The 576716-nt window shown below is 40.9% G+C and overlaps 2 protein-coding genes and 2 long non-coding RNA genes across 8 annotated transcripts; 2 read left to right on the forward strand and 2 right to left on the reverse strand.

The window, feature by feature from the left end:
- Positions 1–56094: 56094 nt before the first annotated feature.
- Positions 56095–127105, forward strand: DTNBP1 (dystrobrevin binding protein 1). Of its 2 annotated transcripts, XM_032674703.1 has the most exons (10): positions 56095–56226; positions 59496–59543; positions 62588–62638; positions 63481–63541; positions 65639–65771; positions 73575–73707; positions 85783–85805; positions 118729–118884; positions 120754–120897; positions 124222–127105. In XM_032674703.1, exons 1-10 carry the CDS (start codon positions 56171–56173, stop codon positions 124467–124469), a joined length of 1053 nt encoding a protein of 350 aa, XP_032530594.1. In that variant the 5' UTR covers positions 56095–56170; the 3' UTR covers positions 124470–127105. The 2 variants fall into 2 exon arrangements, with proteins under 2 accessions (XP_032530594.1, XP_032530602.1); XM_032674711.1 differs by lacking the exons at positions 73575–73707; positions 85783–85805 and having other exon boundaries at positions 56125–56226; positions 124222–125181.
- JARID2 (jumonji and AT-rich interaction domain containing 2) lies at positions 126740–341672 on the reverse strand. Of its 4 annotated transcripts, none has more exons than XM_032674683.1 (18): positions 341566–341672; positions 248410–248545; positions 220429–220570; positions 186629–186798; positions 172582–172758; positions 162893–163122; positions 154963–155980; positions 150300–150799; positions 145103–145195; positions 144546–144664; positions 144315–144385; positions 143357–143471; positions 139409–139514; positions 138414–138596; positions 132383–132513; positions 130167–130350; positions 128530–128637; positions 126740–127735 (listed from the first exon to the last, which is right to left on the reverse strand). In XM_032674683.1, the coding sequence occupies exons 5-18, from the start codon at positions 172733–172735 to the stop codon at positions 127559–127561; spliced, it is 3189 nt and encodes a 1062-aa protein (XP_032530574.1). In that variant the 5' UTR covers positions 172736–172758; positions 186629–186798; positions 220429–220570; positions 248410–248545; positions 341566–341672; the 3' UTR covers positions 126740–127558. The 4 variants fall into 4 exon arrangements, with proteins under 4 accessions (XP_032530574.1, XP_032530553.1, XP_032530564.1 ...); XM_032674662.1 differs by lacking the exon at positions 341566–341672 and adding an exon at positions 340407–341011; XM_032674673.1 differs by lacking the exon at positions 341566–341672 and adding an exon at positions 250655–250755.
- LOC116780166 lies at positions 336129–337647 on the reverse strand. Its single transcript, XR_004354361.1, has 3 exons — positions 337308–337647; positions 336492–336567; positions 336129–336407 (listed from the first exon to the last, which is right to left on the reverse strand). It is a non-coding gene; the product is annotated as an uncharacterized LOC116780166 (long non-coding RNA).
- Positions 341626–345507, forward strand: LOC116780162. Its single transcript, XR_004354359.1, has 4 exons — positions 341626–342819; positions 343082–343183; positions 344525–344579; positions 345349–345507. It is a non-coding gene; the product is annotated as an uncharacterized LOC116780162 (long non-coding RNA).
- The last annotated feature ends 231209 nt before the right edge of the window (positions 345508–576716 follow it).

Consider the following 576716-nt stretch of genomic DNA (forward strand, 5'->3'; position numbering starts at 1 on the left):
GGGGTTTTTTTGCTTTACAAATACAAAATGGATTTATGTGCATGGGTTAGTGATGACTGGATATTGCTGAAATTGTGTTTGCTTTCCATTTTGTTTGAAGCAGCTCCACTGGAATCAGGTTCATTTATCTACCTGGTATTTGACAAGCAGTGTCTGACACTCAGTTATCGGGGGTTCATGCTCATTGTTTCTTACTGGAAACTCCATTCTCCTAATTGTTGCTGTAAGCAGGACAACACAAGAGATGGTTTTGCCTCCAGGCTATTTCAGCTGGGTCTGGTATCAGCCATGTTTTATTATAACCTGTAAGACTGAAATCTCTTTGATTGTCTTAAGTTTTCTTTTTCTTTTTTCTTGTTTTTCCACTTTCACATACACTCATACAGAGAAGATACATTTAAAGGAATATATTGATCTTAACGACCTCTCAAAATTTATCCTGGGGCTAATCAGAGGCGTGCTGTGTTGTGCTGGCTAAATCTATCATGGTATTGAATAATTCACAGCCTGCCTTAAAGGCTCCAGACTAGGTGATTTACTCCATATTAATGTGATGCTTTTGCATTTTAATAGGCTTATGTTAATGTTTTACAAAATGATAAAGCATTCTTCTGAACTCTCCAGTGACAAGGGATGATGGTATGAACCACATAATTCTAGCAAAGGACAGCCAATAACATGAGATTTATGAGTTGCTACAGCATCTGTGGTGAGCTTGGGCCAGATCAAACCATTTTGTTGAGAGTTACCCCTATTCTGACTGCACAAGTGGCCTTTCCCAACCTGCCTGACACTTTAATGAAAGAAGTCAGGCATAGGAGAAAAGGCATTCTGAAAGCGGAACTAAGGTTTCCAAAACTGTTTTAGTGCAGAGGCTTTAATATCCCTTTGAGAAAAGTCCTAGAAGAGAACAAAAGGGATTTCATCACTCTGAGGTTGGAATTTCAGAGAGCAGTGCTCATGAGTGGGGTCATATTTTTCCATTTGAAAGGGAGACAGCCTGACAGCAGAGCTCAACGTGTTAGGCATATGTTGGGTGTTGAGAATCATAAAATGCAGGTCGGGTGACAAGAACAGTCACACCACTTCCCTCCAGCTGTACTGCACCTTTATATCTCAGCTACTCAACAGATCACACAAGTGCTTTTCCTAGCCTCTCACGAGAACAAACAGATGAATTTATCTCTTAAAACCTGCTTATGTGCTTATTGTGAGAAGGGAGTTGAGGATGGGGGGGGAAGCTACCACATCTCTTCAATATCTGCTAGTAATGGTATCCTTGTACCTACGCAGGATGGAAACAAAAGTCAAAAGCACTCCAGCCTGGGCCTTCCGGTAGATGGCAAGGTGGCAAACAAACTTCAGTTCTGCTAAATGCAAACTAATACATATGGGAGGGTGGGGAGAAGTGACCTACTTACCCTCCTGACACTGGTAAACTCAAGCCTTTGAGGAGGGGACTTGCTGACGGGTTGCATGGAAGATTGTGGCTTCCCATCTTCATACAAGGAAAGGCCAGAGAAGAGAAAGGAAAAAACACAAAGAAATGGGAATAGGGAATGAACAACAGTACAGAAACTTATCATAAAACAGAGTCTGCCATATTCTCTGGATTGGCATACCTTTTCCTACCACTGACAGGCAAAACAATTGCATTTATTGATTTCAAAAACAATTTTTTGTTCCAAAAGGAGAAAACAAAAACAAAAACAAAAAACCCAAAACCTGTACTTGAATTTTCTCACATGATTTTGTATTTCATAATTCTTTTGACAGGGAAAAGAGGGCAAGATTTAACAGAGTAAGCCATCTAGAAATGCTAAGATTTTGAATGCTCAGGTGCTCATCTAGGAAATAGAAAATTCATTTTTAGCTTGTGGCTTGCAGCAAAGAACCAAGCTTTCACTTCACATACTCCAACCCAGTTCCTCAGATGCCAAGGTATAGAAGCTACCTCTAGCATAATGAGGATGCAATGCACTATGGAACATCTGCTGTTGGTTTTTAAATGGACTGCAAGCAATTATGAAACACATCTGGGAATTAAAAATCCATGTTTTCACTCAGTGTTAATTTAGATAACCATGTTAACCTCTGGCTTACTGGCTGTTCTAGGGTGGGGCTGCTTGTTTCCAGAAAATTCAGTCTGCACCTGAGAGATTTTCATGACGGTTGGAATATTTTAAGACACGTTGATGTTAACAACAGCAGCAAAAATGTCCACCAGTTCTTCTGGACACTTCTAAAAAGATATTACAGAATTATTTTTCACACCACATGCAATTGAACTGGAGAGACAGCAGCTACAGTTCAAAAAACAATATAAAAAATGATTGAACATTTAAAAGGACAACAATACCATCTGGAATTTAAATTATTGCTATTAATACAGAAGCTGGAAGAAACACTAAACTGCATATTTTGGAGTTCAAGCCAACCTTAGCTACTGGGTATTAGAAGATCTCTTTCCGATTATCCTATCACTGCCTAATTTAGAGACCCAGGAATCTGCACTGGTGCATGAAGCCATGTTGATATTTATGTTCTTCTATACCTATAGCATATGCAAAACTTAAAAACAGGCTGTGCACCTTCAGAACTTCAGAGAATTAAGTCATACATGTGAGTGATGAGAATGTCACTACATATATGCCTAAGATTAAATACCTACATTTGAAAATGTTTGCCATAATATAAATCCATCGCTGCAATGAAGAGCCTATAGGACCATTCAGGTACAATGACATCCTGAATCATAGAAAAGAAACAAAACCAGCCTCAGTAGAGTCCTACTCCATCTCCCAAACCCTGAGTAGGATCCATTCTGTGTACAAGACTCCTGATGGATGTTGTCTAACAATTCTTTAAAACTTCCAAAAGAAGCAATTCCATGATAAGATTAGGTAGTTGATTTACAGTGCTTCATACCCTTTAGTGCTGGAAACTTTTTCCAATGCCTAGTTTATATCCCCTCCCCTCTCCTTTCCCCTCCCCTCCGCTCCCCTCTCCTCCCCTATCCAAAACATATCCCCCTGTGTTTTCAAACTTATTATTATCCTTACTGTTCTTCACTGGACTGACTTCAACTTGTCCATCTTTCAGAATAGTTGTGCTTAGATTTGGCACACTACTCCATTTTTGAACTACTGAATGTTGAGTAGATCAGAAAGAGTGGCTGATGTGCCTTCCAAGGTTGGCTCCTTGTACACTGCACTAGAGCATCTTCCTTTTTTTTTTGCAACTGTTGCCTTATGTTCAGTGTGCGATCTACTAGATCTGCCAGGCCCTTTTTTAGCTAACCAGATTTTCTGTGCTTATGGAGGTAATTCTTCTTGTGTAAGAGTAGAACCTTTCCTCATTCTTATTCCACTTTTTCATGGGAACTTGTGTTTTGTCATGATCTTTCCAAATTCTTATCTTCTCTCTAATTTTTTTGTGGTCTCTCTTAGTGGAGAGAAATGGAATGAATAGTTTCTATCCTGGTATGAAGGCCCATGACAAACTCTTCTATGTCAATATGGATACCTTATAAAGGCAAGGACAAAACAAAAATCTTTGGAGTTGAGTCAGCACTTTCATAGCAACTGCAGTCAAACTAGCACAAAATCGAAATCTAGAAGCATACATATATATATACACATATATATATATATATATATGGTTTTTTACTCATTAAGTACTTCTCTGTTGCAGCTAACAAACTAAAAAAATCAAGTATTCACCCCATTCTAAAATCAAACTGAGTTAATACCAGGAGTAAATGACATGTATTTCTGTTTTAATACTAGTTAATTTCAACATCAGTCATACAAAAACAGATTTACTGCTAAAATGAGCTGCCTTCAAAGAATAAATGAAGTGAGAAGCCTGTTATTTCCTCACTAAATCTTTTGCATACAGCATATGTACTGTAAGTATAGCCCATGTATTTCAAGGTCTGCAGAATTTAAATGCATCCATATTTGGCAAAAGGAGCCTTAAAACTTATTCTTAAGACATTGATTATTCTGGACCAGCAGACATTTGGGAGTGTATTAGATAATAACAACCAGAAGTGGGGAAAAAAAATTATTCCATATTCCAAAGACTTTTTTATCTTTTCCAATATGAAACTTCGTACAAGTAGCACTTATCCTCATGGTAAATACATTTTTATGCTGCTACCTAACAAATCTCTTTGACTTTGGAAAAAAATTCATTTATTTCCTACATTTATATAGGAAATTACAAATCCTCTCCACCAAGTTGGATAGAAAGTGTGTTACATGTTTCATATAGAGTTTCATACATTAGTAGAACAGCAACCATATTTCAGAAAGAAAAATCAGAACAATGGGAGTTAAGAATACAAGCAAAAAGGGTTCTTATTGGATCTTGTGTTACTTCGCTTCTCCATGAGTGTTCCTCACTCCTTCAACATGAGTAAGAAATTCTGTGTGTCTTTACAAGATCTCTTCAAGTCTAAGAATATATTTGCTGTCTCTGTTGTATGGGAGACATACTCTTGCAGGGCTTCTTGAATATTTTTCAAGATTTAAATGAGAGATGCTGTAAAAGTGGAAAGCTTGATGATGATATCTGAACAATGATGACTTAATATTACTCTTCACTCAGTTTCTTACTAAAACACTTCGTAATCTTGTTCAATCATGTATATAGTATATTTCCTTATTTACAAAAATAAAAGACTTATCTTGATTGTTTCCCTTTAAACAAATGAACAATTTTCGCTGTGGGTCTTCAACACTTAGCTGAAATATAACAAAACAGATTCCAAGAAATGGTAAGAAGTATCTTCAGAAGCTACTTAAATTATGAGTGACTTTGTGTAGTTTTATATTTTGCATCTTTTCCCTTCTGAGTGGCAACAGAGTGAAAACTTATTCTTTTTCCATGGATATGTTGTAACCAAATTATTTTTCACAGGGCCCTCCAAAGTAAAAGTGAAAAATTAATTAATTTAAAGCTTTATGGAAAACAGAGACTAAAATAGGATCACCAATTATTGCAAGTACATTGCTCCCTATCATGGGCAATGGTTGCTTGAGAACCTAAAAAGACCTTATTCTATATCATTGCAGAGCAGGTGGCCTTTTAGCTATAACACTCTTGGATAGCTGTGTTATGGTATGTATGGTCAGGTATGTATACTCTGTCTCGCACAGAGGAGTTAAAGCCATGCCTGGCATTTTTTAAGTCCTACTGCAAAGCAAAAAATCAATGATAATGACATTTAAATGTTCACTTTTTTTCTTGAAGTGCAACACTATCTTCTTGACCTAGCAGAAATATTGAGGCATGTTGTTAGGTATAAAAGGTTTCCAGAGAGCTGAAAAAATATATCCTGTTAAGAAGCTGAGCAGCAAATAAAAAAGCTAGAGAAATGGTAGCATAGTGATGCCTAGAGTATTGTTAGGTAATGTTAACACAGTAATGAGTGCACAGAACCATAAAATTGCTAAGGTTGGAAAATATCTAAGTTCATTGAGTCCGACCCTTAACCCAGCACTGCCAAATCCATCACTAAACCATGTTCTCAAGTGCCACATCTACACATCTTTTACAAACCTCCAGGTTTGGTGACTCAACCACTTCCCTGGGCAGCCTGTTCCAATGCTTGACAACCCTTTATGTGAAGATATGTTTCCTAATATCAAATCTAAACATCCCCTGGCACAACTTGAGGCCATTTGCTCTTGTTCTGTCACTAGCTGCCTGCTAGAAGAGGCTGACCTCCACCCGGCTACAACCTCCTTTCGGGGAGTTGTAGAGAGTAATGAGGTCCTCCCTTTTCTCTGGGCTAAATACCTCCACCTCCCTTGGCTGCTCCTCAAATGACTTGTGCTCCAGACCCTTCACCAGCTCTGCTGCCCTTCTCTGGACATGCTCCAGCAGCTCCATGTCTTGTAGTGAGGGGCCAGAACTGAACACGGTACTTGATGTGCAGTCTCATCAGTGTCAAGTCCAGGGGGACAGTCACTGCCCTCGTCCTGGTGGCCACACAGTTGCTGATACAGGGCCAGGATGCCATTGGCCTTCTTGGCCACCTGGACACACTGCTGGCTCATGTTCTGCCTGCTTCTAATGCTGTCAGCAAATTGCAACAGCTTACATAGCTCAGGAAAGTCTCTTTCTGCTCTTTCCTAAACTTAGAATCCCTGTGTTATGGAAAAAGAGTACAAACTGAAGGCTTCCTAGCAATATTTCAGTGAATAAAAGAGGGAATTACTGTTATTTCCAAAAGAAGAAAACATGATACAACAAGGTAAAATGAGTCTGGAGATAAAATAAAAAGCTGCTCCAGAGAGGCTACAAGTGAGTTTATAAAGAATATTGTTAATTGCATGCCTACCAGACAAGTTAATACAGTGAAAGATGTCCGAGGAGAGGAAATTAACTGAAGAATGAGATTGATTGGTACACATTTGAAAAAAATTCACAGTGTCACAGCGAAAAACTAGTGAGCCAGTCTGCTTTCAAATATGTAATCAGCGCATTTTGGTTTGTTGATGATAGCAAGGTAAATGGATAGCCAAGCTCACGTTAGCACAAGTGACTGTGAAGTGATTAATACTTAAGATACCTGAGGCAGAGTAACTACAAGAGCAAGACATAATTAAAATAAAGAACATGAATAGTCATGCTTTTTGCACCTGGTGAGAAAGTGTGCATTGTTGACATAGAGTGATAGCTACAGATAGTACTTGAAGTAGGAATGTGTGAGACGTAGTGACAAAACAGAAGGATTTGTAGGACTCCTGTGAAGAAGACCTGATTTTCAATGGTGCTTTCAAGTCAACTCTGTAAGACAATTGGAGAAGGTGGGAGATGAAATTTTGTTCATTAATTACAAATATGTTAATGGTAGCAAGTGGGAACTCACTAGTTATTTAATTAGAGTGCCACTGCACTTGTCTCGTACTTTACTTCACAATTTAGGTAGATGTTTGTTAAGTATAGCTAAATAAATTGGAATAATGAGCACATTTATTTAGGAACTTAAATTTTCTGCAAAATTATATCCTAAGCTGCACAGAACATGAGCCAAACACAAGGGAACAATTCATGTGTAAGTCCTATCAATGCATGCAATAATGCAATGTATCAGTATGAAATAGCATTCAGGGTTCCATGTCTCTACGATCTAACTTCAGTTTTGTTTGCCTTGCAGTTAACAAATTATTATTAAATAACAAACTCAAAAGCAAAACTTGCATAAATGCCTTCTCAGACTGTTATGCTAGAAGAAAGGGCTGTGATTTTTTTTTTTTTTTGCCATTTAAAAAGAATTAAGCAACAACCTTGACAAAGTAGTAGCTGATGCTTTCATGTTTGAGACTGGTGGCATTTAGTAAAGTCTGTAGACAGTAAACTAAAAAAAAATTTGCTGGTATAATCCAGTCACCTTCAGCAATGCTTCCATGACCATCTCAATTAGACACCATCCCAATTATCTCCTTCATGTATTCTAGAACCTGACAAGCAAGCAGCCTTGAAACACACATCACAGTCCATGCTTCCTCTTTAATTTTCTAAATAACCTTTAGATCTAGGTATGATCTAATGGGATGTTGTGGATGTTGCATTCTTGGGGAAGGGATTACGTTCCTCAGAGGAGTAAAAATATCCATGAGAAATCATTAAACTTGAATCCATTTATTCCTGAAAACTGAATATTTTGCTATTTTCATGGACCACCAGCTTCTAACCACAGGATCATTCTTAATACGTCTCTCAGCCTTGATAATATAGCAAATCAAGCTCCCATTTGCTCCTGGCTGCAGAATACCCTTTGTCCATGTAATGGGTGCTCTATTCCCACAGCACTTCTAACCACCTATGAGAGATGAAGGTCCTGCATTTGTACCAACAAGATCTTATCTACAACATATGCTCTACTGGGGAGACAGAAACTAACCTGTTAGGCTCTAACTCTCTTCTCAATAAATCAAAATGGTATTATTCAGTTCTTTTCCTTTTACAACTCAGGATGAAATAAGTTATCCTGCAACAAAACCAAGTGAAGTCGTTGGAGTAAGAAAATTGTGTATGACTTTATGATCTCAAGAACTGCTATATTACATGACTGGGGAAAGAAAAGGAGATTTTCAGAAAACAAAGGCTAAGTAAATATAAATATAAATATAAATCAGAGAGCAAGTGAATGTCAGTATTTGTTGGTTTATTTCAATACAGGAATTTAAATTGATGACTTCCTGGGCTGTAGATTAAAAGGTTACAGAGGATGCAGATAATCTTTCATGCAGAGCATGTTGGAGGCTTGGAATTCACTCTGCAGTATTTGACATACCAGTGTTAATCCTCATGTTAGCTCTTGGGAACTATTTGACCAAAGGTAAACAGCCTGCTTGTCTCTTAATGAGTATCTGGATAAAAATTTACAGTAACCTCAGGTTTGTGTAGAAGGGATGCTGCTTAAAGTATGTGTGCTGTTTTTTGGATGGGACACTGGAAGAGATTTAAATAAGTTTTACTGAATTTTAACAAACCATAAAATAGTTAAGCAAGTTCAGCATAATCAGATAATTTCCTAATTGATCATATACTAGAAATTATTTTTATGTTTAGCCAAATCTGCATTTATACATTCCAGGTACCAGTCTCAGAAGTAAATAGTTACTATATTCCTACTACATAAATGATCATTTTGATTTTGCGTGTATCAAACTTTCTCCAATATTTTTAGAATAATCTAGTGTAGTTTTTTCTTAACAGATACTTATTTCACACAAGAAACGTAACTTATGTGAGCACAATTTATCCTATAAATTCTGTAGACTAATATGAACATCCTAAAAATATTTAGTCCCCACTTCTTCAAAATTAGCTTTTAAAATGACACTGTTCACAAAGGCCTTCAATATTGGATTTGGGTATACGGGTTAGAAAGGAAAGATCTTTGTTTTTCCCCTTTCCTAATGGATATATAGATCCTTACCCTGACACTGCCTAGCTGGTATGCATTGGATTCTAGTGGTCTCCAAACATTTTATCTGGACAGTAGTGTTCCCGAGACCTAACACACTCATGAACTCTCTGTTATTATACCACTAGTTTTTTAAGCAGGACTTGAAATCATTTTGGTTTTGAAATACAAAGGTATAGAGTAACTATTATTTAGCTGAAACCAGAAGATCTTTTATCACAGTACATTCTGAGTTGGAAGGCACCCACAAGGATCATTGAGTCCAGCCCTTAAGTGAATGGCCCATAGTGATCAAACCCACAACCTTGGTGATATTAGCACCATGCTCTGACCAACTAAGCTAATCCAAGCAGAACCCATAGCAGAATCCCCACTTACTTCAGGAAGATGAAATTCACCAAGGACGAGTAAGAGTTATCAGAAATATGTATTTACAGCCAAACCCACTGAAATTACATTCTTGTTGCCTTGATAGGAAGCAAATAAACACAGAGAGAAGCTGTAGATAAAAGTATTCCTATGAATCCAAAAGTTGGTGACTGGGATTCATAATTACTAATCACTTCTTTAACATATGCCTGCAATTGTTTTAAGGACTAGCATTACCAACAGTTGCTAATGTTTCTTGGTTCCTGTTCTTTTTAATTGGCCAAAAAAGGAAACCATGAAGATTGATCACCAAATATTTTTTCCAGAGCAAAAGATAAGTAAGGTTAAGAAACAGGAGGAAAATTAAATAACAGGAGGAGTGGTATGAGGCAATGTTTCGTGCCTTTGGCATTATTTCTTTTAGGAGCGAATGTTAATAAATGCTTCAAACTGAGACCACAATTGAGCAGACAGAAAAGGAAAATATCATTTTGCCTGTGAAGTTCTCAGAGGGATGAACCTGTCATGAGATAGAAAAATAGGTCACGTGAAAGTCAATGGAAAGTAATAAATGGAATACATTGTGCCACAATGCTTCATCTCAATTAAAAGTTCACATGCTGAATGCCATTTAAATTGACAGATACCCAGCTCTTATCAACTTGCTTATTTATTGTCTTTGCATTTATACAGGCTGTTGTTTATTCCACTGGGTAGCCGCTGGAATCCTCCTGTTGCATTTCTTAGTCAAGAATAATTGAAGTGTAGAGAAGTAAAATGCCAGGATTCATAGGAAAATGTTTCATGGGAAAATATTTCTGTATTACAGATGTTCATGTGCTTCAGAATAAACTGACATTAGAGAAAGGCTGGATTTTAACTTTTAGCAGTGCCTGGCATCATGCTGACATGAACTAATAATTGCTCTTTGACCACAGCAAAGTCATCACTTCAAGAGGCATCTTTAGCATCTGTTTTTAGTAGTTCAAGATAAAAAAAGAGCGGTTTGGAAGGCAAGACAGGAAACATGTCATATCTGCACGACATTCCACACTGCTGTACCCCAGCTTCCCACAGAGAGGTGTGACGAGAATAATGAATTTGCTGAAAGGGCTATGATATGCTTACAGCTTCATCCTTGGGTTATTCTGTTGAAAGAGGTGGATAATAGTTTATAGAGATGAATTGAGCCACTTGTAGATGAGACAAGGTTTTGTAGCTTTTATATGGGAGAGATGTCTTAAGGCTGAAGGTAAGACACAGAAGAATACCACAGGTACTACTAAAGTTGGAAACACAACTGCAGCATGCTGAGGAGAAAAGTGTTAGGCGTCAGAAGGATACACTTTTTGAGCTGCATGTGAACTCTCATTCTCTCCACGTCAGATGTCTGTCTTAGAGCTCCATGTTTAAGTACTTCATGTTTAACTTCTTCTTAGGTTAAGCACTTCACAAAACTCACTTGTCTCAGAGTGATAGTGGGAGCCACTGTCTACATAATTGCTGCTAGTCCTTGACCTTGCTTAGGAAATGATGTCTCTGGTCTGTAGCTCTCCTTCAGTGCCTTCTACTGCATTTCCTTCTACTCCACAGTAAATGCCTGCATTTACTGGTATAAGAGTGGTGGAGCACCTTTCATTTCCCATGTTAGAGCTGTGCCAGTGAGCTGCCTAGACTGCCAGAGGCAGTTAGCAAGAGGAAGTCTGACATTGCTTGAATGGTCCACCACTACAGGGTAGGAGGGACAATTACGGATCTCTGTTTTGTGATGAATGGATAGATGCCAGAGTGCCACAAGTACACTGAATACAACAGAAACACATGGGGGGTTTGTGAGTTTTACTGACTAGGAGCAGAACTGAGGCAGATATTGGTCACTTCCTTGCTCAGGTTGTGAAACTAGCATGCATGTGCAGAAGTCTAAACATGGATACCTAACGCTTCCACTGCCAAAATGTTAATGGGATGCTTGATTTTATGCAAAGATGTCTCTTAGGTAAACTGATTTTTTGGGCTTTTTTTATTTTTTATAATCACAACCTTGGCAGAGTAGTGACTTGGAACAAAGACTGCATCAAATTTACAAGTGTGCAGGTGTTTCAGACACAGTGGGAGGCTGACTACATGGGAGACTTTCAATGTAGCCTTAACTGGTGGAACACAGTGCATCTCAGCGGCTAAGAACAAAACATAACCCAAGAGATTAATCCATGAAAGAAAAACAAACTCATAGCTCTGTGGCTCCAGTTTACAGCAGATCCAAGATCTGTACTGCTCTGACAGTCAGGCTGGTAAATATCAAAGCCAAGAATACCTCTTACAACTTGTATATTTGCACGAGTATGCAGACATCTTTTCAGATAGGTTATAAATGAAAAGGAAGAGAACTATTCATCCTTATCTTACAAACACATACATGTGCTACCATGCGAATCAAAATATATGTGTTTGGGGTTCAAAAAAAAATCATACCTGTATCTGAAGGTCTGATCCTGAATTAGCTGATTACATTTAACTTTCTCAAGCTTGTTAACAGTTTTTAACGGTCCCAAGGACTTAGCACAAAGGATTTTGCATTGAATTCTTGCTGATTCTTAATTGTTCAGCATAGTTGAAAAATTGAGCACTTCGGGTAGCTGTCTCCTCTCCTCACCCAAAGCCTCAGGCTTATTCTGCTGTTAAAAGTGTGAAAAAGAATGTATCAACGGTTATTTTTAAAATGCTTCTACGTGGAATTTGTACTCAGTTAATATTTAAGTACGGCCTACAATGCACATAATAAAATGGGAGCATGCTTTGGAAAGCCTTGATTGGATGTGCATGTCTGCTGGTGCTCTGCTAGCCTGATGCAATTTGATTTTGACATAATGTAATGGAGCACAGTGATGAAAAACAACAATTCTAATAAGGCCCCCCTTTTCACAGCTTATTTATTTTTGGCCACTGAAGCACTGTGTCTCTCTAAACCTCTCTCTATTTCAGAGCACGTAATCTCAAAATAATTAGCTAAGACAACTTTTCTTTGTGTCATAATTAAATGAAATTTAAGTAACAGACTGTTACATTTATATTGCAAAACCACAGGGCCACATTTTCAACAAGTATATACTAGCAGCACAGAAGTAAGCTGAACAAAGGGAAAACCTACAACAGCAACAACTTTACCCATGGGAAAGCATTGGACCAATGGATCCTGACTGCCTTGTAGGTGCTCAGAAGAGAGCTGGATGTGTTCCATGCTGATTCAGTTGCCTGCTCTTTAGAAGCTAGGCAGATCAGACTGTGCTGTGACTTGTATAAGGTGTGTTAATGTTCAAAAGAAAATTGTATCAAGTTACCAAATTAATTTCTGCATGATTCCAGTTTTGAACACAGGTTTCTAGGGTGAAAGGCTAATACATTAATTCATCACATCAAGCACATCTCATTATGCAGAAGTTAATGTTAATCCACTCAATTTCCTACATTTTTAAGGATCTGATGCTTTCGGGAACATTTTTTCTCTTCATGCTAATTGTACAATCTGCATCTTTTATCCAACATGTAGTTTGTGTCAAAAAATTCCTTTCAACAAAACGACCATTAGGCATTCATGAAATTACAGATCATCTGGGAAGCAGGGAAAGTAAGTTGTGGCAGAATAGAGGAGGATGCTATTCTCAGTCCCAGTGGGCAGCACAGCTAAGCAAATGAGAGTTACCCACTGAATTGAGTGCATTTACTCTTGGAAGTAAAATGCTTTTTCACTTTAGATGTGGATGCAATTACCCTCTTTCTCTCCCAGCCACATGCGTACACGTCTGGCGATAATCCTGGCCTTTACGGGATGTTTTTATGTCACTGTGGGGAAAAAAAAAGTAAAGAAAAAAAGCTGTAAATGTTCTGAAAAGGCACTACTGGCATAAAAATGCAAAGCCACCAGCATAGTGAGTAGCCTGTGACACTCTAGCCTCAAAGATTTTAAAGGATGTGTCCAAGGCCACTTCTGAATTATATTGTGCTGAATCAACTAAGACGGCTGGCAGCAATAACTTCACATCCTTCACAGGCATGTAGGATGAAGTGTTGGGAGCCTTGATGAAATCTGTTACTGATATTTAAATAAATTAATTATGTACTCTGTATACAAACAAGAGAAGCTGATGTTTCAGCAGTGATGGGCCTGATTAGTTTTTAATTATGATGAAGCCAGCACTTTAATGGTTTGTGTTGAGATTTTTAAGTCAAACTTCCAGTAAGCCTGTTCATGTGGAAGCATATTGCTTTTACCAATATGTTCAGCTATGTGAAAGTATGTAGATACTGGTTAAATCTAAATTGTTTATCAAACACATGCTCCTAATTGTCCCAACAGCAGACTTCATGCAGTTAATCTAGACATAGCCAATGCTATTTTCCTGTCTGCTGCACTTGCAGTGAAGAGTAGTTCCTGTTCTTCTGTGATGGTAGCTACGAGGCAACTGCTATTTTATTAGAGCAATTGTTGCAACATATTAAGAGAGCAAATTTAAGATGGATATATTACTGTCATTCTTTTTGATTTATTGCTTTTATAGGTCTTAATATTGTCAATCTGAAAAAGAGCGGATACTTTTTGTGTATAGAAAAAAAACTATTTCCATATAATAAAGGGAAAGTGGGAATGTTCAACTCTGTCTGTAGATTCAAGAAACTCATTGAAATTCATATTATTTTATGATGCTGTGAAGATATGGTATTAGGAAAGCATTAGTCTTGATCAAGACTACAGAGAATTGATTCACATGTAATTCCTAAGTGACTATTAAAATGCAGATAATTTGTCTGAGCTGCTGAAGTAATCTCAAGTGCTCAAAGGGAAGATGTTATGCCAAATAAGGGGACAGGTATTAAGTTGCTCAAAAGCCAACAAAAATAGTAATGTTCTTTCACTTCCCTTGCCTTTCAAGTGTTGCTTGCAGCCCCTCAGAGCTGGCATAGATACAAATAAATGATGGTCTATCATTAATCAGACAATCAGAAAGTCCTAGAATGGCTGGAAGGGACCTTAAAGATCATCTAGTTCCAAAACCTTGCCATAGGCCAGGGCATCTTCCACTAGACCAGGTTGCTCAGGGCCCCATCCAACTTGGCCTTGAATGGGGTATCCACAACTTCTCTGGGCAACCTGTTCCAGTGCCTCACAGTAAATAATTTCTTCCTAACATCTAATGTAAATCTCTCCACTTTTAGTTTAAAACCATTCCACCTTGTCCTATCACTATCTGCCTGTGTAAAAAGTCGCTCTCCCTATTTTGTTTAAGCCTCCTTTATGTACTGAAAGACTGCAGTGATGTCTCCCTGCAGCCTTCTTGTCTTCATGCTGAACAACCCCAGCTCACTCTGCCTGACAAATAATATTAATATACTATTTGTGTTTATTTTTATTAAACTGTAGGAGATAATGTGGGATTTTAGGGTGTTATTTCTATATTACAGAAAATAAAGGTTCTGTACCAGCAAAATTGCCAATTCACTTTCCTGTCTGGAGGTAGGTCATAAATAATTTTTCTCTCCTACTTGAATAACAAAAATCACAAAATTCTTCCCATATCCTCAAAAATACATCTAAACACTCACATTAACACATGGTGATAGGGCAGAGACATGTTACAAGTCCACTGCGATCCACTTTAACTAAAAAGGTATCTATACTTTTAACATACCTGTTTTCTTAAGCATAACATCCATGAATGCTGATGTAAGTTAAGGATGTGTGTCATACTTGGAGGCCACTCCCATAGGGCATTTTGGTTAGAACCTGAGACAATATGTGTTTTGCATCTTGTGGGTAGTGAAATGTCCCCCTATTTTAAAGGCTGTGATAACACATGCCACCTTTAGAATCAGGAACTTGCGTTTTGTCCAGCTCAGCCATGGATAGTTTTGTTTTACAAAACTCTAAAGTAGCAAGAGGTATGAAACCTGACTTCCTAAAGCTGTCTCTTGTGGCTGAATTTGCTGACACATAGTGTCAGTTCCAGCTGATGCTCTTTCCATTTGGAGTACTTATAACATATAGACTCCCCTGAGCCTCATAAGGGTAGAGTTCCTGTTACAGTGGGCACTTCTTTTACAGGCTGCTCAAGTGGCCTCTTCTCTGCTGCCTGGAAACTGTGTAGGAGCATAAAACACTAGAGTCAACTGCCTCTTCCAAATTTTGAATTGTTCAGACAGCTTCTGCTAAAATCATCAGGCACAGATCATATAAACACAGAGAGGAAAAGCTGCTGCCATGCATGGCCCAGTAGGATTCTGACTTGACAGACCCAGTTCCATGTCCCTCTGATCAGCTGCAGTGCACCTCTGGTGCACTGGCACTGACAGTGGTTTCTGACACTACAGCAATGCCATGAGACAGTTAATTACAGGAAGAGCAAGGCAAAAATGAAAAAAAAAAAAAAAAGGAGAAAAAGAAGTATTGCTTTATTTGTTTAGTACTCTTCTCCTTTTCCCCATCTCTACCAGCAGAAGTGTTCACTGCTAGCTGACACTCACTCGGTCTTGCTCTCAAACCCTGCAGGAGAAAACACTGGTGTTTTGACTGGTGTTAGCACCTTCTGTTCTTTCCCAGCGTATCATGCTACCTACACAGCCAAAAGAAGGATCCCTTTACTTCTAGCATTAAGATACTAGGGCATATTAATTTTTAAAATTAATATTACATTTAATATTGTAAATATTACAATATATGTCACTGTGGGGCAGTACATTTAGTACATGGAGAGAATAGTACCTGCGCAAGTAAATCACAGATGTGGTGACAGATACTTTTTAAGAGTACCAGGTAATAGTGTATCGAAGTATTCTTCTTTTACAGTGCATTAAAAGAAATCTTACCCTAGAACTGCTGAGAAAATAATTTATCATGTTTTTTTTAAAGCCTGATTCACTCCTCTTAGCATAATTTCCTGAGCTTTGAACTCATTGAGTCTTCTAATAAAGTCCTTAAATGAGGGAAGGAGGTAATTTTCTCTCTCATTGCCTTTAGGGGATCATCAATCATGCATCACTCATAAGTGTTAGCATTGCACCATTCTGCCTTCTTTTTTTTTTTTTAAAGAAGCCTAATCATGCATGGAGAAAGTGTTGTAGTGTAAAAGTTTCCATTTATAAATTGCACAGTCTTTGTGCAGAATTGCTGTACCTCCTGCAAGGCAATTTTAGTATAAACCCTGACAGTGATTCAAATCCCTAGTTACAATAATTTTTTTTATAACCTTTCCTTCACCTGCTGCCACAACACGTTTCTATAACAAGCAAATTTCATGGATGTTATCATGACAGATTTATAAATCAGTAGTACTGTGATAGTGTCACAGAAGAGGTGGTTATTAAGCCCAGGGATGATGCAAGTATTGAGCTATTTGAAAAGCCAAGCTACTTCTATTTAAATCCCAAGAAATAGGCACCAAGATATTAAGAACTGGTTTGACTGAGCACTTTTCCTCAAACATTTGCATATTCAGTTAATTTCAGTATTAAAACACTGTCAAATTAATATACTAGTCTTTTCCACTCAAAAAGTGGATTAGATTGCATAAAATGTTATGGTTTTCATCTGAGCCCTCAAGTGACTTTTCCCACATTACAAAAGTCAGTATTTGCTTGTCCAAAAAGAATTGCATTTGGCAATATAGGTGATTAGGAGAATTGAAGTCTGAATACTAACTGTACCCAGTAGCAGTAAGTGTAAAGGAGGAAAACATGAAATAACTTCTGAATCTCACTGTTCTTTGAAAATGAAAAGCATTTCCATACTAGAAATTAGTTATTTCAGGAAAATAAATCAGAGATGGAACAAAATATTCCTGGTTCATTTCTGCTTATTTACAAAGTTCTGTTTCCTGAAAACACTGTTGCACAGCAAGAGACATCTCTGTTCACCATTCCAAGGCCCCATAGCACAATGTGCTTGTTCAGGATCACCCTCCCAAGGACTCTCCTCTTTCTTCTTCAATTACTTCCACATACCTTTCCATTCAAACAACACCCTCTGAACTCCATTCATTACTGCCATAATACACATTTCTAAATGGCCTTACATGAACCTTTGCTGTGGGCAGTTGCATGTCCATCTTTAATCACAGGAGACTTTATTGTTTCAAAAAGATACTTATTTGTTTCCAAGTGCTTGTGGAAAAGGGATACATCTTTTCCCACTATGGTTTCATTACACTTTAAACCAGTCTTTCATGGGGTGTATATATAGTAGCAGCAGCAGGGAGCAGCCTACACTTGAAGCTAGCAGTCTCATAGAATTACTGTGCAACAAATACTTACTGCTTTCTCCTCTTTTGTGCAAGACTTGAGTAACTGGCACTGCCTCATGCCTGTCAAAAGACTGCTCTGTGAATCCATTCTGAGCAAAAAAAGGAAAAGTAAAATGCACATGTTCACCAAATCTGTTTTTTCACCTTTTGAACTCTAGAGCAGCTTTTTTAAGTAATCAGCTCTAAGAGGAAAAAATACCCTACTGCCACTTAGCCTCCTTTCCCAAGAAACCCATTTGCAAAGTATTATTTGTTTGTTTCTCTCATGACAGAAATAAGCATTAAACATGGGAACGTTAATACACTTCATAATGATAAACCAAGGGGTTAAATGAGCACAAAAACTTGCTTAGGCAAAGCAAATAATTTTAAAACTCTAATAGGATTCCTTGCACGAATTTGAAACATATATGCACACAAAGCACCGACCAAGGACATTGTCACTGCTGTTTCTATTGTCGTTAGGACTTTGCAAGTTGTCTCATTAATGAGCACTCAGTGCAGTGCTTTACCTATTGCTGTATCTTCAACATCATCCCCTTTTTCTGAGAATCATCCCCTAATTAGTATAAAACCACTGTGAAATAAGGTAATATTACACATAACAGAAAAAACCCAAAGATCTGCATATTGACAAGACAGTCCATCATAACACAGAGACACTCTGAGCTACCTGAATGGTCAGCAGCAATACAGCATGGTGACACTAAGCTGGGGGGTAGTGTCGATCAGCTGGAAGGCAGGAGGGCTCTGCAGAGGGACCTGGATAGGCTGGAGAGTTGGGCTGATTCCAACAGGATGAGGTTCAACAAGGCCAAGTGCCGGGTCCTGCACTTTGGCCACAACAACCCACTGCATCGCTACAGGCTGGGGACAGAGTGGCTGGAGAGCAGCCAGACAGAGAGGGACCTGGGAGTTTGGATTGACAGGAAGCTGAACATGAGCCAGCAGTGTGCCCAGGTGGCCAAGAAGGCCAATGGCATCCTGGCCTGGATCAGGAACAGTGTGGTCAACAAGTCCAAGGAAGTGATTCTTCCCCTGTACTCAGCACTGGTGAGGCCTCACCTGGAGTACTGTGTCCAGTTCTGGGCCCCTCAGTTCAGGAAGGATATTGAGGTGCTGGAGCAGGTCCAGAGGAGGGTAACAAGGCTGGTGAAGGGACTCGAGCACAAGTCCTGTGAGGAGAGGCTGAGGGAGCTGGGGCTGTTCAGCCTGGAGAAGAGGAGGCTCAGGGGAGACCTCATCACTCTCTACAACTCCCTGAAAGGAGGTTGTAGCCAAGTGGTGGTTGGTCTCTTTTCCCAGGCAACTATCAGCAAGACAAGAGGGCATGGTCTCAAGTTGTGCCCAGGGGAGGTTTAGGTTAGATATTAGAAATAATTTCTTTACAGAGAGGGTAATTAGATATTGGAATGGGCTACCCAGGGAAGTGGTGGATTCTCCGTCCCTGAAGGTTTTTAAGAAGAGACTGGATGTGGCACTTAGTGCCATGGTCTAGTAACTGCAGCGGTAGTGGATCAAGGGTTGGACTTGATGATCTCGGAGGTCCCTTCCAACCCAGCTGATTCTATGATTCTGTGATTCTATGGGCCAGGCATGGTACCTCCCCAGGCAAAGAAGGGAGAAATTGAATTACCCCTGCCAGGGTTACATAAAAAGACTCACTCCAGAGAGACAGAAAACAAAAGAAGTGAAGAATTACTGGTTTTAAGCATGCAAATATTTGGTGTTCTTTTCCTTTGCAGTCAGCCACCCAAATATGCACATGGAGAGCACACATAAAATTTTTTCTCCTTGCAGGAGGGAATGGAGAAGATACATCAGTCACTTTACCAGACTAGTGCTGTGAAAGCACTTAGCCTGTCCAAGAGAGGAATTAAAGAGGAGTCAGCAAACACTTTTTGTTTCTGTAAACAGATGCCACAAAATTAAGTGTACACAGAATAAACCTAATTTAAAGATTAGATGAAGAAGTGCTGCCGCAGATTTTGCTTCCCACTTAATTCTTGATGATTCAACTTAATTCCTAGGGTCCCTGAGGACAGTACAATTCCCATAGCTGTGTCTTTTCTCATCCCAGAGGCATGTATTACGCAAAGCAGTATGCATGAACAGTCAGGGTTGGACTGTGCTTTCAGAGGTCTTTTTATCTCCTGCAGTGCTGTCAACCTCCCACAGGGTGTTCCGTGCCACTGGCACTATTAATGCACTCCCTTGCCCAACTATGTGTCACTTCCATCTGAGACCACAAGTTAGAGAGCTTTCCTGAAAATGCTGGTGCATCTCAAGGAGACTTGTATGCCTGATCCCATAGAGGGAAGCAACCTACTGCAGCACACAGACACGATGGGCTCATTATCATGTATGCCTTCTTAGGCCCACATGATTTTTTCATGGAACTTTCTCAGTACTTCAGATCAAGACACTGTAATTGACCCCACCAGTCAGAACTGTGATACTTCAGGTTTCTTTCTTGTATCTTCAGCTTTTGTTTGGCTCCAAATTTATCTGTCATGCAAACGAGGATGAAAAGAAAAATAATCTGAGCTGCTTAGCAGGAAACTTTATCCATTTAAATCAAATCTTCAGACAGTTATTAAAATGCAAGCCTAGCTTTTCTTTCCTTCTGTTGCAGAGGAGCAGCCTCAGTGAGACAGTCATTACTGCCTATTTACAGAGCAGGTTTTTTCATTCTAATGTTTGTTTGCTGTTTCAAATGCAGCATATAATCACTGAGCAGTCACATTTTGTGCCCTCTGATAGAGCTCTTAAGTGTTGAAATCCCACAGCATGTTCACTGCTAAGCAGTATACAGTTTCCAGCCTCTACTCCAACTCTGATAATCTTTGTTTTCCACATCCATATTCTTCATCATACACCTCTTTGAAGTTGTCTATACATATAAATGCTGCCTCACCCAAAACTCATGCACAATGTCAATGCAAGGCTTCCACTGACCAAACAGATCAGAACTTTGACGTACAGAAAAGTTCTCATTCACCTGAAGAGAAAAACTCTCCCTGTTTAAGTTAAATGAACCCACTAGCTAATTTTACTGAAAAGCTCAAAATGTGAAGGATGATAGGTTTATGGATCTATTTTTTAGCCACTAGTTTAACAAAGTGTCAGGCTGAGAGAGGCCATAACTACTCATCTGCCAATCTACAAACCAATTCTCCTAAGAAAATAAAACAAATAAAAAAGGCTGACTGCATACCTAACCAGGTTTTGCAGATAAAGGAACCCATAAAAGCATGAATATTTATTATGGGAACCTGAACAATGGGGTGCTTTTACCATTGAGTAATGTGATAGAAGAACTATTTTTGCTCCATCTACTAGTTTACAGGCAAACAGAGACTGCTGGCAATAGTAGGAACTATGAAACAGATTTGATTTATTAGTTTTTTGCTTCTGGGAGTTAGGAAAAGTTTGCAAATAGAAGTTGTTTTTCTACCTTCCTTCTTGCCATGAGGTCCTAGCATAGGGGAAACCTGCAGTTCTCAGAAACAACACGTGCCAATGGTACAGTTTTATTCTGATTTTTGCAGGTGAATTTCCTTTTATTGGAATCAGGAAGACCACTGCTGAAAAATATTCTAATTAATATATGTTACAATAACCCTTCTCTTTTTTATGTGTTCACTGCAATTTAGGAAAAAATACTCAGAAATTCAGTAATAAACGTTTTCAAAATATAAAATTTCAATAATTGTTGAAAAAAAAAAAGGTTGAAAAAAGTGCTCCAAATGAGATCTTTAAGGACAAAAAAGACAAATTAGGATCAATCTAGGAGTTGTGCTCATGTAGAGCCTCATTCCATTATGGATCAAGGGGTTTTGACTTCCAGAGAGAACATGGCGTAAATGACTTTTTCTCACATGTCTACTTTTGTTTACTGGCAATTGACTGACTGGCTGACTGGTTCTGCTTGACCTCCCTTACTCCATTAAAATTTTAACTACTTATTATTTGAGCTCATTTGGTTTTAACTAGCGGTATCTTTCTGGAAATGTACACAAGTAGCATACACATACTATATTTCAACATTTTATTCAAAGACAGAGTACTAACATCCAGAAATAACACACTTCTACAGAAATCTGTTCCAGTCCACATGGCTATGCTAGCAAGAATTTTCTGTTCACTTTTTTTTCTTTTTAACACAGATCAAGTAATTCTTTTTGAAAAGAATCATAACCTTCTGAGCTAAAGTTTCATAAATACAAAGATAGGTACAAACAGAACATTTTCAGGCAACATTAATTCCTTTACTGCCCTGCAGAAGTCAACCTTTGCAAGTATATTAACTGCCTAAAAACACAGTGAATCTCTGCCTTGTTGAATTTGGGGGTGCTGGTGGATGAGAAGCTGGACATGAGTTAGCAATGTGCATTTCCAGCCCAGAAAGCCAATTGTTTCCTGGGCTGCATCAAGAGCAGTGTGACCAGCAGGTTGAGGGAGGCGGTTGAGGGAGGTGATTCTGCCCCTCTACTCCGCTCTCATGAGACCCACCTGGAGTACTGCATCCATCTCTGTGATTTCCAGCACAGGAAGGACATTGACCTCTTGGAGTGAGTTCAGAGAAGGAACACCAAATTGTTTAGAGGGATGGAGCATCTCTCCTACGAGGAAAGGTGAAGAGAGCTGGGGTTGATCAGCCTGGAGAAGAGAAAGCTTCAGGTTGACTTAATTGCAGCCTTCCGGTACCTGAAGGGAGCCTACAAGAAAGATGGTGAGATTTACAAAAGCATGTAGTGACACGACATACAAGGAGGAATGGCTTCAAACTGAAAGAGAGCAGGTTTATATTAGATATAAGGAAGAAATTATTCACTGCAAGAACGATGAGGCACTGGAACAGGCTGCCCAGAGAAATTGCGGATACCCCATCCCTGGAAGTATCCAAGGCCAGGCTTGATGGGGCATTGAGCAACCTGGTCTAGTGGAAGGTGTCCCTGCTCATGACAGGGGGTTTGGAACTACATGATCTCTAAGGTCTCTTCCAATCCAAACCATTCTAAAATTCTATGATCATGGTATGACTCGGTGTGGTGTATAACTACCATGCTAACTTGTTGAAGAGAGCTTTCGCTTCCTTAGTGAACGAGCCTGAATCTTGCAATCTACCACCTTCTTCTTCCAGATATCCTGCCTCTGAACTCTAGTCATTTCCTGGGTGACATTCTAAGAGACAAAAAATATATCACTTCACCCATCCAGATGTTCATTCAGGCACTTCACTGCATCAGTGGAGAAGGAGTGTTCCACCACATGCTACAAGTGCAGCATGAAATGCAAGGAAGGACAGAGCACAATGGGAGAGCAGGGCTCTGCCTACAGCATGGCTGCAAGCTACCTACAGCCTGGTTACTACTGACAGAAAATTTCACTTTAGATACAGTGAAAAAGTTCTGACTAAGTGAATATGCTGGTCAACTTCCCCTGCCAGGATGTTTCTCAGCAATAAGAATATATTCTACTCAGTTCTTTTTGTGGTTAAAAAGATATTTGAGAGGACAGACTGTGTAGCCTTTTGCTGTTGATAAGCAATAGCAAAGCACATGACAGAATTCAATTTCCAGTGAACAAACGTGTGTATCATTGCCCCACAAGCACACTTTTGAATGACAGCTCTTCTGCAATAGCCCCTTTACAGTCTTATCCCCATCTTCTCTTGTTGTCTTCACTACTACTTTGATTCTTCAAGTCTGGCTCAGCTCAGCTTTCAATGCAGTACATGATCCAGCCAGACACTTTCTCTTGCTCTTGCTTTCCAAACCCATGGACTTTCTCTCATTCAACACATTTCTCTTCCCTCTTCTGTTTCTTTTGCAGCTTAGAGCCAGGCTTCTTTCTGTGCCTTCACACTTACTGCGCTTGCTGTAAACACCTTCTCATCTGTAACCTGCCATCTGAAACAGATTGCCTCTTTCTCTCTGCTTCATCAATTCATTCTCTCTTTTCAAATCTCAATCAAAAGCATAGATTTTCTCCTTGCGCTATATCTTTTAATTTTTTTCTTTGTGTTAGTGGCTTTATGCCTGAATGCCTTAATTAGCTCACTGTAGAACGTCTTTACACAAAGACTTCCTGTAATTCATAGTCTTCTGTATCTGTGAGGGGCATTTCAGGGTGTATTATTTATGACATTTTCTATAAAACAGAGCACAGTAGTAATCCTGTGGTCTGCCAATAAATCACTTACCTACGACACAGTTATGACCCAGAAAGAAAGACTGTATATCATGACTGTCCAATAGAATTAATGAATCAGTTGCTTTAAAGCACATGAAACTAGCTTTTCTTTTTTCAAATATTTGGATCATCTGAAGGGTAGAACTAAATTCAGGTAAAAGTGAGGTATTCTGACCAAGTTAAATCAGTAAAACTTGCTTAAGTTATGAGGAGAGCTACTGGTATGCATTGGCAACTGTATGCACCTGCCCCAGTATTTTAAATTTACTGCAGGTGAAACTCCAATTCCTACTGAACACTGACAGCCTCACAAGTGGTGTCTTTGCAGAGACAATCAAAGGACGAAAAGCAAATGACAACCCAATACTAATATGGAAAAGATCAGTTGTGTCCTTTGGGGACCCACTGGTTCTTGCTGCACACTGACAATTGCATGGTCAGCCCCATTACATCCCTAAGCTGCACAGACTATGAAAGTATCATCCCAGAAAAAGTATTGTTAACAGATGAGGGATATAGAGACGTTCACACTGCTTTTGCCCACACTCATCTTGACATGGGAATAGAATTTTACTCACTAGTTTCTGAATTAATTAATCCAATTTAATTTTTTCATAGAAAGCTTCAGAATTACAAAAATTTTGGACAATTGCATTTATATTTTACTGGATTTAATTATGCCTGTAGCATAGTAACTGACAAACTAAGTACTATTCTAGGTCATACTCCCTGGCAATAATCTTCCAAGAACATATTCTCAGGAAGAGAAGCAGGAGAGAGAAGATAAGAAAATCAGAGCAGTAAAAAAAAAAGAAACCAGGCCACAGCATTCTTAATGGAGACAATAAGGTCAGGTGGCTGGGAAAAAAATGCAGGGGAAAGAAAAAGTAGACATCAGTGTATGTGCAGTGTGGAGAAAAGATAGTATAGCATATAGCAGGAGAATAAAACCTATTAGGTCCTGAAGACTACTGTTAATGTTTCTCAAATGGAAAAAAAAATAATCCCTACTCATCTTGCTTTAGATAAATGAGATAGATATGTTTTAGATAACTCTTTTAGACAAGCTTTTAAGAAATGCTTTAAATAAAAGAGACAAATGTATTTATGTTCTAGGTCTTAGTTTACCACCTCACCCATTTACGTGCTTGACATATGGTTGACATGAGTCTGCGACAGAAAATATCTTCTCTATGAGCACGTGATTGATAACCTGAAAATGTGAGAGGCCCTGCTTTATGAATACACTCCTACACACCTCCTTTCTGTTTACTGGAAAACAATGATGTCTTTCTTATAATGCAAAGATTTTAAAAGAATTTTTAAAAAGTGGTCTGCTCCCCAGTTTACTCAGGTAACAGAGAGTCATAGAATCACAGAATGGGTTGGGCTGGAAGGGACCTTAAAGACCATCTAGTTCCAACTCCCTGCCATGGGCAGGTACACCTTCCACTAGACCAAGCTGCTCAGCAATACATACAATGTTTGAGTTTCTATGAAATATATAACGCATATTGCCAGCATGTAAAGTCTGTCTTTACATGTTATGTTCTTTCCAGGTAGACAATAACTAAGCATTTAGCAGTGTTTTGTAATACGTAACTCAAAGCATACAGCAAAGACACCCACAGTGGTGTCTGGGCTGTCAGAAAGTGTGCCTATGACTCTGGGGAAAATCTCTTTGGCAACTGACAAAAACTTGTCTTAACTTGTTTTGCTCATTTTATTTTAAAGACAATATTTATTGTCATAGAAACACAGAAGAATTATGTTTCTACAAGCTGCAAGCGAACAAGCCTTGGGGAAAGAGGGAGAGGAGCATGGCTTGCGCAGCATGACAAGGCAGCTCCCTGTCTTCAGGAGCTCACAGGAGGAGAGCAAGGCAAGTTTGAAGGCTCCCAAAGAACAGGAGCTGTTCCAGTCAGTGCCTTGCAAGGCAACTGACCTGCTTAGTTAGGAACCACAGCCCTGTCCTTCTCATGAAATTTGAGTACGCTTTTTCCTGCTCATTAGAGAAAAGAACGATGTCCACAGGCATGAATCACTGAACAGTGGTAAATACATAAAAGTGGGGAAACTCTGTTCAGCAAAAAGTGAAACTCTGTCTCTCCATTGTCTTCCTGAGCAGTTAGTTATTCATCAGGATCCAATATCTTCTCTAAAAGGCCTTTTAATTCCTACATTTTCTGTCCTTAAATCGGGTAGCTTCCCTGACCCTTCCTCACAGCTTTCTGTCATGGTGATTCTTGGCCATAAACCTACCTAAAATATGAACTTCAAAAACTGTTTTCCCTGTAGCAATAGCTTGTATTTTGTCTACTCTTGTCCAAATAATTAATCTTCAAGGCTTAACAAACAGCCACTGATGGCTTTCTGCAAGGCACAAAAATTTATCCTGGCATTCCCAGCCTACTTCAGTAAAGGTGAAGCTGTAATATACTCAATTAATGCTTAGAATACAAAATGGAGTTTGTAATTTAATACAGATTCAAATAGCAAAGAAAATTCACATTTGCAGGTTGGGAGTTTCTGAGATGTCACAGAAACTTTGAGGCAAATTTATACAGCTTTGCCACAAAGTCCATATAAAAAATGTACGTAGAATCTAAATCATGTGATTTCACTTTCATTTTTTTATTTTCATAGGAATTATGTATATTCACCAGGACTATCTTTACTCTGAAGTCTTCTCTTTTATGCAATAATGACTAAGATACTGATAAGAGTTTAACAAGGATCTGTGCATGTTTGCATACATAATTACATTAAGAAAAAGTCTTCTAGATGAGGATTCTGTATTAGCACTTGCAAAATGTCCACACCATGTTTCAGTGCTTGTGTTTGGTTCTAGTTTAGAGCTGTCTTAATTCAGTCACATCAATTAACATTTCCAGTGACATAATTTTTCATTCATGTGTTCAAAATAATAATTTTTGCTTGCCATTTCCATTCTATGTTCCCATCTACTGCCACCCCCTCTCCCAGAGACACATCCCCGCTGGAAGAGGTGTGGCTCATGCAGAGCATCGACCAGCATGTCATTGTGGACACTGACAAATGAACTGTTTGGAGGCTGGAAGAGCTCAACAGAGAGACAGACATATCACTGTGTAGGATAATATCTACTGCAGACCCAGTAGGCTCACTTTTTATCATTCACACTATCATGTGATTTTCCTCTGCTTGCAATTCTGTCATATCATAACACAGTACATCATATGCCAGCAGGCAATTCAGGGTAGCTTGGTTTATTCAGATGAAATACATGTTTATGAAAAGAGCTGGAATTCTTTAGAAAGGAACTTGTTTTTCCTGGCTGTGTTTCCAGGAGACAAAACAATTAAGTGATTGTTGAATTTTTTGCAGGCAGCCAGCTATGTATTGTTGACTTTCCCAGCCTTTGGTACCATAAAAATCCAATGGCCAGAGAGGTTGAAAAATGATGAGACACTTTTCTCTCACTTTTCACACTTCAGAATGGTTTCAAATATATTTTAGATTAGGGAAAGTTGTTGGTTATGGACTGCTTTTGAAAACACTCTCTTCACCTTGTCTAATGACCCTTCTGACTTCTATGTTGTGAATGGCAAGTGAGATGTAAGCTTTCTCTTCATCTCCTTATGGCAAGCACTAGAACAGGATATAAGAATAGGAAAGCAAGCATATGAACAGAGATGGTAGGGATTTTCCACGTGGGAAAACAAAACATGCTAGAGGACATCAGCCCTTGGTCCTCCAAATAACCACCCATCAACACAATCAGGAAGTCAAAAACAGTGAATGCAAACAGTCTCATAATATTTAGACCAGAAGGCACTTTTGAAAAGTCGTTGCACTTCCTCAGATCTTTTATTGGCTGAGAATTTTCTACTTCATTATTTTTAACTATTCATACTTGGGTCACGGGAATGAGTGAGTGCAGAACAGATGGATGCATTAAACCACACTCCTAAAAGAATGGGGAAGAAAGCGATGAAACAACAGCAAGCAGAAGCAAGAATACCATGATCTTAGTCCTATAACAAGGGGTCATACCAAGTGAATGTATCTATGCATGTTATACAATCACAAGTTCCTAGACATTGGAGAACATTTTGGAGATTCCTTAATACTCTTTCAAAATGGTACAGTATCCCATCTTTTTAGTGCAGACCTTCAGGCTATCCATCTCAGCATGACCATTCCTCAGAAACAGAGAGGAGGGATGGAAACAGTCTGCAGCACAAAAGCTAAATTCTGGAAGTAGTACTATTACTGAGATGAAGGGATGGAAATATAACATAAACAAACAATTTGTAAGAGTTTTTAAAGCAAGTTCCCATCTGTTCTGGGCACATGAAAATGCTACAGAAGGGACTATAATTTACAGCATAAATGGTAGTACTGTTAACCTCAATTTAACAAGATAAGGAAAGCTGCTATACATGCCAAACACCATAGCATTATATAAATAATCCTCACAGAGCAGAAAAATCGAGACAGAGAAATAAGCTGGTATGAGTTCTTCCACAAGGAAGCCAGGGGCAGAAGCCCATACACACAGGTATTCCAGATACATTTTGTCAGACTCTGCTGTAAATAAACAATAATAATTCCCCAAATTCTTCACATATTCTAGGGGAAAAAAAATAAGACCTTTCAAATATCCAAAAATGATTCTGTCAATAATCCATAATCACTCCATAGCAGCTGCTGTGATTCACTGAGTTTCACTCACACAGAATGGCAAATACGGCTGTTTGGGAACACAGAGTCCTCCTCAAAGTCATGGCACAGACAAAAGAATTTAATCCACCATCACAGATGCAGGATTCCTGTTCTAAGTGGATTGGTGATGACAGTGGCTGGAATTATAGACATCAGAAAGAATTAGTCTGTTCTACTAGTTGACAGGAAAGAACATTTTCCAGTTCTTCAGCAGAAACATACTTGCTGAAGTCAGGATGAAATAGGTCTTACCCTTAGGAAACTACACTGACTACAAGGATGTGCATTTGACCTGTCTCATAGAGGCCTATTTTCCTGCAATTACCTGGGAAGGGGAAAGAAAGGGAGGCTTTGATGCACTAGATAGAACTATAAATATTATAGACTGATTTGCTGAATAAAGATTCATATTATACCTAAGAAAAGAAAAAATTATTTCTTTATAAAACAATTATTTTTGTCTTAATGCAATTGTTGCAATTTTCCTGTTCCTTGTGTTACTGTTAAATTTAACAGGTTTGCCCAAAGAATATTCCTTGGCAGGCTACACAAAAACCTTCAGAAAGCATAAAAGGCATTTGTACATTTGCAGAAGGGGAAAAATTGGAAACACACTGCAGCTAGAATACAATACTTGCCCATCAATGACAAGCAAAGGTTTTGCAGCAATATGGCTCATCTGGTAGGACTGAGGTTTAATGTGGTACCCTCTCCACACTACCAAAAATTACAAGTTAAAGCTACTTTAAAAAGAGAAATTTTCTCCTGTTTCAGGCAAGCATTTGGAAGTGTTTCCACAGAGCTGGGGATGCTTTTGTGTTTAAAAGATTTTTTTTTTCTTACATGATATCCTTCTTGTGACAGTCTCCACCATGTGCTAGAATCTGGCAATACTGTTGACCTGCATCAGCATACAGGGCTCTGCAGCCTGCCTGAGACAGTCCCAAATACATTTTAGATGCCATGAAGAATCATGTAGAAATTGGTTGGGATACTTTCATCTAAAAATTGGGAGCAACATGTTTGGAGAAAAAAAGATTAATTTACAAATCAGTTTCTTATGTTTGGAGTGTATGTTATGAAACAACACAGTTGCTCAGGTCTCCTTTTCCACCATATCCCTGACCTTACAGGAACATCTTTCTAGCAATGAGAGATCCTGCTCCAAGAGGGTGCTAATCAGTGGAACAAAATACTGCTAGAGGCCACTAATTAGCAGTGTACCCCAGAGGTCGATAGTGGGTTCAGCCCTCTTTAACACCATTCATTCATAATCTGGATGATGGGGCAGAGTGTACCCACAGCAAGACTGCCGATGACACCAAACTCGAGAAGTGGGTCATAACAACAGAGGGTCGTGCTGCCATCCAGAGGGACCTCTACAGGCTAGAGGAATGAGCTAACAGCAATCTCGTGAAGTTCAACAAGGGGAAGCGACAAGACCTGCACCTAGGAAGGAACAACTTTGTGCACCAGCATCTACTGGAGGACAATCAGCTGGCGAGCAGCTTGGCAGAAAAAGATCTGGGGGCCCAAGTTGGACACCAAGTTGGATGTGAGGCAGCAACATGCCCTTATGGCAAAGAAGGCTGATGGTATCCTGGGATGCATTAGGCAAAGTATGGCCAGCAAGTCAAGAAAGGTGATCTTTTCCCTCTCTTTAGCACTAGGGAGGCCACATCTGGAGTGCTGTGTCAGGTTTCTGGCTCAGCCGTAGAAGATGTGGGAAAAAGTTGAACGAAGGGCCACAAAGACGATTAAGGAACTGGAGCATTTCTCCTATGAGAAAAGGCTGAGAGAGCTGGGACTGTTCAGACTGGAAAAGAGAAGGCTCAGTGGGTATCTTATAAAGACATGGTACTGAACTGAAGGGAGGGTGTGAAGAATAGAACCAGGCTCTTTTCAGTGGTGTTCAGTGACAGGACCAGATGTGATGGGCACAAACAGAACTACAGGAGGTTCCCTCTAAACATCAGGAAACACTTTTTCACTGTGAGGGTGAACGAGCACTGGCACAGGTTGCCAAGGAAGTTGTGAACTCTCCCTCCTTGGAGATATTCAAAAGCCGCATGGACACGGTCCTCTGCAAGCAGCTTTATGTGGCCCTGGTTGAGTGGAGGTGTGGGACCAGATGGACTCCAGATTCCCCTAATCTTAACCATTCTGTGATTCTGTATTTATTGCTTGCCAGAAAAGGTTGGTACTAGCTTTGTTTTCACAGATGATTTTCACTCACACCAGAAGACTCTTACTCTTACTATGACAGTGCCATATACAAGACTTCCAACTTCTAAATTATTTCAGTTTCCATGTTTACTGTCAGTACAGAAGAGCACACATAAATCTTTGGCTTTATCAGTAAATTGACAATGTACTTTCAGAACCTTACATATTTGAACACGTGCTGCTTCTAATCCTAATGTACAAGAATTTTTTGAAAAACAAATGCTGCTAGAGTTTCATCTTAAATTTTGTTGCTTTACAGAGACACCTAGTATCCCAATGAACAATAAAAGACATGGCTGTTTTGGCTAAGTACCAGTCATCGATAAATACAAATTCCTAGAGGATGTTTTCACCATAACAAACCTTTTGTTGTTTAACAGTAGATTATCACTGACAGTAACAGGCTGCTGATAGCTCCCCATTAAATCTTTTGACATACAGGATATAGGCACAGGTGCTGAACGCTGAACAACTTCAAGTGTGACATCTAATTCCTGGAAGTTATTGAAGGAGATGTTTCTGCCACAACATATATACATGCAGACTGTGCTGAGGATAGGAAGATGCCTGAGATAACTCACTATACAAGACCAAACATAACGTCAGGCTTAAAAAGATGCATGCAAAAGCTTACTGGATGTTTTGTTTCATGGTTTACAGGGGTCAGAGAAAACAGGTGGGGAAACTGGCTTATGAAAACTGGTGATGCATAGGGGAAAGCATTGGGAATGACCAAGGGGTGGTAGTACTGTGGAAGCCAGCTGACTCCTGTTCTGAACAAGGAGGGTGGGGAAGGGTCCTGGATTAGCCTCCGTTCACAGGACAGATACAGGATGTTGGGAAGAAGAGGTATGAAAAGACATGGCTTCAAGCTCCAACAGAGGTGTCAGCAAAGGAGCCAAAAGCTGCCCAAAGTAACCAATGGCAGCCTTGCAAATGGAAACTGGTGCATTCACAAGGTGCAGCACTTGTCCTAAAGACTATTCCATATTACCAAGAAATGTAGGAGTTTCTGAAAGATATTCCTGTGCTGCAGAAGCTGTATCAAGTAATGCAGACCAGATACTCTTTTCCATACAAGATGCCACTTCTGCCAAACATCTTGACAGTGATAAATAATCACCTGGCTGTGAAATAGCCAGTGCTGTCCTAGTGCTTTCTCATCAGCACTGGGAATCAGCTAGACAAGAAAAAAACTAATTTAGAGAGACAGTGATATCAAGGAGTCTAAACAGTAGTTAGAGAAAAGACCAGTGAAAATTAGGTGCAGATATTTCTCTAACATTCTTTTAAGAACAAAACAAGCTAAGTTCTTTAGTAGAAGACATGTAAGGCTTTATTTTAATAGGCCACAGTGATGACATCAACAAAGTGTATTACTACAGCTATTTTATGTGTATAAGAGTCACTACACCTGCACAGACCAGAATTTGAGTCCTCCAATATTTATATACATCTACATAAACAAAGGCTGAGCCCACTACCATTCAATCCACTTACGGGAGGGAGACAGGCTCACAGATCCTGTCGATGCAATTAAGAAGAGCAATACACATTTTGGTCAAGACAGAGATGTTTTAGATCATTCTCACTGAAAATGTAAAAATTGTTTTATCACAAACAAAAAGTAGAGGCAAAATAAAAACACGTGGACATAATTACTCTGCATTGCAGTTCTATCCTAAAACTTCAGCACTTTAGTGCATGATTTACTATGTCTTTTATGGTTTATGCAACATAAAGCCACAGTATTTGAAAGCAGTGCCTAGCTTCAAGACCTGATTCTCTGCTCTGTGAAATTAGGAGTACCTCAGTTGAAAGAAAAATTAGTCTCATAAAACCTAAATCTAAATTACATTGAAACCTTGGAGCTATGCTCTTGGCTCCCCTAAAGTGAACATAGAAATGCATGCTCAGATTCCTGAAAGCATATCAGGAATACTATTTAGGTTACATGGCAAACAAATTACACTGAAGATAAGACCCACAAGATCCTGGAAATTTTATTGCTGCAGAGATTAGCATTTCAGGGAAAAAAAGAAGAACTCTACTAGCACATACTTAAAAAAATAAACACAATATTTTATGCTGGGTGTGTGGAAAAGGAAGTAAAGCTGATAGTGTGAAAAAAATAAGTACAATATCTCATAGCAAGGGAGTTTCTTATTATTACAGCCAGCAGGAATAGGCTACTATGTGTGGATATTTAGGATACAGGCAAGCACAGCATTAGAGGGAGATCATATGGCAAGATTATTGTGATATTACCCTCAAGGAACTTCACAACGCAATCTGCCACCATAACAAAAGGGTTCAATAAATTGCTTGATCACAGAAAATAATAGAAGAACCCGCATCTGGACAAAATAATCCGTGTCATAATTCAGAAAAACAGCAGCTAGGAATAAATGAAGCAAATTGGAAAAAAAAATGCAATTAGGTTTTTGCATTCCCTTCAGCCAGTTCATGTTTTTTTTTTGATACAGTTCCACTGGCAATGTAATACTGGGAAGCTCCAGAGTGTGGTATGAAGTGGCTAAACCCCGACATATTAGCAAATAGTGAGGTGCAGAAGGAGCAAATGGTGGGTGCTGAGACCTGACACCCTGCAGTATGGGTATCTGGGGGCTACTGCTCTGCTTTCTCTGTAATCTGGTTCCAAGGACCGATGCTCATTGGTGGCTGGAAGGTACTAGGTGCATTCCTAGAGTTTATCTTTGGGCTTCCCTACTTACCATTTATTTCTGGAGTTTCTTCACATAACTGAAATCCTGAACTCCCCATAGAGATACAATTCATCCTTAACAATAAGGGTACCTTCATAAAGTGCAACTTGCTGCCATGGATACTCAAGCTATTTCTGAATTAACTAGCTCAGGTACCAGATACTCAGGCCCTTGTCTGGATATGCAACGAGTAAATATGAAGGTGTCTTCCATTATCTGATTAATTCTTGCACAGAGTCCAAGGGAAATCTCTTGTCTTAAGAGTGCTGGAAGGATGACAGCTTCTTCCCTCACAACCCACCAAAGCTGTTTACCTTCCTTGATGGGAGAGAGAGCAGGAGAGTGGAAAGGTAAGATTAAGGAAAGTTTGGCATTCAGAAGACACAGGCTAAGGTGCAAAGCTGTCTTCTGTTCTGTTTGACTTCACTATAACTATGGGGAATTATTTTTCTACATTATTTTGTTGTAAAGTATATCATTGGAGCTATTTTTGACATCAGATAAGTACATATCACTAATAATTGGGAAACCTGAAGGAAGTAAGATTCAAAAAGGGGTCTGTTTGGTGGTTTTGGGCAGCTTTTCTGTACCCATGATGAGAATGTTTGAAGTCTGAATAGTGACTTCAGTAATTTGAAAATGAGGTTCTACAGGAAAAGTTGGAGTTGTTCAACTTAGTTCCATTCCATTGAAATTATAATAAATAGATTTTTAAGTTAAATAATCCCATTACTAAGAGACCAGTCAGCTAGCAGGATCTACAGTGTGGAACACCTAAAAGTATAAGAACCATAGGCATTCTGAGAACTTGTGATGCCAACACATAATAGTGGTTAATAAAGCTGAAAGAGAAATCTGTGCTGCTCTACTATCACACAGCCTATATTGCTGCAAAACAGCTCCCTGCCCACCTATAAGTAGCTTGCAATCTTTATGTAGGATCTCAAATTTGACCCAGAAAGCATAGATAGGATTTGGGTTTCATCTCCATTAATCCCAGTCAATATGGAAAAGCTCTGTAGTTCTGCTTCTTTCTTGATAAGGTCAGAAAATGATCAGAGCAAAAGGAACGTCCAAACCACCACAGAGATAATGAAGGAATTATTGTGCATTGTGATATATCTTTGTTCCCAGAGTTTTACCAAACAAATTTCTTTACAGAAACAAACATAAACAATTATTGCATTGTTTGACCTCTCAGTCAAACAGTCCAATTTAATGCCATTATCCTCTCTGGAATGAAGAGTGATACTGTGTTATGCCTCTTAGTTTAGGAAAATATATACTTAATATCCTTCAGGAAGGCATACAACCTTGTGATGTTTGATCGCGGTAATATGGTGATACTTTGTGATGCTACCAAGATTTTTACTTATGCATTTATGAGATCTCTCTGTTCCTGTCAGCAAGCAGATACCAAATACCTGACTTAAAAATTTATTTTCTAGTTGGTGAACGTGCCTCGAGTTGGCCTAATTATCCTTAATTAATTCTTGTCTTGGTTATGCTGTTAAAGAGAGTGGATATTTGCAGAAACTTTATTTTGTGCTGATTTTAAGGAGAGAGAACAAAAAAACATTAGAAAGACTTTAAAATAAGTGTTCCAGCATAGATACATAATTTCTGGTTATTCTGGGAATTCTTCATTTTAGCATCTAATGTTTGATGTTTCACTAAGTAAAGAAGATCTTGTTCAGTCTTTAGGCAAAACTCTACTCTTGTCATTGACACCTAAAGAGAACTTCAGAACTGGGTCATTAATACAGTTCCACAACTGTGGGGAAACCACATACACATCTTCCTCTGCAGCACAAAGCCAAACTTGGAAAAAGCTGCCCTAGCAGGCACTTTGGTAAAGGCCTCTATGTGACACTTTTCTTTTCCTTCTTTTTTGGTGGCTCAGATGGACTGTCTGAGACAGACATACAGTGTCTGAAGATGATTATACACCAGGTGGGAAGCATTTTCTAGAACTCAAAGCCAGCTTATCGATTTAAAGATATAATTCTTAGATACTGAGATTTGTTTGTGTTTTCCAATTATAATGGGCAGAATAAAAAATCATTCTATCTATAAAATATTAACCACATTAAAGTTCTTCAGGCAAGAACACTGTAATAACTGGGATTTCATTTTTGTAGATTGTTATATTACTAATGTCTTCCAGTTATTTTGCTCTAAGTTGAGACCATCCCCTTGTTATTAACTCACAGCTAGCATTCAAATTACCATTTGCATAAACTTTGCCTGCCTCTGGCAAGAAGACAGGAGAAATGACTTTTATGAAATCATCAAACAAGTACTTTTCCAAAAATAAATTGAAGATTGCAGACATTTTTTAGTTTCTGAAATAAATGAAGCTTTCAGCCAATGTATCAAATCAGTGTATGTAGGGAAAACCTCAAAGAGAGCAAACTGCATTATAAATACAGTACTTGTTAAATTGTTGTTAAAGGGCATTTGAATTGGCATGTTAAACTGAATTAAAATGCAACAGCATCCGGACACAGGAATAATTCTTGTAAAGGTATTCTCTAAGAACTGATGTAGGAAGTAAGCCAATGAAATTGCTGATCATGATATTGCATTTTATTCTATCTCAATTTTTTGCTTCTTGGTAAATATGTTTTATTACCAGATGGATCTCATTCTTAAAATGATGGCTTTCACTGAGGAAAAAGGAAAGTAAAATTACATTAAAACACTGCTTTGGTGTACACACACTGATAAAAGAGCTTTGCAAAATAAATACATAGTTGTGACCTCATAATTTCTTCCCCATACTACCCCTGTATAATACTTTGTACAGTATTTTACACCTCTAAAAAACCAATGACATTTCTTTCCATTTCTCTTCTTGTTTACCTACTACTTTTTAACAACAAGAAGTGCCCTCCACATAGTAATAATAGTAAAAGCCCTTACTACTGAACTAAAATTAAACATTACAGAGCCTCTAGATTATGGAATATTTTCATAGGCAAGTGTCTAAACTGAAAAAAATATACATTTCTCTGGATTTACACTGATATAATTAAGATAGGAATCAGATGCTGTTCTGCAACTAAAAGCCCAATTATGTCAATCAAATGTATCTTCAGGAAGCTAGAAAGTTACATAAAACTTGATCATCCTGCTACTATTGATATATAATTAGTTAATAAGCCCCTACAGAGGGGAAGTAATTTAAAAAATTGTAGTGCTCACTGTATTGCATTTTAAAGACTAGCGTAACTTACAAAAAGGTGCACCTAACTGGGGTTTTTTGAATTTACATTTCACTACCACTTTATTTTGTAGCAAACTTAGTAATTAATTTAGGATCTCTAAAAAGACAAATTCAGAGAGAGAAATCACAAGCCCATTATGTATATGAAGTCATTTGTCATCATGGATATTTTATGAGAATTTTATGAAGCTGTAACAGACGGTGAAACTTTTACTTGGGCTAAAAAGAATTTATGTTTCAAAAAGTATCTCTATTTGATTTCATCAAATACATTTTCCTCACATGAAGAGATTACAAAACATCTTTAGTCTCTTGACTTTTGAAAGCTCTTTGAAATGTAATATTTTGTCAGAAAATTTTGACACAGAGTCAAAGCCAGCTAAGTAGAATCAGCTTATGCAGAAAATGATGCATGGAATCTTAATCTATAAGGAAATCTTGATGATTTTGTAAATTGTAATAAAATAAAAGATGGGAAAAAACCATGGAAATTAGGATTTGTATCTTATTACAAAAGAAATTTATTTTTCTTGTAAGAAAGAGAATAACCAGTTCTCGGTGAACACTTTCAAGCTTCAGATGTAGTACAGTATCCCTGGTAATATGGATATTAACATAACATGATTTAGCTCAATCAGTGTAGCTGATATTCTGCAGCATATTCTTTAAAGATGGCTCTGTGCATTCACGAGCTTCCACCAATAAAAATTCTCTTCTCTAAAGAATCGTTTCAGGAGGTTTGAACCATTTTTTCCTGTGATGCTGTGTTTGTTTGAAGAACTTTGCCCATACTTTCTCCAGCTCTAATCTCATCACTCTCTACAACTACCGGAAAGGAGGTTGTAGTCAGGTGGGGGTCGGTCTCTTCTCCCAGGCAACCAGCAGTAGGACAAAAGGGCATGGTCTTAAGCTGTGGCAGGGGAGGTTTAGGTTGGATATTAGGAAGAAATTCTTTCCAGAGAAAGTAATCAGACATTGGAATGGGCTGCCCAGGGAGGTTGTGGATTCACCATCCCTGGAGGTGTTTAAGATGAGACTGGATGTGGCACTGAGTGTCATGGTCTAGTAACCATGGCAGGGGTTGGATCAAGGGTTGGACTTGATGATCTTGGAGGTCTTTTCCAACCCGGTTGATTCTATGGTTCTATGATTCTAATAGTTGATAAAATGGCTAAACGGGAGACTAAGAAGTACCAAAATCATCCAATATAATTTCCCAAACTGGTTCTACCATGGGTAGACTTCTTCACATTTACTGCTCTCTAAAAGATGTGCTATGATTTTCCTCCTCCTTTTATGCCAAACACCTTGCAGTTTTGAAGACACACAGAATTTTTCATGTTAAAGGCTTCAGCATTAGGTTTAACAACTGCTCCTAGTGATGAAACTGGGATAAATAAATGCACCTTCTAGAAAGAAATTAATTAAAACCAGGTCAAAATAATTGAAGGAAAAAACTGGATTCAAAACTGAAGTAGGGAGGAAGAGGTAGATAAAACAAAAGGAAAAAACCCCTAATACACTAGCAACAGCTACTTCTCCTCCTCCAAAGCAGCTATAATATTGATTTGTGGCACAAATAGTCCACTGGTGTGAAGCTACTCAAGGGTCATTTCTTTGGTGCATGACCTACAGAAAAGGTAAAACCTGACCTAGCTCAAAATACTGTTATATATACAAAGCAACCCTGAAACTTCTGAACTTTGCAAACGGGAGAATAATTTTTTGACTATCAACTTCTAGAAACTTTAGCATGCATATTTTTAGCAGAATGAGAAGAAGATGGTTTTTTTTTCCCTAAAACAAGCCTTTGTCCTCACTGTTTTAGCTTCTCGGAATGCAACTTAGCAATTAAATCAAAACACAAACATTGACCTGGAAAACATGAAGTAAAATCAACCTGATTGCACACGTTCTTACTACTTGCCCCAATAGAAAAAGCAGTATAGAAAAAGTACTTTCCTTAGGATTTGTGTACACACAATATAATGTTATGGCAGAGAGAGATAACCAATTTAGAGGTGAAAGTAGCCACACTACAGCCTTTTGAATGCCCAGCTCCATCCAGGCCAATGCACAGTAGGAATATTCCCACTGTTCTCTGCCTGTATTCTGAGGGAACACAGCAGTTGCTCAGAGCCAGGTCAGGTACTTCTGCCTCATGTTGTGCTGTGCAGGATAGGTCTTTCACTATCTAAGAATTTTGTTTAAAGCTCTTCTTCCTGATTGTTATTGTCACAGCCTCTTTGCAATGGAATTCAGCAGGACATCATATTTCTAATCTCTTTGTGAAAAAGTTCAGCATGACGTCATATTTCTAGTCTTTCTGTTTTGCAGGGCTAAAAGATCCAAAGAATTATATTCAGCTCAGCTCAGTTCTCTTAAAGCCATGTAAACCTACACAGCTTGGAATTCTGCATTGCAGCTCACTTTCCAGTGAAACACCACAAGCATTGAAGCATTTCCATGAACTTTACTTCCTGTTCCCTTTCCAGTAAAAATTGGTAAGAGATAGTGAAAACTTGCAAGAGAAAGAGACCTGATTCCCACCCTGGCAGATTAAAATGCATCCAGATGTCATTTCAAAACTTCTAAAATCACACTTTTTTCAGATATTTTAATTTTTTTTTTGCTTTTTTCTATTGTTATTAAATAATAGTGTCCAGTTAACAATAGTCTTTTAAAACTGTTTTCCTTTACAACTGCTCTAGGGTAGAGCAAAACATTAGTAGCCTAGATTAAACAAGTGGATGGTATCCATGTCTCCACAAACATTTGAAAAATTATTATTGGTCATTGGGAATTGGGAAAATTGAGGAAACTATGAGTTAGAAAAAAATCCCTATTAAAAGGCTAGCACAGAAAAAAAAGAATGCATCATTGTCTTGCCTATTCTTGCAAAAACAGATTCTTCGAACTTTCTAAAAGAACGTACATGTGGGTAAAATTACTCACCCTGTAAAGTGTTCACAGCTTCTAGGACTTTTTATTTTATGAAATCTGGAGTGTTAAAGGTAAGGTTGTGTTTTCTGTTTATCCTTGGTAGCAGCTCTCTTTCTGTGACTCCAACAAAGCAAGGAGAGAAAAAATACATGATAAAGAACACGAGTCTAAAGAGCACTATTTACAGGGAGATTTGAAGAAAAGTGAACTAGCCAGACCTGCACACTTTCTTGCAATGCCTAAATTTCAAGTTGGCAAACTTCCTGTGAAGTTTACTCTCTAAGTATAATGGCCAAGATTTTGGAATACTGCCATACTTGCCCTTAAATCATGCTTATAAATGAGTTCAGAAAGGATGCCTCCTGCAAAGAAAAACTAAACATCTATTTAGATGCTCTTCCAATCCCCACACGATGTTCTTTTTCCGATCTTCTCCTAGTTTAGCAGCGTTTATTTTGTCTGTGCCTAGTATTTACTTTATATCTGCGGATTTTCAAGTGTGTCATCCAGGAGTTGGACTTTGATGATCCTTGTGGGTCTCTTCCAACTCAGGATATTCTTTGATTCTAATCAGAGATGCAATCATACTGCAGCCTTTGCCTCTGCATGGTACTAACAGAAAACCATGATAATAACCTTGTGAAATCTTTATGCCTTTGTTAATCTTATCTGAAATAGAAAGTTTTATATTATTTTGATTCTTATTCCTCTAATTGTTTATGGGACTGAGCCTTTCCTTTTGTTTTGTTTTATGAATGTATTAATGCTTCTGGATCATGCTCATGTTCTCTTTTCTGATCTTATCCTCTCTCACACTCAGCTGTACAAACTCCTCCTCATATACAAATAGGAAACACCCTCAGGAGATGTTGAGGTAAGGAATTCCAAAAGCCATGTTCTTCACTAGAGTTTCTGTTCTGGATATTGTTATTCCTGTATACTGCTGAATGGTTTGAAGAAGATCTTTTATTTTTAAGATCCTTAATTCACATACTTTATCTTCCCCTCCCCCCCCAACTCCTAATCCTGGTCTCACTCTTCACTCTCATCTTCCTTCTTACAATGCTCCTAGGATAATCTAACCTGAATGTTTAATTTAAAAATCCCCTCTGTATTTCAAAAATATCATGTCATCTGCAGCCACACCTTGGCTTGTAATAAATGTACTACTTCCTTCTCATCTTTTCTGGTTTCTGTTTACAGTGTAAAATCATCAGTTAAAAAGTCTACTATGTCACCTTTGTACAATGTCTGACACAGTGTGGCCCTGCTGTAACTGTCCACACTAATTGATCCTTCAGTATCTACCTGCTAAGCCCATAGGAATAAACAGCCATATTGTTAACATACTTGAAACAGGAAAGTACTTTATCTTGTGCCTTTAGAATGGAGAGAGGCAATGTTCCAGATATTTTCTTTTCTTTTTCACCAATTCCTGAGTTTGCTCAGTTTGAGGCTGCTTTCTTGAAAATACCTAAGCAATCTTAACTTTAACAGATAGTCGCAGATAAAACATGGAAGTGCTTTATATTTCTGTTCTCTCTGATCTGCTACCCTGAGACACAATCTTATCTAGTGGGGTCTGGTGTCATTAGCCTTTCCTCAACCTGGGGCTGACAATCTTTCAAAATTCTGCCTATTGAGAAGTCCACTGATTGTGGAGTTTCACATGCTGTGTACTTGGCATCTTCTACTACGTAAGTACAGCCATCTGTTTTAGTTCGTCATCATACCAGTCAGCCCTTCAAAACTCCATGGACAACTTTTTTTAACATTAAAATGCAAAGACCTCCACACAGCAATAAGGAGGAAGAGGCAATGTTCAGAATAGGAAAGACAGCAACCCTCAGCTAAGCTATAGATACTACATTCTCATTTGAATGTTAGCATGTTGCTGAGGAGATGGGCAGGAAGAGAATTTGCAAGGGGTATTTACCTTAAGGAGCAGAGTGAGAGAAGCAGGTTGTCAGCTTCCCATCAGTTAGACTTCAGTGCAGAACTGAGGACAACTCCTACTATACAAGATGTTGCTCTTTATCCCAATCCTCAGCTCAAAGCATCTGGGACACATTCTGGGAATCCTAAGTGAGAGAGGCTGAAGATCTGTAACAATCTCAATTTTACACATCAAGAAATTAATTCAGATAGAAATGAAAAATTTGTTTCAGGTCACTCACTCAACCAGGAGATGGAGCAATGCTTCTCTTTTCAGAACAAGCCACTATATTGAAACAGTTGCAGTATTAAATACATGCAGGATTTCGCCCACAGGTTGCAGCCATGGAAGCAGAGTTGTTCCACAGATATTCCACAGAGAGTCTCTTTTACTAGATTGTGATACTTCTGCTAGAGACAGAAATTAATACCAAAAATAAGGCAAATAGCAGCTACAATAAAAGCTGCTGAGCATTCCAAACTAATTTAATCTCTCGAAACACAATTCCTTCCAAATAAAGATGTTTAGAAACAACAGTTTAGCAGTTCTAAGTATGCTAGTGCCATCACCAGAGAACTCCATCCTCTGTTGAATTAGAAATACTTATCTATGCTCCCCCCATCATAATCAGCCAACCTTGTTATGCCTTCCTGCTTTATAATTATAGATCTTATTAACAAAGATGAATTTCATGAAAAATAGGCATTACAAATTGCACAGTTTTCAAAAGAAGAGGAAATCACTCAGTTTTAGATGCCAATGAGAATGTTTCTTCATTTAGTTGGAAAGTTTAGGTATAGTTAATCACCACCTGCCTAGCCTTAAATTCCTTTTCAACTGTTCTTTTTGCGTTAAGCAGGACAAGCAAGATGTCAATTATGACATGAGGATGCCTGGATGGTCAGAGCATGTGGCCTATTGGGTGCCACCAGTGCAATGGTACATCAAACAGCTCATTTGTGCCCAGAAAGCCCACAGCATTTTCCTGCAACCTGGGAAATTTGGAAGTACATAAACTCCCACTGCATGTACAAAACCAGGATATGATTAGCGTCCAACAGCAAGGTGGGTGGAGGGAACAAGTACAGTTTATCAAGTCTATGAGAAGGAGGTGTTGGTCTGATGTTTTTTTGTTGTCATAGTTCTCGTTGAAGATAGTGACAGCTGTGACTGTGACTGTGAAAGTATAATCTCCCTCAACTCCTTAAAGAATTCTACATTTGAATATGTGGGATGGAAAGGGATCATTTACATAGTGACAAATCAGTTGGTTTTGAACTTCATAAGGAAATGAACTGGTAGAGCTGGGAACTGACCACAGCTTGTGGTTGGTTTCCATATTTTAATAGGAATCTCATACAAAGTCTTTATCCACAGTGAAAGAGAGAACAGAAACTGGGAATTCTCTTTATGTCAGTTCTGAGTGACTACTTTTAATGGTAAAAATTGAGTCTTGGCAATACCTCGTACAATACTGAGATTATTCTGATACACCGTTACTATGCTTACATACTGTTACAACTATTGGTATTTTAGTATTAGAGGGAGGAAAACAATAAGAAACTGTATTTGGTGTAAATGCAGGGCTTTGGTAGCATGGGGAGTTGCAGGGGTTGTCTCTGTTGGGAGTCAGAGGCTGCCCTGTGCTCGATGCAGCAAGATGGTTCAATAACAGATTCACAACAAGTCAAAGCTGCACCCACCAGCAAAGTTGTTTGTGGTGCCTCTGTGAAAACATACTAAAGAAAGTGCAAAAAAAAACCCCAAAAAATCTGGATAGACACAGGAAGGGGGAACAGAAAGAGTGAGAAACAGCAGAAGAAACGCCAAGGTCAGAGAAGGAGGAAGAAGAGGTGTTCCATGGTGCTGGAGCAAATATTCCCAGCAGCCTGGGGAAAAGCCCGTGTCAGAGATTTCCCTGGCAAAAAGTGCAGTCTGTGAAGAACTCATAGCAGGTCAGAAAAAAGAGCAGAAGGAAGGAATTAAGGGGTGTGGCTCTGAGAAGGTGACGTGGCCAACAGTCCAGCTGAAGTACCTCTACACAAATGCACAGAGCATGGGCAACAAACAGGAGGAGCTGGAAGCTGCCATGCTGCTAGCAAGCTACGACCTAGTTGCCATTACCAAAACTTGGTGGGATGAATGGTACACATCTGGTGGAGTGTGGCTATCAATGGCTACAGGTTGTTCAGAAGGGACAGGCAGAAAACGAGGGATGGAGCAGTCGCCCTCTATATGAAGCAATGGATAGTGTGTGAAGAACTGTCTATGAAGAGCAGCCCTGTGCAGGTTGAAAGCTTATGGGTAAGAATCAGAGACTGAGGCAACGAAGGGAGTCGTGGTTGGTGTCGACTACAGGCCACCTGATCAAAGGGAGCTTTACTGACAAAGCCTTCTTGCTCCATCTAGGAGAAGCATCACGCTCCAGGCTCTCATCCTAGTGGGGGGCTTCGACCACCCTGACATCTGCTGGAAAAGCAGCATGGCAAGCTAGGCAGTCCAAGAGACTCCTGGAATGTATGGACAATAAGTTCATAAGTCAGATACTAGACAGCCCTACCAGAGGGGATGTGATACTGGACCTGATGGTCACCAACATAAGGGAACTAATCAGTGATGTCAAGACTGGAGGCAGCCTGAGCAGACTGGTGGAGTTCACAGTCCTGAGGGATACGGGCCAGGCAAAGAGTAAAATCAGGCCCCTGAATTTCAGGAAAGTAAACTTCCAGTTGTTCAAGGACTATTAGTCAATAGGACCCCCTGGGGAACTGCCCTCTGGGACAAGGGAGCACAACAGAGCTGTAAGATCTTTAAGGATGCTTTCCATAGAGCACACAAGAGCCCAGTTGTAAGAAATTGGGTATGGAAGGCAAGAACTGGTACAGCTGAGTCAATACCTGCTGGTCAAAATAAAGGGCAAGAAAGAAATGCACAGGCAGTGGAAGTAGGCACAGATATCCTGTGAAGAGCATAGGGATGCAATTTGGTAGTGTAGGGATGGGGTCAGGAAGGTGTGGATGAAGTTGAACTTGGAAATGGATGCAAGAAATAACAAGAGGGGCTTCTACACATATATCAGCCAAAAAGAAAAGTCAAAGAAAGTGAGCACACACACACCCTCACCAGTGCCCCTCCAGGACAAGGCAGAGGAGTTGGGTATAAAGGACTGAAAGTGAGCATGGAAAACCAGGGAGGAAAGATGTTGTAACATTTATCTTTGTTTCTCAATGCCCAAATATATTTTAATTGGCAATAAATTAAATCAATTTTCACCAAGCTGAGTCTATTTTGTCCACACCAGTAACTGGTAAGTAAACTTCCTGTCTTTATCTTGACCCATGAACTTTCCTGTGCCTGTTGCTCTTCCTATTTTCTTCTTCTGTCCTGCTGAGGAGTGGGGAGTAAGAGAGTGGCTAGGTAGGAGTTTGATCCTTAGCTACAGTTAATTCACCACAGAAACACATGATTAAACCTCTTTAATCCCAGAAATCAGCAGGCATCTGTTACTTCAGCTCCAATGTGTCTCTGAAAAGCTTTTGTAATAGTTAGTGCACCTTAAACTCAAGATTGCTTTGATGAAAGCAGTCTTTAGGTAAGACAAAGCATAATTTTCCTACTATCAACAGGGAGTCCTGTTTCAGTATACCACAGATAACTGCTACAGTTTATAGTCAATAAAGTGATTTTGTTGATTTATGAATACTGTTTCTTATATCAAATAACTTTAACAAATGATAAATGGAATTAACCAAGCTGTAAGCTGCATGAGAAGGAGAAAATGAAAAATTCATTTCTTAAAAGAAGGCACCACAACAAATAAGCAAACCAAGGAATATTAATATTCAACTCCACTCTTTTCCTTGTTTGCAAGAGCTGGCTGGAAAAATTCTTGAAAAGCACATTTCAAACGATAAATGCCAATTTGAAAGAATATAATTGATGGAAGAATGCACCTATTCACTGAAATTGCTCAGCAGGAACCTTGTTCACCTGTCAGACTATACTGGCTGATGAATTTCTGTTTGACGGCTCCCATGCTCCAGAGAACATGAGGAGGGTTTCCATGTCTGAAGCCTTCGAGCTTTGGACTTCCAAGTCACTGAGGCAGTGAGAAATCCTTCTGCAATGTCTGGAATGTAGCGCCTTGAAATCACTTAACACAGATGCTGCACTGTGAAAATAATAATCATGCCTTACGGGCACAAAGGCATTTTAGATGCAAGCCGGCCTTGTGTACTGCTTTGACATTTCAGGTCTAAATGGTGTCCTTAACGAAAAGAATTCTGTTAAGAAAAATGGGAGGATCTGCCTTTTGCCTTTATATCAGCAGATCTGACCATCCACCACCTATGTTTTTAACCTCATGAAACTCCTTGAAGAGATATAGCTGCCATTTTATAGTTTAAGCATTTTGCTTTGCTGTATCAAGATTCATCTTTCACTTGATCTGCAAAAGACAGCATAATAGTATTTTAAAATTGTAAAGTATTCCATTAAGTTGCACTCATGTGACCTCACTAACTTTAATAGGTACCAAAACTAGTGGTTCTCCCATTTCTCTAATGACACTACAAAATTAAAAGACATTCTGTTGCCCTGAGTAATTTAAGTTAGACCTAATAGTTCTGATTTTATTAACTTTGAGATCCCTTTTTTCTGAGATGTGAGTATTATATAACAGTAACTTTGAACCTGTTTTTCCAAGGAAGTGAAGAAGGAAGCTCACAAGGAGCTATACTGCAAACTTCCAAAAGATACACAGCTCTCAAAGACAGCAAATTCCCATGTATTTTTTGAAAACTGATTGCTAGAGATGGATCAAAATTAGTGCTACCACTAAGGAAAAACCAGCTGCAGTTCAGCCAGTTGGCCAATCACCATGGATATAATGAACAAGCAATCGGCACACGCTTATTTCAGCAATGGCATATGTTGCCAGATTCTCAGCCAAACTGGCAAAAGACATGAGAAGGAGCTGGAAGCACTTGAGCACTGAGAATGGGAAAGACTGAGGAATGTGGGAGACAAAAAAATAATTTTAAAAACTTAATCAGTTCCACTGTTCACAGAACAACTTACTTTGGTATTTTAAAACTGCAGATTTTGCCTTGAATAAAGGAATGTATGAATTCTCTTATGGAGAAGATGTATATGTACTTTAACACAAATGATTTCTGTTTTTCAGTCTATATTTCTATAAGCAATGATTTATTTATAATAAGATGCATTTTACTGGAGTCTACATTTCATTTGTGAATAGAATTAAAATCAAGTTGTTCTTTATAGTACAAGGAAATGTAAAGTGAGAGCTGTTGAAAAGGATTTTCAAACAAGAGAATGAATGGAAGTAGGTGATGCATTCTTATTCTGATAATGACAGAATGGACTAAAGGTATCATAAATACATGTATGTAAAACCAATTCATATGAACTCAGTAAATCATTAAATTTTAGTAAATAAAGCTAGATTGTTTTTCATTTTTCAATGTCTGTTCTTCAGCCTATCAGACAATTTGAAGAAACTGAATGGCCTATTTAAAATCATATAACTTTCTGTTATAAATCTGATACAACTCAGATATCTAAGATTTTCCTGTGCTACTGCAAAAATTCAAGTATTACAGCCATTACATTAATTCATACATGCACACACATATACCTACATACATAAATTATTATATATATTACATTATTCTTTTTTCTTAGTCATATTTAGGCTTGTCATAGTAAAAAAAAAGCATGGAGTCTTGTGATGAAATAAATCTCTGGACTAACATAAATATTTAAGGCTGAGAATCTTGATGAGACCTGATTTCTAGTTATACAACAATTACATCAGTAACTGCTGAATATTTAAAACCTTGTATGTTTGTATGTATCTGAATCTTCATTTACTGATATTCAGAAAGCATTTTCAGAACTCTCAGTATCAAACGAGCTAATTTCAGATTACTGAATTACTCCTAGAGACTGATGATTAATTGGAAGCAAAAAACCAGCACTGTCTGATTAAAGCAATACAGTAAAGGTATTACAGCAAGAACCATTTTAGCTCAGTCTTCCACATAAAATCTAGGGCAATCTCTAGTTTTAAAGATCTATGTCTTCAGTATACAGGCTACTTCTAAAAGCTGTATGTATGAGTAAAAAGGAAGTACGAATGAAGCAATAAATGGTCATAAGCTGAGAACTTAATATGTTATTCCAAGAAAATAAGATTATACAGACATCAGTGGATCATAGAAGGGTTGATTTTGGCAGGTACCTTTGGAGTCCATCTGGCCCAACCCCTCTGCCCAAGCAGAGTCACCCAGAGCCAGCTGCCAGGACCAAGGATGGCTCTTGAATATCTCCAAGGAGGGAGAGCTCAACACCTCTTTGGGCAACCTGTGCCAGTTTTTGGTCACTCTCACAGTGAAAAAGTGTCTCTGGACATTCAGAGGTAGCCTTCTGTGTTTCAGCTTGTGCCTGTTGTCTGGTCCTGTCACCAGGCACCACTGAAAAGAGCCTGCCTCTTTTCACTTTCCCCTCAGGTATTTGAGACCTGATACGATCTTGAAAAGATCTCTCATGAACCCTACCTTCTCTAGGTGAAACAGTTCCAGCTCTCCCAGCCTTTTTTTCACTGGAAAGATTCCCTATTTCCTTTACCATCTTTCTGGCCCTTCACTGGACTCTCTCCACTATGTCCATATCTTCCTCGTACTAGAGAGCCCAGAACTGGACACAGTACTCCAGGGACTATCTTAGAAAAGTATACATACTAGGAAAGTTTTCTAGCTGTGAATAGTATTTAGAACTCTTCGGAGAACACAAATAATATTCTCAAGTGTTACCTAATTCCCTTACTCTGCCACAAATGTTGTTTATCTCTGCTACTGGGAAAAAACAAGGTTTCAGATGCATCTCTAAAGGCAATGTATTTCCTCCGTTTACTACACATATTTCCTTTCTCAGTTTACTACACATATTTTGCCGAAGGCTCTTTAATGCTCCTCCCATGCCTTCCCCTCCATGTCAGAGCTTTGGTCTGAAGAACAGTAACTGCACATCTTCATCCTAGAAAATCCATACCATGAAGACTTTCTACAGAAGCAAATACTACATCTTACAGGAGTATACCATCAACAGACAGGTCTAATCCAGTTTTTTCATTTTGTGTGCCAGGATACAGGTCAGAATGATAAAACAGTATCTTAAATTTGGGACTTTTCAGATGTTGCAGAATGGGCACATCCCACTTTTAGGGATCTCAAAAGCCCATGCCATAACTTCAGGCACCTAAATATTAGCTTTTTACCTCTCTGTCTCAGTCTTTTTCATATGAACAATATTTGTCTATGCAATGGACCTTGACATTCAGCAATGATAGCTACTTTTCAAATGAAAAACATTTTTCAAATGAAAAAAAAAAAAAAAACCAAGAAAAAGAAAACTGAAAGAGAGCCAGCAGACAACACTTTAAATCAAAACTCACTTGTGCAATTCTCAGGTCCAGCCTGAAGCTATGTAATTTGAAATATGGAGTACTTTCCAGAAGGATGAGATACTTTTACTGTAGCTAGTAAAGCAACTCCGGGTTGTCACAACAACTGTAAATAGACAGATAAAATAAATCAAACTGACAAAATGTACTGTGATAAAGTTCTGCAGAAGTACAAGAACCATTATGACTTTCATTTCATTCAAACTGAATTATGCTCAATAAATAAAATACATGAAGATAAGAAAAAAAAAAGCTCTGTCTCCAGACTACTTACAGCATAAATGGATTAGATTTGATGCATAATGGACTAGTAAATAGCAGACCCATATAAACTGAGGAAATAGAATTTGATTTCAAATGCTGAAACAGTAAAAAGTTAACAACTGCACAGAGTTATTAGCCAAATGCTAGGCAGTCAGCCAGAAGGCTTCAACAAAAATTGCCTTAAGCAAGAGCAGCAACCAAGGGGAGGAGTTAATGGGAATAAAGAAAAAGAAAAGGAAAAAAATCCATTAAATTCACTCATGGGGTGATATTTGTCACCAGGAAGGCCAGAATGACAGACGATTAAGATCTTGTTGATGGAAAAAAAATCCAAAAATCAAAAGCAGATTTAATGTAAGAGGAGGTTAGTGAAATCAGCAGTACATTACCAAATAAAAATCTAGAAAACTCCTCCATTAACAGCAAAGGGACAGCCATTTTATTCTGTTAATCTGTTGTAATTCCCTTTAGAGTTCACTTGGATAATGAGTGATTAATGTCTGTGTGCCTAAAACTAAAACTGTGTCCTAATTGGGTTTGGCCGAGCTAATTGCCTCTGATCAATAAAACTGACACATAGCATGCTTGTCCTTCAAGAATCTCACCCTGGGTACCATTCCACTTTCCTCAAACCATGCTTCTGACATCCAGGGGAGCAGAAATTGATCACGTTAATAGAAAATTGGAAGTAACACGGAACTTAAACAAAGCAGTAAGCACTGGGGAAATGTGTATTTTATTCGACTAAAAGCCCCTTGTGCTTCATCCCACCCACTCGCAGCAGCTTCCTATATGTCTGCAGTCCCTTCTCTGCAAACAGCACTTCTGTGCTTCTCTTACACCAGCACAGAGACTCCAATAGAGCCTCCTAGTGCAGACACAGCACACGGCAATAGAAGGCAGGGCCCCTTCCGGAACACCTCCACGGCTGTGCTAAAGTTCTCCCACACCCCCGCACTCCTATAAGTGTAGCTCCAGTCACAGCAGCATTTTCTGGCACTGCAGTGGGAAACACACGAGTTTTTCTTCAAACCAACCAATTACACTTTATAGCCCAGGGGAACATCTAATCATGTGATATAATGCCTACTCTAGTAAAATTACACACAAGTACAACAAAAATAGCAGATGCAGACACAACATAACCACTCCAAATATGTATGGCATTCATCCATACATAATACATCTTTTTTAATTTCCTTGAGATCAAGGTTAGTTATGCAAGCTATGCAATCTATACAAGTATGTTTTCTAATTAACAGGCTAATCCTGCCTGGTACCAGCAGCTGCTCTCTGTAAGGCCGTGGGATACTCCTACGGCTTCTTTTGGAACAAGTTGTTAAAAAAGTGCATCTCCTCAGATCATTTAAACAGAGGTAACAAGGTAAGAGTCATTGGAAATGGCGTAACCTAGTATTCATGCCAGGTGGGGACATGACTCTCTTGCTCCTGTTTTTTTCCTGATGATCATCTACATTGTCCATAAAATTACAAATGAAACAGTGTAACACAGATCTCCCCACCCTGCTTAAGTAGCAGAAAGGAGCTTATGAAAGCAACACTGACTATTTCAAATACCAGGTGGCCACCACGCACTGAGCTTGATGCCATTCAAACCAGTAAGGGTTTTTAAGGTGTCCTTCTGAGATGAAATAAGCCATGAATTGTACTTAATACATTATCAGCAATATTTTGCTCATTTAAGATACATGCACTTCCAGAGAAACGCATACGAGCACATCTCTTATTTCGTTTTTCTATACACAGTCGTGCCCTCTAGTGGAACCGGCTGATTCACTGCGGTTTTTGTCCTTTACTCAAAATCGACACACTCGGAACTACACTCAGTAGCTGGAGTCATGATCCTCACTTTCTTTTAGGAAGCTGATGTAGAAGAATTTAATTGCACAGAAGTTTCAAGATACTGAGAGAATCCAAATTATAAAGTTCTAAATAATGTCCTCATTTTTGAGGTATCCTTCCTATTAGCTGTTATTTTGATAGGAAAACAAAACAAAACAACACAAAAACACCCCAACCCAAATCCAACTTTCTCTATTGAGATAAAACGATATTCTATATTCATATAACATAAAAGCTTTGTGTCAGCTGCAGAGACTAAATTCCCAAGAGTTAGTACAGGTAAGAGCACAAATTAACTCTTATTAGAAAGCTATAAAGGCTAATTTGGAAAAGGAAGCTCCTAAAACCTGCTAGAAATGGTAATGGGGCCTCAGGATAAGTGAGACTATGACAAATAGTACTTATGATGTAATGCTTAAATTTAGTTTCCACTTATGTCACCTAACCCTGCTGAACTTTTATAACTCTTTGATAGAGTTATTTTCAGCATGGAATACATTTCCTTCAAGAAATACTGAATCAGACCTTAATGCACACTTTCATGTTAGCCTTTATCAATTAAAATGGTAGTAGCAGATTTCTAGAATTAAAGTTTATCTCAGGTATTTCTAACAACATTTAGGCTTTATATCAGTACAGAACTAGCTAGATAAACAAGATATATATAGAATCGAAGAGTGATAATGCCCACTAGTCAACCTTTAATCACATTATTAAAAATAAAAATCTTAAATTTTCACCCAAAATATAAAGATCGTCAAATCATGTTTATCATTTAACCATAAGCCATCCCTCCTATATTTTCAGTTCTCCCCATCTGTCCCACTGCATGTGTGACAACGATGTTACAAGACTGAAGCAAGTACTGGATCTTTTGACACAAATTGTTTCTAGGGAACACCATTGACCAACACTTCAGTAAACTTCCCCTGCCCTGTGTCAGAGCCCCGGGGTCATCTAATGGCCCTCTCTAACCTCATTTCAGGCTTCCATCCACAGCTTCTAATTATGGGCCCAGGAACCCACTCCTAGGCTTAGACCTGGGCCTCCAGTCTCTGCTTGAGCTTTGTTCTAGACGTGCTTCAGCAGTGTGCTCACCTGACACCTGAAGCCATTTGCAATTGCAAAACATTGTCATGAGCTTTTGATGTAGGAAGTGAAACTTGGATTCAAATTCCTGACACATATTTTTGAAAAAGAAGCAGTTTCTTTTTTCTGACACAGAAAATCCAAGAGCTTTGCTGCCTGCTTTAACTGAATGGCTATTATGTGTATTTTTTCCACCACTTGCATTATTTTGAAAGAAACTGAAAACTGGAGCAAGAATGAGAGTAAAACATTTAATGAGCACAGAAATCTGTTTCACTGGACTTTGGTTTATCTTCCAAGTTAAAGGAGGCATGATATAGCACTTCCACTTCAAGCATTCCAAAATTATACGAAGGCCAAAACAGTTTCTACCAGCAAGGGCCCCGAGGAGAAGAGGACAAAATTCCTTCCATAAACCTGAGAAATTTTGAAGGGTTGAGAGTTTTGGTTACTATTTCTAGTCTGTTTGAGAATGTCATATTGCACTCTTAAGCAAAAATCAAGACACAAAACAGACAGATACCTAAACAAACTATATTTCACGTCAGATCATCAGAATGGGAAAGTATTTAAAACCGTCTTTCACTGAAGAGCTAAAAGGGAATGAGCCTGGCCTCTTTGCAGTATTACTCTCTCAGAGCAGTCTTAACATAAAGTCAATCTAATTACAGGTCACTAAAGCCTAGGAAAAGGTGGAATCATGCAAAGTAAGGACAAGGGATGACTTGGATCAGCTTAAGCTGTTTCAGAAATGTAGCCTAACATGCTTTTAAGGGGTTCTGATCTAGAAAAGAAATCTTCATTTGCCACTAGGGTTATGCAGTCAAGTACATTTCTGTGCTTTTTGCTTTAAATATTGATCGCTACTGACTGATGTCACTGTTCTTTGCAGATGTGCAAAGCACAGAATGTTTGTGCATTTGTTGCAGAGACCAGTATAGCCACTTACAGAACACTTGCACAAGATTTTGTGTGTGCTAGTATCAGAGAAGCAGAAGAATAAACTAGGAGGTCCTGACTCAAATTCAGGTCATAATTAATATCAAATAACCAGCTGTGAACTACTTAATTACTAAATGAGCAGAACAGGTCATTGATATTAAAAAGGTATTCTGCATTAATTTTATCTCTAGAAAATTTGACCCAAAGCCCCTGGCAGAATTTTACACATCACTCTGTTGAATTAACACCTGAAGGATCTGTTCCTGTCTCAGTGCTGTTTGTTAAATTAATTGCTGTTGTACATGAATATTAATTAATTAGTATAAACACATAACTTGTGTAGGGCTCAACAGGAAGCCATGTAATTCAGCTTCAGTGATTGAAATGCTATGGCTCTGCATTTTCTGGACAAACTGGAGAATGTCTAGATCAGAACAACAAGTATAAGAAGTAAGAAGTTTGGAAAATGACTACAAGGAAAAAAAGAAACTGGGCTTACTCTAGAAACAAAAAGAGAAGATCAAGCTAAACATGCAAACTGATAACTTAAGCAGCTTGGAGAATCTCCTTAATTTCACGTTGCTAAGAACCAGTTAAACAAAACTCTACATCATGTATTTATAATGGCCCTAAAGCATAGCATGTGCTTTTAGAAGTCTCTTCCACTCTGGTATTTCTAGAATTACTGTGACTGTTAATACTATCTCAACACATTTCTTTTCCCAAATTCTACACAGAGATGGAAATGAAATTCAAACACAGCAGTCTTTGAGTAGTTTCTTTTTAACTGCAAAAGCTGAAATGGAGTATAACAGTGTTTATTCTCTAGGAATTATTAGAGCCAGCACTGATAAGAACCATTCATAAGAAAATTGAAAATATGTAACACAGGAGAAAGTCATATGACTTCTCAAAGAAAGGGCAAAAATTTAAGGTTACAAAACAGCTGCCTTATTTTCTGAAAACTTTAATTCCCATAACATATATATTACCTAAGGCCAGATTGCACAGCTTTTGTCAGCATTTGTAATGTATTCCTGTGAATACTGCAGAAAAAACTTGATTCAAGGCACTCCTAGTTTGGAGTGCTAACTATCCAGGGAAGTGGGAAGTCTTTTCAGATATTGTTGTTAGATAAGCAAGAGAAAAATATGGTCTAAATGTCATACATCCTTTTACAGAACTTCATATGCAGTCTGCCATGAAAATTGTCTTTCTGACATCAAGACAAAGTGAGCCACATCAGTTTCAATTCTTGGAAGAATCAACCCCAATCACTATTATTCTTTCAGCAGGAATTTAGCTTTTAACTTGCATTAAGGCCACAGAGCAATACTGGTTTTTTAAGCCACATCAGAAGCAACCTATAGCTCCCATGCTCTTCTAAAAGCACACAAGCTGTGTTGGGATTATGGTATCAGTTTTCCAGTTTATTGAATGTACCTCAAACACTCTTGAGTATAGTTCTGCAGTATTAAATGACACACCCAAGAGACACCCTCTGCATATATTCTCTTTGTAACAAAGTATTTTATGCTCTTGACTTTTTTTTTGAACTTTCAACCAAAATTAAATTGGTTAACAAATAAAATGCTTTGACTTGAAAATTTCAGCTGCTTTTTGTAAAAATTGAAGTCTCAATTAAATGTAAGTCTAAGATTTCCCAGATCCATCTAAATCCTTAGTCCATATTCCTCAGATATTAACTGAAAATGCACACGGTGTGAGACTGTCTTCCTGTTATTGTGACTGTAAAATACAGCCATCCAGAAAGACTGGCCAATTGTTCTGAAAAGGACTGATTCCCCTTAGAACTGTTTAAAGATTTCCTGACTGACTTATGACAGTTATGATTGGAACAGATTGTACCTAGAAGCTTAATTAAAACTTTTCACTGCATTATTTACTACTTGTAAGAATAGCCTTTTTTTTTTTTTTTTTTTTTTTTTTTTAGTTCATTAAGAATCATTAGTATCTCTACAAGTCCAGCAGCCTCCAATGAAAACAGTGGTGGGCCACACAGACAAATAAGTCAACTACCTGCTTTGCAAGGATTTTGAAAGGTTGTCATCTATCCCTTACCCCAAGAACCCGGCAACCACAGGGAGTGGTTTCGCTTTCCATACTTTTAAGATTTTATTGCAAAGCCCAATTCCCTGAGTTCACAGAATCACAGAATGGGTCAGGTTGGAAGATACCACAGTGGGTTGTCTGGTCCAAGCTCCCTGCTCGAACAGGGTCATCCTAGAGCACATGGCACAGGATTGCATCCAGATGTTTCTTGAATATCCCAAGTGAGGACTGCCTCTCTGGACAATCGGTTCCACTGCACTGTCACCTGTACAGTAAAGAAGTTCTTCCTCATATTCAGATGGAACATCCTGTGCATCAGTTTCTGTCCATTGCCACTTGTCCTATCACCACTGAAAAGAGCCTGGCTCCATCCCCTTGACACCCTCCCTTCAGACACATATATATTGATGAGGTCCCCTCTCAGTTGCCTCGAGGCTGAACAGGCCCTGCTCCCTCAGCTGTTCCTCGTAAGAGAGATGCTCCAGTCCCTGGATCAACTTCGTAGCTCTAAGGAGTTCACTCCTACGCTGCTATAGCTGATGTCAAAATCATTCAGGTCAAGGTCCCAACCTGTCAAGGGACTTTGCTGCGGTCTTTAAAAAAAACCTCTAAAAAGCTGCAACTTCAGGGATCCATACGCTTCTCAAGGTCAAACCTTGAAACCGTCCGGTTCTGCCCTCGCACAACGGGGGACGCAGAACACGGGGGCTCAGCTCTCCTCAGCAATAACCACCCCCGCTCACAACTTCGCGAGGAAACACACGAAGTCGGAAAAGGCGGAAGAGAGGGGGCGGCCTGGAGAGGAGGCGGGCTCGGAGCCGAGCCCCGCCCTCGCTCCTCCCTCCCGGCGCTGGCCTCCGCAGCCGGGGAAGGCCGGGACGATGCTGGAGACGCTGCGGGAGCGGCTGCTGAGCGTCCAGCAGGACCTCACCGCCGGGTGAGTATCGCCCCTGGCCCCCAGCACCGGGGGGCTGGAGGGGGGAACGGGAGAGGGACCCGCGTCCCGCAGCCGGGCGGGGAGGGGGAAGCAGGTGACCGGGGGTCGGGGGAGGCGGGGACTGGCCCGGGGAGGGAGGAAGAGGAGGAGATTGCGCAGGCGGGACCCTCGGCCTGGGCTGGTGTGTCAGCCGGGGTACCCTCTGCGGTGCGGGGACGGGCTGGAAACGCGGCTCCAGGGTCTCACTGCGGGCCGTGTTCCCGCCTGTGTTGAGCGGCTGATGGCGGGCTGGCGAGCCCTGCAGCTGCGGTGGGGAGAGGAGGGGAGGAGGTGCCTCTGTGCTCGGGAGGCAGCTGCGGTCAGGGGAAGGAGAGAGAGACAGACAGAGCCTACTGTTCTGAGAGGAGATGTGGCTGGAGTCAATTAACGCGCTTGCATTTTTCATGAAGTGACTGACCTTCAAGGTTTTATGGATCATCGTAATTGTTTAAAGAGCATCGCTGCGCGCCGCTGGGCGTATGGGGAAGCTTGTCTTTCCTTGGAGGATGAGTTACTGTCACTTGGGGGGAAAGAAGCGCAGGATAAGTGGATGGAGCAGCCCCTCGCTTGTGTTAAAAAGTAGAAAGATATTCCTCCTACGTTGCCTCGCAGGGTTTATTTAGATAGGCCCTGTGTCGATGTTATTTTTAATACAAGCAGGTGGCCCAAATGAGTGTTACTGGAAGTCAGTGAGATCAAGGTCATGTCTGTGCTGCAGAACTGCTGGCTTGTAATGAGTCACAGGAGAATATCATGTTGTAATCAATTGCTTTTAAAAACTGTGTGATCTTTGGCAAACTTACGGCTGCCTTATGATACCCCTATGGTAAATATTTTCATATAGTGGTGAATGTCTGTATACTCCAGAAACTTATATACTTTATGGTGACATATTTACACCAGTATATGATGGTCAAGAGAAATTGATAGAATAGGCTTCAAATCAACCAGATAAATTGCTTACATGTTATCTCTCATCTTACCTGACACTAATAGAATATTAAATCGTCTTAAGAATACAGACAATGGCATGGTATTGCTTTATTGCTGTCTGCCTCTCTGTTTTGCTGTTATTTTTACCTTCTCAGAGGGGTTAATACCTTAGTACAGTGTAAGGTTCCTTTGAAAAAGGTGCTTTTCACATAATGAAAGTGGACAACAGAAAGGTCATAACATGCTGGATCCAATGATCCAATTGTGTATTTCCATGTATTGTGGCAGTTGAGTCAGTATGTTTCTATGTAGTTTCTAATTTGCCTTCTTCCTTGTGTTGCAGTGTTCTGTTTTGAGAACAGTCCCCGATTTCATCATTTCCATCTTTGTGTTTTGGCAGCTCCATTAATGTGCCCTTATTCCAGAGTCCCATGTCTAAGTGGTATTTTCATCTGTTGTGTAATCTCTTTTGCAATTGGAGACTTGTATCTCAGAGCCACGGAGGCTTTTTTTTTTTTTCTTTAGTGTCCCCACAGAGGCCAGAACGCAGTTTGTCCTGTTTTGCCCCCTTTCCCTTCCTGGACAATGCAACCTCAACGCCTTAGTGTTCTAGATTAGCCCATTCTGTACCCCACCGGAGTGATAATAGAAGTCATTTTGAGCTGTTAAGACTTGACCTTAAAATTGTCAAAACCCAAAGAAAGTATTAGAAAGTATTTCTGGTGTAAAGTTGTTGCAACTTCTTAACTGCGCCTGAATGCTTTCAAAGTGGAACAGTTGGATTTCTTGAAGCGTCACGAGGGGGGAGCTTTTCAGGGCTTCTAACAAAATAGTACACTTCCAAAGGAATTGTTTATGTATGACTGAAAAAGATTAAATCTGGGATGTGTGGTCTAAAGAGAGCAGTTTAGAGTTACTAGCCATCTCTGTGCACAAAGAAATGGAGTTACTGAAGTTTAAAGTTATTAGCCATTTCTGTGCCCTCTTCCCCTGCTCAGCTGTGTTTACTTTACTATCTACTTCTGTGTATCCCGTGAGCAAGGTATCTAAATTTTGACCCATTTAGCTGTTAACAATCTTTTGCAGGAGGAAGAAAAACAACCAAAATGGAACAGTGAGCTGCGTTCGTCTGGGCTCAGGCAGTAATTGTGCTTCTGCCAGCTTGAGTGAAGTGGCTCACACTGCCTTACACTTTGTACAGGGAATGCTGCTGAAAGGAATTCAGTACTTTGTAGTCTAGTGATAAATCCTTTAACCTTTACTTCCAACTGCCTGGCAGATATTCTAGTATGAGAACTGATAGTGGTAACCCAGCATTTCCTTCTATCCCTGTATTCAGAGGAGTGCTGCTGTTCCAGGCTGGGGTGCATACTGGGGAATATGGCAGAGGAGGAGGACAGAGATGTTCTTCCTCAGTGTGCTGTGGTTGTTTCTACTTGACTTGGCTATTATAAGTAGCTCTCTAACAGGGAGTGGAGGCATGCCTTAACATGTCTTTTCTCAAATTGTCAACTGCCTATTTTGCTGTAAACTTTGAAGTTTCTTTGAGTTTCTAGAAAATTGGTGGTGGTTAACAGTGGGGGAGTGATTTGACTCACCCTTGAAGCAGCTCAAATATCTGTATATTAGGTTGTTTCTCAATCCCTGGGTCACTCAGGATTACATATCTCTGTCATGTCTGGAGGATATCTTTGGTACTCAAAACTCATTTCCATCTTGCTCATGTCTGTGTCCTATATTTCTTCCTAACTCTCACTGTCCTGGACAGCTGTGACTCCAAAGGGCCTAGTAGAGACTGTGGACAGCCATCATCTTGGTGATCAGAGAATAGCCAGAGGTTTCGGTTCTCACTCTACTTTGTCAACTTTATCATATACAGGTTGACTGAAAAAGAGGAAGGAGTGGAAAGAGTTGGCGAGGTCTGGAGAGGGGGAAGGGGAATTGTTTGTTGTTGGTTGGGGTTTTGGTTGTTTGGTTGGTTTAGGGGTTTTTGTGCTTTTTAAGAACAAGGTACCGGTCAGTTTGAAATTGAGCATGGGTGAAACAAGCCTCAGATATGCTCAGTAGCAGGGCACTGTGGTGATGCTGCTGGAGATTCTCATAATTTAGAAGCGCTGTTGGTGGAAATAAATGAAATTTCACTTAGTTTTGTGGAGACCATCATATGAATTTATTTGTGAAATAAGCTGAAAGAAAATTACTGTAATAAACTGGAATTAACACGTTATGTACTCAAACAGTTTATTCTCTGGTTTTGGTTTTGGAAATGTCTGATGATTCTGTGTTTTGATTTATAGGTTGAAGACTTTGGGCGACAAATCAAGAGATGCAAAAAAAAGGCAGAGGTACTTCAGAATGTCTTAATGTATAGCATTGATCTAGGATGCTCTTGTTAAAGAAAAATTTGAAATGGCTCATATATATGAGCCATTTACAAGAACATTTGCATGTAATTTTACAAAATACTGTTCTGACAACAGAAAAGCTTAGCTCTACTATTGAGCAAATGCTTTGCTCCATAGAACATTCATTGATAGGCCTAAATAATTTCTGATGGCTGTTGATCATTTAAATTAAACGAATATTCAGTGTTATTGTAGTACTAAATAGAAACTTCAGGCTGTACTACACTGAAATGTAATTGATTACAATCTTTGTGAATTTAATGTATTAAAATTATAATTCGGGGGGGTTTTAACTGTAAAACAGAAATAGGAGCCTTTTTATTGTGGAAAATATATTTGTGATGAATTACTTCAATTATCTGTTTCAAGAAGTTTTGAGATTTGTGGTGGTTTGTGGTTTTGTTTGTTTTGTTGTTTGTTTTTTAATCGCCTGCATTTTAGTACATTGCTCATTCTTTCAACCTGTATAAGCTATAAGGAAAGACTACTTTATGTCTGTAAATGATGTCTGTGATTGTTGCTTCTTCAGATAAGCTCAGATATGGTTTTTTTAAGTATCTTCTTACTAAAACACAGTATGTAGACATAAATTAATTTAAAAACAAGCCCTGCACTAAAAATAAAGCATCTGAAATAAACTGTCTTAAGTTCTGAATCTTGATGTTTTGGATATAAAGTTTTTTTCAGAGAAGACTGGCTGTATTGACAAGGCACAGAGACTAAACTAAGAATGGGTAAAGGCTTGAATGAAACTGTTTTAGGCAACTGCCTTCTCTGCATGTTTCCAGTCCATAATATTTTGGTTCTTCTAATGTACTGTAAATATCCATCGCTTTGAGAAAATACTGGGTGAACCAATTGAATCGTCAGAAACAGGGGAATTCCAGGGTGACTTCAGCTTTACTAGTAAAGTTCTGGGACAAACATAGCTTACCTTGACTGTAAGGATGGCTGAGGGCATATGGGTGAGGAGCAGAGAAGAGACCGGTAAGGGCGGTGTCGCAGTGGGAGTTTTTCACTGACCGTCTGATCAGGGAGAGAATGATGTCTTCTCTAAACAACTCGAGGAATTCGCTGTGTCATTAAAACCCCATTATTATAAGGGCCATTAGCTTCCACCTGCTGAAAGGACAACACATCAGTATGCATTCAAGAAGTGTTCTGGAGGGTGTCGGGATAACTCCTTGATGCCTCTTCATAACCTCTTTGGCATGCTGGAATAGACTTAGGAAAGCCAGAGCTCACCTGAAATTGATATTTACAAGAGATATCAAGGACAAGAAGAAGAGCTGCTAGCCCTGCATTGATAATAAAAGGTTGAACAAAGAAAACATGGGATTGTTGATGAATGGAATGAATGACAGCAAATGTAGATGTTGTTGAGGTATTTAATGCCTTTATTGCTTCAGTCCCTTGTGCTTTGTGAAATAAAGTAGTGAATGAAGATAAATTGGGTGAACTCAATCCATAAAAGGCCGTAGGAATGTATATGCCAAGAGGTACTTCATGAAATTTAAGAGGTACAAATCCAGTGTTTCACTAGAAAGGTAGTATCCTCCACAATACAGACTGGGGCTGACAGACCAGCTGGGAAGTAGGTTTGCTGAAAAGACCCTGGGGGCCTTGACAGACAACAGGCTGAATGTGAGCCTGTGAAATTTCTGTCCTCAGAGGTTTTCAAGTTGCAACTGAACAAAGACCTGAGGAAGTTGCTCTGAGTTCCTAGCTGGTCCTGGTTTTAACAGGAGGTTGCAATAGAAACTACCTGAGGTCCCTTTCCACCTCACTGATTCTGCCACTTTTCCCTTGGCTTAAGGAAAAAGGGTTTCATTTGTGGTGTTTTTCCGTTCAAATCGTGTGGATGACAGTGCAAAACAGTTTATTCTTGTCGTCTTCCAGGAGACAACTGATATCAAAATCTTCACATTCCTTAAAATGGTGCATTGTTAATTTTCTGTAACTTATAACTTAGATGGGCTCCTCAATTCAGGAGGGACGTTGAGGTGCTGCAATAAGTCCAGAGAAGGGCAATGAAGCTGGTGAAGGGTCTGGAGCACAAGTCTGAGGAAGAGCAGCTGAGGGAGCTGGGGTTGTTTAGCCTAGAAAAAAGGAGGCTCAGAGGGGACCTTATCACTCTCCACAACTACCTGAAAGGAGGTTGTAGCCAGGTAGGATCAGCCTCTTCTCCCAGGAAACTAGCAACAGGATGAGAGGGCATAATCTTAAGTTGCACTAGGGAAGGTTTGGACATGAGAAGGAATTTCTTCACAGAAAGGGTGATTAATTACTGGAATGGGCTGCCCAGGGAGGTGGTGGACTCACTGTCTCTGCAGGTTTTTAAAGAAAGACTGGACCTGACGCTCAGTGCCATGGTCTAGTTGACAAGGTGCTGTTAGGTCATAGATTGGACTCTGTGATCTCAGAGGTCTTTTGCAACCTAATTGGTTACTTGATTCTGTTATAATAAGTTTTCTCTATATTTCAAGTTGTTACTAATGGAAATGTACGCATCCAATATGAAATCATTAGAGCATTAAATTGGCAAAGATTCTTTAGCTTAGTGTTTCTTTTCGATGCAGAATATATTAAGCGCAACATCTCTATTGAGGGGCATAAAGAACTTGTGTAGTAGTCCTATTTTCAGGATGTTTCTGTGCCTTGTTATAAGTTAAAACAATGTCCTTGTCTCTTACAGTACTAAGAAATTATTTCATAAAAATTGTTTTCAATGGACATAGTCAAAAAGAAGAAAGAATGGGCTGTCATAAAATAACAAAAGAAAAAAAAGCAATCTTAGCTTTGAAATATTCTTGTAAGATCACTACGTAATAAATCTTAAACCAGAGTTGGCAAAATGTTTGTGAAAATGAACAGTAGGGAACATTTCTGCTCAGCATCTGTCAAGTGCAGGTGTGTGTACACTCATTTTTTATAATAGACTTCTATTCTTTAAAAATTGTGTATATTTACAATTTGTTTTATAGAACTATTCAGTGTTTGCCAGAGTTTTCTGCTGGACTGGAATTACTCAGCAGGTATGACCTTCCTGTTCTTTCTTAGTGTCTGCTTCCTACAGTTTCAGAAATAACTTCATTAGATTAAGATAATTAGAAGAAAACCGAAGTGTTGGTAATAGGTTTTTGAATATTCTGCCGTTAGGAGTGTGAGACTGGTTACCAAATGACAATTATGTTTAAAGCTTGCCCCGTACTCAAGTGCTGTCGTGCTAATACAACAGAGGTTCTGGAGGAAAAGCCACGTTTGAGAGGTGACTTTAGTTCATGTTCTAATGCACAGATATGAAGACCAGCACTGAGTCCTAGTCTGTGGTTTCGATTTGATGTTTCATAACTTAGACGTATTTGATATAATTTCCCTCTGTAACAATAGAGACAATATGCCTGTCATTGCCCTGAAAAGACAGTGTGTTCCATATGTATTTAATCACATCTTTTCTGAATAACAGAAGCTATCTGCATTATAAGTTTTCTTTATATCTTAAAAAATCTATTCTCTTTTTTTTGGGGGGGGGGGGCGGTGTATGTGTGATTACGATATTGTTGTTTTTTTTTTTTCATTTTCTTAATGAAATTGGGTTCCAAGTAATGCTTAAGACAGTGTATAGTCTTGATATTGCTGGGTCCATTTCACTTTTAATGTAAGCTATCAGGTTAAAAAACATGAATCACTATTTCTTTAAAAGATATTATTTCTTACTGTATATTTGTCTCAATAGAACAGTAAATACTGAAAAGAATTGTACAGCTTTTTAAGCTGCAATTTCTGGTAGTGCCTGTAAATGTAAGCACAGTAATATCTATAAAATCTTCCTCTGTAAGGGGAGCACAGTAAGAATAGTAATTTATTTTCTCTTCAGATATGAAGATGCATGGGCTGCCCTTCACAAAGGAGCCAAAGATTGTGCAAAAGCTGGAGAGGTGAGAAAAAATAACAATGCCATACTTGAAATATTTTAAAATGTGTAAATAATTTTAAACTAAAATTTTTGGTACCAGGTAAGCACCCAAGCAGCCTTGTTCACTCACACAGTAATGGAAACAAGAGTGTAATGCAAACATGAAATAATCTGATGCAATGTAAACAGTTGCAAAAATGATGTTGCATGTTACTGCTATAGCTCTTTAAAAGCAGTGGGGGGACTGGGAAAGTATGGAATATATTTGAGGTTGAGACATGTTGATGGTTACTATCAGGGTAGGGCTGCTGCACTGATAATGTTTGCTGCCCACTCCTAGCGGACAAGAAATGGCAAGATGTGATTGTCTGACTGAAAAAATTAGGGAAGTGTCTGCTTTCTCCTAATTTTGTTCAGTGTTCCTGCCCTGCAAGCAAAGTGACAAGTTGTGCGGTTTATTTGTGGAATAAGGGAAAGGAAACTTCCAGTGAGTGTTACCAATGCATTACTCTGCACCAGACTTTCCATTTTGAGCCATGTTTAAGGGGCAGACAGTGTAGGCTGAGCGGGACTGAGCTGTAGGGTTCTCTGTCCTGGCTGAAACCTTCACTTTGGCTGGGTGCATCCTCCCTGGCTCTTCTGTTTTATTTACGAGACTTCTGTGTATCTTTGTCCGATGGAAAAATAACTCACTGTGTATTTACGGTAATAAGGAAGATATCTTGTGTTCTTTCTCTTGCCTATTAGTATGGCCCACCTTTTCCACAAGTTCCAGTGAAAACTTCCAGTTATTGAAGACGAAGTTCTCTCTGTCGGTTTTGCATGGTTTACTGCTCACAAGGATCTTTTGTAGATCTCTTAAATGACTTGATCACAATTTTGTAATACTTGCTGCTTGCTATAGTTTTGCTTTAAAAATTGTAGTTCTGGAAATGATGTGAGGTTTCATATGTACTAAACCAATATAACCTTAATCTCACATGTTATAGCTGCTTGGGAAAATGAGAATGAAAAACTTCCAAAAAGACTGAAATTTGCAATGAAATTCAGATATTCGCTTTTGGGACAATCATATATATGTGTATATATATATATATATATATATATATATATTGCTCGTGGGATTTTGTTTGTTTCTTTTTATATAAAAGTAGAAAATAAAATAAAAATTGTGTAAGCACACAAGGTTGACTGTACTGTATAACACCTAAAGATCCACTTGTCCAGTATCCCATTTCTTGTACTGACCAATGGCAGATAAACTGCTCTGCTGTCTTATTTATAAATGTTGAATAGAGAAAGGAAAGTGACCATTTTAGGCTTTAATTGCAGCCTACAGTCTTAACAGTGTTACCATGTGAAATGGTTGATGTTAACTACCAATTCCACGTACAAAATTTTTCTAAAGGTACTGCTTTTAGACGATTGTAGTTTAAGCTGCATTGTTATCTCTGGGCTGAAATGTTTGTCTGCTGTTTGACCCCATCTCATGGTGGCTTGTTTGGGTTTTTTTTTTGTTTGTTTGTTTGATTTACTGTTTAACTGATATAAATCCTACCTAATTCTCAAAAATAGACTTGGCTTTATTTCAATAAGGATGTTGGTATTCTAAGGTGTTCCATTACTTGCTGGGCTTTGGAATAAGTTTTCAAAACTTTTCTAGTAAAAGAGGATGTCTTTTTGACAGGGATAGGTAGCTAGAGGAATTTGAAAATGGGAGAAGTTATTCTTTTAATAGAATCAGTCTGAAGTGGGTAGAATTATAAATCTGAGCACTCATTTGCTCATTGCTTAGATTTTTTCAGTTTCTGCAACTAAATACTATAAAAACTGAGGAATTCAGAATGCAGATACAGGCACAAGCTGCAGTTGTGTGCAAGAGGAAGGATGGATAATGGAATTAAGAGCAGGAAAACGATAATTGAATCATCTCAATTATATATAAAGGAAACATTTATTATGTAAGATCTCTTGCTCTTGTTGTTTTTCATAGAATATGACCCATCTAAGTACATTATACTATTATATAATAAAATGAAGATGCATTAATTCTAAAAATAAGCCAAGATGCTCATAAATACATAAATTTGCAAGTAAATTAAATACCTGTTTTTTTCAGCTGGTCGATAGTGAAGTTGTGATGCTTTCTGCACACTGGGAGAAGAAAAGGAACAGTCTGCTGGAACTACAGGATCAGCTCCAACAAATACCTGGGTTTTTAACAGATCTGGAATGCCTCACAGCAAGCCTAGGTAAGGTTTTATAGATATAATAAGCATTCAAGTCAGTACAGAGGATTAGACTGAAGTTCAGGTGTTGTGAATGTTGTGATTATAAAATTTAATTTTACTTTCCAAATACATCCTTTCTGTTGTAAAACAGTAGTTCATATGCTGTTGGAGATTTTTGGTTTTTTTTAAAGATCAGCAGTTGTACTGGTTGCTCTCTCAGCAGTTAAAATTTTGTATGTGTTGTTATTTGGAAAATGAAATTGTGATAACTGCATATCTTGTATGAACAGCAGAAAAATACTATTCTTGAAGTCTTATGAAATTTTTAAGATTTGTGAGTAGTGTGAACACTCGTATATAAGTTGCTTCTCTGTGATTGAGTCTATGTCATTTTATATAATAATGTTTTAACTCATCATTTGGGTGGGACAGGGGAGAAATTTACCTGGCTAGGGACACTTTCAAGGCAGAAAACTTTGGGTTTGAGTAATTCCAAGGCTGGCTTCAATAGTTTGCATTAATGTACAGGGTTAAGGTATTCTGAACCAGCTTTTTTTGTGGGTGAAACTAGCAATGCTACATATTAAGATTACCAAATACTTTATATTTGTTAGCTGAGTTTCAGTTTTTATAACTTTACCAAATGCTAGCCTGTTGATTTAATTTAAAAGATGATAAATGCTTTAGTGGTCTACTTCTGGAAACCTCTCATACAAAGCAGTTGATACACTGTTCAGAATTAAATTAGGAAAAAAGTGTTCTGGCCTCTTACTCTCTGAAAATCTCCAATATTGCTGAGTGAGCCTTGGAATGAGAATGCAGCATTTGACAAGTAGCAAGCCTGTCTTTCCACAGTAACCCTCCTGCTGGCTCAGTGGAAATCTATACAAGGTGCATGAAATTAAAGTTTTGAAAAACTGCCGTCTGCACATGATTTTAGTAGCTACGTTCCCCAGGGACTCAGTCTGCATTCCTCTTTCTTACAGCAGCTGGGAAGGAGGCAGAAATTCCTCATGTAATTGCAGCTCTTGTTTTTTTGTGGGGTGGGCTGGATTTATATGCTGACATCTGATGTGAAGAAAAGGAGGGTTCGTTTCTGTCTTCAAAGCCTAATTTCTCATTTCTCCTTTGGTCAGTGGACATGCACAAATCAACTTTTGTTCCTAGGTAGGCTGGTAATAACTTTGCTATTTATTTCTGAACCAAAGAATGTATTTCATTTTTTATTACCATTTTCTTATGCCACCTTATTTAATAAGGCTTTGTCATGTGTGCTAAGCCTTTAATATTGGCTTTTGAAAAAAAATTTTCTAAGGAAATATAAATTCAAATAATGATTTATTAAAATATTGGGTTTAATATCATCATGCACAAAGTGATGCAGCCCGCTGGTAGACCAAAGATAAACAATATATTAAAAAACTAATGGAATTTTCTTCATAGTTCATAACAGCAAATGCTATAAATCCTGATGAATTGGGGTTACTTTCCAATTCCTAATGTAGTTTTATGAACCAGAATTAACCTCACTCTGACTGTAGAATAACTAGGAGAAGGTTTGTCTCTAGAATATTTTTGATTCTGCACAAGTAGGATTTAAGGAAGCATTAAGCGGTCTGTTTGGGGAAGCTAATGAATTTTAAAGTATACTGCTAAGATTGTGAGATGTGAACCAAATGTTCTAGCTTCACCTTGTGTGTCAGATTTCAAGTAGTTTATCTAGAGTTATTTATTAGTTCCTCTTAACGACTGAGTTTTTTGGAATTTTTTTTTATGGTAAGTTTTAGGGAGTCTATTTGAAGAGGTAGGTATAATTTATGGCAAATTCAACATCTACCCTTCTAGAAGGGATTTAACAGAAATTTACTATGATATTCTGCTCACTGTTTTTAGTTTTTATAACTCTGAACTATCTGCTTCTTAGAAATATAAACTGTATTCAATTTTCCAAGAGATGACTATTACTCTGACTGTGAATTTTAAATATAAGTGAAACATTCTGTAAAAAAATATGAAAATAGAATTACAGTGCTGTGTCCTGGGTTGTGCATTCAAGATATAATTTGGCTAGTCTTCATCATTTGAACATAGTTCTGACTTGTAATATGATGTGCTTCTAATAAGTCTATTAATGCTTTCATTTTGAAAGTGGACCCTGGCTGCTCGTGGTAAAAGAAATTTCGAATAATGGAAATGAACCTTTTTACTGACCTATTAAGGCTGGTATGAGTCACGTACAGATTCCTCAGCCTTTGCTCTGTATTGCAACACACATTTTCATTAGCAATTTTATAAAGTCCTTTAACTTAGGTGTTCATGTTATTAGTCATCCCTCACTTGAAGTAAAAAGTCTGTCTTCATTTGATAAATTTATTGTATTATGCAATGTCTTGTAACTGCCACTGAGAACTTTGAAGAAAAAATTACTCTCACGTAAAAGTGAAAAGGACAGTTATTGGCCTTTCAAAGTTCGAAATTGGAATCATCACTTAAGCTGGTTTTTGTTTGAGATGTTGTAGAAAATATCTGCTTGTTGATATCTGTCATACTTGTCTTAATATGAAATATGCTTCATGTTTGAGCAGTGGCATTTTGCTCAGACATCTGTTTTGATTTCAGTAAATCAATACACACAAATCTTGATCCAAATCCAATTTTCTCTCCCCTCTCTCTTTTTTTTTTTTAAGATCAAGTGTTAAGCATTAACTTGATACTGGTTTCAGAAAGGCTATTCGTGTACATAAGTGACAGATCCAACATAGGTTGAAAATACTTAGACTGGGACTGAGAATAAAATAAGGCTGGGAATATAGTCAGAGATAAAAGCCATTGCCTCCTAATCTTTAATATTTTTTCCTGAAGTATGAGTTAGCTGGATGTGAAAATCCATTAGGGCAACAAAACTTTTTGCACTGTTTAGGGGGATTATCATTGTTTATATCCTCAGCAGAAGGTCATGCTTTATTTTCAGATTGTGTATCAAGTTTGAAAGTTGCCATTTGCTAGCTTTGCAAAATTCAATCCAATTTGTTCAGAATTTGCATTTTTAAAGAAATTAATGGCCATGCTCACTTTCTTTAAGGTGTAGGATAATTAATGACTTCTTATGGCTTCTTCAGACATTAAGGAAATATACTCAAGCTGAACTAAAAGGTTACAGTAATTATAGTATCTCTTTCATTGAATGCAATATTTTGGGTTTGGTAATATTGGAGCTACTTTAAGAACGTAATACCCCATATTTTGGGTATTGTTTTGCACCAAAAGAAAGGGTGTGTTTTAATGAAATATATTTTTTTTTTAATTTCTTGATAAAAATGGCAAAGGTTTTTCCAGTTTGAAAAGTGCAGTATACTTCCAGCAACATCTTGTATTTTAAGGTTATAGAATTTTATTTTTGTTCATTTCATCAGTTTGTAGACTACCTCTGCAGCAATACTTTTAGGAGGAAAAGGTGTAGTGAATAATAGCCCATAGATTAGTCTCTTTCAGGAAGACATGAGTGTCTTTGGGGAAGACAAGTCATTAGTTTACTATTACCTATTTATTAATTGTGGCTTACATAGGGATTTAGATATTAGCAGGTATTGGTCGAGTAAAAGTGAATTTAAGACTAGACAATTTATTAATCAAGATTTTTCATAGAGCTGGTATTTAAACTTCTGATTTGTGTTTGGTTACTTAAATGACAGTTTCCTTTTAGTTTAGCATTTAGCGGCAGATAACTCTTGAAAAAGAGCTGGATAAAGGTTTTGTGATGCAGAAATTTAGAATATATTTCATTAGTACACTCCAGTTTTTAGTGATTTCTTTATGATTTTAAAATTGTTTTGAAAGTTGGGAGAGCTGTGAAAACTTTTACTGAAAATGAGCAACAATTTGCGGTTGGGAAAATGTCTAAAGAAAATAATAATTTATTATTAATTAAACCAGTCTATCTAGTTCTTTAAAAACTGCTGTTACTCTTCTTGCTTACATGAGTTGCATTGTCTGAAATAAAACTGTATTTATCTTTTACTGAGAAACTCAGGGAAAATATTGGGAAGATATATGTAAAACCAGGCAATTTGAATAATACAGTCTAAAGATATCTGTGTTCAACAGGGTGTTTTTCTCTTTCATAAGCTCCAGGGCACAATGCTTCAGCAGAGAGGGTTATTGTGTTAGGTAGAGATATATATGTATAAAAGACATACAGTTTGGTGCTGTAAACTTGGAAGTGTCTGGGGATTGAATACAGAAGGAAAAGTTTCTAGTGTACTTGATATGTAGTTTCTGTGAAGAAGCTGCTTTACCTGCATGTAAATGGTATGATATTAACTGGGTTTAAGATACTTTCTTTTAAAAAAGATGAAAATTGAGCACTAGTAGAACTGTAATTATGTAAAGTTTTTTCTTTTCTTTTCTTTTTTTTTTTTTCGGTGAATGGAGCTCTTCCTGTTTATGTATGTCTTTCACTGCTTTTAGTAATCACTGTCCCTGAATGGCCTAGAGATAGAGAATATCTTTGATGTAATTGCTTTCATCCATTCTGTTTTCTGGGTGTTTTGCCTTTTATTCAGAAAATGAATGAACTTTATAGAAATGTCTTTAATACTCCTTTGTGGTTTCTGTTGTTTCAGTGGCTGGGAGAGTGCAGGAAAGTGACACTTTAAAGTTAGGGTAGGAAAAATGGAAAACTAGTATTTTCTGATATACAGCTGCGATTTAGCTTTTCTGACAATTTTTGTACTCGCATGGAACTACAGGTAACATAGGTTTCAATTTAAAAAATTATGTGGTAAATTTAAATTAGGTAAACTAATTGAAATAAAGTGTTTTCAGGTAAAAAATTTTATTTTGTGGTTGTTGAGTTCTAAGTAAATACTTTAATACCTGCTTATCTGGTAAACTAAGAAAAACAGTGTATGATGATGGAAGATAATTCAATCTAATGTCATCTGATCAAACATTAACATACTTTAAAAAAATTAAAACTAAGAACTAAAACTTCAAATAGTGTTGTTATACCTGTGGTAGTGTAAGATATATGGACCAAACTGATAAAACTGGAATGATGTGACCTAAAGAACAAGTTATTTTTTCAGCTATCTAATAAAAAGTATTATTTCTGCCAAGTGTGGCATATTTACTATACAGGAAAATTCGTAATCTAAAGGTAGACTGTATTCTTTAAATCTTAAAAAAATTTTAAAGGAGGTGTTTTTCACCTTCATAGCAATGCCCGTTTAGAGTGAGATGGTGATTGTTGGATGACGCCTTGGTTGTGGGATTTCTTTGAGCTGAACAAGAAGTAGTAATCTTGCAGATGTTCTTTAGAACATAAGCTGGCTTTCTGGGGCATATTTGTTCCAAGTGCCATGTGAACTGTAAACTGGAAAGGAATTTCTAGATTTCATATTTTTGCTAAATAACATCTTTAAATTATGAGCTTATTATCTGTGAATATAGATAAGAGCTGATCATAGACTTATGGCTTAAGTTTCAAATTGATTAAATACGTAGTTTTGTTTGGAATCCTCTTTGTCTGCACAGTGCATATATTCTCATTTGGATAAGAGAGAGGTTAATTCACAACTGTAGCCGGTGCTATTGCAATGGAGCTAGTTTTCAGCTTTTTTTGTGAAAATTAAGTTTTCTTTCACTTTAGAAAGAAAACTTCTGAAACCTGTGTTGCAGTAAAGCAGGATTGTTTCCTCCTGAGGAGTTCATTCCTGTTCTTCAGGAGCACAGTGTTTTCTGCAATTCCCACTAGAGGCCGCTCAAATGCTAGTGCTAGGAATCAGTTGCTCTCTAGAATTCACTTCATTCTTTTTTTTTTTTTCCCTGTTCTTTGTTAGTCTTTTAATATTATTTCAATAGCTAATACAGCAAAGCGGGTGGGGGATGGTATCTGGAAAAAACAGAGGTTGATAAGTACCTTACTAAATTATCTTCAGCCCTACTGTGTTTGTGAATTTTGCAAATTAATAAGCAAGCAATCATTCTGAAAAGCAAGTTAGCATAATACAGACATTTGGATTTCAATGCACTCAAGAAAATCCTTTTCTTAAGCAAAAAGGGACTAACAATCATAATTGCAATAAATGATATTACTCTTTGAATACATCTGAATTTTGTGAGAGAAAATTGAGTATGTGGTAAACAACAAATTTCCACATCACAATATGTAGAACTGAAAACATTTTTTTTCCTCAGAATTGTACCTGCATTAATTGTCAACTGCCTGTTTTTTTATTTTTTTTTTTTTTTGCCATCTCCCTCTCCCCTCAGAGATTTGTATACAGATAAATAATTCAAGGAAATATTAACTGATTATATAATCCATGTTTCCCTTGCTGACTGTTGTGGAGCTTACTTGTTAGGGACTAAAAAAATCGTTTTAAGTAATTGAAGCTGAACATATGAATATGCATCCTAGGAAATTTGTTTGAGGTCTTAACTTTTGCTTTTCTAGGGCGACCACAAGGATGGCTATAATTGAGTAATGGCTAAGAAAGTTGAAATTATGTATACTGCAAGATAGGCTCCAAGTAGAATGGTCAAACCAAAACTGAAGATTTAACTGATGCATCCAGCTTACTATTTCCTTCTTTTGAGCATCCAAAACACATTAACTTTAAATCACTTTTTTCTACCTTGAACTTAATAATTATTCTCTTGCTTTTTGAAGGTTGCTTCTGTCTGTTACAGGCAAAGGTGAAACACAGCTATTTGCCAAAACTCAGAGTTGCTTTACATTTTTTGCTTTCATTCCATCATCTGTGTAGTTCTTTGCATCAACAGTCAGGTTCATATCCTGCAGCAGATCAGTGTATATGTCTCTGGACCGCAAACTCCCTTCTATTCTTTGGCTGCTATTTTGTTTGCAAAAAAACAAAATTTATCTTTCCTCCTGCAGTTTACCTTCCCTCTGGTTATAGGAAAAGTCCTGGCACAAGGATGAATAATAGTCCTGTAGTTCACACAGTTCCATCCCAGAGCGGCTCGCTGGTTAGAGTCTGGGAAAATAGTTTTTCCACTTTGGGATCCTGAGGAGAGACATGGAGTTTAGCATTAATCACTGGCAGGGAGAGTGATCCTTTGATACAAGATTAACATGGGATAATTGAGGTCAGAAGGGACCTCAGGAATTCTTTGGTCCCGATTTCTAGTCAAAACAGTGTGAACTATGAGATGCTTTTGGAGGACTTTTCATAGGATTGATCTATTTTATGTTGAGACAGAGCAACTGTGGTTAAAGAGGAGATTAAGACATTTCACATGTTTTTAAGTGCATGCGTATGTAAAATAGCTAAATCTAGAGATTCACCTATCAGTAAAGGATCTGTCCTCAGAGACAAAAATATGTGTTCTTTTATATTACCATGAGATCATGTGAAAGTTAAAATTCTCCTAGTATGCTTTGCTTTTGCTTCATTTGAATAAATTAAGATCAGTGCTGGTTTTGGTCAGAGCTTTATACCTCACATTGGTACCATATAGGAAGGGCTAAACTGAGAGTCTACATAAGAAGTAAAATTATGAGTCCTGAATCTTCTTTTCCTGATGTACACACACAAGCCTCTGAGACCAAGATGCTGGGGCAAATAGAGTGGTTCAACATCTTACTACAGGGGAACCTCAGATAGATCTACCTTAACATGGCTCTACTGCCACTCTTCACTGTGTGATATGGGCTGAGATTTGTTTATCTTTCTGAGCCATTTATATATATGTAATGATTACTATGTTAATTGTGTACCTTTAAAAAATCCTATTTCTGTTCAGGTGAGTTGTCCATCTGTTGATGCAATTTGATATTCATGTAAGTATTTCTTATAGCCCAGCTAGAGGCAAACTTTGAGGAAATGGAGAATCATCTGTTGTGTCTTGAGGACCTATGTGAACAGTGTGAGTTGGAAAGATACAAGTGTATGCAGACATTGCAACTGGAAAACTACAAGAAAACAAAAAGGTAAATAAAACAATAATTATAAATTAGCATAAAAGATACACCTTTTGTAATTACCCCCCATATGTAATATAATCCCTTTTATTATCATCTTTTTAAGAAACAATAATCTTTGACAGGATGTTGCATATTGGTAGTAGATTCACTGAATGTCTTAGTGATAAATAAAAAGTGTGTGTATTCGGAAAATTGTCACTACATAGTTGTTAAGATGAAACCATGCTTATTATTTTCTGCAAACAGCTGGATTAAGGGCTGTCATTATCAAGCACTGATATATGGTTGTTTCTTTTAACCCCTTGCCCTGGATTTTTGATTTCTTCTTTTTCTCCCATGTACCTGTCAAATTAGGAACAGTATTTTCCTCAATCTTCCTTTCTGTTCTGTGATATCCTATCCTATAAGTACCTTTCACTCTGTATGAAAGGTATTAATCTCCTGCCATTCTCTTACTTGCAAAAATGGGGCATTAGTTCTTGGAATCAAAGTTCAACTTAGACCAAGCAGTATGTGTGAAAATTCAGAACTTCCAAATTATGAGCTTCATGTTTACCTAAGAGATAAAGTAGCAAGAGAAAAATATTGAGCTTAAATAAACTCTTAACTGTCTTGATTTTGTTACTGACAGTGCCAAAAATAACCCAACAGAAGAAGATAAGAAAAACAGTATTATGTCCATTATATAAATGAGGAAATGAGTTGAAGCAATTTGTCAAAGACAGTGTCTGACAACCTATTTTAGGGAGTGGTGGGTAGATGCAGATGTTGACTAACATGGGGATAACCAAGTTCCTTGATCTGTCCAGCCAGGTGACCTCCTGTTAGCCAGGGAAAGCACCTTGGCACCCTCCTTGCTTCTCTTGGTTGTGGAAGCAAGTTTGATTGATGTGATATGGTCAGAACAACTGGTTTGGTTTACAGTTCTAATGGGGCTGTGATGATCAAGGGCAGGACTGCTCCAGACAGCATTGGTCGTATTGTGTACAGCTTATCTGGTTTCCTCTTTCTTGACCCTCCTTTTGCCATTCTTGTAGGTTGTCTGTTTTTTGTGGGGTTTTTTTGTTTTCTTTTTAATCTCTGTTTCTTCCCAAATAATCAATTCACTCCTGATTACTTTTTTCCCTCTTGGTCCTCATTTATTATCTAGGGAATCTTAGCCTTCTATGGCATTACAGATCCAGTTACTGAAGTAGTGCTGGTGTTGCAAGTTCTGCATCCCAAAAAGTCTCAGAAACCTGAAAGTTCCCTCTTCAGTTTTCTGTGGAATTTGGCTGTTTCTCACCCAACTCTCCTTTAAACACCTGTGAAATCCAGTCGTCTCTCATGGTGCTATTTGTAGCTTTTGTCAGCATCTTATTATGTTATCTGTCACATCTAACAACTTCTCATGTCATGTCCTTTAGTTTTTCACATCCTGTTCAGTTAGCTTAACCTAGACTAGGGCCTTGGCAGTGGTCTGTAATTTTCCTGAAGCCTGGATTTTCCCTTTCCCAAGTCAGGGCAACACCATATTCTCTCTCCAGGAAGAGCCTCACGAGCAGTTAATATGTCTGAATATTCATATTCACTTGTTCAAACCTACTTAAGTAATTAAATATTTAATATTAATAACTTCAAAATATAAATATATTCTATATAAGTTATATATGTGTGTTTCTATAGATATGTATCTATATAAATATTTAAATATTTAATCAAATGACACAAATTTTAAATGCGTGTAAAGCAACAGCTTTGTATCTCTAAAATAATGTTTCTAAAGTTTTCTGAGGGTTTTTTGTTTTCTCTACCATCTTTGCTCCCTCTCCCCCAGCCTCTGCTTTCAACATCAAAATAAAGTGTTAAACTATTGCCTGCTCTGCTTAGCAGCGTCTAATCAGTTTTATAAATAGAATGCTAAGCAAGCTACTTAGTGTAATTATAAGCTGATTACATTTGGTCAGATCTAGACAAAACAGGAAAAATACAGGTAATTTCTGGTTGATCATTACCCCTGTATTTATTTAGGTAAGAAATTAACTGCTAGCTCATTACTAGAAGGACACTTGCTAATGTAGATACTTGAAGAACCAACAGCCAGTTAACGTGAGTGTGATGTGTTATTGTGTGTTTGGAACTCATATCCTGTCTTCCTCTCCTTGATGCTTGGGTTTTTACTATGATACCAGCTGAAATAATCAACGAGGTGGGTTCAGGAGTCTATGCTCTTTCTTTAGCACAAGAGTTATTTTGAGGGAGTGAGTGGTTTTGTGCTTAAAAAAAAGTATTTAATGTGTTTTGACAATATAGGGATGAAAACTATGATGAATATGAACTCTAGAACCTGTGGTTATTTTAAGCATGTAATAGAAAGTAATTTTATTATGAAGTCACTGTAGAGCTTAGACTAAAAGCTTGTGTATTTTAAGTCTTTTGAAAAAATTCTATGTGAAAGGTTTAGAAAAAGGTGCTTTAGGTCAACATTAAACCTATGAAACACGGCTTATGGTAACTATGGGAACTTATTTTCAGAAACAGGTCTCCCTGTAAAACAGAGCAACTTTATTTCAGTTCACAGAGATCATTTTTTTCCCTTTGTCATGGTGTTGAGTATGAGTTTCAAAGTACATTCATCAATCCAAGGTGTTTTCCAATTTATATTAAAGCCTGGTGTTTGGGGGGATTAGTTGTTTCTTGTGTGCTTATCTCTGGATTTTTAATATTCTCTTTTTTGTGTGTTTAAATCCATTGATCAGGGTACTAGTATTGTTGTATGAAGTCTATATTCCACTCCTGTTTTCTCTAGTTTGTCTTGCTGCAATTGTTTACATGCATGGTAGCATTAAACCATGTTGTTTTGTTTCCTGTCTTAATCAAGCACAATTCTTCTTCCTTTTCCTTCATTCTCTTACTGAGGATATTCTGTTTCTGGTTGCAGAAAACTCTCTATATCCCTTCAGTCCGCTGTGGCAATTCTTGCTTTCTCAAGTGCACTATTGGAAGCTCACTTCTGTGTCATTTTTTCATGTGCACCTATAATGTGCACCTGTAATGCAGCCCATAATGGCAGGCTTATGGTGTAAGATGAAATGTTTCTGTCCTGAAGCTCTTATTAACATTGGTATCCATTTCAGAGGGATCACAGTTTTTTTGAAAAGTAGAAACTCCAACTGCAACATTTTGTAGGACTACTTTGGGAATAGCAAAAAGTCCTTGTCACTGGAAATGAGTGAATAAATTTTACTGTGTGTCATTTGGCTTAAAACATAGTTGTCTGAATGTTAATTTCTTTAAGATGTCTTGTTTAAGAAACCGTTCTTTTCAGTATTTGTCAGCTTTGAGAACTGACATAGAAGGAAAATAAATGTAGAAATCTAAAATCCAGAGTCTGAAATATACCCTGATACTAGAGCATACTTCAAGAGATGAATGTTTAGTAATATTGCAAACCCTACTGGGACTATTATTTTTTCTTTCTGGTGAGATCTAAAGAAATGCTTTACTTGAAGAGAAAATGTGTTCTTAAAACATATATTTATTTCTAATTTTTTTATTTTAAAGGCTTATTTGTTGTCAAATAATGTATAACCCCACGCTTTGGTAATTAATGCAGTAGGTGAGGAGTTGGACAGATTGTCATAATTTTTGTAAGGTACCATCATTGCCATGCCATGACAGTGCTTTAATGCTTCAGGGGAGAAGAATGTTTGATTTACTTTCTCATTCAGAAGGGTATAAAATTTATGGCACATTAGAGATGTGTGTGAGAAAATGTCTTAGTTACTGTTGTTTTCTTCTATAGATTTTATCCCTCTTTTTAATTGCTTTATAAATAAAAGGGAAAGTAAAGGTTGTTGGACTGAGATATGATGCCTTGTCTTAGACCTAACCAAAATAAATTTGAAAAATAAATACAAAAAACTTCCTCAGACAGTTTAGACTGCTCTACTTCCTGAAAAAGTTCCTTCTAGCTTGGGACAATTAATAGTTATTTACTCACTAACACACCAAAATAATTTTGAGGGGTTTTTTTTGGTTTTTTAAGAGGGAGTTTTTGCTTTCAGATATTATCTTTACCTCTGTACCTCTGCACAAAGCTATCTTCTGACATTAAATATACTGTGAATTATTTCTAAGACCCCAGCTACATGCTTCATAGTTCTCATGAAAATTTTCATCCAAGTAAGGTTTCATGCCGTATTCTTTTTGATCAGTCTTGCACTGGTATAGATTTTCAGCTACAATATCTCTGTGTACCTTGGTACCTAAATAATAATTTTTGCAAGATTGGGTGCAGAACTTTCATTATCTTCAGGACAGTTAGTTGTGCATTGGATGACTGGCTTTGAGTTTTCATTAGGTGTGCTATAAGTTTCTGTGCTCGAAGCAGAGTTCACATTGCAGAGACCTTTTCCATTCTTCTGTTCATGAGTTTGCTTACGGCACAACCAGTAGCAAGTGTTTTCATGGTGATAACTGGCTGGAATTAATTTTATATCCATCAGTTGTTGCATTTATTTAGGCAAACACATGGAATGAGAGTTCTTATTGGTCCTGAAGAGATAGGCTTGCACAAGCTTTAGAAAACTTTCCTGGATAATTTTGCTCCCTTTGAGTAGTTTTAGGACCGTGAACTTTCTTTTGCTTGGAAGAACTCTTGCATTACAGTATTCTGCATACATCAAATCCAAAGGAGTATGCTGTTTCATTATGTAGTGAAATTTACTCCCATCAGTGCTTCAAGTATTTGAAAACATTGGCCAAGACTGAACACGTAGCAGATTTGAAGATTGTTGGGGTTTTGTCAGTTTTTTTATCTTATTTGCAAAGTGTGAATGTACAGTATAATTTCTGTTGCTTTGAAGTTATTTTAATTTTACCCTTCTTCTTTGTTGGTCTTTTCTTGATGCTGAGAGACAATGACATTGTTGCAAAGAGATTTGATGCATAACTTCTCCTTACAGTTTTCTTTTCTTTTGAATAGGAAGGAACATAAAAGATTTTTTCTTCGGCTTTTGTGACCTGTGATTAAAGACTGAATGTTTGTGTTGGATCCTCTGTATCTTACAGCACCTTTTAATAATGTTATCTAGAAACAGTTAAAACATTATGTCAGTCCTGCATAATTTATCTCTACCTTTATGTAGTGCTTGTTAGTGAGCATAATCTGCAAATCCTGTCAAGCTGTTAATACCAGGCATTCTTTGTCCAGACTTAGTGTACCAATAATAGGAACAGATGTTTTAGGACTGCCTTAATCATCATTTTATACCCTCCCTCACCTCAAAACTGCATTATTTACTCAAGTAATTAATTAATTGTGGCTAGAGGCAGAAGAACAGGGCGTAGGTGCTTGTCATTACCACACTAAAATTCATCCTCTGCTTTTAAGCACAGTGTTGTGCCTCCTGATAAATTCTTTCTTTGCTAAGAATTATTTCCTGAGATCTTTAATAATTCCTTTCCACTTACATCAAGAAACAATTTATTTAAAAATTGTTTAAAAATATATTAAATGCATTTATTGACTACGCTTCTGTGAGGGAGATTTTAAATTCCCATGTCAAAGGGATGTGTTGAGGATGTCTGAAGAGGTACAAGTTGTAACTTCTTTCTGGAACAGTTGCATTTGTGCTGTGTGGAATCACATCCAGCATTTTAAGTAAAGAGTGCATATGGGGTTACAGACTCTTTTTAGTTATTTGTTTTTGTGGACTTTTGTATGATATGTCACTTAGTGAATAAAGCTTGACCAGTTTTTAAATACTGTAATTTTTCTCTTTTTTAATGCTTGGAAATTGATGGCCAAGTTAAGAGGTGGTCTGCATTTTCTTGTGTGGATGTTTACCAAAAACAGGTTTTCAGGAACCCTTTTTCTTTCTAGGAAAGATAGGTGGAGTTGATGGCAGAGGTAGCTTTTGATGGTGGAATTGTTTGTACCTTCTCTTAAACTTCAGCTTCTCCTACATTCTTTGTAGTGTCTCAAATTTTTTTGTAGCTTGTAGTTGTTTATAGTTTGTCCCAGATTTCTTTTCTCAAATTTCAGCTTAAACTTTGATTCCTAAAATTTTGGTTGTATGATAAAAATAAATAAACTGTGTTGATACATTTATCTTTTAGTGATCCAGTGACATTGCACACTAAAACATTAAAAAAATTAAATTTAAAAACTGTCCTTTTTTTTGATAGCAAGAGAATGAAAGCAAAAACATAAAAACTGGGTCCTGTGCAAAATCTTAGATCTGAAGGTATAAGCTTTTAGAGGGAGCTAAGCATTAATTCCACATTTCAGATTCCAGTTTGGAGTGGTTCCAATGCTAGATGGCCTGTATCAGTCTCTTAGCAGAGGATGGAACTTGCATTTAATGATTTCACTTCTACCATTTTCTTCTGGTTTTAATAACATCTCCCTCATTTTTACTGTTCTTTTGAATGATAGTGCCTGAAAGATGACCCCCAATGTTCTTCATCAATATAAATATTTGTTTCTTTTTTCATGAAACATCCAAAGAAAAATGCTTTCAATCTACCCTGAAACTGCTGAGTATATTAGAGTACTATTTGGTTTTAGTTGTATTTATTAGCTCGCTTGCCAGCTGCTAATGGTTGCAATTTCTGTTACTAAAATTTGCTGTGATCCATTCTATCTTCTGGATTGAAGTTGATGTGGAAGTTTTGCTGGAAGACCTGGAAAGACTTCAACTACATTTGTATCTGTGCAGGGCCAAGAGTTGGACTTGATGCATGTGGGTCCCTTCCAGCTCAGCATGTTCTGAATTCTGTGATTCTGTATCTGTATGAATATGGAAGCAAAACAATCTCCACTGCAACATCATTTAAAGCTCTTTGCTCTTTTTTACTGGATAAAATTTCACAATCGATGGTTAAGAATCCTGACCTGTCTTCAGTGTTTCTTCAGATTAATAGAAACCTTTGCCTACTGCTTAATTCCAACAGTCTTTTAGTAGTAGTTTTAGTTTTTATTGATTTTTCAATACTTAAAGGCTTTCCATTACTTCAATCTCAAATGTATTTCAAAGTAGTAGTTGGCCTCAATATCTGAAAAGGGTGCTTGAGGAATCTTGTGTGGAAGGAAAACAGTATCATTGTATCATTGTCATGAGTGCTAATACTAAGTACAAAAAAACCCAGTACTTGAATTATTTCTGTGTACCATGCAAGTCACGTTAAGTTTTGAGTTCTGAGGTTTTTGACTTTTACCTTTGCTGACATCCAGAGGAAAGTCCCAGAGGAAAGATCTCATGGCTTTTTAGCTTACTAAAGCTTGAGTCAGGCAATGGAAGGAATTTATTTTTCTTTGTTGCATCATTTTGAAGGCTTAACTGTACCAGACAAGCAGGTGAAATGCAGCATTTCTCATGTTTTATTTTGGATCTTGTTAGGTGCCATAAATACTTTTCAATTAATTTGTACATGAACATCTATACTTTCTTTAAATGTATTTTTTGTAAATAGTATTTACAACTCAACATTTATTAACATGTTTTATTGCAAAATCTTTCAAATTTAGTCCTCAATTTTTACCATTCATATTGAGATTGTCTTTTGTTTATGTATGAGTCTAGTAGTTAGAATTTATTGACTGTTACTTTTAGAGGCAGTGTTATAAAATTGTTCCTGACATTCATTTATGACTTCGTTGCTTTCTTATCTGCCTACTCTCTTCTTGAATATAAAATACAAAACTGTCAATTCTGGCTGCTGGCATCTGTGTAAAGAATGTGGTGTTTCTGTGGTCTTCTAGATATTTAATTGAAAACCCTGATGTTTTGTTACATTTAGGAAATTGATCTTAGTGTTACAGCAAGATACAGTAGAACCTGAGAATGTGTTCTTACTTTTGTTGAACAAACTAAATTCCTATTGATTTCAGTAACTAAAAGCAGGATGGTTTTGCCTCTTCTCCTCCCATATTCTTCTTGCTGGATTTGTTTTTGTACATCAATGATAACCAGTATAGTCTTCCTAGTGTCCATTTCTTCTGCTCAGGATGAGCAAAGTTGTTCCAACACTGCAATGAAAAGCCTGAGGGGAATGGGAGGGTAACTGGAAATTTGTATTTCCCTTCTAACTTTTCTAACTGGTCATGCCAGTTGCTCTGTGGGACTACTTATATATTGTAAACAGTTTGTTTTACCTGTTGTCTCCAAAGTTATATTTTCTCACCACAAACCCTGAATCTCAACTTTTTTATAAATGAAGAAGTTGAGACCACTGTCAGCATGATCATCAGAACATTCCAGGTAACTTAAAAACTGGTAACTGAGTTTGAGGTGTATAGAATTTCACAGAGTATATATGCTCCCCTCCCCCCTTTATTTTATGAAAACAAGCAGCTGGAAAGGCAGAAGATTAAAATTATTGCCTATATGTGTAACCATAGGGTTTTCATGGACAAAACTTCAGTGTCAGTGGAACCTGTATGGCCTCTTGCCTCACAGGAAAGAAGCTGGGATTTGTAAGTTGCGCTGCATACAGAGCAAGATTATTTTTGAAGTACCTTCATGCCTTTATAGTCTGATTATTTTAGATTTCAGCCAGTTATTTTAGCCTTTTTTCTTGTTCAGAGATACTGAATTTAATCTTTCAATGACAAGAACTACTTAAATTATAATGTGACTATTAATTCAATCCTGTCTTCTCAAAGCTTACTGTTAACTGTAAAAAAGTAAAGTATATTCTTATTTGTGTAACTATCCGGATTTGTTGTCACTAACCTAAAATTTAGTAGCTGAAGTAAAAGAGCATATAGTCAGATGCCAAGTAGTAGGTTGTATTGATTAGTTTTAGACTCAGCATGGGAACTCCTTTAATCCTGGACAGATGCTGAGAAGCCCATACTGGGCTTCAAGAGTCTTCATGTGTAGCCAGGCCAGGGGCAAGGCAGGCATGTGTCTTTAATAATAATGCAAAGAATTATCTCATCTGTCTCTGAAGTGCCTGAATTTTTTTTTTTTTTTTGATGAAAACTCTGTAAAATCCAGGAGCATTTCTCTATGGAAAGTTTTCAATTGCCTTAATCTAGTTGACCAGTGGGGTGGAGGGAAAAAGTAGCCTTTTACAGTCGAAAGAATGTGTAGGGTAATGCACCTGTGAGCTGAAGCAGTTGACAGAAGTCTTCTGCTGTGATGATTCATTGTTCTGCAGTTTTGTCTTCTGGTACAATGTTGTTAGTAAGCTATCCATCAAAGGCTGAGCTCTGCTGATGTAACTCTTGTATGAAGCTGATGTGAAAAATTATCTCAAAGAATGAACAATTTAAAGTAAAAGAACAGCAAATACAAAAAAAAAAATGTGCAGTATATAGCATCAAAGCTGGTGATTTAATGTGGCAAGATCTAAAATACTAAGAGACAGCAGTCCTAGCTAATCATCCAGGCTACTTCCAATGCAAATTTTCCCTCCTGCTTGCCTTTTAACCTCACTTTGAAGGTGACTTTTCCAAAACTCTTTTCAGTTTAATCTTTTTCGTTTTAATTACTCAGACTAACTGCTGTTTCTTTACATTGTCTGTGTTCCAAATATGTAGTTTGCTTCTTAATGTGTTTGATGTATTCTGCAAATGATTTTTTGTCTCTAGACTCTTAGAGAAGACATAGAAAGTATCTTTTCTGACAGTTTATCAATAAATTAAAAAAAAAATGATTTACTTATAATGGGGAGAAGTATAATACTTTGTAATACATTTTTTCTGTACGTCTGTCTAGAACTTCTTACACGTCTAGAAAATGTACTGATATACTGTTAAACCATTTGTTTTTTCCAATGTCATTATGAGTCATAGTTTCCTTTGCACTTTTGAATTTAGTGTCATGTTCTTACCCAAGGTGATGATAAATAAGATTTTAGGATTAAAATTTTAAAACTTCAAGCTTTGGGTAACTCGACTTAATAAATTTAAAAAAAAAAATCCTCCATGTTGCTGATGCAGAGTATATTTTCAATAAACATGTATTTTAGTATATATTTCTAAACATATGTTTTATTAAAAATGTTATGAGAAACTGCAAGATGTGATTGAGTCCATTCATGCTGCCCAAAATATAGACTTATCAGTCTTTGGGTCTGAATTGGTATGAGGATACTAGGAAACACAGATCCTTAAATTTCAAATCTGTGTTTTTACTGCATGCTAATCATAGATATTTTAAATTTTTCAGGGGTATGTGTTGGAAAAAAAAAAATTGCCAGATATTCATTTCCAACTTTCTTAACGAATGGCAATTATGTATATGGATATAGGGACAGCATCTTAATGCATCAACCCTAAAAATATTGATGGATTTTGAAAAGGAAAGTTCTAGGGGTTTAGGCAGAATCAGTGACTGTCACTTGGTTACTGTGCTACCATCTTGTTTGCTAACTTATTTGAACACACAGTAATTGTTTTGTCTTCCCTTTTGTAGACAAATGACATAAGACCTCCTGATTTTAAGTGCAAGTAGTGTAGTTTTTTTCCCCTCTTACTTTTACAAGATGTTTCCTCAGTATGGTTTTGTTTCAGTCTGTGGAAAACAACCATTTCCTATGATTATTGTTTTCTCAACTACTATACCATTACTGAAAAATAAGGAATGCAACTTGTGAGAATATATAGGAATTTTGTAATTGAAATATACAGGGTAGGAAAAATTCATTAGGGTAATGAATTCACAGTGTTAATTGTGAATTCATGTTAATTCATTCAGTGTTAATTCACCTGCAAATCACTAAGTATTGTGAAGTAGGTTTTCTTTTTCTGGTAAAAAAAGGAAAAACTAGCTTGGGAAAGGGATGCAGGAGAAGCAGGAAAGGAAATAGATACTCACAGGAAGTTGCAACTAATAGACTTCTCTACAGTGAATCACACTAACTTATTTCCTGGTAGAACATGCATTCTCTCAAAAACCTGTGTTTAACATTTGGTGACAAAAGTGGGATGTTCACTGAAAATGTGGAGGTAAATGCATTCTCTTACTTCTTTTAGAATACTTTGTCCTGCTTAGAAAATAAATTGTTTCAGGTTTGAAACAGTTTTGTCTGTTCTTGATGCAAGAATAAATGCAGAATTGAATCATCTGTTAGGGAGGGGAAGTTATGGTATAGCATATGTATTGTCAAATAGTGTCTCTGGTAGGTGACTCAGTAATAACTGAAGCATGCTTTAGTCTTTGGATAGTGAATAGAATCATTTATCAGGGCAACTGTTAGTTCAGTCTTTAATTTATTTTTCTTACAGTCACTTTTGCTTCCAAATTCCGAATTTAACTGGACATTCTACAAGGCACAGACTGAAAAGGTGTTTGATGTAAATTAGTGTTTTGTAAGGGAAAGACCAGCATTCTGCCTTAGCTAAGCTATTACGTTGATTCTTCTTCAGCCTCTAGATTCATGATAAACCACTACCTTTTAGCTATGGCAAATGGAGCATTTTGCAATTTCTTGAAAGTAAGAGAAAATATTTCTCTTAGTTTTACAGTTTTTGCATTCACAATTGCATAACTACTAAAAGTAATATGAAGGCAAAAAAGATAGTTATTGTTGACTTCATTTTTTAGCTTTCTGGTATGTGAGTACTGTAGGTTTTCTGTCATATTCTGTACTTTAAAATCCTCTCCTCTGAGGAATATCACTGTATGTCTCTCTTGCCTTTAAAGTGTGTTGTAACTGAGTGATATTGTCAAATTTTTCTCCTTCAGTGTTGCCAAAACGTTTTTGAATAGCATTGATGAAAATGGGACACTAATCATTATTCACTGTGCTTTAAATTGGCAAAGCTCTGCTAAGCAAAGGATGTTTTAGTGCCTAAAGCCTTGAAAAGTCTTTGTTATTTTGGAAGCAGTGTATCTAGAAATTATGTGGCTAGATATAAATGTGCAATATTTCTATAATTGTGCATGCTTTTAATAGGTGGTAGCCTAATTTCTGAACGGGTTGATTTTATTTGCTTTAGATAAACTCATGTAGTAATAGAACCCTTATATGTAATGATAATCAAATTCTTTGGGTTTCATCTTTTAATGAGTATTAAAGATTGTAAAATAAATTCTGTAGTAGTTCTAATTTTTTAATTACTATTATTCTGCTCTTCTCCATCAGGAAGGAACTGGAGACCTTCAAAGGTAAATTCTATTTTTATTTTCTACTTCAATGTTTGCAAGTAATTACAGTAATTCTTGTATTAAGTGAAACTAGTAAGGAACTGTTGCACTTCTACATCTTACAGTGTTAATTTTATGTGAACCCAACAAGCTGTTTATTTTTCAGTTTATCTGTTCTTGCTGCTAATTTCTTTGGAAGAGTCATAAGTGTGGGAAGAACACAGATAGTTTGTTGCCTTATCTAGGTTTCAGAGATTGTCTGCCTAATTCAAGCCTTTCCTATGGTGTTCAGTTTTGGAAGCTAAGGGCCTTGTCTTCAACTAGTTGATGTCTTTTCTACCATGAATATATTTTTGACACATGCCACAGCCTGTTACTTTTTTGATTTTTATCTGGCTATTTCTAGGGCATTTTCACAGTATTATGTTAGCAGACAAATATAATTTTTGTAGTTCAACATGATGATGTATACAAATATTTGTCCAAAATATGATGTAATCGCTGGCAACTGTCATGTATTATTGCTTTGTCTGTGGTGCATAGATGGAACATATTACCATTTGCAGTAAATACTAAATTCAGGTTTACTCTACCTACTCATGTTAATGTTTGATCAGCTTGAGAATTGCCCTCATCTTTTACTTTGGTTAGGATGTGACTAGCTTTGTGACTAATCTTTATGCGAATGAAGTCAGGTACATTGATGTATGTCAATTACTTGCCTTTTGAAATTGAAAGAAGGAGTGGAAATTTCTTCCAGCTACATCTTTGCCTTTTCAGTTCATTACTGTCTCATCTTTGTGATGCTAAAAAAGGAAAATAATAAAGCTACATTAACAGATAAGCAACACAGATTATGAAATATGTCACTTTATCTGTAGCTTACCATAACAACACTTTTCTTGATTGATTTGACAACTTTCAACGCAGATTAGCTCAATGTAAAACCAAAGATAATGTGAAGCTCATTCTGTTCCAAAGCAAGACAACTACTTTGTAGTACCTGATGCTTGTGAGAATAGTGAATCCTGGGAGTTTTGTTTGTATTGATTAGGTGTTCTAAGTGATTTTTTTTTTTTTTTGGAAGCCAGGAGAACAGTTTCCAATGTTATTTGTCTCTTGGCTTCTTGTTATTTTAGTAGAGATTTTAACTTTATTTGACAGTAAGTATTTTACAAAGATAATTCTTTTGATGGAAGAGGAAGGTGTTAGTTATATGCCGACCTTGAAATTTATACCAAACTAAACAGCTGGTTCTGTAATGGGTACAGAAGCATACAGATTTCCAATGCTATTATGGAAGACTTGTCTTGGTAGCCAAGGGAAGGCTAGAAAAGCACAGACAGAGTGACAGATGTTTGAAAAGGGGTATTAAACATCTGTAAGCATATTTTCTGTGGGTTTTTGTACAATGGACAAGCTTGTATCTGACAGAAGAGAGAGGAGTAATAGCTAAGAAAATTTGAAGAATGGTCTTGTCGAGCAAGTCTAAATTCTTTCTGTAAGATGACAACAAGAAGATTTAAAATAAACAATAGATTCGGTGTTTTGACTTTGGCAACAACTTTCACTGTCTTGCCTGACATTTCCCACAAAATTGAGATTAGACTACTAAAAACCAGGTGCGTGGTTGATTGAAGATGCATACTTGCAGGAGATGGTTTTGTGTTTCTGGCTTACTAAGTTGTTCCTTCTCAGATCTGATGCTACTTGGAATTTTTGTTAACCTCGATTGAACTAGAAGTGTTCATTAGATTGTTTTCAGTCAGGTTTTTTTGGCCTTTTGGACCTTACATCAATGTCTGAGTATCTAGCGTCAGCTCATTGGAAACAGAGAGAGTAGGAGATTCTTAATCATGAAGGATTCATGATTACATAGTGACAGATGTTTGGGTTCTACAGCAGCTTTGCCTAATCTAACTGGTGGCTTCTTCTTGTGTTTTCTGTTTTGAGCTTGGGCACTCGATTTGCTTTAGTTTTGGTTGATGAAGCACACTAGAATAACTTGGTATATGTCTGTAGAAGTCCTGTCACAGAGGAAGGAAAAGACAGCAGCAAGGTCAGGCAGTGTGTCTAAGTTTAAAATTTAACACAGTAATCTAAAAAGCAAAAGCTTCTGGGGGTATATTACCTAACTCATTTGAAGGTTGTGGTGAGGAAGTATTAGTGCCATTATATGAAGCTTTTATGGTAAGAACTTATCTTGCTCATAACTCTGGTTTGTTGTATACAGGAAAAGTTGGTTCCAACTGAAATATGTTAAATAGTTGAGTAGTAGATGGTTCTTTACATTTTTATATTGCAAGTATAGACTACATCCTCAACTCATTTATCTTTGCACAACTGTCCATAGTGTTGTCTTCATCAACATTCCATTCATTAAATACCGAGCTAGGGGTCTAGGAAAGAAGAACTGTTTAAAATACCTTTATATACACTTGCATCTTTCAATGCATGTGCACTTGGAAGCACTGTACATTAAATTATGTTCTAATGGAAAAAACCAGAAATGCCATTTTTTATAATAGTAACTTGCTATTTGGAAATCTGAATACCATATGCTAAAAAGTAATGGCATCCATATTAAGGGTGGTAAATGTCTTGAATAAAAATATACTTCATAAAGATACAAGTTCATTCTATCTGAATATGCAGAAATTAAAATACCACAAAAACATTCCTTAAATATGTTTGCTCTAGAGGTTAAAAGAGGGTTGTATGCACACTTTTCAGTGTCCAGATATAGCTCTCACATTCACCAATGCTGAGTTCTTATGCCTTGCTCGGGGTAGAAAGTGAGTTTTACTGGAATGAAGAAATTGAATGGTCTAGTCTAAGGTTCAAAATAGCACAGCACTAAAAACTTGAATTCAGTGATACATCCCATCAATTGCACAATGAATACAGAAAAAGTGCTAATTAGATGTCGCGACTGACAATGAAAATACAGATCTGACTCACAAGACAGGTGGGCAGCTTCACAGGCCTCTCAGATCTGCTTTAAAATTTTATTTCCCTGGAGTTTTGTGTATGTATAAATATAAATAGCTATAGATACAGAGGTGTAGTCTGTAAACTTGTGAAATCTTCAAATGTCTGTAACCTTATAAACATTTTCATTGCCTTGTATATGCCTAGTATTTACTTATCTTAATATTGAAATAAAATCACCTTTCACGTAACCAAGAAACAGAATTATTTCTGGTTTCATTTAGAACTTCCCACTCTGTGTGCTAAGGTACAAAGTGGTAATTCATTGACCTTACGAGTATATTCTTTGGGGATACCAGGTGTCATCAAGGAAGGGCTCTAACAAAGAATGTATATACCTGTTTGCAACACTGAAAAGTATTGGGAATCCTCTAACATGTGTTGGTGTTACTACCTTTAAGGAGCATGAAATAAGTATATAATACTGTTCTACGAAATGATTAATTATTTTTGTATTTGTCAGTGGAGATATTCTTTTAGAATTTGTTCATGTCATTTTCATGTTGGTATTGTAGATACCAATTGGCTTTCATTGTGAGAAGTAAATTTTACTTTTCTTCCTCTTACCTTAAGACTTATTTTTTGCAGATATTCTCCTTTGTTGTTTGCTGTACCCACATTATATAGGGGCAGGACAGACCTCTCCAGTCACTCTTCTTTCAACTGCAGTGGTTTTCTGTTACAATGTAATTGCAATTGATTATTACTTAGTAATCTGTGATGCTGAGAAAGTGAAGGTCCTTTCTTCTATTTTACTTTCTTTTCCTTTCTTTCTATTGAACATCTCTCTCTTACGAAGGCGGGGAATGAGAATGTCATGTTATTGTTGATGCTGCTTCACCACTGGCATTTGTGTACCTGAAGTGTGAGTGTGCACTAGGACAGAACATCTCAAAGTTTGTGCAGTCCATTTATTATTTTTTTTTAGTACTTTATCTTTCAGAGATCTTTGCTGTAAAAGATGATGGGTTTATGAATGGGAACATTGGTATGCCAAATGGAGTAGCCTGCAAGTCTCTTCCTAGTGCGTATCAGTTTCAGTCTTTGGAGAACTGTTTGCAAGAGCAGGCTTATGCTCTGTGCTGTCCTGTCCCGTCTGAGACTTACAGAGTTGCTAAAAAAAGGGGTTCTATTGTGGATCTTGTTCTTGCAATATTAATTTTAATTGATGTTTGTGTAAGTATGTGTTTGACTTTAGTATTTGATAAATTGTACTCTCGCATGGTTTAGAAAGGCTGTGTATCGCTTTCATTTTACAGCTGAGAAACTAGAAATTAGTCAGTGAATATGTGGTTATTTTCTCCTGATACTTGAAACCTCATGCATTTATGACTGCACTGAGATTTGAAATCATTCCACCATCTTTCTAGACACATGGTACCATTTTTTAATTTTTTATTTTTCTTTTTGAGTTAACCTTACTTTTGTTCCAGCGCAGCCAGGATTGTTTAGGAAATAGTTACATGATACTGTTAATCTCATTAGAAGATGGAAGGGTGAAGCAGATAATGAGATAGGTAATCAGCAGTGAGACTGTGAGGGGAAAAAAATAAAAGTTATAAAACTAGTAGAATTATACAATGTTAATAACATATACTCTTGAGTTTACTTCAGAAATAGAAGTTTACTTCTAGTTTCTCTAAATGGGAACTGTATACACGATAGATTTAAAAATTGCTTCTAAAAGTCCCTTTTTATTAAAAGTTTAGGATGCAGTGTTTGAATTAATTTCTAGAAAGAAAACTAAAGCACTGGAGGCCATTTAGAAATCATCAGCACAGCACTTTTGAACAATGAAAGGTGGCAGAAACTTTGTAAGGGCAAATATGCACATGGCTTTGGCTACTGAGTCATGCATATTTCTAAGCTTTAACAGGATTAGTTTCATTCAAGCTCAGGGAAACAGGTCATATGACCATTTTCAGCAATTCTGTTTACAATACAACAGAATATGTTCTCAGCCTTTTGAATCAGAGATCTCTCCCAAACAAGTCCTGATAAGTTTTAAGAGCTTTATCAAAATACTCTTTGAAAAGGTGACCACTGAAGTAAAGAGATGTTTTTTCTTGCTTTTCCCTTCAAGGTTAAGTCATTGGGTCATATTTGATATACAGAACTTTTGTCATCCCTGTTCATGCATCTAAGAAGCTTCTGTTGAAATTGCAATTTTCTAGTCCTTTTATCAGGAGCTTAAATATGTTCATATCTAGACTTTAATTTCCTGACTTTCACTGTTCCCTTTAAGAGCACGCAGTATTTGGAGCAGTCTGTTGGCTCTGTTTCTTTGTTCTCCATTTTTTGAAACGTATTCGCTTCAACAAATGGTATGTCAAACTGATTTATTTTTTTCTTCCAGTGTAGGGATCCTCTTTATTGTGCTGTATTCTGATGGCTGTCAAAATAAAAAACTTCTTTCTGCTTTTCATATTGCCTTCCAGATGCGTGGGTAATATGCAACGGAGATCTTTACAGCTCATGGTTGACAAAGCTCATACGTTCAGTGATGGAGCTGTTCTTAAAGCTGAGGTGTAATTTTGAGCACAAAATCCTCTATGTTTGTTCTGAGCAAGAGTAAGATGACATTGTGGTAGAAATTTGTAACAGCTACATGGAGTTTGTTTACTTTAACATTTCTAAATATACTACCCTAGAGCCTGTAACTTAGGAACATCCAAGGAGTTTCGTTACTTAGTTGTTTAACAATTCTAATTTAATTGTCGTATTTTGTGATTTTTACATTTCAATGGCTCATTTGAATAGGGGAGGGAGGGTGTCTTTGGTTGTTTGGGTGCGTCTTCCAAAACATGCTGTTGGGAGATAGGCAGTGTTTTTGCAAGGAGTGTTTCCTGATAGTTTTAGAATTTATTTAGGTGACCGTGTTCCAAAACTTCAGTGTTTAAACCTATAGCACAAACAACTCTTATTTTGGCATACCAGAAAAAAGTTGGGAAACAATTACTTATTTGTATTGTAATAAAACTAAGATGGAATTAAAATTTCAGGTTTATATTCTGATTTCAGGGATTTTCATAATTATTTTGCTATGAGCTGCAAATATTCTGATAGATTTTTATTTAATAATGTGTTTTACTAGCTTCTTTCCCATTCAGGCTATGGGAGGAGAACAGCTTTGGATGTTCTGTATTGTCTGTGTCAAGAATTGACCAAGACTCCATGATAACCATTCTCTTGAGAATGGAAAGATTTGAAACTTGGGCACTTCTAGTCAAACTTTGAGTGAAATGCAAATAAGTTTAACTGCTTAAGTCTTCCATTATAGTGTAATAGGATGAGACAGACGAGAAGGAAACCAAAGTGTCCTTATAGCTACCTTGCTTTTGATTTTGCTTTTTGTATTTTCAAGTTTGTAGACTCTTGCATCTGTTTAACTCTCAGGACACGTTTTTGAAGTTTCTAGATTTATATCTAGCTATTTATAACTTCTCTTTTTCCTCGAAGTAGATATGGCCTTCAAGTCAAGCCTTTAAAAAAAAAATTTTTTTTTAAATCCTTGAAATAGAGTAATTTAAGAAACGTCTTGGCCTTGCTGGTTTCAGCCTTCCACAGTAGTTATTGAATCTTTGTAAATCTGGGTGGATATTACCAGCACTGAGATGTATAAGCTTTCAAATTTACATTTCTGTAGCCCACAGGTAGATGGTGCTGATTTGAACACATCTGGTTCTATTTGGCAGAGTTATCAGACTTAATTGCGAACTTTCAGAACTTGTTCCATGTGTGAATACACACCCAAGAACAGTGTAAGTTTTCAGTTTTCTGTGTAGGTAGAGACTGCATGGGATAAGGCACAAAAGCAATTGCTTGCCTCTTGCTGACCCTGTAAAGAGGACTTCTTTCTCAATTGGCAACACTATTGCATTGAGCGCTAGGTGTTGTTGAAAATTTATTAGCTACCTTTGACAAGACAACAAAACATTTGCTGGATTAAGTATTATTATGACTGGGAGTGAAACAAACTACAATGGATAGCATCTTGTGTATGCATTTATTTTGCAGATGACTTAAATTTGTTACCTAACTGGTTAATGTTGACAAGCATCAACTCTTCAGGACAGGCTATTTTTTATACAAGAAGTAGAATGTACATTTCAATGGAAGAAGAAAAAAAGGGGGTTTTAAGTGTATCTCAGCTGTAGAAATAAAATTATCTACAATTCTGTCTTCAATCACTTCATCAGAAAGGCATTTTCCATTATGCTTTGCCAAAACGAGGGCTGCATTGTCAACTAACTTAATCATAGAATGGTTTAGGTTGGAAGAGATGTTAAAAATCATCTAGTTCCAAACCCCCTGCCATGGTCGGAATGCCACTCACTAGATCAGGTTGCTCAGGGCCGCATCCAACCTGGCCTTGAGCACTTCGAGCAATGGGGCATCCACAACTTCTCTAGGTGGCCTGTTCCAGTGCCTCACCACCCTCAGAGTGAAAAATATCTTCCTAACATCTAATCTAAACCTACTCTCTTGCAGTGTAAAGCCATGCCCTCTTGTTCTGTCACTATCTGCCTGTATAAAAAGTCACTCTCCCTCCATTTTGTAAACCCCTTTAAGGTACTGGAATGCTGCAATGAGGTCTCCCTGTAGCCTTTTCTTCCCCATGCTGAACAACCCCAGCTCTTAATAATCTGATATGATGGAGAATTATTTTCCCTTTGCTCATTTTTTATTAGTTTTCAACTGGTGAGGGAAAACCAGCTTTTGTGGTAGTGGCTGTACAGGCTTGGGTGGATCTTAGTGATAAAATGGCATCTGTTACTAAGGTGGTTATATATTGGAAGCAGGTCTGAATTTTCAAAGCTGTAAATAAAGGAAATCTGAAGTTTAGAAAAGGATGCTATAGAGATACTGGATTATTTATGGACAAAGTAGATAATCAGATTTTCTTGGAATAAATATTGTGTGCCCTTGTAACTCGGCTGATCAAAGATAGGTTTGGGTTTTGTAACATCTCCTACCCCAAACTACTTCTGGTTTAATTATTTAAATGTACTTTTTTATTATTTTTGTTTGTTGGCTATATGTTACCGTGGCTATAATGTTACTTTGGCTATAATGTTTCTTTATATGTTACAGATTCAATAGTGCTGTTTGTAATCTCTTTGCTCAACTAGATTTCAGGATATTTTTATGATGGTTATCACCTGAAAGTGCTATTCAGACAATGAGTTGTTATAACCCATAGAATGCTGATGTTACTGATACTTCTGAAACCTTGTGTTTATCAGGTTTTTGTAATACTAGGTCTGACTGTAAAAGTAGAAGGTAGGAACACTTTTTTTAATTCTGATTTATCTACATGTATTTTTAGAGAATCTTGTGTTTTTTTAGTGTGGCACCGTTATAGTGTTTCATCTTGTCTTATGCTGCTTTGCATTTTGAGGAAGCTAGTTTATCCTCCCAACAAATTTTAATATTCATGCATTTATGTAGTTTTATCTTTTTTTCCTTTAGTCCTACTCTTTCTGCATTCTAGTATGGCACTAAGTCAAAAGACCTTTCAGAGGTCAGATGTATTTAAAATAAGATGCCTGGATATATATCTTAAAATAAGATACATGGATGTGCAGGTACAGCTCCTGTTGGCTGTGATGGAAGTTTGCCCTGTACTGGAGTCAGCCTTGCAGAATCCTGATTTTGTAAGGCGTGGAGGAGGCCAGGGTAACAACAGAGGTTTTCTCTGGCCAGGGTGAATAGCAAACTGTGGAGATAATAGGAAACAATTTCATGGGAACATAAGTCCTGTCATACTTAGTTTGTGTAGAAAAGAAAACATTTAAAGGTGTAATATTTTAATTGTCTCTAATGCTTGAGTGAATGATGTGGAAAAAAATAGAAGCATATTTTGTCTGCAGCTCTAACTTGAATTCATCCTTTAATTACTGAAGTCCAGACTGAAGGCGGGATTATCTCGTGATTATTATTATTCTTTTAATCTTTCACGTGGATATTTTTGGTGTTATTTTCACCAGTTAAATAAAACCAAGTTTTGTAGGCCCATATATTCTTTGTATTTTTACTTTTAATTATGTCGATTGGAGAAGTATTTGTTATATAATTGCCTTTTGTCTGCACTCTCTATTTTGATAACTGTCACAGAGAAGCTTTTTAAAATGTGATTTTTTTTTTTAAGTAAAAGAAAGGAATTGCTGTGGCTTCTGGCAGCACTACGCACCCTCCTAAGCTGAAGAGGCAATGTGTGCCAGTGTTCCCAATTCTGAGGAACGCCTTACAGTTTTTGAAACATAAATACACTGTTGTGTAACTGCAGCATCACCATAACCAAAGATTCTCAGTCATATACCCTTTCTGTATTTTTTTTTTGGCTGCATAACAGGGTTTTTTTAAGTTTTTGATGAAAATGCAGCCTGGATGTGTAATACAAAAAATTCAGCTTTCAGTAGAGAATAGTGTTCCTAATTTATTTAAAAACCACATCTAAGGCTTTTAATATTTTATGTGTGAAGTAAGAATAATATGTAATCTGGTTTATGGGGTATCTGAGCTAAGCCATGTTAAGGAAAAGCACTTTGAGGGGAGAACCTTGTGAATATCACCTGATAAAAAAGAAGAATTCAGAACCCTTCTGTACGTTTTCCTTTGCTCCTAAATCATTTTCAGACGCTGCCAGCTCTCAGCCAAATAAACACATGCTGTAACTGCATGTCATCCGATTATATCCTGCTGGGAAGATTTCTCTCTCTCCAGCACCCCTTGATTCAGCAGCATGTGGTACCTTCCTAAATACATGCATGCATTTCTGGTGTAGCCCAGCTGCTGGTAGCTTGTGCTCAGGTTCTGGAAAGGCGCTGAGTTGAAGTATCCATGTGTATTCATCTGCGTGCGAGTGACCCATCGAAAACTGCTTTGAAAAAGCAGCCTTCTGGCATCGGTCTTTGTTCTACATCAGTGAAGATGCACATCAGTGGAGCTGCTTGGTAACTGGAGCTTTCACTTGACCAGTGCTGGGTTTCTTTTTACTTGCTCATTTCTTACTGCCATGTCATCTCCGGGAGGCACTGAGAATACTCAGAAGAATTCATGTAGGTGTAACTTTATTATCATCTTTATTATTTTTCAGCTTAATTTGCTGAGCTCATGTAAAATGCAAAATGCAATTAAAGTTGTCTTAATTAATTTCCTCAGTTACCTACATTGCCTGATTTGCGAAGGGTGTGCTATAAATTGAGAGGTTAATTATCAACTTGATTTAGCAAATTTGAAAGAAATAGCGACTTAATGTCTTTTTCGTCAGGGCTTTTGTTTATTGCTTTGCTTTTGTACGTTGCTTTACATAATTGTCAAGGTAATATTAGTCGGAATTAGTAAAAGAATACAAATACACAGATATCTTGTTAGCTAAAATTCAAGCAAGCTTGTCAAAGGGTGGGGTGATAGCACAGGATGAGAGGAGACAGAGAATTATTATCTGAAGATGAAACCAAGAATAAAAAAAGAGAGCTGTGAATATATTAGTGTAGATGCAGTCATGCTAATTCTCAGTATCCTTTAGATAAATAAAATAATAAGTAAATTATAAAGTTATATTTTTAACTGAAGCAGTCAATGCTATTTACATCCATATGAGCCACCTGTATCATATAAAACAATGTTCTTAATGCAATCAATAACAGTTTTATGCTGTTAATTTGTAACTAATGATGTTTAGAACTGTGCATTACTTGAAGCAGAAATAAAGTCTGGATTTCTACTCTGCATCTTTTTATGTTCTTTTATATAACCACTGGAAGAGGTTTTTTTTCTGTTACCATTCACGTGGATTTTTTTTCAGTTGATGTCCAGGACCAAAAGATAAGAGTAGATTGAACAATTTGTTATTTTAATAACCTGTTGGAGCATACCTTTATCAAGGTTCTACCTATGAACTATAATTCTGACCACTAAATTAGGTATTCATATTACAGACTAATGTAAAGGTGAACATTTTGTTTTAAACAATTCATCTGATATGGGAGAACTCCTTACATTTGTGTTGATTAGGAATACTTCATTTGTAAATACAGTTGTTTTCAATAAATCTAGTCAGATCAATTGACTGTTTACTTAAAGATGGCAAAATTTATCCTCTGTTATGCTAAATGTGGTGTGACCACTTATCGCTCAAAATTGTCAGTGTTGTAAGCAATATATATACTACTGGTATAATCCATTTTGTATCCTTAACTACTTTATACATATTGTCAGAAGTTGTCCTTTACTTGTTCTTGTTTCCTGATATTGAAATGGAAGTATGGAGAATTCAGGGTGCAGCTGCAAATATTTTTTTTTCCTTATTTACAATCATATCTTGGACAGTAGAACAGCTCTTTTGTGTGTGGGGTGGGAGACAACCTTGAAATTATACTTGTGTAAGGATTAGAATATGAAATTGGAGAATAGTTCTGAAATATGAGCCTTAGCAATATCACTCCAGCTACTGCTGGGAAGAGGTAACAGTAAGTAGAAGCTTTAGTATGAACATTAATATTGGAAAGATTAACATGTCTATGGTAACCAGAATTACTCTAATGTGATTAAAAAAAATTATCTTCTATAGCTTGGTGACAGAAAAAAAAGTAATGAAAAACTTATGCAAAGAGATTATATATATATATATATATTATATATATATATACCACCAATGTAAGATGAGGTTAATGACAAATTAAGAAATACTCATACATATACTTTTAAAAAGATTGCTTCTTTCTAGCAAGATCAGTTCTAGTAGTACTTTTTGGGGTGCTGAAAGACCAAATGGTATAGACTCTTACTGCCTGTGATTTTATCTTGGTGCAAATGAATTTTTGAACAGTTTTATAATGACAGTATTCTTGTTGTTGTTGTTGTTGTTGCATGCTGCTTCTATTTTATGTTAAAAATGTAACTATAAGTGCAGACATTTCATCAGTTTGATTTGTAACCAAATAAATGTACAGTAATGGATTGTACACTTTTTATATTTCTCCACATGGCACTGTTTCTTTCTGTTATGGGACTCTAGATAATGATGTTATTCTGTTCAGTGTTCAAAAATAGTGGAATTTTTTTAAAAGCTGCAGTAGAAATAATTTATTCCTTCCTTATAGCATGTCCTTACATAAATCTCAGCCCCACCTTTCACAGCAGTGAAAGCAGTTATTAAACTGCTTTCACTACTCAGGTTTTAATGATGTGCATGGCCAAGGTGTGCACGTGAGCATATAAGAATTCTGAATGCTTCTCTACTCCTTGTCACTAAATGGAACAAAAATGTGGATACTCTGGTAAACAATTCTGCCCATTTTATTTAGGAGTGTTACATATGCCATGTGAAATTGTATCAAGGCATTGGAGCTGAAAGTGTAGAAACATAAGTCTTCAGTATTTTAGCTAGTGTGGCGTCCTTTTTGTGAAATTATATTCCTTTGGAAAATGGCATTGAATAATAATGAAATACTTAAAAAGTGAACTATTTTAAAAAATCAGTAAAACACTTTTGTATGTATGTAATGTTTCTAAATTGCATATTTCTAATAGAGTATGTGAGTTAAGGCCGAAAGAGGTTAAGAGGCAGTTCTGACTAACTGAATGCATTGTTTCATTTTTAATCACTTGGGTTACTCTGTGGATTAGGGTGAAATAAGAATCTTGTGGAGATGTCATTCAGCTCTTTTTTCTCTTTTATGCAGAAGGCAGCTAGTGCTATTTTGCTGTTGCATAAATGAGACTTGATCAAAACGTAGTTGGCTGTGTCTCATTTTAAATCAAACAGGAATGGTGCCATTTATAGGAATAAGTTTCTGGCTTAATTAGACGATTATGTAATCACTCCGGACCCTGCACACCAGCATTTCCACTGGCTCAGGAGGGTTTTCCCTTGATCATAATCTTAAATCCTCATAGATTTATTCTCTCTTCTGTGGTTATTGTACATTAAACTGAAAATCCACGCTTTGTGGAGAAAACACACTGAAAACCATCTGATGTGTTTTCAGTTATCTTGTGCATTCACATGGGTAGGAAATAAAACTGGTGGTACTTGATAAGCTCGGGTTTTGTGGCTCACCAGTGATGTGGGAATTGCTGTTTTGCAGACAAAACTGTCCTAAGCCTTAATCATAGGTGTAATGTAATTTTTTTTTTCCAAAGTCTGTTTAACCACATAATGGAGTTAGAACGGTGGGGTTCTTGCCTTTGTCTTAAAGAGCACCAGTTACTTGTCCATGCAGTTATTCTCAGGTGCCAGGGTAGTTTCTGGCCCTTGCTGGAGAGCAGGGTCCTCAGGAGGGGCCTGCAGGTTCAACTTCTGTCTCCACAAACCTGTGTGACTGGAGGAAGTCTATCCACATTGCAGGTTTGGATGACATATGCATTTTCCCTTTTTGCTTGTTGGAAACAAGGTCAAGTGACATGGGAAGAATTCAGAGATGCTGCTTGCTCCTATAGGGAGAAAATCTGTGTGGCCAAAGCTCAACTAGAGTTGAAATAAGGGGGACAATAGGAAGAGTTTTTTCAAATACATTAATGGCAATAGGCAACATAGAAATATCATTGACCTGTTACAGGATGGGAATGGTAACATCACAACCAGAGGCAGAGACAAGGCAGAGGTGTTTAACACTTTCTTTGCCTCTGTTTTCAACACGGATGACCCACCGAGGGTGTCTCAGTGCCCTGAGCTGCAGGACCATGACTGCCAGAATGATCAACTCCCAGGCAACCCTGAAATTGTACGGGATCTGCTGCTCCGGCTGGATCCCTACAAATCTATGGGGCCTGATGGGATTCATCCAGAATCCTCAAAGAGCTGGCTGATGTCGTCGCAAAACCTCTCCTGATGATTTTTGAGCGGTCTTGAGAATCTGGAGAGGTCCCAGCTGACTGGAAGATAGAGAATGTTGTCCTGATTTTCAAGAAGGGCAAAAAGGAGGACCCAGGAAACTACAGGCCTGTCAGACTCACTTCAGTGCCTGTTAAAGTAACAGGGAAGATTATTCTGGGAGGTATTGAAAAACACCTGAAAGACAATGCAGACAGTGTACAGTTTCATGAGGGGAAAGTCCTGCTTATCAAACCTGATTTCCTTTTATGACAAGGTAACCCACCAAGTTGATCAAGAGAAGCCAGTTGATGTAATCTTCTTGGATTTCGGTAAAGCTTTCAACACAGTAAAGTCTCTCACAGGAGCCTTCTGGACAAAATGTCCAGCACACAACTGGATAAACACATCATGTGGTGGGTGAGCAATTGGCTCACGGATTGAGCACAGAGGGTAACAGTGAATGGGGTAACATCAAACAGGCGATCTGTCGCTAGTGGGGTTCTGCAGGCCTCCATCTTAGGCGCCGTGCTCTTCAACATCTTCATAAAGATTACAAGATGCTAGGAGAACTTGGCTTGCTTGATGGAGCAGGGGACATGGAGACTTCTACTTCTAAGCATATTGAAGGAATGAGTGTCAAGAAAAAAATTCCTGAAAGGCCAGTGTGTGTTGGGCTGGGGTGGCTTGGGGGGGTTGTTTTGTAGTAATTAATATACCTCCAGCTAAGTGTTAATTGTGTTAAACTGTCTTAGTATTAATTCAGCAAAGAGGCTTTCTTAAATCCTGTAAGCACAGAAAATACTGGCTGCCTATGTTGTGATAGTGCTCAATTTTTTGTTTTGTCTAGCATCAGTTGTCTTCTGCCCTATCGTAGTCATCAAATTACTTGGGAAGAGGAACATAGGAGTATTTGAACAACGCATCTGGCGTGCTGGGTCCAGTTCTGGGCTCCTCAGTACAAAAAAGACAAGGAGCTACTTGAGAGGGTTCAGCGGAGGTCACAAAGATGATGAGGGGTCCGAAGCATCTCTCTTACGAGGAGACACTGCAGGAGCTGGGCCTGTTTAGTCTGGAGAAGAGAGGACTGAGAGGAGATCTCATCAATACATATAAATACCTCCAAGTCAGGTGCCAAGAGGATAGTGCCAGACTCTTTTCAGTGGTGCCCAGCGACAGGACGAAAAGCAATGACCATAAACTAAAACACAAGAAGTTTGGCTTCAATGGGAGGAAGAACTTCCTTACATTGAGGGTGACAGAGCACTGGAACAGGCTGCCCAGGGGGGTCATGGAGTCTTCCTATCTGGAGACATTCCAAACCCATCTGGTTGCATTCCTGCTCTAGGTGACCCTGCCCTGGCAGTGGAGTTGGACTGGATAATCTCCAGAGGTCTCTTCCAACTGTAACAATTCTGTGATTCTACTGAAGTCTGTTGGGCAGAAAAGTTTCTTTCATAAGCTGTTGGTTTTCTGATTCTTGGAATCTGCTGCTCTTCTGTCTACAGAGGGTGAGATTTAATAGCTCTGTGGTATAAATGTAGTCATCGATGACTAACCTACAACTTCGTTATATAAATGTCAATTTTGCCATATTCCGTTAATTGAATCCCTGTTCCAGTGATGTCCTCACTCATCATTCTTGGTTGCTATTTTGATATAGAAGGCAATATGGCATCTGTCTGCTAGCAAAGGCTTCTGTAAAGAGTTCTGTATAAAGCCACAAGATTGTATGTAATTGTTAACTTTGTTAAAAAGGACAAGTGTGAGAAAAGTGTGGGAAAGGTTTTGATTTTATCATTGCCAGAAGACTTAACCACATCTCAAGTACTAAACCCAATTTAGATTCCTTCACAGAAGACAAAAGCTCCACATACCACTTACTAACTTTAAAATGCACTGACCTCAAACTTATCTGGTCATTTCTGTGATGAAGATGCATGATGCCCTTTCATGTTCTAAGCATAGGGAACAGGATAAAATTTAATAAAAATGTGTTTGATTTTTTCTTTTCCTGTAAAACTTCCATTTAAAACATCATTGCTTGCTAGGATTGCCTATTTGCCATGGACAAAAATATGCTGGTTTACCCTTGGTTTTCAATTCCATGTTGTACATGATACTTTCTCAGTTTTCTGTTTTACTGAGCTCTTTGGAAAGTGGTAGATAACTTGTGTAAACATGAAGTTTCTGTACAATGCAGCATTGTTTTTAGAAGCACCTTATTTTTTCTTTAAGTACAAGTTGCTGACTTCCCTCTGCATTTGTAAATGGAGCATTAGTGGCCATCAGTGTGATCTCTTATGTCATGACCTAAAAAGAAAATTTCAAAAGCTGCATTCCCTCCCTTCCGAAGTCCTGGATGATCGCCAGAACTTTGCATTAAAGCCCACAAGCAGTGGTACTAGGACAGTTTTTGCCTTAAAAGATAGGTGGAGTTACATGCGGATCACCGAGCTAGCATCTCTAGTGGGATGGAGACAGATTTGCTCTGACAATATAATGCGCTTTGCAAGCTTCTATTTTAAGAATTCTTTGCTCTGTGACTTTTTAAAGACTATATTGAACAAGTATTTTGTTTCTCTTAAGAGTCTTAGACTTCAGGAGGCTCCAAGTTCATACCGACGTTGTTAAATTCTGCAAGTCAAAAAGTGCGTACACCTAGAGAAGTATTTTTGAGTACTCCTAAACATAGTTCTTCCATATTTTATTGCTCAGCTACTTCACAGTATTCTTTTGCACTGTTACCACTTGGCTAAGTGTAATCCAGTCTCCAAAACCTCTGAGAACTGATTTATGGAAGAACTTCCTATTTTATCATGCTACAAAAGTCTTGGAGTGATCTGTGAAGTCTTGAGTTCTGCATTCACCTTCAGGATGAGTGCAGGAGGGGCAGTGCAAGTGCAAGTGGCATGTCTCTGTGCTGCCTTACTTGATAAGCCTCGGATCTGACCTCGAGACTTCTTCTTGAATGAGAAGGTAGCTCAGTTTCTGGGCTCTGACAGTTATTCTCCAAGCACTGAAACAAAGATATCATTTGTAATGACTGAGCAGTTGAGCAGTTTGTATTTTGGGAGGCAGGGAAGGAGTGGCATTAATGTGCTGTGTCAGTTTATATAACCTTGGTGACTCAGTGGATGCACATTATGCTTCCAGTATTGCTGATTTAACTAGTTGACTGCTGCCTTTCTCTCAAATCTGTTAAGTCTGTTCCTACGGGTTAACAGAGGTGAAGGCTAAAATCTGTTTAACTATCTCAGACTTTTAAAGAATATTTAAAACGAAAGTAAATGTGCAATTTAAATGAAATATTGAAGTCTCACTTGAAATGTGAGCAAAACTCACTATCTCCTGATCTGATCATGAGTGGATTTCCAAATAGAACATCATCAGATGTGACCTATATTATTATAGGCTTCACTGTAAATATATGTTCTTTTTAGCTTGTGGGTTTAAGAAGAACATAGCTTGTTTTAATGTCTATATACATTACTATACATGCCTATAAAATGAAATCTCTTTCAGGCTTCTTTATTATATTTTTCCCCCTAGGCTGAGTATCATCATTCAATTTACTATTTAGAAAGCATTAGACTGATATTAGAAAAAGCCAACCATCAGTCTTTAATAGCTGCTGATGTGATTACAGTTTTCACTTTAAAAAATGGATTATGATAGCAGTATGCAAATATATAATTTCTGACCTATTTTGAATGGTAAATGGAAACTGCTACCTTGCAAACTTCTTCAACAAAATGCAATTCATGCTGGCCCTCTAATACTTATGGTGTTCATATGTGAAATTATTTTGTAATACAACAAGTACAGTGTATTTGTAATGAACTGTGCACTTATGCATTTATCTTTATTAAAATTTAATTGAGGAGTTGCATGTCTATAAAGGTTTTAATATCTCAAATTAATACCTAGTAATAAGCTAATGATATGTATATACGTGTATATTTAGGTTAAACCAGATAAATGCTGTAAAAAATCCTTTGTTTTGAATTTATACAGACAAATGAGCATTTTACAGGGAACCTGATAGTTTGAATTTTTGATTGAAAGACCAGAATTAATTCATGTTTCATGAAAATCTATAACCTTATATATATTTTATGATTGGTTGTGAAGAACTTATTACTTTCCTGAATAATGCACCATGTTCACAAGCAGTGCTTATAACACACTATCAGAAATAAAGGACCAGAGAAGTGATTGTCCTTTGGCACTGGTAAGGCTGCACCTTGAATACTGTGTTCAGTTCTGAGCCTCTCACTACAGCAAAGACAACAAGGTGCTGGAGCGTGTCCAGAGAAGGGAAACAGCTGGTGAAGGATCTGGAGTAAAAGTCCTGTAAGGAGCAGCTGAGGAAGCTGGGAGTGTTTAGTCTAGAGAAAAGGAAGCTCACAGGAGACCTTATTGCTCTCTACAACTACCTGAAAGGAGGTTGTGGTGAGTTGGGGGTCAGTCTCTACTCTCAGGTAACAAGTGACAGGACAAGAGGAAATGGCCTCAAGTTACCCCAGAGATGGTTTAGGTTGGTTATTAGGAAAAATTTCTTCATGGAAAGGGTTGCCAAGCATTGGGACAGATAGCCCAGGCAAGTGGTGGAGTCATCATCCACGCATTTATGAATGAATCCCTCAAAGTGTTCAAAAATGTGTGGACAAGGATGGGTTTTAGTGGTGAACATGGTGGTGGTGCTGGGTTGATGACTGGGCTTGATGACCTTAGAGGTCTTTTTCAACTTTAATGATTTTATGATTCTATATTTACCAATTTTATTTTGAAAATACAGTATTGATATATTATCAAGTCTCAGTGTTTTTTTTCCTTCCTTCTTGACGAAGATTTTAGGTACTTTGTGGTTAGATCTGTCTTGGTCTGATGCAGCCACTGTTTGATGTTGATACTCTATTTACTGCATATATAAACACATGTATTGTCAAGGGAACTTGTTTAATAAATAAGGCACAGATGAAAAGTAGTTTAAAAGGAATAATATCAGCAAGCATGTTTCAAAATAGGAGGCTTGTTGACCAAATGTCTACAGTTTTCTAGAGCATGAAATTATAATAATGATGTTACTTTGATTCCTTATGCATGCTTCAGTTCTCATTAGCCTTGGATAGTCACTATTATAAACAGATTTAATAGTTTATAAGCGAATCACAATAGGTTGAAGTTCAGCACTTGCCGAACACCTTGGTATAGCATTCACTTGAACCTGGAGAGAAAATACTTGCACCAACAGAACAGGAACATTCCCACAGTTTCTTAGTTGATTCCCACCCCCACCTCAAGCTTTGTTCATAATTTCATGTACATTCAGGAACTGATATTGAGGATGATGCATTTACCAGATGCTGTCCCTGGTATGTTTGTCTTGGAAGACCTTATGTCATAATGTTTGTCATATTCCACAGGTTGTGTTGTTGCCCAAGCCCCAGGATAGATTAGATTGTTTGTGTTAGTCTTGCGAGGACTTTTTTGCTTAAATGCTCTTCGCTTATTCCACTTTGCCTGTCTCCTTTCTGTTTTGAAAGGCATCACGAAGTCTGAACATCAAATGTTTAGATCCTTTAATATCGTTTGTAACCCACTTCCATTAAATTTAATCTTTTATTTAAAAACAAATTTTGGTCTTCATGATTATGAACGATATTTTCCCTTGCATGAAACCAGTGAAATCAAATGGGTATCCTCTGTTAGAGTCTACAGCAGCCGCAAAGAGATGAGAAATATTCTGCCTAAATATCTGTTGAAAGCTTAAATCTTAAACATCATAATTTTATTTCTGTGTTAGTAACAAATAAAAATACTTTTGGTTGCTCTAAAAGGAGGCAACAAATCTCTTTGCCCACAGAAACTGGATGCTGTTGGAGCTGACAAAGCAGATGTATGATGATGGGAAGAAAGAGAAGGAAACAGGGCAGATATAATGGTGGCCTGAAGGCAATGTTTTCCCACTGTCATGCCAAATGTGTTGTGAACAAATAATTCATATTTAATAAAGGTCATATTGTATTCTAATGATATTTTCCTCTAAAATTAGTTGATGCTCAGATTTTGAGAGGCACGTTATTCAAGTTTAGATATGACAGAAGAAAAATGGCACACTGAGTAGGATCAGTACACTTCTGCTTATAGTTTATCTTAATGATTCAAAAATTAGCAGTTCCACTTTCTTTTTCAGAATCACTATGCAGTTCTGTAGGGCTCTTTGAATTGGTCCAAGTGCAGGTGGCTATACCTGTTCTAGAGATACAGTACATGATTTTCATTGCTATAGTAAGTAATACCTAGTACAGAGAGGTGCTATTTCAGGAAATAGAGTAATAGTTAGGAAATTTAATTTTTTCAGAGATTAACCATGTGTTTACCCTATTCAGGCAATGTGCATGCATTTTATGAGGTTTAAACAACTCATTACTAATTACTGCTAAAATATTCTGAGGAATAAAATTAAAAATTAGGTTAACAAGGCCTTATACATATTCAGGAGTTAAGGACAATACTATAAATTAAGTATTCTATATTTTTAGTTGACCTAAAGGTGAATGTTTTTTAAAGTGCATACAAATGGCAGAAGTTGATTGATACAGATGTTGGGGGAATTAATTCCTCATTTTATACTGTGTTGCAGCACAGGCACAAATAAGTACTTGCTGTCCTAAGATGCGTCAGGAGATGTTGAAGATTTGCGTGGCATCCGTGCACTGAATAAAAGAAGGTGGGGGGAAAGGGTGAGAGAGGCATTTCATATAGCTCTGTATGTTGAAAGGAATGATCTCATAGGAAGTGTTTTTTATGGGTTTCATAGTCCTAATTATAGTGACTTCCCTCTGCAGCCAGCCCCCTTCTTTTTTCTCTTCCCCCTTGTAAATGCTTTTATCAGCTTCCTGAATTTCTGCTTCTTATTCACTCCTCACTGTCACTTTGATGTCTGTGCATCCTTTAGGTGGATTTCCTTTGTTTGCTGGAATAAGATACTGTATCCTAGGTGTCATCTGTCAGTTTGTTTTTACGGTAGGCATAGAGTTTAGTCATTGATGGTCACGCAGTATGTGCTTTCTCACTCAAATGCAATTGTTCCTTCAGGCTCTTGGGGTTTTGTCTGTCAGAGTAGCTTCAGTAGGGCCTATTTCTTTTGTAACAGACAATTTTATTGTTGTGGCTTTGTTCTTGGAGTTTGGTTCCAATATTGCAATGCATTCTCTGCCTCTCTTTTAAATTTCTTTCTCCTGATTGGTATTATTTTTCTCCCCACAACTTGTTTAATCTCTACCAGACTGGAGAAATCCAGAATGAAGGGTCATATCTCATTTATTATTTCTTTTTGGCACTCTGAGTGTCAGTTGCCCTTCCCCTCTGCCCCTGCCCCATATTCATTTCTCTTCCTTTGTATCTCCTTTCCTTTCATATTTCTCTCTTGTTTAGTATTCCTCTGATGCATTAGTAACATCACACATCTGCTCCACCCTCTCCCTAGTTTGCTGCATGGGTGAGATGTTGGATTAAGCAACTGATAGACCCAGTAAATTTTGTACTGTTTTACTGATAATGATTCCTCTCAATAAAAAGCAGGTGTAAAACTGTGAACATCAAATAAGGTAAACGTCTTAGCTATTAATTACACTCTTTTTATAAAGACATAGGTGAACTCGTTAGTTACGTTAACCAGTGAAACTTGTCTAGTTGTATTTAATCCCAATAAATTAATCTATTAATATCAACTGTTTAAAGTAATCTATTAATCTAAAGATATTAGGATCTTAGATCTTGCACGCATGAGAAGGCCTGCTAGTTTTTATACAATATCTTTAAACCAGGCTACTGCAGTATTTGAAATTAATTAATTTGAAATTAATGGCTAAATAGCAAAAATAGTTTTGAGTGAACACAGTTGCCGTTATGACTTTAGCTGGACCTGACAGTATGGTGGCTGTTGGTTTTACACCTGATGTCAATTCTGTGCCAGCTTCAGGAGGACAGGTGATGGCTGATCCTCTGTAAAAATAAAAAAACAAACAGAAACCTTCAGAAGCGGTTCTTCTTCAGAACTGTTTGGTCTAGAAAAATTATTTTTCTTCCCAGCCACCAGTGCTTCTTTGGTGTGGCAATGCCAGTTTGATCTAGTACGATAATATCAGGTTTATTATTGCATTGAGTGAGTTGGCTTTACCAACAGTGATGCATAGTTTATTCTGGTTGTCTTTAAAGACAAAGCATGGTAAAACTTGCATGTCAGAGGAAAAATTGGCAAACTACTGATATGTTGTGACCTGTTAGCTTCCCTTCTTATTAGTAGCAAATATTGCCTACTGTATGAAAACCTCAAAAATGTAAAGCATGAGACTTCCCTCAGGGTTGAACTAAACAAGAAAGTGAACTCAGCCACACACACTCCTGTCATAGTTTACAGACTGTAAGGAAGGTAGGGGTTTGGTTTTCTTCCCATCTGCCTGTGCTGTATGGATTGCTCCTCAAGGTCTGCCCTTAAATCCTTTAAAAACCAGACATGTCAAAGGTGCAAAAACTGTTCTGAATTAGCAGTAAAATTATGGACACTATATGTAAAGATGACCTTTATTCTACCTTCAGTGTTGCATGTTTGAACAGTTCAGAACAATTCTGCTAGAAGACAGCATGCAAATAAGTCAGCAAACCAGTGGGAGCAGATCATCTTTCAAGGCTCTTTTTTTCTTCAAGAAGATTTATCTCAAATATTTTTCTAGTTTATCAAAAGAATTTTATTCTTACAATTGAGCTATTGAAAGACAGCTAGTATTTTGCAAATTGGAAGTTCTGTCAGGGCTGCTTTTTTTGTTATGGTCTGTTATTTCTGAGCTATAGAGCATTTAATATTCTATTGAAATATAAAGAAGCAAGTGGAATGGCATTGGGCATATGAAAACTAGATGCATGGAAGAAAGCTTAAAAGGTTTCATTAAAAATTTAAAACTGAATATCCTTTCATTAAAACTGACATACTGAATATTGCCCTACCTCTGAATCACAATCCGTGTCCTAACGCAACTGTTTTTCACATAAGCCATTTTATTTTTAAAAATAAAAATGTTCAGTGGAAAAAACACACTGTTTTATATTTCTGCACTTTTCAGATGTCCTGTTTCTTGCTGTGCAATGCCTTTCCATAATAAAAAATGAGGAATTTTAACTGTAAAAGTATAATCATGTATTCTGAAAATATTGCTTTAGTTCAGCTACATTGTTCTGTTTGAAATGTAGTAGAATTTTTATTTTGGTTGTCTTCCTTTTATTGTGTCTGTACAGTTGTTACTGTCCAATTGGCCGAATTTAAAAGCAACTCATTAATTGAAAACCACTATTTTATAAGAGACTATTATAATGTAACTTGAAAAGATCTGTCTTATGGTATTGTAGAAAGTATGGGAAAAGCATGCTATTGCTAGTGTTGCAAATTAGCTTTACTAGCAAATAGCAGTGGTACACGTTCCTTTTTTAAAAAAGAATGATAACATCTTCATTTTGCATTTGAGAATAAATATGGATTTTAAAAATAGGCTGGTCTGTCATAACTGATACTCCACGTGTAATGAATGTGCAGGGCTGCATGTATTTTAAAATTCCTCAGCTGATAACACATCTCTAATAGCTGTCTGTTAGCAAATCAGTCCCCTCATGTTTGGATGCTCCTGGAGGCTGGTTTGTTAGAGTGAATGGTATTTCAGATCTTGTCTCGCTAATCATATCAAACAAAAGTGTTTACTCACCACTAGGATTTCTAAAGATTGTCTGTAGAGTGATTCATCTGGGACATTAACTGAGCAGTGTTAAACTGGACTAGATTTGTAATTTAATGGTTCTTTTTCTTAAATTCTAAGAAATAAACCCAGCAGTAATAGAATGAATGAAAAGCAATTTTTTTTTGCTTGCATCAGAGAAGTTGTTTTGACAGAAATGAAAGAGGAAATAGACTAAGTTGTCAAAAAAAAAGAAATACTTCAAGTCTTCTGTGTGTACTACTGATATAATGATTTGCTTATGGTCTTTTTAAAATATTGCTATGTATGAAATTTTGATGTTGTAGATGAAGAAAGCTTCCACTTGAGGAGGAGTTATTTCACTGGCAGTCCTGCAGTTCTGACTATGTGAATATTAAGTTTTCATTTGTACAATTTCTCATGTGTTATAATTAGCTAAAAATAGAAAGAAATTGCAAGTTGCAAGACCTCTTGGAGCAAGTCCAGAGGAGGGCCACCAAGATTAGAGGCATGGAACACCTCCCCTATGATGGAAGGCAGAGAAAATTGTGCTTGTTCAGCCTGGACAAGGGAAGGCTTTGGTGTAACCTAATTGCAGTCTTCCAGTACCTGAAGGTAGCCTACAAGAAAGATGAGAGGGCACATAGTGACAGGACAAGGGAGAATGGCTTCAAACTGAGAGTAGGTTTAGATTAGATATTAGGAAGAAATTCTTTACTGTGAGAATGGTGAGGCACTGGAACGGGTTGCCCAGGGAAGTTGTGGAATCCCCATTCCTGGAAGTGTTCAAGGCCAGGTTGGATGGGACTCTGAGCAACCTGGTCTAGTAGAAAGTCATGGGCAGGGGGTTAGAATTAGATGATTTTTAAGGTCTTCTCTGGCTCAATCATTCTATCTAAAATCATTCTGTGATTCTGTGATACGATTCTATGATCTGTTACCAAATATAGTTTGCATAATAAATACTGAATGCGTTACCAAGCATGTGAAAAAATCAAATTCTCTTTTAACTGGTTGCACGATTGTTCTGTGAAATGTAGGGTTTTTTCTTTCTTTCTTTCTTTCTTTCTTTTGTGTGTGTGTGTGTGTGTTCTGAGCAATCACAGGTTATGTTAACCCAAGATTTGTATTAAAGTATGTCTTCCAAAAAAACCAAAACCCTCCTCAGGTCTAAAATATGTCACTGTCAATGTAAAGTAAGTCAGATTAGACTGAACTGTACTGAGACTGTGAATCTGTGGCTCATTCCTTTTGGCTCTGAAACCTGTAGGACTGTTTGACAGGCTCTACCCCTCCCTCCCTCTGAAGAGAGAGGTGTAAACTGCATGTTCAGTCAGAAAACTGATTATTCTGAAAACATGTATATGGAGTAAACCTCTCATTTTGTTTTAATTATTAGGTAAGAAGACAATAATTTGTTCACCTTTGTTTTTGGAGGCAAGATGTAGTTAAGCATTCAGTGGTATTGTTCTATGTATCTGGAGATGGTTATACTATGGGTGAAGAATAGTTTCACTGCAGCAAGAGTTCAAAGCTTAGTGTTATTCTTAGGGACAAGTAAAAGCTGATACCTGCCAACTGATTTGCCGTGTTGCGGAACCCATGTTTTCAACATGTGCAGAATGCGTTGTGACAGCAAAACTGTATCTCATAATTAATTTACATGTTTACACATGCACATAATTTGATCTAGAAGGCAAATAGCTCAGAGTTGTGCAAAGATTAGCACTATTCTTGTAGTAACAGAAGCCATTTGCCTGTTTTTGAAAGCCTTCTAATTCCAAAGCAAAAGTGGTTATCTTTTTGGAATGGAAAATAGTCATTAAATTGTTCGATAGACCGATTTGTACTCAGATGATGGGATGTTATTAATCTTATTTGGGACAGTTTCGTGGACCTTTGGAGACCTGAATAGAATACTGCAGTGCTGTGGTTTCTATTTTAAGTACTTCGGATTTAGATTTGCTATCGAGTAGTTTTTCCATTTGAAAATTAGTATTTTTGAGGTAAGGCAGAAAAAACAGTAGTTGGAGCACTTATGCACCAAGTACTGCATTTCATGAGAGTAGAATCGTGCTGAGTCATTTGAACTGTTTTCAGGTACAATTTTTGTAACAGTGGGGTTTTTCAATAGTGTGTGGCTAAATTTTAAAGCCAGATTTTCTTCAAAAATGGACTTATATGTACTGAAGGTTATATGTGACATTGTCAGGTTTATTTATAGTGGAAATACATACTTTGCATCTCACTAACTGAATTATTGTTCTTACATACTGTAAGTGGTGGATTTATAGGGAGACGGGAAACAAGCATGTGAGCAAGGTGCTTGACATTTTGGGTTTGACTTTCTATGCTAGGGAGGTTCAGCTTAATGTTACCCTTCCGTTGTCACCTTTTATTCCATTTCAGTTGGATAGAAATCTGACTAAATGAGGAATTGAGGAGTTAGAAGACCCTTTTCCTAAGAGCCTGTCCTGGTGCAAGTCAAGGACAGCTTGTGATATTCACATCCAACTGAAGTCACGTTGCTAAATCCTGTCTTCTAGAAAGATAGATATTGTCATTAGTGGTTTTGGGACCATAAATGAAATTGAACCAGAGAAATGTAAAATGGTGGATTGTAGATTTGTTAAACCAGAAGGTATGGACCTGAAGGAGATAATTCACCCCCAAAGTTTTTGCTGTAATGTTACCATGATTTACAAGGCATGCATTTGCACAGCTGAAGGTAGGGAAATAGTGAAGCAAGTATGGAAAAAACCCCACCCCTAAAGTGCTGTAGAACAGTATCTCCATGGTGATTTTGATAATAGCTAAAACCAGCTAAAATTATTCTAAAGTTGTTCCTGTTTCCCCCATTTGCAGGCATGAAAATGTCTGCTCTTAATTTAAAAAGAATTGAGAAATGGGCAAATACACTCAGTTTTCGGTAAGTTTTTAATGAGAAATAAAGCGGCCCAAAGTGTTGTTACTGTTTCTGAACCACAAGTATATGTAGTTCTAAAACAGAAGTCCATTATGGTGCTGTGGACCACCTTGCAGAGCTGTCCCTCAGCCTAGTGATTTTAAGCTTGCAGCGAATAGAGAAAGGCGAAAGCAATCTGAAGATTATAATGTGCTGTAGAGCTGCTATGCAGGATGCTTGCTTTGTTTTCTTGCAAGAAAGTGCAGTTGGGCAAGGCAGGGTTTAAGCCTTTATATGTAACTTTGGATGCTCTGGGCTTGTCTGAACTCCTAAATTAGTTACAATGTGGGCTGTACTAAACTGTTAAAAAATTCAAATAAACCCAAACTGGGTCCAGTCTGTCTGTAGCTCAGGTGTATTTTCATCTGCAGTGGCAAGCCAGTGATCTGCCTTAGAATGGTCGTCATACTTTACAGGGCTTTAAAAAGTAGAAGATAGCTGAAGAAAACTGTGAAAGTAAAATCAATGTAAACACAGTAACCTTCTGTTACCCAACCTATAAGATCCTAATTCTGTCAGGCTCTACCAGTTTTTTCATACACTGTGAGGCATATGATTAATTGTGTAATTTTTTTTTTTTTTTTTTTTTTTAATTCTAGATATATTTACATTTTTAGAACTCAATTTGTGCATTTACTCTTTGGTGGAGCGTATTTTTAGTATCTCTTAATTATGATGATTTCCTGGTAGCCAGATAAAGTTTGGAGTTATGTAGAAACCTTTTCCCAAGCTATGTTTCCTGTCACATTGGTCGGAAGCTGCCTCTTCCTCCAGGTGCTGCTTTAGTAACTGGAATCTTGGAGTACACAGGCAGCTATTGTCTGTGGTTTATTCTGATATTTATTTAAGCTTATTCTTTATTTTCCAAGGATCTCAAGTAAGCAATTTGTTTGTTTAGAGAGAATTTCCAAGGTAAGCCAACTTGTTGAAACTGCTTATTGGGCAACTTTAAAAATAATTTCTCTCCATTGGTGAAATCTCTGCTTTTCCTCTTGACTAGATTATTTGTGGGCTAATTAAAGTTTTCATATTCTGATAAAATCTATAAAAACACTAGTTAGATATAAAGAAATACATAAAGTAATTTTTAATGACTGTTAATTTTAATAAAATATACCTTCATGAAAATGCAGGCTTTTGAGAGTTGTCAGGCAGTAAATCTCATTTGGAACAGTGTATATTTTTTTACAACAAAGGTGATCCTTCTGTCACTGAGTGAAATCCTGACTTTCCATTCTAGTGAATCAGGGCTTAATTTTATTGTTTGTAATTATTTGAATATACCTTTAGTAAAAACAAATTCCTTTGTAAAGAAACTCTTATTTAAGAGTTTAAAAACAGCTAGGTCTTGTGGCTCTTACTTGTTTTCTTTTCACTCTAATGTGGAAGAAAGACTGTGTACACCTAGGTTGCTTATTCTACTTCTTGTTTTCACGTTTTGCCAACACTCTCTCACGACTGTAGTGCAGGAGTGCTCTGAACTTCATCCCTCATCATATGAAAATGTCCTCTAAATTCTGTCAAGTACAATTTAAACGTTTTTGAGGAAAACTACATTCTTTGAAACACTCTCTGGTGTCTTGTCTTGCTTTGATATTTTTGCTTGAAAGGGTCTATAATGAGGCAGTTGCAAGTATAAGTTGCTAAGTCATAATGCACTTGAAAAACTGTCTTCCGTTGCCTGTTTTTATGATATTGTTTTTCTGATTTTGAAGGGTTTTGGTTGTTTAGTGAATAGCCATGTTACTGATACGTTTTGCCAACCTCACACAGTATTGTTGTAGCCAAGTTATGATGGTACAGTCTGGATGGATGGGCAACAGGATGGATAAATAACCAGTTGTGTTGGAGAGTGGTAGTTTGTGGGTCATGCCCTGTGTAGAGGCTGGTGACAAGCAAACACGCTGCTCTGTCCTGGAGGAAGTGATGGACACCTGGCAGCAGGGAAGGCCACAGCACCCTGGGCTGTGTGAATGGGAACAGGGCCAGGAGATGAAGGGAAGGGATTATCCTCCCCTGCTCAGCATGTCTTTGTGTCTTGTCCGGTTTCAAGTCCCTCAGCACAGAAGGAACATCAAAAACCAGGAGTGAGTTCAGTGAAGGGCTGCTTGAAACTTTGATATCTGTAGCAAAAGCAAAAAAAGGCCGCAAAGAATGCTTGCGTGCATTTTATGGTCTGGTCGGATGAGTCTACAAAAAGCAAATGAACTACAGAGGGAGGGAGACAAAGGGCATTTTTTGCATTACTCTGTGTCTTTCTCTCTTTAGAACAGATCAGATATAGGTTCTACTTCACATGAGAACTATAAAGTTACATAATAAGTTAATTGAAGGGAAGTAAACTGATTGCGTAACAGTATGGAAGCACTAAAAAGCAATCCATTTGGACAACTTGACATCTTTCATATTAGACCTAAAGGTTGTGTTAGCCATGTAAACAACCAATGTTTTCAGTTGCCGATTTTTTTTTTTTTTTGGTAGTCATTCTTCTAATTTGTTTTATTTGTAGCCACACTTTTCTCAGGAAATCTGTTGTGCATAGCTGGAAAATTTTTTATATTAAAGTATAAAATGGTAACTTTGTTGGTTGGATAGAAACTTTATTTACTGTGGCAGAATTTTAATTTGTAAAAAGTGTCAGCCAGGCCTAGGAATGATATCAGAAAATGGTGTTCCCTGTACTTGATTTATATGGTTATAAGCTATTTTAATTTGTTCCTTTGGAGTTTGGATTTTTCTGGTGTCTAGTTCAAACATTTCAGATACAAGGCGGGGGAGTTTTACCCAGAAATAGAGTTAACTTATAAATCACAATATTTTATAAAGTCATTAAGAAATAATGACTGTCCTGAGGTCCTGGCTTGAATAAATTAATCTTGTCAAAGGAATACAGCGTCTGCTTAGCACAGCTCCTGTCTGCAGAAAGATATCAAAAATGGAAATTGAGATGTGGAAACATGGACCAAATAATATTGTGCTTACAGTCTTGCCTTGATTCCTAAGTCTTTGGCCTATTTGTACATCTGTATGGTGATTTTTTTTTTTCCCAGGAAGAAAGCTGAGGGGAGGAAGCACCTATAGGGAAAATCAGTGCTTTAAGGACTACACTCTAGACTCTGTTTTTGGTTTGGTGTTTTTTTTTTTTTCATTGACCTCTGAGAGTACAGGGCAGTCCTTTTAATGGCTGGAATTAACTAGTACAGCTTTCCAGCCTCATTAGGTGGTACTAGGCACGATCCAGAGGGACAGAAGCAGATGATGACTATAACTTTTTCTCGTGCTGAGATGTTTGGAGAAGTAGGGTCATCCCCTGACACTTCTGATAAATCCTCACCTGGCCAGAGGAGGCGAGGGCAGTGCAGCATCTCAGTAGGGGTGCACACGCCCAGGGGCTCCTTCAGGCTGGGGTGACTCATCCCAGGGTCAAGAGACTTCTGTGCTCCAGCACCTGCACAGGGAGGGTGAGGAAGAGCTGTGTTGGAGGAAATGAGGTTTTGTAGCTCTGTGGGCGAGTGCTGCCTCTGCATGGGGGAGTTGGGCTGTGGGTTGTACCTTGACTGCAAGGGAGAGGAGCCAGGGATTGGCCATGGGGCTGTTCCTGAGGATAGTACAGAAGGCTGTATGTCAGCCTTGAGTTTTCAATTTTTAAGAAATGTTTTGCCTGCTTTTAGTTTCTGTTCTGTTAAAGATCATCTGGTGGAGAATTAAAGTCATCTTTTATTTGGGTTATCGTGACAATTCCTGCATGTCTGCATCTAATTGTGCATTTTCTGTGTAGTTTGTCTTTTTTTTTTTCTGTGCACAACAGTGTGAATTGAGACATAGGTGCAGTTAGTAATTGAAAGGTACAATTTTATAGCAAAAGGAAAAATACAATAGTATTTTAAGTGTGACAGGTCTCAGTTTGCATCCTGGGAAGAATTCATATGAGCAGGGTGTGATGGTATATGGATGATTCTCTTTCTTAGAACTCCTTTGGTACTGTCTCTATTCAATGTTTTATAAACTACACTTGGCTTATGGAAAACGTAATTCTGAATAGCTTTGTAAAAGAAGCAATACGTCCGTTTCCCATGGTTTCACGTTTGACTGTTGGCTTTGTCTAGCCATCCTTAGCATTTCTGATAACAAACAGAAACTCCGAATGTAGCAGTTGGATTCTGCTTAGCCAAGCAACTTTTATTACACCCGGCAGAGCATGAAATCGTGCAGCAAGGTTCTTGATGTTAACTCTGTAACAGACTTTGGAGAACAAACCTGTGACGACTCTTCAAGATTGTGTATCTAGTGTTTCTGCGGAACACATCAGCACTGCAGGCAGCTGTTGCCATTTAGCTTTGGCTAGGGACAACTTCAGTTTAACAGAACATTTTAGGCAGAAGTTAAAAACAGAGTGCTCAATGTTAAGAAAGAGATTGCATTAGTCTCATATCTTACTTGGATGCCATCTCTGTTTTGGGGTTAAAAATATCCTGAACTACCAATATAGAGTGCAAAACTGTCAGAATGTATCATGAGAAAGACAGGAAATTTCTGTTGTCAGTGAGAGCCTCTGGCTTTTATTATTACAATTGAATAGCATTTCTGCATCATAGACAATGTTATTAATAATTGCTCATCATTCAGGCCTGTATTAAAGGAATTGCTCCAGGGGACACAGAGTCATCATACACCACAGTGTAATTGATAATAAAGACATGTTGCCTTCAGGGAAAATGCTTTCCTTTTTATACACTGATGTTTTACTTCTGAAATCTGCTTTAAGAAAAAGGTTTCAGCTTATTTACTGATGTTTTAATGAATATTTGGTGTGTCAGACAGCCCAGTTTTCTGGCTTCTTTTGGAATCTCTCACAGCTCAGTTGCTTCTGTGTATGATCTGTGACCTTGATGCAGGCAACAGAGTGAATTACTGCTCTCTGATGCTTTTGCCTGGTTTAATAAAACATGCTCTGAATTTGGGTAATAATCTCTATAATGGTAAATGCATTTAATGAGTGTCCGTGTTGTAAAATATTATTAACATAACATTTTTCCTGGAAGACTGACACAATGTTTGTCCTAAAAAGCCTTAACACTCTTCCAGCATTTGTCCATATGGATGCCATATTCTAACTGTGTCTCTCTGGTGTGTGAAAGCTTGGACATTTTTCACCCAGTGGTATTTGTTGGACCTTCTTCTAATGGGTAGAACAGAACAGACCAGCAGCTCTTCATGCCGCCTCCATCCCTTCCATCAGCAGCTCAGCTGTAGAAAAGTCTTGTTTTATTGTAAGCAGAGTGCTCATGAGACTGGTTCAGGAAAGTGAGCAGAGAACTCTGGGAGGAAGAGTTCCAGTTTACATATTCCTCCTAATAAGCATTTTTTCTGAAGCATAGTCTAATAGTGGTCTGGCTAGTTGGTATTTCAATAGCAGCCACATCTTTTTATTTTGAAGATGTTATTCTTCACTAAACAGCACGATTCTTTTCTTTGTATATCCTCTGGCCAGTCAGTGACTCCTGTAGAGCAAAACAGGGGAAGGAGTTCTAATGATATTCCACCTAATGCTTCCTTTGCTGTAGGAGAAAAGAGGAGCTGCCAGAGACCCGGCATAGCTACGTCTAAGCAAATTCAGTTGTCACTGTGTGTCTGTACAAGCTATACGAGCTGGCCCTTTCTGTTTGGTGTCACATTAGTAATTCATGGTAGTTGGCTTTGCGTTTATGGTGTTGGTATCATCATGGTCTTCTCTGCTGCTGTATATTTATTAATGCCTGTGTGGTGGTGTTTTTAAAAACAGCGCTGTTTACCTACCTCCTGTCAACTCAGGCTGCCTTCACAGTTTCTGTGAATACATACCTGTGCTACATGTAGGATATCCTTTAAAGGATTTTTCCATTGTGTCTGAAGGCTGACAAAGCCAGAATCTCAGACACATGTGCACACACACACACATATGTATGTATGTGTATTTATGTGTATGTACACATAGGTATATATGTATCTTTCCAGTTGCTTTGTGGTGGAAATGTCCTGCGATGTTCAAATTAAAGGCATTACTTCTGTGTGCATGAGGTACATATGACTGCAGAAGCATCATTATCTGAGCTTTTTTTGGCGGGCTTCTAAAATCCCTGTTGTTGATGGACAGGGGTTTTCAGGTATCCTGTTTATACAGCTGAGGAAATTTGCATCTTGCCTCAAGATAAATAGTTATGACATCACTTTAATGTGAAGGTTATACTCCCTAATATAGTATTCTTATCCTGTTCTAAAATGTAGTTGCAAAGCCCAGAAGCCTTCTTTCATAACAGCCTGTGTTAACAGTCTGTAGAAACAATCTGTCAGTATTGAACTGGTTCCGTAGCTTTTAAATTCTGAAAGTCAGGGGGATATACATGCAATATTTTATTTATTTGTTTGTTTTATGCTCAGCTGAACTAGATGCTGAACATGCACAGAAGGTTTTGGACATGGAACACACCCAGCAGATGAAGCTAAAGGAACGTCAGAAGTTCTTTGAAGAAGCCTTCCAGCAGGACATGGAGCAATACCTTTCCACAGGATACCTGCAGATAGCAGAGAGGCGAGGCAAGTTTTAAAATACATTCCGTGTAATACACAAACAACTTGGAGAACACTGTTGAGGGGTCAGAGTCAGCAGCGGTTTTAACACACTGCAGTGTCCAAATTCTTCCTCAGAGGAACTGGAACTTCAGATAGGCCAATGAAACAAACTTCATGTCCCAGGGGAACTAGATACCTTAGAAGATTAGTCAGACTCTGTTCCTTGTCTGAGGAAATGCAAAGCACTGAAGTGCATCTGGAACAGCACTTTTCTCTGCAGCTGAAGAGTGCATCTATGTCTGTAAAGACATGGATGGAGGCAGCTGCTTCTGTCCACTGGAGTTCCAAAGCCTGGGATTGTCACCTGGCAAGAAGGTGCCTCAGAAAAAATTGCAAAGTGCAGAGGAAAGCTCAGGGTTGCGTTTCAAAACACTTCCCAGGTGGTAGCTATTTCCATTGCGTGTGTAACATGCAGGGTGTGTGATTAGCACAGGGGAGGTCAGATAAAGTGCTCTCCTTATTATGAGATGATGCAAGTCTGGCATCTCTGGACTAGTTAAAGCACGAGAATGCCATAGACTACAGGCACTTCTGTGTGGGAGGTTTCCATCTGTTGGGCCAAAATGCAGGGATTGCTGGACCAGTAAGGAAGCAAGTGGGAAATTATGCATTCGTGCACCAGGAAAAAACGTAGAGATTCTGTCCCTGTTCCAAGGCCAGTTCTGCTATCATTTGTAATGTCAGAGCAGGGAATGCAATCCAAGATTTCCATTTCTCTGCTTCAGTGCTATAAATACTCATCTGCAAGATGCTCTAGATGGGTAGCTAGGGAGAGGTGGGATATGTAAGTCTAAATTTGTGGTCCAGTAAGGAACTGACTTTGGGTCTTCTGCTTTCTGTAATATACAGTCCATTAGACTAAAAGTGGATGTTGTCATGGGCTAGTACTGGACACGCAGCTAGGTTTGAGTGTTAGGCTACCTAACATTTGAAACTACAGCTTTTTAGTATAATGTGGAACACGTGTATCAAAGAAACTGTTTTAATGAAAGATTTGGTCTTGCAGTATATGTAAAACTACAGAGCTGTAGTATATTTGGAAAAAAACCAATCAAATAGAAGGATTTCATCTCAGTTCACATATGAATGCTTTTAAGAGTGTAATTTTAAGTTTACATAAACCAATAAACTGCTCATTTTAATATTTGATGTTACACATGCAGCAACTAGACTTAAATCTGGGCACCCCTGAACTTAGTTGTTTTGTGTTTGCATGTTTTGTTGTTCAAGGAAGAAGATGCTTATCCAAGTATTTAATTCCCTTGCAAATTGACAGTAATAAGTGATTTGCTTGAGTAATTAATAATGTGCAATCCCCATGCTGGGCATGAGCCTAGGTTTTGCATACTACTGCCATTTCTTAGATTAGCTGAGAGGAAGAATGGCTGCTCTCTCTTAACATTAATCCTTATTTCTGAATTTCCACATCCCTTGTATATTGACATTTAGCGACTGTGTGCTTAAATGTGTTTGTTTTTCCCTAAAAAGCCTTTCGGTTGAGAGAATTGGAGTGCTCCAAAATGGAAAGTTTCAATCTTCGCCCCTGAGCCCCATCCTATCGTATTTCTGACAATGCTATTGCTATAAATACTGTTTCTAAAAATGTTCGGTTTTACAAAAACAGTAATGGATGTTAGTTTCACAACTAAGTTCCACAGAGTGCTCTTGGATTTGGGCTGAAATTGCTGCTGAGCAGCTTCTCTGGGTGTGTTCCTCCCTTTCCTAGTTTAATTATTGCTAATGCACACAATAACAGCAGCTATTGAAGCCTTGGTATGTGATAACATCATGTAACTGATTGTCCGTTTGCTCATTGCACTGTTTTTACTGCAGAACCGATTGGAAGTATGTCTTCCATGGAAGTGAATGTGGACATGCTGGAACAGATGGACCTAATGGACATGTCTGACCAAGAAGCACTTGATGTCTTTTTAAACTCAGGAGGCGAAGACAATAATATGCTTTCTCCCATGCTGGGTATGGTATTAGTAATGACAGCGTGCTTTGAGACACAGTGATAAATCACCAGAATTGCTCTCATTTGTAATGGATGATGTTATCTCATAAAACATTACGCTTTATGTAGATGGAATATTCTTTATCAGTGCTTTTCAAAACATTAACATTTAGTTCCTGTACAAGGGAGCTTGATGCAAAACTACGTGATATTTCTGGACTGTCTGTTTTTTCATCTAGTTACTTCAGCTTCCTGCTGTATTCATCACAGTATGGATGGGTGATATGTTACACACAGTTTTAAGGTGCATTTTTCTCAGTATAGGATTAACAAAGGACTTTTTAACAAACATCAACGGAAAGTCCAGAATGTTGCTTAGTAAATTTGGACCAGTTGTATACTGTAAGATCTTCAGTGAGAGATACTCAGAGAAGTGGCTCAACCCAGCAGTTCACACACACACACACACACACATATAAAACATAACAGTGTACTAGAAGCTTCTGAATAGTGATTCTGATAGCGCAGCTCCTTCATGTAACCTTCCTTCTGCTAGTAATGTCAGTTAAATTGGATTATGTTAATCCAAAATTTTGTTTATATGTTCTGATGAACAAAACCATATTTGAGTTCTGCCAAGCTGCAGCACGATGAGGGATCTGCATAAAGGTAGGGAATTAGTGTCTGGGTACTGGGTCTTTTAACTACCAGGGAAGTATGTTTTCTCAATTAAAAACTTCTGTACTAAAATGCCTTTTCTCAGAAGAGCTGAAACGATTTTTTTTGGGGGAGATGATGAAGCTCCTTTAAAGGTACTTTTGATTTCTTCTGAAAATACAGATTGAAATATTTTTATAAAAGTACTTATAGTACTCCCTATGTACAGGTGATTAACACCTGCTGTGAATGTGAAAAGCTTACAATAAGTAGTCAAGGCACTATTGACTACTGAAGGTTTTTGTGTTTCATTGCAAAAACTGAATTCAGGTTGCTGGTTTTGGATAGGCATCCAATTCATGCATTATTAAAGTTGATCATCCTTTGAGCATGCCAGTAATTACACAGAATCTAGGACTGTTTTCTGTTTGCTGGGTCTTTGGCAGATGCTGGACCAAGAAGCTTTATGTCTTAACAGCAAACAATCTAACTGGATGATCTAAGGAAGTGCAGAAACTACTAGGTGGGTTTGGTTGTGGAGGTTTTTTTTTCTCCTAAATAGATGTAAAATTTATTAGCCTTTGAAAAAAACTTGTGTGATTTATTTTGTGCTGTAATGTGTTACAGCCTGTATGTATAGATAGCATATATATATGCACATACATTAATATAACCTACCCATGCTGTGATGTTCCAGCACTGCAGCTTTACTGCAGAGGTTGGCTGGACTTGCAGCAACACTTACTCCTTGACAGCTATTCCTACTGCAGTGTAACAGTCTTGTGAACCTTGCTGTTGTGGTTCCAGATGATTCATTTCCCTCTGAATAAGGGATTTTTGTCCCTGGACAAAAAGCCTGGTCCCCTAGTATGAAACTAAACATGCAATAGTCTTAATTGAAAAATGAGATGACTTAAAGGTAGCTCTTCATTTTGCTGTCAGTGGAGAAATGGGTGGTCAGGGCAAGCAATATATTTCACAATTGTGCTGAACACCACAGAATGCAGGTAAGTTATTTCAGTAACAGGTAAAAATGAGAATCAGCTCAAGACATTAAAATGTTTTCAAGTTTTTCTTGCTATAAACATTGCCAGCTTATGGGCATTGGTTTTGCAACATTTCATGATAGTAAATTGAACTGAAAAATTTACTTAGCTCTGTCCCTTCTGAAAACTCCTCCTCATGCTGGTGTACACAACATAAAAGCAGGTGTCTCTAAAATTTCTAGTGTTGCCTCATGATTCCTAATATCACTTGCATGAATATAAATTCATGTACTGCCTCAAGAAGCAACTCAGTGGAGACCTACCAGACATCCTGGGGTGACACAGCCAGGATGTTCTCTGCCCAGGCAGGTTGGTCAGCTGTCAAAATTGTGAATGTACCAGTTGTTTATCAACTTGTGTTGGAATTGGAGTCCTGCCAAGGACACGTTTCCCCATAGAGTTCCTGGGTCCCAGAGAAGCTACTACAATGTCACATAAAGTTGTTGTCCGAGTTTAGGACCAGAATTTAAGATTGCAGCTAGTTAGGGAAAGAAATGTGCCAGAGCAACAGTATTTAGTACGAGAAGCTTCTCTTACCTCCAGATGCTGTTGTGACTTTTTCCTTGTTAAAATTTAACTTGGTACTTGGTAAGACTGTGGGGACCAGTCATAGGGCAGTGTAGTTTGAACTGCTCTGCCAATAGCCTGAGCAGAGCTAAGGTGTAGCGATCAGCTCATATCCATCTGACCCTTCTGAAACAATTTTAAAACAAAATCCCACAGGATTTTTAAGAGTATTTTCTCACTAAAGTTACTCAGTGCTGAAGGCAGGTGAGCTGACTGTGGAGAAACACTTGTATAGTAGAGAAGGAAAAAAGGGCTTTATTTGGCAGAGCACATAGACAGTGTTTACGTGTCGCCTCGTTTTAACTTCTGACTGTCAGGAACTGTCCAGGGAAGAGGATCTAATTTTGAAACTTGAACTCTGAAACTGCAAGCAAACACTGTTAAACTGAACTTGCTTAGAAGTCTTTTTTGCACAGGATATCGAGGAAGCATAGTCTTAAAATCCCATTCCTGTGGACTTGAGCTATGGTACAGCTGCACCAGAGGAATGTTTTTGTGCCGAGGGCAAGAATTTGTTTTGCTTTTGCATCTTCATTTTTAGTCAAAACTGGAGATGACTATTAGTGCCTGTCTTCTAGTTGGTTTGGTTTGGGTTTTTTATTTCCTCAGGGTTTGTGTTGGACAGTTTGTTGGGAGGATTTTCCTCTTGGTGACGATTCTCAGCACATGCTGACGTCTGAGTGGACGTTTATTAAAGTCAGTTAGGAGGATTTAGTGGTCTTTGCTAACAGGCAAACAGGGCATCAGCTATGTCTCTTAACAGTCAGGACTTAATGCTCCTGCCATCTTACCTTATTTACCTCAAGCATTAGCGATTCTAGAATGAGCGAGAGCCATATGCACCATCAGAAACAGATTAAAACCAGCCTGTGGCTCGTATGAGAGATCTGTTTCAGAAAAGCCAAAAGCAGCTTTGTGTTTTGTAGGGATTTTTAATGGTGTTTTGTAAAAGGAGGAAAAAAGCCTGAATGTGACTCACTAACCAATGCTAAGCTAATGTTAATGTACTGACTTACCAATTCCCTTGACAAGTCAAAGCTTGATTTTTTTTGTTGTCCTTTTTCCAACTATAAGGGCCTGACACCAACACCTATGTGAATGAGATAAGTCTTCAGGTCCCGAGCCAGTCTGAGTTACGACAAAAACTGTCTTCACTGTCATCAACCTGCACTGATTCTGCCAGCCAAGATGCAAGTGAAGGAGAGTCTCCAGTTGTTCAGTCTGATGAAGAGGAAGTTCAAGTGGACACTGCCCTTGCTGCTGTAACCGAAAGAAAGTGTGCTTCAGATGCTAGTGATGAAAGTGACTCTCAAACTATTTGAATCTTAAAACCATATCCTTTAAGAATGACTTCTGAATGAATGAACAAGTGAATGAAGAGCTTGCCTGTGTAACAATTTGCTAACCAAGCATAACAGCCAGATCTTTTTACTTAGTAATACTGCCTTTTTACAAATTGCCAGTCATATGGAGGTTGGTTTTTAAAGAAAAAAAATATGCCTAAAGCACACACACTTTAACAGTAGTCTTGGGGCTCAGGGGAGCAGTAAAACTGTTGTATATACTATGTATAAGAGAATTAAAGGGGAAAGATAGAAGTTACTTTGACCACTAACCTTTAAATGGCTGATTGGAAATACTTAAGAGTTGATGTGTAATACTGAACCCAAATTGTTCCTTGCATGTTTTCAGCTGCTGCAACTGAAGATTTAGGATCCAAACCAAAATGAAAAGTTATTTTCTACTCTTTACTACCTACTGTCTGCCTCCTGCCTTTGTCTACGAATGCAGCAGTGTTTACTGTTCTCACACTTCCTATTCAGGACCAACTTAGTTATTGTAGGTGTTAAGGAAAAAATAAGAACCTGAAAAGGAGGAGAGATGCGTATTGAAATGTTACACTCCTTGTGGAGCAGGTATCTTAGCATTGTGTAAACTCCTCTTTCGAGATAAAATAAAGTATTTCTATCCCAACCCTGTCTTTTACTTGACTACCCAAGTATTTTATCCATGACAGTGAACAGAGGAGCCTAATTCAGAAAAAAAAATGGTTATTAGGAGCACCAGTGTAATGTGCTTTTCCATGGTAACATCTGTTTGACTACACTGATGCAGGCCAGCAGTGCAAGGGAAATAAACCTGAATTAATTATAAATTAAGTGCATATATTTTATAAACCTTAGGACCTATAGGCATCATCTAATTGCCATTTTTTCTGCAGTCATTTTTCTCTCTAAACTCGAGGTCTGAACATGTCTAACACCTGTTGCTTGTCAAGTCTCATGCTCTATTTGCAGGGATCTGCTCTCCTTTGAGAAGGCTCCTGGCTCCTGCTCTTCATGCATGGAGGGAAGGAATGTAATCAGAAACAGCGTAAGTAAAAGGATGAGCTGTGATGTAGATCCCTTCCAAAGACTTGCCCTGACAAACCGAGGGAATGAGGCATCTCCTGCTGCTTGCCAGCTGGGAAGTGGCCAGTTTCCTTAAGGATTCACTGTTAGCTGACAAAGTGTTTCCTGACTCCTGCCTGGGAAATGAAGGCTAGAAGCTCAGTCCCTACAATAAGAGATTTACTATTCAACAAGGCATCTGTTGAAAGAAACTTTTCTTGAAGGAGCTTCCTTTACTCTCTCGCTTTCCAGAAGACAGACAAAATGTCCAAAAAAGTTTTGTTTTTTTTATTAAACCTTGTAGTACAAACCTGGAAAGTAAACAAAAAACTGGCAATAAACAACATGAAGTCTTTCCTTACAAGGAAAGAGAGCAGAGCAGCGCTAATAAATTAAATGTCAAACTGTAAGCCATAGTCAGAAGTTTACTGTCAAGAGGGAAAAGTACACAGCAAGGCCATAAAAACCAGACAACCACATTTGAAAACACTTGACTCTGTTTATGTTATTGTTAAATATTCCAAAACAGTTCAGTCTTCTGCAACAACAACCAACAAATTGTATTATAGGACTTTCCTGACAGTCACCACTGGCAAGCTCAGTGCAATATGGGTAGCTACGGTATTGTTGAATTCAATTACGAAACAAAACAGTTTGTGAAAACATTTTCCCTTTTTTATTCCACACATACTGTACACACAACCAGAAAAGGGCAACAGCTACTCCATTATTATTTTTTGTTGTTGTTCAGTGATGTAAGCAGCACTTATAAATGTTACAAGAAAAACCCTGTAAGCATCCAATCCAACCGATGAAGAAAGTGAAACGTAAGGCTTTTCTTCATCTTGTCTCTTTGCCATCCCTCCCCCCACCCCAAGAAAAGGCTCAAGTATTTAAAAAAATTTACAGGCATATGTACAAAAGGTGTGATTTTTTTTTTGTTACAACATGAAGAGAAAAAATAGACAAGATGAAAGCAAATGCATTTTCACATTCAAAAGAAATATGCAGACCTGCTAGTGGCTCTAAATGTGAATCATATAATGAAACAAATTCAAAACAAAAATTAATGCTTGACTGTGTAAAGGTGTGAAAAACAGCAGTGGAATGGAAATGGAATGTTAGAAAGATTGCACGTCTATGACAAAAGAAGCACTTATGGCTTCAATCACTTTTTTTCTTTTTTTTTTCTTTTTTTTTTCTTTTTAAAGGATGCTATTGAAGGGTTTTTGATAAAGTAGCCAACAGCACCAAAAAATAACAGAATGGATTTCCTAATGAAATCAGGCACAGTTTTCCCTCACATGACTCCTCAAGGCAGGCAGTCTTTTTTTCCTCTTTATTTTATTTTTTTTTTTAATTTTTTATTTTTTCCCCTCAAAACAGATGCATAGTGATGTGCTGGTAAAAGAGAACATACTCCAAATCTCCTCCTTTTGCCTACAGTTAGGAAACAAAGTCCATCTTCAGCTGCCATAACCTCCCAAAGAAAGTGTGTATTCACCAATTTAAAAAATTACAAAACTCATCTTGCTGTGACAGAATAAAAGACAGCCAAAGTAAAGCAATTTCTTTCAAGTTTTTGTCTCCTATCCCTTTCTCTCTAGAAAAATCTGCTCACATGACTGGAGAACAAATTATAAAACACATCAAACTTTAACCTATCCAAAAAATGGGTTAAAAGCCTTTTTTCACAGTTACCAAAAAGGCTTTTTATTTTTTTCAGCCATAGGGACAATACAAATTAATATTTTATCAGCCCCTTGCCGGTTTTAAAACAGTGAACATACGGCAGTTTAAAAAAATCAGACTGCTGTATCTATCTATTCTAAGTACAAAAAAAAAAAAAATTCAACAGTTTAATGCTAAAACAAAATTAGTTCTCTAAAACCAGAAGAAAATCTTCTTTAGAGCTAGTGCAAAGACAGCTTGTATTCTACAGCAAGTACTCCAAACTATGGTATAATAATTACAAAAAATATATATAAATTGACAAAATGAGAGTGTTGGCATCTTCAGGATTAACTTGAAGCACTTTTGGATGAACTGGAGGATGAAAGCCTAGATGATGGCACGTCAACTGTCGCTCTCTTACGAGGTCCTCTTTTTGGTGTAGGCTTGCTGATACAGTTCTCAATGCTGCCATTTTTACCAGATACTTTTCCACAGATTTGATTGACAAGACTGATTATTTGTTCCTGTTCAGGAAGCAGGAAAAACAAAACACAAATTAGCAACTGCTCTTCAGTCACTTAAAAAGAACAGAGATACAGTGCTCAAAAAGTGCTGAGAAGCCTATCTCAAAAAGCTGCTTGTACGAAGTGCTGCTCCCCAAAAGCTGATTTTGTAATTTTTCCCACTGCTTCACTATTTACCTTTCAGGCTAATGGTAAATTGCGCCCCACTCTCTATTCCGCCCCCACCCTCTCACACCCAAGGGAGAAATGGAGCCAGCTGGACAGGTGGAGACATGTAGCATTAGCCCAGAACCCAGGCACAGACCTAAATCACCAACTTGAGTTCTGTGATTATCCATCATCACATGTGCTTGGAGCAATTAACTGGACCTTTCATCTACATGTGCTCTGCAAATCTACCTTAAAGAATGTTCAGGCTGGACTGGAGTAAGTCAGCTGAACTTTCAGTTACCAGCAGAGAGAAGGTATCCTAAAGTACAGAAGTTACCAGTTAAAGCAAAGAAGCAAAGCCTCAGGTTTGACAGCATACCAAAGCATTAAATGGCTCCTCTCTTCTGTAACACATATTCATGCAGTTTATGCTTCAGGCTTCCTTTTGGTCATTGTGTTTCCCTCTTTTTCTTTTACTTAGATCATAATAAAGTGCCTTCTTTGCACACCGAAAAAAACCCAAAATAACAACAAACCCAAGACCAGTTTCCTGAGGTCTTGGTAGGACAAAGGCAGAGTTAAGCCTACCCCTAAGTTTTGGGTATCAAAGCCCCCCAGCATCACACAGCTGTGTCAGTACAGACCTCATCATAACGGTACATCATTTTCAGTCCCCGACAAGACTTCTGTTTTTCCACGTGCCGCAGGGCACACTCCAAGCAGAAGACAACATTTTCATTCTCCTGTACAACCTATATAAAAGAGCAGAGGTGGGGGTAAGAAGTGCAGTAAATTGTAGCCGTGTTATGCACACAGTATTGAACTACTGTCTGAATGACTAAACCTGGATTTTACTGCAAGCTAGTGGAAGGAGCCGTAAACATTACACATTGTGAAATGATTCAGAATGTGTAGTAAGAAGAAAGAACATATCCCTTTTTAAGTGCTAATGTTGGCAAGTAGATGTAATTTGGAAAAAACCAAAACAAAACACCAACAGTAATGAAGGCTAAATCCAAATGGTATATGCATTTATTGGCATTTTCTATATCGTCTAAAGATCTGAAAGGAGTAGTTTCCCATTACTTAAAATGCTGTATTGAATAAGGATAAAATCAGCTTAACCACAGGATTCCTCAGCTACTGTCTTGTTCGGCAGAGGTCATATTTGCTTGGCTGCCTGCCTGCCAAGCCTGCACACTCAGCTTGGAATTTAACAACCAACTTGATTTTTTGTCCCCAGCTACTGTTAAAGAGTGACAAAGAAAAATCCCTCCCACGATTACACTTAATCCAGAGCAAATGGACCAGAATTAAGAGGTTCTGGTTGGTGCTTTGTTTTGTTTGTTTGTTTTTTTTTAACGAACTCATTTTAAAGTTGCTTCAAACTAGTGCTGCTTCAACAGTGGTATAAAGGCATGTATAAAGACAGCATATTCTATCCTAGGGAGGGAAATGGCTACATCTGATCATTTACAGTTATATTTCATTTCCATTAAAAGCCTAACATCTATAACCAAAAAAACTGCCGAAAGATGGGAGGGGAGGGGAAGGGCCTAAATATGGGCTCCAATGCACTGTATTATGTTTATTTAAATATCTGTTCTTGGAATTAAATGGTACATAAGGTTGTGGGAGGGGCTTTTGGTATTTTTAATGAAAGTGCTGTATTTGTAGGTGTTCTGCATACAGCTAAAAACATTGAAATGTCACCATAGTGGTTAGCACACCTTCAAAAGCCAGTAGGCAATTACTTCTAAAAAGAGAGAGAAAGTTTATGGGCGTGACTGCTGGTTTTGAACAGACAGTTTGGCAAACAGCTTGACAGATGGGATACATCTACCCTGCAATTTGGCTTGCAGGGAAATTGTCGCAGCATGGGCTGTAGCTGCATGCCTGAGACTCGGGGCATGTATTTGAGCTGCCAGCTCATCCTGAGACCTGTTCTGCCATGACTTACTACTACTGGCAACCTGCAGGTATCTATGTTACCCCCTCCTAGTGCAATGCAAAGACGCTCACAGGTGTCCCAAGAGTGGCTGAGTGACTGGTTTATCCCTTCCTGACAGGGGAGAAAAGTTAGCCGACACTAACTCTTGTCTTCTGTCACCATTGGCCAAGGTGATAAATGTTCTGGCACAACTAAATCAACATCTCTGTGTCTTGCAAGGAGTGCATGAGATGACTCTGTGGTCATGTGCTGCCTCTCAAATGCTTTTAGTTCAACAGAATTTTAGAACAGGGGGACAGGACCCCAGCGGCAGCAGAGGACTTTACCCACCATGGAAAGATAGCACAGGTGCTGACAAATCTGGCATCTCCTCTCTGACGTTTCTAACTGCAACCACTTTCGAGGCTTTTTCTTTCCATCCATCCCTGTGCTGCTGCTGTCATGGCTGCCGTAGCGTGCTGAAGAGTGGAGACCCGCCTCGTACAGCTGCCGCCGCTGCCTCAGCTCCGTGTCCCTGTGAATGGTGTGTGAATTAGACGCTGGCATCACCTCATGCCACCAACAAAGCCACATACGATCACTCTTTTACCACCATCATCACTGAAACCTTAGCTCCACACAGCACAGCCCTGAGTGTTGTCGGAAGTTGGTGCCATTCCCTAAGCATGGCGAGAGACAGCCAGCACCACAGAAGCGCTGCCTGATTTTAACAGCGACCACCGTATCAAGCCAATGGTTCTCAAACTGCTCCACAGAGAACTGGGGACTGCCGAGTACTTCCTGGAGGTTGATGGTTGCTCAGGGCCATGTGGAGAGTCGGGAGCTGTGGCTAACATGACTGTCATTCCTGAAGTTGCCAAAAGCCACCTTGAGGAAGAGGAGCCGTTGCTGTCAGGAGTAACAGCCACGTTCATCAGGAGGCAGAGATGAACCAAGGACCTGCTGCCATGAGGTGCTTCAGGCAGGAAAGGGGGAGCAGGGCAAGTGATTGTGCCAAAAGACGAAGATCTTGCTGTACACCCAGGGGAAAAAGAAGGAGATGTCAATCAAGAATAACAACCAAGCCCTCCAGCCGCCCTTCACCCACAGCGTCTGTAAGGCGGACAGTATCTCCTATGCTGAACTCTAAAGCAGTAGGAGAGCAGGTTGGGTTGGAGCTGACTGGAAGACAGCAAGTGTGGAGTGAGCTGAGCAGATGGAGGGGGAGAATAAAAAAGCGCACCACCAGACACAGCTGAATATGGGTGGAGAGCCAAGCTAAGCAAATGGCACGGGCAAACTGAGCAACCAAGGCAGATCAGGAGAGGAGGCAGCAAAAGACACATAACAAACAAGCAAAACAAAGTAAAGGAAAAAAATATGGTACAGTGTTCCACTTAGTATGGGGTTGGTTTTTTTCAGATTTTGTTTGGGATTTTGTTTCATATAAGGAGCCACAGGAAAGACTGATATCCTCCAGTAAATTCCAACCTATGCATTAGAACAAGTTTGAGAACCACTCTGATAGAGGTCGATGTGATGGTCTAGGAGCAAGCACCAACATTTCTCTTTCGCCTTTTGCACTTGCAGACTTTTTCTCTTCAAGGGGGAAAAAAGAAAGGCACTTGAGCGTGATTATTCCCACAGGGGAACCAGCTGAAGGTAAAGCAGTCAGCACACCTCTTTGCATTTCTTTCTGAACACTAAAACAACACATGTGCTGTTTTCCCCTTCAATATGTCACTGGAAATTTTCCAAATGAACATGCTATTTAGTTAAATACAGTTTGTAGACTCCATTCATCAAAACTTTCTTGACATCTCGAGTATCAGTTGTCACAAACTTGAAAGATAGGTAGCAACTACATGGTAGGGAACAAAAGAGAAGATCATTACACAGGAAACCAGGCAACATTATATTTTCTTTTCTCGCCTATCTTAAGAGAAACCCTAAACATGTTTCCTTAATACTGGAGAGAAAAAGGAGCGTGATTTTTTTATTTAAAACGTTCAAGTTCTAATGCAAGATGCGTTAGCTTGCATGCATAAGCTGCTCATTTATTCAATTTTAAATCAAGACAACTTTCTGTATACAAAGTACCTTCTACAACTGTAATATAACAATCTTGATGCTGAAGACAAGGGTTCCTGGTGCAAAACCCACTACAGACATGGATTGACAGTGGCTACTGATGCCAAGAGGTTGAAAAACTCAAGAAAGATGTTTAACCACCTGGCACCAAGTAGTTCACATAATGCATCGGGAAATCTTGACTCTCAGCACCAAGAATTAGCAAAATAAAAATCTAATGTAAACTGTAGCTTTAATTCTTTGATGGTGCCCGAAGTAGGGAATTCTTAGAGTAAGACATCGTAACCACGGGCAATCTCACGTCAGCTACAGCCAAGGAAACTGCTTCTTCCATGTGTGGCTGTCTTCAAATATGTTTGCTGGGCTTCTGCTTGGTTAAGTAGGGGCAAGACATGTCTGAAAGGGTTACTTACGTCATCCACCTCTGGAGTCTGTCAAGGAAAACAAATAGGTACAATAGGCCCCCAATTCGTTACCTGAGCTCTCCAAGAAGTGATGATATTGTACTCAGAGTCGGTCCATTTTCTTTTTTTGCTTCTGCCGTTGCAATCTGATAAAGCAACTTTTCCATTGAAAATGGTTTGGCTATACGTCGTCTCTTCATTTCCTGGGACAGGAAATGAAAGAAATTGACAGATGAGTTCCTGAGCAAATCTGAAAGTAAAATCTTATCAAGAATTTAATTCAAAATTAATTAATATTATTAATATTTAAAAGACAATAATTAAAGCAAAAAGTAGCCTTTTAAAACAACCAAGAGTTAAATTTTTCCATAGTCCCAGTTAAAGTATTTATGTTCCAGCTTACATCCAGCACTAAGTACACACTGAAATGAATGCTAGCTAGAAATCGGTCCTTTGAGTGGAAATGCTTTGCTGAATTGGGTCTTCCTGTTGCAAGATCTTCTGCACATGCTTTACGTGAACCAGTGCCACACAAAAACACGTCAAAACCCCAAACAAAACACGTGCTACCCACTCATAATCAACTGCTTCCTCAGAGAACAAACACTCTAGTGCCAGTTACATCTAACACAGAGTCACCAATAGAGAGCAAAAAAGCATGTGTCTGCAATGCATGACGCCATATATGCTAAGAAATCAATCAGTATGCTGGGTTTTTTTAATATGCTTTACTGTAAAATTTAATGCAAAGATAGGCAAATTCTGCATATACAAAGAGAATGAAGTAAAATGCAATACACTGGTGTCACCACATTTCAGGTGTACCTTTTTTTTTTAAAGAAGAAATTTAAACTTCATTAGTGGAAAAGACAAGAATAGGAGAGATGTCACGAAAAGGAGAAAAATAGAAAGAAGGATGCCCAGGCATAGACTCATGCAGTTCACTGAAGTGGAGGAACCAACAAACACCTCAAAATTCTCTCCCTAAACATTAATTTTTCCTGTGGAGGCCAAGAGGAGCAATGCAATCACGCTGAATAATATTGGATGGCTCAGACTGCAAATAGTGTAAGATCTACACATATGACCTGCTTGAAGGCCAGGACTGGTGTTATTTTGCATCTTTTAAAACCTAAAAAAGGACAAACTAGCAAAACTAGCAAAAACAGGCAGATGCCAGGGAAAGAGACAAGAGGCAAAAGAAGGAGGGTTCAGTTCTGCTCAGTTCTGCGTCTTGCTGGTTCCTGTCTGTGAAAGCTTTTGAAGTTACATCTTTCCGGTCAATACAAACTGAGTGATTTTGGTAGCTGAAACCCTTTCAAGAATTTTTGTGTAGGCAAATTCCTTATTTACTATGCAGTTGGAAAAAGTGTAGTGTTTTCTCAGTATCTGAAGAGGTTTATGTTTTTGTTTATGTAGAGTCAGAGCATTCAAATGATGCTAACACTGGAGTGTAATGTGAAGGAGACATTTTTATTAGTGGTTAAGCCTGCCAAATACCTACTCAGCACACACAAATCCAAGGATTAATTTTTAATCTTAATTTTTTTCACCCTCTTTTGTAACCCTAATTATATGCTCTGGTTATTTCTTTTATCAGAACCAATTATATGCACCAGTTGCATGTGTTAACTAATATATCTATCACATAAAATGGAATTTGCGGAGCAAAAAGAGTTCAAAAGATGTTCACAGGTAAAAAGAGTGTTCTTCAGAAGCTATTTGCTCTGCTAGCCCCTGCATGGTGTTGGAAGAGCTGCACTGTTAAGAGTGTTATGGGAAGGCTTTTCCATGTTAGAGTGTCTGTTCTTATGCAGCCTCAGACAATATGTCAAGCAAATCTGAGTCCTGACAAAAGCCCACATGGGCAATACACACAGCCAGGATAAAAGCCCACAGTGAGTGGCTGGAGAAAAAAAAGCAAGGTCTGCTCCTGCTGGGTGATAGCTCAGGGAAATTCCGAGCCCAAGTCTGTACTGGGCTTAGCACAACTTGCTCGATCTCTGCATTTATCTGAATTTCTGAATCTATGTGCGTTTTTCTCTTCCATACTGTACTGAAATACACAGGCAGCAGTACGAAAGCAGACAAAAGTCTGTTTTAAAATACTTACCTATTTCTTTTAATGACACATTTTTCAATGTCATAGAAGTTACCCAACATTCATAATTATCATCACCCTGGCACTTGTGATTTGGTCTTGCTATCATATACATCTCTCGGTCATTCATTTTCCAGGCTGAGTAGTTCTCTAATACAGAGGATAACTCATAACTTTAACCATATATCTCTGCTGTGCCTTTTCTAGTTCCTCTTTAATCCTTTTGCAATTAGGGACTCAGAATTGCACAAGCCACCAGAACCCTGCACAGTGCCACACAGTGGTGTTTCTGCTTTGCTATCTATTGTGTATTCTGTCTATTTGGTATCTATTGTAATTCTTAACATTCAATATATTTTTGTTAAGCCTCTCCAAAGCACTTGGCTGACAGCTCCACAGGAATCCAAAGACCTCTTTTCTCAGCAGCAAGAGCTCATCAGAGCCTATTCCTCTGTCAAATTAGGATTATTTTTTAAAATTTAAATTTAGCATTTATCAACACTGAATTTCATCTAACATTTACTCACTTGGATCACTCAGTACCATGAAATCTTTCTGTAACACCTCATAGGTTTAATTTTTGCTGTTGTTACCATTAACATCCTCAGTGTAAAGGATTAGTTTTGCTATTCACTTCCCTTTCTAGGTTATTTATGGATACATTAAACTGTACTGGTCTTAGCACAAATTCCTGAGGAATGCACAAAGAGACCTCTGCCCCTCAATGATAAAAACTGACCATTTGTTCCCATCCTCTGCTTCTCTTTAAATCAGTTATTTTTTTGGTGTGTGAAGTTCACCTCTCAGTCCATGGCAGATTAATTTCTTTAAGAGCCTTTTCTGAGGAACCTTGCCAAAAGTCTTCCAGAAATATTCACAGACTCTGTCAACTGCAACTCTTGTCCATACATACTTCCAAAAGTTTTGAGGTCTGGAGACCATGACCTTGCTGCAAAAGCCCTGTTCTCATTCTTTTGTACATTAATTTTTTTCCTTTTGGCCTTGAGGAAGTTGTTCTTAGAAATCTCTTTTTGGTCTTCATTTTTGTGTATTGACATGTCTTGCTACAGAGGTTATTTTACTTGCGTTTTCATCTTCTGGACACCAAAGGAGTTTTTTCGTCTCATTTCAAACAGACTCCTTTCTCCTGGTGTTTAGCCATGCTATATTTAGTGGAGGTTTGCCTTCTGAAATTGTTCTCTTTTTTTGCTAGGCAATGTGCACGTGTTGTGAGCCTCTAACACATCTTTAAGTAATTTCTATGTTGCATGCAAACACTTAACCCTTCTTTTTGCATTCTGAATTTAACAAGCTTCCCTGGTTTTATGCGAGGCTTTTGAAATGAAACACCACAGTAGTGGATATTTTGCATTTTACTGTGTTCCAAGGTTCTTGATCTCTGCTCTCCATCACAGCACAGCTCTTTGCTAGTGGGGACATCAGGTGCACTTCTGGAGGGCCTCCTCCCCTTTGGTTTCATCTGAAAGCAACCCAGTGGGCTCAGGCTAGGACAGCTCTGTGACAGGAACCAAGGAGTGTGTGTGGCGTTTTAAAGGCACATTCCTCACCCAAAATAAAACCAGGGGTTGAAGGGAAAACGTGTACAGCCCCTGCCAGCATCTTGGCTAGACAGTCAGGAATACAGTACTAATGCCATGCTTTTCCTATTTAGGGCAAGAAGATCAGCACATAGGGATTCTGTCACTGGTGACAGAGTTAAACCTGGCTTATTGGACCGTAAGCTCTCTTCTGTGTGCAGCAATGGTGCTCCAACCAGAAGACTAACTCTGTCTTTCCTATGTACTTCTTCCTCTTGTATTACATTACCAGCTGAGTCTCTTTCCACCAAATTTCTGGTAGGCCCTATACCACCAAAGGCCCTCCTTCAAAACCAGACATTCCTTCTCATTTCCAAATCTCTAGCCCAGAGTGCATTAATTTCATTCAGTATTCTGTATTCCTAAATTTCTGTTTCCTAAATGAGTTTTACTGACTTTTCCCAATGCTTTATTGTCACTCCAAACACATGTTCTTCCACCACAACTCTAAACTTTCTTTTCATCCTTAGTTTAAAATTTCAAGAGCTCTTAGGGTATTTTTTAAAAGCCACCAATCTGATTCCATGTGTGGTCTAGGTGAACCTGACTGTCCCTTTACACAGGCTTTATACAAATTCTTTTATTCCAACCATTATCCCCAACTCCTTGTAAACTGAAATCAATGCAATTTCAGATGCAGAATTTCATTTTTCTGTGTATTAAAGGAGGTTGAGCAGTTATTCAATACAGAAATGAAACAACATTATTTAGTAATATAAAGAGAGTCACTATAAAAAAAATCAGGTCACAGTATCACAGAATGAAAACAAAGTTAATGTATCAAAGGGCTAAAAACTGTCAGTATTGCTGTGGAGAACAGACAGGTGGGAAGTTACAGTTGTTTATCGAGAGTTCATTTAACAGTCCAAAAGGGGAATCTTGCTCATCACACAGAACATCTCACCACCTCTGAAAAGCACAATCCCGGTCAGCCTTTGAAGATGGCAAAGTGCCTTGTCAAAGTGAAGGAACCATAGAATAATTTTCAAAATTTAAGGAAGTTAAGAACATAAGACAGCTTGAGGAGAGAAGGAGAAAGGGGGGGGGGGGAATGAAGAGAAGGAAAAGAACAATGCAGTAGGTGTTTCCAGAGGTTTTTTGATATAAACATGTTATCTGTGGTTCTTGTAAAGTTTGTGAGAGCTGTGACTTCAATATCCAAGGTAGGTTATCATAGACTGGAATCTGCTGGATTTTCAGTCAGCTTATATTTACCCAGTGCAAAGCTCTTAAAAATTAATCAAAAGAAACTGTTCTTCAAAATTTGAGGCACCAAGAGCTTTTTAATTGCTGCATAGTGATTTCTGTCTCTTACAGGAGTAGCATTTCCACGATATCAAACAAGTGTTCAGTAGAGCAATGAATACAGCATATGGAATTAATATAATTGTGTATGTTCAGACAGAAAAGGTTAGCTCAGGATTCTTATGCCTTACTTTATATATATACACAATTCCCACCTTCCCCCAAAATAAATATGTACTAAAATAACCTTTTATTTCAAACTAAGTTAATATACAATTAATATAACCAGGCTGGAAGAATTCCATTAACCCTAAAGAACCAAACCTTACTGTGGACATATCACCTTTAATTACTTAGTAACCACTTGGTCTGCAGCTGTAAATGATCATTAACTAGTGACTTAGCTATAAAACACTACCAAAATAGTATCTGTAACCCATAGTGTATTGAGTAGGATGGGAACCCAATTAGTGACATATATTCTTTGTCCAAGAACACAGAAATATTGTCAGAATCAGGATGACTGGACAATTCACCTGTTTCTGCAGGCATCTTGCCCCTGTTAGTTATGTGAAAAGGGAATGGGAAGGTTATTTATTTACATCTAGTATTGGATGGGCTGGTCAGTGAACCTAAGGATTTTCAAGTTGATTAAAACTGAAATTGCCCTGATCAACAGCTTTTCCTGAATGAAGGGGCAGAGAAACACAAGCAATAAAGCTGCGAGTATTAACTGACTCTGCCTATCATAGGAGCTAACAAGCACAGTTATTCAGATATTTGCACCTGAGATTCTAAAGGTTCTAGAAAACATCATGTAAAAAAAATTAGTAAGCATATTACAGTGTAACATCATTAGCTCTGAAGGGATTTTTGAAAAGCTTGCTTGCAAACTGGTCTGCAGGCATAACAATCTTCTGAATTTTTTCATACATACGGAAGTCTGTAGCTGTCAGTTAACAACTCACTTTTTTGAAAACATTGGATCGTCTTATGCCTTGCAGAATTTTTTTTTTTCATTTTTTTATTTACTTAATAGTCCAGAAAAATAGACGTAGTTGTACTAGTCTCACAATGCTATCGATCCTGGAATGTCTGCTTTGCTGTCCTTTTAGATGGCAGGGCCGTGAATCCATTTTAACTCCTTTGCTCAACTTACCTTGGCTGTTTTAAAGCCCATACTTGTCCACTGGGTGGTAGCAAAGTGCACCGATTCGGAAACACTATAGCCACAACACACTTTGGACACAAAGGATCCAGGAAAACAGACAACAAACTGCCCGCTCTGCTGTACAGTACGGTGCACCCTGATCCCCTCTTTACACAAGATTTCCGGGGAGATCTAGAAAGACATTTAAAAAAAAAGAAAGAAAGAAAAACAATCAATCAGAACTTTATTTTGTAGTTAGATCCCCTTCCTTTCTGGGTACTGCCACATGCTACTGCTTGTGGAGCAAACTGCTCTGTTCACTTTCTCTCATCCATCCCTTCTGCACATACCAAAGCTCAGCAGTGAGGATGGAGGATTACAGAAGTGGCTCTTCTGGAACTAACATTTTAAACTTATACTTGCCAAATGATCTCAAACACAAAGCCTCAAAAGAACACTGTCTACTACTACAGAAAGTAATGCAGGCCATTCAGTTTTCCATCTAGGCCTTTTCCAACTTGGCACTGAATCCACCTTGCTACAACACTTCTGTTAGATGTTAACACAGATAGCTGAGGGAGGGGGTTTTTTTTCTTATGGGCTCCCAAATTTATACTTAAATACGCTAAATGGAAATCGTTATCCACAAAATAAAGAAAGGAGTTAAAAATACTTGAAGTATTAGGCTTCTCCTATCCATGCTGGCATCATAAAATGTCAATCACAGAAGACTGATTGATTAAAAACCACTCCCTTTGTGAGGTCAAATACATTATGGATAGTATTAAAAATGGATATTTTGCACTGTCACATTTATTTTTATGTGAACCTTGCTAGAAAAATGCCATGTTGGTAAACATTGCAAATAGGAAGTAGCCAAATTTTAACAACACCCTCTGCATCACCGTAGTGTAATAAAAACCCCAAAATAAATCCCCAACCAACCAGCTTCATGATTAGCCTTGGGTTCTTAAGTGGGAACACCTCTCCCAGTATTAACTTACCATTACATTACTTTCAAGCATTTCCAGCCCTGGAGTGCCATTGGCTTGCAGCAGGGTATGTACCACATCATCAAGTTTGTTCTCCTCCGCAGCAGGAATGCAATACCTGTTGTTTTGTCAGAGGAAAAGAGAAAGATTTACTGTGGAGTAAATAATGGTCCACAGCTACACAGTAACAGGCAATTCAGACCAGGACATTGATTAAAAAAAAGAAATTAAACAGAGGCTTTCCCACACAGTTCTTTTTGGTAAAACACTGAGGACTGAAGGAAAGCTGTTTATTTAGACTCAGTCTGATGGTGTTCACTAGGTATCAAAGGACACAAAATCCCCAAAACAGAAATGTGAAAACTCAGTGCTCTGTAGAATCAGAGGAGAGAAACCAACGAGAAACCGACATTCATCTTGACAGCAACAAACCAGGTAATTACAGGCAGAATTTTGCATCTCATGAGCATCAATATATGTTCTGCTATCTTTACAATAAATGGTTGTATTTATTACCTGTGCATCAAGCAAAAAGATCTTCACATTTAATAACGTTTTCTGTTTGTAACAGTCAAGAAATCGCAAATCCTTTCTACTCTTAGGACACAAAGTTGCCTAAGACCTTCTTGCCTTGCCTACTAGACAAATCTCACATCTCTCCTCTCCCTTGCAACAAAAGACCTGACTATGAGCAGCCAAAGCAGCAAGAGAGATTTAAAACTCTGCTGGGTATATGCCAAGTTGCACATCCTCCTCTCCTTCAGAAGCCAAGGAAGCAGCTGTCCTCTCTCTGCTCACTGCCAGCAGTGCTCCCTAAGCAGAAGTGACAAGAAATAACATAGGAGTCGTGGGTCTTGGCTTCATCACATCCAGAGAACTGCTATTTTTCTGGCTGCAGGGAGGTGATATGGTGACAATTAGTCACTGCTCTTGTCTGCACCCTGTCAGAGTGGTAATGGTTTATGTCCACCCTGAAGATACCTGTTTCCAAGATCTGGTAGTTGGTACTTGATGACTGTGAACTGCGTAGCACAGCTTGGTGGGAAACGGTGCAAATCCTGGGGTTCCCAAACCTGCCTTGAGTTGCTGCCATGCTATGTTTTATCTGTGACGTTATTTTATTTGGGTTTGTTATGCTCAGGCAAGTAAAAGGCATCTCCAGCTTTATCATGACTTATGAGTTCACTTTAAGGAACAAGACCTCAACCTGGAGTCCATTTCCCGCATACCAGATATACACACAGAGCCATTTTTCCAAACTTGAAACAAGAGAATAAAAGTGGAAAGATTTGGAGGAAAGCGTGCAGTTTTCATGCCATTCATCTGGTCTCTCCAGCAACTTCATAAAGTGTTCTGCTGGCCTTACAGACTTTATTAGGATATTTGCTTATAACAAGCACTAACATTAACTCCATGTGTGCCATACAGAATTATCCTGATTGATAAGTGTGTAGGAGGCTACACTTCCTATGATTTGAACTTCTTGTTACTGTTCACTGTACTGATGATGACTTTGATTTGTCCCTGTTGATTTTCAAGCCAAGAGCCAGAAGATATGACATTATCTACTCCTACAGTTAATTGTAACCACAGTAAGAGCTCAAATGAGCTGTACACAGATTGCCCAGCTGTACACAGATTGACTCCTTATATATATTTTGAAAATGATCAGGACCTTGCTAAGAAATCCTAGGGTTAGAGAGAGGTGAAGTGGAAGAACATCTTAATAAGGATCAAGTTCCAACAGCAATTTTAAATGCATGCCATGTATCAAGTACCATGCAGTACCTGTGTTGCTAACACTACAGCTTTAGAACAGCTCCACACATGTAGTGTATTACTCTAGTTACACTACAGTAACAGATTTGAACCACTGATGAAAATATTTTAAATTTGAGCCCAGAATGTGGCAGAATGCAATCCTTTCTTTTAGAGTCAGAAAACATGGCTGGAATAGACAAAAGATTCAAGCATGCAGTCCCTCATAATGTGGGGCAAGAAAAAGGCATGGAAAGGATGTGTGAAGAGGAGGGGCAGTACACAAGTGCATGGAACTAGCTGAGTACTAGGGCAGGACTGAGAGGAACGAAGATCCTTTGCAACTGGTCTATGCTGCAATTTCACTCATTTACAATTCCTGATGTACCTATAAAAATGGGAAGTGAGCCACCGGTATAGACTTTGGAATGTCTTAAGCAGAAAAAGATTTTCTTCTCTCTTTTAATGGGCACTGAGGATCCCTCCAGAATAAAAAGCTTAGGTCACTGACCTCTGCCCTGCATGCAAATTGAGTTCTCCCCCGTTTACTCTCCAGGAGGTAAAACCTGAGAGATTAGGGTGAGGTGAGCAATCTGAAGGTAAATGAAGCACCACAGGTTTTAGTACCACAGGGGTCTGTCCTTAGAAGGTAAGATTCCTAGATGGTGGGTGGACTTTGCAAGACAGAGGAGAGCTTTGGTGCCCAGTGGCCTGCTTTGTTATCCCTGAAGCAGCCATTGAAAGCAATGCTGTCAGGATACTCCAAATATTATGCCAGACCTAGAGTTATTAAATTAATCTTTTCCTCAATAAAGCTGGGTACTTTATTGCACTGTTAAAAGTTGTAATGAGCTAATGAATATCAGCCTGACACTTCAATCTGGCAGCCTTGCTGAAGAATAGCCTTTACAAAGGAGTTTCTCTTCCTTCTTATGAGTTATTTGTGCTTGCTATCCCTGTTTCATCAAGACAATCATCATAAACACACCTTAAAGTATGTACTTGTGTATAAATAAGTCCACCAAGAGAAAGCAAATGGCTTCTTTACTTCTAATCCTCCTGGCTTGGAAAACCAGAAAAAGTAGCCTTTCCTAAAATTTGGACTGTCTGCATTCAAGTCTGTTCAATCCCAAAAGGCACATGTTTTGACACACACAGTATGAAGCGTGGCCTCAGAACTCAATTAGGGGATTCTTGAATGCCTTCTGTTTGGAATTCGCTGTCATTTAATACTAGATTAATGTTACAGAGAGAAACAGACTCACCTAAGGTTCAGGACAACATAGCTTGTTCAGCAATTTGTCCTGATAGTATATTATTATAAAAGATTACAGATTCATGATTCACAGAAGAGGGAGAGGAGCCATGAAATGCTGTGACAGAAAGTGACGAACTCCCCAAGTCTGCAGCATAATCCAGCATTTACCTTTACCCTTTCCTATGATTGCATACAGAACATTTATTCAACTTAAAATATTTAGAGAGAGGAGATTCCCGCCTTAATAGTTTTCTCCAGATTTCAAATCCTTTTTTCTGGGCCATATGCTGTCCCCGTGACAGCTGGATCAGCACATCAGCAGCATCTGAGAAACGTGGGAGTTCACACTTTGCAGGTGAATAAATAGCAGTTGACAGTGATGCCACTGCCACTATGGGGACTTCTGGATGCAAAGGAGACCCTGTAGACCTCCTTCTGTCACACCACATGAGGAGTCAAAGGCTCCCAGAGTTCCAAGTTCCAGAGGGGAACCACTGGAACTGCTGAAATGGAACCAGCTTCTCACCTTTGCAAGGAGGCACCACTGAAATAACTTTTCTTCTCCGTTTATTGCATTTTCTCTACTTAAGTCACATAACTTATCATTCATTGTTTTCACTGATGATGCTCTTGGGTAATAACACCAATATCACAGAAGCCTGGCTGAAAGGCACATGACATGACAGCAAGCACCTGCTTTCTCCATCATGCCTCCATCATCTTTCATTGCAAACTAAATCATCATGATCTGCAGTACTACACATGCACTGAATTCAGGAAGGGATGTTTCATCTCATTAAGTTTATACCACATTTTCCCATTAAAACTGGACCTTCTAGGTGAGATTCACTCATGCAAAAGATACTACACAAACTCCTGTTAATACAAGCCTACAGAGAGTGACTGCAATCAATATGAAGAAAACAAAACACAGGAATACCTACCAAATGCAATCAGCACCAGTGTGTAAGTAGTCAATGTATGGAAGGTGATTTTGGTCTCGAGACCAGCATGAGGTAGAAAAGACCATGCCAATATTTAGCCAAGGAATTGTCACTCCTAAAACAGAGAGATTGAAAAATAAGTTTTGAGTAACTGCAGTTTGTAATTAAAAGACAGTCTGAGGGGGCATTTAAGTTGAAAATCTTATTCTACCTGTGAGCTGATCCTTTAAGTTTTAAGAGTTCCTATCAGAGTGAATAATTCACAGGGAATAATTTAACAAACTCAGGATTTTCCACTAAGAAAATATCTACTGACCAATTACAGTGCCCTTGAACATACTTGTTTTCTAACAGCTGTATAAAATTTTTATTTTTTTGAGAATTTACAAATACCCATAATTCAAGCTCAATGCCATTGATCAGAGGAGGTTGCTTCATGTTGTCAAGCATCCATGTAACTGTTAAACAGGTATCATGTTTCCCAAGTGATTTATTCAGGCTCAACACCTGCACAAGAGATTCTATTATACTCTCAGCTAATGTTTCTACCAGTAAATTACAATGGTGTATATGCAGCTGGAGCACTCATGACAATTCATTTAGAAAATGTGTGTGCTGCTTTGCCCAGTGCTACAGACTGCATTTTGCAAGCCAGGAAGTTGCATGGCTCTGTCCTTCATCACCCTGACACAAAAGAAGAACACTGATACACTGGCAACAAGGGATACTGCAAGTACAACAGGTTCCTCCCAGGAATGCGGTCTCAACTATTCATCAATTCTTTATCTGCATGCCTGCCTTCATTCCTTTACATACCACCTGCTACATACAACTGGATGTCTACTCAACCAGCTGGTGAACAGAGGGGCCAGAAAGAGGGAGAAGCCTTTGGTGACTATATCACCACATTCAGAGGACAGTTCCACCAGCTGAAAACATAAGAAAGAAACTTGCTTACCAGGCACAGCACCAAGATGTCGCAGGATGGATCCTGTATTATTAGGAAGGACTGTGAGGTTCCACCCATGCCTGTTTGAGGGGTGATACAGAGGCAGACATGTCAGTACACATTCCCAGTGCCAACACCCCCAGTGCCAAGCTGCCCTGCTGGCCTTGTGCCCCCACTTCCGCTCAGCACTACAGGGCAACTGGAATAAGTGGACAAAACAGATGGATTTGGTGATCATACCTTGAAAATGGTTCAGACTTTCCCACGGGAAAACCACTCCCATGGGTGTTGGTATCTACTTTTCCACAATGCACTGCTACATGGCAATCTTTCTGTTCCACTATCCGCCAGTATTCTTGCTGTGGTAAGAGAAAGCAGTAATGCATTTTTAATTCACTGAACAAGATATCTCTCATTAAAATATAAGCCCCAGAAATTTACAGGGCTTTCGTGACCTCAATGTAATTCAACATAAAACACTGCTTAAAAATAAGAATATAAATTATTAAAAGTAACGATGAATTGAGAAGACAGAATTTATATCCTCTTGGCTCCTGTGCTTCAGTACATGTCAGATTAAGAATTCTTTCTCTTCCTCAGTTCATCAACACCTTTATTAAAAATGTTCAAAAAATTAAAAAGGAAGAATCAGCACCATGTCTATCTAACCACTTCTTTTTCTCCCAAACTAGACAGCCTTACACTGATTATGGTAATGCTTGATGGTCAACTATACTGAATTCCCATACTCAATGCCCTGAAATAAAAACTTTTACCACCCCTTGAGTTGGCCTCACCTCTACTTCAGCTACTGTAGGCTCCTTCGTGAAGCACATGTTCATGATGTTTCTTGCTGTTCGGTAGAAGGTTGTTAAAGAAACAGACCTACCCTGTGGAAAAATAAAATTAAAAGTGAAAATAAAAAAAAGTCTCCATTCCCCCTGTCCTCATTCTTTTCCTTACAGGCTCAATCCCAAGTGACAACAAAGGGAAAAAGGACAATGTCTCCAGAAGAGGTGTAGGTCTAAAGCTCATTTTATATCTGAGGGAAAATACATCAGAAGATAGAGAAATTTAATGACATCAACTCACCAAACCAATCACTCAAAAGGCCAACTGAATGTTCCCAGAAGGAACACTGCTTTGTCCAGCACAACGTTCAGTATTCGATAATACAGAAGATGGACACAGCCCAGTTTCCTATGACAGGTTGCAAAAGACCCAATAGGCAGTCAACCTGCACTTTACAATCAAATTAAATACGTGATCCAAGGACCATGTGGCTACACACTTTATATAGAGAAACAGTTGAAAAAGACTTTGAAAATTCACAGAAATGTTCAGCATTAAACTAGTATTGTATCTAGTGGAAAGTGGTCACAAAAAGTAGAGTTTACCAAGATGATTGTAATCACCTGCTTAAAAACCTAGTTATGCTTAATTCAATAAAAGCAGTTCCAATGCAAGGAACCAGGACCTGCTATTACAAGGCCGAGAAAAGGAAAACACAGTAAAATTGCTGAATGAGTGCACTCTTTGTTGGCACTGCTGCTCTATGAGAAGAGGATCCGATTTGGTTTTCTGCTTGAGCTATACCAAAGTTTCCAGACACCTGCTTTCATGCATACCTACAACACCAGACTCTCTGGGAAGCATTGTCTGACAGCTTTGAAGGCAAGAGCACCAGAAGCCACTTGCTCCTTTCAGCCCAGACATACGGGTGTGCCCAGACAGTAACACCTCTATTGTCTTCTCTGCCCCAGGGCAGAAGAAATACCCTGGGAAGCCATGAGAGGTGGCAAGCACCACAATAGGTGCTGTGGCCATACTGGTTTGAGGGCATCCCTGCAGGCAGAGACCAGAATTGCTCTGCAAATGTGGAGTAGAATATATCTTTGCCAGATCTACTGCTCCTTCCTCTAACTCCCATTGTACCCACCGGCTGCCCATCTGAGCAACCACAGACTTAAAAACTCTGCATAAATGAACACTTTATTACTCGGACTATTACCTTTCTAGGTTTTCAATTATGAAACAGATCTGCCAAACCACCTCATTCTTTTCTTGTGTTTAATTTATTTAATAACTATATCCAAGAGTAAACTAGAAAGAACTATACAAGCAGCTTTTCCCCCAGGGGCCAAGTCTATCACTCTGCCATACTCATATGGTTGTAACATTGTCATTTTTTTAATTGAATGCAGCATAATTAGCTTTAACAAAAAAGTCTGTGAAATGCCCAGGGCCTGGGGCACTCTGATTCCCATAAACTTCAGAGCTGGATTCTCTGTGATCCAATAAGCAATTTCCTTCTTCTTTTAATGCCCTCATGAATCGTTTATTGAGGCAGCCTTTTACAACAAAACTGCTTGTAAAATGCAGGGCCCGCACCAAGTCATCACACGTGGACACAGACTTCACCACTCGCAAACCAATACACGCTCTGCAGCAGCTTCCTCATTTCATTAACTTGCCCTTCTCTCATCTTATACAGAAAAACAAACAAACAAAAACACTGATCTTCCAAGACTAACCATGTTCATTTTTTTAGATATACAGCAAGCAAGAAAAAAGAAAGTGGAAAAACTAAACACTTCAAATGTTTAAAATTGCATATATTGATTTCTTCCCTATCAAGAATTTGATATCTTTTTAGTCTCCTAAAAACTGTAACATAAATTAAATGGTTGAGGGGGTTTTGTTGTCTGTTTATGTTGCTTGGTTGTTTTTTTTTAATCTGAGGGATCTTGTAAAATTTTCTAATGCCAATTCAGAAAATAATTTAAAATGCAGTACTGGAGCATTTTAACCAGAACAGGAAATGAATTGCTGAAAATACCCTTTCCAACACCTGAAAGATATCTCAGCAGTTCAACAACTGTCCTGGAAGCTTCAAGCTACAGAGCAGAGTCTCTGTTGCTGTGACAATAAGACAGAGGAAGAAACTCCTGTTTCCCCTCCTGATTCTTCTCATGTCTGTTGCAGAGGCCGTGAGAGCCAACCCAGGGAGAGCATCACCACCACCAAGCCTGGAGCCTGGAGGCACAGAGAAGGACACTGCAACGCTATGAATATTAAAGACATTAAAGCAAGCATAAATACGAGCAGAAACCAGAGATTTCACGACAGTCACAGGTGGAAAGGAATGACTCCTGTTAAGTGGAGTCTGAAAATGCTGAGTCCCTGTTGAAGAGACCTCAGCATAGGATTTCCAGGACAGTTTCATGTGAGGGGTGGCAAAACTTGTGCTGGTGATTTCTTCTGTGTGTCCCTCTAATGGGTCTGCTAATAAGCCTTCATATTGCTCTGTATGGAAACAAATGCTGCTTTCAGTCAGCTCCAGTAGAGATTTTTAAAATATTTTCAGAGCTAAAATTGGGGAAAGAAGAGAAGAGTGAAAATCTGGCATCATATCCTTCTTTGATGTTGGCTTACTTCACACACTTAGAAATTACGGCATTTTATTAGTCAGGTAGAAAAGCCATATATTTAGGAGTAAAGCGAGCAAGTGCAGCAGCCTGCAGCACACACTTAAAAGCACAGCAGGTCTTATAGCCTGGAAAGGAGAGACACTGAAAATAATTTGGAAGCCCTGGCAGAAAGTCAGCCAAACACAGAGATTTACTCTAACCTTGACATGTGATATGGTGGTAACTGCTCCTGGAAGACTGGATGTCTGTTTCTAAAAACAGCTCAAGCACGTGCTGAGTGCAGAAATCACTGTGTGAAATCTCTTCATAGTCTGAAGCATAGACTTTATGGCCTAAACTGGACTACAGCCATATGATTATGACGTTCTCCTCCAGCCCTCAAACTATTGGCCTAGGTATTTATCAAAGGCATGGGATTTATTTTTTGGTTTTGTGTGTGGTTTTCACTTTTAAATAGAATTAGCAATATGCTTTAGAAAGGAACCATTACAATCCCATCATTTCTGGAAACTGTAACATGAGGGCATGGTCTGTTAATCAAATTTCAAATTTTCTCAGAAACATGTTAATAGGTAAAGAACACTCTCCCCCTCACAGATTTAATAGGTAAAGAACACTCTCCCCCTCACAGATGCAGGATTAAAAGGCTTGTTTCATTAAATGCTATGAAACATCCTCTGTTTACATCTGGTGCCAGCACCACCTTTCCTCAGTCTTACTAAAAAGCCTAGTAGTGAACTATAGTAATTTTACGTCTTGTGGGTTACTCTGGTACATCAAGACTTCTGCATAATTTCTATGTCTTAAGGCTTGTTTTAAGTGACATAACCAATCCTTCCACAGTGCTTTCCCCTGAGTGCTGTTAAAATGAAAATAGATTCCTCTCTCTGCACTGAGGCTGACCAGGGTCCCACAGGGTGCTTCACAGCAGGGCTCTCCCCAGAAACCCACCTGCTTCCTCCTGTTTTCTCCCCAGTCCATCATCTGTGACAGCAGTACCCAGCCTCTGCACTGCAGATGAACATGGGATAGGATCAAAACGGGGAAGCCTCAGTGTCTGGGAAGCTGCTGGTACCACAGTGGATAACTCAAGGTGTTTTCCGAGCGTGCGGCAGCTGCTTTGGTGGGTGGGGAGAGCGCTGACCCACAGGCACAGCGATGTTCTTCTCCAACAGCTTCTATACTCAGAACAAAAGTATTTCTATCGGGTATTGTCAGACTTATACAGTGTCTGCTGCCTGTGCTTTTTGGGTGGCAGCAGCAATTCTGGGAGCTCTCAGCCTTTTGGGATAAATGCCTGGTGCTCAGCAGACTCAGGCTGCTTATACTAGCTGCATTTTGCTTGCTTGCTTTCTTTTTATGTTCTAAGTCCGATCAGGGCGCTTCTCAGAAATCCCAATCTTGCTTTTTGATTGACTTTGTATCTTCTAAACTTTAAAATGGGACTTGCACTGGAAACGAAGAAGGAGGCATTTCCCTAGGAAGTTTGAGGTTGTTCATACAGCAGTCAGGGTAAGTTGTATCACATTTTTCATTTAACTGTCATTAAGCACAGGATATTAAGCACAGAAATGCCACTTCATTATTCACAAAAGCTGCTGTCATTAGATAAGCTTCTCTCCAAGGGCAGCATGGGCAAAGAGATTGCTTTTTAAAGGTGGGATTGAGACCAGAGTCCCCAAGTAAAATAATTTTTGTGCTGACAAATCGTAACAGGCTGCAAAAGAAACCCAAAGCAAGCTCTTAAAGCTCAAGTCATGAGCTCATGCAGTCCCTAAATAGCTTAACAATAAGTCATTTTGGGCTATCTGGCTTCATTTCCTGGTGATGGAAGCAAGATTGGAAGGGGAAGAACAGCGTATTCCTTTACTGGGCACAGACACTCAATGCTATATTTCTCTCAGAGCACGGCTACACAATTCAACTTAACTCAAAATTGCACTGCGAGTTGCAGCGCCAAGTCCTGCTCCAGAGTAGCAGACTGCCAAATAAAATACAGTGAAAGAGTCAGCATTCCTTTTTAAATGGATGTACTTGATATGTGGAGGACTAAGTGTCCATGTGACTGTTAGTGTTGAGCAAAATCTGGCACTGTGGATGAAAATATTGTTTGTATTTCAATTTGCCCTTTCTAAATGTAGCAGTATTTCTAGTGATGTTAGTTTTGATGTGGAGCACTACTTCACTCAACAAGAGATTTGCAAGAAGCAGGAATGAGAAAGCAGAACGTTACTTTAAATGTCACTAGAAAATGAAAATAAAATCTGTGTTTGGAAGGGTAATTGGGCAGAGATATTCAGGGAACCTCTTACAAGGACATGAAGGGGGGCAGAGCCCAGTGTATCTTATTATGACAATAATGCCTCTGAGCTTTCCCAGACATCCTGGAAGAGCCAGGCAGACCAGGATAAAGCCACCAGACCACCTGGTCGTGATAACCGTGGTAACTACTGCCTTTGAGGTGGCGCTGCAACCCATTAGCTCCTCTGAGCCAGCAGGTTTGCGCCCAGATGACAGCACCATGGGTTCTACAAAACAAAACAGGCAGAGCCTGCCCCATTACCTTGTATATACACTTGTGTAAGTCGCTAAGAACTCCCTCCTCATCCTCCTCGTCCTCCTTCGTGGTCTCCTTTTCCTGAGCGAAGAGCCGCCGCCTGCCCGTCTTCAGTGGGACGTCGACCTCTTTTAACTTGTTGCGGAAGCCATTTTTGTGAACCACGCCATTGATGAGTCCGTTTTTGGGCTCAAACCGGGGCAAGGAATGGAACTTGTAGGCATTCTCCGAATGTCCCTCCAAAGGTCCTTTCCTCTTCTCCAGGATTTCCTTTTCCAGCAAGACCTCCTTCTCCAGTTTCTTGTGCTCCTCAGGGGAGAGGGAGTCATAGGAGAGCAAGTACTGGCAGTAGGCTTCTTGCAGCTTGGCCAGCCTGTCCTGTGCAGTTTTGGGGATGCGCAGCATGTCTGCCAGCTTGTTCCATTTCTTGAGGTCAGTCACTTGCTGCATCCCCCCCATCTCATTGATCAGCTGGACAAAGCAGGCCAGGTCGAGCTCGCAGCCTCCTGGGGTCCACATGTGCCAGGCAGCAGAGGAAGGGAAAGGGAAACACAGGAGTAGATTAGAAAAGCTGTGGGCAGCTCGCTTCATGTGTGCTACCAGGCTGGGCATATGTGGGACACGCCCCCCATACAGCTCCAGTCACCTAGGCACCGGAGCAGAATTGTCCCTATCCTGCTAAATCCAGGCATATACTCCTGTTGTGCTAAATTAATTCATTTGGCAGGCCATATTTTTCTATTTGCAACAGCCTTGCCTATGATTAAATTTGCATTTCTCCTTGATTTTCCTTCCCTTCTCTTCTCAGAGAACCCCAAGCTATTTCCTGACTTGCATCTTTCCCCTGGTCATTACCCAGCAGCAGGGGAGATAAGAGTTGCCTAGCTCTTTAAAAGCCCACACGCCCACCATACCACCACCCACCACCAGTCCCACATCTGGTTTATACCAGGAAGAAACAAAACAAGTAAGCTGGGTACTGGCCATCAAAAAAGACAGTGCCTACCCTTTCTGGAAGCAGAACATCAATTATCTAATGTTTGCATCACACCTTGAATAAAATTATTATTTAAAAGGAGTACAGTAACATCATTAATTTCAGTATGGGTAGAAAATTCCTTATAAAAACCCAAGGGAGGCAGCAGGTTGTTTGGGGTTGGAGCCTGCAACTGCTTAAAAAAGTTCCAGACACATTATTCTTCCAGTCTGAGGCCATCCATATTTTATAGTCCATTCTGGTTTTGTATGTTTTAAGATGACTAGCACATTTCACACTCCAGTCAAAAAATAAAAATGGAGGATTATACAAACTGCAGCAAAAAAAGCAGCCAAATAGACAAAGAACAATAAAAGAAACATCATAAATACTCTCAAAGCACAGAAATAAATCATCAGTGGAAAGAGTGAAGAAACAGACCACCTACAATTCAGCAAGGAAAAAAGAGAATTAATACAAAATTCATGTCAACACTTCTGCTGCCACATTGTCTCTCCTTTGCCTTTTTCTTCCAGAAAAGTAAAAAAACCATTATGCCATAGCCTTTTCAGAGCACTCAGAAATGCTATTGCACAATAGAGAAGGGCAAGAAGCAGCATTATGGTAAATATTTACCGATGGATGCACAGCTACAACATCTTCAGGGCCAGTCATATCATCTTACTTGCTAGTGCAAGCAGCACTACTTTTTTCAAACTACCTTGAGCTGCACCACAGATGCTTCATTGCTGATTCCAGTTTTCCTTCTTCCCTCTGCTTTCCCCTCTTCCACCACTTGTGCCAATCCAGTGAGAAAGGAGGCTCAGCAGTGGAAATCTGCATGCAATGCTCTGGGATGGCAATGTTTGAGATGGAGGCAGAGCAGCACCAGAAGGCTGCTCACATTAATGCTGCCCACACAGCACTAGGCAAAGGTGTGAAGAGGGAGAAAAGGATTTTGGCTGTAGCCAAAACCAAGGATAAGGCTTTGAGTAGCACATGATAAAGGTGGAGGCAGGGCCATGAGGCAGCAGATTTATCCTATTCAGTAAATTTGGGGGTGGTGCTAAAGAGGTTTAAGTCTTGAAGCTGAGAAAAGGTAAACACCATTGTGGAAAACAAAACAAAAACAAGGGGGTTTGAAAAGTTTTCTTTGTTTCCTCTTTAATCTTCCAAACATAACATAACATCAGCATAACTTTCAAGATGGCCTCTATTACTTTTTTGGTCTAGTGTTTTATATGTGCAGGTCACAAATAAGATGAAGGCATAATTTAAGAGAGCTTTCCATCCCAAAAGATTCAGCAACATACATAAAGTTGAATAACATATTCCTAACTCGGAAAGAAGTGTGGTCCAGATTTAACATTATATGCACTCTCCAGTGGGACAAACAGCACACACCCATCTTAAGGTCCTAGTTTCAACACTGTTTATGACCTATTTAAGAAATTCGATTTTCTCCTGCATCATGGAACGATCACTCATAATCACTCTGCAATATTAGAGCTCGAGTAGCACATTATTCAACCAGAGCCTACAGCTAAGGTTTACAAAATGGTCTCAATTATAATTCCATTTCACATAGTCATAACTTTTGGAAGCATTTATATCTCACACTGATGTTTTCCAGGACTGACCTAAGCATGCTGCTTAAACTTTCCTTGAAAGACTGAAGGGGGGAAAAAAAAAGAAGGGAAAAAATCCCAACAACAACAAAAAAGGAGGTCTAACTTCATTTGCACCTATAGCAAAATGGCTTAAATAGGAGATCTGGCATATGTTATGCAGAAATAGTGTCTGACATTATTTTGTTTTTAATGACCTTAATTTATTTAAGTTAGGACTATTTTTAAATTGCTTAGTGAGCAAGCTCATTTTAAAAATCTTAGATCTTCAGGTATGCATTTAATACCAAATGCTGGCGCCAAACAAGCCGTTGGCAAAACTCCCACTTACTTCAAGGGAAATGTGATTTGGCCCTACAAGAATGGATATGTATGCGTGTCTACTTAAGTAAGAGTGCATTTATCACCACAGATTATTTTATATGTTTCCTGCTGGAACCAACACATTTTTTCCTCTGCACACTGATGCTCTCCAGCTTCTTTTCTCCATTTTGCTTTTGATTTTAAACACAGGATAGGTAGAAAATTAACTACAGAAAGGATACACAGAATGAAAATTTTATAAGACACCACTGTTTGCTGTGGCTATATGGCACCCAGCAGAATAGAATCCTTGCCTATTCATTAGGCTCTTAGGTGCTTAAATAATACAAATAATTAACAGTAATGCCATGTTAATGCCAAGTTAAGGTATTTCATTAAAAAGTTAACATTGTTCCAGGAGCGTTAATCGAGCTGTCTTGCACATTTTCTTCTCTCTCTTGCCAATGTAAATTTAATTCATTATTCTTTGCTATTAGCATACAACTATTGCATACATTAGGCATATAAAATGTTCACTTATTGCTGCTTGAGTGATTTTAATTTTCAGATTTCTGTGAATGTTTTTGCACGGCTATTGCAACAAAGTGCTAACTGTTGTTCCTCCCTCTTAAATTCTGTTATTTCTCTGTTGTTCCTTGTCTTGGTTCCCATAAGGTCTGCGATCTCTTTGTGTGCTTTCATGCATTTTCACTCACTTACCATATGTGATATCAAATAAAGTTTGAAAACCGGGGCAGGGGGAGGAAGTGTTGTGAATAGTTTAAACAGAAAAGTGTGTTCTTTAACTCAACTAGTGTTGATAGCTGCCTCTGATCAGATAATGCCTCAAAGGCAAAACTCTAGCCTCAAATTGCAACATGCAGGTCCTGTGAGCTCTGACTCAAAACACTTCAAAAACAAAGGGAAGAGCTAACAAAAATTGAAAACACAAGTTTCTTACTATGTCATGGCTGCAAAGGCATAAGAGATGGAGGTAGCTCATTCAATAGTTCATTTGTATGCTGCTGTTGTCATGTTTTTACAAACTATTGTCACATTTTTGTCACGTGTCATATCTGACAGCAGACCATAAACCAAGAATTCTGTTAAATAAGTGATTCTCACTCAGGCATTAGCCCTGGCAGACACCTGCTGGGAGAAATAATGAAACCTCCATTTTGCAATCAACTACATTTTACTGCCTATTCTTGACACTTAATGGTTGTTAAATGTCAGCAGGTCACTGCAAATTTGTGATTTTAAGTGTCTGAGTACCCAAACAGAAGTCAGTTCTGAGATATTTTCTTTCCCCTTTGGTTAAATGCTTTTAAAGGAGGAGGGGGAGAAAAATGTATTAGAGCTTGGCAGCACTGCAACCTGTTTGGAAAACATGTTTGGAAAGGTCCAAAAAATATTCTGAGGCAATGTTTAAAACAAAGCTATCAATATCCATAGTTGTACTATCTATAAAAATAAACAGCAGGGAAAGGAAAGATCCTGAAATCTGGAGAACAAAATAATACCACACAGCATTTTTTTTCCCCGGGTTAGACAGGAGGAAAATGGCAATATAAAGTCTCCCTAGAAAGCTCTCCGACAACCTACCTGCATCGTGCCTGACCAACGGATAAAGCGAGAGATCTAGAGCTCTGCAGTGTTAATTGAACAGAGGTTTGGTTAAGCATAAAGGCAAACAGAGCATAAAGCTGCATACGGACATTAACAAGCAGCGGGAAAAGGCCAAGGAAACCACAGCCCTTACCTATGAGTGGGAGTTCATCCATGGTAATGCCCTGAGATTTGAGGTGCTTCTTGATACAGGCCAGCCGCTGCACGTTGGGTCCCCAGCGCCTGCCTAGCTTGTGTATGTGCTGAATCTGTGTCACAAACCGCATTTCATCGTTTAGCTTGCACTCAGGTCTCCAGTCTGGAGGAGGAATCACCCTGCACATCCCATACTTCTCTACCTGAGCTCGGACTGACTCAATGTATATCAGTGGGTCATGAAATTCCTTGGTGGAGGGCCTAAGGATGGGAATCTCCCCCAGCATCCCCCACCCAGACTTACTACTACCCTTTTCGTGCTTTCCCATTGAGTCTTGTGGCTTGTGCAAGGACTCCGCTTGAGAGGTAGAACGATTTTCACAGGAGGCATTTTCAGTTTTGCCATGTGCTTGTTTCCCTGGCGTACTCTTTCCAGCAGTGGCTCTTTTCGGCCTATTTCTTTCCAAACTCTTCTCTGGCACTTCCTTTTTAAGGTGTCCATTCAGCAAAGGCTTTTCTGCTGCTGCCTTTTTGCTGGCAGCTTCTGCCAAGTTGACGGCCCCTTTCATTCTCTTGGTGGGCGACTGTATCTTGTCTATGTGATTCGTCTCTTCCAGCCTCCTCTTTGAATTGCGCAGCCCCTCCCTTAACTGTCTCCCCACCTCCTTAGTGCATGTCTTTTGGTTCAACTTGCCATTGACTTTTACACCATTAACAGCGGTATTGTTAGACTTGGATGCTCCAAGGGATAGCACCTGTTTGCGGGTTTTTGCATTGCTACTTTCTATTTTCCCTGAGATTGTGTGGTTGACAGGTGAACTGGGTTTGTGGTGATTTAGTTTGGTTTCCTTGACCAGTTCTTTCTTGGCTTTGGTGTATGTGACAGTTCCCTTTGTCACTGTTGCAGTGTACTTCACAGTTTTGGACGGTGAAGGTCTGACTTCTCTCATCTTTTTGGCACTGGCTGCATTTGCACTCGGAGATGACATTCGAGTGATCCCATTGACTTTAGAAACCTGCAATACCAGATGTGTTGCAGGAGGAGCAGAAGGAAGGAAACAGAAAACAGAAAAGTAAATTAATAATGTTTCCACTCAACCCCAGTGTCCCATTCGCTGGACAGCCATATTCTGCAGTCCTGACTCCTGGCCCTTTCGTACAATCTTCATATAATGGTTTTCATGCAGGCAAGACAGGGCACTAGGCATTTATAATAACTAAATAAAATAGAATCCTTTCTTTAAAATTAACAAAAAAGCCTTTGGCAGTAATAAGGGTGAGGTCCCTTGCTTGCACTACTCTCTTTCTTGCCTACCAGAATGCCTATTATCATATTATAAAACACAGTCAGCATGATCTACAAACTAACACCATCATTATCTCCTTTTCTGGCCCTCAGACACCCTCTCTCTCCCTCTCCCACCCAACTTCCTTTAAGTGCACACACATTTCACTGCTTCTTAGCAGACAAAGCAGCCACTGTATACTCTCTACTCTAACTGGAATGCGCACATTTTGCAAAAAACACACACTGAGATTCAAACCAACCTCCCGTCTATACATGCATACATATAAAAAGAGATATGGAACACATTATTGCATCCAACAGATCAGGATGGCCATGAAGGATCCAGTCTGTCATACATATTAAATCTTGACAGGCATGTCATTGCTGAAGTTGATAATTTGAAATGAAAATGTATATAGCAGTCCAATTAAATTTTTTTATTTTTAAGTTTGATATCCGGGCAGTTTTGATGATACACATTCTATTAGATCATATTGTGTCAATGCAACTTAAAATTGCTGGACTCCACTGTTTTCTGTTAGACAGTTAAGCCCAGTTATGAAACTAAAATTTATATTTTAAGTATAAGATGTGTTAAGCACCGAAAGCAACCCTCAACTACGAAGGGAATTGAGACAGCTCAACACTGCCAAAGCTAAACCCCACTACTAAGACAACGAAGTTCAAGTTCAAACCTCAAACAAATTTTGGCATTTAAACAACTTTAAACATTGTCTTCTCACCTCCTAAAACAACTGTTAGCACAGAAAAACACATCCAAAAATCAGGAACAACTGACAAAACTGCTCAAAGTGAAAGCAAAGAATACAATCACCACTCATCAGCACTGAGGTGAGTAACACCATTCCTGCAGAGTTATAATACTTTCTCTTGCAGGATTTCAAAATCCTTGCCAAATCAGTAAGCATGGCAGCTTCTCTCAAATAAACGCAAGAACTGTAGTCACTTACAAAAAGTAGGGATGCTATAAAATAGGGATCAGATAGAGACAAAGTACTGTGCTATGTGACTTATGAAAAAGGAACTGGAACCTGGAGATTCTGCACACACAGACACACGTCTCTGTGTGTGTGTATTTACTGTGTGTATTTTATCCTCTGCGTTCCAGAAGCTGCAGCAGGAGTAATGCCCTTTTAAAAACCATCCATATTCTTGTCCTTCCGGTGCTTGTGAGGTAGAAACACTTAAGGAAAATCCAGTTAACTGATGACACACATTTTTACCTTGAGTTTTTCAAAGATATATGAGATATCATCTGGAAAGCAAACACTTGCAAACAGAAAGGCATTTACCCATCTCCCTTGAAATTTAGGCAGTACACTGTATTTGAAATGGAAGCCTGGGTTTAACTTTCACAGCACTTTTTCATGCTGCAGAACACTCATGGGTAGAGAGCTGCTGAGAGACTGCAAGACTGCCTTTTGCCTGCAGCAGTCACAACAGGCGTTGAACACCTCTGGCTTTATAAACAGCCAGGAACATTGATTACAGATTTCATCTAGACTAATAGAGAAGAATTGATTGAGAACTAGAAGGGGAAGGTAATCTGGGTGACAGTGATCATGAAATGAGTTTTTATTTCTAAGATGTAACAACAGTAAAGAAAGGACAACAGAGTTAAAAAGAATCCACACAAAACCAAACCAAAACAAAAGAAAAATCCACCTGCAAAAAATCCAAACCAAACAAAGCACAGGCCATTATGGTAGTTCACAAGTTCTCTAACGACTGGAAAATCAGAAAATTATCACAGTCAAAAGTGGAAACACAATTATGTTACTAAGGGCAATTATATAGAAACAGCAAAAGCATGCATTAAAATCAGAAAGGCCACAGAGCTAAAGAAACTTTACTTAGCAAGAGATATAAAACAAAACAGAAAACAAAATTAAAAATACTTTAAAAACAGAAGACAACAAACAATGGAAGAGATCAAGTACCACAAAACAAGTGGAAATAAGTTGGTGGCAAACAGAGAGTCTCCCTAACTTCAAATCCTAAAATAATTCAGGAACAAATCATCAAACAGCTACTTTGTAAACACACAAATGATAACAAAATAATGTTAAACTCAAAACAAAATGACTAGCACACAACAACAAAACCAAACCCAGACCTACCCATAGTTTTGCCAAAATAGCACATCAAGCAAATATAATCATCTTCTGACAGACACCTGCCTGAGCAGGTAAAGACACACCTCTGCTTCAGCAGGACTCCAGTCACTGTCCCATGGGACATTCCATCAAACAAACTCCTGAGATTCATCCTAGACATAATTACTGTAACGCAGCTTCACAAGGGATTAAAGTCATTCTTAAGAGAAGCTTTTGTTGCTACAGTTCACTCCTTCAGTGGGAGAGCATTTCATGTGTCATTCTGCAGGGACTTGCAGCCTTGGTTCTATCAAGTATTTCCAGTATCGTAAAATTTGACAGTGAAACACACCTGAAAGGGGCTGTAATCACTCTGGAGACAAGATCAAAATCAAAGGCAATCTTGAAGAACTTTTTTCAGAACATTTCTACAATAAGAGGAAGTGGTTTTTTTAGGAACAACGTGTAGGGTAAGAATAACATTTGGAGACCACAGTGAGCCCCAAAATGCAATGGTAGAACAAAGCATGCAAATCACTTTGAGACAGGGATGGGAGCACAGGCTTCCTTCAGTAGAGCTGGACCCAGAATTGGACTCACACCGTGAGAAAAATTCAGACAGAGGAGCAAATCTGTAAGAGCACAAAGTGCTCGGGTATTTGGAAAACAAGATTGTTGCTGAAAAGCCAAGGGAGCTGGGCTTAATTACTCTGGACTATGGGACAACTCTGTAACAGTCTTCTGACGCATAAGGAGCCCCTCTGAAAAGAGACAGTAAATGCTCTTTCCATGTTCACTGAGAGAAGTGAGAGGTCAAAAAAGCCCTTTAACAGCAATGATCTGAGGCACAAGTAGAAAAGCTTGTTCATTAGTAGAAAAGGAAAACACGGGAAGAAGCTGTCAGTGGATGTTGTGGAGCCTCCTCTACAGGAGGTTTTCAGAAGGTTTCAGGAGGCTATAGCTGTATTATTGTGCTGTCAGGTACATTCAAGACAACACCCCAAGAGTGACCACTCAGACTGTGTGGAGGCACCTTGTCACTCCAGCCTACCTATGATCTTTCCTGAAGAAGTCTGAAGGGCCACCCAGGGCACCCCTTCAGCAAAGGATGGTGACACAGGGGCTGAGAACAAAACAAGTGTTCATGGAGAAAGGCAAGATTCTCACAGCTTCTCCTATTCAAAGGAAAACATGCCGTCAGCATCATAAGCTTTAGGCAAGAACTAAAACTGCCAAGTTACAAACTGAATTCAACAAAAAATCAGCAACTGTTTAGTGGTTAGAATATCTCCACACATCAAACGTTTAGATCTCTCAAGGCCAAATCTTGAACTGAACAGGTACATAAGCTTCAGCTATCTAACCTCCAATCCCAGATGGTAAGCTCAATATTTTGAGTTTTTATTCAAACTTGGTGAAGTTATCAATGATGAGCAGGTCCTGAAATAGAGAACACTTGGTTTTGAGAGTACCATATGGAATGCACTTATTCCTTTCTCGTTGCTAATCAAGGAGACCCCACAAGGATGAAACACTGCTGGAAACTTCCTCAGAACTATAATCTTTCTACAGCAGACACAACACGATGGTTTTCAAACACTTCTCCCTCCTCCCTCACCAAACGCCCAGAGGCATTTTTGACTTTTTTTTCAGAGAGGAAGACATAATGCTTAAGATACAGTCGTACCGTATAGAGCAGAACAGAAAACACTTCAAAGTGGAACCGGCTACAACAAATGTCCTCCAGTTGGAAAAAAAAAAGTGGAAAAAACAACATGGCCATAGCCAGTCATTGAAGCAACAGGTGGATTTAGGATTTCACATTGACCAGTATGAAATTCTGGCTGGTCAGTTATTACCTTCTACACATTCCTGGTATGCTGTGGGAGATGGTGTCAATGGCTTTGCTGAAGTTCAGGTAGACACCATCCACAGCCTTTCCTTCACCCACTAGCTGTGTCACCTTGTAGTAATAAAGTGACTGACGTTAGGCTCACATGACTCAAAGTCTTGAGCTAAAGGTGAAATTAGGGATATGAATAATCTTTGCTTTCAGCTGTATTCTCAGTTTTGATGACATATATTTGTCTTCAGACCACTCTTTTCTCTGCTTTACTGAACACTTGCCCTGCAGTAAAACATGGATTTTAAATTTTGTTGTCTTTTAAAAGACAAAGGGGACCAGCACAGTCTTGCAGCAATTGGTTTGTTGGGTTTGAACTGGTCTACGTACACACCTCTGCACTGCACCTAGGATCCAGCCTCCAAAAGCATACACAAAAAAATAAAACCAACAAACAATCTGCTAGATAAAAACCACAGTGATAAGAGCAACTTTAGCAACACTAACAACAGTTTTGGTCCCAAAGAAATTCAAGTTATGCAACCAATCTCAAATTCATTCATAAAAATAGTTCTGTGCTGATGAGTTTTGCAGAGCTAAATTACCATATTAGGCCAAGAGAGGGCCCCATTGAACTACATTTCCTTTGCCCACAACCCTTTTGAAGTACAGGATTTGGAAAGATGGCAAAGGACGAAGAAAGAGAGATAAGGAACACGTGACAACTGCAAGGGTTCACCAGGAAAGGAAAGGTAGAAAAACAGAAAAAGAGAGGGGTCAATAAATAAAATCTGGTAATTTCCACTATTCTGCCTTTATTTTCTATAAGACCAAACACACACAAAACAAACACACACACAGATAAACCATGTAAAAGCAGCCATCAAAGAGCAAAAGCATAGTGGAAAAAGGAGGAACATGTGGCTGGCACCCCAGGCAAACAAGTCTCCTTTGGGAAAATACTGAAAAAGTCAAAGTTTCAGGACAACAGCAGGAAATTTACCAACATCACATAACTGATAAATCTAAGGTTTTGGACAAAGCTAAGTCTTTCCGTCAGGCAAAATGTATAATCCACCTTTAATTAGTTAGAGCCACATTTTCATTTAAATTGGTAAGAAAGTACTTATGCTACTGTGGGTTACAGAAGAAAATTTAGCTGCCTAACCTTCTTTTATGAAAAAAAAGAAAAAAAGTCATCATCTCAACTTACAACCTCCTTATTTTCTGAAGCTTGAGGACTGCCTTTTGCGAGGTGTGTGTGTGTGGTGTGACTGTTGGTTGTACTGCATTGCTTTAAAATTTTTCTCTGTTTTGCGTAGCACAATTGAAAACATCTAATACTCTACAAAGCAAAACTACTTGGATGGTGGACAAATTGTTCTACATCTGTCTTTTTCCTTTCAGAACTACCTTCACAAGTGACAGCAGTTGACTTTCACAACAATTTTAACCATTCAGACTTTGATGATACAACTTTAAAGTATTTCACACAAGTGTTCCAGTAAGTTAAAAGAATTAAGATGTGCATCCTTACATTTTGGGAAACTTGTTCAACACAAAGAGCTCATGACAGAGCATGTCACAGCAAGGACTATACGATGCTGGCAAATACAAAAAAGAAATCCAAAAGGATGCAAAAGAAGACAGACATTCAAGCTGATGACTAGATAAGGGAAAATTGCCATGGTGCATAAAGAACCAGGCAAGATCAGCCTACTTAGAAGAAAAACCTTTAGATGCCAGCAAATAAAGACTGTCTCTAATTGGCCCACTGAGAATTAACCAAATAAACAAAAAAAACTTAAAAGGAGTAAGAGCAACAAGCTTTCTGTACTGCATTGCAGTAGAGCAGGTATTCTGCTAACCCAGCCCCAGACTGAATAAGGACACTAACTGGGGATTTTGAAAGTCTTTTGTAAAACCTTATTTGACAGCTGCTATTTTAGGAGCCCTTTGACCCAATCATCAAAAATAGATGAAGACAAATCCTGTCCAAATGCCAGTCACAAGCGCTGAAAGACTGGTCTGCTTAACTTCCACACCAGAATTCAAGTTGGGCTGAAACAAATCTCTTGCTGATTTTTTTTGCTAGCTTTCAACCTAGGAACATGAATCAAAAAATTTCTCCCACCTGGTATATCCACTGTGAAAGAGGCAATATTCTGGAGCAACTTCTTTATGCATTGGGCAAAATGTTTTTTCCCAGACTCCAACGTTTGTGCTGCCCGTATGCAAGACAAAGCACCCAAGTGCAATATGAGGTTCTCTTACAATGCCGGTGAGCCACCGAGATAACCCAAGCAGACCAGCTGCACACAAAACCAATTTGCTCTTCCACGTGCTGCCAGCCTTGGCACTGTCAGCATGGAGGCCAGCAAGAGTACCAGTCAGAGAGGTTTCATAAATAGTGATGTGAACTCTACTCTTTCATATGTATATAGCAGATAACATAAATACAGGCTTGTAAAGCATGCTTTATAATACTGACTTCCCACATACGTATACTTTTCTTTTTTCCTTCTTTCTCTCTCTTGCACTGAAAATTAACTCCCTGATGTCTCCAGAGCATGCTTTTAAGGATTCCCATGCTCAATCTAGACAAAGCAGTGGAAAAAGGAGTTTAGAACCTTAAAAGTCTGTGTTTCCCATGTGTTCACAGTAGAGTACAATTCATTACCTGTTTCCTTAAGTCCTGAGCCGATCTATGAAGAGTGTGGTGGTTGTTAGCAGTGAGCCCTTTCGTAGAGGAGCCAGTGTTTGTAGTAGGATGGTGATTAGCAGCAGCCTGGTCTTTTCGACTCTCAGCCTTATGTTCACTGTTCCTCTCCTTCCCTGGTGTGGCCTCTTTGCTTTTGTGTTTCTGAGCAGGTTCTTTCTCCTTCGATGATTTGCTGGACCCATTGAAAACTGAGAAGAGAGAAAATCAGGTTACTGAGGAAAAAAAAGAAAACAAAAAAATATACAAGACCAAACACTTCATTCAAAACATCCCAACTTTCTCTGCTCTCAGTGTTGGATATTTAGTAAATGTCTTCTTATATTTAAAATTAAATCAGTAATCTAAGCACTATTTTGCATATTTCTTTGCATGAACAGATTTACTAAAATATTTCCCTTGCTTGTTAACACATATTATCTTCAATAGCCAAATTAAAACATACAACGTATATTATTGTTTTGATTGACCTAAATTTAGAATTATGAGTTTTATTTTTATTTATGACAGTTTTATCTTTTTTTGCTATCGCAGTGAGTGAATTCTAAATATAACCTAAACAGAAAAAAGATTTATTTTTATTTTATACACCAGTGTAGAGGAAAGGAAACATTCCATGAAAAAGCATGTTTTGTTTTTATCAATATCCAAACTGCTGAATCAAACTGACAGCAGTTTGCCTATAGCAGAAAACTGCAAATAGAAAAAGGTACTTCTGCAAAGAAAGGAGAATACTAAAACCATTTTGGAATGTGTCATACAAAGTAATGCTGGGACCTAAGCTGAGCACTGTAGCCTTCTAATGAAGTGAAGAGAGAAGAAAGCATGGAACAGAAACCATTATTTTTTGTACAATAAATATTATGCGAATGTATACAAGCAAGTTTTTTTCCTGTCCCTCTGCAGAATTTATTTAAGAATAGTCACTGCTCTTTTGTTGTCAGGGAAGATGAAAAACTGAGGTTAAAAGAACCCCACATCACATTTATCTGTTTGTTAATCAAAAATGTGAGAAATTCATGTGAGTGATGCCCCCTCTTCAGTGAAGCACTTGACAGACGTCCACAAGGCTTATGATCCAACACCCACAATGGTAGGTGCCCTCCTGTCTTCTACTCATCTACTCTTGATTTCTACCTCTGCTTTTTTTTTTGCCATGGTTTAGGAAAGGATGTAAATAAGAAACTTCATAAATACTTAACAGCACAAGTATGTAAAAATCTTTTTTATTACACACAACACGCACCATCTGTTTGGGAATAGTAAATAAATGAATTAAGTTACTGTTTTCCTGTGAAACAAAAGTCTTCTTTTGTCACTAAACATGACAATAACATACCTTCTTATCTCATTTTGTAAATGAGTAGTAGCAGCAGTAACAGTAGTAATAAAACAACTGTCCTACTGGACAGAAGAGGGGCAGATAAGCTGCTTCTAAGTAGACACCTACCTCCAAATCCTCCCAACCAGCTATCTAGCTTCCCACAGCACCTCCAACAGCTGAAACTCCAGCAAACTATTGACAAATTTGATTTTCAGGTCACTTACTCAGTCAGTCACAAGTGTTGAAGCAGATTATGTAAAAAAGAAAAAATTGCAATTGCTTTTCTTCCTCTCTTCCTTCCCCACTGCATAAACAGAGTAAGAATGAGAAAAAAGCTGTCGGCAGTGAAGTCACTATAAATTTCCCCATGGCTCTGTCACTCATGAGCTCAGGAACAACTGGCGCTGCCCCAGCCAGCCAAGGATTTCTCGGGGATTTCAATGAAAGTCACATAACCCTTCGTGTCTCATTTCTAGTGATGGAACTGATAATAATTGCCAACTCCTATCAGGAAGTACATGACAATACATTTATCCTCCTTTGTAAGGAGTTCTCACATCAGATGGAAGGCACGACAGATGCACAAAGCACAACTATTTATTTTTAATAAGACATAGCACAAACAACCAATGGCAGCTTTGTTAATATGTATTTTATCATTGCGAGTGATATCTTCCTTTGGAGGGAACACATTGTATATACTGATCTGCTCCTACGGAAACATTAAGTCAGAGAGATTAGTTTTCTGTAATCAGTTGCCACTTTATAAACCTGAGATTACTAAAACAGAAAACACAGCCAAAAAGCCAAATTACGCACTTCTATGGTTCACACACACACAAAAAAGTGAACATGAGACAAGGTATATTTTATATGCAACAGCTCATTAATTTTAAGTGTCGTGGGAACCCTGCCAGTTTTACCCTCTGAGTAATTATCTTTTGTCTTAATTTGTAAGATTCTTGAAAGGGAGAAGAGAGAAACAGGAGAGAAAAAATGTTCAGTCTCACAAGAAAAGCTCAAAAAGCTTAAAGTCTGAAAACACAATAAAAGGAGATGTAGATGCAAAACAGTTCTAGCCCAGCTGTCTCTAGTCAAACAGTAGATGGTATCAGTTTCTATAAAAATCAGTGTTTGTTTCTTCCAACACCTAGATAACCGCTATATCCAGATAGATGGGTATAAAACCTTTCTGCAATAGTAAGTTCTGAAAAATTCACAAACATATTATGTGAACAAGTATCGAAATGTTCACTTGGGTAATTACAAAATACTACCACAAGCCAAGCATTTAAGGGAGGGGGAATCCCCAAGACTATGACTTTGTTCTCATCTGACTAAAAATGCTGAAGCAAGTTATTTAGACGATAAGATATTTAGTACAATACAGAAAGTAAGATGTTTCAGTGAAAAGATGAAACCATCACGAAAGCCCAAAAATCCCCCCCAAGAAATCTCATTGTTGAAGAGTAACTGATGATAAAACAAACACCCACTTCTCACGAGAAACAGTAAACCCCCAAACCTCTGCAATAAATAAAATAAAACTCTGAGACCAAATCTGATTAAACAATGAAATTATTACTAATTCTTTTGTGTCTTCTTATGCAGCAAATTGCATTCTCCTTCACATCTGACAGCTTTTAAATATTTCTGAAGCACTCTGAAAATTAGAAAATATGTAACCTTATGCTTTACTAACCCCAGATGCACGTATGTCCCAGCTACAATCTCCCATGTTAGTGATAACTCTGACAGGCGCAATATCCAATGTTCTGCTCCCTTTATTTCCTTGCTAGAGTGTAGTTGACAAAGGTTTCATCCTTGAAGCAATAATTTCATTAAAAAATAGACAGAAAAAAAAGTCTAACCCACATGAGTGGTGAAACTAACATTCCTGAAGCAGAAATCCTTTGTCCTCTTGAATTACGATTATTTTATGCTACCTTAACCAACTCTATATTTCCAGAACAGCTTTTAGTTAAAGGTAAGAGCATTACTAACACATAATTAAAAGTGCAAGTAAATTATTAGTGTTCAGACACTCCAAATAGAATAAATCCATCTGAAAGCTTATTCTCAAAATGCTCCTCCTCCAAAGCAATTACTATTATTATTAAGCTGAAACAATAAGAGTCCCGGAGTGAAATACTTGTGGACCTTTTGGTTAGCAGTGATGATCAAACGCAAAGAAACTGAACCACTACATTCACAACTCACAAGCACTGGGGGTTTTTAAACCACTGATATAATTTATGGCAGCAGAGGAAAACCTTATGGCAGGCGTGATCCCCATGGATGCATCACAGTGCTCTCTGCATCAGGGGAACTAGACCCCTGGCACCAATATTCACGCAGGATCCTATACAGGGACTTGGGGGTATCTCATTTAAAACCGTGATAAAGAATCTCTACAAAAACCAATGCAAACTGCAAATCTTGTGTGGATTAGGTGCAGCTATAACAATGTCTAAATAAATTTTTGGTCAAGGAAAGCCACAGATGTGCTCAATTACTACAGATTAAATAAGCATTTACTACAGGAATTGACACTGTAGCGAGCGATAAACATAACATGTTTTCAGCAATTTTCAGAAGTATTCCTACAAATTAATTTGCACACAAACATTTTACAGGATACAGCCAGCCAGCCTTTCAGAAGCTAATTTATAATACGTGCAGTAATCAGGCTTTCACTGTGTAAGCAGCAGAATTACTTACTGGACTAGGTTCAGACAACTGTTGACTCCATGGGTAAAGCTTTCTTTCCCAAGCCCTCCTGGAGATTATTCCTGCGCTTGATATGCTTTACACTTACAATAACTGGGGAAGTTTAACATGGACAGAAGAGTACTGAACCTTTCTGCCGTACGCCAGTGTCTGGAAGATGAAAGCATGTGAACCATACATGTACACATACGCTGCATGTTGCAGATCTTGTGCTCCATAAAGCAAGTGATTGTGCATTCATAAAACCATCCAAAACAGAGAGGGAAGATAAGAGTGAAAGGGAGAAGTTTTGTTTTTAGAAGGCGAAAAGGGAGCCTTGCCAATATTGTGAATCCGAGCCAGCTATTCCAATGCAAACCTCATGTTGTTACATAGATCGTGTTTGGCAAAGAGATGTAATATTAATCAACTTTCTGGCATTAAGTATCCGTTACTGTACAAAAACATTCTTGCTCTGGCTTTAATTCAGTTTTAAGTCACTGTGAAAACATTTATGTGGCTCTCAAACTGAGTTAAAGGACCCAGGCAATAATTCTTTTCCCCTCCCAAAGGAACTAAAACAATCATCTACTTCCATAAAACACAGTATTTTAATACTGCCAACTGTTTTCCTTAAATGTTGGGTATGTTCGGACTTATATACACCATTTCCAGAGAAAGAAGCTGTCTTCTGGAGCCCCTCAACATGATCTACCCACTCAAGAGTCAGGAGCAAAGGCATACTTCAGAAGAAAAGGCCAACACAACATCATATGAAAACATGTGGTACTGCTCTTTCTGCACTTCTCCGGAAGTCCTAATGCAACACAATGCAATTTCTCAGCGGACAACATCACAACAAAATTTCCATAGCTGCATGCTAACAGAAGGCAAACAGGAGAACCATGGCAGATAGGTAACACTGAATTTCTTTTTGACACCATCAATAACACAGTTGAAACCCTACAGTCACAGGAATACATTAGGCCAGTGGGAGCAGAGCTATTGGTATGAGACACCATGCCACTGTTTGCAAAAATTCAATACCAAGTGTCTCGTCTCAGCACAAATTCATTACTCTCACCTAACCATTACGACACAAACAACATCAAAAGGGTCACTCACTAAGCAGCAAGTCCATACAAGAAGTGTCTGTCTGTTACCACGAGTCTCGCACCAGGATAACAATTCAATTTTTTTCTGAGCAACTTCCAGCTCCCCTATTCTTCTCCACAGGTCATACATCTAGCTACTGAAAATCCACAAATCCCCAAATGTGTTGTGCCTGATTTGCATATTTAAATATGTAAATTACTGCAAACCGGGTAATTTTCGTGTTACATATTTTTGCAGAAAAATTAAATGTGAAAAAATGTTTATTGCAACAATTACTGGTTCCATGGTATTTCAACAAAAGGCTGTAAATCATCAAAATAATTGCCTACCCATTAACTATTGTAGCATTCTGCCTGAAATTTTCTCATTCTGCATTTTAGCTGGATGCAAAAAATATTTTTCTTATAAATGTTTACCTCTCCAGGATTTATTTCACTAAAAAATATGTGTAAGCCTAAGCCTCTGTCTTATGTACCCACCCACAAATACCAAATTTAGTTAAAAACAAAACTAAATAAAGAATTGCAACCACAAATTAAAATTTTCTCACAACACACTCAAACAGTAATGTATGTAAAATATATGCCATTTAAGCCCAAAATATACAAACACTGCATTGAACTCTATCTTGAAATAAGAAAAAAGCTATCTACGATCATTTCCTGCATCTTCTTTGTACTACTACACACGTAAGGAAATTACTCTGCTAAATTATCCATTGCAAATTGAGAAGTGAAACATTCTTTTGTGTTTCTAGTGAGTAAGACAGCACTAAAGCAGAGTATAGTATTTCTAGCAATGCCTGCTTACTATGTGCTACTGCCAGATCTTGTTTTGAAATTTGAGCCCCAAGAGGGAAAATAAAAAAGGCCTATACAATTTTCTCCCCTGCTCATTTCAGCCAAAAGTCATGCAGAGAAGTTTTTATCTCACCATGTTCACAAAACACAGCATGAACCAGTAACCATTTCTGACCCATAGGTTTTCTGGCACACTGGAGCTGGTTTGTTCCAGTTAAGGAGACCAGATTTCCCCTCATGCAAAAGTCCGGTTACAAATGACGATGGCTAATTGTGTTTTCCTAGATGTAAATTAGAACTTAATTGTCAGTGTCAGGCATCCAAAGACAAACAGGACTTTCCCAGGTATGCTGGCCCAGAAGCGCCTTCTCTCCACCTTTGAGCGGCTGTGCTGGTGTGAGAAACATCTAATTCTGCAATCATTCCTCTTGAGAGAATTAGCCAACCATTATTAGAGGAACTGTAGTCTCCTGCATGCAATTTCAAAGTTGTCTATGCAACTGTATCTGTGTACACTGCTCCTCCTGAGGCACTTTTCCAATCCACAAGCCCTTTCAAGTAGAGCAATGCCCATCCTCTTTTGCTCTTGTGATGGGACCGGTAACTCAACAATTCCCTAACTGCATCTTCCAGCTCTCTAACACAGCCTGCCTAGAAAAACATTTGGCACCTGCAAATATTTTTCTTCAGGACCCTGAAGAGAAAACCTTCCATTGTGCCACAGAATGAAATCAAACTAGGATTTATTTAGTTGTGAGGAATTCAAAGAATTAATTTTAAAGGAACAGAGATCTAAGCCTACCCTCTTACCTACAACTTGGAATTTCCTCTGAGCAGCAGGGATATGTAATTTAGACTCAGTACCTCCCTGGAAAGATTTGCACATTGTTACATATCCTTTTACACACTCCCATGAATGCAGGGGAAAACACTTCTCCTGCCAAACATTTTACTTTGCTCTTTAACAGCTGGATACGTGTGCAGCAAATCAGAAGTACTATGAAAAGAGGATGAAAAGGCACAGGTAACAATTCAGTGCTTTAAATATATCTATGTAAGCAGTAAGGTTGGAAGGCAACACGTCAGTTGAGCTAATTACATCTTGTGCAGCAAGCTATGCCACGTGTTATTATATGTTCTTCCCATTCATACTTGGGCATTCTCGATTGAGTTAGCTGCCCAAAAGGTGTCTCAACAGGCTTGGTTATAACAAACAGTTTGGTGTGCAACCTTAATAATGCCCTATATTGGGATCAGAAGAGGATATTGACAAATGACTTCGCCCAGAAAAGTTGTTCTGGCCCCCATTTAGTAGAAAGCAATCATTTGACACTGTCTAATAACATTAATCAAGCTCTGGACCTTTGTTGTTGTATGTCATAGCAAATGCTTAGCATTTTCAGGTCCAAAGTGCTTGACTACACATTGTATATTAAAAACAAAAGACTTTAATTCATTAAAAATAGACTCTCACGCTAGATTAAGTTCATTTGCTGCACCCGTCCCTGGTCTGCCTTTGTGTGTGGTCTCATTTAAAACAGACACACATGAACCAGAACCTACTTTATTCACATGAAACAAAAAATACTATTGGCTGTCAACCAACATAACAGACACTGAAAAATGGGAACACCCCTGGGTAAGGAAATTTTAATTAAAAAAAAAAGAGAGAGAAGAAGAAAAAAAGAAATTACAATGATGAAGAAGCAGCAGCTGCCTTCTCTGGGAATTCCTGTTTCGTCACCTTTGTCAAAACATCTCACATTGTCTCCTATGTATTTTATAAAGGTCTTTTGCAGCTCTATTAAAGTAGCAGCTTCATTCACTCTCACTCTGATCTATATTGATAAAGATTATGAAGCCATTAGATGGCTCATTATGTTTGCCTTTACTTACCCCCAATTAAGATTTCAGGTGTCTCTGGTTTTGAGCTAATTTCAAAGTGTCTGCCATCTGGGACATTCTCAAGGAACATGATGAGCTCCTTTTGTAATGATATATCACATTTAAAACTCTAAGGGAGCAGTTCTGTTACATGCAATCTCATTTTCCATATGTAGAGTTTCGTGCCTGTTATTCTGGGGGGCTTATTTAGAAATCAATCCTAAGTGCTAAGTTTTGATCTATGGCTAGTACAGCACTAAAGCTCCTGGTCACAGCTGACAGCTGAAATGCTATTAGACATAACATCTGCACGCAATTCTCCACAAATTGTTCGCAAAAAGTGAGTTTTTGAGCTTGGGTGTGCAATAAAACCAGATTCAGACACAGTCATGAAAAAAAAATTCTGCCGTATGCAACAAAGGCACCCTTTTATAGAAAACTCCCTTTTGAAAAGTGGAGATGAGGATTAGCACAGTGAAGTAATTGGGATCTACTAATCTCTTCTTCAGAGCAGAGTAGCATGAACGAACAAAAAAAAAGCAAGCACAGGTCACAATCATCCCTCAAAAAGTTCACTGTAGAGAGACCTTCCTCTCAGTCCTCCTACTAAAAGGGGAAGAGCTGAAGGGGCGATCACTAGAAAGAAAGATTTTCATGGTAAACTAATACCAAAAAAGGGAACAGAGAGAGCAGGCTACATTTTGAAATTATGTCAAGCAGAGATGGCAAAGAGTTATTATAATACAAGACCTCTTGATGGAGAGAGAACCACAACACACAGGACATTGGCATTACAGTGGAGCATTACAGCAGGCTTAAAATTTTCAGCATGGTTTTTAGGTCTTCCATTCTATACTAGGTGATGTTGCAATACACACAGATCCATTTTTCAAGATATGGCACAAGGACATGACCCAAGGACATGACACACTGTGTAATGAATGCAGCTTTTACTGATTTGCAAAGAAATAACTGATTTGAAAAAGTTTTTTCCATAAAATCTTTCAATCAAGAACATGAATGTAATAACTTTGTGGTTAAGATACTGTGGTCTCAATACTGCATGTGAAAAATTAAGTGTTGCCCATGACATGCATTTTGATATCACTTATGGAGGCTTGTATTTTATTTAGCTTTGATAAAATAAAATTATTTGAAATTAAATGTTAGTCACAAAAAAGCCAGAGAGAGTGACTGGTTGTCTATACATATATGTGGATGTGTGTATAACTCCAGTATATGTCTGTGTATGCATATATCTGTCTATCTAACTATCTCACAGAATCACAGGATTGCTTAGGCTGGAAAAGACCTCTAAGATCCTCGAGTCCAACTGTAAACCTAACACAGCCAAGTTCATCACTAAACCATGTCCCCAAGTGTCATGTCTACATGACTTTTAAATACCTCCAGGGACAGTGACTCAACCACTTCCTTGGGCAGCCTTGACAACCCTTTCAGTGAAGAAATTCTTCCTAATATCCAGTCTAAACCCTGCCTGGCACAACTTGAGGCCATTTCCTCTGGTCCTATCGCTTGTTACATGGAGAAAGAGACCCCCACATTTATATATATGTGTGTGTGTGTGTGTGTGTGTGTGTGTGTGTGTGTGTGTGTATAATTCCAGCCCTGCAGTTATAGTTCTGCCATAGAGTTCAGACTGTCAGAAGAAACAGGTTAAGGCACACAATGCTAACACTACCTCTCACTCCATCACTTTTTCACTCAGATACAGAAGAACAGAGAAGGATTGAGCACATTCAGCTCATGTATGTCTTTACTAGGGGTGTAGGAGAACAGCACTATTTAGGACCTACCTTGCCCATTTGGTACTTGTTTATGCGTTTTTCCTTTCCTAGGGGTTGACTGGCATGATGATGAAGCATTGTTTGTGGCTGTTTTTGTGTCTTCTGTCTCCTCCTCCTCCTCTTCTTCATCCTCATCATCCTGAGAGCTTCCAAAATATACCATGTTGCTGGGCAGGGCTGGAGAACCTGATCATTATAAAGAAATGGCCCATCAGCATCATTACATTCACTTACTGATCTAACCATATTGATCATAACCTACTTTAGTGTCATGCACAGCAAGGGAAGAGAGGGACTCAGAGATGGAAGGTCACACTAGTGCATGACTAACTAGAGGGTTTTTATTTATTAGTTTTTACCAACAGGATACGCATGTGAAAAGCGGGGTTCTCCCCCCCTCAAGCACATTCTATTCATACTTCAGACAATCAAACAGTCTTGCTATAAGCCCTAATTAATAGCTTTGTGTATTCAGGAAAAGGACTAATGCACATGCTTAATTTCAAATGCGTGCTCAAGTGCCTTACTGAAGTCTTAACACACAACTAGAAGCTTACAGCTTTTCCAAACAGAAGAAAAAAGAACAAAAAAAACCAATCTGCACCATGGCAATATTTTTAGGTTATCATTACAATAAAGCATTAGCATTTAAACTTCACAATGCTTTGAAGACCTCTACAGTACTGCACACAATATTTTGCAGCATTCTGCAGTGTGAAACAAAGAGAAAAACCGAGACACTGAGATGCCTATTTGCCTAGCAGATTCCTGGCAAAGGAGAAAAAAGAGCAAAGGGCTCCTGATTCCCTGTGTGCTCCTCTTGAGGATGTTGCTTCTCTTGATTACTTCCCATGATACTCCCATGATTTTTAAATGTACAAATACTGCTGACAACTAACGGACACCTTGTGCCCAATATCATTCTATTGAAAATGAGTCTCTGTCTATCCCCTGGAGGGACACGTGCCCTAGGAGCCTTCTACTTACTCCCAAGGAAAGAATTTTTGGTAAAGAAAGGGAAAAAATAGAGTCAACAGATGTGGATAATGGCAACTCATCGCTTCAGTTAGTTATTTTCCTGTAGCTAAATAAAACAAAAAGACAAAGAGAACTGAGCTACAGACCAACAACACAAGGTAGTGGCTATTTGGCTGGTGCTTCCTTAGGAAGCACTTCTGGCTTCAAGCTCTTCAGAACTGCAATTCTGTGTTTTGTTGGTTTTGAGCTGTTGGTGTTGCCATTGCCAACAACTAACTAAAGCTTTTTTGGAGATTGTGTACTTTCTGCTCCCATCAGCTTTGTACAAAATATATGTAACTATAAAAATTACATTTTAATGAATGGATACCTAAATATGGCACAAAAACTGGGATGGGTTGTTTCTGCGATGAATCATCCTTTCCTAACTATACTGGTTTTGATAGGGATGGAGTTAATTTTCCTCATAGTAGCTGGAATGGGGCTATGTTTTGGATTTGTGCTCTAAACAGGGTTGATAACAATGGGATGTTTTTGCCCATTGCTGAGCAGTGCTTGCACAGCGTCGAGGCATTTTTTGCCCCTATTTTTCATGCTGCTCTGCCAGCAAGCAGCTGGGGTGTGCAAGAATTTGGGAGGGGACACAGCCAGGACATCTGAGCCCAACTGGCCAAACAGATATTCCAGAGCATATGACATCACTCTCAGCAATACAAGCTAGGGAAAGAAGGATGAAGGAGGGGGGGACATTCAGAGTTACAGCGTTTGTCTTTCCAAGCAACCATTAATATGTGATGGAGCTCTACTTTCCTGGGCATGGTTGAACACCTGCCTGCCAATGGTACGTAGCGAATTCCTTGTTGGGCTTTGTTTGCAGCTTTTGCTTTATGTATTAAACTGTTTTTATCTCAACCCATGAGTTTTCTTAGATTGATCCTTCCAACTCTCTCCTCCATCCCACTGAGGGGGAAGTGAATGAGTGGCTCTGTGGGGCTTAACCCCCACCTGTAAAGACCTTTGCTCTTGGCCTCTATAAGAGCCCCTTTGGAACTGTGGCTGCCTTTGGGAAACACAGAGAGAAACTCCTCACCAGCATCCTGTGCTGTGCATGAGTGGTGGCCCTTGGACAGCTACAAGAAACACTACAGCAGCACCGAGGGCATGATGATTCTTCCCCCCAAAACAGTGTACATATTAATCCATCCAACCTAGTCATAAACGTATGGACACATATGGCTATCCTAGGGGGAAAGGCTTTTGCATGCCACAACCTTCATATTTATATAGACTAATGACCAAATTAAGACTGCTGACATATTTCATGGCATGGAAGCTGTAGCAACTTACAGAAACAAAAAATCTTCACATTTGTATGCAAGCCTAGAACTTTTTGGCATGCTCAGAGCAATTAACCATAGCAGGTAAAAGGTGGTGAAAGGCACAGGCACATTAATTCTTCTGCTCAGAGGGGAGTTTTAAGTCTCAATAGCAACTAACTAGAAGACTCTAAAACAGTTACTCTAAGATAGTGCTGCCTAAAAAATAAATTGTTTTTTTCTTCCATCTAGGTACCCTATGTGTAGTATGGATTCAGAAGCTGGACACAAGAGCATCAGTTCTTAGCAGAATCTGAAGTCTGACATCATCAGTGCATTGACAAATGATGGCATAAAAGAAACTCACTGTTAGGAACCCTCAAAATCAGATTCAAACACAGACTGAAATCTCCCTATTATAATTAGAGAAACAGTCAGAAAATTTATCCTTCTGAGACACTAAAATACGAGACTAGATACAGTGTCTGATCTCTAAGCTTCATCTTCCCTACAATCGAAAGCTTTTTTGGCAGTAGCTTTCAACAGCTACCAGCAAAAAAAGCATCATCTGCAATGCAAATGTTGTTATTACAATAGCAATCTTTTTTTTCCTTCCTTTTTATTAAAGCACAGAATAAAATACAGTGCTCTGTCATTCTGCTTAGAAAGGAGGGAAAGTCCTACCAAGTCTGAGAGCAGGCACAAAGTTCACCTAACTCCTGGTATTCAACTGTTGTAATCTCAGTGCATAAATCTTCTGTCAGAATGACATTTTTTAATTCTTTCCCATCAAGAACTATGAACAACAATGGTTAAACTGAATTCCTGGGACAGCTGGGACTGCTTGGGAAGTATATTTCCAGAGAAATTAGACTAGCAACATCCAATAACACAGGAGAGTCCTGCTAACCCTCTTTTTATTGATCTAAGTGCTCTGCAATATGAGACCTTGGAGAAAAGCTGGCGTTCAGTCTGGGTCTCCTCCCCTCCTTCTCATCAGCTTTTCCTACATATTTATTAAACTTGACTTGCCAAACAGAAGGAAAGAAGAAAAGTCTGGACTTGCACATTTTTGTTCTATTTAAGCATTGTTATGGATGGAAGACGCTGAAAGAAATCTAAAAGCTCTGAGTTTTCTTGCTTATATTTTATATTAAAACTATTTTTATCATTATCTTTTATAATATGATTTCAGTTCTGGAACAGCCTCAAATAATTTGTTCACAACTATGCGTTAAACTGGTTAAAACCATTTTCACTTTAAGGCTATGTATCTAAACATGTCCAAAAGGCTGAGAAAACACTGATTTAAAATATTGAAACAGGCTGTTCAAGCTCAAGATACTACAAATTCCCTTTATGAGCAAACTGAAGGGAAGACAAGGCTGTAAGTATACTGTGATTTCATTCAAACTAAAAGAAAGACAATTATGTTTATTAGACAACACCTAACTTGTGAGTGGTTTATGTGCATTGCTGCTTTACACCAAGATAAGAGCTAAGAACCCTCACTCAAAACTCCTCTTATGGAAATAATACTCTGACCTCATGACTGAAGAACTAATGAAACTCATACGAGCAAAGCTGCACTGTAAAGAACGTAAGCTACGTGATCACTCACCTTCTTTATTATTATAATGATTCCTGTCCTAAATATGCGTCATCCTCTCTGAGACCAGACAGGATGTGCATATGATGCCACAGCCTATCTCTACAGGGGACCCCATTTGCTACTCAAAGCTAATATAAACAATACTAAGTACTGTTACTGTAGTCATGAATGGTCAAGACCACTGGAGATGCGAAGAATGTGCGCTCAAGAGCTGGTTTGTTTTTTCCAACTGTATCAGCTGGTCAAATAAAATATATTGCCTTTCCTTGTAAATCTGGCCTATCTTCATCACAAGTTAAGAACATGGTGGTTTTCCTTACAGTTCAGAGTTGTTGCTCTCAGGTTTCTCCATGTATAACAGATATTTATCATGAAAATGATGTACGTTTTACAATGAAAATTATGTATGACGGCCCTCCAAAATGGCATGAGAATAAGGAAAAATGCAGGTTCGCCAGATGCATACATACACACACATGATATTTTAACTTTACAGAACACTATTCTGCATGTTTTTGTCTTTGTCTGGATGCACTCAGCAATAGAAACCCACAGGGCAGCTACGCTGGGTCCTTCTTGCATATATTTGCCAGCCAGGCAGCAAGAGTCAAGTATTATTCCTCCTCTTCTTCTTGCCCTCACTAGCATCAGAGTATGATTCTCAAAGCCTACCGAGGGCAACCTAAAGAGTGACATTAGAATTTAATCAATAACCAACAGCAAAAGAGAAGAGCTGCAGTGCTCCAGATAGAGGGCAACATCTGGGCCTGGGAGGTGGTGCCTGCCAGGTCTCAGTACTCTAGGTATGTAATTCCCCATTTCCTTGCTCTCCATCCCCAAGAAAACAGCAGAAATATATGTGAAAGGGTTATGAGAGCCTGTGGCTGTATTGAATTTTACAAGTCTCCTTCTGTGCTGGGAGCCCCCAAGTTGTGCAGGCAGCTGCTACCACGGGCATTGATTGCAGTGGATGAAGGGGAGAGCAGAGGAGGAGCCCTGCAGCACTTAGGGAAAGCACACGAGCAACCTTCCACATAGAGGAATCCACCCTGCCATGTACCCGATCAGCAGGTGCCTGAAAAGCCTGCTCACTCAGCAAATCTGATGGCAACTAGAAATTATATTTGACTTCTCACCACTTATTTAGAAGACATTTCATACAAGGAACCATCTAGACTGTTAGTAGCCGTGTGGACATTTTTCTTGGCATCAGAAACAGTCTACAGAACATCTACCTCCATCTGGCCTCTTGTTCTTATTCCGGTGCCACCACCTCAACTGTGGCAGTATAATTTTTTTGTGAGGCCATGTGGTGAATTGGATCAGGGAACTGATTCAGATTAAAATCCCAGACTAAGGAAATTAAAGTCCATTAATAAAGCTGTAACTGTAATGTAATGTTACAAGCTCTCAAGAAGAGATTTGGAAAATTTCTATGCACACTTTTTCTTATTGAATGTGTAGCATAATATATCACTTTATGTTATGAAACAAAACATTAAATGCAGTATGTTTCCACTCGTGTAGAAGCTGCACATTTTACATTCTGTCCTGATGATGTCTAGGCACACAATTCCTAAATGCTTTTCTTTTCCCCTCAAGACAGCTGATTTGTTTTGCATCAGTATTTGCACAAAAGCATGTGCCATCAGCAAAGATCTGGATGAGGCACTTGAAAAATGTTGGGAAGGAAGGAGAAGCCATGGCAGAAGCAGTAAGCTGTGAGAAAGAGCATGCAGCAACAGCAGCAGAGCAGAAGAAGGGAGGGGCTAGATGTGCTGGGGCTGCAGAAAGAGGCAAGTGGCGAGAAGTACATTAGCAGATGGACACAAGATGCAGGAGCAATGGGAGAAGGAAGATACTGAAAGAATTACTGACATTCAATAGTAACAAATACAGCAAAGCAGGAAGGACACTCCTGTTAAAGCTGCTCAATACAAGGTATCTGTCTGACAGTGCTGTCGACCTGCTGCCCTCATCTGGACATGTGCCACTCACCCTTTCTTGTTCAACAAGTCTCACAGTAGAGAGCAGAAAAGCTACGCCAAAGCCAGGTAGAAACCTGGAGGGAATTTCCCAGCCCTCTTCCCCTCCTCCCAGTCACTGGGGAAAGGCCAAATTACCAAAGCTGGCCCTCATAGTGTTATTTTGAACAATTTTTTATGGCTTTTTGAACAATTTTTAAACAAAGTTCCATGGCTGACTAAGGGATTGCAAGCCATACAGAAAACCTGGACAGTTGACAGAACCCCAGCTACCCTCTCCTCACTAGAGAGCAGGAATTACTGCTCCTATGATAAGATACCACTGTGTGTGGCAAATATTGAGAAAATCATTAATGGTGAGTTGTCCTTTCTAGAATCACTCATCATGGTTACAGTGAGCTATGAATTATTACAAAAAGGGAGAACACTCAGCTCTTTAAAAAAATTAGATTTTAAGTATGTTTGGCAACTGTTTCCATCAGAATCTACAGTGTCATTATTGAAATTCTCTCTTGAGTATTTTTGTCTTCCCTCCTATTGTGAGACCACACAAAAGAAAACCTAACTATGTAGGAAAAATGATTACCACAACTACACACAAAGTGTGGTGTAATGCATATGAAAGGATGACAAATGTATTTCATGCCCTCCGTTATAATAATTTGATGCTTATACAACAGTAAGTACAAAGTAAAATTCCTTTTTTTTAAGTCATGGTGCTGCTTTTAGCAGTTTTCCTGGGAAGACACTACCCTTTGCATATGAAAAATTAAGGCTTTCTACTACCAGTAGGCAGAACTGATGCTTACACAGCCTGTACACACAGATGCATTGACCTCAGCAGCAAGTGCCTGATTAATAGAATAAACTATACTCTTTTTCAGCCATTTTATTTGACTAATGAGGTTATTAAGGGATTTTTTTATTATTGTTTGATGAATGTGTAGTTTTCCCTCCTAAATTACGATATGTTTTGTTTCTCATTAAATTACATTAACTTTTGTCTTGGACTAGTTAAACACATTAAAAAACCCTCTGAATTTGGATCTGAAGAGTGGAATCAGAAGTATGGAAAGTGCATGTGCTTTGCCAAAAATACTATTTCATTACTCTTCAGAATTAGCTGGCAGTGTTTCTGCAATATTTACTGAAGTACAAACCAAATGTTTTCATCTGGACAGGATTCAAGCCCTGGTATGTTACAACCACAACAAAAATCATCTCAATCCAAGAGTCTTCTCTGTAATTTGGGCTGTGGTTTCTGCAAAATTGGAGGATTCTTCTGCATGAATTATTTACACCAACTCCCCCTCTAGCTCCTCTCTTTTTTTTTCCTCCTAACAATTAAACATAACCCAGATGGGCTTTGGAAAAATCCTAAAACAATTTAAGACATCAGAATGATTTAAGCACAAGGCAGGTCAAGGTATGTGGGACTTAAGCCTGCCCCAATAAACACATGGCATGCCAAGCCCTACAACAAGCCACGTCCAGAGGTTTGGCTTCTCCAACACGCAGCCTCATTTTGCGGCTGTATGCAGGTGGAAAAACCTTGCCTCTCAAATGCTCCTGATGTGCTGGCATCTCAATGCTTAAAATTTAGGGCCTGCTTCTCATTTGTTGTATGTCCTACTTATTACATTTTGGCAGGACAACACCAAGTCCCTGAAGTGCAAACAAATGTCATTTATGCCCACACTTTGTGGTTGTTTTACCAAGCAAGGCTAAAGGAGAACAAACTGCATAAACTCTAAAGGAAAGAGCAATTGTACTTCACTTGTGAGGAACAACCCCAGAGGGAGCTCCCTGGTGCCTGAGCGAGAGGGAGGAAAAGGCCATCCCAAATACAGAAACAAAACAGAGCTCAAACACAGTGATGCCCAAACTCTTCCCTCCCCTGTCATTGCACGAATCACAAGGTGCCTAGTGTTATGGCTAACTTATCAACTAGTGTAGCAACATAAAGCCCATTTTCTTCTTGGTCTGTTCTTCGAAGTAGTAGAGCTAAAACCAAAAAGCCAAAGAAAATTTTTCCTTTTCAAGGGAAATGGAGTAAGGGTGGGGAAATGCGTGAAACTCTGGCAGAAAGAAAAAAAAGGTTCACTTTCCAAACTTAACAAAACACACACCAGACTAATAGAGTACTCAATATTAAAAAAATCAGGAGTGCTTCTCAAATCTACAATTCATATCCAACAATCTCAAGGCCATTTACCTCCACTAACCTGACTAGATTTTACAGTGTACCTCAAAACCAACCCCTTCCACATACACTTCAATCCCCAACTTTACATTTCCCTCCACCATTCCCAAAAAGCTACTGTTTTATATCTAAGAGATTCTGGGCCCCATTCCTAGCACAAAATAAGTCTTTTGGAGAAACACTGAACCTATGGAATATTCACAGGTTACAGAAGGAGGCTCACAGTTTTCTGGTTGGCATGAAGAGCAGGAATTGCCTTTGCCAGAATACTTTACACTGCCTACCTGGGCAGCGAGGTTTTGAACTGCTGCTGCCATTGCCTCACTCAGATTTTATGCCAGTAGTTCATCCATAATCACCATCCCGCTAGGTTGATTTTATACAGACTTAAATATTTATCCTCATTTTACAAAAAACTAAGCAGCTTGCTGAGGGACTCAGAGTGAGTCTGTGGCAAATACAAAGGCTAAACCTCAAGATTAGTCTCCCATTTCAGTCAGTTAACTTCATCCTGTGGCTTTTTGCAGAGGTAGATATTGGAATCATTAACATCAGAAAGGCACTCAAAAACTGGAAGAGCAAGAAAAAATTTTGATTCAGCTGTAGTACTCCACACAGGATACTCTATCTTGCTTCAGCACCTCTTAAATCTCCCAGTGGACACACAGTGCTATGAAGTAACATTTTCATGTGCCTGGAGGTCTGGCCCTCCAGCAGCACTCTATTCCCCTGGGAAGGAACAATGCCGTGGTGGTGGTCACTAGGCTCTCTCTGCGTACTTTACACATCTTGCTCACTGTGAACCTACATAATCACTTCTTCCTGCCAACAGTGATTAAATTACTCTTGTCCTAAACCACCATGAGAGTTACTTACTGGTTCAGAGTAGGATATTCCACAGGTGGCCTAAATGGTTGCACATGAGAAATATCCTATATTCTATACTTTGATATTACTCCTAACTTTAAAAAAGAACTTAAAAATTGTGAGATTACAGTTACAAAATGCAAAGTTATTTTTATTAAATGGTTTGTGCAATTCAGATTTAACACCTCTTTTCAATCCATTCTAAAATTTTAGTTTCAAATACTAAATTATTGAACAGCAAATCAATAAAAACTCTTCTTCCAACAAATTATTGTACATCTGCGTGTTGTAATACTATTTTTGAGTTACAGAAACTAACCCAGACTGCAAAAAAGCTCTTTTTTTTTTGTTTGGACAGCATCAGCATTTCACTGCTTTGCTTCCAGCCTAATCAACTTGTTGTACTATTGAATCTGCTTACTCTGATGTGGTGAGCATGTCTCCACGGTGGCAATGTGCTCCCTGGGAAGGCTGGTGCTTCAAGAACGTGATTGATGCAGTCAGCAGCTCTCAAAGTACAGTGTACCTACTGACACTGAACTAGCAGGCAAACATATCTTCTGCCTTGTTAAAAGATACAGTTGTTTTCTAACATGCCCAAACTCAAGAGCCCGCAAGTTTTGGTTTTGGGGTCTCTCCGGTTGTAAAGGAAAATCTTTGCAGGTATCAACTGACACCTATTCAACCTCTCCTATCAAGACTCCAAGGAGAAGACTGGGATCAAAGCTCCTTGAGCCTACCACCCAAACACAGGTGTTTAAAAGAATAAAATGTCTATTTAAAAGCAAACTGTGAGAGGACTGGAGCACTGGGAGTTAAAAGTTACTGAAGTTCAGACAAACATGCTATAGTGAAATTTTTTATTTTGATTTTGCCCCATTGTAATAAATCATCAGATCATTAACTCAGCACAGTACTCAAATAAAAAGAACAATCACACATTTTGCAGAATAGAAGAACCTGAAAACTCAATTTGTGAGATCTCAATTAAACCATCTTTATTTAGGAATCCCTGAAATTCTCTAGCACGTAAGTCCCAGAGGCTCAGCTTAATTAGAAAATTGATCATGGGAAAACTTCTTAAAATGTAGTCTCCTAATCATAGCCTTCCTGTTATCAACTTTTGCCAAAGATCTATTGCTCCCAGGGAGTTGTTTCTCCTTCCTCCTTTAACCTGTTATTATTTGACTCGCGATATTTTAACCCGTAAATAATTACAGAGAGCAAAGGTAGCTTAAATGCACTGTAACAGAAGCTATTAAGAAAAATATGATCAGAGGCAGAAAATACAGTAAAAGTGAAAGCTGTTGTACAACCACACAGAGATGACACACTTGTATCTACACGCTGCTGAAAGATACTAATTATGCCTCTGGCAAAGGGCATACAGGCTCCTTCAAAGAAGCTATTTAAAGATAAGAACACTGCAGACAAACACTTCAGAGATATCTGTGCTATTCCCTTCCTTCTTCTGGAAATTCTAGGTCACAATTTAATAAAATAAAAAACCCCCACACTTTTTAAAAAGAAGGATTTAAAAATAATAGAAGGCAGGGCAGCCTTGCCAAGTCTGGTCAATTAGATGTATTCCAGGGTGCTCAGGTATCCATCAACTGTTACAGCTTTTTCACTCTGCTCCAATTACCTTTCAAGAAGTAATTAGTACATTGTATTATCGAATCAAGAGTTTAAAAAACAAACTAATTAAAAATATGTCTACAGCCTTAGTATTCTGAATAATGAAACCAAGCTGGTCATCTTGGTTAAATTATTTCCCTTTGAAATTAGGGGGGTAGGTACATAAAAATTATTTGAATCACTAGATTTTCTTACATGTAGCAGGACAGCTAAATGGGACTTCTTCTCCTTAGTATGGGACCTTACACATGTCAAGGGCCTTTCTTCCACACTGTTGCATGATAATATTGCTCCATCACTGATCGAATGCAGCCGCTCCCACTTAAAATAAACCCCACAAGAGCAATGAAGACTGAATTTGTAGTGGTGATGGGATTTTTAAATTTCTCTATTTAAAAATAGAAAATGAAAGTACATGCTGACATGGTGGTATTTGGTCAAAGGCTGGACTTGGCTATCGTGAGGGTCTTTTCTAACTTTAAGGATTCATGATTCTGTGAATCAGTGTAAATTCTGACAAATTTACACTGTGCTTCTGACACTGCTGCTGGGTGTGACGGGACAAGGAGAGAGACATGACCACAGAGCTGCTCTACCACCAGTCTTGGAGAAGACCCCCCTGCTGAAAAAAAAGCTTTCATTGTGAATGCAGTGACTATATCACCCGAACATTTTGAAGGACTAGGACCTAAGATAGTTCTAACTTAATGGGTTTTTTCTTTAAATTAAGCAAATACAGGGATTTACTGTCCTGGATCTTATCACTACTACACTTAAAATTTTTGAAGTGTTGAACTTCAACCCTGTCAGTGAGCTCATATTTCCATGCAATTGCATGTCACATTCCATTGTGAAAGTGCCAGGGCTGGACAGATGCATCTGGACAGAAGTCAAAACAACCACATGTCCCACCATGCAAAGAATTCTGAATCCCTCGACAGTTCAATAAATAATAGCACAGAGGTTCCATATCAAAACAAACCCCTTCCAAAAATATCACAAGTCTTCCCCATGCAGGGTTTAAATAAGCTGCTGTCTCTTCCCTCTCCAAGCTCACTAGGTACCATCAGAAGAACAGCACCAAACTAAGCCTGCCAGTGCCCTGGAAAACCATTTGTGGGACCTTTATGGAGCTGGATGTACCATCTTCCACTTCCTTTTTTTTTCCACAGGGCACATCAAAAGAGAGAACCACCTGGAGCTAAACCTCTCAAGAGGCCAAATGGGCACAACCTCAGACAACCAGGACCTTCTGAAGGACACAGCATTCCAGGCACAGAAGCCAGAACCATGTTAATACCAGTTGGAACAACCCCACTCCTACTTCCTCCAAGCCACAGCACTCTCCTGCTCCTCCACAGAGGAGCATCTATGTAGCAGATGTCCAAGAAGGTTCCCCCATCTCTTTTTAGGCTTTTTACAGGGGTGATGGAGCAATAAGCTTGTGGAGGTGCTGAAACAAAGCCAACAGCTTCCCCTTTCTGCTTTTCTTCAGGCTGTTTAAGCAGACCATGTACATGCCATGTGTGGTACTCAGAGCAGATTTTCTTTTGTGGCTTTTAATATAATAGTAATTGTGATCTTGCTGTCTGAATGCATGTGCTGTCTGAAACATGCGAGTACTCCTGCATACTGAAGAAATTAGGAATGAATTGTAAGTTCTTAATTGACAGTACAAAACATCAATTATGCCACAGATGAATAACAAAGAAGAAAATTACAGGTGCAAGAGCCAAACAGCCATTGATTAAAATAAAAAAAAACAAAAACAAAAACAACAACATGAAGCATTGGAATAGGACAAAAGTACTCGTGCTTCCCATTTGCGTTGTTAAACCAGAATGCTAAGAGACTAGGAAATAAAAATGGAGATAAGTGACACCCCCATACAGGTTTCCTTTCTATAAGTGTAAGTGCCTTCAGAGCTATAAATAACTCATGCTTAGTTAGCAAGCAGTAGAAACAAGTGTGTGAATGCAGCCATGTGTGCTCACACACACACACACACACACAACCCCCATCTGAATCTTCCCACCAACAACTGTGGCAGTTGGCCCAGATCACAGCAGTGACATGCTGCCAACAGAATGATCAACCTCACCACACACTAAATTAGAAATACATTTACACAGATTAAATTTCAGAGGACCGTGATGCCACTTTAAACTCCATTAGATTCTGCTCCTTACAATCCTTTAAAAAACCACAAAAGCTAGCAAATCACCCCCCTCTATCCCCTCCACCAACCCGCTTTACCAGAAGTCTCAACAGAATGGAGGCTCCGTAATAGATGTGACTCAAGATGGATAAATTAGCAACCAGTCCAAAGGTACCACTAGCCTAAAATCTCACAGAAGAGAAGTAAAAAGAAATCAAACTGCACTTCATTAAGGTAAGAAAGCCTCAGCAGGAAGCTATGGGTTGTGTTGATCACTGCTGCTCACAGATGAGACAGAGACCTCAGCACCAGAAAGGGGAAGTCAAACACAAGCTTTGAAAGATTCAACCCACTAGGTAAGACTTTTGCAGACAAACCCTATTTGGAACAAATTCACACCCTTTCAGCAGGTAAGGGGACAAAACAACAGCAAGAGGCATCATTCCAGCACATCAAGGATGGAGCAGTGACTAAAAGGAGGGAGTGCACCTGCCAGAAAACAAACATACCACAAGAGCTAATATGACAACTGGGAAATTAAACTGAAAGATGCTATATTCAGTAGATGACCTGGCACACAGGGCCATGGACAGTACTAACTCAGGTAAGGTCTCCTTCTTTAGCTTAATCCAGACAGTCCGCTGTAGCTCACACTTGGGTCCCCAGGTCTGACATGCAGGCTTGCAGACATGCACCAGCCAGGCTCAAACACCTGTTACTATGAGCTAATTCAGGCATCTCTCTCTACAATTTCAGATGCCTCGTTTGTACTTGGGTTGCAGTGTGGAGGAGCTCACCTGTTTTAATTATCACCACAGGAACAATCTGGCTCCTGAGGCAGTCAAGAACAATGGCAACCCCTCTACCCACATCACATGAAAAGCCTCGTTCAGAGTGAACAACAAAGGACAGTGAGTAGGTAGAGAAGGGGAATTTCCAACCAGATTTCTCCTCTTGCAGGAAGGAACAAGTACTCAGGCAAGTTAAGCAGTCCTTCAGTTTATAGTCAGACAAAACAAGGAGGATGGGGAGGACTTAACAGAGCTAGACAATAATCCATTCAGGATAACAGAGAGCCAAGCATAAAAGAAATTTCTTTTTGCACTGTTACCAGCCTCATTTTACGATCTTTAGAACCATGAACTCAAATGCTCCTGCTGCAGATACAGTCAAATTGCTGAGAGTTGAAATACACGCAGTGTATTCAAGTGTACATTTGTCGAGCTGCTGGTCAGTGTGTGGTGCCACGGCCGGTTCTGTGAATGAGACTGTCCCCCAAGGCTGCTGCGAGACACCTACCTCGAAGACAGAGGAAAGTGAGAAAATCTTCTGTCTTGGGCTTCCTTTTGGAGAGGTCAGAAATCTGAGTGGCAGGAGGGGGTAACAACGGCTCCACTACCTTTATTGGAGTTGTGCTGGGACTGTTTGGCTGGGACTGAGCAAACTTCCTTTGTGCTTGCAGCCTTGGCCTGTGGAAATAAGAGCACATCAAAAGCTTGTTAGGTAGAACTCACAGGATGAGTGAGAACATAAAAATTCACCATTAAAAAAAAAAGAGAGAGAGAGATCTGGATCCATCTCCCACCAATATATCCCTAGCTGAGTCAATTATGAAGACAGTATTTTATTTGTTTTACTCTTTGGTATCTTCTGCTACAATTTGGAAAACCAGAAAGGGAACATCTTGACTGTAAAATCTGTGACTACTGTTTCATATGTTCTGAGTGGTTTTTTGCACATGATACAATTACAGTTTACCATTCACTTATTTGGAAATTAAATCTGTATTTTACACCATGGAAATTTCTTTTTTTTTTGTTAAGTGTTAGGGTTCATTGCTTCCTGTTTTTAATTATTTTACAAACAAGGGTTTATTTTGGCCCCATTAAGGTTTTAGTTTATCCCAATCTGCTCCAATATTATTTCCATGGTAAAAATATATATTAATAGATAAGGTATATATGTTAGCATTCAGTTCTACAAAAACAAATCAAAACCTTTAGGAAAAAGTATTTTTGACAAGGAAAACATCCAGTCAGAGCCATTAGATTTTTGTTTGCTTGGCCACAGCCTAGAAGGACAGTAAGCAAGAAGGTCTGGAGTGGGGTTAAGTAAATTTTTAAGAATGAAAGACATGCATGGAGTGAATTTCTTCAGTCCTGACTGACACCCTCTGATTAGTTTTAGAGCATGCCTGGGTATGGCTGCAGGAAATGAATGGCTGCAGGTGGTTTTGGCACCCAGGCTACAAATCATTTCAAGCCTTTCTGAAGGCTCTGATTAACTGCTAGGTAGCAATGAATGTGATTTTCTTTAATATGTCTAGAATGCAAATTGGTATGAGGGAAAGCAGTTTGGGGCAGGACAGATACCTGGAGGGGGTCTCGCTGGGAACCTGGCTCAGCTCAGCATTTAAGAACATGCTAATTTCTCACTTAAGCAAGTGGGATTCTAATTATAATCTTTATTACAGCTTCAAAAAAGAGAGAAGCTACAGAAAGAACTTAAAACCTTGTTGAGAAAGGATGCAATTTTATGTCATTTTCTTCCCTAATAGCAGAGTATTTACATAATGTCAATCTGAAACATATCAAATAATGCTGAAGGAAAACCCAGGTCTTGTCACTCCACCGCAGGCTTGACTGTTGTGACTTAAGGAAAGCCACAGTTATTGTTCAGTACGGATGAAACACATAATTGTCAAACCTTTTCTTTTTCATGGCTATTAACCTTGAATAGCTGGGTAAGAAGAGGTTTGTTACTGTAGTTTTAAACTTTCGCAATTTTGTGGCTAAAGTAGTAAAAAAAATTGAAAATCCCAGCAGTGTAGGTATGTATATACACACAACCTTTAATGACAACAGAGAAAAAAAGTAACATTCAGCAATTTTCTCCCTGAATTCTGCATAAAATTGTCCACGTTCTCATTATCCAACCCCCACCTCCCAAAACAACAGAACACACCAGCCATTCTTACTGCTTGTTTTCATTTCTTTGATGGCAAAAATAACATACTTTTTATAATTTTTTTTTATCACGGTGCTTATAAATTGTGAACTGGAACTAAAAGACTATTGAACACATATATTTCCTCGTATTCAGGAACAATTATCTTTCCAGAATGAAGGTCTTGTATAGATCTGCTTGTATCTTCTCAAAATTATTCAGACTGCTTTTCAAAGCCCCATTCTTTCACGCAGACTGAGGAGTCCCGTGCAGGATGAATGGGATTTTAATTTCAGTCATATACATTTCTATCACCGAAACTATACATGCAGCCAGAGAAAGACGCTTTGTGTTGTCTTCTGTTCTGCACAAAACATATGCTCTCTCAGCAAGAAACAGACTATAAAGGTTAGCAAGCAACCCTGCTTTCTGCACAGCAACTTTTCCCCATTGGTGTACTTCATGAGCTGGGCTGTTAAAAACATACACCCATACACTCTCTGCATCTCTGTACTTACTCAAATCTCATGTGATTAATGATAAGCAGCAAGGAGGACCACTACCCCAAAAAGTAAAGCTTAAGCCTGTTTCACAGTTCAAAATTAACCCTTTGCAGCAAGAGTCACCCATGCCGTTTTGCAGTATCCCTATTATCAGTCCCCAGAGCACTGAAAATGGATTAGGAAATGACTTGTAAGTTTCACATAGATGTGAAATGAATGAGTGAACTGAAAGTACTTTTGGTCTATCTGTACTTCGAAAGTACACTCTGCTAGTATTCTTCTCTGGTACAAATAAAAGCCTATGGGGCACAGAGCCTGGCTTGGCAGCATCACCAGCTCTTCATTACTCACCCAGCTCTTCACTACCACTACTCTTCGTTACCCATGGGGGCCCTTCATTTCACCAAGGACAGTGAAAATGCCAGGTCCTTCCTCCACACACCTTCAAGCTATGACCATGAACTTTTGCCACTTCCCCCGAGAGGCTACAGAGACTTGTTGCTATAGGGTCAGATGTGTCCGAGATGCTTCTCCTCTCAAACCAATGATGAAGGTTGCTGTACTTCCACCTGCTTGGTTTGAGCTCACCAGTGCCACAAAAACTGGACTCCTTATGAAATATCCATCTTTTATTAAAACCTTGAGCAGTTACAGGGTGTAGGAACCACTAGTGATTACTGGTTCAATTTATGAACACTAGTAAATGAAGGTGTTCTTTTGTGACTGCAGCATCCTCTAGATTTCTGCACCAACTACTGTTCTTCACATGGATAGGCATGTGCTCCACAGGCTTCTAGTATAATGTCTGAGGGTGTACAGAGAGTGAGCTGTGAGCAAGAAACAAGCTATTCTGTAGCTACAACATATTGAGATGAAGAATCAAGGTTAGTAAACAAAAGACAAGCTCTTAAGCAGCCTTTGCTCCACCTTTGTTTCAAAGGTGTGCCAGCAAAGGAAAAACACACATATTTCAAAACATGGGCAAAAAAATCTGTTTCCTTGTGAGGGCATGTGTACCTCTTAATAAACTCGTATATCCCCATGAAAAGCTCTAGCAGCATAAAACCAATTATTTCGGGTATGGTTTCACATTACACTTAATCCAATCTAAGTGTGAAGCTGCTGCCAAAGAAGGATTGTACCCTTCCTCTTCACTACAGTTACATCAGATGAAGGACAGTAACTTGTTGTACTCACACACCACTTCTGATTAGGGAAGAATAGCTAAGTAATAAAAGTGCTCAGAAAGGCAGTTTGTGAGCAGGTTGTTGCCAACCTAAAATTTAGAGAGAAGCAGTGTGGTCTGCAGGAGTAGGGAAATGATCGTCCTCCTGTACTCAGCACTGATGAGGCCACACTCCAAATCCTGCGTTCAGTTTTGGGCCCTCAACACAAGAAAGACATTGAGGTGCTGAAGCATGTCCAGAGAAGGGAAACAGAGCTGGGGAAGGGTCTGGAGCAGAAGTCTGATGAGGAGTAGTTGAGGGAGCTCGGTTGTTTAGCCTGGAGAAAAAGAGGCTCAGGGGGACCTTATTGCTCTCTACAACTACCTGAAAGGAGGTGTAGCCAGGTGGGGGTCAGTCTCTTCTCCCAGGTAACAAGCAACAGGATAGGGGGAAACAGCCTGAAGTTGCGCCAGGGGAGGTTTAGATTGGATATTAGGAAAACTTTCTTCACTGAAAGGGTTGTCAAGCATTGAAACAGGCTGCCCAGCGAAGTGGCTGAGTCACCACCCCTGAAGGTATTCAAAAGATGTATGGATGTGGCACTTAAGGACATGGTTAACAGTGGACTTGGCAGTGCCGGGTTCATGGTTGGACTTAAAGGTCTTTTCCAAACTAAACAATTTCGTGATTGTTTAAGCACATACCACCAGCAGCATGGCTTTGCTCTTTGCTTCTTAACGCAATTTCTGCTGGAATGACCTATTTAGCGTCCATTTGGCAAGAGGAGACAGATTGGCACGAGTGGCAGAAAGAACAACAAAAATCCTGTTTCCGTCCTCAAAACAAATTGCTCACTCTGTCCTCATTGAAAGGGTATACACTACGTAAGGCTTGCAAATACGCAAACAGAAAAAACTTTTCAAGAAGGAAAAGGATGAGGAAAGAACTCAATACCACATCTAAACGTCATGCGAACACCCAACATGCAGCCAGAAATATCTAGACTATTTAAAAATAAATAGTAAACCACCTCCTCTCACCAGAATATTATTTTCCTTCCACTGCTTTTGAGAGACTTTAAACACTTACCTCTCACACGGAGTTAAAAAAAGCTTCAGCCCGAGGAAGTCTCACCTCCTTTTGATTCACTTCTCTTCTACCGCTTTTAGGTCTAAGCAAATTACAGCCAGAGACTCCACAACAAGAACACCCCCATTGTAAAAACCCAGACTAGGCTACAAAACATTTCTCTCCCATCACAAAATATACTTTTTGAAGCTTTTCTAGACTAGAATTTATTTTTAGTTGAATATTTTAAGGAAATTGCATTCTTAAATCAAAACACTACAGTTTGCATGGGCTAAAAATACTTCAGAATGTCTTTTAAATATCCTAGCACCATTAGAATATCCTTTAGCTTGTAAAAAAGTTCACATTTAGGAAAAAAAGACTTACTGTACAAAGGCCATCCTTTCCTTGCAAAGCAAAGCTCAGGCTAGTAGTACCAGTCTGTGTTAAATTTGGTAAACATTAATACTCTAGATAACAGAATCAAGTATTAAACTATCACTATGTAAGATTTAGTTATACAACAGTACAAAACCCTGACTCTTTTCAGTTTATTACTCCCTAACTCCTAAGCAAAAGCAAAGCATAAGGACTACAAAACATACACAAAACCCAATATGCACAATCAGATTTGTAATACATGTGTATTCATACTAACCTATTTACAGAAAATTCTGATGAGAGGCTGTTCTCATTCCTAAGTATCTCAACCGGAAGGAGATTTGCAAAAAAAACTACCTTTTTCAAACATTCTCTAAACTCCAGCAATCTGCAGGTTTTCACAAAACTTCCTGCTTAATATGCACTACAATATGTCCTTGCTGCTTGGTCTCATTACCTTCCACTTACTACTTGAACTCCACTGTTGCTTTTGTCTTTTCCTGCTTCTCTGTAGACTGATGTTTATGTCCTTTTTCTTTATAACAGCACCACTAGAGTTAGATTTCCAATTGCTACAGGAACCATAGCTTAAGTAGGTGCTTGAGTGGTAGAGTTTTGTGGCTAATTCCCATTTCACTTTCTGAGCTGCTGGTGAGCAGCTGGCAAGCTAAAAAGAAGGAATCTACACTTCTTGTCTTTCCAAAAGCAGCGTCATATTTGGGTATTGTGTTTTTGCTGTTTCTCCTCCTGAGAAACTGCAGGGGAAGTATTTGTGGATATTTACTTTTACTACTAATGAGCTGAGATGAGCTGATATTAATTGACACCAAACACTGCATAGCTAGTTAGGAATACAGACTCGCTTACTGCCTGATCCAAGGCTAGCTGTTGAGGGAGCATCCTCTATCAAAACACATCTTTGAACAGGGGAAATTTTGGGTTCTTGTTATTGCTCAGGCTTTGCAGTTCCCAGATCTCCTTCAGTATTACACCCCACAATCTGAACAGCAGAAATTCAGCACACCATGTATCTACTTTTTTCCATTCGAGGGTTTATCCTCGCATGGACACAGCTGAGCTTACGTTCTGTGGGACTATTCCCATACTGCTGTCTCAGCCTGATTGTCCCATACAGCTACACACAGTCACAGTCAAGCATTACAGCTGTCTTTCCATCAGTCACTAGTAACCATTAAGGGTTACTGGTACAGACAAGCACTCTTCCTCACAGGTTTTGTCCTGACCATTCTTTGCTAGTATCATTATAGTTCCTTCTCTGCTGTGTACCTGGGTTATTTATTTCCTTGCTGGCTCAGTGAAATACTTATCTCTGATGTTTAGTTGGCCCTACACCCCTGATCTAGATCAGGTTTGAAGCACACCATCTTTTGGGCTCATCAGAGCTGACAGAACAAACATGTAAATTGTATAACTGTGCTGTACAACATGATGCTGTCTAAAGCGCACAACATGCCTGTATGCAAAGATTCATTTGTGTGCAGCTTTGTTTATTAAGGTAAGCTCACCTGAAAATGAGCTGTAGATGTGTTCTGACTTCATTTAAACTAAAAAAAAATTAAAAAAGTAATTTAGGCTTTAATAGCCAGGTGTCTGCTGGAAATCAGATAATTATCAAGTGTGTAATTTCCACCTCAAACAAAATCTACCATGTGATGGGCACTGCTAGGCAAGCCAAGATGAGCATGCAAAACTTGCTGCTGGACATCTCATTCTTCATGGGACAAACAGGAAATATTTATCACTATCACACGTGCCAGTAGGAAGCGTGGCTAAGCTACGTTTCACCATTTCAATCCTAAGAACAAGTCCAAGACATTCCCTCCAACAGCAACCTTCTAGGGGATCACCAGTTCACGTAAAACAGGGCTGCAGACTTCAAACCAACAAGTTGTCTACATAAACACCGCCAAAACTTATATGAAACATGTTTTTTCTCCCCCAGCTGCGAGGGTAAACATTACTTGGGAAAGCAAAAAAATGGGGTGGAAAAAAAAAATTCCCTCACAACACAAGACTTTGTTGACTCTCCCTGGAGCACACCTGAGTGCAAGTGTTGGCTCAGGTAGTACCGCGCACTGCTTCTATCTGTATGCATTCACATACCACTGCAACCACTGTGTCCCGCATCATGTTGTCAGGTGGATAAACAGCATCACACCAAGAGCAAAAAAGCAGGCATCTGAAGGAGTCCTTTGAACTGCATTCCCTCTCCCACATGCCCATAGGCTACTGGGATAGTATTTTCTGCTTGCATCAGTGGTATCTGTTGCCCATTTAATAACACACCACTTCTGTCGCTACTGCCAGCAGGTTTGAGGCAGTGGAAACTGAGATTCAGCATCTGTGTCTCCACACCTGTTTGAACCAGGAAAGAATCTGAAGTTAAGAGACCTTGTTGCTCCCACCCATGCAGTATCAAGTTCAGGTCTCTGGTACAAAGCATGTGGTCACTCTAAGATGTGGTTCCTTCACAATAATTTGCAAGGTTATGTAATCCAAGACACAATCCAGACCTGTATTACCAGGTTGGAGTATAATTCTTAATCCTGTCATATGATTAAAATAATCTGGGCTACTTTTCAGTAAATTAACAATTCCAGTAAGGTTGAATGCAACAATTTTCAGAAGTTATTTTTACTAAGACCTTTATTCACTCAATCTTCTTTACCTTCTGCAGTCCAATAAATCAAAATTGGGCCTAAATTAACAACAGGATTTTAAACCAGCTTTGAATTCTCAAGTGAACAAATGGAAGTAAAATAGTAAGCCCATCTTCATTCAGTCCTTGATTGTTGAACCTAACAGGGCACGTTTTCATAAATAACACTTCTTGCTTTAAAACTTTAGCCACAATGAATGGATGCACATTTTCCTTTGGATTTTTCTTTGGTTGTATTTGTTTCAAATGGTAAACAGTTGGTTTCTGAGACCTCCTCTCCTGCTAACAATGGAAAGGTGCATGGAAATGGCATTTAACGAATGGTAATTGAGCTAACCCATCTGCTTATAGACTAGTTCAAAGTACAGCTGGACACAAAGTTTTTTTGCTAAAATCTGCTCAAATTATCATTAATTCTGGAATCGCCTGTTCTTCCTAACCATTCTCACTGATCACAAGAAGATACTTACAGTCTCCAAACCCACCTCATTTCATGCAGTTCAGCAGAGCCTCTTAGACCTACTAAATTAAATATGTGGTTGTTCAAACTACATACAAGATCACGTTGGGCAAAGTGGGAGTTCTTAAAAGCCGCTGGACACTGTTTACCACCCACCACCACAGTAACTATGAAGGAACTGTACAGCTTCAGCCACCATTCATGAGCCTCATACGTATCTCCACATGGCATACACAAGCAGCCACAATAACATAGGTATGGAGACTTTGCCTGCTAGACTAACCCATACTACACAGTTCATGGAAGAAGTTGTAGAAAATTAACACTGTGTTCAGATGTCAGCTATGTATCTTGGAAGTTTGGGTGTCTCAGTGGTCTAGATAACCTTGAGAGGGACGTATCACACTGGGTACTAAATGCTCTGGCTTTTTGTCCTGAAATATCCATGGCAGCCAGGGAATTTTGACACTTTCAGCAGTAGGGTTTCCCAGTGTGAACTTGAGTACCCTCCCCAGACTTCAGGACACACAGAAGCAAAGATGAACATGAACCAATCCAAAAAACCAAAAGCATAAATAGTCAAACTTGCAGCCCTTCTCCAGGAGTATGAGTCTTCTCTTATCCTGCTGCTGCAACTGGTTTTAATTGGACTTGATGCAAGAGCAGTCCATGCTTATCGACCTTCAAGTATCCCAACAATGGGATGCTTCCAGCTCAGACTCCAGTAGCTGAAGAAAGATTGATTTAAATTACATTAATGACCATCAAATACTCAAGCACTTCCACCCATCTCACTTGCCAGTGGCTGTGGCAAGTGTAGGAAGGTTTATCAGCTGCTGCCCAGGGAGAAGCAGTAGCAGGAGCGTGACTCAAATGACGATGTGGCATCTGAACGAAGCTCCCAAGAAGCTGTTTTCTTACAGTTGGCTGCTTTTGTCATCAGATCAATCACAACTGTCCTACAGACTGCCCATAAATCCAGGACCAAAGCCTTATTCCTCTATAAGTAAGAGTAGGATCTGGACAATCAGGAAGACAATGAGTCTTTCAAAACTACTTTCTCCAGGGCTGCACCACCTGAAATTGGATAAGAATTTTTCCTCCTCCGTGCAGGCATGTGGTGAGCTGTACATGGCAATAGATGGCAGAAGAGATCCTTCTGAAGACAGGTGGTGCCACCCTTCCTTTGTCCTGCAACAGTTCTTTAAAATTCCCAGTTTTGGAGCAGCTTCATTTCTAGTCTAAGAACATAAGCACTGGTACTTCAACCTTTCACTGCTAAGAGCTCTACTCCAGCTGTGTCTACATTGCAACTACACTGCATGTTGCATAAAGCCACCCAGGCTAAGCCTTCAAATTCATCAGTCCACATGGAAATCTAACAGCAATGCTGCAAGACACTTCACTGTGAGTCCTACAAACCCTCCTCCCAAGGTCCTGGTTATTTCTGACACCCTCACTACCACAGCCAACACTATTCAGCTGGGTTAGCTCAGATATGCTCACACAAGCTATAAAGGTACATAGTGATGCAAAAGCAGCTTCACTGAGAAGGAACAACAAACAGGAATGCATTGCAGCAGTCCGTTTTGGAGGGAGTTGTGTCTTGGATATATCTCTTTCCTCGCTGTTCTTTGGGCTATGCATGCTGCAGGGACTGTTCACTAGAGATGGCTTATGATACTAGAAAAGACAAGTTGACTCTTTGGGACAAAGTTACAGTGGGAGTCATTGCAGTTGTGTGAATCAGTACCAAGTATTTCAGCAGTACCGTAAAAGGTACAACAGCTTCTGACTCCTCCTCAATGCTCCCCCCTGTGCACAGCTTCATTCTGCTCCTGCAGCCATTCTCTGGAGCCATGCTTCTTCTGCAGCTTTTCTCATCTCTGGCTGATACTTGCTTCTCTTCACCAGAGAGCTCCACAAGCTCCTTTCCAAGTACAGCTGAGCACAGTTACCTACAAAAGCACTTGGCAAATCAACACTTGAGTTACCAGTTCCTGCTTCCAGAAACAAGGGCTCCCTCACTTTTATAGCAGCATGACCCAAGACTCCTGAATTTCAGCTTGAGCCAAACCCACCACCCCATACCAGCAAGTATGAAGTAAGGAATCACATCACCAAGGAGTGACTTTAGGCCAGGCCTGCCATTTTATTCCGTGCTGCTGCACAGAGAAGAGCATCACCACATGCCAGAAAGCTAAAGTGCAAAACCACGGCAGCAGAAAAAAGAATTAAGGAACTCATTTACATTTGCTTGTTTTTTAATAATCACTAGCAGATGTCTGAGTGTGTGCTATGTCCACAAACTCTTCTTCAAGGAGAAAACCACAAGAACAAAGTTAGTTTTTCACATTAAACCCTGTCCTGTGTGCTGGAAGGAAATAAGGTTGAACTCTGCACTAACAGACACCTTCCCCACTGGAAGGAGGATGCAATTTCCAGTTCACTTGCATGGTCTCCATCTACTGGCAAGGACTTGTCAAGGTCCTGCTGCCAGCACTCGCTGTAAGTGGAAGAACTATGCAACCCTCACAGTTTTCTGTTATTCAGGTAAAGTCAGTGTGGGGAAGCCTGTGGACACAAAATGGTCTCCCCTTCCACTTCACTGCTGTGCAACACCATTCTTCTGTCTGTGCTGAATTACAGGTAACTTTGGTAACTTTGTAATCTACTTTTTTTTTTTTTCAAAAATCTTTTTGGTCCTACAAAAATACTTCCTACCCTGTGGAAGAGAGCCTATAGAATATTAAAACCTGCCCATTTTCAGAAAACTTGAGCACTGGCCCCTATTAATTACACAGAGGTCAAACCTACTTCTAGCACAACACACTGTGCAGCTTCAATATTCTTATTTTCAGTGTTCTCAGACATCTGCAAAACCTGTTTGCTTCCCAGTTCCCAACTACGAGACATTAAACAAAACCAGCACGGTCCAGATGACAGAGCTTCCTACTTCCTTACTCATGCGATGCCCTCTGGCACTACCCAAAACCCCAGTCTCTGATAAATTCAGTGCTGTTCTTTGTTCCCTATTCCTCTTCAAAACAGTTGCAGATTCAGACTGAATGGTTGAATGATATGCCAAATAATACCAAACATAGCAGCAGCTCCCTCCCTAGTCAACTGACCAACTGCTAAAAGATGATGCAAGATCAGAACCATACAACTGAAGGAAAATTCTCTTTTCACTTTGAGTGGCCTTTACTCTGCAATTGTGCTTTAAAAAGAAAAAAAAAAACCCAGACCATTTCATTCTTGTTTTCCAATCTCAGAAAGCCATGTGTACCTCGACTCTTGCAATTGTTCATTTTTGCCCTAAAAGCAACTTGCACTAGCCAGAAAGCCAGAGATTACTTCTGGCAAAAATGTCGGAAGTAGCAGTGTATGGATCACTTTAGCCATCATCTGAATGCCTAAAAAACTTCCTGTTCAATTAAGTCCTGCATTAATCCCTATCATTTGAATAAAATTTTCCATCTGCTAGCAGGAAGTGATAAAAGTCACACGGTCATTAGGTTGTGGGCATTTTAACCTCTTGCAGAGGTTGCAGCTTGCGATTTAACCACACCTGAAATGAGATATCTGCACTTCCCATGGGGACAGCCTTTTGAAGGCTCCTCTACCATCTGGCTATTACCAGGGACTCAACATTTCTCTTGTAAAACTACAACATTTAGACACACAATGAGGGAGGGAAGAAATAAAGAAGAGTCACAAGGCATCCTGTATCTGCTGCACAGACTTTACTCTGATAAGCAGCAAAGTGGTCACTTTTGCATAAAACACCTATCAATCACATTCACCGTCTTGCCAAAAAGGATTACTAAACAGAAACACACCTATGAGCTGACAAGGGAAGAAAATAAAATAAAAATCAATATATTCCATTATGTTAAACCTATGCTATTCTTATATAATTCTGAAGGCAAAATACAAACTTTAGCAGGTGCTATTTCTATTTTTTAGTCTCTTTTCCTACATCATTGTAATTTTTTGCACTCAGTGTCTCTTGGAAGCAAACCACGACCCTCTCCAGGCTTCCTCCCCAGGAGTCAAACAGCCCATTCTTGCAAGTCAATCAGGCAGATGCAGTCAATTGTCCCAGTAACGCTGTTCATGCCTTCTTTCAAGCCATGCCACATCCTGCTACCAGTCAAACTGGCCTGAAAAGGAAAGGGGCCATTCACCTCAAACCTCTTCTTTACAAGCAACACTAAATCCTATGAGAGGGGGCTGGCTGGACTGCCAGAGCACACTGTCTTTCTCTTCCTCCTGAATGCCAAAAAAAGTAGTTGGGAACTAATGATATGAATGGAAACTATGGCAACAATTCCTGTGCCACTGCAATCTATAGCTTTCCCTGCAGACTTTCTTTCTTTACCTGTAGTAAAGAAAGTAAAGTAGTAATTATTCAATACTCTCTTGCTTCTTGTCACATGTGTTGCGTCCCCCTGCCCCTGGAGACTCTTACTAGTGAAAGATATGGTGCATATCTAACTCCTTTTGGTACCAGGTAATCATAGTTAAAAACTCACACAGACCCACACTAACTGTGTGTACACACCACAGATTTGTCCGGGAAGTGAAAAATACCATCCCTCTGAGAAGACTTTGAGAAGAGTGAGATTTATCAGTGCTTCACCTTCCCTAACGCCCTCCTTAATTTTACTTTTAGGATATATGGTGGTATGTGAGCAGCAGGACACCTGATATTTAATGGTACAGCCCAGATAAACTGAGAGCTTGCTAACGGCGGAAGAAGAAAGTCCTGTTCCTTTTAGTTCAGCATCCCATTGTGGACTCTGACCAGGAAGGGATGGGAAGGCACCGTCCAAGCAGAAGTAGAACAAAGGGAGTGGAACCACACCTTTCTGGAGCAGCAACTGCTGCATTGCCTCACCCTCGTCTTTCTACTCTAAATGAGTGAGTTCACTTTGGTTTAAACCAATCCCAGCAAGGGCTGATGCAGGAAAAAGGCATGGTATATGTTCTTCCCTTCACCTCCAGCCACACATTCCTGCTTATGCCAGCACTAGAGCTCCTGAGACACCATAATCAGTTGGCTAAGGAAGTCAGTCTAGCTGAAAATTAATTTATAAGTCGGGGTTTTTTCTTTGTCGGGTTGGGTTTCATAAGCACAGAAGTGCTGGTGTTGGCACAAAAGAGGTGGCAAGAACTCACAAGAGGGAAGAACAGGCCTGCCTTTTCCAGCAGCAACTCACATTAAGATCAACCTAAGCTGACTGAGAAACACATTAGTCACTGAACTGTAAAATTTTAAAGGAAGAAGTGCCCGGCAGCAATGCCAGCGTAGTCCCCTTCGCTGTCAACCCTTTTGCAACAAACAAGGAGCCTAGTCTCCATGAAGACAAGCAAGGAAGACAAAATTGGGTGGGTTGGGTTGAGGGTTTTTTGCTTGATAACCTTAGGGTAATGAAAAGATCTGACTTCCTGCACTTCTGCCCCCACAAGCAGATTACCCACTACTTTTCCCTGTACCATGTCAAGCAAAGCCCCAGCTTACAAACGTTTGAAACAGAACAGAGAGGATGGCACTCCAGATGCTGTCTACACTGACAGTGACACTGCATAAAAGCTGAGCACTTTCTAGGTGCCCCATGGGCGAAGCATCCTACTTGGCAATGGCCAGCCTGCTGACTGGCACTGGGCTCCTCTGAAAGTGTCCCCTGAGGTATGGCTGCAAGGCCGTGCCACTGATCAGCTGTGTCTAGTCAGTACCTCATGCCAGTGCCCAGCCTGAGGAGACATCTAACAGCAAGAGTACAGGAACGGCCCTGAGAGCAGACCACTCGTAATTTCAAGGAACACATGCTTGCAGCAACCCTAGGGTCATGTTCAGTAGATGTTTCTGTTAGTCTAAACAAGCTCTAATAATTAATTTCACAGTTCAAGACGAGACCAGCTTCAGCCATTTTAACCTGCTGGTAACGTGCTCTGTGACGGGCAGCAAAGTGCCTTCCTCTTACTGCATTATGTTATAAACCCAACCTGTCACTGAAGTACTTTCTGCTGTATATGTAGATACACATCAGCCTGCTCTACACCTTTGACATCCAGTCTCAAATGTGAAACACAACAATGAGCCTCAAATGTGATAGTCCCAGCACACATCTTGCTCCTCGCTGCACTTTTAGTTTAGTTGCAACCTGATCCTCCATAATAGACTGAATGCCTACGCTTAAACTTCTTTCCAGATCTACATTTTTCACAGCGTCTCCGTGCAAGAGAGAGGTTCCTGTCCATCACTACAGCTGGCTGTATCCATCCCTCAAACCTCCACACTGAAGTCAAAAAGGCCTCTGTCACAGCCCATCAGTAGCATCCACTCAGTCGTGTCACCTGTGGCTCTGGCTCTGGGGGACAGGAGACCAAGGAAACCTCACATCACTAAGCACAGTCTTGTAAATCTGTAAAAAAAAATCCCAAACTCTGGGATGCTTCTTGACGGCGCCTCTCTTCCTCAAAAGCACTAAGCCAACATTTGGTCACAGATTTACTGGCAGTCCTCGGGCAAATCACTTGTCTGTCACTTTTCCAGGCTGAAATTAGACACTGACCAAAAGAAGGCTGGGTATAAGGATTAAAATCCTATGAAAAACAGTGTGTGCATGCTTGTTTAAATGAGATGAGGACCTGAGGTCAGTTTGTCACATGGCCATACAATAGGTCATGGCAGAGTGCTCCCACACAGGAGCGGCAAGAAATTGGCAATTACTTCAGCTGCGACCACCGGTGGACATTTGATGAACCTGAAACTGGTTCATTTAGTTCTCAAAAGCCGTGCATTTGAAAGGCAATTGGTGAAAATGCCAAGCTACCTCCCCAGAAAGAATGAAAGAAATGATATTGAAAAGAACACTTGAGCAGTAAGAGAAAGCAGGCAATAAGGCCAGGAGCAATAAAGGAAGTAAAACATTGTGAGGGAATGCAAAGAGCTGTTGGTATGTTCAGGAAAGTGGAAGTTACCTGAAAATAAAATGGAAAACTTGTGAGGACCAGATGACTAAGGAGAGAATGGCAATGTAGCTGACATGCCTGATTAGAAAACTGCAGAAATCTGACAAAATACGCAATCCTTTTCATACCCAGCCAACCACTGAGCCACAGGTAAAGAAATATGTGGAGGATTTCACAAAGCCCTCGAGTATTTTCTTTGTTTAAAATTGTATTAAATATGGGTTCAAGTAGCTATGGATACTGTTCAAAATAACAAACAAATGCAATCACAACAGGTTGTGTGAGTGACTGCCCTTAGCGCTAAAGGAAATCTAAATAGCTTGAAGGTGAGAATTAAGTCAACAAAGTCAACAAATAAAATAAATGCATCTTTTATCACACCATTACCAAGGGAAGACAATGCCAAAAGGCAGAACTAGAGACGCTTCTCCTGAGGCCTTGCTGGCAACACAAGACTGCCCCAATTTAATTTAAGTTTTTTTAAATCAGTTCAAATCCATGTGGACTTTTATGGGTTAAGAGTAGGTTAAACCAGAGCCTTGTCGACAGATAAATCAAAAAGACAGCCTGTCCATACACCCCCTTGTGCCAGTTTAACTTCATTAATTTAAAAGCCACATCTTAATTTAACTTAACATAAGCCATCTCGAAATCTCAGCAAAGCACCACCACTAAGACTTGAATGATTTTGGATCAGTAAATCCAAAATCCCCTCTAAAGGTATAGCAGACTCCAGCCCACCTACCCCACGACCTGCTACTTTCTGTTATGATTTTCTACTGCAGACAGAGGCAGATTTTGTCTTGTCTTTAGAAGAAATTTAAGCTGCAATTTGATCTCTAAATATTCAAATTCTATTCTTTGGAAAAAGGTACTGATTCCAACTTCCCATTTTGAATCTATATGGGCAATATGAAAAACACACCAAATGGAGACATCCCTGGTTTCATATACAGGGTTCAAAATCCTGGTAGGAGTTTTGCTGAATGTGGTAATCTATATTTTTGTGCATTCACCAGGGCTCTCCGTACCCACAAGGACTCCTCACAGCCAGGCAGCTTTAAAAGTGTTCCAGCTTTTCCATGCATCACTGTTATATAATTCTGCAAGATCAGAAGCTACACTAGAAATAACTGGGTCACTAACAATGTCCCTCTTCACAGCCATTGTGTGACCTTAGCCAGCCTGACATGACTGATGTGGTTCACAATGCTTTAAGCTGAATAAAATTAAACTACATAGGTAAGTTTTATTTATTCAGTGTTTCATACATGCATATACATGCGCACACACATGCGCATATACATATGTATATTATCTGCAATGAAAAGGAATGATTGCAGACAAGGATCAGAAATATGAATAGTTGATTTTTAGATTACTGTAATAAGCTTTGCAGAAGGTATTTCATAATTTAATAAGATAATCAACCATCATAATTAACTGCATTTTACATACCTTTCCCCTTCCCCAGGGGGAAAGAAAAGCTTTTAAAACAATCAAAACCCAAAACTCAACACTCTTTCAGACTTAGTAAGGAACCCATCCTACCAAAACTGGTAATCCAGACACCTTAATACCTGCAAAACATGCCTCTGAGGGAACTGAGAGCTTATGAACATTTCCAGCTCTAGCCCTTTAAAGGTTTTCTAAATCCAAATGAAACCAATGGAGTGCAAACACCCTCGAAGTGCAGATGCAAAGCAAAGCAGCTGTTGTCGCTCACATCTTCACCCAGCACTGTAGTGTCAAATTAATCACTACTCAGTTTTACTGATTAGTTCCTTCAGAAGGATTTAGCAGCCAATTATTACATACCATCATTTCCCTGAAGAAAGGAGGTTTTAAGGTGAAAACCTGAAGTGGGGAAAAACCCAAAAGGATAGTGAGCTATGTCATCTTCTACAAGCCAAAAGAAACTGAGAAGGAGATCTGTGGTGTGAATCCCCATCACAGTGGCTGAGGTTCCCTGCGTCATAGGGGACAAGCAATATGTCAGGGCAGCTCTTCCTCTACACCCCTCTCTCAGCACATAGCAGGGAACTCTCTACAAGTATTTCTTGGCAAGGTTTCAATGTTCCACATTCAATTTAGCGAAGGAAAATCATGCTCAAAGCAGAGTCTTTGGATCAGCTATAGCTGACCCAGAACATCAATCTCCCCCATCTAGACAGACACCATGAAAAGTGAGACACGTCAAAAGTTAGGGTTCATCATTATTTAAATGAATCATTTGAACACTACTATAGAGCAATGTGGTACTCTCCCCTTCCTCAAGTTGTACACTTCTAGACAAGGAATAGAAATAAAAACTATGGCACCCATATACAGAATCTCAGAAACAACTCCCAGGGGGAAAAAAGCCCTATCAATCTACAAATACTGTATAAGTAGCAGTATAAATAGGAAAATTTAAGTAATCAGCTTCATAACACAGCAGGGTTACAGCAGCTACAGGAAAAACATGTGCTAAACCCAAGTTTCCTCATGCTAAGTAAGAGCAATTCGATACAGAAGCACAGATACTGAAGTGAATCTGCTCATGAAGCAGAGGACGTTCACAGCCTGGGGAAATAAGTCATTACTGCTTGAGGTGGTGGGATGCAGGCACAGAACAGGGACTCTTCAGAAGCAGAGAGAGTCTACAGAATGTGAAATGCTATTCCAGAGCAGTACAGATAAGACTGTAGTTGTTATCAATGAGGACTTTAGAAGGCTAAAATTATCAGCTGTCTGAAAGAAATACCTATGGTTTTTGATACCATCTCCAAGGAAACAGCACCAATTCCCTAATTCTTATTTATATTTTTATCATATTTATCTTATTTATATTTCTTATTACATAAGAAATATAAATCTTCAAGGAAAAAATAAAGCCCCTTACAGAGGGTTTACAAATAAATCAAAACCGTTCAAAACCTGAAACTGTCACAATGGGAACTTCAGCAATTTTGCCTAACACATGGCATGGGAGGGCTCTGGGATGCCACCAGTCAAGGGCTGGCTCCTGCAGATGTCAGCAAGCAGTTTGTTTTCATCAATAACACAAGATGCCTGTAGCATCACCAGTTTTACTGTGTTCATTGTTTATTAGAAAACACAACTGTCTTATCTTTTTATTAGCTGGTATTTCTCAAGGTTCCCCGTCTTTATTTTTCTCTCCCTAGTATAAATGAGTACATTGGCCAATAATACAAATAATACAGTCTAAGGAGAAAATGATGCTCACACTGTGGGATGTTCATTGTGTGAGGTCAGAATATTTAAGGCAATGATAAATGTGTTAAGTTATGTTTCACGTATCATTAAGTAATGCCAAGTTCTATCCTTAAAACACCCTACTTGATAACGCAGTCCTCCTAACAGAGGGGTGATCTCCCAGCAGACATGGCAAAGTGCCATGCTGCATTATATAACAACATTTTCCAGAGGAATGAGCAGAGCACTTTCTCTGATGCACAGGGAGCATACAAGCTGTCACTGTGCACTCAGCAGCCTCTTCTACAGGGACTGCGTAGCAGAACCAAGTCACTTGTGGGTGCATTAAAAGGAAGAATAAATGATATTCAAGTAACATCCATGTTTTGAAATGCAAATAGTGCCTAGCATCAGCGCATCACCTAATTAAAAGCCACAGGAACTCAGAGCAACACCCATCCAGAGGTAAAGGACTCTCACATATGCACCACAGATACTACCTTTGCCTACCTATTGAGCTGGTAGAGTGCAGCTCTGCACTGCGACACCCGTTTCCTGCACCAGCTAAACACCACTGGATTCATATGTGCTACCGTACACACAGGGAGAGAAGAGGAGAGGAGAGGAGAGCAGAGGGGGAAAAACAAAAGAACACAAAAAACCGTCTTATATCTCATCCCACTGAAGAACTTTCAAGGGCTTGTCAGCTGATGAGGTGTGCTGCTGGCACTGAGTATTGCCAGGGCTCAGACCTTCTTGCTCTCTGTTTCATATACCCCAGCAAAGTAGCTGAAAATCTTCATAAATCCTCCCTCTTATATTCAACCTGGAAAATAACCACTGTGACACAATGCTTTGGAGCTTTTCATTTCTACACTCATTAAAATAATTAAGGAACTGAGACTGACATTATTTTTTTTTGTGGGGTTTTCCACGTCCTCATTAAGAGGTTCCATGGCCGACATGACTCAGAAATTTAGAGCTCATTATACAGAACCACTGAAATTAGCATTCCGTTCATGGGCTTAATAGGTATTTAAGCAATGTAAGAGACAGGTTTTGTTTTGTTCTTTTTTAATTGATAGAATAAACTGTATTCAAATGTTCAGAAAGTCTCACTTGTCTGTGAAGAAGAGAGAGCTGAATGAGCCAAGCACAAACAGTCCTAGAGCCCTTTGTTGCCAGTAAGTGGGCTTCCTCCTCCATCTCCAAGCTCTTCATAATTAAAGATAGCAGCTCACCTAATGCTCAGGAAATGCCGTAAACATTTGTTTTCATTAAGGCGTGTATTGGGAAACCACGAGGATTCTGTTGAATAAAACCTAGTAGAAAAACACTTCAGTAGAAAAGGTTGGAATGGTCCAAAGAAACAGCAGAGTAAGGAGCAGACAAGGAAGAAAATAAAGCAGAAAAGTCAACAACTAATTCATGCATCCTAGTCTGACTAACAATCACTACAAAATACAGAGAGAAGCACAAACAGAAGATGGATTTCTGTTTTAAGGACTACAGGATTCAGTGCTCTTCATATAAAATTACAGAAAACCCCCAGAGGAGCAAAATATTCTTTATACCATGTTAAAAAAAAAAAAGAACCTGAGTGGAAAAAGCAAAAGAGATTCTGCTACCCTTATTAATTACTGGGGGGGGGGGGGGGGAGGTGTCCAGGAAAGCGAAAGATGACTTTTTTCTTCCTATATTTTATTTGGGCTCATGAATAACACTATCTTTAACACCTGCCTTCTTGATCTACTTCCTCAAAGCATGTTACTAGAATGCTTCCCGTAATTCCCACTCCCCTCTGCCCAAAAAAAGATGTCTAACTCAACAAGATATTCTTAGAAAAAAAATATTCCTGAATGTGTGTGCATCCTCCACACTCCACTAAGGAAGTTTTTGTCAGTTTGCTTTTTAAGTTGGGAACATCAAGCTCTAAAAGACATGTCTCCTGAGCAAGTCTTGGAGAAAAAGAACACCCAGACCAAAGGACAGATCAGAACAAGTGCAGAGTATCAGGGTTGGGAAATCAGCCTAGATACTGAAATACTGTTGTCTGTCCTCATGCCAAACACTACTTCAGACCAAAGGGCTTGTAAAAACTGTTATATGAATAAAAGGTATATGAAGATTATACTCACTTCCTTTTAGAAGACAGAGTAACAAAATCTTGTTACAAATTCCCTTTCAACTTGCCTTTTTCATGTTAAAAATTAGAAATAATGATGTGACAGGGTTGCATTTCCAACATCAGAGGTTCGTCTCAGGAAAAGGATCTTCATCTTCAAGAGACGAGAAGAAACAAGAAATGGCAACAGGCCCAGATCCTGCCTTTCTCACTCCATCCCAGCCCAGAAACTTCCTTCCTCCATGGCAAGTAGAACATGTATTTGGGCAGTGACCTGTCAGTATTTTGTAGAAACTGGGAAATTAGCATACAGCTGCATCCCCAGGCTGACAGAGGGCTTTGAATGGCATGTAAAAACCTGATGGAGAAGCAAATCAATCTGAAGCCTTGAACTGAAGACAGCAGGTAACAACACAGAACGAGACAGATGCAACAAACAGCTAAAGCAGTTAAGTTTCCTGAAACTTGACAGTTTCTAAGTAGGGGGCAGAGAACCAGTGCTCAAGAAGATGCCGCTAAGAAGCTGAAAATAATAACCATAATTTGGAGTAAAGTTCCATATTGGGAAGTTTCTATGACTGAAATAAAAAGGAACACAGTATGGGTTAGAATATATGTGGTACTTTCATTATCTGAGCTATTTTCATTGAATTACCACATAACACTGAAAAAAATGTAAAGGAGTAATTAGTCCATTTTTACTTTGAATGGCATACACTCTTTGTAGTCCCACTGGATTAGTAACCCTGCAGATAAACTACAGCTTCAGGGCAAATGATGCAACGCAGAACCTCCAACACATACTCTGCGCAAAAGGCTTTGAACGAAGAATCCTGTGGGTGAAAAGGACATCTTTCTCTGCCACTAAAATAATCAAGTACCCAGCAAGTATGAAACTCAGACCAGCAGCCATCCAGTCAATAAACAATTTCTCAGAGTTCACACTGCTCACCTTCAACGGAGGCAGCAACCTGACACAAACCAGGTATGAGCCTGGGGAAATACATGGCATCACTTTCTGATGGCTCATTCTGTGGTGTAAAACTCCAGCAGGCATACACAGATTAAGATAATTGAAAAGGAAAATAAACAAGATTCTTTGAAGGGCTACTCCAAGCACAGTCAAAACCAGGGGCACTTAATTTACAGCACTCTTCAGTTTGTAGACATCTTAGGAAAATGTCCAATCCACTGAAATCAATAATAAATAAGCACTGTATTTCAGTGGATTCAGGAATTAACTCTTGCTATTTAAAAATGGATTTGAATGCAGTTGTGCTGATAAAGCACTCTCAAAATCCTCCTTCAGGGAGATGATTTGTTTTTTTGTTTATTTATGAATATTTATGTTGATTTAATATCAGAAAAGGGAAGAGATAAAAATAGATAAAGCCAAAAATAGACACATATATAAAAATAAAACAGATATAAATAAATTGTATAATTTACTTATACTTTACCCTTGAAAACAATAAACAACTACCAGTCCAATTTTCAATTGTTCAAATCTCTGGCAAATAATTTTGAAGATGGAAGAGACATACAATGATTAAGTGCCGTGGAAGGCCACACAGTATGGCAAGAATCTGAATACTAGGCTACCTTGTACCTACAATACTAGGCTACTAGGAGATACTGTTTGTTGTATTGCCTGAAGAGGAACAAATGTTTGAATTCATGTTTTGGTAGGGTCCTGCAACTGTAAGCTACAAGGAAAAAAAATAAACTTTTTTCATGTTTTTTTTTTCTGAATTACTCCAATTGATTCTTCTGATAAGAATAGCATGACCTTTACTCTAATGCTGTCTCCCCTCTTTTTGCATTTCTCATCTGATTCACCTTTAAAGTTTATTTTGCAGTCTATCTGGAAACTGGAAGCAACCAAATACTCCTAAACTGGTATGACATATAGCACATGTATCAACATCGAATTTAAAAACAAGGTTTCTATGTAATAGAAATGAAATAAAACTGGTAACAATCCAACCTTCATTGCACGGTAACATTTGCCTAGGTATTGCTCAATACGTAAAATCTAATTTTCAGGTAATGAGAGGATTTCATAGACCTAAAGACATAAAAGCAAGGTTCTCAGATATTGTGCCACATGTAGTTTGCCCTCTTGTTCTGTTACAAATTCACCAGGTGGGATGATCTAGATTTCAAGAAAAATCAATATCAGTCAATTTTTCTAGTGTAAGACAAATACAAAAAGTCCAAGATACTGCAATTAGTGGGCCAGCTTGGTTTCAGGCTTCTGACCTGGATTGGAGGGCTGAAAGATTTCTAAACCTCTGCTAAGAAAAATTTCATGACTTTCAATGTGCAGGTGTAAACAAGATGACACTAAAAATAGAAGTAATCAAAAAAGTCCCAGCTGCTCACTTTAACAGCAAACTAGACATATGCAAAAGAAAAAGACTCTCTTCTAAAAAAAGAATTGATTAAAATTTTAGAGCTATTTATTTTTAAATGCACATTTTCCTTGACAACTTGCAGAACCAATTGTCACAGGGCCAGGAATAATCTAAAGCATAACAGAAGAGCACAGAAGACAAACAGTAAAGGTCTTTGGAGTCTCTTCCTCACCTCACTAGGAAGAGAAACCACCAGAAGAGATGGTGTCATTTGCTTGCTTAGAATAAAAATGAGAGCAATGGTATCCTGGAAGGCTGAGTTAATCAGGGAAAGCTGCCACCACCTAGAGGGACTGATGTTGCCCCTCTTCATCTTTCTCCCCATGGCCACCTCTGCTGAACCCACTGTGGTGCCCAGGGGATCTGTGTGAGATCAGTTCCACTAACCCAGCAGAAAAACATCCACCTTTGCTTTGACAAGGTGATAAACCATGCCAGAGCCAGCACAAATGGGGTCAGAGGAAGCACACGCCTCCTTATCATGCATCACCTCACTCCATAGTGAGCTATAAGGCTGTAAGTTCAACCCAACACTCTCAACAGGAGGCAAAATGATTTGCATTATCTGACCAACAGCCCAAAGTAGGGTATTTATGCAGTTGTAGAACAGAGGGCCTTCTCAGTAGGCTCCTGCTTGTGGAAATCCACAGATGACAGTGCACAGTGCTCAGCAGGCCAAAGGAGAACAGTGTAATCCATAATCACCTAGGGCAAGATCTCTCTAAAGAAAGAGGGAAAACCTCTCAAGATACAGCTACCATAAGAAGCATATGTTCATCAAAACACCAGTGCAGCTACACTGTCTTTCTGTGTGGGATGTCTCCTCAAACAGGTAGTTGTGGTAGAACTTCTTGGTTGGAGAGCCCATTTCAAATCTCTTTCTAAGCAGTGACATCAAACCACTGGCACCAAGTGAAACAACACTTCCTCAAGACAAGGGGTTTAGAAATACAGCAGCACACATGCAAAGAAAAATATCCTGTCTGTTGCAGAATAGCTGACTACCCAAACATCCATGTTTCTCTATTAAAGCTGGAATAGACAAAGCTGTATATAAAGAGCTATCAAAATTAGAATGAGGTGCAAAGAAAAGTCTCTCAGACTTAAAAGGCTAATGATGTGTTGTCTCAAGTTTTCATTTCTTCATCCGAGAAATTTTAACTTGCACCAGAATATGTTTATATTGAATTCCAAAAGCTGTCATTTAAAATAAATAAATTCTAAAAGCTGTCTTTGACACTCAGCATACATACACACACGTTACCAGTTAATTAATTTTGCAGAATTATTACTTTAATGAACCCCTCTTCAACTGTGAAGACCGATCAAATCAGATAATAGCTCCAGCAGTGAGCCTTTCAACTAGGAATCTCCTCACCCTTTCCCCATACCCCAAATTTTTCATTCAGAAAAATTAATATCTATAGGATTTTATGAAAGTGAAAGCATTACAGGCAAATGACGTGTTGCAATAGAAGAGATATTAGAAACGAGGTCTGTACAAAATCTACTTACTTTATTGAAAAGATAAATAACAGCTGTAAGAGCTCCAGGAAAGGAGGAAGGCAAGGGAGGAGAAGAGGAAGAGTGGACAGTCATCTCCATAGTAACTACAACTATGAAACTCAGGGGAGAACTTGCCTGAAAGCTGAAAGAAGAATGCTACCAGAGGAAATAACTGCAATATAACTGGAAAAAAGAAGAAACTTGCAAATAATTTGCCACATGGTCGAGGATCCCTTAAGCTTTAGTTTATTTAATCAGAGCCAAGAACAAATACCGAGAGAAAAGCAAAGGGAAAAAAGGCATAAAATCAAAACATAATGATGACATGGCCATTACTGTACAAATTATTTAACAATAAACATACTGTTAAAATAGTAAAAATACAAATATTCAGGTTAAGAAGAAAAAAAACAACTATCTTCCCTCAGGAAATTCTGTGCTACTGGATTTAACAACGGAAGAAGAAAAAGGAAAAGCACTATATCAGCATAAGGTAGGCCATATATCTAAAATTCCTGTGAATTTTAAACCCCAAATTTAGCATCAACACAAGCGATCTGAGAAAATTCTAGAGAACACATTGACAGTACAGAGATCTATATTTTCAAATTCAGCTCAGAGCTAGAAAACTCTTAAAATCCCAAACTTTGATGCTGGTGACATAGATTGACCTATTTCTGACTAGTGCTCACATCATCCCAAGCCTCTCTCATCCATCCGAGAGTCTTAAGACCCACACCCTACTTGGGACAATATCTGCTTTGAGTTGACCCATAACAACACCAGCACCCGCACTGTGGTCAGTTTTGGTGAATCAGCAGCAGCCCACGTTCACACTGCCATTTGCAAGAAACATGTCAAAAATATATTCCCACCACTCACACATTGTCCAGATCAGCCACAGGAATAAATACAGAATAGGATTTTATATAGTTCGGTGTATGTTAAACCAGCATACAATGTGAATACCATCTTCAAACACTTATAAAAATACCAAAAAACAAACCCAAACCCACAATAAAACCCAAATCAAAATAAATAAATAAATAAATAAATAAATAAATAAATAAATAAATAAATAAATAAATGCGAACAAAAAACCCCTCTAACACTCAATGTTAGGACACACTGACACCCTTCCACTTTAAAATATTGAAATGGCACTCTCTTTTTTTTAATATAATTATCTTTGCACAGCACACAGGACAACCCCGGCTGGCTTTTAATTCAGCACACATACAAAACACTCGGGTCAGAATTATAGCAGAAATTATGTTCTATGCAAACAGTCCATGGCAAATCTCCTCTAAATGTCCATACAAAAGAAACTGGATGCTTCCATCACTGCTTCAGTTAAATAATAGTTAAAACACAAACTAGGTCTTACAGCACTTAGCAGCAAGACCTTCGGCGTCTTGTATGGAGACTGGAGAAGCTACAGGAAGTAATGCAGCCTAATAAATCACGTCCACCCTACCACAACAAAATGAAAAATTTCCTCTGGCCAATCAGCCTTACATTACAAATGTTAGACTGAAAAGATTAGGACTCCACTACTACTACAAAGCAGAAAACACCAAGAATCTACAGACTGTACATCTTTTCCCATGTCCTTTGTTTCATAATCCTTTGAAAGACCACTAAAAAGTGGCCATACTTTATGAAACTGTTACTAAGTTTAGTCTCAGCAAAGTGCATACTGCCAAATATCACAGCATTTTATATCTTTATTTCAGGAACAGGTTTCTGCTTTTCCATTCTTGGCCTTTTATTCTTGCTACAAATATTTTTATCTGTTGACATCTTTTTAAGCTCACATTTTAATTTTATGCAAGAAACGTAAGCTGTTCATTCAATTCTGAAAGCTTACCCATACTTGACTGTGCTGAATATTTTCTCATTATGTAATCTTTTCCAAAAGAGTGAGACCACTGCAAAATGCTAGGATGGCTAACATCTAGGACTCAAAATTTTAAACTAGAATCCCTTCTTTAAAACAACCTAACAGAAAAAAAAAAGTCATGGATTGCCATGATCTTCAAAAGACAATTATATGCCTTTTTTTCCCTCCATGCCTTTGATTTTAAATTCATTTAGGGGGAATTATGAATGGAGGAATAAGTGTAAAGACACTCATTTGTAGTACATGTGAATGTTTGGGTTGTTTCCCTTTTTCCCCCACTTCTATTGCTGTGGGTCATGTAAATTGATTAACACAGGGAGAGCAGACAAAGCTGTGGGATATCTAACGTGCCTCAATGTTTGTTTGGTGAGGATGGTTGCATATTTAACCTACAGAGTAATACAACCCAAAGGAAAAACATACCTATTTCAAATTTTCCATGTTTCCACTATTCAGGATGAGCTGGCCTGCTTTTGAAATAGCAGCAACAGCCAGGAATACCTAAGGGCACAGCATCAAGTCCACCTCTGCTGACATGACAAAAATCTGGGAATGTCAGCCACATGTAACATTTCTTCTGATACAGCATGGGGCTTTGGGAGGAAAAAAATCCTGGACTACCTGGCTGTCCAGACACAGTCCTTGATGAAAAACGTTTTTAATACCAACCTGCCTTTTTGAAATGTCACCTAAGTAGATTGCCCATAAATGTCTTACTCTCTGGACAAGGGAGTAATAGAAAGATAATTTTCAGAGAAGAACAAAGCCAAGAAGGTTCTAAAAAAGGATCAAATCAGGATCAGACAGGTAGTGCCTCTCCCTTGATCCCAGAGGCAGCAGCCTGGGCACTGGGCTGAGCCATCAGTCAGTAGCTGAACTGTAATATAAGGGTATTAGATGATTGAGCATAGATACACATGGAAAGTTACAGAATAAACCAGAAGTAGCATAGGGCTATGTTAACACAACATCAGGCTAGAGTATTATACAGACAATGGCTTGTATGCATTAAAAAAGCCTCTTTCACACTGACAAACACATTTGCTTGAAAAAAAAAGTCTTTCAATATAGAATCAACTATTTCCTACATGAGTTTAGGGCAACTGCTCCCTGGTATCAAAGCAGTCAACATTTGGCCTTTCATAAACAGGAGTGAGACATGAATGATGTGAATGACAGTAGGGATGGGTTATCAAGCAGCCGAAAGAGTGTTTGCCATACACAGGACCACAGAAACAACTGCACTCATCCCATCTGGCTTTAGAAACATCCTTAGTCCTTCAGATGATGAGCCCAAACTCAAGGTCATGAAGACCCTTCACTGCAACTCTGACTTCCTTGAAGAGAGAGTGGCAGAAGAGAGCAAGTGAGTTTGAATCGGACACTGCTTAACAATTCTCAGCTTGCTGTACATCATACCTTCAGAGTTATTAAACCACTACTCAAACAAGTTGTTTACATAGCTGTCTATCCACAAAGTTCAAGTGTTCCCAGATTATTGTATGTTATTATATCTTTGCATGTCGGATAGAAGAATCCGTGTCACAACTTCTGTTTGTTCCTTATGAAAATACTGAAAGAACATTAATCACCTGATTTCTTCCTTTTCAAACTACATACAATAATCTTCTTGACTTGCATTACAAAGCAGGTAATCTGTCTTTTTACTATTCCTGTGCAAATCCACTCCAATGGACTGTTATTGCTTTGTTTATAAGGCTTGTTATTTAAATATAAATGTGTGGCACCAAAAATATATTCCACTCATATCAGCATTTCCAGAAAGGGGGGGACTGGGGGCAGAGGGGGCAGGGAGTAAAAAGAAAAAAAAAATCAAAATTATTACACATAAATCTTATTGCCATTTTGGTTTTATTGTGGATTAATGTAGTTCTTCATAAGCAAACAACTAGTGCAGATTTGCACAGCCTACTGAAATAAGAAAAAAATAATAGAAGCACCTGGTTGATAAGTGAGCTTACATTGTGTTGTAGTAGGCAACAGCTGAACACAAATACATTATATAGTGTTCCAATTAGTGAAAAGACTATTCACTGAAAAGGTCCTGGAAAAACACTTTGATATTGCGAGCAGTCTCTTGCTTTCACACCCGAGCCATAATACACTGCTCTCTCCATCACCTACAATACCAACTAGAAATCCCTCACAAATTTACATATGTGGGAACAGGATTGACCTTGTTTTACATCTTGCATGGAAGGTGCTAAGTCTAGTGCTAAATAGACTGTTCATTATTAGCTATAAAAACAATGTGACAAAAAGAGAAGAAAAAAAAGAAACCAACCCCAAGTCCCCTCAACCTTTTGACAGCTCTACTGCAAGAAAGTCTTTTGCAGCTCAAGTTGAAAAGGATATATCACTAAAAGAAACCACTTAAATTAGCAGCTTGACTAATATGCAAAAGCTTGCCTACCCTTGACTGGCTTTTTTTTGTGCTGAGGGTGCAAAACAGCTCTGCCAGCCTAGCAGCTGTGCAGTCACCAGCCAAAGGAGATCAGCATGCTTATCTCCCTCCCCTTGGCCATATATTCCCACCTTTTCATTTGACAAATCTTAACACTCATCTTAACCCACAATAAGCCAGTTCAGGGAAATAAACTGGCATCTAAAAATAAAACTAAAAAAAAGAGAAACAGGAAAATGGAGCAGGCAGCAGGGAGCCAGCACAAGGCAAGGAGCAGGAGTACATCCCCTGGGTTGGCCTTGCTGTATCACACAATCACACTTCTGATTGTCACATGCTTGAGACTGTTAGCAGAAAGCTGCTGTATTAATTAAAGGCCCCAGAAGGTTCCTAATAAGCAATTTCTGGCCAGTCTAGCTGTGGCAGCTTAAAACGCTACTGCTCCCCAGTGGGTTGCTCCTTTCTCCTGCAGCCAACAACTTTCCCTGTAGCAGAACTGGACAAAGTGTCCTCTCCAAGGAGCTATGCACACCCTTGACCCAGGGGACAATGTCCATCCACTCTGCTGCTCCTGCAAGGGGGGAAATTCCTCCAACCTTATTTTGCTCCTAAACTAAACCAATGTCTTTTTTCTCCCTTAGTGGAGAGAATATTCTAACATTAAATTAAAACCCCACAAATTTAAAGCTTAACAGTTACTAAAATCAATCAGCCTCCTTCCACTTCTCACAGCCTTCTACTAACACAACTTTACATTAAAAATTGTGCATTTGGCAATTCCCTGTATGCCACCTGATCAGTAACAGGAAGCAAGTAATAGCCTATTATCACCAAAGATCAACATACTGTCACACCAAGTCTGCTCTGCACATGTCCCTTCTTGCATAACGTGAGCAACTTGTAGCTAGAAAACATATATCTGTCTCTGTACACTGTTATTAATTGCCAGTGGTTGTAGTTTAAAGAGTTGCCCATAAAAATGCACAAGCATGCAGCAGAGTGACCAAACACAACTGGCCAGTTACCTACTGATCTTCTCAACTGCAAATCACAGCTGGAAACTGGAGATTCGCAACAAAAACATGTAGCTACACGGAAGTTACACTTCTCCTTCAGCAAGAAATGTAAGGAAATACCTTTTTTTATAGGTTTTGAAAATGTACTATCTATACATGATGAAGACCACCCAACCTGACAGTTTACCAAGCCTATATACCAACACTTTTGTTCTTCTCTCCCCAAAGCATTGAAAAAACTAGTGATGGCTCTCACTTACATGGCAACCAGACAGCAACCCATTGCACAACAGATTCAGTGTAAGATCTGAATGCTTAGCTTTTGCCAAATGTTAGAATATATGCCAACACCTTTCACCTTTACTGGTTGAAAGCTGTACAACTCAGGATTAACCCACTGCTTCCCCTCAGACCTGATCACTAGTAATACACACAGCTCAGATCAAAGCAAGTATTTTTCATCCTTCAAGTGTGAACTCAAACAAATCTGAGTATTTTGAAGTACTGAGCTTGCCACTACTGCCACTGCCAATCCTCCCCAAATCCCACTTACTCTGTAAGTAGGGCTTACAATTCTTGGATTTATCTGGAGACTGTGCAGAGGCAAAGCTATACACATGCTCCTTTTCCTCCTTACCACCACCAACAGCTGAAACCTGCAGCACCTCAGAAGGCAGGCTGCATACCTTTAAAACTGTTCCAGATTACTACTGCAATATAAAACAATACACTTCAGAAAATGGAGATGGAACTTTTCACATGAGCTGCAAAACTGACTGTGTAGGAAACTTCCTCCAATCCCCAGAGAGCAAAGGTGTTAATTCCTGACTACCCACGAACTAGGTGAAACCACTTGAAGCCTAACAGTGTCAGGCCACTGCATTCAAAAGCCTAGTCCATCAAATAAAGTATCTAAGTGAGATTCTGAACAAAACCTGCAGTATATATTAAATCTGTATATTTTCACCAGAACAGCAATCTCTTTCCTTCCACCATGATGCCTTCTTTATGGCATGTGTAGCTCTTCAGTCAAGTTATGTTACTACAAAAGGCATTGAAACTGGAAAAAAATAGATGTGATAAACCTTAAGCTGTGCTTGGTTGGGGGTTCTACTGTTGTGTTATTCTGTTTGGCATACATATGTGAAATAAGGAATACCTGTCAGTAATCTCTTCACTGGTCAACAGGCGGGCTGGAAGGGATTTACCTCCCCCCACAGATGCCTGTCAGCATCTACCTACCTACAGCTAAGTTCTCTGACCAGTAACTCACTGGGAGCGTCCACTGCCTAGTTTTGACCCAAGGAAAATCTACACCAGAGATGGCTGGCACAGTGACACCACAAGGCCATGCTAACTGCTAGCAAATTCACTCTCCACTCAGTTTGCTCCAAGAATTGGCACTTGCTGGTCATGCAGGCTCTCATGCAAATTGTCTCTGAAACTGGAGGAGTTTGGATCAACTATAAATGGAAATTAAAAACACACACATGCTGCACACATGCATGAATCTATCTCCCTATTCCCTTTGTATAATGTGACCTGCTCTAGGCAGGGGGAGGAAATGCTGCCAGATCAGTCCACTGAACTGACGGACCTGGGCCAAAAGACTTCCAGACACAACAAATGGGAAGAGGTGGGAAGAAGAAACTGGGAAGAGACTGTTTGCCTCCACGGTACCAGCCCTCCATTACACTGAAGAACTGAAAGGTCAAACCAGAGCCTTAACTACTAAACAAAATGGAGTCCCTTAAAACAGGCTCCCATATTTACTGTGCTTAGTTTCTTAGTTTCTTTCTCTTCTTGTTTCCATCACTAGTGTGAAATGTAGGCGACCCATTCCTCTAGATGACGACATATTCAAGCATCCAAAAGACTGCCCCTGCCATGCACCAAAAACCCCCACAAGCCATAAAGAACTAAACAGTAACTTATATATAATGGTCGGTTCAGAGTACATGCTAAAGCTACAATCTTTAAATGTGTAGAGTGTCATTACTTGTACACACAGCTGAACAGGCAATTGAAAAGTCTGATTTTGAGAAAGCCTGGGGAAAAGAGAAGGAGGGCACACTTCTCAAAACTTCAAAAGCTGAGACAGTGAACCCATATATTCCATTTCAGTCCTGTTCAGCCCTCCCCCCCCCCCCCAGTCTTCCTGCATGTCCTTTGTTCACCCAATATTCCTGACACAACTCTTTGTGGGATCCCAAAATGACATGGACTGAAGAAACATTACATATTCAGATAAACAAAACAAAAAGTCTAAAAGGAAACAAGAAGACAGTATCAAAACACTCAGCATGCTTCAGTACAGCTTAAGAGAAGGAGCCCAGAAAAGGTCTGTCTGCAAAGAGGAAGCTGAAGGAGGAAAAAAGTAGATAAAAGTCTGTGTTGGGTGTAAATGGAAACAAAACAAGAACATTCTCCTTCACAGCAACTGCAGTAACAACCGTAATATTACTTCAACAGATCACAGTGCATGAAGTAGTAGTAAAATGATACCTTGCCTTCCACAAAAGCCAGAAAAATAGTTTTCATCTTGGGTTCTCTGTTGGGGCTGATTTTTTCTGTTTTTTTGTTTTCAAGGTGAAAAGTACCAAAGGCACTGACTTTCCTATTATTATATGCCTGAACCGCCGGGTTGTTTCTCAAGAGTATGAATTCCCTCAGCCCAAACCTAGCAAATACTCCTCCAAAAATATTTCATCCAGAATACTCAAATGCAGTTTCTGGAGACTGGTGAAGTAGCAATACCACTCATTTCTGAAGCTGGACTGTGCAGCGCACCAGAAGCAGGCACAGCATAAGGGACAAGCCCTCGTGCCCCTTGCCAGTCCCAAGAGAGGAAGGGGATGTTCCCCTGGTTGCACTGGCAGCTGCTCCTACAACCATAACGTCAACAAGAGATAAAAGCCTCATGCAGGTTAACAATAAAGAACCCTGGCAAAAAGCCTCAATTCATCTCCTCTTGCTATTATTTTTAATCCTAACCAGCTCCTTGAACCTACTCATGGTATGACCCTGCATGCCATTCTGTCAGCACAGCTGAGGAACAAGGGGACAAAGCAAGTGTAGAGGGCACCAAAAGTTCCCGAAGATAATGTGCAAGCAACAAACAGTGGTCATGAAATAATGACCACTCTCTCCTAGGATCACACCTACAGTCAATGTCACCTAAATAGCTCAGCAGAAATAATTTTCAATCCTCCATTGTATCTCATAAAGCCCAAAATAAACACACAAAATCTTCTGACCTGAGCAGCAGTAGCATGCAATAAGCCTTACAAAATTTCTACTGGTGTGGAAGACAACACAAATTTTACTCTGATACACCAAAAGAGCTAAGATAAGGTGGGCATATTAACTAGATTTTGAGTTTGTTGCTTGGACAGATAGAAAAGGTTGTGTGGACCAGAGGTGGGGAACACTGGAAGAGGAACATGAAAGTGTCCACGAAAATACCAGTGTCCTCACCCCCTTGGGCTTTTCAGTGGAATCATAAGGTCATACACGAAGCAGGAATACTTCTTTTTTTTGAAATAGAACTTTATTTGATTACTTGGGCCTAGGATGTGAGGAATGTGGAGAAAAAAGGTTGAGAAAGCATTTCTGTTTCTCTCTTTTAAATGGCATTTTTCAGACAGCCTGTTTTCATTCTTACTTCATCCAGAGGACAACTCTCAGCCTCCTGCATTCTCAGCATATTTTCTATAATAAATTGGCATGAGTCCTATGATTTTAACCCATATTTTACACATTCAGTCACTTCTAGGAAAGAGGAGGCAGTTTGCTGCAGCAGTATCTCAAAGTAGTCCTTTGTAACTGATACCCACCACACCACCTTACTACATAGTTTCTCTTCTCAGAAGCATCTCTTTTATTCTTTTCTTCTTTCTTAACTTCACATGGTTTCATTCACCGAAAATTAAAAATAACAACAGTAACACTTACTACTTTAGCGATGCTTTCCTTGAAATTATACACACATATGTACTGACATGACCCGAGAGGTCAAAGCAAGGGGAGGAGGAGTGAGGGCGGGAGGGGAGAGAGTCCTAAGACATTTAAATTAGCACTCATCTATTCCAAAATAACAACTGCTTTTCCATGCTTTTCAAAACTACAACAAGAACCATCTATACCACTGGGTGAAGTAAAGTTTGCTACATCCTCACCGTTACTAGAAGGCATCCACACTGGAAAATCTGTTTATGGTAGGGCAGTATGTGCAACCATACCCTATTAATAACATAATCACAACACTGTAAGACAAAACAGACAAGGCAGAAAAGCTGTACTTTAATCATAATGCACTACTAACCTTTTCCTCGAGGGCCCTTCCTCAAAATCTGAAGAACTAACATCGTTGCTCGTTGAGGACACTTGCGATGCATCGTCCTTCTCATTCTCCAGCTGTTCTGATCCTGGTCCTAATCCTTTAGATTGGCCATTAGTGAGAAGTCCTGCAAATGTGACAAAGTAGTACACAATATTAAAAGCTTGTGCTACCAGTGCCAAATGGATTTTATAAAAATTCAGGCGTGACACTAACAATAAAGAGCTGATGCCCAAAGCAACCGTCTTGCAAAGATATATACAGGTAACATTGACTTTGCACAGAGGTAGTTCAGTAAAAACCTGCCTGATTGCTTGTTTCTGATTTGATTAACTGTAAGATCCCAATCTCAAATAACCATACTATGGGTGCAGTGGTATTTATAATCTTGTCACATTCAAAAAAAGGGACACAGCTTAGTCAAACTTATCCTTGTTTTCCAGAACTCCTATTGATTGGCATAGACAAGAGTCTTTTGCATTTATCTGTGGATTTATATAAAATTTAACCATTTGGTCCAACTTGTCATCATCTTGCTCTTCATTCTGCTGATTCCAACTACTGCAATTTATGATTCTTTAAAAAAAATCCTAAATCCAAAAGGGAGAACATCAAACATCTGTTTCTTGACTCCAATTCTTCTGGCCAAGTGTCACTCATCTACAAGAACTCCAGACTGCCAGAAAAAGTACACAGGGCAGCAAAGGTACACAAGCCACAGCTGCCTCCCCTTTTGCACCTTTTCTCTCCTAAAGCAATATAGATCGAAGACAGTATTGGACCTATACAAGCATAATGTCTAACAAATTTTGAGTATTTTACTCAACCAGGTAATTACAATATAATATGACTCTTACAAATAACAGAAGACAGAAATGAAACCCCTTATACTTCGGGAAGAATTAAAATAGCAACATATTCTTCAGCAGGCTTTGGGTTGAGAGGGAGGAAACAATTTTATCAGTTCACTATCTACTAGATGTTTTAAGAGCTTATTACCAGAGGAGCTGCAATTTTATCCAGGAGAATGCTTTCCCATCTCTCCACCCAAATAGTTTTGCAAATGGCATAACAAAGCTTTGTTTCGCAGCTTTATTTCCTCAGAGAAATGCTGGTAAGACCTCCCTCCCTCCCTCCCTTAGCCATTTCAGTCTCCCTTTCTGTAATTGCACCTTAGAAAAGAAAACGGAGGGGGGGGGGGGCGCGGGCTACCCCTTCCAAGATGAGCCAGGTAGTAAAGCCTTCAATAGTACTAAACTGAAAATGCTTACTAAGTAGTTCAAGAATTTACACCAGCACTACATCAGTGCTATACAGTTTCAGACCTCTGTTTTCAGGAAAATCACTGTTCAGCACCATCAGTGCACTTACTCATTGCATAACCAAGCATCCAACCAAGCTCAGCTCCCCAGAGACACTGAGCAAGACACCTCCAGTGAGCTGTTGTACCAGAACCTCAGGCACAGCCACAGCCAAATGCTCCTTTCCAGCAAGGCTATTTATTCCCTGTTCACTTGGGCACTACAATTGCAAGTGGTACATCCCTGACAGCAGGCTCCAAACCTTTCAGCACTTACCCATTCCAACCCAACAGCTCTGATGACCCATCTTTAAACAGCCTAATTGCAAAGTCTGCATCATATCACCACATCATATCTCTCTTTTCTTTTTCTAATCAAAGTTTGTTCATATTCATTCTTGGACTACACCAAATTTATCTTGATTTGGAGTCAGAAGCAGCTATATGGTGACCACATGCTGTAGATTTTGTATGCTGTTTTAAAAATATCACCTATAAAGCAGAAACATGGCTTACTTTTTTTGTGGGGAAGAGTTGGTGAACTAGTAACTCAATTTTTTTTCCTAATATGGAGCCCACAGAGCAAAAGTTGAAACTATGCTCCAATTTTTGGATTAAAATGTCTCTTCTAGCCAGCCTAAGACCTTCAGTTAGAAGTTAAATGACCCAATTTACATTTTCTCTCCTCTTTTGTTAAATTCCTTGTGATACTTCATTTCCATTAAAGGGATCTCTAACTGTGACCCTACAAATAATACAAATTTCAGTATCAGCACATGACACTACAACAGGGCTTGTAATGTACCAACACAATTATACGACACGGGGTGACAGCATCCCTTCAAACCATTCCTGAGGAAATGAAGGTGACCTTTTAAAAAACACAGAATAGATTATATTTCTATGCTGAATTCACTCTGTCAAGAAGCCCTAGTGCCCAAGTTTGTTCTTAAGAAAGTTTCAACTTTTGATTTGCATTTTTCCATGAAACCACTGCTGATAAAATTTACAATTTTTGAACTCCAGAGAAGGCTAAATCAAGCATATCATTTGAGGTCTGACACTCAGTAACTTAACTCTTATGGCAGAATTTGATTAGGTTTTCCAAAAGCAATATTTGTTCTGGAGACTTGCCATATGTAAAACCCAGCAACCTGAAGTATATGAGTCAAGAAAATCACCTTCCGGGCTGTCAACTTGCACGCACTTGGAAAGCAATTTTTATTCATCCTTTCACCCTGCCAAACCATCAGCTCACTTGGGAGACAAGCATGATCTGTGTCCCTTAAGGAAAAAAATATCGGTTTGCCTAATATTATTCATCATAACCAGCACCGTTCCAAAACACAGTAATATTGCTGATAACTGATGTTCGCTATCATCCACTGGAACAGACTAAAACAAGAGCCCTAAAAGAGAGGCATAAAACTACAAATGAGAGATACTGATAAATACTGGGAATGGGTATCATGTTCTACAGGTTTTCAGGGCTAGCATAATTGCAAAATCTACTCTGAAGTGATGAAAGACACAGACAGCCACACTCCAAAGCCTCCTTTCAAGCACTGGAGAGAAAGCACATGCTGAAGCAGGCTGTTATAAAGTTTATTGCCACTCAATCATTTTTATATCAAATGTGTTCAGTTTGCCCCCAGATATCTTTTCCTTCAAATGCCATTCCCACTCTCTCTAACTGCAATAAAACCATGCTCTTTTCTGCTGTGCCTCAGCTGGGAGATAGAAAAGGTCTGAAGGCCCCAGGATGGGATGAGAACCCCACAGTTTTGCCAACTGACACTCAGGTACTCCCATCACCATTGGTTGGCACCAGTGTAGTTGACAGGACATACAGGTCTGCTGGTGCACTGCAGGAATAGAGTCTGGTGCACACCCATGTGGGTTTGACTCTCTAAGGTCAACCAAGCTACAAAGAGAAAAGCAACTGAGCAAGAAAACACTCTCTTGCATAGTCCAGAAAGCTGAACCACTCTAATCAGCAAAAGTCAAGGAATCAGGAAGCCCTCAAGAGCCAAATCAAATCAAAGGGACAAACAGTTCCTCTACTGTTTTTCCATGGCTGTGCCCTTCAACCTCTAAATCATGACGCCAGCAAGCCCTGGCTCACGTCGAAGCCCATGACACTCTCAGCTGCCAGAGAGCTGGCAGAGGCTGCCTGCCCCTTGCCCACTAGGCTCATCTCAGCCCTAGCTCTCACTGCCTTCTCCCCTGGTAGCTGGACTCATGATCAACCACAAGACATGGATAACTAGGCAGAATAAATCAGGGTTGATAAAAATAAGACTTTATTCCTCTAATAAAAAGTATTTGTTTGGAAAGTTAAATTAGATTTTTTTAAAAAACTAAACCTCATTAAAATTAAATTTGGAAGTATAGCAACTTGCATTGTAAGTCAGTGTAGGATTTCATATATTAAAATTACTTACATGAAATCATAATTTATATATACAGAGAAGCAGTGTATATTTGCTGCCAAAGTTTAAATGGAACTGAAACACTGAACGGCTCAAAGTCACTGAATAAACACTGCTTTAATTAAGTCAGTAATAATGAATTATTTAATTAAGTCACAATACAGGAACTTGCATATCAAATGACATCTGTGATCCCTTAAATACACTGTTCTTGCTCTAACTGATCGAGACTAGACACTTTAAGAGAAAGGCCAATTACTAATTCATAATAATTACAAAGAGTAGCTTAAAACTGAACCACGGAGACCTTAACATACTCACTAAAATGTATATCAACCACATAAATGTCAACTTTCACAGTTTTGCTGAATTCTTTTTTAAACTTCCATGAACACTGCAATACCTGCCTGCAGTTTTAGATACATGCTGCTTAAAAAGGCACACACACACAAAATCCACTTATCAGCATTGAGAAAAAGCAGCAAATGTCACTACTACATCCCCTCTGTTACAAGCAAGAGAAAGCATAAAAGCCATTTCTGCACCCTAGTCATTATTAAAGAGACTTCTATCACCTCCTATTTATTTGTCTTCCACACGGAATGTTTTCAAATCTGTCTGTGGCTACAAATTTGTTTGTTTTTTCACATGCAGGAAGGGCTCTGGTATGAGAGCTGAACTGTACCCTTTAGGACAGAATACTATATTATGGCTTTACAGCCCTCGCAGAGCATGCTCCCTCTTGTCCCACTGCATCTATCCCCTTTGCTCCTTGGCTGTAGTTGTTAACAGAGCAGAGATCTTGCTGAGCCTACTCCAGCAATGGGAATGTCCCTCTCACCAATAAGAGTGTGTGTAAAAACAGTTAAATCTGGTTAAATGAGCTTGCTACAGGGGGCTTGTGCTGACTCAAGTGGATCACTTCTCATAGGAGCCTGGTAAGTAAGACTTAACTATTTCAGTGCAGGCAGGGCTTAATTTATGCTGGTACACATTTGCTAGCCTTACTGGTTTTGGTGATACACACCCACTTTTAGCAACAATCTACAGTTCTGTTCTCAAGTCATCTTCTGTTCTCAAGACCTAATTTATTTTTGGACATCTGGATAGATGACTGACAGGCACACACAAAGGACAGGTCTTGGGAGCAGCTAAAGATGTGATGTAAAATCGCAGTATCTGCGAATGCACCATACAATAAAACACGGTGTAACTATAAACACATAGAAAGAAAACTGAGGAGGAAGAGAGAAGAAGAAAGCAGCAACACATGAGAAGACAGAAAAAATGCAAGGGAGGGTTTGGGGTTAGCTGTTTTTAAAAATAGATGCGATTACAATCACTGGTATGTTCTTCATTATTAAACTTACTGAATAATCAGGAAACCAAAGGGGAGCATCTGAAAAAATCTCAGTGTCATGTGGTTAGTTAACTAAGTGGTTGGGTGAAGGGACTTTCACAATGTTTCCAAAACACTGTTTCTACATCACTTACTCCAATGCCAACAAGGCATCTGAGCACAAACATTTCCATGTTCTTACAATAAAGCAACACCTATTTTAGCTCACTGTTTCCCAGTCCTGAGGCAGCCTAGGGAGAAAATACATTCAATTGTATTTCCAGTCAGTTCTCACAGTCAGAGGCAACCCGCAAAGCCATTATGTTAGAAAAATCAGCAGTCAACACCACACAGACACAAGCCAAAGATATCAAAAGCATTAACTGACCTAAACAAGGACAATTTCAACATGACCACATTCACGGCCTTCTATACAGTATGAACAAATAATGTCAGCAGGTCCACAGTGCAGGGGAGCAATACTGCACATCTCTACAACAGGTGAAATGTATAACTCTGCTCCTGAGTGCCTTTTGACTACACAGGGACACTCTCTTCCTACTGCCAAGAGATACTGGGTTTGTCTCTCCCCTGGCAGCCCTCTCACTTCATTCCTGCTCAATTCCTGCAAGCTGAACTGCTCTGGACTGGTTGAAAAGACCAGTTTCCAGGGCAATCAGCAAAACAAACACAAGTTACAAGAAGTTAAAAAAAGGGATTTACTCAAGGCAGCATTCTCATCATGCTAGGATGACAATGTTCCTTATGAGAGCATGTCGTAAACAGCACAGACTGTTGTTACATAGGCATGGAGCTAAAGCTTTGTTCAATTACAGAGGGAGTAACATGTCTGTCCAAACTTCAGCTATGCAGTTTTGGGAGTTGTACAGGAAAGCTTTGTTCAAAAATATTAATGATTTTCTTCTTTTTGCATCATCCCACTTAGGATAGCTGATACAAATGTTAGAAAGCAAAGGATTTTATTGCAGTGTTAGAAAGTCAGAGGTTAGCCATCCCACACCATGGTCTGAAAGGTTTGTACCACCTGAACATGGACAAACTCCTGGACATAACCACACTGTGGAAGACCACCAACATGAGTTCTATGCCTAAAATATAGTGGGAAAAATCTGCTACTCTCCGCTCTTTAAATATTTACTCTGGCCCTTAGTAAGTTCGCAGGCGACACCAAGTTGGGCAGGAGCACTGATCTACCTGAGCATAGGAAGGCTCCACAGAGGTACCTGGGCAGGCTGGAAAACTGCCCAGTGGAAAAGGACCTGGGGGTGCCGGTCAACACCTGGCCGAACAGGAGTCAGCCGTGTGACCAGGTGGCCAAGGTGGCCAATGGCATCCAGGCCTGCATCAGCAATACTGTGGCCAGCGGGACCAGGGAAGTGACATTCTCCCTGTACTCAGCACTGGTGAGGCTGCACCTCGAATCCTGCGTTCAGTTTTAGGCACCTCACTACAACAAAGACATCAAGGGGCTGGAGTGTGTCCAGAGAAGGGAAACAAAGCTAAGGAAGGGTCTGGAGCACAAGTCTGACGAGGACTAGTTGAGGGAACTGGGGTTGTTTAGCCTGGAGAAAAGGAAGCTCAGTGGGGACCATATGACTCTCTACAACTACCTGAAAGGAGGCTGCAGTGAGGCGGGAGTCAGTCTCTTCTCCAAAGTAACAAGTAATATGACAAGAGGAAATGGACTCAAGTTGCGCCAGGGGAGGTTTAATTGGATATTAGGAAAATTTTTTCATGGAAAGGGTGGTGAAGTACTAGAACAGGCTGCCCAGGGAGTGGTTGAGTCACCAGTCTGTAGGTCTTTAAAATATGTGTAGAAGTAGCATTTTGGGACATGGTTTAGCAGTAGACTTGGTTGTTCTGGGTTAACAGTTCGACTTGATTATCTTAGAGGTCATTTCCAACCTAAACAATTCTATGATTCTTAACTACAGGACTTTACAGTTTATTATGAGCTATACAGCTTTATATACAAGTTTACTTGCATAGTATCATTAATGAACAGTCCTCATCCATTTTTCATAAGTAATAGACAAACATCTGCAATGCAATACAAATCTACTTTGTGTTGTCTGTAATCCTAAATTTGTCTTCTACCAAAAATGCCCTTTACATGCTAGACTACATGCTGAAACACTACCAGAATCTTGGTAGGCATGTTTAATAAAACCATTAATCATTTGATGCGAAGTTTAAACACATCGGTATCTCTAAAACATCTGCAGTCTACATTAATCAGCATACTGTACAGAGCTACTGTATTTAGCTGTTGTATAGCTATGCACAAAAGATAATTTAGTTTTATAGTGCAAATGCCATCTGTCACATTGTCACAGCATGACAAGGTATCACATTACATATTAAATAGACAACATGCTTCGAAAATAAGGCCTATTTTCATGCCCTGGTTGTCTTAGAGATTAAAGAACTGGGGTTTCATGATAGTAACATAATTTAAAAACAAAACAAACCACAACCATTTTCTCTGGGATAAGAGATATAAACTCCCTGTCCACTTTTTTAACTATAGTTGTCATAAAGGCTATTTTCATCTCATTTGGTAATGCAAAACCACACAGTTTTCTGTTTCTAAATAAAAAAATCACAGCATGAAACCATCATCATTTATACCACATGATGCTCTGTGTTGCCACCATGATGGTAATTAACAGTACGTGGGCTTTTCAGATGACAAGCCACTGGACATTAGGTTGATTGTGGTACATAACGGAGCATATGCATAAAGCAGTACCATTATGCCAAAAACTGTTAGTGAATAGCTTGTACAATCTTCATAAATTACTAGAAGAGTGCTTTTATATGTAGATATACATCATTATTATGAAAGCCAAGCACGAATGACATTACAGCATAAGATGTGTTTGTCAGCCTGTCAAGAGACAAGATCACCAAAGAGAACTGATTAAATTATATAGGTTGAAAGAAGCTCCTTACTTCCATTACATCTCCATCCAAAACCACTATTAAGCAACCAAAGACATTTTGTGACTTGGTTTCCTGCGTTAGTCCATTACCCAAAAGCAGTGTCAATTAAAATTAGATTGTTCTGGTGTTTCAACACAACACTTTCAAGGCTGTTCTATTTTCATTTGGGGGAGTTGAGATGGGGTTAAGGTGGGGTATTAAACTCATAGAAACGAGACTATAACACTCAAAAATGAACCTAATGTAATTTTACCCCAGGCCATATGACATACTTTAAGCCTCAGTTTGACTTATGAAATATGCATCTGAAAGAAATTTAAAACAAAAGAAACCAAAAAAGCCCCCCAGAAATGTCTACCAATGCCTGTAGCATATATACACACAGGAAAACCTCACCTGAAGCCAGTTCATACTTCTATTATTTTAGGTTCATTTTTTTTAAAAAAAGTATTCAGCGACACACCCCTCTGCTTAAAGACATTCCTCTGCTTCTAAGGACACAATGAAAACTCCAAACCCCTGACTGCCCCAGGGAATCATATGGAACCTTATTCTTCATCAGGCAGAATGGAGGCCATTGGCCAGGCTTCACAATGGTGTGGCCTCGATGAGGCAGGCAACAGGAGTACCCAACAGGATGAGCAGCAAAAGGTAGGTGTTCATCCACAGGTGAAGGAGAGAGTAGCAGTAATACTGACTCAAAAAAAGCTAAGGAAACAAACAGATATCTCTTAAATCCCCTCCCTATAAATGCAGAGAGCTAAGTAGCAGCTTAAAATCATAATTACAAACTCTTCAATTTTTCCAACTTTTTTTCTTGATTTTGGGGGGTAGGGGGAGGAAACCTGAAGAATGAGTGCCCCAAAATCTAAAAAAATCTAAAAACTAGGGTTGTCCTGAATGAAGCAACACAGAGAGAAGGAAAGAGAGCTGAGGTACACCATCCAACCAGCTGCTCATTATCTGCTGTACTGTATCATCATGCTATCGAGCTCCTACCAATTGCCCCTGGAGCTGTATGACAAGGGAAGAGCAGTAGCTTTTCCAGTAAGTAGGTACCAGGCTGTGTAAAGATCATTAAGTTTTCACAAACACAGTCAATTTTATGGTACCATAAGCTTTCCCTTTTAACACCAGGGAATACAACAACTTGCATCCACCTCTGTCCCCCAGCCTCCTTTGACCGCAGTCAGAAAGCTTCAAAGGAACAAGAGGACTCCAAATGCAAGCTATAGAGCTTTGCTGATCAGAGAGATGTGGGGGAAGAGGGCACGGAGCCTTTACCACAAGCATGGGAACACCAACACCAGGAAGAGAACCTAGTTAGGATGCAGGGACCTGGACTCTGTCCAGATGCAGCCACTGCCAAGCAGGTGCCCCCTCCAGGCTCCTCAGCTCACCCACTTATAAAATAAAGGTAGCAAGATCAGTCTCCACAGTGAGGAGTGGGTAGAGGTACAGACAGTAAGTATGACATGAGACAGAGGGTTGTTACTATTAAAATCCCTCAGTGGTGTGTGCCTTGTGTTGATTTTGGCATTGGACAGGGTGGCTTTATTTTCTTCCTGAGGAGAAAAGTGCCCTTTGATTTGCAGCTATGTCAGGAACATCTGTCCTACAGGACACCTTCTCTGATTTGATAGTAACGTATGCAATCTGGAAACAAGAGTTAAACATGCATTTTATTTGAAATTACAGACACAAGCAGGTCCACAAACGCGTAATTTGTCTCCATTTACTTCAAGGCTATCAGTAAATGAAATATCAGCATAACTACTGTAAGAGAGAAAAGTTTAAGTTCTCGGATATTAACAAAATTATCGGTGACATACAAATAAATTGTTCTTCTATGCCGAAACCATCATGCCTTGTTTATCCTGCCTTTCCTGGGGAATTTTACAGCTGAATGGAAAACCAGTGGGGTAACATCTCACGGGAGGAGAGAGTAAAGAAAACCTGCAATATGCCTATGAAACACATAATTTAATTTTAAAATGCGCTGTTCTTTTTCTTTTTGTTCTACCTCTTTTTTTCTTTTATCTCTTTGATAAGTGAAAAGTTACCGACTCTTTGTCACCTATATGCTACCAAGTGAGGGCAATTCCTCCATCTCCTGACGCACTTTTACAGAGGCATCCTAACTGTAACACAACAATTTTTCAGTCAGTTATTTCCCCCACCTCAGCATCACATACCTCATATCCATGACATACCTCACTCACCCTGTTTCAGAGTTAAGCTTCCACTAGGTACAGATGGACAAAGGAACAATAAATCCACACTTGAAAAATACCCATACCTCAGCACCGAGGGACCAGGCAGATCAGTAAAAATGGAAAAAGAAAATTAAAAAAAGACATTCTGGTATTTTAAGTAACGTGAGAAAGAAAGCTATGCCAAGAGCATTTCTCTAGACAACAGCTATTCTACACTAGAAAGTAAAAATTAGCAATTGCGTCTCCACAGAGTATAAACTAAGGAGGAAAAAAGAAGGTGAAGGCAAACAGTCAAGCAAGGAAGAGCCTGCTAATTGGAAGAAAATACAACATATGAATGTGCAAATAAAACAACAAGGGAAATAAAAAGGCCTGCAATGTCTCACGGTTTACAATGAATACTTGTGAGCCTGAAAAGAGAGAAATGTGCAGCTAAAACCCAGAGGCTTAACAAGGCTTGGCCATATTTGTTATGATTTCTAGGAAACCCTTACAGACTGTATGATTTGAAAACGGCCTATCTGCATGAAACCAGATACGATAGCAAAACAGCATCTTGACAAACACTTGCTACATGCTTTTCCTCTAATGCAGCACAGTTCCAACCGATCTGTGGTGAGGGATCACGCAAACAGGCTGGGTTTATGATCTTGTCAGACAGAGGTGAAGAAAGGCCCATTTCTGGAACCAGTGTCCTGGACAGCCAGCATCAGGAAGCCTGAGTTATTTCTTTCTCAAATAAACCAAATTAAACAAAATTATCAGAGACATAAATGCAGGACTTGCCTTCTACATACACCTCAAAAGTAAGCAAAGCAGTGGACTCAAAGAGAAGGAGTGTTCTAGCACACCAATGTGCTCTAGGAAAAAAGATGGGGAAAACACAAGACAAGTGCCAGAAAGCCCTTTTGGGGAGGTTATCCTCTGCTTAATTGTCTCTAATTCTGCCCCTCTGTGACAAAAGCTATGAAAAGCAAATGCTGAATGACATTCTTCTAATTGCATAGTCCCATTTGATATTTCAATGCATGTCATTGAGGATTTGCCTTTCATGACTTTTGCCAGGAGCATGGGCAGCCCTCCAGACAGATAGCACAAATTTCCCTCCCCACCCCCTCCCCGATGTGACACAAGCGATAAAGATCCTGTTTGCTGCAACAGTGACTGTCCCATGCAGCCAGCAGATATGGGTATGGATTCAGCCCTCTCTTCACTGGAGACACTCTGAGCTTTCTATCAAAGAAAAGGAGGGGAAAAGTCCTTGTCCTGTCCTGGGAAAAATTAACTGAGCTAAATGCTAGGTGTTCTACAAGAACTCAAGTTACATATGACAGATATTTGAATTAAATCACTTTAATTACTTTCGCTCCACTTTTTCAATAACTTTTTAGTGAACATGCCCTCCCTAACTCTGAGATCATCCATCAGCCAGCTCTAGGAGTCAAGCTGTCAACCTCTTTTGCTGACAAGGATTCTTTTTTTTCTCCGGCATGTCACCTCCTTCTACTAAGCACTTGAATTATGATCTCTGAGTTTAGAGCAATTAAATATCCATTGATTTAAAAAAAAAAAATAGGTCCCAGTCACTTCTAACTTAACACCCTAGCCTCTTCAGCAACATGCCAAACAGGCCTCCCCTGCCTGGGAGGTCAAGGCAGTCCGGATGGACTGCAGGCAGGGAGGCAGGCTGCCTCCTGCAACACCAGGGATGCGCCAGCACTGCCTGAAGCCAGACCTCAAATTCCCTGCCAGCCTGAGCACTCACATATCTGTTGAGAGCCTTAATGCAGGCTTGAAAATCAGGCCAGCATTAAGGCCCTGTGACATCCCAAGAAGAGAGAGGGAAGAGAGCTGTCTGAGCAATTCTCAAACACCTCTTTTTAAGCCATTGGTTTCACCAGCTTTTGTCCGTAACCCTAAATTTCATCCATGAAGCTCAGTGCCTCACTGCTAGCTGGGAAAGGCAACTCTCCTCAGGGCAAAACCAGAGCTGCTTTTCCTTGGGGACAGCCCTTCTCCCTGACACCATCTACCCAGCATACTGTTTATTTCCTCTCTTTCAGAGAAAGCATCTACAAAGGTATCATAAAACAACACAAAAATTCAACCACCTGGAAAGCTCCCAAAATTCAGCCTTTGATCTTTTGGGATGCCTTCCTCCTTGTCACTGGTTTTTCATCTAGCTTGCTAAATTGATTATAAAGACATATTCTTTAAAATACTTGACATGGTTTGAATGCATGAAACAGCAATGTGGCCATAAAAAGATTTTTTTACCATACAGTAAGTAAACGCATTTCAAACATATTTTCAGAAACAGATTGCTTAAAAAAGCCAATACAAATAAAAAAAAAAAATCCACCTGTCTTTCTGTGAAATCTGTTGCAGAATTGTATTCTCCCCTTCTCAGGGAACAGACCTTTTTTGGATGCTTTGAATTTGTTTGTTTGGTTTGTGGTTGTTTTTTTTTTGTAGGGGCAGACAAGTGAGTAGTGTCATATCCTCACTTAAATTAAAGGTCAGAGGAGTACACTCTATGCTCAGGATGAAGAACTGCTCTGTTGTTGCGACTCAGCTCCCTCTAATCTGTTTGCAGAGTTACAGTCAGAGGAGAGGAGGCTCGTGACAGTAAAATGTTTAGGCCACGTGCTGCGAACTGAAATCCCAAGTGCAATATGAAAGCCCGAGGTGAATGAACAATCTGTTCACAAAGGTGTGCACAGGAGCTATGACATTTCACCTCTATTCGAGCACTAAGCCTTTGCCTAAGGTAAGGATTCTAGCTCACCTCCTATGTCACACTGATAGCAGTGACAGAGGTTGGTGGATGTCTCTCAGCCGTCTTCCTGCTGTGCATGTGCAAGGGGAAAATAAATCGGTAGCTGGAAGACACTTAGGAGAAATCTCTGCCCTCCCAGACCAGCTCCAGCACTGCAGCAACTGGAGAGCAGGTGAGGGGGTAAAGCAGGAGGATCCTATGCTCATCCATCAGCTGACCTCTGAGGATCTCGCTGCAGGAATGGTGCACAGGCCAAAGCAAGAGTGACACAACCTCAAAAGCACTGGATAACGTAAACTTCAGCCACCTGCCAGACTGTATGCAGTATCTGGCAAGATTCAGTTGTCCCATTTCAACTGAAGGGACAACGGATTCTTGCCAGCATTAATGCAATCCTCTGAAGCATCGACATATGAAATGTCAGTGCTGTAGCAGCCTTTAAAAGGAAACGCTCCTCATAAGCCAAGCAATTTCCATCTCTATTTCTAGCTCTTGAGACCAGCAGCTTAACCTTACTTTCACCTCCCTTTTGTGAGCTCTACAGGCGAACCACAGGGGGAAGAGATGAGAGCTGGGGTAGGGGGCCAGCCACTTGAAAACCTGATGCTGGAGAGAGGGCTTCTGAAATGTTAAGGAGACTTCCTGACACACCACTCCCCGGAGGAGTTAAAGAAATTCCACCACCATGAAACGTTCTGCTGCTATTAAACAGCTTTTTTTGCTCACATTTCAGGTCATCAGAAGAGGAAGTGAAACAACATTAGCTGCTTCCTGACTTAATAGAAACCTCGGAACAACCATCCACACACACACAATCAAGACTATACTCTGATGTGCATTTAATGATTTTATCTTTCCGAAGAAGCAAATGAGATAAAGTATTATCCTGCAATTTTTAAAGAATACTGGGTTTTACCCCCCCCCGAAAACAAGAAGTCGTTACACAGAATTTTCCATTCATGCATTCATGTAATTGAAGGCAAACACCCATTAGCATACTTCTTGTTTTAAGTACAGCATCAAAGAAATGGGAGCAAGGGGGTGGGAGGTATATGCAATGGAACAGCACAGAAATATGGTAAAGAAGTAAGTGAGCTTTCAAAATATACCCAAGAGGCTGTGTGTATGCTGAAGTTCACCATTGTATTACTACAGTCAACACCCCCCCCCCCGATTTAGGGCCAAAAGTATGCAATGTTTTGACTTTCAATAATAGAACTCTATTTCAATATGAGGTGACAATACCAGAGGTGGAGGGGAAAGGACAACTGGAATCCCTCTGTACATTCACAGTACCCTATAAAAAGCTGAAGAGACATATTAAACTGAAACAGTTCAGACAACAAAGTCTTCCTGGAGTTGGAACATTCCCTCCCTACACTGCTTCTCAAGCTACAAAGACTATTAAGTAGTACTAATGTTTAGCACGCATTTAGCACTTTATGTGTTTAGAGTGCTGACAGAGACACATACACCAGTCCCCCAAAAAAACACCAAAACACCCCACACTCAACAAATGGTAGAACAATTCTACCTGTTCCCACACAGGGCAAGGCTATATTTTCCAGTGGGAGAAGACAGGACATCCCATGTGGTGGGATGAAGCAGAGAGGATGGCATCAAGCATACCTCCCAACAGGAGAGGATGAACTAATCTAATGGTAAAGCAGCACTGACAAACTTCGCATGTTCAGGCCACCCACATTAAAGTTCAGTTCCCATGTACAACTATTTATTAGTAACACCAAACAGCTACATAGTAAAGGCCAGAATTAATGTAAAAAACCCAGAATTTTAAACATAACACAACCAACACCCCCCCCCAAAAAAACCCCAAAACACAAAAACAAAAAAACACAACAACAAATCATCCCATTTAATCATTCAAAAAAAAAGCATATGACTAGTTGCAAGTGGTGAGCAGGATGGAAGAAGGAATCAAAGTCCAATTTTTTTTTCCTACTGCCATGTAAAATGAGGAAAGGCTTTGGCAGAACCTAGACTGATAAAAGTGGGCCACTTGTAAAAGAACAGGTTGGACTTTTTACATTTAATTTCTTCCTGAAGCTAAAATCGGCCTCAAAGATATTATGAAAAACACTTTAAAGTATTTAAAACAAAAAGAAGTCATTGAGGACATGAAGGCCTCATTGTTTTCCCCAAACTTTATATGTCAACACATACACATGCACTAAAAAAAAACCTTACCTCCCTTCTGAGACATTAAATCCACACAATGTTTCTTGGAGAGGGTAAAAAGAAAATGTAGGTCAAGATGTTGAGATAGGGATTGCTTCTGAAAGATGAAAGCATAAGAGGACTAAGCTTTCATTCCTTATGTTTCTTTGAGATTTCAAACAGAGTGTTATTTGATAATGGTTCCTTTCAGAAAATTGGAATTTAATATAGCTAATTATAAGTTAGAGAATTAATGTACAGTCAGTACTCCAACAGAGCTGGTATACCATGCTGATGCTTTTTACCAGCATGTCCCCAGTGCTTATTATAGATCTTTTCTCCAAATACTAAGGCCAATCTGTTCTCACATTAGGCTGGATGGCCCAGGAGTTGGGGCGGGGGGAAAGGAAAAAAAGAAATCTATGATCTCTATGGCTGTAACACTGAGCCTGCAGCAAGCAGCCTGGAGTTGTCCTCGCGGCATGGCATGGCACAGGAAAAGACTCTGCCGCTTCAAAGAGAACACATAAAATAAGAGGACAAAGAATAAAAAACCACAAGTAGCTGGAGAGGAAAAGTACACTGAGAAACAGGAAAACACATTTTCCTCCTTCCTATTAAAAGTGAGGAAAAAGGACAACAACAAAGGATGAAGAGCTCACAGGCAAACGGAAAGAGGGGGAATACTCCTAATTGCTCAGTATTGTTAGTACTGGAATTATCCGAGAATTATTTGCCCTATGAGCAATCATAAGCTAAAAATCCTGACCTACATTTCACAGAGAGCAAGCAGTACACACAGGAATATCCCTCACGACAGGAATCAGCAGCAGACGCTGCTAGATTTGGACCAGGAACACTTTCTCTGCAATTCCTAAGGAAGCCACCCATCAGTGTTTCAGGGACCTATGTAGGCTTGTGATGCTCTGTTTCTAGAGATGGCATAAAATGTGTTCAGCAACATCTGCTGCAAATCGCTGGTCAGTAACTAAAGTAAAACTGTGGCTAGTGTAGTCTTAAACATAGATCGTACTTGAGTGAATTTTGAGGGGAAAATGTGCATCGTGGGAGGCTCTTGCAATCTGAGAGGTTCCAGGAGCTTTCCCTTTGTTTTACACTGTAGTTTCTGACTAAATACTAAGACAGCCTATTTCTTTTAGGTTCTCAGATGTGTGAACTCATTGGTCATTGACCAAGCCACAAGCTCTGTTTTGAGGTCTCAATCAGAAGGGCCATATCCCATTTTTTCCTCAAAACAGTACCTACAGTCAGTTGAGCTGTAAGCTTCAGGGTTGGGGGACAGTGGGAATTAGGCATGTTTTTGAAATAAGCAGAAGTTTCTTACATGTTAGCAAATTAATTCCTCTGAAGTCGTATTTTCATTTGGCATGTCCCCGCCTGGGTTAGAGTAGGACCTGTGTAAATACTCTTCTGCTCTTGAAAGGCCATGTCAGGACAAAATCTGCCCCCTATAAAAGGCACCTCCCGCCTCTTCATACTGTAAGAATTCCCCAAATCCTGCTAAATTGCCACTGCCACCTGCTCCCAAACCTTGGGGCTGAGAACTTCTTCCTTCCAGCTGCAGAACAGCATTCAATTTTAAAGCAAACAAACACATCAAACAGTTTAGTGAGGTCCTTCCTATGGTGCTTAGCACTTGAGGGAACTGAAGTCTTATGGTGACAAGAGGACACCAAACTAGTACTTTTTTTTTTCCATTGGCTTCAACCTGAGTAAAGGGAAACAGATGGCATGAAAAACATCATCACCTTTAGTCTACTCTCTCGTCAACAAAGGCTAGGAGGGACAGCAGTCACGAAACAAAAGCTGAAAGCTATTTTCCTAAAACCTTGGTAAAATTTCTGAGTCCTTTGTATGTACTGGCAGAATCTCTCCTGGAAGTAGGAAAGCACAGACTGAAGAGCAGACTCTCTTTCTCTCAAGAGTGTCCCTTTCTAAGTTTCCCTGCAAATTTAGTTTTCATGAGACTATAACCACTGAGTCCAAAATTATTTGAGAGTCTTTAAATTACCTAGCAGTTACAATTTTGATCCAGCCAGATGGTAATTCAGCAGCATCGCGATATCCAACTATGCCAGGGAAATTGAAAGACTGCAAAACTACCCTCCCCATAAACCCCAACATTCAAGTTCGCAGAAAGCCTTTTAAACTCATTTTTCCAATCAGTCAACTATTTCTAAAAATTCTGCTTTCCAGGCTATTAATGGCAGAAGCCTGGATCCACAACAGAAAGAAAAGTGGTTTTCTGTGCTAAGCAATGCCTTAACTAACGGCCCATTTATTCTATTTTATGAGCAGAGTACTTGTATATAACCCTGTGTTATGCTGTGAACGTTAATCAACCTTCATGACTTTGCATGCCAGTTTTATTGGAGCGCCTTCCACGCTGGCATAAAGGGGACTTTGTACCAGTCTTCCTGCAGCCTAGGAGAGATCAACATCAGCTTGCAGCTCTAAAACCTCTTTTTCACAAAGAACATTTACTCTTCAATTCTGGTCTGTTGTTAATGAGACTTTGAATATTCAAGGATGGAGCCATACTGTGAAAAGGTAATCTATGAAAGAGTGCATTTAAATCTACAATTGTAAATGGGCTGTGTTTATCTACTTAGATAAGACAGCCTTGTTCATTTCAATTAGAGAAGGTCATTTCCAGGCAAATGTAAACTGGCATTTGAAGCTCATCCCCGCAGGACAATGAGATGAGGTAAAGCTTCTGGGACAGGTTTCCATCTAAATAAAACCTGACAACTACTCCCTAACCACAGACCTCATTGTTGCACAAAAGGCCATCTTCAATTGATTTTGGGGAGGGGGAGAACTAGCAAAAACTATGTTTCAAGAAGATTTGGAATTCAAGCCACATTCTGGTAACTTCTATCCCTTATTCATGACTTCCATCTAAAGGTAATTGCTGCTGACCTCCTGAGATGTAAAGAGGCAGAACAACTACTCTAGAAAGCGCCAGATTACCTTGGCAAAACAAAGTTATTTGCTTACTGCCCAGTCGAGTATATTGTCACATTAAAGAGCATAGTTGAGACTCTTCTCCTTCGCACAGAAACAGCATGTTTCTAGACAGACGCACCACAGGAACCAAGAGAAGCGAAAGCAAATCAAGCCCTGCATGCAGACTGTAACAGGAAGATGCCTCTCACCAACCCCAGCCCACTCCTGTATGATGCCTCACGTTTGTGGCTCTGTGCAACCTTATCACTTCCTTCTGGCATGTGGAGCCAGAGAGGGAGCCTGGGGCTCTGAAACAAGATCTCAACATTGCAGCAAGGGAGCAGGGATCAGGAAAAAACAGAAGGGGATGAAATTCTTCTTCCACCCTCTCCATCCAACACACCCACATCTGTATTGCGCCAGTACAATCCAGATGCCTTTTCTCAATGTTTTATATGAGACTGCATGCTTCTATCATGGCTGTAGCACCCCCTTGCTAACACTGTGACAGCATTTTCACCCAGAATAGAAAGAAAATTCCCATGTTGTGAAGAAGGGAAAAAACTGTACTCCCTCTGTGCCATTTTCACCACTTTTAAGCTTTTCTCAATCTCTCCACATACACAGTAGGCATAACATGAAAACACTGAGATGCTCTGCAGAGCAGCTTTAAAAATACTTCCACCTTCCACAGCACTAGAGATGGCAACCACTGTCTGAGGGAGGTATTTTACAAAGAACCTGCTTTTGAGACAACCTAGCTGAAACAGAGCATGTCAAGGTGTGATTTACCTCTAACATGTCTGTTCACACACACACACACACACACACAGAGACTAGGGAGAGGCTGAACTGAAATATTTTTTAAGGTCAACCACTACTGAAGCTAAGTGAGGGATGAGAGGAGGAGAAAAATAAAATTAAATGATAGTGTGGTCATGGTCTTTGGGCATTACTCGGAAGGGCTGGCTGAGGCTGCCAAACCTTTTGCAGGAAAAGTGGCTTATCTCCTGGCTTCCCAAACTGTACCAGAGGTCAGCTGATGAGGTTTCAGGAGTCTGCCAGCTCTATCCCTCTGTGGGATCTTTGGCAGGTTGCTCCAGCTGGGCTCCTTCCAGCTCTTCCCTTTTTTCCATTTTAGCATATAGCTTGAATAAAGAAAACAAGATGAAGGCTTTCAAAGATAACGCAGTCTTTCACAAACAGATGCAGAACAAAGCACAGGAAATTCTGAGCAAAGTAAAAAATGAATGTTGTCTGCTGAAGGCTTATCTGGAATGAGTTAGCCTCTTTGTGGACACATCTGAAACATCACACGGTCCTGACTGCAATTTCAACGCTCACTAACAGTCTCATAAGGGGAGAAAACAGGATGGATAAGGGTGGAAATTCAGCAATTTTTAGCTCTCAGAAAGGGAAACTCCTTCAGATGTACCAGAAACAGTATCTGTGAGGTAAATTTGTCAATGTCATCCCTTGTCACCCCGAGCACAAGGCTTCTATATCTACACCTTAGACTGGACCTTGCCCCTTAACAGCATTAAATTCATTTAAATTAGGAAATAAAGGGCATCAAAGGCAGGTTATTGAAAACATGTATTCAACTGATTCTGAATACAATATCACATTAACTGCATGTAATAAATCTGTGCTGGTCAGACACACAAACAGAAAAGATTAAAAAACGCATGCACATTTATTACTATGCAGAGCAATCTGCTATGACTTAACAGTATACGTGTTAAGCTATATTTATTTTTTACAAAACATACACCCACAAGCTCTGGAAAGTATCTACTATGCAATGAATCTATCATCATCATCAGTAACTTAAAGAATGAAGTTATTTCAGAATGGTTCCTTGGAGATTTTAAATCAAAAATATCCCAATGAAACCAAACTGAAATGTGGAGGCACGAGCCCAGAGCACAGACCAATCTCCCAGACCGTTACAAGCCATGAATGAATGTGACTAATTCCTGAAGAGTTTTCATTGCTCAAAAAGGTGACTGCCTTCCTTGCTTTTCACATCAGAAATTCTACATTCAAATGGGGTCGATGACACCTAAAATAATGTGATACCAATCTCCTGAAATTTTCAGTTTACTCCACATCACTATGAGGATCCCCTAATCCATGTCATTTGGCAGCCCATATTCTTAACAAGTCAAAGCCTAAAATCACAGATAATGTAGGGTATTTGAGGTGAAGAGCACAGTAGGTTGGCAGCTGTGTCAGGCAACTTGCTGAAGTTGCCACTGTGCCCATCAGCAGTTTCAGAATCTCTGCTTTTTCTTTTAAAACCACTTTACTGCCAGGGTTGACACAATAAGGCTTACAGCACGCATGACACCTGCCCCAATTAAACACAGCCTAATGGCCTCAGAAATGCCCTGTTGGACTAAATAGTTCTCAAACTCTTTCACATAGCAATTTGTTTCTAAAATGTCCCCATGCCAAGGAAAAACTGCTGTGCAGGTTCTAAGACACAAGACAGCCCCTTGAAGACCAAAAACATATTCTAATATTCTGAAAGTACTCTACAAATGGGGCCCTCTGGTGGTCTAGTGGTTAGGATGCGGCGCTTTCACCGCCGCGGCCCGGGTTCGGGTCCCGGTCAGAGGAGTCCCCCGGGTAGATGGAGCTCGTTAGCCCTGTAAGGCCATCCATCTAAGAGAAGGTCACTCTAAACAAACCTACGTCCTGAGGACCTCACTGCCACCGTCCGAGCTTGCTCGGCCCCGGCAGATGAACCTTAGGATTAAAGGGTGGGCTCAGCTCAGCGCACACTGTGTCTCACCTAAAAAATCCACTGCGCAGGCTCGAAGGGCAAAGACCCTTCCCAAATCTTCGTTCGCGAAGACTGGCCATACACTCTACAAATGCAGTCTTGCACTAAGAGCTCAAAGCTGTAAAAATAATTAGCAAAAGCCTTATTCAAAGCCAAGTAGAGACAGTTTCAGAAAATACAGTTCCCTAGGACTGACTACAGTAAACTATTACATAGTCTGTGTGTATGACTGAAACTTCTCTCTTCATTTACTTGTGATACTGATTTTATTTCCCATTACATTCCTATTTTCCCAATAAAACAGAATATGCTATTTCAATGACTGATTTAGGGGTATGTCTTACTCTCATTTCTAAAGTAAGCAAACTAGAATTGCCAAAACGTACAATTTTTGACAGAACTGGCAATCCTCTGAGGTAAAACCACCACCATTCTTTCGGCTGTACATACCATGCCCCTCCGCTTCCCCTCGTGAGGATATTTTAAGACTGCAATGAGGTCTTCCCTCAGTCTCCTCCAGGTTGAAGAAGTCAAGTGACCTCAGCCACTCCTCCTATGGCTTCCTCTCCAGACCCTTCATCATCTTCATAGCCCTCCTCTGGATTCTCTCTAATAGATTTATATATTTCTTACATTGTGGAGCCCAAAACTACACCCAGGGCTCGAGGTGAGGGTGCAGCAGCGCAGAGTGGAGCGGGACAATCACCTTCCTTGACCAGCTGGCAATGGGTTGATTTTTGGTTTGTTTGTTTTTAAGAGAAACGTAAGTCTAAAACCTACAGTTGTGACGTACTTTTTCAGTGAACTTTTAAGCTGCATCTTTTTCTGCTCCTATTCCTGGCAACTGTTGTCCCTTCTAGCACCTGAGGCTGTGGTTAGACAAGATGACTGCGCCAATCCTAAGACTGTGGTTAGACAAGATGACTGTGCCAAACCAAGCAGCTTGCTACTATCAAAAAGGATGAGTCCGGTCTCCTCCTCTTCCAGCTTTCAGTCAAGGTACTCCGGTCCCCCATTTCCACCAAAAGAGCACAAGGTGCTCATTTGACCTCTTTATTGACCTTCATTGAACTAGAAGAAAATTATCTCCTTTTTTTTAAATTATTTTCTTTCTGGGCTAGTTTTCTGTCACATTAGTACACTGAACTGGCTGCACTGCATAGGCAGACAAATGGCAGAGCTAGCGCACAAGACATGAGGTGAAAGGTTGCTGCCAAAGTCTTTCCCACCTTTCCTCCTCTTATTTATTTTAGACTTACAATAACTCAGTCTGCTACAGATTGTGCAGAGCCTCTGCAGACTCTTCATTGCCGTTTTCATTTTCCATTACCTACAATTAGCAATATGCAGGGAAGCAGGAGGCAAGATTATTTTTAGAATTAGTTTGACTACAAATGCACTCAGGAGCAACAGAAACTCTTTTTAGATAGTCATGAAGTAAGTTTTAAGAAAATTAATTATATAATTCCTCTGTTTCACAGGTTAAAAAAATATCCATCTCTCTTATACTTGAGAGAAAAAGGAATATGGGTGAGAGAAAATTTTCTGGCAGTCTTGCCAAACACTGAAATTTTATTAAGACAGAAGCACCGTTTGGACATAATCAAACTGGGTAACATCAGTGAGGGTGTAATTTGACCTGCAAATTTTATTATAAATGGTGATGATGGAAAATGCAAAAAAGAACCTGTGCCAGTCGATGAACAAGCAAGTCCCTGGCAGGCTCAAAAATTAATTCTACTCTAGCAAACAAAGAAAGGAAAAGAGATTTGGAAATTTTCAATGGAGCCCAACCCCAACATCCTGTTATTTATTTGTTAATCTTTAAATTCACTTGACAGCAAGCACCGAAGTGAAAGTGATGTTGAGTGCCATGACAAATCTGCTCAAATGCATATTTTCTGAACCTTTTAGTTGAAAACATCTATATTTAATCACAGTTCAAAAACTAGCCAAAAAGGCTGTTTACTCTGAATGTAAAGGGAAAATATTACAAAGTTGAAAGAGCTATTTCTGTTTCTGTAAATGCAATTTTAAAATCCACTTACAGACAAGGGTCCCTGGCACACTTACAATCTTCTACTAAAGCTTAGGAGACTGACAGACATTACCCACTGTCAACAAACGCAATCTAACATCACTGATGGAGTGAAAAGCTCCCTAGACAAATGTTAGCATAAAACCTTCTTGCAGTATTTAATTGCAGCCTTCAGAAATAAGAGAGATGAAGTTATCAGTATATCTGAACCACCACAGCGAATGAAGAGGGCTGCTTTCTTGTTCAGAATAAAGCCTGAGTAGTGGTCCAGCCTATGTGTCTGCACCAGGAAGGAAGGAGACGCACGTTGCTCTGGGCACAGAGAGGCACAGTTGAAACAACAGCACTTCCCCAAGGGCTGCTGTGTTTTCATCTTAGTGAGTGGGAAGAGAAAAGACATGGTCTAAGTCCAGAGAAGACATGGCTGCCCCACTGGCAGCTGCTGCCACCCCCTGCCTTTTGGCAGATAACGCATGGGCACTGAGCTGAAACACCCGGCTTAGGGGTCTTTAGGCATTTCTAGCACATCTGTTGCTATTTTCATGCCATGTCTGGAGTACCATCTACATGGCCAGGGGAAAGTTTAAGTCAGATGAAGCCAGCTCCATGCCACCCTATCACTGGGCACCTTCATTTCAATATACCTCAGTGGGGAGCATCAACAGAAAACCTCATGCAGTGAGCAGAAAATACTTGAAAATCTGTGCATCAATGACAAACCCAGCTATTTTCAGATAGCACTGCTGCCTGCCCCAGCTTGCCTGAACAGCCAGCGTGGAAGCCAAGGGATGGGCAGATCCAGGCATCAGAGGAGGCTGCTGCCACTAGGTCTGGCATCATGGTCCCACCAGGAGCTCTCAGAGGCTCCTGCCTCTCACTCAGTGCAGAGTTATTTAATCTGTGGAAAAAGCAACTCTCCAACAAAAGTCACATTAGCTTTTGTGTGGGAATGGCTGAGGGCAGAAGCAGAAGCAGACCAGCACAAGGGTGGAGTCATCATCCCTGAAGGTGTTCAAGGAACAACTGGACATGTCATTTAGTGTCATGGTCTAACTGACAAGGTGGTGCTTGGTCATAGGTTGAACTCAATGATCTTGGAGGTCTTTTCCAATTGAAACAATTCTGTGAAGGGGGGGAAGGGGCACCACAGTCATGTACGGTCCAACCACCACCTCCATCAAAGTGCTGACACCGTTCCTTCTCTGTTTAAACAATATACATAATGACTTCAACAAGCCTAAATGTAAGGTGAAATCTCTCAGGACAGCAAAATTACGTATTTTTACTCATCTCTTTATTTACTTAATGAACAAGACTTCCAACTTCTGCCTTGAACCAAAGCATTCCCTCATGCACATTTGATTTCTCAACCAGAAAGCCTGCCATGAGCTTAACCAGGCTGACATGTTTGGAAACTGCCATGACACCTTTCTAGGACAAAGTATAGCTGGTGAAAATACACTATCTGCTTGAATAATTCTAACGTCTGCTTTGTCATCTCTGTAGATTACCCAACCACCTCAAACAAATAAGCCAACTTAGTCACTTTTTCCATTTAAGAAACGTACTTCCATATAACAAATTTCTTCTTTAGCGCAAGTTTTGAAAAACAGAATTTAAAATCTTAGGTCATAAAAGTTTGCTTCATGATACACTCTTTTGAGGGTACTGGATATACTCTCATCAACAGAATGCAAGCAATAATTACATCTTTCATTGCCTTTTTAATAGCCTTATCTCACATTCTAAGCTACACAAGAAGAAAACAATTTCCTAAGAGAATTAGTTTTCCTTTTAGACGAGGATCTCTGAAAATTGGTATCACTATTCCAAACACCAATCCCTATTCTGCAAATCCTAATGCAAATGACAGGCAGCAGTAATCAAAGTCACTAAAGGGATCCCTCTGGGTTTTTCCAGCACACGACCTTGTTTCCATAATCAGAGTTCCAGTATCCCATTTAGGGCTGCAGAGGGTTTCTTGACAACCAGCAGAAGCACCTCCTTCAAATTTTATATTCCCACATAATGGAGAGGAACATGTAGGAAACAAAGGCATACTGTAGGGTGTCATTCTATACTCTGCAAATACCCAGAGTCAACATAAACACCCGTGCAATATAACCACTGATACGACAACCATAATATACCCACTTGCCTTTCTCTTTAATTGCAACCACTTAAGTAACACGGTTTCAGACACAAATTGAAAATGGCAGGATTATTGTCAGGATAACAAGTATCTTTAATAGTGAGGCAGAGACAGCCAAGGTATTATAACACATATAATCACCAAAACTAATTTGAATTTTTATTTATTTTAAATTTTATTTTTATTATTCAGAGAGGCATCGAAGTTAATTGTCTCTGTGCCACGATCAGCACATCTCAGAGCTTGCAGAAACTTTAGTACTGAAAAGACTCCGGTTAATAGGTTCATCTCTCACATTTAAAATTAATTTGCTTTTTGCACTATCAGTCAAAGAGGCACCATTATTCCAGCTACCAAATCATTAATGATAGTATTGTACTCACCAGATGAAACACCACTGACAATCATTTTCATACAAGTTTAGTTGTAGCTTCACAAACACTGGCAAAGCAACTTTTGTAGTGTGTCTGTCTATGAAACTTCAACCACTGTAAATCCCTACAAGTTTCTTAAAGACACCTTCACCTTCTTGCAAGGCACTGGTGCATCTTTTACCTTCCTCTATTGCTACAAATAAGTACTTTCTACTAAAACAAATTACAGGTTGCAAGTCTATGAATAAATAAATTTAAGGGATGACAGTTATAAAACCAGAACAAATAAATTCTCTCTGCATGACAGATGGTGGCACCAAGATCAAATCCTGCTACCTAGTTGCTTGTGGTCCCTTCGGCTATGAGAAGGACACAGGACCAAAAAACAAGGGTGGTGGCCTGAATGTTGGAATGACGGACACATACAAGGAAACATTTTTTATTCCCAAAAGTATGAAATCATGGATCTAAGACTCACCCTTAAAATATTCGATTTCCCTGAATTCATAATAGTTCAGTAGTTTCTTAGGATGACCTGCTTTTTTTCTCAGTCCATAGAGACACATGGATTTGAAAATACATGACTACATTTTTTTTAATGAAATGAGCAAATTACATGTTTAAATTGATTTCCTTGATGTCACAGCACAATATCAACCCTCCTCCCTTTTGCAAATCTTTCTTCTCTGCATAACGAAACATTCTTTCAAATATCAATGGCTAAAAAAAAAAAGCTTTTGGACAGTGGTATTGACATAGAGTAGTGCTGAGACAGGACATTTTAATAATCATTTAGCAAATAGAAAGAGCAACATGGACTATCATTCTGGCTCAGTTAAAAAAACTGAAGCCCCAAATAACTGATCATCTACTTCTAAAAGGGAAAAGCTCTGAAGGTGCAAGCTGTGCTGCTGCCGGAGGAAGCCAATGGCATATTCCACATCTGGTACCTGCATTGACACAGCATTCCCAGCCAACTCAGTTCTTATCTAAGCTGCCTTTGGAGAAACTAGACACCATAAAAACCTCAGTCATCCTGTAACCTGGCACATCATCAAAGCCTCCTAACACACAATTACTGTGCTTCATGCCTTTAGACTTTTTTCCTTTGATTAAACAAAACCCCCACAACAGAATAAGAAACTTTCCAAGAGAAATTGTGTTTGACAGAAGATCAATGATGCAGAGGTGTTGGAGGGAAAAAAGCCAGCACTGTTTTGTGTACACCTCCAAGCTTATTAATGGATTGCTCTTAAAGCTAGATGCCCCTTCCCATCAGATCAGTATTTGATATTATTACTGAACTCGGAAGTCTGAGGTCTTCTTTAATCACATTAAGGAGTTTGCAATTGCTTATGCAATACAGTAACTCTATCATGCTGCCTGTAGTCATCTAGCCATTCCTCTAGGTTTTTGCCTTGTCGGCAGTAACACTCAGTGAAATCTGACTCACCACATCAACAACACAAGCTACATATAAATATGAATAACCTACCAAGTAAGCACCCAGCTGCTGCTTTAATGCATTAGCACATGTATAGTTATGCACATGCCTAAAAGGAACTGCCATAAACCTCCATAAAGAAACAAATAAGCTCTTGTGAGTGAAGAGAAAACTGTAAGCTTGCCCAGAAATCTGAATCCTGCTAGTCATCACTTTCAAGACTCAAGCCAGCATGACAAAGCCTTTTCAAGTAAGGGTCTAAGTGAATCTGAAAGAGACACACTTTATATTCACCTCTCAGGACACCACCACTTTTTTCAGCAAACTGTAAGGGAAAGGGAAGCAACAGACAATAACTGGGTAAAGCATTTAAGAAATAAAATTAAACTCCTTTCTAGCTCCTGTCATCTAAGCTTGTCTGCATCTCCTTTTAATACCTTTAAACAATTGCTCTGTGAACTGCTAAACCAGGAGAGTCCAACATCAAAGCGTTTGTGTTGTTTCAGTCCTTTAAATCTTGATGTAGATCATATGCTACTTCACCTAAGGACTTAGATTTAGATGACTCCAGAGACAGACGCTAGTAAGCCAGTTTCTTGCACCTAAATGAGAGTACATCAATTCTGTCCAAGAGTACTTCCCCAAGGTAACTGGAGTCAATCACCTTTAAATGCTTACCTCCTCTGGGGACATACGTGACATATCAGGGAGCAGGCTGATCTGAGGGGCCTCCTTTTCTACTGTCCTCCCACCTGGCACCTACCCTCCACCTTGATCCCCATCTCAATTAATTAGCCAGGAAACAAAACATATGGATTGTTCAAACTGAGCATTTCAAGCAATTCAGAAACAAGTTCTTCTGTGCAGATCAAAAGGGCACAGTGTACCTGCCAAAAGACCAGGTACACTGGTCTCCTTCCCTGCTACAGAAGAACCCCATGGAAAAAGGACTGAGCCCTTCCAGCAGTACCACAGAGGCATCTCACCATTCACTGCCTTGAGGCTCCCGCTAATGCCATCGCCGTGCTGCCGCTTCTGCGCGTTCTTGAACTCCTTCAGAGATAAATAAAGGACCTTCCGCACCACCCTCTCCTCTGACCAGGGAATCCCATCGCTGTCATCCTAAAGAAGATGGAAACAGAAAGGAGACATTAGTTGCATGTTTCTGAAACAAAAACAAAACCCCAAAGGCTAGGGCTACACAGCTTATTTATAATTTAAAAAAAAAAAAGAGAGAGAAACTTAAGAAAAATACTCTGTAAGAAAAGGCAACCTGACCACCTCCAACAGAGAACAGAAACATAACTATTATCATCAAATCAGAGCATTAGTCTCTCTAATCCTTCATCCTACAAACAGCAGTAGCCATGTACTAGGTGTTAGACAAGAAGTGAAACTTAATTGTTAAAATCCTTATAATGAATCCCTCACAGAGAAATTTATCACAGCCAGGAAGTGCTCCCAGATAATTAGGAGGAGAGGGAAAAAAAAAACCAACTAAAACAAATGTTGCAGAAATTTAAGAGGCAAGTTTCGTGAACTAACTTCTCTTGTTGCCATTTTGGCCTTGGTTTGTGCCTCCTGGCTCAGGTTATTTTTCCCTCTGGTTTTGTGATTTGCATTTATTGCAGTGTTACAATGAAGTTGTACATTGATAACAATGAAGTTATTCTGAATTAATATCAGCGTAAAGCCAAGTGGAATTTGGTTCACAGGGCAGATGTTTTCTACTTTATTTTGAGGAGACAAATGTTACATTGTCAAAAGGAATACTAGTGTATGTCATATTTAGAACTCACTTTAGTTACAAGATTAATTCCTTGGAAAAGCAACTCCCTAAAGTCTTTAGCATTCAAATAAATTAAGTCAGTGAACTGATATAAAGACATGAGATAGGTAAGTCATCATATTTTCATAAGCCCTATAATTGTCTCAGGGTCTTTGGAAATCACTCTTTGAGCATTCTCGCCCTTGAACTCCTCAAGGGCTACATCACTGCCACACAAAACATTAATATTTCTAGGCAGACCTTAAGTGGTAAGTGTAAGTGTACAGCAGCATATTGTCACATTACACTGGAAATCCCTAAAGCCCCATCGGTGATCCCCACCAGGAGGCAGGAGAGTTTAGACCATCCCATGTGCCAAAGTAATGCTGGGCACCACTAACTCAAAAAAAAAAAAAAAAAAGCATAGTTTAGGGTGGCCAGTGATAGCTTTTTCTTTGCTCCTCTAGTGACATATTGGCATTCAGCCAATTCAGTGATCAAAACCATTTCCAACTCCCACCCCTAAAAAAAATTTCTATGACAAATTACTTGGCGGGGGTTAAAAGACAAACAAACAAACAAAAAAAGGCAACAAAATGAGTGCAGTGAAAGCAGCCAGCGCTTTGGCAGCAGGATGTGCATTTTGCACGAGGGACAAGCTCCTACATTTTGAAGAAGGCTGAGCCATACCCAAGGAGCTTTAGAGCACAGGCAGCTCTGGGCCAAGAAAGCAAACTTTGTAACGCAACACCCAGAGCAACCAAAAAAAAAGGAAAAAAAACTCCAGGCAAGCACTTTAAAAGGACTAGTACATCCAGTTATTTTGTCAACAAAGGTTTATACCAACAGCTATGGCTTACCCTTTTGCTGCCAAACACAACATCAGGCATACTCAGAGACGTGCCACTTTCCTTAGCCCTCATCCGCCCAAGGCCTCTCTCCCATCAGACACCATGCCCGGCCTGAGGCCCGAACAAACTCCTTCCTCCACCAGACCACACAGCTCCCATGGAGCTTGAAGCTGCACAAAAATACCCATCATTTCCTGATCCCACTGGCCCACTTAATCCTGACAAAACCACAGAAAAATAATTTAAACAAACAAACAAACAAAAATATATTCCCTATTAAATCCGCTTTGTCAAGACCGCTCACTGCAAGGAGCACATGGTGGCATTTGCTGCTTCAGTAGTGACAGGGTGAAACCTGCTGACAGGATTGATCTTTAAATCAGCATGTGCTGACCACGTGGCCACTGTAGCAGGTAAGCGACTGGTGGTAGGTACAGCCCATGCCCTGGCCCATGCCAGCGATAGTCCCACCTGTGGGAGGGAAGGAACTCATCACCACACACCAGAGGCCTCTGGTCTAGGCCACCATCCCCAAGTACTCCTGTGAACAGTCTGAAGTCATCTCCCTCTCCCCAGACAATGTGCTGGACATGCGAAAGGATGGTTTGCAACCTGGCACCCAATTTTCCAAGGGACAAGGCAGCCAAGATGTCTTCCTGGTGCCAGCTGGAGGCTCCAGCACCACTGCAGGAGACACTCCCGCCTTCCCACCAGCCTGAGGGTTGCGTGGGCATTAGTGCCACCAGCAAAGAGATGGGTCCCAGAAGACAGGAACAGAGACCTCTCTCAGCAACCTCTGAAGCAACACAGTAACATTTCACATCACACTCAACTCCTGGAGCTGTAAAACTTGAGATGAACCATATTGGCTTCATCTGACCTTTGAAACACCAGCACTGCCAATAGAAATGCACATGGGAGAGTCTCTCCACACCAGAGCTCCCATCAGCCCAGTGGTGTTGAGACTGCAGCCACTGTCCTGCCTACACTATTCTGCTGTGGGCTTTCCCCACACCCTCTGTGTGTCTTGAAAAAAGGTCCTCAAGTTCCCCAACACCGTGTGTACCCAAGGTCAGCAAAATAAGGGGCTAAAGCCACTGCCAACACCTGCATTCACATGGCTCCATATGCAGGGGCAATAAAAAGGTTTCACAATGGTCGAACACATCTTCCCCAGAGCCTACAGCACAAAAAGCAGCCGCAAGCCAGAGAGCAGCTGACTCAGAGACCAGCTGAGCTGCTGCTCCACCGGCTGCAGCTCCAGCTCCCAACACATTTAACCATAATTACATGGGTCAGATCGCCTCTGCCTCATCACCCCAGCGTAGGGAGAGCCGTCGTGTGCCCAGTCTGCACTCACACTGCTAACAACTGGAGGAGTTATCTCACTTTAGCAAAACAATGTACACATGCCCAGAACAGTTTAGAAGTATGGTCAAGTGAAAGCCTTGAGGAATTTAATCTATGTAACTTCTCAACACCACCCCACCCCCCAAAAACCCAACCTCAAAGGGACTGACTCAACTGCTGCCTTTAAATACTTCCACAGGGAGTAGAGATTTGTTAATAGATGGCTCTTGAGGCTGGCAGAGAGGGGTATAATAACATCCAACAGCTGGAACTCGATTCAGAAAAATGCAAGACAGAATTAAAAAACAGTTTCTGCAACTGTGCAAGTAATTAGCCATTGAAACGACTTGTGGGGAACTAATGGATTGTCCATTATTGACTCAAACCCAAAAAAGGACTGAATAACATCTTAAACTGTAGGTTCATCACCACAAGCCCTTAACCTTCACTGTGCAGGTCAGCTAAGATGATTTCTGCCTCCTAATCTGACAATAAGATTATTTTTAAACTCAGTATAAAAGGAGCAGATACAAACAACTTGGGAAGCCCCAGGGCAGAATAAGGAAACATAACTGCATCATTTACTTCAAACTGCTAAAAAAAATAATCATGCCACCTTCTTTGTTGTGCCATTTTAGGGAACCTCATATCATACATTTATATCTGAACATCTATCAGGACAGCCAAGCAACAGTTTGGCAAGTTCAGCCCAAGGGGATAGGGAAGAGGAGCATAACCTCCATTTTCTTACACGGTACATTACTACACAGGATGCTACCTCATAGATTGGAGAGCAGCTTTCTCTCATGCTGTATGGCTGGCAGCTTGCTTTCAGCTTTACAGTTCTGGAGGTGATGTTCACAGGCTGCACACAGCCTTCCTATTTCAAAAATTATATTCAAATCCTTATTAAAACAAAGGCAAAGCGAGCAGAAGTGAAGGGCAAGCTTTACACCACCTCCTGGGCAGGTGAAATGTCAGCCTGAAGTCGTGGGAGCTGCTGCACTCCTCGAGCAGCAGCAGAAACATGACTGAAGCTTCTGCATTCATTCATCACAGACGCAACATTTTTCAGCCTGGCCCTGGCCTTGCCTTAAGCAAACAGGAGTCATAGTTCATAGGGTAAAAGAAAGCTGGAACAAGGGAGAATCCATGAGGCACTCCATGCTATTTGTTTTACTTTTATGTAAATACTTTAACAGCAGTGATGGTTTTATTTAAAAAGTCAGGACTTCGTAAGGTACAAAGATCCCTATAAGCATGTGTGTTATGACTCAGTGAGGCTGGCGTGTTTCCAGCTCTCTCTTTGGGTCTTTCCCAAGCACGCATCTCCTGACCTCATTCTTCATGCCAGGTTGCAAAAAGCAAAACAACAAAACACAAACTCCCTCTTTTTTCTTTTTCCAGTGCTGCAGCCAACACTCGGTTAAAATCACTGTGGCACCCAATGCCCTAAATGAATATGCTTTCATGGTTCAACAGCCCCCAGAGAGTCTTTCCCACAGATGCAAGAAGGTCATTTTGAAGCAATGGGAAAACTAAACCACAAGTTTCTACTCTTTCCTCAAGGATATTTTTGAAGGAGAACTATTTCAAAGGGTGGTTTTTACTGTGTTTAGTTAGAAACATAACAAAAATCTGTCTTTTGCATGAAAAACACATTTTCAGAGATCATATAAATTACTTTTCAGTTGAAGGACCAAGATGGAAACATTTGTTTACTGGACTCAAGACCTTCAACAGAGTTTTGCCTTTTGGCTGTATATTATCAATGGAAGACAGTTATACCTGTTTTTCTCTAGAAGTCAGAGAAATTGGAGGAAAACCTAGATATGCCATCCGAGGCTGAGAGTGATCCTTCTGTGCAAGCTTGGGCGAGTTAGCACTCTACTAAGTGCAATTAGCAGGCTTATTCATTTACACAGCCCACTTTTTCAGTATAAGTATGGCACGGCAGGAACCTCATGAGAAAGCACGAAGTGTTACTGCTGTTATCAACACGTGTACTTCCCCTGCTGCATTAGCAGAGGTCTCCATTGGATTACACAGTCCCACCAACCTTCTAACCACATTGTCCTCACAGGGGGAAACCCTGCTATTGGCCCATCGGTGTAAACTCCGCCTCTACATAACTTGCAGGAGCACATGGGCTGTTCCTCGACCAGACAGCAGAGGCTCTTCTCAGCAGATACTCTTAGTAAAAGTCTGAGCTCCCAGGGTACTGATATGAAACTCTAATATATTCAACCGAAGCTCTATAAATAAAGATTTTTGGCTCCTTCTGTCAGCTATCATGCTGCTTGGACTTCTTACAGCCAAGCAGAGCATGGTGAAAACTAGTTATACCCATATATATACCCACAGTAATATCCTTGTAGTCTTTCGCTTACTATCAAGGTCCCTCTATTCCCTTCTCCTCACAGAATAAAGTTCACACTTATTTAATATTTAACCTTTTAATCAAGTTTAACTATCCAGAGAGGATGTAGCAGTTTCTCATTTAAAACAAACTGCTTATATTCAGTGAGAAAAAATAAAATCTCATGAATGGCTTAAGTTGATGAAGATTGATACAGCTTGGAGACTTAATAGTACAGTGACTCATGCCTTCTGGAAAATGTAATCTGTTCTGTCTAGTTTAGGAAAATAGGTCATGTTTTTAAAATGTGCTAACTAACATGAAGAAAGGGGAAATTTCCTTTATTAATGGTTCTGTTTTAGCATTTTAAGCGTATCTGGTAATTATAGCGACTTTTTCCCTTCGTACTTGCAGAAAACTTCCCCAAAGAACTCACATTACATTACAGCTCCTGACTAGCAGAACCAATGTTAACACAGAAAAGAAACAGTGGAGGAAAATAAAAATCTCTCCCTGCTTTAGCACTTCTCCCACAGCTTTCATTGCCTGCAATTTCCCTTTGGTTTGCACTCTTTCACCGCCTCCTACTGCACCAGGGATTGCATTTCCTCCTTTCAGATGAATTCTGAAGAGCAGCACGGGAGAGAAATGCTGCGTTTTTTGGGTCACTAAAGGCCTCAGGCACTTTTGAGCCCAGTGAGCTTTAACCTGCTCTTGCAAAAATACATTAGGGTAGAAGAGTTCCACTCAAAATCTTCAAATACACGTGTCTTCATACAGGCTCCCAGAACTGAGGTGTAAAAAATAGTTCCTAAATTTATCTTCGGCCTCATAATGAAATATTGAAAAATTGTCAGTTCATGTGTTGTTTCTTTTACATAAACTCAGAGGCCTCGTTGATGGTTCTGCACCTCTAGAAAACTACTACTCAATATGAAACTAGTGAAAGCTTACAAGACATCAACTGTTTCCCGTGTTGGTCCGCCAAGATAAACACCAAAAAAAAAAAAACAAAGAAAAGAAAAAAGAAAAAAAGGCTAAGACAAAACAAATTCAGAGTAAAGAGTAAATTTTCCTAATTTATCAGCTTGCAGCAGGACTTCAACTTAAACCAACTCTCACGAATAGCCATGACTTCACAGTTACGACTTTCTTAGGCCAGACCAGAAATATAATCAACCATTTTGTAACGAGAGTGTCTGAGTTTTGGGCTCTGACAAGAGCCTGCAGCAGAGAGAAGCCAAGGGTGGTGGAGTGCTGCCATAAAGAGGTGTAAAGGTATAAGATAATTACTCAGACTGGGGGAGAGGTTTTCATAACCAGATTAATTCACCTGACACCACCTGGGATGCACCTGCTCCAAGCCCAATGCCAGCACCAGCCCCTATGTGGCCACTTGACCAGCTTTATTGGGGAAAAGAATCAAAATCTCCCCCCCAAGACAAGAAAAATTACTGTCTTCATCCAGATCAGCTCCCTCATTACTAACCACATAACCAGATGGCAGCCACTGCTGGGGCAGAGAGAAAAGTGGGATTGTCCCTTTGAGCAGCAACTCACACTTAGAGGGATGCAAGCCCACCTCAGCACCAAACCATGACAATGACCGTGAGGAAGGGAGGGCACCACAGACAGTATTCAGGAAATGAAAACCACTTTGCTGTAATGTCAATACTGTAAAACCCAAACATCTCACTGCATTCAGATGAACCATACCCACTTTTTCCAAAATTATTTACTTTAGAGGAGTGAAAGGGAAATATAAGGGGGTGAGGAGTGTATCTGTTACAGGGACAGGGCCTGCAACGATTTGGATAGGTGACAGCCTGACAAGGTAGAATTTTCTGTTTGACCATCACCTGTAGCCAATTTATGCCTGAGCAAAAGCTCTGACTTGATAAATAGGTTCCTTACCTGGTGCTCTGTTCAAAACAAGGGAACATCTCCTAAAATGCACACTGAGTTATCTTTGAAAGGGTATGCTGTATACAAATACATACCTCCCGAGCAGAAACCAAAATAATCTAAGCATCATTTCCTGTGTAGGTGAACAGGTCTAAATCTTTCTTAAAAGAAAAACAAACCAACCAACCTGATGGGGGATGCTTACACTGCATGTCTTCACTTCTCTGAAACCCATGAAATGATATATATTTATCTTTGATTACACAGTACTAAAAAACTACAGCTGAAATTGGATTAGAAACTTCTGCTGAAAAACAATTTATTGCATAACACAACTCTGACAGCCAGGGTTTCTGACCACCAACTGAGCTTTTATAAAAATCTGCTGGGTAGCTGCCAAATCATTTCTTTGAGTCTTGGCATGTCCGACATCTGAGACAGTAGTCAAGGCAGCCACATGTCCTGTGCCATCCACAGCCCTGCACTTTTACATTTAAATGTTACTGTCAAAGAACAGAGTAGTATGAGCCATTAAACACACAAAGGTAAAAAAAATCTCCTGCAGCTGCAGATCTGACAACTCTGATCATGCTGCAGAAGCCCAAGAGCCACAACAGGATTTTTTTTCTTTTTCAGGATCTGGTATTAATTTGAACATAAAAGTAGCTTATTAAGAAGAGGGGAAAAAAGAGAAGTGAGAAATGGTAGCAACCTCCAAAAAAGGTCTATACTCCTAGCTGAAAATCGCTGCCATTTATAAATTTCATTCAAATATTCTTACTCTGTCTCCAGTTCTAATTAAAACTCTCCACCAAGTACACTTCAGATAGACACATAAAACCCAGTATGCACAAAGAGTATTCAGCGGCTCAAGTTAATTAAATCCAAATATATTCTTTCTAATTAATTTCATTTTGATCCAGTTCATATTTTTATAAGGTGTTCAAGCTCCAGTATGCAGCCATACAAATACAGTCCACTAAAAAAATATTTTCTGCAGTTTAAATGTCTGCTAACAAGACCTACAGACATGTATGGCTAATCCAATCCTTCTGTATATTAGCCTGATCCTCAACTTGAAAAACACTAACAACTTTTACATGCCAAAATAGTGCCAAGGTAGTAGAGAAAAGAGAAAGATAAAACTGGTGTGTTATAAATTTGCCTTCAGTATTTCTATGAGAACTTAAAGAGATCTGATTTTTTGCATTTCACAGTGTCTGAATGGTTGGTCAGTGGTGTCAATACTTTAGAGAAGCCGGAGAACTGTTGATGTGTTTAGCATCTATCCTCACAAGTACAACAGGAAGTCAGTGTTTTTCTTTGGTAGGACTTTGGTACCAGGATGCTGAAGCCTGTAATAAGAAAAGATCTGCTCATCTATCTGCTTTCTAGGAATACAGTTGTATGTGTATATATTTATATACATTATATCTATGTACATATATATGGAAAAATATGCATCTGCCAATATAAAACTTCCATTGCTCTCCCAGTGAAATAAATACATTAGCCCAAAGCCTACATAGTTTAGCTGTGTAGTTCAATATAGCTGTGCCCATCAGTAACTCTGAGGCATGAACCTGGGAAGGTCACCATATCCCTGCTGGATAACTCTCGACCAAGCAGAGATGCTGTACTCACCCTCATTTAAACCTTTCCAGTACAAACGGGTTGCGCTGGTTTAAAGTCATCAGAGAGGAGGTTTTGGCTCACCTGACTCACTTCGATGGCACTGCAGTAGCTCATGATTGCATGACTAGCTCCATCACCAAAGCCCTGCAGGAGGACCATGGCCAGCAGTGAGGAGAGCAGCACTGTCAAAGCTGGGGCACAGTAAACTCTACCCACAGAGTAACTCACACAGTGACGGACCTGCAAGTTTGCGTAAATCTGACCCAGAGCAGGTCTGGGTGATGCAAGGAGTCCCCTGCCCTAGTTTGGAAATGTTTAACTTGGTTTCCTCCTCTTTCACATCCGTCTATGGGATGTCTCTTGTTCAGACAATCATCAGATTAAAAAAAGATTTAAAGAGAAAAAACAATCTGGTCAGTCTTTAAACTCAGGGAGGAGTAATGACAGCCAAATGTGCCGAACCTATTGCTGGGAAACCTCAGGATACTGGGGCCTGAATCAATTTTACTGAGCTGGATGGGGAACTAAATCAGTTGTATTGACACAGGCTCCTGGGATGGACACACTGATACTGCGCTAAAAGCAAGATGTTGATTTGTCTCGATGTACTACCGAAAAAAGGGAGATTTCTATCAGAATTTTTTGTCCTTGTTTACATTCCCAACTGACAGAATACTCTTTAAAGCTGGGAGGGAAGCATCCATTGAAGCTGGGAGACATAAACAAAATCTGTACTCCTCGCTTGTAAGTCAATTAAACCAAACATATGAGGTGACTCTAAAGCTACTCTAAATGTATTTTCAGGTCAGTTTAGTTATACCAGTAAATTTTCTGCACGAAGACAAGATATATAAGCAGTGAAAACCTATACTCTAAAGCTTTACCAAGCTCACTCTTCAGTATGAAATACATTTGACTTCCAAAATACTACTCAGCAAACAAATGATGGTTTTGTAGTAGCACGGGGAAGCAAATAATAAAATCAGCATTTGCTCTGTGAGGCAATTGCTCAGTAATAAATCAGATGAATGCATCTAAGTAACTTCCCAGAAAGCCTGCAAAATATTTTTTCAAATAATCAGTGCCAGAGGAGAGTAAAGACCATAACTTGGAACTGAAGCTGTGGCAGATCGCTAAGGTACCCAGGTCAAGAATTTCAGACCAAGTTAGGCTGAAGTGCTGCTCTGCCACATACAGGCTTCACTTCTTACCACAATTTAAAACACAAGGGAGGAGAACAGCTAATGGTCACTGGCAACTCTAATATCTGGGCTGATTTGTGAAGACACTGTATCTCTCCTGAGTAGATAAATTCAGAAGATGACAAGCAGCTGGGAGGTTTTGTGGGGAAAAGGTGTTTTAAAAAAAAAAAAAAGCTCTTTCTTATGGAGATAGTAGGCTTTCCTAATTACACAGAATGATTTTTAACAGGCAGGTGTTTCACAACAACCAGATCTGTGTCAAACCAATAAAGAAAAAACATAATCAAGTTTTGAACTTTTCACAATTTTTTCCTTTTTCTTTTTTTTTTAAACCAACAAGTCTGTGTTCAAAATAATGCTACAATGATTTTTCCTTTGCTTTTGCAGGTTTTTCAGCAGGCAGTGCTGGGTTGGTGCCAGGTGGCTCAGCACTAGGGCAGGGGTGATGCACAGTTACCCCTGACTCTGTGGGGGCACAGCTCATGCAACGGGGGTCTGCAGAGGATACGCCTCCCCCACCATCCAGAGATCTGTTTGGGTTGGCATTCAATTCCCTTATCCCTCCTCCACTTCCTGATCAATGGCAACATTCAAACTTTACTGATGATATTAGAAGCACATCAAAGACAACCATTAAGCTTTTAAGTGCACTAATTGACATTTTAGCACTTACAAATCCATCTGTGTGTTCTATCACTCAATTTAAAAGACCTGCTTCCCTGCCTGGTCAGAGTTCCCCATGTTTATAGCGGGTAGAGGGGGATTTTCAAAGCTTTTTTTTTTCTCAGACAGGATTTTAGAGAATTCAAATTACAAATATAATGCACTTCAAAAAGTAACACATTTCACAAATTTAAGAGCTCTTCCATAAAAGCTGTAAATGGCATCACAGCTATAACTCACAGGCTTCTAAGCTCCAATGAATTCTGCAGCTGTTGCAGCACGTCAAAGCCAAATCATTGTTACCTTCACACCACCACAACTGAAAACCCCAGCTATGATATTACTAACTGCATGGTGCTACATGAAAAAGAGGAGGGAAAAAAGGAACCCCTGTGTGATTTTGCAGTTCCTTCTTTCTTCCTTTGCAAAGCCAGCATAAAACAGATGCTAAAACTGTGAGGGACTGCTTCAGGTTTTCCTAGAGTGGCTATCCCACAAGAGGATCCAGGGAACCATTTCAGAACAACCGCTTCCATGGATGCTGTAGCATCAGAGGATATAGCACTCCCCTCCGCAAGTACAATGACTTAAAGAAGACAAGCCGCTACCCAATGGCCAAGCCCAGCCTCTGATTGCAGAAGAGCATCTCAATGACAGCAGGTCTGGACCCTTCTATTACTGTCACATACCAACATGTTCACCTTCTGTTCTGTTAGAGAAATCCTCATTCAGTCCCAATATTTAAGGCAACAAGAAAGATCAAATTAAATTCTCAGCATTTTAAGCCGTTCAGTTCATTGCCATATCTATTTTAGGGTCTGAGGCCACCAGCCACCCCCACAGAATCTGCGCCGTAAACAAGGCTTTTGACAGGCTTGGTTATACCTTCTGCAGCAATCAAAGGCAAAACATTACAAATCAAAGAACCGGGAGACAAATACAGTACTGTGCATAGCAGAAACCTCAAAAAGCTAGCCAGCAGCAAACCTGCGGCTCACCGAGCCCCGTAGAGCAATGCAAGATAACACAGGAAAACAGAAATGGATAGTTAAGTAAGAACAGGCTTGTGCTGTACATATGCAAACATCTGCAGGCAGGACCTCTGAAGCACTTATCTCTCAAAATAAGCGGATGCAGAATCAGAAGACAGGGGGCAGGAAAAAAAGTATTATTTTTTCCAAAAGGACTATGGGGAAAGGTCATAATTTAAGAATTCCAGTTTAAAGATTGCAGGGAACCTTAGATTTTTACAGATACCAGAAAAACAACCAAAAAAATACCAAGCAGACATGGGCAATATACCATATTTCTGAGCCTGGGATTTAAATGGAAACACAAAGGCTGCATTTTGGGGCCTAGGTGGCTACACCACACAAGGCAGTTACCTCCAGTCCATGTCCATCCTTAGAAAAGCAAAAATCACATTTTCTGTTCAATTCTTCCCTCTGTGGAACACTCGATACGGATGGAGTCAGTTTTACTCAGTGACACGTGCACTGTGAACTGCATCATCCATACTTCAGCAAACCCACCACATCAGGGAAGCATCTAAGCCATACGTTAAAATTACACCCAGAAGAAATTCAGTGGTACACCTTTGCTACTGTGTTCCTTTAAACCTTTCACCTCTTAAACTGCAAGTTCAATGTCAGATTATAAACATCATAAAAGCTCATAAAACCCAATCATAAACCTGCCAGCTCATTTCAAGATTATTTGCTCTTAGCCTTGCAAAAACATCATGAACAGTATGAGAATTGCATCATTTCTCTGCAAACTCCAACCCCTCTTCATCTGCAAGCTAAGGTCATCACTGCAATCATCCTGTTCCTATTACTCGGATGGGCAGGTGTTACAGCCTTACCACAGAGACAGATTTTTGCAGGCAAGCTTCACACCACACCCACCTGCTAAACTATCCTCAGCAACATCCCCAACATCAGCTTCTGATGGCATCATCTGCTACTTCACCTTTCTCTTGCAAAATCTAGCTTTGCATGTTACCACCATAACTGACTGAGACATGAAAACCTCCCGCAACTGCAGCAGGAGTGAATGCCAAGTTAGGATTCTGTGGCATCTCCGTGGGCCCCATACAGCGATGCCCACCTCCAGCCCTTCCAAAAGCTGAGCCAGGCAGCATGGCAGCTGCCTACAGAGTGGGCAGAAGCATAGGCTGCTAGATACCTCCCCATACACCATCAGCATCAGGTGCTGGTTGTTTCCATTAGCCTGCAGTAGGAAAAGAGGTGGTACTTCATTATGTGGGCTGGGTTTCCTGCATGACCAGCCACATCATAGGGAAAAGACTGTAGGCTGGACAGAAGCTGTCTGTTAGCTTCTCTGTGGAAAACAATGACTTTAGTGAAATGAAATTGTCACAGGGGTGTAGAGAGAGCAGAGCTTATCAACAACAGGTTTATGGCAAAACATTTCAGGAACTGGTTAAATCATATCTAGCAACATCACAGTGAAGTGATGGTTTTGAAGGCAGACTGTGATCGAGTCTGTGATTTTTAGGATAGATCATATCCACACCACCTACAATAAACTCAACCTGACCTTCACACTTCAAGCACAGAACTAACCACTCTGGTTTTCAGCTTTGTTGTATGCTTGCAGAAGGCAAAACAGAGTAGCCAGAAGAGGGGGGGGGGGAAGACTGTACAGCAGCAGTACATTTTTAGGCATGGATCAGCTCTTGCAGTCTGTTGGCAAATGAGGTGGCAGCAGAGAATCATCCAAGCAAGTTTAGGAGCTGTGTTTCTGTTTATTTTAATTTGCAGTCTATTGATTCTACTGTTTTGTGAGCTCATTCATGAGTAATACTGGAACTGGAGGCTGAATGTAGTGATGGACTAGGCAAGGCAGAAATATCCACCCAAAGAGAGCATCTCCCCTGCCACCAGCCTCTGCTCCCAACAAAACAAGCAGACCAGTTAGAGTCCAGCACCATTCCTTTGATGCTGCAGGCAGACAAAAGATTTACAATCCATCATTTCAGTCCATTGCAACTCCTTATAAAAAGGCCATGACAGATACAAGGAGGAGGGACAGACTAGTAAGGATTACACGCCATGTTGTGGGCAGGCACAAACTCGGTATCTCAGTTTTGCTACTGGAGCACTCTTAAGATGCACTGGGCACGTGATCACATCCAGTCACGTCACATGAATGCAACAGCTTCTGAGAGCAGCAGCTCCAACAGGATGCAGGGATGGAGCTATATGTACCTTGGGAGAGCAGATCGTGCTGAATCCTAATTAAACTGGGGGGGAAAGAAAGGGTGACTTGTTAAAATGCCTTTGTATTGCTGGGTGACCTACTCCTCCCCGTGATTCCTGCATCCCAGCCATTGCAAGTTGCTGCATACAGATGTAGCAGCAATGGTACGGCTTAATCAGTCAATGTTTTCACAACACATATTTCAAATATTAAGCACTTATTGAAGACTTAGAAGTTACTGTGTAAATATTTGTATTATATTACACTGCTAACGCTTCCTTGCCAACTGTGGAATTTTAAATCTATCTCTGATAAAGCTTTATTTACATATCACACTGCTCTTGATACTCAACAAAGTGAACTGACTAAATTTACACCAACTCCATTCAAGGAGTACATGTCAGGAAAGAGCAATTCAATGATTTTTCGTCTCTGGTATGTGACCAAACGAAACCTCAGGCAGTCACAAGGCTTGTTTTGGGTTGACGTTAACTGTTTTCACTAGGTGTCAATGTTCACAGGGAAAGCATTGCGCAAATGCACCTTGCTCTTAGAATACCACGCAACCGGCACGGTTTACACTGAGAGCTATGTACTCTCAACACTGAGTCTCTGCTCAAAATCTGGCAAGCTGGTAGTGCCCACAGACCTTACATCCACAGTTGCTGCTGCAGTCTGCTTTAGTCCTCTGAAGTGCTCCCAGGATGCTGCAATGCTCTCAGGCACCGAAACAGCCCCAGGGGTACAGAGCTATTTCCAGAGGGGAGAGGCAGGACTCTAACCACCAGTTAGACACGGAGGCAAGTAGAGTTTGTTACTTACTTATTTAGGTCAGATTATCACCTCTCGCTGTTTTACAGGAGGGGAAGGCTGTGAGAAGCTGCTAATGTTCACACAAGCAGTTAATACCTGGCAAAACATGATCAAGACACGACCAGCAGAAAACGAAAACACCTTTGTTAGTCCCTAAGTACCTTATGTGGAAAAAATAAAAGCCACCAAAATGTGGTGAAGTTTTTTCCTATTTCTGAAAAAGATGACAGATTTAAATGGGCTTTAGAAAATAACTCACTGTGCAAACCCCTTATCCTGTCCCTACCCTTCCCCTCCACAAAAAACTCTGAAAAGCAAAAGAAGACTTATGGGACTTCGTATTGACTCCAACAGTTGACACCGAGTTGATCATCATATCTTTTAAAAAAATGTGTGTAAAGCACCTGCACTATTGAAGAAAACTCTCTAGTATGATAAAAATCTGTTTACTCACTGAATCCAGCTCGTAGATCTATTCTTTATTTTACATACTGAAGGAATATTTACTCTCTGATGAATTTGGTGAGACTTGCACAATCATATGTTGAAAAGGGAAAAAAATGGAGTTGAAGTCGCATGCTACCTTTCGACAGCTCTGCCAGCTGGAAATATGCCATCAATTGTCTGTTCCGAACGTGACTTGAAAGCAGAGGAGTCTGCTTAATAGAAATTCACTCAATTTCACCATGTTTACTTCAGGTTTAAGGAAATGGCCATGAAGAAGATAGATTAAATATTTTTCCTTTTATGAATATCCTCTTGTCTTACTTCGTAACAAGCTTTTAGCTTCATACCAAATTTATGACATTTCTAATTTAAAATGCTGTGGAAATTGGAACAGAGTAGAAATGGATATATTAGAAGAATTTTCCTTAGTTTCAAAATCTGAACAGTAAGAAAAAAGTACCTCCAAGCATTCTGCATGTGTTACTACCAAGCCATGCATTCATTCAATATTATATGCTTTCCTGTTCCAGAGAAATATGTTTTGCTTCCACAGGCACATACAAACAAAAAGCAGAAAGCAACAGTTTTTTTTGTCAACCAATTTATTCAAGAAAAACTGAATTCAGTATGTGGCACTTATGCACAAGTCTTTCCCCTACCTTTTGCTATGCCCAGGAAAGGACAGACAGACATACACACAAAGAAATACGTTGCACATACTGCCCATGAGTCGCAGCGTTTCAAGCTTCAGGCAGCTGAGCTCAAGCTGACTATCACTCACAGCCCCCTGACAGTGGGCCAATTTAGCCCCAGCCTACTACAGATAAATAAACAAGGAGCACATTGTACACAGACATCTGTCTTATTTTTTTTCCACATTACCACTCAAGAAATGCTACTAATACAACAATTACTTAACCATATAAATCTGAGGTTAATAAAAAGACTGTGCTTTGAGTGACAATATCTACTTTGCCATCGCAGAACTAAGTCTTTTTTCCCTATAAATAAATGTTATTATCCGGAAATTGAACCCTAAGTGGTGAACTAGTAGCTTGCTTTCTTAGAGGCTTCAATACATTAAGTGCTTTGCATTATGGACAGATCAACTGCCCATTCACTAAGAAAGGTTACCAAAGTGATGCTGTAATCTCATTCAGCTCCCCCAGTGTTTACCTTCTACAGCCAGTCTTGGATAGCAAGGGGGAGAAAAACAACACGCAAGAATAAACCTGGGACATTCAAATTTGGAAAGAGAACAGAAAATATTTATTTCTCAGGCTAGATATCCTTTTGTTCCAGCTACCTCACCAAAAAGGTATAGTGTCAGAACTATGAGAAGGAAGACATTTATAGACTGTAAATGTTTTGAAACGTAGATCAAAACAAAAGGCAAATCAAAGTGCTGTGAAAGTTACTTAACTGTTAAACAATCTAGTGCATTTAACAGAAAATTTCATTGGGTAAAAATCTGGATTCATGACCAAAAATACACACATAAGACCAAGGCAATGAAAAGGACGATAAAAAGGCATAAATCACAAAGTTTGAAAGCCTTTTTTCTCTGTTTCTGCCCTGTAACATTTGCCAGGGATGGCAATCTGGCAAGATTCTCACCAAAAAAACCTACTTCTTGTAATAATAAAACCCCTCATTCCTGTTGCAGAATGGGTTCTGACCGGAAAACTGCTGGAACTTGGAATATGGACAGAAAAAACAAAACCCTCAAAATTCATCTCCAGGACTGAGAAGGAGAGGGCAATAAAAAGAAAACAAACAAACAAACAAACCAGACTACTGAGGCAAAAGGAATGTATTTTGCCTCAGCCAGGTAAGAAATATAAAATATTAATTAAAAATGTGAAGTTAAGAGAAATAGGACAAAAAAAACTGGCAGTGAGAGAAGGCCGAGCCTTCACTTTAGGCAAAACACCAACCTGAGGAACAATTTTCACCTCTTGACAATAACCAGCCTTTGGTGCACTGTGTGCTGTAAGTGGAGACCCACGTAGAGGGGAATAGAGGGAGAGCGGCACTGGCGGAAAGTTGAAGAGTTCAGGATACAGACTGGCAAAGCCAGAGGCAGTTGGCCTGGGTGCTCATGCTCATACTGTAGAGCTGGCATGGCCATGGAAGGAAGGAAGGAAGGAAGGAAGGAAGGAAGAGACACCAAAATGAGAATACAGAAAAGGGGGCTACCAAACTGTCCCCAGGACTGGGTACAGAGGGTGGTGAGGCTGTAGCCAGAGTAGTGGTTCTGGACCAGAATCAGGGAGACATCAAGAACGGAGGGATTTTGAGAAGAAAGAGACCTCTGTAGTTGCAGAGGTTTTCACTATTTCCCCACAGAGCGCATCTCAAACACGTCAAACGGGTTAATTCCCTCAAATTTATTCTGTGACATTTCTCTGACATGAAAGAGACAAAAAGGCAAAACGTATTTTTGCTGGAACAGAAACTCAAGGTGCCAAACCACCTTGGGACCAGGTCAGTGAAATTTCACTTCTCAGGAACAGAGACTTGCTCATCCCCTCACACAAATGTGCGCCTTCACACAAATTTCACAGCATGCCACAAGGTCCAAGGGCCACCAAAGGTCACTGCGCCTGAGCTCTAGAAACCAATCCCAGTACCCAATCCCAATACTGCTCCGCTCTCGAGGCCAGTCGCATGGGGCAAGGAAGAGACAGGAGGCAGGGCACCCATCCTACTGAGGCACATGTTACCTGGGAGGGAGGCTAGCACAAACCTGCCCTACAAACAGATAAGCCTGCCTGCAGGGAAGTCCAAACTGGCACAAAGGGAATCAGTCTGGAAAGGAGGAGACAAAATGCCTTCACTTGATTTTTGTTTTGTTTTCCCCCCTATCCCTCTTACGTCTATTGCTATAGCTGAAAATAAAGGAAGTCCAAAAGTAAAATCAATTAGTAAATGGAATGAACATCTCTCCATTTTAGCCAAGCATCTTATGAGGTCCAGCTGCTGCATTTGAGCAATAAAGGCGGGGCTGTTTATTTAGTTACTTGTTTATCAGAATCGGGTTTGGGCGCTGCTCTGGAAACATGGGCACTCTCCCATCCACTAGCAGTGAAGAGGCAGGATGACGATCTCAGAGCAGGTTCCCCAGCTCTGCCACACCAAGTGAAACACAAGTAAAGAATTTATCCTACACACCATGTTCACAGACATAAATTTGAGTTAATCAAAACAAGTTGCTTTATGAGCTGCTGAATTAATGAGATCTGACTGTGTGTGGACCCATGTGCTCAGCTTCCCCAGCACTCTGCTCCCTGCTGGTCAGAATGCAGCACCTGGTGGCCAGGAAGGGCCTTCAGCTTTCCTCCTGCTCCTCAGTTCAGCCATGCCACTTGCAGGAATTACCTTCGAGAATCCTACCCCTCTTTGCAATTTCCTTGAGATCTGCCAATAGATTATGAACCTCCTGGTGATGGGAAGGATTATGGAAGCATACTAGTCTACTCTTCATGCTTGATGCCCTCTTCCCTTTACTGTATCCTTGCCTTGCTCCTCCATGCACTCACATGGCCCAAAATCTCACACTGGCCATCAGCTCCCAGTCCCCTCCACCAGCTTTCCTCTCGTTAACAGAGGACACTGGATTTCTGCTCATGCACTTCCAGTCTCCACTAACATTCAAGATGTCTGTGAAGCAGTTTACACTTCACTGTATTTTTCCCAAATTTTCTTCCAACAGCTTGGCAGGCATCTATCAGTACTACACTCCCAGGAAGAAGGAGGAAACAGAGGAAGAGGGGAAGAGCATACAATTGTCAGAAAACTCACAAAAGCTGTGAAATTACATCAGCTCATCTAGTTCATACTTGGCATTATCTCATCCCTACAGCACATACTCTTGGTCCAGCTCAAAATACTCCAATAGCACAAGCACAAACAAAACCTGCAGCTGTGCACCCTTGCAAATATTTGCAAACTAAATCAGAGATGTTATAACTTTATGTATAGAGCCCACAAATTTCCAATAAATTTACCTCCTTTTTGGTGTATATTTCTCTAAATGCAATATATGGATATCGCTTTTTCACTTTCAGATTATCTAGGGTCCAGTATTCTTTTCCTTCTCAATGGAAAGGGAGAATACAATGTTTGAAATACTACACCATGTTTATAAGCAAGGTGAGCAAATCTTACAAATCGAGCACTTAAAAGCAGGTGCTCCTTTATCATATGTTTCCTGCATATTCTGATATTGTCTGCCTCCCCTTTAGGGACAAAGTGGAAGCGCTACGGACATCTTAGTCCATCTAAGATGTCTTAGTCCATCTAAGATGGCATTTGCTTAGGTCTATCCTTAATAAACTGAACACGTGAAAAATCCATCACAACGATGATATCCACCTTAAAATGCGTCATGGTTCTGAGGTCAAAGAAACAGGTCAATTGTAAAGAAGGGGCTCTGCAGTTTATTCTAGGAACTGGGTAGAACTGAAAATTAAATCAAAATACCATAACATCGCGGGGTTCATAAATACTATACATAAGGGGAATGGTGTCCATTATGTCTTGCAACCACTATCACAGTCAAATTATTTCTCATATACTTTTGTTTAAGGTTTCAAAGCTGTTGTGACAAGACAGTTTCTGAATAGGATTACCTAAGAAAGTCAACTAACGCAAAACTGAGCAATGTGTGTGTGGCACACATGAAAAAAATGTATGGAAGAAAATATAAAATAAATGGTTTTCAAAATGTGGTCTCCAAAAGGGAAGCTACATGAGGTTGCTTTCAGCACACTGATCAGAAGAGTGACAAGTGATATCAGAACTGGTGTGCAGAGCTGATTACCTGCTTTCCAGCACCTACCACAATTCAACTGCATATACAGGAAGTTTCACTTCCCATATGCACTATGGAAATTCTGAAGGCCTTTGTAACAAACCCAGGATTCATCTTTCAGTTATGACAGGTCTAAACAGACTTCATTTCTGCAACATTGGAACCATAAGAGAGGCACATCTCAAGCAGTCATACTAGCAATTTGACATTCAACAACAAACACTGCAAATTCACCAAAAATGATTTACTAAAAACTCAAGGAAACAAACAGCTAGCTACCAAAAAAATAAGTATTTTCCATTCTGTTAAAATTTTGTTGTTTTCAAAGGTACACCTTAAGTATATGAAAAAGATCTTTAAAATTACTGCATGAGAATTTAAATCAAGAACCACCATGTCTAGTGTCATTCACTGAAGTGTAAGGTTTTATTTCTGTAAATCAGAAGTCTTTTCCCAATCCTTTTACCAAGAATAAATTATTCAAATAGTCTTAAAAATGGGGATTTTTTGCAACTCAGCTTTACAGGTAAACAGCACAGCTTAAGCATTAACAGTCTTGAGCCACATTAATAGCTGGATAGCAAGATCAGGAATCAACTGGGTAGTGTGACTGGGGAGAGAAGTCAAAAGTCTGGGGAAATGGGGCATCTGTCAAGGCCAGAGAGAAGACTTTAACTATAACTTATTTCAAGTTTCCTTTTCTTCTGTCCCCAGTTCCCAACACTGCTTCAGCGCTCCTAAACAGCCAACTGTGGGATTTTTCTTGTTTTTGTTTTTGGTTTTTTTTTTTCAAATAAGGAAGTACTAAAATCCATTTCATGCTGCTTCTCCTGGAGCTCAGAAAAGTTCAAGGCAACTTTTTTTTCCTTCCATGTTGGAAAGGACTTGTAAGAAAATGCAGACCATCATTCCAATCTAACCTGAGGACTGAGCCCTGCATTGACACAGATGCCAAGGCACTTGAGGGGCTGAAAGCTGAGCAGATTTCTCCTTTACACACAGAACAAGCTCCCTTCAGATCCAGACCCCGTTGTATGGAAAATGTCTTCTCTTACTCACTGCAAGCAACCAGCAACTAGTCTCTCATGCTCTTAGCTAAAGGAACCTTTCAGACAAATCTTCACATATGTCTGTCTGATTTTGTAAAGGCTTTTAACTAATTTAAGTAAAAGTGGCAATAAGGCTGTGGAAGCACAGGCTTCAGCCTCAGCTACCAAACCACCACCACATGTTTTGGGCGTACCCAGAAGGCTCATATTCCAGTTGTTCACCCAGGCTTAAACCCTTGCTACTGCATCCTCACACATTTTATTTTCTTTCATTTATTTACACCTCTGCTTCGAGGCTGAAGCCAGCCAGAGCAGGCGACACCTACCTGTGTTGAAATCACACCTTCTCGTTATTACACAGAAACACGTCATTACAAATGCAATCAAATCAGGAAATGCAGGTATAACAGCCCAACCTCTCAGGTAAGAGAACTGTAAATCAGCCTTATGGTTCCAGCCCTGGCATGATGGCTTCAGCATGGAGGTTGCTTCTTGCAAGTGGGTGAAAACCAGACAGGCTATGGAGCTGCTCAGGATGGGCCAAGGTACACAAGAGAGGAGCTGGAGCCACAAGAGTGGCAAGAAGAATGAAGGTGGGTAGGCACACATCCACAAATTATGATTAATGTTCCTGCTCCAGTGAATAGCAATGCAAAGAGATTTCTCTTTGTGGAAACAACTTCGTTAAAAACAAAGGAGGAGCCTGGGAAGTTTATAACCAATTTAGCGACTCTGCAGTGTGGTTTTGACAGTCCTCTCCTACCTTACTGCTGAATGCTCATCGGTACTGCTAGAATAGACAAACAGATAAAACCAGAAGTCTGTAAGTAGAGTGCAATGAATTCTGCGTTGTTACACTTCAAATCACCTGCAAATCCTTACACATGGTATAAAATTAAAAAACTCACAGACATGCCAAATACCACACACATGTTAATCACTTTAACAGCTGGGGGGAAAAGGGGAAAGATGTTTTCCACTTCTCTAAAATCCTAAAATCGAAGGTATACACATCCAAAAAGATGCATAGTATCAAATTATAGACTCTTTGCAAGTCAAAGGCAGATGTCAAAGAGATTTTCATCTGTTGGGGATTTCACTGGGAAGTATAAATAATACTGCCACGATGTCAGGGAAAACAGATACAGTGGTTACATTTAAGTAGTTCAGCAGCAAGTCAGGCTGAAAAGAAGCAAGGAAAGTTAAAAATTATACTCCTCTTACTATCCACTTGCTACTCAGAAGTAATAAAGCTGAATATAAAAAAAAAAGGTAATAACGAATTAAGAGGATATCAAACGCATTTTATCTGCCCAGTAACCAAACTGGGCAGGAAACAGCCTGTTACAAATGCTGCATTCAGAAAAAGCTGTTGCAGAAAGAAGACCGCCTGGCCAGCCCTTTCCTCAGCCAGGCTGCTCCAAGGGATCTGCACACCTGCATAAGTCCAGGACGGCCCAGTGATTGCTCCACACTGCACCACAATGACCCCTGAGGCTGTCCATCACATGGCTGTACAGCGCTCACATCCCAGAGCAGCACTTCCTTAGGTCTGCAGGGGAATTGAGAGGGGCACAGGGGAGTTCAGCTCAGGCAAAGCTGTTAAAGCTTTTTTTTGTCCTGGTGAGTATGACTTCATCAAGCCAACTTTGTTACATATGATTATTGCCACTGGAAATCCCGTGTGCTTTAGCACTTGTAAGGCCTCTAGTTGTTGGCAGGGAAACACAGAAGGATGCACAAGATTAAAACCAGAGGTGGAAGTTGAATATTGCTTTTTAAGTCCCTTGCATATTTTTTCCCCTTTTGTTTAGCTGATCCAGAGCTGCATTCTGCATGGGGGAAAAAAAAAAAGTGTTGGCATTTTCTTCTCAGGCCTAATTTCCCTTTATGGTATCTTTCCTTTCATTCAGATGTTCCACAAGAGTTACTCTTAGGTCTGACAAGCCAAGACCTATAAACTTGGTCCAAAACTACACTTCTAAAGCCTATTGGTGCCAGAATCCAGCTTTATTTCTATGACAACTTTACTCTTCTTCCGCCCATCCCTCTCCCCCCCCCCCCCCCGCCCAAGTCTAGCCTTTACATCAGACTACTTGCTGGAAATAAAAAGTATTTCCAAAAATGATACATTTCATCTCAAGGCCTTTCTTCACCAATCCACCAAATTAGGTAATTTATTATGAGGAATTAACCAGAAAAGCATGGTCAGCTAGAGGTCTGGGTTAAAAGGAAAGACATCTGGAATCCATCTGATTCTTCCAGAAATATTCTGAATTTCCCCTTAGGCTCCAGTACCTCCAGACACTGCTTTATTAAAAATAGTACAAATCAATCCTTAAATATCTTTACCTTCCGCAGGAGTTTTCTGCAATGGCATAATGCCACAAGAAGGTTCCCAGGAAGTTCCACTCAAAATGCTTCTGTCAGCAAATCAGAGGGGCCAGTAACTGTGTAGGACATATGCATCAGAGATCCCAACAGGCAGGATGGGAAGCAGTGGCACTACTACACGTTACAGCAAGGAGGCTGAAACTCATAAATTGACGGTGTAGCTGTCCCCCAAGCCAGACTACAACATGTAATGGGGAAAATCCCATTAAAGATCGTATTTCCTCTGTAAAGATTGGCTAGTCTTGATTTTTACAAATACTTTCATAACTTATCTGTGAAATAGAAAATATAGAAAAAAGATTCTTTTTTTGTAGAAGAATATTTAGCTGTGTATGGGAGCATTTAAAAAAATCCTGCAGTATTTGCAAACAACACATTGTATTTTTGACACGAGAAAGAACAAAATAATCTACCTAACATCACTGCCTAAATTAGCTGGAAAGAGAAAAGGTGATAAATAGATCTTAATTACAATCTAATTATTCACAGCTTACAGCCCCCAGCCAGATCCAGCCAACCAGAAAGGTTACTCATCTGGGGCACCATAGTATGTACCCTCTTTGACAAGGTTAGCTTTACTTAGCAGTCCATGAAACAAGTAGGACAAATACAATCAATTTATTGCTAGAAAAACCTTGGGGATCACAGAATTGTAAGAATATATCCAGTTGAAGGGAACCCAGAAAGATCATCAAACCTTAGGATCACACATGGTTTTTACGTTTTTAATTTTTTTGTTGTTTTTTTTTACAAAAACTTGTTTCAAACATTCACAACATTTTATCTGTCCATGACACATATATTTGAGATTATTTTTCCATTACCAAAGAGATAAACTCTGTAGATGACTACTTTTCACTCAACCTGAAAGTGGTCAACTGTGTCTTTAAGTCCAAAAAAGCCCTTTCACCCCAAATAATGAAGCTAAACCTTTCCACTCAATTTTCCTTTCAGCACAGCTGCTTCTCTTATCACTGCAGCTTAATTTTCCTCTGAGCTGCAACATGATGCTCAGGTCTGGAAGAGCTTAGAAATATTTATTTTTTAACACAGGGGCTTGGTTTTTTTTCCAGTAGACATAAAAATACCAGACTGGAATGATCCTTTACATCTTTCTTCCAAAACGTTAGTTCTAGATGAAATGCTGGTTGCTGAATAGTTCTTCGTAGAAGTTTATAAATTTTCAAGATAAAAATTTCTGCTTGAAGGGGTTAAAAGACTGCAGAACTTTGTCATGCAATTTTCATAGTCACCAAATAACAGTGAGCAGCTACAGGTAATTTTTTAAATTATTATCAATTTTATCAATTCTCAGTAAGCTTCTGTGATGGAAAATTCAGTACACAGTTAATGTTGCTAAAATGTACTTAGATTAAATACAGTCAAAAAACGACTGCAGCTGAAAGAAATGCCTGAAAAAGTTGGGAAAACAGTCACAATTTCTAGTAGACTTCAGAAGCTATGGGGTTCTTAGCATTTAAGTTGAGACAAATGTTTCAAGAATCCTAAGGAATACAGAACATAATGGCAGCAATTTACATCTTGGAATTAAAAGAAAGAAGGCATGCATGTTACACAGAGGGAAAACGCAAAGAAAGAATTACTTCAATAGCTATGAAAATCCCTTGGGAAAATAGTATTTCAGTTTGAATGTGTTTCTTCCTATTTCTTTCCCTTCTGGAAAGCATTACTACTTTTTTTTTTTTCTTTTTAACAAGTATACACATATACATGTATGAACTGCATTTAAAATTGTTCAATAAAATTACTACATTAAAGAAACCACACACATTTCTAAGAGAATCAAGAAAGACAGACAGACCCTGTTCTCACAAACCAGAAATACTGCCAGATACACAGGACTGCCCAACGTCACAGAACAAAGAAAACTCACGCAGATGAGCAACATGTGGCAAACCTTTAATCAGTCTTTTTTTTTTTTTTCTATGCGTGCTAACACCAGCAAAAGCCCGGACCGAGAATGTCAATATTTCACAGGGCAGAACAAAACCAGCCCTGACAGCACAGGGGCATCTCAACAGTGCTGGCAAACCACAGCACTGCACAAGCCAAAGAAGAAACACCTTTGAAAATCAAAAACGTAAAGCATCTTGGATGATGTGTTCAGATGATTTGGGATCTCAAAGAAAAAAAATCAGTTCTATCATAATTCAAATAAGAGAATGGCAGGCAGCCATCCCAGAGTGCCTACAGAAGATATTTAATGAGACACACAGAGAGAGGTGGCTCACCAAAAGAAATTTTTTTGTTCTCCTTCTCCCAAAGGAGGGGGACACCAGGAGGTCCCTCAAGCACGAAGAAGTGACAGGCTACATACAGGTAATTCATCCTCTTTCCCAAGGGTCTTGCCATCCCTCATCTGGGACGGGATGGCACACACAACCACAGTATGTGGAAGCCTGCATTTCCAGGCTAAGATCTGGAGACAAGTAAGGAGCAAGTGGGCAGCAGGGTCTCTTCTCCCAGACTGTAGAGAGCCAGCCCAGCTCACAGCCCAATGACATGCTGGTCCTCCTCACTGGGGTCACTCTGCGTACCCCCTCGGCACTTCAGTCATCTACACAACAGAGAGTAAGACACATGCTTCTAATTCAGGTTATGCAGAGCAGTGGCTTTGGGAAGGACAAAATTTTCCTGCCCCCACAAAGCTGATAGAAAAAGCAGGGGGTGGGGAAAGTACTTCGTAGATTTTAAAAGAAAATTACAGTGCAAGGGAGGGAGGTATTCGTAGCCAAACATGAGTCAAACTGGTCATGATGATAGAGAGAAATATTTCATAAAGCTGCTGCTGGAACTTTTATTGTACTTTAAAAAATTCTCCTAAGGGCAAGGCTTTGTTCAGTTTTTGCTCATTAGATTTCTACATTTTCTACCCTATACTGGTCTATCTGACATTACAGGTTGCTGTAACCCACACAAGACACATCAGCCCCACATAAGAAACCTGAAAAGAGCTGCAAGATCAACAGCCTAAATCATTTCTTGTGCTGCAGCTTTGTTCTCTTCTTTTACCTCTGATCCAATAAATAAAATTCTGTTTAACTTAAGAGTCGATACTGTCACTGATTTGCATGTACTTATTACAGACGCATATCTGGATTGCCTGAGATGAACATTTCTCAGAGTGATCTGATGAAGATTAAGGTAATTTACTTGATAAATGCATAAACATAAACTTTAAAAAATATTTTAAAGCATATTTCACTGTCAAAGCCTTCATATTATTTAGATTCTAATCTATGTATTTAAGCATTAAGTAGATCTGCATTTTCAGACTCTTAACATTTTCATCTTCCTCCTTTCCTATGCACACTCTCGGCCATACTGAATTTCTCGGTGAGAGCTTCTGCTGCCCATTACCAGCTCAGCACGTAAGATCTTGGAGTTATCACAGCCATTTTAGATGGCCCAAAACCCAAAAACAGAGCTTAAAAAAGACATAAAATTCCAACAAAACAGGGAAGCTGATTAAGAAAAAATGGCTTAACATGCATTATGAGCTTTTGTTTGTCTATTTTAATGAACAGTGCATTGCAGGGGATGAAGGCTGATCTATAAAGAGCCCTGGATGTTCCTGAATAGAAGGCAATCAGTTCCCAGTTTAATTATTCACCATGAAAACAGAATTCCCTTTAACAATTTTGAACATGGTCATTTCATTCGACTCAAATGCCTCCGTGCATTGCTTTTGCCCCTGCCCTGGTTAAAGGATCATGTTAGAAGTCTTGCTGGAGCCACAAGAGAAGCAGGATGACCTATTGCACAGCAAGGTTAAAGACAGCAGCACTCCATTAACTTCTCTACAGCTTATTATGGTGCACACTTCTGCCATTTAATTTCTATCCATACGTAAGTGGCTTACGCATTCCTTCATTAAATCCACCTGCCTACACTTCGCAAGCATTTTACCTTTTCATCTCAATCGCTTCAATTCCACCTCCCCAACTACTTTAAAAAAAAATAAAATTTCTGTCCCTCTATTCATTGCATGATTCATTTCCGGCCAGCTTTTTATTCCGTCAGTATTCTGAGATGAGAAAAATTAAACAGTTTTACAGCTGACGTCAGATCACCAAATTCTGTGAGAACAACAGAGGAGTTTCATAATTATACTTCATTCTGTTCTGCACCATTTTATCTTATTTCTGCCTGACTATCGTCACGCTGTAACAGAACATGAAAAGGTTTGTGAGAGCCAGGCTGGGTGATGCCTGTGTCTTTTTTCCTCAGTAGTTACGGTTAATTTATAACCCAGTAACGTTCATGTCTCATTCAGATTATTCCTTCCAACGTGCATTACTCAAAAATTAATTTTATCTTCCAGCAAGCTGCCCACGGAGCCTACCGGGGCTGTATATCACATACGAGAGGAAGGAAGACACTTATTTGGTCTCTGGGCTACAGACTGTAACTGCATGACCAAGGAATACAGCAATGGCACAGGCTGCCTGCAGATAAGAAGAAGAGCGGGGCGAGCTCCAAAGCCGCTCTGAAACAAGCGTGCTGTATGGCAGACAGTCCCTCCACGCCCTTTCGGTGCAACCAGGGATGGAGGAAGGCAGACTGCATAGATGGGGCCACAGGCTGGCAGGAAATGCACAGATGAAGGAAGAGCCTCTGGCCAAAGGGGCCACAAGCTGTCAGGGGCTTGTCAATGTGATGCGATCCAAGCCCTGTTTATAACCTTAATCCCAAACAACTCTAAAGCAGGCGAGTTTGGTGTGCTGCTTTTTTTTTTTTAAAGTAAATCTCTGTGTATGCACTTGCAAACCTCTATAAATAAAAAACATGTGCATTTATCTCCAATTAAACCCCTATGTAAATTTATATGCAAATTAAGTGCAACTCTCAGGCTGCTGGCAAGCTGCCAGTTCAGTTCAGTCCGTGGTATGGCAAAAGTTCCGCACCATGGATGGGTTGAGACCTGCCACTTCAGAGTTTAGCCAGGAGAAAGCATGGATGGTCCCATTCAGGGGAGAATGAAATCAGGAGGGGGTTGCAAGTTTCAGTATCTCTGAACAGGTTGTATTCACACTATCAGAAAAAGCACTCACGTCACTCAAATGCAAGGGAAAACGCCAATGAATGTGTCATTTTGTGAAGAGCAGATTTCTTTCAAGCTCTTCTCCTCCCCTCCCCCTAGCTCTTCAACATTTCACCCAAGACTGCACAGTAGGAGCCAAAACCTTTTTGTAGGGCCTGTATACAGGTGCAGTAGCAACACTCCCCTCCCAAATAAAACCCCAGGAAGACAAGCAGGCAATATAGGGGAAGAAAAAAAAAAACAACCCAGATTTGAAAAGCACATTAATCTGCTTGACAAGCCATGAACCACATCGCCGGTTTAATTAGAAGCAGAATCTGTGGAAGCAGAGGGAACACAGAGGTGCAAGCATTTATAACAAAAAAGGGACTTGTGATTTAATGACCTCCTCTGCTAGTTTAAAAATTAATGGGGCCAAATCAGATTAAAGCATTTTTAATACAAACCAGTCTGACATTTATCACTGGTGTTAACTGTAAGGTGGTTCCCCCATCATTTGAGCAGAATAAGAAATTCTATACTTTTTCAACCAGGCTGGCTCCAAAATTAATTCTTAAAGCTGCCTTGTATTTAAGATGTTTCTGCTGTGGTTCAATGTGTACTGTTGACTTTCAGTCTCAAACCCCAGCTATTTAGGATGACTCTTTCCTGCCTCGCTGCTCCAGGCACAGCCTGTGAAAGGAGATTGGGAAACCCCAGCCTACCTTCAGACTGTGCAAGCAGTGGAGCTAGCTCTCTGTAAACCTGCAGGGCAGGAGGTTTTTTTCCTCCTCCTCGCCCCAATGACCACCATGACTACTTCTTGTTCTGCGGGGCTTTTTTTTTTTTTTTTTTTTAATACTTATTTTTAACCAAGGCCAATGCAATGTTCCATTTCACAGAGTGGCCCAAGAAGTAACTGTGCAGACACAAGCAGCGGACTCCGGGCTGCATGGACATGGATGGATGGACGGATGTCGCCAATCCAGCCTCAGGGAGATACCAAAGCCCCTTGCACACCACTGGGCACTTCCTTGCATCAAAACCTGCCTTTGATTTAGAGTTTGCGATTTACCACTAGGGAGAAAGGGAGGAAGCATAGCAAGCAATATCCTCCCAACAGAAAAAAAAAGTCTTTTTGAACGTGGCATTTCTGCAGTGCTTTGAAGGCAGAGTCAGCCTAGAGAAATGCACGTGCCGAGAGTGTGGGTTTCCACATTTAACCTTCCGGTTAAATGTGGGGGGGTTGAGGGGGGAACCCAACAACAAACCCATCTTGCAAACACCAGTGGATGACAAGGTGATGGAAGAGCCACAGTGGCAGCCCACTGGTGCTCTTACTCTTCCTCCTCCTGCCCTGTCGCTTTGGTTTGGTTTCAGGGAGAAAAGATATGAAAGCTATCATCTGAACCTCATCTCTTCATGGCAAAAAATTATATCTTATTCCTCAGAAAAGCAAGTGACTAAATTGGGTGCACAAAATTCTGGGACAGTCAGTTAAAACACTGAAGAAGTCAGCCAAGTGCAAACAAAAGTTAATTTCCTTTGGACAGGTATATAAAACCCCTATGTTTTAAAGGCTTATGTCACAACTAAAATAAGTTACCAAAATTGTAGAAAGAAACCTCATTTATAAACTCAGGTGATTTATTTCTCCAGTGCATGAGATCTACATTTGCTCACTTAACGCTGAGGATCAAATTTTCTTGAGGCATACGAGCCATTTACAGAGAAATATTCCTAATTTTAAGTGTAGCACAACTGGAGCTTTGCTTCTTACAGATGCACAGTGCCCATCAAAAAACAAGTAGCACAGAGGAGGTTTGAGCCACTGAATGAAAAACAGATTAGATCAATCCAGCACATTCCTGGGGTGTACAAAGTCACTGATGAGAAACATGAATGAACTCAACCCCAAATCTGGTATTTTGCTCTCTCTCCCCCTCAAGTATTGCTATGTGTCAAGCCAGGAAAGAACCTCCTCTTCCTGCTGTGGCACAGTGTGGGGGGGAACTCTGCTTCTGGCAACTGACCTAAACCCACCCACTCCCAGCACACCTGGACACCTCTGTGCAACTGCCTGGGCTTCATCTGTAAAGCACCAAAATTAAACCTACAAAAGCCTATTAAACAGCAGCAAGTAGTTAAGCTGCAGAGAAACAGCCCATTACACCACTTCACTTAGCAGGTAAACAGTCTTATCTCTTCCATTGCTTCCTTGGAAAAACATGCAAAGCTGGGAGAGGAGAAAAAAGCACAGGGAGAGCAATTTTTGGCAGTGACAACTGTCAGAGGGAACTCAGTCTGAAAAGAAATATGAAAAGCTTTTCCTCACTTGGACCTTAACGGCAAGGAGGGTGTTTCATGTTATGTATTAAAGCAACATCTATTTTTAAAAACCTAAGAATATAGTATCACTGCACAGTGCCTCAGGGTTTACAACAATTTCCTGCTTATTAATTAATTGGCTTGTTAATACAACAATTTGCAGGCCTGTACAGCCTAGCGAGCTCAAGGAGCCTGTGTTCTCCCTGCCAAGATCAATGTGCATTAGTCTAAACTCTCTGATGTTGAGCAGACTCTGCTTCTGTCAGAGATAACTGAGAAGCGACATTAACTCTTAGAAACATCTGCTCAATATTGGAGGGACAAACAAAAAACTAGGCATAAAGTTTAACTCCCAAATGCCATCGTTTAAAGGGTAGGATAAAACATCCCTTGCAAGACCAGTAAAAAAAATAAAAGAAAAAAAACCAACAAACCCCAAAACAACTTACTTTGCCAGCAATGCTATCAATGAAATGTAAAAACGAGAGATCTATAACCATCTTGCAGGCCATGAAAATACAAAAACCCCTATAGCCCCTGCATCTTCTACAGTCTGGACCTCTAGATAACATGAATCTCACTTTACTGAAGTGTATCAGTAGAAAACACTCACCTGCCTGCAATGTGAATACAAATAAACCATCTTTGAGGCTCTTCCCCAACACACCAGCTTTGTTCTTTGGGTCGTATTAACATTAGCCCAGTTAAGTCCTTTCACTGAGCACATATCAATTCCCAAATACTCCTGGATAAATGTAAGAGGCGTCAGGATGCAGCATATTTATGCACTGTTTGCCTCTCTGTTTTACAAGGCCTCAGGAAATGAAGACTAAAAGGAAAAATTTAACTCTGAAGCCTTATCTAGTATAAAATGGAACTGCCTGCTAAGAGAGTAAGGTGCTCTGGCAGCATGTGGACCTCATGGTCCTTGCATTTCACCAGCTTCCACTTTATCCCTCCATTCAAATTTCAGTGCTGGGCCAATGCTGAGGCTTCGTGCTTCAAGCCCTGAACACACGCTGGAAATTTCCCACCTCCTTCCTTAACTCACCCATTGGGCTTGACTCCAAAAAAACCCCCAGCTCTGCACTCACAAGCACAGCGCCCAGTATCCTCCACACAACAGCCTCGTGGTTGCCACAAAGCCGAGGCACAGCATTTTCAGAAGGCTTCTGCTTTCCAAGCAATTTTCAAAACTGAATGGGTGGTCTGAAGAGACATGTATCTGAATATGATCCTTCCTACATATACAAAAGTATGATCACAGGGGTAATGGGCAGAGTATCAACACTGCCCTGTTTCTACTTGCATCATTTTTCCAGCTTATTCCAGTAATGTACAATTAGCATAACTTTCACTACATTGTGATATCGTATATGTTGTCTGAAAGTAAAACCATTATCACTTCCCTATCTCCTTCAAAAGATACAAACATTTAAATCAGCGCTTATGTCATTTAAATGAAAGGAAATATTTTACTAAAGTGAAGCAAGATGTTAACGAAAAGGTCTCTATTTAATACAAACAGGATGCAATCAACTCTCATGCTAAAGCAACTCTTCTTTGGGTGTTTGTTGGGGGTTTTTTTGGGGGGGGGTGTTGGGTTGGGTTGAGTTTTTTTGTTTGAGGGTTTTTTTTTCCCTTTGAATTTGAGCTCCAGAGATGGCTCCCACATGGCATGGCTAAAAAGTTGAGTGTCCTTAGCTCTTATCAAGTCCTCTCTATCGATTCAAACTAGCCACCCCTACTGGTGAATAAAACAAAAATACCCAATAGCCTTCCAGAAATCAATATGCTTAAACTTCACTTGTGTCCAATTATTGCTTGCAGCTGTTTTTTTCCCACTAATTCATTCCTTTACATAAACACCTTTTGAAGGAAAGCTTCCAATGATGATAAGACTTACGGGTATGGTTTCATGCTTTGCTTAAACTGACCTAAAAGGAGGCTGCTGCTGACAGGGCCACTCCTGCACTCTGCTGAATTATTCCTACATTTATCTGTAGCCAAATGCTGACTGTAACACAGGAAGGAGAGACAAGCTGCCAGTGAGGAAAGGAAAAGCAGATCTAAGGCTCGCTTATATCAATTGGGATGTCGCATCCCAAATCCTGCAACACAATCCTTGCACCTTTTCCCTTTGGTCCCCCCCAATCTGTGCACCAATCAGCATGAAACTCCTAAAAACTCATACAGCACCTCTGTGCTGCCTCTGCTTATTTTATCTCCAGCATTAGCCAGATGTTTTCTAGGTCAAATCCCCAATACCAAACTGCCGAAAAGGTAACAGTATTTTTCTCAAGGCCTTGGTTTCCATAATCTGCAAATGTGCAGGGAAAGAAGCTTGCAGGTAAATGCAGAGCTGGAGTATGTAAGGCAGGTGGCCTTCCTTTGTCTGACCCATCCTGTGGCAGCACCCTGTCAAGAGGAACAAATTTGGGAGGCTGGATATGGGTTGCAGGACCACGTAACTATCGAGAGAAAGCTGGCAAACAAGAAGCATGTGCATGTATGTCTTTAAACATTCTCTACAGACACCTATATATACACACAGTTATCTGCTCAACAGGCTCATTTTCAGATTATGGGGAAAAATAACAACTGCAGCCTGCTATCAACATTTTCATCAACATCAGAGCAGGAATTAAAGTATCAGTTATCTACCAGTCATCCAGATTTTAACCCCAAACTTCTACTCTGGACACACACAAAAAAAGCAGAGTTCTTTGCCATGAGAATCAAAATGGTAACTCCTAATTTTGAAATGACTCAGTGGTGAATAAATATCTTCTGTGTTTCAAACTTTGGTTTCCAAACGGTAATTTTATGGATGAGGCCAAAAATAATTTCTAATAAGAATTTCAAAGGATATCACTGCAAAAATCAATTATGAAGTCAATGCACAGAAGCAGACATGTTATTTTTATAATATTTCCGTTACCTTCCTCTATATTAAAACACAGCACACTTGAAAAACTGTGTAGATTGTCCTGGCTTTCATTCTCTCTAGGCCACTGCTCCACTAGAAAGTGCAGGAACCAAACAGAGTAGTTGTTTTACTTTTGTAGTACAAGAAGATGAGATGCAGGAGCTCTTTCACTACCTAACTGGAAGAAGGCATGGCACAAGCCACCTGCCCTGCAACACAAACTTCATGTGATGACTCCTTGGAGAAGGACAGCAAAATGAAGGGGCATTGCAGCCCATCTAAAATAAAACACTTGAGGGAAACTGAGCTGTATGAACTGGGTACTGACCCCCAAAGACTTTACTCTTCAGCATGGACTTGTTGCACTCAGAGGAATGAAGCTCCTTGGGTTTTACCCAGTTGGGGGGAGTAAAGCACCATGCCTGGCCAGCTCCTCTTCCCCATCCATCACCACCTCTGATCGGAGCAGTTAACACCACCGCTTATTAACCGATAAAACCCAGACCTCTAACACAAAAACTGTATCCTGAACAGGACATGGTAATGCAACTGGAGACAAATGCTAAACTCCAAGTCACAAAAAAGATGGGAAGAAAAACCATGCGAGCAGATGCAGCTCCTGCAGAGGTAGGTGAGAAAGGGACAGAAGAAAGAAGCCACATCATTTTGCAGTCAGAAGTAATATACCTGCAGGTAAATACTAAGATGTGAACTGATGCAGGGATTGCTTCAAGAATGTAAAACCTACCAAAAGTCACCTGGGTTTCTACAGTAAGGATTACTAGTAAGGTAAACTGCTTGGCTAAGTAAGAAGGTAAAATAAAGGAAAGTGAAAAATAGGAAACACTGACATGTCAAATGGTAGATATTACCAAATGCTCTGCCAAACTGACTTCTGCAATCAGTTGGAGACAGTTCTTGCACGACCTGCCCTCTCCAGCACGTACCACCTTGCAATTCCTTTTCCCCCACACTATAAACTAGGAGGGGAAAAAAAATCACTGTAGTTGACTATTGTATCTCAAACAGGGAAACCCAGTGGATTTGTGAAGGAAGCCAAGCTATCCTTCAAGCATGAAGCGAAGTTTTAATCAAATACAACGCGTGCCAGCTTAGTGGAAGCCACTCTTCAGAGAGATTACGTAAACTTTTTAAAACTCGCATAGGAAAACACCTCAGAAGATTTAGAGGATTTGTAAGTTGAATGCCTGATGATACTCGGAAGGGAAGGAGGACTTAAAGATAAGATGTGGGTTTGACCTTACACAAAGGCATCCTCCAGTAGTACAAAAAGCACCATATTAGAGGGACAGCAAAGGCAACAGTACCCCCAACATTCTGCCATCAACTGTGATGAGTATCATCAATAATTCATTTTCCTTGTGTATTTATAGCACAGAGAAATACAGGCATGTTAATTCACTCACATCCAATAAAGAGTGAAAGACATCACCTTAGCTGTCCTGGGAATGAGCCCTTATTAAACTTTTGCTCTTAATTAAGCAAATTGCCCTACCCATGCCTCCACACTTTGCGATGCAGGAGCTGCCAGAGGAAGTGCAGGAGTCCCTTCAGTGGAGACTGCCACAGCCAAACCATCTCTCAACCTGCCTCCCAGACACACATTTATAACCAGAACACAGCATCTTAATGAAACGCTTTACCTTTCAAAACATGTAATATTTTCTCAACAGAGATGAACTCAAGTGTCAGGTGTTTTAGTGTCTAGTCTCCTGCCAAGACTAATTTGCAAATGCTCTCCCTACTTATTGAAGAGGCTCCAAAAAAAAAAAAAACAACAACTCTTTCAGGGCTGTCTTACTATTCATCCAAATTCTCTTTAAACAAGGCAAAACCAACAGTCCTCATCTCAAATCTTAGACAATGTCCCCACGTTTTCCTTAAAAGAAAGCCTCAGTAAAAGTAGAAGTGTGCACAGATCCAAGAGTCACAAAGGGTCAACCTTCAAGCAAGCTAAGCAAAGCTGTATTTACAAAGTTACATGGAAGCCAGAGATTTTAAACACTAGAGCAGATTGACCACAAGTATTAATAAAGTTTATGTCGTGCCAACATTCCCCTTATAAAACTTGTATTTTCGGGGCTATGTTCCATGTTGAGCACATCGTTCACAATTTCAGACTGCAACAACACATTCAGCTTCAGGGTAGCAAGAAATAAATATTTCCCAGTCTAAAAAATAATTAATAATCCTTAATTACTTTGTCTAAATCCCAAAGTAACTTTAGCTACAGTTGTTACAATATTTTCAGAACTGGTTCAAGGCAAAGTTGACCTCAAAATTAAGGTTTAAGAAAAACAAAATGTTTACTTTTGAAATGTAAAGATTTTCACTGGAGTATAAACCTGCAGATCAGCTGTTGTGATACTAAACTACTGGGCCAGCAGTGAACTGTTGAAAAGGCAAAATAATGTTTTTAGTCTATCTGGAAAGATATGTGAGAAGAAATCAGCAACATTCCAAGAAATAATAAATGTCTTCCAGTATAATATGATGAGATAATTCTTGCTGTTTTCATAATTTTCTTTTTAAATACCTTAAAAGTGAAAACATTTGCCATGTTCTGGCAAACCAGCACACAGGATTATATTGTCAGATGTATCAAACAGATTAATTTTTAAAGAGGTATTTAGCAAGGACACAAAATTTTCCCATTTAACATCTTATCTAGCACCATACATAAAAACATTTCTGAACTACTCAAAGGTATTCTTTCCAAGTACTTCTCTTTTCAGTCAGCAAACACTTACAGCTATTGAAATCAGAGAGCTGGAGCCTACATACAAAGACATTAACAAGTTGTAGTAGTCCTTTCAAACTGAGACATCCCAGTACTTTTAAACCTGGCCTATGCTTTTTCTAAATAACTTATATATTTTGCAGTCTCTTCAAAGAAAAAAGGAAAAGTTAAAAACTAAGTTGATGAGAGAAATTGGAGAAATAATGGCCGATGATAAAATGGCTTTGAAGGGAAATGGCTGGAAGTAGCTTCTGCTGAATTCAGTGAAACATTTCAGAGCAGGAAGCACTCATTCAAGATGCAATATTTAAATACACCCAAAAAGCCAAAACAACTAAAAAAAACCCTAAAACAAACCCCAAACAAAAGAATGTACCAACAAACAAAACCACACTTGAGGACCCTTAACATAAGCATATGTACATGACCTATACCAACTCAAGAAATGCCAGGATAAACCTTTTTATCCAAAACCATGCCTGAATTATACTGTGGGAAATAACAATTATTCATGAACCCGTGAGTTCCGACCTCCCTACTCATCCTTCCCCCCAGGCACAGTCCCTCTCTCTCCCCCAGCTGTGACCTGTTTCTGAGCGAGGTGGTGCACACATGGACAGAAAGAATATCAATTCATCAAAACCTGGTTTGCATCACAGGGATCTGCAGAGGCGGTGTGAGGGAACTCAGAAACCACAAACACTTTTGGATGGGTGGGGTTTTTTTCTGAAATGCATGCTGAAGCCTACACTAAACCTCCTCGTTAATTTACTGAGAACATGTTTTGGAGTTTCCTTGTAACACAGATTTGTGCATTACACCATGCACTCAGTTCTCACAGAAGTAGCTGTGTATTAGCTCACTGTGCAGCCCAGGCTGCCTAACTCAAATGCAGAAGTCTGAATTTCCTTCATGTCCCACCATCAACCAAAAATGTCCAAGGGCTCTACAACACGCTGACAAAGTGGAGAACACTCTTTTTTACGTGCCAAGATGTTGCATTCTTTTCACTTCTTTTTTTCCTCTTCCACATTTCTGAAAATGGAGCATATGAACAGCTTACTTGAGAGGAACTCTGCTATTCAATAAAAAATGGAAGAAAACATAAAAATTTAAGGTCTCTTCATTAAAGAAGCCCCAGGAATTTGAGCTATTTAGCTTCCTGAGAGATAAAAAGAAATCTCCACCACTTCAAATTGCAATTTGACAATACTGAACTCTCACAGACATATCCAGAGGATTTATTCCTTTTGAAAGGCCTTCGCTAAACGCACCATCTAAACAGTGACACTCAGAAGCCCTGCAGCGAGCTGGAGGCATGTCAGCTTAATCCTGCGACAACGTGAGCGGCTATTCTTGCTCTCAAGGTGCAACAAGTCCTTTCATGATCCCAAGCGCAAAAGCAAGGAGGTGCCTCTGCTGCAGCCACAACTGGAGTTAAGAGACAGCTTGGAAAGTCCCAGCCAAAATTCACTGCACAGTGCCCCCAATTACCACTGCTTTCCTCCAGCTATATCCCCTTAGGGTCTGTTTTCCTGAAATCAAGAGAGACAATGGGAACCAGGCTGAAACAAAACTCTGTCCATTCCATGTTTCTGCACCTTACCAAGACACTGAGTGAAGTATGTATTTGTCGTTAGATGGCAATGGTATTTTTGAAGCTGCCACTTATATTGTTTAGATATGGAGAGGCAGGAGTTTGCCTGTGATTGTCTTACGCGTTGCCTTTATCACAGGCCTCCAGGAAGGAATTATGAACTTAAAATTCACGTAGAACGTCTTGCAGAGGCATTTCCAGCTTCAATGTTTCAGCTGCAATTGTTTGGTTTGTATGTTCAAGTGAAAAATGATCCCTTGTCCCACAAGCTGACAAAACTATTTTTCTTATTTGTAGCTTTTGCTCTCCTCTCCCATCAAGTTTTGCACCTTTTCTTAAGCCCACTGGGTTTTACAGAGAAAGACTTCCCCAGGATTCCTCCAAATCAGAAAAGAGGCTCTTTAATAAATACAATTTATAAACCTATATGACCCAAAATTTACTTCTGGATAATGGAATTTTTATGTGTATATTTTTAGCGAGACTTCAGTACTAGGATTAAGTTGAAATTTATGTAGGTAATTACCGTCACTGAAGAAAAATACAGCATAATCCACATATAACAGCTTCCTCTTATAATTGTAAATACTGGCCACTGTGTCGTATCAGGAGCCGGCCACACAAGTGGATAACTTATCCATTCCTGTACTCGCGCAGGATGTGCGCAAGGTGGTATTAATGAGAGCAAGAGCCTGAAGTAGAGCTCACCAGACCAAATAACCTCCTGACCACACAAGTAGAAAATAATGAAAACAACGCACCGCTCTTATTCGGTTTTTGGGACCAGATGGCGGATGCTCAGGCAGCCAGTGGGTGAGAGAGCAGCGATGCTGTGACAGGGGAGGGAAGAGGAAAGGTAGCCTAGTCCAGGCTAGGCATATTTAAATATGGATAGGTTGAAGGAAGCAGTGTCCTCCTGAGCACAAGACTTTGGAGCAGGAAGCTATTTCAGGGCAATCCGTTTCATTCAGACATTCCAGACGGGAGTTGGCTGCCTGTTAAAGTCAAGACACAATGTCTTAAGTGGGGAAGCACATGTCCTACTTCTGAATTGGTGCCTTTAGAGCTGAGTATTCAATGTCATACAGGTAAGTACAATGAAGGGGCCGGGGATGGGTTTTGAGGGGAAAAAAAAGCTCATTCTGAACAGCCACTTAGAGCAGAACAGCATCCCTAGAGCAGAGCAGGGGGAGCAGAGTCAGGCTCAGCCTTTGCATTGTCCTTCCATACCTGCTGCTGTGGGAGCTAAAAACATGGGGAGAGGAAATCAAAATGGTAGTGTGACCTTCACAGGCTATAGACAGCTTGAATGCAGTTTAACCCCAGCATTAAGGATGAAAGCCTCTGCTCATGAAAGGCAGGCATTAACTAATCTGCTTACCCATACGAAAAGAGGAAAGAAAAAAAAGCCACGTACACACCGAAAAGCACACTGTGGTTTACAGTAAGCCTGCCAAGAATGTAGCAGCATAATCATAACAGAGTTTATTTCAACACATCATCACAACCATGCTTAAACATTGTTCTTTGTACTGGAGCAGGCATGCTGTCAGTCATCCCTCTAACGCTGATCTGCAGAGGCACCAAGGCTCCGGCAGCTACCACGCTCCATCCTGTGCAGCTACCATGCTCCATCCTGTGCTTCACGAAGTCTGGCCAGAGCCAGCCACCGTGCCCCCCTCTCAGGGCCTGTCATGCAGTATCAATCAGAGGTTGGAGTCACATATGACAGAAAGCTGGGAGTGGGGAGGAGGAATTACCAAAACAAAAATTAAAGAGCATTTGCTTGCCCATATCTGCCAGCCCAGTCAACTGAAGGAGCATGAGGAAAACAAGGCAAGACAGGAGAGAGATAATTATTCTTCCCCCCTTTCTGCAACTGTTTTCCTTCCCATATCGACCGTGTTCCTTCCTTGCCTTCCTACTCCTTTGCATCCTACACTCCTGACAAGTACACCCCAACTGAAACCCAGTTTTACCAAAAGATTTTGGCATAGAAGCATTTCGACTACAGACATGGTATAAACATATTAAATAATGTTTCCTTATCTTTCTCACATAGAAATCCCTCACCCTCAGTCTCTTCAGTCTCTAAATGAATTTGCTTTCGTCTATTCAGCAGTGCTTTTTGGCTCGAGTTTAATTAAAATTTCTACCAGTCTATATGAGGGAGATGGTATCTTTCCTTTCAGACAGAAGACAATATCCTCTAAGTATTTCATATCCTCATTTCTTAAAATCAGCTCATCAGAAAACCACACTCCTCAGCAACAAGTGTTAGATTATCTTTAGCCACCAGCATCAGTGTACTGAAAGACGCCTCACTGAGATATTACTGAACACTTCTCTTCTCTGGTGGATTTCTCTGCTTTTCTTTTTTCAGTGTTATTTCATTACACCAGTTCCATCTGTTAAAAGGGTTCTTTAAGTATGCACAAGGTTCCCAAACTAATACTGTATCTCTGGACTTCCTCAAGACTGAAAAACTGAAAATATTCTGGACTCTGCTCCATGTGTGGTGTGTGTGTGTTGGTGTTTTTTTAACCTTTTTATTCAGCCACAGAGTTGACATTTTCCAAACTTCCCTCTGTAACCACAAGATCTAGAAACATTGATCTCAAAATGAAATCTGATTTTCTCATGCAAGTGAATAGTTTTGGAATCCAGAAGATTCTAAAAATGTCCACACAAATACCACGCAAACAGTTAAAACCCTATTTCCACAAACTGATTTTGCTTCTTTCCTCAGCTCTGTCCAGAAATACCTCGATAGGGTGAACCAAGGTGCAAGGGTAAGTGCCAGGTTTGAGGAACACTCTTAGCTAAGCCCTAAGAGAAGGATTAAGAAGAAGGGTAACCCTTCTTTGCTACCTTTTCCTGCATCCCAGGGCACATCTCTTGCACTGAAGAGAAACTCTAGGATCCTCTCCCAAGCTCCTGCAGGGGAGGGAACGTCTCTCTTTGGGAAGTGAAGGAATAAAGGACAATAAAACCATTGGCACAATCTGACTGGACCTCCAGTGGGAATGTACCAATTTACAGGATATGGTAGAGGCCAAATCCAAATGCCTGTCTCCAGCTGCATTTAGAGAAGACAGGGACAGAGCTTAGGAGAGAGCTCTGATGAATATGTCCCAGCTCTCGAAAGAACTACACAACTAAAAATAGACCCTCTGACTTCTAAAGGAAAAAAAAAAAAAACAACACAAACCACTTCTGTCATTAAATGCACTTAAACCTGAGGGAGAAGGACACAACAGATGGACTCACTCAAGTTTGATCAGGATTTTCTACAAAAACCAAACCAAACCAAAAAACCTCAACAAATCCAATTATTTGTAGGAATACTCATGAAATTCACTGTTTACTATCACATAACATATTTGAATATTTGAATATTATTTTTAAATAGAACTATTTCCTCACTTGATGAGGCAACTTAATTATACTGCATAGCAGAAACTGTATGACAGGTCACAGGGTTAAAGCTGCTGCATCAATAGATCATTATCAAATACACAATTTTCTCATTTCTACCGTTTATTCTAGAGAGCTGAACGTCAATGCATAATGCCACTACTAAAATTGAACAAATGCATTTGCCAAAGATAACAGTGGCTCATTCATCTGACCAGGATCCTTCATCAGGACACAGGCTGGCACTGTGGGAACTCCTAAAGACACTTCAAGGGAATATTCTACACACAAATTCACAATTAGGATTACAATCCTAAATAATTTTCTTCTGATTTATAGATATATTGTAGTGGAAATTCATCATAACTTAGAGGAAAAAAGGCTTATATCTGTATATTTGCACACAGATGTGGAGGCACTGCTTTCAAAGCATTAATTTTTTAATCAACACTGAAGCAGTTTTCCTTAAAATGGCACAGTAAAAATGAAGTTGAATTTTAGATGGTTTATATTTTAACCTTAATTTTAAAGTGGACAGGCCTCCCACTTATGCAAGTCTTGTTCTTTTACCACCATCATCACAAGCTTCTGAAAGCTATTAATATTTATCTTAAGGCAGAGCAATACAGCCAAACTGCTGCTTTCCTCAGAGGCCTCAAAATCATTTGTCTGCCTTTCCTACCCCTCCCTCCAAGGTTCTAGACTGCATCCCTTGGCTCCTGTCGGGACAGAGACCTGCAGGATGGAGATGTTCGCAATTACCATCTGCTGCCGCTTCTGAGAAAGACCTCATGCAGGAAGCTCATGCCGTTGACCTCATTTGATCCAGACGAAAAGTAATAATGGAGCTCCTGTGGCTAATTGCCAAGAGAGAAACACTTAAAGGACTTATTTCCGACATCCTCGTCTCCTCTGATGAAGATCTAAACCAGCAGCTCGAGACAGGCTTCTGATTAGATCAAAGTAGGACACATTTCATGTTATTAGCCACATAGTTTTGTCTTGTTTATGAACCGCACCATAATGGACCCCAGACGAGTTAAAATACAGTAGCTTGCAAAAACCATGATTATTATTAAAATGTGATAATTCACATCCAATATGTATCTTTCTAGTAAATGCTTGAAAATATTTTCTGTCCCCAACTGCATTGGCATTTAGTGCAGATTAGCATCGGGTTTTCCAGTTTATGACCTCACTGATATTTGAAAAGATTGCTTCTGTAAATAACCAGGAATGTTTAAGAAACCAGTTTACTATATTTGCTATAAAGGCGTGATATTATCTCAACAGGAAGAGATAATTTTTCATAAACTAATTCCCCCATATCCAGTAGTCTAAATAATGTAGGAAATCTCTTGTATATAAAAAACATCTAAGCAACTAATTGTCCAACTACCAGCACCCACATTGTGCTGTATAAGGCAAGAGACAGCAGTTTTAATTAATAAGAATTAAAGGCACCTTTGAGCGATCACAGCACTGCATTTCGAGAAGCCACTTGCCCCCAGTAGAAGCTGATTTATGCAAACCAGGCTGCCTTTGCACCTCAAAGGAGGCACAGTCAGCCAGCAGTGGTTTCAAACTGCTGTAACATAAAGGCAAGGTAACCATGAGGCAGAGTAGCCTGCAAGTCCTTATGTTTACTGATGGTGCAAACCAAAGCACTCTCCTCCAGTGGGACAGGAGGCTGGAGAAGCAAGGACTGGCCCACAAGAGCAGGGAAGCTGCAGTTTCTACAAAGGGCATGACTATGGATGTGGGTGGCATTAGAAAGCCATTTCTGCCTCCCCAGTGCACAGCAGGCAGCAGCAGTACGCTGAGACAGGGTACTCTTTGTTCACCACTAAATTTCTTCACCAAAAGCCAGAGATGACTCTCTCTCAGGCTTCAGCCTAATTTGAAATATTGCCTCCATTCAAACCTTTATTAAAAATAAAAAGTAAATTGAAAGTATTTATTTTAAAAAATAACCCTATGCATGTATTGTTTTATATTTTGTTATCATTTGCATATATATATGTAAATGTGCACACACATATACACAGAGTTCCCTGCTTCAGCTGTGCGAGGTCTTTATGCAAGTTATTTTCTTCTCTGCACAACATATGGGCAGTCTTCCAATATTACCTTTTCATTCAGATTCTCCAGTTATGCAGGAGCTTTCATCTCTTCTTTTCTTCCTAAGCAACAGCCTGATGTTACCTAATGAGAGCCAGTAGCCAGTCTGAGCAGGCAGCGAGCAACAACGGGCTGCCATAAAACATCTGAACAGACCAGAAACAAACACACTTTCTAACTCTTGCGCAGCAACAAGACCCTAAAGGGAAGCCTTGTCTGAGCTGCTTCCTTACACCTCCTTAATAACACCAGCCCTAAGCCAAGTAACAGCAGTGGAAAACAGGATGGAAGGTGGGTGATTTCTTGCCACTTGCTTCCAACATCCTTTGGTCAAAGCAAAGGCATCTCCGCGACCCTTCACAAGATCAAAAGGCAGCAGCTCTATTTACAACATCCTGAGCAATTTAGGCATCCCACTCGACATTGTTTCCTACCTCCCGCCCAGTTCCCTTTTAAATTGGATGGTTTCTAAATGAAACCTCTACCCTTTATGAGTTTATAGCCATGGTTAGCCAAGGAGTCCTGCACAGACAATTTTAAAAGATATTAGGAAAAATTTCTCTGTCTTAACCTTGCTGCACACAAAATGGTAGTGCGTGAAAAGGAAAAAACCCAATTGCCTGGCATTTTTTAATTACTAAGTTGAAGGATTTATGCTGCTGTGCATATTTTATGATCTGTCTTCATTTCCCAGTAATGCGCACAGTACTTGGGAGTGTGCAGCTTCTAAAGTAGTTGCTCTTGCTCTAAGGCATCTTAGCATTTTAAGGGTAAGAAAAAACACCTTAAATGAAAGTGTTTGGCAAATGCACAGGATGTTGCAAACATCTACTTTCCTTGCACCTTCTTCCCCCCTCCCCTTTTTGTAGTGTTTTTTGGTTTTTTGTTTTTAATTTCATTTGGTTTTTATACAAGCCACACTCACAAATTTAGGGCCATTGTTACGCCAGTCAGCAAGTGGCAGGACCAGTAAGAGAAGGAAGGACGACGTGTACACCCTAAGTAGTCCCCTAGAAGAAACCCCAGAACAAATTTCCCAAAATATGGCATGCAGGTGTTAACAAGCCACATGCACACCACCTTCCTCTCCCAGCAAAAACAGGGGCTCCCAAGCCCAAGGACACAAACCTGCTCAAAGCCAGGGCCAGCCCAGCGCAGGCTCCTGGCCAAGGGCCAGGACATGGGCACTGAGGGCCAAAGCCACTGACCCCACCCACTCCTGACCTGTGATCCCCTGCACTGCAGCTACTGAACGTATTTAAGAGCTAGATCCTCATCTGTCCCCTTTTAACCTGAATGCATTAGGCAGAGAGGATAAGCAACTTCCCTGTGGTCCTTCAGAAACATATTTTCCTCATCCTAAGTCACATCTGTTGTAAGCAGTGGACACTTTTTAAAGACTTTTTACCAAGGGTGATTTCTTTTTCTCATCTCCTTTTCTACCTTAACTGGTAATTTAATGTGCCTCATATATTGTCAAATAAGATGTGTCTGAGTGTATAAAAGCAAAGAGAATTAAAAATCACAAAGTAATTTAATTTACATAAGAAAAAGTTATGATTACAGTGTCTTATAAAACTTCTAATTTCATCAACTTATTATATGTCATTCTTCAATGGAGAGAGCACTCACAGTATGAAGAGTGCTTAAATCAAAAACACACTGTTGGGGAACAATCTTCATTTTAATGATGCTCAATAACTGGGATTAAAATATTTTATGAGTCACAGTTTCCATTAAAAAAAAAAGGCAAAACAAAAAAAGGAGAATGGTGATGATTTTGTTCAAAGTGTGGGACTTGTTCATTAAACACAAAAAAAGAAAGTGTTGGGAGAAAGGGATCAGGTATCTGAAAACATCTATAAAAAAAATACATTGTACTTTAAAGCACTAACTACTTTTCCCTTAATTGGCTTCCCCAGATCCCAAGGAATCTGCAAACCCACCAGCTCCACAGCACAAGCAGCCGCTGTCCCAGCTGCTCCAGACAGGGGATGAAAGAGCCCTTCAATCTACAGATCTATTTATATTCCTTCACATGGTGACTATAAAAAGGTTTCCTTTCAGGCTGAGGTTTCTCAGCATTAAAGTTAGCAACTGTTCGAACATGAAAAATTCTGTGTACACAGATTTTTAAAACGGAGGTGACACCTTTGTGTTTGAGTAAATTCAGTTTGAAGCAGCAAGGACAGAATCTTGCACATCTTTAAACTTCCTGCATAGTGCCTTTGCAAAAAGAAAACGGGACCCAAACCAACCTGAAATAATGCATTAAATAAATTATTCTGAACAATAAAATTCTTCACCAAATACTCTCTATCCCAGTCATCTTTGCATTCCCCCCTGCCTCCCAACCAAGGCAGCCAGGCCGGCACAACACAATGCATTCCCAAGGACCAGAGAGGGGCATTGGGTGCTGGTGTTTCTCATTCGAGCCTGCCCTGGGTTTCCTGACCAGCCTCACACAGAATGGCTCTGTGCTTCCACTTCCTCCTATGTAAACACCAATAATTATATTTCCATACCTCACAGCGTGTAGAAAGGAATGACAGCTCATACCTTTCCACAAAAAAAGTCTCCCAATCTGCCACGGAGGCTGCTCCAGAAAGAGACTTCTAGTGAAAACAAATTACTTAAAAATTAAAAGGCATACAATAGAAACTTGAAGCCAATTGCTACAAATCCAGCTCTACCATGGGAAAGGAAAGCACCCCTTTTAAAAGTCAGCAGAGACAGAAGAAGCACTGTATCTGGCTAATGTGCATGGTCCTGGTCTTCTTTTTAATTTGCTTTAACAATTTATTCTTTCCATTAGTTCAAGAACAACAAGCCTGAAAGGCTGATTATTGAGGGTCAGTATTGCAAATTTAAAATAAAAAGTTTTAAGATTGGTACTGTAAGGCAACTCCAGCTCTCAAACCCACGCACTTCTTCCTCAAATTCACCTCACCAGTAAGAGCCCAGGCTTCCTAAAAGCAAATGAAAGTATAGCTCTGCCTAGGGAAGTTCATGACAACATCTTGGGATGATAATTACTTTTTTTTTTCCCTCATTCACAAGGCAGTGAAAAGAAACCAGTTTGAAAAGGTCCATGGCTTCTGCACACAAAGCTCTCCATGACAATATTGCATGATGGCACTCCTGCTCTGCCCCACCACCACCTCTATGGCCACTCCACACCATGCCCTGCATCCACCAGTGGACTACCTACCACTTTTAATTAACACCAGTACCACAGGGCAGCCTTGCCTGCGGCAATTACTGCCACCCCAGTGACTAGGCCTGCATGAGGAGTAAACATCAAAGCTGACGGTGTAAGATGTTATTATGGCCACAGATGTGGTTTGCCCAAAAGATACACATTTTCTAGTTTGGGTGGTAGAGTAAGAGTGGGCTGGCTGGTCAGTCAGACAGCCAAGCAATAGTCAATCCATCCTATTGCAAAGGGATTTTTAAAGGAATATGTTTCCAGATAGTTCAGGTTGGCACAACTAGAAATAGAGGAAGGAAGGGGAGAAAAAGTGCGTCCTGATCACATTATTCATACCAGAAGAATAACAGGTTAACTCCTTAATGTCCATACAGTTTCTCCTAATAGCAAAAGATGGTTTCTCTATTAGTAGAGCACTAGTTAACAGAAATTCAAAATCATACAGAAACTGGCAACGTTACTTGCAAAGAAGCAAATCCCCTGTTATCACAGTGCAGTCTCCCTTTCCAACAATCATTAGTGTAAGAAATCACGACTCAGAGGACAGAATTTAAAACCTTTTTCAACCCTCCCATAGTTGCTTCCCTGCTCTTGCACATCCTACCCACTGCTGTGGGGGCGTCTTTAACAGGAGCAGCCAGTAACAAGGAGTCATGATAAACAGGCCAGGTGCCTTTCGCACCAACCAGAAACAGAAATTATTACAGGGTTTTAAATACATACCCTGTTCCAAGAGCTCTTTTATTAGTTATGCATATTTTAAATCAAATTCTGTGGAAAGTAGCTTAAAGGACATTGCAATCAAGCGCTGTGCTGGCCCAATAAGGCACATCAATCTCCCATATTCAGTGAATAAATGGCAGGTAACAGCTGTTACACTGTACAAAATTCTTCTCTGACCTATACTGAACATGCATTCGATCAAATTGTCTCCAATAATGCCAAGAGCACTGCCAACCAAAAGATTAAATATTCTGATTTCATTAAAAAAAAAAAATGAGATGCGACGAATATTTTTAGCTCTGAAAGAGACGAAAGAATATTCCGTTATTCCTGTTCTTCGGAGTTACATTTGAAAAAACTGACATCTGTCCTAATATCCAGATTATGTAAATCCTGCTCTGCAAAGACACTATGCTTGCCCAGAACTGAAGAAATAGAAACGGAAGAAATGTTCTGGGTCAGTCTGAACCATCACGTTACCTATAGGGACAAATTAAATAAGCCAGTTTTGCATTTTGTCCTGAAGCAACAGAAAAACCTCTTTCTCCTGACGGGTTCTTCTAATGACAGAGATGGCCAGACAGAAAAAAATCCACTTTACCAGAGCCCTGGTGTGCATCAAAAGCAGTGTCAGAAAAGCAGGTTTTGTCAGAACTTGTAAATCGATGGAAAGGTTCACTGACTCACGCTGACTGATGCCAAAAATGCTTTCCCTCTAAATCCGCCTTTAAGGTAGCATGTATAGGAAAAGAAAATTGGCAGCGTATATAGAAAAATTAAATTATGTCCCTTGTTTCTTTGCAATACACAAAGAAACCTTGTAAAGAAAATCTGAGGGTGGATTGGTTGGGTTTTGCTCTGTGTTTAAGTACACACAAAATGTGAGGTCTCCTTCTCCCTGAAGGGCTTCTGGTGATTACAGAGTGCAGAATGGCAGCCTATCCTGTGGGACTAAAGCTGCAGGAACTAAGAGAGAGGAGTTTAATCTACAGCTGTGTGCTTCTTTTTCCCCCTCCACTGGTGACTGATGAAGGTGTAGGAGTATGAATGCCTGTGCTGAAGGCTCCACTACCGTAAAAGTTTTGAGAGGTTTCAATAGACATTAAGTTCCTCCCACAATTTTCTGAAGCAAAACTAATGAAGAATCTGTTTGACTTGATGTTTGGGGGGATTATTTTTTGTTGCTGTTCATTTGCTCTTTTTCCCTATGAAAAACAAAAAGCCAAATATGACTCCCTTAACATCAGACATTAGGGAGAATGGCATGCAGAAGATCAAAATAATCTTCCTACATAAGGCATACGGGACAAGTTTTAATAGCCTATGTATGTGGACCACAAGACTCAGCCCTTTCTGAATTCTTCAGAGCATTTTTAAAATAAAAGCTTCCTTGGACTTCAAAGGGAAGTCTTTGAAGATTCACAAGCAACAGGGAACAACCATAGAAGAGAACTATGAATACAGAAAGATCTGGTGTTACAGATAAATTCCCTTATCAGGCAATGGGATAGGTGTCTTAAAAGCAAGAAAAGAAAAAGAACGGCAAATTACTAGCGCTTGGTACACTCCAAATCTCCCTGCTAACTCTGATAGTAACACGGGAAAGAATCACATATATGTCTCCAGCCTTTCTGCAGGGAGGATGAATCAATCCATCAAGCTGACAGATGCCTGAAAACTGGCAGAAAATTTTAGCTTCTAAGGTATTAAGCAATGATGTAATTCACCTCCTGTTGAAACCTCCATCAAGACAAAGTTTAGCACCTCCTGGATGGGGAGCCTGGGAAAGGTAGGACCATGCATGTGCCCTCTTCCCATCCTCCACTCCCAGGCTCCAGCCTGAGGTGTTCTACAGAGAAAATGAGGCACGCAGAGTCCTTCCAAGAACAGCATCTCCAATACTGCCTTTGCCCAATACTCACTGAACAAGCACTGGGAAGACACAGCTGGGGATGAGGGAGAATGGCCTTAGGAAGCTAGTGGTAAAAAGCACAGCAAGGAAGAAGAAAACTGTAAGCAAAACAGAGCACGGTACCCTTCGACCTCTGAAGATCCAGAGTACTTTTCCCTGTTTCTCTGCCAACACACACTTCATTCACACATACCCTCCCCTCCTAAAGCAGGCTGGACAGGCCATTGGGCTGCTGCAAGACAGGGCTGGCTGGCCAAGGGGGCAACAGGCTCCCCAGCTCTTCACAGGACATTTTGCCTGCCTGCCACACCAAATACCCTTGGAAAAACCACATGCTTGGTTGCACAGCTGGCTGCCAGGTAGGCCCCACAGTTACTCCTGCACACATGACCAGAGCCAACCCTTAGCCTGAGAACTGGAAGTGACGGAGCTTTAGAGCAACCCAAAAGCACAATGCTCCCCCAACAGCATAGTGAAAGCCTTTTCTACAGATGTGTTTTGCTAAACCAACGACAGCATGCTGATGCTATGGAATGGCTGGTCTTCATGGAAAAGGATCAGATGGAGAGGACAAATTTGAACTAAAAGAACGATCTTCAGACAAATTCAGCAGGACTATGCAAATTGTACACAGACAATATAAACTCTTAATATACCTAATATACCAGAGCAGTGGTCCTAAGCAAGAAAAAGGTACACTCTGTGCTGAATAACAGTTACTTTGTCTGTTCTCTTCCATGTTAAACCACCCAGTTTTGCACATTCTTAACATGATTATCTAATAACAGTCCCTGCCTATATGCTTGGCTACATATTTTACATATACCACTGCAGAACAGAGAGGTACTGAGGGGGGAAAAAAAGGTATAAATGTGTGAAGCTAAATTATACATATTTAAGCAATCAAATGCCTACCTGAAAATCTTGCACTGTGTTCAAATTCATGTTTTGTAGGAAAGGCCTGGTGATATTTGGTCTGCTTAAATAAATATTTATTAATCTCAATATAAAAGATCAGACACCAAATTTATATGAGCTGAGCACAGTTCAGGCAGAAGCCAATAATAGCTGCTTTCAGACTTCGCAGCGTTGGAGTTTGCCAAATGGAAGTGACAAGTCTGGACCACTAAGAAAAATGAAGCCATTTGGTAAGTTATATGCTGCGTAATAAACAGTCTGTCAGTTTGCTTCTAATCCCCCCTTTTCCACAAGGGTGTTTTTTTCCTTTTTTTTTCCCCCCTCCTCCTTTTTCCTGATGCACTCTACAGAGCACGTACATATTATAAATTAAACAGAAGCTACTTTAGCTCCGTGGACCACACACCGTGGACAACTCAGACAGGTCATTGTTACCTTAACAGAATTTGGGTTTTTGTTTGCATTGTACATTTCCTTTCTGTTTTGACAGCAGGTTTTAAAAAGAGGATGTTACCCTCTTTAGAGCTTTGAATCATTTACGAAGAAAAGAGAAAAAGAAGAAGTTCTGCGACAATAGCACAAAAGTAAAGCCTTGCAATTTTTCGTTTCTTCCCATGACATCTGTGGGTAGTCTTGTTCATAACGCCTTTGTTCAAGGCTGATTTACCGCAGTTTGAGACAAGACACCATTCAGAGACTATTCCAGGAACCATGGAGGAAGTAGAAGGAGGATGCATCTAATTTGTTAGCTAACGTGACATTGCTGCTTATGATTAATACAAGGCATTGAGTGAGTGGAATGTATTTCCTCCAAGTGTCCTCCATGTCAGCCCCTTTCTGTACGTGCTGAAGAAGGTGGGGATAGCAAGACTGCCATGACAGCTCTGCTACTTGCAACATGGTTTGCCAACTGTGCAAGGAAGGAAAACACCTTATATTTCAAAAGCTAGCACACCCAGCCAGCTCGCTCTGCCAGACTCTGACTCCACAGAACAGGACTCTACTGGAGTAAGTGGGACAGCCAAGAGGGACTCCTGGAGGAGAATGTCCTGCAGTAAAAACCCAAGAGCAAGGATCAGGTCTGGGAAAAGTTCTTTGCCTTGTTTGCATGCAACAGTGACTCCCAGCAAGTCACTGCACGTGCTGCACTCCTTATTTACAGAACCATGGTTGCACTCCCTCCTGCCTGACAATATTTGTAGGAGAAGGAATTAGTGTCTGCAAAATCCTTGAAGATCTTTTCAATGCAGCCACAAAGTACTGAACACTTTGAAGGGAGAGCAGGCAGAAACCATTCAGTTCAAAATGCTAAACCAAACAAGAAACCCCCAGCTAATCCTTACCTCTACCCAGTCCTCCCTCTGGCAGGCCATGAGTCCTTATTCTGGTGATAAGATAGGCCACCCAGCTTGCCCTGCCCACCCACCCCACCAAACCTACATGTGTGGATGTGCTGGAAGCATCACCTAGTTGGCACACAAACCACAGGAGTTTTGCTTGCAGCACACACAAAGGTACCAGAATAAGTTCCCACCTACTTACAGATCCCTTGGGGTACCAGCCAGCCAAGGGAAGGTCATGCTGCCAGAATAACTCACTCTCCTACTTTTTGGCTACTCTCTTGCCCCAGGGTATCTATTGTAAAGGCCTAGGTGCAGGTTGCAAGTCAGCCATTTGCTGTGGCAGTGGGAGCCTGTTACTGGCACCCACCTTTCGCACACAGCCTGGCCTGTTACGTGACCACATTCACAATATGGTACAGCATTAGCCAAAAAGCCCTCCAAGAGAGCTGGAATAAACTGCTGTCTCCATACATCTCATCTGTCAAGATCCACTTCTGCTGGGCTCTCAGCACCAAAGCGCAGGTGGCTCACAGACTCAGGCTCACCTGAATTATTCTGCAATTTCCATCTACTCTTGCCGATCCTCCCCAATAAGCGATGTCCCTGCTGCAAATACCAACCTCAGGCTGCCCAGCAGGTGATTCTGCCTCCTGTAAAATGGGCACCAGAACACTTACAGTGGGTTTATACCAGGTCTCAGAAGCAATGCAATCTTTGTAAAATTAAAAAAAAAATAATAATAATTGCAGAATAAAGTTTCTAGAAGTTCCTCAACATAATCTGAATGGAGTAGAACTTTCTTCTTTAATTTTTCCTGTTTTCCTCTTTTTCATGCAGTTACTGCTTCCAGGAGCTTATCAAGAAAATAAGCCTGCTCACATTGGCAAAATCCCAGTTCACTCATTTTCTTCAGTAGTGTGTTATCAAAACGAACCGACACAAGCTGTACTTTCTGGATACAAAGGAAGCCCTTATAACAGCTACAGTAACACCACATTTGCAACCGGTTAGGTCAGTCCAGCAGCCTTCTCTTAGCCTCTTCCTTAGTCTGTACTTAGGTCAACCAACTCTTGACAGTGAGAGGCTGTCAAAGACTCAACAGCACTTTCTCAGGCTCACGACCGATCAGCTCAGTGGATGGCCCTGTCTAGTCCTATTTACTGTCACTGAACATAACCCTTGTCAAAATACTCTCTAGGAAACAACACAAATTGTTGTTATTTTTTTTCAGGGTGAACATACATTAGTCTTCAGACTTTAGCATTATTTCTGTAATATAAAACATTCCAGTTTTGATGGGAAATATACAACTATCAATCGTGTAATAAATTACATTCTCTACTACATCACATTGTTACATTCTCTACTACATACCTCTCACCTTTGAACATCTAAAGAGCAATGACAATTGGGGCAGATTTCACCTTCACACCTTGGCTCATTCAGGATGCCGGGTACAATACCCAGTCCATGAAGCTGCAACACAGCCATGGCTCGTAAAAAGGGGCTGGAAAGGAAAGCTGTGTAAAATCACATTTGCGTGCACAGCCGTGTATCAGTGTCATGGGAAGGCAGAGGTTTTACTGTGGCGTTCTCTGCCATGAGTCAGCTGTGAGCCCACTGCTTCTCAGGAAGGCTCTTCTGCCTTTCCAGTGAAAGGCCAAGGGATGATTTCTGGCAGCCAGAGAGCCCATGGTTGTCCAAGGGTGTGGTCACAAGACAATGTGATTGAGCAAGCTCACTCCTCTCACCGGCCTGCCCCAACGCTCTCCTCTTCATCCCCACTCATTCCTCATTGCTAGTTTTTGAATTGGGTGTCTAACAAATCAGCAAATTGATCATGTCTGCTGTGCAAACACATGAAGGGGCCAAGGTGATACAAAGGGCAGAGCAGAAGCCTGCAACTGGAAGCTGATGAGGGAGGAGGAGGGAGCAAGACTCACCCCTTTAGACAGAAACAAGCTACCAGTCTGGCTCAGACCATAGCACTTAACTTCAAAAAGTGTATTCCATGTTCTAGTTAACATCTTAATACATGGGGTTTGTCTATTTAATTTCCAGTTACTAATTCTTTGGAGTTACTAATACAGTATGTACCCCAGAAGACTGAACTCCTTTAGGCACACGTGTTGTTCCCTGATCTAAGTGACAGCAGCCACATATTCACATTTGTGAGCAACTACTCCAGAAGTGGCTGCCACGCAGGGTAGGCACCACAGGACCCTTTTACAACAAAGCAGGAAAACCAGCGCCCCACAAAAATCCTCCGAGGTTCTCTTGGTGCTCCCGTGGCAGACGGGGAAGGACTGTGCTCGGCATTACTTTTTTCCTGCACATTGCAACACTGAAGCATTTCCTGGAACAACTGAGAACAACTGATGCGACAGGCTGCTGCATTACTCCGAGGCTGAGATGTGGCTGAAGGCATGGGAGACCAGCATACCCTACCAGGTCACAGATCGACATCGAGAGCACAAAGTGCCGCCTGTTAAATGTGTATAAAAACTGCCACCTTCTCAGTACACAAACAACCACAACTCACAGTGAAACAACCTTCAGACAAAGCTCTTCCTTTCCCCTCACCAGTGATGCACCAGAGCCCTTCCTCCCACCACCCTCCCTCCCCTGGGGCTCCACCACAGCCCAGCCTCTCTGACTCAACCAGCCCTCTTTTACACAGCTGGCACCTTTGACAATTTCCGAGACATCAGCATTTTCCTAAAATAGTCTCGATCTTATGTAAAGTGACTGATATTTCAACTGTGCCTTTGTTTTCAATCCCACCAACCACAACATCTGAATAAAGTCCAGTTGAAGTTTAAAGGGGAAGGGGGGGGGAAGGGGGGGGCGAGCACAGAAAGTGCAACATGAGGTGGGGGTGCTGGGTGGGAAGAGTGGAGCTGTCCCCTGGCTGCACGGCCTTTGCTCCCAAAGCTCCTCTGGCTGCAGTGATGGTGCCTCCCTCCATTCCCGCCAGCTCTCCCAGCCGCTGGGCAGGACGCACGGACACACTGCAACACGGAGACAGCTGCTGAGCTTTGCCTGGCTTTCTGCTCCCAAGGCCACCAGTCTGGGACCTCTTTAGCTCACTTCCAGGATAAAAAAAAAAAACAGAAATGGCAAATTATTCAAAATACTCCTAATCCTCTTCTAGTTAGGAACTGGAATACAAGTTCAAAAGCTTCTTTGAGCAGGATGACTGAGACAAAGCCACTGTACATGCCCTGTTTTCCTCAGAAATCAGGCTTCCCCACCCTCAGTGCATCAGCCTGGACTGCTGGAACCTACATCTGGGGGGGGGGAGGCTTTACTATACTAGACATTCTACTGTACTAACAGCATGCAAAAAAAAAAAGAGGTCTAAGGGGAACCTTTGTCATATCCCAAAGTAAACAAACTTTATGTTTAAACTGATTCCAGATCACCAACACAGCCCCAAGTAGCGACTCTGCAGCTCTGCTCATCCCTGCCAAGAAAGTTCATCCATTGGATGGAATAAGCGCTCAATTCCAATGGGAGAGGAAAAAAAAATTAAAAAAAGGAGAGAAACACAGTCACATTTGAGAGCACAAGAGGTGGAAATTAATGCAAAATAAAAAAGACCAAACCAGGCAGCAAGTTATAAACACCAAATATTGAAATTCCAAAGCTGACCTGCAAATTTCACGGTTAATACGATGCAGATCCCTTTTCTGCAGTTGGGTTAAAAGTGCACAGCCCTCTCCTAGGCAAATCTCCAAGGAATTTTAAAGCTTGAATGAAAATACTAATTACAATGTACTAAAAACAGAGTGAGGAAGTGTGCGAGATGACTTTCGAACACTGTAAGGAAGAGAGGAGGAGACAGTTTGGTCACTGCTGAAGCTGGAGACACCAGTAAGAGCAGCCTGCAACTACATTAACTCCTTCCTAATGAGACCTGGCAACTTGCAAAGGATTCAAGTGCTTGCAAAGCTTTGTTGTAGTACCTGTTATGGTGAAGTTGCTGCACTTACACAGTTAAGAAATGCATCCTTAAGAACAGTGGCTATCCATCCCCAATATTTGGCACAATCAGCACAGCCATCCTTTTTCATAATTACAGGAAGACTGTATCTCAGCAGCTGGTTTTGCAGGGGAAAAAAAGCAGATATTTATCCCTCACAAGGCTAACTCGTACTGTAAACTGAATTCCATGTTAAATTATCCCCTGTATGCCAAAGCCACAACATCTAGTACTCGTTATTACTCTTTCAAAAGAAACAGTCCAGAGTTTACACACACGTATGTTCTGAGAATATTTTATAAACCCCACAAAAACATTTACACAAAATAACTCAATTTAGGCCAGCAGAGCAAATCTCTCACATACAAAATGTCAGCCAATTAAGCTTTTAGCAGAGCACCAGGGAGACCGATTTTAGAAAGCTAAGCAGGTTTCTCAGTCTAGGAATGCCTGAAATCTGTTTATTCTCAGTCAACAATGACTTTCTGCCTTCTGCCAATTACTAAAGTGGTGGGGGGAAAATGGATTTACTCTCTGCTTTTACAGATCAGTTGGCTTAGCAAAATCTAAACTTGTACACAGGCGCCTCACAACTCCTCTCATTAATGCAAGCAGGCGACAACAAAAAATTTGCTCTACTTCCCCTCCCCCCCCAATCTGCTTATCCTTTCTTGCAGACAACTGGAAGTGGCTAGTCCTCCCATGGCATCCTTCCCCCTCTGGCCCCCTGGCTCTAGGGTGTAGCAAGAATTTCAGTAATCAAGCAGGAACCAAGACCAGTAAGCACCCTCAAATTAGGGGACCTGATGAGTCATACCACAGACTCCAGGCTTGGAAAAAGCCCTAAAATGAAGCTCCTCAAGGCCATAACACCCTGCTGCCAAATTGGGAGGTTCACTCCTCCACTTGCCCTCACCCTTCTCCTCCCTTTGCTTCCCCCTTCCTCTGAGCCTCAGATTCACCCCACACATCACGCCTCTCCTTCTCCATCTGGCTCTGGTCTCACCAGACATCTCCATGGGCCAAAGCAATTGATTAATCTGACCCACACCACCCATCTTTACGGCAGCAAAATACATCAAATCGTCACATCTTCCCCAACAGCAGCCAAACTCTCCCTCCCTGGCTCCTACCCTCAGCTGCTTCAGCACATTCATCCAGCAGAAAACCTACTGGTCCCTTGCGGCCCTTCAACGGAGCCAAAACCGCCAAATACTGCTGTTGGGGTTGGGATAGTTCATTTACTGATGAACTCGGAGCAGTACTTTGCAGGCATCTTGTACTCATTAAAATGATATTCTTCTTGTCTGTTTCTTTCCAGACTGAAGAAAAGGTTTGACCATAACCTTGTTCTGGAACAAGTCCCAAATAAATTTCCATTTCCCAAAAGACGGGTTTTCTCAAAGGCAAGTAGTGGAAATTTGCAACAGTTTATTAAAAAGAGGCAGCTTTACCTCTGGCCAATATCATGTATTATCTGGATGTCATCAGAGGTCCTGGAAAGTAGCTTATTCCTAAAAGCCTGGAGGCTCTACAGCACATATGATGCTTAACAAATATTCCAAAATGTGGTTACTTATTTAACTTTCACTCAATAACATAAGCTTTTGGAATTTAAAAAAAAACCAAACCCAAACTTACGATACTTCATCGACTCGTCATAACACATTTAGAAAACCCAAGTGCTAAAAAAGCAAACAAACAGGTGTGCATATACCAATCCTTCCCTTTCCTTCAGAGAACACTGCAAAGATGATGCTTGAACAGCTACAACTGTGTCTTTGTGTTAGTTTTTCCACCTTCAGTTACTATAGGTATCCTTCCCTAGGAGCATTTTTCTGACCCCAACAGCGTCCCCTAAGACTACCTAGACCCACAGGAGAAAAACACTTGACTACAGAAGTTATCGGCAACTACCAAGCAAAATGTGGCAAACAAACTCAGGCTGTTATTCACCCTAGTCAAGTACTGGCAGAGGAGAAAATGAAAGTTTCTCTGCATGTTCTCCACATGTAACACAGAGCACTACCATGCCACTGTGATGCTGCTGCTGAAATAATAACAAAGATGCCCCAGCTGGTGAGGATCTCCATCAGTAATGATGAGAAACTAACTCTTCCCCATTGTGAGCCCAATTTAGTGGGCTTATGAAATGCAATCAAGACACTTCTACATAGGTGATATATCATGAATGAGCAAAACAATGAATCATTCTGTTAAAGAATGTAACAAAGAACTTCGGCAAAAATCAATCTAAAATTCATAGAGATTTCTATGCAAAATTTTTTTTTTTCAAATAAGCAAGAGGAGTTTATTTCATAATAAGATGGGGGCTAAACTCATCATCTCAGCTCAAGAGGAAGTACACTGTCATGCTGGGTTTAGGAGACAGCTCAGTCTCAGAGCACCTTGGAATAAGGTCAGGATAAACATGGTGCTTGGTGCCTCCAGCTCCATGCTTAAGACAGATGAGGTAGTGGGAATTAAGAGAGTGCTTGCAGGTATTTGCATGGCAGAAGGGACAGCCAGGACCAACAAGAAGATGACTGGCCTACAGTATTTATATTAAATATAAGTGAAGACATTATGAGGCACTGTGCGTGCTGGGTAGGTTACAGATACCCGGCATTTTTCCACTAGAACTACTCAGCAGCATGAAAACAATTCATCCTATGGAAATTATTCAGCATTTATGAAATGCTGTAAAAACCAAAAGGAAGATCAAGTTAGTCATTTGCCAATCCTCCTGTTGTGAAAACATCACAATTTACATACTGAGGGGTTGGTTTAAAAAAAAAAAAAAAACACACCATAAATTTCTTCATTTTCTGAATGAAGACAGTTCTCAGTAAACTCCATCTTGGTGAAGATAAAAGGCCTCAGGTTGAAGGAAATGATCTCATGAAGAAATAGCAATACATTTCTATACAAGGGTTTGCCATCCGGATATGATAATTTCTCGAAACCTCAAACAAAATACCACAGCATGCTAATCTGCTCTTTCACAGCAGGTAACCTCAGACATCCTATAACTCTACGGCGTGTTCATTCTTGCCTTGTTTGAAGGCTCTGATGAGTGCAGAAACCAGCCCCAGCCCTTCCTCCTGCTTACCAACCCCATGCTTTAGCATTGACTTTATTTCATATTCCAGATTTCCAAAGTTACTCCATTTCTTCCGGTAAGGTGCACAGTACTCCTTAATCTCCTGAGGTTTTATTTCATTTCTAAATAAGAAATACCATTTTAAAAAAAGGAAAAAAAAAACACAAAGAAAAGGGTTGTTTCGAGAGGGATTTTAAATTGCACTGGAGTCAGGAAATTAACAAGTGTTCCCCAAGCAACAAAGTTCTGCCTGGTCGCTACCACAGCAGGCAGCACTGTCACCCCTTTCATCACCAGCTTGAATGATATCATGCAGCTCAACTTCATGCTGCAGCCCATCCCTCTCCCTGCCAAACCCATGGCTGTCCGAGGAGCAACCCAATTCAGGGCTATGGGATTTTCCTCATCCTTCTCCAAATAAAGGTTTGGTTCTTACCACCGCAGTAGTCAGCACTTATCATTTCCCCTCTCCTTTCTACAGATGAACTTTTGCCTTCCAAGACAAGAGGAGGAAGATGGAGACAGTGGCCATGTAGACACTAGTGTACATCACAGAAACATGTTACGGAAACAGAGGGCATTGGAACAATGCTTATCCTTCCAGAGCAGGACTCTCAGTATTTCATAACACTAAGTAATAGCTCAGTTAAACTATTCACTGCAGTTGAGTCAGAAACCCCAGATTTCAGTAAAGGAAATTAAAAAAAACCACTCCTCTTTAAGTGACTGATAGAAAGACTTTCCCAGAATGATATTATCCTGGCTCTTACTGTTCAAATATAAAGCTCATGCTTGCTCTAAAAGAGAAATCGAAATGCTGCTTCGGATTGGGGTAAAGAAGCCAGAGTTTATGTTTACAGACTCTAATCTAATTTCACGCCTTCCTCTTACTTTCACTACCCTGTCTTAAAACTTCATGTTTTATTAGATTCATGAAACAGCTATGGCTCATAATGAGATAAGTCAGCTGATACTGTCGATGGGGTGTTTTGTACCAAACATTAACGCTAATTATATAAACCTTCCACCACACTTTGTTTGTTGAACCCGTGGCGCTTAAGCTGCTTGCTGTATTACTGCAAGAAGTTCATTAGCAATAAGTTTACAGGCCTGGGCGGCATTAACCTTTCCTCAAAATTGTCCGAAGCTGAGAATGTGGACCTTGTGCTGCTAATTGCAGGAGGCACTGCCAGACTCCTGGGCACTGACATGATGCTGGGGCAGCACCTCTGCCAACAAGAGCTAGGAGAGCCTCGCACCTTCAACACCATCCCTCTGAGCCCCAGCAGAGACAGGGACAGGCAGGCTCCTCCATCCCGTATCTGATCCATAAATTTTGTCCATAACTTAAAAGGGGAAGGTGTCCAACTGAGCTATTTGTATTTTAAATGCTGTCATCACTTTTCTGACTGAACGCAATTAAGGAGAGCATCACGCAGGGTCTCCTGATTGGGAGAGTTTATGGTTCCATGCAGGGCAAATGCAGTCACCCCCTCTTCAAACTAGGCTGTTCAAAGGCAGGATTCCTAGATCAGTCACAAATTAATCAATGATGCAAAGTGTGCACAGCCTTTGTTTTCAACATGCTATGCACACCCTCTTCACACACTCTCTCTGTTCTGCAGGTTGGGAATAAACTCACACCATAGGCAGCAAATATGTTAAAATAATTTTTAAAGTAACTGCAGTTCTAGATTTTGTCTTCAAATAGCTTTACATGTACAAAAAAGAGATGGTAGATGAGAAGTAAGTGTGTGATAAAACATTTGCTTACTGTCTCACAACACACACAAAAAACAGCTTGTTCAGACAATCAAAAGACAGACCCAAATACAAAACAGTAAGCATTTCTGACCATACAGCTGTCTTCATGGAGTAGAGAAAAGAAATGCATTAACAACAGCAACAACAATAACAAAAAGAGACCAAAAAATCCAACCCAATAAATTGCATTTCAGAGCAAAGTTTCACTGATATTCTCTGTGGCTTTAACTAATGCGAAGAATGCTAAAAAAAATATTCATAAAATACAGAAGCAGTATTATTCTTAAGCTCTCTATACAATTATAGCGAGCCTAGAAGCAGTGAGAAATCTGCAAATTTAAACCCACCACGAAGATACTGAATTTTAGCAGATTTTGTCACATACACACCAGTCCGAACAGGAATAAGCACGTGGGGAACAGAGAGGGAAGCTCAAGGCAGAGCAGAGCTGGGCCAGGCATGCTTTGTTAGCAGCGGGCAGCAGGGGAATTCACTTTGCTGATAATAAAAGAGAAGTATTTTAATCTCTTTCACAAGCATAATCACGGAAACAACTGAAAACCATGACGGACCAATTGACGGTTCGTTACAGGGAACAATGCTTTTTGTTTTCTAAAGCCTGCTTTCTCAGATCTTCCAAATAAAGGGAGACACATCACAGATTTGAAAGGCAAGGGAGCTGTTTAAAATTAATTTCAGTTCCAGTTGTTGCAGCAAAGGAAGAAAACCCATCTTCTCCTATTCGGCCATTTGCTTCAAGTGCTGCCTCGCAGAAGGCTGTTCTTCCCCGAGCCACCTCGGGTCCACACGAGTTTGTCTACAGACTCTACGTTGCCCATATCTAGAGCAGTTTTGTTATTAGTATGCTTTAACCTCAGGCAAGACTTCAGGAGGACAGATACACTACCCTCTAAGCACACGTTTCAAGAAACCATATCCAGCTATTTAGCTGTGCACAAACAGCTATTTTGTCTTTCAAGATCAAAACACAAGCAAACAAATAAACAGAAGGCGATCCAACTGGAAAGATATTTCTGATGGGAGGAAAAGACTTTGCTAACCAACTATTAGAGAATGCCAAACTGTCTAACACAATACTAGTATGATACAATAACATGGTAACTTAAAATGAATATAAATGCACTTTATTCACTGATTTTAAATAGCTCAGCACATCTATTCTGCAAAGGTTTAGCCAATACCACTCCAACAACATTCAGTTTCCTGTCAGGGCTGTCAAAAACATCCTCTATATATCCTGAAGGGATGTTATCCATAATCGAAAATGTGTGTGAGAGATGTATGTTTGTTCAGCAAATGCCAGCCCCACTGGGCACCAACACATGAACACTCATAGTTCAAAAAAATTCCCACAGTCCTGTCTCAGAAGACATGGGCCCCACTGAGTCTGGGGAACAATCCTGAGGACCACAGAGTACTTATTAAGAAGGCAGCACACCACCAACAGCTTGTAGTAGCACTAAGGTGACGCTAACCAAACCTGCACCTCTGCAGAATAAATCAGCTGAGTGCAAACGCTCTTAGTCACGCTCCCAGCACACCACAGATCACCCATTTCGACTTCTGGTGCGAGGCGATGAATGCAGACCTCCTAAAAAATTCCGTCTGAAATGCACCGGTGCTTTCGTGTTTCCCTATTTATCATTTAACATTCCTTTGCAAAAGATTTGTTCATGGTTTTCTTGGCAAATAACAACATAATCGTAAATTGCAATATTATAACAGAGTTTATGGACTGAGACCTTCCAGGATATTCATTGTGCTGCTGCATGGGGGAGGGTAGTTTCCGTTTTCACGTGCCCTTGTAGGAATGAGGTCAAAAGCAGACCCCAGTGCTAAGCTAAGGACAGTCTATCCAATGGGGAGCAGCAGGAATGATGCAAAGACACAGCCAAGATGTGTTTCTTCATCCTGGAGAGTTAGGGTGCATTGACTCACCCCCACTGATGCCAACAGGTTGTGACTACTGCCTTGATTACATTTATAAGGAATGTGCTAGCCTGTGACACAAAACTCAACTTTCTCAGAGCATTTTGAGGCACCCTGCTGTGTCTGAGAACACCCAACATTTTGTAGGGCTCAAAACTTACAAGGTGCATTCCAAACTCAGGACAGTGGGAAAGCATCCCTTTGCAGAATTCAAGACAAAGATAAAGGCATGAAATGAGATGGAAGAGAGGGGAAAAACCCCTATAACAAAACTCATGAATGCCTGTAGGAATGCCTATTGCCTAATTATTTTTTTAGTGACATAAAATTTTTTAACATATAAATGCTCTACATACACTTTTCTCATTGCCCTTATAAACCCAAATCTACCACTTTTTTTTTAATTCCTCTAAGCCTCAGAGAAACTTTAAAATTTTGCATATTAAGATGAGAAAATTGTCCATCTGGTTTCCATTTTATTCTTCCCTCAGAAAGAGTTTTGCAAAGTATATTTCCAAAAATTTGAGAAACTAGGACCATGATCAGCAACCTTTTAACCCCAGGCATCCTTCGTTCCAGACAGAACTGGAATACCCAGACTGGAAGCTTCACTTACAGGGTTATTTAGCTCAATTTAGCTCATGTGGTAGCAGTAGCTTTCACAAAAGCTTTTATACAGTGCTCCCTATGGCTCACTCTTTCCGAAATCATCCCACCAAAAAGTCAAAAATCTGAATGATGTGGCTCTACCAAGACTGGTATTTATGTCAAAGTACAAATTAAAACTTCTAAGGATCACAAAGACCTGATACATTTTAGCATAGAAAAAGAGACAATAATGGTTAGCTGGCTACTTTCTGTTTCTCTGTCATCCCCATTATTAAACCATGGAACAAAACCTTCTATAGAGAAGGACCTAATGATCACTAAATATACCTTCAGTCTTTAATTTAAGCAAAAACTCTGACTAAGTGCATAGAATTAGCTGAAAATAGCAATACAGCTGGCCACCTTTGGCAGATTCACAACCAATATGCTTCATCTATTTGCAGCCACTTCCTTTTTACTGCACCACCTTCATTTAGCTGCCAAGTTGGAAAGAAGAGCAAATGTTGTGCTTCTTTGTAGAGACTGAGAGGAATTAATTCTTTGTATTTTAAGATCAAAAGGCCTGTGTTTAAAAGTGCATAGTGTTTTAGTCTCTTAAATCTACCCATTATTTGCTTAAGAAACTTTCTAGACTGAATTTACCGGGGATGACATCGAACAAAATTTCCTCCAAGACAAGGTTGCACCCAAAGTTGGTCTATGTTTCACAAAATGTGGATGAACAATAGGAAAGGACTTTTTTTTAATCCAGCTGTTATAATGAAGCATATTTTCCTTTTAAACATTCTGTCTTTAAATTGAAGTAGAGTGTTAGCAAAGTCATTGTAACACAGCCTTTTTTACGCAAATACGATTTTACAAGTGCAACATCCATGAACTGCCATTCTCTGAGATCTTTAGGTACAGGCCCTGCAGGGATGGTACCCAGAGTCCTGTCAGTAAGGTGGCAGATACTCAGCAGTGCAAGGTGACAATGGGAAGTTTTGTTAAGACAGGAGTCTCACAGAAAGAAATGTCTCAACTAATGCTCAATTTCATCCACAGAAAGTCAACCCAAACAGTTAATGCACACAGCAAATGTCAGTATAACTTTTCTCACAACTCCAGCTGGCTAGTTTTGGCAATTTTTTGTGCTATTTTGTCGCTGCTCTCCCTTTCAACACTTACAGAAATGAAAAGTCACATAACATACTCAGCAAAAATAAATGAGCTGTCTTTACCCCATACCAGCTCATGATGCACATGGTCAAAAACCAAAACCACTTCCAAAGGAATCTGCAACCAATTTTAAGACATTCAACAGGTCTGTCAAGTGATGTATGTAAGCAGTCATCTCTGTCCATAAATACAAGGAGGGACAGAACAACGTAATAAATACTTTGCAAAATACCATTAAAAGAGAAACACCACATTTGACAGTCCAGCCCAGTTAGGGAGAGTCCATCAACCAAGAGGCCTCACAGTCATTGAGAAAAGAGGTAAAGTTACTGTGGTTCAGGTATCGCTGCCACTACATTTCTTTTGGAAACCTGAGACAGACACCACTCACTACAGCCTGCCAGAGGAAGGAATTGGGTTAGAGGGGCAGCCCCAGCGCTGGAGTGCTACACAAGTTATTTCTGGCAGTCATGCCCATGGGAAATTAAAGATGCAGTCACACTTTCCTGCAAGACTCAGAAAGAACAAACAGATCACATGCCGTTCCGAATTCACAGAAAAAAATCCTCCTGCCTTTACACGCCACAAAAACAAGTAAACAATTTGTGCCAACCCATGACACTTGTCATGTATCACTGTACAGCACGTGGTGGAATTCTTCCTAAAGCCTCTATTCTACCCATTGCAGAGCCAGGCGATAGTAGCTGTTTAGAAATATTGGTTGTTATTTTTCCAAGACAGAGGCTTATATCTTAGACACAGGCAGGACCAACCTTAACTCCATCCGGCCATAAGCAACATGAATTTCAGCATCCCTACCACAGCAAATCACAGATAATAGAACATATGCTCTCAAATCCTCTATTTAATCATACATCAATTGATAACATACTAGCACATACATATACGTAATTTCTGACTGATTGTAGAAACAACACAATCAAATACGATTCTGTCTCAATGACCCACCATTTTGTCCAAAAAACAGGCCAGTCCTCAGTCCCTCTACACCCTTCAGCCTCAAGATGCACAATCGCAAATTTACAAAATTTTAAACCAACATTTCCTGCTAAATTGGGCCTAAGTGAAGTTGTGGCTAAGGTAAACCAATTTTGCCATAATTACCAGAAGATAGAGGGTAGGGAAAGTAACACTACAAATTTTTACTGTAGTCATTGAGGATGGAGAGAGAAAGAATGAAAGACAAAAAAAAAAAAAGATTGCTGTTTGCAGTTGAAGTATTGCAGAATCGTTTTAACATGCAAAATGCACAGAAAGAAAAATTATAATAGATACTAGAACAATTTGTCTCCTCTTCTGTCCTGAGAAAGACAAATCTGAGAAAGAAAATGACATAAAAGTAAGGAAAAAAAAAATTTATTTTTTTTTAAACCCAACTCATTCAGTGTCTTCCTTACAGCACAGCAATAATTTTCTGGACATAATCATGTCCAGCTTCACTCCACACAGGATCCAGCATTCCCTGAAACTGCTTCTGGCACAGGAATGCATTGATTATAAAGCTGCATGTGACTTGCACCACATAATACACAGCATCTCTTTCAGGCTATACAGCTCCTCTGGAACACTGTCCAAGAGGAGAACCGCTGAAGACCAAGAATCAGATTCTGTGTGCTGGTCCCTGGGTCACTGCATTGTGGGGTTTTTTGCAGCTGTAAGAAGGAAGGTGGAGCAGAGAAAACTAGAAAATTAGACTTTACACAAAACGCTGGACAACCAGATAGGATTTAACATATCATGCAACTGAAGAAAGCGTTTCACTCAAGTCTTTGATACCTACCTACCCACCTCTCTATATATCAAGGAAGAAACGCAGCCGAGCAACAAGGCTATGCAAACATTTCCAGGTTCTAAAAAGATCGAGGCAGTCAAGCTTCCCCCTTGTGGTTTGCATGTCGTCATCAGCATTGCTTTGTGTTTATATAGCCTTATAGCTCAAATATGTTTTATATGTCTTTGGAGGATGAGTGCACATATTTATGAGTTACAGTGATTGCTTCTTTGTGAGCAGTGCACAGACATGTGCAAAACAGAGGTTCCCAAGACTGTAATCTTGTCTCTGACTAGAACACTGTAAGAAAAAGAGAGAGGCAGGAAACCAAACCAATATACAATGGTACTGACACGTTTTATTAGGAAAGAGCATATATAAATTAAACAATACCACAACACCACAACCCCAACAAATCCTCTCAGCTACAACTAATTCTTAAACAGCAACATTCTATGATGCTAAGGCAAATGATCTAATTTTCTACATTTATTTAGTATCCTTCATCTTAAAAGGTCTCACAATATGTTCTTTTTTTTTTAATGCATGTGTATCTCTCAGCTGCTCCTTCCATCCTCATTCTTCTCCTCCCTCCCCATCAAAATTAAGTTGTAGCATTGAGTATACTAGCTGGTAGAGGGGATTAAAAGTGAAGAATCCCATGAGGAGGAATGTACTCAACAGAGATCCATTAAAATTCAATTTCCAGATTCTACCAAACCAAGATGTCACCTCCCAATTAACTGAAATTTGAGTGGCATTAAGATAGAAAGGTGCACTGAAACTAAATGGAGCAGGACTACCGCAACACCTGTGGTTCTTGATGCTTCCCTATGCTTAGATATTAGGAAATCAGAGTCCTAATTTTCAAACATGGATGCACAGACCCAAGATCAATGGCATCTTTAGACTTTATGCCGGCATTTTATTTCAAGCCCACGCAACATCTCCGGGTCTATCCTTAGAAGGCCTGTTACAATTTTTGTTCATTTCTAATCAAAAGTTTGGGTTTGTAACAGGTTGATTTCCAAGGTGTCTTTTGGTTTCTCAGTACAATTAAATAGAGGCAACCAGAGCATTTGTTATAACAATCACAATATTTAGTACAAAACCAAACAGTCTCATGTTTACCTTCACATCTGATAGCCTCTTGAGGAAAGTTTCTCCGCTCAACTACACCCTCCTCTACTTAATACCTATGATCTAGGAAAACTAGTGCTAAATATTTTTAAGACTAGCCCAGCATCTCTCCTTTGGTCACCAGCTTAAAGCAATGGAAAAGCAGCAGCAAACCTCCAGTGGCAGTAAGAATATCTTTCCGCAGACTCTGAAGCTCTTTGCCTTCATTAGACATTTCTCTCCCTCTGATCCCAAAAGATCTAAGATTTTAACTCACACTATATACATTTCAAGTAAAGAATTCTAAAAATGGTCTTTACCCCATGTATTTCAGAAGCCGTCTATAAACAATTCCTCTATTCATATAGGCCTAAAAGCAGGAGAGTGTCTTAGCTGCAAGACCAGATGAAAGCTGAACTCATGTCCACAAACTCAGAAGAAAAGCCAAAGTCAGGTACCAAAGAATCAGACAGCATTCTTCACACCATGTATTTTTTTTAATTAAAATTATTGTTTTACCATGCTACTGGTAAGCTCCACATTTGAGTGCAAAAATCACTCCTGCTCAGATATGACTTATTTCCTCCAGTGTCATGCACAATATAAACCCTATTGCTGCCGATGAGTTTGATAAAGAGCCCTGAACTGACTCACTCAGCTGAGCTGGGACCAGGGGAGGAATGAAGAGGACAGGGGAACCATGGATCCTGCAGCGCCCTGGAAGCAGCAAAGCCAGCACTACACAGAAACTCATTTCTCAGCTTGCCCCACTCTCATTAAACTCAAACAGATTTAGAAAAAAGCTACATTACCACAGTTGCTTCTGAGCCAACATTTATTCTGGCAGGCTATCATCAGAGCTATTGAAGTTTTTCTCTCTCTTTTTATCCTACTGAAGTGTTATAATAGGAGCAATAATACATTTACATTCACTTTATTCTTCCTTAGCATACAGTTCAAAATTCTATAAATGACACTCAAGTAGGTAGCAGAGGCATTTTGGCTGTACTGCTTACATCCTCCAGGCACTCAACCTCTCCACTGTAGGCTACAGCAAGGACTAAACCTGCCACTTCATCGCAGCTATTGACATTCTGAATAAACAAAGCTGCCTACAGAATGGATTCTCCTCAAAATATCTGCACGACTCCGATCCACATCGATGGCTTCAGGATCAGCGAGAGATCATGAATTACGCCATGAAATAAACACATTTGCATCCCAGATCAGTGTATCAGTCACAACAACCAGTTTAGAATCAATGGGCAACCCATAAGAGCTTTGGAAGTTCTGGCAGACAGTGTAAAACAAATAGCTCTAACACATCAAAATGCATTAACTCCGGGGCTAAGAATTCCCCAAGTCTTTTCCAAAAGTCTGGAGACCCATTTTTTACATTGGAGCCATAGAAGAGAATTTCTGTGGAAAGGTGTGGGCAGAAGACGAAAGGAAGGAGACTTGAGAAGCAGAAGGAAAGATGCATCTTATTATTCTGAAGAATCAAATGCTTAACATGTTTACTTATACAATCCTGAACTAAGATTTATGATCAGACATGCAGCATTGCTTACAACCTCTTCTTGTCATATGTATGAGATGGCCACTGTATAGCTCAGCAATCTAATACACCTGGGATCCCGTAATCCCTTATTGCTACCACACAAACTGAATGATACATGTACAGGAGAAGAGTAAGAGAATACTGCAGACAGAGAAAGAAGGGGAAAAGCCATGTAAAGTAATATGAAACAAGGAAAAGGAAAGACAGACAGAAAAAACCTTGCAGCAGTTGCCTTCCCAAAGAGCCTCTCCTGTATCAACCTGCAGGAGGTCTCCCACTGGACTCTCTAACTATTAGAAATCTCAGACTCTCACCTGAGTCACACACACATATACATACATACAAATACTCTATTAGTAACAGAAATAGGGAAAAGGAAAGGCTGACCAGATAAGATGCATTCTTTCCAGCACAGCTAACTCCAAATTTATGCTGCTCAACTGAAAGATGCTATGTAATCATCTTGACCAACACATGGCAATTACTGAAGTGGCTGATGAGTGGTACTAACCAAGAGCACTTGACTGCGTGCTGGCAAGCCAATCAACGATAGCACCCACCACATGTAAGCCAACAGCTCACATATAAAGGGATCTCAGATTAAAACCAACATAAAAACGGTCACTGAGATGTGTCTGTTTACAACAACAAACATGCTATTTTCTAGTGTCCCTGAAGATGTTGCCTGTATCATTTCAAAACATTTACTTTTTGTAGTCAAAATGAAGACAGATGTTTTAAGAGTTGACAATCTCTTCCCCTTACTGTTGCAGAGATTCATAACAGAACCAGCCCCCACCTTTTCTGCACACAACTGCATGAACAGTTTTGTAAAACGCTGCAACTTGCTGACTGACTAACCATCAGTCAAAATACAATATGGCTATCAAGTGTTTCACACCCCTCTGCAGGCATTAGTGTTCATATCAGGGACAAATCTTGCCAATTCTTCCTGCAAAATGTCACAGAGACACAAATCTTCCTCAGTGCCAAAACGCTTTGTGAAAGACTCTCACTCTTTTCTTTTCCCCATTACTGCAATATTCTTCTATTCCACATTGATGAATCCCATCAGAATATTTCACAGAAATCACTTTTATAACTACTGCATTGGCTCAGTCACTTTCCTCTTTGCATTTCTCGACTGATTCCCTTTTCTCTGCTCTTTCACACTTTAAAGCCCTCTACAATCTATCTCCATCTTCCCTGTCGTCTTTGCATGAACAGTCCAGATGTTGAATCACACCTCTGATTAATCTACCGCCTATTTTTCAAGTCATAAAGCAAGCAAATAGGCCCAATTAGCTTTATTCCTTTTTTAAGCTACATCAACTCTACTCCTAAATTTTAAATTCTACTAAAAAGAAAAAGAGGGTTAAGGCAGTACATCTTCTTAAGGTACGTTTATACTCAAAAGGAAGCTTTGGCAGCAATGTGAAGTCCATGTTTGCCAGTTCTCCATGGCTCCTCATATCAAAACAGAAAATGATTTTTCTACAGCTCTACAGATTGCAAATAGAACTGGTTTTCCTGCAACAAAAACTCTACGATTCATGCTTATTCAACATTTAGATGAGCACTAGTCAAAAATTAATTCTACTCCTTTCTCTCTCATCTGTACAGGAAAATACTGGCATATTTTAATAAATGGACAAGGAACTGTATCCAAAAGTAGGTACAGAATCATACTTAAGCTTTCTAAAGTCACACTTTTTCTTGATGCAGATGTGCCCTTACTCATACATGTACCAAAGCAGTAGCTACGTGTAGTTTCTGCAGAAGGTGGAAGTTGCATGATGTTAAGAAAAAAACAGCTAATAAAATTTAGCTCTGTTAATGCAGTAAGAGACTTCACACACACACAGAGTGACATATTTCACCAAGATTTAACTGCTGAGTCCTACAGGGCTATTTTACATTGCCACTCAGTTTTTGATGAAACTGAGAGTCCCGGCTGTAGCAGCTAATGAGGCGTGCCTCTGCAAAGCACTATTTTCATTATAATTAAACCACTGCAGGACCATCATGGTAAAAGTTGTCAAATCCAAAAGTAAACTACAGGTACTTCAGAAATCAAAAAGACAAAGCATTTTCCTGACACTTACCAACTCAAATGGCAGGGGTAAAAGGTTTTACACATAAGGAAAAAGGCTTGGTTTTCAGATGAGTGCTGCTGAATTCTGGGCTGGGCATTCTGTATTTCCCCACATCCACCTTGGAAACAAAACCCCGCTCCAGGGCAGCTGCCCTGAAAAAGTCTTTTTGGAGAATAGCATCTAAAATGTGCTGTTAGGGCTGAGATATCACACACACAAAGATGGCAGTCCAGAAGTAAAACAATTTTCTATAAAGTTTGTGGACAGAGCATTCAGAAGAGAAAGTTTCAATCTGGCCACATCTGGTAGCATAGGTGTTTTTTTAATTGCAGAAGATGTTTTTTTCCCCTATCAGAAGACAGAAAGATTAGGGGGAGAGGGAAAAAAAAGAAAGGAAAAAAAAGGAAATACTAAATAAAACTGTGACAGAGAAAGCAACCAACCAGACCAAAGTGGAACAATAAGCACCAAGAACTGAATAAAGCTGAAAATCTGTATCACTCATTTTTCCACCATGGTTAAATATACTCAGTCCCAGTTCTGACAGGAAAGCAGAGGAGGGGACCACTGAGGGAGGCTTCTGTCCCCTTAGCTCCTGTTTCCTGATGGTTTAATACTGCACTTAGTTTTAAATCAGCTTCCTTGGATTTTCAGAACGGTGCTTCCCTTCTTCATAATCCTCTTATTCATAAAAGGAAAAATATTTCGTATGATACTTAAGACTTCATCAGAAAAAACAGTTTCTTCTCCAAAACTTAAAACCTCACACTGTAATGCATAGAAGTGCATTAGATTTCACCCATGATGGGATGAAAAACTGGATAAATACAGAGGAAAGAAGGGAATTTATATTACCCTCAAACATAATTGCCAAAACTCCTAAATATGCTCAGTTCCTGATGGATTTTTTCTGCATGATCTCATCCTTACAGCATCTGGATTTGGAAGAGGCTCATTCAAAAAAATTCAGCTTTGTTAGTCTACAGACTTACTCTAGTTACTAATTTTTTTATTTTTTTAAACTCCTGACCTGAGACAATTTTCTCCTTGCCTGTGTGTGCAACACAGACTGAGTGCTAACAAGAAAAGCTCCCACACCTGTAGGAAGTGGAGAATTTAGCCTAAAAATTCTGACTGGCATTTGACTTCACAGGGTAATACTTCTCTGGGGGAGGGGAGTTTCCTATAGCTGCATTAATTCAGGCTAAAAATACCCATGCTGACATGCTGTCATGTGAGAATCTCTTTGATTCCAAGAGTTTATTCAGAGCCTTCGTGTTACTTTGAACTTTTTTGTTGTTTAATACGATCATCGCTCCATTTGTCATCATATGACAAGAGCAGACAATTACACAAGCTGAAGATATGTCTGCCAGTCATAGCATGCCATCTTGCTGCTGTCAAGCAAAGAGATGTGCCTCTACACACCTCGAGATTGAGTTCATTAAACCAGCCTGCAGGATATCCCTCGGTAATGACACAGATGAAAGACCAAATTAAAATTGCTTAATTCAGATACACAGTCTCTAGCATTTCCCACCTTGCAGTCTAACTGGTTAAGCTGCGTGTTGGAATAAGCTCTCCTAACACAGAAGCACTTCTAATTCTCCACTTCCACCACTTTTAATTAAAGCAACTAAAATATTTTCAGAATTTGTTTTGTACTTCCCTCAGTCTTGAACATCAGCTATGCTATTTAAAAGAAAAGCAAGCCGGGCAGCCACAGCCACATTTTAACATGTCTTCTCTCAACTGAAGCACGGAAAGCAGCTTTCTCCTATGTTACAATTGCCACAGGAAGAGGTGAGCACACTGGCGATGGTGGGTATCAAGCAAAAAGCTGTGTGTCACCTCAGAGAGCTGCGTCGGTGGCTTTTCAACACTTACTGCTGCTTTCCCAAGGCATATTTGTTGCCTCCAAAGCCTTGGTGCTTCATTAGTAACAGCACATTACCTCCATGTTCCTCATCTAAAATCCAACTTCCCAGCAGAGCATTCTGAAGTACTATTTTTAACCATGTGCTTCTTGAAGTTTTTTTCATTTCCAAATATACAATACAAAGTTCTTACTGCACAGTTGTCTTTTTCTCATACAAACCAGATAGAAGAAGTAGTAAACTTAAAAAGCAAATATCCAGGAGTTTTGCATTAACATTGTGAAAAGTCCATGGGGAAGTAGCACCTACCTCAGTTAGTAGATTGAGCCATGTTTTCAAACAAAGCCTAATTAAAATAAGCTCTTCTGAATCTGAATCAAGAGCCAATTCACCAGCAAGGAGACAATTGCTTCACACAGAAAAATACTTTCACAAAATACTTTCCTGACACAGGCACAGCAAACATTCACGTTAATACTGACAAGACTATTTCCAAAGCAATTGCACTTACAAGTCTAAATAAAAACCTGGAATTCCAATTTCTATTACTTCCTCATTAGTGGCTAAACACATCAGAGTAGGGGGAGAAATCTTAATAAGAACAATAAAAATGCTTATTACATCTACAACATTACTACTGCATTCTTCAGGACAGCTAAATGTATCCAAGTTTTTATGTAACTACTAAAGTATTTTCTTTACCAACATGATTTGGCATGTTATCAGCGACCCAAAGGGTAACAGGAAACAACAAAGTTGATTTGGCTCAAAATTTCAGTTTTCCTAAAGCCTGATTCTACAACAATGCCTGGTTTTAAAAAAGAAAATATATATATACACACTGTACATAATTTGGTTTTATTTTTAAAATATTCCCATGAAGCAGCTCTAATTCTAAGCTTGAATTCAAGGGTCAGACAGGGCTCTCAGCTGAAACAAGAATGCTGCGGTGGGCAGGGATGCAGCAACAGCCGCCCCTGGAACAGGTAGCTAACCAGCCTGCCCTGGAGGAAGGGGAAAAAGTCACATTCCCTTTCTGCTCCTTCTACCTTTTGTATGTAATAACTGTTTCTTTCTTTCTGCCATCCGACCTACAGAACAGCAGAGAGCCAGAGGAAAACAGGAGGGGAGGAAAACCTCAGGACACCATTTGCCTGCTTCCCATCCCCTCAGGGAGTACTCATGGCTTTCAGGACAGAATCTGGCCTCTTATTAGGGTCTCCCACAGCACAGAAGTCTCGTCCCTGATCGACTTGGGTCCGCTCAGTGCAGGGACAGGCATGGGAGCAGCCTGCGTGCCGGGAACAGCCACATCACAGGCACAAACCTTACCTCCTGGCACTCCGGCACCCATTTTCTGCCTGAGAGCACTCCCTGTCCCTCACAAAAGCATGTTTCCACTGCTGGGGGATTAGTGTAGCTGCCCATCCACCACACCATGGGCACACCAAAACCAGCAGCTTCCCAGCTCAGCCTCTCCTGTGCAGGCATCACCAAAGACTACTCTTAACTGCACCACACCCCCAAAATACAAATGCCCCATGATGGGCTCAAACACTATTTCTCGTCCACATTTCAAAGCGAAACTACTGCACCATGAGGCAGCTGAGCAAGGCCTCAACATTAAAAAATGGACACAACTTTGTCAAAGAGGTTTCGCTTTTTCTTAAAACAACCTCTTTAGAAAACATTCAGCACATTTTTATCTTTGTCAAGAGAAAGTGCTATGCTGCAGTTCCATCAGCTGCAGTTGAAACCCCACTGTCTTTCTTCCCCCAACCTATAAACTATAGACCGTAGAGATGGACCCAGCGCTGCCGGCATAGCTCCTCCAGGTAGGTATTGCCTAAGTCCTTGCTGCTGCTACACCCCAGCTCAGCATCCTGGAGGCAGCCCTCCCAGACTGCTGCCAGCCCTGCAGCAAACAGCAAATAATAAAATAGAGACTCCAAGGGAAATAAATGGTAGTGCTTACAGCGAGTGTAAATGAGGTGCGGAAAAGGGAGGGACGAAGGGCATCGGCTGCCAGGGATTTTCTTTAGGCTGCCACTGCCTCTCTAGCTACAAAGCACTGACAGAGGGAATGCTGCATGCAACTTGCTCCCTGGAACAGCACAAGAAGAGGAGGCTGTTTGTCTTTTGAGCCTGAGCTGAGAGAGAATAGAGGCCATGAGAGCAGCAACAAGTGCAAGGAGGAGGTGACTCTTTCTCTCACATCTGCTGGGTTACAGCAGCTCATATGCCTCAGTGAAGCAACAAATCTGGAAAAGAAGCTGAATTCCCTGCCTTCCCACTTCACTTGGCAGGACTCGAAAGTATCCTTGTCACACACCACACCTAGAGAAGTGCTGCTTTAGCCACAGGCCAATTATTTAGCCAACAAACATGGATACCACCAGTCGTTCAATGAGCTAAACATCATTTGCTCCAGCATAAGAATGTGTCTGCATTATAGCAGAAGAGCTTAAGCAAGAACATAGCTTTGCCTGGCCATGTCGACCAGCCGGAATAAACCTCATAATCTAATTTGTATACGACTATGCCTAAGCTATCCTACCGTCACGTTGTTCAACTCACCCATGCCCAGCCTGCCAGCAGCAAGCATGCTTCCAGACAGGCAACCCTCCCTACAAACCAAACTTGGCCGCTGCAGTGACAACACTGCATCCCCAACCAGGAAAGCGAAGGCTGCCTGAACTTTAAGCAGCAGCCTACGCTGACACCATTTAGCTGATTTCATTTCCAAATGCAAAAGACAGGTCTCCGATATACAGACAACAAATCCCCACTAGCCCATTCTTACATTCAATTTGCATAACAGATCACTCTACAGCATTAGTGAAATTCCACGCTGCAAGCACATTTAATAAAATCATAGCGACAACGGCTTAAACAGCGCATTAGTTAAAATTCCTGCAATGCCTATTATCGGTGGAGTTACATGATATGGGAAGGGTGGTATGCCCTAATGAAACCTCACGCACACAGCCAACAGACTGCAACAAAGACTGAAAGATGACACGAGCGCTCCTACAGAAAAACAATTTAAGGCCTGAACCCCACCACCCACACTCCCAAAAGCCAGTCTGGCATCATGGAAGCAAAAGCCCTACTCCATGTTACATTCCGGGAGCCGCAAGCAAAGGAAAGGAGAATTGGTAGAGGAACTGTGTGCTCGGCCCCAGCACCGAGGCATGCTTTGCATTCTTAAGCAGCCCCCTCTGAAACCAATCATAGTTACTCACTAATTGGCTGGAAGGAACCTCGCTCAAGCCTTGACAGCCAAAAGAAGTACTCTGACTTCTGGTGACCGTAGGAGACAGCACAACTCCTCCAGCTGACAGTTAAGGGGGGGGGGGGCAGAAATCTGCATTAAAGCTGTGCAATTATTTAATTGTGACTGCTTATGATAACCAAAGTACTAGCAAAAAAGATGCACAAGACAGGAGCACTGAATTATTTGCGACCGAGGCAGGTACGGCACAGTAATTCAGATGCACATTTACACGAGTCAGGGCAAACGCTGTTAGAAGAGGGGGCAAAATTGTAGAGCATCTTTAAACCATCTTAGTCCTAAAATATTTTGCTCTAAGGTAAAACATGCACCATGTATTTTAAAGCATTAAGACACTAATTCTGTAAACAATAATGCCTCCAGCATGCACACCGCGTGCTGGAATGGATTCCTCAACTTGGCCTCATCACTTATGCATCTGATGAAACAAACACTGACAGCTTTTTTGCATTTGTAAAGGCCCCACAGCAGCTGTGGTGATCCCACCATAGAGCAATGAATTAAGCCTGAAACCCAGCTGGGTCTGCACAGAAGCCTTTTTTGCACAATACAGCAAGACTATCATTGTTAACCTAGGCATTATTGTAAAATATTCTGCATTACATTAAGAACGGAGATAGAGATGCCCTGGAAAATTAGCTTTAATAGGCAATTTATAACATTTAAAAATATGGATACCACATTGATTGCTAATTGACAACAAATTTCATAGTTTCATTTACACACAACCACAGTGAATCAGGTAATTACAGAATACCACTTAAGCAGGAAACAAGACAAAATTAAGAAATAATCCACATTAAAGTTATAAAACATATGACAAACTTTTGTCATATGTATGAATTTAAAATAACTATCAAAATTATCAGTCTTGCAATCAGAAGGAATTTGAGACAGTCTTAGAGGAAATGGATGTATGCACACTTTCATCACTGTTAGAATTTCTTGGGAACTAAAGCAAGAAGCTTAAAGCATTGCACAGTAATACTTAGGTATTGATTGTATTATTTTTCCACTTTACAAGTACATAAATATGTACTGAAAAAAGAGTCAAGAATTACTCGAGGAAAAAAAAGTTGAAAGTTATTAACTGGAATAGAGTTTTCACGGACAGAATCCATTGTTTCAAAATTGAAACTATATTCTTCCATTGCATTTATCATAGTATTTAAGAGGCCAGAGAAATCAAAATAACGTTGTGTACTTTATAAAATAGACTATTCAGCTCATCTTGCTTACTTATTAAGGACATTTCTTTAAGACTGAACCACAAAAACATCTCTTTTTCCAGGAATGCAGAGACATGCAAAAAATGCAGCTGTGTAAAACACTTAGAAGAATTCAAGGTGCTATCCTACTGACATGAAAAAAATTTAAGCCTGTCCTCACAACTTCTCAATGTGAGGAAACCACTTCTCTCAGTCCCACCCCAGAAATACACTTTCTGACTTCAAGTAGTACATTGGTAGATATTATGCGTGGTTTCTCTTCCCCCTAGTTCTTCTTTGTCTATGGGATTAGTCAGCTGTGTACATAGAATTCCCAACACCAACTCTGCACAAGCTTCCCAGTGATGCCTTTCCAAGTAAAGGTACCAAAAGATAAGTAGAGAGCAATGATGAAGCAGGAGAAGGAAAAGAGTCACAGGGAAGCAAACTGGAAATAAGCAGCTAACTTAGAGGTAGGAGTATGGTTAGCAAAAATAGCAAGATGAAAAATATCTTCCATTTACCATTTTTAAAATGCACGCAAATCTCCACAACGCAGAACTGATCTAACCAGAGAAACTAAACTCTTATTAAGAGAAACCAAAATTACAGGCAGCAACAACAAAAAACCTAATTCCTTTTATTTGTGGCATTGCCTCTGTTCCCAGACCTTTTTTATTTTCAGCAGGAGGAACTGAGGGGAAAGGAAGTGGAAGGAAGGAAGACAGAGCAGAAAGTTAAAACGTTAAGGGGGTGGAAAAAAAAAAAGGGCTGGGGGATATTAGGGACAAAATGTACTTCAGACTCTGTGCCACATTTGGCTAAACTGAAGTAAGATCCAATTGGCAGCTTTTGAACATATGACCCTCCAAAGGCAAGCTGTCAGCTTGGTAACAGTCGAAGGAAATAAATGAACAACTCTGTACTGTTCTGAAACTCCTGCGTAATGAAGTTACAGTTTCATCCTGGAAGGTGGCCAAAAAACACAAATCAATGAGCAACCAACCTCCCATCGTTTTTATCACAACAGTAATACTCATCCAAAGGTAGGTTGTTATTAAGCCCTAGTAATATTTGCATTGGTCCTCCACACCAGAAAGTCCAACCGACAATAGCAAGAAGACTCATTGTACTGAGAAAATGCGGGCAGAGGTACTTTTCAGAAGTGACAATAAAGCAGCTCTACAACCTAGTCCAAGACGAGCCAGACACATGAATCTTCTACAGAAAGAACTGTGAGGTTACCAATGCTGCCAACACAGAACAGCTGAGCAAGTTTACTTAGATAGGTATTAGACATGCCAGGCACTGGAAAATATCATGAAATGAGGCTGTATAGTGTTACACTTTGCTCCAGAGAACTTTCTCATGCTGAAATATGTTAGTGTAAAAAGACAACTGAAGTTTTGCAACAGGTAACCCTGAGAGCAGACACTTGCACCCTCAAGAACCTAAACGCCATGTCATTGTGGAAATTCTCTTGGTTTCTCTCTAGGGACTTCCTGCACGAACAATCAACCAAACCAATTAAAAAAAAAAAAAAAAAAAAAAAAGAGCATGCGAATGACAGCAACCTGGGAGACACAGATTTAAAACTCTGGTTTTGACAGTTTTATATTCTCTTATCTGTCACAGGATTAGGAGCCCTGATAACCAGTTCTCTATAACCGAGATTTCCTTTACTAGATGTTGTCCTACTTTCTAAGCTAAACAGTAGATCAATCAGCCTGTATTAGAATTGTTCCTATAGTCTTTGTCTCAAATAATGACAGCTATTCAATCTTCCTTCTTACGTAGTTAAAAATTTATAAGATATTACTTCTTTTTTCAGAGGGTTGCCTCAAGAGGCCACCCATTTTTCTGTTCTCCTTAACTAGACTATTTTATGCATGGGCTTAACATTATTCACGTGTGTTGAAATTAAACTATGTATTAACTCCCTCAGATCAACTGCAGATCCTTGCTTTTATTGAAAATGATCTAATCACCGAGAAAGTCAGTGGATTGGAAATTTGTAAACCAGCTGAACTATCTTTAATGGCATTCCTCCACAGAGGAATGAGTTTTCAAAGCTGAAATGCTATACTGTGTTGCTTCAGCTTTGTAACATGTGGGTACACGACTAAAATACTGGGTCTTCTCTGGTGGGGAAAAAATACTTGGACATTTGGAGAGCATGGAATTAAGGAAGAAGCAGTGCAACAGAATGAAGTCTTTTAAGGAGAAAGGATAACCTTTCAGCCCAGATGCTATTTACTGCTCCATGAGAACAGAAGAACAGTGATAAATCACCTATACAGAGGATAGTTGGGAACAATTTCAGAACACCTTCAAAAGCATGCCTGAACAGACACCTTTAAAGTCTTTTTCCAAAGGTAACAGCATAGTTTGCTCATATATATTCTTCATTAAAGATGAAGAAGCATTTCCCTCCTAAGCTATCATGTCCATCAGACAAGCTGTAGCTGACTTTCTGAAGGCATGACCACAACAGAGTGCTGGGGGAGCACACACAAGTAAAAGCAGCAAAAATACTCCCAAGATGGGTAAAGACAGGGACAGTGGCAGGACCTTATCAGGAACTCGGGGCAAGCCTCCTCCACGTGAGCAGGACTCCAACCATGGATAAATATTCTGGCTGTTTTTCTCACATTATACTAACCTTGGTTTCACAAACTGTGCTGGAGGGCAGGTTAGCTCTCCAGAGCTGAGCATACTCCTGCTTCCTGGACAAAGCCCCAGATGCAGCTGCAGTCACGCTTGTAGTGTGCAGGCGATAAACTGACAAAGATTTGAAACACCTCTGAAAAGAGCTCATGTGAAGGAGACAGATTCTGAGACTGCTGATAACCAGATAGTCCCTTAGCCAGTACCACCTACTCGTGGTTATGCACGGTGAACTGGAACAGAAAAAAGGAGAGAAAGAAAAGTATGGCAAAGGCATATCCAGAAAAAATCTTCCAAAAAGCTAAAAAATCTCTGACCACTTTGCCAGGGAATCCCTGTGGTGAGCTCAGTGCTACTCCAGAGGAGAAAGCAGGACACATACAGATAGGCGTGCATGCATGAATGCTGCTCCTGGTCCTATTTGGGTGAGGAGGCAGAGCCTAGCAGGAACAGCTTGACTAGTCACCAGGCATGAGGAGACCAGTGATTACAGTGCATTAAGACATGGGCAGTTTGCAAGGGGGAAAAAATGACAGGCTCACCACTGGCAGGATCTGAGAAAAGTTAGCGACAAAAAGGAAGTAACAATTTACTCATTCACTTTCCTCCTCCAAATTAGAGAACAAGTAATTTCCAAAATGCCTACTGGGAATTAATTTCATGGCATCCTTGACTGCAACAGTAACAGGCATAAAATGACACTAAGAAAGGAAGAGGAATCAACAAGAATGTAAGATGATACGCTTATTGGGGGGGGGGGGAACATAACTATCTACATCATAAACACATTTCCTTCTTCTGCATGATACACAACCAGCTTTCATAGGAGCCAGCTGAAGTGGTATTATAATGAAATACTAAGTATGAGATAAAGAAATTGTATTACCCAGAAGACTTAAAGAGACCACACTTTTCTTAACATATTTATGCTGAAAATTGTATTCCTGATCTCCAAAGCAACAGTGTCCAGAAATCGTTACACCTGGTCTGTCACCCAGGTTTGAAGAAATCTGACTATTGACAGCTATTTTGGAAAGTCATACTCAAATGAAGATTGCAGGGCTTCTTTCAATAATGGAAGCTATGCAGTGGTTTTTACGACTGGTCAGTCGTGTCACAAAAAGCTGCTCTTGACTGAAAGAGCATGAATATTAATGGCTTATAAATAAAAGCCTTTAATGTACGTGAAATATGAAATTAGCTTTTCCTGAATGCTCACATCAGCAGGATTTGATTTCCCAAAAGTTCATAAAAGGACTGTAAAAAGGAATGGTCGGGGCCACGTTCTACTTTTCCTCCATAGTATTTGCACATTAACAGTTTGCTGAGCCTTGCAAAACCTAAGTACACAGCCGGTATTTTCTACAACCAACACTCAAATTCTGCACACAGGCTGAGAGGCAAGTAGCAACAGTACAATCCATCCCCTTCCAAAGTATTTCCTATGAACCTGGCCCCTCAAATGAGCTCCATGAACCTCTCCTCATGTCCCTGTTTGGCCTTCAGGAAATGGAAACAATACTGTGACAACAGTTCATTCTGCTTTCTTACAAAGAGAGATGGCCGTAACTTTACAAGAGCTACTTTCATCACATAGGGACAAAGTGGATAGAGGAGCTCAATCAGAGAAATACACAGAAAAGAGAGGGAGAAAAGCACAGCACTGGAAGAAAAGAAGAGAGGGAGGAGTGAACTGTAAAAATGCCAGTACTATGCACACATGCACACTATAATGAAGAGTAAGGAAAGAAAAATAACAATTATTACATTTAAATAAAATATTAAGAGGCTAAGAAGCAAAAAGAAAAGGAAACATTTCAGGGGGAAACAAAAAACAGGCAGCACTACATTTAGTAAAGCCATTAAAACCATTAAATGGCTATCATCCTCTTAGAAAACTAACATTCCTGCCTGCAAATACTTGCACACACTCTTACACAGGAACGGCAAAATCTCAAGCCCTGAAAAGCACTTCGGCATGTGCTTAACTCTCAAGCTCCAAGTACTTCAGCTGACGTCAGTAAGAGTATTCATACATTTGAGACAGGCACGTGCTCTAGCGGCTTGCTGGATCGAAACTGAGGGTGCAGTTCCACAGGTTTTTTTAATCCACAGCAGAGGCAAAGAGGTCCTTGGGCCCCACTGCTCCCCTTACTGTGCCACTAAAAAGTCTTTGCAGGTTTGCACTGAAACCATGCCATTTAAAGATGAGAAGGTGAAGGAAAAAAAGTAGAGCATTGGCATAAGTGACAGTTTCAGTGACCCTATTTCACATGCAGCTCTTTGGTAGTATTGATATGGCCAAAGCACTATACCACGAAGGAATGAGTCATGGGGTCAGCACTGCTGGCTTCAATGGTGAGAAAAAGGCATGTGATGCCACATCCTGCTCTTTCTATAATTATAGGAAACCTTGGTTTTTGTAGCTTCTTGATCTGACATGGTTTGCCCTTCTCACACTACTTGGAAACCTGAGGCAAAAATACATCAGCACTTCAGTTCACTTGTACATTCAATAGACACTAGCAGTTTTAACAAAAGAAGCAGCTATCTGAACTGTAGTACAAAATAAGACAAATAAAGCCAAGGGAAATTTCTGAATGAACTCCCTCCTGTAAGCAGGTCCTTATGCTAAGATGTAGAAAATAGAACAATACACTTGGCTTCGCTTCCACAGTGGAGCTCTTGTATTGTGGGGTGAGTGTGTGGCTGTTGAATTAAAAAAAAAGTAGTAGTTCTTTTACCACATTTAGCAGTGGAACTTAGCCTCCAGTAGCACAGTTATCTTAATTTTATTTTCTTCCCCTTTTTTCTTCTCTTGTTTAAGTATAAAATTGTCCAAATCCTACTTAAGCAAGCATAACACGTAACAGTGGTACATTTTTAATCCTCTTCTAACATATTTTAGCACTTTGGAAATTATTATGGCATTACCATGACCACAGGCACCAATACCTTCAGCTTCGTTTTCACCTGAGAGGCCTAACTTCATTTCAACGTTATTTAATATTCACCATGCTTCCAGCAGTAACACAGTACAGCAAAATCTAACCTGAACAACCCTTAGAATGGACAAGGACAGCTAACTTTGCTTGGTACAAAATAAAACATGTATCTTGACTCCTATTTAGTCATAATTTCACAGCCCACTGAAACTTACTCTATTGCTAACAGACGCAATCCTAACCCTCCCTTGCCACTTCCTTGTGTGCCCCTGCAACACCTTCCCCAGACCAAGTATTTTTCCAGCTACATCACAAATGGCAATATTAAATGAATCCACATTAAAAAAATCAACTGCATTTTGTTAGTTCACTTTTAACCTGGAAAGTCCCCAATCTGCGGTGGGAGTTATCCCCCGGTTACACATGTTGGCCTTCTGAAGACAGGGGGAACAGGCAGCCAGAGGGAATATTACACCACTCAGGAAGCAAGTCTGCAAGATGGCAATAGGCCATGAGAATTTTCAACATTATCACTGCACTTCAAGAGGGGGTAAAAAAGTGACTATCAATCAGAAAACCACATCTCAGGCGCCCATCTAGGTCATCCTTATGTGAAACACACTCACATTAAGGCCGGTCATTTGGAACACCACCCAAAACCAAACCACGTACAACACCAGCCTAGTTATCAGTCAACTTAAAAAACAATAATAGAAATCCTTCTTTTCACTTGGCTTTGAGTTTTATAAACTCAAATGTCTGGACCAAGTTTTGTAGGGCTCAAACCAAAACAGAAGCAGTTCTTTTTTTTTTTCTTCCAGCTCAAGTTGAGTTAAGAAGTTAATTGATCTGGCATACGTGTAGGGTTGGAAATTCGTCTTACAGGGGGTTTTATATACACGCTGTAGCTGAGAGATTTGGCTTACAACTCTGATGTACCAAAAAGAACTCTGTGGGACAAACTGGTTGAAAGTAATATCCATGACATAAAAAGGCAAGAAAGAAGGAAAGATATCCCTTCTCTAAATCACCCTTTGCCTGCCTGAAAGGTACCTCATAGAACGAAAAACCCTATAAACATATGGTGGTAGACTACATCATCTTAAAAGTCTAAATGCAATTTCTAGGCTATGTACTTTTTGGGCATAAAGATTCGCAGTTTCAGAACATCATAGAAAATTATATGCTAAATATAACAACTCATAAAAATAATGATAAGCATCTCAAAAGAGTGCGACACTGAACAGACTCTTGTCCAAGACTCATGGTTTCTGACCACTTTAATAGTAGCAACCTCAAAAAATATTTATACATTGCAATTGACTGGACCCACATGCTTTACATCTGCAAGTCTGCCTTTGTATTTCTTAAAAATGCAGGCCATTCAAGAATGTAGCTAGAAAATCATTACTTAGCTGTTTAAATGGAGTTGTCAGGGTCCAGGGAAAATGGAATTCCTGTTACTGAGGAGCCTCAAAAGCTTACTCTTTTGGTTGGACTCCCCCAAAATGCAGCGTGACTAGCAGGATGCCTAGCACAACACTGAAGTTTACCCAAAGCAAAGATTTTTTTTTATTCAGAAAAAAAATAAGGCATAATCCTTAAAGAGAAAAGAAAGTTCATCCTGTAGCATACAAAGGCAGGAAAGGACATAGAAGACCATCCTGTTCTTGTGGGCAGTGAAGGAAAAAACCGTCACATCAAAATGCCAGTACACAACACATCCAGAAATATTGTGAAGCATGTATCTCTACCCACTCACATAGATCTGTTTTAAAAATAGACATGGAGTATGCATATAGCTGGTAATTTCTCCAAATTCACTCCCATCATTCTTAATTTAAAAGCACTAATCTGCAAGCAAAGCTAAAAATGAATTGCTTGCAATATATAGTTATCCTGACTTGGCTCAGACAACACAGTATCAAAGTGCAAAACTAAGATTAGTAGATTATGTCAGAATGAGCTCCCATGGTTTATTTTTTAACTTTATAAATATCGTTAGCCAGTCATCATAGCGTGTGTGTGCCAAAACACGCTAATCTCCTGCAACCATCACGTCATCCAAAAGATGTCAGACAAGCAAGGCAAGATTAAAGAACTGACAGCAGAGCACGGGGTCTTGAATACCACAAACCCTCCTGGAGCACAGCAGCAGGCCACAGTTTCTCAACTTGATTCTTATTTTTTGCATTTCTCCTCTAGCCTTTAGAAAGTAAAAGAAATATAGTAACAGTCACAGGTCCAAAGCCACCTTTTTGCAGAGCAAATCGAGGGAAGAACCTGGCAGAAAAGGCCACAAGAAGCCATGCAGCAAAGATGAAGCAGATTACATAGGGGATACATTCAGAAAGGATTTAAGTCATGCCCCTCAAGTGATGTAATTACGAACTCTTCTGCGGGCATCATCACATTTCTGCTGAACTGATTTTAGCAGTGTCAAAATGTCTGAATGCAACTATAGCAATCCTTCAAGCACTAAACTGAACCTGACCAGAAACTCCTCCGGCTCCATAGGCTTGGCCTAGATGCAGAAAGCACATGGAAACCCTAGTTTAGGCTCCTCATTTTGTTTTCAATGCATGTTTTTAACCACAGAATCCCATTTTTTAGGCACAATTAAAGGAGGGTTTTATCCTCCAAATAAAAATAAGAGATATTCCTTATGACACATTAGTCCGGGTGGGACAAGACATTTGCTGCAGGAGTGCTGAAGCAGCTTCACATTGCCACTCTTCCCCTCGTGTACCAGGGAAATGATGATTTCCACCTGAGCCTTTTTTTATCTTGCTTCCACACTCAGCCAAGCAGGTCACTCCAAAAGGCTTTCTGCAGCAGCATAAATTAAGCCAATAAACTTGGCACGGGAGCAGACGGGGGGCACTCACAGCATCCGTCTGCTCGCAGACCAGGGAGCCGTGATCCCCAGCCGAGAGCCTCGAGATACGGCATTCAGCAAGGCCCTGGTCTCAGCCACCGCTCAGCTTTGCAGCTGATCATGGCCACGCTGCTCTGTTTTACAGCTTCGGACCCTTCATCTGCATAGGGAAGGGATGGACAAAAATAAAGGCCACACGAAGGGGAAAAGACCTAGCAAATTTTCAAGCAAGACCTCACTGCTATAATTAAAGGGTTTATTCCTTTCCCACAGCCCACCACTGGAAATACCAGGCCTCTGTCGGATTACTGAAGGAACAACATCAGAACAGGATGTCATTACACGAGGGAAAGTGTGAAACCCGAGCAAGTGAAATGGCAAACAGTTTTAAACCTTCTACCTACTGATTCATTGAGGAAATGTTTTTGTGACTGACTGAAATAAACCCACCCCTCCAAATGAAAACCAAGAGTTCCCAAATAAAACCTGCCCGTTAAAAACCAAGAAGGATCACATCCAATATTCCCAGAAGTAATAAGCCAGCAAAACAACCAACCTATCAAAGAGCTAAGAGAACACCAAATACATTTTGGCAAACATATTATTTCCTGTATCTGAAATTCAGCGCCAAGTAATCCTCACATGCTAGACCTGAATTTTACAAGCGATTTGCAGCTTTCAAGTTTCCTGGTGGCTTCCTACCACTTAAAAATGCTTTAAATAAAAAACAGTAGTTAAGTATAAAAAGTATATGTGTACCATACTCCATCACTCACTTGGACAGGAAACTCCAGGTACAATTTACTCTTTTCTCTAAAGACTTAACAAAAGGTTAAAAACTATCAACTGAAGTTTTGGCCTGTAGTGCAGGGACATTTAGGGCCATCAGCATCAGGAAACACTTAAGGGAAGTTCAGGTTTGGCAACACTGAAATTTGCATTATTAGACTTGAATGTTAATGTCCCGTTAATCTTACACAGAGGCAGTCAAATCCATCAGCACTATTGTTTTCAGACTGTCTGCCCACTAAGGCAAACAATGCATCATTTACACTTGGTTTACATTTATAGTTGGGAAGAAAGCCACGCAAAGGACTAAGGGGGAAAATCAGAACGTTTTAAATGCAAATTTGGATTTAGAAGAAGCATGTATTCCTCTGCAAATTCCACATCTGCTAGATCACACAAAAGCTGGGTGCTTGCAATAAAAAATAATAAACGTGTTTCTACTTTTTTTTCCCCTACTTAAAAATTACCTTTAAAGCCTCCCTTTCACTTGACTGCTGCAAACTGGAAACTTTAGAAACTAATGCAGCTGGTCTTTCCCCTCTGTCAAGTTCAAGTTGATTGAATTCAGTCACTGTACAATAAAAATGGCCAAAATCAACCCCTAAATCAACCCCCAAAAAACAATTTCCTTCCTCCTCAAGAACTTTCAGATATGTTCAAACCAGGAAATAACAGTAATGTGTAAAAACAAAATACAAACTTTAATCGTGGAGTCTCTTTAGCTTCAAACTATGAGATTTAAAAATTGACCTACTTTATGTAATACTCACGCAGCTGAGTCATCACAGTATCAACTGGTCTCTATCAGCTGCAGAGTATGATGAGCACTGAAAAGAAGCATCCATAATGAAATGCCTCTTTTATTTTATTATTATGAAATATTAATCTAACAGTCCAGACCATAACTGGGGAGGGGAAAAATTTTTAAGAAAGTTGGAACTGCAAAAAGTGGTCCCCGTAATGCAGATGCCATGCCTTGTAGTAAAAGCCTGTAAGCTACAGGACAGAATATTGGACAAGGCAGCAGAAATACAGATTAGTTCCAACTCTGCCGCTGTTACAGCATGTAGCTTCAGGCAAGTAATTTAGACTTCTTTGTTTTTCATCAAACAATAAAATGGAGGGAATGCTACTGCCTTACAGAATCAGCCGACGTTTATACCACACTTTAGCATATGCATAACATTAACTGTTACTTTATATCTACAGAAAAGGAAGGGGTAATATGTTTTTAATGCTGGCTTAGTAGGCCTCATAAGAGAAGGTGGAAGTGCTTAATGAACATTAGAAACTCTTCACAGGAGCCTTGATTCATTGTAATTCACTCTGGACAGCATATTACACAGACTCCTGGCTTGCAGTCCATCAGAGTGAGCAGGAGTCCATTAGTATCTCAGGGCAAAGCATCTGTTGATAGAAAATATTCATTTAAAGAAAAAAAAGTATTTTAATTACTAGTTTCTACTTATGCACTACCCTATAGCTACTTACAACGTAATGTTGTAGTCTCTCAAGAGATCAGGAGGAGGTTAAGAGAAAGCCAAAGCTCTCAAGTGCAGCTAGCATCCTTAAGTTTTACATAAAGGGGGGAAAAAAAGACTTGAGTGTGCTATGGTGCTGGAATTGTTACTGCAAGCCTATAAGAGACCTAACACAAGAAAGCCCCAGGTGATGTGAAATAAGATGCAATGTACAATGAATACCATCTCTGCTGCCTACAACATATTTACATTATTTCTTGTAGAAAGTGGTCAGACTTAAAGCCTGCTATCAGTTGTGGGGTTGCAGGACAGAAATGAGGAAACTCCCACAGAAAAAAAAAAAAAGCAGGGCAGGAGATTCCAGCTGAAGCCCTGGAGTGCCCAGTGTCAGGCCCCTGCACAAACACCCCTGACGCAGAAGGAGGTGGTGGTGCTGCATAGTCACCATCTCCCCCAAAACTCCCTGAGCCTGCTCCAAGCACAAAGGCTGTAGCACTCACAGGAGCTCTCCTCAGATGTCTGCAGAATGCTAATCCTAGCAGGGCCTTGCGGGCCCTCTGTCTGAGGGGCTTACCAGGCCATTGGTAGGTGAAGCATGTCACCTCATGGCAGACTACAGGAGTTTTACTTCTACAAGGACAAGGAAACGAATCACACGAGGCAACAGTACTGACATTACTCCTTAATTATATTTTACCATCTGCTACCGTGGCAGAACCATGCAGGTATTTCAAGGCAGTAAACCAGGTCTGATACCCTGAGACCTAAGCCAGCAAAAACAGAAGATTTGCTATTCAGAATCACAAAACCAGGCAGAAAAACGCACCTGTGAAATTACGCTTAAGACTTCAAAGCTTTTCATTTAAGAACTATTAATTCCAAGCGCATACTGAACGCAGTCTGGCTTCTCGGCGGATGCTTTACAAAGCTGTCAGTTTTCTGAGGCTTGAGCCAAAAGGCAATATTTGATATGTAAAGATGTTTGAGAAGGAGGAGGGTAAAGTGAGAAGAAAGAGTTGTATGAGTCAGCCATGGTTCTTTTAAAAATTAAGTGATAGCGTTTTTAAATCACAGGAAAAAAAGATGTATACACGGATTTCCTCATTCCTGGGTTACCAGTCACGAAAGATAACACTCCCAAAGTTTAAGAGAACTTTCAATTGTGACCACTTACGGAGTGGGGAGCCAAGCCCGCGATGGCAGCCCACAATACACAGGCTTTACTCCATTGTTCTCACCACCTTCTTGTTTTCGGAATTCATTTTGCGAATGCCGAAATGAAGAAACGGTGGCAGCAGCAGCCTGAACAGGCTCTGCTCCCGATACCACAAGACCAGGTTAAAGCCAGATTGGACGGGCTCTGAGAAATACGGTCTAGTCGAAGGTGTCCCTGCCCACCGCAGGCGGCTTGGAACTGGATATTCTTTAAGGTACATCCTTCCACCCCAAACCGATCTGTGACTCTGATTCTATGACAACCCGCAGCGGTATGAGAGGAGCGGGGCCACAAAGCACCACTTGGTGCCTGTGCGGCTGGGGGCGGGCAGGCAGCTCCTCACGGCGGGGCATCACCTCCGCGCTGGGGGCACCAGGGACCCGGGGCGGCCAGCAGGGCCCGACACCGGGACCATTGTTCCGGGAACAGGCGAAGCCTTTGCTGGCACGGGCGAGGAGGAGGAGGCGGCGGCGGCCGTACTCCGCCGGGCTGCCGTAGCGCCCGAAGGTCACGGGCAGGAGGCGACGTGCCACCACGCGTGTCGCCACGGGGGCGACGTGACCGGCGCTATCCTCCCACCTCGCAGCCCGAAGCGGGCAGGGCGGCCCCGCACCTGCTCACCTGGCCCGGGCCGCCCCCTCCCTGCCCCCCCCGCGGAGGCGCCGAGAGCTGCCCCGGGGGGCTCCTCCCGCCCCCGCCCCGCCTCGGCTCTGACGTCACGGCGGGGGGGGGGGCGAGCCGGAGCGCTGGGGGGGGCGCCGAGGATTGCGCGGCGCGCAGGCCCGTCCCTTTGTGACGTCACGGGGAGCGGGGCGAACCTGGCCGGGCGGCGGCGTGGCCGGCGGCCCGCGGGCTCCGCCACAGCCACCGCAACCTGTTGCTGCCGCCGCCGCCAGCGCACCCCGCCGGCACCGCCGCCCCCTGCCAGAAATGAAAACGGGGAGGGGGCGGAAGGAAAAGAGAGCAGGGGGGAGAAGGGTTAAATGAAAGCGCCGCCGCGAAGTTGTGACCGCGGGAGCACCGCGGCACATTGTCCGCCCCCGTTCCTCCTGCCTTCCTCCCCCGAGAGCCGCGCTCGCACCCCCTGCCCCACGGTGCGGGAGCGGCGCCGCATTGTTCGCCTCGGCGAACCCGTGGAGAGCCGGGGTTTGGGGCGATCTCTCCCTTTTCCTCTCCCCCAGCTTTAATTATTAACACCGCGGTTTCCTCCCCCCCCACGTCCCCCCCCGCCCCGCTTTTGTCTGCCTGCCTGGGAAACGTGGACGCCTCGCGTGTTTCGCCACACTTTCCACCCGCCGTTCCCGTTTCGATGCCATACTTTAAACTCGCCGGCCCCGGGCTCCCCTCTCCTCTGCAATGCGGATGTATTTTAATTCGGAAATTTAGGGGGTGCAGGAGAGGAGGGGGGGGCGGAAAGCAGAGGGGGAGGCAGCTCTGAAATATCGCGCACCACCAGGCCCCCCCTCCCCCCCCCAACACACATACATCGTTCCACCACCACCCCCGGGCAGCGTTTCAGCGGGGCGGGCAATCGATAGCGGGCAGTCAGCTGGAGTCAACTGCAGTTTTTACCAAATCTATATAATACCGAGGGAAAGTGTCCCGAAGGTCACCCTCCCTGCCAAGGAACACCCCTCTCTGAAAGAAATCGGCGCAGGCGACAAGACACGATATAACCTACAACTTTTAAAGCCTCGCATCAAACATACCCAGAAGCGAGGATTCCTAATTTTGGGGGAGGCAGAGGGGGGGACAATATACATATATACACGTATAATTTAACGTTCACATAAAAATCATTATTCGCTCTACTGCATATATGGATAATCCCCTTCGGTTTTCCAAACGAAAAGAAAAACTGCCCCGTGCCAATCAAAACGTAACTGGAGCACGAACAAAAATCTAACTACCCATCCACATTTATATGTTTAAAGGATTAGACAATTACAAGGGATTGGTTAAGCGGCTGAATAAAGAGAGGCAGAAATACAGCCCGGGCTGCGCTGGATTAGCCCAAATTTTCGAGCCATCATAATGAATTATTTTTAAAACTGTACCGAGCCATTTTCCTCATTATTCCGGTCAATCCCTAGGAACGCGTTGCCCGTAAGGCGATCCCCAGCTGCTCCGGCGTCTATCGCAAGGCAGAGCAGCCGAGGATCACACACAGGAGATGGGATGTGGTACTGCGAGAAACCAGCTCGCCATAACCAGACACTCGGTTTCAACTTAAAGGGCTTCCAACAACCACCGCCGCCGCTTCACGAGACGGGGATAGACACACGTAGATCATTTAAAAAAAAAAACAAAAAACAACACAACCAAAACCCAACCAAAAAAACCCCCAAACAAATCTCTCTTCGCATGCAAAAGCGCAGAATTAATAAAACCACTTGAAAATGCAGTTCAGTGACATTATCGCGGCAGCCCCCCGCGTTTCATCTAAAACTAGATTATGATTGTGTCATTTGAGGTCAATACATTTATTCACCGGAGGAATCGCTACACAAATCTGGTTTTATAACCAAACTGGATAGGCTTGCCCGTTAAAAGGGGCCTCTGAAACTCCCCCACCACACCACAGAAAAAATCAAATTCAGCATCGCATTTGTTCCCAAAGCCTTAGAGCTGCAGGATTAGCTATAAACTTGACATTCACTGCCATTTCCTAAAACTGGGAGTCAAACGATATATGTTATGACCACTTACGTATTTCTTTTGAATTATATTCCTCTTGGGTCTTTCTTTGCTCATTCTGGTATCCAAATTCTGATTGCAAAAGGGGACAATTGCTTCATGAATTAAAGCCGCGACAATTAAAAAAAAAAATAAAAAAAATACCGAAAAAATCCAGGGGGGAGGGGGTTGTTTGTAGTGGTATCTTGTAATCCGACTTTCTTTCCTCACAATGTGATTCTCCTAGCAATAAATCCGAGAAATGGGGGACGGAAAAAAAAAAAGACGAATGCGAAGGAAACAAAAAAAAAAAATCACTTTAGTGAAGCATTATAATGGAAAATATCCCCCAAACACAAAAAAAACCGACGCCCTTGATATCCCCTTTTCTCTTTCTCAAGCCGCCTAAGCGATCTGCAGGTCCTTAGTGTCAGAGCTGTAGTTACATCTTGGAGGAGGAGAGGGGCCGGGAGGAGAAGATAAATAATCGGGACGTTGGAAGTCACGTTTGTGCCGCTGCAGCAGGGAAAGCAGCAGGGACAACTCCAGCAGCGGCGGCGGCTCCGGCGGCAGCAGCGGCGGCGGCAGCGAGGGCTGCACGCACCGTGTGTGTCTCCGCTCCTCCAGCTCCCCCCCTAACCAATGAGAACAGCTCTCCGCCAGCAACTTTAAATGGACCTGGCTCTCTTTTTTTTTTTTTTTTTTTTAATATATATGTCTGCGTGTGTGTGTGCGCGCGCGCGTGTATGTGTGTGTATATATATATATATAAATATATATATATATATACACGGACACACGCACACACACACATACATACATACACGGCTTAGGGCTCGCCCTCAATTCCCAACCGGGGCAGCAGCCGCAGCGCCGCGCTCAGCGCATGCAACAGGCCTCGCTGAACACTCCATGCGGGTCAAGCGTCACGCGCTTCCCTCTCCCACCCCCCGCCCCTCCTCCCACCTCCTTTCTTTTGGCATTTAAGCGCGGCCACCTGGCAGCCAAGGTCGCCGCGAGTTGTGCGCCGCAGCCCCAGCGCGGAGTTTTCCGACGGTCCCTCAGTGCGCAGCACGCTCGGTCGCCCTGCCCTGCCCCCTCCCCGCCCCGCAGCAGCCTCCCGCCTGCCAAGGGCTCTCCCTTCCGCTCCATCCTTGCACCCGCCGCGCCTCCCCCGGGCTTGGGCACGCACCGGGGGCCCGCTGCGCTGGCAGCACCTGGAAGTCACGTTTGGCCGCGCAGGGCCCAAGAATTATCCTTGCTCGCGAGGAAAGTTGTAGTTCCCTCGCCACAAAATGGCGAACGGCGGAGAACTACACCTCCCGGCGTGCCCCGCGCGCCCGCCCGCCGATTGGCTGCGGGGCGAGGAACCCCCTTCGCCACGCTCGTCCTTCTCCCCTCCCCCGCCTCTCTGCGTTGGTTTCCCCCTCCCTCTTGTCTCCCCCCCACCCCCCCCTGCGGCGCTCGGTGGTAGAGGCTGGGGGGGGTCCGGGGGGCTTGCACGGCAGGAGGAGGAGGAGGAGAGCGAAGGGGAAGTTTATTGGGAATCGCTGACAGGGAGTGGGGAGGCAGGCAGGCGCCGCGGGAGGCTGCCGGGAGAGCACGGGGATTAATGTGTCTGGGTTGGGCTGGGAAGTGGCGGCACGAAAACTTTGTGTCTGTGGGCTGCGCCCGCCGAGGAGGCGGCGGTCTGGGTCGGCCGGACAGGCGGACAGACAGACCGCCGGCTGGACAGAGAGACCGCCTGCCGGGCGGGCGGGCGGTGTCAGCTCGGGACAGGCTGCCGGGCTGGGCTCTGCGAGGCTCGCCCGGTGTGTCTCCAAGGTGTCCTGAGGTCGCGCCTCCTCTGCTGCCGGCGCCGCCGCGCTGGGGCTGCCCCGCGGGACCTGGCCCGGTGGTCCGGCGCTCCCGAGAATAACCTTTCTGTGTGGATGGATGTGTGCTTTCAAATCCCGCCGGAAGCTCGGCGGTTTCCCAGGAGCAGCGGCCCGTCCGCGCCGAGAGCTGGTGCCGAGGCCGGGCAGCGCCGCCCTGCCCGATCCCCGGCGGGATCTGCCACGGGACCCGCCGGGCGACACCTGGAAACCCGGTGTCAGTGAGAAATCCTGACATTCGATTAAATTATTTTTTTTCCCCTTAAGTTAAAACAAAAAATAGTGGGAAACTGGGTGCGAAGTGGAAGGTGCATCTTCAGTGAAAACCCAACAGTTCTTTAATGGCGGATTAAGCTGTTGGAGGAAATCCAGAGGAGGGTCACGAAGTTGATAAGAGAACTGGAGCACCTCTCCTTCAAAGACAGGCTGATAAAGTTGCGGCTGTTCAGCCTGGGGAAGAGGAGGTTGCATGGAGACCTCATAGCAACCTTTCAGTATCTGCAGAGGACCTACATGGAAGCTGGAGAGGACCTCGTCGTCAGGAAATGCAGTGATAGAACAGGGAAAAATGGGTACAAATTGAAAGGGGAAATTTAGGTTAGATATTAGAAAGACATTTTTTACTGTGAGAGTGGTAAGACGCTGGAACAAGTTGCCCAGGGAGGTTGTGGATGCCCCAACTCTGGCAGTGTTCAAAGCCAGGTTGGGTAAGACCTTGAGCAACATGGTCTAAGTGGTGTGTCTCTGCCCATGGCAGAAGATTTGAGACTAGATGATCTATAAGGTCCATTCCAGCCTCTTAACATTCTATGATTCTGATTACATTTACTCCAGGGACACGGAAGAAAGAGAGTCATTGATGATCTCCCTGGTGAGGTATCACCATACCCAGTAGCCATTTGTACTTTTCTGTACAACTCTGGCATAAACTCTGAGGTGAGGTATCTCTATGCTAATGCTTATATAGTTATATATTTAGGTAACACTAGGGACTTCGTGCTGTCTTCCACATGCAGTTTTTATGTTCAGATCCTTTCTGGAGAGTATTTTCTTTGCTCTGTAGGGGCAAAAATTTCTGTGCAAGGCTCTTGAGTGGCAATGCTCAAACTCAGGAGAGCAGGAGACACAGAACTTGCCAGAACCTCACTCACTGATTCCTAGTCTTCTGTCTTCACTGTGAGGCCATCCTTCCCCACTTATGTAGACAAGTGAGCATATTGTTCTCCCTTTACCTTAGAAATATGCAAATCATGTTTAAGACACTAAATAGAAAAAATAAGCTAGGTCATGATTTCTTAGTTTTCCCTTCACTTTTTCATGCTTACTGCTAATTATTTTGGGACATTTTTCCTAGTCTTGTGTAATAATAAAATGGGGTACAAAATTATCTCTGTGTGCTTGGCCTCATCCAAAATCAAGCTTTTATGGTAATACTACTTGTGATCAAGTTAGTCTTTTACAGCCTTTTCTTTAGGCCTTCTGTAGAAAAATATACATTATTTCTAAGTGCAAGTCTGAGGAGAGTATTTTGTTCCTTTAAATTGGGAATATGCACACTTCTTGGATTGTTTAACTTTCTGCCCTCACTTATTTTTATGAAGGTGTTTATGTAGCATGAAGGTCTAGGACATAATTGAAAGAAAATGCTTTTGTCTCAGGTGTTCTTTGATTAATAATGGTGAGTCTGTGATTTTCCAAGAGACATTTTGGAAAGCCCAAAGAGACAAAGATTCATGTATTTCTGGGTCACGAATTGAGCAGAATGGTTCTTGTAGAAAACCTACCTGGCTTTTCTCAAATAAAATGAGGTAGCAAAACCAACTATTCCCCTCCTTACTTTGGCGATTACTTCCTGAATGTCCTTAAAGTCTTGGGGTGTTGCTATGTTTGCTGCTGGCTTTTGTGCCATGTGTTGAACAAGAGCTTCCTGTCAGTGCAAACTAATGAATTTTCTTCTTGAGGCTGCGTGGCAGAAACCTTTCCCGTAGATCCATGACTCTATTTACGTTTGTGTTCTGTTATACAGAGCAGAGTGTTGTATTATGCACATGCTGAGTATCATGTATCCGTGGTGGTTCTTGCCTTTCAGTTCTAGCTTATGTGCATTTTGGAGACTGACCTTGTAAATATTCAAGCTGAACTTGTTTACTGTACTCGTTTACATTTTTAATTAAATGCTGTTACAATAGTACTTAGTATCACAGGTTAACTGCTACTGATATCAGTGTTTGCCATTACATTTGATCACTTTCTTTCTTTTTTTTTCTAATTTGATAGCAAGTTTCATCCTGGTCACTTCCAGCTATAACTGTGCCTTGAAGATGTTTGAGAGGTGACTAACATTAGAATGGTAGAGTTTCCTTGTTTTCATCTCATTCATTTCTTCGTTGTAAGAAATCCTTTTACAGGAATTGCACACGTTTATAAAGGAGTCTCCAAACTGGATTTATATGATCTATAGTTAGTTTTTAATCACTGTCCAGTGTCAACCTTTCCAATAACTTGCAAAGCCAGAATGGGCACACTGATGATACTATTGTTCAAAAAGATTTGGGGTTTTTTTGGAGGTGGGAACTTTTTGGGTTTTTTGGAAGGGCAGTGATGATATTGTGGATTTGTTCTTTGCATGAGCATAGCACATTTTATGCATTGTGTATTTGGACTTGTGCATACTAAGCATCTTAGGTGTGTTTATCTCTGAGCAAGAGGTGAAATATGGTCATCTTCTAGCATATAAGATAATCTTCTAGCACGCAGTTCAGTGAAAAGTGAGAAGAAATTTCATTAGGAAGGAACCTTAGTGATACCTCTCCAGCTACTGCACTTTTTTTTCTTTTTTTTTTTTTTTTTCCCCAACCAGGGACTACTGCTTTTGACACTTTCAAACTTAAAGAGCAGGTGTGTATGCAGATTGGATTGGGGTGTACTCAGAGTTCTGGGGCAAGATTTTTAGTAAGCTATTGTGAAAGGTCCTGGTATGGGTGCTGGTCAAAACAAATAAAGAAGAATATTTAGTTCTTCAGGAAAATGAGGATTTACTATAAACCAAAGCACAACCATTTAAGTTTTTTTGTTCTTATTTCTTCTTTTTGGTCAAACAGATAAAACAATAGGCACAAGCAGTACAGGGAAGGCAGAAAGAACATGGGGTGAATTCAAGAGCCATAATTCAACAGTCAGCAAACAAAGGGCATGATGCCAGACAAGTTCAGCCATAAAGGAGCCTTGTCTTGGGGGCAGGCTGTGATTGTTTGTGGACAGATGGCTGCTTACCAGTTAATAAAAATAACTTCTGGATACCCTTTCTTCAACTGTGTTGTGTTTACCTGAATTATGCCTGCCTCAGAAAAGATAAGATTAAGTTTTCTAGTGCTGAATAGGTTTTCTGCATCTGAAAGGGATACAGATTTGAATTCCAAGATCTTATCTGTTGTGTGGAAAAAAGCAAAACGTTTTGTACACTGAGAAGTGTCTGGGTGGGAGAGGGTCGATAGTTTTGCCCTGCTGGATACAGAACATGCTTCTAGCCCTAGAATCAGGTTGGCCATCTGCAGAGATGCAGTAATGCATGGGGGATTTTTGGACTTTTCTGAGGTTTGAATGGCTTCTGGAAGCTTGATAGAGTAGGTAAAGAGACTTTAAAAATGGACCCCCAGGTTTGTAAAATTGAGGTATGTTCCTATAGATTAGCTTTTTCTGCCATTAATGATGACATCATTTATGCGTAGCACATTTTGTTTCGTGTTTGAGAAGACGGAACTTTACCACACGCAGACGACTCTTTCCTGTAGCAGGTGGAAGCATGTGGAGACCATCAAAGGCCTCTGCCGATAGATGACTTGCCACTGGCTTGAGTTGCTGTCTAGACCTGACATTCCAGTTTCCTCACCTTCCAGTTGGGGTTCCCTTCCACTTTCTGTCATGCTTTACATCCTATCTGTCCTGTACTCATATTCTGCTTTACTGTTTTGCTTTGGTCTTAAAAGCCCCATAGCACGTTAAAGCAATATTGGAGTGGAATATTAAAGATATCGTTGCAATACATATCTAAGAGAAAAACAGCTACTTCTGAGAGTGGTTCCCTTGGGGAAGAGGGAAGTGGAACTTCCTTTTATTTCTTCCCATGGGGAAATAGAGATGTGAGTAGCCGATTGCTGGCTATCAGTTTGGCCACTTCCCCACAACTTTTTTCACATGTTAAATATATGCATAAATGAACACATTTTTGTTAAAAATACACATAAAATGCAAACATAATGACCATGCAACATAGTAAGCCAGTGTACATGCAAGGTGGTGTCTCTTCATGTGGGTCTAAGGGTTTCCCAACAGCAGCTTCTATCATGCAGTTAAGCTCTACTTGTGTAGTGGAGTTTGTATGCACAGAGAGGCCGGATTCATGCACTGCAGATTTATGCACGTGATTTAAAGTCCTCTGAGTAATTGAGACGTGGTGCCTAGCATCTCCAGGATCCTCAAAGCAGCCATACATACACGTGCAGGCAGATACTATGCAGATGGTCAGAGTGAAAGGATATTAAAGTGGCTAAGTTAAGCACTGAAAAGTTACCAAATGCCAGAATTGGGGAAATGCTTATGCAATCTTAATTCTATCCATACATCTATATATTGCTTTGTAATAATCTTAAAATAGACTACATACCTTTCCCCCCACCTCCATAGGATGGTTGGGTTTTATTCAGTGTGTTAAGCAAGTCTGCTCTGGGGATGAATTAGAGTACATGCTGAAGGAGAGAGAGCATTGTCTGTTGAACTCTTACCCTCCTATGTTCCCGCGAATGTAAGAAGGGAAGACATAATCTCATTGTTAAGGCAGCTGAATGTTGCTTTGGAGAAGTTGATCCTCTGCCAAGGAGTGTGATGCTGGGTAAGCCATTTACATCAATCTTTTAATAGTGGCCAGGTCAGCACTACTAATTTGTACATAAATAGCTACAGTTGTGAGGTAAGTGATGAGTTGTGACTTGTGACCATCATAGCTCTTTGATCTGAATCTCCTAATGTGCAGGATACTTTGTTCTCCCACTTGAAAACGTAGAAGAGGAGATGGGGAAATAAATATGTCTGTGGTTGCTAAAGTGTTCCTGTTGTAGCTCTTGCATTGTGTTCCTCATTTTATAGGTTCTCTTAGGACTACACATGTGCATCTGCACCAAAGGCTGGTAGAAGCCTTTGAACACTCAAAGAAAATGCTTTGCTTAGTACTAGCAAGACCTGGGTTTTAGGTACTTCGAGACTCTTCAGATCTTAATTTCTGACTGCCTCAGCTTACAGTCTGTAAAATGGAACTAATATATTCCTTTAGCATGCAAAACTGATGGAAACATATTGCTTGTGGACTGTCATGATGTTCTCAATGCAAGCACATCAGAAAAAACACCACAAATCTCTTCATTTGGCTCTTTGTCTGCCTTTTCTCTATTGAATTTAGTACTATATTAGCCTTTCTTTCCTTTGAATTTTATTTCACTCCTTTTTACAACTGGCAATGTAAGGTTGCTTGTCCTTGCCACGTTGTTCAGCATATACTGCAGTTTGCTCAGTTGCCCTGCATCTGTTGAGACATAGGACTGTGGGACAGTAAGCCTTGAAACACACAAGCTTGAACCAAACCCTCATAAGTACACAAGCTTGAACAAAAAATGTGAAATGGGTATGAACTTCTGATTTTGATTTGGTACAAGTTCCTGCACAAACTGTAATTTTGCTTAAATGTGAACAATTTTAGTTGAGTTAGTAATTTTAACAATTTCATTACATTGAAGTAAGATGCTTTTATGTGGAAATAAGAGCTCTATGAGGAAGAAGGGGAACAGCAGTGTCTTAATGGATTGAAGAGGGAGTGGAGAGAAATACTCCATCCTTCTTCCTTCTTCTCTTCTTTTTCCATCTCTTGAATGTGTGTATTCAAAAGTCTGTCTGTCTTCCTCGCTTCTCTCCCCCTAGCCTTATGAAGAGTATCATGCTTACTTTGAGCCACAGGGAAGATCAGGCTCATGTGACCAGTGCAGTCATGGTTTTGATCAAAAGACAATGTTGGATCGATGGGCAAGGGGAGGCTCTTTCTGTGACCAAAAGAATCATGGAACAGTGCTGGAGCAGAGGAGGAAAAGATGACTACGTTGTCAGCATTTCATTGTTGGCAAGTGGCATGGGAAATACAGGAGGAATTGAGAGGGGAAGGTGGAGGGTAGGACTGGAGTGAGTGCAGAACCAGGTAGGTTGTGAGAAGGGAGGACTGGAGAAAGGGGCAGGGAACAGGTAGATGGAAAGGAGCAAGGGCTAGCTTTGCTGTAGAAGTTGAGTCTGGTGATTTTCGAGGAGGAAGGTAAGAGGCAGCACAGGTTTTGGTGCTCCAGGGTGGGCCAGAGGCTCTAGAGATTCTCAGGTCAGCCCCACAAACCTGATATTTGCATGTCTCCCTTTCCTATCTGCACATCAGCTATCTGGGCAGAGCCTGTCTTCCAGGGCCATTTGCTTTAGCAGCAGGCAACATGGAGGCCCTTCTAGGAAAGAAATAAGGTTGTCTTATTTGAGGTGGCTTAATTCGCAAAGAGAGAGTACATATGGCTCTTGAGATGAGATCTAGCAAGCTGAAGCCCATCTTTATAGACAGTAATGATGCTCCTCTCAAGCAGAGGACACACTCAGGTTTCCTGTTGGAAAAAAAAAAAAAAGTCTCAGTTGCCCAGAGCTGGTTCCAGCTGATGAGTAGTGTGGAAAAGTAGTGAATCAGGCCTCAAGTTTGGCTACTAGTGCTGGCAGAGTCAGTACTGCTGGCGTCCAATTTACTAGCCAAAGTTTAGCCATAATTTTTCCTTCTAACTGACCATAAATTTCACACATTTGAAACATCATTTGTATTACAGCCAAGTGGAATTAATTTTGAGTACAGAAGAAACTGTGTTTTTAATAAAAGGCCATCTTTATAACTAATCAAGTAGCACAAACATAGTGGTATCTTCTACTGAAAGAACAGAAGCAGCAAATTACTGTTGTAGTCATAAGGAAGGTTATCAGACAATTTTGTATTTAATAACAGTATAGAAAAGGCCTGATCCTGTAGGGTACTGTATGCTTTCCTTTACTTTCAATTTTTTTACCAGTTTTTGAGGTACCCTCACCACTACACAGAGTCAACACCTTGAAATCATTAGGCAAAAAGCAGAGTATAGGAAATAAAGCATGAGAACAGCTTGCTTGTTTGGAAGAATAGCTTTTGTGGCCCAAAAACTTGGATATGTTTATTCTTTTTTTGTGATAGATAGTTATTATTTTAATTCCAGTAGTGGTCTCTGTTTTTATTGAATTTGTAATATGTGCTGACTTTGGATGCACAGTTTCAAAGTCTTCTGCTGATGTGAGATGAAATTTGTGCTCTCTTTGGTTCATGCTATGTCTTCTGTCACTGCAGTGCCTCTATAAACACGGTTGATGGTATGTAGTAGCATGGTGTGAGATAAAACCCCAGCTGTTTCAGAAGATATCGCCTGCTGCTATCAAGAGGTTCAGGTTAGCAATTTTAAGTGTTACAAGGACTTATGTTTTTGAACTGCCTTCCTGAAGAGAAGGTGGAAATATACATGCCTGGCTATTTTAGGAATCATTCTTTCTTGAGTGTGCTTATACTTTATGAAATGTGAGCTCAGGGAATATGGATAATAAAGCTGAATTATCATCCTTGAGTGTTTGTAGATTAAGGATACTGTGTATGAGTGAGTCATGGTAAAAGCTGAATTAGGTTTAAAATACCAGCAGGAACAACAACAACAGAGGGTAGCCCAAGCAGGTGTCAGTCACATCATTGTAATTCTTAAGGGATTTGGGTACAGTTTAAGATTTGCCTTTACTGAAGTGGACACAACACACCACCACCCAGCCAGCTTCCACGATCCCTCCTGCTGACCAGTCCATGAAGAAATAGCAATCTGCCAAACAAGCTGTTTGTTTTACTTCAAAGCCCCAGTGGGCCCAGCCCTTCCTGCCTAGCAGCTGCAGCAGGCTCTGTTCCTGCTCAGTGCCTGGCCTGGGAAGAGATTGCTCACTGGCCCAGGAGAGTGGTTCTCCTTAATTGGCTTGTGAGGAATGCTGTGCGAGAGGATTTGGCCTTTTTTTTTAAATTGTTTATTTTATTAAAGTTTGTTTATTAAAGTGAATATCTAGTCACAATGGAGACATGTTTTTTTGAAGCCTGTGTGTTGCCAGGAGAGCAGCGTAGAGCACTGATCAGGTTATTGCTTCCCCAGGATCAAAAGTACACATGCATCTCTGGAGGCCCTGTGGGCAGCGTCCCAGTGCCTTTTCTCTTCCCTCTTCTAGTTGAATTTTGCCAGATTTGTTGTAGTCATCACTCCCTGCATCTCTACAGGGGAGACACTAATGTGGGAGTCGCTCTACCTGTGGCATTTCTGATAAACAGAGTTTAGATCTGTATTGCAGATTGCAAGGGTACTGAAGCTAGCTTTGAAGAAGCTAATCTGAGTGGCTCTGGCAGTCTAGCTGATGAAGTAGAGGGGTCTGGATATGCTCATTTATCCCACTGAAAAGTGTGATTGTTTACCCTTAGATAGTAAATTAATAAAGAAAGCCAAGTCTGCCTCTAGTAACCAAGGCAGTTTAGCCAGCTTTGCAGCATACATGTACCCAGTCAGTTCTGTTCATTAATTAAAAAGTTTTGAAACTGCCAGTACGTTAAAAATATGTTCGTCATATTGAGTTCCTATACCATTCTCCCATCAGTTGACAGGAGAACATGACGCCTGCAGCTGTCACAAAAAGTGTGGGCAACAGCCCTAGTAGCCCCTTCTAATAAGTGCATGCCTTACATATGGTTACATAAACTGTAATATGTCATCTTGCCTATCTGGGCCATGAGATGGCTCATCTCGTGAACCTGGGAAGATGAGTTTTAAAACCAAGATAATCTTGTTTAGAATTTATGGCTTTTGGAACTGGAGCGTCTCATCACTGTATGATTATATGTTTGTATGTTGTAGTTTCTCCACATGGAGCATAACACAAATAATCTCAGGCTTTTTTAGCAAACAGTTCAGGATAAGAGAACTGTCTGGATGAGGGAACGGCGTGGGAACACGCTTACTGACCAATGAGTCAAGGAGACTGGGATTCTCTCTGTAAACCAGTAAAACTGTCTGGTGAGTTACGTGCTCAGAGCTGCAGTGGTTTGGGATGTTGTCACACTTCTCAGTGAGACTGGTGTTATTCAGTCTCATGGCTAGGACTGACTTTGGACAGCTGAGTGAAACAAATGTTCCTCGGGAGAAGCATGAACCGAAGGCTTGAGGTTAAAGCAAAATATCCTTTGCTGGCCTTGGAAGAGAATAGCAAGAATGGTGATTTTTAAATCCTGCCTGTGAGATCAGTATTGCAAGCCTTGAGCAAAGTGGTTAGGTCTGTGTCTACAGGGACGAGTGTGTGTAGGTGTCAGTATCCTTGTAGTCACAGCAGGAATTTCTGGATGATTTGTGATGGCTCAGTGTTGAAATGAGCACTGGTCTTTGAAACTGGTCTTCTGTAGCTGTCTGTATTCTGCCCTTATGGGAGACCTAGACTTGGCACCCCACTGGGATCCAGTAACCCAACTCAGTGAACTGAAATTTTGGAAAGGAGGGTTTAGGATGGACTTCTCTACTGAGGAGAATTCATCAGTGTCCTGTTGCTCATTGTCCTGTATGCTACAGGTTGCTATGCTGCAGAAACCTTCTCGCAGGGCTCTTCCACTGGCAATCCTTAGACCGCAGGTGGAGATCCCCACCAGCAGCCAGGGACTTCGTAGTGCCCACGGCCCAGGTGTTTCCTCCTCAGCCATTTATGTTGCCAGTGGGGAGAGCATTTCTTGCCACTTCTGTGGCAGACTCCTTCTGGGACAGTAAGGATGTGCAAGATAAACAAGATGGGTTGCTAAGCAATTCCAAGTTGGGTGATTGTCACCACATCAGCTGACCCAGAAAAAGCCGGTGGCAGAAGCCTGCTAGCTGTCACCACCTGCCCTTAGCCACCCATGCATTTCTGGTTTGCCTTCTCCTATCTTGCTTCCAGTCTCCCCACTTCAAAAAGAAAAAAAGCTAGCTGAAGAGACCTGCACTACTGGTTATTTGATGTAGATTTTGCTAAAATGTACTGACACATACGTACAGTTCTGGCTGGTGGTAGCTGTGCATGAATAAACATAACTACCCGTGGCTGTGATGTGGTATCAAGCTACTGTAGATGCAAAGCATGAATTTAATAACTCCGCATGGTGAAATGGTTATAAATGCACGACTGTGCGGTGTAGACAGGGGCTGATATATCACTCATTTGTACATTTGTAATTAATCGTAGAAACAAGATTGTTCTTTGCATGTGTTCTTTCTCTGCTGCCAAGCACGACAGAGAACTATAACGATCTTATACCTTAAGCTTGTAATAAAATATTGTCGGTAACCTAGCAAAGAAATTTCTTAATTAAGTTTGGTACACAAAATCCCATAATGCTTTTTAAGATTTCTTTTTTTCTAGGACTCTTTAATGACATTTACCTCTGAATATAATCAAAACAAAAATTTCTGATGTTTAAGAAACATTTCTACATATTTTTTCCATCTGGATATAATGGAGCATAATTTAAGACTATGGGCAGAAGAGGGGGTAAATGATGCATGTAATGATTGTTTTAACATTTACAAGAAAATAATTTATTTAAATTGGATTAAGCCTTAATATTATCACACTTTTCTACCTGATTTAACATGGGGGGAGAGTGGGGGAAAGGGAAGGAGATGATTTCATGGTAAAGTGTTTTAAGTATTTAATATTTTCTTTGCTTTTTGATCATCCAGGCATCCTGCCCCACAGCCATGTAAATTTTCCTACATACAAATGTTCATTGCCATCTTTTACATTCCTCTGCTGACAGTGAACAGATCATGCTAAATCAAACTGATGGAGAAACTGGACATCACCTTTACCCAGGATGCCCAAATTAATTCTGCCAGAACAGAGGTGGGGGAACAGCAAAAAATAGTTTGCTTTTGTATATTACTGCTTTTAAGAACTCAGTTAACCATAGTGCTAACTCTGGTACACATACTCAGAGTGAGACAAAGAAATAAGTAATTGCTTAGGTAGACTTGAGACCTCAGGGGCTTGTGGCTTTTTTCTGTCCCCAGCAGTTTTCCTACCAGCCTAATTATTTCTGCTGAGAATGGGTCTCCAAGTCCAAGTACAAACTTTATCATCTTAATCTAATTCTTTTCCCCGCTCCAGGAGAGGAATCAGTTTAGATAAATTCTGTATCCGTATGCTACTCAAGCTTTGAGTCTACTGATTGAAGTGTTTTGTTTATAGTGTATGCTGTTTTGACCAGGAAAAAAAGGCTCCTACAGTCAAAGCAGCTCCATTAGTAGCAGAACCAGCAAAGTCTGGTTTTCCATAGGTCGGTGTCTCATGGTTTCATAGTGAATTACGATTGTCTCTTCTTTCCTACAGTTGGGATCATTTGTTAGGTCTCTCTCCCATGTGGATTCTTTACTGCTTCTTAAGGTATAAATTCATGTTACGGTGCTTTTTTTTTTTCAGCTAGGACACTTTTAGAATCTCTTTCTTCTCCTAACTATTTATTTTTTACAAAGAGTGCGGGAATTTAAGACCTCTGTATCTCTACTGCATTTTATTGAAATATTAAAAAAAAGCCTGGAAACTCAGTGTGTGACTACACAAACTTCAGTGCCATAGCAAGCCAAGCAAAAATGGTAGTATCTTGCTAAGTACATTGCCCAGTTTGAGTCTGTATTTGAGTTCATACCTTCTGAGAGAAGTAAATTGGGATTACTAGGTACTCCTGTTCATCCAGTAGAGCTACTGTCATCAATGGAAGATGTTCTGGCTTTATGAAGTATCAAATAATGATTATGTAAATTCCTGTTAAAATGACAAATTTCCTTCCAGTCCCATCTCCATTAAAGTTGCTCATTGCCTTCAAGAGGAACTAGATTTCTTTTACAACTGTAAAAGAACTGTAAAAGAGTTTGGGGCAGGCTTATTTTCACCAAGATACTATTAATCACTTATATGTAAACTCGAAAAGATTTCTTCCCAAATCCAGTTTCAGTACACAAAGGTGGGGGGTGTGCTTTGTGAAATCTCGTATTTGTAAACTGAATAATTTTTGTTCAATTTGTATTGTGGTGGTATAATTCATTTGGAATTCCATTATACTTTTTTTTCCATGAGAGATTCACTTTTAATACTTAAAAGTACACTTTGAATAAATGGAAAGTTAAATTCTATTGACGCACACATTCTTTGTGTGTGCATAAACTTCTGTTTACTTGGGAAATATAATATCAGTAGAGTAGTTCTCACTTTAAAGTTTATTAATTTCTTTCTTCTCCTTTCTTTGAGGTGTCAGTACTGAGAAAGATGAATCATTTATTAGTGGGAGGCCTGACACATGATGAAATCACTATCTGACACTTCAATGACTTCCAGTGTTGTTCTGTGAACATTCAGCAAAGTGCAGATGATGTGATGTTGCACTTCTGCGGGTAGGGGTTTTTTCTATTTTTTTTGCAAGTGGATGAAATGCTTTATCATCACTTAGTGTGTGAGAACTTCCCCATTTGGGATGAATACCCTTTGCTTATTATGAAGAGTGATTCAGAAGCTCTGATGTAGGGAAAAAATAGAACACATCTGCAACTGGCAGAGAAGGTCTTTATATTTCTCCTGAGAATCAGTGAAAAAGCAGAACTTGGAGTTTTTTTGAGGGGGTGAGGGAGGGGGACAAATAACATTCTTGGCTGAGTGTTGCTAGAGTTTGGAGTATGCAAATCTCAGTTGTGTTACAAATGAAGTGCACCTAAGGGACACTTCTCTTCTGGCCACAGAATTACCTCCAGAACAGAGCAGTGATCTCAACCCAAAGACAAATAAGGTGTAAAGTGGCATCTGACAATAAAGCAATTGGCAATTAACAACTGGGTGTTTGACAATAAGCTGAACAGTTTTACTTATTAAAAAAAACCAGTAATTTTAGTTCTAGTGTCTTCAGTAAACAGTTCTGCAAGCATATAGGTTAGAATTTTTGCCTTACTGAACTTACCTTCTTTCACTTCTCAGTGTAAATGTTTTCTATGCACTTCCCTCCCCACCCCTCCAGCAAGCATTGCAGTAGTTTTGGGCTATTATGGTGTTTTCCTGCGTCATGCAATTTGAAATCTCAGCAATGATACTCCTACTCCTTTCCTAGGGCACATGACTCCACCGTTCAGATGCACTGAAGTGAAATGTCACAGACTGGGAACTTGTAGGTATAGACTTGCTTCCCAGCATGAAGTCTGGCATCTAAAAGGTGTCTTCAGGGTTTTCTTCTAACTTAACCGATTTTTCCCTTTGTTTCCTTGTAATCTCAAGGTCTTTTCCCTCTTGCTGGATTTATATAGTCCCCATCGCTCTGCTGTCTGAGCATCTCCGGTTCCTACTGCGTCTATCATCACGATACTTTGCAAAATGTACTCTTCACAGATGTATGTGGGCACAGCAGAACTAAATACTCATGAAACTATGGTGATGAGGGAAGACCATGGAAGAGTTGGCAATTAAACTCACCTTTCAAGTGAAGACACAAGTTATATCTTGTGGGATAGACTCCCTCTCTACTGGCTAATTTGTGTATCCTTGATTTTGCCCTCTAGAGTTTTGGCTCTAAACTATTCTACAGCTACTGCTGTAAAGAAGCAGGTGACATTCAGAGATAGTAAAACTGTCTTAACTACATGCTTGCTGTTTACTATTACATCTTCCTCTCCATCTCTGTGATGATGTGTGCAAACAAGTCAGCCAGTACCAAACCACTTTGCTTACTGCCTTACTACTCAGGATCTGATAAAAAACCTGCTAATCTTCAGAAAGAGGAAGAAATTATTTCAATTTCCAGTCCAGAGAGACTTTGATGTGTCCCTTCCTTTACCATCTTTCCTTGTTATCTCCTTACATTCAAATAATCTGTCACATTAGGCTTGGATCCTGGTAGTTCATCACAGCTTCTCAGAGTACCCTGGCTGTTTGGACACTTGGGAGCTTCGTTTTGACCTTGAGAGGAGCTTCTCCTGACTTAACTCAGAGGACTGCTCATCAATACCTGTCCTGTCACAGGAATGCAGGAACTCCTCGCGGATCACACAAGGCCATTTCTGCAAAATTCTATGTGCAGGTGTGTCTGAGGAAAGGGCTACTGATTAGCAAGGGCAGGCTGCCCACCCCTTTTGATCTGATGAAGAAGCTCTTTTAGAACTACTCCCAAACTTTGGCCAGGCAGAAATCACCAGAAGTGTAAATTGTAGCTCAGCCTGGAGTGCGGTTCCAAGATGGTTTAAGCTGATCAAAACTAGAGCTTTCGCAGCCTGTCTTTGACTCATGTACGCCCTCGTCCCATCTCTTCCACCAGTGCTGGTGCTTGTTTGACTCCACAAGGAGCTGAACTAACAGGGAAGTGTCATGATTTTTCAAATTAATTCTGTATTTTCTGAACCAGTTCTGTGTGAGACCGGACAAGCATTCTTGCTAGCACAGGAAAGGGCAGCAGCTGGGGAAGGAGGAACTGTGGTAGCCCCATCTTAGATCAGATCAGACTGTCATGGAACCGTGGCTACATCTGGAGAAGGCACGTGAGCATCTCTAGGTGATTTGAGGGGACAGTACCCCCAGGCAGGAGGAGGGGCATTGCGATAGTAATCTCTCCCAGTAGGGCAGCTGATCTAGAGAGAATATTTGTCTACAGTATAAAATAAATTACAAAAGAACTCTCCAAACACATTTAAAAGACCTAAAATTTTGCTGTCAGTGTTCTGTAAAGCAAGTTAATTCAACAGAGACGTAAAAGATGTTTGTTTTGCTTCCATCCCTCTCCCTGGCAGCCCGCCCCATCCTCATTTTGCAAGGCGTAAGATATCCTCCTGCCCTGGCCCTCTTAGGTCATGGTACGATGGGCATCCTGCCAAACGAGGCTGATCTTATAAGCTGGTACTGCCCTGGTTGTTGCTGGGACTGTTTGCATGATTTTAATTTACTTCTGTGGTGCCCTCATTTTTTCTCCAGCCCGAGATTGAAGTGGGAGTGTGCTTAGTTAGCTGTGAACTACACTGCTGCACATTCATGGCCTATTAGCACCTTTTCAAAGCTCCTCTTTCTGTTCTCTGAAGGATTAGAACACAGAAAAAAAAAAAAATCACTTAAGACTATTGCGCAGTGTCATTGTTTCAGGCTTTGTTTTTAAAATGATTGCTAAGATAGGTTTGTGTGCTTCCTTGATTTCCCCATACTGTATTTAGATTTGAAAATAACAGCATCGGTAATAAGATGTTGATGAACCCAAGGTAGATGTGACAGCATAATGTGGATAGTTCGTGTAGAATTTGTCAAAGCAGGCAAAATAACCCCACCTTGGGCAATTTTCAAAAGAAATACACTACAGTACTTGTCAGGTCTGGGTGACTACTACATAAACGTATTACCTCCTGGCATACAAATATCACTTTGTGTAAGGCAGTCACACCGTAAAAGAAAAGGGAGAGGCAGGGCAAAGACCCTAATCTTGCGGAGTCTTTCAACGAGCCAAGATCTCAGAGAGAAAAATACTAAAACAAAAATCGGCCTGCTTCTGGCATAACTAAATTTATCTCTAGATTATCCACACATTTCATTTATATTTCTATTCTAATAAAATAAACTATGTTTTAATATTTATCAGTGTATTTTGGGCAATACATCTACTATCATCAGCAAGGATACAAAATTAGGCTAGAAATAGACTTTTTCCCATTAACAGATTCTAAAAACTGCAGAATTACTTCCACAATTGGGATACACACTTTGGCAGGAATATCTTGCAGTGTGAAATGACTAAGAACTTCACAATCAAAATCCCCAGTTACCACACAGTATCACTGCAGGCATATTTTTTCTTAAATATTTATATTTTTCTTTTCAAGATACATCCAAGCATCTCTTAATTTGTCTTTCATTGAAACAAGTAACAATGGAATGATAGGAAGCAGCTGAATTGTGCTAAGACGTTCACAATGTTGAGCCATATATGTATGTATATTTTTTCTTTCCTAGGATGTGAAAAAGAAAACAATTACTTTCATAATATACTCTTATAAAAGCAGTGTGACAGCTTTCAACACAACCTTTGAGCGTTCGTAATACCAATTTACACATATATTTGTGTACAGAGACATGAAAATCATATCTTGGAAATCAAAGAGGGCAGGTGGAATCAAAATTATTGAAATCATAGCCAAAGCACGGAGTAAACTGCAAGCCACAGTTTCTTTACCTCTGCAATCTTAAGTGGTCTTCTTTCTTTTCTGTTTCACTGATAGGTTCCAGGTACATGGGTGTGCTCAGATCATGAGTGCACCACCTCTGTCATGTACACTGTAGAAGTCTGCTTTTCACTACAGAAAGCAGAATCATCTACTGAAGTGCGGTAGTAATGTAGCAACACCATATGACAACCTAGATTTTGTATGTTAATTCTAAGAATATGTTGATTTAACTTGATTGAGGCCTCCTGGAAGAGGAGCCATCCATACAGCTAACTCTCCCAAGGGAAGGATGACTTAAGATAAGGCATTCATTTGTCACCTGAGAGTTGTTAGCACGATGGCAGTGCTTGACCATGAGCACCTCGCCTTTGTGTCCTGCTGAGCCTTTGAGACTCCCTTAGCCAGAGGGATGAAACTCCAGGAAGTTACAAAGACAATTGATTTTGACAGGATTGGAAATGTCCCCTTTCAAAATGTGAAATTATTTAATTTCCAATTGTTCCAATGAAGCTTTTCTTTTGAGAAGGCTCTGCATCGGTGTATACTATAAGTAAGAAAAAGGAAAAACTTGACTTTGGGAAAGGTTTTCTATTTGAGTTGGGGAAAAACACACTCTGGAATAACTTTGTTTATTGTACATTCTGTAACAGAGCAACTACTAAATACAGAACCATTTCTACACCTGGCATACCTCATAATCTTAATATATGAAATACAGTCTCCAATTGCCCACCTGGCAAGATGTAGAGCCAGAAGAACCAGGAAGCGTGTCATCCTTAGTCTCCGTCTAGAGTGTTTTGATGAGAAGTCACTCTGTTAGAAAATTTCTCTCAATGCTTCTGGTTATAGAATCCAGAAACAGGCCTGTAAGCTGACCAGTTAAGTTTGCTTTCTTCTCCTTCTTTTCATGGATATACCTACTTCTGAAAAGTTTATGTACCTTTTTCCTCTCTTCTAATCAATTTCTGGGGCCAAATTATGGTATGCAAAGGCATATAGAGAATAATAGAAATTAGTAAGGGAAATTCCCATCACTTTTGTTCAGCCTTAAAAAGAAGATTTTTTTTTTTTCCTTAATAGCTTCTTATGTTCGTATTCTGGAAGTTGTGGTTCAAAAAAAGGTACAAACAGGAATCCTCCAGCGTGTTCCCATCTTCCCATATTCTGGTCTCTGCCTCCTTCACCGTCAGCTAGAAATTTCTAACAGATCAATAATCCCTGAAAGAGAACATCCACTAAAATAAAGACCCTCTGCCATGAAACACTTGCTTTTCTCTGTAAAACAAAAGCAAAGATCTCTCTAAACAAAGTGACTTTCAGTTGCCAAAGAGGAGTACTTCCATGTCTACCACAATGTTGAAACATGCCATTAAAACAAGGAGATGTGGTTGATATCCCCAGAAAATATTTATAGTTACAGGGATAGGTAAGAGTCAAGGTCTTTCAGTTTAGGTTCTGCAAGCTGTTGGTCATAAATATGCTGTTTATTTCAGAAGGGTACAGTGAAAATCTGTCCTGTGACACTTCCTCTATGTGGGCAGAAATAATTTCTGAACTCTTTAGAAAGCTTAGGGATCAATGGTACATGCCATAAGCATAATGTGTTACAGAAGGCAACAAAGAAGGTCAGGGTGATGAATAAGTTTCTTCACTAGCCAAAGCTCAATAAAATTTTCCAGATGGTCTTAGACAGCAGGTTGTTCTGTGCCACAGAGGAAGGAAAAAGGGATTGTGGGTTGTGGCAGTCTAAGGTGAGGTATAATTCATTGGTGATCCCAAGAGGATATGAATGCTCTCCTACACAAGTTCTTTTTTGTATGTGTGTCTGCATCTTCACTGGCCAGGAAAATCATAGAAGAGTTTGGGTTGGAAGGGGCATTTAAGGATCATCTAGTCCAAGCCCTCTGCAATGAGCAGGGATATCTTCAACTAGATCAGGTTGCTCAGAGCCCCATCTAACCTGGTCTTGAATGTTTCCAGCAATGGGGCATCTGCCACCTCTCTGGGTAACTTGTTCCAGTGTTTCACCACCCTCATTGTAAAAAAAAAAATTTTTTTTGGATTTCTAATCTAAATTGGCCCTCTTTTAGTTTAAAACCATCACCCCCTGTCCTATTGCAACAGACCTGGCTAAAAAGTTTTTTCCCCTCTTTCCTATGGGCCTCCTTTAGGTACTAAAAGACCACAATAAGGTCTCCCTGGAGACTTCTTTTCTCCTGGCTGAACAACTCCACCTGTCTCAGCCTTTCCTCATAGGAGAGGTGTTCCAAGCCCCTGATCATCTGTGTGGCCTTCCTCAGTATTGCACTCCTTTTTTGATGGGGGCAGAGGAGTGGATATGTTTCTTGAGAAAGATGATCTGTGATCAGATTTACTGATGCCAATGCCTATATGAGGATGGCAATATATTCAATGACAACAATTTTGGAAAATGAGGAGATACCGGAGAGATATGCAGACAAGAAGTTCTTGTTCTAAAAGACGAAGTTTTACACACAGGAAATAAGTAAATTACTGGATGCAAAGCCTAAGCACAAAGCCATGCTTGTCGCATTAAATTAAGTGGATTTTCTTTTAATGTCTTCGATCTGACTATTGCTGGGCTCCATACAGAATGCAGGCAGGATTTGGAATGTTGATCAAGTTGGAGGATAAAGTGACAAAGAAAATGTCCATCAGTTTAAATGCCATAGTTCAAATAATTGTCAAAGAAATGCCCTTTGTCTAAAACCTTCTGCCACGGTGATTAGCAGCTGTCTGTCCTTTGCTATTTGAAATGTTTCTATATGACAGATAATTGATTGTAGTCACAGGATTATAGTCACGATTCACCAGCATTGTGTTGGTATCAAGCAAAAGTGCAAAGTAATTTGAGATCTCTTGAATCAAAGTGCTCTGGAAAGTTGTAATGCTTTTTAAGTTTCTAAGATATTATTTCTTTTTAATATATGACAACAACATTTCTAACAAAAGTTTGCTTCCATAAGGCATCAACACTTGCACAACCTTATTGACAGATACAAGAATTCATTTAATCCTCAGTTCCAGTGGCTTCAATGCATTTTCCTTGGGAAAAAAATCAACTCCAGGACAAAATGAATTTGCCTCCCAAACAGTAAAATAGCTCAATCCAGGTCCTGGCTAATGTAATTCCATTTAGCAGTTTACAGTCCGTTGAATGTTGGGCTGTAAATTTGCTAAGAACCAGGAAGTGATTGGCTTGTAAACCTTAATAAAACAATAAAACCTGGCTTTCTGCTAATGTGAGTTTAAAATTCTGCTCAGCTAACCTTAGGACAGACCTAAATGGGGAAAGTAACTGACACAGCTATTCTGAGACAAACTACTTTACAAAACAGTCTCCTCTATGGATGCTTTATTTCAAAATAAAGATTTTCTTTAAATCCCATAACAGATACTCTGTTTTATGAAGTGAGTAGTGATCCCAGAATAAATGCATTTTCAAAGAAACTGTAGAAGAATTTGGTAACGCCAGTCAGAGAACAGATTATATCTTGTGAGAAAGCTTAAGCAGAGTTCAGGCTAACTTTCAGTAATGTATAATGTAAATGAGATTAAACCCAAAACCTTAAAACAACACCAAAACAGATATAGTAAAAAGTTGTCTTTATCTTGCATGATTTTTAGCAAGATAAGCCTTTGTGCACTTCCACTTATAGTTTCATGGCAGTTTCCTATGTGCATCAAAGGAAGAATATCCTTTTAAATGTTTACTATTGATTTACATGCAGAAGCCCAATTGATTGTTTTTGTGGGAGTTCCCTATGTGAATCAATGAGAGTATCAAGTTAACAAATAATTCGCTTAAAAAAACTGCATTAAGATAATGCTAAAGGTTTGCAAAAATCCTGTAAAGGAAGGATTTCTCACATTCCTAACTAACGACTTGGAGTCAGGTTTAACTTGATGAAAGTGAATGGAGCTCCAGAAACATTGCTGCATCATCTTCAAAAAAACCCTACACACTTATTTCCTGTTAACTTCTCAGTGAGGTAGCTTAGTAGGTCTTAAAAGATTTTATTTTCTTCTTTTTTTTTTTTTTTTTAATATTTTCATGGTTGGAAGATTGAGGCTGGAAGTGATCTCTAGTAGTCATCTTGTCTAAACTGTCTGTTCAAGCAGGGTCACCTAGAGCAGGTTGCCCAGGATTATGTCCACATGACTTTTAATCTTCTTCGCCCCGGAAATGGATACACATAACTTGGCACTGATCTGTTAGCAAGAAAACTTTAACACATCGGTATTGGAAGCGTATGTCCACTGCTCCCATTTTAATAGAGGAGTGTTTGAGCGTTCCATAGATTTCTGGAGTATGCTTTTTCACAACACTCCTCTGTCCTCCCAGGTTATGGCTCTTAAAAGTCTTGGCAGATGGTATCGCATCTGAGTACAGCTTTGGTGCTGTATATTGACATTGATAAAAACTTCTCATTTTGCTTGCTGACTGTCTCCCCTTTCACAGACTCCAGAAGAAAATGAGTTGGGGAGTTAATCTGGATGCATTTTACCTCTTAACCAGAATATCCTTGGGGATTAATTTGAGTACTGAAGCCCTTAAATTATGCCTTTTTCTTGTATCCTGTTGGTATGTTAGAACTTTTTGAGAGATAAACACTTTTCTGAAGACTACTAAAGAATTATTCTAATACTTCTAAAGAACTATTTATATGATATTTATATTATATTATATTAAGTAAGACTTTCGAGATGAACTAGTTGTAAGTTTTATGCCTGAAATCTGTATGCAGAATTTACCCCTTTATAACCTGATGACCATATATATAAAATTTATTTAAACTCTCTAGAAATAGAAAAAAGATAAAATACTGCTAACCTATCTAGGAGACTAACTCTGTTGCTTCATTTAATCCACTCTAGCCTTGGACAATCATGTAAGTGACACGTAAATGACTGTCTCCTCAGGACCTTAAGCAAGGCTCAATGCTTTGTATTTGACTTATTAAAAGCTTTTAATGACTTCTATGAAGTCACATCACAGGACAGAGCCAAAGATATATAGTAACATATTCCAAAGACTCTATTAAAGGCCTTTTCAGCTTTGCTGTGAATTTACAGTTTGAGAATTTCCAAGAGAGTAAATTTTCTGAGACAAATTTCATTGCCTTAGGATAATTGTAATTTTTTTCTTTGATGTGATTTGTCATGGTAGAACCTAGACATTTTCCGTGTGGGTTTACTCAGTGCATTCTGTGGCCTGCAAGGAATTAGTTTTAATTAATATGACTGGCAAATGCATTGTTGAAATAGTCGTTGCGGCAGGCACACCTTTGTGTTAACAGTTGGGTTAAACAGCCCCTTTATCAGAGCTATTAGCACCTAATATTACTGTCTGATTAAAGATCACTCAGCGGATTAGCCAGTCCCAATGCTTCCACAGACCCCCAGACAGGTGCTCAAACAAGAAACTATGTTAAGTAAATTAGCACTAGTAGTGCATCGTTCACGGCTCAGTCTTGGCTGCAGAAAAGGAATTGCTATGGAAGGAAAGTTATTGGCCTGGAGTTTTTTTGTTTTGGGTTTCAGTTTTTTGGTTTGCATTTTTTTGTCTCTCTTAAGCATCAGGTTACCTGTTACAACTCTTGAAGATTTACACTGCAAAAAAAGCCAGATCAGCACTAAGGCATTTGTCTGTAGTTGACCTGACCTTCCTATCTCATCAAGAAGTACTCTTGCCTTCCCTCCACACAGGTTCGTTAGGAGGATAGGTGTGCTTTTACACTAAATAATTATATTTCTGTGGGGTTTTTTGACAGTGGAAGCATCTTGTGATGTAGACAGACTATCCTGTGTCTGTAGAAATGCATTTATTTTAAATTCATGCATTTAGACAGGACTCTAGGTAAACTGGAAATGCGTAACTTAAGAAGGCAGGAAATCCCACCAGAGTTCACAGAGCCAAGCTTAGCTGACAGTTCACTTTTTAATGGGTGAAATGAAGCCTTGACATTAATAAGCACAGGCCCCATGACTTCAGTGGAATTTTGCATCTTTATACAAGTCAGATTTCAGGCTCAATTGTCTCAGATGGCAATTTATAGTACCTTTCATGTCCCCCTGAAAAGCTATGTGTCCTGTGTAGCCTGGGGACTGTTTCTGACAACAAGGCTGCAGAGCAGAAGATAGTGGGCTGATGACAGACAAGACCCCAAAGTTTTTGTGAACCTTGAAACATGAGCAGTGTGTCTTGTCCCTGTTGATTTTTGTTAACTTTGAAAGGGCCAAGATTTTAATATAAGTAGCTAGAATGCAAAGTAGCCCATAGCTAGGGTTAGTATTACTGTAAGAACTATCAAAGCAGTGCTCCTAGTATAATAAGGATTTTTCTTGAGCTTCTATGAAAGAAACAGAATAAAATAAGCACTATTTATTGTTGATGTTATTCTTTTTTTGCTGCTCTCTTTGGAGAGGGTGTCAAAAGGACATGTTGGTGTCAAGTGGATTTGGACCTGTGCTGCCTCACATTGCTTAAAAATGTGTGCTAAAAAAAATCTCAGACTGTGTCTGGTTAGATGGAGGCAAGTGCCTAAGATACCTACGGACTCTGACAAAAAAAAAGATACCTACGGACTCTGACAAAAAAAAAAAAAGGAGGTAGCTTGGAGCTTCTAGTTCAGTCTTGCTCAAAATAGACTGCCTCTTAGGTTAGGAGGTGGTGACATGTAAAGGGAACTTTAGAGATGCAGCACAACATTATGAGACAAATGCCTTCTTCCCCCCCCCCCCGAAACCCCTGAAGCATCACACTGTAAAAGATGCATTAGATTTATCAATAGACCTTTCTTAACTCAACTGTGCTGCAATTCCTTTTGGGAAAAATTGGGGTTTCATCAAAGACACAGAAGACTATAAAATTGGAAGCAGATGTGAAGTTGGATTGGATAGCTATATGGCTGTTTCTTTTGTGGAAGCACTTTTGAACAAACCCAGCCTTATGTGCTCCTTGCTATCTTGCCCCATGTAACTCTCTTGCCTGCTTTTTACATTTTCCAGAGAATCAGGAGGTGCAGTGTGATTAACAGATCTAAATGTAAACTTCTTCCCTACCACATCATCCGTTTGTTGATTATCTAAGGGTTTCTGTATTCTTCGGAAGGTCTGTTTAAACAATAACCTCAATATTTTGCGTTGTTAACAAAACACAAAGCAACACAGGCAGTGCTCTGCACATAGGGGCTGAATTTAGTCATGGTTAATAGCACTTTTGCTGGCCTCGATGAAGTTTATAGCTGGCCCTTATATGATACCTTAATTTATTGTCATGCTTTAATTTGTTGAAAACAAGCTAAGATCTCATTTACTTAAAGAAAGCTCTGTCTTCTAGGTGTTGAGGGTGTTATTAGTGTAATTGATTAACTGGGAGGAGTACAATTTTCAAGATTATTATTCTTTTTTTGGTGCATTTTTATTCAGTGACTTTGGTGCCACATGCAATGTGCTGCAATGAGAAGAGGAGCCAAACAACAGGATTTATGATGTTGTTTATCTTTTGGTGATATTCCCTCAATACAGATTTACAGCAGAAATGAGCCTGGGCTCAGTGAAGTACAGTTAGAAATCCACAGCTTGCCCAGAATTCATGAGGGCTTACCCATCCTGATCCAAGACTACATAATGCTTAGCTCCACATTTTGTACTTGCTGTATGTGGACATGTAGTGTCTTAAGAGTTAATTCTTTTCCCAGAGCAGGGGTGGTACCTCCTAAAGAGAGCCCCAGGTGCTATTGCATTTGCTCCCAAGGGCAGCCTGGTAGCTGTTCCATTTCCAGCCTTCGCTGCACTGATAAATTGATGCTGAAATGCTATCCTTTTGCAGGACAGAGGGAACAGCCACAAGCCTGGAGGACTGGTCTGTGTCACTTAATGGTTAGCACAGGGCAGGTTCTCTGCTTTAGAGCTCTAAGAATGGGTATTTCAACTCATCCTTCATCCACTTTGGCTTCCCACTACACAGCTATGCATACTTCCTCTTCTTAGATCTTCACCCCATAGTGCCCATTACATACTCCCTCCCAGCTGTCTTCCACTCATCAAAGGCTTGCTCAACCCCCACCCCAGCTCAATCCACCTATTCTCTATGTGCTGTGCTTACCTCTTCTGTGTCTTTTATGAGGTCCACTTCTTTCACAGGGTCGGCCTTCAGTTTGGCTCACTTCTGGTGCTAAGCAGAGATGATGAGACCGGAAAAAAGTGGCAGTCACTGCTGAATCTGAACATCTCTCCTGCTAAGCTTGGAGTGGCACTGCAGTTATTTTAAACAAGAGAAGTAATTAACATGCCTTTTTTACCGTAAAGTGGCCTGTTGGAGATATCAAACTGAGTAGTTCAGACCCTGAGATTTAACTATGATCACAGGTGGGAGAGTGAAACTGCAAGTTTTCAATAAAAAAGTTACTTAAAATATTTCTTATGCAAAGGCAAATCAGTATTTTCCTGGAATAGGCACACATGAAATGTGTATGTTTTGTGAAAAGTAATGGTGTCAAACTAGGATATCAGAATTCAGCCATTGCAATGAAAAAGAGATCCAGTTCAATAGATGGATGAAGCTGCTTCTGTAAGGCTGAGACCACCATTGAAAAGTGCACAGTTCAAACCAGAAGATCTTCCCAAATGTGAAGTCACTTCTTGAATATCCACAGCTCACCATATGTAGTACACACCCCAAAATTTTGTAGAACAAATCAGGATATATATTCTGTTCTCAACCAGACCTACAGTTTCTGTCTCATAAAACATAAAAATTGGGGTGTAGATGTACTTTTCCAGAAACAGAGGGTTACCATGAATCTCTGGCTGTTTTCTGAATGATTAACAGTGAATCACTGTTTTTTTACAAGTCTCAATGCACTCACCATATGCCAGGTGTCGCAAGAACATGAGAACATCTACCAATTTGAAACTGGCTAAACAGCTTCACACTGGCATCTCTGGTTTGTAGTAGGAGTCTTGAGAAGGAACTACTTGAGTTTAGCATTCCTAGTACGGAGGATCAGATACTGTCATCTTCTTGAGCATAATTATCCACCCCCACCATCTCATCCTTTCTATATTTCCCAGTAGGAGGATCAAAAGAAAGTTAGTTAAGTGCAGCATTCATCAGATAATCCAAAGGAGACATTAATCAGGAAGACAGTATTGCCAAATAATTAAATCAGGGGTTAATTCCATACTTATTTATCTGATTTTCTTATGATTGTGAGTGTGGCTTTCTCAGCCTAAATTCTAGTACAAAAGACTCCCTGCTAGAGGAGAGTGGTTCTGGGGGGGAACAAAGAGAGAGGAAGGACATGTGTGTCTTCTTCAGGACACTTGCTAGCTACTGATAAGTTTTAATGGAAATTATTATTCTCAACATTAAGATAATAGTTGGTGAGTTACTAAAAAAACAGTAAGCAGAAAACTACCCTAATTATGTATGTACATGTATAGTTACTTAAGAAGGACTTGCACTTCCTTACTGTGTAATTATTAAATTTGTTTGCTATTCCTTATGTCATCTCCATCATTTGTTTGTCCCAGGTGACCTCTGATAGGTCAGTAGGAAACAATCTGTCTTTTCATCAATGCACTGATGAAAGTTGTTCTGTTTTGACAGTATCAGTGCTATCTGTGGGTACATGCAAAATGCAAAGAGACCGTATAGGGGAGAATCACCATGGAAAGAAGTCAATCTGTGAGTAGTGTGACTAATAAAATGTGGTTTCTGTTGACATGGTGTCCTTTGTCCCTTCCCCGTCACAGTGCACTACGTTGACCTTTCTCCATCTCTTTAATGACATGCTGTTCATTCCCAGTACTAGCTGGGCAATTGGTTGCTGCCAACTGTAGCAGCTGAGCTTTGCCTACTTCTCCCTTGGAGTAATCACTGATTTGGGTTGGCCAAGAGCTCTGAAAGTTTTCTGTGAGGGAGGTTGGGGGAGAGGGAGGGAGTGGGAAGAGGTAAACAGATGGAAACAGGCAGATAACACAATCATTTAAGCCTCATTATGTACAAAACTAAGCTGAAGATGGCTGCTGGTGATTACCATTAATGAAAGTTTATCCAGAATGCAACAATGAGATGTCAAAGGTGCAACAACACCAGCTATGCATTTGATGGCTGTGGCAGTGGCCTCTTCCTCCCACTCCCCCACTTTAATTACAATTCCAGTAACTTTTGTTTTGTCAACAATCAGAATTGTTGGCTAACCTGGGTTCACCATCTAAAGTCCATTTAATTCCTTGCAGGAGGCTGAGATTGACGTGTGTTGAATCCTAGCTCTCTTTCTGCATCTTTACAAACACTGGCATCATATGCTTTCCCTGGAAGCGCTTCTTTCTCACAGACTTCCACAACCTATCCACCCTGCCTGGGAGATAGTTGTGGTAAGAGATGGCGTAATAGTTGTACTCTGTTAGCCAGTTTCTGAACATTTTTCAACTAACAGCTTTATCTTTAAAAGTATATCCTTTTTTTTTTTTTTAATTAGAAATTATAAGGATATGTCTTATTTTGTATTTGGTATCTCAGTGCTCTATACAGGTTGGAGATACACACATCTGAGTATGTATGCTGAATGTTGTGGTACGGATTAAGTGTCTAGAAAGGAAAGGGTGCTTCATGACCCCTGGGAACCTTAGCCCAGAATTACATTTTATTTACATTTTGTTGTGATCTATGTTGAAATCTAAGCTGGGATATACTGTGCAGTACAATGGAAGATACTGAGTAAAGAAGGAGAATTTTTTTTCTGAAAGAGGGGAGCATTTTTAAATCAGGCTGATAAATCATACTCTTCTGGGCAACTGAGTACCTGACAGTCACTTGAAGTCAATTGGATCTGCAGATGCTACTCCCAGAGGAAGCTTTGGCCAATGGTAGTAACTGGTGTGAAAATAACTTTAAGCACCTAAGTTTGAAAATGTTTATTAATATTTTTATCCTTTAGCTTGATATTGTTGTAGTCCAATATATTGATTCAGGAGTTTTGCAAAGTTTATTTAAACTTTTATTTAAGTTTGAAGAAGTGGATTCTGAATGGTGTGGTGGAGACACATTTGTAGAGACATGTCAAATGAAATATTGTATGTTTGCAAGTGTTAGTCAAACCCCTAGTGACCTTTAGCTCACATAATAAGGTTGCTATCCAAGTGTCTCTGCTGAAGAGAACTCAGCATTTAAATGTCCATTTAAAAATTGATTTGGTTGAATAATGCTGTTCATCTTCTCTGGGGCCCAACATGTCCTAGAGGAGAGTAGAAGGAGTGTTTGCCTTCTAAGTGTTGTCAAACCAGAAAGAATGATTGTTCCTCAGTTTTGCATGTCAGCATAATAGAAGCTTAGTCATGCAAATCCTTATTACTTGGCAGTTCTGCAGCAGGATAAAACAGAGCATTACCATATTTTATCTGTGTTTGTAGTTAAAAGTATGCCTTTTATTGTGCTTTTTAAAGAACAGATGTCAAGACAATCTTGGAAACATAAATAAGTGCTAAAAATATTTTTCTGATTTAAAAAAGGGGGAAGCCCCCTAGTTAGTTGAACGTATTAGTCTTCATTTATATAGAAATATATGAACTGTTTATGCTTCATTCCACTTCCACCGGGGGTGGGGAGGAATAAAATAATTATTCAGTTAATGGCAGATTTTATTTTATTATTATTTAGTGATTCTGCTAAGTGCAATAGTATACTACAGAGTTTCAAATGATCAAGGATTTCTTAGCCCTTTATGGGACTACAATACATTGTAGTATGTTGAGTAAATGAGCTGTGGTAGAGCAATGATTTACTCATGTAGCCCATAGACACACATAAAAACCAAGCTTGAGAAAAGCTGGTTTTAGAAACGTTAGCAGAGTAAGACAAAGGGGAATGCAGATGTCAGTCACATTCTAAGGTGCTCTTTACAATGACACATACTCAAGTTTATTAAGCACAAGGCCTTTTCCATTCTTGTCTTTTCCTTTATGGAATAGTGTCAACCATGACAAGACATGTCTGGTAATCACTGCTGGCTGTATCAGGACAGATCTAGCTGTGAACTCACCAGGGTAAGAACTGACTGGGTCAAAGTCACAGATTTCTTCCGAGCTAGCTAGAGCTGGTTTGTTTGCAAGTGAAGTTTTTCTTTCTGGCTTCCTTTATGCAGTAATAATTCACCAACTTACTGGTTTGTATGTAGGAATGTCAAGAAGGGGCTTTAGATCCTCATTTGTGCTTCTGTGCTGTTGTACTCAGGTACTCTGCTGAGGTTGTGAACACTGATCGTGTGGTATAAATCATTTGATGCCTGTTTGTTTCAGATGAATGAGACCTCTCAACACAGCCTCGGTCTTTTGTGTAGGTATGCAGAGAGTTGTTGGGCTGCCTGCTTCACCTGGATTACCAGCAGACTCATTTTAAGAGATATTAATTGTAGGTGAAGCTGTGAATGCCACCTATAGTTAAGCTTGCTTGACACTTTTCATCACAAGACCCTGTTTTCAGTGGTTTATGAAATTGTCAAATGTACATTATTTGGACTGATAATGTACAGACTGAGAGACTGCAGCTGGAGGAATATCTAATGTTTCAGAAAAAATGGCTTTTTTTTTTTTTTTTCCCTGTAAACAAGTTAAAGAGAAGTGTATTGCTTTTCTGCTTGTCCTAAAAATAATTGTATATCCAATGGTCTGGAGAAAGAATTCAATACTTGGGAGGTAGAAGCAATGTGTCCCAATGTTTCCAGAGTCCAGGCTATAGAAATGTTCTAGTGCATATGCAAGACAAACTCAAGAACAGTTAAAACATAAAAGGGATGTGGTGGGAAGTTATTTAATTGTGGACATTTTAGTGAAGCTACTTAATAACTAATATTTTCCAGGTAATCATTGTACGATCTTTTAATCTGCAGAAATTAGGGGAAGCTCATCCCATTCACAGAATCTTGCTTGCAAAACACTTGAGTAGTACAAGGATGTCATGACAGAAAAGTCAACACACATTCATAAGCCTGTCTTCATAGCAAGTCCTGAGTATGGGCCAGTAAATAAGATCTGATGCTAAATAGAGAGCAGTAAGAATTAAAAAAAAAAGTTGCACATTTATGTATATAATAATTAGCATCTAGTCTGTTCACTGAATGAGGAAATGGCTTTAGGAAAAAACAGTCATGTCATCCATAGTCCTTCATGCAATGTGTATGCCAAGGGGCCTGAAACACAATTGTCTGGGAAATCTTGTAAGGTTGTAGGTTTTGAGCGATTGACTTTGTATCTGTAATGTTATTTTAATATGATTATTGGCTTATTTGCTACGTGGTAGTATCTGTAGCTCAAAAAGTAGAGGAGGTAGACAAATGCAAGAAAACCAAGTAATTCTACACTGAAGGAAAGAATCAGAAAATTCTTTTCTTAAAACCTTGGATAACTTCTGTTTGGTCTGCAAAATAATATTTTTACTTTGGAAAAAGGTGTTAGACATAGCAATTTTGCCTGGATAAAAACATCATCACATACGTAGACTTCTGTGAATGACATTTTATGCAGTTTAATCAATATTCTGCCAAAAATAAAACCCAGAAAAAAATCTCTTGAAAAACAGTTGTAAATTCAATGCATCGCTTAATTGGAGATATGCTGGAATTTACTCATAGATACATATTAGTTATAGAAGAGTGAGAAAATAAACCTTGCTTTATTCTAACTTCATAACTATTCATATACCAATATTAATTACTTGTTGATGAAATATTTGAATGATGCCTTTTTTGTTGTTAACTAGGTAAGGAATAGTGGATCTATATTCTTAACAACACATATCATGTACAAACACAGAGCACTTCTCACTCATATTTCAAAGAACTCTACAAAACTTTCACTATTTTATAGGTGGGAAAATAGTAGAGAAAGGTGAGGAGCTTGTCTAGAGCATCACAGCATGTCTAACATACTGTATTCTGCCCAGAGCCTGGTGCTTCCCAATATCACTGCATCAGAGCTAAATTTTCTGTATCCTTCGATGGTGTATCCTTAGATGTGTCACATAGGTCTGCAGGATGCCCTCACACAGTGAAATAACATGGATTTTTATTGTTGTTTCAAAGAGCATGGACTTCGTGGAAAAGTGATTTGAAAGCTAATCAAAGCAGAAAGACAGAGAAAGAAACAGGACTGTAGCTAGCTAGCACATTTAACACAATTGTCAGTGTTTAATTAGGAGGCATTTAAGGTTAAATATACAAGCATGACACTGGGGATTTGATCTCTGGTGCTACACAAAAAGGTGAGAAAAGCTTCTGCCCTGACAAGAAGTTGTGAAAACTTGCAGTCTTGTGAACAGTGGAATTTTAAAGGTACAGACAGGCACGAACTCTTTCAGCAACTGTGCTAGTTAGCTTAAACTGTCTAAATAGTAATGCCACTCACTTTAACTTCAAGTGGCTCCGGGAGTGTTTCTATAAGCAAGCTCTGCCAACAAATGTGAGGGGGCAGTAACCTCTGCAAAGAAGTGATGATCAACAGCTGGGGCTCTAACCTTCCCCTAACATGTCTGTATCCAGCAGGGAACATCTGTCTGAAGCCTAACTTCCAGTATTAACAGAACAAAGGTGTAGTTTGTTTAACAAAATTGCTCATATTAGCTAAATAATGGAATGTGCTTTGATTCTGCTGGTGCCAGAACCACCCAACTTTTACTTTCCTTGCTTAATTAGGATTAATTTATTCAGAAAGATCAAGATTTGGGTTTTCAGTTTGTTTGTTTAAATAGAGAAAATAGATCATAGGTTATGTAAGACTTTCTCAGCTTAGGAAAAAAGACTTTTATGTTGGTCGTTTGTTTTTTGGTTTTTTTTTTTTTTTCCCAAGCTGTGTAAGGATTAAGATGATGTGTCCAAAACATTTAATGATACAATTCTACCAAAGCATGTAACAATTTATTTAGTATTCATTTCACTATGCCAAGCAGATGAGAGTATATGCTGCTCCCATTAAGTCTTTGAGGTTTAAACACATGCTCTTGAAAAATGAGCAGCGGTAGAGAAAGTTGGTTCCTACACTTCAGGTCTTACTGGGTACTGATATCCATTAATTTCTTTATTCACATCATGATCATGAACTTCAGATAGAGAGATTGGTCTTTAGATTTAAGAATGACCAAACCAGCATCCAGAACATGCACTATAACATAAGAAAGTTTAGTGTATCATGGTTCTTTATGTCACTAATTTGAATTCAAATGCTCTTTTGTACTTATATTCATAAATAAATAGGATCTGAGTTTGGAAAGTTACGGTAAATGATCCATGAAAATAAGTTCCTTCTTTTTTGTTTTTTGGTTTTTTTTTGTTTGTTTGTTTGTTTCCTTGGGAGTTGTTCTAGCCATATTTGTGTCTGTGAAATACAGCACCTGCCAAAGAAAGATAAGGTCAAGTTGAGTGTTGATTTCTACGCTTACTTCTGGGCATTCCTTGGTTAAATCGTGCATTTGTTAACCATAGAATAAGTCTGCATTGAACAATTCTTATAATAGCCTGAACCTTGAGTAAGAGCATTTTATTATACAAAGACAGGCAGAAGAGCTCTTGTAAATATATTGTCTACTGCCAGAACACAAATATGTAATTTGACAGTATGTTTTTGTGAACAAGAAGAACAAAAGTTGTTTTAAACTTCTCTCTCTTTTCCTCCTGCTTTTGAGATTATAGCTGTAATGAAATACCCCAAATGTCATTTATTTCTCTCTGCTCTGCTTCCAATATGAGTCTCTAAAGCAACAAGGAACATCTCTGGTGGAAAAAAAGGTATCTGAAAACTATTCTGAGTACTGCAAATGGTAAAATAAGAAAGAGTAAAAGAAGTATGATAAATGGTGTCTACTAAGAAAACTCCCATGGAACTGCTGAGTGAGGATCTCTGATGCTCAGTCATGTAATTATGAAACTTAGTGAAGACGAGCTGTTGAGAGATCTCAGTCAACCCTGACAGATAATGTTTCCTATGTGCACTGCTAAGGGGTGTTACATCAGAGATGTTGTTGTGTTGTTCCAGTGAAACAGCTGGCCAAGAAAATATATGGATGGATAACAACACATGGAAAGTTTTTTGGGCTGGGTCTGCTTGTCCGTGATCTATCCAATTCTAGGTTATTCAGCACAGTTGTAAAGAACAAGACAATCTTGTATTGTCTGAAAAGCTGAGAGGTGGGTAGACAGATAGCCAGTAGATAGGGTTTTCATCACAGTTTCCATTTGCCTTGATTCTGCCATTTGGAAGATGATAAAATTAACACCTCGTCCTAACTGCTCTTCTTTGCACACATCACAGAAATGAGAGTGAAAAATACTCTTCACTATTTGTAAGTTACTGTTTTTAAAGCATCTCCTTTTGCACTTGGGGCAGCAAGTTGTGTTGTTTTGTAGAAGAATTCTCTATTTACTTTGCATGTAGCTTTTCTTTTAGAGAATTATTTTTTATACTGGAAGGTGTTAGTGGCTGCCATCAGATGGTTCTTAGATCTATAGGAAGTCTCAGTTCTGGGTAAAGATGTTAAATGTGCTAAACAGTCTTCCTTCAGGCTAAATGATAGGAATATTTAAACATGTTTTAGCTGCTTATAGGAAGGCAATAATCAAGCAAAGCAAAGGCTGAGCAGAATTTGGCTGCTCAGTCTGAGAGACCTGTTCCAAAAGTAGTAGAAGAAATATGTCAGGTAAGAAGCTGAAAGCATGGCTTAAGAGTAAGTAGAGAGTGTCAAGACCCTTAGGGTCTTATGACTCACTGGCCAGGGAAGCTTGGGCATGTTGAGCAATGAAAATGGCTGTTGTTGTTTGGTTTTTTTTACTTTGTGTGGTTATATACTTTGCAAACAGCATTGCATACAATACAGCTGCAATGAACACCTGTCCATATCATCAGCTGCTTCATTCTCAAGGATGTAGCCCATGGCTAGTGCTGCCCGTACAGCTGGGAAGGAAACATATCTGACACCAGGTCATAGCAAACCTGATTTCAAGAGATGAAATATTCTGCTTCTGAAAGAATTTGAGATGCAATGGCCAGAGAAGCAACACCAATAACTTTATTATTCTTGGCACAGAAACAAAAATTATAGAGGCTTCTCTTCATTCTTTAAAGAAACAGTTGGGCACTGCTTTAAGGAACCGTGTTTATTACTTAGGAAAATAACCAGACAGCTTGAAGATAAAGTATATGGAGAATGGAGCAGCATTTACACTTCTAAAGACTGTCTAAGTAGACAAGACATCCCTTCACATTGCTTTCTTGTGCTTTCTTCTTCACAATTCTTTCCAGGTATTTACTTGAGAAGTAGTTTGTGCAGTACTAAAGCCCAATGACTCAGCTGCAAACAGGATCTGTTGAAAATGTATGATCCGGCAAAATTCAGGGTAGGTGCACTCAAAAAATGAGAGCTGCTTGTAAGCTTGGACCAGTAACTACTCATGGGGAAGTTAAGAAGGAAAAATACTGAGCAGAACGTGAGTGCTAATAATCTTATCAAAACACACCTAGAGAAAACAGTGTTCTTTTATAATGATTTTATTATTAATAATACTGATCTTTTTTTTTTATTACAGCTGGAATAATAGCTGAGACTTACAGAGATGTCTGTGAGAGCTGTGCATGAATCTGAGGTGTGATGCTAGTATCTTAAATTAAAAATGCACTGTATTGCAACAACAGGGAACATCATGAATACAGAAATAAAAACCAGTGGCAAGCTGTAACCCGTCTGCATCAAAATCGGTGAGGAAAAGGCATGTTGTACCCTGTATTATTTGTAAAGTAGAACATAATCATACAATTGAAGGCTTGTGTTATAGTGGATACATATAGGGAAAGCATTGCAACCTTGATATTCTCTTCACGTACTAGGCACAATGAGCTACTTTTTTTTTGTGTTTGTGTGTCTTGCTGTGCTAGCAGCCCCATTGAAATTATGAAATTAAATGGGTAGGCATGGTATGATCTGTTTTTTAATAATTGCAAAACACTCTAGGATCTTCAGAAGAAGGATGCTCAGGAACTGTGAAATAGCTTTTATTAGGCGGGGGGAGTGGGGTGGTGAGGGGAAGGAGAATGATATTATGGGCCTTGGTTCAGACGGTGCTTGTTTAAATCTATCACATCTGAGTGGGGCACTTACAGGCGTGTTTAATGCCAAGTGTATGAAACCTTGTTGAATAAGTTAAGCATCAGCTGAGTCAGGTGTATGCTTGTGTGCAGCTTGCCTTCTTCTCGGCTCTGTTACTCTACAGCCTGGGAGAAAACTTGGCAATGAAGCTGGTTTCTTACCCTGATAAGTTGTAGCAGACACATGGGTGATACTGCCAGTTAATTTAGAAGGCATTTAACACTTAATCATGCTTGTCTAGTACAAGCCAGGAAGGACACTACTTTCTGCAGCCTGTAATTGGGTGCCATCAGTAATATAAGCCTAAAATTGTCCCAGTCAGCAACTGTATTGCCTAATCAGCATGAGCGTGTGCCCATTGGGGATCAGACGTAGATAAGCAGGAGAGAGGAAGAGAGAGATCTGAATATATCTACAAGATGAGTGGCATGTCAGGAGCATAGAGGATGTCTAGATTTATGTGCTTTTTGGCAGCGCTAGTGAGCTATTAATCATTTCTCATGAATAGGGCTCTTGTAAATCAGAGGTAGGAAACACTTTTCATGGATAATCATGGCAAAAATGTCAGCTTTGCTATTTGGTCATATGCTGATAGGATGCTTAGCACTGGAGCAGACTCAATCTCATGCATAAAATCAAAATAGTGCTCCCTTTACATGATGAGTGGGAAGGAGGGAGACTGTGGAGAGGTGAACTTTCCATCAGTATTTGAAAAGCAGGAAGCTAGTGAGTAATAACAGAAAGGGAAACCTATAGTTTTTTTAAGGTGAAGCTTTACTGAGGGAGCCAGGGCTGAGTTCTAGTCAGCATCTGGATATGACACAACACATTTAATAAGGCACACTTTGCATCATTTTAACAGCTGGCTGATCAGTTCATGGTTTTCCTTTACTTTTATTGCCCTGCAATTTACTGTATATGGCCCTTATGTGCAAATACCTCATTAGTCACAGGGTTGCATATTTCATGAAGCATACTGAATGTGCTGTCAAAATTAAATACTGTCGGAATAACAAGCTAGGGTGGAGTTTTTCAGCTTTATCACTGAAGGCACCGTTCAGGGGGAATAGAAAAGAAGCTGGAAAGCAAAACACAGAAGGTCTCCCTTCAAACTGCAAGGCAACTAGCTCTAGTGTATAAAAGCCATCGCTCAAGGACTGACATTTAAAGAGCTTTTGGAAGTGAGTACTGTGTGAGGGGGGTGAGTGAGAAAGCCTCACCCAGGGCTTTCCAGTGCATTACTTACTGTAACCAGTTGGAGCTGAAAATCTCAGTGGCTAAATCAGGATTAATGCAAAACACTTCTTAGGTTAAAAATAATGGTGTCCTCAATGTGCTTTTGGCTTAAGAAATTTCCTAATGTTCATTCTCTTAAGAGAGCATTGTTTCTGCACCCCCAGTTTGTTCCATTGGCCTCCAGTCCTATCCTGTTTCTCTATAAATTAGCAGCATACAGCAGTGGAAATTACACATAACTGTTGTCCAAGTTAATGCCAGTTGCATCCACGTTGGGGAATAGCTTTCTATGGAGACTGCCAGGTGACTGTTCCACACTGCCTGTCCAAACCCGCTGGAGTAACGACCTGTGGGAGACTTTTAACTGCATTTCCTGGGAGTTGTGGGAAGAAAGTTCAGGCTTTTGAAACTCCCTGGGAAACATCCATAAATCCCCATGAATCACAACCATTTTAAAATCCCCTTTCAAATTAGAAGTCGTGGGTTTTGCTCAGGAAAAAAAAATTAAATTAGTGCTTTGAAAAACACTCATAAATTAGCCTGTAAACAAAAGTATCCTGATAGTGACAGGTGCCAGTGTTTTTCTGTATTTGGATCAGCCCAAGACAAATTGAGTCAGAGCTGGGCTTGAGATGGGGATGTGCTATATCTGCAGGCATCTCTGCATTTGGTGGTGTTGGTGCGTTTAACACTGCAGAATCACCCCGAGATTTCCCATCTTTTGTCTTAAACATCAACTGAATTATACTAGACTATTCCGTGTGGCTAGAATATTGGCTTGTGTTTTTTGGGGGATCTTATTACTACTTTAATTCTTGCCATTTTCAGGGTAGTGAAGCTCAGGGTAACTGCATTTTAGCTACAGGGAGGAATTTGTCCTCAGTTAACTTTATTCACCAGAAGAGGTGATTTCAGCATGCTTGGATTCTCAAGCAGTCTTAATTTGCTATTGCTTGGAAGCAGAGAATCATCAGCAAGTGTGTGTCCCCTCTCCTTCTCCCTTACCTATTTCTCTTACCTGAAATTCAACATGTCCTGTCTGCACTTCTTCAGGTTTACAGTGTTTCTGTGGAGGCTGCAATTCAAGACAATTCAAAAAACATAAACCAGAGAACATACTTCTTCCAAACAGGTATTTCAGCATCTTTTCTTCCTTTCTAGGTTTTCTGTTGTTCCCCCTCCCAGCCCCCTGCCACCCCTAAAACTTTCCCAATAAGTGTTACTTCATACATTGTTGTGAAATTTGTTGCCTGTTTGATATACCCAGACCTCAGTAACCGTCCTAGAAGTTCTGTGGTTTCTGTTATTGCTGTCCCAGGATTGACATCTAAATACCAATGAATTTCTAGAGATGTTGAGAAAGGAGTGAGGTGAGAGTCAAGCTGCTACAAATATAAAATATATATAATGTACTATGCACAGTGTATTATGTATATAAAAATACACTATGCTGAACTATTTTCCTTTTTTTTCCTTTTTTTTTTTTTCTTAAATGCAGGCTAGCACATTTCATCTGTCCTGTCCTTTCGCTAATTTAAGAAACCTGATGCCTTTCAGACGTGGTTCCATGAAGCAGATTGCTCCCCGTTGCCACAATTCAGTCCTGCTTCTCCTTTTTCTGCTCCTGGCTTCACAGTCCCACCTTCTTTGCGTTGTCATCCTTCTTACTTGTTGTATGAGGCTCTGTTAAAGTCTTTGCTTTTGCTGAGTTGTTCTTTCTGCCTGTTCAGTGAGTTGAAGTGGTGCTGGGCTGTCACAGAGGGAGCAGCAAGAGCACACTGTTAGAAGAAGGGGCTGGGGGAGGGAGAGGAGGAGGAGTAGGGAGGGGAGAAACAGAGCTGCCTGTTTAATTGTAATAATCTAAACTGCCCTTGACAATAGGTTTGTACAAAGCCAGCTGAAAGGATTTGCTGCATTTGCCATAGGGACATGAGAAGGAGGCAAAGTCTGTTCGTCAGTCCCTGTGGGCCAGTGCTGCAGCACCCTGATGGACCTACCGCGATGGCGCAAAGTCCATTATCAGACAGTGGTACCCTCCTCCTTCTGTGTCTGAGGAGTCTTGCCCCACCACGGCAAAGGCACTGGATCTGCACGGGAATCAACCGCCAAGCCCTTACGTCTTGGAGCAATGATCAGCACGGTCCTGATTAGCCATGAAAACAAAAGCCACTGCTTTTTGTTTCAGTTTCATGTGCCTCGGGAAGGCGTGTGTCTGCCTTCTCAGACCCATTACCTTTAGAAAATATCACTCCACAGCACTTTTAAAACTGATTCAGATACTTCTAATGACTTGTAACTTGGGTGCCAAATAGAATAGGTAGAGCAGGATATTTTTCATCAAGTTCTTGTTAAAAAGAATGTAAAAACATTAATTGATACGAAGTCATAAAGATCTGGGCCTCCAGTTATTCTCAGAGCCCTTAGGGTGAAATTAACCCTCAAGTAGAGGCTTTTTTAAGGCTTTTACAGCATGCAAGTCCCATGGGAGTCTGAATAAAGATGTATTATGGAACAATTTTGCTGTATAATTTTCAAGTTCACTATCTGCCTGGATCTTTTCAGTGTTTAGCTGACTTATGATCCTGCAGCACATATATTGATCCCTAATCTTAGACATATCAAGAGTTTCAATATAAAACCAAATTAATAAATTTGTCAACTTGATAGAAACCTGACCCACAATAAAGCAACTTAAAGTTTAGTATATATAGTCTATAAATGTTTATTATCTACTTATTATATATGAGCTTTAGACTAATCTGGTAGCTATATGTGATAAAATATAATTATACATATATACACATCATATTATGTGTATTTGTGTGAATATATATTATTTTTACCTATTGTTAAGAAAAGTCAGAAGACAGAATGGGGTTGTGAATGCCCCCAGTTGTACTTTCTCATACGCTGAATAAACCATACTTCCAGTCCAGACTAAAGAAAATATTGCTATGAATGAATATGACATTTCTAATTGAAGAATGTAACTTCAGAACAAGAGTAACTGGTTGTACTTTCTTATAATGCTCCCTGTGATTTGATGCAGCTTTTCCTCTGTATGTTTTCTTATATTTTTATGTTTTATGTGAAAGCTGAACACACTGAATTTGTTTGTAATTTGGAATTTAAAGCAAGGCTCTTTGTTAAAAGCCCAGAGGAAGTTTCCATATGACTTATGGGCCATTTGGGCTCAATTGAATTTAATGGGTTTCAGCTGCACCTCCGCAATGGCTTTGAAGGAAGTGAAGGGAGATCTATAGGTCTTAATTGCTCAAGACTGGCTTGTTTCTCTTGAAAAGGCTGTTTGCAAGAAGCAGGTTGGGAGTATTAAAGTATATATGCTGAAAGGGGTGAAGGAATTGCTTTTTGACGAAGTGGCTAGGGTGAAAATAGCTTTAAGACATTACTCAGGAGCTGAACTAGTCAATCTGAGCTGGTCCATGCTAAATTCTTGTTTGTTTGCTTAAAAATAATCAAATAATTGGAGGGCATGGCTAAGCCAAACTTCCTTTATAGTCCTTTCAAGAACGGAATGGAGATCTCGGAACTGACAAGATAAATTAGGCTAAGACCAAAAGAGAAACCCAAACAGATAGTCCCCTTGGCTTCTCTCATGCTGGCTGACAGACATGAGTGTTTGAGTCAGCAGGTGAACCATGACTTCTAAGAGCAGTGGTTTGTTTATGCTTCCACTGTACAAAGCTTTTCAGTGGAACAGAACAAACCTAACTGGGCAAATTTCCATTTCAATTTACATTTCCTTCTGTATGTGCAGCGCCAACTGGCCTTATACATTGTTGTTACTAAATTTGTTGGGATTATCCCTGGGTTCGCATTAGGAGGTGTCTGACCCATAAGAATCTCTTACAACCCTGTTTTCCAGGCAGGCAGGAGAACATGTGAAATGCAAAGTTAAGAATATAAAGGAACTATTGTCTTACTCCAGATAAGCCAAGAGACCATATTACAGGAAGTTAACCTTTGGTGTACTCTGTCATTTTGGCCGGCATCATACAGACAAGTAGGAAGGGGACATTCTCCTGAGGTACCCGGCAGATGAATGCCAGATGGTACTGTCATAATACACAAAAAATAGCTAAATACCTGCCGGTTCTGTTCAGTACAAAAGGAACATTTTTCTTTTTCCGAATCCTGCAGGGCAGAACTCAGACAAGCATCTTAATGCAAACATCTTAGTAACTGCAATGTGAAGCTGGAAATCCAAAGAATTCTCCAAAAGCCTTAAGTAGCTTTTTAGGCTTTATTCATGTTGGGCCTAATGGATCCTCAAAGGGGAGAATGGTTTATCAAAGACAAGCATTTTAAGTACCGCATGTTTATGTGGTAGGTAAATGGGCGTTTGTTACATCTGAATTGTTTCTGCATATGCAGAGAAAAATATCAGGCCACCACCATCATCACCAGCACAGTGATGCAGCAGTGCCTAGCTGGGGGGGAAAGTATTTTCTTTTCCCAGGTTAAAATACGTTCGTTTTAATTTCCATGTAAAATTATAAGAACAAAAATATGCTGCCCTTTAGGAAAATGGCATTTGGCTAAATATCACGCATTGCTACAAACCTTAGCATGTGAAGGGCCACATGCAAACATTTACATAGAAGAACTTCGTGGATGTGGAGCTGTGTCTCAGTCCTGTGGAAAAATGTATTTCTGACTGCCTGACTCTTTCAGGTTATGAAATTTATTGCCTGCAGATAGAGGCCGAGTAGGTAGGTGTGATGCTGTGACAAAAACTGAATGACTGAATGGTTAGCTTTGCCCTTCATTTCTTGTCCTTAAATCCTCTTCACCAGGCTTTGTATAACTGTTTCCTAATAGCTGAGTTTGCTAAAACAATGCACTTGCACATGCATGCCTCAGTCATTATTGTCATGCATTCAGGCCTATTCAAGATTAGAGAAGTCTTCCTCAAAGCTTCGCAGAAGTGTTGCTAACGTTTGTCTGTTCGTTGTCTTCAGTGGTTGCATCTTCTTGCATTAACTAGGGTAGCTGGTGTTGAAAACCAAACAGAAGGTAATGACAGACCACAGCAAGCTGTCTGTTGCTGCAGATGGAGGATACCTCTAGGATTTGGGTCAGAAAACACTTGGCAAGCGTCCCTCTGAATTCTTCTTGTCACATGGTGAGGAAGCCTGCTTAGTGGCAGGGGTAAAGAAGAAAGCTGAAATCTTAAAATGGCTGCAATGCGATTTTTTTTTTGTTTTATTTTTGTTTAACATCAAAGCTATTTATTGCTTATCTTGCCAATTTATTAATACTGTTGCTGTCATGGGTATTTCCTGATTCTCTGTTTTCAGATCAGGAAAAAGTCTGATCCCATTTAAGTTTGCAATGGCAGGAAAAACGAGACTTACTAATACCCCTTATACAATTGGACCTTGCCGAGGTACTATGAGAAGCCATTGGTTTTCTCCAAACGCAGTTCAACTTCACACAGGCACGTACACACATACGGATGGCTTCCACTTGAAATTCCTCATCTAATCCAAACAGCTCTCAGCCTTGACTGTGGAGCTGTGAAGGGGTTCCCCCCACCCCGTGTCTCCCCACGTGTGGGGTGCTCCGGGCCGGGGAGGGCAGCGCACACAAAGTTCGCACTCGTTCGCTCGCTTGCAGATACACCTTCAAAAGCTTTGATCCCTTCCTTTCTGTGCTGCTTGTCAAAAGGAGCAGAGTGATATTTGAGGGAATCCTTCGTTTCTTTGGAGCTTCTTCTGTCCAGGCAGTCCCTTCTTCCTAGGAAGAGTTAGAAACTGCCCATCCGCCAACACCCTCCTTTCCCAAGAAATAGTCCCTTGGTAGAACTGAAGCTGCTGTGGCTGCAGGCGGAGGAAAAGGATGCCACGGGCATGAGGCTATCTTGGGAGGAATGACTGTAGAGGTGGGAGACTATATTTTATTCCAGGTCTTGGAGATGCCGAGATTGTATTGCCTCGGCTCTGTCACATCTTTATGGGGACCTGCAAATCCACTTTATCAATCACAATGTGGTATACCACCAGCTTTTTTTTTTTTTTATTTAACCATAGAGTCATAGAATCAGCTGGGTTGGAAGGGACCTCCGAGATCATCAAGTCCAACCCTTGATCCACTACCGCTGCATTTACTAGACCATGGCACTAAGTGTCACATCCAGTCTCTTTTTAAAAATCTCCAGGGATGGAGAATCCACCACTTCCCTGGGCAGCCCATTCCAATGTCTGATCAACCTCTCTGTAAAGAAATTCATTGTAATATCAAACCTAAACCTCCCCTGGGCACAGCTTGAGACCATGCCCTCTTGTCTTGCTGATAGTTGCCTGGGAAAAGAGACCAACCCCCACCTGGCTACAACCTCCTTTCAGGGAGTTGTAGAGAGTGATGAGGTCTCCCCTGAGCCTCCTCTTCTCCAGGCTGAACAACTCCAGTTCCCTCAGCCTCTCCTCACAGGACTTGTGCTCGAGTCCCTTCACCAGCCTTGTTGCTCTCCTCTGGACCTGCTCCAGGACCTCAATATCCTTCCTGATAGGAAGGAATTATTTTGCAGATATAGCTCCTTTGTCTGCATATCATCTGGAGAAGTACTTAGTGCATATATACATGTTGACCAGACTTCTTTTTTATATTGCCATACCAGTTGTGTTGCTTATTGATCCACAGGCTTACATTAGGCTCTATAGAGATACAAAATCATAACATTTTAGAGATGCACATTTAAATATCCATTTCTTTATTAGAGAGGGAAGGAAGTTATTTTCTTTCATGTTTTCAATAATGTATATTAATTTTTGTGACTCAAAACCGTGCGAAAGGAACAAAACCAACCCACAACAATCATAACAAATGAAAAGACACGAAGACTTTTGTCCAAGAAGCTCACAAATTAAATTTAGACTGAGTTGATGCATTAGGTTAAAAAAACAGAAATGGGGCAATAGATTAAGGAAGGACAAGGGTTGCAGAAATAAGATTAGATTCAGTCCATGCATTACACCCTGATACACTTCCTTATGCCCTGCTGTAGCACCAGATGCTTCAGGGAAACCAAAGATTAGCTCTCAGGGGCAGGGAACTGTTTTTGTGGTGTTTGCTTTTCTAGTACCTAGTTCAATGGGGCACCACTCCCCATTTGGAGTCCCAGAGTGCTACAGCATTACAAATAATAAGCACAAAGCAGTAGCAATTAGATCCCTTGGCCCAGCTCTTTTCTGAGTGCTGTATCTGAGCCTAACCTAAGAAAAGGGAAGGATTGTGCAACTTTGTTGGGATGTAGCCATTTCTTTGGTTTTTTTTCTTACCTTTTGAAATTTGCTCATTCCTTTCAGAAAGGATCTTTTGACCTGCGACTAAATTTGATGCTAACCCTGCCCTTCTCCCTGTTTGATACTTGGTGACATCTGAAATGTTGGGTCTGGCTATGTAGAGCTAGGAATATCAAAAAAGAGGACCATATGTTATCTGGCCATAGTTTGGAGCCCAACTCCTCATAAGGAAGTGAGAACAGAATGGATGATTTTTTTTTTATAAGATGACAGTAGTTCCCAAGAAAAAATTCCCAGAAACTCCAATGCTTGCAAAAGAGGCATCAGGAAACACTCATACCTGACCAAAGGATTTTGCTTCTGATTGCTGAAGTGAAGACCAGGTTTGAAACCACTGTTTCCTGGCCTGCTGAGCCCCACTAGGCCTCGCAAAGTTTGCTAGAGCTGAGAAGGTCAATAGCCTCGTGAGCTAGGAAATGTATGGTCTGCTCCATCAGGATTAGTATGTGCAATTGGCTCCAATACAATGGTTTCTGGAAAAGCCAACCTGTGTTTAGAGCTTAGTTTTACATGTGATCTGAGCCAGCATTCATGCCTCAGACTTGCTTCTAACATATTTTGGCTGCAGTGTGAGGTGTTAAATTTTAGCTGGAAGAGTTTAAATGCTGCTGCTTGCCTGGTTTGGGCCCCACAGTGGCCATCGTTCTCCACTCCTTTACCTGTTATTCCATCCTTTAAGTCCAACTCCCTCCAGAAACATGAGCTCTCATGCAGCTGGTAATTCTTATATGTCCAAGTAACGTGCATTTGGAAGAAGAAGACATGGTCAGAGTTTGTCTAATTATCTTCCTGCCACTATAGCCAAGGCAGAAATTTAAGGTACAGTAACTCATTTTATAGTCACTCTATCTGGCACTGAATATAGATTGGAAAAATTCTTTGCTTGAGCAAGATGTGTGGTAATATTGTTATGCTATATTAAAGTGCTCTTTAAAAATAAATTAGATTCTCATGAGTGTAAGAGACAATTATCCCCTACCACAGCCAGACCTGACACAGGCAAGTCTCCTCCTTACCCAGGACTTCTAAGTGGAAGAGGAAAACCAGCCAAAGAGTTGTATCCCAGTCTTTTTTTTTTAATGAACCCTAAAGGATTTGCTGTTGGGTCTTCAGAAAGACTAGATAAAACATCAGCTGTGGGTAGAAGAATGCATCAGGAACCACACTAAGTTCATGAGGTCTGTGCATGCACATCTCCCAGTGCTAAACCAAGCTCCTGTATCAAAAAAGAGTCCCAAATATTTAGGGCAGAAATATTCCCTCCACTTGTAAGTGCTGTTTTTCTTCTCGGTTTTCCTCTTAGCTTCCAAAAGCTGCCCCTTAAATGCCACTTGTGAATGGAGAAAATTATGCACTTTCAAATTCTCTCCCAGGGAATGAGGGCTCATATCTCTCCCTCTCACACTGATACTATAATTTCACACTTTTTTTTTTCTCCAGCAATTGAGCCTTTCCTTGTTATATATGACATACATGTTTCATTTTCATTAGGGCTTTTATTGTTTGAGAGGCCTGATGAGCAAGGCAAGGGAAGTGGCTGAGTGGGAGTGCTGCAACCTGAAGGGAAGCAGTCAGAGGAGGTGGAGGGCTCTCCTGTGTCCCAAATAGTGCTGCTTTTGTCCTCTGTGCTCCTGCCATCCCTCAGATAATGCAGGGTTTTGCTGACACTGAAGCCTTCAGTGAGACCACAGCCTTTACCACTGCTATTGCCAAGCAATAAGTACACACAGAGGGACAAAACAGCTTAAACAAACAAACAAACAAACACTGGTACTGGTACTGGTTGGATGTAAACTAAGCTAATTTAGATAGGGGTCAGGCTTTCGGATAGCTTACAATTTGCAGCAGCTAGGAGCTAGTCTATTGTATGTATCTGAATAATGTTATGTCCCAACTGTGGTTAATTGCCACCCAATTATCGAAACTTTCTGGGCTGATCGTCATCAAAGAGCTCACACATTATTGTCTTTCACCAGCAGAAGGGCAAAACTTGGAACCCTTTGTAGGAGAGAAGACAGGAATGCTACTCATTGCATTTTGTAGTTTGACTTAACATGGCTGAACATTTAACTTGTTGAAGAAGAATTGACAACTGCATGGAAGGTAGTTCTTCCCAAGCCCGCTGATGGGGAGAGCTCTCAGGCACTTGTATAATTGCTACTGGCTGCTGGTGCTAAACTATCGCCTTAAAGAGGCTTGCACAGTCTGAATCCATGGGCACGGCCATGGGACTTCAGCTTTTGTGCCTTAATTGCTTAGGGAACTGGCCCTACATAGGAAGAAAACTGAATTGAAATAATTTACCTGTAAAGGTAATTTTTTTTTTTTAATTAAAAGCCACCTCAGACCTATAAGGTTGTTATAAAGCAAAATTCAGCTTTATGATAATATGATAAACATATACAGCTTAGGTTTTGAATACCTAGAGGATACTTTCCTCTGGATGTTTCTTACTGGTAACAGAGCAGCATTAGAGGTATTAAATGGATTCTCTGAGCACAACGAAAACTGATAGCTGTAGTGATGTCCTATAAACTCTGTGTTTCCTGAAATACAGTCCACACTGTGGTAATGCTATCAAACCTTCCTTTATATGAAACCTTCATGTAGTCTCCCAGTTCTTTGCTTTCTTCATTCCCACCTTCCTGCCCCTTGGCATTCATTCACACTGACTTGTTATTAGAATTGACTCTGAAGCTGGCCCAAGGAGTCGTACATATTATTTACACCACAACAGAACCTGGGGGCATCAGACAGGGGCAGGATCTGTTGTGCCAGCTGCTATTCAGCCTTTAAGTACAAAGATAGTGTCTGGCACAAAGAGATTTCTATCTTGAATTTTAACAGGTAGAGGAGAGGGAGATGATTGTTTCCCTGATGCCTCAGACTCCAAATTAGGTTGCTGTGAGTTGCAGTCTTTAGGAAAACCTCCTCCTCTTTTGCAGGGGTATCACACAAAGCTGACAAACGGAGATATCCTGAGCGATATCATCACTAGCTGGTGGTGCAGAAACCACAGCAGTCAACCAGTGGTGTGTAACACACACCGGGCAGAAGTAAAGTGAACATGAAGATTTCACGAATTTATTGCGAGTCCACTCTAATGCTCTTATTCAGAGTATGTGTGTATTTCCACCTCAAAAGAAGATAAAACAATTCCTGCCAGTCCCACAGATTCTACCAAAACTTTAAAAGCTTTTCACTGGGAAAAAAAATCGCAACCAAAACCAAATCAAAACCAAAAACCTTTAAACCATTTAAAGCCACGTTAGAAAGTCAGCCTTTAAGTATACAAAACACTGGAGACCATCATATGCTAATCTGAGCTTAACAAAACACATAGCATTACCAAGTGTAATTATACAGTCCGGCTATTAGTAGCTTTACCTCTGGCTGTTCTCCATCCTGCTTTCAAGCTACATCCTTTCCTTTCATCTTATTCTACACCACATGAAACAGGTGAGCTGTTCCCTTTATATAGCTCAGGGCTCCAGTCACATGGCTCTCAAAGCTTGGTATCTTCATTTAATCAGTTAAAAGAATCAAAATAATCAGAGATCTTTCATGAACTCCATGCCAAAATTTAATTCTGTTAAGCATTCAAAGCTTACCAAGTTCAAAAAAAAAAGAAGAAAAAAAATTAATTAATTTTTCCTAGGAATATCTACTTTGAAAAGCTGCCCTGGAGGGTATATTTGTAGTTTAGGAGAATATCTTTCACAAATCACCCATACATCACTGCTAGCAAGTTCCACAAAAGGAGATCTCCAATGCTTTTTATTGTCAAGGCAACACTGTGGTTTCTGCATCCATTTGTTCATGCATAGATAGTAGCAGCATCCACTTTTTATCTGATCCATTTGAATTTTTATCTTGACTTAAAGTGGTACTGATTTGTTACAGGAAAGTACAAATTGTTTAGGGTTATCTTCACCAGTAACAACTTCTGACAGCAAAGAGATGGTGATACTTGCCCTAAAGTCTGTATTTGTTAACTCAGCACTGGATCAGATGACAGTGCAGACGACTTAAACTGGGTAGAGCAGTAATTTTCAGTTTTGGGGTCCTTGAATGCATGGGTGAGACTAGCAAATTATTTTTAAGGAGTCTGTGAAAGGCAACTCAGATAAGGCAGACTCATGACAATGGGCTTAAATTGGCTTGAAAGGAGCTTGAAGCGCTCCTGAAAAGTGCTGTGAGGATTGCAGACTGGAAAAGTTTAGATCCCTGGGGCTACGCTATCTGCTCTAAGAGCTTGGGTCCTTGTTATCTATTGTGCCATTCGTTCTACAGTACAAGATTAACTCCACATTTCTGCATATGGGTCCTCTTTCCACCTAGAGCATCTGACCCCAGAGAGTGGAGGTATTGCCCTGACAGGCAAACAACAGTTCTGTCTCTCTCTGCCATATGCTTTTCTTTACAGTATCAGCTGATCTGTTGCTATTGGGTTACTGTCAGGACACATCAAAAGTCCCAGGACTAGGCCTCTGAGAAGCTGCAACAGTACCTTGGAGGTAAGTAAAAAGGGAGATAATGTTATTGAGTCTCTTTCAAGATCTGTGCTGCTTTTAGCAGTAGAGGAGTATTAAGATGTGTGTTATTATGAAAAGAAATAAAATGTGTGTGTCTGAGTTTTATTGTAGGTCAAAGAACTGTATTTTCCGAACAGAGATGTATGTGGTGATAATTCTGCTGTGAGTTCATCTGCTTTGTGAAGTCACCCTCCTGGCATGGAGGTCACTGTTTTGTATGTTTACTAAAGACCTTTGAAGATCATCTGGTCCAACCTCTTGCTCCAGACAGGATAGACTTTAAAGTTAGGTCACATTGCTCAAGGCTGTGTCCAGTCAAGCTCTGGAGATTCCACCCTCTGTACAACCTTCGCAATAGTGAAAATTTTTACTTGCATGGTATTTTTCTCCCCTTATATCTCAACAAAATTTCTCTGGCAACAGCTTGTGCCTGTCACCTCCTGTCCTCTCACTGTGCACCTCCAAGCAGAGCCTGACCCTGCCTTCCCCATACTCTCCCATTTGGTAGTTGCACCCTGCAGTACGATCCCCCTTCATGGATCTCTTTTTCAGGGTGAACAAGCCCAGCTCTCTCTGCCTTCCCTCCTCTGTCCTGTGCTCCAGCCCCCTCGTCATCTTGGTGGCCCTCCACTGAACTCACTCCACAATGTTCATGCCTGTCTTGTACCAAGGAGCCAAGGTGGGCCACAGCAGTCCTAATTCAAGCTCATAAGCACTGAATATGGAGGAATAATCACTTCCCTCAACCTGCTGGCTTCATGCTTGCTGCAACAGCCCAGCATTTGGGGTTGAGTCACAAGGAGGAGGTGAAGGTAAGCATGGGTTAAGGATGGATGTGCTTTAGGGCACTGAGGTAACACTGCTGCACACACTCCCGTCACAAGTAGGATGACATGGTTTCGGCAAACAAGGTGTCTGCTCACAGCTTTCTGCCCCACCCTGCTGCTCAGACAGACAAATGCTCGTGAATCACTGTAATTCAAAAAGGGTATAGTTTGCCTTCAATTGCCACAGCTGTGAGCTGCAGCACTCATACAGATGATTCACAAAGGATTCAGCCTCCCAGGCCCAGGGGCTGGGGAGGCCACTGGCTGCCATGCCAGACATTGCAACCTTGTCTGTGCATGGGGTGGGGTGGGGGGTGGGGAGGGAGGGGGAGTGTCTTACATGCACCATGGGATTTGGTGGGATTTAAATTACAACCTCAATGGTTATTTCTTTCTCTCCCTTTCTATTGTTCCTCTACATTAACTATGGAAGCTGTCAGGGAGTGGATTAACTGATTTGTTTGCTATTTTGTTATTGGATTTGGCTGGAGAACTGTTGTGGGGAATTATGTGGAGGAGAGTTCTCCGTCTTCTCTTAGTTCAGCATAGGAAATGTGGCAAGGTCACCAAGAGTGGGCAAATTTCTTTGTCAAGACGTAGACAGATTTCATATGGGTCATGACAGGAACTCCAACCTTAATGCTACCACCAGCAGCAGTCTTACAAGAGCTGTGAACTATTTGGCAGAAAACTGTCAGTTTTGTAACCAAAACCCAATTTTGCAGGAAAGTTAGCTTTGTGCCTTTTTTTGGATACTGTTTTGCTGTTGTGAAAAGCAATACATATGGAGGCCCATTAAAGCCTAAGGCTATTGTTGATGCAGTCTTGACTCATTCTTGGCATTCCCTTACCTTCCTTTGATAGCTCAGCTGGTAGAGCAGAGTACTGTAGGCTGTCTCTAGAAAGTAATCCTTGGGCCGCTGGTTCAACTCTGGCTCAAAGAAAACATTTTTGGATTCTGTTTTGGTTTTTGTCTTTCACTTATTTCTGGAGTTTACAACTTTGCAGAACTGCCCCTTCCAACCACTCTATGCCCTGTGAGAAATTTAGTCTATTTGAAAGATACCACTTCCAAGGATTTAATTTTCATTCCCCTCCTTGTCTGCTTGAGCTGGTTCTTACAGCTCTGGTACTTTGAACATTGCCATCTCTTTACCTAATCAGCTGATGCCCATCATAAGAGCTTCTGTTCTGCAGGGGCTCAACACCTTCCACAGACCCTTCATAGCTAGAGCACACAGTGCAGAGCTTGCAGAGCCCCTTTTAGCTGAGTTGGGTGTGATAGACTGGGACACGTCCAGTTATTTGGGCACCTTTGTTGCTGGTTTCACCCCTTTTCCTACCTCATTCTTTCATCTTGAAGCTGTGAGATTTTGAGTGGGGCAGCGGGATGCTAAGAGAGATGGGGAAGAAAAATGTTTTTGTGAAGACAGAACACCATTCAGGTATTGATACCTGATAGCAACTACATGTAGCAATAATCACTGGCCTCCTGAAAGGGTTGTGAATACTACTGTGCATGCTGTCCTGAGGTATATAATTTTCATGCACTGTCCATTTCAATGAAAAATTGTAAAGATTGGGGCTTGTTACAAAGGGAACGGGTAAGAAAGGACACCAGAAGCCAGGTTAAGGAGGCATTTTAAGGACTCATTCATACAGAAACCAACATCAGAAACTTTCAGAGAATAGAAAACAGGGCACTGCGACCTGTTAACATTTTGTTTCACACAGGAAACTGACTCACTTTCATAAGACACAATCAGTTCTGAGATGTCTGTAAGAAGCTTTATTGAAGAAAAGATTAGAGGGTTTTAGATGTTTACATTAGACGAGATGACATTAGGGATCCAAATCCCAAAGCTCATGCAAAACTTCTCATGCAAAGCATCTCCTCATGCAAAGTGCAGTGCTAAGCTTAACAAAGGTAGGAAAAAGAGGTGGCAATTTTGTTCAGTTGCTTATTTTTCATTGTGCTTAAGAAGAAATATTTGCTAGTAGTTGGAGTCAAATACAATGAAAAACATGTACTAAGCTAGAATGAATAATCAAATTATGATATAGAATTCCAATATTTTAAAAGATATATATTTTTTTACTAATTAGCATTAGATCAATGACCATTGATCATAGTACAACACCAGGTTTCTTTGTCCTTCCAAACCCAGCTGCATTAATTTCTCTCCAGCCTGTGTAGCAGTACAGAGTTACAGCCTCATAACCATAATGAGTTTTTGGCACAGGGAGGCACAGGACAGGAGGAAGCAGTTCTGCCTCTCTTCTCAACAACACAACCTGCTCTCAAGGCCCTGGAGGTGGGGTGGGCAGGTCATGCATTTATTCCTCTGTATGTCCTCACAAAGTGGGATGGGGTTGTAAAAGTAAAGGGTGGGAGAGGCAAGCAATTTCTTTGTAGTCCTGGTAGGACTCATAGGGAGGAGGATGTACAGCAGCATCGTCTTCAGTGGGAATCTACCAGTCACTTTAGATGAGGAGGCAGGGAGTGGTATGAGCCTGGGTGACATCACAGGAGGAACTCAGGTGTATTTTTAACTAGCCTGGGTTCAAAATCTGTCCCAAGGCACCTGGGACAGATTCCCTCCTTGTAATATGCCTTTTACGGTCTTGTTGAGCAATAAGGCAAAGCAGGAACCTTTCCAAATGAGTGAATACAGGATTGCTGTGTTTAAATTGCTACAATAAGCCTGAAGCTTTTGATTCAAAAAATTCCAGTAGTCATGACAAGTAAATCCTTTTACTTGTGTCAAGGAAGGGGCCAATGCTTTGCCCAATACTGGCAAATGGTGGTGACTGATGAGCACACTGTTTGCCTTATAGGTATTTTGTTGATGTGCAGATCTTTTCTGACTTAATATTTCAGTCTGGGTTGCACAAGGTATGACTGAAACAAGAATGAAGGGAGAAAGGATTAATTAAAAATAGTTTCTCATCGCAAGTGGTGATTTGTTTGTGGTTAAAGAGGGTGAGTTGTTACAGCATGGATTCACCCTCATATTACTGCACACCAGTGGGTAACTGGGTCCTGGTGGAGAATACCACCTTTTGTTGTTAGCTTTTTATCCCATGGCTGTTCCACTGCATGCTATTTCAGTTACCAGGACTGCCTCATACTGATGCAGTGGTGACACTGACTCTGTGTCTTTCTCTTCAATGACATCTACACAAAGTAATTTTGTAAAATAAATTCCAGCAAATGTAGCCATCAAGCCAGAAACATGAATTTAAATAACGTTCTGGTGTTTGTCTCACACGTGAAGTAGGAAGCATTTAAAATTTTTTTGTCTTCTGTAAATAGGAGCTTCAGCCTTTTCCTTAATCTTGAACAAGCTTCCCCTCATAGCCAAACGTCTCTGACTCACTGGACATTGAGAAGGTCACTGTGTCCTTATCTGAGGAATAACACACTATAGAACAAACCTCTGAAACAAAGATGTAACCAGCTGGGGACACAATAGACCAGCAGTAGTACACTCCTATTAAACAAGAAAATGTTTGTTATCAGTGGGATGAGTGGGATTTTCCTTCCCTTCCCTAAATACTTTTTCTTTGGTCTTCTTGTCTCACCTCTTGTCCCAAATCGTACCTTTAACCTGTCACCTAGCTTAGAAGCAGCATACTGCATGGTGAAGAAATTGAAGCTCACAGAGATGGTGTAAGCATGTTTCAAAACATCTGTAGTTTCTCCCCAAAGGAAAGAGCAGTGCCTGTGTTCCCATAGGACAGCTTGGTGAATTGCATCCAGTTACCTGTGCCAATAACGCTTCTTATGTGGTTATTTTGCACCTTCACTAAGGAGCAAGTGTTCCGTGGTTTGTGTATGGTCTCCTCTGTGCTCATTCCGAAAGTAACTTTTTGTTAAAAATTAAAAGTGCAGTTTTGTCCCTGGCATAACTCCGAGTTCTCAGTTATACTTGCTCTGAATGACTTTGAAAATCTTGAGTTTTGTTTTGATTTTCCAGTATAAATGAATCCCAGCTTCGTTCTAGGCACCTGATTTCACCTGCTTGCATCAAAGCCATATCGCAGGGAATGCTTATTCTGACACAATGTGAAACAACTGAGCAAAGCAGGATCTGCCTAGGGAAATTTGATTAACCTTAAAGAAACTTCAGAAAAGCTGGGTCATCTCCAAATTTTGGATGATGTGAGCTGCATGCTCTGGTATCAGGTTTCAGCCCAGAAATGTAGTGCTGCATCAGTGATAGGACTGAAGCTCTAACTTTGTACTGAGCCCACTGCTTTTTGAGCACTATAAAATTTTTCTGCTGTCAATACTTTCTCGCAGCCACCTGTTGCTTCTGGTCATGCAGATTTAGATAAAGCTTTCTGAGCAGGGTCATATCTTTGTAAAGTTTTTCACTGTGACAAGGAAAACATGGTCCTGATTCCTGTCTGGAGTAGTAATATAAATCAATAGTAACAACTGCACGGTTGCCTTACAGCTCTAGAGGTAGAATCATGGCAATTAAAATAATGTGCAATTAAGGAGAGCTTGAAAAAGCTTTTAAATCCAGGAAGCAAGTCAAGATGCTTTGCTGATGATTTGCTAGTTTGTAGAAATTGCAAGTGGTTGCAAATTGGTTTGCTTTTACCATGAAGCAAAACTGTTCTCCAGTGTGTGTTTAGCTGAATTTATGAAAAGCATCTCAGCATGGCTGGAAATGACCAACAGTAATTGCTGCTCCTACTTGCAACCACAAGACCAGGTGGTTTTACACCGAACTAAGCAACTGCTTTGCACGTTTCTTCAGGCCTGCTTAACCACCTTCTACCAAAAAAATTTTCTTCTCCTACTGCCATTGTTATAATCAGGCCTTGATAAGAATTGCTGCCAGAGACACCCAATCACTCCTATGTTATCATCTGGATATGATTAGAGTTCTCAGGAGAGATTGAAGCCATTTGATAGCATAGATTAGTTCCTTATTTCAGGTTGTGCCATTTCATCATTCACTGTTATAAAATTCCTGCCTCATTTAAGAGGATACATTTTTTTTATATTGTAAATAACACAATCTATTTTGTTGTGTGAATCCAAATAAACTTTGAAGTTTGTGGCTTTGTAATTTGAAAGCCATCTGGAGAGTGTATGCTCTCTTGTCATCTTTAATCAATGCACAATAATCAATTATCATATCAAAGTGTTCAATTACTCCTTAGTGCTGAGGTGCTGTAGCTGTTTAGCTTAATTTCCTGGAAGATTCTCAGCAGTCTCACTGTAGCATTGGGGTTACATATCTGACTGCTTAAAGATGTCTGCTGTGAAAATGAAGCTGGTACTATTTCAACACCAGTCTCCTCACAGAAAGCAGTGCCAGACGCTTCTTCAGCACTGCAAACCACTTCTTTCTATCCAGTTTGTGAGTTGGTTGTACTATATCGCTGCCAGTTCCTAAGAAGAGAGTCTTTGTCTGTCTATCTGTGCTTTTGTGCTTAGGAGGGATGCTAATAATCCCGGCTCTTCTTTTTTTTTGCTGAATCTGGGGAGGTTTCAACATTCTCTTTGCATGCAGTACACTACCCTTCCATTTCCCAGGATTTATGGGAGGAAAGTTACTGCTGACTGTTGGGTCAGCAGTAAAACATTTCATGTTTATTTGAAAGCTGAGAAAAACAAATGTGAACTGGTGAAGCATGATTGCTACTTAAGTCCCCCAAACTTTATAGAGGTCTGAGAAGGTCTTTATTTTTGAATTAAGGGTCTCTCCAAGTTGACAGTTGAGGTGTTGGTACTCAATATTGCCTTTTTAGAGTATGTGGACCTAAAAAAAATCCTGATAATTTTGTGTCAATGTAAGGCTTTTCTGGGATAACTATGTTTTGAACCTGCACAGTTTTTAGTGTATCCATCCTCACATCCCTGTGACATGGAGGAGTACCTATGTCCCTCTTTCACATAACATTGTTAGTCCACAGGAGTGCTACAGCTGAGTGATGGGTCCTAAGCGGCTGCAGTAGAGCAGAAAAAGTCACATGAATTTTCTGAGGCTTTGACTGCTGTGTGTCCTGACCTCTCCTCGCTTCTGAAGTTCCTCACTTTTGGTAAACCATTAACTTAACCCTCCAAGAAACCAGCAACAAGTCTTCCCATGACTTCAGTTTGCAGCAGCTTTGTAGGCAGAATGATCTCCTTGGTTCCTTCTCCCAGAAAAATATCAAATTACCAGTGAATGAAACTCTAGGAGTCTATTGCTGTATTAAATCTTGGAGCATAGTCACAACCAATTTTCCAGCATTGACTCCATGCCAAGGGAGCTGAGTGGTGTGTGGTGGAAGGTGAAGCTCCTTCTGCTGTGATCTAATGGGGAAGGAGGAGAGGGGTGGCAATCAAGTAGGGCTGCTTGTGCAGGAGCCCTCCTTGGAGGTCCACCCATTTATCCGTCCGTCTATCCATCCACCCACCCATCCATCCATCCATCCATCCTCTGAGGCCGTTGCTTTCTTGCTGGAAGCCACATGCATGTGAATGGGCCAGTGCTCTGTCCTTCATGAGAAATGAAACAGAACATGTACCTGGGAAAGGACAGTGAAAAAAGCAGAGAGGACACAAAGCTGAGTTTGAGCCGGTTTTCATCAGGCTGAAGGAAGGAGAGTGTGAGTGGCTTGGTGGTGAGAAGGTCCATAAAAACGCAGCAATTATCCTCATCTCAGCTTGCCTTTTGAGAAATAATCAAACTTGTGATGAGTCTTGTGACCTGCCAGACCTCTCAACTGAACTGCAGCTGAAGAGATTCACTGTAAAAGGGAAAAGACTGCTTCTTACTGTTGGTTTTTAACCATTAGAGTTCCTAAGGGAAACAGCATATAGTAATAACATTTAATGGTCTTCTGATGAGCATCTGGTACTGGGTGGTTTTTTCTTTTAAATTGCATTAAAATTAAAAGTGCAGTATTGCACTAAGTCCTCATTTCCTGTTAGGAGACGAATTATGATGCTCTATTGATTGGCAAAGCTGTTTCCCATCCTGCATAAATTCGGTCAGTGGACAGAACTTCTCTCACAGACACAGACATGGCCTACCACCCCCCTCAGTTCTGAAAGTTTTTCCCTCTAAATTATTCATAGTGAAACCACTGATCCTCAAAATTTAAAACAGAGGAGAGAAGGTATAAAATACTCTCATGGATGCCTTTGTATTAATTTATGTGCTATCACATTGAATAAAAGGAAATAGCAAGTTAAGCATGTTCAAGAAGCCACATGATGAGTATAATTGATGCATTCAGCCTATAGAACATACATATAATAGTCTGTTGTAGTTATGGGTTGGGCCAGCCAATATTTTTGCCTTGGAGATCATTACTTAAGCAGATGACTTTTGACCCTTTTCTTTTAGCACTTCGAGAAGTTTGCCAGAAAGTACCCTTTTGTGCCAATCAGCCTTTAATATATCTCCCTCTGAGCAGCCTCAATTTTTCATTTAACTTACTATTGAATGTTAATCTGCTTTTTATCCCAAGGATCTTTATGAGAAATAAATTGGAGCCTTTTCAGAAACGCAATTGTAAAAGCTTCTTCCTTACTATTTAAAAGCTGGCCACAATGTAGCAGCAATGTATGTGTTCTAAAATGCTGTAAAATTTAACAAAAAAAAAATCCAAAATAAAAAAGCAATGGTGCAATACTGGAGAGACATGCTGGGTGTTTCTGTGTGGAAACTCGCTGACCTGAGCATTCCATGGAAGTGCACGAAATGGCGGCTGATGGAAGACCAAAGACACTTATACTCGGAAAGATGAAGATCCACTTTGACGTAACTTTGCAGTTATCATTGGTCCTCATCCCCCTCAAGGTGGTCGACGGGCAGAATAAAGAGAAAGGCTCACAGCCTAAATGGCAAACCACATTAAAGTAGCTGGTTTAAATAGGTTCTGGCTCAGGAAAGAAGAATGCTGCTTGAGATCCTGAAGATAAGTAGTGCGTAAAACTGGGTGGTTCCTTTTCAAACTTGTTGGGGGGAAAAAAGCAAAGGAGATACCAGTGAAGAGAGTGGTTTCCACTGGGAAGATGGATGCTGCCCCTGAGTGCAGTTGTCATCTGAATGTTTCTTGGTGCCCAGGTCTCCCCCATGAGTTGTACTTGTGTATACAGGGACTGGAAGAAAAGTCTAGGTTTTAATCTGAGTTGCACTGCTCTTTCAGATGTACAATGAAAGGTTTTATCTCATCAACTATCCTCTTACAATGGGGAGTGCAGGTAGACTTCTGCAATGAATTATAAGAAAGTCCCCTGTCCTCCTATTAAACAATAAAAAAACCCAACGTCAAGGTGAATGATAAGGGATCATTGGTGATTTGAGAATGAATGTAACTTGGAGCCCTTTTCCCACACCACAGTAATTACTGGTGAGAAACCCTCTGAAATATGGCTTCTCTGAAGCCAAGGTGCCAACAGGTTCCTTCCCGTTTGTTTTCTTTGTGATGAGACCTCTCTGTGCTCAGTGCACATGATGATACCCACTTTATTAAAAAAACCTACACAACTGATGGCTGCTTTTCCATTGCTAGGAAAGACAGACCTTGGCAAATAATTACTTCTTGTTCTTACTCCTAACATATGTATGACTTATTATTTATAGAGACTTGTAATAAAAATGGGAATGATTTTCTTGACCCGGTAATTTACAGCTTCAACCAATAAAAGAACAAAGGGGGGGACATAAGAAGAGGACATAAGAAAGGCTGTTGTTTAAAGAGTCACATGCATGGTTAATAGATGTAGCCAGAGAAAAGAGATAAAATACTCAGAATTAATAACTATGACTTTCTGCTGGCTTATTGCTTTCTAAAAGCTTTACCCTCTGCGGACACAGAGCTGTATAAAAGATGAAGTAGTTGCACTTCACATTTTAGTCATCCCAGTAAGGATGGCAGCATCTCTGTTAACAAACTCGTGTTCTCCAAGGAAAGCAATCATCTCTCTAGTATTTCCAGGGGAAAAATTAATCGTGTTTACTTCTCCGTGTTGCCTCTATACTTGTTCCTCCATTCTTTGCTTCTCACTGCTTGACCTTTGTTGAATTAGTCATGTAAAGCAACAAAATGCTGACATAAATCTTGGCTCTCCTGCTTCCTGTGAACAGGTCCAGCTGAGAAAATGAAGAAGAAACCTGTCAGGATGCCATAACAAGCACCGTATATTAGAAACCCACTGGACATAAAGCCTAGCTCAAACACTAACTTTGTTTTTGCAAAGCAAGAAACATGGCTTAAATTCATATAGTAAATATTTATTTGTGTATCACAGGGAGCTTTCATGTAAGCTCGGATTAGCTGGAAGTCAGGACAAGGCCTGAAGTTTGCTCCCTCATTGCTATGAAAGCAGTATTTTTCGAGGAAGCCCCTCAGCTTTTGAGCTAGGCAGAAATGTATTGCAATTGACCTCAATACTGTGTTCTTCAATGATTGGAAAGACTTTTAGGCTGATATTTAAAAATTAGGAAGTGTCCCACAAGGAGAGAGAGAGAGGGAGAGAGATGGGCGAAGACCCATAAGTGGAGAGAACCAGCAAAGGGAAAAGGTCACGCATATGGGAGAGGAGAAGAGGACAAGATGTGAGTGGTGGGAGAAATCAGCATGCACAACTGCAGGTTAAAAGAAACCCACAGAAGTTTTTTAACTGTAGAGAAGCTCAAAACTACTGTAAAATTAGTTGATTTTCCCTCTTTCTCTTGCTTTATACCAGTTCCAGAAATTACCATTGCATTTGGCACTCATGGAAAGACAAGAATTCAAGGGAGTCACAGAGCCCTGATGTGTGCCATGCTTAGCCCTGATATCTCTCAGGGCTGAGGAGCTCAAAGAAGGTAGGGGTAGTCTTGCCATAATCACTTAGGTAGATACAGGGGAATGTACTACCTGTGGCTTTTTCCAGGGCCCTGCATCACAACACTCCTCCCAAATATTTTGCAAGTGTACAGAATGATCTTTCTTTGCAATAACCTTGTGTGGGGTTGTGTTGTCTCCCCTCTTCCCCCTGCCACATACCTGGCAGCTCTGCCAGGACCTAGAGCCTGGGGTGGTAAATGTATTACAAGTGTGGCAGATTGCTTCAGCCAACAAGTCTGGCAGTCTTGTGCTTTTATGAACACTGTGCTCACCTTGGATATTGAAAGAAAGAAATGCATTATCTGGTAAGTGTGTTGGGTTTCTTCCAAGGCACACCAGTGTGTTGCTCTGCACACCAGCATGGAAACAATTTGCAGGCTGCAGAGCCAGTAAGCTCTCTTTCAAGGAGCTGTGCCACATGCTCTTCTCTCCCTTCACCTTTGGAGTCATTCTTTATTCAACCTCTTTTGCTTCAATTTCACCATCTGAACTTAAACGTGGCCTTCTGACATGAAGAATCTGGGTGAGTAGAGCCACATTAGCTGTAAAATCTCTAGCCAATCTTATTTTTTGGCATGAAGGTGGCTGTTACAGCATTGTTTTTATTATTCATCAAAAGGAAACTTTTCAAAGTAAATACATCAAATACCGCATAACATAAGCTCTTCCCAACCACTGCTTCCTCTCGCTTTTTCTCTTCTCCTACCTCCTATTTTTATAAGTAATCAAGTTGTTACTCTAGAGTCAATGCCAGGTCATCTTTCATTTGCTCAGAATATATCCTTATTGGCAAGCTATTTTCCCATTATTCAGGAACACACATATTGTTTTACTTACAGCTGTGTGCTGTATTTTATGTTCTCATATAAATGTTATGCCTGGATTATCATAACTAGAGCAAACTGGTTTTAGGGTTTGTTGTTGTTGTTATTTTTAGGTTCCTCACCCTGCATCCAAAACAGAAAAGACGTATTATTTTATCTATTTTTCATTGTCTTTTTTAGTTCTTGAAGTGACTCGACTTTCCAAATTTCTCTCTAGTAACATAGATTTCCCCTCAGCTGTATAAGTTTTCCTACTTTGGAGAATGATGATAGCTGAGGTTTGGGAAAGATTAACCAATAAGTAGCATTGCTTCCATCCCAGGAAGGGCAGGAAAGAAGACAAAGCAGGGAGAGATTCCAGAACTTTTTACCTGCTATGTAAAAAAATAAGTTTGTCTTCTCTCTTTTAAGCTTTGCTAGTTTCAAGAGCATTCCTGTTTAGAGTGTAGTGGGATCTGGTGAAATCTGGTGAGTTCTGCATTCACTTACTATTTTCTTGATATTGGAACTTGATCAAATCAAAGCTTATATTTATGCCTTGAGGGCCCAGTGAGGAAAGGCACTTAAGTCCCATTGTGTTCAGGATGTTCAGAAATATTTGCTGAAGTGGTTAAGTTGCTTGAAGTCTTGCTGCAAAAGAATGCATTTGTAGTAACAAATACATGTTCTTATTATTAATCTTATCACTGTATTTCATGCCTGTGCATGCTAATACTTGATGCACTGTAAAGACACACAGTATGCATAAGAGATGGATTTTCTTCTGCATGGATGAAAAAAGACAAAACGGAATTTTCCCCTTATTTTTAGGATGTCTGTGACAGTGGAAGACCCTGGACTAAAGTGTGCTGCTGCATTCCCTGCAGCCTTGTGGTTTGGGTTTGTTTTTTTTTAATGTTCTTCTAATGCAGAAGGGCAGGGTTCTGCTCCCCTGCCCCTCTTAAGCTACTCAGTTTATTCATGCTCTGTGCTTGTTAACTTGTGAATGACTTGAAGGCACTCAGAGCATTAAAAGAAGGCTCCTCCCAGAGTTTTTTAAAAGAGAATCTCCCAGATTTTTTGATGTAGAGATATTTTTTTTTTCTGAGTAAATGTGTGCTAAATTCCAGTGCTTACATTAAAACTGGGTGTATTATAGTAGGTACAATGTTCACCTGGCACCCAAGATTCAAGAATAGAGATGATACATGAACATTTGAGCCCCATTAGGTGAATTGTTAAAAAAATTCTGGTCTCTTTCATTATTTTAACCTCCAAAGAAGGAATCCCCTGTAAGATAAATGTTTAAATATTGAAGCAAATGAACAAACAAACCAATCTTATATCACTGTTGGTGGGAAAAGTATGTCTTATACTTTGCATGACTCATGAAGAACAGCAGGCAGAGTTCTGGTTGCAAGTAATGTTCTGGTTATTTGATGTTTTCAGGAGAAGAGAGAAGAGTTTGTAGCTGAATGGTTTCTCTGGCAGCTTCCTGTCTTGAACTTCAGGATGAATGTCAAGTGAAATGACAGAGTGAATGACACTGACCAGGACATGTTTGTGTGTCAGTTCTTTCCCCCAGACTAATTTAGTTACGCCCTGCTCCACAACAGTTCACAAGTTGTTCTTGAAGGAGTAGGGGATCCCACAGTAACTGGGTTTGCTCTTTGCCTACCTTGGCCTATTCACCTTCCCCATTGCCCTGGGAGCCTTCACTGCTGAACCAATTACAACCACGATCGGGGCTGTCTTGAGTGGATACTGATACCCAAACAAACCAACCAAGAGTCTGGTCTTGATTCCTGATGTCTTTACAATTTGATTTCCCGTGGCGTGTTTGTACACATGTAATGGTTGGTATGCCCCTGCTTTTAAATAATCATGACCATATTGGAGGGTGGGAGGACAGAACTGATTTGCTGTGAGTTTGCCACAGGAACTCACACCCCACTCCTGTGGCTGTGCTTCTGTTCAAGCCTTGCTGCCTAACCCCCTGCTTGGGATGGTTGCTTCTGTTTCCATCTGTCCCCTTCAGAAGGGGCTTGTGATCCCTCACTCTGAGCCTAGGAGAGTTGTCATTACAGTTACTATTGCCATATAGTTGCATCTTGTCTGCAGGTTGAATGAGTGTTGAGCGGCACACAAAAAACACCTCAAAGGACAAGGACAATGCAGAGAGCATGAATAAATGACCACAGTCTCAGTGGATCCTTTGTACAGGATACATGGATATCCCTTGTTTCCTGAAGACAACGTTCTTTTTATTCTGCTGAGCACTTGCTGCTGTATTTGTCCAGAGCTGGTGCAGTACAGCCCAGCCATTGCCCCTCTGAGCTGCACCAGAGGAGCAGCAAAAAAGCAGCTCCAAGTCAAAGGAGCTGGAGACAGATTTGGGCTCTTTTGTTACCCTACTGTGTGCTACGTCATAGACAATGATTTGGGTCATGCCTTGATGCCTGCTAGACTGAGCTGTGCTAGTTATGTAAAACAAGTTGCTTTACAGTCAAATGATACCAGGAGTTCCCCTATCACTCCATCCTTTCTGTGCCAGGCAAATGCCCTCACTCTTATTTCAAGGTCTTTTTCCCTACATGCGTTTGACATGTTCAGGGGTGGAGTTGGGAACGTTTAGGTCTTCTCTTGTTTTGTGGCCAGGAGGACTGGAGGAACAGCCTGCTCCAAGCAGAGCTTCCCCTCAGACTACTTGCAGTTGTATCCAAATGGTAGTGGGGGAAAAAAAAAGGCTGATTGTATGCTCTCCAATTTTCTCTATTAGGAAGATCAAAAGAATTGCTGCCTTTACTGGCAAATCTCAAGGATGAATTGTGGCAGCCAGACCAGTACTGGTCTATGTTGAACTGTAGTCACCCAGAATAAATCAGCACTAATTGCAGTCTAGGGCTGTAATTCCAGAGGGGCCGCTGAAGCACCACACAGTGACCCCAACCACCTGGTTGTTAAAGCCAGCGGCAAAACTCCCAAGGACATCAGGAGACACAGGGCTGAGGCTGAACCCTTGCCTGCTTTAAAGCCAAATACCTTTGTGCCTCTCTGAGGAAGCAAGATGGATAAAGTGATAGCACTGTGATGCCACCTTTGGCAATGCATAGCTGCCCCAGTATTGTGGGATCCAGAGGGTAAGGCAATACCTTGACTTTCTGTCCACAGCAGATCTGCATGAAGTTCCCCTGATGGCCTTGGAGAAGATGGGATTGATGCCTGAAGCTGGTTCAGGTACTCATTCTTTCCCAGCTTTATCTGTGGCAAGATCTGCCACCCACTCTGATGTGGCACCAGCCAGACCAACTATTTCCACCATGGTCAAGTAAATTTTTCTGTTGTTGCTCTCATCTGTGGCGATTCCTCTTCTCCTTCTCCACCTCTCTCCAGAGGCAGTGGTTGCTGCCATATGGGTGATCTTACGTTGTCCTGGCTTAGTCACTTCTGTCACAGGAATGCAGAAGGATCAGCAAAACATGGTGTCCACAATGCAAAAGGATTTCTATTATATTGAGTTTTATTTTAATTTCATTCTCACTGAAACTATATTTGAAACTAATGCAGTTTTAAATATAAATAAAATATGGATAGTATAAATTTCAGATTTTCCTTATAAAGGACAGGCAGAAAAAGGAATTCAAGTCAGTTTAAGAGCCTGACTAGCCTGATTGTTGGACAATTTTGAAGAATGCATTTTAGCTGCTGTAAAGGGGATAACTTTTTCTTTGGAAAAACAGGGCAAAGATTGGGAAGAACATTGGTGCAAAGGCACAAATGTGGCCTGCAGGAACGCAAAGGGAATGGCCCACCTTCCTGCTACTTGTCCCTGGGGAAAATGCTAACGAGAACTGCAGGCAAGAATTGAACTGAAATGGCTATGGTGGGTAGGTGGCTTGAGCCGTGGCAGGTGATGAGGACTGAAGAGGGCAAGCCAAGTGCTCCTTCCCCTGTGCACACCACCCTCATCAGGTTCAGGGGGAAAGACATCCCTCTGCATTACATTAAGGGGCTGGAAGGCTGAGCAAGGTTGGGCAGGGGGTGAGGTGAGGGGCAGTGGGGCTGAGCTGGAAGTGGGTGCTCTCTGCTAGGGCTGTGTTGCCTCTTTCCAAGATCTGTCAAAGACCAGGCGGTGCCTCCTGTACCGTAAGGGATGGCAGCACAGGGCCAAGCTTTGCCCTTGTGAGCTGAAGGCTGGGTGCTGGATACTGGGTACCATTTGCTCTGTTATTAAAAGAAATTAAAAGCAACCCTTTGTCAGATGTTAAACCTGATACTGAGAAGCTGACACCAATCACTCCTACACTTGAACCCTTCAGAGTGATTTATAAACACCGGCTAACTAATCCTCCCTGTGTGGTTGAGGGAAGGAACAGGCAGGGATTTTTTCTGTCATCTCCCCTACCTCCATTTTGTATAGATTTGATGGGAGATAGGATCCTGTGCCTATTTTCTCCAGGTGACAGCAGCCAGGAGTGGGCCTGGCTGTGTCTGTGTGATGGCATGGCATGGGATGAGGCAACACGGCCAAGCAGGACACAGGTGAGGACCACAGCCTTGGCTCCGGAGAGAGATTTATAAGTAGCACACCACATTGCTCTTCTTTTTATAAACAATCGGAAATGTCTTGACGCCAGATGCTCAGCTGGTGTAAATCAGTAGAGCACCACAGATTTATACCAGCTGGAGATCTGGCCCTTGTGCCCCAGTGGGAAAGAGATGGGGGAAAGGGAGAGAGGCTCTTTCTGTTAACCGCTCCACCGACCTTCCTTCTGGGTAAATATCTCCATATGTTAACAAATGCTAATTAAAACCAAAAGCACAGAGGAGCTCTCAGGATGTGTGTGTAACAGGAGCACCCCAGGATCCTTCACTGCTGTAATCTTTCTCCTCCCACTGGATCTCACCTTTTATTTGGTGTTGCACCTCCCTGACTGATATTTAACCTTGCTCCTGGTGCTCTTTGTTGGAGTTTTGCCATGCATATAATATTGCTCTGATGGGTGTAGGACCTGGTGTCTACAGACACTGGGGGTAAGCCCAGATGTTTCACTGGTCAAGGGGGAAAATATGTTTTGTTGCAGCATGCCTTGCAGTCATGTAAGTAACTGTGCTCATCAATCAGAAACTTTGTGGGAAGGTACTCTGGAAATGTCACATCTCTTTTGGCCTTCAGGTGACCACCACCTTCTCTGTGGACTGGGATAGCTCTGAGTATAATTTCTTCTAGGAGACAAAGGCATTATGCTTAACAAAATAAAAAGCATGACTTATCTGAGATGCTCTAAAGATAATAATAAATAAACACAAGTTTGCCTTGAGGCGAAGAGGAAGTTTCCAAAGGGGATGTTCAAAATATCTGTACAAGGGCTACAGTATCTCCAAGGGTGGCTGTGCATTGGAGCTGTCGTGCTGGTATTAGACTGACATTTTCAAAGTGACAGTTATGATTTAGTATCAGATTCTTGCGCTGCCAGTAATTGCAGTTGCCCTGTTGCAAGGTGTAGAGGTAAATATATATTACATATTCTCAACATGTCATATCATAGCCAAAACTTTGGGGGGAAAATTCAAGTATACATGACGAGTTTCACAAGGGGGTCCATGCACTGATTAGCAAATCACTGGTGTGCTCTCCTTTTACTTGAAAGCCTAAGGATTTATTAGGATTTTTTAATTGTCATTGTTTGCATTTGATAGAGCTGGCTTAAGTGTTAGTATTAGAAATAGACCCAAGAGACTTGCAGCAATTTACGCTGGCAGAGTAACAGAGGTACAGGTGTCCAAATATGACACATCTCTTTATTTCTTAGTAAGAGCGTGTTCCCACTGTCTTTAAGTCAGTGGCAAAAATCTTGTTCATTTCTTGTGGGTCAGAGTTGGGTACAAAGTCCTGTTTCCCCACCACATCAAGTCAGATGAATATTTTTGCAGTAGTAGAAAGGCAATGTATACCGGAAAATAGGGGTGAGTTGTAAAGCACCAGTCTGGCGTTGGGTCTGGTGCTTCAAATGAAAGTAATCTAGGTACCCCAAAAAATGAGAAGATCCTGCATATACCTCGACTCACCCAGAAATGCCCAAAAGATGATACTATAACTTGTGTGTGTTTTCTCATCTGTTTTCACAGCCTTCATGTTGCTGAAGTATTTGGTTTCAATACAATTATGGAGATTGCAGTCTATTACTTCAGGTCTAGCTTTTGTCTCAAGTGACACTTATGGTGAGCAAATTAGCACCGAAGCCAAATTTGTTTTGTTGTGATGTCTCTGCAGCAGGTACAGCTTTTGTAAACAGATGCTGCAAGAGAGGTAGGTTTTTTGCATCACTCCAAATCTCTTGAGAACTAAAGTGTTCAGGTGAATAACTGGTTGAGAGACAAAAGAAAAACCTGTTAACTGAGAAGTATTCTCAGGCTGTCTCTCCTTAGAAATTCATTACTACCACTCTTCTAGAATTTTTGGCTGAAAGAATACCACAGTAATTCCTTTTCTTTATGATTAGTTGAAATCCATTTCATCCACACCATGCGTAACTCAAGTGGCTAACAGATACCGCACAACCAACTTTAGAATTTTTATATTCATAGACAAGTGTCAGTCAAATTTGAAAAAATATATTTTGATTGTTTGTTTATTTCTCATGCACTTCATCTAACTATTTGGTAGTGTTGTTTCATTTTTCAAAATAATATACGCCTGACCTGTGGTCCTGCCAAAACCTTTCTAGGAGCTGCAGACCTGTTGAAGGTGCACGCGTGCTGGAGCTTCCTTACACTCCCACATGAGCAGCACAGCCCTGTTTCTTTTGTGTGTCTAACCTTTCCTCTGCTGCTGAAGGGTTGTCTAGTCTCTTTCGTCACCTGCTGCTAGGTGTTTCGGAATATGGGTGTTCATTTTCAAATCTCTGTGAAATACAATGATCCATGAGTGCTGTAACCTAACTTTTTTGGCCTGTTGTATATAGACTCTCTCCTGATGTGTGCTGGATAGTTTATCAGCACAGACATATTACTTCCTTGGGCTGGTTGAAACCTACAAGAATTGTATTTTACTCTACAGCATCTCACTTTGCCGTGAACATTAGATTTTCCTGTCATATTTTTTTTTGCTGTGGCGGGTCACAGGGCTGTGGATCAGCCCTCTGCCAGGAATGAGCGAAATCTGTGGGTGTATTATTCCATACCCCAACCATACCGTTTCCACCTAGACCTCAATGAATAGGATGGAGAACAGCATCACTGTAAGATGGACTGAGGTCTGACAGTAGGCAGTTTGTATCTTGTTTTGGATTCTGTCCAGTTTTGTTGGCCTCATGTTCCTAGGGCTGAAGGAGCTGATGTTGCCCATCCAGCTGAAACACGTTACCAGTTTTTTGCTGTAATTGCTCTGGAGGCCTGGAAAAGAGTGATGTTGGCAAAGGGGAAACATTGACATCACAGACACTCTCAGGCTCTACAAGGCTAAGCACCTAGGACTTAAAAACACACCTACAAACACAGTGGAAGTGGTGCTGACATCAAACCAGTCATGGGTACTATACCAGCTCTGGGCTGGCACCGACTGCACCACCCACCCACACGTCTGTGGTCTCTCGTATGGGGGAAGAATTCGCCACCGAACTGTGTTCTCCTATTACTACAAGGTGTTGTGCTCGTAGGAGATAAGCAATCTCCAACACACACCATGAGATGCGCAGCAGCACAGTCTTTGTTGGGCCTCATCTCAGCATTGATGCTGCATCAGTGTTGAAATACCGACAAAACAAACATATGCATTCTTTCCATACTGTGTCTCTCCAGGTTGTGTGCCAGGTCCTGTTTTGGGATCCCACCAGCTTCTGATTGCTTCAACTGCCACAGTGCTGGTACAAGTGATGAAGAAAGGGGATTATTTGAAGCAAATCACCTAAACCTAATCTGTGGACAAAATCTTCTTACTACATTGAGCTGTGACTGATGGAAACAGGCAACAAATGGTGATTTAGTGTTTGTCAGCAGAACTTTGGTGGACAAGTGGTAATGGACTTCACCCTTGGCTTGCATCCTAAGCCAACTGCTGTGCAGATAAAAGCAGCCCTTTCAAGCTGTTCCATTGGGTTTAAAAGCAAAACCAAGAAGGCTTCACTAGGGAACTTGATCTCTTGTAGTGTTTATTCTCACTAACCAAGAGCAGCAATTAATATCACTTTCAGATGGTGAGAATCTCTTTCAGATGGTGACAATAAACTGTCTTGTAGACATGCAGAGGAAATGGAAATGACAGACAAATTTTTAATTAACCTAATTTTCCTTGGCTTTGCTGCATAGTACCAAAATATGGCTATACAGATCCTTCAGTTATGTACCCTGGCATCTTTCTGAGCTGCTGGCTTTAGCTGAAAGCAGGTGAGTTTCGAATGTGTACCTGAGATCCATGTGTTTCTTGTGGATTGATTACCAGGAAGGTGTCTGAAACCTTGGTGCTTTTGTTGCATCTGCATATACCTTGATATTTTGAAGATACCCCTATTTTTAAACACAACCATACGATCAAGAAATCTCTAAATGACATAATCTATTGTGATAATGCTGACCATTGCTTTCATTACAGTCTCAAGCCATGCTTGGTCTTCCTTGGATGCTTTGTGTGTGTTGATAGAAAACAGTATGGCAGAAAATCTGATGTCTTCTGCAACTGCCAAGCCATATTTCAAAGGAGAAGACATTAACCCTTTCTAGAAAAATCTGTCCTGTTAAGGACAGATGACTTGTTGGTTGGACAGCGTACTCAGACTAATTATTTACATCTGTATCTGCTTGCCAACTCCACTTCTCATTGAGGTAAACTGGCACTGCTCCATGGAAGTTGGAGAAGCTGTAATGCTCACTGCTGGAAGCACATAATTTTGACCCCTTTTCTTGGACTGTGCTTTATTTTATCAGCTTCATGTTCTCTGACATCTGGTCCCATGAAAGTGTTGAACCACAGTGATGGGATTCTATAAATATATTTCTCCCATAAGGAGATTGACAACATTCAAGTCGCAAAGTGTTTCGGAGCCATGTGGGAGGAGGGAGGAACAAGGTGAGGGGGGAGGCAATGTGTCTTATTTCCCCTCTCACCTCCTTCATCTCAAGTCCTGATGTCCTCCAGGATGTGATTTTAGTGTTAATGGTAGAGGTGCTCCAAAGTGGTGGTAAATGTGGGTCCCAGATGTGCTAATTCAGTCTGAGCCAGGCAGGAGAATGCACATATTATCTCACTCACCAGGATGTAGCTCCGACAGCTCTAGTTTAGGCTAAATCTCTGCTCCTGTATTTCTGCCCTCACCCACATCCACCGTCCCTGGCTGGGCATCCCCCCTCTGGTGCTTTGGCATGGGCACAGCTGGCCCCTTGCAGCTCTGAGCTGGGGAAGCATCTGTGGCTCATCTGACCCCTGAGCACTCCAAACAGCCTTGAGCCAGGTCTGAATGCTGCTGCTGCAAGGAGAGGAGTCAGGGCAGCTGTAGTGTAAAACAAGAAAGCACACTAGTGTAGGCAGCCGTTCAGAAATGATGGGTCCTGCCTTTAACCTGCTTGGAAGGTTGTGTAATTTGAAGCAAAAAATTGCTCTCCCTTTCCATATACCCCTTACCGTGTAGACAGATGGCCTCACGGGTGATTAGAGGTACCAAAAATGTCACTGTGAGAAAGGTGTAGGTGTATATATAACACATATCACTGTCATAAAAGGTGAGGAGGTTGTCCTTTCTTTTGTTCCGCAAAATACAGCCCTTGTGATCTGCAGCATGTGCTACCGTACTATTGATTTACTGCTTGATTATAATGACATTTCATAACACAAGTGTTATTAAATACTTGTTAATCTTCCTTAAGGATCATATTCCTCAAAATGTTTGAGCAAAATGCTTTTCGTTTATCTTTAAGTACCTATTTAAATAAACTCAAATGACTTGCTGTATCAAGGTTCTAATTACCAGTTGTTCTCCTTAGTGCAGGACTTGTGGCTTCTTTCACATCCTTACAGGATTTCTGAAGTTTCACCCAAGCCCTACTATACTTCCAGTATTTCTGTCTCATCTCTTCCCTCTGTATGTCCCTTTCAATCCCAATGCAAAGGGGACAAATAGTTTCTGAAGGATGCCTGACTCAAAGCTAAGTGGATTTTGCTGAGGTTTGTAAGGGATGGCAGATTAACAGCTGTCCTTGCAAATTAGTGCAGAAAATATTTTTTAGTATATGGGACATAGATGAATGAGTGCTGTGTGCACCAGGTATGTGATCCTTGTTATTAAACATCTACGTCATGCCAGTGTCTAGAGGAGGCAAGAAGCTTGTAGTCCTGTTGTCTAGGGGACTTTGGCAACATCAAGAACATCCATCCCCAGTCCAGAGCAGACATTAAATCGTCAGCAGCATTACCTACTAAACTTTTCATGTTGCCACTATTTACTTGGCATGCACTGGGGGTCTTGTTTTTAAGTGACAATGCACCTTGAGATACTTAATGAGGATGTGAAATTATTTCTGCTATTACCATCTATGAGTGCTTACTTGCAGAATGAGGTGCATAGCTCAGATTTTCTACCTGTAACTGACTGTGAACAGGAATGAGTCTTAACAGCCTTATTCAAAATTCTTTGATGTGAATAGAAAGTCTTCTACAACCTAGTGCTATAGGATGCTGAGGCCTTGAGAGTGTATTTAATCTTTGCAGTTTAACTTAGTGCAAAAACTGATTTTAGCCCAAGTATAAACAGCCTTGTAAGTGATCTTTTCTGTTAAATCTAGTCCTATGCTTAGACGAAGTTTGTAACAGTCCAGACACAGGAGTGGAAGAACAGGTTGCCCAGAGAAGTGGTGGAGTCACCATCCCTTGAGATACTTGAAAGACATGTTGGTGTGGTGCTTAAGGACATGGTTTAGTGGTGGACTTGGCAGTGCTGGGTTAATGGTTGGATTTGATGATCTTAAAGGTCTTTTCCAACCTAAATGATTCTATCATTCTACAAAGCACATATCTTTTAACTGTGACTTTACCATTTTTAAGATCTGTAGAAAAAGGAATGAGAAACTCTGAAAAAGGCTGTCCTCTCCTAATAATGTTTGAAATGGGCTTTCTGTCTTTCTTGAAAAATCGTTTCATGTCAGGATCACATACAGAATATAAGTGAAAGTTAAGGAAAACTAGTTGGTGAAAGGCATACAAGCATCTCTTTGCATGGCTCTCTATTTCTTATGATGGTTAAAGAGAAATTGTTTTTTCAGGGTCTTTAGGCAGCTTGTTTGTCTGTTTTACCCTAGAGAGGTGAAAGACAGTGGAAGTAGGAAAAACTACCTAACGTCTACCAGGGTGAGAGCCTACACACCTGACATGTGCTGATGTGCTCTACGTTTATGGCTTTGTGTCAAAATTTCACGAGCTGTTTTGTGGCATCTTGTTTGTTTCTGTCCATAACCTGACATGGATTTTTCTTTTAAATTATTTTTCATTTTAGTTATAGTGGCGTGAAAATGTATGTTCATTTTTCTTTTTTTCCTATGGTTGTGGGGAGCTGGTTCTATTATATCAGAACAAACCTGTTGGCTGTACATACACAGGATTGCCTGAAACCTGATGGTGGACTGATTTAACCTTCAATGTAGGATTTCTCAGGCTTAGTTAGGCTGGAGCAGCTTTATGAACAGAAACTCTGGCTGCCTCAAACCTGCCATAGGCAAGTTTGGTTGTGTAAAGGTGCTGTGATTCTCTTTACAGTGTGCCAGTAATGCCACCTCAGTGGCTTCCACAGACTTAGAGCAAAGCAGCCCAATTAAACTAGGACTAGTTGTCAATGGAAAAGGCCTGGGAAAGAGAGGAGAACCGTGAGGAGGGCAAAAGACTATTCATGGTGCTAAAATGAAGTGTTTTGCACTCAGCTGTAACTTGTGAAGCCAGAAGTGGGTACCAGAGAACTTGCAGGTTGCTGGCAGTGGCAACTCACATCACTGTGTTTTATTAGTACTCTCAACTCACCATTCATTTAACAGGGCAGTCAGAATAACCACAGGGGGTTTTTACTGCTTCTGGGTAGCAGAGGTATGAACATCTGTCATATTTAAGTGAGGGAATTCGTCCTGTTACCTTCCACTGGTGGAAACTACCTACTTTTCTCTGAGTTTTTTCTGTTTCACAGTGCCAACATTGAATATTTTATTTCCAACCACAGGGTGTCTTTTGATGTTGTTGTTGATGATTGTTTTCATTTTTGGTGTTTTCTTTTATGGTTTTGAGTCAGCTGTCTTAAAAGAGGAAGGTTTGACCATCTGGTTCTGGGAACACTCAGCATCTAACAGGCATGGCTGGTTTGCACATCATCCTGGGTCTGGTTAAAATAAACACAACCATCATTCTTAGAAAATAAGATGCACCAGGTGTTAAACAACCTCTGTGAGCTCCAGGAAGAGAGGGTGAAATTTATGCAGCACTTGAGAGAGATCTAGGGATTAATGGAGGGGTGTTATAAAATTCTAGTTTCCTTTGTGTCTGACGCCGTATCTTGAAAGGGGAAGAGTGGAAGAAATAAAATCCAACTAAGAACTCAAGGGATAGCAGTACCCTGAAAGTTGCAGGCTCCTCATCAGAGGAACTTTCTTTCTTTCTTTTTTTTTTTAATATAACTTTTTCCCCAGTATGTTGACTCTGTAGATGTGGTATACTAATCACCCCTCTGACAAGGAGTGAGGACATTCTCAGAGCTGGTCATGAATGCCATACACAAGAAAATGTAATTAGAGGGAGCCATCAGAAAGACCCAGAAAGACCTGCACAGCCCCTTTCTGCGGGGGCGCAAGGGCAGGAATGCTGTGCTTTCAGTCGGCATTGTTCCCCTCGCCATTCAACTGGAGTGGGAGACTGTTAAAATTTCCCCTGTCCCCAGCTTGCTGGTGCTGCTCATTCCTGCTCTATGGGAGGATGTAGTTTTGTTTCTGCTTTCTGTTTTTATATACTTTTTTTAAGGTCATTATATCTCCCAGAGATATCTCCTGTGAACCTGTGGGCTCATGTACTTCATCTTTTTTTCTTTCTCTCTTCCTTTCTTTCACAAACTTTAACCCTTCTTTTTACCCTCTCTCCTTCCAAGGAGCCTTTGCCCTGCTTGTATGAGCAGCTGACAAAGAGAGTAAGTAATTTCTTAGCCGTTCAGTGTTGAACTGCTTCTGTTTTTGTGAGTGGCCTTTGCACCTGTTGTGATAAGCAGAGCTCCCTTCATAGCAGCACTGAAAGGGTGGCAATCTCTCCTTTTTTTCCTCTTTCCTTTAAACTTACTCTTTCTTTCTGTGAATACCAATAATTAAGGAAAGCGCTTGAGTCTGCCCTGGATTCTTTAGCCTGACAAAACCTAGTATTTATGTAGACTAAAATGAACAGGGAGACCAAGGCACCTTTCTCATCAGCTTGGTGAGAACCATCTGGAGCACGCTTGGTGCGTGAACAAAACAGGATGACCAGTTCACTTAACTAAATTTGGCTTTACCCCACCCAGCCTTGTCTGTCCTGTTTATACCTTCAAACCGTGTTCTTGTGCAAACTTGCCTCGTCATGTGCGACAAAGCATACAAAACAATGTGCACCATCGAGAAAAATCACTGCTATTTAGCATTTTTTAAAAATGTACATTTTGATGTGCTTTTTGATATGTTTCTTACTGCTTTAATTTGTGAAATACTTGTACCTGTGCAGCTTTATTTACTGAGGTTCAGTCTGCTGGGCGCTTCACTCACATGCTTTGGGCTTCCCCCTCTCTCTGTGGCTGCTGTGCCAGCTCCAAGCCAAGGGGACCCTTAACATTTGTGAAAGGGTGATGAGTGTCTTCAGTGACTGACCCTCAGTACGAGTCTCAAAAAAGGGCACCGTGGACCAAAAAAAATGAGAGTGCAAAGGCTACCCAGCTGCTCACACAATACGAGAGAAGGCCTTGGCTGCTGTTCAAAGCTGCTCTGAGTGAGTGTTTCAATTTAATTCTAAATTAAAAGCAGCCAGTGTTGTATAGCACAGGGAAAAGATTATGTATTAATGCTTTTCCCCCCTGACATAATCCTAATGATCGCACTAAAATAAATAAAAGTTAAGCCTTCTTCCTCTCTTTCCCCCGTTGCTATATTATGCTGTGGCGAGCAGCCAGGTTTTCATAGGTGAAAAGAAGACAAGAGAGGTCCCAAAACTGCCAGACTGAGAGAGGCATTGTGCACTACCAAGCTACACTTCAACCTCCTCCCTCCTTCTTTGCCATTGACACACTTTGCTTCAGGCTGCCTTTGAACAATAAGCAAGAGAAGAAGCCCATTAGCAAAAAGTCCGAGTAAAATTGTAGTTGCCAACAGAATAAAGCAGAGGGTGGTGAGTTGGTCACTTAGTAATGTGTGTGTGGGGAGATGTGCCTGATGGCTCCTCCAGAAACCCTGGTGTTTGTTCCTGTGGGAGCAGGGGAGTGATGCTGCACTGCACTCTTGTTGGAAAGTGTCTGCCTTCTTAAGAGCCGGGAGTGATAACTGATACTTCTTGGGATGCTCTGTGGTCACATTTCAGCATGCTGAGGGGAACTGTCCTCTTTGGTGGAGGGGTAATGAGATCAGAATGCAGCAGGCTGCAGAGCAGGGCAGACAGCCCTCACTTGGCCCTGCTGAGGGGGGTTATGGAGTGTGCCATGTCAGCTTTCCATCAGCTCACATAGTACCCAAAAAACAATGAAAACACCCATGCACTGCAAATCCATGCTCCAGGTGCAGTGTCATTTAGGATGTGGAAGTCAGGAGAAGTAAGTCAGAGATTAGATACCACAGCGCTGTGGTTTATCGCTTGTCAAGTGCTTGACTGTACTTCCTTGTTGTGTACCTACAGTATCTCAAACTCCCATGACTCCCACCTAACACACTGAGTCCCTCTCTTGATGGCCACATAGAAATAGCTCAGCACAGGGAACCTGCCCAGCCTGGGAGGTCCCCACTGACAGACCTGAGCGCTTGCCAGCGTGCTGGGGGTGAGGAATGCTCCTCTCTGCTTTGGCAACCCCAGTGGTGCTTCTGGTGGAGGCTCCTCAGCTGCTGTCAAGGTGGAACACTGGACATCAGCGCACAGCTTAAGAGGACCTGAGGCAGCAGGGAATTGGGAAAGATTACACTTAAGCTCATGCTTGGGTTGTGTCCTTCTTGTTCTTCTTGCAGAGTCATAAATAGGGAGAAGAATTTAACTATTTCACAAATTTTTGTTTACCCTCTTCTTCCCCCTTTTCTGTTTTGATGTGTCAGGGCTCAACATTGTAGCCTTGTCCATCTGTGCCTGCCCTGCCCTTTTCTTGGAAAACGGGATATCTGATGGAATTATTTGAATTGACAAATGCTTTGTTCAAATAGTACCTGTGGTGGAAATGTCTGTGGAAAGGAAGTACTCCACATGTTCCCTCTGCCAGCCCCATACTCTTCTGGACACCCAATCCCTGTCCCAAACTGCAGCTCCATATAGGTCCCACTTTGCATGTCTGAGCACCTCCTCCCTGCCACCTCTCAGCTTAGCTGGCAGTATTTTTCTGGAATAACTGGAATATACTGAAATATGAATCATGCCAGGAAGGTTATGGCAGAAGCAGAAAATTGTATTTCCTAGCTCCTGATATTACCCTGCAAATCATAAACTTTCACTCTTTTATGAATTGCTCATGCATTTGCTGCCTATGGCTCAAGGAGAAATAATACTAGGTGCTGACTGTGGAGACACCAGGTTAGAAGCATTTTATTTGGTAGAAACTTCCTGCCAAGCCAAATACAGGGTGAACCCTGCAAAGAAAATGATGTGCACAGCCATGCTTGCCTGAATGTATGGGAAAGGGGTGTCCAACTATGCAGCTCTCTTTGGAGGATCCAGACCTTAAAATAGAAACTTTATCCTAGAAAACTAAATGAGGATACATAAAACCTGGGTATATATTTAGAAAATGTAGTGAACTTGCCTTCAGCTTGAAACAAGGAGATAACATATAAAACCCAGAATATTTCTGCAGCTTGTACTAGAACGAGAAAGCGAGGGCCAAAATGACACAAAAGAGGAAAAACACTTGTATTGCAGATGAGGCTATTCTTGGCAGGTCTGAGGACTGGTGGTTCTGCTTTCTGTCACGCAGGACTCTCTGTGATGTGCATTTGATTAAAGCTCATTGAGTGTCTACACACAGAGCCCGATGAGCATATTTCTGAGGCTACTGAGCCTTGATCAGTGTTGAGTGAAAAACACTGCGGAATCAGGGTAAGCAGGATCCTAAATTCCCGGGGAAGCTTCTAAAGAGAACTGCCACAGTGGCATAGTGAAGCATGGGAAGGTGACCACTTTGGGTGAGAGTGGAGAGAAGATGGACTCTAATTCTGACACAGGAGACATGGACACATGCAAACAGATTTAGTTTGATGGGGGGAGGGAGAGGAAGGAGGGAATAAATTCCATTCCTTCCTTCCTGCCCACCTTATCTTTAATTTAAGGCTGATGGATTGATTACCATTTGTTATGGTAAGTCCATATGTGTACAGATCCAACTGGTAGGATTAGGTTCCTCCTCCTTTGTTATTCGAAGTCAATCGCAGTTCATTAAATCTCCCTCATCAGTTCCACCACCTGCTCCTCTTCCTTCCCTGACCCGAAGTCACATGCCTATTTACCCTCTTTCCTTTGTTTTCTGTTTGTTTCTCTTTTAATTACATCTCTTGATCTTTTCCCCATCAATTATTTCGAGGAGAGAACTGGTCATGAAACATCAAAGCAAATGAAATTGTGGTTAAGAATAGAAACAAAAAAAATTTTCAAGGGACCTTTCGTTTTCATTTTCTAAACAGCTCTGGACTTGTGCTTGAGATCCTGGCATACCCTTTTCCCAGGACATGAAGTAGGGCATCTGCAGCACAGGAAAAGGGCCCATCCTTCCTTACTCACCCCTGTGTGTGTTGAAGTGAAGGGTTTAACAGGCTTTTTCAGGGCTTGGTGGAAGTTTTCAGCTTCTCCTATAATCCTGACAAATCTCACACTTGGCCATGTCAGACCATGGCAACATGCAGGTGGAAAACCCATGATGACCAGTAGCAAATTCAATATAGATGAAGACCCAGTTCTCTCCTTGGCTTTGTGTGTATGGCCAGGTAGGCAGACTGCAGAAAAGAGCTGGTTGCTGGACAGCCCTCGCCCCTGCTTGTAGCTTAGTGAAATAGCTAGATGGATTTAATCAACAGGGTTTATGATTAATAGGTGTTGCAGTCTCTTCTCGGGACCCCAGCCAAGATGAAGGCAGTGGTGTGTTGGTGCTGTGCCGAGAGGGGCTCAACAACCCCACCACAGGTTGCACTGCGATGGGTCAGCAGTGCGTACAGGCCCAGGGGGATGGGAGTAGCCAGCAACAGCTGAGAAAAAAGGAGTGGTAACACATTAAAAGCATTTGAGCACTCAACTGACTAGACCCCTACACCTATCTCCAAAACTGATGTCTATAAACACACTGCTTTTTCACTCAGGTGAAGAGACAAGTCTTGGTCTTGCTGCATGGAGCAGCTTACAGCCTGTTGGGGTTGGGGAAACAGTGCAAAAACAAAGGCAGAAGAGAAGGTGCTTTTTCTGCTGTGGGTAGACAAGCCTCAGAACAGTCTTAAACTGTGCTCTGAAGTTTCACCAGCTGTTTGGCAGGCCCAGACTCATCCCTTTATTTCTTTTCCCCTGGGTCACTAGAAATCCTCTTTCTCACACCCATCTCCTTGCTTTGCAACTGTCTGTGCTGCCTATTTTCAACAGAAAAATACAGGCACATGGGTTTAGATGTTGTTTAATCCATAAATGGAAAAATAATCTCAGAAACCAGGTGGCAACTTTCAAGTTTTATACCCGTTCTCTGGGGTCAAGATGTAAAGAAATCCATATGTTCATGCTCATAGGTGCATATGGGCAAGTAAACCTTGTGTTCACTAACTACCCACTTCCACTTCTCCTAAGTGCCGTCCCTGACTTGTCAAAGGGCTGTAACCCATCCGTGTGCTGGGGTCACCATAGTGTCTTGATCTGTGTGTTTTTGTTATGTTTTAAAAAGTGTTTTGAAAGGTTCACTCTGCATTGCAGTGCTATCAGAAGGGTTGATGCTATTTGAGGTATTTCAGATACTGACATGGCTTCACCTAGGCAGCACAGAGGGATTAGTTGCCTCTTAAATGGACAAAAGTCCAGCAACTGAGTTCATTTTGGACAAGCAGTAGTTGGCCTGCATACTTCAGCTGAATTTTATTCAAACCTCATAAATGTTCACATGGCTGGGAAGCCAGAAGGAAGTCTGTTTTCCAGAGGCCTTGGTGTGTGTCGTCTTTCCCTGATGTGTCATGTAGGATCAGCTTTCTCCTGCCATTTCAGTGTTCTTGATTTTGTCCCTGATGGTAGCTTGGCAGCAGCTTATCAGGCCAAGGGAAGCAGGCTTGAAGCCCAAGCTTGCGCTCTATCCAGAGGGGAGGAAGGAAGGAGAGGAGGTGCAGGTCTGACAGCCTGTTTTCCCACACCAACCAAAATATAAAGGTGGGCAAGATAGAACGGGACTGGTAGACTTGTTTTTTCTAAACAGATCCTGGAAAAACAGTTGATGATGGAGGAAGAGAGCTCAGTGGTTCTACGCTGATGAATCTCCGAAAGATCATCCTCTTTCTGGGCTTAACTACTGGGGCAGGGTAATGCTTCTTTGCCGTACGGCCGGCAGGTTGCTGCATCAGATCATTTATAAACAACTTTTTGTTCTTTTTCTTTTCAGTTTGAGTCTTGAAACACATTTGTGACCCTTGCCACGAGTGGAGTTGTTGGACTTGTTTCCAAAGCACCCATCTTCAGTGCAACAGCAAATGGCTGCAAAGGGTGCAGCAGCTGAAAGTTGATGGGATTTGTCTGTGGTGTGACCTCTGCTGTGGAAACAGAACTAGGAGAGGGCTTTGCACCCCTTTCCCGACACCAAAGCTCTCCTGAACTTCATGTGCTGGAAAGTTTTCACCTCCTGTCGTGGCTTGTGATTTAGTGATGCTCAAAGTTCCTAGTCCAGCAGAGTTCCCCAAAAGCCACATGGCTGTCCTTCTGCTTGGGCCAGGCTGTGATCAGCTTTAATGCCTCCTGGTCATGGCTTTAATGCCTCTCAGTCACAGATTAGGTGTAATTTTGCAATATTTTGGCTTTTATACTATGCTAATAATTTGGTAGGTTTTACTGTAAAAGGTCTGTTTGTTTCCAGAAACTCACATTTGGTTTTTTTTTTGCCCAAAGATGGGAGAGAGGCTTTTTCAGGGGTCCACGAAGTAGTAGATAAGGATGTGTGCATAAAATGACCAGAGAGTCTTGCTGGCTGAGCTCAGAGCCTTCCTGTATTCCCTGCTCTGGGAAAACTAGAAAAATAACTTCATTCAGCTCCAGAGGCATTGCAAAGTGACAAGTTTTGTTTAGGGTTAGTGTTTTTCATGGGATTCCTAGTGGCCCAAATGCCCTCTCCTTTTGTCTGTGCTTTGGTTATAGCTGCAATGTTTTAAATATGTCTCCTTAAATGAATTCAAATCTTCAAATCCCAAGATCCACTGGTGCCTTTTTCCTCCTGTGTGATTGTTTTGGCTATTCTAGATGAGTAGCAATGTGTTGCACCAGGTGCCAGGATGACAATGCACCTGGGACAAGTCTGCCTGTCGGCTCAAGATCTGAATCCAAACTTGAAAAGCTGGTTTTATGACAGAGTAAGATCTTCATCTCCCAGTCTAGCTTTGGGTCAGGTTTGTCTCTTGCTGGAGCCAAGCAAAATGTCCACATGAACATGTAAATGTGTCAGTGGGGAACAGGATGTTCTCAGCCTGTAAGACACTGGTGCAGTAGCATTTTACACGTGTATCAGTTTGAAGGAAGCATATGACTGTGGCAAGTATTGCAGGTAATATAAAAAAAAAAAGAAACATTTGGGCAATCCCCCTCATGCCTGAAATACGCCACATTTTTAAAGTGAGTCATGAATTCTTGAAAAAAAATCTCCCTTTCAAACTCTTAATTGATCTCAGGAAACCACACTGAGATATAGGCTGGCAAAAAAGCAATATATCTTTCAGTCTCTGACAAAACACAGACTCTTACTTCTTTCCATCCCTGGCCAAGCATAACTGCCACAATGGCGTTCTTGTAGTTTCTTAAAATCCTGGGTGAAGGTTTCAATGCACAAAATAAATGTGAAGGAGTTTTAAGACTTTTCTTCCCCCCATTATTAATTCCATCAAAATCCCAGAAGAGGAGTACAGAAGGGGAAAAAAAATCACTTTTCTACAATAGGAACCCAGACTTGCCGCTTTGGGTACATGAATAGAGGCACTGAACATAATGAGATTATTCATGTGCATAAGGGTTGTCGGATCAAACCCTATCTTTGTAAAATATTTAATTACATACCATCAGAATCATGTCAGCTATGAAAAAGCAATAAAAATACTAAAGTGTGTCAGTGAGCAGTAGTAGTAACTGTGGTGATACAAATCCATTAAGCTTTTACGTATAGCTCACATACACTGAGGGCAGCAGGTCAATGCTGGTTAATAATTTGCAAACAATACATCAGCAACGTAGTGCACGTTCAAGCAAATTATTAAGCCTGTTTTGCCAATTAGTACTCAAATTATGTTATGTGATGCCTTACTCCATGCTTTGGATGGGGAAGAGAAGCCACAGGCCCATCATCTTCTGCTCGGCTCTCCAGTCAATGCTCAGGTGTTGTCTTCCTTGCTATGAGGGTGAAGGTTTTATTGCTTTATTGATTGATGGATGAGACGCAGAAACAATCCTGATGGTACAAACAGGACCAAGGCAATGCACTTCAGTTTGACCGCGGAGTCACACGTGTGATGAAGGAAAAGCACGTTGTCTGTGTAATGCTTTTACCTGGGAACAGTTAGAGACAGGGTACAGAGAGAGCTTTCCAAAGCCTGGGAAGACACGAGTTACATCAGGTTTTGTTTTGGCAGGCAAAGGTGAAAGCAAGAGTCAAGCTGAGAGCAAGCAGGGCATCCCATCCCACACACTCTGGGGGAGTAATCGCAGCTCTCAGGTGGGGTTGCATCAGTGTTTGTTAGGGCACTTTCCAGAGTTGCATCAGCCTGTACCTATTTTGTTTGTGTTGTTGGTAGAGACTGGAGTATTAATAACTGGTTCCTTGGGGAGGGTCAGGCAACCCACAGTGGAAAGCAGATACTGAGATAGGAAATACCCAGATCATCTTGGAGCAAATGTAAATCATGGTGAGAGGGGGTGTCAAAAAGTGTGACTCCTTGCCCATCTGTAGCTGGCTTTGCCTGTGTGGGTGAGGTGAAGTGGTTGCAGAGTAGGTTGTGATTTTACTCGAGGTCTGTAAATACAGAGTGAATAGGAACAGATAGCTAGAGCAGTACTTCCTGCATCTGAGCAGTGATACTGCACGTGGGAGCAGCTGGCAATCAGAGGTCATGATTGAGTTGCATTACCATAGCAGGTTTATCTTGTGCTGCTCTTCTACATAGCCCATGTTTAGGCTCTATGCAACTGGTCAAAAGCAAAATATGATTTTCTATGCATGTGTGCACAAACATGTTGCACTGCCAGTTCCTTATTTGAATCTTTGTTCAGCACACCATGCTGGCCTTCAATTGCTTTGCTGCTCTTTTTTTTTTTAATACTTCTTGTTCCCTTTTTTACCTCCCTTCAGCTGAGTGACTGTAATCTGTACCTAGTACATGCTGTAAATAACATAGATTATATTTGGTGGACAGCAGGGTGCAGGACTCAAGAGGCATTTCAAGAACCAGCAAAAGCGCCATGGTTGGCTTTATAGCTCTTAGGTTGTATCATCTCCTCCTTCTCCCCTATCCCTTCCCCCATGATCTTCTGATGGCTGCTTTTAAATGGATTTTTATCAGGGGTGAAAAGCACTGATGCAAAGTGGATGACAGCAGATGTGTTCCCTTAACAGGGTCTTTCCCTGAATGGCTCTGCTAATCATTATGTTTTGCTCCATAGGACTTTTTATTCATTTAACAGGTTTATTTCCAGATTACATATTTGTTTTTATACTGTTCCCTCATAAATACAGGCACTGTAGAAAAAGCTGGCCCCACCATATTTCATGCAGTATTTGTTTATAGTAAGTGGGCCTCACTGAACCTGCGTATACAATAAATACCCTTTCAGGATTCCTAGGCAGGAGTGGAGGGAACAGATGGCAAAACAGACCCAGGATTCCTGTTTACAAGGGGATCTTCAAATAACACAGGAGGAATGATAGCCATTAAAAAGCCTGCCTTCCAGTGCCTTAATATTTGGCCAGAAAAATTGGATGCTTTAGTTGCTTTTTATTACTTTTTTTTTGGTGTGTTTTATTAATTTTTTTACACTCAATAATAGGCTTTCAAAGATTTGAAGTAAACCAAGGTGCAGGCACCTCTTCTATCAAGGTCATCTGTTTGATCCATCTTTCTTTCCCTTACCCCTTTTCATAGCAAGTCAGGGTGAAGAGCTAACTGACATGACTCAAATCCGTGTCTCAGACCCATGATCTCTGAGAGAAGCTTGAAACATGAATCTCAGTCCAGGGCGAAACTTTGCAAACAGCTGCTAAAGCTCATACCCCGGTGGCAGGGCTGTGCCTCATGGATACGGGAGGGTTGAGAGAAACACGTTGCACTGGGGATTTCTCTCTCCAATTCTTTGGTGAGGGAGACTGATTTGTAAATTTTTATTTTGCTTTTAAGCATCAATGGTGAGAATAAGAGAAGGCTGTTCACATGTTGTTCTTCTGTGCTGTGAGAAGATTGTGTCTGAGTGTATCGAGTGGAGAAAGAAGTACAAGAGAGCTGCAAGTCAGGATATTTCTACAGTACAAGACTCTTGTCCTAGGGTTTAAACTCTGCCTGGTTATTTGGCAGTGCCTCTGCTTATACCTTCTAAGACGCATAATCTGCCTGCTTCATTGGTGCTCCTGCTAGGTGAGTTTTGACCTCCTCTCTTCGCAGAGAAAGTGCCTCATTAGTGAAGATTCTGAGTGGGTGTTTTGAGGGACCTTCAGGACACCTCACAGATCTCCCCATCCAGGACCCCCTGCTTCCCACCAGCTCTTGGTCAGGGAAAGGGAATTGCTAGCGTAGATACACCGCTTGGCCTGGTTGAACAGATGCAGGAGATACCAGACCCACATCCTGCTCTCCACTCGAACCCACCACTTGTGCAGAATCTTCGTGCACTATCTTCAGCTGTGCACAGAGCAAGGAGAGCAGCACTGGGAAAGGTGATTGCAGTCTGAAATGGGAGTGTTTGTTTGTTTGTTTGTTTTTAAATAAAAGCCTTGAAAAAGCCAATAGACATGGGATAAGGTGGCTGGCTGCCACGTTAATGCAGTGCATTATGAACTAATTAGGGCATTTCCAGTAACAAAAGATGGCATCCACAAGCCTGGAAACCTGCCAGCTGCTCGGACTCCATGGGCGGCCATGCAAGCTTCCACTGTGTTGGTTAGGGTGTCCTAAAATCACAGGCAAAAATAAAGTTGAGGGCGTTGGAAGAGACTGCAATGGCTGGAAGAGGAACAAACTCCTGTGCACACAAGAACACTGGCATGAAGATTTTTACAAAAGCCCCCAGGCCAGGTGATGAAGGAAACGTTGGGTTCATATGTCAAACCTGGACTGGCATGGCTTGGACGAGAGGCTTGGGCTGATCCTGGGAACACAGCAGGAATCAAGTCACACGTGGCTAAATGGTGGCTGTCATCTTTTGTTATCTGGAAAATTGTAGCTTAAGTTGACTAGGACCTACTCAAGAATTATTTTAGAAGCTCAGGCAGGGAGATGGCCATGATTTGAGTGCAGCTTGGTAGTATGAAAAGCACCAACAAGGCACCCCTTGCAACACAGGCACGCCCTGTGGTATATTCTGTTGTACACCTTGGTCTGTGGGTCCTGTGATCCTCTTCTTCTCAGTAACCTAGCATCTGCATACCCACTGATGTCAGGATCCCTCTTCTCATAGGTAGAAGCCTATTTCTTCTTCAAATTGCATCAGCCAAGTGCTTCACAGCCAGGGGTTTTCCCTCAAAATCTCAAATCCTGTTCCAGCTAAACATAGCCATCAGCCTCTTTCTTAGCTGTTGTCTCGTTTTTTTTTTTTTTAAAGTGTTTTAGTTGGAGGGAGGAGGTGGGAGAGGTGATGATAAAGTGAACTCTCCATACTAGACTATTAAATTTCTGGATTCTGACTAGCCTGTTTGTAGGTGTGGTTTTGGGTCTTTACCAAAGCACAGAAATTTTGCTGATCTGGTTTGCTGGGACTTAATACATGCTGCTTTGGAAGGACAGAGTCCTATGCAAGGGGAAAAACAAGGCAAGAGCTATCTAAGGCAATAAGACCAGTGCTACTTGAGGTCACACTGAAGGTGAGCAGGAGAGCACTGCAGAGCAGGGTCCCTGCTGGAGCTGGGGATATGGAATTCACACTTCCTCACCCTGCCAAGCTGAGTGCCTTGGCAGCCTCCTGGGAAATATGGATTTAGAGTTCCTTGCGTTTTCAATATATTGTCAGCAGAGCACTTGCTCTTTTGTTTCCAAATGGCTTCAGCTAAGGTGTTTTCGGAAGAGCAGAAAATGGTCCAAGGGCAGAGGCTGCAGCTTTCCTTAGCCATTGACTTCATGCTCTGCTGGCAAAGGCGCTAATTCTGAAATGGAAAATAATGGGCCTACAGGGGCAGGAGTGGGAATACAACCAAGGAGCAAATTCAGATATGTCCTTATGCTTAAGCAAATCTGATGCCTCTCCCCCCTCCCTCTCTCTCCCCTCCCCCACCACCCAGCAATATTTAAGCTCAATTTGCAGCAAGCATGCATTCTGTACAGACAGATGATGCCAAGCTTTATCATCCCCTGAATCCTGCCTGGGGGGGCAGCGGTTGGCAGGGTGAATCCTTTAAGACTGCACAGGATGGCAGTGAGCACTGAAGTTCACTCTGTAGGTCCCAGTCAGGGAAATGCACCTAAATGCATGCAACTGTTGTTGTATCAGCTGAGCTTTCCCAGCACAAAACAGTGTGATTTACACTTCCCGGATCATCGGAATTTATTGCAGGAAGGTGACAGGGTGCTCTGAGCTGCTGTGGTTGCAGTTCCCATCAGTGAGGTTTATAAAGGTGGTTACACTGGCGAGTGAAGTGGGCAAGGTATGAATAGATTCATGAAGGTCTCTACAGAATAAGGAACGGTTTTTCCAGCCTGCTGTTTCCTGATCTAGCCAATTTGACATGGCTCCTCATCATGGCAGATCTGAGCAATGCTCAGCATTTGAAAATAGAAATAGCAACAAACCTCTTCCTTTTCTTCCTGCTCAGTTCACAGGAAAAATATTTTGACTGGTTTGAAGGCTGGGATTTTTATTTTTTTTCCATGTCTGTTTAGATAAGTGAATGAATGAGTGTGTGTGTATGAGAGAGAGGAACAGAATTTGCTGAAAGTTGATTTGAAGAAATTAGTCTTGCATTTGCTTCATTCATTTGAGGCTGAATTCTATTATTAGAAGTTTTAACAAGTTTAACATACAACTTTTCCACTGTTTTCAATGAAACATGCATGTTCAGCCTGGAAGTCCAAGGCTGTAACCACTGCTTTTAATGAAAACAATAATTTTTTAATGTAAACATCTTGCATTGGAAATTCAAGACAAGCCACTCAAGTTGCCAGGCCTTTGCCTCACTGGCCACCAGCTACACTATGTGCTGTAGTTTGATTCAATAGATGGGATACACCTGCAGCAGGCTGCCCTCATGCCAAAACCTTCTGGATGGTCCATGGTTGATGAAAAGAGAGACTTTACATCACAAGAAGTGGGGTGTGCTGGCTGTTGCCATGAAGTCTGGTTATTCTGGAGACTTAAAGTCGTATATATGACTACTGTACCTTTCATTAGACCTATTATCCACCTAGAGGCTATTTTCACTTTGAAGTGGCATTCGTTCCATAATAAGTAACATCTCAAAATGCTGTTAATTAAAGTTTCGTCTGTTTAGAGGATTTTTTTTCTTTTTCCCCCTCTCCTCTTTTCTTTTCAGAAGTTAGTAATTAGTCCAATAATGTGGAGACATTGTTACTGCAGCTCATTAAATTTGGCAATGCTCACTTGGACCTTTGAGCGCTAGTGATGTCAAGTTGACCTGAAATGCAAGGATTCCATCTGTCGGGAATTACTGGTGAACTGGCAATTAAATATAAATATATATATATTTAACTCATTACTTGTGCTGGATTGACAGTCCTGCAAGCGCTATCATTTTAAGTTCATTGACAGACTAATAAAGCTTCCCTTGGGCTCTCTTCCTCACGTGGAGGGACTGGTGGCAGAGATGAGAGGAAAATCAGATGTTCTCTCTGTAGACTACATTGATGAGAGTGTCAGTTTGGGCTGGGGTGAAGTGAATATCTGAGCTAACAGAGATTGCTGATGCCATGGGGATAACCAGGGAGCCCTGACATGATGCTGGTTCTCAGCTGTTATTGCCTCTTGTTGAACTGGTGGCCAAGAAATGGATCTCTATCCTTCTTCCCAGCAGCATGCAGTCATGGACAGGAGAATTTATGTAAATTTATTCACCACTGCTTAAGATTGTATTATCTTCCAGCAGAAAGTGGAGAGAAGCAGCTATCCCTTATGTTGTTAGAGAAGTGGCATCCAGGAAGTAATGAAGAGGTGAGGAGCACAGGATCTCTCAGTCCTGGATTACACTACCAGAGTATCACTGAAGTAGCAAAACATCATTCATTGGTGATCACAGGATCACAGAATAATTTAGGTTGGAAAAGACCTCTGAAATCATCAAGATCAGACTTTGATCAGCACCTCATCAACTAGACTGTGGCATTAAATGCCATGTCCAGTTCATGAACACCTCCAGGGATGGTGACTCCACCACCTCCCTGGGCAGTCCATTCCAGTATTTAGCAACCTTTTCCATGAAGAAATTCCTCCTGATGTCCAGCCTAAACCTTCCTTGGTGCAATGTAAGGCTATGTCCTCTTACCCTGTCACTGGTTGCCTGCGACAAGAGACCACCCCCCACCTGGCTACAACCTTCTTTCAGGCAGCTGTAGAGAGTGATAAGGTCACCTCAAGCCTCCTTTTCTCCAGGCTAAACAACTCCAGCTCCCTCAGCCACTCCTCATAGGACTTATGCTCCAGACCCTTCACCTGTTTGGTTTCCCTTCTCTGGACTCACTCCAGCATCTCAATGTCCTTCTTGTAGTGAGGGGCCCAAAACTGAACAAAGGACTTGAGGTGCTACCCCATCAGTTCTGAGTACAGGGGGGCAATCACTGCCCTGGTCCTGCTGGCCAGGCTATTGCTGATACACACATGCTGCACATAGGCATGCTGTTGAGATGTGTCATCCCACTGCTGGTTGGGTGAGTTGCTGCAGCAGCAGGGAAGACTTTAGGACATGTTGACTGCCACAGGCATCAGGTAAATTAGGGATCTCAGCGTCAGTGCCTCCACCTATATCCTCAGCAAGTGCCAGGCCTCATTGTGGTGGAGCATGAACCCTACATGTTGACATGCATTGGCCTGAGGGCAAGGCTACCCAATGGCTCAAAATTAAAAGGTTTGGCTTGTATCAATATCTTACATTCTAGCAGCATCAGTAATTTGTTATGGCAAGAGGCATCTGAGGAAAACAAAAGAAAAAACCAAAACTGTCAAGAGAGAAAGAAATAACTGAGTGCCCAACTCAAAAGCTGTCCAAGCTGCTCCTCAGACAGCTGAGAACACAAAGCCACCAAAGTGTAGGATCACTCCAAAGTGTTTTCTCCTCAGATTGTGTCCTCTTGCCACATCTTTTGCAGACTTGGCCATTTTACCCACCAGCCAAATAGGGTCTTCCTGCCCCAGAGAGAGATATCTCTGGACAGGCCACCCCTTAAAGGCAGAGCTGCAAGGTTTGCCAAAAGCAGTCTTTAAATCCTGCATCTTCAGATCCTTGTGGTTTTGTCAAAGCCCAACCGTGTATCTGGGCCTAGATTCACCTTTAGAAGCAGGAATTACTGGATCCAGGCATAAGGAGGCACAACAAAGCAGATGAAATGGCTAAATATTTAATAATAAGGATTGTTCACACATTTCCAGCTTAATGTTACTGGCTAAGGTAAGCTGGATGTTTCATATCAGGTTAGCAGGATATTGCAATATTTTGGCTGCTTATCTGAAGTGGAATGAATGGAACTGCCAAAGCTTTTGAAGTTCACTCATGAGATAATATTTTATTAATTTTCTGAGCTGAGGGCACTTTAGCATCTCCTGTGAGTCTTCTGAATATTAAATGCATGAAGCTCTATAGACAGGACTCTTTCAACATTTGCTCATTCACTGTTTAAAAGCGCCAGCTTCCCATAAATTGAGAGCAGTCTCCTTGGTTTTCTGAGAGTTATCTTCTCTCCAATAAATTAGAAAGTATATCAATTTCCTACTTACGCCCTTTGAATTCAAAGCAGGAGCTACTTAAGTGCAAGAGAAGACACAGTCTGTGTTTTCCTTGTTTGTCTCTCTGTTCCACAGAAAATGCAGTTTAAGTCAGAATGAGCTACTGTGCTTCAACTCCAGCTGTGAAAATAATTTTATTTCATGAAAGCACCCAGTCTTTTAGTCCTGCTCCAAGCTACTCTGGCCTTCAGCTAGAGTGCAGCGCAGAGCAGAGGAGGGAAGTGTAAGACCTGGCCTCTGCTGTGTGTGGTACTAGCAGGATCAGCCAGCCTGGTCACTGCCCAGCTCTTATGCCTGCTAAGCTGAGACTTGGCTCCTCCAGCTCAGAACCCACAGCAAGACATCTGCCCACCTAGTTGCATCTCCCTGGGGAGAGACAGGTACCTGCAGGATTGCTTTTATATTTGGATGCATCTGTTTAAAATTGAAAAGTGCTAACTCAGATAGTGGAGATGCTGAGTTCTCATCAGCTGTGGTTTCCTACCCCTGGCCACAGCTGCATGAAAGCAGGGGAACTCAGGAGAGTGTGTGCCAGCCAGAAAAGTGCTTGCTGTATTAGACTCAGAAAACCCTCTCAAGTGTGCAGGGCTAGGCAGAGCTGCAAGCATTGACTTCTGCATCAAAAAGGACAGAGAGTTCCTCGATCTAGCGTCTGGTATTTTATAAATAGTGTTAGATGAGAGGGAAAAGCAAAAAGAGTACCAAAAAAAGAAATAAAATGACAGCCTTTGTCCAAAAATATGCTAACTGCATTGTTTCTTTTCCCCAAAAAAGAAAAAAAGGAAAAAAAGGTTTCTTTTTCTGCATTAAGCTTGTCATAGCTGGATGATTATAGTAACACCATGAGAAGAGCCAGCCAGGATGTGACACTTTAGCTTTCAAAATAGCTCTTCCTAAAATAAACCCTTCCCTAACAGACTGCTACTGTGATACTTATGGGAAAATGTGAACAGACCACTCGTTCTCCCATCTTTCCTCAGAGACTGAGGAACTTTCCATCAGTTTGTGTGCTCTAAAATCCTGTCCCTCAGACAGGGAGGCCAAAACCACAGGAAAATGGGGGGAGCATAATTTAATATGTTTCACCAATTTACCTTAATGGCACTTCGGAAGCCTTCTGGTTTAATTAGATTTACTCTGTGCCCACAGAGGATAAACAGATATATCTGCCATTTCCATAAAGATCGTGCTGTTTGCAGGGAGTCTGTAACGCGAAGCAGGACTGAGCAGACCCTGCTGCAGTAAGGAAGCCCTGTGGCCTTGAGCACTCACCGACTCCAAGCACTTGCACCAAACTTATGCATCAAACCAGGTTGCATGAGCTGTGGGCAACTGTCCTCTTCGGGTGCTGTGGAGGCTGCGTTGCCCACCCACACCACTCTGCTCAGCCTGTCCTTTCTCCCATGCAGAACTTACCCCTCTTGGTTCAAGTGTGCTGACTCCCTAAAAGCACATAAGACAGAATCAGCTGGATTGGTAAAAACCTCCCTCTGGGAAGGAATCCTAGCCTTTTTGGCCAGCACGGCTGGACCAGGATGAAGCTACAACCCCATGGCTTCAGATGTACAAGGCTCATGCTGACTTTCTATGCTAAGGGGAACATCAGGCAAATGACTGATGTGCTGGGCCATGCACACATGACAGCTCACATAGCACGGCTGGTATTGCTGAAACATTTATTTCCTTAATTTAATCTTTTTATAAATTTGCAGATGGTTCCCCCCATCTTGGCAGTAAAGGGGAAGCAGTGATAGCTGAGTTCCCACACACACTGCATGGGAGCTTGGCTTAAGAAGGAAGAAAGATGTGAGTCCCCATGAGGTGGGGACATTCCAGTTCAGATGAGAAAAATGTGCCTTCTGCTTTGTTGTTTTCCAGTACTGTGAGCTCTCCAAATGAAACCAGCAAAGAACAGGGTCTGGTCAGGTTCTACCAATGTTTACTTATTCTTCCAGTAATGAATTTTAGTGACATGTGGAAATTATTATACCAGCTACTCCCCTCAAGTTATCATGCTGAGGGACCACAAGGAGTGTTTTCCAATTCCCCCTTGCTGTCTTGGTAGGTGATTTCTTGCTCCACTACCCATCACATCCCTGCAAAATGAAATGTATCACCAGTGCTGGTTTGTCACATTTCCCTTCTCCTAGCTACACACATAATACTGAAACTGAGTAAGTGGGCATATTGGTAAGATAGAGCTTCTTGAAAGGAGGGTAAAACAAAGCTACTAATAGAAAGACTGAAATAATACAGAGGAGGTTTTAACTTGGGCTAGACCGGCTTTCTCCTCATTGAAGCAAGTAAAAGTTTATTTTTTTAATCAGGAAATAAATCTGATGATCTCTGAACTGGGGGAATTTAGGTTTCAAGTCGCTCCCTACAGACTGATTTATTGTGAGTGAAATCCACGGGAATGGACTGTACTTGTGCCATGCAGCAGAGCATCCCAACCATGACACTTGCAATTTGGGATAAATTGGTAAGCATCCATATCTGATGAGATTATATGGCTTTACATTCTCATGAGTGCTTTGTCTTGTCAGGACAGGAGAGAAGATTCTTCTGTTCTCTTCCACATTCCAAGAAAACAAGCCTCATGTTTCCAGAGGTTTAGTACAGTCTAGATGTCCTGAATATATGTATACTACAGAAGGAAGTGTTCATGTACACACATTTTTTTGCTTGCTCTTTTAGCCAGCAACACTCTCCCCTCTTTGAACAGCTATGATGCAGCCATAGTGCTCTGGAGCCTAATCCTTCTCACAGGATGGCAGCACACCCCTCTGCTGCTCTGTGTGTCAAAAGTGGCCTAGAGGGTAAAAGTCAGGTTGATCTCAGCCTGAGGGATATCAGGCATGGCATGCAATCTGTGGCAGGGAGATAGTTAACATCCTCCCTTTCTGTGAGGAGAGGCTGCAGCTGCCTATCCAGCCTGCCAAACTGAAAAGGGATCCAGCCCTCAGGGAAATGTGTCTGGAGTTATTTAATCCCAAAAGGATTATAAAGAGAGTGTGCCCTAGGGAATCTCTCAAGGCCTATCCCTGCTACAGAGGAATAAAACCAAACCCCCAAACCAACTACCCCTTTCCCCTTCAAGGTTTGTAACAATAGATACCCCTGAACTTTCACTGAAAAACGTGCCCCAGTTGAGACAGTCAGAGCTGCTCCTCTGGAAACCTTATTCTGCTTTGGCTTCCATGGGACTATCATTTCCTGCCTCTCCTCCTACCTCTTTAATCTCCTTCAGCACATCCTTTGGAGGACCTTCTTATCTTTCTCCAACTTTCATCGGGCTGTCTCTTTTATCCCCACTTCTTCCTCCACTGTATCTTATCCCTGGTTAATCTCAGACATGCTCCCTACTCCGTCTGTTCATCTGTTCTCGTTTTGACTTGTGTTTAGACTGTAAACTCCTTGAAATAGAGCCTGTCTTTTTATTTTATACTTTTACAGTACCTCCAGGAACATGAAATTGCAGACTGGATTTATGTCATCAAATAGAATTAAAACATTAAAAGAAAGTCTAAAAGGTTGCATGGAAATATCTTCCTCATTTTCAGCAGCAGTCCATGGCAGTGAAGCTTTCATTTGTAAAAACACATGAGCATCACTCTCCTATGCAGCACAGCGGGATTGAGTAAACTACTGGTTCACCCTCTAGCAAGTCACCCATTGCCTTGACAACAGCAGGCATCAATTTACTGGTGAGGAGGAAGAAGTTGTCTTGTTTCTTCAATGAACAGCACCAAGAAGATTTGGTTCCCTGGGCTACATGGGAGATCAGTGTGGTTATGATGATGTTCAACTGCTGCCATGTCCACCATAGTTAGCTCACAGCCTGCAAGGGATGTTTTTTGAGGAGCTATGGCAGCAGGGGTTTTTTGTCCATTTTTTTCTGCTTTCTTTGGAGGCTCCTAAGAAGCACTAAATGTTATGTGAAAGCAGAACAATCCGGGTGTCTTGAATAGCACACCTTTTACATGTCAGTGGGCTCTGGTCAGCACTTTTTTCTTGAGTCCATTGAGACCTTCAGTGAAGCTTCTTGTTCATGGGCAGATATCTTTTCCTGCCTACTTTACATGGTCTCATTCAGCAGACAAAACAAAGTTTTGATTTTTTTTTTGTTTGTTTGTTTTTTTAAGAGATTCTATCCTTTTCTACAACCTCTTCTCTGAAGAACTATAGAACTTAATAACTGCCTCGTTAATTTAAAACAGGCACAACCATGTAACCACTCATCTCTGACGGCCACAATTAACCTCCAGTCAGCATGTGCTCGCTTTGGTGATTGGCTCTTTGATTCTTGTGGCGTTTCCCAATGATGCAGGAAGGCGCCAGGACCTTCATGGAGTCCAGTCACGCCATACAGGTGTCTTCCTCCTCCCTCACCTCTCAGCAGCCTGCAGAACCTACATGGCAGGCATCTGCCAGAGCTATCCCAAGTTTTGAATACTTCTGACCCTAGGTGGTAACTCAACCTTACTTACTTAGTCTACTTCTCAGACCTTCAACTGTAAGTAGTTGTCTTTGTGGTCTTTGCCACGGATGAGGGAATCTGACCCTCTAGGCACCTCTAAAGCTTTTCCCATGACATATGTGAGGAAGTAGCAGATGATTTATTAAGATCAAGTAAACCATTAATTCACTCATTCAGAAACCAATTAATTCTGTTTGCTGCACCTTTTATTGAGCCACCTCTGCTTTATTGGTGAGATGATTACCTGTTTCTAATAGTAACTGCAAATTACCAATCACTCAATATTTTCATGAAGAAAGACAAATGATAAATGGATCAATAGAAGAAAAGTAGTTTTAGGGTGAATGACACGATTGTGTTTGTGCAGGAAATATCTAGGAAAAGGCAGCAAACTGAATGGGAAATACTGGACCAGAACCTCTGGTCTGGTATGGAGCTGTGTGGCTCTACTCATTGCACACTCTTAGCAAATTTGTCTTGATGCCTCTTGATGTTGCACTTCAGGGCCACTTCTGCTACTTACCGATGGCAGTAAAATAGTTTCCACGATAATGATGACAATAGTGGCTGATCATTAAAATCCTGAAATAATAATGTATATGGATAATTTTTGTAAGCCTTGTGTCCACTAGGACTGGAAATGTGCCATCAATTCTTTGAAGTGCAATCTTGGAGGTTGGGCAAGGCTCTTTTTCCCTTTCTTTATCCTTCCAAAACTCAGTTTCCCCTTTTGTAGAAAAGTGGGAATTGTTTTGCAGAAAAATAAGTTAGAGAATTAGCCAGAATATGGATTGATTGGCCTATAACAGGCCTGTTGTGAGGGAATGTATGGACACTTGGGTATGGACTACTGAGAATTAGGAAATGGAGTTCCACTTTGCCCTTTATTTCCTGTTTTCTTCTGTGCGAGTTTTTCCTCACTCTGTTAGTGATGCAGTTAAATAAAGCTATGAGTAGTGACTTTATTTTTATTGATCTGAGCCATGTTGACTATGCAAAAGTAGGGCAAAGTGTCATGAAGAGCTCTGACAGTTCATGGTGCTGTGACATAAGGGACTCTGAAGCACAGGAAACTTTTATATTGGTCCTCCTGGTCAAAAGGAAAGAGTTTGAAAGGGCCAGTTGAGTCTGCTGAATCAACAAATGGTTACAGGACTGGTGCCACAGCCAGGGGTTTACCACTTAGACCATGGGACTGCTAGGGTCTGTCAGAGAAGGGGAAGAGCAGCTTTGGCCATAGGCTTGCCAAGCTGGTGAGGAGGGCTTTAACTAAAGTTTTCAGGGGAGGGGAACCTTAATCCATCCCATCTCTACCAGTTCAATGCCAGTGCCAGCAAAAGATGCCCAGAGCCTGGAGAGGAATTACAGGTCAGCAGAAGAGCACCTGAAGATCAGCACAAAGGAATTCCAGAGAAATTGTCGAAGCAGCCAGAGACCAGGTTAGGAAAGCTAAAGCCTGATAGAATTAATTCTGTCCAGGGACTCTTTTTCAAGCTTTGCGTGTGGTGCAATCCCTTCTCAGGATACCCACCTTTATGCCTTTGGTATTTAATATTGAAAGATGACATTAAACGTCTCGCATCTTCAGCAGCAGATCGAACTCTGAGCCTGGTATGTTTTGTTCAGTTTAGAAGTAATGATAATGTTAGCAATTATTAGAATAGATAGCTGTCTATTTGATTAGTTTGTTCTGTATTAGCTTGTTCTGAAGCAAGCCTCTATGAGGGCTCAATTTAAACTGATACATGCTTCATTTTAGATCAGTTAGCAGATATTTGTGATAAAATTTAAGAGTTAATGTAAACTGATTTTGCTAAAATCTGAGTTTCTCTAATACACACCACCTATATTTTCCATTTGCCTCTCTTGGGGAAGAGGGATTTAAGGCTGATTTTGCTTAACCAAGGAAACAGAACTAATACAATAAGCTTCTTAAGATTTCTGTAAATCAGAAACATTCACTAGGATATCTCAAACATTAAAACTATTTCAGCACACTGTTCTTCATTGCCGTTATCATAATTGCATTTGTGTTTTAATGGGATGCATTTTGAAATGTTGTGTCTGTACAGCATCAGGCTACTAGAGGAGAAAGCACCCCATCTTTCTGTGAGATGCCCCTCTAACCTGCACGCAACCCCCTGCACTGTAGCCTGGAGCTGATGTGCCTGGTGTTCCTGGCTGCCAAAAGCCCTTTTTCAGGAAATGAAGCCGTGCTGTAAATCACTCACATGTTACTGAGGAGTGTATTTTCACACCAATGATTACAGTTGTAAGCCTTTAGTTGAGGAGGTTGGTTTTGGGCAGTAAATTGTGCTGTGTGTTATCTCCACCTCCCTCCCTCTCTAGCTCTCTTTTTCTTGCGGGAGTAGGAAATGGCTGCTCTGAACGGCAGAGCCCCAGGAGCCTCCTGGGCTTTGCAATCATCTTTTGTTTCCATTTTTGTGGGCAAAGTATCTGAAAGGGGGACTGAGAGGAGCTGGCTCTTTGTATTAGAAGTACGTAAATTATTACATCCCAGGTTGTCATCAGAGCTCTGCTTCTCACAGATGAAGCTAAAGCAGGGGCCTTTAAACAGGACATTAAGTTGGACAATGTGAGAACTACCAGCCTTGTGACCTGGTGGTGCATAAATCTCCCCTCTGTTCTCATCGCTTTTGCATTTGTCATTTCCTCCAGTGCCATGTCCAGCTCAATGTGAGCAGGGGTATAAACACCTCCTGGTACTGCACTTGGCATCTCACCTGGAGCATTTTACCCACCATGGCCCCCATGACAGCGTTGTTTGATCTAGATGATCTTTAAGGTCCCTTCCAATCCAAATCTTTCAGTGATTCTATGAAATCCTTTGTGGAGGCTGGCCTTCACATCTGGAATACCACCCTGGATGCTGGTGCAGAGTAGTTCTTACATAAATGGCCATGCTTTACATGAGGGGTAGGCTTTAAAAACACAGTCAGCTAGACCCATGGTTAGTACAGGGTAAACAGATGGGTTAGTGTATGGTTAGTGTATGATTACTGTAGAGGACAGAAGGTCAATGGGCTTCTCTCAATTTCTATAACACCTATGTGCAGATGAGCATTTATACTACATAATATTCATATCTGTAGCAAATCTGTTGTATGTCTTGGTCATTTATTATTTCTTTATAGATGTTCCCTTAAGGCAAGTTGTAAGTTAGTAGATGATGGTTAGAGCTACTCAAAAACTTTGTTTTTTCTCTAGCAATCAGAGAATGAAAAATCAATTAATTCTGGATTTCAGTTAAAAATAAAACACAACAGAATGAAAAGTTTGTGATGTAGTCCAGACATTCCTTACAGACCTTGTCAGACTGGACAATTCTGGGTCTTATGTAACTAAAACATCACTGAAATTGTTATTTTGCATGCTCTGTGACCCAGTATAATCTCTTATGTAGCAGATATCCAAACCAAAAAAGCATGTTTTGATGTTGCTGGAAAACAAGGTTTTCATTGATCCAAACTGAGCTTTGCAGTTTTTTGAATTTCCATTTTGCAGAAGATAAAAAAAAAAAAAAATCTTAGTTTTCATTCTCATTCTGCTTAGGAACACAAGCGGGGAAAAATTGGAATTCCCTTAGCAGCTAGCAAGTCTAGTGTTTCTGCATGCTTCTCAGAAAAATAAATAGGATTACTTTGTTAAAAACTGCTTTTAACAACCTCTGTTAGAGCCCTAAAATGCACAGGAGGGCATGATCCTTCCTCCTTTGAAGTCCCTGGCACAGTATCCATTGACTTCACAGGGAGTGGGATTGACTGAATAATTGTATTTCAGTATGAATGTCTACCCTGACACTGCACAAAGTCATGCTGAAAGCCACTTGATGTCATTGTAATCCTGTCTCCTCACAGTGGTGTGCTGGAGAACAGGGTTGGGGTTTTTTTCCCCCCCTCCATATTTATTATTTGCAGAAGGAACTAGTTAACAAATAGAAAGGACAAAGCTGAACGAGCGTGTCATTAATCTCCGAAGTAACTTGTTCTGCTGCTGAAGTGATCAACTGCTCCATGCAGCAAGTGCTAACAAAGGGTTTTTAGCCGGCGGGGCTTTAACGTGCTAGGAAGAAACCCTTTAGCTGAAGGTATTACCCAGGTCGTGCAGCTGGGCCTTGGAATGCCAGCCCTGTGAGGGTGGCAGGAGCCCAGGAGCCCGGTGGTCATGAGGGTTTGATCAGAAACTCCCCACAGCGCTTTGCATCTGAGCAATCAGAAGCACAAATACCTGCCGGGGGTGGGGGGAGGCAGGTATCAATGCTGGCAATGCTGATGCCTTCACCCTCCAGATCCCTGATATGGGATTGCCAAAACTAGCTTTCACCCAGTAGCTCGTCCCCGCTGGACAAACCACAGAGGTGTTCCGGCATGGCTGCATCTGTGCACTGGGACACCTCTGCTGCTGGTGAGATCATTGCTGGCTGTGACTAAGGCAGAAGCCCAGGATAGACGAGGCCCTTATGGATTTTCTCCTGGGAATAATTACAGCTAAACTGTGACACTTAGCCACAGCCTTTTGTCTTCAGTAGTGCCCTCAGGAAGGCCTGGAAAGCAAGCTGCCTGGAATGCAGTGGTAATGTGCTCCTCCTCAGCTTGGCAAGCAGAGAAGAAGGATGAAATCCCACCTCTCCTCCACCAAGAACCCTGAGGGAGGGCGATGCTGGCACATCCTCGTGAGTGCTGCCCTGAGGGTGTAAACAGGGGAAGATGGAGAGTCACTGCCCAGGAAACCTCTGAAAGTGCCAGGTTTTCCCAGGAATGTTGGCTCTGCCAATATCATGCAGGCATTTTGCCCTTCACTGGACCACTCAAACATACCAGGTATAAAGGTTTAGAAAGATAACATTGTTACAGCGGGAAACATGGGAATAATATATTTCATACTGATCCCAGAAAATGGGTCCTTTGTTTGTACCTTGGCAAGGAGTAGAAAAGCCCTGCACAACCCTTTTTAACAAACACATGTTGGTAACCCTGCTGCAGGCTGGGAGAAGACTGTAAAACAGAGGAAGAAGCTGCCTGTGTTAGATATCATGGATATCACAGAGACAGAAGGACTGGGGACTGATTTATGGTCAAACCATAGCATAGTCTGTGAGGAAAAAACCAGCAAAAGTGGCTTTAAAGCTTTCCTTATTTCCAGTGTGAAGGCATGTCCTGCTTCTGCAGCCCACCAGAACAGCTCAGAAATGTAGGTCTCTGCCCAAGGTAGGCAGCCAACATCCCCTCTGACTCCACCTCAGGCACAAGGCAACTCCCATGCAAAGACTGTGCTGGAGAAGACAAGGCTCATCCACACAGTGGTTCTGGTATAGCTTCCAGCTTGCTCTTTCCAAGCTGTTCACAGCTCCTGTGTCCTCCAGGGAGTATCTAGGGATGGTGAGGGAGACATTTGCTGAACTTCTGATTGCTTTTCTACACAGTCTGAATGCCTCTACCTTATTAAGCTCCTCTGTCAGCGAGTAAACTAGGGGATGCCAAATTTCTCTCTGTCTTATATACCTGAAAGTGAAAGATGCCAAACTGACAAAATACAGGTTGGTGGCAATGGGACGAAGTCAAGTGCCACTCTAGCATTGTTTTAATGTCCAGCTGTACCAGAACACAGAAGATGTCCAGTCAAGTCCTGGGCTTTTATTTCTTTGATGGCTAATTTGATTTGGCTAGGGCAGAGTTGTCAGATGCTCAAAATGGCGTGTTTGACCATCTAAAGGGTAAAGTTTCAAGAAGTCGGTTGTGAAAAGAAGTACTTAGCCTGTAGTTTTACTGATGTATGTTAAGTAGGACTTGCTTTTGCTCTAAAACACACCAGAAGGTTGTAGCACATCACATTTCACTTTAAGCTGGCTGAGAGTAAGCTTTGAGAAACCAAAACCCCTGATATACTCCTGTTAATCATTGATACAGCCTTTGATCTCAGTTCTGTGTGGCTGATTGACTCATCCACTTTTTTATCAGCTTTCAATTTGTGCCTTTTTTCTCAATGTATCTGTTCTCCACCACGGTTTGAGAAAGCAGGAGAAGCCATAACAACAAGAGTATTTTTATAGTATTTCTGGTCAAATGGTAAATGTATCTTTGTGCAAAATTCCTAGTACCATTCCAAAGGTCAAAAAGATTTGGGCTAATATCTGAGCTGCCCAAACTCCCCTTCTCTGCAGTTATTTCCAGCTCCTCTGTGACACAGATCACATTTGCAGGAAAAGCCTCTTACAGCCCCCCAAAATGGGATTCCTCAAACAGAAAGGCTGGCAAAAAAGCACCGTGGCTTCAGGGCTGAAAGTGATCATACTTCAGGCACAAATTCCTCCCTCCATTCCACCACAAATCTTTCATCCAAGTCTGCTTGGATTGTTCTGTGGACCCTCAATCATGGTGCAATAAGCAGGGGCTCCAGAAGAAGACGTCTATGAGAAGGATACCTGAAGATGATGTAAGAAGATTTGGGGTGGCTGTAGAGGTTTACTGCCCTGTTCAGTAGTCTCTGAGGGCAGTGGCAAGGGTGTCAGCTCCTGTGAAACCCAGCTTGTGAAAACATGCAAAAATGCATCACATATTAGTTTTACTGGTGGTTCTTGTGATGGTCTCAATTGTCCACCCTAGGTCCAATTTCTCAGATTTTTTCCTAAAACTCAGAAGTAGCTTTTGGGTTGTACTGAATGGGTACTAACTGGCTGGGTACTAACATGCCATCATACTCTCTGTCTTTTCGTTACCTTGGCATTGCAGACTGTCCCCACATACTCTGCTGCGTCCCTTAGCTGTGGGACTTCAGATGAATTATACCACCCCATTCCCTGCTTGACTGCATGGGTGTGTGTACACCTCTTTGGCCCTGTACTCTGCTCTCATACAGGCTTTCCACAAATTTTCTGTTTGATGAAACATGTTTAAGTGCAGGGGATGGCAAATTAATATAAAAGTTGGTACAAAGAAATTCAAAGCAAATAACTGGGCAAAACATTCCCTCCTAGGCCATGCTTCTTGCTCACTTCTGACACCATGCCACAAAGATGGATAATGAGTGAAACTTCTGCTGCCTCAAGATTAGCTGTTTTGCTATTCACTGTATAAGCAAGCAGGATTACAAGTTAGTGGTTCAGGTTCTGTCACCATTTATGTGGAGGGCAGTCAAAAGACTAGACAAACCTCAGCATGGAAAGAGCATCACAGAGACTGAGCAGTCAGTGTCTTTAAATATCCTAAATTCGCATCAAATTCTCTGTGGCTGCAGCTGAAGTGAGAAATGGCTGTTAGAGGTACTTTTACATTCCCTGATAAAGCAAATGTTTACCAGATACAGGAACCAGTCTTCCTCTTGTCCTCTTTAGGTTAAATTGCCTGATAGAGCAGAAGACAGAGTTAACTCTTTGTGCTACGACTGGGACAGAAAGCTCAACAAAATTAAATTACTGAATTCACTCCTGAGAAAACTGCTTGATCATTTCATGTGTATATGGGAGGCACAAATCTCAGATTGCATGTTTGGCAACATATGAGGGCTACATACATACATAGTCAGTTGATGTTGTTATTTCCATTAAATGAGGTCTCTTCTTTTTCTCTATTTTCGATGCAGTTCTCCAGGGAGATTAATTTGTATGAAAGTAGAGCGCTAATTGCACAAAACAAGCTGGGGTACCGCAGGAGCATAATTAAATTAAAAAAAATGTGGTGTTAATACAATTGTGGTGCTAATTAAATAAAATTGGTGACAAGTGTCTAAGGCAGACCAAGTGTAAGGAGAAAAACTGACAAAATGATCCATTTAAAAATTCTCGCAGATATAATAGTTCACTGGTAACTGAGCTGAATTAAAAGTAATTGTACATGAAGTGCTGCGCGAGCGCCTGATCTTGCTCTCAGCAAAGTGGGACTTTTGCCAATTCAGACTCTAATGTTCCATAAATTGCTGATAGGAAAGCGATAGGCTCATTTTATTTCTGCATGTGTTTAAGTGGGGACTAATTCAGGACGGGTCAGACAGACTCAGGCAACAGCTTCCTCAGCACAACATTTGCAGTTGTGCCTGCAGTAGACTGACTGGTCCCTGCATCAATAGGAATTGCTGGCGGTACATGTGCTGGGGAGACCTGAAGAAAGCATGGAGTGGGCTGTGCCAGTGGCACACTATGGCTTCGACCTCATCAGCAGCCAGCTTTCTAGACCTGCACAGACCAAGGGTGCATCATTAGAGTCCCTCCTCCACCCTCCGTGGAGCAGGGGGCTCTTAATCAGCATCTCGGCTCAACTCCCTTCCTCTTTTGCCATTTATTAATGGCTCAGATGAATTGCACAATGTCTACTGCAGCCCTGGCTTCCTCTCCAAGCTTGGCTGTCCCCCAGCATTTTCCTGTTCAGTGTCCTCTGATCTAGTTCCCGCCTTCTCCAGAAGGTTGTTCCCACCACTCAGCTGCCCTAGGGACACTCTGCCAGCTGCACCTGCCACCATGGAACCCTGGTTTCCAGCCTTGGTGCCTGTGGGGAGCCCTGGCAAGAGCTTTGATGGCCTCCCACTGTCCTGTGGCACCAGAAAGCTGCTTCTTGTGAACCCTGAGTTTCCTCACAATTTCTGTCAATGGAGGAAACCTCCCACTCCTCCTTCCACCCACAAGCCAACAACTCCAAGCCCTTTCTAGCCTGTGTGGTCCTGAAACAAATAAAAAAGTCCTTTCAGATGAGAAACAAGGTGGCCCTGTCTTCCTGAGTCAGCAGCCTAAAACAATAGCCGTGAGCACTCACCTCAAAGCAATTTCTACCCTCTCTGGGGGTCATGTTATAATACAGTAGACCCCCAGCTGTGGTTTTTAAAATGCATTGGCTTGTTTTGGGAAGCTGACTCTTAACTGAGCTTACAGGAAATTAGTTGTGATCCTTTACACAGTGGGAATTTTGCCTTTGACTTTGCTGGGAGCAAGATCAGGACCTTAATGCCTACAGAAGAATTGCCAACTCTGTTGCTTGCTGGAGCAGAGGCAGTTGGGGAGATAAGTGATTTTGCTGTGTAGGTGTCTCAGCCAAGAAAAAAGCAGAAAGGAAAATAGTTCCCTTTTGGGTCAGCTCATATTTTATGGCTGGGACTGCTGTTCAGTGCCCTGTGATATTGCTGGCCAGAATGAAAATCTGAATGCATGAATTGCTGTCCTGATTTTTATTGTTCTTACATTTTATTGATGATAAGCCTCAGAGAGAGCTCTCAATCTGTGATATGATGCCTCTGCCCTTTCTTGAGAGAGTTTGCCTTAAGTAGGGTCTGTGGGGCTCCATCACCCATTGCAGATCCTTACTTTGATGATGAATAATTCTGCCCTGCTATCTGTTCTCCACATAACAGCACTGGGCTGCAGAGAGGGTGTCATTCATTATAAGCATATTTTTAATCCCAATTTTGGTTTCAGAATAAACTAGAGTAAAATTGCTGCTGTTATTCCAGCCTTATGCTTTTTATTCACTTTCCTGAGTTTGAGTTCGTCGTCCTTCCTGTCTTCATTAATGTAACTCTCTCTTCACTCTGTGGTCTCTGCATAATAGCCAGCCTGTTTCCTCACCTTCATCTCAAAAGCAGAGCTCAATGCTGGGTGATAATTACCACTGGGTTCTGCTCATCTCAGTCCTCAGCATACAGAAAGGCAAGATATGACTGAAGGAAAAAAAACCCAACAAAAGAAAAATAGGAATTAGCACAAAGTTGTCATCTTCCTAAGAATACTTGTCTCAATGGTGATATCAACCACAAGAGCATGTGTTCCTCCTTCACAGGAACAGTTTTGGCCTTGTCTGGCTTAGTTTACAGCAAGATTAAAGCCTTTTCTTTGCTGTTTTCTTCCCTTAGAATGTGTTGTGTCCATTAATTGCCACAAGGCAGAACATACCTAAGATTATCCATCTAAGATTGGGCCTGGGAGCAATACCTAGCCTCAAAGTGTCAGGGACAGATGCTCTCTAAACATGACTTTGAGGCTTGCCCCTGTAGCACAGGAACACATTCAGAGACTATACCTGGGCTCAGCTTGTCCACATCACACGTAGGCAAATGCAGCCCTGGAACAGCCTCTGTAGGTGGAATGATCTGTCTAAGTCAGAAACAATACCCACAGACATCCTTTTTCACTGTCATTGTGCAGAGCAACCATAAACACGTGGGATGCAGGTTGTGCCTTAGACTATGGGTGCAAATTTACCACAGGGGGAAGCTTTTCATCAGGGTCCTGGTCTGCACATCATGCTCAGCGTGACCCTTGCACATGCCATATGATGGAAACGCAATTGCCTGATCTCTGCCCAAATTCTGGGCTTGAAAAGGAGGGATTTTGGTAGGGCTGGTGCCACAGCAGCCCAGTACAGTTAGGGAGCAGGGTGGGTGTCATGAGGTGATGGATGCTGGCGAAAAAGGTGGGTGACCAGGGCTGGGGTCTGATGTGGCAGGTGAAGCCATGCCAACAGATGGGGGATGCCAGGTGAGGATGTGTTGGTCCTGCATTGATTTTACTGATTCTAAGGCAAGCTCTGGGCTCAGCCAGTGTCCTGGGTGCTATGGGCTACTTCTGTAGAGAGAAAACTTCCAACCTTCTTCTTGTTCAGATCTTTGACCACTAAATTTCTGAGCATTCAAGGCAAGAACAAGCATAAGAGCTGAAACATCAGACAGAAATCTGAGTGGGAGACACTGCAAAAGATAAGGTGACATGAGTCTGAAGTTTACTTTACTTGAATCTCTACTGAAAAAACGTATTAACTCTCACTGTTACCAGAGCAAGGTTTCTTTGAGGAGTAGTCTTCCAGGACTGCTAGGGAAGAAGCTGCAGAAAAAAATGGCCTGCATAATTATAAAAAAGCACTAGCTGTCCTCTGTAGCAAAAATTTGCTGCTTAAGGCCCTCAGTTCCAGTATTTTCACATACCAGCTCTCATTTGATATTTTTTTCTTAAATATACAGTTTTCTAAACAGTGAGGTAAATCAAGCTGCCAGCAGTTCAGCAGATGTTAGGTAATCATTTTCTGGGGATTTTTTACCATTTAAACAAATACTTCCCTGAGACTGATCACTGATGCATTACTTTCATTACTCCAGTGACTAAACTCACTAGATGTTGAATAGGGTGGCAGCAGCTTTTCCATCAATATGCCTTAGGCCTGGTTGAGGCGGATCAACTAGAGTGAAAAAGGAGAATATTTATGGTGTCCTTTCCAATTAAATCCTCAGTGTCTCTGTTAAGATGGCCAGGGTTGCCCGTTGTATTTTTAATACTGTGAACAGCTGCTACCTAAAAAGCCTGATGACCAACTCATGGTCATGAAATAAGTGCCATGCAGTGAATACACTTGATAAGGTTCAGATTCAAAATCATAACTTTGCCACTGAAAGGCTCTTCAGGCTATTTCCATCTTTATACATCTGTATACCTCTTTCCTGAGTTGTCTCGTGCTGTCTTTGCTCCTGCTTCCCCATCAGGGAGGATACTGTATCTTTCAGCACAAGTTGACTGATAAATGATATTCAGTACCTCTGTGTCTTTCCCCTTGGGGGCAGGAGGGGAAGCAGGAGCTTTTGCTTGTGATGCTGATGTTCTGGGGCTGTCTAGTCTGCAATTCACTTCCGTCCACTGGGTAGAAAATGCACATCTGTACAAAACGCTGCCAGGTCTCTTTAGTCTGGGCTGTGGTGAATGTGTGACTGAGGAGGCTCCTTGTTGCCCAGATGAGCACTGAGTGGGCTGGTCTGTGTGTGCTGTCAGCGTGGAGCTACTGGGGCAGCTGCAGGGAGTGTTTCCTATTGCTTAGTGTGATGTAATGGTCAGTCTCCAGCGTGGGAACATGCTGTTTCCTGCCTTTCAGGGTTATTGCAAATAAAGTCGGAAGAAGATCCTGTTCAGAAATGGGACAGGCAAGTAAATAAGTAGCTAAACTACCTAACTAAATAACTAACTAAATAAATTTATATAAAAGCACTGGCACTGTGCCTGCTGTCAGGTCAGAAAACTGTTCTATACATCTTTAGCATAGCCTGTATGCGCCACATGAGCTCTTTCCAAATGCTGCGGTGTTAAATATGCTCAGCAGTGACTCAAAAGAAAGCTATCTGGCAGGTCTATTCTCCATGGTCCTTCCTATCCCTGGCCTCTCTGCTCAGCCTGCCAGCCCCCAAGTCAGCAGGGGAGGGACCATGCCAACAGCCCGGGGCTACATCTTAAATTTGACTGACTTTACTTCATAAAACATCCCAATGGCCGATGCAAATCCTAAAGCCCCCAAATGTGCCTATTCCTGCTGGGCAATGAGATGTCCTGTGAGAGAGCTGGTGGTTTGAAGCAAAGGGAGGTTTCCTGGATCGCACACACACACCCACACGCATGTGCACGCACAGAGTTGTGTCATTCCCTTGCTTTTCTCACTTGGATGAAACTTTATTTCAAAGCTCAGGTCAGGCCCTAAATTTGGAGATCTAATGTCTAGAGTCTCTCTTTTGTCTTCTCAAGACATGAGCTGTCTCAAAAGAGCTTTGATAAATTGCCCCAGCCAGTCCTTAGTGTTACGCATCCACATTATCCTCCTGCCAGCAGACAGAGGTTCCAGGAGCTGCATCCCTGGCCACCTCAGGGGAGATGGTGGCACAGTGCAGCAGGAACGTGTGTGAAAGGGCATGCCCTCCCCTGTCTCGTGCTGGCAGGACTGGGCCCCTGGAAGAACTATGAAGTTTCCCTGCTTCCCAGGGCTCCCAGGGGATAAGACACCTGCCTGGAACAAGAGCAGACTGGAAAAATACTGGCTGAAATCCCTCCTTCCTCACTGAGAGCGGCAGTCCACCTAGCTCAATGTCCAGTCTCTGCACAGCTAGCACAGGTGCAGCAGGAGGACTTGGGGAGCAGATCATGTCACTTGTGCACAGCTTTTGTTCAGTGGCCAACTATTTGTGACTTGAGGACTGCCTGACCAAGGATCAACAGTCGTAGCTATTAGCCCCCCATGCATGTCTTTCCTATGAATTTCCCTGGTTGCCTTTTGAACTCATGCCAACCCCTGGTGCTCACAGCATCCCCTGACAAGGAGTTCCCCTGTTCCAACATCAATGGATGTCTGCATGCCCTGTATTGCCCAAAGTGTGTTAGTGCTACATCCATCCTCTGGAGAAAGACCCAAGCATCCAAAATAATGCTACAGAGGAGACAAGGGAGACAATCTCCCACTCAAGTCAACGGATGCCAAACAAAACACCTTGCTACCATGCACCTGCAGGAAAACATACAGATAGATTCTGGGTACAGAAGAGTTGCATAATACAAGAGCAGAAAGTGGGACAGTGTTTGGGCTTCATTTCTGTTCAGAGCATGTGAAGGCATCTCAGCCCTGGGAGCTCTAGGAGGTGTCCAGTCATGTCAGCAGTGACTTGGCTCACTTTATGCCATGTATCATGAAGTCTGTTTCCCCAAAAATGAAAAAGGAAAAAAAAAAGGAGAGAATAATGAGAATATTCGTTGTAAGAATCCACTCTGAGTTGATGAGTGTCCCTTTGATGTTGGCATGCCCATACCATGCTACAGCCAGTGCTACATGTTGCATTCCAACAAAAGAAGTGGTCTTCTTCCCAGAGGGGCTTGCTTTGCCACTCCAGCCCTGCTTTGTTTCCCTTTGTGCTTGCCACAAGCTTACCACTGCTTGCTGCTCCTGCCTAGTGACAGACAGCACTGATGGCAGCAGCTTCTGTGGCAGCGGGACACGCCCGGTGTGGCATTCTAGCACAGAGAGTTTTGCAAGGCAGCAGACAACCAAGGGCGTGGGATCTGCTGAGCAGGGATACTGCATTTTGAAAGCCAGAGCCCTGTCTTATAATGAGGCTGATAGAAAGAGAACTGAGGAAAGGCACGTTATGGCCACAGGGGCTGTTTTGTGTAAGGACAAGGAGAGGGAACTCAAAACCAGGAGAATTATATTCCTTCCATCATTTTATTCCTGGCCCAGCTGTGCCACGGACTCACCATGTGTCCTTGGCTGAGCTACCTGACCCTTCGTGCCCCACTCTCCCTGCCCATATTGGTCTGTCCTCTGGCAGGCGTTGTGAATGCAGGCGTGGACTTAACTGGCTCAGTGGCCTCCATTCATCCCTGTCTCTTTCTCTCCTGCTGTGGTGCTGACAACTCATATATTCCCAGCACTGTTCTGTGGTTTCTCTCTGGCTTTGGGAGCTCATGTGCCAAATACTGCTGATCAGCCTGCTGACCAGCTGCATCTGGTGTATCCAAAGCCAGCTAGAGGCTGTGGAGCGTATGCCCCTTGGTGAGGGCTGCCTGTCGCTTCTTGCAGTACACAGGTTGGGCTGGTGATGCGGGGGCATGGCAGAAACTCGCTCCATGTTCACATCCCGCATCACATCCTGGGCCCAGTGAGCAAACTGACCCTGATGTGCGGATTAGCCCATAAATGGAGGGGTTTACACTGCTCTCTGTCCACCCTAGCACAGCAAAGGCTCCCTAAAATGGGAGGGTATAGGTAGAGCCTATGGGAGGGTATAGGTAGAGCCTCCTTTGCAGACTTCTGGTTTGTTCTGAATGCAGTGTGGAAAACTGGGGAATTGCTCTGGGGAGGTTGATACTGAGCTGGGTGTACCCATGTCAGATTACAAAGCCAGGGTTAAGCTAAAGCCTTCTTTGCCTTCTCTCTTTGGTTTTTGACTCTGTGCTGATATAAACCCTGTAGCAAACAGCAGGAGAAATTCCTGCACCTGTCCTGAAGCCCACAATGATGGTCATGATGTTTTGATGGTCACACACTGGGCAGAGCATGCTAGGGCAAAGGAATGGCATCCTGACCTGTTTTCCTAACCTGAGCTGGTGGTAATTAAGCAATAGATGATGTGCCTGGGACTTTGATCACCTGTTAATGCCGATCATGTGGGTCAGCTGGAACAGAGGTGGTAATGTTTTGAAAAAGGCTCCTCAGGGGTTGTTTTAGGAAAGGTAGTGTGGTGACTGGGTTGGCGTTACACTGAGCTAGTAGGACGATTGGACCTGTGTGGTGGAGGAAAGGTCTCCAGTGCTGTGGAAGGCTGATGTTAGCCTCAGAAGCATTTCAGTGTCATGAAAGAATAGAAACAGAGAAATAGGTACTGCATATTGTTGCTGTTTAGATAGGTGTATGTCTTGATCTGCTGAAAGCCAAGAGTGTCAGCTGCTTCAGTCTTCCTGTGTTTCTGAGACCAGCTGTAATCCTCTGTGTGTGTAATGTCAAAATTCTGGGGGAAAAACCTGCTTAAGCAACTGGAGGGTTAGTACTTTTACTGGGAGCCCAGGACAGCTAAGCAGTCCCCTTTCTGTGAAAGGGTCTGCAGGCAGTGAGCCCGCCCCTTGGGTGTGTTTGAGAGGGTTTCAGGAAAGACACCCTATGAGAGGTTGTCCTGGGAAGCCAGAGACACATGGACATGTCTAAATGCAGCAGCCCTGCTCCTCCAGTGCTCTGGAGAATGTAAATCATGTCAGTGGCAGTAATGCCACCCCTGCTCATGTGCATGCTGTTCCTTATGTACCTAGGCTCTTGGTATGCATCTGAAGGAACATTTTTTTTTTATGTGTTGACTTTCTGGAGAGTTGTACCTTGAGTTGAGCAGAATAAAAATTGAGGAAATAGCATATTCCTCTTCATACCTCAGAGTCCTGCACTCCTTAGCCCAACAACCCACAGGTTTGCCAGATTTAGTTACTAGTAAATGAAGAAGGCAGAGCAGCTGCAGTGAATTCATTAGTAACTTCCTAATAAGCTATGTTATTAGCTGTAAAGCCTTAGAATCGTCCCACACAGCTCTGTGAGCACAAGGAGACCAGTGTTATCTGTTGCAAAGGGGAAAGCTGGCACAGATGCCTGGACTGCTCTTTCTGCAGCTCTTGAAGTTGAAGAGGAGGGGAAATGTCCTGATGAGATGGCTCTCACTGCTACCCTGGGGTTCTGTGGGGACTTGCAGCCTTCTGGCATGGGGGCAGAGGGATGCAGCTGCCCGAAGGTGAGCTGAGCTGGAGCTGCTGAAGCCCTGCCTTGCCTTGGGGGGTTACAGTTACTTGTATGCTCCTCAAATTCTTACTGTTGTCGATGTTAGCTTCTGGCACTTAAAAACTGCTGTCAGTCCAGTTTGGAGGGTCACCTTCCATAGCCAGCTATGACTGTACTGCATTAAAAGTGCAATAGGAGCACTGATTTAAAAAAAAAAAACAACCAAACAAAAACCCCCCAGCCCTGTAAATAAGGATTATTTGGTGGAAGTGTTGTTAATTGTTAAACTTCTGATTGATCTTACAGAACCAGAGTAACATCTGGAGATGATTCCCTTTCCTCTCATATGTAACATAGAACTGTGCACACTTCATCAAATGTAGATGTATCAGCTATTCATGTGTCAGTAATACTGAGAAAGCCTGGGAAGAGAGTAAGTGAAGTACCTGATAAACTTGCCTGGCAATCGTAATACATTTCTTTAAATATGGCCAATAAAGGGATTTATCCTCACTTCTAAATATCTTAAGATATGTCTGACAGTTTACAGGACCCTTATCAGTCAGTGAGACTTGGAAGCTTAAACCCCTTAAGATCTCTTGATGGCTTCTCATATTTTTCTCATGAACTGCTAATGCAAAAAATAATTTTGGAAGGGTTTGGAGACTCTTACATATGCTCTTTGGTTTCATTTTTTGGAGCCACAGTTACTACTTTGGCCTGCACTGCTACTTAGTTTTCTGTGTGAAGTCACAACCTAGCTCTGGAATGGGCTGGAACTCATTAAATATGAGCAGGATGTACAGTTGTGTAGATTTCATTTGAAAGTCAGTTGGTGTTTCTTATATAATATTACAAATTTACAGTTGTCCCCCGTTGACAATTATGTTCTAAGTCTGTCCCTCAAATTAATCTGAGTGCATACTTTGAACAGTTCTGCCATGGCTTTGGTTTAAGTAAATTACTTACAGGAATGACACATTTGTTACTAATCCTCCAGCCTCTTATAGCCAAATTCTGTAATTCTCTTCCAGACTGGTAATTCTTTCTTATGCAAGCAGACCTACTGACTTCACATTTATTCACCCAGTCCAGACCACCACTTAAGCACATGGTTAATTGTAAACACGTGTTTAGGTTCCACTGACTTCCGTGAGGCTTAAGTGCTGTCTTGAATAGGCATTCTTTTCCAAATGGGAGCCGGAAAATTAAATTTGTCCCCCTGTATAAAAGATCAATTCAACTGTTATGCCTTCAATAGAAAGCTGAAAGTTCTGTTGGATTAAGGTAGGATATGCACTTAAAGTGTAATAACTGTTGCTGAATACCTTGTCAAGTAAACTCTTATTCTGGAAGGAGCACTCGTATTCAGAGACATTAAGGGATAGCTATTTTTGCTGCTGTCTATATATAGATACAAAATGCATCTTAACTATATCTGGAAGATAATAATTTTGATTTGTGTGTTTTATTTTTTAGTGAAAAAACGGAGGTGACATGTAACCAGGACCACACCAAGGAATGTATAGAATTTGAAACTTAAAGCTAGCAGAACCAATGTTTTTATTAAGTAAAATAAAATGATTGAGTGTTTTATTTGGGGTGAGTCACTGCTAAACGTTATCAATTTCTGATGCAAACCACCTTGATTGAGCCACTGACCTGTCAATTTTCATTAAAAGAAGGGATAGAAAGAGGACCGAGTTCTGGCTGCCCATTTGCATGAACATATGCCACAGATTCAAAGGGACCAGCATGGTTTTCCTTTCACTTTCCTCTATTGAGGCCTGACACAGGAAGCAGAGGTGGGCAAAGAGGAATGAGAGCAAGATTACTTCCGACCTGCCTTTGCATCCATCCCTCCATGTACATCTTGGGCAAGACAAGTGGGCTGCAAGCAATATCAGAGGGTAACCAGGTGGAGGGCAGTTGTCAGGCCAGCACATGTCCCATCTACTTTTCAAGCATGCTCATGTTAGAGTCAAACAGTGCAAGACACACGTGCTTGTGGTTCAATTTAACATCATGTCAGTAGCTTCAGCAAACAGCGTTCCCATGGTATGAACAAGAGTGACTACACCTCATGTATGCCAGCAGCCCTGGCTATTAGGGACCCCTTGGGGCTCAGTGTGAACTGCACAGCTCTCAGTGGCTTTGCAATAGACAGTGCATGCACAGTGAAGAGAACAGGTCTTGCTGATGTGTTGCTGTGTTTGGGCTGCTGGATAGACAGATTTATATCAATGTATAAAATGGGAATGAGGAACTTTAAGTAGGAAAACAGGTTCACTGCAGGCAGTAAGTCCAAGGGATCATACTTCTGGAACAAAAGAAGTGGGAAGGAAATCTTACCAAGTCTCTTCACAGTTTTTCAGAAGGAGTAAAAGAAAAGGTTAACCTTTAAAAACATTTTCACCAATTACTTGGCTTTCCCATGACTTCAGTCCTCTCAGTTGCTATAGACCTTTGAAGAACAACATTACTAATAACTAACCTTGTCTTTTATATAATCCTGAATTTTCCTTTGAGCCCTCAAGGAAAATGACAATTTCCCTTGTGCAAAGCTTCACTTTGAATTTGGACTCTGAAATTTTATATTTAGGACATTGTGAAGGAGTCCTGGGAGAGCAAAAAATGTTTGCAAAACATTTGGCATTAGTTATATGATAGCATTTTAATTGTTCACCAGCACTGCAGATCTATCCACACATGTGATAAGTATCATGGGCACAATGTATGGGATACACCTAAGTATTCAGATGTATTATTTTTAATGCACAAGGAAAAAGCATACATTTAGGCTGTATGACAGATTTCCATAGTTCCAAGGTGCTGAGATAAATGATGTCTATGCACACATTTGCTCTTCTTCCAGCAGCATCCTTTTTGATGTCAGTCATTAACTCACTTTTACAACATCCAGAGGTTTAAGAATACTTCCAGGAATAGCTGCAAAATGTTGTTACGCTATGCAGGAGTAAACTTGGTTAAGAGAGGAGGGGCCACGTCTGTAGAAGGACAACACACTCCTTACTTATAAATAGGCTTGGATCTGCTGGTATCCAGTAAATGCCTAGATGTAGATAATGATTAGACTTAGAGCATCCAGGATTTCTTTAAATGTACCTGAAAGAAGGTCCTTATCATGTGAACACCAGCTGTAGTACTTCTATAGGCCCTAAGGGCTGGCTTGTCACAGCAGTGGCCTGTAGGGATGTAAGGAGAGGTTAGCTATTTCTTTAGATCATCCACGCTCTTCCTTGCCAATCCATTTGACATGCTCTATACACCCTGAACGCAGGAAAGATACTGAACAAATGTGGTTGCATACCCCTTGGATCTGTGTTCCCTTTTTTTTTTTTTTTTTAATCCTAACAGTTTGTCTTTTTTGCTTGTTTGATTTTTTTTTAAAATTTTTCTATTGTGGCTTGATTTTTTTTTCCCCTGTGTGCACTTCGAGACTTCTGCTTAATGCTCTCAAAGACCAAACAAAGGAGTTGAATGCACTTGCTGATGTTCCCCATTTCATGGCCTGTTGATAACTACACGATAACACTCTTCACTGGATTCTTCATTTTATAAAAAAGTAAGAGGAGAAAAAAAGAGACTTTGTCAGTCTCGATGGCACTATTCATTATTTTACCAACAAGTTCCAGTGAGAACATCAGCTTCCTGTCCTTTCATTGAAGTCCATTGATCTTTCTCCCTAGTAAACAGAGCTGCTGTAGCTTTTGTTTGACTTGTGCTCCCCATTTGTTTGGTGCATTTCAAGGATGAAAAGTGCTGTTGTGGCTGTTCTGCAGAACACAACTGGGACAATGGCAGTGGGACAATGAGTGGGATGTGTGGTGGGTGTTAGAGAGGGAGTCTGGGTGGTTGGGCCATGACCATAAACACGTTGGTCTCTGGGGAAAGGTTGTGGCCAAGCAGCTTGTTACTAAGCAGCAATGGCACTTCAGGTTGGGGATTGCTCACCTCCCCTCTAAACGAGCCCTGTGCAGGGCAAGGGAGATTGGTGGATGAATGGTCAGAGGTGCTTGTTCTAATGAGAAACAAACTCCCTCGGTTGTGGCCAGGAGGTAGGAAGGGTGTGGCAACAGATCCGAGATCTCACTCTGACTTTGTTGCTCGTTCAATTACCAGGTAATTACAACAAAAATGATTGCAATTAAGAGAAGGTCTCCCAGCTGGGGAAGTGTGCTGGAACTGCAGGACCAGTTATGGTCACCTAGACTAGTGATGTCCCTCTGCTCTAGGAAGCTGAGTATTGGGGAAGACCTGTCTGGGAAAATAAGATGCCAACCATGGGGGAGGATTGAGGATGAACTGGCAGAGCTTGTGTCAGCAGAGCATGCAGCTGGGGTAGTGGGGTGAGAACTCTGCAAAGAAATAAGCCTTTTCCCCCCCCTTGTTTTTCTTCCAGTCGCTAAAGTGAGCAATGCTTTAGAAAACAGAGCAGACATCTAGAGAGCTGGAGTTTCCCTTGATAGTAGTAAGAGGGTCCGAAGAGGTGTGAGTACTGGCAGAAAGTAAACTTATACTTTGTCTGATCTGAAGTAGCAAGAAGCAAAAAGTTTGCTTGTCCTCTCTTGCCTTTCAAGCCTCATTTAAGCAAGGAAACTTTTCCTTGTTGACTTTCATTGTATACAGGTATTTTTCTTGGCCATATTGTCTCTGGAATTCGGTAAACTGAAGTAAAAGAGAAATAATATAGCAAGTCACAGGGAAATACTTCCTGTGAAATCTCAAATCCACTGAAATGGAGATTTGTTAATTTTTCTTTTCTTGTTTTGTTTCAATAGCAAAACCTGATTTCAGTGGGATTCTGGCCTTTCTTGATTGCTATTTGCCTATCTTGCAGCGATGTCAAGGACACCTGGTTACCAACCATATTTTTATGATGCCAGGCACTTGGCACCTGGGTGACAAAAACTATGAGTACGTTTTTATGGCTGTTCACATCTAGACTTTCCAGTTTGATGTTTTTTACTAGTGGCCAAGTAGAAACACTCTTTAGCAGTTGAGCTCTGAGTGTGGGTTTTACTACTTTTTCTTCAGAAATGTGTGAAAAAACTGAAGTAGATGCAACGGTGCATCTTTACTGATACTGGTATCTCTGCAGATGCTGCTGAGCTGCATTAATGGATTAGGGTAATTCCTGTTACCATAAAAACTGTGAGCAGAACTTTGCAGTGGTGTGAGTTTGAACAACTTATTTTTCTTTTTTTTTTTTTTTCCCCTTTTGTGGCTGTTGATGAAATTCTTGCTTCTCAGGCATGGGATTTAAGTGTGATTGGCCAATATATTCTCTCTATAACTTGTGGCAGGAAACCTGCAATATTATTGGTCTAGACTTCTTCAGAGTACCATAACTCGTTTTTGTGCAGAGCATGCAAAATGTGGGAAATTTCAGAACAGATTTGAATAAAACTGGATTGTCATCTACAGTTTCAGAGTTAAAATGTTGTGTTGACTAAAAATCTGCTGTCATAATAATTTTTCAAAAAGCAAAATCTGAAATCTTCAGAGATTTGACACAGTTCTGTTACAGGGTAACCCTCTCTTCATTGTTTTTATTGTAGATAAATCTACAGAGATGTAGCTTTCGTTATGGACAGTGTCCAGTTGATTAAGATAGTTTTTGTGAGAAGCTTTATGAGGCTTGGGCTCTTGTAAACAGTTGTGTTACAGCAGAAGATTTTAAAATCAGAGACTGTGCAACTGTGACAATACATAGTTGTCCATACATTAAAATGTGTAAACTTCTATTTAATAGTATTTTAAAAATATGCTTAATGTGCATCTGTTAGTGAGAACAAAGTTGAAGAATTTTGTACAGAGCATATAAATCTCTCTGCTTCTACTGAGGTAATTTAGTTGGTCATTTAATGCAATATGCATCTCTTGTCCTTGTTTTGAGTTCCTCCATCGATGCTGCACAGTTGACATTTGTGGACCCGTGAATGCTTAGTTTTGACTTTGCCCCACTGATTTCACAGGGTAAATCAATGCTGAAAAATTTAGACACAGGCAAAAGTCTCTGAAACAGGACCTAAGGAAAGGGGAGACCTAGGGGAATGCTGATAATTTATTTCAACAGGTTTTAGGTGTTGTCGATCTTAGTGTTTTGCTTGCATTGCGTCAGTCCAGGTGTAAGGTATGCTGACAGAATAGCAATGTAACTGTGATACACTTCCAAGTGTGGAGGCTTAGTACCACAGTGCAGGTAAAGCTTAAAGAATATCAGTACTACAGAGATGTTGGGCTAGCCAAGTGACACAAACCCTTTTTATGGCTTAAAAAAAACTTTTAAGCTTCACTCTGTTATGGACAAGGCCAGAGCCTTATGGTGTCAAACTCCAAAGCCATAAAGACAAGCAGTCTTCTAGCCCTTGGGGATTTTGCAAGGCATGTAGAAGACTTCTGGAGATGCATGATCTGAAAATGCTCTTTTTTCCCCCAGCAAATACTAAGACAGCCCCATTGCCCTGGGAGGCAGCGTGGGTTGATTTTGAAACCTGGATGGGACAGTACTGGTCAGTTGTCACCCAATTGCTTCTCACTTTTGGGATTCTTTCTTTGCTTCCAGGTGCACTGGTAATTTCAAGAATAACCACAAAGCTGTTGGTCAATTCAGGATGTTTTCTTTGCCCCCAGGGTACACCTGAGGTGATGGGGGGAAGGTGATGCTGTTGCTGACCACCTCTGTTCCCTGGGCCAGGCAGAGTGGTGAGTGGCATCTACTGCTAAAAGCAGGGAGGAGGAGTGCAGCAGTGTTTAGTCTGCTGGATATTATTAATCAAAGCAGATTTTGGCCAGGGTGAAAGGGTAAATACCCTTCCTCCTCTTCAGCACATGCTACAGGAGGCTTCCAGCACACAGAAAGTAGGCTCTCAACTCTGTATCCCCTGTGAAAGGCAGGAGACTCAGCACAGCAGCACAAAACCCTGCTCCTGGATGGTGAAGCATTGTTCACCAAGACAAAATCAGGAAGGGAAAGAGAAGAAGAAGGGGTCACCAACATTCACCACAAATCCTCTGGTAGTGCTGAACCTCAAAGCATATCCCGGTGCCCTGACAGGTGATGGGTGAAGATTTGGAAGAGACAGTGTGCTGCTGGGGAGCTTCCTCATGAGCTCCAGCCTGTCACTGCAACTTCTCCTGCCCATCCCTCTCTTCTTCCTTTTATTTGTAGACCCTAAGCTGGAACCTCCTGGTAGACATCACAGGCTGGATTCGGCATGGGCAGATCCTCACCTTTTGCAATGGCACTGTGTTCTACTTTTGATCGCTTTTGTGTAGCCCGGAGTCCCCTCTTCTTTTGTTCTTCCTCTGTCTGGCTCTATTTTTTTATTAATTTTTCTAATTGTATGATTAAAAATGGGCACGCTTTGCCAAGGCTTATTAAAACAATGCTTCTTGCTATCAAGAGGCTTGCATTGGAATTAGGAAAGGAGGGCTATAATTTTTTTTCTTAGTGGAAAGAAAATGAGGCTGAGGGATGGGGTAGGGATTAAGTAAAGGAAAAGAATGACAGGTGGTCTATATCCAGCCATGAGTACTCCTCTTCAAAGGCAGGCTATTTTCTAGGTGCTTGTATTTTCCTGCAGAATTTGGGGGATTAGCACAAATTGTGACCTAATGATGCAATGAAGCTTTTCATGTTGCTGTTCTCCTCTTGGGCAGTTTGTGCTGTAGCCCTTAGGTATGCTCCAGGCTAAGACACTGTCAAGTGGAGCAGAGGGTGATGGAGGGAAGCTGGAACTCCCCTGTCTGCCTTGCCATCCTACACACACGGTGTGTGTTCACAAGCAATTTGATTGCATTGCAATTTGCTTTTTGTTTTTTAATTTCGCCTTGTCTCTGTTGTTAAAAACTCTGGGAACAAAGTTGGGGTGACCACTGTTCCTAATGCATGACTTGGTGTTTTGGGAGGTCAAATCTGAGAGGCCTTCTTTTTTAAGTTGATGTATCTTCCAGTACCTTGCTTTTAAAGGTATCTGTTGCAAAATTGTACTGGAAAGACAATGCATGTTGAATGGATAGATTGCAGGGAAGAGGTATATGCTTTAGAGGGTTTGGTGGGAGGGAAGTTGCCAGCAGGTTGATAGAGCTGGGAGAGAATTATGATGCATGCAATGGCAAAAAGGCCCTGAATATTTATTAGGACTGCAGCCTTCCTTCTACAGAAAGCCAGGCCTGCTCTGAAAGGAAAAATTCACACAATCACAAAGTAGGACCTCAGCAGAATTTCCTGAAAATATCACAGGTTGGGGATTACAATGCCTTTGTTTTAAAACTATTCTGTAGTAGAGAACAGATCTTCCACTTAGTTAACCTGGTTGTGGGCTTATGCTGACACAAGTGCATAAAGCTTGGCTCAATAAGTAAGTTCCTGTGTGCATGCAAATCCATGATGAAATGCAAGCTTTTCAGTTTTCCTTTTTCTTTTTCCACGGGAATCTAGTACAGGAGTTCTCTGGTCCAATATACTGTCTTTGCGGTAGCCTGTAACTGTAATGAAAATAATCAGTATGCAAGGACTTGCACTGGCATAGAAATGCATGCAACTTACTGCACTAGGCTAAATTGTTTTGATTAGACTTGAAAACCAATTCCATTTTTTTTTTCCCCGTGAGGGGTTTAGTTCAGAGTCACTACAGCAATTCTGAACCTATTTAAAGACATCTCTGTTCAAAATGATTTCTTGGGAAAGATATGGTGGTTGAAGCTGGTTACAGATTGCTAAAAAGTAACTTTTAAAAACATAATTTTATTTAAACTGAAACTTTTAATGTGAAACTGGGCTTCTATTTCTTGATAATGGCACCACTCCTTTCAGGTCTGTTTTCCTTACCGTTTTTCTGCATGGAAGTCTTCTCAGGAAGAGAATTTTATACAAAACAAGTTCAAAATAAAGTAGGCTTCTAATAACCGTTTGAAGAACTACATAAATTTTCTTGACACTAGAGATATAAAATATTTACTTTTCACTAATCGATCTTTACTGCTTTGCCTCATTGGTCTCTGCTGTTGGTATTGAGAGAGCTTTCATCATTTATGCTGAAAGTTTTAGGAAAACTGTCCTGTTTTAGAGCTGTGTACCATGGAGATAAAAATGCTAGTGGGTAGCCTATCTTAGTGCTGTGGATTGTGAAGGAATGGCAACAGATCTCCTTGTACTGGTGTCAGAAAGAAGGCTTCCGAGTGGTATAAGGAGAGATGTTCCTTAGGCAAAGTTGATTTATTTTCCTCTTGAAGATTTTGCAAAGTGAACTGATGCTTCCTGAAGAAGCACAGGTCTGAGTTCAGGTCACTTTATGCTTTGTATACTTAAAAAACCCCAACAACCCAAACTTAAGATTTTAGAAGACAGAAGGCCGGTATGTAATGTGTATGTAGAGATATATACATCTTGACATCTTTACCATTGAGCTGGTCCTGTGATGCTTGCAGAGGAATGAAGTGCAGACACTGATAAGGCTGCAATTATATTTAACAGCAGTGCAGTGGGAAGGAGCGGCTGCTTGGACTCAGCGACAGAATCGAAGCCAGCTGTAGCAGTGAAAGTCTCACAGGGTTAACCACAAAGTTTGCCTGCAGCTGCTGCAGCTCAATACCCAGCATTCACATGCGGCTTCACCAAACTGCCTTGAGACATTTTTGATTCATGTCAGGGACAGAGTACCATTGTTGGGGGGAAAAAAACTGTTTTATAAAATGTTCTGCAGGCTTTTAGTCATTTCAGTCCTCTGTGCCACTCTCTAGGTTGGAAAAGGGTTCTTGCTTTGCTATTCCACTCACTGCTTTAAGAAAAAGTGTTTCTGGCTTGATTTCCATTATTATAGAGCAAGAGCTTCTCCTTAGTGCTCAGGAAGAGACTAGCAGTGGTCCCTATTCTGACTTTGTCGTGTTGCTGTGACCCTTAGGGTTTGAGGGAGCTGTGCCTCTTGAAGGTGTGACTAGCAGGAGAAGCAACAGCATGCTTTTGCCAGCAGGAAGGATACTGGGGTTCAGGGGGAAGGGCTTCCCCTTTTGTAGCAGGCAACTGGGAAGGATTTCTTGAGTGATTGCTCTTTGCTGTAAGAACAGGGCTGCCTGCTGCAGGTCTGCTGTCAGACCATCAGCTTGATTGCTCTGATCATGCCAGTGCAGTGGGCTCTGGGGATGCAGGCTCTGCTTCCTTACTCTTTTCAGTGCAGAGATAAAAAGCCTCTTTGTTTTTCAGATTTATGGAAAAGTTTTAAATTGTTTGTCGTTCATTGCCCTGAGTAACCCCATACTGTGCTGCTAGTTGGAGCTCCAGCGTTGAACACCTAGGGCTGGCTGGGACAATGGGACAGTATGAAAAGGGCCTTTCCTATTCTCATTCCTCCAAAGGAAGTGCTACTGAAGGGTCTGAATGCATTTTCTCAGCTTTAATGCCTCATTTGCTTCAAGCACATACCAGTACAAGGATTTGCAGTTCAAGAAAACAAATTAAATTAATGCTGTTTCTTTTTTTATTATTCAGCTTCTTTCTAAAGGTGTCATTCCCCCACACCCACATTACAACAGATGCTCAGATGGAGACATCTTGAAAAAATGTCCTACTGAAAGGATAGATTTTTGTTTGTTTGTTTTAAAAAAAGGTTGGTGCCAAGGTGACCCTGAGTACAATTTCCCTGAAGACAAGGTGTGCTGTTAGCGGGGAGGATCATTCATCCTTTGATTCTGTACATTCAGGACTTCAGGCAGAAAGACCACCAAAGAAAGACCATGAGGCTGGGTCCAGGTTCCCAGACACAGCAACTGCAGCTCTGTTTCAGGCCTGATTTGAACATTGAATTCAGACCCTGTATCAGCACAGATCTGATTTTTGGCACTCAGTTTTAACACAGACTGCAGCACAAGCCACTCAGGGCACAGGTCAGCTCAGCAGCTGTAGCTATTTAATTTCTGCTCTGGACACCCTAGATGGTGTCTAAGTTACTGTGCACTCTGCAGTGCAGACAGACACACCAAGCTGGGTGGAGTGTGAGGGTCTGAGCTTGGTGGGCTCATGCTCCTCCCTCCCTCTGCCTGAATAACGAGCCCTCCTGGGACAAACAGCCCTCGGGAAGTCACTGGTCTGGACCCCTGAGCTGCTCACAGCACCTGGGGGGCCTGAGGTGGTGATGGGTGCCTATGTACCGTGTTCCCCTGGTGCTCCTGGTTCTGCTGTATCCAGGTCAGCTCCACAGAGAGCCGGTTCAGGCCTGACAGAGCTTATTAACTCAGGCTCTGTGCTGTTTGAAACAGGCTAAACTGCTCCAGGACTAGGAGGAGCAGGATAGCAGTGTACGTGCAGCATTGCACCCATACAGAGCTGGCCTAGGAGTCTCTGCATTATGCCAGACTCCATCCACAACCTGGATAAAGCACCTGCAGGTAATTGGGAGCTGGCTGTGCCTGACCGGAGGGCAGTGTCAGGTTAATTAGACATCTGCAGGCTGTTTTTAAACCCTTTTTCTTTTTTCTTTGCAGTCCCAAAATGGAGAACTGTTTAATTTAAAAGAAAAAAAAAAAGACCTTTTTCCCAGATTGGCATAGAACACAATTTTTACTTAATTGAAGACTGGAGCGGACTGATTTAATCTCTTAATAATTTCCCTTTCTCAGGTACTAAAACCTGTGGCTCAGCATGGCTTTTCTGATTTTCCTGTTCTTTGGTTTACTTTCCATATTTTGCATTCATGTATTTTCTTCCCTGATTTCTAATGTGCTTAGCCTGTTAAGATGAATATAAGATCTTTATAGTAGCATCTGAGATCATAATCTGTCTATATCAAAGGCCAGAATTATTCCCTGTTGTTTGTAAAGGAATTATTTAATAACTAATCCTTGTAAGTGTCAACATTACACATGAGATGACATAACACTTGGGGAAAGTAAGGACTAAGCCAATATTCCCACGCCAGCTTCAAAGCTAAATATGCTTTCACATACAGATGCTTCCTATTTCTCATCTATGGCTTCTATTTCCTCCTAATTGGAGTTGACATTGGAAGTACCAGTTCTCCTTTTCCTCCTCCTGGATGTTTTGATTGGAATGTTAATACTATACTATCCTCCTTCATTACCGGGCTCCACAAAGCGGTGTGCCGCGTTGTTTAAGGTATAGGACTGGTTTTCCTGTAGAAGCTTAGCATGCTACAGTGTCAGAGGAGTGTTAATTCACAGCTGGCTACTGGCTGCACAGCAGTCTGAGACCTCGGGTGCCTGAACTTTTGGGAGCGATTGAAATCTGGACCCAGGTTTTGGTTTTCTGGCCTATCCTACCCAAAACCAAACTTTGCATCAAATGGGCACAGAAAGAATCAGACTGTTCTGCAAAAAAAGTAGTGAAATCATGGATGCTGAAAGCACACACATGCACAATATTTTTCCCTCAGAGTGTTTTTACATGTTGAAAGCATCAGTCTCTACAAAAATCTAGAGTATTGGCCCCTGGGTGGCAAATAACTCCTCCAAGGCTAGAGAAGCCTTCTCCTTCTTGCAAAACCCCTCCCCATCCTTGCCTTGTGCATCCCTCCCAGACAAATTCAACCTCCCAAGAAAAATTAATAAATTTCTGTGGTGTGAATTCAAAACATCAAAATGTCACGGAGAGTTAATCCTTTCTGTTAGCAAGGCAAGTCTGATCAAAACGTCCTTAATCTTTGGCTTACCAAAGCAACCTCTGAGGCGGGGCAGCAAGGAAAAGAGGAAAAACCAGGGAAACGCGTTGTGCCAGTGTAGGCACTCCTGTCCCAGCTGAGGGTCTGCCGGTCTCAGGGTGCCTGCAGCCTCCTTGCAAGTTGTGTAGCTGCCAGGAAGCTGTCCTGATTTCTTGAGAGCTTACGAACATGCATTATCTCTTCACTGAAATCACTGTGAAGAGGTTTTAAACCACTGGCTGCCAAATGTGTTTATCCCAAGGGAAAAGATTTCAGATTTCCCTGCAAAGACGTATCTAGCAGTCCATTAGGGTTGGGTGTGAAGCCACCCATCATGCTGCTGAGTCCCAGAGCGTAAGCGGGCACCTCTGCACCCCGGGTCCTGCTGAGTCCAACTGCTTGGTGTTTGGCTAGGACCTGATTCCTTGCCTGTGGGCTCCCTGGGGTAAAAGCAGCCTTTCATCTGCTTGCAAAAGTAATGCCCAGATGCAAATCCTCAGAGGTGATCATCGCACCCAGCTCAGAAAACTGATGTCCTCTGCTGAGGGGCTGTTGGTGTATTTGCAGGGCTTTTGGGTCAAGGGCTCCATTTCCTGCTGCTGTTCTTGCACAGCTGATGAGGCTGAGCCTCTGCTGTCATGTGGCACTGCAAATAACCTAATAAAGTAGCAATGCCTGAATCCAGGGGGGCTGTAGGTATCTTTCCCCTACAAGAGTATGTAATGTTATAGTGACGCATGGATCCCTGCTTCCCCAGTGCTGACTTGCCAAATACGAAACTCTGCCTTGTTCCTTGTACTTATTTTCAGGCCTCTGTCAGCATCTGTCCCTAGGCATGTCCAGGTGCCATAAAACCTAGACAGTAACAGAGCTGTTTTGTAATGTTGCTGCACAAGTAATAACTCTATGAAATCTTAGCTCTCGCACAAATGAGAAGGTTTATTGTTACTGTGCTTTGCAGAAAAACTAGTGGAAGAGAGTGATCCAGTATGGAACACTGAAGAGGATCCTGAGGATCTCTTGCATGGTGTCTGTCCTGTTTTCCACATAGGAGGTGCATAGGTGCCTTGGGGCCTCTTGTGACAAGGAGGAGTGGGAAACACACTTTTCTTGACCCTATGTGAGGCAAGACAACGCTGCTTTACCTGGAAAGCCTGGCTATGCTCTGAGCCCTCCATGCCCTTGCAGTTGTCCTGAATGAAACCTTCCTGTCTCCTGGCAAGTGCTAGGTGGGTATAAAAGGCCAAGGTGTCTCACAGGGCCAGGACTTTGTTGGCATAATAAGAGGAGAGTAGCAGTTATCTTGAGACAAAGCTGTTCTTCATCTGTTTTTCACTTTTCTTACTGGGTTCATGGGCACTCCAGCTTTTTTTAGACATAGGTAGCCTGTGAACCTTTGATGCAAGAGGTATTGAAGCAAAATGGTTGCTCTAAGTGTTCATTTCAGCTAGAGTGAATAACTCAGGTCTAATTTTCGGCTTTATTATTTAGGTTTCAGGCTTGTAAAATGACTGTTTTTAGAAAGTAGTGAGGAATCCTGTATACATTGCAGTACCTTCTCTCAATTCCTTGTTACAGTTGAATGACTTTTGCTTTGGTGGAAATAAGGGAGAGATAGCTAGCACAGGCATAGGAGGCTTTATGCAAGCTTTCTTCACATCCTCAAGCTTAATCTGAAACTGTGAAGTCTCCTGTGATCCAGAGCTGTGCTTGCCTTTAATAGACACTGTAGTGCTAATTGTGTTACTGCTTTGCACAAAGGAAAAGTGTTCCCCAGGGACCGAGATGACTCCATCAAAATAAATTCCAGCATTGATCTAGGTGGCATTTGATCTAAGTATATTTTTTAGAGGGAAAATACAATGGCATTAACCCAGAAACCTTGGGACAGACACCATCTTCCAACATGTTTGTATGCTAGCTTTTGTGTCTATAGCACTACTGCAATATGAATGTGCCAGCTACCTCTTCCAAATTTCCTGCTTGTTTCTGTTATCACAGTGTTCTTTCTGGAAATCCACGCAAAATATCATGAAGCTATATCAAGCCTTTTGCCTTGTCTTCAATTCCTAAGTACTCAACAGCAGTTTCCTAGAAAAGCGAAACTCTCCTTATCTATTTGTAAAGTCCGACCATGTATCACAAGACATTCCTGGAAATTCCCATCAGCCATGCCAAACGTATCTTGTAGACCTATGTAGTGATTTTGATGGCTTTACAAACCTGTTTGTTTTGTTCTGAACTAAATTAATAACATTGTAATGGCACCCACTCTAGCACTGAACTTCTGAAACTCCCCTAATATACTAATCAGCGTGTCAGTAGAATACTCTTTCTGGATAGAGACAAGCTTGGTGAAATGGATTAGACATTCACATGGCATTGCATAATTCAGAGAGCAGGCATGGTGCATATGATTTGCATTAATGGCCTCTACTGCAGCAGCTTCTCACAGACCTCTCTCATTAGATCATATGTGGAAGTTTCCAGACTGTCAATCAATTACAGTAATTTCCTTTTCCATATTTATTCCATCATGATCATTGACAGTTACCATTAAGTGACATTAATACAATACAGTAACTTGCAGTTTCCAGTGCTCCTCTTACAGGATACCTAATGCATATAAGGCTGAGAGGCTCTGTTATATATGGAAAAAGTGTCTGCTCTCCCTAACTCAGTGTAGCGTGGTTTCTTTGTGATGGGGAGGAGGATGGAGCACCTTATGTCATGGTGTCTAGCAAGCCCTCTGGGCTGCTCAGGAGTGGGGTCTGCTGGCTTGGGGTGGAGGTGGCTCCTGCCAAATGGTGAGCATGGGGTGCCATGAGAGGTTGGGAGACTATCAGGAAAGATTTAACTGCTACAGCTCAGTGCAGCTTGTGTGGCATGTTTAGGTGCCTCAGCCTGGACATTTTAGTATGGTTGTGTTTACAGATACCTTGTCTGGTTTGATGCCTTTGGACCTTCCCAGTGGACTAATATGAGCCAAGTTTTCAGATGTAGCAGCTAACACTTAGGCATTCTTGTTAGAGAAGCAGAGCTCTTTTCTTCCTTCTCTTCCTGCCCTTCCTGTCTCACTGACTCCTTAAGACCTCCTGCCGTAGGTAAGCAAGGTTCAGAATTACTGAATCCCAGTAGCAGTAGCATTCCCTATTGAATAGGCACAGGCCCAGCAGCACGAGAGCAGGAGAGCCTTAATCCACTTTAAAAATAGCAAAGTGTTGTTGTGGTCATGCAATATCTAATGGCCTGATGGCAGCTGAATGGTCCCTCCTGGCTCCTCCTCTGCAAAGCATGTTACAGAACCTGTGGTGAAAATGAGACTGGTGGTCTTGGCCCTCCTGTTTGAGATCCATCTTCTGAGGATCACCTTGACATTACCCTGAGGGGACAAACACTGGATGTGAAACCTGTTGGCAAATGTTATCTGAGAAATATGTGTGTTACTTCAGCAAACACTGCATGGTGGGTCAGCTGGAGCATTGCATATGCTTCTAGCTATTGCTAGACTTTGTTAGGTTATGTTTGCCAAGACTTTTCCTGTGGAGTTAGTAAGGCTTTTAGACACAGTGCATAAGTTTTCTTAGGTCCTCTTATTCCTTAGATCTCTGATGTCCTCCCTAAACATTTAGAGGCTTAATCTTAAATTTAGAAGGTGATCTTTGGGGTGGGTGGGAGGAGAAGCATATCTTTTGCAGATCAGGAAAAATGCAATTGGTTCTGTATCCTCTAAGGACTCTGCTGCAGCACCCCCTCTCAGTCACATTCCCTATACTGTACTAAATGTGCTGTCCTAAGAATGCATTGAGCATCTTTTTCACTTTTGCTGCTGCCCCTTTTCAGTCTTGAGGTGCTTTTCCCAGCTTGCTGAGCTGACATGATGAGATTCTTTCACTACTCATCAGTAAACACTTCATCAGCAATTCTGCACATGCCCAAGGGTTTTTCCTCTTTCTTTGCTGAATTTTCTGGTACTTCTTTCTTATTCATCTCTCCTCCTAGGATGGACAATTTTCCACTTACCCCCATCTCCCTCCTCTTTGATACATGTCAGAGACTAAGCACGATCTGCTGCCACTGTGTCCCCATTCAAGACCCTCCTAAAGCTATTGCTGCCAAATGTACTGGATGTCTTCATTCTCACAGTGCTTCACTTCCATCCTTGTCATTCATGGGTAACAGTTCAATGATCTTTCCCCTTCTCTGTCCACTGAGCTCATTTAAAATCCAAACAGTTTCAGGCTGTCAAGCTCTCCTGTTTGTGACTTCTACTCTGTTTACTTCTCTCTTCAAAATCTTTCTTGTCACCTCTCATCTTCAGAATTGTCAGTGCCTAAGACATTCATTTCATTGTCCCTCTTTTGTTCTCATCCATGGCTTCTTATTCCTGCCCATGAGTCTGCCCAAGAGGGTCCCGCAGTTTGTTGTGCTGCCACCATGCTATTTTAGGTTGCTTAAGTCTTCCCCAGGATTGGAGTGGTCTGGGCTTCTAGTATTCACCGTTCAGGATGCACCTCAAAGTTCTGCTTTGTTGTTCTATAATCAGTTCTGTAGCTGCATGAATTTCATGCAATGCCTTTCCACAGTTTTATGATCCTTTCTCACAATTATAAACAAGTTTTCCTCTAGATGGGGATGGTCTGAAATCTGAATTTCCCTTCAGTTTCAGTTGTTACTTCCAGATTTTAGGATTCTGACTTACATAAGCGTGTGCTAGGCGTGAACTTTGGATGCACTGCCAGACTTTCCCCAAAAGTTTGGGTGGCAATCATATCACAGTTCTTGCTTTTGCCCAAACTGCTTTTCTCCCAAGATAGATAATGTTCTCAAATTGAGTGCTGGCTAAATAATACTTAGGCATCTTTTCAAATGTGAGTTAATTTTTACAGCTAACAAAATTATTTACTTGGGAGTTTTGAGCACTTCCCATTAAGTTTTATTGAGTTATCTTTGCTAACTAGTTATAGTTAATGGTGTGCATATTTTTTCCAATTGTGCAGTTATTTGAGAATTTGGTAGTGTATGTTCAAAATCCAATCAGCATAGTATTTTTTTCTCTACAGAATGGATCATATTGCTTTCTGATATTTGTTGTTTTAAGAAATGTTTCAGTGAATTTTAGTATTTGTACCAGAATTGTGTACTTGTAACAGCATTTTGTGTACTTCTGATCATTTAATATAGATATTAATAGGTTCAGCTTAATGTCTTAAAAGTGATTTTGGAGATGAAAAGTATTAAAATACTATATTAAGAGTAGTATGTTATTATTACTATTATCTGCTTTGCCAAGCTTGATCTAATGATGCTGCAACGTGGGGTAGATTTGTGTTAATTGATGGAAAAGATCACAAAACAACCCCTCAAGAGTTAACTGGTGTGCCACCTCCTGAAAGCAGATTTATGCTGAAGACCTTTAAATGGCATGGGGAATGCATGCACTGAGTGAAGTCCCACAGAATGATAACAGGGAGTGGGATGCGTGGAGCAGTTGGGTGAGAGCTTTCACATTTTCTCAGAGAAATTGTGTAATGAGATATACGGGAGGGCTCGGCGATTTCTTAATGACTTGAGTACTGCTTCAGGAGGACATTTGTGTAAGCTGTGGAACAATGCGTAGTATTTGTTTGTGATTAATGAGAATTTGTCATCTGAGATACAGTCAGCACAGTGCCTTCGTAGCTGTGTGCCTCAAACTCTCAGAGCCAACCCACGGTGGAATATTAGGGGAATTACTCAGCAGATTACTTCCATGTTGTTTTTGTCAGCTTATTCATCTCAACGCCCATTTGATAAAAGGAGGGGGGTGTGAGAGTTTGTGTTATGCGTTTTTGTTAGCATCTAACTTGTGGCTTTTCAAAAGGTCATGAGTACTTGAAGCTGTTTCAGACTGGTCAGACCACGGCTATTAGTCACGGAGCATTATTCACCCAGTCTCTTTCTTTCTTTCCTCTTCCCCGTCCTTTTAGCTGAAGAAGTGATCTTTGGAAAGGAAACAATAGCTGAAGGAAACTTTTTTTCCTCCGGATGTTGAGTTTTTCCTCTGGAATTTAATTGAAATTATTGGCACGCTGTCGGCTACAGGATGACCTGACCTCCCCTGTGACAGTTCATCAGAGCTGGGTGCAGGAGTCGTCTTAGTAATTTTATCTGCTTGTTTTCCTGTCATGTCAAGTCCAGTGATTTTGCTGTACTCCTGGTCCTTACTGGGAGACCTTCCAGGGTTTAACTGTTTTATGTTATAGGAAGATTGTTCTGTAAGAATTAAACACCATTCCTCAAAGTTTCCCTTTTAGTTACTTTTGGATAACATAGGGTTTTTTTGATAAATAAGTGTTTTTTATAAAAAAATGGGTTTTTTGATGAATAAGTGAATACCTGGCAATGTTTCCCTGGATGAGGACCCCAAGTGATACTTGTTAGTGTGACATATCTACGTTTTGTATGTGACAACTGGTGGAGGCTTAGCTGTTCATATTAGGCTTAGTCGGTTAGCTGTTCATATTGCAGTAGAGCCTGGTGAATCCACCTGCCTTGAGCCTCTGTTTTCCTTCATTCTGTATGGATATTAAACGGTGTTCCTTGCCCCAAGAGTAAGTCTAAGTGACAGACAACTGAGTGGAACTGAGAAGTGTCAAAAAACCAGGATATTTTAGGAAACTATTTCCTGTGCATAATTCTTAGTCAATCAGCAGCTGTAATGCTTATATAAGCCATTTGATATATGAGTGAGAGAACTGGCAAAAAAAGAAGGAAGTATACTTTCACCGGTGCAAAAAAAAGGAAACTATTTTAAATTATAAACTGTTATGGTCCAAGATGCAATGGTAGAACTGTGACCTGTAGGTTTTTGGAATATGCCTCAAAACAAACGAAAGCCATATTTCTATTCAGGTGATGACATGAATGGAAGGACATTTAGACAATAGACTGGATATAAATTCTTGCTATATTAATGTTTTATTTAGGTTGGCATCTAAATTTTAAACATCTAGAATCCAAAGCTTATTTGAGTCATGTCTTAGTATTTATTTTTACGTGTCCACGAACAGTAACATGTAAATCACAGACCATCCAGCAGCAGATAGGCACTGTGATCTGATCAGCTCTTGATGTACAGAATGGCTCCAATAACATAATGTAATTATACAAACTAAAGTTTTAAACAGTTTCCAGCTCAGTTCATGTTTTTGTGGGGAGTACTAATTTTGTTGATTTCACAGGAAGGCTATAGCAATTTCGTTGTTGAAATATTTTTTTTTTGGGGGGTGGACCTGTGTTTTCAGTATCTGCATAAGTAACAGTGCGGAACACTTGCTTTCTGCATACAGTTTCAATGTGCCATTAAAATATCACCTGCCAGAAAATCAGAGCTTTCCCTGGATGAGTCAGGCTGTGGGGATATCTGTGGCTGGAGACCTGCATGGACAAGACCCCAAGTCTTGTCCAAGGGCTGGGTCCCAGCCAGGCGCTGCCTCCACTGTTCACCCCAGCCGCCCACAGAAGAGATCTTGGCTGGGCGTTGTAACCCACAGGGAAATTTGAGGGATGTGAAAAGCTGTTGATGATGGATCCTAAATAAGCATTTTTATTCCTTAGATATCTTCTACGCTTTTTACTTTTCTTGGTGGTTGTGTGTCTTGATGTGCTGGTGAAGCTTTGCAGAAGGGCCTGAAACTTGAACTTTAACAGAGTTTAAGGTAGTCATGGTTCAGGATTTTCAATACTTTGTCTCCCTAAGTGCAGTCTTTACTGATTTCACAATCGACTAAATAGTTCTAGTAGTAGCATTGTTGTTGGGATGGATGTTAGACCATAAATGAGCAAGGTTTATATTGAGTCGTGTTCTTGCAGGTGAAGGCTTTATCAATGTGGAGATGGCCAGGTGTGCTGTGGAGCCCATGGGCGCTTCTCTGGGCATGGAGGAGACAGAGCAAACTTCTAGTAGGAGAGAGCAAAGTCCCCTGCAGCTTTAGTTACAGCAATTCATAGAATCATAGAATCATTTAGATTAGAAAAGGCCTCCAAGACCATTGAGTCCAACCATTAACCCAGCACTGTCTGCCACTAAACCATGTCCCTAAACACCACATCTACACATCTTTTAAATACCTCCAGGAGTGGTGATTCAGCACTTCTTTGGGCAGCCTATTCCAGTGCCTGATAGCCCTTTTAGTGAAGAAATTGTTCCTAATACCCAATCTAAACCTCCCCTGGAATTCTCATTTTTCTGTTAAGAGAGGTGGTTAAGTGTGCTTTGTCAGCCATGGTATTCTGACATGTCTCCCCGCAATTCCCTCCTCACTACTGAAGCTGTATATCACTGTTTTAGCAGATGCTGACCCTGCTGGCAGGCAGGACTCATACTGCACCTGCTGGTACAGTGAGGCTGGGATAAGTTTGTGTCACTTGAGCACACTGGGGTATCAACTACCCCTAAACGCTTCTGTGCTTGGGTGGAGAATTGGGACTGTCACAAACGGGGGTCTGTGCCCAGGGCCCAGCAGTGCTGGCTGCCCACAGGGACCCAAGCAGCAACTCCTCCTCACCACAAGGTGTAAATTACTCCCTTTGCAGTCAGAGGCTGAGTGCTCACCGGGGTGGACCCTCACAGAAAGCTGCGCCTGAGCACAGCATTCCCTACCTCCATGGCAAATAAATGACAGAAACAGTAATGAAAGGAAAGTGCAGGTGTTCTAAAGCAGCCCTTATGGCTGCCATAAGGGAACAGGCATGCTGCTGCCTGGCCCAGGTTCCTCCCATACTCAGGGGGATGGCTGCTCCATGCCGAACTCTCCTTGTCCCCCTTCATGCAAGCATTATACATTCCTCTTCCCCTTTTCAGACACCTCATTGAGGGTTGGATGAGCTCTGGGTGGCAGGCCTTGCATGTTCTCCCTATGCAAAGGCAGCTTACAAGGTGCCCACTGCCTCTCTACCAGGCTCAGGCTCCCCCCATGGCTGGTTTTTGATGACCTGAAGTCAGTGCAGGGCCATGTCTTCTCATTGGAAGATTTGCTGCAATAAAGGGACAGCCAAAATTGGAGGAAGGACCTCATAGCATCACTATCACATCCTCATTATGGTGGTTTTTTGTGCCTCCTTGCTCCACTTCAATGCATCAGGGACTAGTATCTCACAGGGTTTCATGTCCTTGACTATGTCTGGTTTTGCGGGGGTTAGTTGCCCTGATGCTGGCTGGTCCCTCAATTGTAGGTTTCAGCTGTGTGGTCCTCACTGTGTTTCATGCTGCTGGTGCTCTGTGCCACCATCTGTAGGTGCAGGTCCCAAAATAACCTTGACGCTTGCTGGCTTGGTGGGGAGCAGATGTGTTGGCAGCATGGTGCACTTGGCTGCAGAAGAGGGGGATATTCTGGCTCCACTTTCCTTGGGGTGTGTCTCTTCCAGCTAGTCTCTTATGTGATGTTAATGGCAGCCTAAATATATGGGCAGGGGTACAAAGATCAAGCAGTGGCCCACGCGTGTCTGTCCACAGGGAAAGGACATAAAGCAGAAGGACTAGGTGGAAAAACGACTGGGTGGAAAACCTGAGGTGGACCAGATCTTATGTGATTGAAGGGAATTACTTCTTTTAAGTCATCTTTGGTTTAGGGAGTTTCCATTCTCTTGGCTACAAACTTGCTGTTGTATAATGCCAGCTTTGTACATAACCATAAGTGTATGCATAATTTTGATATGGTCTCCGGAAGTGTTAGAACCTCTGAAAGAAAAATTACCAAGGGGGATTACATAGTTAAACCTCAAAAAGACAGAAATCACATGACTGTTTAAAGCAAAATCCTGAAAACCTGGTATGTTTCATTCAGCAAAGATTATTAAAATAGTTGATAGGAAAACCAGATTATCCAAGAGCAAGAAAAGGGACATAGTGCAAGCTATGTTAGCTGGTTGCTTCCTCACTACATCATGAGAGTTGGTTGCTTTAGTGCTCTCTACAAGATTTCAAGACCTAGTGGCTCCTGTAAATCTGCTGTTTGCTTGTTATCTGGCTATCTGCATTTTTGCTTCTCTTGAACTTATGATAGATAGAGAATCATCATTCTATCTACAGGCAGGACTGTACAGCCAGGTGTTATCTGAACTTTGGATGCAGATATCTGCCAAGCACCTGAGTTGTGATTTGCAGCAACTCGTACTGTACCTCTACAGAGAATCTTCCCACTGCGCCAAATTGGAAAGGATGGATTTGGGGATGGAAATTCAAATGAACTGTGTGCCAGTCTTCTTTCACTCAAAGCTGTAAGAAGAGAGAAGTGTTAACTCACAAGAGGTGAAGGGTAAAGCAATCCTCATTTTAGCTTACCTTTACTCTCTTAGCATGATAATAATTAGTGGGTCCTGGCAGAAAATATTTTTTCTTGACTCGTGGATAGTATCCATAAAATACTCACAGATGTAGCAAGCAGCTGCATTGATGCTGTTCATAGAAAATGATGTAATGCAGCAATAATCACTTCTGAATTGTTACTGATTTATGAATTGAGAATGTTTGCAAATTATGGGTAAACTTAGCTAGCTCAAATGAAATGCATATCAGCTTGGTCAGATGGTAATTCTGGGATTGTTGGCTGGTGCCCCAGTTGGGGCTTTTGCTCCATTAGCATGGTCTTTTTCAGTGGCTTTTCAGAAGCAGCTCTGTTTTGGTGGGCTGTCATGGAGGAAATACGGAAGGAAAGGCAAAATGTTGACAGGTCTGGTGTGTTGTGCTGGCAGTATTTGGAGCTGTTGGTGGAAAAATGACTTGATGCCATGCATCCATTGTTTTAGACGTGTTTCAGCTGTTGGGACTTCTGAAGAATGAGAGAGAAATGAAACATTAGGAGATGAAACATTAAGAGATGAAACACTTAGGATCCACAAAACCAAGATGCTGGTTCTGAAAGGAACCCCTTGTTCTCTGCATTAATATTTGCTGTGTGGTCAAAGATTCCTCCCCTGTCCCCCCTTTCCCCAGGCTCCAGTTAATTTCCTGATATCTCTGGAAGGCAATGGGCAGCTTAGAACAGGAAGTTGGTAGAATTCAGTTTTAAATTCATGCTGTCAGTGATGAGCTGTTAGTAGATGGACACATAATTAAAGTAATAATAATATATAACATTTACCTTGCATCTTTTCTTAATCTTCAAAGGCCTCAGCTGATTTCAAGATAGAGCACAACACACCGATTGTGGGTAATAATGTCACAGAATGGTTTGAGAGGAGGGGAGGAATATCTGGTCCATGGAAACTGCAAGAGGACATAGTAGGATTACAGCTATTTCAATGAGTCAGAAGAAAGCTTCAGAAAGGAGAAACTGCCCTTCTGACAGGGTACCTGAAGAGAGAGCCACAGATGACGACTGCTATATAAGACCTGGTCTTTGTAATTGCAGGAAGTTTTTTGCTGTATAGACCCAAACTGAATCTCTCTAGCCTTGATTTAGCAGATGTGTCTGCTGGATGTGTTTATAGCAACAAAAAAAGGCAAGATATAATTACTTTTTCTTTCTATTTTTAAGTAGTCTTGTTTGTTTTTAATGAGATGGTTGGGTCCTGAATTGTTTTGAGGCTGGATCATCCTGGTATATTTTGGGAAGAATGACCTTTTGTCAAAGGGGCTCTGGAAAAACTAGAAAACATTCAGGCTCATGCCAGGTTAAAGCAGTCTTATAGATCGTGCTGTAGAAATATTGACTGTGATCGACAGGGGTACAGGGAAGCCAACTGATTGTGAGTACCAGCTGAAAAAAGAAACTGCAGATGGAGGATAACCACTTTCCCAGAACATCCGTGGTAAAGGTTTTCTGGAAGCAAGCAGTGGGTGCACAAATGTATGCCTTCGTGTAGGATTAGACTTCCTTGCGTGACTGGGTACAGATCCAAGTTTTGAGAAGTGGGGTGTTGCACTCTGGAGGCCCCCTAGCTGATTGGTTTGTTACAGAATACTCTGCAGTCTGGGAGGATTAACTAAAATCAAGAACAAACCATCCTAAAGGAGTTGGCTTTTCTGCATCTGGAATCACGCCACAGTCATTCAATATGAAAGAATCAGCCCTGTAGTCATGAAGGGAATTTTTTCAAGATCTCTTGTTCCCAGCATAGCTATTGTGCTCAGTTGATGGCCATTAAACCAGAGACTTATTTCATTTTTATAAGAATTTTCTTGCTTGAAAAAAGCAGAAGTTATGAGCTGAGTGCCCTATATTTGCTACTCCCTAAGTGGAATACAGAGATGAAGGAGGGAATTTTGGTGATAGCCAACTGCTGATTGAGTGAATTGCTTTTAGCAGCACGAGAAAAAAAGTGTGAGAACACCGTGAGCTATTATTTTACAATTATCCTATTTTTGCCACTGTGGGCCTCTTCAGGGATCAGACTCTGGGTAAAATACCATTTTTTTGTTCCTGTAGCTGCTGGATATAAATACGCACACTCTCTCATTCTTTTCCAAAATGTGGCTTTTCCTGTGTAGCCAATCAAGAGGAGGGTGTTAATCTCTGATTTTGCTTGCACCTTTGTTATATTTTGGGGAGAAATATCACGCTGTTTTGACTTCCTTGGTGGGTGAGATTGTGCCATTTCATAATTTGTTTAAACTGCCCCTGAGATTTATAGGTGATAGACCCTCTTCGACCTTTGGTAGTACATGATTTTCACCAACCCTTGCTAGATCTACCTTGCCAATGGTGTAACAGCCAAAGGACTTCTCGTGGAAATGTAGCAGTCTTACTGCTACCTTCTATTGAGCGGTTGTCTGCCATTGTACTGGGATAACTTTTTGTAAGAAGAGAAGAGAGAGTGTTTTTGCCATGTGATGCCCTTATTTTGAAACAAACAATGCCACCACATAGTAAAGCTGAGCTATCACATCAGTCAAGGTTGTGGGGTCTGTGCTCAAAAACATTAGAGAGTTTGTAATCAGAAAAAAAAAGTTAATTTATATGTCTAAAAATTCAGCTAATGTATCAAAATCCATCTTCTTGCTCTGTTTTTATGTCTGTGTTTGGAATCAGAAATACCAAAATACCACAAGGGAGTCTGCTCTCATGTTAACTTCTTGCCAAGCCAGGGTTGGAAATACTCAAACTTTCTTGAGAAAGGGCTTTCTCTGGGGAGTTCAGTCCATTTGTGCAGACTTGAGTGGTGCTCAGATGGTTTGAGTTGTTTAGATAAGGATCAAATCTTTCAGATTTTTGACTGTTTCCCAAATCTGAACCTGTTTAAAGGGTGGATCCTCAATTTGTGGTCTTCCTAAAATTGCATACCAAATTTATCTACACTGTTATGTACCTCAAACCCAGTGCTGCTCATAGCAGAGATAACTAAAAGCACTTTGAGCCTTGAAAGAACTGGAAGAGGACCCTTTGAGACTCTGAGGATCTGTAACCATCCTGGTTGTACCTGCTATGCTGATTCTTCAACTTGTGTTCGGCTAGTGGCGCGTTTGCCTTCAGCTAGGCTGACACAGACCTGGAAGCATATGCAATGACTGCTACTTCATGGAGTATTTGAGTCAGGCCAGCATCCATCTGTTGTGGGAACAAATGAAAAGCAAGTACAAAATCTCTTCTCAGTTTGTGTCACGCTCTGTGGTGTTTTCTGCCTCCAGCTGATCCTGAGAACACGTGCTTTGCCTCTTTCCTCTAAACACTTTATTTTCCCAGGTACTGAAGTGTTCTTCTATTCCTCCTCTTCCTTCACTGAAACAATTCACAAAACCTAAAATCAGGAAGGAAAAGAAAGAGTTGTGGTTGGCAGGAAATGGAAGCAGCACCATAATGTTTCTAGATGTGTCAAGCATATGTTATGTTGTGCTGGCACAGAAATGTGCAAACGCAATGCTCAGTTTCTGAGTCTTTCAGATTTTAGGAAATACTTGAAGTGGAAATGAATGGTACTGTGACTTGTGAACCTGATTCCTCTGTTAGGACCTGCTCCTTGAAGCAGATGCCCACGCAAGCTCCACCAAAAGGAGTTCTCTATGTCTGCTCCCTGGCATAAAGCTCGAAGCTTCTGTAAACACAGTCTCCACAACCAGTCCAATTCCAGTTTTAGAGTACATCATGGAGGGGAAGCAGGTTGGTTTCTTTTGAATTAGGGCTTATCAGGACATTCATAGTGACAGCAACAAATAAAATGAGGATCTTCCCTCAAGTTTATCTGCTGCTTTCAGATGTTGTATGGCTTTAATGATTGCTCACCTTTTGGGAAAAAATCAGGTGTTTATACTCTTTCTAAGCTGGTGTGATATTTCCACTGTGTTTGTGCAGAGTGGAGTTTCTCCAGCTGCAGGAGTGTCCCTGTCTTTTACAGCAGCTTGCTCACCACAGTTCTGGTACCAAACAGATCAACAGCAGAAGAGATTTACCCGATAAGGTAAGGCTAGTTGCCTTTGCCATTCATTGTCAGTCATCTGGATTCAAGGTGTCTGTGAGAACAAACAAGTGGCTCAGAGCTTCTTTCCCTCATTTCCAAAATCTTGGTCTTAAAAACAGTAAATTCCTTGAAATGTAAGCTTGATAGAAGTAGCATCAACCAAAAGAACTAAATTGAACCTTTCCAGCATACAGTAGGGGCATAATGACTATCTTCCTTGCAGACCTTTAACTCATTGGTCTGATGTACTGGACAAACCAGAAAACAAGTCCCCCAGGACTCAATTCCTTCACTCTCAGGATCATACGTCTGTTGCAGTTTACCTTCTTTGCACTTTAATTTTGCTTTTGGTTATGCACTCCTATTTGAGGGTAACACTTCAACTGACAGTAAAACAAATTCTTGCCTATGTTTTATTAAGGTCAGTGAAACTTAAGCATATGTTGTACCAACTAGGGAAAGAATTAAACATGTTTGATTGAGACTTTTTAGTAAGAACTGAAGGGGGGAAAAAAGGCTGGAAAAAATTCTTTTTACAAGCTCCTGATTATCGTCAATATTGACACACACATTAGAAATTAACAATTGGGCAGTTATGATTTTCTTCTGGCTGTTGTTTTAAAGATAGTGCTAGCACTTCTGTTTATCCTTCCTGGTGGAAGATAAAATATTTAAATTTGAAGTAATTTTTTAAAGCAGCTTCATCAGAGCTTATTTGTTTATTACAGTGTTCATGATTGTTGTGTAAATAAGATGAGGAAGCTATTTTTGGCTTCTGCCTGCTTGTCCTCGGAAGGAGTCATAAGATGTGTGCACCAAGATGGTGACTGAGTGCACCTGGAGCACCTGATAGGTCTCATTTCATGTGAGCTGTAGGAGGGGATAATTACCAAGAAGAGGGTCAAAGATGAGGCCTCTCACAGAGTGACGGAGCAAAGTGACGTACCGCTGATTGCAGCAGGCAGCCCTGTGATAAAGTGATGAAAACTGCCTCATCCTTTTCAGTTGCATTGATCACTGAGGTGCTCCTCTGTCAGCCTTACTAGGGTCTCTGCTTTTTTCCCTCCTTTGTTTTTCTATAGCCTAGAAAGGAGAAGCTACTCCGAGGCAGGCTCTTTGCTCTTAATCAAGACACACAGGATGTATCTTTTTTTTTCTTAACCCCAAGGTAACTGGTGCATATGGCCTGTCCTGTGGCAGAGGGACAACAAAGCTCTCTAGTTTTACATTGAGGTCAGTGCTACCTGTCTGCAGCTGACCTAAATGAACTGACTGCACTGAAAACGAAGCAAAATGAGTCCTGTGGTTCTGGGGTAACAAATGCAATCAGGTGAGAGCCCTCTGCTCTGAGCAAATGTGGATGTTGCTGAAGGCCTCAGTTTACCATTCTGCTTTGTACGTTCAAATCAGGATAACACAAGTGTGTTACCTTGAGATAACAAAAATGTATACATCTGTTTTCTAGAAAGGAAGGAAGTACAGAACTGCAAATACGGTGAGCTTTGGTAGAACAGTTGCTAGATAGAGGGTACAGGTGAGTTTTAGGTGGGTTTGCACTCTACTTTGCTCAGGTCATCAATTTTCTAAGTGCCTAATAAGAAGACCAAATGGAAGAAAAATTACTCCTGAGAGCTATATTCTACTCATATTAGCCCTGAGTCAAACACCTTGATTTTGTTAGCTGTAGTTCTTAACTTTATGCTCTAAGTTGAATGTGATCACAGCTCTTTAGATACCTCAGCATGGCTGTGAAGTTGTATTCTTTGCTGAAGTTATCCTTGCAGTGGGGAAGCAGGAAGGGAGAGGTGGACCAGCTTTGGTGCTTGTAGGCAAAATCAGCTACGGAAATGGTACTTATTTTGTTGCACTAGCTCTGTGAGTCCAGAGCAGTGGAGATGCTGATGTCCTGTGGTTCTGGGGTAACAAATGTAACCAGGTGGGAGCCCTCTGCTAGAGACACTGCTGTGTGCATGTTGCCGAAGGCCTTGGCTTTCACTTTTCCTTTTGTGCAGTCGATGTTGGTTGCCTGTTCCAGATGAACCTTGAAATCAACGCTTCAGGTTTATTTCCTGCCTCCAAGGATGTTAACAGACTATTTTGTTAATGATATGAATGTTACATGCTGTATGGGCACGGCTGACTAATGTAGGCAGTAAAAATCAAGAAAAAAGGGAGACTGAAAATGTATCACTTCCTCTTTCTGTCCAAACCTTTTCTTTTTGAGGACTGAAACACTCCAGAATAGTTGAGGGAGCAGAGCCCTTCTTTGTAAGAGAAGGTTTACATGAGGGCAGATCTGTGGAAAAGACAGACCTTTCCTGTAAGGGCAGGTGCTCTGCTGCTAAGAGAAACCAGTAAGCAGTAAGGAAAGATTTTATGAGTTGATCTGTGCAGATATTAAGCTTGTGATAGCAGTGGCATAACTAACTGTCTTCTATCTGTTCCTTAAGTTTAACCTTTTTGCTGATAGTAGAAATATTTGGAAGGGGCGGTAACCATCAGTTATTTTCACTATATTACCTTCAATATTCCTATTTTATCCATATCTTTCCTGTCTCCACTTAAAGCCGTTTACTTCCCAATAAGAAGTACATTTTTTAGATCATGTGGGGGCTACATTTCTTTCATTTTCTCCGCACCTACAGGGGCAAATAATAGCTGCAAATATCCACAAACATTCCTGTTTCATTTTTATTTTGATGATGAGACACTGTTACCAAAGTTGATTAAATATTAAAGAATAGTATCTTTTTTGCAGCATTTAAAAAATATTTTACAGAAAAATCAAGGCCTCTGTACCCAAAGTGCCCTTCTGAGTTCTGTGTTTTCAGTATTAGCTTCATGGGATTTGTCCCATGCTTCCCTTGCAGCCAAGGTGATTCAGGGACTTGGTGAGCCAGGATTCCTCTGGGCTGCACCAAGGGAAGGGACCAGACACCACACAAATTCTATGTTTTCTGAGGCAGGCACAGCCAGTCAACTGGGTAGGTTAGTTAAATACATAAATAAGTGTTGGGGTGGAGAAAGGAAGAAAAATAGACTTCTGTTTTGACTCCAGTAGCAGTGACAGATGTATCATTGTAAGCCTCCCGTTAACTTGGCAGGGCTTCCTAACTTACCTGTTGAAGGAAGGTGATAAAGGCGATTGTAATATGTGTAGTCATCCAATGTTTTTATTTCCCATCTTAAGTACCTTAATTGAAGGATAAGAGAAATTAGAAGTCTTAAATGATCTGTGAACAAAGTATGGTTGGTGGGGATCGAAGAGGAAACATAATCGAGACAAAACTACAGATACAAAAACTTTCAAGTGAAATGCTAAACACAGTTCTGTTCATGTGATCCCTTGTTTGTGACAGGATGGTAATCTATCCCAAATTTCTTACTGAGAAAAAAAATCTTGCACAAAGAGTTCATTGGTAGAGTGGGTGAAGGGAAAGTAAAACAAGCATTTGGGATGTAGGAGTATGCTCAGTGTCTCTGTCTTGTCAGTCTTCCACTGTGATACTGGAAATAAGTCATCTCGGGGCATTTGACTTGTCATGGGGTGTAAGAGCAAATTCATTACTCGGGGATGCCATTTCATCTTGGACTTTTCTTCCTGGAGGTTGGCTGTCCTCATCAGAACAGTCACTGTATTTTGACGTTGTCCCAGATAATCTAGGACATCCATTTGCTCTCTGCATGTAGATATCTCCGACTCCTTTTCAAAACTTTTGGAGACACAAAGGAATAACCCGCTTTCTAAATGAACTCACACCAACTTATTTAAAATTAGCTTGATAGAGCTGCTAGGCACTCTGTTCCTATCTTTTAAGTTCAAGGAATGTTTTAAAAAAGTTTTTGTAGCTCTAATACCCGAAAGATGCTTTGTTTTTCAAGTGCTCCCTTTATTGCATTCTGAATGGGATGCCCTTCTGTTCTTCTGATCCAGATTCAAACCCAAATTTTTTTCCCTGGAGGTTTTTCCCTCATGGTGACCTAGACTTGGGAAGTTGGCTACGCCTGAGGCTGCTTATACAACTAAAGTCAGCTGGTAAGAGCTCTGTTTTGGGAAATCCTTGGTATAGACTCCAATTTTTTTTCCTTTTCAATAAGAGATTTACGTCTGCTGAAGAGCCCAAACTCTCTCCTCACCTGCTCTGCTGTAACTCCCATGCTCCAAGGAGGAATAAACCCTCCACTCTGCCCTATTCAAACCTAAGGGCTGCCTTTGTGCTGCAGCTTTCAGATTCCAAAGGCATTTTTGGTTAGCAGCTCTGCTGGATGCACAAAGGGTCAGTGCACTAATAGGATACAGCACTGGGAAAGGACTGGGCTTTAAGGGACTCTTTGGAGATTTGATGCCCTGTGTGAAAGAGGTCAGCAATACTGCAGCAACAATTTTAATTTACTTGTGGGAAAAAAAAAATGGGCACCATAAAAAGGGGAAGGACACTGGAAATAATGGACTCTCTAAATCCTTCTGTCCTGATGATCCTTACCCCAAATCCATCCATTGCTGATAAACCTAACCAATTGCCTCTATAGGACTTAACAACATGGAATAAGTGTCCTCCTCCCTTTCCCCACCCCCTACCAATCCATAGCAGCTCCTTACTGTGTGCATTTACTTTAGAGATGTTGGGGTACGGTGATATCTTCTTTACAAGAGACATTGGTCTGCACCTGCTCAAGGGCTGCTCATGTTGATGCTCTACATAGCAGAAAACAAGGCAACTCTTTGCAGAGAGCTATAACAACAATTTTCTGGCACATTGATGGTTTGTGCTGCCCTAAAGAGAAAAAGAAACTGATGACAGGTACACACAGAGGCTGAGGAGCCACCAAAATTCCTGTAGGATTTTGGGAAATCCTCTCTCCGCAAGTTCTTATCACAAGGATTGTTCAGCTCTGTAAGAGTATTGCTGATGCTTGGGAATTGGGAAATGCTGATCATCTGTGCTAGGGTGAATGACACTGGTGCTGTGGGAAACTAAAGTGAGCTATTTTGACTCTGGCTTTGTCAATGTGTGTATGGTTGAAAGCTGTGAGGCACTGGAATCTGTATCCAAACATAACTTGCACATCTGCAATAGATATCAACAGTGCTTACATGACTTTGTGCAGGAAACAAGTTTGAAATGTTCTTGGTCCATTTTCTTTCTTCTCAGCATATCAAAAAGCAAAGGGCAATACTGAACATCATGCTTCAGTGACAAGGAAAGTCTTTGGGGGGAATCTATTTCTGAGTGGATGTTTTGATTTATTTATTTATTAAACAACCTTTTTTTTTTAATTAGGAAATATCTTTTCGTGACCTCAGAGACCTGTTGACTCCACTCCAGAACCACCTCCTTCTGGAATAACAACTGAAGTATTGACCAGCTAACTTCTAGCTTAACACCCACACTATTTTTCCTGCAATTGCAGAATGGGCTGCTTCAGGGAGCAGAGTTTGCTGCTGGTGGCAAACCACCTTACCAAGTAAGTGGATAACTCGCAGCATTGGTGAAGAAGAAAGGGGGGTATGCAGAAGCAGGAGGAGGGCTGGCATGCCACAAGCCTGGCTTGGACTGATTCAGGTCTCCATGGACCTGCAGGCTCAGTCCCACCATTATGTAGTGCTCCAGGAATGCTGTACACCCTTGCAGGGCAGGAGGAGTAGACTAGCCCTTCTAGCTATGAAGCTGAAGTTGGAATAAAAGGCAACCAAATCAAATTATATTGAAGTACCAGGAATGACGTGAAACTGATTTGCCTCTGGACTTGTGAAAATACTCTCTTTAAATACAGCACCATCATAAGCACTGCAATTCCAACGACAGTGCTGTGACATATTCTGAATGAAGAGATGGTAAGGATAATGTAAAGTTCTTTCTCCACCTTGGAAGTCTTGGTAACTTTGATTCAAAATCAGATGTAAATGCATTTATTTGTCTCCTGTCCTATTTTCTTAAATCCTTTGCATACCTAATGATACCATATCCAATTTATTTATTGACAGTCTCTTACGGTCATGGTAAGACTCTTTCAAAATGTAAGAATGTCAGTGCTGTGTTCTTCCTAAGCTTTCCAAGTTCCCAGTCCCTTTAGTAATATGGCTATAGTGTTAAGCAAAGTTGTATTGTTGTTGCAACTGTCTTATTATTGAAAAAGAATGAAGGACTTTTCCTGTCCATGCGCTCCCCTCTCTATGTCATACCCTGCAGTTAACATAAATTATTTTGTTCTGTCCATATTCTCCAAACCATGCACTTTGCTCTACCCTACATCCATTGCCCGGTATGAATTTTTGGTCTCTGGACTACAGCAATAAAGTCCTTGTTCATTGCCACAAAATTTCAGTTTCTATTGTGTTTGATAGAGATTCCACTCTGCTTTTTCACCCACACTCAACAAAAAGCAACAGGCATTGTGTTGTCTGCTCCCCAGCAAAACCATGCAAAACCATGGCACAGTGTCAGCTTAGCAAACTCAGCTTCCGTCCAGCATTATGGGTATTGAGCCTGTACCTTCTTTTCTGATGTAAGATGCAAATTTGGTTCAGGGAAGGCTGGAGTTGGACATACACTTTAGTATCTGCACTGGGAAAGGTCCAGTTAGAAGTCAGCTCAGCAAAGACAGGGCTGTTACAAGTATCTGACTTGGAGAGAAGCAGAAATCCAGCATTTGGTAGTGTAGGCTTTGTGAACAAGAGCTCCTTAAACCTCCATGAAGATGGCTACAGCTTGAAAATCATATGTTTCTCTTATGATAAACTGTCTTTGGCAAATGTTTTCAAGCCCTTTGAGCTCTCCTTCTGTGGGCTTGGAATACACCCATGAGCTCTGCTTGGCTCCTTTGGTTTGGCTTTGCTTTGAAGCCTAGGCCCTTTGTGGATGGGCTCAGATGACCTGTGTTGGGGTTCAGATTCTTGAAGGCAATGAAGAAGTGGTGGATGCGTGGCCTATTCACTTGTGGTGCCAAAATGAGCTGTGACTCATGCTAATCACACAGACTTTCCTAATCCATCCCTTCCCACTCTTTCTTGCGTGTTTTGCTGAGCTGTATGTTAACAATAGTGACATTTAAAGTTTTAGCATCCGAGTGAATCATCTTGAGATGAGAACAGCAGTTCATAGCTCACAGAGGTTTGGTTTTTGAGTGCATCTTCGATGCAGCTGGATGTGCTGATACATGTCATACTATCACTAGCACCAGAACAACAAATTTGTGAGATTTTTGGTACCACAGGGCTCAGTACTGCTATGGTTTCACCTCCTTAAATTGCATGCCTCCCTCCCTTCTCCTGTATGCCAGGAAGCTGTTGTCCTTGTTCAGGTGGTGAAGAGGTGGGAAGGCTAATGGCTCACTGATTTCCTGCTGGGGAGAGTTGGTCCTCTCCAAACTGAGCTGTTCTGTAGGAGGAAAGGCTGCTGATCCCAGAGGTGGAAGATGGAGTGAGATGGCTGGTAGGATGCTGTACCTTTGGGGGCCATCAGTCCCAGTAGCACCTTCTGCTACTGCTCTACCATGAGATGAATTCCTGTGGAAATAGGTTACACCTCACTGCCAAGTGAGGTCCCATGGGGGTCTTTCAAGGGAAGAGCTTCTCCATGCGGCAGTCACCTTCATTGGCTGTATAATATCCTTGGCTTTTCCCAACAATGGCAGGAATTGATCTCTCTTCTGGGGAGCCACAGTGGCAAGATACTGCTGGATTTTTATTCTATTTCAGTTTTTCAGTGGTGAGGAAAAAGAAGATGAGTTCAAGCACTAGTTTAAATATAGCAAGCCCGCAGTAGTCTTGTGGTAGGTTGTGAGAGGAGATTCTAAAGGTGCTTTTGGGGGCTGCCTGCATCTCAGCTCTCTAGCGTGGGCATTTTCGGTTTTGATTTTTTTAGTTTGTTTGTGTTTTTTATAGTTGTTGTTTTTTGTGGTTTGTTTTTTTTTTTTTTTCCCCTGGTTGTGTTTTGGTTTGCTTTTTTAAATTATTATTTCTTAAGGATCTAATAGTTGAGATAGATTACCAGTCCGTGCAATGTCCGTTGGGCATTTGTTATTGTTGGGGAGGTTTTCTTATGAATCATCTGTCTGCTTTGCGTGTTTTTTCATTAAAACAGTGTCACAATAAAGACTGAGAACCAATTCTGTAGAAGTATCTGTACAGGCAGAAGGGGATGGAAGGGATCACTCAGTAGTAGATACATATCCTTGGGGGCCTTCGGTCACTCCAGCCCACCCTGTAGTCGAAACACAGGTGTGGGGACTGCACTGTGTGCCCAGGGGGTGTGTGCTGCCTGGGGCTATGCTGATGTGGTAACAGGCAGCCTCTCCTCTTTTCTCCTTCTGCCCCCAAATATATTTCTTGGAAAACAGCATGATTGAAATTTCTGGAGAAGCTCTACATGTTTGGAGGGGAGAGGGAAAAGAATCCCACCCAAATGCACAGTTAGTTAAGGTTTGTTCTTTAAATATCTTGTGTTTATGCTAGAACCGTTACCACAAAGCAGGCAACATGTTTTGTCTACAGACTGACCCATGCACCAAGTTTAGTATTAGCTGTCTTTCATTCCTTTTAGGTAAACTCTTACTGCTATTAATAGAAACTTATGCAGGTTTCCTGGTGTCCAAAACTGCCTGGAGATAACAAGAGGTTTTGTCTTCATGTGTGAAGTTTTTTGGCTGTGTATTTTTGGCCATTGTGCTGGAAACAGCAGAGCAGGGGCCTTTGCAGTGGTCGAAGACTTGTTCTGTTGGATGAAGCTGCTGGAAACCTCCAACGGGAGAGCCCCCTCCTTTCAAGTCTTCCTGAAATGGGACCCACCACTGAGCTCCTTGCTGCCTCCAAACCCAGCCTGCTCCCCTGGCTTGCTCCAGATCGCAGCCTCATCAACCTGTCCACCTCGCAGCTGCCCTTGTCCCACTCCTGGCCATATGACCTCAGTTAGCTGAAGCATTTCTAATAGTGGTATTTTTCAACCTGGCTTGTACGAACACAGCTGGCCGAGAGGGTGATTGCATGTGAAGCTGCTCTGTCAGATATGAGGCAGGATAAATTTTGACAGGAAGGTGTTGACAAGCTAGGGGAGAGCTGGGGGGAGGGATTCACTTCTTAGCCTGCATCAGTTGCAGCCAGCACAGCATGTCTAACTGCAGCCAGAGCAGTTTGGCAATGCTTGCAAACTCTGCTAGTGAGGCTGACCACTAATAGAGCTTATAAAGTCAGTCATATTTTTGGCACGCTTTCAGACCACTGTGTTCCTGATGGAGCTCTTAAATGTCTCCTAAAAAAGTATCCAGCATTACCAGAAAGAGCCCTGTTCTCTAGAGCTGGGCCAGGACCTATGAATGAAGCAAAGCGGACAGCTCTGAACTGCAGCAGCTTAGTGGGGAGGAAGGGGGAAAGATTCACACACACAAACACACAAAGCAGGACTTCAAGAAATAGAATATGTTTCTCTGTTTTGAAGTCTCTCATCACAGAAGCGATGTTTCCTGCCTACCTCAACGTACTTCTGGTAACGTGTTCTATGAATAAACCTTCAAAAGGGAAGTGTGGTTTTTTTCTGATGAAGTTGTTCGCCAGGGTTGTCTTTTATTTTTGAAACATTCATAAACTCAGGAGGGATGAGTCCCTAAGTATTTTTCATTCCTGAGGATTTACATTTGTTGAGATATGGAAAGAATAACGACAAGAAGATCCGAGTGGTAAAATACAGAGGAGAATCTATGTGTCATGGTCCCAGGCCTCTGAGATAATCACAGCAATAGTTCTATATGACAGGGCTGTATTCTAGAAGGAAAACTGATCTTTTCAGCATTTTCCCTTATGTGACAAGTCCAGTCCATTGCGTATGATACATGCATGGTGCCTGCTGACAAACTGAGAAGCTGTTTTGATGACCTGTTGTGCAAAGAAAAATGGGAGCTCTTGGCACAGCTGCATGCAGCCTGTCTGCAGGGAAATGGCATAAAAAGGGCTGGAATAAATCAGTTCCAGTGCAAGCTCACTTGGGATAACTAACAGGGAAGCAGTTGAATGCTAGTGCACGTTTTCATGGGTGCAGGAAGATGTAAAAGTTGAGTACAGTTAGCACGTGAAGGAGCAATATAACCTCTGTTGGTGAGAAATAAGCAGTTAAGAGAAAACATTAACCAGTGGGGTTTTAGATCTATATGTGTCTTCTATCCTTTGGTGTTAGCACAGAGCATTACTGGCAGTCCGTCACTGCAGTTTAAATACGATGTAGGTGCTGGTTGATTGCTTGAGTGAAAATATTTTGCTTTCTTTTTTTTGGCAGCTACAAAAAATCTTGAAGCCAAAAACCTTAAAGGATTGCACAGTATTTAAGCATTTTATTTGTGCATTTGTGTGTTTCCCCCCCCACTTTCCCCTGGTCTGTTTATGTGAAATACTGGCAGAAAAGAGTAAATAGAGAGAAATATATATATATTCTTTTTATTAATTCTTGGCAGGCTGCTTACAGTATAGAGCACTTTTGAGGTGAATTTAGATGAGTATGTACATATAAACAGTGTCTCAATAAATTCTGGAAGTCCAGCTCTGATTTTGTAAGAGCACATAATCATTTCTTGTGCCTTTGTCTCTTTCATTACATACATTTATTGCAAATCCTATTTTCCTTTCTTTCTTTAGGGCTTGTCTGCAGGAAATTTGTGCCTTAATGTTGATGCCATTACCTGTCACTTTTTGTGTTTTAACAATTTCTATAATCACCTTATGTTTCTCAATATAATATCCAGGGCAAGATATGACTTATTTCTGGACTCAGAGAGTAAAATTGCCAATGTGCAAAAATTGCCAGTTGTGGAAAGTGCTCAAACAGCACTGATTACTTGCCATGCTCAAGGTGAAGAGTTTGTTTTTGTTTAAGGCCCTGAGTGCAGGGTTTTATTACAGACATGAGGGTGACGGTCACATATACCTGCAAGGAATAAGGGAATGCCAGTGGCCTTCAAGCCAGGAAAAAACTTCATCAAGGGGAAGAGCAGCAAAGAACGTCTAACTGCAATTACATCCTAAATGCACCTCCATTTCGCTACTGTGATAAACTCCTCTAATTTCAGCAGCCTTCTTGATCGTCTTTGACTCTCAGACATTATTATTGTAAAATAATTAATGACTTGTCCCAGATTCAGAAAGTGGGTATAGTAGGACTTCTGAAGTGCTCTTTTTCCTCCTCCCAGCATGAAGCTCAGACCCTGTAGACTGGGAGGCAGCTTGCCCAAGGCAAAGCACAGCGCTGCTGCTGAGAAATAGCATTTCCGTTTACAGGGAGGATGGGGTCTGGAGTGGGAAGGTACCTCTGCCCAGTGCAGGGCAGCACTGCAAGCTCTTCTGCATGGAAAGCTCACAAGCTGCACTCTTCCCTCTGACCTGAAGCACCACAGTCTCCCACTGCTGTGCAAGGCCAATGCTTCAGTACTGACCTGAGGAAATAAGGCATGTCTGCCCCGAAGATGGGATGGTGGAGCCAGAGAAGCCCAGGGCCTGCCTCCAAGTGTTGATGCCCCAGGCCCTGCTAGCCCTGCATGGGGCTGAGAATGAGCCCAGGGTAGCACCTCACTCATGCTGATGGAGCAGCATGTGTCACTGCTTATCAGGCACTCCAGCAGGGAGGAACTTACATTTGGTCTGTTTCTGTCAGGCAGAGTTACGTGCATATTACAGACGGACTAACTTTCAGTGTGCGGTGTTTTGGGCGTTTAGCCTAGATCCAGCAGTAGTGAGTGCTTGTGGCAGACATACAAAGTTCTCTTGGAATTTCAGTATTTCTACTGACTTCTGTGTGAAAGATGCTTAGCAACTGCAGGTGGATAAAAAAAAATAAATCAAATATTCCCTTCTCCAGCCCCAGTGAAATCATAAAAATGGAGTTTTGACTTCAAACTCCCTGCTATGATCTTTGCTATTCACTTTTTCTGGTGTGCAGACATCTTCCTTCTGAAACAGTAAATCTCATTGTGTGGGAGGCGTATTTAAACAGTATTCCTTAGAATATAAATATTATTATTACTTAAACTAACCCTGCTGCCGAGAAGTTCACAAACTTGTGCTAGATGGTGGGTGCCTGCTGTCTATAGGAAGTGTCAAATGCTTTCAAACATGGGCTTTCTAGGGTTATTTGTGCATTGGGAGTCAGGGTTATGGCTCAGCTTTCTGTAAGGAGTCTGTATGCCACCTTGATGCCTGTGAATTACAATGGCCTTCAAGAACTCTGCGCCTTAGAGGCTCAAGCCATTACAATATTGGGTTAATAATTAGTTTTTAAATACCACTGTAACTTTCATTTGTGATAGAGATAATTTGCAATCATGTGCTGCTTTGGATAGGATGGAGCTTAAATTGAATCTGAAATGAGGAACATCACTCAAAACAGACTGAAGGAGCTAATTATTTTAATAAAAATACAGCTGTGCTTTCCGTTTTAATAACCTTAACAGATCAAGGCATATATGCATAGGGAGGCCTTTAACTAGAACTTGTATTACCATGAGACTATAGCCTTTGATGTGTTATTTCTAGTTTATCAAATGCCTTGCTACTACTGCTCAGTTTATTTAATGCCTTGTTTGCTGGCACTTGATTAGGAAGTCAATAATTGATAAACAGGTGGTAAAATTAAGTTTAGAGTTAAGAAAATGTGTTTGACAAGGTAAGATACAAGTAATGGGGCTCTGCAGAACCTTGTTTGGTTGTTCCTTGTTCAGCCCGCCCTGCTAAAGCAGGGGGACTAATTTGGGTGGTTCACACCAAATTTGAACTCTTGAATACCCACCAGCTTACTGGGTACTCTGGGATGGGATCGTCTAAGGTGCTTCAGGCTCTGAGGCAGAGGAGGGAGCTGGAGGTGGGTTTCCTGCCTCCTGGGAAATTGCTTGAGTCACTGGACTGTGGGATGAGAGGCACGATATCACTCCAGTTTCTCTCATGTGCTTTCCACCCCTCTTTATCCTCAGAAAGAAGGCTGGGGGTGTGTGGGGTAGGGAATCCAGAAGGAGCTGTTCTTCAAGCAGAGAAGCTCTCAAGTGAGCTGAAACTGCATCTTTTGGATTACTTTACTAGTGCCCAAAATTTAAAGGAATGTGCCTGGTATTAGTAAACCATGCAGGCGTCTAGGTTACAGTGAGGCAGTGTGACTAATGTGCGTGTGCATACTTCGCATACAAACAGTGAAGTGTTAGCAACAGAGCTGCCTTACTGCTGGGTGTGTTTTTGTTAACCATGCCAACATGCTCCAGACCGAAATGCTACAGGCTGAAATCAGCTCAGGAATCACAACTTGTCCTTTGAAACACGAATAAACTCTCCAGAGAGCAGTCCTCCTATAAGGACATAGGATGGAAAATATCAACAAGTCCAGCTGGTCTTTTGTCTTTTTGTAGTATTTCTGTAAAATATGAACTGACTCTATTTAGTGAACTGCATTAAATAGAATAAAACACAGGCCCAAGCTGCAAACGCAGAGTGAGCAAGGTATTTCCACACTCTGAAAAACGTTGGCTGCTTCTCAAACACTACATCTCATATTTGCCTTTGTGGTACCTTTTTCCAGGCAAGGTCAGGACCTGAAAGCAGAGCTGTGCTTGAAGAAGTTGAACAAGTAATGTAGAGTTCCCAGGTTTGAAGAAATGTCATGAGATGGAAGTTTTTCACCAGATTTTGAGTGTTTCTGACATCTGCCAGTCCTGAAAAAGCAGTGTTAGCCTTGTTTGTGGTATTCTGTCATCTGTGATTCCAGAGGCTAATAAATAATGTGTTTAAATGGATCCAAGGTGCTGCATGAGAGGCAGTAAGGGACTGCAGGTTTTGTCAGAGGCCTTGGCCCTTGGGGGTGTTTCAGTATGACTCCCAAACCCATGAAGCTGGGCTAACAGCATTTGAAACATCTAGTGCAGCTTCAGTGCCCCTCCAAACCATTTTACTGTTCTCTGTGTTCACTTTTTGCCAGGGATAGTACAATGTGAGAACTGGGAAACTACTTCATCAAGGATTGCAGCTCCTTTAAGGACATATTTGGCACTGCTGAGGGATTTTGCAAACATGGAGTTTTGAAAATTGGCTGGGATTTCTATTTGTGCAGCAGTGGAGATTTTAAATAATGAGCAAGGGATGCTCCGCCTTCCTTTGGGATTGAGGCAAATGCAACTTTAACTCTGGGAAAAATCTATGAGAGCAATTGAGTTTCCCTGATGCATCTATCCCAGTAATTGATGTGACACCCTGCACTAATGGCTAAACGGATTGTCTTTGTATTTCTGCAAAGAGAATGTGTCACATATTGAGTAGTGACATTGATATTCTTATCAGATGTAAGAGTTAATGCTTCTTTTGGGTAAATGGAGTAGTTTGACCTCAGAGAGCTATTATCTTCCAGGTTTGCAGGTAACTTGTCACAACATCTTTCTTTGCTGTATTTATTTTGAAAGTTTCACTGTAACTATATAAGCTGGAGAGTTACCTTTCTTACATGAAATCCAAGATAGACAGGAAGATTTATTCATCATTTAAAAGTGGACTATCAGTGTGGCTGGAAATTTGTCACACCATCGTTCTGGCTCTGTAACTGTATCATGCTAAAGGCTTCTGATGTTCTTTAGAAGGGCCCCCATGTGCTCGCTTCTCTAGGGAGCAGGAGGACAACTGTTCTGCTGAGGTTAACATTTAAATGGATGAGCTAGACAAAATACAAGAGGAAAAGGGACAGACACAGGAGTAAGTTCCTCCAATTCTCTTTTGCTGGGCCATGTTGCCTTTCTTGTGTCTGTTGCTTCTAAATTAAAGGATATCTAATGTTAGCAGTTGTGGTCCCCTCCCAATAATCACTGTTACAAACACTGCTGGGGTCTTGCAAGGTGTTTATGACTCTCCTGGGAAAAACCAAGGAGAATTACAAAGCCACTGTGGAATGCTGTGATACCAAAAATTCTGGATACAGCCTGCATTCAGAAAAAAAAAAAAGAAAATTCAAAAGTAGCATGCTGCTAGTAGTGATCTCTCCTTCCTTTTAAGCAAGAAAAAACACACTGAAGAACTTTGGTTAAAAAAAACAAGGGTTCTCGGTCCTACTATGACCCTATGCTGAAAGTTGTGGTTTCTGTTTAGATTTATTGGCTGTGATTTAACTTTCAGCTGAAACAAATGTTTCAGCTGATTGGGTCCTGTATAGCTTTGCCAGGACAGGACAGTGGCCAGGAAGGTGTAGTCTGTGGTAACCCATCTTATTTCTCAGACAGAGGAGATGTGTGAGGCTGAGACCAATTCCAAGAATAAAATTTGGGCCCATCCCCAAAGATGGTGTGTGTCAGATGCTTTGTAGAGAAAGAGAAACAATCTGAGAAGGATTTACCACTAATCCACTTTCCCAAAGGGATCCTGGAGAGCGGTGCGCTTTGCTCCTACACTAAGCATAGAGTGGTTCTATGATGGGTGGGTCCAGTGTTGCAAGCTCATAGGGTGTGCCACACATTGTACCATTAACTGTAGGGTACATGTGTGCACTCATGCATGCATAAAAGAATAATATGTAAGTATCCATCAAGGTGGTTAGTAGAGTGAGACAAATCATAGACTATGTAGGGAACTGCTGTTGCCCCTAGGACCTGCCATTCAGGGACAGTGCCATCTCTGGCTTTTGCTTGTGTCATTCCCCTTTGTGTCTGTTTTGGAGGAAATTCTCAAGTAGATCCAGGATGATGAAAACATGTTATTTGACGTAGTAGCTAATCAAAAAAATATTCCTATCATCCGAATAGGGAATAGGAGGCAATTCTTGGGGTATAGTCACTGTAACCCACTTTAAGCAAGCTATTGGTAAAAACACACCTTTTCTTTTTTCCTTTGGAAAAAAAATACATTTGCATGCCCAGTTTTTCATATTGCCTTGCAAGAGGCAAGCTCAAGATCCATGGTGCTTCTCAAAACAAAAAGGCAGAGAATAACCTGCTTGCCCTGCCCATCAGCTTTTCAATAAAATTGATTCTAGATGTGCAAGGTTGTCTGTGGACTATTGCTAAGTGCATAATAGCTGTAGTATGCCAACTCATTATTCTGTAAAGTGCCCTGAAAGGCTGCGATTACGAAAGATGCTACATAAAAACAGCTTCCAATATAGTCAAGTGATGATCAGGTGGCCAGACGGGCTGCTGTAGTACAGCTACATGGTCTGCAGTCCAGTAGTTTTATGGCTACGAACGTCCCTTAGATTTGTTTGCACGTGCCAGAAATTATAAGTGCCCTTTCAGGGTTTTTTCATGTTATCTCCTTTTGATTCCCCTCTTTGTCTTTGTATTTTGGGGCACTGAAATTTCAGATGTTTCCCGCTCTAGATGCTCAGCTTTGTCCATGTGTGTGCCTATTGCTTTTCAGTGAGGATCAGTTATCATGTAATTCATTTTGTAAAGCACTCTGGCTATTGGCTACTGCGTAACCAAAGGTGAAAAGGAGCAAATGAAAAGCAGATTAGAAAGGATGTTGTGGACTGGGAGAAGGGAGGCTCTAGTGTGAGGGAAAGTGAATAGGCACAGTTCAGAGAAACAAAAACTGAAAAAATAAGGCATGCACATGTAGCTCAAAGGACTTCATTACAGCTAATTTAGGAAGATAACAAAGGAGTGATGTCAACAAGATCTAAATGGGGAGAAGCACAATGGAAAGAACAGAGAGAACAAGAACAAATAAGAGTCATAAAATGGACAAATGTCTTCAAGCATTTAGAGAGTATGTTTTAGTGCCTCTTCCCCTCCTTTCCTGTTCTCCAGGAAATGTCTTACCAATAAGAGGACCAAAAGGGTTGGCAAGTTTAATAATGCCCTTAAGGTGATGAAATGTTGGTACTTGACAGAACAAAAACTTGGCCATCCAGTTCTCCAGCTTTGCTTAACTGTGAGCCACTCTTTCTTTTTAGTGTCATATCAAATCTGGTGACTCACACAGAGTATTCATTGTGCACAAGATAAGATATCATAAATTCACCATTAGGAATGTAATTGCACTGAGTGCTCAGAGGAAAGAAAGGGTCCCTTCCCCATCCCCACCTCCTTTTTTTCCCTGGGAGACTTCCGCTGTAGAAAAGTAAATATTGCAGCTGGGCTTCTGCCCTTTACTCTAGAGAGTCCATTTAAGATGGTGATGATTAACATGTGCATGTTTGTCGTGCTAGTCGAGAGACTGGACAGCTTTCAGCAAGAGGAAGCTGTAGCGTGATGGCAGCAGGACAGGGGACTGACAATTAACTCTCACACAAAGATGAGACCCATTATGACCCTCTGAAGCTCTAAATACTGAGCTTTTTTTTCCAATTATGTCATCTTGTCTGATGCATTGCCTCAAACCAGATCGCTAACTTGGGCTTTTTCCCCCATCACATCAAGGCATGCACAACCTCAAATATATATGTGCGAATTTAACCTGTAGGAAGTGGAGACACAAAAATGCTAAAATGACCTATGGAGATATGCCACAGTGGGTTGTGGTGTTTGTCATCTCCTGACCTTCCCGAGTGGGGACCTGGCTAAGTCATGCAAGTGTCTCTGGCTCTTGTGCTCCTTTCCCATGAAAACTGGAGAAGGGTAGGGGAGAGAGTGGCTACAACTGCATGGTGCTGTGGCATCAGCACAGAGCTTGAGGGTGCATCCCAGCATAGCTAACATCCCAAACTCATCTTTGTAGATCAGAGGAGTGTATAAAGCTCTGAACTAATATCCTGAAGTTTTGGCTGCTCTTTTTATTGTTGAGGCAGTTGCTTTGACAACCAAAATAAGCTATTATGAATTAGCAGAAACACTGATAACCTCTGATTAAACCTTAGTTCAGCAAACAGCACTATGACCGATGTCAAGGATGGGCTTTTCACTGGTCTAGAGCAGCATGCCTCCTCTGATTTTGGCAAGGAAATGTTGATTTAAGGTGGGCTGGAGTCTCCTGACCTTTGCGTGTATGTTCAGAGAGCCAGTGATGCAGCTGGGAGGAACTTCCTTGTCTTGGTGAACCTGAGTGCCTCGTCGATGTCCATGATACCCTATGCAAGAGCGCTTAATAGTGGATGAGTGTTGGAAAGATTTTGGATTACTTTGTTAAGCAAGCATGGCTTGTAAGTAATGTGGAGCTGACCCTCTGTGACACTTGCATGACCCAGAAACAAAGCAGCAGGCAGGAGAGCCCTGCAGTAAATGAACAGTGTTTTGATATTTTCTAATAATAAAACCTATGAAGTTAACCTTTGGGAAGTATAGTTAAACTTAATTTATTTTCAAATGTGCAATGTTTTCAGTATGTTTGTTTGCACTGTAACCTAATTTTCCACTTCCTTTCCCTTGTCATACAATTTTTAGGCCAGGAATGCAGTAATGAATAGAGAGAAGAATGTCAGTTTAGACTGTAAAAAGCTTCAGTGAAAAAGCCTGGTACAATTAAATAGGGAATGATCGCCTGTCTGTAGGATTTCAAAGCCTGTGTCTCCTCTGGTTTAAAGCCACAGGATCACTAATAAAGAATCATTTCATACATGTGGCCTACTGTGCTCTGTGGCTGAGTGTAAGTTGAATAATGCCATTTTTTTTCTTTCTTTTCTTTTTTTTTTTTTAGTCCTTCATTGAGGTTTTTGCATACATAGGGTCATTACACTACTGGGATGGAGGCAGCCTGACCCTGAGGTTTTTGTGCAAACAGATCTTCTTCCTCACTAGGATCCTTGCTGGGTTGAAGCTGGGTCCAAATTAATGTGCTGGATTATGTTACCTCCAAAATAGGAACAAGTATTAAGTGGCCAACTGGATCAGCATCAGAATTTGTCAGGGGACCTCTTTATTTCTTTTGAGTTGGACCTCGTTGCTGAGTCTGCTTGTATGTAACTCTTGAGTGGATTTAGAACTCGTGCCTAGTGGCCAAGGCTTGTGATCCTTCATACATTTAGTATTATTTTACTGTTGTCTGTACAGTCAATACACATGTATGATTACCAAAGTGGAAACCTTGGAGGCTGACTCTGCCATGGCGTTTTATCCCCTGTGTTAAGTGGACCCAGTCTAGCTGAGCGGAGTGGAAGGGCACGAGCAGTGCTGGGCCCTTTGCTGGCTGTGGATGGGTAGGCGTGCACTGGAGATGAATCGGGGTCAGTACACTGTGATATGTTAATTTGCCAATAATCATTATAAGTAATAGCTTTACTGATTCATGAGTTCCATAAATTGATTAGTCTCTCTGTTAATGAAGAGCTCTAATGCACTACATATGCGATAGATCATTTCTTTACTTTATGACTTTATCTGGCCCAGGGAACTTAAGCACACTGGCCTGTGCTGCTAGGTACCATCTCCATTTGCCAATGTGTTACTGCACAAATGTGAGCATTGTGTGAGTCCGCAGTGGTTTCTGCACAGAATTAGCTGAGTAGTTAATTCTTTGAGCTTTCTGATGCATCACACTGCAAAGTCAGCTTGGTTCCTATGGGATCATCTTCATAAAAAACTGGGCTGACTCTGCACTCAACTATGGAGACTCATGCAAGACAAGGTTTTGCTTGTCAAGCAGCAATCTCCATTTGGAAGAAGGGCCAGTAGGGTCATAAATCACTTCTCTACTCTTATGAACTCTCTCTTCCAGTGCAGACACAGTGTCACATGAGCTAGCTTAGCTTGGAACTGGAATTGAGAACAAGCTGGGCTGCTTGTTTATGTGGGTGAAACTGGGACTCTTGCTGGTGAGGAGGAGTGGTGTTGCAGTGGGAGGAGGTGGGTGAATCCATATGGGCTCTGTATATGAAGGAGAAACCATCTTTCCCTCTAACACATGACTACTTCAGTGTGTTAGGTTGAAGAATCCTCCAGGGTGCCTGAACAGTGGCAGTGCCCCTTTCAAAATGCCTTTATCTCCAGGGAGAAAAGTGTTACTTTTTCTTTTTCTAATGGACTTCTCTGCAGCTATCCGTGCCTTTGTCCCTTTGAGATGTCGTTGCCATAATACACTCTACATGGGGCTATACGTTGAGCCCACTCGGAAACTGAAGCTAATGCAGAATGCAGTGACCCGCTTATTAAGTAGTGTTTCACGCTGGGAATGCATCACACTGATGTGCCAGGATCTGCACAAGTTGCCAATACGTTTTTGGATGTTAGTGTTAACCTATAAAGCTATAAATGGTTTGGTACCTAGCCACTTGGGTCAGGAGAGAAGGCACAGTGTCTTTATTAATTATACAAGCCTCCAGCTGAGAATGAATCTGCTTAGGTTTCTGGAAACGATTCATAGTGGGCATGTTCAGAGGCTTAATGCAGCCATTAACATACCCTTACATTGCATCCTTTAATTTGCATAACAACTCCTAGGTTTGTAGCAGTACTTTCCCTTGTATCTACTTTTGATGTTGCTGCTGCCATCTCTAAGGTCTTTGTAGACTTGGCAGTCTGAGCTCTGGGCTTGGATCTGAAGGACAGTTTTACTTATCTACCACCTCAGGAGAAAGCCCCCATGTGGGCCTAGCAGAAAGCTCATAAACTGGGACACATCAGTGTTTGCAGAACTAGTGAACAGGCAAGTAGATCATGCTTAGTCAGAGGTACTTTCTGAATGTGTCTGAGTCTGGGGAAAAAGCTGCAAATTTAGTGTCGGTTTTGGATTTTGATCAAAGTGGTTTACTGTTTATGAAATGCCCTTCCTTTCCAGAGCAAAACAAGTAACCCAAAATATTCAGCCATTACATCTGCAAATAGATCTGCAGCTACTTCCTGCATTTGTCCATGGTGTTTCTTATTGGTAATTACAGTAATATTTATGTCTCTTTGCATTTTTATATGTCCTTTGTCAAGCTGATTAGAGGAGGTACAAAGCTGCCTTTCATAATAAAAAATTAAAAAAATAAAAGGAGGCCTCATTAGGAGGCTTGCTGACATTGACTAAATTGAGCTTCACCTCGCATCAGAATTTTAATAAATAAGCGCCGATGCTCAGTACGTTGCTTTAACATGCACACTCCACTCACACAGCTTGCTGCATGCATTATACAATGCGGCTTTTTCCTTTTTAATGCAAAACAATACTAAGTGAGTCAAGGCGAGATGATATTTCATATTCAAACCTTTCTTTTTCCCTAGCAGACCTTAAAAAAATATAAAATATTTTGTCTGGTATCCAATCACTCTTTTTGGTTCTACTGTTGTACATATCACAGCCTTAAATCTAACATTTTCTTTTGCAGTGCTGCAAATGTGAGGTGTGATTTACATTTGTTTTTCTTGCAATTTAGAAAGAGCATAAAACACAGGCAGCTTTTCTTTCAGATGCCATAGGCTCTATATAAAATCAGGCTGGAAAGAGCCACAGGAGCAGTGAACAGGTGGGGAAAGAGTATGACAGAGGATGTTTTGGTAGTGTAAAAGGCATCTTTATAGCCAACAGACCAAAAAACTCTTGTTCCGGTCTGCTTCTCACTCAAATATTTATGACAACAGTTTACACTCTTTTAACTTCTGATTTCTCTCTTAGAAATCCATATTTAGGTAGATAATTTTAAAAGCTTGCCCCTGCCAATTGCTTCTAAGTCTGTGCCAGGTCCGTGCTCTTGATCTCAAGCTATTTTAGTAACTAGCTTGGGGTTTTAAGGGGAACTGTAATTTGGTCGGTTTTTATAGATACTAGCAACAGCCAAGCAGCAATCAAAGTAGGCCAGGCAGGATGTCCCAGCAGGGCTGTGGGCACTCGGGGCCCCAACAGAAATAGGCGAGGGTTGGTGGCAGCACCCCAGCCACCAGTGACTGCTTCTGCCTTCTGCCACACCAGCAACAAGTGCTGCTCCCCATCAAATCCTTGCAGTGACTGCACTGTCTGGGAGCTTTCTTCCTGTCTGACAGTGCTGCTGTGCAGACCTGTGTCCTTGGTGCCACTGTGGATAGAATTTTTTTCTCAATTTATTTGTTTTGTGCCCATGGTTTTGAGTTAGTTGCTTAGGTTGTGTGAAAAGCATCTTCAAAACAGGTGAAGAGCAGAAACAGTCATCCTCTCCAGGTTTGTGGTGCTGACCTTGGATCCCAGATGGGGACTTGTCCGATCATGTGCTAGAACAAATGTAACAAAACAATACTGCCAGGCTGGAGGTGAGGCTGAGGTTTCATAACTCTGAGGAAACAGCAGCACTTCATCACCACCTCTGGCTTTCCGCCTTGCAGGGCTGAGATAATCCCAATTGTCCAAACTTTCTGAGCCAAGCGGGCCCACTTAAGATCAAATCCTTATGAGCTTGTCTAATTGGCCCTTTCTCCTCCCTCTTTCTCAGCGTTTTCTATCGCTACCCCTTTACAGTGGTGCTGGGACATGCTCCCTGTAGAAGCTGAGTGTAAAACCTGCTAGCAGCTTTAGGGGGGTTCCGGCTGTAAGCTCGAGGTCTGAACAGATTTGCAGCTTCAAGCACTTGTGCCAAGAATTGGGTTGCTTTGATCAATTAAATTCCCTGTCAGTGAAAGAATGATAATGAAGGTTAGGGGTGTTGTGCTCTGAAGCTCCGTCTGCAGAAGAGTGTATCTTCCCACTGCCCCTGAATAGCACCAGCAGGCCCTCCTCTACCTCTTTTATGGATTTAATTCTCTTTGGGAAGCTAATCTCACCCCTGCTGCCCCAGCACAAAACCCAAAGTGGCAATCTTGTGAAGCACAGAAAAGCAATTGGGGGGAACCTAGCTTTTTATGGTAATACCCAGGGAAAGTGACTTGCACCACTGCTCTTAAGAATGCAAACATGGTCCCACACAAGCATGGGATAAACAGCACAGCTTGTACCTTTCAGCAAAACAGAAATGCATGATTGCCAGGGCCAAGGGACTTTCTATGGGAAAAGTTTGCTGCCAGCAAACATGGCTGTGGTTATACCCAAATACCTTGAGGTGTGGAGATGGTTTTGCTAGAGACTAGGGGATGCTACAGAGGGGCAGGAGGAATGGAGAGGGAAATGTGAGCTCATAGTGTGTTTATGAAAGTGATGAGTCTGACCCTTGCCTCCTGTCCAGTGCTGAGGGTGGTTGTTTGTGGCATGGTGGGTGGATGTAACAGTCAGCTCACTTGAGTGGGAACCACCAGACTGGCAACTCTCATTCTGAGTAGGCTTTGCTCTCAGATCAGGGATTTGCCCATGTTCTGGCTCAGTTTCACTACCTATTTATACAAAATAAGAAGAAGGTTAAGCCACTTCCAGATGAAAGGACGGTGTTCACGTTTCTGCCCTAGCCTCTGCACTACCCATGACAGCTCCACTGTGAGCAGATGATATCTCCACTGGAAAGTCAAGGGGTCTGTTTTATGGTGCACATACCTTCATCCAAGGGGGGGTCTGACGCCTCCCAGCCCCATCGCTGTGTAGCTCTCCTGCTGTGTCCTTTACTTAGGGCCAAGTCATTTTTAGTGTCCTTGTTGGGTCAGTTTTCTGTGCTCCTTGACACAGTCTACGTAGAGTCAGAGGGACTCTGGTCCTAAGGACCTGTGGTGAGGAGAAGGTCATGGGGGAGAGAATCAGACTGGTGGAGAGAATAGGGAGAAGGGTGTGCAGGACTGCCTTGTTCTACAGCAACTCTACCTGAGGATGGGGCATAACATATTGTGACACTGCATCCCAAGCTGCATCTGAGCAATGCAGCCCCTTCCCAGAGGTTCCAAATATGGGAGGTGGGCATGGGCCTGAAGAGGGTGGTGAGCAGCAGGCAAGGCAGGATCCTTGTGATGTTTCTGACTGATGTAGAGTGTGCAGGGTGGCTCCTGAGCCAAAGCTCATCTCCTTTCGTGGTTCTCCAACACAGAGTGGTCTCTCACTCGAGGTAGCTGGATATCATTTCTGTTGTACTGGCTGCCAGAATATCTTCAATTTAGTTTGGTCTATTAAATCACCTGCCTCAATGCTCCTTGTCTGGAGATCAAATTTGGAAAGGCAGCAGCTGGAGGAAAATTAAAGCAGACAAATGCGTGTAAAATGTTCCCTCCAACTGCTTTCATCAGAGGCAATTCTTGACTAAATGATGAGGCTTGGGCTATAAGTATCTCAGTCATTTCATCTGGAGTAAACTGAAACCAAGGTCAAGTCATAGCTGGTTTGTGTCCTTTGCCTTTCTAATCTTCTACATTTCACTATGGTTATTTTATTTGAGTGTCTGCCACTTGCTATTTCAAGCTTCCAGTGGTATGCCTGCTCTGCAACCCTTTTTACCAGCTAAAATGTTTCCACACCACCAGTGGACATGATTACATAATTTTAGATGCACTAAGACCTGAAATTATTGGATTTTTTCCCTGGTACAAATGAATACATGTAAGTTGTTTATTTTTAACTTCCCCTCCTGCCTGTGAACTCCAGTAAAGGGAAATTAAATTTTCATGATAGATACAGGGGGGGAAGGACAGGAGGAGAATAAAAGAAAAGCATTTGAGTGTGAGGGCAGAAGAAAAAGAGGCATGCTAAGTTCCTGGGTGATAGTGTGATGTTATTCCAACTGTTTCTTTAATTACTAGAAGTTGTTGAGCCTCATCAGCTACCTCCACAGCCCTGGGAGGAGAGCAGTGCTGATGGGATCCCAGTGCTGATGTGAGGCTTTTTTAGGTCTTGTGCCAAGACTGCGCACAGAGTCAAGATCCTCCCAGGATTATTCATCCACAAATGTACAGGTAATCCAAGCTCCAAACTTACTTTGAAGATCAGAAGTAACCCGTGTGGCCTTCTCTAATCTACAAACCCCTTTCTCTGAATCATTGCTTTCACTGAGCAGCAGTTAGTTGAATTCGTAGTGGTGCCTTGGTTTCCCGACATCTAGTAATAGGTGTATTCAATACTGCAGTATAGAGGGATTAATTGTTTCAGCCTCCTCTCCACCCCCTCCTCTCCACCTCCCTCCTCTTCTATTCCATAGGAATCCTAGATAACCTATATATTGTCTCCTATGCACCTAGTTAGCTCAACAAGGTTAGTTCCCCCAGAATGTTGTACAAGGAAAACTAATTACCGAAAGTAGTCCCTTGTATCTGTCCATGTTTGAATGCCAGAGTAGAAGTGTGTTTCTCTGCAGTTTCTGTGGGGTGTTCAGAACTAAGGGCATCCAAGCCCCAGGTATGGAGCTGTGTCTCTGAGCCTCCAGAACGGGGTTATAATTGAAAGGGGCTCAGGTTTCCAGTTCCTGCTTTGGTCCAACTTCAGTGTTAGTGCACAGGACGTGTAATGATGGCCCTCAAAAGACCTCTTTGCATTCACACTTATAATTTTTATGTCATATTAGTGCAGACTTGCCCTGTATTTTATTTCATGCTTTCTTCATCGCAAACATTTGCTGCTGGTGGAAAAACTAGCTGGGGTGTCTCTTTCTCTTTCCCTCTTTAATAATTTCTAGTTGAGACCACTGATCCTTCAACAACCTCTTCTCTTTTTGATGTGCCCTCTGTTTTCCTTTATTTACAGCAACTGCCATGCTTGGATTCTCTGTTCGTCCTCTCCCTCCTCTCAATTTCTCTGAACAAGCTGAAAATGAGATTTAATAGGCCTCCCACTGTTGTTGCTCTTTTGAGATTACTGGGATCAGATGTTCTTCTCTTGAGAACTACATCAAAGAAAATGAGAGAGGGTAAAGACCAGGATGCTCTGGAAGGTGATGTGGCACGGGGATAAGGCAGGAGAATAGCCTGTAATGTTGTGGTGCAGGGCATTTGTGTCTTTGCTGGAACCTTTCCAGGGTTTTACAGAAGTGTCAGTGCCACTATGGTGTGAAAAGCTTAATAATTTTGTTACAAACCTTTCAGCAAGCCTAGTGCTACCTGAATGTTTGTATTTTTTATCATAATTTTTTTATGCTACTAGCTATAAACAACCCACTAATTTTGATGTGGGATTATTTGGCTGACCTATCCATCCACATGTTTCCAGAAATCCTCTCCATATTAATTGCATTTCACTGCTGGGGACACCTGTTAGCAAGGGCACATCTGAACAGGCTTTTAACACTTCCAAATATCTGATAATAGTCCAGTTAAATCTCTCTTCCTTGCCTTTTTTCCCCCCCTTTCTCCTTTTTGTTTATTTATTTGTTTGTTTGGGTTTTTTTTAATAAGAGAACGGCTGGTTGAACTTGCTCCTTAGCAGCAGACCGAAGTTAAATTTTCTACTCCTCTCTCTAGAGTGAGGTGACTTTGCAGCAGAGGAGCTGATAGTTTTTGAGGGCTGTCATTGCACTCCCCCTTTCCTCCTCTTCTGCACTGATGGGAAGGGTCACCAAGGGACTTGGATGATACTTGGAATTAAAGGACTGGTTTAAATTCCCTTGTGGACACCATAGCTTCTGTATGGACCATTTGCAAGCTGCATCCTTGCATCTGTGCAGTAAAATGCTGACACAGGTCTCCAGGAGAGCCAGGGAAATGCTCAGGATTTTGGTTCCTCACAGGAGCTGGTTCATGCAGGTTTCATGTGTCTCCAGATGCCTGGTTCTACCACCATGGGCAGAGTAACAGGACACAAGGGTAGGAGGAGAAACCCCACAACTGGCAGTGGATGGGCCAGTGGCTGGATGGCCTGCTCCAGGGGCAGTAGAGGAGAGGACTCAAGGAGACAGAAAAAAACTCTTAGCAGCTCAGGCTCCTGACACAGGAAGGTTGTGTTTTCGTTGGTAAAAAGAATTGACATGGTAGGTGCGGTGTTATTGTTGGTCACAAAGCTCAATGAAAACAAATACAGCATGGCAAGGACTTTCTTGTTTTGTGTTGGTTTGTTTTGGGTTTTTTTAAGTGCTTCATTTAATCCCCTTAGAAATGTGAGGAAAATTTCACGAAATTCAAAGTGTCTGAAGGAGATAAGGCCTTCATGCTGTTCAGTTCTACAATGTTTATTCCTTTTCCCCTCTATTTTCTTATCATTATCAGAGAGGGGTGGAAAGCTTTCGTAAGAGTTCTCTTTTAAAGAGAGATAGTATTTGAATGTAAACAAGTATGTGCACATGGTGTGACCCAGGGAACTGAGCAGTATCTTCAGTTTCTGAATTTTCTGGCACTTGTGAATGGTGTCAGGATCTTAACACAACTCTTGAACTGCTCTGAGAACAGGATGGCTTCTATGGAAACCCACTAGACAAGTGATTCAAAAAACATCTTTTCAGAAAATTACTTCTTCATATATGAGATTTCTTTTTAAAACTAACTGCATGGGAGTTCTTGGCAATGATGGTCTCTACATCTGATGGTCTAACTAGCATGAAATAGAGCTGCTGCTCTCATTTATATACATTACGCTATCTGGTTCCTCACTTGTGGTTTGGTAAAAGCATGAATTTTCAAGTTTTCCTCATGGGACTTCTTTGGCTTCTTTCACTTTATCTTTCATTTTCTTCCCAGCTATGTAGAAATACGGGATGATTACTAAATGGCTTTAGGAATTTTGCTGTAAAAGGCAAGAGAACATGCAGCATCATAATTTTTATTGCTATCATCATAGTTTCTTATTGTCTTTTCAGAAAAGCACAACAATAGTGAAGCTTTCTGGGGAAGATCATAACACACATGCAGTTTAGCTGGAAGAATTAAATATAGATATTTTTCTTGGTATAGTATTTGTCAGGCAAATAATAGAATGCTCCTTATAAATAACTTTGCATATACACAGTTATCAAGAGCTGTTTGATTCATGTATCATTGCAAGACTATAATTTTGGGATAAAACCCCATGACAGATGTCCAGGCGCTTTACAGCATTGCAGTTGCAGGGAGGATGCAAGACTGGTGGGAGACGGGCTTGTGGTGACTGGGAAGTGGGGTATTGTGGGTACCAGCTGTGTTTTCTTCAGTATACTTGTTGCACAAAGGAGACCTCTTTGTCAGTCAGCTTCAGCCAAGCCCAGAAATTCCATCCCCCTCACTATGAGCCTCTTCGGTAAGGCTGATCAGAGCTACAGAGACTCCTTTTGCTGTCCCTGGCCCCCGGACCATGGATCAAATTACTACAGGCAGCAGAGCACAAGAGAAATTAGGGAGTGATCTGGAGAGGATTAGAGACAGTCGGGAAAGGGTGGAGGAAGGATGCTGTCCTGGACACAGAGACCAGGGAATGTGCCCGAAGCCATGCTGCCATTGGTGTCACAGATGGGCATAGAAAGCATGCTACCATGCCTACTATCATACCTGTTTCATCAACACCCACTGGGCCTTTAGTTAGCATTGTCACTTTTACAATGGGATCAATAGCTTTTCACAGAACTGCAGCTCACCCTGCTGATGTCCCTCTCCATCAGAGCAAACACAGTTCAGCCTCATGTACCTGACCACAGCCACACTGGCCCCTTCCCAGCCCTTTGCCTGCCATCAAGGACAGGGCCTGAGGCACAACCTCGGTCCCTTGCTTGGAGATCGATGGGGAAGTTTTTAGTGGGTACTTGTTTACTATCCATTTTATCTTGGTCTATTCAGGGTTGGATTTTAGTAAAAACACCCAGCTGGCTTTTTATATGAAAGTATATATGCCTTTCCTTCCTTCCACTTATACTTTTAAGTGCCTAAACCATAATATGAGCTATTTGTTGTTATTCTGTGATATTTTTAAATCCAAGATAGTTTCTGAGGGCGGCAAGTGACCAAAAATATTTATAGGTTATAATCCAGTTTGGTAGGCTCATTTAATTTATTTAGTTGTAATGTGGGAGTTTAACTCGTCATCAGATTAGAAATAAGTTTACTACTTTGTATTCTGTTTCCTTTATATTTTAAAAGGTTTTGCTTTTTTTTTTTTTACCTGTTTCTATTTTCTTTTTTCAGTAGTAAATATATTATTTATGCTGTTTCTATGCTGAGATTTCGTGCCCTCTGTGCTAAATAACCCTCCCCCATCTTCTTTTTCTAGTTGGGATTTATAATACACCTCAGAAAAAATAGCTGCTGACTTGTGCTGTGAAAAGTGCCCCTTCATTATGAAACAGCCCTTGCAAACTTTTGGAAAATGGACCTACTGTGATAATAAATCTTCTCTCTTGACATACAGCACTGAATGTGGCTCTGACCACATAAACTGCACTCCCCATGATTCTGGGGCTGTTCACAATGCCAACCATTTATAAGCCGGTTGGCTTTACATTAATTAATTCCCAAGTCATTCACAAATAGCAACAATCACCTCAAAGTGCAGGGCTAGGAAAGGGCTGGCATTTTTGAAAGGGAGATCTGTATATAAAAATTTACCATGCTCACAATAGGGAACAAACTCAGTCCTTGAAACAACAATGGCATCTGCTTTTGGGCTCAGGGTCGCAGCTTCTTTTGGTTCAGCTCATGGTGGTTTATTTTTCCATGGGTGCTTATTTCTGATGTTTGACTTCTTTGTGGACAGCACTGGCTGGGCATCCTGCCCCAAGTGCAAGGTAGGGCTTCCCTGCATTACTGCCTGCAGGACAAGGCAGGGGAAAAATCTATTGCCTTGGAGAGGAGCTCAAGGATCCCAGGAATACCAGGGAAAGATTTGGCTTGGTGACATCCTCCGCCAGAATGCCAGCTACTTCTCACCTGGATTTCAGTGCTTGTAGCCTTCCCTTTCAGAGTTTTAGCATCAATAGGTTTTATGGCTCTGACATTAATGGGAGTAATTTTAACATCTTTACAGGAGGGGTCTTGTTTCCCTCCCTGTCGTAGCTTTGGGCCCTTAAGAGAATTTTTTTTCAGGCATGATTTAATTGCATACCTGTTTCCATGCAGTGAAGTTCCCTATGGCTGCTGTTGGCTACTCCTTCTGCCAACTTCTTCCTCCAGCACTGGCCCACACAGCTGGTCCTTGTCTTTGCATCACTCCCCTCCCCCATGCCCACTGAGTTTCTCCGTTTGTGCCTCGGGGTTGCTGCCCTTGACTTAACCTCCTGGGGGGCTCCCCACTGGCTAGGTGGGGTTGCCACTCATCCCCTTCCATCTCCATTGCCTTATCTTGTCCCTTCCAGAGCTCCTTGTGTTTTGTGTGGTGGGTGTTTTGTGTGGTGGGTGTTTTGCATAGGCTGTGTAAGGATGATACACTTACAATGGAAGTCAACACGGAGAATTAAATCCTGTTGGAGATGGGAATGCTTTTTTCATAGCTGGTCAACTAGTGCTGTGCACATGGACTTTCATGCCCCTCCTTGCCAGTCCAAACTGAAACCACAGCCAGAGAGGAGCTGCCAGTGTGATTTGGCTGCCTTGTGGAGGTGTATTATGGTACAGGCTTTAAGGACACAGCTACAAATGAGTGTCACAGGACAGTCCATGGGATTGACAGTCCTCATTCACTAAACAGCTATTCAGTAGTTTTTCTTCATCATTTTTGAGCAGGGAAGGGAAAAGCTGATCCCTTAATTCCAACATCCTATTCAGATACTGCACTGAAGACAGAGTTATTAATTTCCTCAGAGGTTTTTTCGCTGTCATTCAGCATGACAGTATCCTGAATGCTTTAAAAATATTAATGGGTTTATTTTCATAGTAGAACCATAAGATGGAAGAGCATTGCTTTCACACTGTAGTTAAGAGCAACAGCAAAGGGTGCAGGATCAAGGTCAAAGTGAATGCAATGTTTAGACACCTAATATTATTTTTTTTCCAGACTGCATGCTGTTTATCACCTTAGTCCTATGTCTGCATTTTATACAGCCCACTGACTTCCATTTTGGCTGCTATTGCTCAGCAAATGGTTCTGCCAAGTTCAGAGGTAGTACTCTGAGCTCTGCACTGGTGGAGTTCTATGAACCGTTTGGTCTAAAGAAACTCCCTGAGTTCCACAGCAGGCAGATGTAGCTCTTCAGGCAGGTATTTGTCTGCTCTCATTTCTTCTACTGTAATCTTCAGTCTCAGTACCCCCTTTTGCAACAGGCAAGACAGAAGTAATACGAGGAGCAGTCACCTTTGCTGCCCCATCTTGATTCATGCTCAGTGCCTCCCAGCCAGCCGAGGCAGAAATCCTGTGGAGAGAGCATGGTAGGTATTCATAAAATTAGGGATATCTTGTTCTGCCCAACAAAATCCCAATTCAGTTCCTTTTTTTCTGATCCTGTTCAGGCTTCTCTATAGCTGTGATCCACAAGCTCTTTGTGCAAACACATCTTTTGCCTGCTCCTTTTCTTTTCCCCATGCGGTTTTGAGTGCTAGCCTTCTGACCAGCAAACACTTCCATTTGGTGCAATGGCAACCTCAAGAAGTGGTAGTCCTTGTACCACATTTGATTAAAATATTGATATTCAACTCTATAGGTACTAGTCTGCTAATATATGAATTCCTTACATCACATAAGGTTCCCTGCTTTTATGTGGGTTGGTTAGGCACATGACATGACAGAGCTTATCACGGTAATGGTATTTCTGCTGGATTCAGCAAAGACAGTGCCATAAAAATAAAACACATTGAGATTCATAGAAATCTGTCTAGATTCTGCTTCCAGTGAAGCTATTCAGGGCCAAATTTTCAAACATCAGCTTCTAGTTGCACCAACACGACAAGCCCATGCAAAATACAAATACGCACACTTAGGTTCTTACACAGGCGGGCAATGCCCATTCTTGCTGAAATGTGACATTCTGAGAACAGATGTTGCAAAATACTTGCACATATTTTGTGGGAGCAACAGTGACATCAATCTTGCTGGAAACATAGCTCCCATTTTTACTTTTCTTTGCTTGGTAGGCCGTTTATCTTGTTTCCTTTGGCGCTGGAAGTCTTTCTCATGCTGTTTTCTGTGTCTGGAAAATCTGCCCACCTTCTGCATGCCAATCACACTTCTTTTTCAAACCTTCCTTCAAACTTCTTCTAATCCCTTTTATGTTGATCTTCTTACTGTCATTTTCTTTCCAACTCAAGTCTGAACTGCCTCTTATGAGTTTTAAGTGCGTGTATTTATTTCTAATTTGTGTAGGCTGTCAAAGTCAGTGCCCCCTCCATTTTGAAGTGAGAAAATTAATTTTATTAATTACTAACTTAATCCATGCCTTCATCCTCCACAATGCAGAGCCCTTTTTTTGAATAGTCCAATTTCTCTTTTAAAGCTGTTGTTAAAATATAGAGATTAAACAGGCTTCCAAGGTCAAGTTAGAAAGTAACAAATCCATGGGAAGGCACAAGTCTCGTGGTGACCAGACTAGCAGTTTTAATGCTGAGTAATGTGCTTTGGCACGGCTTTGGCTTTTTCCTCCAGAAAAAATTAAAGACAGTAAATCAGTTTGGAAGGTATGGTTTATTTTGGCTTTCTGACACTACAAATGTTATTTCTGAAATAGCAATGGTTAATTGCTCAAACTGCTCAGCTGCACAGACAACACTGAATGTTTCCATATAACGTATGAGGGATGGGAGCTGGAGTGGGGCTGGATGGGGAGCTCTGGGAAGAGGCAGGGGAAGGTGGACACAGCCAGCAGAGGGATGGAGCCTGCTGGTGGGTTCTCTAAAGTCACTGCTGTGGGCAGGGAGCCATGGGGTGGTTCCACTGGCGGGGGGGCTGCCACCCCTCCACCTCCAGCCCCTCATCAGCCTCCTTGGCTCTGGGGTGCTAACACAGACAAAGAAGGATAGGTGACACTACTAGTCATTTTGCAGGCAGTTGCTTGCCTTGTCTAAGCCTCTTGCTAGCCCTGTCCATAGGAGGTGTGACTCCTCCTGGCTAGCTCTGTCCAAAGGAGATGTGCATATGTATTTTTCCCCCTATATACTATTATTATTATTTAACATCCATGTAGCCTTTCATTTCTGTGGCTTAAGTTTATGAGCATATTATTTTTAATTTGCAGTTACTTTTTCAAACATAACATGAAATTGCATACATTTTCAGGCCTTCATTTGTAAAATTTTCTCTTATTGTCATAATTTACTGCTCTTAATGATTTTTCTGATAGATTTTAGTAGCAAGATTCACTAAGTATTCCTTTTTTCTTAGATGCAGTTAAGTATATTATACATGATAGTATGGATAATATTATTAAGATCCCAGTAGTGTAATGTTCAGGAGAGTTTCCAATAGTCAGTGTTATCTGTCGTCTCAGGATATGCATCACTTGGAAATCCTTTCTATGGAAAGAGTGAGAAGAGATGCTCGTCCAGACAGCATTTGTCACGTTGTCCTGAGGTTTCTGGGAGCCCCTGCAGGGACCCAGAGGTGGCTACCGTCTGCTTGTTTTGATGGGTTGCATGAGGATCTGGATCAGACTGTACTGGAGAAGAAAACCTCCAACAGTTACCGTGGCCCTGGCAAGGCACAGGCTGTGCTCTCTGCATGCTTTCTCCAGATGCTGGGCATATGGGCCTGTCCTGAGAGCTCCAGGATGGTTTGGCTTAGTTGGTTTGGCTGAGAAGGCAGTTGGAGGAAAGAGTATGGAGAGAGACTTATTGCTCTTGCAGATAACAGCCTTGCTGAGTTTGATTGATGGATGCTGTCTCATCTGCCAGACATAAGCTAAAACTTAGGAAATGGAGCAGAAATATGCAGCTTGGGCAGAACAGTTATGTATAGCAGGGACACGCACGGTGCTGATTTGGGCAGCGCTTGTGCTCAGCTGCCACCAGGCACCACAGGCTTCCTCGTGAGCACCACTGGGTGCCAAGCACTGCACCCACACGGACCAGCCGTGCAGGGCCCAGAGCGACTGTGCCCCCACAGGCAGGGTGCCATGCGTGCTCTGGCTCTGTGCACTGAGGAATTAGACTTATTCCTTCTTTTTTTTCCCAGTCCTTTGCCTTCGCGATCCTATTACTGCATCACAGGCCCTCCATCTGGTTCTGAGAGCAAGCATTTCCCAACTGTGCCTCCAAACTGATGCCCAGGAGATCTGGGCTCTGCTACCTCTGGTTTTGCAGGCTAGCTCCATGACACTGGGCCTCACCCCACTTCCCTGGCCACCTCGGTTCCCTCTACCTGCCTTGGACTTGCTGCACACTCATCATACGATCCCAGCCAGTTACTGCGTAGCAAGGCAGAGCTGTGACACAGCTGCCTCAATGATAATTGTGGCAGGCTCTAAAATGGAAATGGTTGTAGTGGTAAGGACTGCCCCTAGCTAGGGTAGCTTATCCTGTGCAGGAAACTGGCTGCAACTGGAACATTTTTTGCTAATGTGAACTGCATTTTTACTTTGCTGTAATTGCAAAACTGTGGAGTGTAAACAAGGCTGGAGTTGTACATTTTTTAGAAACAAGTGCTGCTTTCCCCATTGCTGTTTGCCAGTGTATGGAACCCCTGATACCCTGGTCTTTTTTAAGTCCTTTGGGAGCTAACATTTAGCTAATAAAATTAGAAGAGGACAGAATTTTTTAAAACAAGCAGAATTTGACACATTTGGTTTCTGAGGAGGTCATGGAGATGGCATAATATTGCATGTACAAGGTATTCATCAAGTGTGTTCCAATTTGAAAGAACAGTTGGATATTTTTCTTCCTCTTAGAGGTGTTAATAGACTGAAAGGTGGAAGAGGAGACAAGGGCAGAGTAGAAAAAAAACCTGACAAGCTCGAGTGATGGCAAAAGAAGTGAGTTACACTAAAGAGAATCTCTTCTCTGCCACTCATTTTTTCTTACTCAGCACAGAGTGCATCTGGCTGCTCGTTATGGAGGAGCTGAAATGAGCCCTTGTGAGTGATCAATGCACATGCTGGGAGAAATCTTACAAACACATGAAAAGCCTTCGATGATCTTCTCTCTGGAAAGAGATTGCTAGTGGAGTTTGAGATTTCCCCAAATTCAGTCTCTGGAGAGCAGACAGATGAACAGCGTGTCTATAAACAAAATCTGAAGGTTTCCGTTAGAGAAAGAAGCATAGACTTGAAAGATGCATGCGTGCTGAGCTGAGCAACGTGCATCTGATGCAGCAAATGTTTCGTCTTTCCTCCTACCTTCTAGATTAAGTTTATGTTCAAATCCTTGTTTTGTACAAGCAGTGGGTGAAATGATGTATTTTGCTGTTTGATGTAAATGGTCCACCTTCATTTTCTTCACAGTGGAGGTGTCTGCACCAACCTCCACAGTTAGTGTTGACTAGAACTCCAGTTGGCTTCAGAGCAGAGAAGCTTCCTGCTGAGGAGCCGGAGATAGCAGGATGGTCTTTGGATTTTAGGATTGGTCTTTTTGTGTGTAAATCAAAGGCTTCTAGACAAACAGTATCAGAAAGCTTTGGTTGCTTCTGCTCCTGCAGTAGCAACTCTCTTGAAAAGGGTTGTTTAGAGTGATAGGGAACAAAGCATACACAAGGCATCTGATGCATCTCATGTGCACAGGAGAGGAAGAAATTTGCCCTGTGCCTGTCAGGTCAGCGTGCTTTGGCATGCACAGAGGTGTAAAAAATTTTTGTTCTCAGAACTTCCGTATTTTGTGCCTCATTTGATATCCTCCAGACCAAATTCAACAGTTTCCTCAGTAATGGTGTGTTGTACTGTGAGTGCTAGTAAATCAAATATCCATAATGGGGAAGCAGATGTAATTTACAATAAATTTGCCATTTTATGAAAGGGCAATGAAATGCTGGTATCCCATCTGAAAATTGTTTATTGAATATGATGAAGAAGAAACCAGTGGGGATGTATTGTAATTAAATAAGAGCTGTGAAAATCACTCTAAATTCTATAAGAGAGAGAATGATACAAACTTCCTTGTTGAACTTTCGAATTGCCCTACGGAGTTTAATAGAGTTCCCTTGAAGAATTCAGAATTTCTTTAGGTTGTTTTCAGACTTCTATACAGTGTCATCCTTGTTCTCCATTTAGTGGCTTGTGGTTTTTTTTCCCTTTTTTAATCTTTTTAAAATAGAATTATCCACTAGTATAGCAGCATAAAAGCAAGTGGATTAAGGAGATATGATATCAAGTGGATTCTCATTTTAACTTGCACAGTAAAAATCTTCAGATTCTTAGAATCTTGTTCAGCCAAGGTGGAAGTAGGTGCAAATAATGAGTTTGATGTCAGCTTTATATTAAAACTTCTTTTGCCTTTTTTTTTTTGACCGATGTATTTCTATTATCTCATTTTCACCTCAGTGCTGAATCAGGGTATGGCATCAGATGGCTGCTGTTCAGCTCAGGACAGGATTGCAAACCTGTGTATCCAATACCAAAACCCAGTGCCCTAATCAGTAGAATAACATATACAATTACTGCTAGGTTAAAATCTCTGGTAAAATATCTAGTGTCAGATCCGAAACACTTCAGCATCTAAAACAAGTATCTCAGTGATGTTGGGTCAAATTTGTATACGAAATTTTCTGAGGATAACTGAATATCAGCTTTAGTCCCAAAAGAGATTTGGTATTGTATTCTGTATTGGCCAATTGGCATGCCTAGTTGAATCTCACATAGCCCAACAATTATATCTTTGATCATTTCTTGTTCCTTTTCTGAGATTTGTGCTCCAAGTTCCTGGATGTCAGATGTTTACATCCATCTTCATGAAGAGATGTCAGATGACGGCATTTGCCATTCTCTTGGATGACTGCTGGAATTGGATTTTTGTAGGCTTGCTACCAGGAATTTCGGCTGGTCTCTACCTACAGTTACCCTCTCTTCAGTTGGATCTCTAAGGAAAATCCTGTCCCTGAGGAGTCACACTGTCAGGGACCTCCCTTCTATATGTCAGCTACCTTGATACAAACCAACTCAATTACCCCAGGCCAAACTAGGGACACTATAAAGTTTCAATCCAAAGCCATTCTTGAAGAACATCAGGAAAACATGTTTTCTAGGTGTTGTTTGCATTGGCATCATTTGGATAGATCCTGAGCTTACTCAGGTCTTTGATGAAGAGCACTTCTAAAGTAGCAACAGCTGGAAAATCAAGCAGGTTGTCCTCTTCCAGACAGCACAGTATGGAACAAGCAGGTGTCTGTAGTCAAAGCACATATCCTGTGGTGAACCATTATGAAAGCCAAAATAATACTGGTCAATTCTGGGCCACAGCAGTGCCAGAAACTGGTTGTGTCTCAAAATGTGAACATTATGCTGTTATAGAATAGGTATTCTACAGGACAGAAATTGGATATTCCCTTCATCTAAGGACTGATTTTTCTTTTTTTTTTTTTTTTTTCCACTTTCAAGGACTGCAAGAGGCTCTGAGGAACAGAGGAGAATTCCCACTGTTCCCAGGAGCCAGACTCTTTTTAAATAATAGGCACTTGAAAAGAAGCCTTGGGAACTGAAAGAGCCTGTTTTCTGGATGTTTCTTTGCTACCCTTCACACATTGCAGGGTCAGGGCACACATCAATGCAAACTATCCCTGCCTATTTCAGTTGCATCTTATTTGAGGATTGTGAGGTTTTATTGCCAGTTCTAAGGAGCACCAGAAATCAGGTATGGTGTGCCCCTTAATCCCTGTCATTTGTCATGTCCCCAGTTTGCCCTAGCTTTTGCAGGTGTGTGAATCCGAGGGTGAAAGACTGGCAGTCCTGTATCACAGCTTCTACTTTTCTTCTCTTGATATACGGCTCTGTGCACTGTTCCCATAGTCTGTGGTTCACCCTGATCCTCCTTATCCTAGAGAGCTTCAGTCTTTCTCTCCATACCGCCTCTAACTGTGCTGTGGGAAGCTCAAGACAGCAAAATCAGGCACTGTTATTAACTCCAATCATTGTTTACTAGACAGAAAAAAACATGCCTAAGTGCATGCAAAGAGGGACCTTCATCTCCATCCTCTACCCACCCCTGGGGGATGTTCATCAATCAAACGCTGAACTCCTGGCAAGGCATCAAGGGTGATAAATTTGAACTTCCACTCAGCAAAGTCAATCCATACGCCTTACCTTCTATGTTTCCCAGGAGAGTAAGCTTCTTGCATGGTATGGCATCAGTCACTGCCCCTATCCAGAGGTTCATTCTGCATTATGCAAAGTAATGGCACGGGGACTCTTGCTCAGCTGAGGTACAGAAATGCTTTCAATTGGCCCGTTTTGACATGAATCAATCTCTCATTGTGCAGCAATGATATGTACAACAATATGTAATCCTGCCAGCCCTTGCTTGTCGTGCTGAACTAGCTAGAGACAGAGGTCTTCACAAATGGGCTCTGCCATTTTCAGTTGTATCTTTTTTGAGGTTATGAGTAAATAGTGCCACCCTTGGCACCAACTGGCAGAACTTGCCCTTTCTGGGGAGAAGAAGGATTGATGATGGCTGTTCACTTTAAATAGATGAGCTATGCTTAAAGGCTTGCTCTGCTTGGTGTTGTACAAAAGCCATGAGCTTCTCATCCTCCAGGCATGTCTTATTGGCAACTCTAGAGGGCTGGAAACCGGTGGAAATCATGAAGGCTGGGTTTTAAAGGATGAGAGGGAAGAAGCACTATTAGTTGCAGAGCTAAGAAAATGTTGGTTACCCTACCAAGGCTGTCAGGATCTGCAAATACCAGTGACCAAGGCCAAGAGGCGCATATGTGAGGCTTTGTTACATTGAAAGCAACTAAGCAGCATGCAAGGGTCAGGCACCAGGCAGTTTTTGGCTGCCTGAGTTCTCATGGGGCTGACTATCCATGGTTTCTCACCACGTTACTTAGCAGCACAATGGCTTTGCTAATCGCCATGGGTCCAGTGCCAGCACAGAGGCATTTCTCTGTTCTCTCCCGTGCAACATCGATGGAGAGCTTGGATAGTCATGCATCTTGCTAAGCCATCTAGAGATACTAATGGGTAGTTTACCACTGCTACCTTTAAAAAGGGCAGTGGAGGTTGTCTGTCAAGATTTGCTTCATCACCAGCAAAGAAGAGGGCAAAGCTGATGATAGGTGCACACATAATGGTTTTCATGAAATGGGTAATTCCTGTGAAAGTGATATTTGCTACTGTTTCTGTGGGCTGTGCATGGATCTACACTGCAACATCTCAGTGGTGGCTATTTCAGGGGCCCTGAGGGCACCACCGTCTGTGACTGTCTCTGCCCAGCCCCCTCCCTGAGCTCTTCCCACCCTGCTGTAGTCCCAGGGAGAGGTGACAGGTACGGACATATTCTTTGGCCAAGAAAGGGTCAACTGGAGATGCTGTGCCTGGGGTGGGCCCAGCCTACTGTGTGGCACTGCCTGCAAATGGTGAGACGTGAAAGGAGAGGAGTGACAACACTGGGAAGGCAACTGCAGGTGGCTGGCAAAGTGGCATCGCAGCAGTGCTGGGGTTTTTTTCCAGGGCTGAAGTGACAGTGGAGGAGAGAAGCAGTATGCAAGCAGCAGTGCTGTCCAGGGCGAGTACAGCTTCTCCCTGGCTCAGGACATCCCTTGCTGCTGTACCATGTGCCCTGACTAGCCCTGCAAAGGCTGGCAGTCGTGTGCAGCCACTTCCCTGCTGGGTGGTTGGCGATGAGTGGTCCCACGTGGTTTAGATTTAGTGAGAATCCCCTTTTTGTATTCGGTAGGCCTTGTTTTCAGTCCCCAAGTGCCTCCCGAAATGAATTGTTGTTTTCTGGCCAGCCTGACTAGGAAACACGATTCATGCAGTTGCTGGGAACTGGCAGAAACATCCTGGTTTTCAGAGTGTAAATTATGAAAATGCATTCTTATTCTCATGGATTTTCCTTGAGAAAAAGCCAGCAGTGGGAGTGTGTTAGAGTGGTAAAATACAATTCATGACAACAATCCCACTGAGAGGAGTATTTTTTTTTCAGTTTGGTTGCTTCTAATTGTGGCAAGGAGCAAACACATTCCTCTAATTTCCATTGGCAAAGTCTCCAGGACTCTGCTAGTGCCAATGCGTGTGCTGTGGTTGGTTTTGCATTTCCTCCTCTCTTCTCCCCCTCCTCCACCCCCTCCTTCATCTTGCTGGTATTGTGGCCAATCCCTCTGCAAATACCTCTTTCACAGCCAATGTAAGTGCTCTCCCTCTTGTTTTTCTTCCTTCAAAACTCAGCTCTATCTCTTTTGGCCAGCTGCAGGCTTCCTAGAGCATCTTCTACCTGACAAAAGAAGATACCTTTGATAGTCAGGCATGACTATAAAGTTGAAACACATGCTTGGTTCAGATACTGATGAACTTTAATTTACCTCAATTCATTAGCAATTTTTAAAACCACAGTTAATGGAAGACAGTCTGTAAAATAATTGGAAGTAAATACTGAGGGAGAAATACTGGGGGGAGGAAAGAAGGGAAGCGGCTTACAGCAGGAGTCTAAGCCAGTCTTTCATCTTCAGGCCAGTCTGGTTTTGAACCCTGATGGGAAAGGTCATGAATTTTAAAATGTGTCTCACAGCAGACAGCTCTAATCATAAAGCTAACACTATCCACAGTGCATGTCTGACCGTGTGAGACTCATGGATGACTGAAGAGGGAGACTGACTTTCAAGAGCAGGATGCTGCTTGGAGCAGGAGAGCGTGGGATAAGCAGAACCGATGCCATATCTGTCAGCGCTGGCATGAAGCACCCGGCTTTCAGGGGGAACCATGCTGTTCCCAGCAGGGTCTCAGCAGGGCTCACTGCAGCAGAAGTACTAGATAGTTCATTCTTTGTCTCTGACAGCTCTTCCAGGATGCACTGTTTCCCCTTCCTGCCTGTTGTTTAGGAAGTATAAAATTTTACTGCTTTAGCTTGCAATCCTCATTCTTGACTTTAACTGGATTTCTAAACGATTGTGCTCCAATGCCTGCACAAACTGGAGCACTTGGTGTCTTTCTGCCATTCTCCAGGCTATGCTTGAAATCAAGGGAGGCTAATGTTTTGGCAGCACCTTACAATGATCCTTACAGAGGAGTCGTGGTTGGTACCTATCTCAGTCTCAATTGTTTTCTTAATTGGGTGCTGCTGAGGCTCAGACAGTTATTTGCAGGACATGAGAGAGTGCCCCTGATTCTCTCTGACTTCATGTGCGTTTTCCAAAATTCTTCCATTGTACATCTATCACATCTTGGACTCTGCTCTTTCTAGCACATATGGAAGTGTGGTCCGCTGGTGTTAATCACCATGTGATGTCTAGACATGCTGAAAACACTTAAGCAACTGTGACATCTGTTTGGTTGGCCTATGTTGTTGGGAAACTTGACCTTATTTATGAACAATTTTCAAAACCAAGTTTCAACCATGATGTGATAATAAATGTGAAGCATCTTCACACACTGTGGCCACATCTTTATAGCCAACATCCTCTTTGCGGAGAGGTGAGCTCACTCTGAAGGGTTAGAACTTGGGATACATGGGTTCAATTTTTAGGTCTGGCACACACTTCACGTCTGACCTTTGCTAAGTTGTGTGATCTCTTGGTGTCTGTAATAAAATGGGAATGTTAATACCTGGGATCAGACTGACTATTGGACTCTTCAGATTGTGGCAGCTAATTTGACTGTTAACAAAAAAAGTCCCCATGGTCTCAATGCCCTATTTTATGGAGTTGGTGTGGTGTGAACAAGAGCAGGAGCCAAACTGGAATTTTTCTTGATTCTGCAGCAGCAGCAAACTCCAAATCAGGGATTACTTTTAGTGTGTCATGTTGCAACTGCTAGGCTTTTCAGTGCACAAGGTGAGCAGAATTTTCAAGATCATCTGGTTCTTGGCTGTTAAGTGTTTACATTGCCTTTGAATACAGAATTTAGGGCTCTGACAGAGGATCTTTGATAGATTTAACTGTTTCAAACATTATCTCCTCTAGCACCTCTTCCAAAAGTTGTTGCCTCATAGCAGGGGCACAGAGAAAGAAGAAAGCATAATGATGAACAATGTCTCACTGTGAACCTGGTGGGAACAGTGCCGTGTTCTTCTTATTCATGTGACCTCCAGCCATTTGTTGTCACTGTGGAAAAAATCTAGACATTTACTCAGGTGTTGTCCTTAAGCTGCTTCTGCTCCATGTCTTGTGAGTATTTAGCCATGTGAGAGTGCTGGTGCTGTGTTTGTGGATAGGTCAGCTCTCCCACAGCTCTTTGTGAAAGAGCTGGGCATCAGGTGCTGAGGAACCACTAGAGAGTATTTGGGAAGCACCAGATGTGTGTGCTGGTGTAACACAAGGAAAAAGTCAGTTCTTGGGAGGCTCTAAGTGGGCCTAACCCTGATGCCCACAACTAAGACTAAGTTTACCTCTACATTTCCATTGTTGAACTGATAGTGAGTTTCCAAGAAGCTCTTGGATCTGAAGTGGCTGCCACAGACTTAAGCGGCTCTGCTTGAATGGCATCCGACTTTCTGTGACCTTATCTTTTACGGAAATATCTCCAGAAATACAGAAGTATAACAAATTATTTATTTGCCAAGCCTTTTCTGTCGTATTTCAGCCTCTCCTCTCCCCCTTCCCCAGCTTATCACTGGTGGAAGCGGGTGTATAGTCCTTTGAACGAGGACATCAAAGGACAACTGCATCTCTGTTCTTTAACTAGGCTTATAAAGAGATTGTGATAAAGGCCAACAATACATGTCAGTGTTGCCCGGTTATTGTTCTGGGCTATGTAGTTTTATTAGGAAATAATTTCTCACCCTGTGTGGCTCCTGGTGAGTTTTGTTTTCTGTGCTGCTGGATTTGATCTGCCCAGTGAAAGACCTGCCACAGAACTGAGAGTTTCACCAGCTGTGAGTTAAGAGGCAGACATGATTGAAAAAGTTCAAGCTCTGCTTCCTAGCAGCCAATTTACCATCTGTCTCACTCTCCCTTACTCCCCTTTTATAGCAAAAATGCAAACAATTTGTTTGACCTCTGCTGTATCTGTATGACTCTGGGCTTTTAAAGTGTTGCTCTAACAAATAAAAACCAAACATGACAGCAGCAACAACCCCAAATTCAAAACCAATAAACCAAGGTAGCAGCAAGGCCTGTCAACAGAGATCGTAAGAAGGTATCAGAGGCTTTCTTCTTCATTAATGCATTCCGTTTTCTCTTATTCCTTTGCTCCACCTCTGGGAAAAACTACACGTAAAGCTGAACCCTGTTTACTACAGTGTGTGGCTGAAAATTTGTCCCTCCTCCCGTGTGACAGAGAGAGTAAAGCCCTCACAGGTAATGCTCAGTGTGCAGAGGCAGGATGCTGTGGATAGGTAAATCCCAGCACTCTTCCATTTCTGACAGCGTGTCCCCTCTCCGACCTCACACCAGCTGTGGTACTCACAAGGCACCACTGTGAGCTGGTTCAGCCCACTGGTCCACCAGAACAAGGTGTGGTCCTCAGTGGAGCCAGTGAGCTGAACCCACTCACAGAGGTATCTGTTGGGGGCTAGAGCTGATGTGAGAAGCTGGGGCAGAGAGGAGTCGAATCTCCCTTTTGGTGGCTGTAAATTGCTAGCCTGGCTCGGCTGTGTGTGGAAACACAGATGGGTGTTGCGTTATGACATTATTGCACAAATGGTGAGATTGCCAGCACTAGTAATAGTTCTATCTGTCTCCCAAGGAGACTTCTCAGATGCATTGTTGATGCTGGTATAAATTGGCATGGCTCCAACCAATGTGTCATTTGTCTAGTAGACTATAAAATGTTCTGTAAAACTAGCCAGTGTCTCAAGGCTTTGTCTTGGTCATATTGACCCCAGTGGAAATCCAAGCCGCTAAATGACTCATTCTTACTATCTTTCACCCTCAAATAGGTACTTGTGCTCTCAATTCACATTATTGAATAACTGTTGAAAAAAAACAACACCACACTTCAGTTTTCCACGCTTCAAACAAAACCTATGAAGTCCCAATTCCAGCCCGTGGAAGCAGCCTTTGATTTGCAAGCAAGTCTCTGTAGAAAGAGATTAGAACTGGGAAGAAAATCAGCTCAGTGTTTGTGTGTTTTGCTGAAGTTGGAGGAGGGCACTGTGACATTCTTGCACAAAGCATTTTCTATTTCACTGTATCTTAAACAGCTTGAAATAAGAAAAGAAAGCCTTTTCTTGGGTTTACTGAAATCACAAAGATGTTACATAGCTGGGGATCATCCTGGACAAATAATGGGATGGCAGGGACCTGGGGGAGGAAGGGGGAAGAAACGAGTTTAGTGTGGAAAATGAAGCTCACAGCTAAAGATGGACTTAACCTGATAAGAAGTCTGAAACATGAGCGGAGATGCTGATCCCCTCAGGACAATTTTGAATCCTCTTTTTAGGGGTGTGGGATTGTCTTCATACCTGCCTTGAGAACTTGGAAAAACCCCTTCTAAAAAACACCTAAAGGGAACTTTCCATTGTTGTAGCAGTAGCTTGATTATTGCAAGATGTTATTCTTTCCCATGATGTGCTTTGACTTAAAAATTTTTGAATGAATATCACCAGTAAAGAATAATTAGAAAAAAAACCAAAATAGAACAAAATCACACCAAGAGATGCTAGAAGCAAGGAGGAAAACCGATTTCTTGCTATGGCAGAAACAAGGAGGTAAGGCAGCTCTGTTGCAGAACAGCTGCCTGAAGTGCGGGAGATTTAAGGAGGAAGTTCTTTCACACTGGGTGGGTGGTGGCAGTAGGTAAGCTCGTATTGGAAGATACAGAGAGTGGGGATGAAGCAATCAAAAATCTCAAAGAGATCATGGGGCATTTACTTTAAAATGGCAGGGAAGGTCATGGCAAATGAAGACTTCTGATCAGCAGGGGGACAGTGAGGTTGCCTGGCAGTGTAATCACTGCCCTAAATGGATGCTTGACCAAGGAAGTATACAGGGAAGCTTGATGATGTCAAAAGCAGTTACAGCTGAATGGTCCTGTGCTGTGATAAATCCAGGTCCCTATCTTTGTTACAGATAGGACAGCATAGATGGGGAGGAAGGAGCTAAGACCCCCGTGAGGCACCACTGGGGAGATACTACAAGCCATCTGTGAGAAGTTTTCAGAGACACGGAGAACACAGTGTACTTTGTAGGGAAAAGGAGGGGGTGTGAACAGAGCAATGAACTGGACAAGCTGGGTGTCTAGTTCATGGATATTTTTATCTTTTTTGGTCCTATGTTCTCTATTGGGAGCATGATGCAAATTCCAGCTCAGGCAGTATGAGCTCTGGAAGGGTCCTACTATCCAGCCCCACTTCTTGCTGTGCCACTGCCAAGGCCTATCCAGATACACAAATTTTCAGGATCAGCCTGAGCATTATTTTAATGAAAGCTTTTAATTTCTTTTCCTGAGCTTACATAGCAACTTTTGTTGTTTCTGACAATGAAATATTTGGGAAGCACCTGAAGGGATGGGGATTTGGTGTTGCCAGGCAGCTAGGCTTGCTTGAACCAACCAGGGTTACAGGGTGGCTGTTTGGGTCAGAGAGCAGCACTGAGTAGGCAATCCAGCACAAACTCTTCCAGCCGCCCCCTGGCTCCCAGTATGATGTCTGTGAGGCTGGAGAGTGATTGGGTTAGTTCTGGCCAGGCTCCAAGCAGATCCCTGAGGTCCCAGAGTGTTAGAGCTTCTGTGTAAATGTTAAGGCAATCCAGAGAGGCAATATCCAACCCAAAGAGAAATATCACTGTTCTCATCTTGCAGATGGAAACTGACACTCAGTGCTGAGATGACTTTCCCAAGGTGAGGAAGTGGCTGTACAGCAGCATCAGAAATCCCAAGTGACCTCAGTCCCACTTACAGCGTCAATTTCCCTGATTTTTTACATTTGATGTACAAACTATATATGTTGAAAGGCCATATGAGCAATCCACCAAGAACTTTCTCTGAGGTTTCACCTTAACCTTGTAAACCCTGAACAGCTAACCTGTGAATTTCAATTCTTCTTTACTTTAACCAGGAACAACAAACCCATGGCTTGTATACTCTTCATAGTCTGTGATGGAAATGAGGAGTGGTTCAAGAGGGGACCTTATTTTGTATGGAGAGCTGCTTTTTTTTTCCTTTTTTTTTTTTTTTTTTTTTTTGCTTAATTACTTCATAAAATTTAGTTCCAGTTGCTACTTAGCTCTCGGTGACATTTCCATATCACAGAGCTGTTGCTTCATTCCAGGTTTTCAACAACTGAAATATATAATGGGATTTTGTTGTAATGCAGGAAATTGCCTTCACATTAACAATCTGCCACTTCTGTAAACAAGAAATCCACTGATGTGACATGTCAGCGCTCAACAGGAGGAGTCCTGGCTACCTTAGCAAGATGATGCATTCCTCAATGGAAAACGTTGGTGCCAGGCATACCTATGTAATGACACAATTGCTTTTGATTATTTTTAGAGCAGGGGCTAGGTGCCTGCTCAGGATAGTTGGAGGCAGAGGACACGCAGTGGAATCCCTCCAAGCGTGCTCTTCAAGTGCACTTTGCTACCAAAGATTTCTGAGGCCATGGGGTTACACATGGGGATTTTTTTCCCTTCCCTTTAATAGTGTATTAATAGCTGTATGTGCATTGTAGATGATAATATAGTTTTTTTAGCTAAGCCCACTCGTCTCTCACACAGGCCGCTTGTTCTCCCCTGCTAGCACGTCTGCTTTGACTATGTAATGACAGCTGTGTAGATATATGGACTGTGGCAATGGGCTGGCAGCCACTTCATTGTCAGCTCCCCTTTGTTCTCCCAGAAAAGAGAAGGCACAATAGGGAAGGCTTCATCCACATGTCAGACATATGAGGGACAAAGGAATGATGGGAACTGACTGAACTACACGATCCAAGTCACGCCGAGAAGTGCGCTCTTTAGCTCAGTTTAGCAACGGTGTGGTGGCCAGCCGTCGAGCCGGCTGTAGTTACCCAGCAAGCAATTAAGCTACAGTAAAGCCTTTATGCTACCTTAGACCTTGCAAAAGGCCATTTCACATGGTGGGGTTTAGGGGACATGTTAATCCTTTGCACCTGAGCCATCTCTTGCGTTGGTAGTGGATATTTAGCACAGAGCTGGGACCTTTCCTCAGGGCAGCTTGGTCCTCTCGGGAGAAAGCAGCAGCTCTCTGGCACACGAAAGTTTTTAATCAGGTCTAAAACAGAGAAGCAGCAGACATCAAAGTGAAATCCAGGTTGAGAACAATCGCTCTGAGATTAACTGGAAATGTTAATCAGCTAAACTGTCTGAGAGAAAATGTGGTTGGCACCTGTGGAGCAGAGGGGATGCCATTAAAGAAAGCAGTGGTAAGGTGGCTGTTTCCTGTGGGAAAACTAGAGGGAAGAAGTAATTTCTATCCTGTGGCACAGATCAGCGGGAGGAGAAAAATTAGAATCTTATAAAACTCAGTATTTCTATTGAGTCTGCACTTTTTAATATTTGGTAGACATATAAGCCTTGTTGCAGAATCCTGATTTGAAAATGTTGCACTTCCTCTAATGCACAGTATTTCCTGAGAGCTTTCACTTACCGCAGACAAATAAGAGGAAAAAAAAAAAGAGGATGGCAAATGTGTCCAAGTTGGATTTTTTAGTAGTCTCATTTTTGCTGCACTATCTCTGCATAACTGTAGACTCTGAGAAAAGATAGATAGTAAACCCATGGAGAACATGATTAAAAATATTTAGCATATTGATTTTCATCAGAAAGTGCCTATTTGTTAGCAGAAACATTTTGGATGAAAGAGACAATAGAGAGGTTTAGGGTTTTTCAAGGAAGAACAAGTGTGTTTATAATTTTTAGTTGAGAGTATGATGACTGTGATTTTGCAATTGGATGTGAATTGTTCCCAGTGCAACCCTTCAAAATTAGGCAAATCTACATTCTTGTCTGAACCAAACAGAATTCAGAATGTCCTATTACAGAAAATGTTTTGACAATGTGAAAAATTTCATAGCATGGGGAAACTGTTTCCTGATGTTTTCTACAAAAGTGAAACCCTAAAGTGGGGGTTTTTTTTGCTATCCTTTTAATTACTTGCTATGACTTAAAAAAGAAGTTATTTGGAATTTCAGAGCTTTGATCAGTTTTATCGTGTATCTCCTACAGTTGTCAAATAAAGGCATCTAGTGCCTGTACTGAATTAGAGAAATTCTATGTAGTTGTATTTCAAATCTATCAGATGGATTGTCGGTGGTTACAAGATGATTGAGTTTATCTGTGTATTGCTGTCCCAGTATTTTGAGATATCACTGAGTTTTGTGCACAGAGTTTCTGTGAATTGAAGGTAAAAGATATAGTTCACCAAAGTTCACAGTTTCCAAGTTTCAAGAAAGATCTCAAGCATTAGGTAGAAACTCCCGAGGCTGTGGCCTTCTACAAGGAAACAGTATATTTAGGAGAAGGTGGAAAGCCTGATTCAGTTGTCAGATCCAGAACCTTTGCTCTTAATTATGTATATCTGGCTACTAAAAGACAAGGAAGTTCCTCTTATAAAGTGATTATTGTTATGCATATAGTGGTAAATGCTGAAAATTCTGCAGTAGGGAGTAAACCCTATGTGCCTATTATAAACATATTATGTTTTCTGACCCTTGACATTAGGTTCTCTTTACCATTTCACTGGCAGCCACAGGGACCTCTGCAAACAGTTATCAAAAATACTATCAGAAGCACCAGTTTGTCATGTCCCCAGACTTTATCCAGGGTGGCATCCCAACAGTATGGGATCCCTGTTCAGCTTTTAAAAAAGGCAGTGGTTTTGTTAATCTTGGGCAGCGTGTTTCAAAAAGATATCCATTCTGCCTAACTTCAATAAGTGTGGAATACATCACATTATTGAGTACTTCAGTTTTTGGAAATAAAATTCTCCAAGAGCGCTGCTGTTAGGTATAATGCAGCCAAAGAAAAGGGCATAAATATAGTAATAATGGCAGTACTATACTGTATTATTGCAGGAAGCTAAAATGAAACAAAAATGGAATATGCAGAAAAAGTGTTACTGGAGATATTGTTTTCTTATAGAAATGTATTTTTTAATAAAATTACATTTCTGATGCCATTTATAGTGGTTTAATGCTAATGGCCTTACTCTACTCTGGCATGAGATTTCCTCCAGTCTGTACCAAATCCCTATGAGATGAGATGCATGTGAGGTGCCAAAGAGGGGCTCAGCCATCTTGAAATTGGTATTTGCATTTGTGGGTTCAAACGTATTTGCTGCTTTGTAAAGAAGAGAAAAAGTGCCATTGCAAATAGCTGAAAAGGTGCTGCAATCTAAAAGATGATATGAAGGGTGAAGGAATTGGAAAAATTAAATCCTAGTGAAAAAATTGTGTGTGTACATGCAGAGGATGGCCCAGCAGATGGGGAGCACTTATCTTCTTTCCCTGTCCTCCAGCCACCTCTGTGACTGAAAGTCCATCGCTTGGTTTGTGAAAGGTGAACCTACCTACACAGTTGTTGTTTGTGCAAAGGTGTGGCAGCTCCCTGGCCCGCATGGTGGTGTACCTGTGGGAGAAAGGACTGCTCCATGCCTCATTATGATCTCAGAGGCTGATCTGAAAAACCACCTTCAGTTTAAACAAAACATTTTTTCAGTGTATTTTTCAGGCTAACAGTGACAGGCATCCTACACACTGGCAGCCATCCTCTTCTGCCAACCCAAACCGGCAAAGAATTGTAGCGAATTAGGGAATTTGTTGCCTGCCTGATTGTTTTTTCACACTTAAGCTATACATAGCAGTGTTAGCTTTGGGTCCTTTAAAGCTCCTTCATATTACTGGAATGTTTTGCTTTCCCAATATTCACAAGGGTGACAATGCAACAGGGTTGTCTCTGCTCTTTTACACCGAGACTTAAGATACATTAGCAAATATGTTGCTGTTGAACCCTAATCCAACCAGGGCAGAACGACAGCCCCTAGGCTTGGATCTAAATTTGATGAGAACAGCGACTCAAGTGGGACTCTGGCTTCTTTCCTTTTCTTTTACTCCTTCATCATAAAAGCCTGGTTAAATGAAGCATTTGAAATTGTACTTTAAAATTAACTACACTGTAGTTCAAATACTATAAGGATGTACCTGAATAAGAAAAATTTATTTGAATTGTTTGGTTAATTTAGACTGATTTTTCCAAATTGCACAATCTTAGAATTGGGTAGCTGGGTCCTACAAAGGGTTTTGTTTTCATGTTTTATATTCTCCCTGACTAATATTAAATAAATACATAAATCCATGTTCTATCTCTGTAGGAAAAACCCCTCTTTTTTGTGCATGCTTGCAATTTCTGTAATTCTACTTAGAAGATATAATTACATTTAGACATCTAAAATAAGACAACCTTTCTGTCTTTACAAGTTTGTGGTTATTGCTGAAATTCAGAAAGATATTTTTCAACTGTATTATAGATGACATGCTCATCTCATGTTCATATTTAAGATGTTATGCCCATTTTCCTGCTGTACTTTAAATCACTCCTTAAGAACACTATATTAAGAAAAAGATACTTCATTGCATGGAGAAATAATCCTTTCCAGAAATGAGAATTCCAATAATCTACAGAGGAAACTCCTTTCAAGTAAAATATTCTATAGGTGAATACTCAAGTAAAGCTACCCTGAAAATGTATTGTTCATATCTGAACATATTATCTAATTGCAATATAACTTGAAGATATTAAGTAATACATTATATGACCTGAAAATTACTGCATGAAGTAGGCATCAAAACAGACATTTACATACCAAATGTAGTAGCAGATTTTAAAAAGTAAATACTATTTAAATTAATATAAATAAATGGCTAATTGGCTAAAATGTTTTCATGGAATTATAGCAGGTTCATTTCATATATCATTCTACAATTTTTAAATGTATCTTTTAAAAATATATGGCTGTAACTAAAATAATTCATTAAGAATAAGTAGACTCAAAATATACGGCTCTGATTTTTATGAAATTCATTAAAAAACCCTCTCAAATACTTCGCAAATTGTGTTAAATGTCTAGAAGTACCCCTGACCTGACACAGAAATGCTCATCTCCCTGCGAATAAAAAACAGCATTGCTCTCTGCATTTATCCCAGTCTAGAAAAGCTTACCTTTACTTACAGAATTTCATTCGCTTTCTAATTCCAAAATGAGCCTGGTTGCAAACCAGGAGCAGACTTGGAATATTATGGATTTTTTCCACCTTGGTTGATCAACCTCATGCATTTTATTTGAATAATGTCTAAAAGCTCTAATTAGCAATGGCTAGTCTGCCCCCCAGATGCTTGTTATTGATTTTGCCTGCAGTAAACTAATCTAATTGCCCTCCTTGTGAGAGATAGGGTGAGTACTGAAATAACCAGCTTGCTCACATGTCCATGAGAGTCATCAGAGTATCAGCGAGGAATGGGGTGACTCTGTGGGGCACTGGAAAGAAGCCAGGCTGTGGAGTTGGGTAAAGAGAGGATTTACATTGAGCTAGTGGGGAGGCAAGTCCTGGTGCAACAGCTCTGCTGTTGGAGAGAGCTTGGATGTCATCCTGCTCCCATAAGAAGAGCAGAGTCAAACTCAGAAGGGAGATGAGAGAGGCAATGTGTTGAGTATCGTGCCAAGGGAGAAGAGGGGGCTTATCCATCAACAGTTCACTGATTAAAATGCCTTTCAGGTCTTTGTCTGGGTCTCAGGGGCTTTAGTGCCACCCCCAAAATGATAGTGTTCACATAACTGTAAGATGACATCTATTATTGCTTCCTTTGATAGCATTGTGTTTATGGAGGGTTTGATATTGTCTATAAAAACTACTGCTCTACTGAAACTTGGCTGTTAAAAAGCAAAAAGCAAACTCTCAGCCTAAGTATTTTCTTCAATAAAATGTGAAGGCCCCTTAGTTGTTTTGTTACCTATCTGTAAAAATGTGACAAAAGAGAAGTTCAAGCAGATTTATTTTGCATTCCAGTAGAGCAAAACTGCTGCTTTTTTTTTTAAACTGCATTTCAGAAATGATTAGTCAATAATGTGGACTTTTTCTGATATTTGAAATGAAATGTCAGCATGTGAGTTATACTGTGATGCACTGTTTTTTTGTTGATAACTTCACATGGATTGCAATTCCTAGTTTTATTTAAGTTGTACTAGGATATATTTATGTATTTAGTATCCCTATAAAAATAATAGCAATAAATTATCCTAAGTAGCTTAACCAGGGGTTTTTTCCATCAAATTGTCGCTCTGTTGATTTTTCAGGGCAGTAATCTACCATGTTCTTCTCAGTACCTATTCTTTTTCTTGCAGCTTTCTTCACCGAGTATGTGTTTTGGAAACAAGCCAGCCTGATCCTACAAATCCTGTTTTTCTGTGTGATTTGTTTTACAAGAGCACTCACATGAGACAGTGCTGCGGAGAGAAGGGAGGGGGTCCTTTGCCTTTTTTTTCTGGTAAAGTCAATAAATGATTGGCAGATCCTGACTCACTTTTTGCTGTGTATCCTTGGATTGCCATGCAGTTCAGTTGCCACAGTTACATCCAGCCAACATCATGAATACTCTAACACGTACCTCTTCCTCATCTTTTCTGTGTCTTCCAGCAAACTGCTTGGAAGAGAAAAAAAGGAGATTGGCTTTTTAGCATTACTCCTGACACAGTGTGATGTTCTCACTGCATGGTGACTGTCTCCCTTGGGTTGGCAGTTAGTCCTCACCCAAAGGGATTCTGCTGTCTTTAGTCATGTCCATAGAGTAATCTTTCTTGGAGGCTCAGTTTTCAATGTGGTAAGAAATTGCTTTTCTGTCTGGCTTGTGGTAGGTTTGGGAAGGTGCCTCTGCCTTCTGTAGGCTTTGTTTTGTTGGGCAAGGCATCATTACTGCAATTTCTGTCAAGAAGTGCTGGTGGTATTAATGTGTTTAAGGGGTCGGATGTTCATTACCTCACTAGACACAGCAACAAGCAATCTGTGGGCCAAGACAGTGAGATTGGAGATGCCAGGAGGGAGCTAAGGAAAGGCTTGATAGCGACAGCTTATATGGACCAAATCAATTGATGTATTGGAGCACAACACAGGCAGGCCTTCAAGAAAAACTCAAACATGGAGACTTCTCATATTTGGAGACCTTGCAAAGCACAGTGCACTTCAATGATTGCCTGTCCAATAGCTGGTGCAGAAGGAATGCCAGGAGGCATAACTAAGCGAGGAATTGAAGGAAAATCTACGCTAGAAAGGTTTAAATTTAGAAATCAGATATTTATATTTGTTCAAACTACACGTGGGAAGTGAGCAGTGAGGTTTGATGAAGGTAATTTTAGTAGAGTCAAGTGAAACTGTTTTGGGAGCGTTCTCTAGTCAGGACTAAAATATGGCAATATATATGAAAGAGCCCCAAAGGTGCTTCAGAAGCAAGTTAGAAAAAATGAAAGCCCAAATGAGAGACACATTTGTGAGTATGAAACCCAGAGGGTGGCTTTTAGATGACGAGACTGAAGAAGCATCAGGGCTTGGGATACAGGCACGTTTTGTGGAGAAAAAGAGAGGAGTGAGCCAAAAAGTAGTTTGGAGGAAACTGGAGCAGGAGGGGCGGAATGAAGTAGGTAAGTGATAGCTGACGGGAAGATGTGTGATATAGAGGCAGCGCTGAGGATGGCAGACTATCATAGTGGCAAAAGGCTGTATGTATGAATCATCAGCCTAGAAAACAGTATGCAAACATCTGAGGGCAGGTGAGATTCACCAGAAAGGGAGGATGAAACAAGAAGAGCAAAAATCCCGGAAAGATATGCATGGTGAAAAGGGCAGATTTTCAGGAGCCAGCGTCAAGGCATTTAGCAGTTAGGAAGAGGAGAACTTGATTGCTATCTCCTGTTCTGAGCATAAGGAGGATTGCTAATGAGTAAAATATTTCGAAATGGAAGAAAATGTTGAAAGCAACAAAGTCAGTCATATTCTGAGTGAAGCCAGGGAGTCTTGCCAGAGAAACGGAGGAGCCAATGCAGTGAGTTGTCTCCTTGGTTATTCTTCTCTCTCCTTGGCATTATGTGTGCTGTTTGTGAAGGCTCCTTCCAGGCTGCTTGATTCACGAAAAGAGAAGCAGGAGTCAAGACCCTTGTCTTGAATGTGAAACCTGGACAAGCTGGAAAATTATGCAAACCCTAGAAGAGCTATGGAGGCTGGAAGGGGCTGATGGTTGGTTGCAGCACTATGGAGTTGTTTAAGGCCTCTGATGGGTATTCTCTCTCTTTCTAGAGTTTATTAATAGCATAAACTTCCTTAGCTCTTTCAGGATCTCTGGAAATAGATGAGTAGTCAGTGTGTGTGCTGACAGCATGTACACTGATTGAGTAGTGATTTTGTGTGTTATGCGTGTTTATTATTCAGCTTCCACCCTGTGATGCTGTGCCAGAAGAACAGAAAAAGCTGCCTCAGCTGGAGCAAAGGGGGAAGAAAGAGGGAGAATGAGATGGACAGGATGAAATGAGAGAGCACAAGGTACAGAGAGAACAGGTAGTTTTGAGTAGAAAGCAAAAAAAGTCTGGAGAACCATCGGTCTAAGAAACATTAAAAGCCCAGCCAGTGGGAGCTAAGGGAATATAAATGGAAAGTATGAACTATGGGGGGAAATATGTAATAGCACTGCAGAGAAAATTGAATTTATTGTTGCTTGGTGTGTAAGGCTATATTTCCCATCCCATTGTCTTCACTTGGATACAGTTCTTCTGAGTGATGAGGTGACCTCAGCTGATGAGGATAAATTCAAGACCTGTGGTATTGTTAGAGCCTGTTCTGGGAATGCATTTATTGTCTTGCTTTTGAGAATTAAGATAAATAATTGCTTTTAAATAATGAGAGTGGGATTTCACTATAAAATGCAGCTTTAAATAAACTACAACTTTGTGTAGCACATAGCTGTGGAATAACAGCCCAGGCAAGGAAAATGCTGTACAAGAGGAGAGGCTAGCAAGAAGAGGGTGAAATTCTGAAAAGAAGCCTTTGTGTTTCTTTTCCTAAGCTAATAAACGTTTCGCTGGTAACCATATTGCTTCTCTGTGTGGTCTGATACGCCATTTGTTTTCTCTTCACAAGCCATGCTGCAGGGAGTGCAAATTGAGCAGTGAAGTCAGTTCTGAATGGTGTAAGAAATGCATCTTGGCGTGCCTCAGATATTTACAAGGGCATTCTTATGTACCCTCTCGAGGCTGTAAGTTCTCTGGGGCATGAATTGGGGCTTTTTCCCTGTTTGGACTATTTTAAGTGATCTGTTTGTGCTGTCCATAAATAAAGATCTGTGATTTCTAGTTCTGCAGAGGAAAAGCAGGACACCCGGCATTTGGCAGTGAGTAGCTTAACGTCTTGCCAGAACAGGCTGCAGCAGTTTTGGGCAGATCAGTGAGCACTTTCTTCCTCCTACTCTGAAGTAAACTCTAACTCTGTGAATTTCGGTCACATCATTGTGGACAGTGACACTCTTGAGTCCTGCAATCCTTCATATTGATGCCTTCATTCTCTTCTTTGGCCTCCTCAATTTTCACATTCCCTCCACATAAAATATCACTTCAAAGATTTATCTTCTGAAATCTGCTCTGTTCCCATGTCAGTCTCCTCCTCAAATACCTCCACAGTTTATGTACTTCATCATGTCAGATTCAAGTGTCCTTGCTACTTGTTCTTTATTTCACTGCCCTTTCTTAATTTATTGCTCTGATTTACCTTAATTTCTTAGAAAATAATGTCACTGCTATACATCTGTCTAAATCTTGAACCCACTTAATGAATTTAGCTGAATTTGACAGAACAGTGTGTGTCTTCAAGATCTGATGCTTCTATGGTTGTCGTATAAATAAGTGTCCAAGTGAAGGAGAGACACCGTGTCACTGGTGTTATGGAAGAAAAAGGGAATGAGTTGTACACCAGTGAAATCTATGTGACAGCTCTTGCACTCAAGGCTTCCTCAGTTCTGCTGCCTGATCTTTTTCTTAGGTCTGATACTCCCCAGTCACCTGCATCTTGCTTTCCCAAATTCCCAGGCAAAGTGCCTCATTGTGCCATTCTGTTGTATTCCATTGTAGAAGATGGCTTTCCTGAGCTGATTTGCTCCATGCTCCTCCAAATTGTTCATTGTTGCTGGGGTGCTATTCCAAGCAAAACATTTGTGGCAGGTGAGAGGAAGATGCAATGTACATTTTGCTATCCCCTGTCTGCTTTTCCATATCTTCTTTCAGGTTTCTTACTTCCTTGGCTTACTCCTTTGTTTTTGTGCTTTAAGTAAAGGTATATAGCAATTTGCATGCAGTGATGTATATTTTCAACAGATTAAATCCCTTAGTGTGGATGCAGTTATACTGAAACATGTTCAACTGTAATAAGTCTCCTAGGCCAGGCCACAACAGGAGGACTTTGGCAGCACAGCTGTACACCTTTGCAGGCTTCACTTATTACTGTTTGCTCTTGCCCCAGTATTTCCAGCGTTATCCAGCTATCTATCATCTGTTTACACATTAAGTGCTTGCCAAGTTGTCTACATCTGCTTTGCTGCATGGCCATCTTGGTGAAAAATAGTAGCCCCAAATGAAGTAGTTTTACTATGGCAAATGCTGTCCTCTGGACCAGGTATGCTGCATCCATATGGGAAAAGTACTCATGTATTGTTGAAGGAACACTGTTCTCATGTTTCATATAAACATGACTAACCTCCCTGTGCCCCAAACACAGGGATCAACTTCTGGCCAAGATGAACCTCCTTCTCTCCAGGTCTCCTGGAAAAATACTCCTGAAAGAAGGGTCTAGTATATTGACCTGACTCATGTGCCTCATTGTCTTGTGCACATTTATTCATTTCAGTAATAGACATAAAAGAAAGGAAAAACACTTAGATAGCTACTGTGAAAATGAGTGTATTAAGCCCCTCAATTGAGAGGAACATATGGAGAAAAGAGATGAAACAGATCCCCCTCCAAAAGGCCATTATTTGGCTACACCTCAGAAAGAAATAGTGTGCCAGCTGCTGCTATAGCCCTGGAGGAGAAAACATTTTGCAGTTAGGTGGAGGCAGGGGGGAAGACTAATGGAGTCCCTTAATAAACATGGACTTGTCTGTAGCGAGGAGAGGGGAAATGGAGCACTGGATTGAAATAAAATCACTGCAGCGTGAGAGGCTTGTGATCTTGCTCTTTGCTTGACTCCTTAGTCCCGCAGCTGTAGGAGCTCAGTGAGCTGTGTGGTGGGTACTTATTGTTCAGCACAGGGAGCAGTCCTTGGCACTTATCCATGCTTAAGGAAAGCTCACAGTGCCTCTGGAAGCCCAGCAAGGTCCTTACCTCAGTTTTAGAAATAACTGAAGAGAATTGCTCAAGGTAATACAAAGCATAGCTGTGTTGCACAGCTGCTGTAGAAATATATGGCATAGAGCTCAGAGCAATGCCACATGAAGGTGGTAGCAGAGGTCCAGAAAGTAGCAAAACCAAGCTCGAGTGCCCAAAGGGGCTACTCACCAATATGGCTGCACTGCCTCGAGTTCTGGGCACTTGCTTGGGCTTTTCTCCATCATTTTGGAAGGGGAGATACACCCTGAGACCTGGTTAAAACCTGCGAAGCCTTTCCTTCAGCCACCAGACAGCAGCTGCCTGGAAAGAGGATGCTGTCATTGCCTACTCGTATAGCCTCAGCACCAGGGGCGTTGTGCCAGTGCCACTGGATGTGCAAAAAATGGGATATAAAGACATATTTTCTCCTTTTTTTGAGTGAGGTTGCTATTTCATAGGATCTTTGAGAGACGGAGATTAGATGGAATGAAACTCATTATCAGGGCAAGAAGGGGGAATCCTTCTGGTGATGAGAGGCTTTAGCGCATTCCCATCCCCACTGGGATAAGGTTATGTTTCAATGCTATTGTAGCAAGATGTCAGAGTGGCTGATAATATCCACTGCCAAGCAATTTTGCAAAGCTTTGGCTTGGGAAGAAATACTTGTTTTTCTACAGCAAATCCAGAGACAATAAATTCAAGAAGTTCCTTTAAAATTATAAACTGCCTAATGTAAATGTGCTTTCAGCAACAGTAAAGAAGCACCCTGGTATTACAATGAAAAGTGAAATTCAACTTTTAAAGTGTTTCCTCAAATGTAATTTAATGGAATATATGCTTGTTTCTTCCAAAATGTCAGAGGTTTATATTTATGAAACAGAGTGCAGCAGATAATTCCCTAGGGGATAGTTAAAAAAAAATAAATTAAAAAATCACAATAATTTTATGAATACTTTTATTAAAAAGATTAACAAATGCACCACAACCCCTAAAGCAAACAGCCAAATAGTGTAGCATATGTTTGTGTGCCTGTGAAAGTGACAGTATTTTTCAGTTGTTATTAACTCTTTCAAATACTAAGTGGCAGCAACTCTTATATTTCTTTTCTCCTTCATTCTTCGGTAAGTGCTACTGGGGCCTATTCCTCTGCCAGGAATGGAAATTCTCTTGGGAGAAAAACCACCACCACCAAACAAACAACAAAAACAACAACGAAAAAAACAAAACAAAAATAATAAAAAAACCCCAAACCAAACAAAACCAAACAAAACCCACCAAAACCAACCAACCAACCAAACCCCAAAAAACTTGACCAAAATATCTAGTGGAAAGTACAACTAATGCAGAGTATGCAGTAGTTACTGCATTAACAGTAAATAAAATCAACCAGAATTTACCTAGAAAAGTCATGCACTTACAAGTTAACACAAACTCTGCTAGCTTACAACAAGAAAAGGAAAATAGAAACAGAATGAGGCAGAGCAGAGGGTAAGAGAGACAAGAAATTCTACTTCCATTGCCTAAATTAATGGGTGGAGAGTGAAAGGATGATGTCCTTTCTTTTTTTTTTTTTTTTTTACCCAAGAGGGCAGAGTTACTTTAAGATGATTTGTCAGGTGACAGCCTTGAAGGGAGTCTGATAAGTTTATAAGATATACTCCTTGCTCGTAATTTCCATTAATAACTTTCTCACCTGGAGGCAAGTGGAGTGAAACTGTGTAGTTATTTGGTGTCATTCAGCTATGAAGGGTCTGTAATTGTCTTATTAGACCAACCTACTTTTTAAAAGATTTTCTTTTAATAGAAGAGAATTTTTTCTGCATAAATTACATATGTCTATATTGAATGTACTCTGCTATAATGTGTAAAGCTAAATAAGCCCCGCCTCACAACACACTGAGCAATTATTACTCTAAATCTGAAACTATCTGAATTTGCCTGGTGCAAATGTGTCAGCTGAAGCCAGCCCCTCTCTAATCAGCCTGCAATGTGGATTTAGGTGTATTCAAGAAAAACTGTAGGGCTGCAAAGCCCCTGAGATTAAAATTCTGGACATTTCACATTCGTGAAGCATTTAATGTGCTTCGACTTTTGTCGCTTGGGACATAATGCACAAACCAAAGTCAGGGTGACCCCATGGGCCAGGTTCCTACGGAGACATTACAATGTATTTATTCTGTAATCCTCAAAACTAGGAGGGATTTATACAATAGACTAATGGCTTCAAAGAAGTCAGTTCAGCCTTCTGCGTGGAGATGTCCACTTTTTAACCCTTCCAGTGCTGGCTTCTTGATGGATGCACCCATCCAAGCAGTCAGTGAAGGCCTCCAGGCCTTGGTGGGGAGGACACACAAGGTTTGGTGTCCAGGGCGGAGATACTAAAGATAAGACGGGACCCGGGAGAAAATTGGGGGTGAGCATGTGCCTTCTTTGGACACCCCCCCAGAGGTGTATGAGCTAGTTCCCAGCGCTGAGGATAACTCTCTAGAAATCAGAAACCTTGTCAGGTGCAGAACCCTGCATTTTCCCTTGTTATCCATCTCTCCAACCTATCAAGGTCTCTGAAGGGCTGCACAGCCCTCTGAGGTAACAGCCACTCCTTCCAGTTTTGTATCATCAGTGAACTTGCTGAGTAGGCTCTCTACCCCCTCATCCAGGTGACTGATGAACTAGTTAAGAACACTGGGCCCAGTGTAGAACCCTGAGGGACATCATGAGTAACAGGCTGCCAACTAGACTCTGATCAGAACCCTCTGGGATCTGCTACTTAGCCAGTTTTCAGTCCATTCCACTGTCTAGTCATCCAACCCACACGTCTTGAGTTTGCCTGTGAGGATTACATGAGAGACAGTGTTGGAAGTCTTGTTGAAGTCAAGGTAGATAATATCCACTGCTCTCCATCCATCCATCCATCCATCCATCCATCCATCCATCCATCCATCCATCCAGGTAGTTGTTTCATTGTAGAAGGCAATCAGGTTGGCCAAACATGACTTACCCTTAGTGCATCCATGCTGACTACTCCTGATCACATTCTTGTCTTCCATGTGGGTAGGGATGGCCTCCAGAATGAAGTTCTCCATCACCTTTCCGGGGATTGAGGTGAGGCTGACTTGCTGAGAGTTGCCTGGGTCCTCCTTCTTGCCCTTTTTGAGGACTGGAGTGACATTTGCTTTCTTTGAGTCCTCAGGCAGCTCTCCTGATTTCCATGACCTCTCAAAGATGATTGTGAGCAGCCTTACTGTGGTGTCTGCCAGCTTTCTCAGCACTTTCTCAGATTTAATCATTATGAAACATGGGTTGGTACCTGAGAGACTGCTATCCTCTATTAATCTGCATAGCAGGTGCAGCACTGATGTCACTGGGAGAAAACATGTAATACAATTCTAATAATAAACTTCTGTGTCTTCTCAAAAAGTCTTCCTCCTCGGATGGGCTTGCTTCACATTGTCCTTGGCTCTTTAAGAAGATACTCTGTGCATGAGGCGTGCCAGATGCAACTGGACATTTTGCAGTATGGAGATCTTCCTCCGAAGTACCATTCTGAGACAAGAACCTGCACCCTTGTTTTACCGATACTGCTCCAGAAGCACTAGCTGTTGCTGAGTTCAAAAACCTCCTTTTGAAAGGTTCTATTCTTCAAGTTTTGTAGTGGCTGAAATAGATGATGTGTTGACTGTTGTGTGGCCTAAGTGAAATGAAAGGGTGTAATAGGAGCCATATGTATACTAGGAATACATGTTCCAGGATTGCCAATCTACTTATATGATAAAATCTTTTTAAATATCTTATTTTAAGAAAAGGTAAAGCAAAGGGAAATTTGAGATGCTGTTTGACTTCTGGGTCCTTTTTTCTTGCTTATCAGTCTTTTCACTCACAACTAGGGAGTCACTTTTAGTGTGGACTCTTTTTTCATTAGAGCACTGTGTCCACTTTATTCTGCATGTTTTCCTAGCATTGAAAAGAATTGATACCTCGAGTATCAAATATGGTGTGCAAAGATCATATCTGAAAGGGTTAACCAAGACAGCCAGGAGAGGGTTACCTGCTTTACTGCTGCCACTGGTTGGGTCCACACTTTGAATTGATCCTAGAGCCTTCTTGGTTGCAATACCCAAGCAGCTGGAATAATTGCTGCTCAAGTTTTAATGTGCTTTGCGATAATGTTACATTCAATACTTCTGATGTGAACTGACCCATTTGATTTTTAACTTAAAGTCTGAGATTAAAGTGCCTCATCATGTAACCCGTGCATTTTGCCAGTTTGGCTGCAGTGATCTAGTAGGTAGATCCTTCGTGCTTCTGCCCAGCACTGGTGGTTCGCAGAAACACTGCTGCCTGTGACAGGAGAATTGTCATATAACTGTTAAAAGAGGTGGGGTTTTGGTGTGAAGATATACTTTGGGCATAAACACTTCAGAAAGATACTGCACTGGGATGCTGTTTTCCATTTGATTCTGTTTAGTTGTAGTATAATAGTTATTGTTGGATTACTTATGGTTTTAGGCTACTCACAGTCAGATGTAACTGCAGCCTAGGACTGTGTTTATATTGACAATCAAGCCATAACACTGGATTAAATTTACTTTACTGTAACTTTCAATAATGGACCAACATCCAGTACCATTGTTTGAGATGCATATCTAAGAAAATGTGATAACTTCTTTAACTGCTCCTCCTGCCTTCATTAAAGACTGAGAAGCTTCAAGCATTTGGCAGCTGAGATCTTTGTAAATACCTAATTAATGATTTATGAGGAAAGCTTTTTACCAAAGTGTGCACATCCCTCTACCAGCAGACATATGTAATCTGTATAAGCAGTGGCTATAAAGTACTTTTTTTCATTGCTGTTATGATATTGCCTTAAAGCTTCACACAAGACTGGAGCCTAGCTGAGTCTGGTGCAGACATGAAATAAAAAATGGTGTTTGTCTCAGGAAATGTACAGCCTAAAAGGTTAACTAAGAAAAGCATTGCCAGGAAAAAACAAACCCCTCAATTTCCAGGGGGAAGTTGAAGTATAGATCTGGTACAAAGCCACACAGGAAATCTTGTATGGAATTATAACATATTACTGTGCTACTTCAGGACTGCTCCTAATGTATGATGAAAGAATTAATGACTAGTCTCAGGTTTGTGAGATTTGGCTGTAGTAATATCTCTAGGTAGTCCAATAGATAAAATTAGGGTTGGGCTTCTGCCATCTTTTGGCAAAAGAAGAAATGGCTCCATATGACATAGGAGATACATCAGAGTCATCTTTGAAGCCTGTAAGTGGTAGATGTGTAAAATCTCTGACAACTGGGGAGATTATGGTCTGTATGTCAGAGCACCTCTCTGAAGCTGGCAGCCTGGGGAGCCAAAGGTTGTGTTTCCCACCTGAGCTGTGGACCGACCGCGGTGCTTGGCATGCCCATCTGTGGGCTCTCCTGGGAGCTGTCTGGCTACATGTCATTTTCTGTGTCCGCCAGCTACATCACAGATCCAAATGCAAAATCCACTACTCGGGGACATTATGTGGATTTGTGACACTACCCGTGGGACTTCGGATCCATAAACCAATGAATGGATTACAATGAGGCATAAATATAGTATTTTCATGGATGACATATAATCCTACTCAATTATTGTTCCTGTCATGTAGAGGGAAACTGTACCCATTTTTCTCATCCCAGCACACTGAAATTTTAAAAGAAAATAAATGCCCAGTGCAAAAGACTCCATCTCCTAGCTCCCTGTCTTTCATATATTAGTAATTTTAAAGCTTATGCTTTCCGTTATTAGGTGTTTCCTATAATTAGTTCTTTGCATCTCTAGAAGTTTATTATGAGAAATTCACTTGACAGAAGCATTTAGAGTTTCTGGACTGAGCAGACTGGTATGTTAGTCTCTGAAAGGTGAAGTACATGTCACATTATGTGCTCTCATTTATATCTGGATTACTGTGCCTGGAAACAGCTCTGCCTTCTGTTTTGTTTCTATGAACTCTCTCTGGTTTTCAGAAACTGCTCCTACTGTCCTTTGCTTGAAACTTGGATATCATAATTGTTTCAGGATCCAGCAAGATGTGAAATGTCTTGTGCATAAAGACTTAATCCTTTCTATCAGTACCAGGCAGTTTTATGGGCGTGGATGCTTCACAATAGGGGGAACAATACGGAAAACTGAGCTTGTGTTTTGTTTCCTTTTAAGACTGAAATGCTATCTTAACAGTCAATCAGTCTTTTTTTTTTTTTTTTTTTTTAAGCTGTCCAGGCAGTAAAAACCCTTTTGATATATAAAGTTAAAAATATGGCTCAAAATAATGTTTTATTAGAGAATGGATATATGTGATGTTTGTCCAGCAGGCATTTCAAAGCTTTCTTCATACTGCTATAGGTGCTGAAGAGGTGCTATAGACAAAACTCCTCTCCTGTAGGAAGAACTGTGATAGCTTCCCAACATTGTGTCCTGCATGTGTTTTATACTGCAGAAGCAGCTGTCCTATAACATTTGGCTGATTGTTTGTAATGGGCAGTGGGTTTTTTCAGAATTCTTCCTTGCATTTGAAAGAAATCTTTCTGGTTATGCATGGAAATGTGAGTGTCTCAAGACAAATACAAATATGTTGCCCATAGTCAATCCCACACAGGGATTTAATCAGTGCCCTTTCTTTCTGGTTAGAAAAGTTTAAGAGCACCTATGGTGTGCTCTGAAACTGAGGCTAGTTTCCTTAGAGGAGCAAATGCAGCATTTACATTCTCCTGTGCGGGCTGAGCTTTTTAGTTGAATGTTATCCACTGCTGGTTTTTTCCCCTGTCACCTCTGTATACCCTTGCCACAGCCACAGAATATGCTCTGAGCTTTTTAAAGGGCAGGGTCAGACATGCACTGCTGTATTTATAACGTGGGGATTGCCGCAGTTTTCAGCACCAGTGCTTTAATCATCCTTTCATCTAAAGGAGAAGCATCTGGTCCTAAATGTGTGCTTTTTTGCCCCTTCTGCTACAGTGCTACTTGGATGGTTGATTAAACCACCCCTCCTTTTTCCTGGCAGCAGGGATGCAATGGCTTGCTACCTTTGTTTCCACTTGGGGACTCTAAATGGGGCTGTATAAAGCAAAAAGTAATAAGGAAGACCCAAGGCTTCTGTTGAACCTTCTCCCCAAATATAATCTGTGCCCAAGCCCCACTGGCCAAGCTGCTCTTCTGTACATTGCTAGGTTTAGAAAAAAATAAAATAAAGCAGCATGTGAATGAGATGATGCTGGAAATGCCAGCGGGGAAGCCAAATGCTAGATGCCCTTGTCTTACAACACCCAGAATAGTTTAAGACGAAAGTTGCAGACCCAACTGCAAAAGGAGCTTCTTTACCCTGTGGTTTAGCTTAAATTTACATAGATACAGACATTTGCTATTTGCTTTACACAGATACACGCATTTGCTATTTGCATTACACAGATACAGACATTTGCTATTTGATATTGCAAGTAGACCTATGCCAAGTGAGATCTTCCCTTTCCTCTTCCTCCTCAAAAAGTTTCAAAATCATTTCATAGCAGCTTTAGCATTTGGAAATTTAAAGTTAAATGAAGTTGCATTTGGAAATGAAGTATCATTGCAATATGTGAAATATTGAAACATATGAATCTTGACACAGAATATATGAGTTAGTTTTACTTATAAATTGTGGTCAAAGCAATTCATCAGAAATGAGATGAAGCCATGAAGTAACCTAGTCAATCTTTGAGTTTGTATGGTTGTGGCCTTAGTACTCTGCTTTTCATGGAATGATAGTATCGTAGAATCACAGAATGTTAAAAGGTTGGAGTAACCCTTAAAGATCATCTAGTCTCAACCACCCCTGCCATGGGCAGGAACACCTCCCACTAGACCACATTGCCCAAGGCCTTATCCAGCCTGGCCTTAAACATTTCCAGGATTGGGGCAACTCCAATCTCCCTGGGCAATCTGTTACTGTGTCTTACTACTCTCACAGCAAAAAATTTCTTCCTAATATCTAACCTATATTTCCTCTCTTTCAATTTTCACCCATTACTCCCTGTCCTATCACTACAATTCCTGACAAAGAGTCCTTTTCCAGCTTCCCTGTAGGCCCTCTTTAGATACTGGAATGTTGCTATGAGGTCTCCATGCAACCTTCTCTTCTTCAAGCCCACACTAGAAAATTCTGTGGCATTGCTCTGTGAAAAAACCCTAACATAGACACACTATGCCAGAATAAATGTCCTTTTGCTAGCCTGGTTTATTTGGCTCTGGAAATCTTTGCAAGAGGAAAGTCAACTTCAGAAGGACTTTTTGGTCCTTCACAAGACTTGAGATTTAAGCCCAGCCTTTCTTGTCCAATACAGACACAGCAAGTTGTGCTCAAGAGTGCTTCATTTGGGATGGCTCCCTCTTAATTTTCACTAGTTTAAAAACAAACCCATTGAGGCAGGGACTCCTCTGCCTGAAGAGTATCATAGCATTAAAAAAGGTGCCGCAGGGATGTGTAATTTGGTAGATCAGTCACAACAGGTTTCTAGATCTGGAAGATGTTTCTTATGTTTGCCAGCACAAGTTAAGAGGATGCCTTCGTGCCATTTTTGTGAATGCTGTACATACTACATTCCTCCTTGTGTGGGGAACAAAACCAGAACAGGATGCAAACTGCTTCAGATCTCTCCCACTGCTGACCTTGCTGCCACTTGTGGGAAAACGAAAACAACAAATCCTTGGAAATCACCATGAGTGTGTTACAATTTTTAATTGAAACTTTTTAGCTGAGCTGAAAGGGGGAGTGGGTGGTGGGGGGAGGGAGAGGGGAAAAAACAAAACAACACACTTCCTTCTGCTCCCAATGAAAAGAAGCTAGAGCTATTAGATTCACTTCACTTGCCTCACCTGACCTGAAATGAACTCCCTCCCTCAGGCCTGTAAGAAAATTCAATTAAAAGGTCCATCTGTGAGGCAGCAGCTGAAGGGGAATTACTGAAGGGAGGTCCGCATTTTCATAAAAAAAGAAGCCCCCCTACTTGCCTCCCCTCCTTCCTCCTCTCCTTCCTCCTCTATCCTCGATTAGGCCCATTCCTAACCACTAAACCTCAAGTCCCCCAATTAACCAGATCTGACCAAATAGCTATTATATGATCCATTCAGATGTAGAAACACTATAGATTTGGTACATCCCTTAAACATTGTGGGGTGGGAGAGGGGGAAAGGAGCAGAGGACAGAGGCTGGAAATCAGAATGGCTTACCCCAATTAAGCTGGCTGATGCAGTGGATTAATGGCTGCTAATATGCAAAAGACTCTGCTGGCAGTGAAAAAAAATCACCATAAGGCAACAGCAGTGTACAGTGCCTCAAAAAATGCAGAGGTGACAGGGAGAAAAAAACTGGCTCCAAGAACAATGTCTGGGAAATCTTACCAGCTTGCTTGCAGCACTGCAACCCTGGTTGTGCTCTTATGATCAGAAACTGGTCCTAGATGCTTGCCTAGTGTCCGGCATGTTTTGTGTACAGTGTCTTGTGTTACTCCAATTGAAGATATAACAGAGAGCCTGGGTGGGACTGGGACAGTGTCCATGGGTGAGCCTCACATCCCCTGAAAGCGCATGTGCCTTCCCTGCATGGCAAGTGCTGGCTCTGGTCCTGCAGGCTGACAGTGACTCGGGGCTATGCCTTGTGTGGCCTCTCATTTCTGGGGCCACTTCTGTCCAAGGGGAGGACGATGAAGAATCAGGAGCCAACATGTCTTTTATTTTCTTAATAACACTTTTTCAGGTGCATTATACTGGGGTTTATAACAAATAACCGAGCATTTCCTTGAGCTCCTGTGTGTTTTACTTTATGCTAGCAGAAACCCTGACTTAACCGTGCCTGAGAATACAGGCACTCCCTATGCACTGACTTCATTTGTGCTTGCACAGTGCATAATCAATCACTTTAAAATATCTAGCTCCCAGTGCTTGCTTCCCTGGCGTGGTGTATATTGTGTTGAGTTACATCAGTTCAGGAAGATTCGTTCAAATATCGACACTTTGTGCTCCCCTCAGGTAGTGCTCTCGGAGCAGAGCACAATTAAAATCTTCACACTACCCTGCTAAGATATGCATATATTGCTGTTTTCTTAGAAACAAATGGAACAAATCCTTCTAATGTAGTTTGGGATAATAAGGGGGAAAACATATCAACAATTCACAACACAAAATAGGTGTTAAACATGCTATTAGGTTTTCTTTTTTTGTTGAGCTTAAGGCTTAGTATAGAGAACCTATGCATTTCCCTTGCAGATATTTGGCATGTAAGATATTTCAGACTGAGTGGAACAGTTTGGCAAATTGGTCCTTTGGTGTCTTTATTGGCTTGTTTTCACTTTTTCCATTAAATATGTAAAATGAACCTTGTTTTAGTGCAGTATCAACTGAAACTCTATTTAAAAAATTATAGACAGTTCAGACAATAAAAGGACTTGTAAATCAACCAGAGATTGGTTATCTGCTCAACAAGATCATTAACTGTGCACAGAGGGAGACAGCTGAGGCAGGGCCGCTAGAGAGAAGATGCTAAAAATTAATTTCACAAGCAAAGTTAGCCCTGCCAAGTTTGCTTTGTTTTAGGGACACTCCCTTGCTCTTTATTATTCATCTTTCAGGGCAGCATTCGAAATCAGGCAGGCTTGTGATGAAGGGGTTGGAGTTTTTTGCAATGTGTATTTCAGTCAGAGACCCAAAATCTCACTCATACAAATTGTCACAGCTTGACAGACTTGGCATATTATAATGTTAAATCAAGTCCTAGTGCAGGTGCGTAGGGGAGTATGAAATAGTGTCACTGGCTGCTCCTGTCCTGAATACTTTGCACTGGAAACATTGAATATTATCTTCCATAACATGCTTATAATTAATATCGTGCATGGCACCCTCTATGCAGCTGCTCTGTTTGTGTGCGGTGTATGGGGTTTTTTTTGCAAAGCTCTCCAGCTGCTTTCAAGCTGTTCCTTTGAATATGCCACAATATTCACGTCCTCCTCCCCCACCATGCTGAAGGACACTTGGCAATTTGTTTCTCATTGACTCTTTATAGCTCAGGTATCTCTCATGATTAATTGAGAGTCAAAACTGAATAGAGGTTGGGTGAAGAGAGAGGGGAGAGCAGGTCAGCCCTCAGTGGACCAAATATGGAATAAAGGTCTCTCCAGAGAAAGGAGAGTCTTCATGTATTAGCATCTTTTGCCTAGAGTTGTTCGGGAAACCTTGGCCAGAACGTTTAAAAACTCTCTGCCTCTCTTTTCTCCACAGATGAGGGACATGGAAGGGATGATCAGAAAGGATGATGGAAAGATCTCTCAGAACTGATGGGAGAATCATTTGCTGAGCATAATGAAGGGATTCAGATTCTTGAGAGGGAAGCAGTGTCACCAAACACTCTAAAAAATAGGAGCAGATACAGGCAGCCTTATGTTACAAGGCTTAAAATAGGTAGTTGAATGATCTTTTTCACCTTTCTTATGACCTCCCCTTTGCTTTTGTTTTTTTTTTTGTTTTAAAGCCATGCACCTGTGTGTATAATCATCTCATAACTTGAAGTATTCTTCCTTTACCAGTGATAAATTTGGGATGCATTCTTAATGCAAGGGATTAATGGAATATCCTTCAGCTACATGAGATGAGATCTTGAAGAACTGAGCGATAGAACGTAATGGCATGGGCAATCACTTAGGGGCTAATAAGAATTTATGTTAAAACTGGAATCCATCAACTGCAAATGACAGAGAAGGAGAAAGACAAGACTGGCCTATTAGTCAATCGCAGAATGTCTGTGAACCTCTGAAGGGATGTGGCCAGGAAAAAAAAGAACAGACAAAAAGTGCAAAGATGTATCTGACAGATGATTTTGAGCAAAGAGGGAGAAAAGGGAAGTATTAGTCCACTGAGCTCTCCTTTAGAAGGCTTTATCTGGTTCTGGTCATCTCCACTGGCAAAAACTGAACTCAGACTGGAGCACAGACAGCAACCTCCATTTTCTCTTCATTGCCTCTCTTGGTTTGTAGTGCTCAAGGAGCTGCTGTTTTTCTGCTCCAGGTATCCTTCATGTTTAAAAAACAGAGGCCAAACTCCCCTGCATGCTTCTAGGGTGATTTTCCTGTTCCCATTGCAGGCTGCTTAGCCCACTATGCTGGATTATATCACTTTTATCGTTAACTTTCCTCCTCAATGAAGGCTTCTAAGGAAGACCCCACCTGGAGTTTTGGGCCAGAAGGAACTCCAAATAAGAATCTTCAGAGTCTCCTGGCCTTTTCTCATGTCAGTCTTTCACACTGAAGCCCTCTTCCCTCCTTCCTGGAGCACCAGAAACTCTGCAAAGTGACCGGGCTTAGGTGGCTGGTATGAGTGAGCACACTGAGGAGCCAAAAGTTTGTGTTGTTACCACCTATTTTGTTCCTCTGTTGTATTTAACCATATGTTTATTTGCTAAGCAGATCTTGATTACACGGACATAGAGTGCCAGTTATAACCTGAGCCCTATCTGCTAAGGGCCCCTCCAGACACTACTGCAGAATGAATTATAAATGCTCTTTCCAAAGGACAGTGTCGCTTCCCTTTACAACAGTTGTGAGGGCAAAGAGGTTTAGACAGCAAGGCCAGCTCAGGTTTTCTGCCCCACTGGCCATTTCAGGAAGTGGCAACCATTTTGGAAAATGAGAATTTTCCATTCTCATGGAAGGGTATATTAGTAAGAATCTATTAAAACCCAAGCAAAGACACAAATACCTTGCAATACATAATCACATAATGAGAGCTGGAAATGCTGCGGAAGGAATCACCTAAGAGCAAATTATTGATACTTGGATAGGGAAAGTTAATGTTATTTCATTAGGAAAGTAAATTTTCTCCTTTTCACTTCACAGAGTTTGATGATTAGCAGATAATTTAAGGATAGTTTTAAAATGTGGTTTTTATTAGGAAAGTTGTCTTTGAAGTCTATCAACGTTCTTACACATCTTGTTTTTTAACACCCTTCCTGAGAATTCAAGGGATCCAAGTTCACGTGAGAAAGAGCTGATAACCAGCCCTGAAAACATGGCTAGGTACCAGGTTTGGCTTAGCTTAACCCAAAGATGAAGTATCAGAAATCACAAGTTAATTAAAAAAAATAGACCTTGATTTGGCTTAATATGACTGGGGCAGGTGCTACACTAAAAAGTAATTATTGCTGTTGTATGTGGCCATCTAAATCACACAGGGTTTTAGCATGTCCCTCCTCTTCCCCTTTGCACATCTGAGTAAAATACGCAGTGTTGTGCTGTAGTGTGACAGTTTTCTGCTCAGAGGACTGATGGGCAATTAGTGTGAATTATACTGTGTTATGGATCTGTAACTTCCGTCATCTTTTATGAATATTTTTCTGGCCATAACCATGTGTTTGCTTCTCTTTCCTTACCTGTAAAAGTGGGATTCCTGACTTCTCTGCTTACTGCACACGGTATTTGTGAGGCTTACTTCGTTATTGTTTGCAAAGCTTTTTGGATGTACAAAGCTCTATGCAAATATCAAGTTCCTCACTTACATGGATCCAATAATGTTGGAGCACTTTAGGTAGATAAGGTTTAATTAGAGATGCGGAATAGTGCAATAACAGTAGGATTTTATATATTCTACTATATCACTACCTGTGCTATGTGTAAATGATGAATCCAGAAATTACCATTGGAATTATCTAACATGGCTGCCTGAGTAGTAAGACATAGTACTGTTGCAACTTTTTTTCCTCCCCATTTATTTACCCTTGGAGAAGGTCTCTCTATAGGCACAGGAACAAATTTTAAACTCTCTGGTAATTGATTTGCTCTTCTCATTTATCTCTCACTAACCCCACAGAGTTCAGGGAGGTTTAAAACCATTTTGCTACAATGCAAAATTTAGAAGAATGCTTTGTCTTGATTTCCAAAGTAAACTTCTGCTGTTCAAACTAGTGAGTAGCTTTAATGTCAGTAAAATTTAACTCTGTATTTCTAGCAGAAAGGTTTAGAAAGAAGAATCCACACTTTCCAATGCATGCATGGGTCTCCCACAATTATTCAAATTATGCTTAAAGCCAGACCTTTTTTCTTGGAGTTTGTATATTTAATACAGACTTATCTTTTTCAGTTGTGCTTCTTGTGTTTTATTACTTGGATTGTATTTATTCAACTTTGGAGTAGATTCACATGTATATGAAGAGCTGCTGCAGATTTTGTATGCTATAAATCACAGGGTCAAATTCTTGCCCCACAGAAATCAATGACAAAACCTTCTATAGACTGGAAAGGACTTACTATTTCACCAATTATGTTAGCATGAAAGTGACATTAAAGTAATGCTAAAATAAACTGTGGAAGCTTTTGCCTGGTAATTTTGCCTATTTGTTTGGATTCGTGGTCCATTATTCAACCCTAATGACCACTATTTATTTGTTCAGTCCAATAGTCTAAATTTTTTTTGGCACATCCTTATTTTCTTAATATCCGAAGTCTGAAAAAAGGTACATGTGTGTGGTCTTTATTGCCTACGTGCAGTTGTGTGGTCTTTTCACGCTTATACCAATTTATCTGTTTACTGGATTAAGCCTATCATAAATATTAGTATTGAGCTAACGAGCTTACATTTGTCTAGGTAAAACCTCAATGATCTACAGACTGTTTGGTTTTCAGTGTTATCTGAACCCACTCACCAGTTGTGACATTCACAGAAAATGTCTGGGGTTTACCTTTTTTTCTAAGCAATTCTCCTTTATAAGAATTAGTATCAGGAGTAATAACAGCATGACAACTGTGGTTCCATCTCTTCTGCTGTGAAATGCCAGCCTCAATAGCATCGCAGTCTAGTTCTGTGGTTCAGAATTTAAATGTTAAATGCTCAAGATCAGAGCAGTCCTAGTATTTTGAGCTTAATTACAGCTTCACTTTGAGCCCCTGGTAAGAAGCTGTGGATGAGAGCAAATTTTAAGAGCCTGCTCCTGTTTTATCTCTTAGGAGTGTATGAGGTATTTTTGATAAATTCAACAGGGTATCTTTTTGCCTCAATATACCATATGAAGATGTAAAGGACAGTTTTTAGTCTTACATAAATATGATACTGCTGTATAAACTCTCACTCCCAATATGTGAGTTCATGCTTCCTTAGAACTGCAATAGCAATGAGGAAAAATAAAACCTCTCTTGGTCCACTTTGACATAGTCATCTGGTTTTTATTCCATTGTTCTTTCAGTGATACAATGATTTTTATTTTATTTTGGTTTATTTTATTTTATTTTATTTTATTCCTTGAGATAGCCTTTTTGTGTATGTGACAGCTACAGAAGAAGAATAATTAAATCAAATGGAGCAAAATATGGTCAGATCACACTTTCGTCAACCCTACTCTTTGGGTCAGTACTCCCAGTTTATGAACTTACCAGGAGTAAAAAATTTCATGCAAACAATTCAGGCTTGTTTTGCTTTGTTTTGTGTGTGTGGATAATTCCCTGCAATAAATCTTCCTGCACACCATCCCTTTCACTCTCTGATGTTAACAAGACTGAGATCTATGCGTATACATACACACATTGTCTGTCTTGAGCTGGCAACGTCTTGATAAGAGGTTCATTAAAATCCACCACTGTCAGAAGCAGTTCTGAAATGATCTGCAAGGTGAAACATCATGTATATATTGAGGATTTTTTTTTTAAATTAAATAGAAAAAGTGTCGTGAAACTTTCTTCAAAGGTGCCAGGCAGCTGTTTCTTCTGAGGCATGTTGTTCTTTTCTTAGGCAGTGGATCTTTGATAACTGTCTCTCAGCACCCTCAGAAGTGTTTTCCAGGTTAGGAGGATGAGAGAGAGGAGATGGCAGTCATGATGCCACCGGCTGATAAAGCCAGAATGCAGACTAAGCTTTGAGATCAATAGGAATGCAGACGGCTGTAACACTAGACTGCCTGGTGTCAGCTTTAATTTTGCTTCCTGTGCCAGCTGCACCCAACTTCCAGACCTTGGAGTCGAAGGAAATCTCCCTCTTATTGCCCATTGCACAAGCAAACCACTTGTAAGCACGAGAAGGGCAGGGAGGCAGGAAAGCATCAAGAATAACCACAAAATACATACAGTTGTTTTCTTCCCTTTGGCCTTTACCCCAACAGTGCCCACAGATGCTTTTGCCCTCATGTCCACAGTTGTTCAGGTGTCCTAAGGTTTCCTCAAGGGCCTGTGCCCTGGCACAGGACACTGAGCTGCCTGGGCACCTGCCACCTAATGGTTAAGCACTCTCTCTACTGATGTTTTATTCAGAATAAAATTTTACACCAGTGGATCTACTGTAACTTTTTCATGCGGGCAACTTGGCAGAGTAGCCTGGCCAGGTCAGCTGGTGGGACAGCAGAGCAAGGCAGACTGTCCTCAACACACAGATGTCTTGTTTTGGTACCCTCACGCAGTCACAAGTTTTATGTTAAATTATTGTAACTCAGGTGATGCATGGAATAATATTTTGACTTCCCCTATGGCTGCAATGTTGAGTAAAGGTGAGGATGAAATTAAATTCCTTATTTCTCATGCAGAGCTTTGTTTCTTCTCTTCATGAAGCTGTTGGACTTTCAAATCAATAATGTAATCTAAGACTTGGTTATAAAGCAGCTAAATACCAAAATGCAGTTACAGAAAAGGTGAGGAAAATGAAAAGAAGAAAGTCTTTCTTTGAAGCCCCAAAATTTCAGTTTTCAGACATTCACAAAACACTTTATTTAACTGACTTTATTTGCTGAGCACTAAGGAATGCCTGCAGGGAAAACATGCTAACTTGAACTTATAAAATTTAAATGCAAAAAACCAGAAGGAACTCCCCCAGATCTTCCTGGTTAAATGCTGGAAATAAATACAACTTATATGCCTTCATCTCATTTCTTCCAAATTCTAAGACAGTTCAGGTGTAAGCATTTTTAAAATGAATTCTAGTCTTGCAACTGATGAGCCTGCTCAACAAAAGTCCAGCATTCAGCAATCATTCTCAAGACAATGGGAATTCTGAACCTGAGTGCAAAATTTGCAGTGTTAACAAATTTGCTTTTCCTCTTGCTGTTGTATTGGATTCCTGGAAATACTTTGATTTCATATTCATGTGTATATATACAGACACAAATAGTATATATAAAATATTGAACAGTACCTTGAGGATTTAAAGCCTCTTCTTAGACTTACTGCATATTTTTTCATGTTCTCCAGCATATAAATTTTAATTTTAAAATCAAGTGCAGTACAAAAAAAAAAAAGAAATATATATATATATATATGTGCTCTTGTATCTTGGACTCATCTGAACTTAAAAAAAGAAAGGTGCTTAAAGGCTGAGTTGGCTAATATGACAGAAGCACTCAATTCACTAGCTATCACAGTGTGATAGCTAAGCTGCCTTATGAGGGTATTTGGGGTTGGAGGCAGCTGATCATACAAGAAGCTGATCCCTGTCATACATTGTGGTAGGTGTCTCAAGAGATACATTTCTCCTTATCCAAACTCACTGAGTCCACAGGCAGACAAGAAACAGCAGTAAGAGAAATGCAAAATTGTCTCATTTAAAATGTAAAGCATAGTTACAGGTATTTACAAGTCAATATTGTTAACTGTTTCATTGCTGTTTATTTTACTAGGAGCTTTCAACAAATACGCTTATTCATTTTGGCCCGTCTTCCTAAAGACTGCTTACTTTTCCAGTCTTGAGCCACAGAACTTGAACAGATAGAGTAATTCTTGCCAATAGTATCTGATTTAGTAAACTGAAGTATTTGCAGTTGCTAATTAAACAGACTAAGGAATAGTTTTCTCTGCCATCACTACAAATTGTTGCTATAGCACAGGCTCTTTGATTTTTGTGGGCACTATATAAAACTTGGTCCAGCAGGGGTGAGGGTAATTTAATTTAATAAGCTAATAAATATTTTTTAAATATACTTCCTGCAGGTTATAAAAAACAGAAGGGTAGAGCCACAACATAAGAAAAGGAAAAATTACGCACATTAAAAAAATACTGATTTGGGAAAGAAATCCATCCGGATGTGACCAGAATTCACTAGGAATTTCTGTGAGCTAAAACAACATTTTCCCTTTTATCTGGTGACAAAGTGCCTTCTGTAGCAAGGTCCAGGAATCAGGTATCCTCTACTACAGCAGATAATAAGCTGTGTGGCTTCATTTACTGAATGACAGAGAAGGGAGCAAAACAAATGGTATGGCTTTCCTTGTTTAATTTGACACTAATTTTATATTACCTCTAACCTGGTGATTTCCAGTGGGCTGGCAAATAGATGTAGAAATGAATTTAAGTGTATCATGTAATGATGCCAAAGTCAGAAGTGGAAATTAGAAATTTTAGCAGCTGAAGATGGCTTGTCTGTCATCTAGGACCAAAGGCAAAATGAGAGACATGCAGCCCCAAATTCCCAAGTCGTAGAAGCTGGATGCTTCTGTTAAAATAACAGGCAGTGACATCATTAACAATGTTGACATTTAAATTGACATAATTAGCTTCTTGAAGTTAATAACCCATCTGTGCAAATACATGGGTGATGCTTACCTCTGACACTGTGATTCCATCCATAGTGCAGGCTTATGCTCAGCTCACATTTGAAGCTCTGCTTTGGGTATATGGAGTCCTTTAATTTCATCTAATAAAACCTGAGGAGCCGAACTGTTCAGATGCTTTGGTTGGGATCCAAAGCAAATTCTTGGGTAAGAATATGGTATGATGTACATAAGAGCCTGAGGATACATCCACTGTAAGAAGCACTTGGCTCTGGCTTTGAAAGAGCTCAGTTCCACTGATCTCTCACCTCTTCTTCTGTATCTTTGTGGAGCCTTACTGCTCCTCCAAGCACAGGTCAAAGCTGAGGAGCTCAGGTATCAAAACCATAGCATTAGCAAAATCTGGAAGTTATTTGGTCAGAATACTGCTGTGCATGTTTTATTTGTATTTGTGAAAAGTTATACAGTTTAAATTATTGCTTTTGGGTAAGGACACAATTAACAGTGGCAGCTTCATTTGGCAACAAGCTGTACCTTGAAATGCCTCTAACAGAGTGATTATTTGGAGCAAATGTTTTGAAGTAAGAGCACTGCTCTTGGCTGTCTCCATCTGATTTTGTCTGTCTGTCAGAAGGGACTGACGTGCTGTGCTACTGATAGAGCAGAGAAGGGAAAGGAAGTCCTTTGACTCCTAATAATGACATAAAAATTTTAATTTCATCTGTTTAAAATGAAATGTTTCCTACCTATATATTTGTTATATATTTAGAAATACAAATGTTTATTTTTTTCATTTTCAAGTCACCATTTTTATTGTCAAATAAGTACTTCCTTTTTTAAAAAAAGTCAATTCAAAAAATATAGCAGAATTTGTTTAGTTTTGAGTGAAACTATTGAAGTCAAATGAACAGAGCTTTTTTCATTAATAAAAAGTTCAGCTGTGTCTTCATGCTATTTTCAGCATTTTCTCCAAGTTTAAAAATATGTTCTTTACTGAGCTCTGCCAGCACCCTTCTCTGCATCCTGTAGGGTGAAATAGGTGCCAGATCCTAGTATGCCCCACTTCTAGTTTTAGAAATGATCTTCCAATACTCTAGATTAAACTGTCAGGAAGAATCACCCAAACAGCCAGCATATTTAAATTTTTTATTTAAATTTTTTATTTGAAGTTTGGACAAGGCCTCTGTTTTAAACTGGTATGGGTCATTTTGGTGAAGTTTTCATTCCGCTATCAACAGTTCATACTGACACAGGAATGACATGTCATCTTGATCTGACCTGAAATGTTATATGAAAAAAAACTGTAAATGTTTGCTAGTCAGATTTCTGGATGAAATATTGAAATCTGCTTGATTTGAGGAATAGTCTATGACTAGCTGATTAGCAGAGAAGTTTTGCATGCATACCTGTGTTAGCACTCCCTTTCAAAAGAAACATGTCTATTGCAAGCTGGATCAAGTTTGGGAGATTGCACCTCAGGGGAGACGGTAGTAATAAGAGATACTTTTCAATATTTGCTTCATCTGGCAAATTGCTGGATTAATGACCACAAATACAGAAAATGAGTATTAAATAATTTCACTTTCTTTGCCTTTAGTTCAGCTGGAAACAAAGCTGAAATGCAACTGCTCTGCATGCATCTGTTCCAAGCATTGCTTTACCTGATAAAGACATGCTATTATGTGAAATGCTCCTGTCTATTAGAAATTAATTAGGAAATAGCATTTTACAAGGATGAAGGCATTACTTAATCCTGAAATCTTTTGACACATGGACTGTCAAAAGGGTCTGCTCTTCTTATCTCATTTGTTGAGAAGGCAGTTTCATATGGAATTAGTATTTTTATTTGCTCTGGGTGTGGGTACATTTTTTTGTAAAACTCAGTGTCTATGTGATGACAGAATTTATTTCATTCATTATTATTGCCATATATTGAAGCATTTTATTTAAATTCAGTAGGCTATTTTTGTTTCCATAAATTATCCAGTCTGCTTCTCACAGAAGTGATGGGATGGATGCCTCTGGTGTTAAGGAAGATAAAAAGGGAAAGAAAGATATATTTGAAATTACTTTTAGTGTCATGCAACTTACTACCTAGCAGTCTGAGAAGAGTTTACAGAAGCATCTGATAAATATGTTTAGATCAAGCCTGAACTAGCTGGGCAGACAGCAAAGTTGCACATCTAGATTTTGATTATACCCATTTTCTCAAAATGCAGATGAATCACTTAGGGCAGAAATCCATCCTTTCTTCATCAGTTTCTTAGTTTAATTTGTGTTCAGCAGACAAAAGGCACTCTATTATCTTTTCTGCGTAATGTTTATTGTCCCTGATCACAGCTTGTAGGTGTATCATTGGACTTGCTCCATGTTTCGGCTACAATTGGATGCATCCATTGCCTTTGTCCATACCATTGTGAACACAGGGTGCCACTCACATTAGACGAATTCACGAGTGGCAATAGACAAAGTCTGCAGTTTTGTTTTGGTGGCATACATGGGCGAGGGACTGGAAAGATCTCTCTGAGAGGATCTCAGTGATGTGAGAAGGAGGGTTTGCATGTGCAAGACCTACAGAGTGTTTTGATGTCATTCTTCCGTAAAGAGTAGTGCAGGGAGGTTGTAGCCAGAGTGCTCTGAACCTGCCCTTCGGTACCTGAGACTGTGTCCCTGTGCCACCAGTTCAGAGTGGGTTATCATGAAAACCAAAATGAATGCCCCTCCTGGAAAATGAAAGGGGGCATTGACAGGGTCAGAACTACCATGAAATTGGAAAGAGGCATAAACAGGTGTTTTTTACAAGTTTTCCTCTTCTTCTGAATCCTAGTACTAACCTAGTGGTTCCAGGTACTGGAACATTTGGCCAGCTCCAACTGAAAGTTAGTTTGACAAGTACAAGTAAAGCATGAAACTTCTGAAGCATCTCCAGTGTTAGTTGGATCAGGTAAAACATTTAAAATCCAGAACACTCTTGGGTTTTCAATTAGGACCGAAGAAGTCTCTACATCTGTAGTACAAACAGAACCTGAAACAGAAACTCTTACTAACAACATTTCTTACTTGGACTTGATGACCTCAGAGGTCTTTTCCGACATAATTGATTCTGTGATTCTGTGATTCTGTGAAGATAATGCCTTTCTAAACCTTGGCTGTAACTTGTTGCTCTTGTTCTTTCTGAAATCCAGTCCCAAACACAAACATATTGCCTGTTATTTCTTTCCTTGAATGTGTTGGCATTTTCTTCTTCGAAGGAAAGAGGAAGACAACTTTTCATTTGATTAAAGAAAAGAATTGAATCACTCAGCAGCCTTACGATGGATGAATGTTAGTGTAATTTCACCTGAAAGTACTTGTGAAACTAAGCTTTTCCATTCTGCTAAGGCATAGCTGTTGTTTGAGGGATTCTTTACTGGATTTTTCAGACACAAGAACTGCATTGTGAATAGCAGGAGGTAATCTTACCAGTCAGGTAAAAGTAACATACTTTAGGGAGACAGGCACACCTGGTGGTACCTGGAGCAAACTGCATTAACAACCATGTAAATTAACTGTAAGAATTTGGTGTTTGTACATATGCATGAAAATCATATATTCTTCATTTGTTAAAGGGACATTGCCAAGACTGGTAGGCCTAAAATTAGCTCTCCAGCTGTGTTTTGCTTTGCAGGCACGTGCATGTCAGTTCTGTTCCTGGAAGCAGCTGGGTGTTGAAATCCACAAGAAACCTGCTCTGTGTGAAATGCAAAAAGAATATGTGATTTTCCAAGGTTCCCTCCCTTTTGTTTGTTTTTCCTTACTTCTCCCATCTCTTTACGATGACGACCTTTTCTGGCTGGAGACCAGAAATCTCTTCAAAGTTTCTGAACGTTTGTTTTGCTTTTGAGGCAAGAGCCTGAATGCTGAGGCCAAATTTTCACCCATCAGTCCAACAAGCCAGCTACAGGATGTAAACTGCACAGCCTCCTCCAAACGTGCTCAGCATTAGTCTCCAGCTTGGATTCATACTTCTCCTTGGCACATTCATGCCAGAATCTTCCAACTGAATGCCCAATTTGATACTGAGAAGGGAAGATGCAACTGAAAGAAGGAGGCATGTAGGTTTTATGCTTACAGAGGAACTTACCAGAAAGCTGGTTTTGTCTAGCCTACAGGTTTTCCTCAGAGACGAGACAAATAGATTTCTTATACTCAGAAGAGCTGTTTTTTAACAGCATTTTTAGATGACTGCAAACTAATTCTTGGCTTCTCTATTTTGACTCCATAGTGTTTGAGCTGTTATGCTTTTACTCATATTGAGAAATAAGCAATTCCCTTTTCAGTGTGGAAAAATGATTTTCATATACTGTAAGCAGTATCCCAGCACTGTCTGTGTCTCCTGGGTGTGCACAAGAGATGAGACCTCCATACATGCACATTAGTGAGGCTGAGTGCAGGTGGAGGGCAGTATCTGAGAGGGATGGATAAATTCTGTCACCTTGTGATGTATTTTCAATTCTTTGTATGTTCAGAAGGCACTTGGAAATGATCTTGAGTATCAAAGTGTTGTATAAGACCCCAAGGCTCTCCTTGGAGCTAGTGCAAAGGGTTTTTCTTCTTTCTTAATTCCTCTTAATTAAAATATCTGGGAAGTATCTAAGACATAGAAGGAAAAGATTTTTCTTTTAATGGTAGAAGTTATTCAGGCTTTGTTCATAAAAGAGATGGGCCAGGCATGACTGTCACTGGACTTTGTAAAGTTAAGCATGATCCAGATTTTGGCTGCTAATAGAACTAGCAAAAAGGTAGACAGCTCGAGGTAGTTTTTCCATAGATCTATTTGCCCTTTGTGTATCCAAAGAAGAGCGAAACTGCACCCCCGACAAAATCTTATGAGCCACTGAATCACTGTGGAACCAACTGCAAAGTTCAGTTACAACTTCATGGAGGAGAATAAACATTGCACACCTGTAGACAAAGTACATGAGAAGATTTATTTCTACAATACTCCTGAGTTCACTAAAAGCTTATCATCTGTTTGCTTAGCTGTTGGTTCAATTTAGGATAATATTTAACTCTCATAGAACCTAAACATTGATGAAAGTTTAACTTGAAAATCGACAATTCCTATTGCTTCCAGGCAAAAATGGAGCAAGATAGCCATCATATATTGCTCTTCAAGAGCTTTACCAATAAATATCTTTTAGGAAAGGCTTGATAAAGTATCTGCTATTACCACTGTCAAGATGGAGAAAGTGAAGTCAGAGAAATGGTCAATAGCCTGCCCATATCTACAGGGAGGGTCAGTTTGTGCTTCTGCAATATTGTATGGTATCTACTGCTAGATCAAAACCACAGAAGCTCTATGATAACAATTGCTAACTGGGGTTTTTGTTTGTTCCTGGTTTAAATTTATTGAAAAGATCCTGAAGGAGGTAATTTTCCTCTGGACTTTGCGTAATGTATGCTCTCTTGTCTCTGCTGTGTTGTCTCTGCTTGCCCTTCACTATGGACCTCCAACAGTCAGCTCAGTGGCCATGTCACCTCTCCATTCTTGCCTCCCTTTTCCTTCCATAGATTCAAAGAAAGATCTGTGTTCCTGGATGCCCCACATGTGCCATCTCCTTTATATTTCAGCTCGAGTCCCTGTGACAGTGCCTTTTTCACAGAAGTGCAAATCCTATGAGTATCCTACTTGGATTTTGCCTCATATGTCTAGGAATTTTAACAACCTGGTGTTGTTACAGAGCTGAGGAAACTCCAAGTCAGAGAGTATCTGAGAAGCGACTGGTTTCCCCTTGCCTTGTCTATCACAATCCGTACTGAGCCTGTCTGAAAATAAAAGACCTCATAGAAAATGGGTTTTGTGCAGCAGGTTTGAATTGTCAGTGCCTGAAGTCATGTGATTGATCATATTATTTTTGTGCAGACACCAGTGAGATTCATGACTGTTCAGAAGGAAGCAGAGAGCACTGGTGATGAGTCTGGGGCTGCTCCTCTCTGCCACAAGCTTCCCTGTACCCCAGGACAGCAGGCACGTGCCTTCTGAAAGGTGATCCTGCAGGCAAACATTCCCTTTGCTTGAACATGTTTTGCCACTTCCAGCACAGATGAGTGGTCTGAGGATGACAGCAGGGGCTTTTTGTGAGAGGTGTCCCATGAAGGGCTGAAAGCAGTGGGCAAGGGCAGATTGAGACTAGGTGAGCAACATATATCTTGGATATAGTTAGTGCTTTCTCTCTCTCCTTTCTAGGGTTTTTATCTTTTCTTTGGTTTGCTGTCAAGATACAATCACTTTCTCATAAAGCAGATCTAGCATCGCTGACTAGGAAGCATCCCCCACTAGCCCTTCTTGGGGCTTGAAATCTTGCAGTGCTCAGCCTCATTAGCTCTGACCAAGGCAAAGGACTCCTGCTCTACAGCCATGTCCCAGGCTGAGAACCACATTTCAGCCAGAAACATATGGATGCAGTTTCAGGAAAATAAATGCAGTTGTAGTAGTAAAGTAGAAGAGTAATTGTCGCTTATTCTAAATTCATGAAGTAGCTTCAAGCTCAGAAGTTTTCCCTTGTCCTTTCAGTATTCATCAGTTGAACCTTGGCTAGTGCATTTGTTACCGAGCTGCAGCTGAGAATGATGAATTGTCACCCACAGATATCGACAGGGATGGTGGGAATCTCTGCTGACCTGTCATAGTCTATTGCTCTTGTTCAGGACCTCAGTTTGTCCAAACACGCAGTGCAGTAGTACGGCCAGGCCATGTGGGCTTGGACGCCATGTTTTGAACTTGGAGGTATTTTGCAGACCTGGTGTGGCACAGATGTCATATGGAAGAGTCAGAGCAGTAGGCAGCAGGATTGTCAGCCTTGGCTGATCCACCTCCTGTTGCCTCTTTGGGGACTATGCCAGCACAGCTTGGCATTGCCTGTAACCAGCTTTTCTCCACTCTGCCCTGAGCAAATGGCAAAGCAAAAGCTACTCATCTGGGGAACACTCTCTCCCAGGAGCTTGCATGTCAGACCTACCATCAATCTTCTGGACCAGGAGAGGGGAGAGGGGCTACTAACATGGCAAAGAGAAGTTACTTGTCTTCCTGAAAGGGCAAACGATAATCCGTTTTGGATAGTCTTACTGAAGGAGGGTCTCATTCTATTTTGAGGTGGATTACAGCAGAGAGAAGATGGCAATGGGAACTTGCTCCATCCAGGATTGGGGATCATCTAGGGCCACCACAGAATGAAACCAAGAGGTATTTACTGAGCTCAGGTGTCACCTTCATTGACACAGCAACACTCAGGTAGAGCAGGAGAAGGGACAGGAGTCAAACGTGACTGGTAAGAGACCAGCACTCCTTCGCTAAGACCTACTTACCTTGACAATTATGGCAAAAAATCCTGCCCTTTACACGTCTCCACACCTTCCCGAGTTTTGAAGTGGCACATGTGATTGTCTTGTTGTATTTTAATAATGTGGTCCTTTCAGGGGCAACTGCATTTTACATTGTATTCAGCAGATAAACATCCATTATGATTTCTAGAACTTTCAATGTAGTGCTTCAGGCTGCCACAGCTCTGGGGCTGCCAGAAGGAGAGGCACACCTCCCTGACCACAAGAGAGGCAAAACTAAAGAAAATAAGAGATCAGAGCAAGAGATGCAAAGGAGATGTTTTGTTGCTTTTGAGCCAACACATGTACAGTTTCACAGTACAGCAAGGAGGAGTCAAGGCTTTTGCATTAAATCCTCTCCCAGGGCTGCCCCCTGAGCTCTGTCCTCATGGGCAAACAAACTGAAGCTGTCACAAGCAGTGGCTGTAATTCAGCTTGGGCTCCTGCTCCAGCCCAGCACCATCTGCTTCCTCTGGCCTTGCAAACAGCCTGCAAGGCACAGCTAGGTCTTCACCAGGGAAGGGGGGCTGGGTGCCCACCTGAGGGAGAGGACCTGTGGTTTCCATGATTCAGGTACCCATGCCACTTGTATGCTCCATGGCCAAGTGGCAGCTGCTTGGGTGGTGAGTGAAACAGATGGTTGGCATTGATGGTGAATGGCTCTGAGAGAGAGCATCAGCATATGCTGCTCACCAAAGTACAGCAGTGGCAGGGTAATTTTGCTGCTTGTACAGGGCCAGCCCCAGAAGGTCCTGGCCAGCACAGGCAACATCTATCAGGCCTGCATGTCCCACATCATGCTGGCTCTGATGCCTGTGGTTATCCTCTGAAAGGCCCCAGAGATCCAGGGCTTCCTGTTGATTATGTACCACTGTTCACTGGGGAGGAGAAAGTAGGGAAATATTTTCCATCCATTGCGGTGACACACCAGGGGAACCCCATGGAAACAAAGCCTGCTCTGACCTTCTGAATCTCACTGGGGAAGGTCTGCATGTGCCAAGCACCTCCTGAGCCATCCCATGTGAGGCTGACTTCCTAATCCTAAACTCATTATTTGCAACTCAGGGGTGGAAGCTGCAAGCTCCCAAATGACTGGTTCAACCCACCTGGGACTCTGATCCTCTTGAGGTGAATTGCATCTTCCGCCCCAAGAAAGGAGTGACCTCACCATGGATCGGGCTGAGTGTGCCTCTCTCCCTCCCTTGGCAGTCCTCCCAGACTACAGCATGACCCTCGGCTATGAGTCACCTCTTTTCTCACAAACCCAGACACTGTACTGAGCAGGCAGTTGTTCATCTGCACCAATGCTGAGAATTTACTGCGGCAAAGTGCGTTTGGCTTGCAGTGACTCCTTCTCTGTGTGTACAGGGCCTGACTTTTGCTGGCCCTCTCATGTAGAGCATCTTTGTGCAAATGTTTCCCCAAGCATGGATTGGCAGCACTGCTTGGGAGAAGAGAGGAAAAATCCCATGGGGCTCTTGCAGGACCAAAGAACAGGTGACAGCCAGGTGCTGGCTGTGCAGTGGGGCTTTCCATGGACTCATTTCTGGGACAATGCCTGGCATCCTGCTCCTGCCCTCCTGGCATGATACTTTATATTGGGTAGTGATATTGTTGTTGTGAGTACTCACTCCATGCATCAGCAGGGATAAGGAGGATCATCATAACCAGTGACCACTACCCCGATCATCCCAGTAGAGCCTGTTGGGGAGCATTCAGGCTTGGGGTGAAGGCAGCTAGGCTGTTGAGTGGGTCACAAACTTCTTACCCTCCCATCAGACACGTGTGTGAACTCCAAGCCTGCTGGTTCCCAGGTGCAAGCCAGAGAATCTAATTTTAAGAGTAGTGCCACTACTGCCTTCTGTACCAGTTTTGCGGTATCAATCCAGATGCCTGCTCCAGGGCTGGAGGGGTGGGCAGTGCATGGCCAGGGCTATGCCAGGTGCAGGCAGGGTCTCAGGGGCACCATGCAGCCACAGGGCTGAGACCTGTCTCCTGCTGTCTCTGACAGCCAGGATGCACAGCCAGACAAGTGAATCAGTCCCACTGTGACGCACAGTCACGAGAGTGCTGACTCCTCTTCAGAAGGCTATGAGGATGCCGTTTTCAGGGAAAGGCAACTTCAAAGTTCCGCTTCTGCTCTCTGTTTGTTTCTGTACCTATGTGCTTCCAGTGCTTTCAAAGGATGCAGAACTAGCCCAAAACTCTGTGTTTTGCTTTGGTTTGTTTGTTTCCTCTCTTCCGGAGCTGTGCTCCTCCTGTGTTGTCTGGTTCAGCATTTTGCCAGCTTGGCTAAGTATCTTGTAAGGAAATCATTTATAATAAAGCTAGTATACTGGGGTTTATCATTTATAAGTGTGGGTCAGGGTTTAGTTCACTGTGTTAAACTCTCCATGCTGCATGTGATTTTTCAAGCTTTGTCAGGAACAAAAAGTTCTGGGGATGTGCAAAGCATGACTGCATGGTTTCCATGGAGACTCTGCTAGTTAGGCTGTGGAAATCCTGAAAAGGCCAGAGGATGACTGACAATACAAGGTCTTAGCGGCTGATCTGAAGAGCCAGACTGAATTAATGAGATTTTTCACAGAGAGTTATTAGCAAGGCTAGCACGGTATGGCACTTAGGCCTCTTTCGTTTTCTCAGCTGCAGTCTTGGAAAACAGAAATGGAAATATTTAATTGCTGTTTTTTAAGCCCTTTTAAGATTATTTCAACCTATAACGTTTTAAGGATGTAATGAAAAGCAGGTTTGTTTGCTTTTTTATCATTCAGTTACTGTTACTACTGTGTTTTTTGGTGGCAGTTGCCCTTTATCTGTACAGAGATGGGAAATTCAATGATACTTATTACATTGAGCAGTTAATTCCCACATACTGTGAACACATTACTGTTCAAAGTAGGTTATCTTGAGTTCCATTTAGAGCCAAGCATGAGATACCATGGCTTTATATCTCCTAGGGCTATATTAATTATTTATTACTGACTGCTAATACAAACTGTTAACTCTGGCTAGTAATAGTTTGTTCATTTATCCATCACTTACTGCTGCTTCCCTGTGTTTCTGCCCACCCCCTTCCAACAGTCTGCTCAGGCTATGAATTCATGTATATTTTTGGAGCCAATTAAAACAACCTCAAAACTGTTATCAGTCTGAGATGCTGAGTTTTGATCAGGACTCAACTTTCCTAAAAGTTTTGCAGTGCCTGAACTGCAGGATTTCACTGGACCATTAACAGGTGGATGGTCAATAGTTAGAGGGAGATGTCTAATTGGATGCATCTGCCTGTTTCTGGTAGAAGTAGTTTGTTTCCTGCTCATTTTCAACCAATACGACAAAAGACGGAATACTCTCCTTCTTTCCCTGGAAAATACTATATCTGCTGAAATCAGCACAGCCAGTTACAGCAAAGCAGCGTGTTGGGGACTGCTATTTCTCGTTGGTTTGCACAAGTGCACATGCCCATATGTTTCTGGGAGATGTAAAACCATAATGTTGCTGCTGAGTAATCCACAACAAAAGCACATGCGGGCTGCATTCCTTGGATTCCTGTACAGTAGACTAATCCACTTAATCTCACTGTTCGTTTCTCTGGCTGGAATTTCGCAGTCCCTTTTGATTTACTGGTTTGTAAATCTCTGATTAAGTGCTGGGGGGATGGGGGGCGGGGGGAGGATATCATCTCCAAAGCCCTCTCTTTCCTCTCAAATGGTTTTATGGGAAGAGAATGTGAAAGTTGAAGTGGGGGGTTAGCTGGTCTTATTTGGTCATTATTTTGTCATCATAGTATGATTTTAAAAAAATACTTATTAATAGTTTTCTCTGTTCTCAGCTGTTCAGTGCATGGGTAATATCTTTTCACCACATGGCATCATTTCCACTCCCCAAGCTTTACAATTTTCTTAGTATTTTTTTTCTTTTCTAGTTGTGTTTTCAAACAAAAATACTAATCGAGATGTCTGGAAGTTTTCTTTCCTGTTGGTGCACAAACAGTGATTGACAAGCACAGAACACAGGAGCTAGATGTTGGTTGTGAAGCAAATTGCCAAAAACCAGCTGTTTTGGAGGAGGAATGCATATAGCATGTGTATGAATACAAGATAAATGCCTATCTAAGCAGGCAGATAAATGAGAGAGCTTGGCCTCAGAAAGTGCTCAGCAGATACAAATATCAATTCAGGACCTGCCCTTGAAATATAAAAGTATAAGAAAATAATAGAGGTGGCTCGCCTGACTTAGTGAGTCATAAAGAATGGGAAATCAAACACTGAGCTCCCAAAATAAACCCTTCGTTTAAAATAATAAATTACCACAACTCGGTTCGTCCTCACTCAGCCACCACGAGTGCCCTCCTTTGTGAGCGCTGTGACGGTGCGTGGCTGTGAGCAAGGCTGACCTCAGGCAGGCTCAGGCTCACACACACACGCAAGGGTCCTGCGTAAAGCTCAGCAGCTGCTTCGCTCTGCACAGCTCTGACTCAAAGCCAGTCCTCCCCCTGCGTGGTGCACATTGCTGAGATGACTCCATACCAAGGCATGAGGACACTTTCCAGCTCATCAGAAAATTCCTCCGCAGCCCCACGCTGTCTTTGACAGCCTTGAAGGGGGAAGAGCTTTAGGTCATTGCCTTCCTCCCCCTCCTGCAGTCATGCATCCCACGGAGCAACTTACACATGTCCCCAAACAGTGCTGCTGGTGGGGAGGATCTGTCACTGAAGCCAGACGTAACCATCCATCAAGAAATTAATCAGAACGAGTCTGAGGAAGTGAGCAGGCAAATAAACAAACATATGGGCTACCTGACAACACAGTGTTTGGAGTAGCTTTTCTCAGGCAGAAAGAATAAAGTCTCCCACGCTCTTCAGGGCTGTCCAGAGACACTCACAATTAGATCCAAACTGGGTTTAGGCAGCCGATTTAAGTCTGAGTTGAATTGCCTAGACTTGGGTCCGAAGATGCCAATTCCCGTGAACTAACTTCTGCCCAAAGTGATGAGAACTGCACAAGAACAGCCTCTCTCACAGCGTTCCTGCCATTTGGGCTGGTGCCAGGTCCCAGGGCGTGGAGACACAGCCTGCTCCCAGGATGGACCATGCTGGTGGGATTTCAGCTGCATCTGAATGGGAAGTGGAAAACAGATTTCTCTAAACTTTGGCCGTAAACCAGAGCTAAAGCCACTGGGGCAGAGTCAGGCTCTTGGGTATCAAGATGATTTAATTTGAAAGCTTGGAAGTTTTTGTTCCAATATTTTGGCTTTAGCATGCCTGAAATACTCAGAGGAAGCACTGGGAGTGCTGTGAATCTCACCACCCATGCTGTTAACCTTCTACAGCCAACACAACCACAATCATCCTTTTGAAAGGGCTTCCTGGTAGGATTGCTGCAGCTGAAAGAGAAAGTCACATAAGAAGAAATGGGCAGTCAGTGGAAAGAAATAGGGTCTCATCAGGGTATTCCTGCAGTGAACTGGTAAGAAGGGCGATAGCTAAATGCCACCTGAACTTTTGGGTTCAAGATGTAGAGCAGATAAGTGAACCACAGTGACTCAAAAGCAATAAGTCTCCTGTTCCAGACAAAATTAATCCAAGGCTGTCGCAAGGGGCTAGAGAGGAAATTTGGAAACCCCTTCAGAGTGAATGTCTGCCAAAATGGAAAGATATACATTATGCTATGACCTGTCAGCCTGCATGAGCCCATGCTGCTGGGGTGCAAGCCAGGCCCTTTAGCTTTTTCCCTCACTGTGCAGACAGTGCTGCTAAGAAGGGATAATGTAAGAGCTCACAGAAAATTTTTCCTATCCAGACATGTGGCTACTTTTAAATAAGCTTAGGTACAAGTGGGCAAGAGAGAAAATACACAACAGCAGGCTAAGGCTTAGTATGATGCCAGCTGGTCTAATCAAACCCTCTCTCAGGTGTGCCCACACTGAGAAATGAGCGCTTGCCTTCACAGGGCTAAGGCTGACCTGTGCTAGCAAACTATCATGCTGTTTCTGTGAGCGTTTTACAGCATCCTGGCTTGCTGTCCATCTGGTGGTCTCTCCTGTTAGGATTAGACAAGTCTTTGAGCTGTTTTCATATCAAGGCAGCTGAATGGCCATTCTTTCATGACACGCTATGCTTGGTGGCACTGTGGGCTCGGCTGGTCCCTGCAGTGTGACCCACTGGGTCTTGAGGAGATTGTGAGTGGTTGTCTGTAGACTGCAACTAGCTCCCTGCACCTCCCCTAATTTCTCTGTCTGCCCAGCTGCACCCACCCCTGTGTGACTGGGAGGTGGCTCAGGGTGGGAAGGTTATCTTTGCCACTATCAGGACTAGAGGCTGTGTTTATTTTTAGATTACTTTCTAAAGTCTGGACAGAGAGATGAAAATAGCCAGCCTAAAGGGACCTGTGCATGCCAGACTGTCTTGCTTGTTCTCTGACTCTGAAAACACAGGATAGGGAAAATATGAAGGGGTGGGCTCGATCTAGCCAGTTTGATTAAAGACAACGTTTTGAGTGATAGTTGTAATACCGGGGTGAACTCTGACTCATTTTGGTGCAAAGGCAGCAAGGCTCTGGCAAATCCCCTGCTTGAGCCAAGCCTGCAGATGTTGTGCTGAAGAAGGTGGGACCCCCCAGCACAGCCTGTTGTTCTGGCAGCTCCTCTTAGAGGGAAATGATTTCTACCAGGGAAGTGCTAAAAACACCTTGTGAGATGTTCAGGTTATCTTGAAGTGCCCTTCGTTGGTGGTGCTGGGGAGCTGCAAAATGGAGGTGGGCCTGAGCCCTGGTCTATCTAATGAACTCTTTTTCACCATCCTGTGTTACACATTACAGGGAACATTTTAAAAGTGTGTCGTTCATTGTCATTCAAAGGCCAAATTTAAAAGTGATCTGGAAAGATTGTTGCTGTCTGCCAGGCTCTGGCATTTCAGAGCTCATTGGTGATGACGAGAGGGAGCCTGTTAGCTCTGAGCCCTTTTGGTCCTACCTGGAAGCATAAAAAAGTGCAGCACAGAGAGGCAAGAAAAGCCCCCCTCAATACCATACCCTCAGGTGTGGCAACAGCGGCTCTGTCAGTGAATTTTCTCACTGCTAACGAAGTGGAGGGAGAAGTGGCTTTCAGTGACATCCATGCAGAAATGTATGTGTGAAAACCGCTGGCTATTTTTGGAGAATTCTGCCCTGCCTCCTCCGCCCCCCCCAGATTTAAGCATCATCCTGAGTGAGACTTTTTTTTTATGACTATATATGGTTGTTGTTGTTTTTTCGCAGCAGTGAAGTTAATAAAGATGGATATCAGCAACAAACTGTCAAGTCCAGAGCTGGAGAGATTTTTCACTGAGTGAAATAAACCAGCGAAAATAAATAATCCAAGAAGTGGTAGAGCTTGTAAATATTGACATGTACAAGCAAGGAAAGAGAAGTTGGGCAAAATAAAAAATGGGTTGGGGATTGCTGTTTTTCAGGTTATTGCTTGGGAAAAAAAAAAAATCTACATTTATCCGGCATCCTGTCTGGGGAAGAGGTAATATTTTTTCAGTTAGAATAGAAGGTTTTAAGTGTTTGATAGGGTGTGCTGTTGTTTCCCAAAGCCAGCATCTCTATTTGAGGGTCAGTCTTCCTTCCCAGCCTTTGGAACCACAGTCAGCAATAGTCCTTTGTCCCTGTGATGTCTATAGGAATATGCATGGCAGAGAAGATTAAGGAAGGAGGAAAGAAGTGCAAGGTGAGAAGCAGAAGATATCAGAGGAAGACCACTCTTCAGAAAAGGAATAATTTTGAGATCTCCACAAGAATACCTTTTCTCCTCAGCTGGGGCCCAGGCCTACTGCCCAGTCACTTTGCCAGTGCTTTGCTTGGTCCCAGCTCCCACAGAGGGAGGTGTGGAGCTTCACAGGTTCCACTAGCTATTGTTCCCTCTCCAGTACATGTGATAGTTCTGGCTCCCTGAGGTCTGCCACCATGACACATGGTTGCCACACACCAGGTAGCTAGCTAAAAACATCTTTAAAACACTTCTTGCTTTGTTTTGTTTTTCTCTACCTCCCCTTAAAAGCACTAAGAAATCTCCTAGGCTTAGCGCCTATAGTTCACCCATCCACTGGTTGATTGATAGTTTAATTTGTTGGTTGCCCAAGTCCTCCTTCCCTCAAGCCAGTCTGCCATCTTTATTGACTGGAGAAGAGTTTGTATTGCAGCCCTGCCTGTACACACTCCAGAAAGGCTCCAGACCTTTGAGTGTTGCAATCATATGAAGAGCAAGACAATGATGTAACCTCAAAGAGGAGTTTTTACAGGCTTTTTGAGATGGGAAATCTTTTTGTTCCACCCTGTTGTAACATAACAGAGTGCCAGTGAGTGTAAATGGCAGTGGTGCAGTAGCCAGTAGTGTTACAGCCTCTCATTATACCTTAGTGGTCAAGATGCTATAATTATGGTGGGTGGAAATGAGGTTATTGAGGATGGTGTTCTTACAAGGCAGGCATAAAATACTAAATAAAAAAAGTGTTTCCAGATAATGAAATTAATGAAAGGCAAAGAATAGTGGACTTTAATTATTTCAGACCCAGACAGTTAAGGCAGGTGTACATCATCAGTCTTCTAAGAATGTCCTGGGGACATAGCCAAGACAGTATTTTTTTTTCCTCCTATCATTGCTGATTTAATATCTGGAAGTGCACATGCAAGAGGATGATACAAAACTTGTGCTTTTCAGTTCAAGTCCCTGTAAATGACACCCCCTTGGAGACTGTTAGAAATTGAATGGGGTTATTGTAGCACATGGGAATCAGTACTTCAGTGCTTGTGCCAGGAAGGCAAAGGTGGGTTGACCCCGTCTGTTAAGTCAGGGAAACTATGGGGTTGAGCTGAGCAGCTAGTGGAAATAAAAAGAAAAACTAATTCCAAGTAGGCCCCAGTGAGCATGTTTTTATCCAAAAAGCAATCAGAGAGAGGAATATGACCTACCAGATGGAATTGCTGAGGCAGAGGTGAAAGTTAGAAACAACAATAATGAAACCCGATCAAGTATAATTTTGACAGAATGAAGACATTAGACAGGAAAGGCCCCAGCAGGTGAGTTTGGCTCATCCTGAGCCCAATATTTCATCTTCTTTCTCAAGGCCCCTGGAGAAAGCCATGTCATAGCACCATAAGATGTGGAGGCTGAACCAGGCTGAATGTTGCAGTGCCTGCAGCCATGTGGTGGGGCTGAGGCTTGGTGGTAGCAACCTTCCTGGGCTGATTGGCTAGGCAGTGGGAAGGGCTGCTGTGCCTCTCCTCCTTACCAAGGCCCCTGAAAAGAGGGACTGGGTGCTGGGATCTGAGTCCCACTCCAGTTTTCCCTGTTACAGTGTTCCCCCAGCATTGCCCATATTAGCTACTGGGAAATTCTGTGAAGATACACCAGACACAGACTTAACTCTCAACTCTCCTTTTGCTTTAAAAAGGATTTTGTGTGCCAAGTGAAATTTAACCCTGCTTCAAGACTCTCAGTGCTTCCCAACAGAAATAAGAGAGCCTTAATGTGAAAGAGAATCAGGCCCACTGTCTGATTCGGTCTGTCACTCAGAGGCATTAATGGTCAATAAATCTAGGAAATCTAGAGAAACAAACTGGAGCTGCCGTGACGAAAGTGTGCTGGAAATAGAGGAGCAAGTTTTTAAAATTTAGCAAATGTTTGGTTTGCTGTTTTGCACTGGCTATGGGTGCCCGGGTTGGCTGCTGGTAAGGCTGCAGGAGCACAGAGGAGGAGTGAGGAAGTGTTGGCTGTGCTGGAGGAGGTGGCAGGAAGGGGAAGGGTGAAGCCACAGCAATGTGCAGAGCTCTGTCAGCTCCTGTAATAACGGGGTTGTCTGCTTGGGCTTGGCTAGATACCAAGTCAAGCTTTTATGGTGTGAGTTCATCTTCTGGCTTTTCCCTTTACGTGATGTAATGCTCTCTGTGAGTGATATTTATTACGCCCAGCTCTGTAGCGGGTATGTGTAGTCATAGCCAGCCTCAGAAAGTTTGGAAGCAGCTTCTCAATCTTATTTGCATCCTTTTGGCTGACCTATGACATAGTCGGTCGACAGTGTGGCTCCCTCCTTTGCACTCACCCCTTGCCCCCTCCCTCCTCCTCCCTCTCCCAACAGTTTGTCAAACTGTCTTGCCTTTATCTCCTCTTACAGGCTTCTCAACAAGTCACAGGATGATTTATGCCCTGATAACTTCTGCTTTTAAATGCTGGGCTAAGAAAAGCAGCTTTTGCAAAAACAACTTTTGTGGAGGCGTGGCGAAACCCACCCATCATCGCACTCAGTGGTGAAAGCACCATCTCAGCAGAGATGCCAGAGAGCAGGGCTGAGGGCCACTTCCCTCTTCATCTTCATCTGGCACCCAAAGGGATGTGGTGGTGGGAGGATGGGGGAGGAAGGCGTCATTGAGCTTGGGCTGGCAAGTCCCAGCTGGTGAAGGAGCACAGGGTGTGCATTGCCCATTTCCCTTCTCTGTCCTGATACCTCCTGCTCAGCATCCTGAAGAGCTGGAAGCTGATGTGCACCTCAGTAGCAGGGGAGGGGACCAGGGCTGCATGTTTAGGCTGTTGGTTGTAAGGTCTGTGCTTTGCTAAAGGAGGAGGATATTTTGTGATGATGATACTGCTTTCAATATTTTATCTACAAGCTTCCTCAGTGCTGGGGCTACAAGGAGGCCAGGGATGAGAAAGGCAGCTAGAGCTGTGATCCTGACGCACTGGCCACAGCATCGGGCATGCCAGAGCTGCAAACACACGTGGCTCCCTGCCCTTCATTAATTTCTGGCTGTGAGGTTTACCACAGACCTCCCCAAAGGCACTACAGCTGCACCAGGGAGGCAGGCAGCAACCTGCCCACATGCACCAGGGCCAGCAGCATAGTGGGGCTGCACCTCCGGGGTGCTGTGGGCATTTGTGCTGGCATTACGGACCTGCCCGGTTAGATGCTGCTGGAACTTCAGCCTAATTGCGATCCACCCTGGAAGTTCAGATGTGGGCACAGACTGTGTTTTGTGTTTTAAGCACCATGAAGTTAAATCTTTGAAGCAATTCCTACTTCAAAGCGCTCACACTGTAATTACAAGACCAGAAGGATGAGGTGGACACTGGCAAACACAGAAAGCATAGGAATATGTTTGCAAGATCTAACATATTTTAATTGTTGTTATGAGTTGATGTTATAATTTTATTTTTCTTTTGCAACAAGGAGAGAGAAGATTTTCCCCTGACTGCTTGATTAACATTGTCTGAAACCATTATGCCTTACTGAACAAAAGTGAGGAAGCCATGCCACAACTAAGACCAGCCCACTGAGTTTCCTCAGGGGGAAAAGTCACTAACAAATAAAAATTAGGTGTTGAAAGGAAAGCGGAATCCTTACCTTAACTGAAACTTTCACAAGCAATACAATGAACACAGAGTAGGGTACAATTTAGATTTAGGTAAAGATTTTTTGTAATTACTTTTTGTGTGGTATATCTGATTTCTCAGAACAGGTTTTTGTTTTTTTTTTTTTTTTTTACTCCTGAAGAACACGGTTGTACTTGCCTAAACTCCTAAACAAACTAGTTAAACCTGAGAAAAATGTTCACAGCAAAATCTGAAATTAGTTGAAACTTGTTTGGCTTCAGGTTTCTTTACAAGCTCTTAGCTCAGCCGTGGTTCACTGAGAGGTTTGCAAAAGACCATGAACTTTTAGAGGGAACATTTACTGATTTATGAGTCTGCATGAAAATCCATGTGAAATTTGCCTTTTCACATGACCACGATGCAAAAATATCTCCTCTCCCCCCAGCCCCTTCCTGTGGTAGTGGATAAACACTGATGTGTTTTATCTGCTGTTTCTGCATTGTGTCTGCCCAGCACAAGCAACATCTTGCTTGTTTCCTTATAAATCACCAGTGGTGCTAACAACAAAATGTTCACGGCTCTGGGTTTAGTGATTGTTAGTTTGTTGCTGCTACCATGAGCCAGGCAAGATGAAAATGATGCTGATTTTGATTTATTTTAACTTGACATGAACGCTGTTGTGCACATTTTACTCTGGATTATAACAGCTGAAGGCAGACTGGGGCTACATAAAGGCCTCTCAACATCTTGTGACACATGCCAGGTTGTAAGAGGGCATGTTGCATCTGCTTACGTGCTTGGGAAAGTGCCATGGGATGGAAATGGCCAGCCATGTGGCCCCACTGGGGTGCTCGTCACAGTGCAGACCCACGGTCCACTGCAACGACAACTGTGGCACATCCAGTGCGTGGAGCGTCTGAGAAGGGTCTAAGTGGGAAAGAGCCACTGGTGGCGTGCTCTTTAGGTTACTTTTGCAGTTAATGCCTGCCACAGGAACAGGTCTCTCTATGCTCTCACTGCAGGAATAGTGCAATCTTTTGCTAGGAATAAGGGATTCCCCAGCCTTTCTTGTCTTCTACACATATGCAAAAGGTTGGATATTGACTTCTCATCTCTATGTCTTGCTTCTCTGTGTCCAAACTGTGTGAAAGACTTTTTCAGTCATCTGCAGGTACCAAGACCTACCCTGGTCTCAGGGCAGTCTGTCCTCTTTCATGCAAAAGGCAGCTCTTCCCTTCTCTGTGCACACAAGCTGCTCCATATGGAAATCTTTGCAAATGCAACCACTTTTTAGGTTGGAGGAGTAGCTGTGTAGTGGCCATGTAGCTGTGTTGGGATTTGACACCAATGTGCAGTGCCAGCCACAAGGGCTCATTTTCAGAATGGCGTAGATGGTATAGAAAGTTCCCATCTGGTCCATGTTGCCAGACAGTAAAGGGCAAGATGCTGCAAATGAAGGGACAGCAGACTACAACGGCTTCAAGACCTCTTGAAAGGTATTTGACATTGAAAATTCATCCTGCTTACATGAAAAGGCCAAGTTTATACCCAATACACATCTGAATTCCCCTTATCATAGGGATTGAATTCTCCTTACTATAGGGAAAACACTAGATTAAAAAAAAAAAGAAGTTGTAGATTTTTTTTTTAATCGCCGCATGCCTCTTTTAAAAACTAAGTTGAAAATTACTGCTCCAACTTGGACACGCCTTTCCATTTCACATTCCAAATTAATTTACAGTAAATCAAATGTGTCCATTTGTAATACTTAAGGGGAAACACTTGGAAATGTCCCAAGCATTTTAATTCAGCAGATCTGACTTACCTCTTTCCCTTTTTCCCATCCTCAAATTTTTGCTTGTTGATTTGGTTTTTTCCATTCCTTTATGAGGTGGGATAAATATTAAATACGACAGCAATTCCAATGGGACTAACAAAATGATTGTCACTCAGCTCTGCTCAGTGGCTACTCCTCCAGCTCATATATCAGCCAGAAGGATCACTGCAGAATTGCCTGGCTCATTTTCGTCTGTGGTTTGCCTGTGCAGATGATGTGGACTCAAGAAAACGGAGCTGATCCTAGGCCCATCCTCCACTTCTGAAGAACACAGATGTGCGGAGCTTATAGGCCAGCTCACAGGTCATTTCCCTTATTGAGGATCTTTCGTTAGGCTGTTCTTATTCTTGATATATAGTATTTCTTCTGCTTCAGAGTATCTTATATTATTTCACTGTTTATCACTTTGTGGTTTTATTTTATATTATCCCTGCTCATGATGACTTATCAGGCTGTGAACACATATAACGAAACTTGAGCTGAATTTTTTCTGGCAGAGCTGCAAATAGAACTCAGTTCATGAAATTTCCTGATCCTGCGTGCTTCATAAAGGTGTGAGTCAATAATTTAAACCAACAACTCCCTTTCTCTTGTTGTCAGATGAAGTTAAAAATCCACAAAAAGTGTTCACAGCAACTACAGGTTGGTCTTGAAACTATGACAACTGAGTGCCAGAGACATGGAGCAGGGAAGCGTCTCCAGGAACAGAATATTGTAAATCCTTATCTAATTGACAACTAATTGTTCAAATAGATTCAAGCAGAATTTGTAATAGAGTATAAGGTTAAATAATAACTTGGTGATAGCTGATAGATGAAAACATAGCCTAGAGTTACCTTAGATGATTATAACACTAAAAAAGACGCTTCCATAGAAATCTGTATATGTTAATTATAATATAATGAACTGGACCAAGATCAGCACATGCACATTAGGAATTTCCTCATACTGAGCGAAAAGAACCTTGCTTTAGGGACAACACTCTGAAAGTACAATTGCTTTGAGGGCGAATTGGGCTTCAGAAATAAAGGCTTGTAAGATTGCAGAAAAAAAAGAGCAATTTCAGGCTAGGGTAAGCTGTTGTCTACCCAAAATATGGCAATGTTTTATGTCAGAGGAGCTTTTCCCAGTGGGAATGAATGAGAAAATCTAATGGATAATAAATGCTGGGGGTCAGGAGGTTTCAGAGTTCTTTTACAGTGTGAACTGGCTTTGAATGATTCACAGCCCCTTAGCCTTTTTGTTCCAGAGAGCATGCATCACCTTCCTACCTATATCATAAATGAAGACCAGAGGCAGAGCATTCAGGATAAGATTCAGAGGGTCTAAACTCGAGGTTAAAGTCTTGCTTTTGACTCTAGATGAAGACCTGGAGATGATCTGGCTGCTTGTAGGTGTCTGGTTGTTTGGATTGGAAGTCTAAGGGCCTGGCAGAGTTGTGGACTGAGCACGCCATAAATCCTGCCTGTCTGAGTAGCTCACTGGCTTAGGAGAACTCTTCATCTTTAACACACAGATCTTCTCTGGCTGTCACAGATGTTACTTGCTGTAAGAACACAAGGAGGGATTTTGAGAACAATATTTTCAGCCACTCTCATGGGAGTTTTGATGTGGGAGTAAGGTGGGACATCCTAACTTGTGCAATCCTTCAGGCCTTTTACAGTGTCCAGCAAGGTCCCTGATGGAGACCTCTGTAAAGCTGTAAGCTGCAGTTTGGGAATGCTTGTCCTACAGCACTGATAGGCTGTGTTATATATCTTCCCCACCAATCCCAGCGTTTGCTGCAGTGCCTTGTGAGACCCACAGCCATGATGACCTTCCCTTACACCAGCTGAAATAAAATTCTCCTGGGTGGATCCCTACACATACCCAAGGAAGCTCCTAGGGACTAGGGGATGATGGATAGTTTTTGGCCATGTCCATTTCCCTCATGAAGGCCAGAGAGTGAGTGACCATGAGGGAGCCCAGGTAGATGTGTCTCCTGTCTGCCTTGGATGTGATCCTTTCCTTTTCCTTTCCCTTTTCCCTTCCCTTTTCCCTTGCCTTTGGGTGAGAACCATAATAGGACTGCTGGCTGAAGCCAGATCCTCAGAAATGGAGATGACCAAAATAAATAGTCACAAAAATAATTTAAAAATAAAGAGCACAATCTGATCTTTTGCTTCCTCCAGCTCCTAACTGTTAAGTGAGGATAATAAGTGCTTTCTCATTTTATAGAGCAGTGGGACACTAAAAATATTTTCAAAGGTGTCTCAGGGAACAAGGATGACTGCCACAGGGAGGAGAAGAACAAGGCTCCCTTCACCAGTTTGTATCCCCTTTTTGTAAACTCCCTTAACAGCTACTGGGAAAGAGCCATCACTTCACACACCAGCTATCAAATAAGAGGAAGAGGAACCCCCTCCTCTCCAGGGATTCAGGTGTGTGCCCTGACCTTGCTCCCTGCCTTACCTCTCCCTGGGAGCAGCAGTGACTCAGCAGGGCCTGCCCCCTCAAGATTTGGGAGGAGATCAGTCCCCAGCTCTATGATCCTTTTGGGTGGGGGCATGGGTTAAATAGGTCGTCTCTTAGTTGACTTCTGGTTCCTCCCACATTGCATAAGGCTGGGTAGGTCCTTCTGTAGTTTTGGGGAGGGCTCTGACAGCAGCGTACTGAGCACAGAAGCCTACAGGGTAACAGAAAATAGATCCCTCCCTTGGCATAAGATGAGTATTTGTTAAATCTGCACTTAGTTTTTCCTCTTATGGAGAAGTGCTCAGGCTCACTCTCCTTTCTGTAGGTGCAAAAGCCTTTCACCTCAGTGGGGTGGTGCCGGGTGGGTGGGTGATGCCGGGTGGGCAGCAGGCATGGGGGCAGCCTGTGCCTGATTCAGCCGAACGCGTGTGAGCAACCCCGCTTCCTCTCACACGGCCTCAGCGTGCACGAGGGAGGAAAGGGGGAGTATTGCTGGGATGGTGATGTCTTACTAACTGCTATTTTCTTCATCAGATGGCCTGGTGAGCCATCTTCCAGGGCTGCGAATTCAAATCAAGAGAAAGTTGCTATATCAAGGAAGGAAAAAGTAATGAAATAGCCCTTGGTGTTTCCCTGTGCAATGTTGGCAACCACAGATCTTGAAGCATCCCAATGCTACAGAGGCAGGAGAGAGTAATTAGCCTTGTTTAAGAGAGGATCTAATAAAGGCAGGGGGAGATGTGCTTCTGCCATCACTGTAGGTGTCACTTGGAGATAGCAGAGGTGCAGAGAAGGCTGGACAAGATGTGGCAGCAGCCTTCTGCCTGCAATTGCAGTTGGGGAACACCTTTGTCCCGAAACAGTGATGTTCTGTTGTGCAGATAGCCTTGCGGGCTGCATGAAAGGGCAGAGGCTGATGTGCTTGTGGTGGGTCAGAGGAAGGGATGAGAACTTCTGTGCGCACTGCAGCCTCCTGAAAGT

The sequence above is a fragment of the Chiroxiphia lanceolata genome, chromosome 1 (assembly GCF_009829145.1).
Source record: "Chiroxiphia lanceolata isolate bChiLan1 chromosome 1, bChiLan1.pri, whole genome shotgun sequence".
NCBI classification, from domain to species: Eukaryota; Metazoa; Chordata; class Aves; order Passeriformes; family Pipridae; genus Chiroxiphia; species Chiroxiphia lanceolata.

Excerpts from the sequence above, each read along its gene's own strand:
- DTNBP1 (XM_032674703.1), top strand. The coding sequence starts at position 56,171 with ATGCTGGAGACGCTGCGGGAGCGGCTGCTGAGCGTCCAGCAGGACCTC. Across the intron at positions 63,542-65,638 it reads ATTGTGCAAAAGCTGGAGAG|CTGGTCGATAGTGAAGTTGT; the intron begins GTGAGAAAAAAT and ends TGTTTTTTTCAG. Across the intron at positions 118,885-120,753 it reads GCAGATAGCAGAGAGGCGAG|AACCGATTGGAAGTATGTCT; the intron begins GCAAGTTTTAAA and ends TTTTTACTGCAG.
- JARID2 (XM_032674662.1), bottom strand. The coding sequence starts at position 340,451 with ATGAGCAAAGAAAGACCCAAGAGGAATATAATTCAAAAGAAATAC. Across the intron at positions 186,799-220,428 it reads GAAGGGCCCTCGAGGAAAAG|GCCAAGGCTGCAAGCACAAA; the intron begins GTTAGTAGTGCA and ends TTATTTCCACAG. Across the intron at positions 132,514-138,413 it reads TGGGCTTTAAAACAGCCAAG|GAAATGAAGAGACGACGTAT; the intron begins GTAAGTTGAGCA and ends TTCCTGTCCCAG.